This window comes from Mesoplodon densirostris, chromosome 9, assembly GCF_025265405.1.
Source record: "Mesoplodon densirostris isolate mMesDen1 chromosome 9, mMesDen1 primary haplotype, whole genome shotgun sequence".
NCBI lineage: Eukaryota > Metazoa > Chordata > Mammalia > Artiodactyla > Ziphiidae > Mesoplodon > Mesoplodon densirostris.
The window spans coordinates 16843100-17347478 of NC_082669.1; the positions used below are offsets into that span (position 1 = coordinate 16843100).

Below are 504379 nucleotides of genomic sequence, written 5' to 3' on the forward strand. Positions count from 1 at the left end.
TTGTTAGTCTTTCAAAGACTAATTGATGTTCAATTATTTTCTTTTTTTCCCCCCCTCTAGAATAGAGTGGCTTTGTTCTTGGTCACAAATCATTACCAATTTTAGGTTTCCTAACTTTTTTTTTTTTTTTTTTGCAGTATACGGGCCTCTCACTGTTGTGGCCTCTCCCGTTGCGGAGCACAGGCTCCGGATGCGCAGGCTCAGCGGCCATGGCTCACGGGCCCAGCCGCTCCGCAGCATGTGGGATCTTCCCAGACCGGGGCACGAACCCGTGTCCCCTGCATCGGCAGGCGGACTCTCAACCACTGTGCCACCAGGGAAGCCCTAGGTTTCCTAACTTTTAACTACACAAATACATCTCTAACCCTCTTTCCTTCTCTTCACAAAGTTCAAGAGCTTTTACTATTTTGCAGACTCATACCCACCCCAAAACGAGAAGAGACCTAATTAATTAAAACATTTGAGTACTTAGTATATGTCCTGGGAATTAATGCAAGCTGTATGCATTTATCTGAGAGAGAATGCAAAATAAACACTGCCCTTCAGGGGCTCACATTCTAGCAGGGTTGAGGAGATTCTAAATCATTTGGGTTGGCCCAAAAGTTCATTCAGGTTTTTCGTAAGATGTTATGGAAAAACCCAAACAAACTTTTTGGCCAACCCAATACAACAAACTGCTATAACAGAACTGAGTAAAAGGTACATGGAATTATAAATAACAACAGACTTCTTGGAAGAGCACCAGAGAAAGCTTCAAAGAGGAAAAACATTTGAACTGAAGGATGCATTCACAAGGGGGAGAGTAGGGGGATTCCATGAAAAGGTAATAACAAAAAGAAAGGTCTGAGAGAGCAAGGTAAGTTTAGGGAACTGAAAGCAGTAATGTGGGTCGAAGCAAAAGGAGCAGCAACTGGATCTCTGATTGGAAAAAAAGGCAGGAGACAACAAATCAGAGGGCTTTCCTTTATGCCATTCTAAGGAGCATGGACTCCATTAAAATCATTTCAAGTAAGATCAGATTCACATTTTACTAAAATCACTTTGAAGGATGACAGATGGATTAGAAGGGGCAAGATTAAAGCAGAGTAAACTACATCACCACGTAGTTATATATAAAGACTCATTTATTTAGCAAATATTCAGGGTGACTGACTACTCTATGCCAGGCCTGAACTAAAGTAGTGGCAATGGTCATGAACACAAGGGGGGGTCAGACCAAGAAATAAAAACTCAGAATGGACATTACTTAGGGACATAACAAAGTATTAAAGAATTGAGGATGGTTCCTGGGTTCTGACAAGTTGTAGACCATACTGTTTGCATCCCATTTAAAAAAATAATATCCAAGCATTTTGCCTTATCATTACAAACTAGAACAACTTTGAAAAAAATGCTTTCTGGTAATATCTGTCTGTTGTAGAAAATCCATCTGTATGCCTACAACCCGGAGAGAACCAGTGAAACCATTGTACTTTACTTCCTTTACCCCCATTTCTATGAAAGCAAACACAATATACAAAAGCCCTACAAATTGTAATCTGTTTTTCATATTTTTGTTACCATTTCTTTGTAGTATGCGATGCCCTGAAATGATTCTTTAAAAATAATTTTAATGGCTGTATTCATGGACATATCCTCATTTAAACAGATTCTGTTGAAAATTTATAAGGCTTTTACACATTCGTCTAAGACTGACTTGTCACAATTAAAATGAGAGTTGAGATACATGAATGAATCACAAATAACAATCTAAAATGAATTCTGGATAATTTTTCATTATTCCACAGGAAAATGAGCATAAGAACAATGTAGCAGGTTTTTCAAAATAATTTAATTTTTTAAATTAAGAGACTATGTCCTTATTTGCTGTTAACACCCATTTTTTAAAACAAAGGATATGGTGTTGCTGTTTAGAGAACTAAAAATAGTAACTACATTGGTTTCCATATTTATCATTTGATTTATTCAAGAAATCCCAAAGTCTAGGAACCAATGTATTTGATTAGGTCTAAAATTCTGCCAACTATTTCTTTTTAGTTTGCCTCTCCTACATACTGGATTGCTACATTCTACCAAAAAAACCCTACAGAATAATTATTTAGCTTTGTTGACTCATATCTTAGATGTCTATGGACACACATTGTTCGATGTGTCCTAAATCCTTGAAGTCAAAACAATGGCTCTGTATTCCAGGGATATATAAAGTGTGAGCTTTTCCCACCTTAACCATTCTATATTATAAAGGCTCGTATGAGACACAAGACCTAGATTATGAAGCTGAAGTCCTTGATTTAGAAGGAACAAATCTAACCCGCTTGTTGGGAAGCTATCTAGTTGCTGACTGCTACTAATACATCAGGGAGTTACCCATGCACCTCGACAGACTGTTTATTATGATTAACAATTACGCGGTTCTTATAAGTACCTTTCTTCCAAGTAGCTTAAAGACTTCTGGTACACAATGCCTCTTTGATGCATAGTAACAGAATGAGCAAGCAAGGAAATAAGTTCTGCCAGTGAGAGGGAGAGGCTGCAAGGGAATGAATAGTCAACTCTAAAAAATGAAACTACTTTCAAGTTCATGCTTTAAGTCAAAACAGCCTGTGATGTCAAAACTCTTCCTACACCCTCAATCTAAACAGGACCAGTACCGTACACATTTACCTTCACCTGAACATTCTGGGGCCCCAAGTTTTAAGAACTTTGCTGGTCTGGCTGTAATTATTGAGTTCTAAAATTCCAAATTTTATGACTGCTATGAAGATATTTTTTACGATGAGAATTCCTTTCCAAAAAGATTAAAAATGTATATATGAATGCTTAACTGACCTCTTCCCATCTTCTTAAGCCTTACCTCATGACTTGATTTTGTAATCTGGTTCCTTCATTTTACTTTGCTAATTCATATTTCGGAATGATTATATTTTAATTTTCACACAAATTATAGTTATTTCACAAAAATGCATCGCAAGGAAAAACGATTTCAGGTTTATTTACAAATGGAAAATTTATTCCAAGCGGAACATATGACTTGTTTCACAGTTTTAAAAATGGAAGACATAGCCTAATATTGTTTATTACTATTATTTTTGGCATACATGATGGCAAGGGCTGGGGGAGTTTATGCATAGAAAACCAAGCCTCTGCTTCTCTTCCACAAATAAATAATTTTACTAAGCACCTGGTACAGAAAACTTAACCATGTGTTTAAAGAGTTTACCTTAAAAAAATTACACTTTGAACTAGGCCTCCGATTAAACTCCTCTCAGAATTTAGTCCTTATCCTTGAACATAATTTGATAATGACCATTTGGCTGACAGAAAAAAGGCAGGGATACACAGAAATAACTATGCCACAGCTATTGAAGTCTCATAATCATGAAATTTTGATTTTCATGACATAAACCTCTACTACTTCCAATGTTTTCTGTTTTGTTTTTAATTACAGAGACGGCTATTTGGACCTAAAGCTATGAATTAGGAAGTAATCTACTACCTAACTTCAATTTAAGGTCAGTTTACTTTGTAGCTTAATATGAGTAACGTTTAAGAAAGTCTTAATCTCCCCCTCAGTTTAACTATGCTAACCTCTGGTCATCTTTACAGAGGCTGAGGGCTTCAATAATACCAAAGTTTGATTTGTTAGTTAAACAGAACTAATTACTGCCTACAGAGGTAAGGATAACAAATTAAAAACACTTTGACACACATATATTTGAAAAGTATACAGTGTTATATATATATATATATATATATATATATATATAGAAATTGTATAGTTATCAAGAGGGAAGTCTGTAGAGTATAGGGGTGGAAAAAAGGGGGAGCCAGTAAGAATGGGAACCAAAAATCGGGTGCCTACTCTATGTTAATGATCACCTAGGAAAGCAAGACACAGGATAAAGTACTGAAAACAAACACGAATGACTTACTTAACATAAGCATTGATTAGGTGACTGAATTCATATAAGAATGAAGGAAAAAAGAAAATATCAAATTTAATCATACCTAGGAAAATGAAGTACTTAAAACCAAGTGATCCTGATGGATATTAATTTCCTCATTTGTTAAAAGCCTAAGTCAAAATAAGTCTCTTCTATCACTAAAAACTAATTTCTATAAGACACACCATAAGGCAAAGGTAACACAAGCTCAGCTGACATACATTAAGTACAACTGTCCCTCCATATCCTTGCCCCACGGATACCAAGGGATGACTGTATAAATGGTATTCATTCTTAGCGTCTTCTGACGTTTAGCTATCTGTGGACATTTACAATTATGACTTTGGTATTTAAGATGTTAGTCTCTAACAAAACAAAACAGTTTTAAGCACGAACTACAAATCAGACCCTTGATATACAAGCAGTATTAAGTCAAGCTTTGTTTTTCAAAATGTGTAACTGTTGGAGCCTTGGAGGGCTCATTCTTCAAGGTAGCAGAACAACCTTCAGAAACAGCTGTAAGACCAATACAGTACCATATTTAACAATACCTTACGTGCTGAAACAAGGGCTTAACACATCACCTAAAAAACCCCTTAAATTCTATCATTTCTTCTGACTGCCAAATGTTCACGCATGTTCTAAAAGCCATTAAAAATGCATTTTGCATGGGCATAATGAATTTAAGATGTACAAACATGAACAAAAATGCTAACCTGAAATTTGAAGCATTTTAATATAAGTTTTTGGGAGCCTAGCATTTTAATAAGGAAGTAAGGAATCAAGATATGTTTCCTGGGAATTCCCTGGCAGTCCAGTGGTTAGGAGTCTGCGCTCTCACTGCCACGGGCCCAGGTTCAATACCTGGTTGGGGAACCAAGATCCCACAAGCTGCATGGTGCGCCCAAAAAGAAAAAAAAAGACGTATTTCCTGATGTAGCAAGAAAATTATAAGTTCTGCCTTTTGCTATATAGGTATAAACACAGGTTGCCTGTGCTACATGGATTCTCAGCATAAAAGTTAAAACATCAAGACCTGAGTTAACGTTTTAGCAATATCTGGGTGCCAAACCTACTGTGAGACTTAGGCCAGTCATTTGCCTCTTTGAGACTACTTCCTCAAAATAAAAGAGGAAAAAAAAAAAAGAATAAATGGCTTGAGCTTCATTGGCAAAAGGACTCTAGATTTAAGAAAACTAATGAAATCATCTGGTTTTAATCCAGCTTCTTTTCCTGTCTCATCTCTCAATGTACTTCATGCAAGACTAGTCAAACGGGTTTCTTATACTCAGAACATGTTTTTTCTATTCCTGTTCTATGCCTTTGCACATAAAGCCATGCTGACGGCAAATACACTGTGTTTCACTGTCCCCACCCCATCCATTATTGAAATCCACAAACATTTTGCCTCCTAGTTCAAAAATTCGATTTCTTCTACGAAGCACATTACCTGTTAACTGGGGTTCCTGGCTGAATGCTTACAGTAAATACCTACGTGGCTTAATCCCAAACTAGGTTATAAATTAATAGAGTAGAATTAGTAACAGGTACAAATATTTAAGTGAAGAGAACCAGGTGGCAGAAACCAGATTAGAGGGCTAACACCACTGGCAAAATAGGTGTTAAATGGGGCAGGGGAAACAAACCCAAAGTTTTGTAACATGATGGTATGGAATCAACCAGAGCATTTTGCATCCATTTATATATCCAACTGAGTTGCTATTATTAACAAAAACACATGCTATCGCGAAATTTTCAGGCACTTAGCATCAAAGCATATTACGTTATGTGTACAACAAAACTGAGTGCCTATTACATGCCAGGAACTTTGCACTTTAGCTACAAAGATGAGACACTGTCTACCAATATCTCATAAACTAACAGAAAAGAGGAACATGAACGTGACAGTGTGATAGATACAGAATTAACAAAGAAAAGGGAATGTCTCATTTTCTGGAGATAAAAAGAGCAGCTATGTAGACTTGGGTCATTTTAACTTTAGTGGTGGCCCATGAGGCTCATAAGCAGGAGGCAGATGAACAAGCCTGCATATCATAGGGTGTGTTCTAGCTTGATCCTCAAATGTGATGAACTAGCTGAGTGTTTTAAGCAAAAAAAATTGTTTGGAAAGATGTTTGATTATATAAGTTAACCTAGAAGGGGAGAACAAAAAAATAATAAAATAAAAAAAGGGAAACAAAAGGAGAAGTTTAAAAGAAAAAATAGCTCAGTTTTGAATTTGTTTAGTTTGAAGTACCTAAGGGACAGGTAAGATATTTAGTAGTTCCAATTGAGTTCAGAGATGATAAATTCTGGAGTCATCAATAGGTAAAGGTGTGGGAATTGATTAATTGGTGAAAAAGTGGCTGGGGTCACAACACTGGGAAATAGCAACAATTAAGAAGCAGAGGAAAGCAACTAATGAAAACAGGCAGGACAGGAGTAGCAACTAGCAAAGGGTATTAGCATATAAACCATGGTATTTTAAAAAGTTATATTCTAAGGAATCAACTGCTATAGGTTATATAAGACCACCCACACCTGGAGCATATAAGAATACAAGACTTTCACAAAATGTTATATAGATGCAAATAATTGCATATAATCTTTTCTTATTCCGTAAGATAAAACTTACTTAAAAGGCTGTTTGTGGAGAAAGGGAACTAGTTAACTTTTAGACATTTAAAGTCTATAGCTGGCCAAGTGAACCCTTGACCTCTGATGTTATGGGCAGAATATCTCCTCTCAGCCATCTAATTTTTCAAAGGATTTCTGTAAACTACTGAGTAGTTTATCTTGTCAACCTAACTGAAAAATGTTAACAGCTAAGAATTATGTTCCAGGTATCTTAAATATGGTAGGAATGCAAATTATTTGACTGAAATTAGAGCTGGAGTTCCAATCTGTCCCAGGAACAAAGAAACTGGAGAGGGAAAACCAGAATATAGTTTTAAGTCTAAGACGCAAATACTATTATACTTTGGGAGGGGTACCTTTAAATACTTATGAGAATAAAAAATATTAAAGTGACACCAAAAAAAAATATTAAAGTGATATAATCTCTAGGAATAAATCACTACATAATTTAACTTGCTTTCAGTTGTATGAAATACCATTTACCCTGGGTCCATAACCAACTTATTAGGACCAGCACCATATAAAAGATAGTTGTTTACGGAAGGTATATTCTGTACCTCAAAAAGACAATGTTGACCATGGCCTGTTCTGTTTTGTGGCGTGCATACAATAAAGGAGAAACAAAAAAAAACCCAAATCCACTTTTCTTTTGTAAGAAATACAAGTGCAAGATAAGCATTGAAGTATGCAGAGTTTATGGCAATCATAAGCACTGAAGGACAAAATGGCATAAAATACTTTTCTTGGACCACTCCAGAGAATGGTGAAATCTGTAAGTTTTTGCTACCTCCTATCTGCTTCATCTAGGCAGAAGCAGAATAGTATTAGTTTTTCTAGTTTGCAGGTGAAATCCCGTACTTACAGATGTTTCAAACTTTAAGTAAACGTAAACAGTCAACAGGGAAGAGACTATGGACCTGATCTTTTTGGATAGAAGAGGGCAGGTAATTTTCAAAATGGTTTTTAGATACTTAGGAACAAACTTATTACCTCTCCTCAAGAAAAATAATCAAATTGACTCAAGGTATCCACACCCTGGAAAGTTCTTTTGACCACCATTTGCAAATATGCATTTTAGGTTTAGTGTTAACACCTTGCCCAGGAAGAACGAGCGATGGCATTTTATTTTTTTCAGGAAGTTAAACTAAGCAGGCTGTAATGCTGTTTAACCATAACATTTTAAGGTATATTTAATGGTTTCGACTCAAACCGTTCTCAGATATAAACCTTTTCATTCTACATTTAAAGGCCATTAAAGTCAGGGGTGGGGTGAGGCAGAGGCAAGTTTTATATAAAAACAAAATCCAGTGAAAGTCCCATGTAATTCTGAATATTTTTTTTTACTTTGAATTGTTTCAGCAAGTATGTCAAAAGATAAATAGACAATGACTATTCAAAAATCCCCCCCAAAACTTTAAGAGCAGACAAAAGGGTTATCAGTGTTTATGCCAAAAGCCCAAATTTGACTTACTGCAGAGCTTCAGTTTACATACAATTTTAATAAGCCCTATTACTGGAATGCCAACCTTATAATACATAAAACACATGTAGCTACTAGTGGCTGGCACGGTGACACATAAATGACAAGAGGAAAAGTAACAAAAATACAGGGGCACAACTTATTGGATCCTCTAGTATCACAGCAAGCAGTACTACATAACTTGATAAACCCCCAATACATCAAGGAACTGTAAACCCAAATAACAACCGGTGTTTGTACGCTGTTGAAGTTTGCAGGTTAAAATGTCTGGTAGATGTGAGAAATACGGATGTGGAACACTACGGAGGCCAGTGGTCTTCCCACCCTTTCGCGGGGCAGCACTATGGCTGTGTCCCATCAGCTGCCTCCCCCCATCTCACATGTGAAAGGGGAGGAAACCCTGCCGCGGAGTCTCATCAATCCTCTTCTACCTCTTTTCAAAACTCTGGTGATCAAAAGACGGGTTTTTGTTGTTGTTGTTGTTGTTGATTTTACAGTTTGGAATAAAGTACCAAGCATAAATATTTTTATGAGTTCAGGAAGCCTGTGGCCCCTGGTAAACCTAAACACTGCATCTGCGGCTCTGAGATGAAAATTTGGGTGATTCATTAGAGAACAGGCACAAAGGAAGTTGTCTAGGGAGAACATATTAATACAATGCAAGAAGACAGACAAAGACAAGAAGTAACTGCAAGTAGTATTTTAAATGCCACAGGGAAGTAAAGAAAAATTAGAGCTCAAGAGGTTCGTGGGTTTGGCAATTACGAACAATGAGGACCCAAGCTACTTAAAAGTACAAAACAAAACAAGGATTTGTTTCCATTAGCTTGCAGTGCGGCCTCTTTTCCTTATTAAGGCACAGTGAACTTAGAATCTTCTGAAAATTGCCTTTAAATCTACTGACTTCATATTTAGTTCCTCTTTTCTAAGCCGTAAGAAAATTGCTGTAAGGGTAAGGGAGTCGTTACTTACATGTAATAGACCCCTGAAATTATTCAAGAATTCTTATATAGGTAAAATGCCCAATTTGTATTCATAGAACACACAAAAAAGTTTTGAACTTTAAAATCTTTGTAGTACTTAAAATAAATACTAAAAATTCAATGTTGTTTTCAAACTACCAAGTCTACAGCTAAGACTAAAGGAAACAGCGCAACCTTGACTCCAGGTTAACTCATCTTTTCAGGTCCAACAAGCATTTCCTCCAAGCATCAAATACAGGTGTTCAGTCAAAAAGCAAGTCAGGTGTTAGGTGGAAAAGTCTTTGTTGAATAACTCGCAGCTCTCACTCAACACCACCCAAGGAGAGAAGCCCTTTTAAATCTTCTCTGGTTCAGTTAATGGCTACTAGTTTGGCCAAGTGGGAAAAGACAAAAACAAAATTAATCTTTCTTACTGAATCTGCCAATATTGACCATAAGAACTTCTGAGCTGCTGGAGATCTTTATCTACCAAGGTTCCAAATACTAAAATTAAAATTCATACTTATACAAAAGTGATTTATAGAGGTACGCTTTAATATTTCATACTGGTGCAGGAATCTTAATAGTATTTACCGAAAGTGATTATAATTTCATCTTTTATTTTTAAAAACCACAGTAAGAGGGCGACAGAAAAACAGAAGACTAAGAGTATTGAAAACAGCCTCACAACTTCATGTACAACACTGGCAACTTTTATTCTGTATTCCTAATCACGTCTAAATTAAAAAAAATCCACTGATAAGATTTCACATTCTTGTAGAACATACAGATACGGAGGAAACGGGAAGAAAGTAAATACAGACGGAAAAAAACAAGTTTAAAGAGGGCCCCTCAAACTTCAGATGATACACTCCTTGGTTTCTTCCTTTAGGTAACTATAAGTGTTCCTGGGTACTATCGCGCCTTTCACACTCGTTTCCAAACTTACGGAATATTTTGCCATTCGGATCTGAGAAACTTTACGTTTTCTCAGAAAATAATCGATACTCCTCGGCGCTGTGGCCCAGGAACTAGACTCTCCTGTTTACTCAGTCCAGTGGCCCTTCGGGACTCACGGTTGATTCCGACTCCCCCGTTAGGGACCAGCCACCTTAAGTAAATACACCTCGCAAGGAGAAAGGCAGGTAAGAAAAGAGGACGCCAAACCTTCCCCTCCACCAACAGCCGTCACACCCCCTAAGGAATGTCCCTCCGGGGGCTTTTCCCAGAGAGCCGCCGCTGTTATAAGCAGTCTGGGGGAGGAGAAGCGCCCTCAACAGTCAACTCTTCCTCTTCAGGCGGCCGACGCCGACCGCACCACAGTCTCCTCCGCCCCAGCCCTTTCCCCTCCCCCGCCCCAACCTGGGTCTGAGCCAAGCCCCACAGGAATGCAGCCCGGTCACATGCGCTGCGGCGGCGGTGGACGTGCCTCTCCCCCCGCGCCCCAAGGAGACCCAGCGCCATCTTGCCCTGACGCAGTTACTAAAATTATGGGAAAATTTGTGTCTCCTCGTCCACGCCAGCACCCCGAAGTTTCGCAGAGGCCGAGCCGGGGCCCTCACCTCGCGCAGGGACAGGAGAAAATAGTCAAGGAAAAGCCTTGAGATTCCCTTCGCCACCGCTTGGGTTCCATACCGGCCGCGGCAGCAATGATCACCATCGTCACTGCTCTCTCTCTGCAACAGCCTCCCCCGACGGCTCTGGCCCCACCCGCTGCTGCAGCATGAGGTCACCGCTAGCCAATCACGACACGCCCGACGGAACACCTCGGGCACTGATTGGCTGCACGGACCGCCTCTGCCTCTCCCGACTCTGCTTACCAAGCGCTCCGGGAGGCTGTGGAGCTAGAAGACGGAAACCGCCATTACGGGGAAAGACCCCGAAAACAGGAGCCGCAATCACCGTGTCATTTTACTGGGGAAACCCTTTATTCTTTGGCTTGCCCCTTTGTTCTTCGAGATAACCGTCTCTCTGACCCTCCCTCGTTTAATCACCGCCGCATAAAGGAATTCCCGCTCCCCTCCCCGCACATTGTCCCACCGGCGGGGAAATCCTTCCCCGGGGCCAAAGTAGGAGGCACAGACGGCAACTGCACCGACGGCAACGGCAGCTTTTTACCCCGATACACGGTGGCAGGGAGGCGGCGCTGACGGTGGCTGTATTTTTCCTGCTGCTTCTCCCCCCGACCTCTTCCGTTTCTCGCTCCTCCATCGAGACGACGCTGGACTCGCCAGCTCCGCTTTTATCCGGTGCTCGGAGCCTGCGCACTGGAACCGCCTCAGCCCCTAGTGGGCGTCGAGTGACACCCCAACCGAGTTCATCCCGCGCTGGAGGCTAGACTGAGGAGGGGGAGGGAGAAGGGCAGACCAGGGCTGAGGTGGTTTGGGGAGTGGGAGAAAGTGCATAGGGGGGGTCTTTCCAGGGCCTCCAGTCATTATCCTTCCACCCAGCATTGGCGCGCCCAAGCTCACCGATATCCAGACTTGAGGGCTACTCAGGGAAAGGGGGTAAAGAACCAATCCCATCAAATTCCGAAACTTTCCCAAACCTTCGGTGAATTGTTGAATGCATCTGTTGTGAAATAGACGGAGATTCTGTCCACCGCTCTGCCTCCAGTTGGCTGTCTTCTAGCCGCGATGGAGAGGGAACGGCGGGCGGCAGCCCACAAGCAAAATGGCGGCGGACAGCTTCGTCCCCTCCCCCTCTGCCCCTGCGGAGCGGGGCGGGCGGGCCCCGTGCACTTGCCGCCGCCGCCGCCGCCGCCGCCGCCGCCGCCGCGGCCGCCGCCGCCGTCAGCCGCCATTTTCCCAGAGCGAGAGGCAGTGACACTGAGCGGGCGCAGGGGGCCGAGTCCGAGACGTTACCTGAGTTCGGGAGCGGCAACAGAGGGGGTATAGACACTGTTGAGCAGCCTCGCCGTCGCCTCTGCGTTCCTGTTGACTTTCTCGGTGCCCCCTCCCCTACTCTTTGGTTGCTGGTGGAGAGGCTGCGCGCTGCTGTTTGGGGAGGGGGTGTGTGGAGCCGGGTCCTGAGTCCGCAGTGGCTGCTGTCGGGGGGTCGTCCGACCGCGGAGGTGTGGACAGACTCCTTGGGGGTCGAGCAAATAACGGGGTTCGGGTGTCTGGTGTGTGAACATCACAGGTCAGTGCTTGTCGTCTCCTTGGGAGTTCATGGGGTTTGCGGGGTGGAGGGACGTGTGTTTCCAGGGGTAGGGGGCTTTCGCTTCTTTATCCTTCCGGCGGGGGGGGTGTCGACGTTGGCTCTCAGGTGTCTTGGCGGGGGCAAGACGTTGGTTGTTTGAATCGAATTTATCCTTTCTCTTCTCTGTCCCTAGAAAGGGAGCATTATGGCGGGTTTTAGGGTTGGGGAAGGGGAAACTGGCAGTTAAACCCCCTTGAGAGTGGGAGTTAGGGAGGGGGCGCGCTCCTCGCTGGCAGCGGGTTAGGGCCGCTCGGGGGAGGAGGGAGGCTTGTGACTGGGTTTGTGTCGAAGTGGTCCCAGGAGCTGCCAGCTCTCCCTGTCCTCTACCGCATCTCGTTCAGGTGCTGGGAACCCGTCTAGGCCCCATTTTCTGCTGCTGCTTCCATTTCTCGCCTGGCAGCCTGTGGTTTAATTTTCTCGTAAATACGAAGGGGGTGGAAAGAACGCCCTGGGTATCTCCCTTTGTGGGAGAACGAGACAGCTCTTCATTCTCCCCAGGAGAGGGTAAAACCGCCCCTGAGGTGGTCACCCCAGTACCCAGCCTTCTCAGTCTCCTCCCCCCCTCCTCTCGCATTATCGCCGTCCTTTACTGTAGCGGAGGCTTAGAAGCCACAATATGGCACATTTCAGGGAAGCTGATTTTGACCAAGGGATTGGCACAAACACTGTGGCAGCCGACACAGAAGAGAAACAAACGGTTCACTGTGCTAAACGGGGGAGGGGGAGAGAGAAAACAATCCGGAGGGCTCTCTTCCACCGGCCTTAGCTCCGTAGAGATCCGTTCTTGCTAGACTCTATGTCTTAAGAACGATGCAGTTTCAAGGCAAAGGAAAATCGCTAGAGTTAGCTATAGAGTAAACCCCGTTTTGCCTGTTTCCCCCCTTTTTAGAGATGTGAATAACGTAAGGTGTTTGGAGTTCTGGAGACCTTGGAGAGAATTAAGTGAGGTGCATTCAACTCTGGGGTGGAGCCATCAATACCTAATTGGAAAACAGTCCATTTTTTCCTTTAATCTCCGAGATGGGCAGTAAAAAGTGAAATTTCCCTCTTTTGTCCTTTACAGATTCTAAAAATGGCGGCCCCAGGCTGATGTTGTGGTAATCTAATCAGCTCGGGTCCTCCACACCCCTTGCAGTGCGTTTGTCTGCAGCATATTACAGGCTTATTATGTTTACATGAAAAGGCTGGGCTTTTTTTCTTCCCCAAACCGTTTACAGAGATGTGTTGATTTTACTGCAAATTACAGTGCTGTGTCTTAGTTGATTAATTTTATGGGTTTTTCCTGAGAGGCAAATAAAATGACACCACTTTTGAAAAAATAAACACACTCAGGTGTTTTTAATAGAAATTTCAGTAGTGAGGCCAGGTGCTCTTACATATTAAAAAATTATTTAGGGGCAAATAATAGTTTTTGGTTGGTTTAATCCAAAGCGTCTTTTATTCAATAAGCCAAAGTAAATTAAAATGTTTAGTAAGTGTGTAAGTACAACCTATTTTGTGTGATTAGGCATTTAAGTCTAGAGTGGAACGTTTCCCATCCAACTTTTGACCAATTTTGTGAATTTTGGTTTTTGTAATCTTTCAAATTTTTAGGGAGCTGTACAAACAAGCCTAAACCTGTTACTCCACTGGGTGTGGAGATGCTTGTTCTTCTCACTATTATATTTGGCATCCATTTTTCCCATATATTTAAGCATTCCTTAGGAATTTTGTAAGTTGAGTGTGTATTTGATAAAGTGGAGCTCCATGCTTTGCTGCCTTACAATTGTCTTACAGCATTCTGTTATAATTATGTAAGTAAAAAAGTAAGGCTCTAGCTCTTGATATTTTTCCTTCCCAAGCATGCCCATTTATTTACCCATTATGGGATGTGGAATTTAGTCTGTTTTAATAGACTTTAAATAAAAGCCATATCATAACAGGGTTTTGAATCCATTTTATGCTATTTTCAAAATCTTACAGATTGGGGCAGAAAATTAAATGACGTCATTTAACTTTATTTTTTAAAGTGTGAATAATTAGAATTCATCTCTATAGTGGGAAGTTGATCTTTTTTGGCCTGAAGTAAGCAGTGAGGTAAGAGTGGGCTATTAATGGCGTTTAATGACCATTCTGATTGTGGAGCAACTGGAAGATGAGTGCCTTTCAATCCAGTAGTACTTAAGGTTGGAGAGGATACACCCTTTCAGGATTCTCTCATTTCATTGTAAATTCTGCTCTAAAATACTTACAGTGGAATAAGAGGTTTATGAAGTTCATATATGAATTAGACTGATGAAAAATTTCTAATTTACAAAATAATAGTAGAAGTTACCTGCTTAGCGAGTTTTATCATGGAAGACTGAGCATACAACTTTACTTAGAATCTTTGACATATTTTATAAGATGAAGTGTTGGTGGGTGGTGGAAGAGTTTGTGTAGGGATTTGGGGTCAGTACTCATTTGTAATATGCTCTGACTGATCATATAATTCAGATCCTTAACTGCTGTGTAAAGATTGTACATTTATTTTATAGACTAAGTGGTTAAGATCTGTGGTTCAGAAGGTTGGTACTTTAAACTTACTATCTAATGTAGGTAATTAGTATACTCTTGGGAAAACTTGGTTTATATAGCCAGAGGAGGGAACACTGTTTTTACGCATGTTTTTGTTGATCTTGACCTTGATCACATCTAGACTTATAAGGCATTTGGATTTATTTGGCTTCAAACAAACAATATCAAGTTAGAAATGATAAGAAAAGCTGCCTTCACTGGTACGAGCTTTCTTCATACTGGCCTGTTTCATTGCTTTGTGGTTTCTTTTTGTTTGTATTGATATGTTTTTGGTTCCTATAAAGTGAGTCTGGCTTTTTATTTATTTTTTTGTATATTGCACTTTATAAATAACATGGTTGTAAATGTTTGCTTTTATTCATGTATACCCCAATTGACTATCTGTGTTTTGGATTGTCAAGGCAAATTTATTAAAAGGTGAGGCATAATTTTTGTTCCCAGAGAGTTTTGAAACATTTGGTGCCTTGGGGCAAAACTAGTCAAATGGTCTTTGTTCTTAGAATAGCTGAATTTAAGGGATTAGTTGTTTATCTGTTTAAGTGGATTTGTAGAAAATCATAATGTAATTGGAGAGCAAATTTTAGAGACCACATTTTGATCATGCTTCCCTTTTGTTGTCAGTATAAGTTACAGGATCCCTTCAATCTCAATTTAAGTTCAGAACCTTTACAGGACTTCTCATTTCTCTTCAACTCTTTAGGTCTCTGATAACTCTTCTACGATTTTCCCTCGTCTGTTTTCCTCACTGCTTCCAGCTGGAGAATTTTTACCATATATACCGCAGTAAGCTCTAGGATTTCTTGAATCTAAAAATGAGGAAGTGAGGCAAAAAGCCAATTAATAAGTTAGGAGAAACTCTTCCTCTCAATATATACTGTAGTGGTCTTAGTGAAATTAGAACTTATTAAATTGGTTTCTTATTTCTAAGAATAATATTGCCCATTTTTATGCATCAAACTCTTAAAGAAGGTTATGGTTTTATTTTTTAAAGTGTATTTTATAAATCTTAACAGCTCTTCTTTTCTGGAAGTTACTACTGGGACTTAAAATGTATACTACCATTGTGTGTTTAAAGTATTGTATAAAATCAACAGGACTTGGAAGAGCTATCAAAAAAACTGCTTAAGGAATATTAGTATGGAATCTTCTTAAGAGACATTATGTTTACTTTTTAAAAAATATTTTAATAATATATAATAGCTTCTATCTCCAAAGGATTCATTCTTAGCAGATAGTAGGTGCCCAATTTTTTGTTCAATTTAAAGCTTTTGTTAAGTGAACACATTTATACATCTCAGGTATTCAGGGTGATCAGGGACTGTTCCTTGTCATGTGTGAGAATAAATGTTAAATACATGTATTCTGTGAGATTTACTTTTTAATGTTGAATATAGAATTATTTTTATTTTGTGATAAAATTATTTTTTGTGTTGACTGGCAAAATAACAGGACAGGTACTATTTGAGATATTGCTGTGTAAATGTTATTCAGTTTGTAGGCTGGGTTTAAAATTGGAGTGGCTTACTATCTCTTTTTTACCGCCTCTTTTGTAATAGTGTTGGGAGTAGCCTCATTTTTTTCCTTAATATTGAACGAAAAAAATATTTTTGTATTACCTAAAAATTTATTTAATATGGAAGAGCAATATTTGTGGTTGAAAATTGTTTTTAGTGCAGTAAAATTTTGAAGTAGACAGTATTTAATGGTAACAGTCTTGCCATTGCAATTTAAGGATGAGTATTTTGTAAAGAGGTAGGAGTTGACCAAAAGAAATTGTTTTCTGTTATTGTGAGCACTTATGATGAGTGCCACAGTAAAAATCAAATGGTAGTGACTCAGGCTAGGTTAATTAGATCTTACTTGTACCTTTAAGAATATGAGAGGTTTTTATTAACCATTGGTAACCAGGATGCTTTTTACTTAAATCAGAATCAAGAAGATAGTTTTATATTTCACTTGATATGTATTTTTGCTTGATATCACTTCAGTTCTTGTGGATAGCTCATAAATCAAATTTTATTTTAAATTCCGTAGGAAAGCCATGTTTGTATTGTTAGGTAAATTTCACACCTTTGTTGAAAATCTCATTTGGTTATTTACCAAATCTATTTAAGCTTTTAGGGACGTTGGACATTTTCCATGCAACAGGTCAGTCACAGATTTCTTCTTTGGTGTGTTGCATTAAGATGCCATCAAAACAGACATTATGCTTTTTAATGAGTAAATAATTTATAATTTAATGAGTAAATAATTACTTGTCCATCATTTTAAATTAAAATACCTATTTTTGCATCTTAAAACTATCTCAAATGTGAAATTTGGGTTTAAGGAAGGACCTATATACAGGTCAACATGAGATACAGAATGATAAGTACAGCTTTCTTTATACAAGTGGAGGAGAGATAATTTTCTACTAACTCTTAGAAGATTGTGCAGTTTAGAGTTAATCCAAACGTATAAACATTCTTGGTCCTGAGGTTTATTATTGAGAAAGATAATATTGAGTAATCACACCTGTGTTATAACCGACACGGGTGCACCATTTAAGGTCTGAGCCTGTGGCAGAAGCTAAATAATATAACAGTGGGATTGAGTTAGTTTTGGTTTGTGGTATTTATAAGATAATTTCAAGTTCACATAATTATGTTATCTAACATTTTATCTGAGACCAGAAAATTAAAATTTTTTTTTAATCTTTGTTGAGTTTTATTTTCAAAAAGTACTTAAAACAATTTTTATTTAAAGACTTCAACAAAATTTACCATGATAAATTAATTTAAACTAAATAAGTTTAAACTTTAGAGCTATATGTTTTCCATTTTTCTCACTGTTTGGTGTAAGAATTAGGTAAAGCCTAGTGTCAATGGTTTTTGGCAAAAAGTGAGGAATGTGGTGGAAATTAACCATTATCACTTAAGATATTGTCCGGAAAGCACAGGTTTGTTTTTTCAAAAGTTTACATATCAGGAGACTATCTGTGAGAAAGATATGCCCTTCTAATACTTTTTCTTATATCACAGACTAATAATGAGATCATAGTTTCTATTTTTGATTTTACAGAGAGACCTCTTGCATTTCTCTTATCTTATTTTGTATGTCATTTAAAGAAAGACAAGTTTCAGGAATTTGAAAACCCATTTCATCTTTATAATCATGTGGCAAAAGATGATTAAACATTTTTAACATTAATTCATTTATTTGTTTTTGGTGCATTGGGTCGTCTTTGTTATGTGCGGGCTTTCTCTACTCTCCATTGCTGTGTGTGCACTTCTTATTGTGGTGGCTTCTCTTGTTGCGGAGCATGGGCTCTAGGCATATGTGGGCTCAGTAGTTGTGGCTTTTGGGTTCTAGAGCACAGGCTCAGTAGTTGGGGCGAATGGGCTTAGTTGCTACACAGCATGTGGGATCTTCCTGGACCAGGGATGGAAACTGTGTCCCCTGCATTGGCAGGCGGATTCTTAACCCTTGCCCCACCAGGGGAGTCCCAAGATGGGAAGATACTTTAATAGCCATAAATTGATGGCCCGGCAGTAGGGTCTGCGGTTGGTCTGATACATAGTAATTCTTCTTGAGAAAGTAAGATTGTTCCTTTTGGAATTATTTGCTTTTCTCTTTAAATGAAGCTGCATAATTGGTTGAATTTGACACAGCCTTATTACATGTTAGCATTAAACCCCTACCTATACACTGTTTTTGAGGCACAGACGAAAGATTAATTTGAGTAGCTGTTTCCCTTGCGCCATTTGTTTCTATTTCTCAAAAGCCTACTGTTTTAGGATTTGTTTGGGTGCAAGGAACAGAAATCAGCTCCAACTAGCTAAAGTAAAAGATTTGTTATAAGGCTGTAGGAAAATCTCACAGAACTTATTTGAAAAAGTACAGTTGGGCCTCACAGGAATTGGCAAGGTGTCAGAGAGCCATGGCTATTCTCCATCTTGATCCCTCTAATTAGCTGTGACTGGTTAAGGAGATGGTAGTGGGGTGAGTATTTAAGGTATGAGTGTGTGTGTGTGTTGGGGGGGGGTAGTTTCCTTGTATGGAGAGCAAAAGAAAAACACCTCTAATTCATCTGAAAATAATTGCCTTTTTTCCGCAGATACTCAGATATACCTTGGAGGGCCTCTAAAACTAAATAATATCAAATGATGATTCTATTTTTTAACTTAAAAATGCAAATATGGTATATATATATATATATATATATATAAATAGATATGAATGTTGACCAATGTTCCCCAAAAAAACAGGTTTCTTTGGGGGGTGTTAATTTTTTTATTTTGTAATAATTTCAAACTTCCAGACAAGTTACATGAGTGGTATAAACTTGCCTTGTATCCTTCATCCAGATCCCCTGATTTTTAACATTTTGTCACTATGTGCTGTTCTCTGTACGTATAAAAAAAAAATTCTGAACCGTTTGAGAGTATATTGCATACATCATGCCCTCTTAGAGCCCTTAATACTTAAGTATGCATTTCTTAAGAACAAGCATCTTTTCTTAGGTAACCGGAGTGGTTAAATTCAGGAAATTTAGCATGCGTGTAATACTTTTATCTAGACTATTGTCCATATTCCATTTTCATCAGTTGTCCCAATTATGCCCTTTATTAGTATTGTTTTCTGGTACAGTAGTTAATCCAGGATGGTAGATTGCATTTAGTTCTTAGGTCTCTTTAGTTTCCTGTAGTCTGAAAGAGAGTTCCTCAGTCTTTTGTGATAACATTGGTAGGCTAGATATTTATTCAGTTCCTCTCAATTTGGGTTTGTCTAAGTTTTCTTCATAATTAAATTCAGATTTTACATTTGGGGCTGGAACACTAGATAAGTAATATGTGTTTTTCTCTCATCTGGAGGCACTTGATGTTTGTTTGCCCACTACCAGTATGTTCGTTTTGATTGCTTGGTTAAGGTGTTGAGGAGTTTCTCTATTGTAGAGTTACTGTTTCTCATTGTGCCATTATTAAGTAATTTGTGGGGAGATATTTTGAAATTGTGTAAATATCCTGTTCCTCATGAGACTTTCCTCTCTTAGATTTAGTGTCTATTGATGATTCTTACCTGAATAAGTTTTCACTATGGTGACTGCACATTTACCAAGGTTTTTAGCAGTGGTTTGTTTCTGGGTAATTGGTATTGTGGGAGTTTCTTTTTCCATTTTGGTTTTTCTGTAATGCATATAGGTTGCTTTTGTAATCACAACAAATAAATGAATTTTAAGGAAGAAAAGTGTAGATAATTTAGATAGTATCGATAGTATTCCTGCACGGCTTTCCACACAAATGGGGATTTAAAATAGTTTCTTGAATCTAGCCTAATTTGAAATTCAGAACACAGAAATTAAGTACTTAGATTGTTAAAAAACATTTTTAAATGATGTAGTTCCAATTCCTCATTCAGTTTTTAGAATTATTGCTAAATGAGCCTTTAACAGTTGTTTAGGTTTATCATTTGTTACTAATGCTAGCAGTTTGATTTCTAACACAAGGCTAAAAATACATATTTTAATTATGGTGCTATTTCCCTTCTTCCATTAAAAAAATTCTTCCTTTAAGTAATTTTTTTAAAGTTAAAGTATTTTTTTCTGAAATCATTGAGACAGGTTCTTTTCTTCCATATACACAAGTCAATGCTACTTAAAAAGGGGTTGGTAAGATGGTAATACAGCAGAGCATCAAACATCTATAACCCTTAGGTCAAAGCAGTGTATGATTTTTGGAACCTTGTAATGAAAGAAATACTCATTGTAAAGAAGTTCAGAAGAACAAGAAAGGGACAAGAAACAAAACACATTTTTAGACTTTAGTTACATTGTGATGACACTTTTATCAATTTGGCATATTTCCTTTCATTGATAGCAAAATATTGGTAGTGAATTTGGATGATAATTTGAATGTTATACTGATTCAGGTCCTGGGTAACATATTGAATGAAAATTATTAATTTAATTTCTTGGGAAATTTTCAGAGGGACTGGTAGAAGAAAAGTGTTGTGAATGCTTATAGAGTGGAGATTTTATTCTATAAAACTTAAATTCCCTTCTGAGAAAATTAAGATGATCATATTTCAGAATAGTGAGGATTAACAAGATGATACAGTGGATTTGTAGCATTCTGTAGCTGCTTTGTTGACTTAAAACTCATTTGAATCAACTGTATCCAACTGTATCTTAAGAGAAGGAAAGTTCAATTTGTAGGATTACCAAATCTTAGCCCGTTGTTTTAAAAAAGTATAAAGGGAAAGGTGCAAAAACAAGTCCCATGTTGAATTAGAGGATTTTCTTTTAGGCCCAAAACCCCCAATCTGGACATGTAAAGTAGCACCCTATCGACTAAAGTTAAGAAACTAGAGTTATAATTGACTTGGGAGATCTTTTGTTTAAATATTCTTACTGTGGCCCAGGGACCACATGTATCATTTACATGGAGTGCTTATTAAAATGAACATTCTTGGGCCCCATTCCAGACCTACATAATCACATCTAGAGGGGCCTTGAATTTGCATTTGAGTACTAGTCTCAGCTGATTTTTACACTATTTTAGCTCCTGTCTTTTATATTACAGGTAGCCTCAGCCCCAGGGAGGTTAAATAATTTTCCCAAGATCATATTAGATTATGGTTGATCAAGAATTAAAATTTAGATCCTGATGCTTGGTGCTTTATACTTCTCCAAGAAACCATGCTGACTCTTCTCTTGAGAAGCCAGGCTTCTGGATTCTCTAAATGAGGAAATACTGGTCTTTGTGCAATGTCATGTGACAGACTCTAGTGCTTTTCTATATCCCAATTCAAGGTGATCTGTTGGTTTCTAGAAGAGTCTTGGATTGGAATTACAGCAGTACCAATTGGGATCAAGTTGTGGTGAGTCTTGAATGCCAGGATAAAAGAGTGGCTTTTATGGAAGAGCCACTGAAAAATTACCCTTGGGGAGTGATATATTAGGACATGCTTATTTACTCCTTAAAACTGTTAAGATTATGAAGGTAATATATACTTATTAAAAGAACTCAGTACTTCTTTAGAGGCCGTATTGCAGAGGGGTGAAGAGTAGAAACTCTAGAACCACGCTGCTTTAACTTGACTGCATTCAAACTAGGTTGTACTCCTGTGTGACCTTGGGCAAGTTACTTACCTTTTTGTGCCTTAGGTTCTTGATCTGCAAAATGGACATAATAATAGAGCCTGTCTTATAGAGTCTTTTTTATTAATTGGAATATAGTTGATATAGAGTTGTTTTGAAATTCTATGAGTTAATACGTATAAAATCTTGGTAAGCTCTATAAGTTGTTGCTGCTATAGTTGTTTCAGGAAAAAAGTGAGTCTCTGACTCCCATCCTTAGCTTCTCTCTTATGCTGAGGTGATGACTGTTTCTAATTTCTGTATTTTTCTTTTGGTGTTTTATGTAGATGCTGTAGAAGTTTCTTTAACCTTCGTTTAACCAACCTTCAGGATTAATATTCCTTCTGTAGGGCTTCCCTGGTGGCGCAGTGGTTGAGAGTCCGCCTGCTGATTCAGGGGACATGGGTTCGTGCCCCGGTCTGGGGGGATCCCACATGCCGCGGAGTGGCTGGGCCTGTGAGCCATGGCCACTGGGCCTGCGCGTCCGGGGCCTGTGCTCTGCAACGGGGCAGGCCGCAGCAGTGAGAGGCCCGCGTACCGCAAAAAAAAAAAAAAAAAAAAAAATTCCTTCTGTAAAAACGACAGATGCCCATGACATGTTGAATGATGTAAATAAACTACTCTCTGCCGCTGCCACTAGTTGAGTTGAATGTTGACAGTAGTCTTGTTTGTTCCCAAATTGGTGAATCCCATTGTACTTTTACTGTGTTTATACTAGGTATTACATAAAACAGAGATAAGTGAACGTGAAGAGAGAATTGTTTAAATGAAAACTAAGTTAAGTGCGTTGGAAAACTTGATAAAGGCAAACTAATTGCTGAAGAAAATTGTCAAGTTAGGTATTGGTAAGACAACTAAAAGATTATGGGGAAGAATAATAAAAATCTAGAAGGAAGTCTACATTCACACCGCTGCACAAGTGTCTAGGTGATTTCTTACCTTGGAATAATCTAAAACCAAAAACCATAGGTAATACATTATAGATATGGTTTCTACAAGAACGAGAACCCAGAATACAAATTAGGGGAGCCATATTCAAAAAATATTTTGACTTGACACCAAAATATTGATGAATGATATTATAAATTAAAAATACAGTCTTTATAATAATATATATTTATATATATATTTTTCATGATTCTCCATGTTAAATGACTGACTTTGATGAACTCAAACTTCTAGTCCCTATTTTTTGTATATAAATCCAGATTTCAATGTTTAATCCAAAACAGGATGGATGTTAACTGTATTCTGTAACTTTCTTTTTTCATTTAGTATCTTGTAGATCTAAAAATGTTCTTTCAGAATTAGACTCAGGTTTGTCCAATGGGGTTTATATGACCCTACCCAGATGAAATGACAGATTTCATTTGTCTCTAGAATTTAGCAGATACATTGACATGTTAAGATCCAATAGCCTTTGTTATCTTGTGAGATTTAAATTGTACTCTTCTTTAGGAGAGTGAAGTATTATAAATTATATTTATAACTCTGATAGTATTATAAATTAGATTCATATAGTGGCATATAGTTGAATGCCCTCTATGTGGAAGTATCATGGTAGCTACTAATTTTGGCTTGCTGATCTTGCACATATTTCCTAAGGGAAGTAGCTGATGATTGTGTTGGCTAATAAACCTGGGATCAGTTTGTTTCATTTCAAATTTCAGCCTGTAATTGTTTGGTGTGTTGTAACCTAGTTGTTCTATGTTAGCAGTAACTTTTTAGTTTTACATTAATGTAGTAACTGCTTGATTTTTAAATTCCGTGTTAAAACTGGCAGATTTTATGGATGTGGTGTGGTTGTGCCAAAACACGAAAGTTCTTTTGTTGTGTATTTACTTTGAGAGTATCTGAGAAGCTGTGGTATTTATCATTTAAATTTAATCTAGAGTCATGGTGGAGATTTCAGAAGACATTCTGCTGGTATAGCCTAAACTATCACTTAGAAGAAGTTTCAGGTTTATGCTTCTTATAGACTGAAGTAAGTGGTTCATTATGGATTTGGGCAAAAGTGTTTCTAGTTCGGTCCCTGATTTCACACAGCAACTTCTTTCTTCATGTTCAAATGACTTTTATAAGAGTGGCTGCTCAGCTCAGTACATGTGGATTATTTTTCATTTAATCTCTTCACATAAAGGTCTTTACAATGAAGTTTGAAAATGAAAGTGGGTGCAGCCTGTCTTATAGCAAATATACTGGTCACTATAGAGCTCGTTGTATCTACCAACTTCATTCTTTTTTTTTTTTTTTTTTTTTTTTTTTTTTTTTTTTTTTTTTTGCGGTATGCGGGCCTCTCACTGTTGTGGCCTCCCCCGTTGCGGAGCACAGGCTCCGGACGCGCAGGCTCAGCGGCCATGGCTCACGGGCCCAGCCGCTCCGCGGCATATGGGATCCTCCCAGACCGGGGCACGAACCCGTATCCCCTGCATCGGCAGGCGGACTCTCAACCACTTGCGCCACCAGGGAGGCCCTACCAACTTCATTCTTGACATTTTATTTCTTTCCTTATTGTAAAATTTCTCAGTGATTATATGCCTCTAAAAGCTTTTCTAATAGAGACTTAGATCTGTTAATGCCATAGTTCATTTTTGAGTAAGATACATAGACTTTTTCTCTAAGTTTCAACTCTCTAGTAGTAATACACCAGTCCTCCATTTTTAGGTTTTGGTTTTTGTTTTTATATTAACATATGAAGAGGGGGAAGCTGATCTTTGAACACTGTAAGCCCTGGGATCAAAGGACTGGGAAAAATTACATAAAAGTAAACGGTTTAAACATGGAAAGTATTTTTCCTTTTTTTATTCATTTTGGTCTCTTGCTGACTTTGTAGGTTGTTAGATACTTAGAAATTAAAGTACTCTTATTTTAGACTTAAGATTTGATAGTAAATTTTTAAATGTATTTATTTATTATTTATTTATTTTTTGGCCTGTGTTGGGTCTTTGTTGCTGCGCATGGACTTTCTCCAGTTGTGCTGAGTGGGGGCTACTCTTTGTTGCGGTGCTCAGGCTTCTCATTGCAGTGGCTTCTCTTGTTGTGGAGCACGGGCTCTAGGCCTACGGGCTTCAGTAGTTGTGGCTCACGGGCTCTTGAACGCAGGCTCAGTAGTTGTGGCGCACGGGCTTAGTTGCTCCGCGGCACGTGGGATCTTCCCGGACCAGAGCTTGAACCCGTGTCCCCTGCATTGGCAGGTGGATTCTTAACCACTGCGCCACCAGGGATGCCCCAAAATAAATATTTTAAACACATGTATTCTTTAACCATTTGTTCTTTCACGTGTTCTTTCACCATTTGTATGTCCTTGGTCGCCAACAATATTTGGACTGGAATTGATTAAATTATCTTTGGATTGGAAAATATAAACTTCATAGCTTTAATTCTAAGAGGCACAACACTAACATCCATAAATGAGTATCTACAGTGTATTTACATATCTTATTTTCCCTGCACAGCAACTCTGCCGGTAGATCTTTTACCCATTTTTCATGAGAGGCCTAGACAGTCTGAGGGTCACATAGCTAAAGAGGGACTGATCAAGAATTTTAATTCAAGTCATTTGAAAATCATCATAGCTTTCCACTGATCCTTAAAAAGGACTAGTTCTTGGCATGGTAATGAGAATACACAAATTATTAATCCAAGGCAGTTATTGAAGAAAACTATTCTAAGATACCCTTGATTATATTAGATTGTCATAGCTCATTTGAGGTGTCTTAAGAGCAACTTAATTTTCTCCCATCCTGAGGGTTGTCTTTTTGCCTTGTTTATGGTTTCCTTTGCTGTGCAAAAGCTTTGAAGTTTCATTAGGTCCCGTTTGTTTAGTTTTGTTTTTGTTTTCATTACTCTAGAAGGAAGGGCAGCTTAATGTTGTTCACTGCTCCTTCCCCAGCACTTAGAACAGTATCCAGGGAATAGTATGTGCTCAGTAAGTATGTTAAATGAATGAATTTGAATTTATTGTATTTTGAAAGAATAGTTGCCATAATCTGGCTGGAGTAATGCTTAACACTCAAGATTTCTTACATTGTTTGGAGACAAAGTACTCAGAACTTGATGGTGATAAGCTGGAAGAGTTGTTGGTCGTTGGAAGTTATTCAGATGATGAAGATCATGGTGGGGGCCACAGAAATTGAGGAAGAGTGAATCTGAAGCACTGGGGAGGCACAGAAGACGGGGTGACCAAATGTAATAGACTAGAGAAAGAACGATTAAAAAGAGAACTGGGGGCTTCCCTGGTGGTGCAGTGGTTGAGAGTCCGTCTGCTGATGCAGGGGACACGGGTTCGTGCCCCGGTCTGGGAGGATCCTGCATGCCGCGGAGCGGCTGGGCCCGTGAGCCATGGCCGCTGGGCCTGCGCGTCCGGAGCCTGTGCTCCACAACGGGAGAGGCCACAGCAGTGAGAGGCCCGCGTACCGCAAAAAAAAGAAAAAAAAAAAAAAGAGAGAACTGGGAGAAAAGCATACTAATAAAAACTGGAATGGAAGAGGTGTGTGAAAAAGATTCAGTTTGAAAGTTTGATTTGTGTAGTGATGGCAGGTATTTGAATAGATATATATCTTGTAGATGGCTAGGAATAGGAAATCAGGAATTAATGGTTATGTCCAAGTTTGGTGGAGACTAATAATGGGGAGGATTGAGCCTTAAAGGACAACCAGATTTTAGAGTAATAAGGGAGAAAGACGCAATTAAAAAAAAGGTTCCTAGGGCTTCCCTGGTGGCGCAGTGGTTGGGAGTCCGCCTGCCAATGCAGGGGACGTGGGTTCGTGCCCCGGTCCGGGAAGATCCCACATGCCGCGGGGCGGCTGGGCCCATGAGCCATGGCCGCTGAGCCTGCGCGTCCGGAGCCTGTGCTCCGCAACGGGAGAGGTCACAGCAGTGAGAGGCCCGCCTAATGCAAAAAAAAAAAAAAGGTTCCTAAAGGAAATCAGTCACTAACATTCTTTAATGGCAGATTTTTTGTTTTGTTTTTAAGGTATGTTCACGTTCATCTAAAAGGAGAGGAGAGGATTAAATGTGTTAAAGAAAGTGTGGTTTAAGCAAGAATAACTTAGGTGGTATCTTAGCCACTGTGTTCCAAGCCTTGAGAGCTAATATATAAATATTTCAGTTCTTGCTATAGAGTGAAGTAGGTGATCTATTTGGGGAAGCTGTATATCTCACATTTGTTTCCAAAAAGTGTGTCAAAATATAAACCAGTGGTTAAAAAAATGTAAGTAATATATTCTTCGGGAAGTTAAGAAGGGAAGAGATTAGTGTATAAGAGACCTTGTAGCTGTAACAGTTTTTTGAGTTAACGTAGTCAAATTTTTGTTTGCAGATAAGGAAACAGTGCTCAGGAGGTTGATCTGCTGGAGATCTCAAAGCTAGTTTTGTGGCAGAGATGTCAAAATTGGGAAGTTGAGGCTTCAAGGAAGTGCTGGTACTTGAACAATCCTCGAAGGTTTAATAAGATTTTTATTTATAGAGTGGGATGGATATAAATAGAGGAAAATGACTTTTGAAAACTTGAAGGAGAATGAACAAGGATATGCCAACAATCACAAAAAGACTGACATAATCAGTGGATTTATATATTGGGATATTAGTATGGAACAGGGTAACCTGATAATGCCAAGATTAGGAATCTGTTATTACTGTGAGCTATTATGCTTTTTTTTTTTTTTTTTTTTTTTTGCGCAGTACGCTGGCCTCTCACTGTTGTGGCCTCTCCCATTGAGGAGCACAGGCTCCAGACGCGCAGGCTCAGCGGCCATGGCTCACGGGCCCAGTCGCTCCGCGGCATGTGGGATCCTCCCAGACCGGGGCACGAACCCGTGTCCCCTGCATCGGCAGGCGGACTCTCAACCACTGCGCCACCAGGGAAGCCCGCTATTATGCTTTTTTGAAGAGGGCAAAATTAGGAAACTAGTGGGCTTTGAAGTATATTCAATGTTTCAGCAAGTGTTCTAAAATAGAGCGCTGGAGCAAATGTCTTTCTTCTTTCTTTTTTTTTTAAGACATCCAGGCCACATCCCAGACCTACTTAATCAGAATCTCTAGGGTGAGGCCTATGAATCTGTTATTTTCAACCCCTAACCCCAGGTATATGAAAAGCGGCATTTTGTGGATCTATGTTTGAGAACCACTGGTTTAAAGGTCAAGTCAGAATAGGACGAGAGACTACTTAGAAACTTATTCTGGTAACCTAGGTCTGAGATAAGAAAATGTAGACAGTAGGATCAGAAAGGTTTGCTTAAATCCTATTAATTAATTAGATTTGATGCACATTGTTTTTCTGTAGGGAAATGAGAGGATTCAAGGTTCAGACTAAAACAAATGATTGAAATAGTGATAGAAGGAATACTTAGTTCATCCTGAAGAGTGAGGACCTTGTTTTGCTTGAGATTAGAATCAAGAATGAGAGAATAAAATTATTGCCGAGTTTGTTTCAGTCAAAAAGTATGCCTTTTCCTGGTGACATACTTATTTGAAAGCTAAAAAGGCAAGAATGAACCAGCTTGATTGTATAGGTTGAGTGACTAAAAGATAAATGCAGGATTTTTATTGTTGATTTTGTTTGATTTTTAATTACAATGTTTTAACACTACTTTTTGGAAGACTGTTTTTTTGTTTGTTTTTGTTTTTTGCCTTTGGACAAGAGAATTCACCAGTGCGATAAGGTTTTTATGTCACATGTTGAGTCAATAAGTATTTTCTTTTAGCCAATGATTTTCAAACTATTCTTCAGGAATTCTTAGGTTTTTAATGGAAGTTAACTGGTAGGTGGGAGGATGTTCAGGCAGGGACATTCCCTTGCCACCTTCTTTAACTGCAGACATAGCAAATAATGAAGTAAAAAAGCAAATAATGGGCCTACTGTGCCCATTAACAAATATCATTAATCACTGGGGCCACCTCCCATTTGTATCTGGCTGTAGCCTCCTTAACACAACATTTAAAGTTGACACTAGCAATCACTGGGAAAAGCATAGGAGATTAAAATGTTTTTTTAATCCTAGAATAAAAATAGATGATTAGATTTCTGTGTAAGATTTTATTTGTAGGAAAGTTTCTATCAATAGTCAAAGTTTGAAGGCCACAATTTTAATGTCACTTTTAAAAGTTTTAATTTTGAGGCAATTGTAAGAAATAATAGAAATTCTGTATCCTTTCCCTGGTTTCCCTCAGTGGTAACATCTTGCAAAACTGTAGCACAATATGACCACAATATTGACATTGATTCAGTTCACCCATTATGTTCAGATTTCCCTAGTTGTACTTGTACTTGTGTGTGTGTGTATATAGTTCTTTTCATTTTTATCATATGTAGGTTCGTATCTCCACCACCACAGTTAAGATGCAGAACAGTTCTATCACCACAAGGATCCCTGGTGATGTGCTCTTACTACCACACTATTTATTCTTTGTTTCTATAATTTGTCATTCAAGAATGTTAGATAAATGAAATTATACAGTATGTGTGACATTTTTGAGATTGGCTTTGTTTCACTCAGTACAGTTTCCTTGAGATTCATCCAAGGTATTGCATGTATCTGTAGTTCATTCCTTTATAATGCTAAGTAGTGTTCCACTTAATGTTATTTTCTCACTTCGTAGCTACCCCATAGAACATGCAGCTTCAGACTTTACCTTTTAAACCTGCAGAACATATTGTCTCTCATTTTCTTTTGTTAAGTTCCCTGACTCTGTTTTCTTTTATTATCTCAATCCCCAGCTCTGTTAGGACTATTGGGAGCACAGTTTAAAAATTGCTCATGTAGACAACAATTTCTTTTTTTTTTTTTTTTTTAACTAAAGGAAGGTTTAGAACCCACTGAAGGTATGTGGTGTTATGCTTTACAGTACTCATTACTTTTGTACATAAAAGTAAGATTTTAAGGAATTGGGAAGATGAAGTTCTTAAATTTGAAGATTCTTTTTCTTCTGTGTTTGTTTATCAAGCAGTACATTCTACAACATATAGTCGTGGGCCACATGGCAAGTAGAAAGTGGGAATAGGTAACTGTTTAGAATGAAATCACTTTTGTTAACTTATATAGTCGGGTATGAACAAAGACTGAACTCATTCTAGAAATAGTTTGTGTGTGTAGGAAACAGAAATTGTACATTTGCACCCAGAGACTAACCAGTTACCAATCACTGAATTGCTTCAAAGGCTGCATTTTATTAGATTTTACACCAGAGGTTAGTGAAATCCAACACTTTAGGGAATGATGAATACTGTTTTAAAATAATGACGTGGTACATTAAAAAACTGGATAGTATTGAAATTAATTATTTTATGAAATTAATTATTTTAATTCAAGGTTGTTTTGGGGTGGTAATGGAGGAGTGTACCAGTACTTTGACAGAGTGAAGAATTGGTGTTCAGAATAGCTTCCCAAACCTCATTATATGATGCCAAACAGTTCACAATATCATATTCACCATCAACATTTCTCATCATTATGGTACATGTGTTACATTCTATGAACCAACATTGGCACATCATTATCAACCAAAATTTACACTAAGCCTCACTCTTTGTATTCATTTTTTTTAAAGGTTGTACTTCTAGATACTTTAATTTATTTTGATTACAATATCAAATCTCTAGTGAGCTGAAGATAAGGTAAACTGGGTTGCAAGGTAAGCCAGTGTGAAGTAATGCCAAATACTGGCTGATTTGGGAAAGTGCCTCATTCTTAGCTGTATAGGGGTGGTTTGGTGCTTGTTGGGTAATGTCATGAGGGTTGACATTGGCTTATTCTTTAAAGAATTTACTCTTACTAGAGCCAATCTTGTTTTGACAAAAATTCTGTAAAAAGGATTTCAAGGGCCTGATGCCCTAGTTATTTTAACCATTACTCTGTTTTTATTTTAAGAAAATAATCAAAACAGTATGTTTAGAGTTTATAATAAAGAGGTTTGGCTGTTGGCTTTTTTTTTTTCTTTTTTTTTCCCCTCCCTTCTCCTTTTTTTGGCCATACCACACAGCATGTGGAATCTTAGTTCCCCGACCTGGGATCAGCCGGGCCCCCTGCAGTGGAAGCGTGGAGTCTTAGCGGTTGGACCGCCAGCGAAGTCCCTGGCTGTTAACTTTTTAAGTGAAGCTACTTCTATCACATTCTCTGATTTGCAGTCCAACACGGAAGCATCCTTTCTCCTTTACTGACAAGAATGGATTCTAGAATAGATCAGAAATTCTTAATAGTTTACTTGACTTTTACAAGTATAATAGCTGAGAACTGTTCTCCAATACTTTTTTTTTCTTTTCGTTTAACGGTTTATTACAGGATATTGACTATAGTTCCCTGTGCTATACAGTAGGATCTTGTTGTTTATCTATTTTATATATAGTAGTTGGTGTCTGCTAATCCCAAACTCCTAATTTATTCCTCCCCAACCCCCTTTCCCTTTGGTAACCATAAATTTGTTTTTTATGTCTGTGAGTCTGTTTCTGTTTTGTAAATAAGTTCATTTGTATCATGTTTTAGATTCCAGTGACGTTGTAAGTGATATCATATGGTCCAGTACTCATCTTTTTAAGGACTTTTCCTAAATATTTAATTCCCAGTAATGTTATCTGGTTATCATAGCTAATAATTAACTGAGTGGCACACAGATTCCTTGAAGCAATTCAGAAATATGTTTTATGATTATTCCTATTTACAGATGAGGAACTAAGGCTTCAAGAGAATCAGTAACCATTATTAATAGGTGGCAGAGTGTGAAAATTGAAGCATTGCTATTTTGATATTGAATTTAGAACTAGTGGTCGGAATTGTACTAAAATACGATATGGTGAAACTCTTTGAAACTCTCGTATAGAGCCAGAAACTGTGTGTTTTGAACACTGAATTTCATATATAGGTTTCCATTTTTCATGTAGGTCCATCAGCATTAATCCTGACTACCAGAAGAAAGATTTTTTAAATAGAGAGTTTATTTGCTATAAAAGATTATAGTGTAAGTTGAATTGGTGAAATTCTTTATCTCTAGGAATGAAATGGTTATCAAAGGGAGACTCAAGTTAAAATTCAACTGGTTAGATAGGTGGTCTTTGCTTAACAAATAGATGTATATAAGGAATTGAGTATACTTATGTATACATTAGTAATCTCAAATTTGGAGCCTGGTTCCCTTAACTTTTGGATTGCTTTCAGTTCACTAGCAAGGCATCTGTTTGTTCCTGAAAAATAATAGGGAATTTAAATATTTTTATCCTTTGAGTATGTGCTTTGCACTGTCCCTGAAATATTTTAAATGCAAATTTTAGACTTTGAGCCCATGCATCTTTACTTAATTTGTAGTGTTTTAATGCATTGCTGTGGAATGCATGTAGGTTTATTAAGTAGATTAGGTTTTGGGGAGGAGCAAAGTAGATTTTGTTACTGTTGTTTCATTTAGTGTGCCAGAATGAATGCAGTCCATATGTTCTGCAGTGAAACAGTTATGTAGTTATTTAATTTCTCCTCTTTTTGAGCGAGGCAGTTGTCAGTTTTTCCCCCTTAACTGTAAATTCTGGATTTTATTTTATTTATTTTACCAATCATCTGGCAAATTTTAATTTCAGGGAAACTACTGTGTAGGTTCTGGAATCAGACTGTTAGGGTTCAAAACCTGATTCTTCTATTTATTAGCTATGGAACTTTGGACAAGTTTAACTTCTCTGCCTTATCTGTAAAATGGGGTAATAAATGTACCTATGCCATAGGCTCATTGTGAGGATTAAGCGTTGTAAGCAGTATTTATCATCATTATTATTATAACCTCTATTTGGGGACGTTTGAGTATCAGGTAGGTGCTTATAGAGCACTGGCTAATACTAACATTCACCCAGTTAGAGAAATACATAGTTCATTCTATTATTCTTTTTAGAATCTGATATTTATCTGTCATTTTGATTATCAGGACTAGTCTGTTAATGTGATTGTAAAATTTAAAGTGTAAGATGATCAGCCTAACCTGCCTCCATTTATAGTTGAGGCCCAGAATAGTGAAATGAGTTGACCAGAGTTTCGTAGGTAGTAACTTGGTAATAGATTTTGATTAACTAGTATCCTTTTTTGTTATACCTTAGTCAAAGCTATAAGTAAAATTAAAATCATAAATGAATAATGAGGGCAGTTTAATTTCTGATTTATAAGAAAATCTCAGGTATGTGGTACCTCACAATTTCTTTCAAGTTTCTTTGTTTCATTTCTATTAGTAATTCAGCCCCAGATTCACCTGCTTATTCTCTTGTTACATGTCCAAAATGTAAACATGGATTTAATTTTAAATATTTATTGAGCTCTGTGTAAGGTGTTTATTAAGGACTGAAGGGTAATAATAAATGACCCTTTCCTCGAAGAGATTATGTTAAATTGGGTTGGGCCCTTTATTTGTAATTTTAGAAAAAAATTTTCCTCATATTTTCATCTTTTTTGCCTTTTGGGTATCATATTTATCTTTTCAGTGGTATTTTTTTGTTTTTTGAACTTCTTTTTTTTTTTTTTTTTTTTTTGCATTACGTGGGCTTCTCACTGCTGTGGCCTCTCCCGTTGCGGAGCACAGGCTCTGGACATGCAGGCCCAGCAGCCATGGCTCACGGGCCCAGCCGCTCCGCGGCATGTGGGATCCTCCCAGACCGGGGCACGAACCCGCGTCCCCTGCATCGGCAGGCGGACTCTCAACCACTGCGCCACCAGGGAAGCCCTGAACTTCTTAATGTGGTCTTAAAAGCAGCCTCAGTTTTCCAGTTCTTCTGATAAACTGTTTTCTAATTTAATTGCTTTTCCTTCTTGCCTTTTATCTCATTTTTGCTACTTTAGGGTTTTGTTTGGTTTGATTTTGGTATCAATGCCTCTGCTAAATCTGTGGGGTTGTTTTGTTTGTTTTTTGTTTGTTTTGTATTTTTTGTTTTTTGTGTGTGTTTTTGGCTGTGCCACGAGGCTTGTGGGATCTTAGTTCCCTGACTAGGGATTGAACCCACACCTCAGCAGTGAAAGTGCAGAGTCCTAATCACTGAACCACCAGGGAATTCCCCTAAATCTGTTTTTAATATCGGTGTTTCCCAGTTTCTTTCCAGTTTGATTTGGTATTTAGCATTGTTTCCTTTACTTGTGTTGTTTACATTCATTTGTATAAAAGAGTGAAGAATAAATTTTTTTTTTAAGAATTAGTTGCTGTCTTTGATTTTAGGTTCCATGTTAGAAGTATCAATACCTATAATTTTATGCCATTTATAAACAGCTCAATACTCCTATGTTCACTTGGTTTCTAGGTCTATTCTGGATAGCAGGTTTTGTGAAGACATTTATTCTTTCTTGGACCTCAGATTTACCAGACATCTCATGGTATTTCCTTTTATATTATTTCTTTAATGGCTGCCATTTATTCTCAATGTATTTTGTATATATTTTACTTGCCAGTTGTATAACCAGTTTTTTGTTCACATGTAAGATATGAAAGCTTTGTGGTAGTTGTTTGTATCATGTTGAATTTTTTTCTCTAGTTATGCCTATGTTATAAGCTCACATCTTTTCCGTTTACTACATTGTCTTTCCCTTTCTTTTTTTCTTATTTTTAAAGACCCTAATGAATTTATGCTTTAAGTATCAGCTGGATTTTTAAACAACGTGAGTTTTCTGGCTATGGAGTTTTTGATATTAATGAATATAGTGAAATATTTGCCACTTTATGGTCTCAATAGATATGACCTCTTGCCTTCTTAGCTCTTGTGAGAAAATTTGTGAGATCATCTTGTTTGCTGCATCAAACTCAGAGTCTGTGGTTCTGTTACAGATGTGATGATGAGTTGTTATCCTGGGGATGAGCTTCTGTGATTCTAGATGAGAGATGCATTTCTGGAAAAGGTGTCATGTGGTTGTTTTTATAGCGTGTAATTGTATAGGTTGACAACTCACTTGGTTAATGAGGCCAGAACTGCAGTTTCATCCTGGGTGCTCTAATTCATTCACCAGTTCTTTGTAGAGTGCCTTTTATGTTCTACGCACTGTGCAGGATTTGAGAGACAGGCAGTAATCACAAAAATATAAGCCATTGTCTGAAATAAGCTTATGGCAAGCTCTTCACTGCTATTTAAAAACAGCTCAAATATAGTGTTTATTGAGGACTGTATATTTATATAAAAATGGGGGACACTATTAAATACGTATTCAAATAAATTGTTTTAGGTTGGAAATATTACTCAGTTACCTAAAAGAATACATAATTATTTGACTTCTGCTTTCTAGTTTCTGCCTCTGGTTTTAAAAAACATACAACGAAATATTTAACAACATATACCTAAAATATAAGATTTCCTATGAGTCTAATGTTAAGGTAAGCTGAGCTAAAGAAAACTTCTACCAACTAGATGCTACCAACAGGAGGAGAATTTTTGTTTTTAATTTTAATTATCTGTTCTTAGGTCCAAGTTTTCAGTATTTTAAAGAAATACAGAATAATATAACATTTGATTTATATATTGCTTGCATTTTGTCATTTAGAATCTAATTTTATAATTTTATAGCTTTGTGCAGGTTAATAAATATAGCTTTTTATGAAATAATTCTAAAACAGTTGCAGGTACAGAAAAGGAGGTAGGGCAGTTTTTCCTTTTTCTCACCCTGCTTTAATTGTTTTTAGAGGATGATTTTTTTTTTTAAGAGGATGATTTTAATTTGGTGAAAACTGTAAAATCGTAGCAAATAGAGAACCATAATTACATACTTTATTTTCAAAAACTATTAGGAGATTCTCTTTAAATGAGAGCTAAAGAGTTTTTTATCCACACAGTTTTTTGGTTATGAAATAAGAGCAACTCTTCTTATGTGACTACCACTTATTGATTGCTAAATATGCATAATGCAGTGTATGAAATGCTTTACAGTCATTATTTCATTTTCTTCACAGAAATCGTAGGAGGATATATACCCATTTTATAAACAAGGAACCTGAGGCTTAGAGTGGTTAAATAACTTGCCTAGCTCACACATCTACTGTTAGAGAGTTAGAGATAGGCTCCAATGCTCATGTTTTTCACTTTTAAGTGCAATTGCCTGTTATTGTATATTTTTGTTATAACTTGAAATCTAGTAGCTCTCCCCCAGTTATACATGGTTTAAAAGTAAAGGCTCGTTTTCTTAGACAATTCAAACCACTATTACCTCGTTATTTCCATATTTTAGTATTTTTTTCCCATAAGATATGAGCTCGCAGTCTGCATCATCTGTGAAATAGGAATTAACCTGAGTAGATATTCTCAAGCTTACTTGTAAAAATTAAAGGTAAATACAAGAACTGCTATTTGAAGAAACACTTCTCTTCAGTATTTCAGGTATAACCTGAGAGGGACAATGTTGACTGTTTCTCTTGTTTATATGGTTATCTCTATCTGCTTTGTTCTGAGTTGTACCGTATCATTGCTGAAAATATTTCGAGTAGATATTTCACATATAGTACATATAGCAGGTGTTAAACAGTGAATTTAGATTCGAAAAATTGTTACGGAAGCTGAATATGTTTTTGTTACTATGGGTAAGTTTGTTTAAAATAAGTATTCAAGTATATGACAAGAATATTTAAAAATATTCAAGTATATTTCTCTTCTAATTGTCTGTACTAGGGATCACTAACTCATGGGAGAAAACTGGAGAAATAAACTCCCTCCATATACATGTATTTATGTCGTATGGAAAATCACAGCCACTATAAAACAATTGACTTTATTACAAATAAAATAGATTTTAAAAAAAATATATAAACAATAGAGTAGAATTGGTTCAAATTCTGGTTTTATCTCTTAAACTGAGCAACTTTGGTTATGTTATTTAACCTTAGTTGCTTTTGAATTCCTCGGTGCTAAAATGGAGATCCCTATCTCAGAGTTGTGAGAATTAAATAGACCATCCATGTAAAAGCTTAGTATGATGCTTAGTCCACAGTAAGTCTCAATATTTGTTAGTTTATTGTTAAATCATTCACTGAACCAAGAAGACTTATTTTTGGATAGTGCTATAAGAAATTGTTTTATCTTTCAAAATGAATAATATTTGTTGGTTCCTCACTAAGCAATATGCCTTAGTAATCCTTCTTTTGGCATCCTAAATTCATTCCCTAAGGAAGATTATGATTCAGAAACTTTTCTTTTGATCATAATCTCATAACTTAATTCCAGAAACATAAACAAAATGAGCAAATTCCAATTGGTATTGATATTTTAATAAAGAATGCTTTCTTCATGTATTTTACTTACCTTTGTTATAGGTTGACTGTTGCTGGGAATATGAAGATGATTCTTAACTTTTGGTTCCCTTTTCTTTTAAATAGGGTTTGTGGATGCACTTAGATGTTTGCAATGAGCACTGTGGCTGGCATGCCCCAGTGTTTTGGATACCAATGCATAGGACTCCATAGTAATCGAATTTACCAGAGGCGAACGTCATGAGCATAGTGATCCCATTGGGGGTTGATACAGCAGAAGCGTCATACTTGGAAATGGCTGCAGGCTCAGAGTAAGTATTTAAATTAAAGGTATTTTGGATAGGGAAGGGCAAAACATTTCATGTAATCATTTTAGCACAACCAAGCACAACCAAGCACTGCTTGATTTGCATTTATATTTTTTCTCATTTTAGACTCTTGGCTAAAATAAAATGTCAGAAGGTTAAAGGCAAAAATTCCTTTAACTAAACTTACTTTGTAAATAACTTTTGAGCCAAAATGCTCTATCTTTTTCAGATTTTTTTTGTCTTTTCCATTTGCTAATTGTTGACATCAAGAGTCAAGGTAACAGGTTATTTTTTTTTTTAAATTGTAAGATCTTTCATGTTTATATTGGAAAATTAATTTGGTTTTAAATTTGAATCTTAAAAAATTGTGATATCCATTTAAACACAGTAATTACTTCATTTTTTAAAAAGTTGAGTTGAAAAATAAAATTCAGGCCATTTTTAAATAAGAAAAAGGGAGTATTTCCTTCTAGATGTGTACTTTGCCACTTACTGCTGTTATGGGAGCCATTTCTGAGGGATTCAGTGAAAGGTTCTTCCTTGCCTCTAACTCTTTGGTCTTGGCAGTTGTGTGGATAGACTTCATTTTATTTTGATCTTGAAAGACCACTACATTATTAACACTAAGTCATTGCTGTGAAAATTGATTGTTTTTGGAAATTGCAAGGGGTTCATGTGACAGTGTTGGAATCTAAAGGATGGAAAGATGCATATGTTTGCTCTCGGATTCAATATGTAGTTGTATTGTGCTAAATGGGACGCTCATTGACCAGAAAGCTGAATTCAAGTTTAAAAAAAAAACAACAAATTTATTTATTTTTGAGCTCCTAAAACTGGTATGTAGAAAGGACAAAAACTGCAGTTAATATTCTCCTTTTGCTGGCATTTCAAATGGTCTAGAAGTGTTTTCACCACTCCTGCTTCTGCCATTGAGAAAGACTCAGGGATGCTCTCTAGTATTCCTGTAATATGCTACATAGTCCTTTTAACTATATGATTATTATAATACAGTTTTTAAAAGCCATTTTTTTACACTATGCGTTAAGTTATTTTTGTTGTAAAGTAATAGATTCCCAAACATGGCACTCTTACGACAGTTGATTGACATTCATTCCGCCCAGGTAGTGACACTGCTAAGGAAGGAAAGAACCTGGAAGCAGGGCTTGACAGGCAAGAGGTTCCCAGGCTAAAGCACTAGTTTTTCTTAATGTATAGCATCTGATAGATGCAAATCTATATCTGATGATAGTTACAGGCATTTATTGGTGATAATCAAAGATTCTTTGCTTCCTAAAAATATTCACCTTGACAGTCTTTTTTTTTTTTTTTTTTGCGGTATGCGGGCCTCTCACTGTTGTGGCCTCCCCCGTTGCGGAGCACAGGCTCCGGACGCGCAGGCTCCGGACGCGCAGGCCCAGCGGCCATGGCCCACGGGCCCAGCCGCTCCGCGGCACATGGGATCCTCCCAGACCGGGGCACGAACCCGTATCCCCTGCATCGGCAGGCGGACTCTCAACCACTTGCGCCACCAGGGAGGCCCTTGACAGTCTTTTTTTAAATTGGCCTCTTAAGCACTGAATACAAGATGTAGTTTATGAAATATTATTTATATACCAGGTAGGAATTAGTCCAGTATACAGTGTGAGATACACCTTTGCCTTGTTTGCATGTTTAGTATGTGTACTGTAAGGCAATTCACAAACAGAATGAAAGCCGCATATTAATTATACAGTTAAAAGAGAATGAATAATATATTTAAAGAGGGCAGGTAGGGGATTGCTTTCTGCCTATGTTCTTTATTAAATGCATTTATAGAGCATGTATAGAAAAAGTATGATTTATATTGTGGAGCCAAATCTTTCCTAATATAAATGTGGCTATTTTTATTATAAAAAAATGATCAATTTGTAGGTAGTTACAGAATGACATATTTTTTTTTTTTTTTTTTTTTTTTTTTTTTTGGTACGTGGGCCTCTCACTGTTGTGGCCTCTCCCGTTGTGGAGCACTGGCTCCAGGCTCAGCAGCCATGGCTCACAGGCCCAGCCGCTCTGCGGCATGTGGGATCCTCCCAGACTGGGGCACGAACCCGTGTCCCCTGCATCAGCAGGCGGACTCTCAACCACTGCGCCACCAGGGAAGCCCCAAAATGACTCTTTTTTTAAAGAACATTTCTGTTTTAGGAAATTAGTTTTTTCTATTCCACATACAAGTATATGTCCTTTGGGCATAGTATCCTCTACTCAGTGGACACAGAAAGGATAGCTGGTACCAGTTTCTATTATATGACAGCTATCAGAATTTTTGTGGTTTAATTTTCAAACTTAAAAACTTTTCTCTCTATGTATGTATAAATATATAAAACCTGGAAGCTTAAAAAGATCCTTAAATCACATCAGCCCACCACCCATTCCCACAGATACATAAAGCTTTTGGAGCTGTTTTCATAAGAAATGTTGATGGAATTAACAAGTTGCTTCCTTTATTTCAAGTACGTAATCAGAAGATACTATAGTTGTGTTGATGCAGGATCCTGTGAAGCTACATAATTATTTCAAAATGTTTTTTAAAAAGAGAGAAAATTACACTTTATTACACTCATGTGGCTATATAATGTTATTAATTATATGTTATATATTTTTAAATATAGTACTGCTAAATTATATCACTAATAAATTAAACTAATTTAAGTTTAGGAGGTACTTGATGATTGCTTATTGAGTGAATTAGTGTACTAGACCAAATTTATACTCACTTCTAAGGCTGTAAAGGGGAATTTATTTGATCTCTTAATGTTCATCTAGTCTGGGTTCATCTAGATAGAGTTCATGCTATCTGTAGCATTTTATAGATAGGAAATTGAAGGTCTGGTTCAGGATCTATGAAGAATGGGTTTACTAAGCTCTAGTCTGGTATTTTCATACTCAGTAACGTTTGCTTTTGGATTATTGTGTCTCTAAAATAAGACTCATTATTCCCATCAAGTCCAGCTTCTTTGTTACATATTTCTTTTCCTCTCATTACTAAGTTTTAAAAAATCCTGGGTTTGTTTTACCTTTCCTGCAGAGTTAGGGATCCTGTACTTTGCTTTTTTCTGTTCCCCATTACCCTGCCATGAGTTGGTTTTACACATCCAGTGCCTCTCAGTTCAAACTAGCCTCATTTCAGGTGTTCAGTAGCACATGTCTAGAGGCTGCTGTATTGGATAGAGAAGTTCTAGACCAAATAACAAAGTATAGGCTCTCAGAAGAGAGAAGAACAGTGAAGCCTAGGCTAGTTATAAAAATTCTAAGTGAGATCTTAATGATCTGTTTCTTTCTGAATAAGAAAGATAAAGATGTAAGTATGAGGTGTAGATATTATTTTCAAATTATAGGTGAGGAAACTGAAGTCACAGAGCAGTTAAGTGGCAGAGGCAGAACTTATTGATGTGTTGATTTTAGGCTTATTTCTATTATAGCTCCTTTTCTAATACTGTTACAAAAAGTGATATATGTAACAACTGATTTATTTTGATACATGGTTCATGTAAGTAGTAGCTTCAGTTTTAGGAGTAGTAAATTCAGTGTAATATATGACTGCATGTAACAGAGGTATTCTCCTCAGGTCTCTGCTCAAAGATAAGAAATATGAAAGAAAACCTAGACTCCATTACCACTAGATAGATAGGAAAGTGAGCCAGAGTTTGGCCATTTATTAGAATTGTGTGTTTTTTATCCTAATTGGTAGAAATTGACCTGTTCTGTTGCTTCTTACCTATTTTACGTCTGACATTCCATCTGAATTACTAAATTGGTTAAAGAAGCAAAGATGAGAAACCCTTCTGGAGCTGGGAAGTGGGAAGAGGTATAAATGGGGAGTGTTAAATGTATTCTCTCCTAGCCTTTTTAAAAAACAAGAGCCAAATTACTTTTTCCTCTCAGACACCGGGAACATGATTGCTAACGTTGTATTCCTTTTAACATTATTATTACTACCAAATATTCCTATAGAAGTCTTTATAATGAGCTTTTATATAATTATGTGTATTTTTGGATGAGGTAGACAAATTAGTAAATGTGACATATCTAAGTTGTAGGTGAATTATTTTGGAGGAGGGCTTTTAGTACTATGCCTGGCAATACAGTAAATGCCTCTTTGTTGACTTGAGAGTACTAAAGAGAGATATCTGGGTTTTCAGTTTTGTTTTGCCACTAACATACTTACTTATGGTAGACTTAAGCCACTTAATTATGGTAGGCTTTTGTGTCTTCATTTGAAAAACAGGGCTTGGATTGAAATATTACTGTGACTCTTTCTGACTCCAAATTTCTGAGATTCAGCACATTTTTACTATATTTTGTTTATAGTATTTGATACTAAGTTATTTCAGTGTCACTAGAGCCACCTGCTGACAGAATTGATTAATTTGTTGAAGTGTTTGGTTGCTTTTAGTCTGAATTTCTGTAGTTGAAGATACTAAAATGTTTTGTGTATAATGAAATGTTTTCAGTAGCTTTTTACTTGTTCATGTTCCACTAGTACTTAACATTTCTGCTTATGATTTCTTTACATTTAATCTGCTATCAAGAAGCTAATACTTTCTGCTGCTCTTAAAGTGTTGATTTGCTTATCCTAATTTGGAAGTGCTTTCATTTTAATGTGATTTTGTTTTAATATTCACAAGCCTGTTTTAAAGTACTGTCTTAGCATTGTTTAGGACGGTTCTTAGAATGACGTTGAATTTCTCATTTGCTTTATACTTAATAATAAAAACATTTTTTCTCTAATTTTTTTTCCCACTTGTGATACTGATTACAGAGCTCACTGCATTCATAGAGTTGTCTGTAACATACTGTGTAATACCTCTTCATAACCCCAGCAAAAAGTTGGGCAGGTATTATTCCCATTTGGCAAAAGAAATGCAGCTCAAGGAGATAACAGACTTAATTAACTAAGGCCATAGTTAATAAAAAAGACCATAGTTAATAAAAAATAAGAGAGTTAAACCCGAGGCTGCTTGGCTCCAGATCCATTTTGCCACGTAGATCCAAAGAGCTAAGTTTTCTTAACGGATGAGTTAAATGAAGTAAAATGCCACATGTGATAAACTGATGACAATTGTCACACCAAACCTCTCCATTTAAAAACATTTCTTGTATACTATTGTAGTCTGTGTAATTTTAATATATCTTTAAAAAGTAATATAACAAGAATGATAGACATGTTTTGATCACAGATCTGAAGGAGCATACTGAGAACTCATGGAGATCTTTCACATTCATTACTATAACAATTAGGGAGCCAGTCTGTCCATGTGCAGTTACTGATACCCATGTGTCTGTTATTGAATATTTTAACATTAAAAGGAAAATTAGAGGTTTCACCTAAAACAGTGGTATAAGCTTCTCATTAAAATCCAACTATAGGGCCTCCCTGGTGGCGCAGTGGTTAAGAGTCCGCCTGCCGATGCAGGGGATACGGGTTCGTGCCCCGGTCTGGGAGGATCCCACATGCCGCGGAGCGGCTGGGCCCGTGAGCCATGGCCGCTGGGCCTGCGCATCCGGAGCCTGTGCTCCGCAACGGGAGAGGCCACAACAGTGAGAGGCCCGCATACCGCAAAAAGAAAAAAAAAAAAAAATCCAACTATATTTTGTAGGTTTATACAGGGAAGAAATTAAATTTTTTTCTTTTTTTTTTTTGCGGTACACGAGCCTCTTACTGTTGTGGCATCTCCCGTTGCGGAGCACAGGCTCCGGACGTGCAGGCCCAGCGGCCATGGCTCACGGACGGGCCCAGCCACTCCACGGCACGTGGGATCTTCCTGGACCGGGGCATGAACCCACGTCCCCTGCATCGGCAGGCAGACTCTCAACCACTGCGCCACCAGGGAAGCCCTGTTTCCACATTTTGCATATCTAACTTCACACTCAAACTCAGTTTACCTGTACTTCTCAGCCTCCATAATTATGTGAGCTGATTCCTTATAATAAATTATATATATAAATAAAATAATTCTTATTTACACAGCCTTTTATTTAACACGGGCCTTCAATGGGCTGGATGAAACCCACTCACATTGGAGAGGACTGTATATATATATATAATTGGTTCTGCTTCTCTAGAGAACCCAGACTAATACAGACTAAGTGGTTCCAGAGGAAAGGAACTCCCGTTGCGGAGCACAGGCTCCGGACGCGCAGGCTCAGCGGCCATGGCTCACGGGCCTAGCTGCTCCGCGGCATGTGGGATCCTCCTGGACCAGGGCATGAACCCACGTCCCCTGCATTGGCAGGTGGACTCTCAACCACTGCGCCACCAGGGAAGCCCAGAAGTTAAATTTTTGATGAGGAAGAAGGAAGTCATAAAAGTCCAGTTTCAGGAGGAATCAGAGCTTATTTTGATCAATCATTCTATTCTTTTTCTGTAAATGCCTCTCTTAATTTAATGATTGGCTTTTCTCTCTTTTTATATCTTCAGTTCACCTGACTACTTAAACGTCTGCACTAAAATGTATAACGAATGATGATTTTTGATGGCTGTTTAAAAAATAAGGATATTTTGATATAAACAAGGTTTTAAATTTGTAAAGTGTTTCCAGGAAAATGTGGTAACGTCAGTTAGATTACTGTAAACAAAATGGTAGTCATCCTGCTTTCTGAGTTTTCAACAATAATCCAGAACTGTAACATATTTGAAAATAGCCTATTTTCGTTTTTAAGAATGGAAATATTACATAAATAATTTCAACTTTAATGACCAAAATTGTTTTCCATATTTGTAAAGTTTGTAAAGTAATGACAATTAAAGTGACATAGATTCAGAATTACCAGAAAGCAGGCTTTGTGTAACTCTAATAAAATGACACATAGTACTATTTTGTAATACAGATATGAGGTATAAAGCTGTTTACCTCATTAGATCATTAATCCATAGGCATAAATACCACTCTGGTAAATTTCACAGGAATAGTGGGGATAATGCAGTTTGGTGGGAAAAGTACTAGACCAACATAAGAGATATGGGCTTTAGTATTTTCTTTGCTATTATAATGCCATGTGACTTAGAATTAAGACTTCATTTTATAAGTGTGGAAACTGAGACCCAGAGTGATTATGTGGCATGTCCCATGGATACACAATGGCTTAATAATTAGGGCTTGGATCTAGAGTTTGTGGCACTTAGATCAGTCATCTCCTGGTCTGTAAAACTGGAGGTTGGACGATGTGATGTTTAAAATACCTTCTAGAACAGTGCCTGAACATCACTTTAGAGCAGCAGATACTCTGTTTCCCTGAATAGTAGCTGTCCTACTGCACTCTATGCCACACCAAGCAGGACTCAGCAGCTGAGTCCTCAACCCCTAGCTTCATGACAGCATTGTCTGGGGGTCCAGAAACTGCCCTCCACATTATGCTTGTCTAGACTCAGCAGGAGCAGATCTACTACCACCAATTCTAGGCCAGAACAAAACTACTTCCAATCTGAGGGAAAGAAACCATATCCTGACACTCCCTTGGGGCCATATACAGACGAGCCTTACTATATCTTTGTTCTATCTGCTCTACTAACCAAGTCTTAGCAACAGCCTTTTACCTTTTCCAAGACCCCAGTATCACCTCACGGGGTCAGAGGTAGGTTCTGAGAGTGGGTAATTCAGATTAAGTCTTGACCTTTTGTCAGTATTATCTGTGCCACTCATTCCTGTAATTCCTTGTGCACTGTCTAAATTGTAGGCCCATTCAGATGATTGAATCTTTGCATCGTTCACCCTTTTATTAATTCTTCCACTTGCTCCATACAAATCGGCTTTTACTTTGACCATGCTACTGGCACACTGAAGCTAATGCATGGTTTTCAGGCCTCGTATTGCTTGCTCTCTCAGCAGGATTTGATGCTATTGATTCTCTGTACCTTTTGGCTTTAGTGAAACTATCCTTTTGTGGTTTTCTTTCTTTCTTTTTCTTAAATTTTAGTAAAATATACTTAACATAAAACGTAGCATTTTAACCATTTTTAAATTTACAGGTTGGTGGCATAAAGTACATGAAGTACATTCACAGTGTTACCACAGTGTCCAGGCAAGAGATGACAAGGGCTTGGACTAGGAAAATGGTAGAAATGGAGAGAAGTGTACTGATTCTAAATGTATATTGGAAGGAGACACAGGATCGACCATAGAATTAGTGTGGAGGGTGAGGGCAAAGGAGCAATCAAGAATGACACGTTAGGGCTTCCCTGGTGGCGCAGTAGTTGAGAGTCCACCTGCCGATGCAGGGGACACGGGTTCGTGCCCCGGTCCGGGAAGATCCCACATGCCGCGGAGCAGCTGGGCCCATGAGCCATGGCCGCTGAGCCTGCACGTCCAGAGCCTGTGCTCTGCAACGGGAGAGGCCACAACAGTGAGAGGCCTGTGTACGGCAAAAAAAAAAAAAAAAAAAAAAAGAACACATACAAAACAATATATGAATGAATACAAATAATCACACTCTCTTTGAAAAGTGACATCACAGTTACGTAAGTGAAATCTTATTTGCAGGGTGAACACAGCACCATGGTTTATGTTTTGATGCATAATTATTTATAGAAATATTATACTAATGTAGTTTCTCGATGGTAAATGTTATACCTGTGTATTAACTCGGCATTTATGTGACAATGTAAATTGGCTAAACAGAGCCCTGAAGCAACTATTTACACAAAAACTTACTATTACATATTATCTCTTTAGCCCTGCAGTTAAAAATTTACTAAAGCTTTATGGTAACATTACAGGAGATTTTGAGGAAAACTCCTTTAACCATAATGTAGTGACTTTTGTTACCATGAGTTCTTGCTGTGCTGTTTGTTGTCCATGTGTAAATATGGTAGGTTGCTCAGATTTAGTCATTTTCTATTGATTGGACATTCAAATGATTTCTACTCTTATATCTAGTTCTATGAATAGTATTAAAAAGAATATCTCAATTCTTCAGGTTGTTATTTAGTGGGAATTACTTTCTTAGGATAAATTTCCAAAAATGGGGTTACTGGATCTAAAGGATGTTTGACTTTTGGTATTTGTCACAAAGCTGTTTTCAGGTTCACTGTGTGCTTTGAGGATGTTTAGCACCATGGGACTTCTTACGGAACATTTCTAAGGACGTCTGGTGTCCTTTTTTGTTTGTTTGTTTTTTTGTCTTTTTTTGTTTTTCTTTTTAACACTATCTTACAGTTTGGAAAAATCCTTAAAATATGCCAACCCATTTTTTTTTTAACAATTGTTACCTTCTTTTTAAAATTACTTTTATTAAGTAGCAGCATTAGAAATGAGGATCTTGATGAAGTATTTCTGCCTTCTTGCATTGCCAACTTGTTAGTATTTACAACTTCAATTTTTTATTTTTTAATATTAAAGTATAGTTGATTTACAGTGTTGTGCTAATTTCTGCTGTACAGCAAAGTGACTCAGTTATACACATATATACATTCTTTTTTATATTCTTTTCCATTATGGTTTATCCTAGGAGATTGGATATAGTCCATGTCCTATGCAGTAGGACCATGTTATTTATCCATTCTAAATGTAATAGTTTTCATCTACTAACCCCAAACTTTCGGTCCATCCCTCTCCCTCCCCCCTCCCCCTTGGCAACCACAAGTCTGTTCTCTATGTCTGTGAGTCTGTTTCTGTTTTGTAGATAGGTTCATTTTTGTCCTATTTTAAATTCCACATATAAGTGATATCATATGGTATTTGTCTTTCTCTTTCTGACTTACTTTACTTAGTATGATAATATCTAGTTGCATACAAGTTGCTGCAAATGGCATTATTTCATTCTTTTTTATGGCTGAGTAGTATTCCATTGTATATATGTACCACATCTTATTTATCTGTTGATCTGTTGATGGACATTTAGGTTGTTTCCATGTCTTGGCTATTGTGAATAGTGCTGTATAGCTTTAATTTGAATCATGAGGTTATGCAAAGGATTTGTGGCTTGTTTACATGCTTGAATTTATCTGTATTCACTGAAAGTCTTATTTTTTTAATTCCCAACCATTAACTACTCCAAAATACAAATTTCTTGCCACACTGTAAATCCCTAAGAGTGAATCTTTCTATAATGGCCACAATTCCTACATCTTGCTTTAATAGGTCAGGAATTGCTAAAACCCCATTTCTTCCCTCTATGTATTTTTAAAAGAATTCTAAAGGAATCAATATTGTAATCAAAGGTAGTTTGGCAGTATGTATTGATTTTATGTGCATTTACCCTCTTCAGCATTTCTGCCTCCAGGAATCCATGTTGTAGAAATACTGCCATGTAAGCAGAAAACAGTGTATGGAAGGGTGTACAATTTCACTGATACCTTTAACACTGAAAAATAGAAACAATTTAAACATCTACCAAAAGGGAATTTGTTAAATAAACTATGGTACATTCATATAATGAAATAATCAGTTATTACCAAAAATAAGGTAGATATGTGTTGACAGTGAAAGATTGAAAAAGCAAATTATAAATACATATTGTACATTCTCATTTTTTTTAAAAAAAACAACTGTTAGATGTATTTATGGATAGACAAATTTCGAGGGGGATAAATGGCATCTTAACATGGTTGTGTCACGTTTGGATGAAGACATGATCTTTCACTTTCGTATGTACCTCTGTTTTAAAGTTTGTACAATGAGCATGTATTAAGTGTGGAATTAAGAAACACATTTTTAAAAAAGATTAAGCAAGTAAAATTTTAACATAACAGCATAGATAATAGGTGAGTACTGGTTTTCTAAATATTCAGAACATTTTGGAGACTCTTCTTTTGTAATCTCCTTCAGAACCACTTGACCTCAGTTTGTGCCTCCTCTCTCTACTGATTTTAGCACACTGGATCCCAAGCAGCAGTCACTTAGAGCAAAATTGAGACTTTCTGCAGGGGATGAGTGGAGGGGGGCAGTATATCAAGAAGTAATTGACAATAGTAATTTGACCAATTAGATTGTAACTGCATTAAGAAGACTTAAACCATGAAGAGTGCAAGTAGTACTAAATTCTAAGGGAAGGTTTTGAATAAGAGGTAGCATAAGGGTTATGAACAAATCATCTCAAAGGGTGGCGTTGGTAAGAATAAAGGCACAGAAATGAGTCATGTTGTGTGTGTGCAAGGGAGAAATTAATTTCAGTGTGAATTGCCCTCAGAAGTAGGTTCACTACCACATTGATCAATAGGAATTATCAGGCTAGGGCTCAGGAGGATTGATATAAGTGAAGAATTTGGGAAAGTGATGAATGTAAAATGCTAGGCCAGGGAATTTATAAGTCAACCACAGCGGGTGAGTTGTTACTCTCAGTTGTATCAGTGGTTGGTCAGGTCATCATCATTTGGCCATTATCAGGCCAGAGCTGCTGATCTTACACTACCATAGGCTGCTAGTTACATTTTTTTCATAAGCAAACCTTGGTTCATTGTGAGGTTTCCTGTTCCTTAGGTTTTCTGATATTTCCAAGGCTTTGTTATTATCATGACACACTAACACATACATGAAGCTTTGACATTGAAATGTATGCTTCACATTCAAATTGGGGTCCATGTGGATTCAGTATGTCCTTAGTCTTGTTTAAATTATTTCTACCACTTTTCTCCATCCTGTGCATAGTGTCCCCAGTGCCACTGGGTATATTAAGTAATGTTTAATCTCTACTAATTTTTTTTAATGATAGGGAAACTATATCTGAACTTGAAGGGGGGACATTTATTGTACTTAATTAAAAGTGTTTTAATGATGCAGATTCTAGATAGGATATATCATATCCACAGGGTGTCTTTGTTCTAGACATTTTAAAGACATTTTATTTGATAGCCAATAAAATAAGTGCTTATAATTTTAAATAGATTGAAAGGAAAAAAATCAATGCAATTCTCTTTGATGCAACTTTTTTCCCTCCAGACCAGAATCTGTAGAAGCTAGCCCTGTGGTAGTTGAGAAATCCAACAGTTATCCCCACCAGTTATATACCAGCAGCTCGCATCATTCACACAGTTACATTGGTCTGCCCTATGCGGTAAGTGTCAAACATTTCTCTGGAAGGGTATGTTTTATATCTGTATATAAATCTATATATATTTTTTATATCTAGAGGTTGAAAGTTGATGTATGTGGTATTGTGCCTAAAACTGAATATTTAAAAAGCAGACTTGTTTTATACTATCTAAACAATTAGGTATGTAATTCGTAGTTTAGTTTTTTCATTGATCTAATTATATTTATTCAAGAGATTAAAATTCTATAAGAGGAATTCCCTAGAAGTTTTTATATTATTTGCTTTTTTATGCTATTGATAATTTAGTATTATAATTCTTTACCTTCTCTATAAAAAGACTGTAGATAGAATTGTACTATCTACTGTTGATTCTAAATTATATAGTAATTATATAGTTACCATTTATTTAGCAGTTATATGTCAGGCTCTGTGCTAAGCATTTTTGCATATATTATCTAATTTAATCTTCAAAAACAACCTCATAAGATAGGTATAATTTTCATACCCGTTTCATAGCTGAGAAAATGAAAGCTTGTCTAAGCTAACTTATTCAGTGTTGCCAAAACTTTAAAAATCCCTATTGTATACTTTACAGTGATAATATGTCTTTTGTAATTGTTTTTGTTATTCTTTAGCCTCCAGTTTCCTGAGTTGTTTTTTTTTAACTACTATTCTCACGTCTTGCATTGTGAAGGTGACCAAGGTTCTCTATCTAATTTCACCAAGTCATTATTTTAAAGGTATTAAGGAAGCAGTGGGCCAATTTCATCTGTCTCACATATTCAAATTAAGGATTGAATTTTATTTAAGTTGTTTCTATTTTTATTGAACTTACATTGTGATGTATTTGTGATTAATTATCCAGGACCATAATTACGGTGCTCGTCCTCCACCAACACCTCCGGCTTCCCCTCCTCCATCAGTTCTTATTAGCAAAAATGAAGTAGGCATATTGACCACTCCGAATTTTGATGAAACTTCCAGTGCTACTACAATCAGCACATCTGAGGATGGAAGTTATGGTACTGATGTAACCAGGTGCATATGTGGTTTTACACATGATGATGGATACATGATCTGTTGTGACAAATGCAGGTAAAATGTTTCATGCCATTTGCTCATTTTTCTTGAATGCTGCTAACCTTTGTGATTGTTAATGTTGGAAAAAAAAAACTGACTTTTGAAGAAATTGATAAATGCGTTTTTTAAGTGATACTTTTGCTACTGTCAGTGCACTCTGGTTTGCTCCTAGGAAATGCCCCTATGGGAAAAAAGCTATCCTAGAGTTTTTCTTAGAAATCCTCGTTGTTAATTGAGTAATAGGCAGTCAGTTCTGAACTTTATTCATACAGAATCGCATCTCTTTTTTTACTCATTCGGTAGTAATACAACTACATAAAGTAGACAAGACAGAAATGAGAGGAGAATTGAGTCCTGTGTATTTCCTTTGGAATTATTTGTGCTGTATAGTCAACTGTGATTTTCCAGTTTGGGGGAATTATACATTTTGATTGATGTTTGTTTGACCTGACTCTCTCACCTCCTTTTGACTTGAACCTTGCAGCACTCTGGAGTCTCCTTGAACCAGAACCACAGTCTCCCCTCCCCCAACCCTGGTTCAACCACCAAGAAAGGCCTCTTCCCCTAGAGAAGGTGTGATTGGGAGAGAAAGTGGGGTTTTGTTTTGTTTTGTTTTCTTTTCTTTTTTTTTTTTTTTTTTTTCCCTGGTGGGAGGGAGTTGGGGAGGATGGAGAGGGAACAGTAGGATTTCAACCTGAAAGTTACTGAGTCCATCCCCCGCAATAGGCTGGGAAACAGAGAGTATTTAAGCAATGTACTGTAGAGGATAAGAAAGTTTGATAGTTTACAGAATGTCCTGGATCTGGTCTTAAGGCATAGCTTCATCATTTTATTTGAAATAGTACCCATATTTGAATGTGAGTGTAAAAATGCATTGTTGAGCCACATAGAAATTACTTTGCGTTATTTGTAATCTTGTTCCCATCGATTAAGTTAGGTGATTAGGAGTGGGATGTTATTGATATAAACAGGCAGTTAGGTTTATATGAAAAAGTTGATTTACCTTTGCCAAAAAGGGGGAAAATTAGTCTTAAGTGGAATGTGAAATTTGATGTTATTTTTATGGGAAGTTGTAATATTAATGCTTTGAGTTAATTTTCATAATAAAAATATATTGTGATGCTTTTTAAAATTTAAAAATAAACTTATGGTACATACTCTTACCATAAGCAATCACCTCAGTGAACTTATTCAGGAGGTGAGTTTAAAAACTCAGAAAATAACTTCGCTGATAACTTGTTTTCCTCATTATTTTTTAATTAGCTACTTATTAGCAAATCTGAATTCATATTTTAACCAATCATATAAAATAGCTTTCTCATTGCTGATTTTGTCTTATGTGATAAATTACATACCATTGGACAATATTTTATTTTAGTGCATAATCTAAAGTGTTTTTGTTTTGATTAATTACAATGATCTATATATAATATAGAATTATATCTATTAGAAAAGAGTGAAATAGTCCTTAGGACTTATACCCATCTACAAATTCTTGAAGGACCAGTTCACGTATTTTGGATTATTCAAGGTATTTGCTTTTTAGCAACTGCTCTATTTGTTATGAACTTATTTTTTGTTATTCTACTTTTCTACTGCTTAACCTGTAGTATACTACAAGGCTTAATCTTTTTTCCTCTATTCTTGTTTTACATTGCCTCTATATATTTTCATGTACCTACTGCCCATACTCATCTCTTTCAAGTTTGACATCTAGAGCTCTGATTATTTATTCATTTTCTAGTTTTATTTCTTCTGTGGTCTGCATGACATTATTAGTTAGCCCCCAAATTTAACCTAATTTGTTATTCTGACTCTCCATGTCAGGTGTTCTGCTTTTCTTTTAAACTTTTTCCCCTACATCTTTGATACATAGTCCATTACCTTTCACATTCTACCAGTTCTCGTCCCAACATCCTCAGTTAAGAAGTAAAGAGCAAGATCATAGCAGTTAACTCAGTAGCTGTATATTAAAAGTAGCTCATTATTATATAAGGAATAATTAAGACTATTTTTAGAAACAGGCATATATATCAACTTTAGACCAATTAAAGTCTTGGCAATAGAATACAAAATAATAGTGTTGAGAAATTTGCCTCAAGTTGGTCCATGTATCACAATTAAAAATAGAGTTCATAATAGGTTTAGTCTCTGTCTTCATGAAATGACTCTTGGATTCTTTAACTTCATCTTCTCTGCCATCATTCTAGTTCTTTCTGTTGTTCTTTAACTTAGATCTGGAATGTTGGAAAAGTCTCTTAGTTGATTTTTATGCCTCCAGTTTCTTAACTTCTTTGAATTAACACTGTATACCATCAGAGCAACCTATAGTTGTTACCTGTTGCCAATTAGAGGAATGCTCCGCAAATCCTGACATTCCAGGTTGTATATAATCTGACTGCATTTTACTAATTCAGTTTTATCCCCCTCTGTTTCTCAAAATGAACATTCTTCTTCAGATATATTAACTGCCTTCTGGCTGTTGCTCCCGGTGTCTGTCTACTTGAGAAAATGTTGCTATAATGAGGTCTTTTCTTCCTAATGTCCCAAATGAGGTTCTCTTCAAGTCTCCATTATTCTCCAGGATTCTTTTCCCATTAATTCCACGCATTGTGGACATCTCCAGTTTGTGATTTCTAATAATATTTGTAATGTATACCTTTTACATTTTAAAATTATATTTGCTTTAGAAATTTATATCATATATATAATATCCTATTTTTGTCCTCTTATTTTTGCATCTCAAAATTTTATCTTCCCGAGGACATATTTCTATAAATTCTTCACATTACCTTTTACACTGCTAAACTCAAAGTAGACACTTATTAACGGATAGTTAAATGGAATATCAAATCTTAATTTAAGGATGATTTTAATAATATTTTATATGTTCTGCTTTTCTTTTCTTTTCCTTTTTAAAGTGTTTGGCAACATATTGACTGCATGGGGATTGACAGGCAGCATATTCCTGATACATATCTTTGTGAACGTTGTCAGCCTAGGTAAGTTGTACATACAATAAAATTGCCAGTCATTTTACTGAGGTAATCTTTAGTTATTAGAAAGTTATGTATGAATTCTAGATTAAACAATTAATGGATGCTGTATTTCATCAAATCTAAGATGGAAGAAGTTTCCTTTTTATGGTTTGGTTTGTTTTTTGGGTTTTTTTCTTTTTCCATTCTGACATCTCTAAAATCAAGAAGAATCTTTCCATTGATAACGTGCCATGGTTTATTTTCTAGGGTTTTTAATGATGCATAAAATAATAGTGCATTTTTTAAGTGATGACATCTTTTTTTCAGTGGACTGCAAATTACGTTAAAAAGTTACTAGAAGGGCATTTCGTTAGTTACAGAATTTTGCAGGGCTTATACTATCATTCTGCCTGTTGGCAGTATTGTGTTTTCTTCCCATTTCTTCTTTGTGCTTTTTTAAAAACATCTTTTTTAATGGACATTTCAAACCTATATAAAAGTAATAGTGTAATGAACCTGCATGTTTCCACCACCCAGCTTCAACAATTGTCAATAATCTTTTTTCATTTACATTGCTGTGTATTTTTCTCCTTCACATATTGTTTTAATGCAAATCCCAAATATATTATTTCATTCATGTGTATCCTTATGTATTTCAGTATGTATGTATTTGTGTATGTGTATTTTAGTATGTATCTATAAAAGAATTTTTTAACAAAAATCTATAACCACAAAACGATTATTATATTGATACATGCAGCAAAATCTATTACATCCAGCCATTCTTAAAGTATTGATTGGTTGCTATACATCTCTTTTAAGTCTCTAGTAATCTAAAGCTACACCCCTTACCCCACCAACCCCAGTCTCCTTTGCAGTGTGTTTCTTTAAGGGACTGAATTGTTTATTTATCCTGGTGAGTTTGCCAATTGCATTATCATGATTTAACAGATTTCTCTCTATAGATATTTCTGTAAATAGGTGTGTGATTAGATTTAGGTCCTTTTTTTTGGGGGGTTAGACTTTCATACACTGTGTTCTATCAGGTGACACATCTTATAATATCTGAATGGGACCCATTGATGGTTATTTTTAAAATCCATTAATTTATTAGGGGTTGCAAATTAGTGACATGTTAATTCTGTTGCTTATCACTTATTAGCTGGACTATTTCTGTAGAAAACTTCCCCATATTAACTGTTCAGTTCTCTTAAGGTATATTTCACTGAGGAAAGGCAGCATAAATGCTTGTTGATTTGTAGGCTTTATCAGTTTTTAGAATAGTGAAAAGAATTTTAAGTGTCATTATGAAATCAGGGATTTAAACATATTGGATATCAGTCTGTTGCAGTTATTCCTTTCTTTTTAAATATTTATTTATTTGGTTGCATAGGGTCTTAGTTACGGCAGGCGGGCTCCTTAGTTGCGGCACGTGGGCTCCTTAGTTGTGGCATGCGGGCTGCTTAGTTGTGGCTCACGGGCTTCTTAGTTGCAGCTCACCAGCTCCTTAGTTGTGGCTTGTCAGCTCCTTAGTTGTGGCACGCAGGCTCCTTAGTTGTGGCATGCAAACTCTTAGTTGCAGCATGCATGTGGGACCTAGTTCCCTGACCAGGGATCGAACCTGGGCCCCCTGCATTGGGAGCGTGGAGTCTTATCCACTGTACCACCAGGGAAGTCCTTATTATCTTTTTTTTTTTGGCTGTGTTGGGTCTTCGTTGCTGTGTGCGGGCTTTTTCTAGTTGCGGCGAGCAGGGCCTACTCTTCGTTGTAGTGCGTGGGCTTCTCATTGCAGTGGCTTCTCGTTGCAGTGCACGGGCTCTAGGAACACAAGCTTCGGTAGTTGCAGCACACGGGCTCAGTAGTTGCAGCATGCGGGCCCTAGAGCACATGGGCTTCAGTAGTTGCTGTGCGTGGGCTCAGTAGTTGCAGCACGCGGGCTCAGTAGTTGTGGCGTGCAGGCTCAATAGTTGTGGCTCGTGGCCTCTAGAGTGCAGGCTCAGTAGTTGTGGCGCATGGGCTTAGTTGCTGTATGGCATGTGGGTTCTTCCCAGACCAGGGATCAAACCCATGTCCCCTGCATTGGCAGGCAGATTCTTAATCACTGCGCCACCAGGGAAGTCCCCCTATTATCCTTACTTATGTTCAAATTTTGTCCCATTTTTGGTCAGTGGGAACCACTTCAAGTTGGCTTTGCGGTCCTTTTGAAAATACCCTAGTAGTACTTGCTAGCTTTGTGCAATCTAATACGACAAGATGTCTCGGGCTTATCTTATACTTCTGTGCCCCACACTCAGAATTGGTTTTCAAGACCAGAATCTGAGAGCTAGTATTGCTCCTTCCTCCGGAACTACTCAACGTTGCTAGGTCTTTTTAGTAGATGAACCTAGTCTACTATAAGTTTTGTCTGTTTGTTTATTTTTAAGATAAAATGCATGAGTTTATACAGATAATTGCAATTTAAATTTAGGAATACAGTTGACCTTTGAACAACATAGGTTTGAACTGTGCATGTCCACTTATGCATGGAATTTTTTCAATAGTAAATACTACAGAACTACACACTCTGCATTTTGGCACCCCAGCCCTCACATTGTTCAGAGGTCAACTGTGCAAGGTTTTCATTTAACTGTTTCTGTATTTCATCTGTGTCTCTTTTTATCCTAGTTCTCAACAAAACATACAGTAGTGTAATTAGAGTACCATGTAATTTGCTCAACTGCTTAATCCCATAGAAGAATGTAACAGTCTCAGAGTAACAGTACCAACAATAGCACCTGTAACAATATGATTATGTAAAACAGTTTAGAACTTTTTTTTCCTGTAAGATATTTTCTACAGGGATGTATAGTTAATTTTTTGTGTTTAAAGTCTCTTGAAAGAATTTTATTGTGTGGTTATAACACCAACTGGGTACACACTTCTGGGTTAGGTTATTAGTTTTATTTTTTTATTTTATTTTTTATTTTTAAAATAAATTTATTTATTTTATTTACTTATTTTTGGCTGCGTTGGGTCTTTGTTGCTGCGTGCAGGCTTTCTCAAGTTGTGGCGAGCAGGGGCTACTCTTTGTTGCGGTGCGTGGCCTTCTCATTGCGGTGGCTTCTCTTGTTGAGGAGCACAGGCTCTAGGGTGCACGGGCTTCAGTAGTTGCAGCATCAGGGCTCAGTAGTTGTGGCTCAGAGACTCTAGAATGCAGGCTCAGTAGTTGTGGCATACAAGCTTAGTTGCTCCACGGCATGTAGGATCTTCCGGGAGCAGGGCTCGAACCCATGTCCCCCTGCATTGGCAGGCGGATTCTTAACCCCTGCACCACCAGGGAAGCCCTAGTTTTATTTTTGATTTTTTAAAAATTAAACTTTTGAAGTAATGTGGGTTTGCATGCATTTGTGAAATAATACAGAGATCCTGCGTATCCTTTATTCAGTTTCTCCCAGTGGTAACATCTTGCAAAACTGTTAATACAATATCACAGCTAGAATATTGACATTGGTATAGTCAAGCTACAAAACATTTCAATCACAAAGATCCCTCATGTTGCCTTTCCTAGCCATACCTACCTCCCACCTCTTACCCCTCCCATCCCTGACCTTTGGCAACCACTAAATCTGTACTCCATTTCAGTAATTCTGTCATTTCAAGAATGTTACATAAATGGAATCACACAGTATGTGACCTTTTGGGATTGGCTTTTTTTTTTTTTTTTTTTTGCGGTATGCGGGCCTCTTACTGCTGTGGCCTCTCCCGTTGCGGAGCACAGGCTCCAGTTGCGCAGGCTCAGCGGCCACGGCTCGTGGGCCCAGCTGCTCCGTGGCATGTGGGATCTTCCCGGACTGGGGCACGAACCCATTCCTCTGCATCGGCAGGCAGACTCTCAACCACTGCGCCACCAGGGAAGCCCTTGGGATTGGCTTTTTTTTACTGAGAATAATTCCCTGGAAAGCCAGCTATTTTGTGGCATATAGCAGTATTTCACTTTTTTCTATTTTTAAGTAGTGTTATGTGGTATATATGTACCAGAGTTTGTTTAACTGCTCACCTACTGAAGGACACTTGGGTCATTTCCAGTTTTTGGCTATTACAAATAAAGTTGCTCTGAACACTTGTATACAGGTTTTGGTGTAAACCTAAGTTTTGTTTTCTCTGGGATAAATGCCCAAGAGTGCAATTGCTTGGTCATACGGTAGTTAGTTGCATGTTCAGTTTTATAAGAAATTGTCAAATTATTTTGCAGAGTAGTTGTATCATTTTTCATTCCTACCAGAAATGGATGAGTAATACAGCAATTTTATTTTTAAGGATTGCTTTTTATACTTTATTTTTATAATTATATGCTCGTTTAATTACGTAAGAAGTAGTCACATCATTCTAAAGTCAGATATTTAAGACAAGATACATTCAAATAAGTCTAACATACACGACCCCTGTCCCTTCCACTTTGGAAGTAACAATTTTTTTAAAATTGATTATTCCTTCCATTGTTTGTTATATTAGAAACAGATATGCACATATATATATATATATATTTGTATTCCCCTCCTTACTTAGATAAGCAGTAGTATATTATGTAGAGTTGTTGCCACATTAGTTTTTTGTCTTAAAAATATATCCTGGGGCTTCCCTGGTGGCGCAGTGGTTGAGAGTCCACCTGCCAATGCAGGGGACGCGGGTTCGTGCCCCAGTCCGGGAGGATCCTACATTGCTGTGGAGCGGCTAGGCCCGTGAGCCATGGCCGCTGAGCCTGTGCATCCGGAGCCTGTGCTCCGCAATGGGAGAGGCCACAACAGTGAGAGGCCCGTGTACCGCAAAAAAAAAAAAAAAAAAAATCCTGAAGATCACTTCATAGTAGTAACATACAGATTGACTCATTTCTTTCTGTAGCTTCAAGGTGCTCCATCTTCATGTACTATAGTTTAGTCAGCCCTTTGAGTGGACATTTGAGTTGTTTCCAGTCTTGTGTAATTGCAAGTGAAGTGGGATTATTCAGTAAAAGGGTAAATGTATATATCAAATTTTGTCAGATATTGCCAAATTCCCCTCCAGTAGCAACTGTCCAGTTTTGAATTCCCACCAGTTATGGATAAGCATGCCTATTTTCCCCAGCCTCACAGTAGAGTTTTTGATGGACTTGGATTTTTGCTGGTTTAACTAGGTGAGAAATGGTAATCTCAGTGTTTTATTGATACTTTTCATTGATACTTTTCATTTGTTTATTATGAGTGAGGTTTTTCCTTTTTTTCTTTTTTATTGGAGTATAATTGCCTTACAATGTGTTAGTTTCTGCTGTACAGTAAACTGAATCACCTGTATGTATACATATATTCCCTCCCTCTTGGACCTACCTCCCACCGCACCCCCCCATCCCACCCATCTAGGTCATCACAGAGCACCAAGCCGAGCTTCCTGTGCTTTATAGCAGGTTCCCACTGGCTATCTGTTTTACGCTTGGTAATGTATATATGTCAATCCTTATCTCCCAGTTCATCCCACCCTCCCCTTCCCCCCCCTGCCCAGCCATGTCCACATGTCCATTCTCTACGTTTGCGTCTCTATTCCTGCCCTGGAAGTAGGTTCATCTCTACCATTCTTCTAGATTCCACGTATATGCATTAATGTACGATATTTGTTTTTCTGACTTACTTTTCTCTGACAGACTCTAGGTCCATCCACATCTCTACAAATGACCCAATTTCATTCCTTTTTATGGCTAAGTAATATTCCATTGTATATATGTACCACATCTTCTTTATCCATTCATCTGTTGTTAGACATTTAGGTTGTTTCCATATCCTAGCTATTGTAAATAGTGCTGCAGTGAACACTGGGATACATGTGTTCTTTTGAATTACGGTTTTCTCAGGGTATGTGACCAATAGTGGGATTGCTGGGTCATATGATAGTTGTATTTTTAGTTTTTTAAGGAACCTCCATACTGTTCTCCATAGTGGCTGTATCAGTTTACATTCCCACCAACAGTGCAAGAGGGTTCCTTTTTCTCCACACCCTCTCCAGCATTTATTGTTTGTAGATTTTTTTTTTTTCATGGTACGCGGGCCTCTCACTGTTGTGGCCTCTCCCGTTGCAGAGCACAGGCTCCAGACGCGCAGGCTCAGTGGCTATGGCTCACGGGCCTAGCCGCTCCGCGGCATGTGGGATCTTCCCGGACCGGGGCACGAACCTGTGTCCCCTGCACTCTCAACCACTGCACCACCAGGGAAGTCCTGTTTGTGGATTTTTTTTTTTTTTTTTGAGGTAGGCGGGCCTCTCACTGTTGTGGCCTCTCCTTTTGCGGAGCACAGGCTCCAGACGCGCAGGCTCAGCGGCCATGGCTCACGGGCCTAGCTGCTCTGCGGCATGTGGGATCTTCCCAGACCGGGGCACGAACCCGTGTCCCCTGCATTGGCAGGCGGACTCTCAACCACTGCGCCACCAGGGAAGCCCTGTAGATTTTTTGATGATGGCCATTCTGACTGGTGAGAGGTGATACCTCATTGTAGTTTTGATTTGCATTTCTCTAATAATTAGTGCTGTTGAGCATCTTTTCATGTGTCTCTTAGCCATCTGTATGTCTTCTTTGGAGAGATGTCTCTTTAGGTCATCCGCCCATTTTTTGATTGGGTTGTTAGGTTTTTTTTTTATATTAAGCTCCATGAGCTGTTTGTATATTTTGGAGATTAATCCCCTGTTGGTTGCTTTGTTTGCAAATATTTTCTCCCATTCTGAGGATTGTCTTTTCGGTTTGTTTATGGTTTCCTTTGCTGTGCAAAAGCTTTTAAGTTTCATTAGGTCCCATATGTTTACTTCTGTTTTTATCTTCATTACTGTAGGAGGTGGGTCAAAAAAGATCTTGCTGTGGTTTATGTCAAAGAGTGTTTTTCCTATGTTTTCCTCTGAAAGTTTTATAGTGTCAGGTCTTTAATCCATTTTGAGTTTATTTTTGTGTATGGTGTTAGGGAGTGTTCTAATTTCATTCTTTTACATGGAGCTGTCCAGTTTTCCCAGCACTACTTATTGAAGAGGCTGTCTTGTCTCCATTGTATATTCTTGCTTCCTTTGTCATAGATTAGGTGACCATAGGTGCATGGGTTTATCTCTGGGCTTTCTCTCCTGTTCCGTTGATCTATATGTCTGTTTTTGTGCTAGTCCCATGCTGTCTTGATTACTGTAGCTTTGTAGTATAGTTTGAAGTCAGGGAGTCTGATTCCTCCAGCTCCGTTTTTCTTTCTCAAGATTGCTTTGGCTATTCGGGGTCTTCTGTGTTTCCATACAAATTGTAAAATTTTTTGTTCTAATTCTGTGAAGAATGCCATTGGTAATTTGATAGGGCTTGTATTGAATCTGTAGGTTGCTTTGGGTGGTATAGTCATTTTCACAATATTGATCCAATCCAAGAACATGGTGTATTTCTCCCATCTGTTTGTGTCATCTTTGATTTCCTTCATGAGTTTTTTATAGTTTTCTGAGTACAGGTCTTTTGCCTCCTTAGGTAGGTTTATTCCTAGGTATTTTATTCTTTTTGTTGCAGTAAATGGGATTGTTTCCTTAATTTCTCTTTCTGATCTTGCATTGTTAGTGTATAGGAATGCAAGAGATTTCTGTGCATTAATTTTGTATCCTGCAACTTTACCAAATTCATTGATGAGCTCTAGTAGTTTTCTGATGGCATCTTTAGGATTTTCTATGTATAGTATCTTGTCATCTGCAAACAATGACAGTTTTACTTCTTCTTTACCAATTTGGATTTCTTTTCTTTTTCTTCTCTGATTGCCGTGGCTAGGACTTCCAAAACTATGTTGAATAAGAGTGGTGAGAGTGGACATCCTTGTATGAGTGAGGTTTTTCTTTGATTTTGTTTCACTTTATAATAGTTACTCGCCTTTTTCCAGATAGTTGGGTTTTTTTTTAACATATTAAAATCTTTTCTTTTTAATCATGGGGTAAATATCTGCTGATTTTCAGTAAAGGTTGCTTAAAAACTGACCATTAGGGAGGACAGTCACTTGTTATCTGCTTATTCTTCTGTGATAACTAGAACTATCAGTGATGCTCGGATAGTTTTATGTCCTACTAGATATTAAGGCGAGTCTTATTACTGAGTAGTAGGTATTTCAGTCTAAAGCTCGTATTCCCCCATCTCAGCTCCCATCTAAGAACTATATCTAGTTATTTGCCATTTAGACTAATAAGTTTAGACAGTGAAAATGCTTTGGGGGTGGAGAGGGGGGCAAGTAAACAGTTACTATGGATGATGTAGTTCATGAGCGGAGGCTGGGGGAGGTTAATGAAATATTTTGCCTAATTGTTAAATGTTTAGTGTTTATTATTTCAAAATTGGAAATAATTTAGGCAAATAGTAATAATGCAATAATTACACTAACATTTCCCCCCAGACGTTTTGCTTTTTTTTTCAGTTTGGAAAAAAAAAGTACTAGTTTCCAAAGTAAAAAATGATTTTCTTAACACAACAGTCACTTAACTGGCATCTACTGCTAATTCTGCTAGATCAAATCTAAACTGTAAGGCAAGTGATAGTACATATATTTTATACTGTACATTTTCAATAAGAACATTAGAGAAATTATAAAGTTTATCACATTTAAAACAAATCTGCTTTATATCTAAATTTATGAAAGTTTATAAATAATCATGTTAATATTTTAATATAGGAGTTTGGATAAAGAGAGGGCGGTGCTACTACAACGCCGGAAAAGGGAAAATATGTCAGGTGGGTGAAAAGGATCTATACTAAATTAACTTCAGTATGATTGAGAGAATAAGTGGCCTGCATATTTTTTAGTCAGACATAAACTCCTTGCTAATGAACGTTGATTGTATATATAATTTACAATCTCAAGTGTAGATTTTAAATACTCTATTTTACATATTTTATAGAACAATAATGTATTTATTTTAGGAAATATGGAAAATAAATAAAAATCTAAAATCATCCATATTTTCTTGCACATAGGTAACCGATTGGTTTAAAGAAGTAAAATATGTTTGCTCTTTTGAAAGATGGTGATCCGTTTGTTGATCATGTGCAATAGTGTTTATTTCATTTTTAGGAACAGGATTTGAAGTTGTAACATATGCTAAAACTTCCACTTTGGCTTATAAACCACGTTGCCACCAATACAACTGGTTTTGAATAACCATAGTTTATTGAACTGTTTGATGGACATTTGGGGTGTTTCCAGTGTTTTTGTTACTACAAATAGTAACGTCATGAAACCCTCTTGGATAAGGGTTTTTTTGTACTTTTCCCAGTTTATCTGTGGATAGATCCCTAGAAATGGGGTTGCTGGGTGAAGAGGGTAAGTGTATATAGAATTCTGCTAGATATAGCTAAATTCCCCTTCATAGAGAATTTTGAATTTCCACTGGCTATGTTTGTAAGTGTCTGTTTCCCACAGTCACACCACCTGAGTGTGTTGTCAGATTTTGTATCCTTTCTAGTTTAACATTTGAGAAATATATTTGCAGTTTGCATGTAAACGTGTCTTACTGAGTGAGGAAGTGAAAAAGTTTATTCTTCAGAAAGATGGGGGAATAATAGTTTGTCATGTGGAATGCTGTTTTATTGTTTGAAGTAGAAGTATTACTTGTGCAATAATTTTTATTTTGCCTTTGAAGATGGTGATACCAGTGCAACTGAGAGTGGTGATGAGGTTCCTGTGGAATTATATACTGCATTTCAGCATACCCCGACATCGATTACTTTAACTGCTTCAAGAGTTTCCAAGGTTAATGATAAAAGAAGGAAAAAAAGTGGGGAGAAAGAACAAAACATTTCAAAATGTAAAAAAGTAAGTTTTTCCTGTTTTGAAGATGAGTAGATAGGAAGTCGTAGGAGTAATGGATAGTAGCTAGAGAAGGTAGCAGGATCTAAGCTTCATCACACTCATTTAAAATTTTTAATGTGTTTTAAAGATTGAAATGGAGTAGAGAAAATGTTTGCAAACTGCTTTAAATCATCACTCTGATGAGACTAGTCAGAGAAATGCAAAAGCTAAAATAATATTTAGTGAAGGTTGTTGTTTTAGAAAACAGAAATCACAGTTCTAACTTTTTACTAGTTTATAAAGAGGAGGAGGAGCATGTAATGATTGTGAATGGTGGTTTATAGCTGTTTGTCTCTGAGTCACATTTAATCATTTTAATAAGGCTCTACATTTGTTGAATTTCTTACTACCTAGATCTTTCTCACTTAAATTTTTGTATTAAAATATCACCAGGATATGATGGCAGAAAACTATTTATAAGCCACTTTTTAATAAATTTGTTATAATTGCTAATGAAGTTTTTTGTCATGTAAGGTAAAAGATGCTTTCCATAATGACTATATATTTATTAAAGAGTGAAATTATACGTAGGTATAAAATCATTTTTTTGAGTAATTCTTCATGATGTTATTTAATAGGCAGCATGTACTTTTTTGTTTTTTACATTTAATTAATTTTGGGGGCTGCGTTGGGTCTTGGTTGCTGCACACAGGCTTTCTCTAGTTGAGGTGAGCGGGGGCTACTCTTCATTGCGGTGCACAGGCTTCTCACTGTGGTTGCTTCTCTTGTTGTGGAGCATGGGCTCTAGGTGCATGGGCTCAGTAGTTGTGGCACATGGGCTTAGTTGCTCTGCAGCGGGTGGGATCTTCCCAGACCAGGGCTCAAACTGGTGTCCCCTGCATTGGCAGTCGGACTCTTAACCCTGCGCCACCAGGGAAGTCCGGCAGCATGTACTTTTAAATACCTTTTTCATTTTCTAATTTCACCTCCCTGTTTAAAATAAGTCTTGATTCTAGCAGTCTTCACATATGTCTCTCTCTCTAATTTTGCTATTCTTCTCCCTGTATTTTATTCAGTCTGGACAACTATTACCAAATTCTACCTCTGATTTCTGATATGTTATCTTTACTTAAGCTGTTCCCTTCATTGTTTAGAATATTCTCTTTTCCATCTTTATCTTTTAAACTCCTACTCTACTTCGAGGCCCATCTAAAGCACTACTTTTTTTTATGAAATTTGCTATGATGATCTTTCTTTGCATTTCATCATGGCACTTGAACCTATTATTACAGCACTTAAGCACATTTTGCTTTATTTCATTGTTATTTTCCTCATCTCAGATTGTAACTTATGCAGAGAAATGATTGTCTCTTAAGTGCTTTTTACAATTTAGGAACTCATGTTTAGGTATTGACCTAATTTTTTCATTTACTGCTTTTAAATTATGCCTTCTTTGTTTACTGTATAAAAGTTACTTGGAAACGTTATCCTTGTGTAGTTCTATTTTTAGGTCATCTAGATTAACAAATCTACTTTTTAAATAAAACATAGATTTTGCATTTTCTCTGGCTGGAATGACTTTTGGCTATTTAAAATGAATCAGTTCTGTCTTAGAGCACATCTTATTTGTTTCAGAATATTGTTGTACATTTAAAAAGAGAATTTTTTCTCTCATGTTAAGTTAGTAATACTTGATAAGGATTAGAAAAAAAAAATCCAGGAACTGGGCATAAAAGATTTAGTTTGCTTTACTGTTAAGTTTTTACTATTATTTGGGGGCAATATGTAGTTAAAAATATATAGCAAAAGGATATATCTAATTTTGCTTTTTATTCAGCCTGTTGTTATGGCTAACTGTTAAAAATGTGAATGGAGTTAACAATAGACATTCTGGACAGATGACATTTAAAAAATACTCATAAAACCCTATTAAGGTATTGTTGGTTGGTGTTTTAGCAATTTAGGCCTTTGGCACGAAGCGTTAACACTGTTAAAGACATGGATTGTGTATTGTGACCCATATATTAGGATTTTAATTTTTTTTAATTTTTAAAATTTTCTAATTTTACTTGAATGTTTCAAACTTGATATTAATTTTTTCATAAAACTATGGTCAGCACATGTTACTTACTTATGAATGTTCTATTTTTCTTTCAATGTTTCCTCTGTAAACCAAACTTGCATCTTCTTTCATCATACTTCAAATTCTTCTTTTGTTTCAGCAGCACAGCCATTATCCAGGCTTAAAAATCTTTAAGTCATGTTTAGTCTTTGACATTCAGAGTTATTGTCAAAAGCACTATTGATTTTTCCTTGGGAATGTCTCTTCAGTATACTGTTATTTTTTCTTCCTTTTTGCTTCTATAAACCCAGTCTACGCCCTTATTACCTCTTGGCAGTACAGTAATATCTTCTTCAATTTCTCCAAGTTTATCCTCTTTCTACTTTAGTCCATTCTGCATTTGGTTCTGACATTTTCTGTGAATATCGTCTTTATATCCCTTCTCTGCTCAGAGGTATTTCATGGATCCCTCCATCATAGTGAAGAACATACGGTATTTAAGTCAGAATCTTAAAATGCGACTTTTTAAATAAGGCTTTCATGACCTACTTTTACATTTTTTTTTTAGCCAGTCTTACATCATAACTATTTTCAGTAGGTAACAAGTGCGGTATATTAGTTTTTCTTTGAATGCAACGTATTTCTTCCTATTGCGTGCCTTCTTTCATATGTCTTTAGTACCAGAATTGTATCTCTTTCAGTTGTCCACCTGTCTGAACATATCTATTCTTCACAGTCCTAGCTCTTTTTCTGTGTTTTACGTGAAGGTTCTTTGCTGCTGCTGCTTCTCCTTCTCATCCTCCTCCTCCTCTTTTTAATAAAACTTGCTGTCTTCCAACATATAGTCTGCACACAAATTTGGAACTTAAATAAATTAGGAACTATATTGCTTACTCTAGGTTTAGTGTTCGTAAGTCTCTCGAAATAGAGTTTACACTTTGGGGAGTGGCGTGGTGAAGTAAGTCTTAGATAACACTTTAGGACTTGGCAGATTAGAGAGCTCCCATTCAATATTTACTGAGTAAGTACAGTTCTTTTCACCACAGTGCTTATAATTTGAGTCCCTACTAGTAAATGCTCAAGTATTACTTGCTAGTTGACTTAGAAATTAAAGTAATAACAAAATTATTTTAACCCACCCCAAAACTTGGCTCATGACTTAAAACTACTGCAATATTTTTAATACCTTCCAACTTTTATCACATATTTTTCCATGATTGTAATATTGAGCACACAGAAAATTTAGAAATTTTCTTAGCATTGTATCTTATACATATTTTCATGTTATTACGTAGTCTGTATTTATTTTTAATAGTAGTACAGTGTTCTAGTAGATGACTTTACTTCAACATTCACCTAGTTCTGGCTATATTGGTTATTACCATATTTTGTGTTATTTATATGACTTCAATAAAAAGCTTGAGTGAACTCATTTTTAAATATTAATTATATCCAGTTTTTAAAAAACTAACTCAGAATTCCATGTTATTTCAGGCCTTTCGTGAAGGATCTAGGAAATCATCAAGAGTTAAGGTAAACACATTAAATTTAAGCCCTTATTACCAGTTGTCCAATATCTAGGAACTTAACTAAGTGGTTCCTTGTTCATAATAAAGTAAATTGTGCTGTCTTAATTCTGTGTCATTTTATTGCTTATTATCTTTACCAGAAGTGGGACCATAGAGAATTATAATACGGTTAATATACCACTCTTGGAGTTTATTAACACTGTTAAAACATTAAAACAAAAGGAGATATACAAGTAATTTCTAATAGTAAAATTTCTAATACTAAAATTAAAAATTTTCATTTTTCATTGTATTCCGTGTCTCCAGTACCACTAGTATTCTAGACATAGAAATGCAAAATAATATTTGGAATTTGAAATTTTGCTCTTTTGCAAAGTTGGAATTCTAGTGATTTAGTTGTCAGTAGTTATAAACTATTATGAAATCACCATGGATTCACCGTGTAAGTACAGACTAGTCACTTGTACCTTGAATTAATGAGAATACATCCTCAGTGTTGTAGATGCCAAGATGGCTGAGAGAACCAAGCCCCCCAGCTCTGCCTCCCCGTAAAAGATAGGTTTCTGTTGGATCACGGAGGTCAGCTGTACAGTGTTACTCTAACGCTCTAGGTTAGGTAGCAAAGGAGCATGAGTATCTCAAGTTGCCAGATATTAAAATAGGATGTGGGAAGCATGTTAGAATACATCTGTTGTCCCCATAGTATAAAGTGTAATAATTATTAGTTATTTCACATTCCTGGAAAACAGATCGTTAAGCAGCTGTCCAATGATTATTCTTGCATAGTTTTGGAACTCTTTCTTAAGAATGTTAATACATGGTGTCACTCAGCATACTGCAAGTCCAAAGTCCTGTAAAATGTGCTGTATATGTTAAAGTTGGGGGTTTTATATTTACTATATTAAACTTGTATTTATGGGACTTTCTCTGACACCAGAATGAAGAGGTCTGAAAAAGGGTTTTTTGTTAAGCTGTTAGAACTACTGATACTCCAGTGGTTTTCCTTTTTTCCCATTTTATCTAATCTGAATAGCAGGCTTAATGAGGAAGGAGCATCTTTTACTTAACTGAAATATTTTCATTTATTATGTAAAGAAGTGACTAAGGAATTAAAATTTGAAAAATGCTTTGTTCATCTTTGAAAATTTTTTCGTTAACTTGAATATGTCTTTAAGATCATTACATTTCTAATAAGTAATTCTGTCATATTAAAAAGGCTCAAGAGATACAGAAGAACTGTATTGAAGAGAAACCAAGTTAGTAGAGGATTTATTTTGGGGGGTGGGGGAAGGAGGGCAAAAAAGAAAACAAAAACTGAGTAGATTTCTTTAATAAAGGTGATGAAAACCTTATTATGTAGTGTCGTATAGGAGAAAGACAAATATACCGTATATTATCACTTATATGCGGAATCTAAACAATAAAACAAATGAATAAATAGAATAGAAACAGACTCACAGATACAGAGAACAAACTAGTAGTTACCAGTGGGGGAAGAGGGGACAAGGGCAAGATGGAGTTAGGGGATTAAGAGGTACAAACTACTATGTATAGAATAAATAAGCTACAAGGATAATAATAATAAGCAAAGGGAATATAGCCAATATTTTATAATCACTTTAAATGAAGTATGATCAATAAAAAATTTTGAATCACTACGTTGTACACCTGAAACTAATATAATATTGTAAATCAGTTATACCTCAATATATAAATAAACATAAATAATAGGGGTAGTAAAAAAAAAGTGATTGTAAACTTTTGTGTCTGTATATAGTATCTGAAAAATATTTTTGTATTATATAAGCCATATTCACTATAGAAAATTCTGAAAAATAAAAAAAGAATAAAAATAAAGGCCCCAAAATATGTGATATTTCATATTTGTATAAAAATCTGTTCTTTATCAAGTGGTCATTATAATGTAGAATATATAATTCCATAAAAGATCAATTAGTAAAAGAAACCTACCCCTATCAAATAGTTGAGCAACTTACTATCGTTTGTTTCATTATAGAAAAGAATACTTTTTGTAAGATTAGTTACTTATATGGAAGTTGGACTGATGGTAAATTTTAGTAAGTGTTACCATACACATGTACATGTCTAACAGCATATATAAGAACTTTCATGAAATCTATATGTGATTTTAAAATTTCACAGTTATGGTAGGTTGTACACATTATAGAAATAATCTATCTTCTCATAAAGGTGTTCCATTCTGTAGAAAAATTGATGAACAGCATTTGCAAACAACTAAATTGAAACTTCTTGTGTTAATAAATCCATTATAAATTTGAATTATGCTATCGATAAGGTATATGTTTTTGTTATCTGCATTAATTGATTTTTGTCTTAAGACTGCAAATAATTAATTGAGGGAGTCCAGGCTTTAATAAACTTTTTAAATGTGTGGTAATTATGCCTTTCTATAAGTTGCATTCCAATGAGAAAAGGATTCCCTTTTTGTTTCCTAAAACCTATTGAGAGGTTGTAACTTTTCACTGCTTGGCATTTAGCATTCTTTTTCTTTTTTTTTTTTAATTTTTATTAGAGTATTGTTGATTTACAATGTTTTGTTAGTTTTTGCTGTACAGCAAAGTGAATCAGTTATACATATACATATATCCACTTTTTTAGATTCTTTTCCCATATAAGCCATTACAGAGTACTGAGTAGAGTTCCCTGTGCTATACAGTATGTCCTTATTAGTTATCTATTTTATATATAGCAGTGTGTATATGTCAGTCCCAATGTCCCAATTTATCCCTCCCCCCTTTCCCCCTTGGTAACCAAACCATAAGTTTGTTTTCTGCATCTGTGACTCTATTTCTGTTTTGTAAATTAGTTCATTTGTACCATTGTTTTAGATTCCACATACAAGCGATATTGTATGACATTTGTCTTTCTCTCTTTGACTTACTTCACTCAGTCTGACAATCTCTAGATCCATCCATGTTGCTGCAAATGGCATTATTTCGTTCTTTCTATGGCTGAGTAATATTCCATTGTATGTACGTACCACCTCTTCTTTATCCATTCATCCATCGATGGACATTTAGGTTGTCCATGTCCTGGCTATTGTATATAGTGCTGCAGTGAACAATGGGGTGCATGTATCTTTTCGAATTAAGGTTTTCTGCAGACGTATGCCCAGAAGTAGGATTGCTGGATCATGTGGTAGCTCTATTTTCAGTTTTTTAAGGAACCTCCATACTGTTCTCCATAGTGGCTGTACCAATTTACATTCCCACCAACAGTGCAAGAGGGTTCCCTTTTCTCCACACCCTCTCCAGCATTTATTGTTTGTAGATTTTTTGATGATGGCCATTCTGACGGGTGAGAGGTGATACCTCATTGTAGTTTTGATTTGCATTTCTCTGATGATTAGTGATGTTGAGTATCTTTTCATATGCCTCTTGGCCATCTGTATGTCTTCTTTGGAGAGATGTCTATTTAGGTAGTCCGCCCATTTTTTGATTGAGTTGTTAGTTTTTTTGATATTGAGCCGCCTGAGCTGTTTGTATACTTTGGAGGTTAATCCCTTGTTGGTCACTTTGTTTGCAAATATTTTCTCCCATTCTGTAGGTTGTCTCTTCGTTGTGTTCATGGTTTCCTTTGGTGTGCAAAAGTTTTTAAGTTTAATTAGGTCCCATTTGTTTATTTTTGTTTTTATTTTCATTACTCTAAGAGATAGATCAAAAAACATCTTGCTGCATTTTGGCATTTAGCAGTCTTATCTTAACAGATTTTAATGGGGGGTATGAGGAGGAGCAAGCACTTAAGCTTAAAGGTCTTTATTTTGTGAGACATTTTATTCTCATGTTGAATTTATCATGTGGACAGTTGATTGTAGATCTTGGAATTATACAAAATTAAGATATCAAAGTATATTTTTATTATAAAACATGTTAAAAGTTGAAGTATTATATCAGAAAATAAGTTTATACTTAATATGCAGTATGTATAGTTTACATAATAATTGTAAATTTATTCTGGTTAAATAGAACTGTGAGTACAGAGTAGATATTGGCAGTCTCAAAAAAACTATTATACACTATCTTTTTTTAACCGTTAGCTGACAGTGACTCCAAAGTTTTGGGTATTTTCAATTTTATTGAAAGCCCCCATTTGGCTACAGTAGTGAAACTTAAATTTCTGCTATTCAACTTAACTCTGCTTCCTTCAGTTTTCCAACTCGTGTGTCTGGCATCAGTATAAAGTATTAAGCTGCTCACTTATGGTCTTTTTTTTTTTTTCTTTTTCCTACTAGGACCAACTTAGAAAGCCTGCCATTATTTCTGGTTTATATTATATTCTTTTATATAGATTGTCATATTTTGTGTGTGTGTGTGTGTGTAAATACTTAAAATCCAGATATTAATGCTTAGCTTGCTGTGATTTTAGGGCTCAGCTCCAGAGATTGATCCTTCATCTGATGGTTCAAATTTTGGATGGGAGACAAAAATCAAAGCATGGATGGATCGATATGAAGAGGCAAATAATAACCAATATAGTGAGGGTGTTCAGAGGGAGGCACAAAGAATAGCTCTGAGACTGGGCAACGGAAATGACAAAAAAGAGATAAATAAATCAGATTTGAATACAAATAATTTGATCTTCAAACCTCCTGTAGAGGTAAATATATCATTTGCCAAGAGATGATAAAGCAAAAACCTTTTTCTACTGTATATCTTAAGTACTTAGACTGAAAGCAGTCTGGTTTTAGTTAATCTCAACTTTTCTCTGATTGTAGAGCCATATACAAAAAAATAAGAAAATTCTGAGATCTGCAAAGGACTTGCCTCCTGATGCACTTATCATTGAATACAGAGGGAAGTTTATGTTAAGAGAACAGTTTGAAGCAAATGGATATTTCTTTAAGAGGTATATTCATTTATTTCTCCATATTATTTTTCTGTAGTTAAGTATTGAATTTTTGGCTGTTTTAAGCACAAAGCTATTGTTTATGTGTATTTTGTTTTCTAAGGGATTATTTTAATATTTAAAACTGTAGATGCAGATATATTCCTTAGTCTCTTTTTTAAATTAATTTATTTATTTTTGCTTGTGTTGGGTCTTCATTGCTATGTGTGGGTTTTCTCTAGTTGTGGCAAGCGGGGGCTACTCTTTGTTGCTGTGTGCGGGCGTCTCATTGTGGTGGCTTCTCTTGTTGTGGAGCACGGGCTCTAGGCACGCGGGCTTCAGGAGTTGTGGCTCGTGGGCTCAGTAGTTGTGGCTCATGGGCTCTAGAGCACAGGCTCAGTTGTTGCACATGGACTTAGTTGTTCCGCGGCATGTGGGATCTTCCCGGACCAGGGATCAAACCCGTGTCCCCTGCATTGGCAGATGGCTTCTTAACCACTGTGCCACCAGGGAAGTCCCTATTCCTTAGTCTCTTCCCCATCCCTATCTTGCTGACACTTCTAAAACAATCTACTTAAAAGATAAACTGTAGCAATATAGGTGGACATTAATGAAAAAGTCTGATTACCTGAGATTATAAGGAACCCTTTCCATCTAGGACCCTTCCTAATTCCTTATAATTGCTAGAACCTGCAAAGACCACTGGTGACCACGTCCTTCTTTTATCAGAGGATGTTAGATTTGGTCTTACATTATTGTCACCACTTTCAACTGCCACTTTCTTGGTACTGGAAGGACTTTGGAGCCCTCTTCTATCGTTTGTGATTTTGGGGGTGGGAATTGATGTGATCTTGTGATAGCCATCGCTTCCCTGAGGTCTAGAAATATGTTTGTATCTCTAGGGAAATAACATTCTCAGCCTATATACTATAATTATTTAAAATATTTCATATTGTTTATAACTGAGTTACTTAAGTTATGAAAGATATACAAGAATCTTTCCCTTTCGTATAGCAGATTTGATCTGAAACAGTGCTGTAAATCAAACACGTAAGTGCACTGATAGGAACTTTAATGGCATCTCATTATGAATCCTCATGTAAAGGCAGTGGTCACTCCCTTTTTATCATTCTTTGTAAATTTGAATTCCCACCTGAATTAGTTACCTTTGGTTTAGGTAAAGTTATAGGAGCAGGTAAAAATCTTATTAGCATGAATTAGCCTAGTGGTTAAGAATGGGTTCTGGGGGCTTCCCTGGTGGCACAGTGGTTGAGAGTCCGCCTGCCGATGCAGGGGACACGGGTTCGTGCCCCGGTCCGGGAAGATCCCACGTGCCGCGGAGCGGCTGGGCCCGTGAGCCACGGCCGCTGAGCCTGCACGTCCGGAGCCTGTGCCCCACAACGGGAGAGGCCACAGCAGTGAGAGGCCCGCGTACCGCAAAAAAAAAAAAAAAAAAAAAAAGAATGGGTTCTGGGGCCTCCCTGGTGGCTCAGTGGTTAAGAGTCCGCCTGCCGATGCAGGGGATACGGGTTCGTGCCCCGGTCTGGGAGGATCCCATATGCCGCGGAGCGGCTGGGCCCGTGAGCCATGGCCGCTGGGCCTGCGCATCCGGAGCCTGTGCTCCGCAACGGGAGAGGCCACAACAGTGAGAGGCCCGCATACCGCAAAAAGAAAAAAAAAAAAAAAAAAAAAAAAGAGTGGGTTCTGGTATCAGACTGCGTATATTCAAATCTTGGCCTCCCTACTTAGTCTGAGTCTTTTAGAAATTTCTTAAATTCAAAATGTTAATAGTTTCTAATGCATTTCTTTTTTTGTAGACCATACCCTTTTGTTTTATTCTATTCTAAATTTCATGGTCTAGAAATGTGTGTTGATGCAAGGACTTTTGGGAATGAAGCTCGGTTCATTAGGCGTTCTTGTACACCGAATGCAGAGGTAAGCTTATAGAAATCTTTTGGGGAGGCAGGGGTAGGGAGTGTGTGGAATCTGAGTATTAAGCACAAAAAAGTCTGGTGGCCTAAAACAGACCACCGGTTTTTAGTTGTTGATGCATTTTATACTGCCCAACATCTTTCCATTACGAAAATTTAGGTGGTAACTGGCTGTGAGGTCTCAAGTTACTTTGAGCATTGAAGAAATTGTGATGTTACTTGTAAGAGAAAATACTGGACTTCTCTGTTTATTCTGGAAGCTCTATTTATGAGTCAAATATATGCTCTGATTTGATCAAGGTAGATGACGAAGCTGAAAACTAAAGTAGATTTTATATGTGCTAGTATAAAATTTTTTATAAAATTATGTTTTAGAAGTGGTGTGTAAAATAATATTTCTGGTTTTGTTTTTCACGTACCAAAATAAATGTTTTCTAGTTATATAATGTTACAGTTAAGAGTGTAGGTTTTGAAGCAAGACTTACAGATTCATGTCTTCTTTTTGATTTACTAGCTTTGTAACCTTGTCTGTGCTTCAGTTTTATCTGTAAAAAGATGTTATGTGGACTAAAGGAGTTAATACATGTAGAGTACCTAGAACAGTGTATATCACAGAAAAGTATAGTGTTAAACTGTACTTTAACTGTATACTTATAAACTGTACCATTAATGCATTTCATTAAATCAAAGATGCCATCACTTGTAAAACTCCCAATTTCACAGATTTTAAAAGGGGAAAAAATATGCACCATAGAATTGATAAAATAGAGTTATTTTCTTTTTAATGTTCGTAGAGCCTGCATCAAACTTGCATTGATGTGTACCTCCTTCCCAGTTGATAACCACTGATTTAGGTACAAGTCTTGTAATTAAAAGCATATTTTCCATGTTGTATTTGTGAATTACTTTGAAAAGAATAGTTTTCAAAATTGCAAGATGAGATGCTTCTAAAGGTAGAAAATAATTTATAGAGATATATAACTATTTATGGAAATACAAAATTATTCTTTTAACAGGTGAGGCATGAAATTGAGGATGGAACCATACATCTTTACATTTATTCTGTACAAAGTATTCCAAAGGGAACTGAAATTACTATTGCCTTTGATTTTGACTATGGGAATTGGTAAGTTCAAGTCTGTAAATATGATACCTGTTGTTTTGAAATAATTCCTTAATGTCCTTATAAAAATGTAGGTATTGTCATTACTGCTTTAGCTTTTTATTTTTATTTACAATTAGGCAATTAAAAATACTTGGAAACAAGCATTCTGATATCAGCTTCCATTACAGCATGGTTGCTTTGCTCTTCCAAACTTTCTTATTATTGTAATGTAATGCTCATAGTATAATAATTAGTAATCCTAATTGAGCAATACTGACCTTGTTTATGTGAGAATTTTTTCCTTCTTTTCTTTCTTGTATTTTAGGTAGAGTGTAGAGTTTTACTCATTCAATTAATTTGGTTAATCAGTAGAAATGGATAATTTCACTTACTGCCCCTCAGAAGAAAAGAAATTGTGCCAAAGTTTCTTTGCAGTATAAATTGAAAGGGTTTGTTGGAGATCGTCCGAGAAAACTCTGAGAACTGTTGTTCTGAAACACTAAAGAAGAGTTAATTAACACTAAGAAAAGTTAATCCTGAGTAGAGAAACTGCAATTTAAATTTTAAAAATTTTACTGTAGGGCTTCCCTGGTGGCGCAGTGGTTGAGAGTCCGCCTGCCGATGCAGGGGACGCAGGTTCGTGCCCCGGTCCGGGAAGATCCCACATGCCACGGAGCGGCTGGGCCCGTGAGCCATGGCTGCTGAGCCTGCACGTCCGGAGCCTGTGCTCCGCAACGGGAGAGGCCACAACAGTGAGAGGCCCGCGTACCACAAAAAAAAAAAAAAAAACTTACTGTAAAAAATAGTAATACAAAAGTCCATGTAGGGAGTTCCCTGGTGGCCTGGTGGTTAGGACTCTGTGCTTTCACTTCTGTGAAAGCCTGAGTTCAATCCGTGGTCAGGGAACTGAGATCCTACGAACCGTGCGGCCAAAAAAACAAAGTCCATGTGCCTCATTTCCAAATTAAGAAGCAAAACATTATCCATTAAAGGCCCATATGTTTAGCAGCCAGACTGCGTCTATCCTCTGTCTTTTACCAGAGATAACTGCCATCTTTAATTTGGTGAGTTTAACATTTTTACTATGTCTGTAGACGTCCCTAAATAGTATCGAGTAGTTTTGTATATTTTAAAAATTTATGGAAATTATAATCTGTATTATTTTGCATTCACCTTTTCTCATTCATTACTTTTGTGAGATTCAGTTCTTTTGTTATGTGTAGCTCTAATTCATTTATTTTCACTGCTGATGGCATTTATCCATTCCACTATTGGTGGACCTTTAGATTTACAAAAAATGCTGCATGTGTACATGTTCTCTCCATGATAGGGACGTAGAAGTGGAATTGCTGGGTTGTAGAATGTGTACAGCCTCAGTTTTTACCAGACGTGGGTGAATGACCAGTTGATACTCCCATAGCTTTACTTCCTTGCAACACTTCTTTACTGTACTTTAAAAATCGATGTTAATCTGTGTGAGATAGTATCTTTTTATATTTGTAATTACCATTTTCCATGATTATTTTAAGAGCCCAAAGATCCTTTTATATATTCATTTGTCATTTGGATTTCCTCTCCTATGACTTGTCTCATCATCTGTTCATTTTTCTGCTGGGTAGTCTTTTTTTTTAAGCCAATGTGGGTGGAGGCACTCCTTTATATATTCTATAATCTTTTGGGTTATAAGGATTTCAGTTCATATCCTCCTGTATTTTATTTTTAAAAGTTTGTGTGGTATCCATTTTACATGCAGACATTTTTAATGTCCATTATGTTTTCTGTCAATGAAATCCCTCTTCCTTCAGTATATGCATCTCTACTTGATTGTTGGAGTCAGATTTATCCTGATAACTAAAGTGTTTCCTTTTTACCTCTTTCTCCGCCCCACCCCCAAGGTGGAAAATTGAGCATAATAGCTCTTTGCTCATTGCTTTGGGGGACTGTTTCCCACAGTGGTTAAAAATATAAGCTTTTTATAATCTGACTCTCTGGTTTCAAATCCTAGCTCAGTCAGTTATATTAGTTATGTAACCTTGGACCAATTTCATCATCTCTCTCTGCCTCATTACCTCGTTATAATATGAGAAAAATAATACTCACCTAACAGGAATATTTCGAAGATTGAGTTAACACATGTAAAGGGTTTAAAACCGTTCTTGATACAAAATAAGCGCTGAATAAATATTAGCAGTTGTCATCATTATTATTTGCAGTTCTGTTGTCCTAAAATCAAAGAAAATATCTAGAAAAAGTTTCCAGCTAGTTTCTATTACTGCCTGATTTGGAGAGGTGAGGGGTAGACCATGATGTTTGAGTTCTACCCCTGATCACAGAATTAGACAGTTTGACTTGTAGCTTTCTACCAGTGTTGAAAGTGAATGAGCTGGGCGTATTAGAAACTTGGAAAAGTAAATTATTTTTTTTTTTTTTTTTTTTTGCGGTACGCGGGCCTCTCACTGTTGTGGCCTCCCCCGTTGCGGAGCACAGGCTCCGGACGCGCAGGCTCCGGACGCGCAGGCTCAGCGGCCATGGCTCACGGGCCCAGCCGCTCCGCGGCATATGGGATCCTCCCAGACCGGGGCACGAACCCGTATCCCCTGCATCGGCAGGCGGACTCTCAACCACTTGCGCCACCAGGGAGGCCCGTAAATTATTTTTATTTTTTATTTTTTTTTCTTTTTGCGGTATGCGGGCCTCTCACTGTTGTGGCCTCTCCCGTTGCGGCACAGGCTCCGGACGCGCAGGCCCAGCGGCCATGGCTCACGGGCCCAGCCGCTCCGCGGCATATGGGATCCTCCCAGACCGGGGCACGAACCCGTATCCCCTGCATCGGCAGGCGGACTCTTAACCACTGCGCCACCAGGGAGGCCCAGTAAATTATTTTTTATTATGAACAAAGTACTCAAAACATGCAAAGTGGGAGTCTTCCATTATTGTTTAACTCTGGTTTGGGCATTCAGCCTATATCCTAGAGATGAACTGACTCTTGGTGGTAGACAAGAGGGCAGAGAGTTAACAAATACTGAAGAGCTGAAAAGTGTGGGCTTTGGACTCAGACCTGTATTTGAATGTCATCCCTACCACTTAATGTGTGACTTTGGACAAGATACTGACCCTCTGAGCTCTCATCTCATCTGTAAAATGGGAGTAATAATTATCACTACTGTGAAGATGAGAGGTAGTGCAATTATTTTTCAAGCTTCCGTTTATTTGAAAGAGGGAATACCTAAGGGCAAAGGCAAACATGACATTCAGTTTTTTCAAGGTGGCTTTTTAAAGAACCCTGGTTATTGAAATCATTCCTTAAAGTATAAGACAAACTAGTTAAGGTTTGGTATTTATTGTACCTAGCATTTTTTATTTAGGTCAGATTTAGAGTATTTTATCATATTCTGCATATATACTTTATAGCACTCTGAGGTAACCTGGCGTTTTTGCCTTAATATATGCCATGGTATCATTTGACTTAAAAAGACTCAGTTTTAATTTATTGGGGTTTTTTCCTTCTGTAACCCATCACTGGTTATCCTTATGATTGAGGGCCCAACCTCTGGTCAGAAATCAACTTCTAATTATTATATTGTTTTTATGAGAAAATTTATTTTGTCATAGTTACAAGGAATGAAAATTAGCGAAAACGGTTGCTTATAATTAGTAATAGCATACAGTTTTGTGGAGGTGTAGCTTAAAATGGATTAGAAGGTATTACAGTCTGTATCTTGAACAAATATTTAACTGGTTTTCTTTCCAGTAAGTACAAGGTGGATTGCGCATGCCTCAAAGAAAATCCAGAGTGCCCTGTTCTGAAACGTAGTTCTGAATCCACGGAAAACATCAATAGTGGTTATGAGACCAGAAGGAAGAAAGGAAAAAAAGAAAAGGATATTTCAAAAGAAAAAGATACACAAAATCAGAATATTACTTTGGATTGTGAAGGAACAGCGAACAAAATGAAGAGCCCAGAAACTAAACAGAGAAAGCTTTCTCCTCTGAGGCTCTCGGTGTCAAATAATCAGGTACTGAACTGTGCTCTGCTGATCCTTGATGAAAGAAGTTAACAGAAGAAAATTAGTTTGTCATATTTTATCCTCTTTTTTACATAAAATGGCTTAAACCTTTTAAGTCCATTCTGTTATTTAATGAAGTACTTATAAATGTAAACTACAGGTTCTGCTAGAATTTGTACAATAGTTGTTAAACTTTTAAGAAACAGCTCACCCAGCAAATCCTTGTAGAACTGAATACAAGATTTTCCTTAAGACTGGGTAATTAAAAACATTCTTCCAGATGCCACTGTCCTTATGTTTATAATAAATGTTCTTATTTAAAGTCTTAAGCCATAATGATTCCTTTCCTTTAATATTTGGGACATAATGAAATCAGTTCTATAGGGGTGACATACGATTTTTGAGAGGAAGTTCTTTTAAAAACACATAAGATAAATTTGGGGAAAGAGTTTGGCCCGTACTTCTGCTTCACCAGGAAGTATTTTGTTATATGCCCTCTAAACAAATGGAAGTTAGTTAAGAGGGACCTTTTAAATGTGAAGATTAAGTAAGCTTTTATTCGTCTTCAGTGTCTTATCTTCTAAGGATAGTTTCCCTTAAGTGTTAAATTGAACAAACCTTTATTAAGCACTTGGTATTTGTAGGCACTGGGTTTTGTGAAATAATTTATATGTTTATGTGTTGGTAAGAATATAAACTTAAGGCTTTGTGGACTCTATTGATAAAGAACATTATTGACTAGAACTTTGAAAAACAAAATGATTTGACTGCATGATTTTGAAAAGTTTCCTGAATTAGGAACCAGTTTTAAGTTTCTGGGATGGATTTAAGTACTATTGTAATTTTTATGTTTAATTAGTTCTGGTTGAAAGACATTTAAAATACATGGTTCTGTGCTTCTAGTTTGTAGATGGAGTAGTAGTTTCTATAAAGCAGTCATTTCCATCTTTCAGGAGCCAGATTTTATTGATGATATAGAAGAAAAAACTCCCATTAGCAATGAAGTAGAAATGGAGTCAGAGGAACAGATTGCAGAAAGAAGAAGGAAGATGGTAAGTTGGAAGGCAAGTAGCAGCTTCATGCTGTCACATGGGTTTAGTGACACTGCTCTTCCCAAAATACTGGCTGCTGCTGCCTTTAGGAGGGCCTTTACCTTGTTCTTTGAAGTTAGCAAACATGTGTCACTGAGCATTTCTATTTGGCTTTGTCATTACCATTCAAGTAACTTCCACTAATCTTTTGTATTTTCACTGTGTGTTCATTAGACAATTTAGAATTTCTGACATTTAAGAAATAATTTTTTAACATTTTTGAAGCAGAGTACTATTAATAAATTATAATGCCAGAATTACTGTTCAAAATGTTTTACATTAACTAAATGTATCCTTTCTCTTCATAATTTAATGTAAAACAAAAATGGAATTTTAAAGCTTATAATAGCACTAAATAAATGGGTTATGCCAAAAAGAAGAAAACCCACTGTTTGGCAGCTGCTATTTTTGCATCTCATACTGCTATCATAAAATAAGGTTTTCATTAAAATAAGTTTAGTATTTATACTCCTTGTACTATTTATTTGAAATATCTTAATGTATATAAAAACTAGGACAAGATATTTTCTTAAAAACCCATGGTAATTTAGCAATTGATAGAATGTCTACTGGGCCAGTTAAGAAGATATCATGATATAGTTTGCCTTAAGATTTGAAAATGACTTTATATACCAACTGATGATCTTAGTACGGGTTTTCCCCACTCCCCTTTATATGCTCCCTTGTTTCCTGTTTTAGTGATTTTCATGTTGTATTTCATGGAATCTCAGGTGTCATATACTTAGCGGTAGGATCTTTGGATTTTGGTCATTGTAGTCCTGCTTAAATGTAACTCTCTCTTATTGCCTTGATGGTCATTCCTCCAACACTGATGTATTGTTGATGTTCAAAATTGCAAAAGCAATGCAGAACTGTTTCACAGCCTCAGGATTTCAGAAGCACTGCTCTGATGGGACCGGGTAGTGTTAGGAATAGGAGAGAAGAAAAACAAATACAGGAGAAAATATTGGAGGAGCTTGCTTACAAAGAAGAAGGAGTTCTTCCTCTCCCTAAAGGAATTATCTTGAGCCTTTTTCAAGGTTGGGTTACATCTAATAAATTACCTGTGCCTACCCAAATTACCTATGGCCCTTCCTTGACTAGATGTTCAGTACTGGCCAGTTCATTCCAGTTGCCACAGCCTTGTCTTTGCAATAATCCTGCAGAAACTTTTAGAAGATCACTTTAGGGTATGATTGGTTTCCGTATGAGGCATGCGTCTGATACAAATACGGCTTTAAGGGCTATAACAATGCTTTTGGGGGGAGAGAAATGAGAGGAAAAAAGAAAACTCAAACCTGGAGGTTTGCTATATGGTTCTGGGGCTACTTTTAAAATACTTCCTTCAGTGCTGAGAAAGTTAGTGGAACTTAGAACATCCTCAGTTTGAGATCTCAGAAGGAAAGAGAAATGCCTTTTTGTTGGACATGATGGAACTTTGGATAGGTAGACAAAAAGGCGTACTTGGGAATCTGGTTTTGTCCAGATTTTGCCTACTAGTATGCTATATTAATATAAATGAATACTTCTTTTTTTTTTTTTTTTTTTTTTTTTTTTGCGGTACGTGGGCATCTCGCTGTTGTGGCCTCTCCCGTTGCGGAGCACAGGCTCTGGACGTGCAGGCTCAGCGGCCATGGCTCACGGGCCCAGCCGCTCCACGGCATGTGGGATCTTCCCGGACCGGAGCACGAACCCGTGTCCCCTGCATCGCCAGGCGGACTCTCAACCACTGCACCACCAGGGAAGCCCCATACTTCATGTTTTTATATCTGTTTTAGCATATTCATTTTAATATATGCCACTAAGGTGGTTGTGCAGCTGAGTATTTTTCATAGGATAGGAATAAACAATCGTAAATATTTAGAATTTGGTATTTTGAAGGGATATGAAATATTTTTTATTGAAGTATTGTTGATGTACAATATTGTATAAGTTACAGGCGTACAATAGTGATTCACAGTTTTTAAAGGTTATACTCCATTTATAGTTATTATAAAACATTGGCTATGTTCCCTGTGCTGTACAATATATCCTTGTAGCTTATTTTATACCTAGTAGTTTGTACCTCTTAATCTGCTACTCCTATATTTCCCCTCCCCCCTTCCCTCTCCCCACTGGTAACCACTAGTTTATTCTATATCTGTGAGTCTGCTTTTTTCTTATATTCACTAGTTGTATTTCTTAGATTCCACATATAAGAGATACCATACAGTATTTGTCTTTCTCTGACTTATTTCATTTAGCATAATGCCTTCCACATCCATGTTGCTGCAAATGGCAAACTTTCATTCCTTTTTTATGGCTGAGTAGTAGTCCATTGGGAATGGACGACTACCATTGTGTGTGTGTGATATATATATACACACACATATATATGTGTATATTGGTCACATCTTTATCCATTCATCTGTTGATGGACACTTAGGTTGCTGCCATATCTTGGCAATTATAAATAATGCTGCTGTGAACATTGGGGTACATGTATGTTTTCAAATTAGTGGTTTTGTTTTCTTTACACACTGAGAAGTGGAATTGTTGGATCCTATTAATTTTTTGAGGAACCACCATACTGTTTTCCTTAGTGACTGCACCAATTTACATTCCCACCAACAGTGTACGAGGGTTCCCTTTTGAAGTAAGTATTTAAAAATCCTTGGCTCCTTAACCTGTAGCCTTCAAAGTCACTGTAATGTTGTTAGTTGTAATTGCTATGTTTGCCTGGATGTTTTAATTATAGAATTTTTGCTATAGTCAAATGACTAGAATGCAAAAGCATGCATCCTAGAATTCTTGAATCTTAAGCTGAAATACAGTGGGTTGAAATACAATAATACGGTAAGTTGAAATACAGCAGGCTGTTTACACTCACCTGGTTTCAAAACCGGGGTACTACTGAGTAGCCTCTCCCAGGTCCATGGTAGTTGAGTTGAAGTTAGGTGGCCATAACCTTGTCAGAGGTTAAGTGTACAGAAGGGGGTTAGATATTGGGAAGCTCACCTTGTTTTGATGAACAGGTGGTTGATTAAAGATATAAAACCTTCGAAAGATTTAAATTCAAAAGGAGGCTTGCTTCCCCTCCTTCACCCCACTTATAATGAAATGAAAAGAACCTCCTTTGTAGTATCTTTTAATATTATATTTTCAAAATACTTCTCCACAACCTTATGGAAAGACTACTTTGGGAATATAGTCTTGGTAATATTTGATGGCCTATTATAGTCAGATTGCTTAAACTGGAGTCCCTGCAAGGTGGTTCAGGTGGTCTTCACATGTAGGAGGATAGAAATTTGAGACCAACAAAAGGATATGAAGGGATAGTCACCTAGCTATGAGTTTCTTAAGTCTGTCAAGCATCTAGGACAATCTAGAATTAACTGTATATCACTAGAATATAAACTACGTAAGGGCAAGGATTTATAGGGCTCATTGCCTTAACCCTAGCTTCTAGGGGAAAAAAAAAAGGTCTGTATTTTATAAAAGTAGGTGGTCTATAATTGAGCTTATTAGATGTTCCTGGCAGCCATTTGAGGAAAGCTATAGATAGGCCCATGAGTGTGAACTAACTGAAGCTTATAGTCCAGGCAGGATGCAGGATTCCCCACAATTTTCTCAGTCTTGATCCTTCACATCAAAAAGTATTCCATGGAACTCTAATTTAAGATGTTTTGTGAAAGAGTTTTGTGGCCAGTTGACTTTAGTAAACAGTATACCTTGCCCCCAACTTCGAGATTTCCAGTATACATGGTGTGTTTGAAACCTCTTGAGAAATTCTGTTTACGTCAGCATTTCCTCAACTTGTACGTCCTTGCAACTTGTCTTTTTGTAGTGACACCTTTGACATCCTGCAGATTTTTATTCCATAGAAAAAACACTCTGAGAAAACACTACTATACGGAATCCATGCTCTTACTAATGTCTCTAGGAAGTGACTTGATTTAGAAGATCAGTTTAGAAGATGCAAAACGATTTTTAATAATAGTAAACTATAGGGAGGGTAAATTTGCCAGAAAATCATCTGACATGTATTGTCCATCTTACTTTTCTCTCCTCAGAGCATGACTAAGTTAATGTTGATTACTAGTTTTAATTTTCTAAAGTCCCATTTTCTCCATCACAGTGTTTAGGAATTGTTTTTCCAAATATGAATAATTAATGAATGGGTAATTAATCATAGTATCGACTAGCAAAAAGGAACCTGTTTATTTTTATAGGTTGTCTGTTCAAACGAAATGAGGATATTCAGCTTCAGCTGCCTTGTAGTAAATTCAAGATTTTCAAAATCTTGTTTAAAGACTTCATTACATACCTTCAAATTACAGTGATATACATGGTTTATAGAATGTATACACAATTCTTATTCACTTAAAAATTTGGGTGTTTGTTATATGCTGAGCACCATTTAAAGTACTGGGTGAACAAAAGAAGGCAAGGTCCCTGTTCTGGAGCAGCTTTCACGGAGGATAGGGTGGAAGGAAACACAAACATCCAACAGGAAAGAGTAACTGTGAAGTGAGACTAGACCAGCATGTGGTGGAAGAGACGGAGACACTTACCCTTTTGGAACAATTTTAGTGGTAAGAATAAATTCCCATTCAAAAGGTTAAGGGAAGTTAGTTGAGTAAGAAGTCTTTTAATTTCTCTATTTCAACGCTGTAAGTAATTTGGTAGGTTGGCCCTGCCATTTCCCTTTTCCTTTAAAAGGCAACTTTGTTGTTTTTGTTTTTAAGAGCCACTTCCTATTTGGTATAGTAAGGTAAAAGAAAAAAAAAGGAAATCACAAAATACCTAAATGTCTTCATTTTGTTTCCTTCTCAATTCTTATATCCTACTACTAGCAAATTTCCTTCTAAAGCCACTGTAAGGCATCTAGAGTACATACGCTTATTTTCACTCAGCTTCAAACTACCAAATATCTCTAATTGGGATGAATTCTAACAATTTAGTCAGTGTAGTTTATTTTTTCATAAAACTTTAATTCGTGTTCTTTATTATGTAGTCCTTGAACTATATGGACCTTAGGTTTTCACCATTTTTTTTTTTTTTCGGTACGCGGGCCTCTCACTGCTGTGGCCTCTCTCGTTGCGGAGCACAGGCTCCGGGCGCGCAGGCTCAACGGCCATGGCTCATGGGGCCAGCCGCTCCGCGGCATGTGGGATCCTCCCGGACTGGGGCACGAACCCGTGTCCCCTGCATAGGCAGGCGGACTCTCAACCACTGCACCACCAGGGAAGCCCATCACCATTTTTTTTTTAATGTAAAAAAATTTATTTATATTTGGCTGTGTTGGGTCTTTGTTGCTGTGTGCAGGCCTTCTCTAGTTGCTACGAGTGGGGGCTACTCTTCCTTGCGGTGCAGGGGCTTCAGTAGTTGTGGCTCGCGGGCTTAGTTCCTCCACGGCATGTGGGATCTTCCCGGACCAGGGCTCGAACCTGTGTCCCCTGCATTGGCAGGCGGATTCTTTTTTTGGGGGGATTTTTTTTTTTTAATTAGTCTCTGCTTTACAACAAAGTGAATCAGTCATACATATACATCTGTTCCCACATCCCCTCCCTCCTGCGTCTCCCTTCCTCCCACCCTCCCCATCCCACCCCTCCAGGCGGCCACAAAGCACCGAGCCGATCCCCCCGCACCACGCGGCCACCCCCCACCATCCATGCACCCCACGCCCGGCAGTGTATACACGTCCATGCCTCTCCCCCTCCCCGTAACAACCCACACCCGCCTCCCCATATCCCCAAGCCCACCCCCAGTAGGTCTGTGTCTCTATTCCTGTTTTACCCCTAAGTTCTTCATGACATTTTTTTTCTTAAATTCCATATATATGTGTTAGCATACGGTATTTGTCTTTCTCTTTCTGACTTACTTCACTCTATGACAGACTCTAGGTCTATCCACCTCATTACAAATAGGTCATGGCAGGCGGATTCTTAACAACTGTGCCACCAGGGAAGTCCCTCACCATTTGTTGAATAGGGGCTCATACAAGATCTCCATAGTCTCTTCCAAGTACAAGGTGACATGATTTCAAGTTAAATTTGTGTTCCAGTGTGTTTATACATTGAAGCACAAAATTGTAATAAAAATTCTCACTGTACCCACTCCTCAAGTGATAAAATCCTGTAAAGGGATATTAAGCAGACTTTCTGCTTACAGAAAATTACTGTACTCTTGTGTGTTACTGTAAAGCCATAAACTGAAAAACGTCATAAAAGCAATCTGTAGATCGCATCAGAGATCTCTCACAGTTTGTTAGTTCAGCACCCAACACTCCAGCGTTAACAACAGTGTTGGTGTTAACAACAAAAGTCAAAAGTCGACCCTGTCTGATTCTAATTATATATCAGGGTCTATCAGGTGCCAAGCTCATAGAGAGTAAAAATGACTTTTGAGGTCTGAACAGTCAGTGGCTTGGAATGAGTCCTAATAATGAAACATGCAGGTCCTGGTGGTAGCCTTATGTGACAAGTATCATCTAAACTACATCCAGCTCAGATGTCAGGGTCTATGGACAGTCTGCTGGGGCTAATTAAGACTCCTAATTTCTCTAGTCCCCTGCACAATCAGCTGTAATTATCTCAAGCTATATATAAAACTTATCAGTTAGATCTATAAAGTGGGTGGTAAATTTTCAGTCATTACATGCTGTATATCTGGTTGTGTGTGTCAAAGAATACACTGGTGAATATAAAAGCTGAATGACATATGAACCTTAAGGAATTTAAAATAAAAGTAGATTAGTAACTAATGTTTCTTTTTTCTTCACATAATAAAAAGCATGTTTACATTTTCTAAAGTGTGTGTTTTAAGATGAAGCTGGGTTAAAGCTATTGGGATACCTGTTTAGTGCTTTCAGTTAATAGATGTAGTAAATGTAGGAAGAGTGATGCTTTATTTTGCATTATGTAGTATGTCAGTGGTTGGTAATTGGAAAGAAGAGCAAACCAGGAGCCTGGAAACTTGGATAATTATGGCTCTGCCTTTGAGTGATTCACTTAATACACGTGGGCTCTGGTTTCTTCAGCAGTGTAGGACTAGATTATTTTTAAGATCCTGACCAGCTCAAAAAGATCGAGTCATCTCGAAATAAAGGATTTTGCTTTGACTATCCATTAGCTACATTGTTTACCAAGGGAGTTCAATTTTTAAATGAATTATTTTTGTCTTTACATCAAGTAATTCTATCTTTGACCCTTACTCTATCTAAAACAAGTGAATAATGCAACATGTCAAGGAAACTTATTTTGGCATAAATTCGTATTTATCTTAGGAAACCTTGGATAATCATGACATAGAAAATATCTCCTCTGGGTGCCTGGCCCGTGGGTAAATTTATTTTATACATAAAATGATTCTTGCTAAGACAAGTTTGTTTCTTTTGGAAAAATGTACTTTTCCCAGATTTATTTTTAAATTTATAAGCACAATAATGAACCCCTTCTTTTTTCTACCCACCCCCGTTCCACAGGTGAAGCAATTATGAAAATCGTATTTTTTAGTTACTCCAGACTTCTAAATTTAGGGTTTTAGAAAAGCCCTAATATATTGAGACAGGATTTTTATAGAGAGCCATAAATGAGAGGGAGTCGAGTAAAGTGATTTATAAGACCAGAGACATGAATTATCTAAGGAAAGAATTCAGCTTTAAAACTTCCAGTTCCAGTAAAGAGATCCTTTTGCCTATGTTCTTTATTTTAGTGTCTTATTATCCATCCCAGACCAAGACAGCTAAGATGCAGATATGTGTCCATGAACAAGTAATCTTACCTCTTTGGATCTCAGTTTCCTTACCTGTAAAATAAAGAGGGTGAGGATAACACATTTTATAAGACTGACACATTTGCAGTATGGTAGTTTGTTTTCACTAATTATAAAGTTCTCAGAAGAGTTTTGTTTACAAATTTCCCTTACCTAGTGGAACAATGAAAGAAAAAAATATAGGAAAGAGTAAGTAATAGTTTTCATACTGTCGGTGTCTTAATGCTTGAATCTCTGCTGATAATTACTTGAACTCTAAAGCTCTGATATTGAGAAGACCATGCAGCCAGACCTTGAGTTACTGATTTTTCTCTCCCACATCGATGACAATAAAGGAAGAAAGACGAATGGATCTGAGCCTCAGGACCTGGTTCTTTCCATTTGGAGAACTGGACAGTTGATGGACATGCTTCCTGTTTCTGGTTGAAACCTGAAGCATTTGCCAGGCCCCCTGGCCAAGGCTCTGGGTCTTGCTTTTAATGTTCTCTCTGCAAATAGAACTGACGCTCAAAGGAACTCTTGCTGTTTTCCAGTCTCTACCTTGAACTGTCAGTGTAGACAGGAAGAGCAGAAGATAGAGGAATGCCTTATAACAATTATAACGGAGGGCAAGAGAGCCAAAGGAGAAATAATAACACCTAAGAAATGCCTATCATTTTCCAAGTAAAGTTGGAAAACTTCACAGATATTTTATATTTGAACTCATTAACAATTCTGTGAAGTGTAAATATTGTTACCCACATTTTATAAGATGCTCAAAAAGGTTAATAACCAGGGTTGTTACATTGCCTAGGGTCACAGAGATAGTAAATGACTGGTAGCATCATGATTTAAACCCAGGACTTCACCCCACAATATCCTGCTATGACATGTCAATATATTCACTCCTTACGTTCATATGGGTTTAATCTTTTCAACATATTACCTTAGGAACTTTGATCTTATTTTTAAAAGGCTGCCTAATGTATTATTGAGGAAAAAAGATTTTTGGTTTGATAAAGCAGGGTCGTTCTTGAGTCTTTTTTTGGTTTTGCCTCACCTTTATCATTGACATACAATCATCCAAACATTCCTTTCATTGAAATATATTTGTAATGACAGGGTTTACCAAGATGTTTGGGATTCTCAAAGATCTCAAATGAATATAAATGTTTTTAATCCCATATCTACCATCAAAAGAGGTGTTTTGCTAACACCATCATAGAAAATTTTTTTTTAATTTGCCATGAACATTTGGACTTTTGAATTTTACTTCAGAGCAGTATTTATTATGTTACTGTAAATTTTGTAGACAAGAGAAGAAAGGAAAATGGAAGCAATTCTGCAAGCTTTTGCCAGACTTGAAAAAAGAGAGAAAAGAAGAGAACAAGCTTTGGAAAGGATCAGCACTGCCAAAACTGAAGTTAAAACTGAGTGTAAAGATGCACAGATCGTCACTGATGCTGAAGTTATTCAGGTATTATTATCCAGGTCTAGTTTTATTGTCACACTTAACCACTTTCCAATAAAATTTCCACAATTTAATTACATCTATAAAGGATTTTTGATGTGATGCTAGCTTTTCAATAGCATTTTTCAAATCCTATGAGAATTTAGACTTCAGCTATGAGACTCTACTTGCTTTGTTTTTGAGAGTAAGAAAATTTTTAATTATGTCAATTTGATATATATCAGAATTCATAAAGACATTTGGGGCAGTTAGCTTCTGAAGCAGATTGATGCCACTAGATTTCAACTACTAAGTTATATAAACATCGTATTAAAAGTTCCATTCTCTTTTGAATTAGGAACAAGCAAAAGAAGAAACTGCTAGCAAGCCAACTCCTGCCAAAGTAAATAGAACTAAACAGAGAAAAAGTTTTTCTCGGAGCAGGACTCACATCGGACAGCAGCGTCGGAGACACAGAACTGTCAGCATGTGCTCAGATATCCAACCGTCTTCTCCTGATGTAGAAGTTACTTCACAACAAAATGATACTGAAAATACTGTACTTGCAATAGAACCAGAAAGTGAAACTGCATTAGCAGAAATAATTACTGAAACTGAAGTTCCAGCACTTAATAAATGTCCAACAAAGTATCCCAAAACAAAAAAGGTATGATTCTTAATGAATGTAAGAACTGTTTTTTAACCGATGTCTTATGATGTTAAATATATTCATGTTTTAGGAATCCAGTCTATAACATCTCATAAGGAAGAGTGATAAAGTCATAGTTTTTATACTAGCAAAGTTTTAAACTAAGAATGAGAATTGCAAAACTGTAAAATCAGTTAATAGAAATGTTTGCATCATTAAAATATCCAGTATATCAAGGCTTCCTTGTAGTATTGCAGTTCTGATTTCTAATGATTTAATTTTGCCTACTTTATGTACTAAACTACACTTCTCAGAAACAACTAGTTTGAGATGTGTTATCCTTTCTTTATTCTTTGTAGTTTTTATAAATTTCATGGTAAAGGTAGATTACAACAACTAAATGTGAAGAAATTGTTGATTTCCATAGAATGTAGTAGGATGTGAAAATTTATAAGGGTAGTTTCATTTTAATTTTATTGGAGTGTAGTTAGTTGATTTACAATGTTGTCTTAGTTTCAGGTATACAGCAAAGTGATACAGTTACACACATGCATACATGCATTCTTTTTTAGATTCTTTTCTCATATAGCTTATCACAGAATATTGAGTTCCCCTTGCTATACAGTAGGTCCTTGTTGGTTATCTTATATATAGTGTGTATGTGTTCATCCCAAGCTTCTGATTTATCCGCCCCCCCCCCCCCCGCCATTTCCCCTTTGGTAACCTGTAAGTCTGTTTCTGTTTTGTAAATAAGTTCATTTGTTTCTTTTTTTAAAAAACTAGATTCCACGAGTGCTATCATATGATATTTGTCTTTCTCTGACTTACTTCATTTAGTATGATCATCTCTAGGTCCTGCTGCAGTGAACTCTGGGGTGCATGTATCCTTTCGGATTACGGTTTTCTCCGGATATGTGCCCAGGAGTGGGATTACCAGATCATATGGTAGCTCTATTTTTAGTTTTTTAAGGAACCTCCATACTGTTTGTACCAATTTACATTCCCACCAACAGTGTAGGAGGGTTTCAGGAAGGGTAGTTTTAGATCAATTTATTAATAAAAATCTTTCAAAAACTGTCACATTTAATAAAGCAATTGTGGTCAACAATCACTGAGATAAACCACCCTGAGTTTTACAGGAAGGCCAGAAATACAGAACACCCTTATGAAGCTTTGTTTTTCTCCCATTCTGAATACAGCAGATTGGAGCCGAGATACCAAAGTGCAACCCTTAGGCTCTCTGGGCGGTGGGGTGGATCATAAACGGATCCTTCTCACGCCCTTCTACAACAGAATGCTCCGAAACCCACTTTACCTGGTCTTCGTTCTTACCAAACTCAGTATAGTTTGTAGGTACTGTGAAACCCACGAGAAGTATACTTCGTAAGTATCTAGGAGGAACCTGGGAGTATACTTCAGTGGCGAGTCAGAGGATTAGACAGAGACGATCTAAACACAGCTCTGATTTGAAGTCTGTGCTCACCTTTGCACCGTGGATCCTGAACAAGCAAGCCAGCACTTGATGTTGACAGTGAGCAGTTACTTTTGCCCACTTTGGGAAGACAAAAAGTAGCCGCAGATTTTCTCTGTAATTCGGATTAGTGAGAAAGAAAAAAGATCCATGTTTAAAAGAAAAGCTACTTTTGGGAATTCACTGGTGGTCAGTGGCTAAAACTCTGCACTCTCACTGCTGAGGGCCTGGGTTCAATTCCTGGTCTGGAAACCAAGACCAAGCTGCACAGTGCAGGAAAACAAAAAAAAGGCTGCTTTCTTGATTTCAAATATGACATAGTCCCTGCCCTTAAATTATTAAATGACTAAAACTATTGTGGCACTATAGATTTAATTCCCTGGTCTTGAGATATAGGTTCCTGTATCCTGATTCTCTAAGAAAAAAAAAAAAAAAAAGCCTTTTTCCCACAGGTTTTGCGTATGATATATACTGTTATCTTAAACAACATTACTGTTTGACAGAGTACCAAATTATCGTGATTTCCTATAATGTAAAGGCCTTCTTCAGTTTCATACATGGCACTTATTCTGTGCCAGATACTCTATGAAGAGCTTTGGTTATCTAACTCTTGTAATCCTTACAATAACCCTATTTGTAGAGCTCGTTTCTCTCATGACCCTTCTTTTATAGATGAGGATTGAGATGTAGAAAAGTTATGTAACTTGCTTGAGGTTGCAGCAAGTGGCAAAGCCGGGATTCACACCGGGGCAGAGTCTGTTGCAGACTCCCAAGTGCTTTAGCCCCACTGTTGCTTGTCCTAGAAAGGAAGTTTACATACATTGAAAAAAGGAAGGCAAGAAAAGATGCCAAAATGCTTATAGTGATTACCTCTAGAAGACAGGGTGTGGGTAGACTTCTTTAAATGTGTGTATTTCTGTATGTGTATTGTGAGAATGTATGTGTAAATACATGTAGTTTTTTTACATATTCTACAAATTACATTTATAATAAAAATAAAAGGAGTATAATTTGATGACTAGATAGAAAAGATATAAATGCCCACACAGCAAAGAAAATGTGCTTGAGCTGAGAAATGTAATCCTTATTTCCATGCCCATTACATCTGAACTTTCCTAAATAACTAGTTTTTTAAAAAACAAAAAGTTGAGTAATCATTATACTTTAGGATCAGGTATATTCATACAGCCAGTAAAGATTGAACTATGTACATTGTAGATGCAAAAAAATAAACAGAATCAAGAAAGGGATTATGTGAATTTTCAAAGCACGGGAACTTAGAGATTTCAACCCCCTTAAATCATTAGTGATTGTCAATGCCGACAGCTTAAAAAAAAAAATATATATATATATATATATATATATATATATATATGCACTGGCCTTATCTGGAGATTCTGATGGGCAGCCAGAGTAGAAAACCACTGCCTAGGGCTTCCCTGGTGGCACAGTGGTTGAGAGTCCACCTGCTGATGCAGGGGACACGGGTTCGTGCCCCGGTCCGGGAAGATCCCACATGCCGCGGAGTGGCTGGGCCTGTGAGCCATGGCCGCTGAGCCTGCGCGTCCGGAGCCTGTGCTCCGCAACGGGAGAGGCCACAACAGTGAGAAGCCCGCGTACCGCAAACAAACAAACACTGCCTAAAGTCTGACAAACTTAACATTTTACACATAATATAGAAGCAGTTTAGTGTTTGTGTTTTTAAGATAGTACTGAGGTCTCCTAGATTTTTACTATTTTATAAAAACTATCGTGTTTTGTTCCTACAAAGTATAATTGTGTAAAAAAAGTTTAGTAATAAGTGTAGGTAACCAAGGAAATGCAGAATGACTTATATTGACTTCTTAGACATCATATATGAATGATTTAAATTAATCTCTCATTTTAGATAATGTCAGTTACAAATTTGGTATTAGAATATTCTATAGGAGAATCTGTATAATTACATATATAGTGATCCAGATCTTCCTTCTCTCTAGCACTTGGTCAATGAATGGTTAAGTGAGAAGAATGAGAAGACAGGAAAACCTTCAGACACCCTTTCCGAAAAGCCTCTGCGCATAACTACAGACCCTGAAGTGTTAGCTACGCAGCTCAACTCTTTACCGGGCCTCACGTACAGCCCGCACGTCTACTCAACTCCTAAGCACTACATTCGGTTCACCTCACCGTTCCTTTCAGAAAAAAGGAGAAGAAAGGAGCCTCCTGAAAACATTTCTGGCTCGTGCAAGAAGGTAAACTTTGCTTTGGAGATGAAAATCCAGTACGAGCCCGAGGCCATTCTCATTCCTTAGTCTACCAGGCCTGGTAGTGAAATGCTTTTGGACTTGGCTGTACAGTTATAGGATACGTAAACAGCTACAAACTGATTTCTCTTCATTTATTGTTCTATGTATTTCAGCGGTGGTTGAAACAAGCTCTGGAAGAAGAAAACTCAGCAATTTTACACAGGTTTAATTCACCCTGTCAAGAAAGATCCAGAAGTCCTACAGTCAATGGTGAAAATAGAAGTCCACTACTATTAAATGATAGCTGTTCTCTTCCAGGTAGAATTTCTTTTCAGTGTTGATCTAGTGTGGAGAATGTGGCAGGATATATATAGCATATATATATATATATTCTAATGATTATGTACTTTTCAAAAGAAGCACATTGTTACATATATTTTCTCTTTTCTGTCCTCCAAAGTTTTAGACGAAGGTAGACATGAAAACCTTAATTTGAAGTACCATGTACAATATGTTGGGGCTTATGGTTGAATTTTGGGCCTAGTTGGCCAGCTGTTTTTCAACAAGATTCAAAAGGACTCTTAGAAATCAGTTAAATTAGCAGCTGTACTTGCAAGATTTCTTAGAGCCCCCCCCCCCACCAGGCCTGTAAGCCTTCTGGCAAGATAATATGCTTGCTAACAGTGAAAATGACTAAGTTGGGGGGCGGGGGGGTGGGGGAGAGATTGCTTCCTGTTATCTTTAAAAAACGTGGAATTTAGTTTCGGGGTGAAAATCGTAATTACGATTGCTGAAGTTTTTTGATCTTTCCCAGAATATATTATAGATTATAGCAAATAGCAGCAGTATAATTTCGTATTTCACCAACAGATTTAACTACCCCACTAAAAAAACGAAGACTCTATCAGTTCCTAGATTCTGCTTACTCAGAGACCTCCACGCCTACTCCGTCACCATATGCTACCCCAACTCACACAGATGTTACTCCTACGGATCCATCGTTTGCCACTCCTCCACGGGTAAAGTCAGACGATGAAGCTTGTAGAAATGGTTATAAGCCCATTTATTCACCAGTTACCCCAGTAACTCCTGGGACACCGGGAAATACCATGCACTTTGAGGTGAGAAAAAACAGAAACAAAAACCCATGGGGATGGGGTTTCTTTAATAGCTGTTTTTTTCTCCCTTTAATAATTAGCGTACTGAGAGCAGAAAAAAAAGTTCTTAAGAATCTAAGAGCGAAAATTTGGAACATGAATTTGTGAATTTAAACTTTATCTTTTATTAAAATGCACATAACTTCCATTTCATCTGACTGATATACAAAAGTCAGACTGAATGACTATGTGTATCAAAGTGACCTTAAAGCAAAATATAAGGGCGATGGAAATAAAAAAGTTTAAGACCAAAGTCTGTGTAGGAGTGTCTCATTTTAAGTTCTCATTTCTATAAATATTAATGTATTAAAATATATTAATTAATATGTTAACATTTTAATTTTCAATTATGATTATTTCTTTTATGTAGAATATTTCTTCCCCAGAAAGTTCTCCAGAAATTAAGAGACGCACTTATAGTCAAGAGGTAAGGAGATATTTAAAAAGGTTTTTATAAATCGGTGACTTTTCCCTAGTATCATTATAAATTATTGGTAGATTGAATGTAACTAGCTTCCAAATGTGGTTATTGTGGTTATTTGTGTAATTTTTTTTTTTAATTCTGTAAACAGGGCTTTGACAGATCTTCAACCATGTTAACATTGGGTCCTTTTAGAAATTCTAATTTAACTGAACTCGGTCTGCAAGAAATAAAGACTATTGGTTATACCAGCCCTAGGAGTAGGACTGACATCGGTAGGCAGTGCCCTGGAGAAAAGGAATCTGTATCAGACCTTCAACTGGGACTCGATACGGTCGAGCAAGCTGCCTTACATAAAACCATGGAAACACCTGCACATGATAGGACTGAGTCTAACAGCCAACTGGAATCTGCTCACGCTGGACGGGGCCCAATGTATTCTTCCTGGGTAAAGAGTCCCGACAGAGCAGGAGTTAACTTCTCAGTAAACTCCAACTTGAGGGACCTGACACCCTCACATCAGTTGGAGGTTGGAGGAGGCTTCCGAATAAGTGAGTCAAAGTGCCTGATGCAGGATGATACTAGAGGCATGTTTATGGAAACACCTGTGTTTTGTACTTCAGAAGATGGGCTTGTATCTGGTTTTGGACGGACTATTAATGACAATTTGATCGACGGAAGTTGCACACCCCAGAATCCACCACAAAAGAAAAAGGTTACAAATTTAACGATTTATAGTCCTTTTAATAGTGTTTTTTTCATACTACTTCTGAGGGTAATAGTAGTTATAATATGTATTGTGTAAGGCATTCATACTTTATTCATATTGAATTATTGATATGTACATTTTTAAACCTTTTGTAAATGCTCAGTGAATTAGATAATGTTTGCAGAGAGCTAGTGATATGGAAAATTCCTATAAGGAGCATGGTTTCAGAGATCGAAACCGAAACCTCAAGGTGATTTATTTCACTGAAAGAGTAACTTTTAAAGATAACCACTTCCCAACCAAATAAACAGAACTGAATAATATTTGTGTTCTTACTACCCTTATTTTACATAGAACAGGAAGAAATGCGTCTTTCTTCATCCTTGATACCTACAGTATTTAGGCCATGGATATAAAAGTATTTATTATATAAATAATAAGTTCCCTGATTTACCACCATTATTTGGTTGGCAGACATACCGAGACAATTAGAATGCCTTATTTCAGATCAGTGGGAGAAACTACAACACGTATTTTATTTGTTAATAGGCTTATTGCTTTGCAAGTCGAAAGAATTTTAGTGATGTGTGCTTTTAATTTTTATAACAGAGTCCAGTTGGCAACTTTGTGGGAAGCAATATAGTATAGTGGAAAGAGCACGGGCTTTCAAGTAAGACCTAGGTTCGAATCCCGGCTCCAACACTCACCAGCTGTGTGACCTTGAGTGAGTGAGTTACTCAATTTCCTCATCTGTAAAATGGGGATGATAATATACCTATTTCATAGGGTTGTTGTGAGGATTAAATGAGATAATGTATGTAAATCATCTAAATACAATGCCTGGCATATAGTAGGCATTTGATAATTGTTAATTATTATTGTTTGTTCAGAATCAAATTATTTTATATAATTTTCTTAATGTAAATATAGTAATTCTCTTTAGAAAAAAAATAGATTGACACTGACATATAAAAACAAGGATAAAAGATTTGCTTTTCCCTTATCTTTCTTGCTTAAGGTTTCTCTATTAGAATACCGGAAAAGACAACGTGAAGCTAGGAAAAGTGGCTCTAAGGCGGAACACTTTCCACTGGTTAATGTATCACCTCACACAAGTGGAAACTTGAGCAGCAACAATGCTGATGGGTGTGCCAACGGGAATGAAAATGGGGAGCAGGCAGAAAGCACTGCTAGCCTACCTTTACCAACACCAGCTACAGTTTACAATGCTACTTTGGAAGAAACCAGCAATAACTGTCCTGTTAAGGAAGCTTCTGCCAGTGAAAAGAATGAACCAGAAGTCCAATGGTAAGCTGCCTGTTGAAAAAAAAAAACCTAACTAACTGGTAACTTTAGAACTACAAGTAATATACCTTATAATGACAGTAGTCTTTGTTATTTTATCATCCAGTCAGGATCTTAACTTTTTACATAGCTGATTTTGAACGGAGCTATATTGGTAAAGATTGGTAGTATGCTGTTCTGAAAAACAAAGTTTTTGTTAATCAGCTGCCTTCCTGTTTGTTGTTCTCCTAAAGCAGAGGTTTGTGATCATAGTTTTGACAGATCCTTCTTGCTGATAAGAGTTTTAAGCCAGTTAAGTATTTCCCTGCATCATTAAAGGTCCATTATATCTACTCCTTGATAATTTTCACACAAATATTCCTCTCCAAAGAACCTTTATCCTAGTCAACATCCGGCAGTTTCTTTGCCACCCTTACCAGTTGCCTTGAGAGAACAGCCATGTTTAGTGTTTCTTAGATAGGAATAGAAGAAGCTGGATACAGAAGGGTCCTGCAAAGTGCAGGAGGCCACATTCATTTTGCTCCATGGTTCCTCTTACCTCGGAGCTTCCTGCTAGCCTTATAATCCAGACCCAAGGTAATTTGTCAGGGGTACATGTGGTCCCTTTGGTAACCTGTAGTGATGTTCTGAATGTTGTTTTGCTACCCCTCCCCCTTCAACAGCCCCCTCCTTTTCACCAAGAAATTGCTTAAGACAAAGGAATGGCATCTGCCTGAGTTCTTCAAATCAATGAGGATAAAAGTCTCAGTTTTGGGAGGTGTAGGGGGCGGGGCTGGGGAGCTGTTTTCAAAGCTTTCCCCCAAAGAGCAAAAGCCTTTATCTGAGAGGCTATGTTGGCCATCAAGGGACACAAACTGATGTTATGACTTGATTTTAAAGGACCGCCTCAACTTCAGTGGAGCAAGTGCGAGAGAGGAGTTACCAGAGAGCTTTACTACTCAGCGATCACCGAAAAGATAAAGATAGTGGTAAGTGAGCTTGTTCCTTTGCCAAAAAGTGGAGTCAGCTCATCACTCTGCACCCCCGTTCTGCGCTTCTAATGTTCTCTTTGGGTCTGCTTCTGCTTCATCTCTAGGGGGAGAGTCACCCTGTGTCCCATGTTCACCGACTCATGTTCCGTCTTCACCTTCATCTCATTCAAATCACATTACCCAGTTGCAACCCAAGGGCCCAGTCCCTTCTTTCAATGAACTTATGGAAGGTCAGTAAGCAGATGACCTATCATGGTTGTTGTTTTAAATACCTTTTCAGAAAGGAAAGAGAGAGCCTTTATAAGACGTTGGTTTGAATAGTAGAATGTACGTCGAAGTGTTAGTAAAAAGCGGTATTTATCGTGCAGTTTTACATTTTCTGTGGTTCCTTATGCTTTACAGATCCTGATCCTGAAAATCCAGAACCCACGACTACAAGTGAATGTGTATCCCCAGATACTTCCCAAAATACTTGTAAAAGCCCTTCAAAAATGAGCAAGGTAATAACATTGACCTTTGAACGTGGCCCTTCAGAAAAGTGGATGGTAATGTGCACGTGGAGGTTTTTCTCATTTCTGGACGCTTTTCCTGTTAAAGTTCCAATGTGCTGAATGTACTGCAGCAGCTTACACTGGCTCCAAGAGTTCCTTCCCCCTTCCTTATCCTGGTGTCCAGGAAATTCGCAGTCTTTTTATAAAATATTTGACCGGCCAGTTAGTTCTCTAAAAACAAACGGTCAGGTGACATTCTTAATTTAAAAGAAATGCTGCCTCTATCCTGGATCATGAAGACGTGATAACCCAGTGGGCAGTATCTTTGGAAACTAACGATGAGGAAGTCTGAGATTGACTTTTTCTTTTTCCTTAAAGAACGCTGTTATATATTCAAGTAGTCTATCCTTGGATTACCTGTATTTGAACACTGGAGAAGGTATTACAAATGAAAACAGTTTGGGGGAGCAAGTTTATCTACCCAAGCAAATGTATCCTTAGGTGGAGTACAGACATTTCAATTACGGAATTGAAACTTGCCTGCAGTGTTTAAGTGTGGTTCTTTCAGAATAGGAGTCAAAGACAGATTTCACTGCTCAGGGAAAAAAAGGCAGATTAATTTCCTTAACTTGTCTTCAATAAAAATTCAGGGAATTCAGTTGAAGCTTATTATTGGAACTTGCTGAACTACTTAGAAAAACTGGCTTTTTAACATCCCAAGCCTCTGCAGTTGTCCTCCTCTTACTCCCTGCCCCCGTTAAAATGAATATTTAGCTAACATTCAATACCAGTAATAACAAACCTCAGTGTACATAAAATGTTTCTAAAGTTTATATAAATTTGTTTTCTTCTCACAGCCTGGTTCACCGGGACCTGTAATTCCTGCCCAGCCACATGGGAAAATACTCACAAAAGCAGATTCCCATTGGGAGGGAGCAGTGACTGTGTCAGAAGCTGAGAACGGTGTCCGCCTGAAGACAGAGCTCCATCAGAAACAGCTGTCGGGCAACACCCAAGCACTTGCGAAGAATCCTCCTGCACAGCCGCTGGGTCGCACTTCCTCTGAGCACCTTTCCCAGAAGCTGCCTTCTGCGCCCGGGAAGTCGCACTGTCCTCTGTCACCTCACGTAGAAAATCCTCCAAAGTCGTCGACGCCTCACACGCCTGTACAACACGGTTATCTCTCACCAAAGCCTCCTTCGCAGCAGTTAGGCTCTCCCTACAGGCCTCACCACTCGCAGTCCCCTCAAGTGGGAACACCTCAGCGAGAGCCTCAAAGAAATTTTTACCCGGCAGCACAGAACCTGCAAGCCAGCACGCAGCAGGCCCCGGCTGGAGCGCTGTTCCCGCAGACGCCCTCAGGACAGCCCCCGGCAGCACTCAGTCAGCAGTTTACGCAGCCGAGCCTGGGCGGCGCGGCCCCGCCCCCCCCTCCGCCCCCGCCGCCCCCCTCCTCCTCGTACTATCAGAACCAGCAGCCCTCCGCAAACTTCCAGAGCTATAATCAGCTGAAAGGCAGTCTTTCCCAGCAAACTGTGTTTACATCCGGACCAAATCAGGCTCTTCCCGGCACCACGGGCCAGCAAGCCGGTCCGGGACACCACGTGACTCCAGGGCACTTTCTGCCTTCGCAGACCCCTCCCGTCCACCACCAGACCTCCGCGGCCGTAGTCCCCCCGCCGCCTCCCCCGCCTCCCGCTCCAGGACCACACCTCGCCCAGCAACAGCCACACTCCGTAGCGCACGGCGTGGGGCCTGTCCACGCTGTCGCCCCTGGGTCTCACGTCCACTCTCAAACGGCTGGACACCGTCTGCCACCGCCCCCTCCCCCTCCCGCCCCGCATCACCATCCACCGCCCCACCCCTCCACGGGGCTCCCAGGTCTGCAAGCACAACACCAGCACGTGGTGAGCTCAGCCCCTCCGCCGCCCCCTCCGCCGCCGCCGTCCGGTGTTCTGGCTTCCGGGCATCATACCCCATCGGCCCCAGCCTTACACCACCCACCTCATCAAGGACCTCCACTTTTTCCTTCGAGTGCACATCCAGCTGTACCACCGTACCCCTCACAAGCTACTACACATCACACCACTCTGGGACCGGGACCCCAACACCAGCCTTCTGGAACAGGGCCACATTGTCCTTTACCAGTCGCAGGTCCTCATCTCCAGCCCCAAGGACCAAACAGTATTCCCACACCTACCGCTTCAGGGTTCTGTCCTCATCCTGGCTCTGTGGCCCTGCCACATGGGGTTCAAGGCCCTCAGCAGGCATCTCCAGTGCCTGGACAGATTCCAATTCACAGAGCACAGGTGCCACCAACATTTCAGAACAATTACCATGGTTCAGGGTGGCATTAAAATGGACTCCAAAAACATTTTTTAAAATGTTCTGTAAGATAAACTGTATATTTCATATGTACCTGTTAAGGTACTTTTTAAAGCTTGTACATGAAACTTTGTATAAAAAAAACAACAAAAAAACACCAGTGCTCTCTCATTGTATTTTTCCCATTTTTGCTTTTTAAAAAAAATTCCTTAAAAAAATGTGCTGTTAAGCCAGTGTAGGTATCTTTTATTTTGTAAGTGAACATTCCAGCTGTTTTTCTGGCAGTAGATTTGATGCCACATGATCTTTAAATTTTATTGTTGGAATTAAATTCATTTAGTGAATGTTTTCTATATTATTTTATACATATGCATTAAACACACGGCTAAGTAAGGGCAGTATGAGGATTTTCTATCAATCAGCAGTTCTGTGAGTGCATCTTATGTATAAAAAAAATGCAATACAGATTTTTAGTTTGGTGTGAAGATGGCTCATTTTGTTTTATCGGTTATTTGCAAGCAAAATGTAATTTAATGTATAGATGATTTTTAATGTCTCCTGACAAACTGTAAATACTGCATTTCTTTTGCGTATATAATCGCTTACAGCTTTTCTCCTTTGACATATAGCACTGTACATATGACATGTCTTTGCAAAACTGTGTGATCTTTGTGAAAGTAGTACAGTATATGGCCTTTAATTCCTCTATTTTAAATATACTGTCACATTGAAGCACTGGTTGGGCATTTTAATTCATGTTAATAAACCACAATTATGTCAGTTTTACCAACTTGTCCTCCACCACTTCTGAGATTGGGGTCTGTTTAGGCCAGTGTTTTTACGGACGTTACCTTTTCCAGGTAGAGTTTGTAAGGAGCCTTCCATTTTCTGTCGTAACTACTACTTCAGCTGGACGGGACTGCAGCGAGGTCAGGAGGCGGTCAAGGCTTGTTCCTGGAAGGTTCCTACATGTTATTGTTTTGCAGGAGCAGGAGCCATGAGAAACTACCGTGCTACGTAAACGCTGCACACGTTTGCTTACATCTGACATCGTACAAGATGAGTCCATGCCATTGAAGCGTCCCATGATTCAACTATAGACTAATTTACAGCTGTTAGAAAATACGGAATATTTTACCTAAAAACACAGGAATATCTAATTTGTACATGTTAGAACATGACTGAAATGTCCTACTGATGAACCAAAATTAGTTGAAAACCTTAACATTTACTGTCTAGCTATAGTATTTAAAAGAGCAGCAGGAAATTTTACAATTTGTTTTGGGTGTACAAAACTAAAGGAAAAAGGCATTCTTAGCTCTCTCAAGTGAAATGAAAATGGCCTCTCAAGGGAACATTTTATTGCTGAAATACAAAATGCTAGTAATTATTTTGGAATAATAAACTCTTATTCTTTGTCTTCTACCTCTCAGGAGGATTAAGTATAAACCAATAGTAGTGACAGTATCTGTCAACACATAGTTCACCATCCAATTACTTGACATAATTTGACACAGTATACAAATTCTGTGTATTGGAGAAAAAAGTAAACAGACTAAAATGACTAAGATTGGCAGTAGTATGTCATGTTTTACACTTTTAATTTCCATTTCCTTTTGAAAAACAGCTACATTAACACAGCTGTGTTTAGGGCTCAATCCTAATCAAGTTTTAGAAGAACTTAGGTCAACTTTGCCATCCTTGATTATTAAACAAGATTCTACTTACGGTATCTGCTAAAGAAATACCTGTCCACGAAGAAGTGGCTTTACATCATCCAGTCATCCACCCCACCCCCGCCACCAACAGTTTCAAACAGAAGACAAAGTTAACTAGCATAGTGAACTATGAATATTCACACCTCTTTAAAAGGACTGTCCTAAAGATTTTAATTCCTCATAGTTTTAGATTTGCCTACTATATAAATGTATACGGAAGCTTTTCTGTAAACTGCATTAATTTCTAAAAAAATTAATGGAAGAAAACTGGAATTTAAGAAGTAATTTCACCGGCAGATACAAACTGAAGTTCTCTACCCCAGCTTTTAACTAGCTATGGATGATCCAAGTACGGGAAGAAGCAAGTTAGTAAATCAGTTTTCACCTAGAAAGCTAATGCTTTTTTGAAGCTCCTATTATATCCACTTTTCCTCTGCCTTGGGGCAGTTCTAATTTCCAGACAGCCAGCTTCTGAATCTGCTATCATCACATATGTGATCCACTGCTTGTCATTTTCCATGATGACTTCTCATGGACTAGAGAAAGGAAAAGATAGGACATTCAACTAAAATCACGGAGCTGGCCATCGTGTTGTGCACAACCAGTGGTTCTCGTTTAGCTTATAACGCATTCATCATCATCAAGCCACCAAGAATCTGCTAAAACCCATACCATACCTAATACAAATGTATATTCCTTCTAGAACAATTGCTTTTACATTTATAAACTAGTTAGGCTATTTTATCCTAAATGAGAGATCCTTACAAAGTTCGTAATTATCTGGATTATTTTCTAACATGAGCCAAAACTGTATTAGACAAATTTCATTCAAGTGTGCCATAACCCTGATAAAAATTCTTATGGACTTAGGGAAGACATACGTGAACTCCGTGGTTCTCGTGAGAATGGTTCCTGTGCAAATTGTGGATGGCATCACTGGTCTACAGCCACTATCTTTCACAGAACCGACAAGGTCACCTACAGCCTCAGGAGAAAAACTTAGCATGCACATTTCATAAATGAATGGTATCTTCCACCTCACAGCGATATGATCTAATGCTAACTCCTAAGAGGATAACGTGTCTTGTTCCCTCACAGTGAACACTGTTAAAAAGAAAAAAAGAAAACTGACAATGTGCAAACAAAATGTAACTAGTATGTTTTTGATGAAACATGAATGAAAAAGGTTCACAGAAATTCTAGGTAATGGATCTATACTACAGCATCTTTTCTAGATCCATATCCTACCCTTACAAAACAATGAATGTTTTCCTCGTATTAAGCCTTAATGCATGTTCTACAACTACAATTCCTGCTACAGGAATGCTGATACTTCCTTTAGTTCTCGTTACACTACATTAAAAGGATAGCAAATGTTTATTGATTCTATCGCTTCAAATACAGGCCAACGACCAAGGCAATGTCTGGAAAAGAAACCCAAAACACTTTAATTTTTAAGACAGCTGCAAGCACCTCAAACAATGGATTATTGTTACAACACTTGTTATCTTTCCACAATCTAGTTATTGCAAAGGCATATGGATAAATGTTCATGGACAAAGTCAAGAAAAACGAGGCACCTTGAGGAATGTAAAACAACAAAAAAAATTCAATCCACTGATTTCTAAAAGAGGAAATGTACCTCTCTCTATATATTACATTCTAAAATTGTATTGCCTACTAGGGTTTGTGTTCTAGATTCTACAGTTTTAGGAAATGCATAAACAAAATTGTGTGCAATCTGCAAAGGGAAAAAATCATCTTCTCAACTTCAATGCATGGAAAGACAATGAAAAAGCTAGTAAAGTGTGTTGTAGCCACACACGAAACTGTCTCTGGAATGAATGCAATCCCTGTTACCTCTGAGATGTTAAGCGTTCTGCCCACTGCACTGCAAATTGTACATATCATACCTTGGTTCTAGACAAACACGAGCAAGCATTTCCAAAAAAATATATTTTTTCACTCCACACACTGAACATGTTTCTCTTGTCCAATTTAATCTACGTAGAGTTTAACTTACAGGGCTAGGAGGAGGCCACACCACATGGTACCAGGCTACCACATTTTTAAAGGGAAATTGCTTTTCCCTTAAAAGTACCTTTAATTTAAAATATGCAAAAATATGAATGGGAGTGCTAAACTATAATACGTATTTTAGAATGAGAAGCATGTCTTTTCTTTGTATAAAGTGCCATATAGGGAATGATATAACCCAGAGCCCGTTGTTTAAAATCCAATGCAAAAGGACTGTCACGGAATGAAAAGTTTGCACAACTCCTCGGAGTAGTTAAAGTCCATTACATGCAACTTAGGCTACAAAGCACTCAAGACTGGGTAGCTTTTCTGAAATTTGAGTCCCCATCCCATATTTAATGGAAATTAACATTTACAGGGTGCATTTACATACACTATAATACAGGAATGATGTCCCTTTGCCAGAAGATCAAATTGTACATTTCCTTGCTATTTCTTGGTTCCAACTTGATAATTTCTTAAGATTGTAAATTATATAGTACTCAGCTAAAATATTTCTTCATAAATAGTTACAAAACCTGCCAAAACACAAGGAGGAAAGTATTTTTCTTTCAAAAAAATTGACATTTGAATGTCACACAACACAAGAAACAATGCTTAGAGACATGTTATTGTTTCCAGAAGTAAAGTGGGTCAGTTAACTACCAAGCTGAAGACAAAAGACTGCCCTTTCCCAGGATCACAGTGCACGAAAAAGCAAAACGTCAAACGACAGTACCTCAAAGCAAAATAAAAGGTCTGAGGATGGAGCCAGCTCACTTGTAATCCTGTTAAGAACGAGAGTCCCCCTTTAGGGCCAATGCACTGGACAACATGCGCCAGCTCAGAATGCGTGTGTGCAGAATCTGCTAAGAATTCAACCAAGGATGCCGCAGGCATTCGCCAGCTGAGGCTCGTTTTTCTGGAACCATTTCTAACATTGGGATCAGGAAATCTGTAAACTGTGCAGCATCTTCATGGGGCCAACCATACTTTTCCACAAGTACGTCAAAGAGGCTCCAGGGCTTCAGCTTGGTGATGTGCCGCAGCTCTCCTACAAGGAAAAACAGGCATGTCAAGAAAGCTCCAACTGTGCATTTCCCATTGTTGGTCCAGCCGGGTTCTTTACAATGAAGCAGATACCTACCTGCTCAACAGTACATGACAACAGAGGCCAGCTTTCCCACAGACGAAAATGTCACATTTCAAGTAAGCTCGGTGAATATAAACAAGGGTTCATTTAAAAAGGAAGAATTCATTTGTATCAGTTCCAAGTTTCTTTAAATAAGCAGAGCATGCTGAGGATGCCCAGAATATTTTCATGTGCAAAGACTGACCCGAGGCACTCTCCCCAACTTGGGATTCTTTGCAATTTGCTTAGAAAACGCTTTAAGATACATGGACCATTTTTTCTGCAGGTTACCATTTTCCTCTGGAAGAGCGCTATTCAAGAGAACCTGACATAGTGAGCGTGGAGGTGGACTGCATAGGTACTGTCCACCATGGTCACTGCCAGCTCAGCGTGGCCACTGAGCACTCAGCACGGGGCGAGTGCAACGAAGGAACAGAAGTTTAATTTTAAGTTTAAATAGCCACAAATCGCTAGTGGCGACTGTCCTGGACAGCACAGCCCTAGAGCCAGCCCAAATCAGATAGCATTCATCTCCACACATTTGTTGTAAAACCTAAGCTATCAGGACATCAATTTACAAAGCCTGAAGTTATACTTTTCAAAATGTGCTAACTGCAGTAGGAAAAGTGTGGGTTGTGAGCAGCCCTGACAGAGTGACTGACAAGCTCGTAAATGGTCCACGAACTCTAACAGCCTTGTTCGCAATAGGAAAAAAAGTTATTTTTAAAGTCAAACTGCCAAAAGGACAGGAGGACTGTCAGAAAGAATGACTCGTCTCCTCTGTCTGTTCACAGGGGCCGCGCACCGAGAGGCCTCCTCCGTTTGCCCCGCGGCTCCCCTCGTCCTGGGGCCCAAGCCGCCGGCAACGGGCGCCCTCACACGGAGGCCAGTCCCTCTCTCCGCTGGCGCCTGCTGTAACCGCACCAACGGGGGGGTTTGTACACGCGGCGCACTGACAGAGGGTCAGTCCAGGGCTCACAAAGGTCTTCTCGGGGGGCCGGTCTGCTCCACCCAGCTATTCAACCCAGTGTAGATACACACCCCTCCTGCTGCTTTAGTCATAAAGAAGATAAAAGGATATCACAGACAATTACAAAAACAAAGGAAAAAACCACTGGTAATCCACCCCACGATGACTCTTCCTTTGGGCCTACACTCTTTCAACCTGAGTTCTCATGAACTGGTCTGTCTACAGAGTAGTCATCACGACGTGCACACAATTCTGAATACAGAAATCACTAGAAGATATTTCTCGTGAAAGGGACTGGGTGTTCAGTACGTTCCTGGCTCCCACGTAAAGACGGGGACAGAGTTAAGCATGGAGTCTGCAGGTCAGGTCTACTGTCCCGGGGCAGGTGGACCCGCCATCGTAGAGGAGAAAGTGTTCCCTCTGCCTGCAGGAAACACAGTGAGAACACGTGGGAGCGGCCACTGACCGTTCACCCCTTTAACCCAGAAATCCCCGCCATAGGGACCCCACCTGAGGAGAGAAACCCTGGCACCCACCCACCCGCCGTGCCCCCAAACTATGCTCACTGAAAAATTACACACACTCACAAAATTACAAGTGCTCAGTCATCGGAGAACAGGGGTCAAAAACACAGCCAGCCATGGCACACCCACGTGACGAGGAGTAGTTCGCAGCACTCAGTAACGTGTGCGAAAGTGTACGGTAACGTGCTTAGTAGTAACGTGAGTCAAAACTGTGTTCTACACACAGCCCCAGGAGTAATTTTCAAAGTGCCCATCAAGACGGAAAGCAGGTGCTCTGAGACCCCAGCTTTGTTTGAAAGTTGTTTCTTTCTCGTTCTGCATTGTCTCTACTGAAGCTCTACTGATTTTATAGTAGCTGCTCATCTCACCAGGGCGAGGTTAGAGCAAACTAAGAGAGCACAAACACAACACGGCGAAACCAGCTCCGTGGGCGGAGAATGTTATTCTGACCTGGAATAAACGCTCGCCAGGTTTGCAAATGACAGCAACCGCTGAGCTCGGTCTGCTCAGGCCCGCTCAGAACATGGGAATCTGCTCCTGAGGATGCAGTTCTCAGACAGACTAAACTCCATAAACAGGCAACAGAGTACAATCTTCCATGAAAAGAGAGACGCTTTACCATGACAGGTGCCTTAAAATCTATGTAATAACAGTGATGAAAACAATACAAAGGCTGGAAAGCTATACCGAACTAGCCGCCCCGATAAACTGATAAAAGCGATTCCAAAGGAAATCCTAAAACATCTGACACACTTCTGACCAGGTAATCCCACACAAAAAACTGTACGTGAAAAGATACTGTCTGTAATAGGAAAATATGCAGTATGCAAAACAGTCCTAAATACCAAGATACTGAATACATAATAATACTGCAATATAACAGAATAGTGCATTGCCTTTAAAAAGAACAAATATGTGGATCATGGAGATAGGTGGAAAAACTCTATAATCCCAAGAAAGACGAAATAAACTCGCCTCGGCCCTATGATCATATGCACAACTTCTTATGTTCAATTCCATGATAAGAAGAAACGCTGTCTTGTAAAAGTTGATAAAGGTTACTTAAAAACAAACCCTAAGCTCCCAAACTTGCGCGTCTATTGCAAGAAACGCCAAGAACAGGTTCCTCTGATGAGTAAGGGCTTCAAGTCCATATACCAACTCCAGACTGGCCCATAACGCACAAGAAACACGGCCACCTCCATTCCCACCACGTATAAAACAAAAATAAAATAACCAGATAATACAACATTTTAAAAACAATTTTTTACTATTTGTCCTATTGTACAAGTAGCTTTTACCTTGACAATTTTTTCCCTTAGGAAAATATACCAAGATGTGTTTTGTTGAAACAAATTATGCCAATAACGAACCACTTGATTGTGACAGTCTTTACTTTTTAAACAGTTTCCAGCCTTTCTTTCCTAAAGAATACTGAGTAATACTTAACCTTCCCTCGGCGTCAGCTCTCACCCACACACAGGCCACCCAGACACCAGCAAGGCCAGATGGGCAGCTGCCTCTCAGGCTTCCTGACCCACTCCGGGGGCAGAATCACCCTGACGGATCAGGGAAGGCTGACAGGGAGGGGCCCTGAGGGAGGGCCCCTCCCCTGGAGTAAAGGCCTGGGAAGGCCACTCTACACGCCAGCCTCAGGTCATCAGGGTGCTCTCTAAGGAAAAAAGTTAAGTACTTCCATTATACTCCTCTTGAATATTAAGTGATTTGTGAAGGAAAATGTATTATGTTGACTATGAAATTACAGCATTCCAGAATTACACACACAAGCATATGAGGTTTTACACCACACATGGGGGACGATAAAGGGAAATCCTGGTACTGTAACTCCTGGTAACTAGAAAAGAAACCGTGATATGAAATACATTAGGACAAATTTCAATAGCATACACATAGAAAGGAAACCTATCAATAAATACAGGTACAAAGCAAGACAAAAAAACACAAGAAATTTGAACAAATTCCTACAAAGTACATGTAGGGAAATATTTGAGGTGAAGATTTGTATTAAACCGTACCTCCCACACATAAAATAGATCCTAGACCTAAGAGCTAGAACCATAAATTTTTGGAAGAAAACTGAAGAATAAATTTTCATGACCTTGAAGTAGGCAATGGTTTTTTAGATGGGATATCAAAAGCACAAGTAACAAAAACAAGAAACAGAAAATTGGACTTCAACAAAATTAAAAACCTTTGTAATTCAAGTATCACAACATGTGCATTCAAGAGAAATGAAAACATTATGTCCACACAAAAACGTGTACATTGATGTTCACAGCACCGTTATTCATAATAGCTAAAAACTGGATCAACCCAAATGTCCATCAACTGATGGAGAAACCTGATGTGGTCTATCCATACATAAAAAGAATGGAGTATTGGGCTTCCCTGGTGGCGCAGTGGTTGAGAGTCTGCCTGCCGATGCAGGGGACACGGGTTCGTGCCCCGGTCCGGGAGGATCCCACATGCCGCGGAGCGGCTGGGCCCATGAGCCATGGCCGCTGAGCCTGCGCGTCCGGAGCCTGTGCTCCGCAACGGGAGAGGCCACAACAGTGAGAGGCCTGCGTACCGCAAAAAAAAAAAAAAAAATGGAGTATTGATTCATGCTACCACATGGACAAACTTGGAATGCACTAGAGTAAATGAAACAGGGCATCACAAAAATCGACATATTGCATGATTCCATTTATATGAACAATCCAGAACAGGCAAATTCATAGAGAGAGAAAGTAGATCAGGGTTGCCAGGGGCTGAGGGTAGGGGGATGGAGAGTGAGTGCTAATGGGCCCAGGGTTTCTTTGTGAGGTAACGAAAATGTTCTAAAATCAGAGACTGGTAATGGTTGCAGAGCTGTGTGAATATACTAAAAACTACGGAACAGCACACTTTGAAAGGGTAAATTGTATGCTGTGTAGATTACACCTCAGTAAAACTGTTACTGAAAAACTGGCACAAAGCATACAACAAAATAACTTTAAAAGAATTCCAATGCTGTGTTAAAGGATGCGGTAAAAACAAACATCTCACTACTGAGGAGCTCATACTAAACGACAGGAGTAAATGGGATGAACTGTAATAGAATGTACCTGAACCTGTTACAGCAATCTCATTGTTGTTTTTTTGGTACCACACGCTCAAATTTGAATGAGTAAAACAGTAATTCAAAGCTACTCTGGCTGTGGCTCGTGGTCGGTTATTCCCCACATACCTTTGCTGTGTGTTCTGTGTCTCTACAGCCAGCCTCCAGGCTGTAGCACCGTCACTATCACACACTATCTCCACCACAACCCTCGCTGGGAGGCCTCTCACGCGGCCTCCAAGCAGGGACCCAGGGCACAGTGAGCCTGCCGCCAGCGATGCCACGACGACGGGCGCTGCTAGGACCGTCCCAGCACCGAGGGTCAGCCACCGTCCCGCTTCTAGCTCACAAAGACTTCTATCTGAAACAAAGACTGGGGGCTTCCCCGGCGGCGCAGTGGTTAAGAATCCGCCTGCCAATGCAGGAGACACGGGTTCAAGCCCTGGTCCGGGAAGATCCCACATGCTGCAGAGCAACTAAGCCCATGTGCCACAACTACTGAGCCTGCACTCTAGAGCCCGAGAGCCGCAACTACTGAGCCCGCATGCCACAACTACTGAAGCCCGTGCACCTAGCGCCCGTGCTCCGCAAGGAGAAGCCACCGCAATGAGAAGCCCGCGCACCACAAAGAAGAGTAGCCCCTGCTCACCACAACTAGAGAAAGCCCGCGCACAGCAACGAAGACCCAACGCAGCCAAAAATAATAATAACAATAAATTATAAAAAAAATAAATAAAACCAAGACTGGACTCAGGTGAAGGCTTTCAAATGTACTAAGTCGGCAGGGAGCCACCTTCACCAGGCACCACCCCCCAACCTGGGCTCCGGGCAGCAGGCAGGAAAGGAAGCAGACGGAGCCCCTGCTCGCACGGAGCTCAGCTTCTGAGAGAGAGTTTGTCACAGAGAGGGAAAACCAGACCTCTTGTAACACAGAATCAGTGCTTCACATGAAATGAGAGTGAAAGCAGTTTATGATTTACAAGTTGTGAGACTCAATGGCATGAAGAACCTTTTCTAGTCTCTCCAGAACCCGGCTCCCGCGGAGATGGGCCCAGCTCACCCTCCCCCACAGGCCCGTCTCGGCGTACAGCTCCTACAGGACAGTGAGGCCTCGCCGAGGCCTGCGTCCATCCTCCCCAGCATTTCCAGGCCAGACACCCCTCAAGTCCACAAACTGCTCTAAGCCCACGGGTGCAGTCTGCCTGCCTTCCCTGCCTACGCCACGTGGAAATGCGATGACCGAGAAGGTTTTAAACATGAAGCCACGAAAATCAAGTGGGGCAGTGACCATCCTATCCTGCATGGGCCAAACGCCACAGAGGGGCTTTTCTCTTCACAGAAATAAGAGAATCGGTTGATTTTTAGGTAATTCTGGAGCTAAGTTAAAATCACTCTAACAGGGCTCCCCTGGTGGTGCAGTGGTTGAGAGTCCACCTGCCGATGCAGGGGACACGGGTTCGTGCCCCGGTCCGGGAGGACCCCACATGCCGCAGAGCGGCTGGGCCCGTGAGTCATGGCCGCTGAGCCTGCGCGTCCGGAGCCTGTGCTCCGCAACAGGAGGGGCCACAACAGTGAGAGGCCTGCGTACCACCAAAAAAAAAAAAAAAAAATCATTCTAACAAGTTTCATCTCAACATTAAAAATTAAGAATAGTGCCTCTTTTAAAACCCAGCTCCTGGGATTTCCCTGGTGGTCCAGCAGCTAGGGCTCCACGCTTTCACTGTTGAGGGCACAGGTTTGATCCCCGGTCAGGGAACTAAGATCCCACAAGCAGCACGGCGTGGCCAAAACAAAACTAAACTAAAAACCCAGCTCCTGAGTTTCGCCCTCCATTCTCACCCCCTCCTACACTTTTCCTCATCTTCTACTGGACACCACTTATCCTGATGCCATCCCCTGCAAATGTACTCCTTTGGCTACACAGAAGTTTCTTGCATGCTCTGAAATTCTCCACTGTATTCAAGAGGTCTTCGGTCTGACACATACTATCGCTCACATATATTACAATACACTCAACGCCCTCATCTAGAATCAAGTAGTTTTTCCTTTTTAAAGTTAACTGTCTCCTCTCATACTTCCATTCTCAATACAGCAACTTCTACTAAAATGATGGCTACTGATGGCTCAACAGAGTATCTGCTCGGCAGCACAGTAAGGTGTGCTCCTGGCTGTACTGTTTTTCTCGCCATCACCTGAGGGCTGGGACACTGTCCCGGGTTTGTGTCTTAGTCCATTCAGGCTGCTATCACAAAATATGACTGACTAGGGAGCTTACAAGCAACAAGTTCACTTCTCACAGTCCTGGAGGCAGGGCGCCAGCATAGGCAGGTGAGGGCCCTCTTCCAGCCCAGAGCTCTCCTGTACCCTCAGGTGGCGGAGGGGCTCGCGAGCTCTCTGTGTCTCTCTGTGAGGCACTATGCCACCCATGCCTTTACACGCCACCCATGCCTTCACGTCACCCGTGCCTTTACACGCCTTCCAACAGCCCAGCTCCTAACACTGTCACCCTTAGAGGGTCAGGAACGGGTTTGGAGGGACCCACTCAGACCACAGCAGGACAGCATGGGGACAGAATCCACAGAGGTGCTTACTTCTGTTGGGCCACACCCTGACACCCTGACCAAGATGGCTTTCCTTAAAGACCTTTGGTGGCTAATGCCCACACCCAAAGGAATGACCAGCAGATTCAACCCCAACAGGGTGAGAACAGTAATTATATTCCCAGCCACAAAAATCCAGCTCAGTTTTAATAAAACGCCTGGCCAAGAAATACGTTAAACTAGTAGCAGTCATTTTACCCTGACTTGTAAGCAAGACGACGCCACTCAGCTGCACTTGACCTTCAGCTTTAATGCACAGACCCCCCTCCCCTTCCCTGGCCTTGAGGTGGGGATGGAACCTGCTTCCCACCAGGAGAGCGCAGAGCAGGGAGGGCTGCTGCTCAGCCCTCTCGGCTCGTGGCGTAAGCAACATAAAAGCGGTTTTCAATGTCACCTTTCTCTATCAGTTCTGGCACAAAGGTGTGTTAGAAAAAATTTAAATGGATACACTTAAGAGTCCATTATTTCCAAAACGTGTATCCACCCCCCTCACTGGGGGAGGCGCCCTGGAACACATCTTTAATGCAACCATCATGCCCCTCATCCCAAGGGACATGGTGAACTCCACTTCAGGACAGGCCCTCATTCGTCATCGTCATCGTACTATTCCCGTGACTTCTGTGAAAACCCTAAATCCCTTTTGAGTTCCACAGTTACCATAAACAAACAGTCATCAGGAGAGAACTTAAGCCCCAATTCCCAGTCATTTTAGGGGATTTCTTGCCTAATCATCCCAAGGAAGGAAAAAAGGACTCTAGTCACCACAGTAACACAAGTCCACGTGTGGTCGGCCTGTCTCTACCAAGGATGCCAGATGCACTTCACTTCCACAGACCACCTTCAAACAAGCTCCTCAGAAAAGAGCCCACACACACAACCCCTACAGCACACATACGTAACAACGTGACGATGGAACAGCAAGGTCCCGTGCAAGCACTTTATACTCCCATCTGGGCGCAGGCAGTGGTCCACTTGTCCGAGGAGTAGGGAGCTTATGGAAAGGCCAGTGTGAAAGCCGCCCTCCAGCATGAGGGACCCAGGACAAGAGAGCTGTGAGCTGGAACCAAGCACCCGCCGCCGACATCAGTCCCCCAGGCATCGCTCATCAGGTCCGCTCAAGGAGCCCCCCAGGTGGGATGAGGAGAGGGCTCCAGGCGCACTGCCGGCTCTGGGCTGGGACTCAGCAGGTGTTGCCCCCGGTCCCTGCAGCTCAGACCAGGGGCAAAGCCTAACAGGAGCAAGAGTCGCAGAGCAGCCATCTCCACGAGCAAACCCGACCACAGGCTGCTGGCAGGGGTACCTTCAAATCATTCGCCTGACTTCACTTTCTCACCACTCAGGGCCCCCCCACCTTGTGTTCCTCTTCAACTTCTTCGCCACCGTGCATAGTCCCGGTTCCTCACCCACGGACGACGGACAGGGACGGCAGAGCCCAGCCGCCCTACACGGCCTCCCCGCTTCAGAGGGCAGGGCGGCGGCAGCACAACTGAAGGCACGACCCTGTGCGCCTCCGCTGGCTGCTGGTCCTCACCACGCCTGGTGCCTGAGGGGAGGAGGGAGGCTCCCACAGCCCCCTGTGCTCGAGGATCAGGGGCTGTGGTCCAGAGCCCTCCTGGGCCCTCTCCCTTCCCCGCCAGGGCACCCGCAGGCCAATACTGCGACTTGCCTGACACATCAGGCTGCCAGCTCCTGGCTGCCCTCCCCACCTGACCATGGTGAAAGCCATGGCTGGGGGCAGGTCATCTACCAGCCAAGTCCTCCTGAGGCCCAGGCCATCTCCCATAGGCTCTGAAAACATTCTGAAATGTGGAAGAAGGAGTCAGTCTGCTTTGATTAAAATAAACACGACTCCCCAAGCCACAGCATCCCAGGCCAAAATAATCCAGAGCTTTCCCTTGCTTCAACTATGTTCAAATAACATTTTCTGGAAATTTCCTAGAAACAGCCCACTCTCTCAGTCATACTGCTGTCCAGTTCACAACGCGCACAGCGTTATCCTGTTTATAACTGTGCTTTAGCAATAACGGAAACAGTTCCTAATGCACCGCGTGGTGCATCCTCTCACGCCTTCTTGTATCAAGGATGCGCTCACTGGAAGTCACCCCCGCTGACAGCCTCGGAGACGATGTGACACGCCATGCCCAGCCCCCCAGCACGCTCCAGCCCCAGCTGTGCCACTGAACACACTGCCCTGAGCACGACTTGAGACTGCGTGCGAGGCTGGGTGTGGCGGGGGACCCTGTACCTGCTTAAGTGACCCAGACTCGAAGACCAGAGTCTCAGAACGAAAATTAATACGTGTCTGAAGAACATCTTTCCTCGACAATGTTTTTTCCTCTGATGAGCTTTAAAAAGGAAATAACAAGATACTGCATCCAGTTACGTATTTCAGAGGCTACCCACTGCGTGTTCCCAAAAAACCTAAGAGTTGTGGCCAACGCTCTCAGAGTACCTGAGCAAGAAACCACTGTCTTGGCATATGGTTCACTCTCAGGCCTCATGCATTCACGGGGAGACGGAATTTAAGGGTTAAGACAGGACTGGTTAGCTGAACATACCAAAGTATATCATAAAAGGTTATTACTCTACAAGAATTCCTTATCTCACAGGAAAGTAAAAAGTCAAATTTGTTTTCCCAATTTGGCTAAAGCAGGGGAGACAGAGTATCTAGTACTTGCAGAAATTTCTAGAAACTCCATGTCCCGCTCACATCAACTTTCAACAGTTCTTTTTTAATGGGAATTGCATCACCCACCCCACCCCACCCCATCCAAATCAAAGCTGGAAAAACAGGCGTTAAGAGGACTATCTATGCTCACATCAAAGACTATGGCATTGGGGAAGGGCTCTGTAAAAATAAATTCCCCGGGGCTTTTGGGTGTTTTTTAAAAAATCGATCCCTCACTAGGGACTACACAGGGCAAGGAGAGTTGTTCTAGGTCATGCCAAGGAAGATCACGAGAAGTGCAATATTAAAATGAATCACCTGCAGGACAATGTGTGAGGCAATGCACTGGGAGAAGAACATCTGATTCATAAGACCGTGAGGCACACGGGGCTTCACAGGTCCACCCCCTACGGAACAGCTCAGACCCATGGAACAGGACGCAGACGGACAGGCACTGAGTCCAGTCTCTAGGCCACCTCCGCTCCACGGCAAAAACACTCTGGTTCCAGGAACGATGTGGGAAATGGAAAGGTAAGCCTAGCTGCTTTCTAAAAATCATTTAAACTCGTTTACAAATACTTGAATACATGAATTGGTGCTTGGCATAAAGGAGAGGTGTGGAGGAGGTCAAAGGATTTTCGGAAGATTGTTCTCTTACAAAATTCTTATTCCACAGATATCAGATGATTCTTTATTTCTTGAGAGCCTTCTTCAGCAGACTCCCCCAGCGGTAAGTCCAGATCTTTCTCCACTGCCCAACGCGAACGCACAATTTCTCCTTTGGGAGAGGATTACGCTGAAAATTAGTGTTGCATAAATACCGTTACCTTTTCTGGTGAAAAACTCCTTGGAATATTTCCCCAACATAGCGTATTTTCGAGGGACTTTCCCCAGCAGTTCAATGATCAATGCTATGTGATCTGCATTGGGAAACAATGCCAGCAAAACAGAAACACACGACAATTTAATCAGTACACTGCATGCAGACACTGCCATCGCCCGCGCAGACAGAAACAGAGCGCAGCGTCAACAACCAGAGCACAGGCTCTGCCAGAGTGGCCAGATTCAAGGCACCGCAGAGGAGCTGATGCACAGGGTGACCGCAGGACGGGGCCAGGCAGGGGCTCCTTCTCAACTCTGAAGTCAGCACAGGAATTCTGCTGGGTTGCTTTTGGAATTTAGGAGAAAGGCCTTTGTCACCATTAATGATACAACCAGCAGCTGCTATTCCATTTCTGTCTGCATCGTGGCGCTTTTCAAAAAGAAGAGGTACTACCTCTGCGATTGAAGAATTCCCGAGAATATTTTCCAGACAGAGCAAAGTGCCTTGGGATACTGCCTAGCAGCTCTATGATGTGGGCTATGTGGTCTATGGAGGAGAGAAAAAAAAGGACACGGGAATGGGAGGGGCAGAGGGAGGGATGGGATAAAAGAAGAGGGGGAAAAATTGAAATTAGTAAAAAATCAGAGATAGAATCAAATCAACAATGTGTGCAGCACATCCACACAGAGGCTTCTGGGACTGGCAGGCCTCAGGCCCCATCGGGAGCATTAACGGTGTGACGGGTGCCAGCTTACCCCAGGCTGCCCCGGCATCGCAAGCAAATAAGCATGGAGATGGTCAGGTCTGCAGATGGGAATCCAAGCCAGAGTTGCCTGGTTTTAAATTCAGCCCCCAACAGGACAGAGAAGTGGGCAGCTGATCAGTGGACAAAAGGTCCACGGAGAGGCTCCGGGTTCGTCCGGCCTGTCCTCTCCTGGCCAGCTGGGCTCAGGCCTGCGGGGGCGGGCTGAGGCCCGAGGGCTCTCCAAAGCATTGCCAGTGCCAGGAGGCTCTCTGCCCAGTCACTGCAGCTGAGGGGGCTTCAGGCTCAAAGGGAGAGCCTCTGAATTTGGTGCAAAAAGACAGTATTCTCCAGAAGTTCAGGAGCCTCAGGAGACCTGGACTGAGGTCTCAGCAGGCAGCAACACTCACCTTCGTCTCTGGAATAGTCTTCCCCAGAATGCGGTTCAAACAAGTAATCTCCCGTTGCCAGCTCAAATGCCTAGGATACAACAGATGACATGCTAAGCGCTTCACGGAGACGGGCCCCAAGCCAGCAACTTCTTCTGGTACAAGAGACCTACATTTTATGAGGATCTGAATCAAACCAAAGAGCCTCCTGAAAGGGCTCAACACCAGGCTTTCTCTTCTTCCCAAAAGTTCAAAGAAGCTTCAGAAATATTCTTGTACCTCTGCTTCACTTTGCAGGAAGCCGCTGTGCGCGGGCGTGGCCGGAGCACCGCACTCTAATCTGAGGGCTCAGTCTAAGGTCCAGGTCTGTCTGACCCCAGAGCCCAGCTGCAAGCTGCAGGCTAACCTGGCCCCGGACCACGGCTGTGGCTGCTCTCCTGAATCAAAGACCTTCATGTCTGAGCAACCGGGGGCTCCTTTCAGCTACTTGTCATCTCTTTCATTCACTTCTGACTCAACCAAAGGACATTCGAGAACCCAAGAAGCCCCTCTTGCTCCGTCCCCTGGGGCCAGGAGGAACCAGACCCCCGTGCAGCCCGCCCGGGGGCGGCCAGGAGAGCGGCTTCCTGGTTACAGGGCTGTCCCCACCTGGGTGCTGGGGTCGGGAGGGAACGGGAGGGGCACTGCTTTCCCATCGCTGCCACTGAGCCCACTTCCGTTGTTCATAAGATCGTCTCAGGACTGTGAGCTTTAACTTGCTAACAGTACATAAAAATGAAAACTGCTATCGCTCTGTTGATCAAATACCATGTTTTTTTTAAAAAACATGTTTTAAATGAGAATTTACAAGAAGTTTTAAAAAGAACAAGCTAAATCCCGTGTTTGTTTTTTCCCATACTTACTTCTCCTGTGCGTTAGATCTCGCTCTTCTGGAGGCCCTCAGGGGCCCTTCCCGCTTCACAGATGCCTGTAAGTCAGCGGCCGGGGCACCGCCCGCTCCTCTCAAGGTACCGCCCTCCCCATGGGCGCCTCGATGAGCCCGCCTAGCACCAGCCCGCCCTCTCCGCTTCTGTCGAGGATCACAGGGCGTGGGCAGGCACCCGCAGGGGAAGTCTCGTCTGCCTGGGGCGGGGCCCCTCTCACAAACCCAGGTGGGCGCGCTTAGCCCAGGACCACATCTCTTCACCTTGTGTTTTTCTTTTTTATGAAAGGAGGGAGGTGGGATGCCAAGCCTGTTGCCAGCTACCCTGTGATGAGCACTAGTTCACAACTCGGGATCCCTGCCCTGAACCAGACCTGGGTCTGACGTGCCCAGTCTCAGCACAGAGTACGTCAGGCGGTCCTCTGGGCGCTGCAGGGCCTCCCCGCTCCACCCAACAAACAATAAAGATACTAGGGTCAATCCCAGATCAGGGTAAAACACGTCACATTTGGCCACAGGTCTATGGGGAACAAGTGGATGACACACTGAATGGCCAGAAACGTCTTTCTCATCTGGGACACAAGCCAAGAGAAAAGGGTGAAACCCTAATGGAGAAAGAAGACCCCAGAAGCCGCATGATCTAGCAAAGGAGAGCGCCAGCTGCTCTTCACCGTCCTCGGGGCCTCCCTCACTCTTCTAATGAACGTTCAAAAACATTTCAATCTGGTTGTACGTATTTCTGACAGCCTAGCGCTAAGATATGTCCACTGAGTGTTCTTTGAAAGATGACCATTTTGATTAGCACCCATGTATTTCCAAGGAAACACAAGTTGAAGAAGCCTATCAATGAAATGGTTTAAAAGAAAAAAGGAAAGATGAAGGCTCCCCCATCATGTTTTCATGTTTTCGGGTCCTGATTCTCTGAAGCATGAGGAGATTTTTCTTAACAACTAGGACACAGACAGCAGGCAGGGTAAACACACATCACAATGAAAACATCAGTCTCTGTACTTTACAGCTTGCTTTTATGCTGGCAACTATGAAACCATGAAAAATTATTGCCTTCAACTCAATAAGTTACTCTCGATATAACCTCTATTGTTATTGTTTATTTTCAATACTTGGGAACTCTGTACTCGGCCCAATCCCCTCAGAGGGCTTTCCCTTGGACCAGCCTCTGTCCTCAGGCTCTGGGGAGACCAGATACCCCCCTTCCTGAAATGCCATCACCCCACATCAAGTATCCCATTCTGAATAAATAAGGTCACGGATGCCTTCTGTGATGTGACCACTGCCGAGAAGTTTGGTGAAATGGGTCAGACTGGCTTTTCTTGTCTCTACAGCGCTGACTGAGGCTCACCATGGAGCCCATGGGAAGACGCCTATTCAGGGACTCTGAAACACAAGTGCAGAGCGACCAATGCCAGGGTGCACACGTCATTTTTAGATCATGCACACTTACATCTGGAGGGCTCCAGAGCTCAAGGAAAAAGAGATTCAACACCTGACAAAGCCCAGCTGCCCTGCCCAGTGGTGAAAGCTCTCCTCCCCGCCAGCAGCACAGGCACTTACCAGTGAACACGGCTACCAGCCACCACTCTCAGCTCCACTAGCGTCTCTGTAAGATTTGATGCCCTTTATAACAAAGAACCCTGGGCTTTACCAGCAAGAACAATCTGGAGCTTTACTACAGCTTGCTGTTATGGATTCCATGTACTGTCACACACTTAAACTTCCACGGCAGCGTGGGCTGGGCAAAGACGCCTCACCTGCACCAGGTTCTCTACGAAGAACAAGAGGGGACCCCTCAGCCACGGCCTCCGGGGGGGGGGAGGGGGGATGCAGGCTTGCCCCCGCTCCCAGAAAATCACCCTTAAACTGATTAAAAAGAGCTTCCTAAGCAGCCCAAGAAGTACTGAGGGGCCTTACGCTTCACTTCCTGGGAAGCGGGGAGGCAAAGGAGATGGAGTGAGTGCTTTTCCTCAGGCGTCTGCTCTTGACGTTGGCGCCCCCTTGGCGCCCCGGTTCACAGCAGCTGCAGGGCTCAGCAGGACAGGAGACTGTGTGGAGGGGCAGACCCTCACCTCACAGAAGGCCAGACAGGGAGCCCGGTATAAAACTGCACTGACAGCTCCACCATTATCCTACTACATCTGTGATCTTGTCCCGTTTTTCTGATTATATCACCAAAATTCAACACCCCGACTTAGAAGCACAGGATTTCAGAGCTGAAAGCGTCTGCAGAGTGTAAATGAGGGCAGCCCCGACAGGGCCCCTTCTGTGCTGCTGGGGGGGAGGAGAGCCTGACCTCACCACACCCTGAGGTCCAACAGCCCCGCAGCTCCCACCGCTGAAGGCGCCCCCTTCTGCTGACCTGGCCGCTGCCTCCCACTGCTTCCAGCCCCCAGGCCCCCTCCCCGCTGCCCCCCCACTCGCCCACAGGGAGCCTCACCCCTGTCCGCACAGCAGGCCCTGCGTTCTAAGGAACCATGACACGTCCACCAATTCTCTCTCTCTCTTTTTTTAATTTAAAAAGAGTTATTAAAAAGAAAAAAGACTAGAGCGACCACCCCCCCCCACCCCCTGGCCTCTGGCCCATGATCTCCGACCCCTGCCCTCCTCCCACTCTAATAACCTCCCTCATTCAGAAGTCAGCCCCGCCCGCCCGGGCTGGCCCGGCCATCTGGTCCACCAATTCTTTTAACCCTCCTTGTCCATACCTAGCAAGGCAAGGGCTCAGTTTTTGATACTTACTGAGAAGCTTAATTTTAAACTTATTCTCTGGCATTACCCGTCAGAGCAACATGGGAACAGAAGGGCACACTGTTCTAGATTTGTTGGGCCATACTGGCTGCAAACTTGAAAAACACAGAACATCCACTTTTTTCATGTTGTTTTAGCAAGACCTGCTAACAGTGCTATACTTTAGCATCAGAGGACACACCCAAAAGAAGTGCTACATTAATCCTTGAATAACAGACAATTACACTTATTCTGCATTGTTTTTTTAGTGAGAAGACAAGTACCAAGCTTTGCACACATGCCACGCCCTTTCATTTAAATATCAGAGGAGAATTTGGAGGAAAAATGAGGAAAGCATGAAACACCTCCTGAAGCAAGAGACACATGCATCCCCTTCTCCAACAAAGGACTGCAAAGCTCGGCCCACTAAGAGGAAGGTGACAAACTGACCAGGAAACAGGACCAAGAGAGAAACTGAAACTGGCTTATGGACGAGGGACCATTCATGCTTATTCATGCTTATTCATGCTTGTCGGTTCACAGGTAAGGAGCAGGTGAGAAGAGGCATGGTGGGGCTGAGGCGAGTGTAGACACAACCAGACTTCTGATGCACACAAGCGGCGGAGACCATGGCTACATCACGCTGGAGACACAAGAGGCAGCCTGAGGCCCTGAGGGGAACCGTCGCTGAGCTGCCTGAGGGAACCGACGCGATCAAACGGGGGACAGGCGGCTGCCGGTGCCTCGGACGTGGCCGGACACAGCCTAGAGCCGTAAGGCAGAAGAGTCCCTGGACTCTGCTGAACAGAAGGAGAGAGACTGAACACCGCTGCGTGGGGAAGTCCTCTCTCCAGCAAGGAGACAAGGTCTGTCACAGCCCCTCAGGCCACCTGCCCCTAAATCGCACCTGTCTCATCGTCCTCCACGGCCCGGGTGAGGGGACTGCGCGCAGCCTGCAAGCTTCCAGGAGCCACAGGGGCTCCCTGAAGTCACTGTCACCACAGCGGGGCTCCGATTCTCGGGGCCGTGGGCCACAGAGGGCCTCGCGAGGTCGTCTCTCACAAGACCAAACCAAAACACACACCAGGACACGCCAGAGAAGGTCTCTTAAGATACCCCAGGCAGCCACCTTCCCCTCACCCACCCCTCAGTGGACAACCTTCACGGCCAGAAAGCTTCGACCGCAGGCCCTGGCGAGGCTGCCCCACCACGGGAACTAAAAGGATGAGCCTTGACACAGAGGAAAATGGCGAAGGCCGTTCTTACCATACACGCCGTACTCCAAATGTCAGCAGGGGTACTGTAACCTGCTCCTATTAAAACCTCTATGGATCTATACTGACGCGTCTGGATGTCTTCTGTGAAGTGTTTATGCTGGAAGGGAACAGACTGCATTACCGTGGAGGACCACAGACATTAAACGAGAGAAAAAGCATCTTCTAATACATGATCACAACCGACATGCTTTAGAAAGAAAACTCTACTTACCACCCAACAAGCGTTTCCCAGGTCGGCAATTTTAACTCTAATTTTATCTGCATTCCGTGGGTCCAGGGGATTCACCAACAGGTCGGCTGCCCGGGTTTTTGCTGGCATGAGCAAACAACAGGACAGTTAGTGCCTGGGATAAGTGGTTTGCGTGTGCGCACACAGTGCTTGCTGGGCACAGTCTCCTTTTCTAGAAAAGCGGTGGGTGATCATTTAGGCCTGGAATCCTGTAAGTTGAACTCAACAGAATTTAAATTCGTGGTCTCCACCTCTGGAAAATACTTCGCAAGAGAGCAAACTGCCCAGAGACCCCATGGACACTGCCTTGCCCTTTCTCCTTTCTCCCCATCCTTCACCGAGCAGGTCAGCCCTGCTTGGTTCCTGTGTCTTTTAGCTGCTCCTCATTAGGCCATGCCAGTTCCCTAATGGACCCTGGCTAACTCAGAAGTGCGTTACCACTTAACATGAGGGTAGAGAGAATGCTCCCCAGGGGGCGCCCAGCCCTTCCTAAGTGGCCCACAGCCCTCACCTCTCCCTCTGCCTGGGCCGAGCACAGACACCTCAAGAGTTAGATGATGGCCGATTAACAAATACAGATGGGCAGGGACTAATCAATTCTGGTTTAGCCGTGGACAAGGGACACTCCAGAACAGAGGTCTCTTGAGACGGCCCGGGCCCTCTGAGGTCCCTCACGGACTTGTCAAAGACTCAAGCCACTCTCAACCCCCGGGAACCCTGAGGAATTCTCAACAGTAGGCACGGGGCCGGGATTCTCAGGGCTGAGGGGCCAGAGAAGCTTTTCAGACAAACACAGACCAGGCCTGCAGAAAGCACAGTTAACCAAGGGGCAGTGACAAAGAAGAAGAATGTGGTGAGGCCCAGACAGAAAAGGCTGAAGTGACTCAGCATCTCCATCAAACCTCAAACTGACCGGCAAGCTGGGATTTCTGGTAAAGATGAGATGTAACCATGGCTTTTCATTCATTTCAGAAGTAATTCTGAAACGGTACTCACAGACAAAACACAAAAGCCCGCTCAATGCAGAATATTAAACACCCTTTAGCTCACTCGAAGGTGGGGACTGCTGGAATGACTGTCCCTCCTCTGGGTAGACGCGTGCTGTGGAGCTTGGCACCCCAGGTGGGCGGCAAGGCCAGGCTGCGTGCACCGTGAGCAGGGCAGGAAGTAGGCGACGCACCCAGGACCTGGGGCGCCCACAGAGCTCCCCAGGAGGGGCCAGAAAATGCAAGAGAGCTCTGGCAACGTTTTAACCCTCAAGACCTGTTCCTCAGACTTACGGATCAACCCAAGCCTGCCAGGCCCACACACTCCCTTCTTGCTATCTGCCCTACACCACGTCCCTCTTTATGTGAGGACACTGATCCACAGTGAGGCCTCACCAAAGGCCAGGTATGAGCCGAGGAGAAGAAACACAGGAAATCAGAAATGAGAAGGACAGCACCACAAAGGCACACACAGAGAGGCAAGGTGTTCACACCGAACAGGGAGTGGGCTGAGAAACCGAGTTCTAGAAGAAACCTAAAATGCCCACCCAACAGACAGATGGCCAGCACTGGAAATGGCTTAGATGGATCCCTCATGTCATTTAATAAAGGAGACTCGGCAGGCAAGAAAATGGAACGTGAGGTTTGCAGAACTGGATTCAAATCTGTTTCTACGTCTATACGTGACAAGACTCTGGCAAATGACTTAAACTCCGAGGCTCAGTCCTCCGTAAAGGAGGAAGAGGAAGGGACCACCCCTCCTCCACCAAAAAATAAAAATGAAAAAAGGACCAAACACAGGAGAGCTACGACAGCGCCTGGCTGCCGGATCCAGGGGCTCCCGCCTGCCTGCCACCAGCCAGACCACCCTCTTGAGGCCAGGGCTTCTGAACGGCCAGTGAGGGACCAGACAAAGCCCCCGCGGCACAGAGAGGATGGGAGGCCAAGCCGTGGCTTCCGGCACCGCACACCACTGAGATCAAAGGCCTGGCAGGGGAAGAGGATGAGGGGGCAGGTTCTGGCTGAGCTGCCGGCAAGGGTGCTCGAGTGGAGAGAGGGGATACGAAACTGCCCCCTCCTCCAGGCGTCGTTCTAAAGACATCACGCACTAGCCACTTCAGCTAGAGGACAAGCACCTTAAAAACACATCACACACCTTCGGTACAGATCCCCCTCGACTTACGACGGGGTGACGTCCCAAAAAACCCATCAAAAGTTGAAAATATCGTTAAGTTCAAACTGCATTTAATTACACATCACCTACCACACGTCACAGCTGAGCCCAGTACCTTCAACATCACTCAGGACACTTACGTTAGCCCACAGTTGGGCAAAAGCAACGAACACGAAGCCTACTTCATAATAAACTGTGCTGAATATCTCATGTAATTTACTGCATCCTGTACTGAAAGTGAAAGGCAGACGGGCCGTCTGGGCACAGAGTGGTGGTACCTGTGCCAGCTGTCCGCTCGCGTGACCGCGTGGCTGCCTGGGGGCTGCCCAGCATCACAAGGTGGAGTCCTGCAGTGTATCGCTCTCCCGGGAAAAGATCACAGTTGAAAACGAGAAGCACAGCTTGTACAGAACGCGCTTCGCTTTCGCACCATCATAAAGTCGACCCTTCGTTAACTCAGGGGCCACCTGTACAGTCTCTTTGTATTTAATGTCCCTCGTTTATGAGCACTAGACGACGTCTCTTTGGTGACATGCTGTTATTCTCCTAGTTCGTGTCTATGCGTGGTTACCAGGCGCACAATGCATTCCAAATGATACTAGGGAATCCACCTCAACATTTTAACTGTATTAAGAACGCAAAGGACGTAAAAGAGAACCAGCTTGCACTTCTTTTCCCAGTGTGCTGGTTTCCTGCTCTGGGTAATCTGTAAAAGGTTACCTGAGTACAACACTCAAAAAGGCCCGTTTAAACACAGGGACAGTCACACCTGCTGTGCAGTCGTACGAGCTTTGCTTTGCCCAGAAATCAGATCACCTCCCGTGATTCAGGCGCTATTATGCAACTACCACAGCTCTTCCCTGCTCTCTGCTTCTACCAAGGAGGGAATGAAAAGTGGGAAGAGAGGCAGGAAGACTTCACTTCAGGAAGGGCTGGCGCCCTTAAGTCATTCTGATAACCTGGCCTCTGGGTGACACTGTACTCACTCCATCTGAGGTGATCCTAGGGACCAGCAACATGGCAGCCAGTGGGGCCTCAGTGATGAAACAGCCAGGCCAGCATCACTCATCTGCAAGGCACTGTGCTAGGCCCACACTGGCACTTTTATGCTTAAAACATCCTTACAAGGAAGGCATGAATACCCTCTTTATATGCAGGAGATTTAGTACCAGCCTAAAGAAAGAGCACAACTAGGAGATTTAATGCCCAAGCCTGACCTGTGTGTTCACAAATAGGTGCTGTGAGTATCTACTGAGTCCGCTCTACGTGCCAGACGTTACCCTGGCACCAGGAAGAGAATCAACAGGACATACAAGGTTCCGTCACCACACCCCAAATTAGGAAACTCACACACTTGCTGGGAATATGGGTGATAAATAAAATGAATGATTCACACACCATGTCAGTAGCTCTATATGCTAAGAAGAAAAACACAGTGGAGAAAGGAGATGGCTACTGATGAGGGTGTTTGCCCATGGGCGGGGGTGGAGAGGGCGTGTTTCCTGAGAAAGTGGCCTTTGAGGAGAGGCCTGAACAAAGGGAGGCACAGAGGAGAGAAGCCCTGGGCAGAGAGGACAGCAAGAGCAAAGCGCCAAGAGGCAGAGACAAGCCTGCACCCTTGAGGAAGCTCAGGAAGAAGGCAGTGTGGGAGGGGCGGAAAGAGCAGGGGAAATAGAGGCGGGTGGAGCGTGGGCGGGACGGACTGCACAGGGCTGTGAGCTTTGGAGGACGACGCCTCTGCGGGTTATGCTACACGGTCGGGGGGCGGGGGGGGGGGCGGCGGGGAACGTGCTTTAAAAAGCTCTCTCGGGACTGTTCCTCGGGGAACAGACTAGGGGTGAGAAGACTGTGGAGTCGTGTTCCAGCAGCCTAGCCAAGGACTGCCACTGACATGGGTCACTACTAGGCGAGGGGGAAGGGATTCAACACACACCTTGCAGGTACCACCCTGCTCCCAGGCCTCTGTGCTTCAGATGTGCTGAGCCCAGATACGTGCTATGGCTCCAGCAGTAATAACCCAAGAGGAAACCTCCTCTTTTCAACCTTCAGTGGCTACAAAACTACTCCAGGGAGAAGCTCACATCCTTAGCCTGGCATGTAAGTTCTTTCTCAATCTTCTCATCGTGGCCCCAGCTTTTCTTCTACTGTTGCCTAACGTATCCGTTCTGCTATAAAGACAAGGATCTACACAAACTCAGGAAAGGATGTTTCTCTCGCCTCATGTTCTTGTAGTACCTGGTGGCCAACTTCCAGTCTCTAGACCATACCCCTTCCATGTAGGAAACAAAACACCTCCCCTGCGGGAGGCTGTCCATGGTTATCCAAAGACCAGGCTGCAAACCCAAGCCGAGTGCCTCCAGATAAATGATGGGATCAATGAAAAGGTCAGCTTGGTAAGAGACTAGGATCAATGAAAAAAACAGACCTCCTATTTCTCCCTGATGCAATATTCACGCAACAGCCAGGGTGCTGGGGACAGAATGTGTTTTGGACGAAGTAAAATTCTAACTGTGAAAGGACAAAGGTGGGAGAATGGAAGAATATAGCCAGGTATCACTCATTTGTTGGTTCATTATTCAATAAATGCTTATCTTAGCACTGACTTAGACGCTGAGGATACACAGATAGAAATACACAGCACTCTCCAAGCGTTCACATCCTAGGGAAGAGGAAGACAGTGGAAACGAACAATGAACACACAGTGAAGAAAAGTATGGCCAGCAGGAAAAGAGGGGAACGAGAACTGGGACCTGCCAGGGAACACAGTGAGGACCCAACAGAAGAAAAGAAAAAAGAAAAAAGAAAAAGAAAAAAGAAAAAACAAACAGGAGGAAGCATTCCAAGCAGGAGGGAAAGCATCAGCAAAGGCACAGAAGCGTGAGCAAGCATGCCATGTTCACACAGACACTTGTTATTATGTCTTAAAAATAAATGGGGAAGAGACTATGCTACACCTGAGATTACTAAACCTTTCCACTGTTTACTCCATCAGTAAAAGATGTTTGAGCACTCATTTCAATATATGCATGTTTATAAACTTTACATATGACTGTTCCTATATATTATGTACATTATAAAAAACATTTTAAAAATATCAATAGCAAAAACTACTTGGAGACATGGCCGACTCCAGCCTGGGGCAGGGAGAGTACGAACCTGGGCACATGGCTCTAGAAGAGCAAGGGGGCACCTGAGGAATCACGGGGTTCTGTCAAAAGGACTTAAGAGCCAACCTGAGGAGGCTCACACAGACCAAATGTGGGATGATCCTGGCACTCAAAAAAAAGCTGTAAACGATAACACACAATTCAATGTGTTAATTAAAGAGAAAAAAAAAATCCATGAGTCCACGATATGAAGGAACGCGTGAGAGACTGCAGGGAGGGTGGTATCTCCAGAAAGGGCATGGAAGCCTCCCTCCTGTCCCATACACCACGCCCTACACATCCCTTCCATCTGGAGGTTCCTGACTTACATCCTTTTTTGATAAACTGATTATCTAGCAAGTAAACTGTTTTCCTGAGTTCCGTGAGCTGCTCTAACAAATTAATCCAACCCCAGGGCAGCGTCATGGAAACCTCTGATTTACAGCTGATTGTTCAGAAGCACAGGTGACAACATGGACTTGTGATGGATGTGGGGGGAGTGCAGGGGGAGACCGACACCGTCTTGTGAGACGGAGCCCTTAACCCTGGGACCTGACACTACCTCCAAGTAGTGTCAGACTTTACTTCAATTGCAAGACACCGAGCTGGTGCCGGATAATTGTTTAGGTGGGGAGACACCCCTACACACACGCTTGGTAACCAAAAGCGTCAGCAGTAATATGGGAGCAGAATGAGAGTACAGGAGACACAGAGGTGGGTTTTTCCTCAGGTGAGGCTACACTCCTCGTGAAGGCGTTTCATTAAGCACCTTCGAACCCTCTGGTCAGGGTAAAGGTAAACAGGAGCAGAATGTGTCTGTCCAATCACAAATTGTATATATATACGTCCTTAGGATGCCTAGTTGTGGCCAAGGAGTAACAGAGAAGGCTTTGCGGGTCTCTCAGCTACTGGAATCAAAGGGGCTGCAGAACATCCTGAGCTGCTTGCAGGGCCGGCTCATCACCTGACTCGCCGTGTGTTAACATTCTCGCCAGCAGAGGGAGCAGAGGCGGTTTTTGAGCTCTTCCACTGCGGGGCCAGAATGGAGACCAACTGTGCGCGACACCCAGGGTTTGCCTACTGAAGTCCCCTAGCATACCCCAGGCAGAGATCTGTCGTGTGGCATTCACCCTCAAAATCAGGGTTTGATATATACATCATCACCACATTTAAACCCACACCGCTTCCTTTAAAATGTCCAAAGAAGAGTCTTATAACCAAGAACGGCTATCAAAATAAAGTAAGACACTTCCTCCTCACTACAAATAAAGAGCAGGCACACTTTTCCTTGAATAGAAACGAAACAAAACAAAAAACCAAAAACTAAATATAACACTGTCAGGTGGAAGTACAAATTGTGAATTAAACTACCCATGCTAAAAAGCTACAGGGGTAAGACGCTAGGCTTGGAAGGTTTCTGCAAATGTATGATCACTAGCTAAAGACAGGAAGAAGGAACAAAACTCAGAAACGGGGTCTGATATGCAAAGAGAAAGAGAAAGCCTAGTGGCACAGAATATATTCAAAATTACACTAACTTATTCATGAGTACAAAAGTAATAAAATGGAAATGGTTAACGCATACATACACGGCTCTACCATCGCCAGCCAATTCCCTTCACAGCGTGTGTCAAGGGTATGACACCGGGCCACTGAAAGCAGACACCGGATGGGAAGGGACACTTACTTTTTGGCAAATCCCCGGTGCTGGAGGCTGAGACTGTCCTGCTTCTGTCATGGGATGGACTGCTTTCCTCATGCTCAGTAAGCGGGGATCCCTCAGAAAGTGCAGAACCACAAGCCACAGGTTCTAAGGGCCCAGAGAACAACGAGGTGGAAAACTCCGGAAACTGGGACTCGGGCATTTTATGTCGTCCATTTGGCAATTCACCATTGAATTGTTCGTAGGAGCTGCTATATGTGTAATCGCTTTCTGCATGTGGCTCATCGAGGTTATATTCCTCGGGATTTGGGCAATCTTCCTCATCATCGTCTTCATCGTCCAGCTGTTGTTCCAGTAAGAATGGGCCATTCTCAATATGGCCATTGGTTTTGGGTGATTCCATCCAAGTGGGGTCTACGTTCGCGAATTCCTGTTCGACATCATCTTCATCTTTCTCGGTGTTTTCTTTTTCAGTGTCTTCTTTCTCCTCCTGGTCCTCAGCTTCGCCTTAAAAAGTTGAAGGGTAAGAATGAGAACATGTCTCTCTCCTTAACAGAGTGCAGTAGGCACTTATCTCCTCCAACAAGAGACAAATTCGAACGTGCTAACTTCATGTGCTACAGAGCAGACACCTCTTGGCCCTCAGGGTAAAATCTTTAGGTACTCTAAATCTTATCTTTCATTTATTAAATAACTGGCCTACTCTTCTTAGAACAAGTTAGCTCTTAGGGAAAATGGGCATAAATGGAGCTGTACTTCCATTTCTACCCTCTCCTCTATAATTTTCAGAAAAGGTCTGAGGGTACATTACTGTTAAGTAACAGCTTAATTACAAAATGAAGGACAATCATTAGCAAGATAAAGACATGGTGTTTCTCAGACGTTTGACATTAAAAAAAAAAACTATTTTGAAATATTAACGTATTTCTGGCACACGTTTTACAAAGCAAATACCAGACAACTCCCCACGCTCTCCAACAAGGCCTTGGAGAGAACCACCCTCCTGTCTGAAGCATCAGCGCAGCACCAAGTCACCCTGCATGGTGACCTGGCGGGTCCTACTGTGGGAGCTCCTGGGCTCCTATGCAGCCCTGTCTCCAGAGTCCACTGACCATTGTTATTCGCAGTCTCACCCTCGGCTGCCTCCTCTAATCCTGCTGTTTTTAGTTTCACCTCTGGGTGGTATTCATCATCTTGCTCATTGGAAGGTACAGCTGATGTGATGTTTTCTTCTATGATTTTCCTTTCAGCTTCTCGCTCCAATTCTTCTATTTCCTGCAGGCGCTTTTCCAATAACTCAGCCTGCCTTTTCTGCTTCTTTTTCAGTTTTTTCTTTTTGTTTTTAGATATTTTTCCTATCTACAACATGTTAAGAAAATACCACAGGTCAGTTTGCTTCTTTTTAAAGCACTACGCAACAGCGTAAGTGCTGGCAGCATGGCAAATACCAACACAGGCTGTTTTTCTCAGGTCGCATTCAATTAAAATCACATGCCCAGACATGAGATCCACATCACGGTTAGGGTTACAGCAAAACCAGAAAAAAAGAAACCAGTGCTAATATCACGTAACGGGACTACCACCAGGTCTTGCCCTCAGAGGGATATAGCTTAAATCCAGCAAGTCTTTCCCCTTTAAACTCTAAGAAGAACTAAATATGCTGAGATACTCTTGACTTTAAACAAGAAGCACCTCTTGCAAGTTTTATTTGCTGCTGCCTGTCTATAAAGTAACAATGTCCCCTCTCCTTAACTGTCTTACTCAACTGCTGCCAAATCAGGTGTTTCTTGGTCAACAGCAACTGTCTGCGTTTGGGTCTCACACACTGAGCTGTTATCAACAGCCAAGACTGCAGGAACTGTAAAAAATGAGCACGTGAAGTAAAGGGAAAAAAGAAAAAGCCATGGTTTCATTCTGCCTCCAATCATGGTGAGCTGACTTGGAAAGTACTGACAACGAGAGCCTCCAGTCTTCCACAGAATCAGTAATCAAAACAAGCTGCTCAAGCCACAGCAGAACCCAGCAGGCCAGGTGGAATAATTCTTACAGCTCCCTCTCCTACTAGGACTTCCATTCCAAACTGAGGGCTGCTGGCAGCACTCTGAAGTTCTGCACATTTCCTTCCAAAACCTTTTGGTTCATAAACATCTTTTAAAACTTGTAGATGACCCATCAACTCAAGACATATATATATATATATTTATTTTCTATGCTTGACTGGAACCAAGCCAGGTTTAGCTCTGCTGCGGTAGGATTTAATTCCAAACAGCTTGTTTCATTTGCTCACACTCAGCATTTTGACAGGACCACAAAGATAATACTCTTCCATATTTAAGTACTACCTGGAAGTAAAAAAATCAGAACAGCAGCTTCAGAAAAACAGGTAACTTAGAGGCAGATCAGAAATAATATAAAGTGTTTTTGGAACAATCACTCTTAAAACCCTATCTCTATAACCTCACATTTTACCAGACTCAGCCAAGAGCACTCCAGAAAGTGCACGAGGAAAACAAAGATAAAATCTGGGACCACACTAACTATCCCCCAACTCTAAAAATCACTTCACCTTATCCAAATATTGTCTTACATAATCAAGGATACCCAGCATTTATAAACATGACTGTCTTTTATATTAAAATACATTACAACATCTGTGATTGAGAACGGAACAAAAAAATGCACAACCAATTCCCCCAAACAATCCATAATGAAAAATTGTTGCAGAAAGAAACAAAAACTAATGTTACAATTCGAAAAGTTCAATAATGAATAGTCACTTTTGACATGGAGGTGAATATAAGTATATGTGTAAGTACTTACAGGTTTTTGCTGTGGAGCAGTACTCACTAGAACAAAACAAAATAAAATGAACATTTAGAACGAAATAGATACTTATCTCTATGTAGGTAATCTGAACTGTAAAATGAAATAACTACTCTCTTTTAATGGCTATGCAACTTCAACAACCGTTAAATATTAAAACTTCTGAATCAGAGAGACCTAAAGTTTATCCAACTCAAACAAATGATTGGCTCTTAAAAGGCAAAGCCATAGTGGTTCATATGGAGTCATTTCTCTTACTTATCTAAAATTAAATACGCATTCATTTCAAAAACAGACAATCCCAAAGCACTGACTGATAAGAAAATGGAGAAGAGTCATCCAACCAAATTTGTTTAAAGACAATGAAATGAACAATTCACTTACACAACTATGTTCGAAAACTATTTCACAAGTTTATACAACTAAAGTTAAGTTCAATACTGCGGCAAATATTCTAGAAATCACATGAACAGACTTGGCCAGTGTCAGAAGCTTGATAGACTATGGTTCCGTGATCTAAAAAACACCCTGATGTTAGAAAACGAGATTCAGAAGTGGTGCATGTCCCAAGAGCCCCAGGCAGACAGAGGGCTTTTGCCCTGCAGTCCTCGTGCCTGCCTGGCAACACACAAGGGCAGACAGCACGTGAAGAGAGGGTGAAAGCAACGTCCACACTTCACTGTCACCACGACACTGCGAAAACCAGAAATAAAACTACATACACCAATACTCAAGTCCGTTGGTCTTCTCCCACCCTGAAGTCTTTTGAAACTAATTCTAAATCCACCAGCTAGACTCAGATTGATGTAGCTGTGCTCACTGGAGTCAAGGAAGCACTCTGAACGTCGGCTACGTGAGACCTCCTGCCATAACAGACACTCCTCTGCAGAGAAGTGGGCAACACAGGACAGTGTTCCAAGGAGATGCAGCAGCAGGTTAAGAATTCAATAACCTTTTAAGGGAGGACAAAGTAGTTCAAACATTAAAGTACAACTTAACTGGGGCATTTTCCTGCTCAAGAAAAAGGTCTAGCTGCTTCTAGTCATCAGATGCTTACAAAAGCCCCTAATGCATACACATCTGACTCAACTGCCCCCAGTGTACAACTTGGCAGGCTCTCAAAGCTGGCTCAGCCCCTCACCTGCAGACCCCGAAGGAGGAGGGGCGCCCGCTTTCTGCCACTCAGTGGCCTCGGCTGCCATCCGTCTCACGTATGCATCGTCCACGCACATCAAGATGTTTTCCGGCTTTATGTCCGTATGAATGATCTTGCACTTACTGTGTAGATAATCTAACCCCTGAAGGACCTGATCACGTGAAATCAAGAGGAGAGATGACTTATTAATACCTTTATTATTTAACATCTGTTTGTAAAATAGTTAAAATCATTACAAGGCACAAAATACAATGGATACAAAGGGTTTTGTAAAAATCTTCCTCCCACCCCGGCCCCCATAGGAACCCAGCTCTTTTCCAGAAGCAAGCAATGTGTATCATCCTGGAGATAATTTATGCTCATGGAAGCAAATGCATCTACACATATACTCTTTTAAATAACAACTTCAGTGAGATATAATTTACGTGTCACACAATTCACCCTTTTAAGAGTACCATTCAATGGTTTCTAGATGTACAGCCCTCACCACTATCTAATTTAGAACATTTTCATCACACAAAGAAGAAACACTGCACACCCATTAGCTGTCACTCCCCCTCTCCTCCCAACTCCTCCAGCCCTAGGCAACCGCTAGTCTACTTTGCTGGGTCTGGATATTTTATATAAGTGGAATGATACAGAGTGTGGTCTTTTGTAACTGGCACGGTATTTTCAAGGTTCATCCAAGGGTAGCAGGTATCAATACCTCATTTCTTTAAATGCCAAATAATATTCCATTGAAAATACCACATTTCATTCACTTGATGAATATTTGACTTGTTTCCATTTTATGGCTATTATAAATAATATTGCTATGAACATTCATGTACAAGTTTTTGTGTGGACATATGTTTTTTATTTTCCTTGGGTATATGCCTAGGAGTGCAGTCGTTGGGTCATATGGTAGCTCTATATTTAGCCTTTCAATGAGCTGCCAAACTGTTTTATACTATGGCTGCACCATTTTACACTCCAATCATCAACGTGCGAGGATTCCAATTTTTTCATCATGGCCAATACTTGTCTTTTTATTTTAGTCACCCTACTGGGTGTGAAGTGTGTATCTCATTGATCTGCATTCTCATAATGGCTAAAGATGTGTGTACATTTTTAATATTGCAAGAAAGGAGGATTAAATAGCCCTGGTATCCAGGCAACACTATAGCACTGAACTAAAAGAAAATGCTAAGCCAAGATACTCATGTACTTATTATATATATCATATACATATCATATATATCACAAAAATTACAGAGTATGGTGACCTAAATGCAAGGCCAAAGTTTTTCTGGAATTATTTCCATTAGAGGGAAATTGTTTCAATTCTTTCCATAAGGAAAAAAATATTTTAAAAATATAGTTCATGTTCCCATACATCAGAAACTCTACAAGCTCAATAAACATTAACATTTGATAAACATTCTCATTCAAACATTTTAAGTCATTTAGGGGCCTTGACGACACTAGACAAGGAAGTGAGAAGACAAGCAGAAGATATATAATATCAATCAGCTCTGACAAGTTCTCAGCAAAAAACCCAATGCTCCTGTCTACCTTGAGTTCCTGGCTAAACAATCTTAACAGACGGCAAAACATTAGTAAGTCAAGGGAAAGAGGTTTCGGAAGAAAATGAAAGGGAGACCTGTCTCTTAAACAAGATGAAAATCCTCACACATATCTAAAAAAACTTTTCCTAGGAAAACTTTTACATGACTTCACTGACTGAACAACAGTCGAGCTCCTGTAACAGACCATACACCCTTCTAGATGTTTGACACATAGCAATAGAAGTCCCCTGTCTCCATTGGGCCTTGACTTTTTACCTTAGAATTAATATTGAGTGTTTTAGATAATACTTCGATTAGAATATGTTTAAATTATGTTTAAAATGTCAAAGAACCAATAGGAAGAAAGAGATCATTATATATTTCCATAGAGAATAGGTTATAATCCTGAAGGGAACACAATCCAATGAGCCTGTATGTTATTCACTGGCATTCACGTATCTTCTTTGAACAAACTGAAATATCATGTGGAGTTTTTATATCGGAATAACAAGAGAAATTATGAGAAGTACAAGAAATTAATGGGCAGGTACACTGATGACTTCCAGCCTGCGGAAGTAAAAGGAATTAAGAGCTTTTAGAAATTTAAACTGTTTTAAATTATTCCAACTGAAACTTCATTTCAATCATCAAATATTAACTCAAAGTTAAAATGTCAGCATCTTTCCAAAAATATCTTTTCACCACCACCCATGCACAAGTTGCTCCTAACTTTTCACCTTAGTTCTTCCATAGTTCTTAGGTTGTTTTCCTGTGTGAGAAGCTACTCAGGTAAGAGTTAATGTGATCCAGTATCCAAAGGTGTTAAATGAATTCCAATGACAATGAGGTACTTGAGAGGAGCAAAGTGTTCTCAGTAAGAATTTAAGGTTCCAGATTTTTAATACTGGCTGTTGCAGTCAACTGGGTTAACCTTCCTCAAGAAGCACAGCTTGTGTCTGACAGTGAACATAAGGAACAGACTATCAACCAGGATCAATTAAGTTAATTAAGATAACACAAATCTTAAAGGAAACAGTTAAGAGACAGCATGGAGCATTGTTAAATCATGACCTTGGGACTCAGAGCACTCCTGTATTACTGCTCACTCACTCATTCACTAGGCAAGGTACTTAAGCTGCCTGAGCTTCCATTTTCATATCTATAAAAGGGGGAACATATCCATTAGACAGAAATATGGTAAGAATTAGAAATAATGTATGGAAAACTCACAGATACAAGGTCTAGCTCACAGGAAATTCAAACTAAATGGTAGTAATGAACTAAGTCAGAAGACTTGCATTGATACTGACTTAATAACCATAACTTATTAAATTTCTAAGTCACTTATTAAATTTCTCTGGGTCTCATTTCTCCCATCTATAATATGAATGGGCTCTACCTGATAAAACTCTGATCCTTTTAATTCTAGACTAATATATTTTTTAAAAAATCTTTAGCTATAAGAAGAATGGTTTTATTTTCAAAAACAGTATTTCTGTTCTCAGCCAGTGAAGTTGAAGCAATTCAGCACCCCAGCATCCAGAATCAAACAATAATGATGGGCAATCTTACAACCATTTACATTGAATAATTATGATAATGAAAAACAATAATCAATGACTCAAGCAAGCTTCACGCCCCAGGATAGACCTCAGTTGCCTCACCTGTCTTACCACAGCATGTGTCTCTCTTGCCTACAAACCATACTTAGCCTCACCAGCAGGAGGCCGCACAGGCTGCAGAGATCCTCGGCTGCCATCCGCTTGACCAGGAGTCGGGCGATCAGCGTAGCCACAGAGGGGCCAGGGACGCGGCTGCATCCCACTTAGGGGACGGAGATCACGCCCCGGGGCGGGGCCCGTTTTCTGCAGGCGAGTCAGCAGCAGTGTAGACCTGCAGGCAGGGTCCGGGCTGGGAGCCAGGAGACCCGGCTCTGGTTCAGGAACTGACCAGCTATGGCTCCCCTCCCCTGACCTCAAATTCAGCCAGAAAACAAGGGCTTGGTCAGCACAGTCTCCAACGTTCCTTTCTAGGCACCTATGAACCGTGTCAGAGACTGTGTGTTACGGTGCTGACAACATCGGCTGGCTCTTCACCTCGGCGCGCTAGAAACGGGTCCTGTCGCAGACATAAAAGGAGGGAGGGAGCTGGGAGCGCTGTGGAGGGCTCGCGTGAAGGGGTCTCCCTGGCCTGCCGGCCACCCAGAGTGAGCTTCCTCCCGAAGTCCAAAATGCACAGAGGAACACAAGGACAGCAACTGTCCACACTGTCTCCTGACTCTGGTCACAACGTGGGCACCTTAACAAAGGACACAGGGCGAGCAGACATGTGGGGCGAGGCCTTGTGATGCCGCGCGGGGTGGGGGTGGGAACCAGACCGGCAGCACTGCTCCGAGCCGCTGATGCTCACAGGGGTGGAGCAAGACAGCAGAGGGCTCTCCTCAAGCCAGAAGCTTTGCGACTGGACAGCGAAGGCACCACCGGATCTCTGTCCTCACTAGGACGGACAGGAGGTAACTGCTACACGCTGCTCAGACGAGCACATGCCAGACTGAATGGAGAAGCGTGGCGAACACCTGCCTCGATCACAGGGGACCAGCGCCAGGGGACACCGTCCTCACCGGCTCTGTCCCGAAATCGCCCCCTGCTCCTCCTTCTCTCTAACTCTGACTAGTGAGAACTAATGAGAAAATTCAGCAGCTGTACTTCACTCGTGAACATCGTCAGGATGAAAGATAAGACACTGCGCCCAGCACTGAGGAAGCACAGAGGAACGAGCTGGGAAAGGGGTCAACTCCCTTGAAGGAAGCGACTTTCTGAGCTGCATACCCAACATTTTGAGGAGGAGAATTCCAAGTTAGTACAGAATCATATATACTACCACACTGATCAAATCCAAGAACATAAAAATGTTTACCAACTTAAAATTAATTTTCTATTCTAAAATTGAACAATACTGGCTTGATCATAATGCATTCATTGACAAAAGGACCAGTGAGATCATTTAAACGGTAAATAAATACTAAGTGTAGACAAACGTAGAAGTAAACCATTTCCACAAACAGAGACATGAATGCATCCTCTTCACAAGACATGCTATCATTTAAAATGCTCCCCAGTCTTCCTATGCAGACATTTCACACTACTCAGCAGTCAAGAGCATGGATTCTGGATTGTACCACCTGTGTTCCAGTCTTGATTCCCCACAGTAACTGTGGGCCTGGGGAAAACTTTTTTTTTTTTTTTTTTGAGGTACGCGAGCCTCTCCCTGTTGTGGCCTCTCCCGTTGCGGAGTACAGGCTCCGGACGTGCAGGCTCAGCAGCCATGGCTCACGGGCCCAGCCGCTCCACGGCATGTGGGATCTTCCCAGACCGGGGCACGAACCCGCGTCCCCTGCATCGGCAGGCGGACTCTCAACCACTGCGCCACCAGGGAAGCCCCTGGGGAAAACTTTTAACACCTTCCTCAGAGTGAAGGTAAGAACACCTCTGGCCTCACAAAGCTGTGGTGAGGAATAGACAGCATAATACAAAGAAAGCACTTAAAACTGTGAATGCCTGAAAGAGCATAATAAATGTTAGTGACAAGCATGATAACAGAAAGAGTAACGATAATTAAAAAATCCAGGGCTACACGCTGTACCTACGTATCACAGCAAAGTCACCAAAATCAGAGCCTTGCCCTTACCAAGCTTCATTTAACGGCAAGCAGCCACTTCTTCACAAGGTTTCTGGAAAGGGCAATGAATTAAACCATAAGGTTTTAAAAAGTAAAATTTTGGCTACCCTTTCGAGTACAGAAGAAAATAAAAGCCACGTTTGAAGAAGAGCAACATGGACTTCCCTGGTGGCGCAGTGGATAAGAATCTGCCTGCCAATGCAGGGGACACGGGTTTGAGCCCTGGTCCGGGAAGATCCCACATGCCATGGAGCAACTAAGCCTGTGCGCCACAACTACTGAGCCTGCGCTCTAGAGCCCACGAGCCACAACTACTGAGCCCACTGCCACAACTACTGAGCCCACTGCCACAACTACTGAAGTCTGCATGCCTAGAGCCCGTGCTCCACAACAAGAGAAGCCACCGCAACGAGAAGCCCGTGCACCGCAACGAAGAGTAGCCCCCGCTCGCCACAACTAGAAAAAGCCCGCGCGCAGCAACGAAGACCCAATGCAGCCAAAATAAATAAGTTAATTAATTTCAAAAAATAATAAAGAACAGCAACAGCATTTTAAAACCCCATCACCTGTGGTACACCTTGAATGCACCACAAATAACAAACACTGACAACACAGCACCCTTTTTCTTCTTTCGGCTTTAGAAATAAAAGCTAAACATAAAATAGACTTCAATAAAGCTGATTTTTAAAGAAAAAGAAATGAAAGCTGGGGGGCAAATACACCCCACGCCTGAGGCCAGAGAAGCAGCCTGGGGGAGGCAACGGGGCGTCCTCACCACGATCACCAGAAACCGAAGGATGGCCCTTCCTGACCCTGCACAAGGTCACCAGGGCGAAACAAGGACAGTTAAGAACTGATGAAAAGATTGGTAATAGTGTATAGGAAACCCTGGAAAAGCAAGTGATTCAACTGTGCTGCGACTTTTCAAAAATAAGTGGGAACCTTTATCTACAAACCCTTCAGATCACAGAAGGGTCAGCCACTTTGTAAGAATAAGAGGAACATACATTTCTTCTTTCATTTAGGGAAAGCTAACCTCTCAAAAACATTTCTTGACTTCCCACGATGTGAAGGAAGCTACAAAGAGATGTGAAACCTACAACACGTGATCTGGGGCTCCCAGTGCCCAGAATATACAGCTGGGGAGACAGAACGGCTACTCTGTGCTGGTCACCAGCTGGAAGCTTTATCAGCAGTCCCTCCAAACTCACCTGCACAATAAAGCCACAAATTATGCATTATCATCCTGATGTGACAAATGCGGACACAGGCTTACAGAAGTTAAGTGATTTGATCAGGGTCACAAAGTAGTAAGTGCCAAGTGAGAATGTGAAATTAAGTCTACTGACAAGACTTAAGTGTACTCATTACACTTTCCTCTATTCCAGTGGTTCTCAGCAAAAGGAAATTTTGCCTCCTCGAAGACATTTCACAAAGTTCAGAAATATTTCTTTAAGTGTCACTGCTGAGGTGGTCCTGGCTGAGATGGACATCTAGAGGGCAGAGGCCAGGGATGCATCTAAACAACCTACAACGCACAGGGCAGGTCCCTACAAGAAAGGATTATCCAGTCCAAAATGTCAGCAGTGCTAGGGTTGAGAAACTTTGGCCTACACTTTAAGACCCTGCAATCATTAAGAAAGAACCAAGTGTAGGCTGCAGCCATCCTTCCCCAAGGAGGGAAGAAATATTGCTCTTAACTAGGGTAGAATGGGAAGCCTTTATCACAGAAGTGGAATTTTGGTTGAGTCTTTATAAACATGGGTAGAATAGAAAGAATGCTATTTTCTACAGCCTAGGACAAAAGAAATAAACCAAAGATGTGGAGCTTACAAAACGGCAAAGTGAGTACTTTTCTCTAAATACCCTACAGAAAACTAGTAAAAATTTATGCATAAAAATTCTGGTAAAACAGCATGTGTTTATAAATGCTTGGGACATCTCTGAATATTCATAAGAAAACCATAACTTGGTTGATTCCAGAAGGGAAACTGTGTACCTGAAGGACACTTAACAAGTCATACCTACTTAAACGATTAATTAATTAATGGGGAAAAATCTACCTGCCAGGAGGTAAGAGCTGAATCGGGGTTTCTAAGGGGAAATACGGGCTTCCACTAGATGGTAGAAGACCTTAGGTTCACAAGAAGAGCAATGAGTTAACTCTTATTGGACATAAACTGAGTACAAGTCCAAAGATATTATTTGCTGCTTGGGAAAATGGTAAATGCATGTGCTCCGAAGCCAGACTACCTGGGCTTGAATTCCTGCTCCACCACATACACTTGTTATTTCTTGACTAGGGCCAAGTTACCTAACCTCAGTTCCACTTCCATAAAATAAAGACAGTAAAAATACCTATTTCATAGACTTATGAGGATTCAATGCATCAAAATTTGCAAAATACTTAGCACTATGCTTGGCACATAGTAAGCACTGAATAAACATTTATAATTATTAATAGCAGTATCCCTTTACATCTTAACAATAATCTAATAATGAAGGTACCATTATTATTCTCAATTTATTCATGATGAAATTATGGCTTAAAGAGATTAAGTAACTTGGCCAAAGTCCTTTTGCTAGAGTAGGGTATACAGTTGTCCCTCAGAACCTGCAGGGGTTTGGTTCCAGGACACCTACCCACCCTTCGTGGATACCAAAATCCACAGATGCTCAAGTCCCTTATAATAAAAGGGCAGCAGTATTTGTATGTTATCTACACAATCCTCCCACATACTTCAAATCATCTCTAGATTACTTACAATATTTTATACAATGTAAATACTATGTAAATAATTGTAAATAAAATGTAAATGCTACGTAATAGCTGCCTGCACAGCGAATTCAAATTTTGCTTTTTGGAACATTCTGGAATTTTTTTCCCTGAAGATTTTCGATCCATGGTCAGCTGAACCCATGGACACAAAGAACTGTATTTGACACCAACACCCAAGCTCTTTATCACTCTATACATTGCTTCATGAAAGCCAACAATATTAGTCTTCAACAACAGGCAATGGAAAGCCACTAAAGGCTTCTAGATGGGGATACGAACTATTAAAACAAAGTTGTACTTAGGAAAAGTAACTGCCAACAGAAAAGAGAATAAACTGACGTGTGGAAGTAGAATAAGATGGGCTGGACTCTGGGAGAGTAGACAGAGAGAAGCTTGTGAAAGGGTACTGGCCGGAGGTGATGAGGACCTGAACCTTAGTTCAGGAACAACAGGAGAAACATACATGGCCAGGAGGGATGGACGGCGAGGTGACCAGGGGGCGTGGTGGGAGACAGCAACAGGGGTGAGTGAAACACAGCCAGCTACAGCGGACTTCAAAGGGCAAGGAGGCCACACAGTGAGAGAACATTAGAAAGCTGGCCTACCGTGTCGTGTTATGGGGAGTAACAGAGCCAAGTAGGTCTATTCATAAAGGATCTTCCCAGTACTACCCAGAAGTCAAAAGTACTGAACCCATAGGATGGATCAAAGGGAATGAAGGGAAATTCAGATATAGAGATTATTACCTGGGGTATATAACAATTGACTACTTTGAAAGTTACAAGTTTAGGGGGAAAAAATCCAGATTTCATGATATTTTTCTTAAAATTAAAGATGAGTTGACACCAGAGCAAAACAAAGCTTCTATTAACACTACCTACAAGAACTAAGTGCAGACCACATAAAATCAAAATTCCATCTTGAAACCAATAAAACACTACAAGACTTCTTACTCTCTAAGGCACAGTGTACATCAATTAAAGTGAAGATAACACATTTATTAAATCATTTGTTCATTCACTAAGTATGCATTAAAGTTCCATTAAACTCCAAGAATTTCATCTTTAGAGTTAAAGCCTCTTTTACTTGCTAAGTAAGGCAAGAGTTTGTTTTTCCATTCTGGAATACAAAATAAATATCGACGGTTCATCTGCTAATTCGCCTTCTCCCAACACTGCCAAGCCTGAGTTATGGTGACACCTAGAGCAACAGCAGACATCTTTGAAAGTATAGGGTTCAAAGGAATGAGAGAACCTGTGTGATATACATTCGAACTGTTATTTCTGAAATTATTTGCTTTTTGTTAAAATATGTAAATCTTTTAATATTTCCAGGATTTATCAGAGATAAATCAGAAATTTTAAATTGGATAATTAAATTTTTTCAGGGGACTTCCCTGGTGGCACAATGGATGAGACTCCAGGCTCCCAATGCAGGGGGACAGGGTTCGATACCTGGGCAGGGAACTAGATCCCACATGCATGCCACAACTAAGAGTTCGCATGCCACAACTAGAGAAGCCTACGTGCCGCATCAAAAGATCCTGTGTGCCGCAGATAAGACCCAATGCAGCCAAATAAGTACACAAATATTAAAAAAAAAAAAAAAAAAAGAATTATGGATCAAGGTTTGTATTTCAGGTCTAGAACCCCCAGGCAGGTCTAGCTCAAGCTCTGGGCCTGGGGACAAGGAAGGGCCTCAAACCAACTAGTCCTCTTCTCAAGCAAACCAAGCAACCTCCGATTATTACTTACTCTGCAGAAATATGCGTGGTACTTATCCATTGTATCAGAATAGGTAATCCAGAATAAAGCGTATCTGCAACTTTCCTAATTTAGGCTCTAAGGGCAATGAGTCAAAGACTGATATGTTCCATGCAGAAAACTGAATCTGGTAAACATTTCTAATTAGAAGGAAATCTTCCATATGTGTATACTTCCATTCTATAAATATCTGCTGCAGCATCCACACCGAACCACACACTAACGGAAGGTTTTCTATTGTAAAGGCAATTGAACGAAGTACAAATACAATACTCCATATATAACTTAAACATTCCTTAAATTACCTTCCATTTATCCTTCATCCAAATACTTAGAAATAGCAAATAAACACAATACATTGTATGTTTATTTTCTGTATTATTTTCTAAGGAACTAAGTGGGACATTTTGTAGTAATGATAACGGATAAAACAACTTCTCATTTTACTGTATCACTTACCTGAAAAAAGATCCATATGCCAAAAGATATATACGCTTGACGTTTACATATTACTCCCTTTACAAGACAGAATGGCTTATCATTAACTAAATACAAAATTGATTTAATAAGTTCAAAATGTTATACACTGTGATGTATGTATTTATTTCTAAAACTGGAGAGAGATATATGTGTTTGTGCATGTTTTTTGTTTTTTGTTTTTTTAAAACAGGAATTCGTGTTGAAAGGCTAGCCAGTTAGGTACTGGGAGCTGGGGGCTGCCGTCATAAGCCTCACCTGTCGAATAATGCTCTTCACACAACGTACTGGGAGGCCTTGGTAGTTGGATTTTATGATCCACTTGAGGAGATGGTGGCCAAGCACTTCAAAGACCATGCAGACATCTGGGACAGGGTTAAGGATCATTTCTGGATACATTTCCTGCAGTGACGGAATTACTAAAAGCAGCATCATTGTGGCACTTGGCAAAACAATTATTTCTTTATAAAATGCAACTTCAATACTATCAATAATACCAAAAGTGGTCATTTGCTGTTCCTCACCTAAACAGAAAGATCTAACACATACTAAGTACCTACCATGTGCCATATACGATTTAATGTGTACTCATAACAACATAAGGAATGAGGAGAGTAAACCTCGGGGAGTTTAAAGAACCCTCCTGCCTGACACCACCCAAAGGTGGCAGAGTCATGACGCAACCCCACTTACCCGCGCTCTCAAGCACACTTCTCCTGACAATCAGCCTTAACGAAAATGAGCAGGACGGAAACCTCACAGAAACTGATGAGGAAAAGAATAGAGAACTCTCCCGCCTTAAGTGTCCTGCCTGCCTACCTAAATTTCTATCCTATACATCACATAAAACACTTTATAAAACAGAAATTTACCAAACACAGGGAAGACATGTGATCTTTTCCTTCACTAATATCTTTCACTGGGTCACTGGATCAATTTTAAGTTTTTAAGTTTTTAAGAATGTATGATCACAATTTAAGACATGGCATGGCCATTAAGACCAACCTATAAGAATGAAATCTCAGGAATCTGGGTTTCGTTTTTTTTTTTTTTTAATAGAAATTCTAGTCAATCACTGACCCTCCAGAACTGTGAGCCACCAAAGTCCCTCATATAAATATATTCATGTCATTCATACAGAAAGATTTTGAGTGGCTCTGAAACCCTTTGAGAATATTTTGTTCAGCCCTGGAGACCTATATACAGGCCTATAAGAAGGTCAGATGAGTTAATATTTTTTTAAAATATCTGGATCTACCACATCATCATAGTAACTATTGCTTTAAATATCTTTAATAAAAATAAGAAAAATATTTCTATGACACTGGACAGCATATGTGCGACAGACTTACGCATAGATGATCTAAAGCTAGAAGTTCCTTACTATTTCCCAAGCTCAGTAAAAAAATGGCAACTAAGGTCTAAAGTTAGTAGCAGGCATAGAGATGAAGCCCAAGGCTTCTAAATTATGACCTGAGTGTTCTCAAAGCATTGACAAATCTGGACTACTTAACAGTAGAAATAGCCACTGGAATGTATTCAATATATATCAAAAAAAACCCTCCATTTACCTACAAATCAGGTGTTTTCTCCAAAGAAACCCTCTCTCTATCAGCTGTCTTAAGGACTGCCTCCCAGATCTGATGCAAGAGGAAGGGCTGCCCTGCCTGCACATAAACAAACAGGCTCACTTGGAGACCAGGGGCAGAGAAGGACCAGCTCTATCTTTCTATCTATCAAGAGGGGAAAATGCACTTTGCAGCTAGCAGAAAGGATCTTGAGGCAAAGGGTGAGGTCACATCAGCAGTCACCGGAACTTGCTAGTATCCTCAAATCTGATCTCTAGAAGAAATATAAAAACCTCCTCAAATACACAGGGTGTGAAGAAAGTGCTTCCCTATGGGATTAAGACTTAGCAGATGCAGAAACAGGCTATCATTCTGGGGTGTAAGCTGGGAGAAGGCTTTGTCCTCAGGTTCTGGAGCTTGAACAGGTCAAATATCAAAATGTTGCATCTGTTCCAAACATGATAAAGGAAAGAATAAAAGATCAGGAAGGAGGAGAAGGGCCTGGCTCTTGACACACACCCAGCACTCACCAGTCACAAGATAATGAATACACGGTTCGGTCCTCCTGAACCTTGGGGAATGAAGGTATTGCTTAGATCAGGCCCATACAGGGCTATCTCAGAGGATCCAATATTAAAATATGGAAACAGCATTCTGGAAACTAAAGGCATTATCTCTTCTCTCCACTTGCGCCAAAAGCTCTGAGCTACAGGTTATTCTGCTGTCACTGCGACCCCTGGGGCTGCCCTTTACCAATGCCCTGGGCAGAAGGAGGGTAAAGATAAGACAAGAGCTCCTTCCGCACAACCCCCATTCACTTCCTCCTGGGCCCTCCCTCCCCCAAAACTACTAAGCATGCAAACAATACAACAGCAGCCCAATTAAAACTGACAGCCTCAAAAGAGAAAGGGAGGTCATGAGATGCCCTTGCTCCACTTGTAAGACACACTTCTTTTCCAGAATCAGAACTAAGGCCTCCCTATTCAAAAAGCAAAAGGAACAATTCACCTTATAACTAAGAAACTTTCATCTTTCAAGAATCATATAACATGAAGACGCTGGAGGCTGCATGTGGAGAGTGAAACAGCAAACAGAAGTGTATAGGGATTAAAATATTTCCATTTTTTAAAAGTAAAAAGAAAAACTAGAGTATAACTCAGCCATTAGGAAGCAACAGAACCGTCAGAAAGGATACGTATTCCATTCATGCCTGAAATTTTGAAGTCATCGATTAGCTGTACCACCATGTCTTTATTTGGGTCAGTGGGATCACTTTCTCGAACCTATAGAGAGAAAAATGAATTCAAGAACAGAAGTGTTTAAGACTGAAAGTCATTTCCATTGTACCAACCAAAACTGTTTAATAAATGTTGTAAAAAAATAAAAGATTCAGTATTTGAACTTACAAATAATAAATTCAACTAATTTAGTAAAACCCAGAAAAATCCCTCTGTGAAATTTCATCATTAACCTTTCTGATATCATTCGTATTTTTGTAGTACTTACACATTTGAGCAATTTTATTTCATCCAAGGCTGTCTCTGTATAATGCTGGGCACTTTTTACAACTTTCATTGCAACAAATCTTTTTCCCCTTAAAAAAAACGCATTAAAAAAATTTTAACAGAAGTGATCATTTATAATAACTCTAATAAACTAGACTAATAAACTAGACATCATAATGAACTGTAATAAACTCCAATAAATAGCAACTTTCAATAAGCTTTCCTTTAAAATAGTACTTTTCAAATTGTGGGGTTACAGTACAGCAGTGGGTTCATGTGTCAATCTCTTCTTTGCTTTGTGTTTCTGTTTTGTCCTCATAAAAATCAAGTAGACTAGAGAGATGTCAGAGTTCATCACATATGGTTAAGATCAAGTATTATAACACTTTTGTTTCAATTCACACACACACTACACATGTGTACGTGTACTCTAAGGATGCAGGTTCATATTAGGGGTCATGGCTTTCAAAAAAAATTGAAAACCACGGACTGGAAAGGCCTAAACATTATTATTTTATATTTGCATTTTTTCTGGTATGGATGAATTACTAGAAAAACAATATGACCCGAGTTTGTGCAATTACAATGAATAAGCCTCAGATATAAAGGCAGAAGAAAATTAATATTTAAAGATGACAGGCAAATGAACTTCAAAGTGAGAGGGGAAAGTCTGGGGTGGGGCAGTCCTGTGCCGTGCGCTTTACATGCCACAACAAAAGCAGGTGTGCTCCTCAGCCTTAGCTTGTTGTAAAATAACGATGTTGAACCAGACCAGGAATCAAAAGCACGAATGACAAGGAACACTTACTGCATATCCCAGCACAGCCAGACAGTAGAGAAGTGTCCCCATCCTAGCTTCCTAATAACATGATACCGGCCATTGAAGAGGTCTCCAATTTTCACTGGATGATAGCCACCTTTTATTATTTAAAAGAAAGAAAGAAAGAAAATTAAATTTCAGAAAACTAGTCATGGAAACTCGTTCTTCCTTGTCAGTTCCTGATACCATTAAATAAAACTCTAAATAATAAAATCAGATTTAAAAACATGTTTAATAATACAACATTTTTTCAAGACTACCTTTCATCAAGAGAAAAATGCCCCCTATGTCTTTCTTTTAGGCTTTTTTTTTTTTTAATTTAACTTAGAAAAGCAATGAACCACCCAGCACGCTGTAACAATAACTGGAGGTTTTATCTGTAAGTCTAGCTGTACATAATATGTATATTCTAGCTCTTGACATTTCTAAACAATCTTTTTTCTTCTAAGCAACAAGTTAAACGCAAATCTTTCGGGGTCAGCATAACACATCTCACCGAAACCAAGGATGCGGACTCGGCATAGTTCTGCATACACCAGAGTTTATGCACAGCCAACAAGGAATTACATAATATACGACACTCTACCCACCAAAAGAACTTGCTGCTCTCACCACTCTTCCACAGCCTAAAGCTCCTGCCAGGAAACAGGATGGAGAGCAAGAGAGAGCACCCAGTGTTAAGGGTGACTCTTGGGGAGGTAAGGACGCTTCACAGGCATCTAAAAGACCTTCACTTGACATCGTAAATAAAATAAGCAGCGCACAAAGTAGCATGCGTAATATGATACCATTTTTTGTGAAACACACAAGAAAAAGTCTGGGAAGATAAGATGTTAGCAGCAAACATCTCTGGATATTAAATTACTCTTTTATTCTTTTTATCTCTATTTTACTTTATTCGTTTTCTCTATCTCTTCCAATTATTTCCTTAAAAAAATAAAAATACTTTTCTACATTTCATTCTTTAACATCTACTGCTCTATCTATTGCAAAAATGTTCTCACTTTTTACCTCTGCAGAATTCTTACAAATCACTCAAGAAAGACATGGATGTTTCATGCCTAGTGTTGAGAGGCTCAAAGCAGGAAGCATCTAAATCACATCCTCCACTATATCTAACAGAGGGCCAGGAGTAGCAGTTCAAGAAGTGTTATGAATGCTGACGAATATTTAAACTGTGCTGAATTAGTAAAGCAGGAATTTGAGCAGATACTAACTTTCTACAATTCTTACTCTCATACCACACTTGCTTTTCCTGGATTTTAATATCAAAGTCTATAACAACAATTTGGGCAAAAGACATGAACTGAAAAAAAAAAAAGACATGAACTGAAATAGTAAATTAGGAACAAAATATAGCAAATTATTAAATGAATGAATGGGTGTTAACTAAACTTATTGTGGTAATCATTTCTCAATATACAGATGTCAAGTCGTTTAGGCTGTACTGCTTAAACTCACACAGTGCTTAAGTCAATTCCATCTCAATAAAACTGGAAGAGAAAATGGCTTATTACTTACATACAAGGCTAAACCAAAATTAAAGTGGGCTCTGAGTTCACAACACAGTGTTTAAGTCATTCAAATTAACAATGAAAAGGACGAAAAGAAATCGACCATTATTCAAGTAAAATTCAGGATACTGTGCTAGGCAGTTTATTTTCAAAACCAGGATCCATGAAACAAAAGTAAACTGAAACATGTTGCAGACTCCCCACAAGGGGAGGGAGCAGGGGCGGGGAAGGAAGAAGGGAGAAGTTCTGCCTGGGAAATGCTTAGCTGAACAAAGCAATCAGATTTCTTGACCAAAGTGGTTCTCAGAGCCCAGTGTCTTAACACACAGTGGGAACATCCAAGAGAACAAGACGCTACAAATTCCAGACAGGTCTGCTCACAAAACCATTTCTTCAAGGAACTAGCCACATTTCACAGCACAAAGTATTTAGGAAACACTCACGTCTACTGTTTCTTACAACATGTGTTATTATTTCTACACTGCTGAAGTGGGCAAAAGTCTCAGAGATAGTAAGCAGTCAGTTCAGGGCTGGAAACTGGGTCTGACTCCAAAGCCCACCACACTCTGTTCACCAGTAAGAAATGCACTCCATTTTTAATACCCAGAAGACCATTTCCTGGTCTTACTAAACAGGAACACTTGATAGTTTAATTGAAAGCTACTTACCACTTAATTGCATATTATTGCTAACATGAAGGTTTCTAAATTTACAACTAATTTAATTATGCAAAAAGAGAAAAACCCTGTACCGCTATTATAGGTTTCAGATTTGAATTCTTGAACAGCCAGAGTGTGTACATGTGAGCTAAGATAGACAAGCACTAGTTCCAGTGTAATCACCGCATAAGAACAGCCGTTCCTTTTCTCAACGGGACTGAAAGTTGAACAAAAGAAATTACTTAGTCCAGTTATTTCAAGAGCCCTCACACTGAGAATATTGTGCCAGAAAATAGGCCAACTAACAAGAGGTGCATAAAAGTAAAACTTAAACACAAATATAAAAACAACTGAAAGCACTAAACATATCCTAAGATGGTTTTGTTTTGTTTTGTTTTGTTTTAGCCTTGCCACGCAGCATGTGGGATCTTATTTCCCAGACCAGGGATTGAACCCACACCCCCTGCATTGGACGTGTGGAGTCTTAACCACTGGACTGCCAGGGAAGTCCCAAACATATCCTAATTTTTATTTTGAAAATCTGACGTACACAATTTCAAATCTGCAGTCCATATTACTGTCACATCCTAACTCCCAGATTTCTACAGGAAATGACAGTCTTTCCGAACATTTTTCAATCTCTTCTCAAAGAACGGTAACTAACACTCAGGCTGCCAGCGGGCGGAGCACATCTCCCCACAGAAGACCACACCAACCGCTTCAACATCCGGGGAATTAAGAGAAAACGGATAGTCTTCTCCAATTCCCTCAAATTAGCAAACAACACATGCCACGATGGCTATTAGTAGAGGATACCCACAACACTGGCCCACAACACTGTCCACACAAAAGGAATCCTAAGACCAGCCAAAGACTAGACAAGGCCCCCTCCTCCTGCTTCTTCACCATCAGTCAGTACAGAAGCACAGGACAACAGCAGTGCCACAGAAGGACCCTGCTGATGGCATCAAGCAGAGAAGCAGGAAGGGTCCAGCAGCTGAGGACTACCTTGACCTAGGGGTTTGGTTGATACAACTGTACCTCACTACTTATACTATTTAATATAAAAAGCATGCATTTATCACTTAAAAGTTTTCTTCTTTTCCTTTTTTTAATTTGGCTGTGCCACAACTCTTACAAGATCTTAGCTCCCCGACCAGGGATTGAACCCACACCCTCAGCAGTGAAAGTGCAGAGTCCTAACCACTGGACTGCTAGGGAAGTCCCCAAAGTTTTTCTTTTATTCTTAAAAAGTAAATGTTAGATTGGATTACAAATACATGAGAGCAAGCATGGATTGTTAAGCAATTTTTAAGTTCACTCTGACTCCTATCTCCCAAGCACACCCAAAAAAAGCTCTACCTATACCATTTATAAGGCTTCAAAGAAGACAATTCTGAAACTATCCTTCTTAGCTGTTATGGGGGAATTGTTGGCCAAGATAAAGATGACTCCCTTTTGCTTGCTGAGCAAAAAACAGGTTCAATTTGAACAGTAAATCGAAAGTTCAGAACTCTCTCACAGACAACAGTCTGGAAGAATTTTCAGCAAAGTCTCTATTTTCTAGCAAAAAATATTAAGTAACATTTTCTTTCACTGACCCAAGTTTCTTAGCCCTCTGATGGTGATGTTTCAAATTAAACAACATATAAAAAGGATAATACATCATGACCAAGTGGGGTCTATTCCAAGAATGAAAACCTGTTTAATATTTAAAAATCAACAGATGTAATTCACCATAATTAACACTCAAAAAAAGCAAAACTATACAGCAGATCAACAAACATACAAAAAACATTTCACGATATCCAACATGCATTCCCAATGAAAATTCTCAACAAAGCAGGACTAGAAGAACATCTATAAAAAATCTACAGGTAACATCAGTCTTAATGGTGAAAGACTGAATGCTTTCCCCACCTAAAATCAGGAACAAGGTAAGTATGCCTGCTCTCCCTACTTCTATTCAACACTGGCCTGGAAGCTCTAGTCAGCACAATCAGACAAAATAAATAAATAAAAAGGTATCCAGACTGGAAAGTAAGAAGAACTATCCATAGCCGAGCAGAAGCCTATGGGGCCTTCCCAGGACCGGCCCCTCCCCCATAGCCTCTGCAGCAGCTCCTCTCTGAAGTACCAGATAATAGTAGCTCATGTATATTTCCTGAGTTTTTCAGATGCTAAAACCACCAACAAATGTTAGAAATTAACCACCTGATGATCATGAGCACGTAGCCCCCAGACTTTCTGCTGCCTAAGGAGTGATCATCATCAACCCATCAGAGAACTGGGCACGAGCTGATCACATACCCTGGGACACCCCTTCCTTACCTTTCCTTTAAAAATGCATTGCTGAAATTTCTCAGAGAGTTTGGGGGTTTTTTGAGCTTGAGCCACCCGTTCTCCTTGCTCAGCCCTGCAATAAGCCTTTCTCTACTTGAAAGGTTTCTCAAACTCGACGTTTCTTCTTGACTGGCCTCATTGTGTGTCGGGGACATGAACTTGCATGCAGTAACATACCTCTATTCATAGACAACCTGATCGTCTACATGAAAAAGCTTAAGGAAGCTGCAAAAAAGCTACTGAAACTAATGAGTGAAGAAGAGTAGCAGGATATAAACTCAAGATATAATAATCATTTGTATTTCTACATACCAGCAATAAACAATGTGAAACTGAAATCTTAAAAACAGGCTTAGGGATTTCCCTGGTGGCGCAGTGGTTAAGAATCTGCCTGCCAATGCAGGGGACACGGTTCGAGCCCTGGTCCGGAAAGATCCCACATGCCGTGGAGCAACTAAGCCCGTGGGCCACAACTACTGAGCCCGCGAGCCACAACTACTGAGCCCGCGTGCCACAATTACTGAAGCCTGCGCACCTAGAGCCCGTGCTCCACAACAGAAACCACGGCAATGAGAAGCCCATGCACCGCAACAAAGAGTAGCCCCTGCTCGCCGCAACTAGAGAAAGCCTGCACACAGCAACGAAGACCCAGCACAGCCAAAAAAAAAAAAACACACATATATATATAATGTATATAAAACATACATATATAATATATATAAAATGTCTGTGTACACACACACACACTTAGGGGACTTCCCTGGTGGTCCAGTGGCTAAGACTCCACCTGCTCCCAATGCAGGAGGCCTGGGTTCGATCCTTGGTCAGGGAACTAGATCCCACATGCTGCAACTAAGAAATTGAATGCCACAACTAAAGATCCTGTGTGCCACAATTAAGACTTGGTGCAGCCAAAATAATCAATTAATTGATTGATTATATTAAGTTAAAAAAAATGAAATATGTGTGTGCGCGCGCACACACACACACACACACACACACACAGGAATAAATCTAACCAAAGATGGGAATGGGACTTCCCCAGTGGTCCAATGGTTAGGACTTGGCGTTTTTCCCAGCTGTGGTCTGGGTTCAACCCCTGGTCGGGGAACTAAGATCCTGCAAGCCATGTAGTGAGGCCCCCCCATAAAAATAAATTAAAAAAAAAAAAGTAAAAGGATTAATGAAGCATAATAAGCAACGTAATGGGTAAATGCTAACTGTTCTAAATTTAAAAAGGAAAAAAACGTGTTAAAGTCATTTCTTAAGACAATTAGGTAAATTTAAATAAGAAAGGAATTTTAGATGACGTTACAGAATAATGCATTTTCTTCAGTGTAACACAGTGATATCATGGTTACACAATAGGAGAATGCACTTTTTCTTAGATGTTTGCTGAGAATTTGGGAAGTAAAATGTCATGATGTTTTAACTTCTTTTTAGGTAATGCAGCAAAAGAAAAATGCATATACATCACACATGTATATAATAAAGCAAGAGAGAAAATGTAAGTCATTCCTCAACAATGCTAAAATAGATGAAATGCAGGAATTCCCTATATTATCCCTTCAAAACTACTTTACGTTTGAGAATTTCCACAATAAAGAAGAACGTTATTTTTAACCTGCCTCTTTCTTACTCCTTCCAAAGGTGTGGTGGTGAGAGCAGCTGTCTGGACGACCAGGCAATCACAGAGCAGGCGGAGACCAGCTCCAACCGCTAGGGGGCAGGAGAGAGAGGCCCTGCAGCCCGACTGGAAAACGCATGTGGGCGGGACCCCAAGCGCTCCGAAACAAACTCTGAAAAGGAGGTTGAAGGGGAAGCTGAAATGAGAAGCCTGCTCAGGGCCCGCTCTAGGCTCGTGGCATTCAGGGTGTCAGTTAAGGCAGCAACACGGGGACGCTGTGCTATGGCTTCTATCGAACGCGGGTCGGAGGCGGGGTGAGGCTGCTCACCGGGCGGCCAGCGTCCCCCAGGACGGAAGCCTTAGCGCCGGGATTAGAACCGGGCTCTGCTGGATTCTCAGCACCGCGCTCTTCCTACTCTACCACGACTAAGTATTCACCCCGCCGCTAAAACGTGTGCGCCTTTTCTTTATGACTAGGATTAAAGTATGGATTAACTGTATGGCATTGTGAATGAATAGAGAAAAACTCTGAAATAAAATTAAAACCGCCATTAAGTAGTATCTATTTTCCCAGTACAAGATAAGCAGTTGGAAATGGTTTGTCTGTCAGCGATACCTAAAAATCTATTGTAACTGACCTTCATGAACAAAATTTTACAACCTTTCTTTAGTAACCATAATTTAGGTTACAAAACATATGAAAATAAATCACTGCTTTAAAATTTTATCACGCATAAACTTGCTAATGTTTGACAGCCACATCACACTTAACAGTTGTGAAAAATATGTTGGTAGAGGACATCAACTAAAACAGTTGACATTAAGAAAACACTATTCTCCTGATTAGTAATTTAAAGTAAAATTTAGATCATGGGCACCTCATTAGAAACATTAATAATAATGCTAAATATAAAAAGCCAGGGGCGCTTCCCTGGCGGGCCAGTGGTTAAGACTCCGGGCTTCCACTGTAGGGGACGTGGGTTCGATCCCTGGTCGGGGAGCTAAGACCACGCGGCCCTGCATGACATGTGGTGGTACAGCACACACACACACACACACACCCCACAAAAGCAGCAGGAATAAGGTATAAAAAACAGCCCTAGTATCTACCAAAAAACTAAGCAATAATGAAGCCTATAACACAACTGTTAAACTCCCTTCAAACTGGGGGAGAGTCAATCAGAAAAACTTAATTTAAAAACTCTTGAATGTAAATTAATCTCGGTTATTACATCAAGTATTTCCTATAACACTAATGAATGGGAGAGAGCTGTGGAGGCAAAATCAGAGCAAAAGACAGATGCTCCAAAGACAGAGGATCCCTATTTATCTATGACCTTAAAGAGGTAACAACAAAAATTACTTGAATGTAAGATAAATACGATGGATGGAGAAACAAGTTTTGCAGTTGGGCTACAGAGACTGGAGTAAATAGACTGAGACACCTTGAACATTTGAAATGTTAATACAAAGGCCAACTAATAATTTCAAGCCCTTGCTTCCTGCCAATTGCTTGTACAGATTTGTGCTTAAATTCAGGGATGCTGACTTGAACCACAGCAGTGGCACTTACTACTTATGTTACTAGTGACACTGAGCAAACTACTTTACTTCTCTGGGTACCTGCCCCTACATCTCACTCCCTCAGAATATCTGGGCACATATTAAGTGCCACGTAAGTGTTTACTCTGTTCGGCCACTACCCAAATCCACTGTGACTAATGACACATAGTGGGTCAGCAGGCCAGGGTTATGGGTATTACCTACAGCTATTTAAGATGGTACAACTAAGTGGCCCAACGTGTAATCTAAATCATTATCACAGCCCAATCAGCAAAAGGTGTTTGATACTCCAGATATGATGATAATCTATAGCTGTCAAACGTCAAAAAAAGAAAGGAAGTAAAAGAAACAAATTAATTAACTCATCTTTTTTCTTTTCTTTTTTTATTGACATATAACTAACCTACAACACTATGTTATGTTAGTTCCAGGTACACAACATAATGATTCGATATTTCCATTTACTACAAAATGACCACCACAATTAATTCATCTTTTTATGATCTATTCAAACATTGAAATATTCTTATAAGAGAATTAAGACTTTCAGCATGCAAGTATAAGGTCACCTCACAAGACATAAGGCTGTGGCTTACCACAATCTTACACAGACTGTGGCTTATCTGCTGGGTGCTCTCTCTACCCCTCCTTCTGCCAAGCTGGCTACTTTGCTCTGAGAAGCCCTGTGAAGAGGCCCATGTGGCAAGGAACTGGGGCCTCCCAACAACCTCCTGAGTGAGCAAAAGCAGGGAAATGAAGCAGATCCTTCAGGCTGGTCAAACCTTCAGCTGACAGCAGCCCCAGCTCACAGCTTGAGAGAACCAGATCCAGATCAACCATATTTCTGCACATGTTTTGAACACAGACGTCGATGGCCTTTGTGAAGAGCCTTAAGAGTTGTGCAAGATGTACAAGTTTAGACTTTCATCCTTACTTGTGAAAAGAAATTTAACAAGACAGTATATCCTTAGTAGATTTCCCTTTCTCTTATGACCAGATGGGGAAAAGGGAACTAATAATCTAAACATAATATCATATCACATAAAGACACTGCCAAGAGAATTATACAGTTGAAAAATTATATTTTTATTACACTGCAAAATGTGTAGTACTTAAGGCAAACTGGTAAGAAGGATATCGAGCTGTGAAAATATCTGTAAGATGCTGAACTCAGCAATCATGGGGTCCACAAACACTTAAGAGGTTAAAGTACACTAACAGCTCCATACGTTTACAAAGTTGGAATCTGATTCTAGACAGTATCAAATAAAATTAAAGATTTCGGGCCTCCCTGGTGGCGCAGTGGTTGAGAGTCCGCCTGCCGATGCAGGGGATACGGGTTCGTGCCCCGATCTGGGAGGATCCCATATGCCGCGGAGCGGCTGGGCCCGTGAACCATGGCCGCTGGGCCTGCGCATCCGGAGCCTGTGCTCCGCAACGGGAGAGGCCACGACAGTGAGAGGCCCGCATACCGCAAAAAGAAAAAAAAAAAAAAAAAAAGATTTCTTCTGCCTTTATGATCAGTAATCTAGATTTCCTCTCATTTCAGTACTGCAATTTTAGAGCTATAAGCAAAATTTTTCTAAAATACATTGATACTGGGCTTCCCTGGTGGCGCAGTGGTTGAGAGTCCGCCTGCTGATGCAGGGGACACGGGTTCGTGCCCCGGTCTGGGAGGATCCCATATGCCACGGAGCGGCTGGGCCCGTGAGCCATGGCCGCTGAGCCTGGGCGTCCGGAGCCTGTGCTCCGCAACGGGAGAGGCCACAACAGTGAGAGGCCCGCGTATCGCAAAAAAACCAAAAAACAAAAACAAAAAAAAACATTGATACTGACAGAAAAGACCTTCAAGGATGACAGAGCCCACAGTGGAAATGCAACTCGCATTCTGGAGGGCAAGCCAGAATCTAAAAGCCTAATCTCTACATTCTACAGTCTAGAAGATTCCTGAATCGTTCCTTAATCCAGTGAAAAAGGCTTTAGAGCACAGTGTTAAATGAACTTTGGGGGTTGGCAGGAGTCCTTAAAATACACAAGGAGTTACCATCAAATCATAAATGGCTAGTGGCTGTTTTCAAGAGGCCAAATCTACAGATGTAGTTGACGCTGTACTTTGGGTCACAAACTTTCTTCATCAAACATACACATATAACTAAGTGTTCAGTTTCACTGAAAGTATTTTGAGCATATAAATATTCTACAAATGAAAGATAGTTAACGGACACACTTTGTATCCACTGACAACACTTTCTATCGTCTTAAGTACACAGTGCCAGTCACTGCCATTTGTCTCTTCAGTATGTCCTTGAGAGAAAACTCTTAACCACTGCTCCATTAAAGGTATTATAAAATTTACCTTTAAATTAAAAAATACAGTCTATGGAAACTAAATACAGATAATTTAAAGTCCAACTGGGTGTCTGGTTAATGCACTTCTTTAACAGCAGGCTGTAAGGTAAGTATTCCAGAGGACTGATACAGGCTTAATTTTTCAAGGGTAATCTTGTCTTTTTATGAACTCTGTCTTTATGTCTATACCTCTCCACTGATTTTGGCTGTTTAAAGACTTTTTTTTTTTTTTTTTAAATAGATTCCTCAGAGGGCTCGTGAGAAAAATATTCTCCCAGGGCTAACATATATACTGTGTGTAACATTTTATATGGGACCTTTATAAATGAAGGTCAGTTTGACAGGTACAAAATCTTTGGCTCTTTCTTTCCTTGAGTATATCAAATGTATTGCTCTATTGTCTTCTTGCCCAAAGTACTGCTGTACAAAAGCTTGCTAACAATCTGATTTTTCCCCGATAAGACATGTGGTCTGTTTGCCTAAAAAAGTTTACCACTGCATCAAGCAGGATAAGGCTGCTGGGATGTTTACTGGGATTTTACAATGATTTTCATAGCTTTAATGTCTTCTTTCTTGCTCTTAGCCTTCTCCTTACTTGCTTTGTAGGCAGAGGAAGAGTAAACAAATATTATTTGAGATCTTAAAAGGGGGCTAGTACATGAACTTGGATACTCGAAGATTTGGGGCTTGTTTCTTAGTTCTTAATTATGTTCTGGATAAGCAAAAATACAATATATTGAATTATGAACTGGGGAAACAACCGATCTTGGAATGAGAAAGTCTTGTTAGGTGCAAGTAGAGTTCAGAAATCAGAAGATACCTGAGAAATACTGAATTTCTTTCACAGCTAAAAAAAAAAAAAAAAAAATTCTTTTAGTAACCAAAAAAACTTTTAAAATAAAAGAACTCTGACAACAATTCCCTGGCCATTTAAAACCAAAGGCCATAATTATACACACTCAGACATCAAAATATAACTGAAAGACTAAGTTCCTTCAGTAAGTCAAGACCTACTGTTATTTCACACTTCCATTGCTCATGAATGTGCAAGGGTGCATCACAGCACATAGCAACATCTGACTCAACCACACAGCTACAGGCATGTTCCCAGGTGTACATTACACCTCTTGTAAAAAATAATTCATTGTGAATAACCCAAATTCTCATTATTTCTAAAGGAATGCAAAAAATGGGAAAAGGACATAGGTTTTGGAGATGAATGACTACAAATGCAGTAAGTAAAAAGCTCTTTGACACATATATGGAAAACAGAACTGACTTTTGAGCCTCATTCTAAAGCCCCACCTAGTTTTACAATCCAAGAGTAATTAACGTTTTCTAGTTCAGTCATCATCAGAAAGCCTAACTCATGTACCAACTTGAGCATACCCCTATGGTACGCACCCAACATAGCAAGTTAGATAACAGTCAGTGGACTCCAGGCTTAGGTCTTATAGTCTGTGCCAGACAAAAAGAAGATTAGATAAATTTATGTCTTAGGAAAAATGGTTAAATGATTATACCACAATATAACTATACATACTTCAAAGTTCACAACATCCTTTTATTAACTTCTCGCGGCATTCTTCTGGCAGACTATATTCTCCAAAGGCCACAACAGCATCTCCCAAACCACCTGCTCTTCTAGAACCCTGAAGTTCTACTACAAGAAATGGACTCTAATTCTCCTCCTTGTAGATCTGGATGAGCTTCTGATGTGCATCTAACCAACGTAAGGTAGTGGAAGTGGCTGTGTGATTTTTTCGAGGCTAAGTCGTAAAGCAACACAGCTTCCGCTCTGTAAGGTGCACGCTCGCTTTTGGAACTCCGGGTTCCAGGTAACGACTGGCCACGCCCGCCACCGCCCCGGAAGTCGCAGTGCTGTAAGGAAGCCAAGCCACACAGAAAGCATGCAGACAGGCACACCTGTCTGCAGTCCCAGTCTTCCAATACTTGTAGCCTGGGGGGCCAGACATGTGAATAATGCGCTTTCAGATGATTCCTGTGTCTCCACCCTTTGAGATGTCTCAACAGACACCCTCAACAGACACCCCAGATATCATAAAGCAGAGGCGAACCCCCTCAGCTTTGCCCTTTTTAAATTCCTGATCCATAAAACCATAAGCAACATTAAAAGTTGGCTCAATGTGCTAAGTTTTGGAGTAATTCATCACACAACAATAACCAGAGCAGTCTTTATTCTACTCACCGTAACAGTTATACAAAACCTCCTCCCCACTGTTCTACAAGAAACATGTGCCCTCAATCTTTCCAAGATTAACCCACTACCTCCAAAAATTACTCATCTAATTCCTTCCTTGTTGGCTCTCCAACCTTTCCTCAGATTTCTTCTCTTCTGCCTAGAAAGAGGCTCAGGTGTCCTGTCTTAAAATCAACTTTCTCCTGTGCATATCTGACCTCACCCCCTACAAGCTACAGTCTTCTCTTCACTTCATTGCTAAATTTCACCAAAGTATCTGTTATGCTCTCTCCAGTGCATCCTCACCTTGACATCTGCATGATCCATCACTGGCCCCAACCAATGGGGACCGTCCCCACAAGTAGCTCACTGACCTTTTCTCAGCCTTCATCTTCAAACTATGACTTAACTGAATATTGCTATTATTAAATCCTTCCTTCTTGAAAACACTCTTCCTTTTGTGCCTCAGACTTAACAGTCTTGGAAAGACCACCACCATCTTATTAGTGTGTTACGAAAAAAGGAAAAATTACCATTGTCCTAGGGAAGAATTTTGGTAGCCTGATGAGAGATATTCAGTTTAAAGGTCACAGTGAATTTGGGTGGTATAGTAAATAAAGCCTAGTAGGCTGCTCACAGGATCAATAAAAGGAAAATAGGTAAAATTATTTTAATTAGCATAAAAGTACAAAGAAGAGTAAAGTACAATCAAGACATGAAGAAATTATAATCAAAGAACTAAAACCTCTTTTAAAAAGCCAAATACAAGATCACATAACCCCAAAAGAATAAAAGCAAGTTTTAAAAACCCAATGATCAAAAATAATATGGACACAATTTTTCAAAAATACTAAATACAAATGGCCAGTCTTACTAATAATCAAATGAGTAAAATAAAAACAAGAGATTATTGGTAATATCGTGTAAAGACTGTGGTGCTGCGTGGAGCCACACTGATGTACTTCTGGTAAGTGTGTAAATCAGTATAGTCTTTTTGGAGGGCAACTGGTGACATGTTTTAAAATGAAAATGCACTATGCTTCAAACTAGCTAATCTCACCTACAAATTTATGCTTAGGACAAAACCATAACTGAATATATAAGGAGTTCCCAGTGGCATTATTTACAATAATGAAAGGTGAGAACACATAAATGTCTAATCACTACAAAGCTACTTAATCAAAGTAAACACAAAGAACAGAGTACTAAGCAGAAAACAATGATGCAGAACTATATGTAGGTTCATGAAAATACATCCACAAATATTACTGAAAGGAAATAGCATAGCATAGTATGGGAAAGCACAGGCAGATCAATCTCTTTTATGGAAGTTATACATATATGGATATGCATATACACACATTAATTTCTGGGAGGATACCTCTGAAACTTGAAACCCCTTTAATTCACCTTGGAGAAGCTGACTGTGGAACAGAGTGTCAAATACAAAAACTGAGAATTTTAATTTTTTGCTTCCTATTTTGTTTGAATTTTTTTAACACTACCATGTACCGCTTTCATAATAATTTTTTGAACTAGCAAATAAGAGTTTAAATAAATAGCTATAGTAGTATATACTTAAGATCACTCAGAACTGCAGGTATGAACCTCAATTCACACAGTACTTCCTAACACTGAAAGCCAACAAGGAAACAGGGACAGCACAACAGTCATGGTATTAAAAACATCAACAACATATTGTGACACGGTAATGGTACAGCTTTTCCAGGTACTGAGAGTGAAGGAAAACTCTCACGCATCCTCATCATTTGAACATGTGTACTCATGGGCCACAACCTTAGCAATAACATGTCTGTGTGCACGTTTGCACATGTGCATGCACACACACACATACTTAACGCAGCAACTCCAAAGAAGATATATAAATGGCCAATAGGCACATGAAAAGATACTCAACATCAACAGTCATTCGGTAAATCAACATCAAAATCACAGCGAGGGCTTCCCTGGTGGCGCAGTGGTTGAGAGTCCGCCTGCCGATGCAGGGGATGCGGGTTCGTGCCCTGGTCCGGGAGGATCCCACATGCCGTGGAGCGGCTAGGCCCGTGAGCCATGGCCGCTGAGCCTGCGCGTCCGGAGCCTGTGCTCCGCAATGGGAGAGGCCACAACAGTGAGAGGCCCGCGTACCGCAAAAAAAAAAAAAAAAAAACCACAGTGAGAGACCACTTAAAACCCACTAGGATGGACAAAATAAAAAAGAGTAACAAACGCTGGTGAGGATGTGGGGAAACTGTAACCCTCGTATAACATGCTGGCAGGAATACACAGTGATGTAGCTGCTTTGGAAAAACAATCTGGCAGTTCCTCAAGAAGTTATACATGGAGTTATAATATTACCGAACCATTCTACTCCTAGGTATACATCTGAGAGAAATGGAAAACATATGTCCACTCAAAAACTCATATACAGGGCTTCCCTGGTGGCGCAGCGGTTGAGAGTCCGCCTGCCGATGCAGGGGACACGGGTCTGTGCCCCGGTCCGGGAAGATCCCACATGCCGTGGAGCGGCTGGGCCCATGAGCCATGGCCGCTGAACCTCCGCGTCCGGAGCCTGTGCTCCACAATGGGAGGGGCCCACGTAACGCAAAAAAAAAAAAAAAAATTAATACACAAATGTTCAAAGTAGCATATTCAAAATAGCTCCCAAGTGAAGCAACCCAAATGCACATCAACTGATGAATGGATAAACAAAATGTGATATAACCAGACTACAGAACATATTATTCAGAATAAAAAGGAATAAAGTACTAATATATGCTACGACATGAATAAAACTTGAAAACATGCTTTAAAAAAAAAAAAAAAAAAAGGCCGGTCACAAAAAGGCCACAGGCTATATGATTCTGTTTATATGAAATGTCCAGAATAAGAAAATCCACAGAGACAGGAAGTGAATGAGTAGCTGCCATGGACTGGGACGAGGGAAGAATGGGGACGGACTGACTGCTCCTGAACCGCGTCTCTTCTGGGCGCGATAAAAATGCTCTGGAACCCATGGCAGTAGCTGCACAATTCTGTGAATATACTGCAAACCACCGAAGTGTACCCTTTAGAGGGGTGTGTACCTGATGTAATCAATACAAAAATCGTATGTGGGAAAACATGGCAAATTTTCAATTACTCCTTCCTAGTCAATATAAAATAGACCAAAAAACTCCAACAACATCTGAAACTTCTTTATTTCATTATAATCTTTTAAATTCCATGTTGAGACAGGATCCAATACAGAGAGAGAGAAAAATCATCATGAAACACCTGGATAAGGTACCTAAGAATACACTCCTTTTTTATACTAGCCTCAGATGGGAAACTAAGGAGAAAATATAGACAACAATGATGTATTATAAACTTCAATGCTGCTAAGAAACAAGATCTTAACTGTTCCCACCACAAAAAAGAAATAATAATTATGTGATATGACAGAGGTGTATGGTGGCAGTCATCTTGCAATATGTAATGTATCAAATAAACACCTTGACCTACACAACGTTCACCTTAAAACTTAAATACATCAATTATATCTCAGTAAAAATAAATTTTAAGAAAGAGACCAAATAAATTACTCCAAAACTTGCCCCATTACCAGGCTCTGTTTGTAATATTTAGAATCGTACCTTACATGTCAAATAAGAATCAAACATGCCTGGGCCTGCCCAGGGAATTAGTGTAAGCCCCAAGGAGGCAAAGTGCAAGAATGTTTCTGTTTGGAGCTAGGAAAAGGAAGGGATTTTATGCTCCAGTGAGCCCACAAGAGGGTGAGGGACGATGGGACAGAGAAAGACGAGAAGCGAAGCCGTCGCGCTGACTGTGCACTCTTTCTGAAACCAGACTCCAGGGACCGGCGGTGCAGGCCAGCGGAGAGAAGGGCTGTGGGCCAGCTGGAGGGCCCACAAAGGGCAGGGTGCAGGGGCACAGGCATGGGGGCATCTGGGCTGGGCCCTCTCACTACCTATGCCACCCAATCCTGCTCTCGTTCTGAGTACAGCGGGGAGAGCCCCGGTGGCATGGACGAGAGCACCTCACAGCGGGTGCCGGCAGCACCACAGGAACAAGGCGCAGGAAAGATCACGACAAACGTCACATGGTGACCCTGGCCCAGATCCTGCGGCGCCTCTTCTGGGGATGTCCAGATCCAAAGGGGCATAGACTATGCAGGGGGCTGACAGGCGGGGACAAGAACCACTGACGTTTAGAATGAGTGCGAGCAAGACTCCATCTACACTCAAAAAATGAAAATCAGTTTACACAAGGGAACGTGTCGAGGAATTTTTCATTGAGCGTAACAGAGCTGTACCTTCACAGCTCCGCCACCTGCGCCGTCACGGTGAACACACCCCTTTGGTTGCTCTCCTGCCTGCCTGACTGCTCTGTCTGTTCTTCCACTTGTTCTTTCTCCTCTCGTGCCCCTCGCAATTTCTCAAAGGCTTCTCACTGAACCGTCTCCCTGCCTCCTTTTTATTCACTTAACACTCCTTATACAATTTGTGTCCCTATCGAATTTATATACTTGTATAAGGTCTGGAACAGTCCACAAGACCACGCTCATTTCTGACAGAACTGTAGGGTCTAGGGGTCCCAAAGGCCACCCTCACGACTGACACCAGCTGCAGGTTTGGAGCACCCAAACACCGTGCTCAGTTCCAGGAATTAATACGTGACAAGAACTCACGGAAGACACTGAAGGCAGTTGAATTCATGGTTGCAGTTTATTACAGCATAAGGGCTGTCACTTAATGTCAGTCAAAGGAAGAGACGCCTGGGGCAGAATCAAGGAGGGCCCCCAATTCAGAGCTTCCAAGTGTCCTCTCCCAAAGGACACTGTCGATTCCTCCCGTTAATGACACATGACAATGCACACACAGTTACTGCCAACCAGAGCAGTCCACCCAAGCCTTGGGGCCCGGAGTTTTTGTTAGGGCTCCGTTATGTAGACATGGCGGGCTGGCAACATGGCAAACCTCAGGGTTCACAAGGGCCAAAAGCCCCCACCCAGCACCAAGCACTGTTAGATTACTTTGTGTGGCCCAAGGCCCAGGTAAAGAAGACACAAACCAGGCAGACATTCCAAGGGCTCAGAGACTAGCACCTAGGAGTTTAGGGCAAAAGCCAGACTTCTCTTTCAGCAATGTTAAATTCTTTACTACACCGTCCGCTTGCCCTCTCTTCTGAGCCCCAGGTTCGTATCTGCAGCTGCCTTCTTGATTTCTCCACCAGTTTTGTTAAATTCAAATGAATAAAGTCAAACTCATCCATATTTCCCCAGACCAACTGTGATTTCACTGTTCCTGTTCATAGTACCAAATCCCCTTCTTTTCAATAAAGAATTGAGGCAGTTTATAAAACCACAATACAAGATATACAATTAGAAGGAAACTGGGGTGAAGAAAGAATAGCCCAGAAAAAATAAAACAGAATAATGCTGCAGTGAAGTTAGGACACAGAATGCATGCTGTAAATCCCTGTTCAGTTCTTAAGAGATGGACTGCACATTTGGCTCTGGGCTTTTGAACAGCCAAATGATATCTGAAACTAAGAAGAAAAGACAAGCAGTTTCAAAATTCAGAGACCTTTTTTTTTTTCCCCCATGATGCCCAGGAAGTACTATTCTTCTTCCACTCACCCCAGAATTGAAGACTCAGAATTTTTCTCATTGTTGTCCTCTATATGCCATAGTTTATCAAACGATAAAGATGCTATCTCTGTGACGTTGTTTGCTTTTGTCTTCTCCTTATATACATATTCTCTCTCTCCAACTCCAGTCATTTAAGATTTCAAATTATTCTTCCTTAAGAAGAGCACTTCCCTGTTCAAAGCCTCAAATGGTTCCTCACTGCTAAGTTCTTCTTTAAACATTTTTTTCTATCTACAAAGAAATATATGCTCAATGCAGAAAACAAATAAAAGACAAAGTTTAAAAAAAGAGAGATAGAGAAATCCAATCCTGCAGTCTAGATATATAAATCCCTAATATTTGAAAAATGTATATGCCCTAATTAATACAAAGAACATTTCTCCAAAATCTTAGTTTCCTGATGTAGTCTCTGATTCATGGTCTTTGTCAACTATATATATTGCAATTATTTTCTCCTACTCTGAAGCTGGTCATTTCATTTTTCAAAATGTCTCTTAATCAGCAAAGGACTTTTTATTTGGATGAAATCCAATTTTTAATTTTTTTAACCTTAATACCTCTTGTATTCTCTCTACAAAATCTTCCCCTACACCAAGGCTGTGAAGCCTTCTACTTTTTTTCTTTTTGTAAGCCTTATGCTTTTCATTTTATTTTTAAGTCTATGGGATCCATCACAACCTAAGAAACAGATCTTTTTGAAAATCTACACATTTGCTGTAAGATCAGAAACAAGACACGGATGTCCTCTCCTACCACTTTTATTCAATCTTGTGCATGGATGAAGCAATGAAGCAAGAAAGAAACATAAAGAATGGCTAAGGAAAAGAAAACTATTTGCAGTGAAATGATAAATGCTTGTGCAGAAAATCCAAAAACTACACAGAACACACACACACACAAATAGAATTAGCAAACAAATTTAGCATAGTTACAGGACACATGGTCAATGAATTAATTATATTTCTACATATCATCAAAAAACAAAAACAAAAGTGAGGAAAAAATTTAAATATGCACAAGACCTCCACACTAAAAAAACATAAAACATTGCTGAGAGAAATTAAAGACCTAAATAAATGTGTTACCAAGGCTGTGGCCCCAGAATCATATGCCAGCCCCTCCCTCAAATAGAAACCAATTACTCTTTTTTAAAAAAATCTTTTTCTAGAAACCAATTACTCTAAGTTTCAGGGGGACGCTGCAAACAGAAAAAAAAAAAAAAAAAAAACGGTTAGAACCAACAAGGCCCAAGATGGCGGAAGATCTGACTTCCAGCAGACCATAAGCCTCATTATACACTCACTGTAATACATTAGCATGCTAAATGACACACCCCTCAGTGCCTTGACAGTTACGACTGCCACGACAACAAGCAGAAAAGCCCAAACAAGGACTAAAGAGGAGAGCTGCATCAGTTCAGGTCCAAACCACACTCCTGTTCTCTGATAAGGCATGAATATTCCTCTCACTCTATCCAAATCCCTCCATTTTACCTCTACCCGCCTATAGATTTGGTGTCTCCACCCGGATTGGCTTGAGAAGGTAATTTGTGAACTAAGTTCCTGCTTCTCCTTTCTTTGGCCATTGAATAAAGTGTGTGCTGTTCCAGTCTCAGCAAGGGTTTCATTACGGCTGCATGAATCTGATGGAAAAAGAACCTCTCTGGGCGAGACCAGCGGTCTCGGCCTGGGCTGGAACCCTGGCGTGAATCCAGTTGACCAATTTGGTAATAAATGGACACAGAGATGTTAGTGGTGTCTGGGAGGAAGAAATTTCTTCTACCTTTCTAGGTTGTTCTAGCTGGTCTAAGAATTAAATTGACAGGTTAAAAGGAGAAAATCAAACAACAGTTTAATGACCTGTATACACGGGAGAGGCCCAGGAAAACTGAGTAACTCTCCAAAACGACCAAAGCCCTCATCTTAAATACCATCTTCAGGATGTTGGGGGTAGTGATTTGGGACTTCAAAGGGAAGGAAGGCCATTCACATGGAGATGGAAAAGCAAATACCTGGTAAATGGCTGCGACACAGACACAGAGTGGACTCTGATTTCTAGGCTCTGCTGACTCCCCCATCACACCTGGCCCACATTCTCTGCAGACACCTCTGATGACAGCTCTATTCCTGTCAGGGAACATACCCTCTATCTAAGTTCTTTTAGGCATTTGGGGGAAAGTCCAAGTTTCTTCCTGAGTCTTCTGGGCCTTTTCAGCTGGAAATAATCCACATGCCAAAGAGACTTCAGGGATGGCAAATTTGGCTCCTCTACAATGGATTAGAAGATCAATACTACTAAAGACACGTCTAAAATATTTGTATTTATAAGCTGAGGCTGACATTATACATAAATACAAAGGAACTAGACAAGTCAAAACCCATTCTGGAAGAGAAGCACAAAGTTGGAGGGCATCCACTACCCAGTTCAAGACTTACTATATAAAGCTACACAAATCAAGGCAGTGTGGAATAAGAGCACAAACAGACCCAAAGTGGAATGGAACAGAAAAGAGTCCATAAATAGACCCTAATACATACGGTGAATTTATTTACAAAGGCACCAGGCAATTCCATAGGGAAAGAAGTGTCTTTTCAACAAATGGTGCTACAACAACTGGACATAAAAGTACATAGAAAAGAAGAAACCTCCACACCAACTTCACACCTTACTGCTGACATATTGGTATAGCTAGCTCTTTCACCCTAAATACATTTTTTTAAAAGAGAGCTGATCATACCAGAAAGGTTCTTTTGCCCTTTTCTTGGCCACACGGCTTGTGGGATCTCAGTTCCCTGACCAGGGATTGAACCTGCACCGTCGGCAGTGAAAGCGCCAAATCGTACCCACTAGCCAGGGGACTCCCAAGGGTTCTTTTTCCATTCTTCCTTCCTTCAGGTTTTTAAAAAATGTATTTCTAGATGACGTTTTAATTTACTTCATGTATAGATTTCTCATCCTCATATCTATCCTCTACGTCGTGCTCCCAAATTACTCTTCAACCTAATCTATATGTTGCCCATTTGGTAGGAAAACAAAAGCTTCTCAGAGACACCTCTCCCAGGCTCCAGGATTTGGCCAGAGAAATGCCCACCCCCATCAACAAAGTCCAATTCTTCTTAACTGGCAAGGCCCCCTTTACATTTTCTATAAAGTCTTTTCTTTTACCTCTAACCAAATACAACTTCATTCCTTTCATATCCTCACAAATTTTGCTTTTTCTCCTCTTAGTTAACCACACGAAAAAGGTGAAGAAAGGCACTTAAGTACCTTCTTAGTCTAGTCCATTCATTCATTCATCCCATAGTCAACAGGCCACAGATTGTTCTATCTTGGATCTAGTGAGAAGCAGGAAGCAACAAGATAGGCAAGGCTCTGCTGTGAAGGAGCTTATATTCTACTGGCAGAGTCTATGAGGCCATGAACTCCTAGAAAATACAGACCGTTTCTCATTTATCTTTACAACCTCTGTAGTAAAATACAACACTTTACATATAGGAAAGCCTCAAAGAATTCAATTGTTAGGCTAACTAAAGCTTAGTGATCAATAAATACCCATGTCAGTAGTGATTCACAGCAAGGGGCCTGACAGGTGTTGGAATAGCCTCAGTCTCCAAGAAAGGAATGCAATGAAGCCTCATGTAATAAATTCAAGGGCATATTACCTTCTTCATATAGATAAGCAGAGTCTCTTCTCAAGGCTTCAAGTAAGCCAAATTAAGCCTACTAATTTTTGAAAACGCATACAACCATGGTGAATTAAGTATTCATGCAGCATTAGTGGTTTTAAGGAAAAGAACTGTGAATGAATAAAGGTTATCTTTTACTTATCTCAAAAAGAACAGAAACTAAAGACTACATTTTTGGATGGACCTAGAGATTATCATACTAAGTGATGTAAGTCAGACAGAGAAAGACAAATAAATGATGTCGCTTTTATGTGGAATCTAAAAAAAAAGAGATGCAAATGAACTTATTTTCAAAACAGAAACAGACTCACAGACTTAGAAAATGAATTTATGGTTACCAGGGGAGAAGGGGGGTGGTGGGGTTAGATTGGGAGTTTGGGCTTGTCACGTACACACTGCTATATTTAAAATAGACAACCAGGGACTTCCTGGGCGGTAAAGTGGTTAACACTTCGCTTTCCAATGCAGGGGATGCAGGTTCAATCGCTGGTCAGGGAGCTAAGATCCCACATGCCTCGGAGCCAAAAAACCAAAACATAAAGCAGAAGCAATATTGTAACAAATTCAATAAAGACTTTAAAAATGGTCCACATCAAAAAAAAACACACAAAAACCCTTAAATAAATAAATAAATAAAACAGACAACCAACAAGAACCTACTGTAAAAAAAAAAAAAAAAAAAATTAAAAAGGCTACATTGTCATAAAATACTTGAGCTACATGACACTATTTCTAAGGCAACTTCGTGTAATGTATATTGCTTTCTTTTCCTTAAAATAACAAAAAACAGGGGTTTCCCTGGTGGCGCAGTGGTTGGGAGTCCGTCTGCCGATGCAGGGGACACAGGTTCGTGCCCCGGTCCGGGAGGATCCCACATGCCGTGGAGGGGCTGGGCCCGTGAGCCATGGCCGCTGAGCCTGCGCGTCCGGAGCCTGTGCTCTGCAACGGGAGAGGCCACAACAGTGAGAGGCCCGCGTACCGCAAAAAAAAAAACAAAAAAAAAAAACATGAAGCTATAAAATAGTCATAAGTCATAGATTCTGGGGAGAGAAACAAGACCAATAAGAAATTATAACCACCAACATTAAATTTTGAGACGTAGTAAAATTCAACCTGTGTAAACTTTTCACAAATGGAAAGTGAACACACATGGGTAAAGGCAATTTGTGTAGAAGGAAGCCATTTGACATTTTTCTAGTGTGCAAGTATTCATATTGTTTACCCTATGTTTTGAAGGAGATATTCCCAAATTCCCACAGAAGAGCTCGGGGACACTGTGGATGATTTTAAGAAAATTTAAAGCAGAAATGAAGCGTCTGTACTCTGATTTGTGTGTCCTTCATGGCATGTCAACCTCCTCACCCTGACACGCCTTTTCAGATACGCAGGTAACACCAGTGCTGTTCTGCCCTTAGTTGACGCTTAACACCAGAGACAATTTCTTCACCCAACCAGAAATACTTACTGCACAGTAGATGGTTCAAATGCAGTGGGATTAACAAAACATACAGCCCTTGACCACAAGAAATCTTTCAGACTGAGGAGAAGGAGCTCAGAAACAAACACAAAAATAAATGTATAATCACACATCATGATGAGTGCTACAGGGGTGGGGAGTGGAGACTACTGTGGGTGATAAAGGAAGAGGCCTAAATAAGATGTGATAGGGATTCAAAGAAGGCATAAGGAAATGACACGCTTCAGTAACAAGTCAGACCACAACTATGTTGAAATCGATGTCTCCAGAAACGATGCACGCGATAAACTGTACACAAGGTGCCAACTTATCTAAAAATGATGTAGGAGAGCCACAAAACAGGATCTCTGAGGAGTCAGTCAGGGCAGGCAAGCATGATACACCAAAGCGATGTTCCTACTTCCACCATTTACACATCCTTGGAGTAAATACATGCTGAGCGTGCTGGGGAGATTTTAGAACACAGGTAGTTCAAAGCAGTAATTCCCCTTACACAGCAAATCAGTCACACAGTGTGAAGTGAAGGGAAGGGTCACTTCTCTTAGCCACAAATTTGGAGCTTTAGAGGAATGGTACATGCCTCAGGTGAGCCATCCTTACTTTCAATGTGCAGAAAAAAATCACTGGATGAACCTGTTAAATACTTGGAGTCCGGGTCCTACTCCCAAGGATTCAAATTCAAGACTTAGAGTCCAGCCTAGAAACGTTCTGATGCAGGTGGTACAGGTCACACTCTGAAAACCCACACTGGACTAAAATCTCCCCCAGAGGAGGAGGTTTTGCCCTGATGAAGAGGCTTTCAGCTTAAAAAAGCAAGCAAGTACAATATTTCACAAGGGCCTCCTAGAACTGTTTGCTTACAGGCTGACCCTGTACCTGACCCTTGTTATACTCTGGGCTTGGAAGAAAAAGTCGGAATAAACCACACAGCCTGCTGCTACAGTTCCTGCCCCGGACAACCGACCAGAGGTAACAGAGAAAACAAGGAGAGAGAGAAGCAGTGCTGACCACTCTGTCTGCAGAGGCCAGAGAAACAAGCGTACCACAAAGCAAGGTGGCTAAGACCGCTAAGGGGGTCGGCACAAAAGCACAGACGGGGACACGCCCGAGAAGAGGATGATGGAACAAAAACAGAACTAAGGAAAATAAAATCCGTACTTCTTAAGAATCTTCTACGTATCAGGTAGTATGCCCTACTTCACATATTTATCTCATTTTATTCCTCAAAAAATCTTCAGTGATAGGTGCTGTTATATATTCTACTGTATGGAGAGATGATATTATACATGAAGAAACTAATAAAAAGTCTACAGCAAAGGTAACTTGTCCAAGGATACAGAAATGGAAAGCAACAGGGCCAGATTTTGAACCCAGCTCCTTCAGACTCCAAAGTCTATACTCCCCCCCCCCGGACTCGTGGGCAGGAACATGCTAGCTGTGAAGAAAGGAAAAGAAGACTCCCAGGCCGCAGAGACTGCCAAGTACAACAGGAAGGAGCGAATAATAATGCATTAGCAATATCAGAACTTTAAATAGTGGCCTTTTTGTTAAAAAGGTGTTAAGTTTCACAAGCTTTGAATAAGGAAAGACTTGAAAAGGTAAAGAGGTAAAAAGAAGGTAAAAAGTTAAGATACAATTTGGTTCGTCATGAATGATTCAGAATGGCAGGAACCCAAATGCTTATTGCAGCTAAAGGGAGGTGATGGGATTCCAGGTGACCTTCCACACTCCGACCCCCAAAATACCTATAACTCCTATGATGAACAAAAATGTCTTTTGTAAAGAGAGAGAAAAGATGTGGTATATTTTGTTTCTGTTGATGCTTTATTTTATTTCAGGACTATTAAGAACTGGCTGGTGGGGCGGAGGTTCTCCTAGAATGAAGTCAAAGGAAACAAGCAGAGACGTGAAGTGACAGGAGAGAGACAAGCCACCTCCACAGACTAAGCAAGACATTCCCTTAGACTGTGAAAGGCATCCCTCCTCTTCCCTCTTCCTGAACTCTCACTCCACAGCCCTTAGGTAGTGCCAAGCGACAAAGGACGTCTAAGGACAGGCTAGGTGTTGAGGAGAGGGGAGACGTGTCCAAAATGGCAGTGACATACAAGGAAATTAACCTAGTCAGTAAACAAAATGAGGATAATGACAGCCTAGTCTCTTACTGCCAAAGAAAGAAACTATAGATATGCTAAGGATAAAACTGAGCTGGATCCTCCGGCATTACAGTGGAAATGAAATATTAAATATTAAATATTAAATATTAAATAAAAATATTAAATGAAATATTAAACTCATGGATTGTAATATATGCATAAATAAAAACAGAAATAAATATTTAGAAATATATACATAAAGGAAGTGTGTCCTTAGCTCTGTGCTAAGAGACCTAGAAGCAGTGACATCCCAATACTAATGATCTCATCTAATACCCAGATTTGTTTTCTAAATACTGTTCTTCATTAAAAGAAACCAGGGGGCTTCCCTGGTGGCGCAGTGGTTGACAGTCTGCCTGCCGATGCAGGGGACACGGGTTCATGCTCCGGTCCGGGAAGATCCCACATGCCGCGGAGCGGCTAGGCCCGTGAGCCATGGCTGCTGGGCCTGCACGTCCAGAGCCTGTGCTCCGCAACGGGAGAGGCCACAGCAGTGAGAAGCCCATGTAATGCAAAAAATAAATAAAATAAAAAAAATAAAAATAAAAGAAACCAGGGCTCCTTGTGGAGAGAGCTGATTCCAGGGCTGGCGTACAGATAATACAAGATGAACTGGGAACATCTTTCTTTCTTTCTTTCTTTTTTTTAATTAATTTTTATTGGAGTATAGTTGCTATGCAATGTTGTGTTAGTTTCTACTATACAGCAAAATGAATCAGCTATACATATATCCCCTCTTTTTTGGATTTCCTTCCCATTTAGGTCACCACAGTGCATTACGTAGAGTTCCCTGTGCTATACAGCAGGGATCCCCAACCCCTAAGCCTCTGACTGGTACCGGTCCACAGCCTGTTAGGAACCGGGCCGCACAGCAGGAGGTGAGTGGCAGGCGGGCGAGCTAAGCTTCACCTGTCGCTGCCCATAGCTCGCATTACCGCCGAACCATCCCCCCACCCCACCCCCGGTCCACGGAAAAATTATCTTCAATGAAACTGGTCCCTGGTACCAAAAGGTTGGGGACCGCTGCTATACAGTATGTTCTCGTTAGTAACCTATTTTATACATAGTATCAATAGTGTATATGAGGAACATCTTATTTGAAAGTAAGAAAGGATTTAAGGAATGATAGGGACTTTTCCCATCAACAGAAGAATGGATAAAGACAAGGTACACACACACACACACACACACACACACACACACACACACAGTGGAATACTACTCAGCCATGAAAAAGAATGCAATTTTGCCATTTGCAGCAACATGGATGGACTTGTAGGGCACTGTGCTCACTGTGCTAAGTGAAATAAGTCAGAGAAAGAGAAATACTGTACGATATCACTTATATGAGGAATCCAAAAAATACAACAAACTAAACAAACTAGTGAATAAAACAAAAAAGGAGACTCACAGATACAGAGAACAAACTAATGGTTACCACCAGTGGGGAGGGGGTTAAGGGCAATACAGGGGTGGAGGAGTGGGAGGTATAAACTACTGGGTGTAAGACAGGCTCGAGGATGTACTGTACACAACATGGGGAATAGAGCCAATGTTGTGTAATAACTGTAAATGGAAAGTAACCTTTAAAATTGTAAAAAAAAAATCTTTTAATGAAGTTAAAACATAAAGGTTTACATTTATGCTAAACTAAAAAAATAAATAAATAAAACAAATGACACAGCTTTATACGTACTGATACAGAGTGACTTCTAATATACACTAAGTGAAAAAATAACGTGTAGAACGAAAAAGAATGATATGAACTTTTCAGAAGGACAGAGAATCAACCTGAAGGGGCTCCTCATGGCCAGTTTGGGAAAATCTAAGCATCAAAACAAATAAGGAGAGTAAATGATTATAACCCACTGACTAAAAAGGAAATCTATGAATGAGTACATCTGAGATACACAGACAGATGGATGGGAGGGAGGGATAGGTAGAATACAGGGAGAGAAAGAAAGAAGAGAAAGAAGGAAGTAAATTCTTGAAAAAAGAATATTTACAAAGGTTCAAAGTAACTCTCAACAAAATGTTTACTAATTACCAGGGGGTAAAGAGTAACTTTACAGTAGAGCTGTGTGGCAGACACCAACCTGAACAAGTGACTGACATCAACTGTAGTGGTATAAATCAAAACCACGTACTATCTGATAGGCTTCAATGAGAAGAACACTTCACACAGAACAGCACTACTTTGGTATTCCAAATTGAGAAAACACTACACAAAATAATTGGCCTACATCTTCAAAAATGTCAAAGCCATAGAAGCCCAGAAAAGACTAAGGAACTGTTCCAGACTAAGGGAAAAAGAAAACAAAATGCAATGTGATTCTTCAATGGATCGGTTTCACACAAGAAACAATACTGGGCAACTGGCAAAAACTGAATGGAGTCTGAGGACTGAATGGTGGAAGTATAACAACATTAACTTCCTGATCTTGATGGCTGTATTGTGGTTAACATAGGAGAATGTACTTGATTGTAGGCAAAACATACTAAAGTACTCAGGGGTGATAAAGCATCTGTTGGTAACTTAAATTCAACCGTTTCCAGTGGGAAAGTTATCTATTCTACTGGGGGGTGGGGGGCAGTTCTTTTCCCGGACATTCCCAATCAACTCCATGGGCCCCTTGAAAGCATTTGTCAGTTATCTTAAACACCTGTTATGGTCTATACCACAAAAGAGCTAGGTGTGAGGCAAATATTCTCATTCCAGCAGTGGGGAACCTATGACCTGAAGAGAACAGTTCCTTCACACCAGCCTAATGTTTTGGCCTAAGCAGCAAAATCAAGACAGTTATCCGCATTTCCTCTTCAAATAACTTCATTTTCAAACAAAGAAATGCAGGTTAAGAGGGAGGATGGAAAACATCTTCTTTTCCATATTAAAAGGCATCGATCTTTACCTCTGGGGTCATGATCACTACTCATACAAATGCTAAAGAGTTAGCATCTGTAATGGTGGAAAATGGAAAACATTCCATTTTCTAAGGAAAACATGATTCTATGTGTAGACATCGACACCTATGGAAGATTCCTTCCATAGAGCAGAAGATTCCTTCTTCAACTTTTCAGAGCAGAATGTTAACTTTTGCTTTCTCCTATCTAACATTAACCAACACACAAAGGGCCTGCAATCACTAGATAAATTGATACTAAGATACAATAGAGCCAGAGTCATTAATGCTTTATGGCCTGAACATGTGTGCATCTCCTGCCATCTCTTCTTAAGCCGTATAGAATCTGATTTACATTTTCCTTAATTTGTAGCAGATAAATGTCTCATCAACTGTTCAGAAGCTAAGAATTCAGATTGTGATAATTTTCTATTAGAGGGAATTAAAGTCCAAGTGAGTACGAACAGGCAGCAAATGGACTGCCTTTCCTTTCTCCTAGATTCTTGGGATCCAGTCTACACAGAGTATGGGGTCTGGATCAAACTGTTTTCAATACTCATCACACAACGTGCTTGCCTTTTAGCAGTTTAGCTATATGCTCTTGGTCTTCACGAAACGTCAATACAAGAATACTCCACTTGAATAATTTCTATGTATTCCGTGAAATCACAGCTGAAAACATAATCCACTACGTCACAACAGCAGAACCCACAAACTGTCTTTTTCGTTGAGTACAACACCAGGAAACAAATGGACAGACTTTCATTCCACACACAATGAATACTATGTAACTCAATGCTGCGCAGAGAAAGGAACAGTTCCTTAGTAGTCTTAGCAGCCAAGAAGCTCAAATCCAATGCAGAGAACAGCAGTTTAATTGGCTCCTCCCGTAGGGGCTTCGTACCCTCTACTTTCTGTGCTCTTCTCTTCGCAGATGGTTTACTATGTTTTTATCTTTAATAGTCCTGCTTTATACCATCTTTTTAATCCTACCAGCGGATATAAATCCTCTTGAAAGTACCCAGCATATGTATGCACACATGTATTTATTTTCTTTCCCTTACAAATTTTCCTTCTGATATCTCTTATATTTTCAGGTAGCATTCTACACTTAATGATCTAAAAGTTTTTAACGATATGGACACCAAGAGGCTAATTTAATAAAGACCAGGGAGCTGGCGTCATCAACACCCCCCCACCCCCGTCCTCCCCCGGCAGGCACGCGGGCACTTCACCTTTGCAGTAGTCTGCGGGATCCTCCTGCTCCTCATCGTCTGACCCCAGGATCTCCTCCTCTGGCTCCGGGGGCGCAGGGTCTGCCAGAGGCGGCGGTGGTGGAGGGGGCGGGGGTGGAGGAACCAAGGGAGCTTTCTGTTGAGGCTCCGGCCTGAAACAGAGGAAGGACAATTCCTGTTTACTCAAAAGTAAATCCTGCATTATGAATACACCTCAGAGTTTCTTAATATGGGAAAAAATAAAACTTGTCACACACTAAGAAGAGATGCTGATTAATGTTACTTCAGCCACTTTAGCTGAATTCAAGTAATGTTTCAAAACACAAGTGGGGGGCGGGGGAGTGACTACCCTTATTAACCAAGGAATACTTCTGCAGGCCCGTTTTCACTCCAAGCGTCATTATTTCTTAAGTCTTGATAATATTATGAATTGTAAGTGAAAAAGAGTTATCCCCCCACAATACACAGCCTTAGTAGTTAGAACACATCCCCCAGAGATTAGAAAAAGACAGAGGAAAGCCACCCTGGACTTTAAAAAAAAGGGCTGGGGCTTCCCTGGTGGTGCAGTGGTTGTGAGTCCGCCTGCCGATGCAGGGGACACGGGTTCATGCCCCGGTCCGAGAAGATCCCACATCCCACATGCCGCAGAGCGGCTGGGCCCGTGAGCCATGGCCGATGAGCCTGCACGTCCGGAGCCTGTGCTCCGCAACGGGAGAGGCCACAACAGTGAGAGGCCCGCGTACAGCAAAAAAAAAAAATTAAAAAATAAAAAATAAAAAAGGGCTTATTTTCCATCATTTTAAAATCAGAATTCCTTTCCCCATAGAAACAGTAGGAATGTGGTTAGATTTCCAGGATAACTCATTAAAGCCAACTAATGTATACTGTAATGTACACCTTTAGCAAGACAAGAACACTGTCCCAAACTGGAAATTAAACAAAGAAAACATCCACTGCAGTCAAATACAAATACAATCCCTACATCAATGCAAGACTTCCAATGGTTATTTCTAATTGTTACAAAAAGGCTAAATGTTTAGTATACTCTTTTACAAAAGATAGGAAAACCTATAATACTAAAAACAAACAAACAACCTAAGAGGTTACAGATGTAAACCTTTCAGATATCTAGAATAACTCAGGATATATTAAATACATTTGTTTAGAAGTAAAGCATTCATAATGCAATTCTATAAAATCAAGCTTTCACTTATAAAATTTAACTGCTCCTTCTAGCCATATCCCAATGGGGAATCTTGAACCAATAGTCTCAACTGGATGCAGAACCTCTCTTGAGCTGCAAGCTGCCCTAACAACAGGACCATCACTGCTCTCCCTGAGCTGGCCACAGCTCTACAGATAAAAAGTAAAGAGGGAAAAGATACCGAGTGGTAGGGGCAAGGGGGTTCGGCTGATGGACTGCTCCCCAGAGGCAGTTTCAGTGGGATGAACAGAGGGCCTCTAGTCTGGGGAGCAAGGGGAAACTCACAGACACTGATGTGGTAGATAATGGCCATTTTTTTTGGCCTGCCCAGTACTGATGCTCCCTTTCTAAAAGCATGTTTTGGAACACTGCTACTCCCTGCACAATGAAAGGCTGGCTCCAGTCCTCTCTCCTCACTGTGGTACAGCCTAGGGCACAGAGCCGTGGAACCTTGCTTGAGAAGGTCAGCCATCACAGGGTGCAAACTCATCCTAGCTACTAGTAAGAGGCAGGGTCAGAGGACCTGCCCCTTTCTAAGCTGAACGTCTAAATTCTTGCCAAATCTAGGAGCCCCCAAATAGCCTTTAGCACACTGCCTTCAGCCTAAAGTAGTTACAGCTCATTTACGTGGGTTGCCACCAAAAACTCAAAGTGCCACAGCAAACGAAGGAAGGCAGTAGAAACACCAGCAGTCATGAGGATGGGGTGGGGGCTCACAGCCCACAGGTAACCTTCAAGGTCAGCACTGGCAAGTACGATGACCTCTGGCAGGACAACTAAACAACGTTTATCATCTGAAAATGACTTGCAGTGATTTCTACTTGCTAGAATGTACGGAGACTCACAGTTACAGCTCCCTAGGTAACAGACATTAGGACAATGGTGGTGATAGCATTCTGAATTAACCATGCCTCATGATGGAGTACTGAAAGGGAGTCATCACAACCAAACACCAACATCACTGCCCGGACCTCCAAAAAAATCCCAAGAGACCTTACGGAAGTGCAGTCATCTTTCTGGCAGTCTTGCAAATGCTCATTTTCTTTTTAACAGACATGCCTTTACTGAAAATAAAACGGTCCCAGGGAAAAGAGGCCTGAGGAAGGGGAGGTAGGAGAGGAACTGCACCAGTTTCAATGCTTCCCCAAAGGGAAGAGGCCAGAGAAAAGATTTACATGACCCATTCCTGGGGGTGGAATCTATCTATCTGACAAATTTGCTCAACCAAAAGCACTTTCAAAGTTGACTATTTCTTCCTAAGAAATTTTATATGCAAAAATGAAGAGATTCTCTAAATTAAAAAAAACAAAACAAAAAACAACACATATTCCCTGTGGAGACTATGTAACAACTAATGAAAAGGGAAGAACTAGAAGATCTTGTTCCACTGCTGCAGGGCACTGCTACGATCACCACTGATACTTGGGCCAGGAAACTCACGGCTGTGAGTGCTGTTTCGTACACTGTAGAATGGTGTCAGCCTGGTCTCCAGCCACTACATGTCAGTTGTGATCATCATAGACATGTCCAGAGACCAAGCAACCTAAATGTCCACCAACAGAGGAATGGATAAAGAAGATGTGGTACATATATACAATGGAATATTACTCAGCCATAAAGAAGAATGAAGTAATGCCATTTGCAGCAACATGGGTGGACCTAGAGATTATCATACTAAGTGAAGTAAGTCAGACAGAGAAAGACAAATATATGATATCGTTTATATGTGGAATTTTAAAAAAAGGGGTACAAATGAACTTATTTACAAAATAGAAGTAGACTCACAAATGTAGAAAACAAACTCGCGGTTACCAGGGGATGAGTGGGGCGGGGGATAACTCGGGAGATTGGGATTGACAATATACATACTACTATATATAAAATAGATAACTAATCAGAACCTGCTGTATAGCACAGGGAACTCTACTCAATACTCTGCAATGGCCTACATGGGACAAGAATCTTTAAAAAAACCAACACTGGATGTATGTATATGTATAACTGATTCACTTTGCTGTACACCTGAAACTAACACAACATTGTAAATCAACTATACTCAAATAAAAAATTTTTTAATCGTCACCAAAAGAAACCTATGTCCAGACACTGACAAGTGTGGGGGGGGGAGGGAGGGGAGAGGGAGGGTGGCAAAATCATGCCCATGTGAGCCCCACTTCATCGGTGGCATTTGCTACATATACCTTTACGTCAATGGAACAGACTGTATTTTTGATAAGGGAGAAGAGACTCTAATTTTTACATGCCCATTTTCTCTAGTTTGAGAGGCTCAGGTATCTTTATCATAATGTGTGTCTCTTGGTGAGCTGCCACGTCACTTGCTTAACAAAATTCTCAGACCCTCTGGTGTCAGGGAGGGCCATGCTGAACAGGCAGGCAGATGGTTCCCCCAAAGCCAGTTCTATCAAGTTAAAGGGATGAGTCAGGGTACCTTGAAATACAGAGGAAGTTGAGTAATGTTGATGTAATATCTTGACTGGCTATCATATCAAAACATCTGGAACTCTGCTGTCCTCTGGCCCCATGTGGGTGCTGACCACTGAAAATGTGCCTAGTCCTTATTGAGATGTGTTCTAAGTGTAAAATATGGACTGAATTGCCAAGACTTAGTACAAAAAAATGTAAAATATTTTATTAATAATTTTATATTTATTACATGTTAAAATAATAATGCTTTGGATATAATAAATTATTAAAATGAAATTCCTCTGCTTTTTTTTTAATGTGGCTACTAGAACACTTTAAATTACAAATGAGGCTCACATTACATTTCTATTAGATGGCACCACTCTAGACCCTCAGGTTCAACAACAGCAGAGGAGTGTCTTGGCAGAGATTCCTGGTCACATCAGTGAATATTTTTTTTCTGAGGCTTCTCCCAGCAATCTGCTTCACACCAATTATCACCAACTCTCAAATTACCCAGTTCATCATAGTAAGATAAGTACACTGTAACTACCAAATGTTACAGTCCAATCACTGACTCCTTTTCATCCCATCCAGCCTTGTTACTGCCTACCGCACAGGAAAAACACAGTAAATTTGTCTTAGGGCAGATGTACGTAAGAGAGAATGATGCCACACTGTCTTTAAGGCTGGCTTCTTCAAAGTGGTCTCTGGTGGCTTCTACAGCACCTCAAAGCCTGGTTAAATCTCAACTGTTTAAAAGATCAAGAGGTGATCTCACCAAGTGTATACTCATGAAGTACATCAAGCGATTAAAAAAAAAAAAAAAGACAACTTTCACTAATCCTACTGAAAACCATCAAGAAGTTATTTCAAAAAACAAACCAAAAAAGTTATTACATATAAGAATTAATATGGAGTTCCCTGGTGGTCCAGTGGTTAGGACTCGGTGCTGTCACTGCTGTGGCCTGGGTTCAATCCCTGGTCAGGGAACTAAGATCCTGCAAGCCATGCGGTGTGGTCAGGAAAAAAAAAAAAAAAGAATTACTAGAAGCACATAAGCCGGTGGGGGGAAAACCTCATAAATATTTTCAATAACAGTGCCAACACTACTAAATGATGAAAGAATAGTCTTTCAACAAATGGTACTGGGACAAATGGCTATCTGCATACAAAATAATGTTGTAACCCTACCTCACATAAATACATAAATATTAACTCAAAATTAATAACTTGGGACTTCCCTTGGTGGTCCAGTGGTTAAGACTTCACACTCCCAAGGCAGGGGCCCAGGTTCGATCCCTGGCCAGGGAACTAGATCCCACATGCGTGTCGCAACTAAAAGATCCCGCATGCTCCAACTAAAAGATCCCGTGTGACGCAACTAAGACCCAGTGCAGCCAAATAAATAAATAAAAATATTTTTAAAAAAATTAATAACTTGCAGGAAAAAAATATGAGTAAATGTCGATTACCTTAGGTTTGGCAATGTTTCTTAGATATGATACTAAAAGCATAAGCAATAGAAAAAAAAAAGATAAAACTGGACTTGAACAAAATTAACAACGTTTGTGTTTCAAAGGGCACCATCAAGAAAGTAAAGACAGGGCTTCCCTGGTGGCGAAGTGGTTGAGAGTCTGCCTGCCAATGCAGGGGAGATGGGTTCGTGCCCCGGTCTGGGAAGATCCCACATGCCGCAGAGCGGCTGGGCCTGTGAGCCACGGCCGCTGAGTCTGCGCATCCGGAGCCTGTGCTCTGCAACGGGAGAGGCCACAACAAGTGAGAGGCCCGCGTACCGCAAAAAAAAAAAAAAAAAAAAAGAAGAAGTAAAGGCAACCCAGAGAATGGAAGAATATATTTATAAATCATACAGCTTTAAAGAAACTTGTATCTAGAATATAAAAAGAAATTTGTAACACGACGATAAAGAGACAAATTTTAAAAATTAAAGAAGCAGAACAGACATTTCTCCAAAGAAGATATACAAATGACCAATAAGCACATACATGAAAAGATGTTCAACATCATTAGTCATTTGGAAAAGGGAAGTCAAAACCACAATGAGATACTACTTCACGTCCAATAGGATGGTTATATTAAAAAAACACCAGACAACAACAAGTATTGTCAAGAAAGAAGAAATTGGAACCATCATACATTGTAGCAGGAGTATAATATAGCGCAGCTGTTCTGGAATATCTGGTAGTTCCGAAAAAGGCTGAATTTAGAGTTACCATAAAACCCAGCAATTCCACTCCGAGGTATATACCCAAGAGAAATGATAACATTTGACCCCACAAAATCTTGTGTAAAAATGTTCATAGCAGGGCTATTCAGAATAGATAAAATGCAGCAACAACCCAAATGTGCATCAACTGATAGATGGATAAGTAAAACGTGGTATATCCTTACAATGTAATATTATTCAGCAATAAAAACAAATGAAGTACTGATGATACATGTTACAGCAAGGATGACCCTTGAAAACATTACGCTAAATGAAAAACACGAGTCAGAAAAGAACACATGTTGAATGATGCCATTTTATATCAAAACGTCCAGAATAGGGAAATTTGTAGAGTGTATTAATGGTTGCTTGGAGTTGGGAGCAGGGGAAGAGAGAAGAGAAATGGAGACTGACTGTTAATAGATACGGGGGATTCTTCAGGAGTCATGAAAATGTTCTCATGTGGTGATGGTTATACAACCATGTGAATATACTTAAAAAATACTGAACTGCATACTTTAAATGTCTAAGTTGTATGGTATTTGAATTATACCTCAAAAAGCTATTTTTTAAAAAGCAAAAGCCTATACGACTATATAATACCTTTTAATATCCACCTTATACCTTAATAAAGTATATGCTTCCAAGAAAAATCATAAATATCTACATTTAGATTTAAGCAATCTATATGCATGGTCTCTTTTACAAATGCCTAGTACATTCACAGTGAAAAATAACATGTAGTTCTGTAAAAAGTAGAGAGAGTCTATCTAATCATCTGAAGTTTCTATAAGGCACTAGTAATTTAAGAACGTGTATGTATACATAAGAAAATGTACCAACTCAGTGACTGGAATAAAAAATTTAGAAAGCAAAATGCCAACTAGTCATTCATATTTTTCACAAAGAACTATATTTATTTTGCCCTACATAAAACATAACTAAATATTCTAATCATTACTCCAAATAGGGCTATCATAAAAATGCAGGTAAAAAATATATTTTTTTCTTTAAATATTACATTAGAATACTAATATTATTTTATCATGCTCATCGACTTCATATTATATTTTTCATGTACATTTGCTCTATTAGTAAAGTGAGGAAAAACTAAACAACCCTAGCAAAATGCGTACATCATCTGCTCTAAATTGCCATGGCAACCAGATGGGAGTTCTCTGATTTCCTTCCAGCTGCTTTTTCTTTTCCATTCCAGCAGAGAAAAAGAAGTAAACTTCACATTTGGCAGAAAAAGAAGTACTTTCCTTTGTTATCAGCTTAAATGGCAACTGAGACCATTTAAGAAATTGATTGTTAATCTTTAACCAAAACATAAAGAAAAGAAATCCCGAGACTTCCGGGGAAGATGGCCGAAGAGTAAGACGCGGAGATCACCTTCCTCCCCACAGATACACCAGAAATACAGCTACACGTGGAACAACTCCTACAGAACACCTACTGAACGCTGGCAGAAGACCCCAGACCTCCCAAAAGGCAAGAAACTCCCCACGTACCTGGGTAGGGCAAAGCGGAGAGATTCCCACACAGAGGATCAGTGCCAACCGGCACTCACCAGCCCGAGAGGCTTGTCTGCTCGGCTGCCGGGGCGGGCGGCGCTGGGAGCTGAGGCTCGGGCTCCAGTCGGGAGTGCAGCGAGAGGACTGGGGCTGGCGGCGTGAACACAGCCTGAAGGGGCTAATGCGCCACAGCTAGCCAGGAGGGAGTCCAGGAAAAAGTCTGGAGCTGCCGAAGAGGCAAGAGACTTTTTCTTCCCTCTTTGTTTCCTGGTGCGCGAGGAGAGGGGATTAAGAGCGCTGCTTAAAGGAACTCCAGAGACGGGCGCAAGCCGCGGCTGAAAGCGCGGACCCCAGAGACGGGCTTGGGCTGCTGACGCCGCCACGAGGCCTGTGTGCGAGCGCAGGTCACTGTCCACACCGCCCTTCCGGGAGTCTGTGCAGCCCGCCACTGCCGGGGTCCCGGGATCCAGGGACGGCTTCCCTGGGAGAACGCACGGCGCGCCTCGGGCTGCTGCAACGTCACGCCGACCTCTGCCGCTGCAGGCTCACCCCGCACTCCGTGCCCCTCCCTCCCCCCCGGCCTGAGTGAGCCAGAGTCCCCGAAGCGGCTGCTCCTTTAACCCTGTCCTGTCTGAGAGAAGAACAGACGCCCTGCGGCGACCTACACGGAGAGGCGGGGCCAAATCCAAAGCTGAGACCCGGGAGCTGTGAGAACAAAGAAGAGAAAGGGGAATCTCTCCCAGCAGCCTCAGAAGCAGCGGATTAAAGCTCCACAATCAACTTGATGTACCCTGCATCTGTGGAATACATGAATAGACAAAAAATCATCCCAAATTGAGGAGCCAGGAGTCAGTGCTGTGCCTCTGAGGTGGGAGAGCCAACTTCAGGACACTGGTCCACAAGAGACCTCCCAGCTCCACATAATATCAAACGGCGAAAATCTTCCAGAGATCTCCATCTCAACACCAGCACCCAGCTTCACTCAACGACCAGCAAGCTACAGTGCTGGACACCCTATGCCAAACAACTAGCAAGACAGGAACACAACGCCACCCATCAGCAGAGAGGCTGCCTAAAATCATAAAAAGTCCACAGACATCCCAAAACACACCACCAGACGTGGACCTGCCCACCAGAAAGACAAGATCCAGCCTCATCCACCAGAACACAGGCACCAGTCCCCTCCACCAGGAAGCCTACACAACCCACTGAACCAACCTTAGCCACTGGGGACAGACACCAAAAACAAGGGGAACTATGAACCTGCAGCCTGCAAAAAGGAGACCCCAAACACAGTAAGATAAGCAAAATGAGAAGACAGAAAAACACACAGCAGGAGAAGGAGCAAGATAAAAACCCACCAGACCTAACAAATGAAGAGGAAATAGGCAGTCTACCTGAAAAAGAATTCAGAATAATGATAGTAAAGATGATCCAAAATCTTGGAAATAGAATAGACAAAATGCAACAAACAGTTAACAAGGACCTAGAAGAACTAAAGATGAATCAAGCAATGATTAAAAACACAGTAAGTGAAATGAAAAATACTCTAGATGGGATCAATAGCAGAATAACTGAGGCAGAAGAACGGATAAGTGACGTGGAGGATAAAATAGTGGAAATAACTGCTGCAGAGCAAAATAAAGAAAAAAGAATGAAAAGAACAGAGGACAGTCTCAGAGACCTCTGGGACAACATTAAACACACCAACATTCGAATTATAGGGGTTCCAGAAGAAGACGAGAAAAAGAAAGGGACTGAGAAAATATTTGAAGAGATTATAGTTGAAAACTTCCCTAATATGGGAAAGGAAATAGTCAGTCAAGTCCAGGAGGCACAGAGAGTCCCATACAGGATAAATCCAAGGAGAAATACGCCAAGACACATATTAATCAAACTGTCAAAAATTAAATACAAAGAAAACATATTAAAAGCAGCAAGGGAAAAACAACAAATAACACACAAGGGAATCCCCATAAGGTTAACAGCTGACCTTTCAGCAGAAACTCTGCAAGCCAGAAGGGACTGGCAGGACATATTTTAAGTGATGAAGGAGAAAAACCTGCAACCAAGATTACTCTACCCAGCAAGGATCTCATTCAGATTTGATGGAGAAGAAAAGAAATCCCAAACCAATTTCTACAGGTAGTATTCTAGGGACATTCACATAAAGTCAAATTTCTTTTTCTTTCCTCGTATGTCGACAGCCTAAATCTAAAACTCACTCTCTTCCTCCCACCCTCCTTCTCACTCTTCCTCTCTTGGTGGTAATTGTCAGCCTGAGAAACATGCAATCTGGCATTTCTACTTAAGGACAGAATCAATCAGTATACACTTTCTCTCAAAATAGCTTATCTAAAAAGGCTAGCTGCTGTAGCACTGGGTAAAGTCACACAGCTAGGGAGGAAAAAGCCACAATGATTTCATGTATTCCTCTCCAATGAAAAGAGAATTTCTAAACTTTGTATAAATCAAACCTAAATGTGAAGTGTCTGCTATGGTAGGCAGAATTCTAAAATAAGCCTCAATGACCCTTGCCCTGTGTAATTCCCTGTTCCTCTGAGTGTGGGTAGCCCTGTGAATACGGTATCACTCTTGTAATTATGTTATGTTATATGGCAAAAGGGCAGATACACTGGGTGGGCCTAACCTAACCACATGAGCCTTTTTACAGGTGAGGGTTTTCTCTGGCTGGTCACAGAAAAAGTCAGGGGCGTGCTTGAGCTAGCCTGGAAAAAAGCAAACATTCATGTCAGGAACTGCCCATTAGGGCCACAGAGCAAGGAATTACGGGTGGCCTCTAGCAGTGAGAGTGGTCCCCAGCCAACAGCTAGAAGGATAACAACAACTTCAGTGCAAGGAAGAGTTCTGCCAACAACTAGTCATCTTAAAAGAGGAGTCCAATCCCCAAATGAGAACCGCAGCCTTGGCCAGCAGCTTGGTTTCAGTCCAGTGAGAAATCAGCCACCTGTGCAGCCCTAACTTCTGACCTACAGAACTGTGAGCTAATAAACAGGTATTGTTTTTACCTGCTAAGTGTGTGGTAATTTGTGCAGCAATAGAAAATGAATAGAGCTGCCAAGTTCTCAATAAGTAATAGAGTAGTTCACTTTAAATTATCAGATTTTGGCCTCAACCAAATCTGGGTTTTTTTTAATACTTGAAATGATCAGAGGAATTAAGAAGCTGGGTAATAAGAATGTGACAGCCAATTCTCTTTGGGGCACAGGCAAGTTAAAAAGAAAGGAAAACAAAACCTTATTCCCCAAATTCTAACAGAAACCATCATAATTCCAAGCCAGACACTACACGGTCCTACTAAGACTGTGTTGTCTTCTAGAACACTGAACATAGTTAGTGAAGATGTAAGTAAATCACACCTGCTTCCCAACTAAACTACACCTTAGACAACAAACCAGTTGACTACTTGACCACCTGACAACATATATATGACAGAGCTATAGACTTCTCATCCACCTGTATTATTAATATTTCATAAAACAGTGTGAGGCCTGGCAGTACATGTTATTACTACTGAAGAAGAGAAAGGCAGACAGAAAAGTTTAATCCAGAGCCCAAAAGCGTGTAAAAATGGCATCCACGGATTCCACAGATACTCAGCATAGCACGTAACAGCAGTCCCTAGCCTTTTTGACACCAGGGACCAGTTTCGTGGAAGACAGTTTTTCCATGGGATGGGGTGGGGGGATGGTTTCGGGATGATTCAAGCGCGTTACGTTTATTGTGCACTTCATTTCTGCTATTGTTACATTGTACTATATAATGACATGATTATACAACTCACCATAATGCAGAATCCGTGGGAGCCCTGAGCTTGTTTTCCTGCAACTAGACGGTCCCACCTGGGAGTGACAGGAGACAGTGACACCTGAAGTGTGTGGCTTATGTCCAGTCTACTCTGTAAGGTGCAGCTTGTCACTTGCCACTCCCTGATAGGGCTTTGATATGAGTCTGCAGGCAGTTGATTTATTACGGTCTCTGTGCAGTCAAACCTCTCTGCTAATGATGATCTGTATTTGCAGCCGCTCCCCAGCGCTAGCATCACTGCGTCAGCTCCACCTCAGGTCATCAGGCATCAGATTCTCATAAGGAGCGCGCAGCCTAGATCCCTCGCATGCGCAGTTCACAGCAGGGTTCGTGTTCCTGTGAGAATCTAATGCCACCACTGAATTGACAGGAGGTGGAGCTCAGGCGGTAATGCGAGCAATGGGGAGCGGCTGTAAATGCAGATGAAGCTTCGCTTCCTTCCCGCCGCTCACCTCCTGCTGTGCGGCCCGGTTCCTAACAGGTCACCAACCGGTATCGGTCCGTGGCCCAGGGGTTGGGGATCCCTGGCGAAGACCATGCAACCATGACGTGTGCCGGGGTGCAAAGGAGCCCAGCACTGAGGGATGGACGGTCTAGCAAGAGGGCTCTAGAGAAGTGCCTGTCAACACGTGAATATGGGAACATAACTGCTCCAAGCGTTGTTACAGAGGCGGTGGTGGCCAGAGGGCTGAGCCAGAAACATCCACAGGCTGGGAGTGATCTTAGAGAAAGAACAGAACGAGGCACAGGGGGTGGAGGAGGGTGGCCAAGGCCCAGGAACAGGGTGATGAGAGGCACAGAGGCCTAAGCTAGCCCAGTGTGGCTGGAGACAGGGAAGAGGCCCAGCAGCAGCCAGCTGACAGAGGAACGAGCTACAGTTCTAAGGGATTCGCGCTCTATCCTTAAGGCGTGTAGGAGCCACTGAAATACAATTTTAGGACCAGAGAGTTGCTCTCTGCAAAAAAACATATGAAATCGGTATACAGAATGGGTAGAAAGGATAAAAGACAGAAGCAGGGAAACTAGTGAGGTGTCGCAGGAGGACATGATGAAAACCTGAACTCAGAACTCAGTAATTCATTTGCTGGAGGTGGGTGTCTGTCTCCTAGGTTTCTGATAGTAAGACAGTGTTACCATTAATTTGGAGAGAGAACACAGCAGGAGGAGGAGGAATGGCTTGCAGTGAAAGCTTACTTCTGTTTCAGCTCATCAGAGTTTGAGGGGCATGTGGGATGTCCAGCATTGTAGAAATACAGTGGACTGCTTGGTATATAGAATGTATAGGTAAAAAATAAAGGTTTAGGCTGCAAACAGAAACAGAGGTCATGAGTAAACAGCTGGTAAACAATGCCTCTCCAAGCATGTGAGAGTGCCAAAGAGAACTGAGGAGTTTAAGAGACAAGAGCAAGGCCTAGTTAAGCGCTAACATACAACGTTAGTCAAACCACCAACAGGTTCTAGCCTGCCTGGTTGACGATCTGCAAGCAGTGACCCATAGCATAATCACCAAGATAAATTCATAAATTTCAAGGACAGATTTTGGAGAATATATAAGTTTTACCTCACATAAGCCTACCTTTTTACATTAGGACAAGATATACATATAAAAACTAGCAAACTAAGGACCCGTGTGTTTCTATCTAAAAGGCTCTGTTGTAGGCAATCTGAAGCCAGCTGGGTACAGGGTAAACTGCTACTACAAAAAAAAAGGGCGGGGTTTCCCTGGTGGTGCAGTGGTTGAGAGCCCACCTGCCAATGCAGGGGACACAGGTTCGTGCCCCGGTCCGGGAAGATCCCACATGCCGCAGAGCAGCTGGGCTCGTGAGCCATGGCCACTGGGCCTGCGCATCCGGAGCCCGTGCTCCGCAATGGGAGAGGCCACAACAGTGAGAGGCCGGCTTACCGCAAAAAAAAAAAAAAAAAGGGCGGGGGGTGGGGGGAGAATTGTTTACTAAGACCTGTATGTTGATGAAACTTAACTAGAACAACTGCCTCCTGCTACTCAGGAAATAATGCAAGATGTACCACTTTGAACGTGGCTTCTGCACACCTCCGCAAGATTTAAGTCAAACAGCAACTATAATTATATGACACAATAGCCACTGGCCAAATTAAACAGAATAAAATTTAAGATTCAGTCCTTCCGTCACCCTAGCCTCATTTTAAGGGCTCAAACAGCCGTAACCACATACAGCTGGTGACTATGGTACTGAACAGTGCAGATAATAGAACATTTCCATCATCACAGGAAGTTCTACTGGACAGTGCTGCTCTAGGCAACATTTTAGCAACATGAACCTCCTCTAGCATATCATTACTTTTAATAAGTAAACAAAATTAACTGAAAAAGAGTTTGGAACATTTTTTTATACAGCCCACCACTGGAAATTTTAGCTGTAAAATTATAAACAGGAAAAGTATACTCATTTTTAATTTGACAGATGATCCCAATATTTGAATATCTTTTAGCTCAGCACACCTCCTTACTGGAATTCACCTGATACTCACAGTGACAATGTCTGCAAATAGCAATATATTGGGGTCTAAATGTCCATCAATGGGAGACTTGTTAATAACATGATGATAGATTATGGCACATGCATACAACGTAACTCTTCTATAAAAAACGAGGCAAATGAAATTAAGAAAATCCCATCCACAATAGCATCAAAAAGAATAAAACACAGAGCTCCGGTGGCAAGCATGGCCTACACCGGCCTCACGGTGTCTCTCATCGTGATGAGCGTGTTCTGTGGTTTCATCAGCTTCCTGGGGCCCCGGTTCATCTCGAAGGGTCCCAACCGGGAAGTTAGCATCACCACACCGGTGACCTGTTCCGTTTGCTGTTATTTCTTTTGGCCGATTGCAATTCTGGCCCAACTCAACCCTCTCTTTGGAACACAGTTGAAAAATGAAACCATTTGGTACCTCAAGCATCATTGGCCTTGAGGAAGAAGACCTGCTCGCCAGTGCTCAGTCACTGAGGCCACAAAGAGAACCCCTCTAGATGCAAAATCACCTCCATACCCAGACCACCTTCCTTAACTCACCCGTTTTAGCCATCTACTGCCTTAAATGTTCCCACCGCATTTGAATGCCTTATTCTACAATGCAGTATTTTTTCTGGTCACCTTTTTTACACTTTGATGAATGATGTACCTATTTAACCTGAAGTATGCCGCCTCCATAAAATGTTTATGTACTCTTCTGAGATAGAAAGTGCTGTTCTTCTGAGAAATAATGTTACTCTCTCCTTGGAACCTGAAGATTTGAAGATGGCTCCTGCCTGCTCATAACATGGGAATCAGCGAAATGTTTAAAAACTGTTACAAGGCAGTAAGACTCCAGTTGGGGCAGTCAGTAGGAGAACATATTCAGAGGGAAAAATCTGTCTCACCAGAATTATACCAAAGTATATTTTCAGGATGAATTTCTTATTTCTGCCATCTTTTAGAATAAATTATTCTTCTGCTTTCCATGGAAAAAGAAAGAATAAAATACAGTTGAACACTGAACAATTAGAGGGCTGGGGCACAGCTGAAAATCGAAGTACAACTTAATAGTTGGCCTTCTGTGTATGTGGTTCCTCCATATACACAGAGTCAACTATCTGTGGACTGTATAGTACTGTAGTACATACTATTAAAAAAAATCCACATATAAGTGGACCCAAGTAGTTCAAACCCGTGTTAAGGGTCAACTGTACATAGGAATAAATTTAACAAAAGAAGTTCAAAATATATACTATCAAAGCTAAAAAAGATTACTGAAAGAAATGAAAGAAGATCTAAATAAACAGAAACACATCCCATGTTAATGGACTGAAGACTTAATTCTGTTAAGATGACAATATGCCCCAAACTGATCTACAGATTCAATTCAACGCCTATCAAAATACCAGTTGGCTTCTTTGCAGAAATTGATAAGCCATTCCTAAAATTCATATGGAAGTGCAATGACCCAGAATAGCCAAACCAATATTGAGAAAGAACAATACTGGAAGACTCATGCTTCTTGATTTCAAAACTTACTACAAAGGTACAGTAATCAACAGAGTGTGGCACCCAGAGTCCAGAAATAAACCCTCACATTACCATCAAATGATTTTTCAACAAAGGTGCCAAGACCATTCAATAAGGAAAGAGCAGTGTTTTTAAACAAAAGGTGATGAGATAAATGAATACCCACATGCAAAAGAATAAAGTAGGACTCCTAACTCACACTACACGCAAAAATTAACCACAGCAGATCAAAGACCCAGATGTTAAGAGCTAAAACTATTTAAAAAACTCCTAGAAAAGATGTTCATCATTAGCCATCCGAAAAACAAAAATCAAAACCACAATGAGGGCTTCCCTGGTGGCGCAGTGGTTGAGAGTCCGCCTGCCGATGCAGGGGACACGGGTTCGTGCCCCAGTCCGGGAAGATCCCACATGCCGCGGAGCATCTGGGCCCGTGAGCCATGGCCGCTGAGCCTGCGCGTCCGGAGCCTGTGCTCCGCAACGGGAGAGGCCACAACAGTGAGAGGCCCGCGTACCACCAAAAAAAAAAAAAAAAAAAAAAACCCCACAATGAACCACAAATTCACACGTACTAGGATGGCAATAATCAAAAAGACAGATACTGGGCTTCCCTGGTGGCACAGTGGTTGACAGTCCGCCTGCCAATGCAGGGGACACGGGTTCGTGCCCCGGTCCGGGAGGATCCCACATGCCGCGGAGCGGCTGGGCCCGTGAGCCATGGCCGCTGAGCCTGCGCGTCCGGAGCCCGTGCTCCACAACGGGAGAGGCCACAATGGTGAGAGGCCCGCGTACCGCCTAAAAAAAAAAAAAAAAAAAAAAAAAAAAGACAGATACTAACAAGTGACGGCAAAAATATGCAAATATTAGAACCCTCACAGACTGTTTATAAGAAAGGAAAACGATGTACTCATTTTGAAAAACTAGAAGCAGTTTCTCAAAAGATTAAACACTTACCATATGACCCAGCAGTTCCACTCCTAGGTATATACACAAGAGAAGCTAAAACATACATCAAAAATAAAAACTTGCACATAAATGTTCTTAGCCTCATTCGTACTACCCCAAAGCAGAAACAACCTAATGTCCATTAATTGATGAATGGATAAATAAAACAAAATAGTAATAGAATAGAATATTACTCAACAATAAAAAGTAATGGAAGTACTGATAGATGCTACAACATGGATGATCCTTGAAATCATTATGGTAAATCAAAGAAGCTAGTCACTAAAGATCATATTATATGATTCCATTTATACGTAATTCCCAGAACAGAGAGAAAGTAGGTTAGTGGCCACTTATGGCTGAGGAGGTGGGAAGAAATGGAGGCAACTACTCAAGTGTACAGAATTTATTTTGGGGGTGATGAAAATGTTCTAAAATTAGGTGGCTGGTGATGGTTGCGAAATTCTGTGAGTAGACTGAAACATCTTGGAATTGCACATTTAAAATTTTATGGTACATGAATTATCTTTCAATCAAGTTGTTACACGGAAATAAAGAGGCTGTCCTCTATGTACTAATATGGAAGATATGTCAATGATAAATACAAAGGTGCAGTGCATCTGTGTATGGCAGGTACCGCTTGTTTTACAGATACAATATAATGCGTGCACCTCATGTTAACAGACTGCTTCTGGTGGGAGCACCAAGACACTTGACAATAATGACTGTCCTCCAGGAAAAGGCGCTCAACGACTGAGGCTCAGGGAGAGGATTAACTTTTCAGAGATCCCTTCTACTCCTCTCATACTTTTCCAGTTGGGCACCACGCGCACGGCAACTGAAATTAAGTATTAATTTGTAAAGACAAGAAAGAAAACTAAGACAAAGTGGATGCTGGGAAAGTGGCTCCTATCTCTGGCCCCCCCACCCCTCCCCCACCCTTGGCGTTTACTAAAGAACAACAAAATGAACTGTCTAGGGCTGGAAAGCTAGGATAAAAGTCCAGCTCCAAACAACATGCAGTTTTCTGGTAGAAAGCCTGTGGGTTAGGTGTGAATGCCGGTTCCATCACTTAAAAATCCACGAGAATTCAAGTCAGTGACAACTTCCCTGAGCCTCTCAAGAAGGTCAGAGGTTTATGGTAATTTAAAAGGGATGATACATAAATTCCTTGGTATGGTAACTGTGCACGTGGTAGGCAGTCAATAAAGGTTAATCCTCACGTCCTATTCTCACCTTTCTGGTGTGTGGTTACCATGAACTTGTTTCCTCAGGGCTCCAGCTGTGAGTAATAAGGAGGTACACTCTGATATATTATGCATGATAGCGCTATCAGACCTCTGGCCCTTTCTGCTCATCTGTAGCTGTGCTAATGCAAAGGTCAGCATCAATCTACCTCTTAACCTCTCTGCTTCTAAACTCATGTATTTTATAATCATGATTGGTTATGAGATTTAAGAAAGTTTCAGAAGGATCTCTATTGTTAATTATCACATATTTCTACAAGGCAATATGACAAAATGGGTTGTACTGCTGCTATAACCATCTTTGGGGAAAAAAAAAGATGTCTAACATAGATTTAAAAAATTTAACACGTAAGCAAACTGCTTAATAAACATTGCCCAGTAACACATGACTTGTTCTAACTAGGTCTTTTTGGACAAGTACAAAGTTAAGCCCAATCCTCAAAGTCTTTCTTGTGAACTAGAGTTTCAATGGACTTTACACAACAGAAGTGTTCCCATCTTAAAAACTGTTTCCCCTAGATGGAAAACAAAAGTTACAATTGCTGGCAGAGAATTTTGGTCATCTGAAGAGTTCTTAGTCCACTGCAATACACTCTGCCTCTTTCAAACTTTATAATTTCAGCCATACACATTCTTCAATATTAGATAAATGGCTTTATTTTTTAAGACTGTTGTTTCAATTAGCACTAATGCCAACCTTACTATAGGAATTGTGTCTATCGTTCTTCAAAAATGCTGAAGCACGTTAACATTGTTCTTGTAGGAATGGCCGTTTTCAGAGACTGGTGGATACCTAAAGAAGCTATCAGAAAAACATTTTCCAGAGAAACGAGAGATTCTGCAAGCACCAAATCCAATCCCAATGGGAGAGGCTCAAGAATAAGGTTAGGATTCCAGCTACAATTGCCATCCAAAGACAGGTTCTAGGAAGAGACAGGACTAGAGAAAGAAGAGCTAGGATCAACCAGTGAGTCCAATTTCGGATACCCACACTTCTCTAGACTAAAGAGGTAGGGGAAATCTCTCCTATTCATCTGCAATCTCAAGCTTCTCCTTGGGCAGAGTTAGCATTTGAATTTATTATTATACCTTGCTAGCTCTGAAACCCCCAAGCCAAGAATTAATTTAGAGTGCTTCCGGGTCACTGCCATCCCTGGGTGCCTGGAAGAAGTAAAAACAAATCCTCTTGGGAGAAATGCATCCTCAATCAGGGCTAACTGGGATTCCAAGCAGTCAAGATTGGGTGGGGCAGATGTGATTTAATAATTTTTTTCAAATCACCAAATAAATAAGGAAACAATACCCAATGAGCAAGCCAAAAGAAATAATAAACAGCAGAAGTAACTTCAGATGCTAGTACTATGAAATACAGAATATAAAATAAATACAATACTGATAGAAATAAAGGAAGGAAACGAAAGCACAAGCAGGAAATTAAAGCATGAGACAAAATCATTGATCGATTAGACAACAAACAAGAGACTGGAAGATGGATCTGAAGAAATCATCTAGGATGTATTGGGTTGGCCAGAAAGTTTGCTTGGGTTCTTCTGTAAAACAGGAAAAACCGGAGTGAACTTTCTGGCGAACCCAGTATCACAGAAAGACAAAGAGACTGAAAATATGACGAAAGGTTGAGAAGTGGAGTAGAGAATGAGAAGATCTAACCAATCTACTCTTTGGGCTTCTTGGCGAAGGGAGAAGAAGGAAGAGCTAAGAATTGTCCAGAATTGATAAGGAACATACATCTCAAATTCAGAAAGCACAAAGTGTTCCAGACAAGGAGAAATCTCCAGAACAATAAAACTGAAGAACTCCAAAGCAAAGAGAAAAAAACAGGGGGGAAAAACAGCCAGACTTTCTACATAGAAATGACAATTACACTGTCACTAGAGTTCACAAAAGAAAGAAGTCAAACAACAGTGGTGTAAGATCATCAAAGTGCTAAGAGCCAATGACTGTCATTTTCAGTTATATAACTGGCTAAAGAAAACACGTAGGGACTTCCCTGGTGGCGCAGCAGTTAATAATCTGTCTACCAATGCAGGGGACACGGGTTCGATCCCTGGTCTGGGAAGATCTCACATGCCTCAGAGCAACTAAGCCCCTGCGCCACAACTACTGAAGCCCGTGCACCTAGAGCCCGTGGTCCGCAACAAAGAGAAGCCACCGCAACGAGAAGCCCACCCACTGCAACTAGAGAAAGCCCCCGCGCAGCAACAAAGACCCAACACAGCCAAGGGAGGAAGGGAGGGAGGAAGGAAAACATGTATACATAAAACAAATAAAGGTATTTTCAAATCAACAAAAACTTAGTTTATCATTTACAGACTTCTTCTAAAGAAACTTCTAAAGAATAGATTTCAGGAAGACATGAAACAATGAGGAAGGTCTAAATTACAAGAAAAAATGGTGACTGATAAACTGGTAAACATGAGTTAAAACAAATAATGAATGTATATTTCCAGGGTGGCAATAAAAATACTACTCAAAATAACAATATTTTAAAAATCAAACTCTTAAATAATAGTACTATTCTGAGTACTTTACTCGTATAATTAACTCAATGCTCAAACAACTCTGAAGTACTATTATTCACCCCATTTTCACAGATGAGGATAATGAGGCACAGGGGGTAAGTTCAAGGTCATACAACTAGTGACTGGAGAGCCAGGAAGGAACCTTGCCCTCCTAGGCAGCAGCTGGAAGCAGTGAAATATTTCCAGACCCAACTTTCTAGTAGAACTAGATCTGCTGCTGTGCCAGTGGACTCGGTAGAAGGAAGCGTACGTGGTAAATAACTGACACGGGTGAGAGGCTTGAACAGGAAACACTGAAGGACACTCACTGGGATGAGATGAATCCTCTGTAGTACTGATATCCACTTACAGCATTCAGACTCCTCCACTCACAGACTGACTCACTAAGACTGAGAGAAGGCCCAGGAACCTGCATGTTTGGTAAGCACCCCAGGAAACTGATGCAGGTGGTTTAAGGGCCACACTTGAAGAAACATTACCAGATTCATATGTAACCACTACATTCAAGTCCTTTAGTCTAAGGTTCTATTTGACTTTAATGAGCTTCTAAACAAGAAAAATCATACTCATGTGTAGTTTGGATACCAGATGTCAACTAAACCCTTAAACAAATAATGTGTAGTTTCAAGCTCACCAAAAGATGACACTAGAAAGGATAAACTGTGGTTAAACAATGGAATAACTACTCAGCAATACAAGACAATGAACAAATACGAGAACATGAATGAACTCAAAAGAACTGTGCTAAGTGAAAGAAGTCAAACTACAGAGTATATGATTCCATTTTAAAAAGGCGAAACTTCAGTGATGGAAAGCTGATCAATGGTTGCCAGACACTAAGGAGTCGGGGAAGGGTGCTAACTGCAAAAGGGCTCAAGGGAACTTTTGGTGCTGATGAAATGTTACCTCACGATTGCGGTTGTGGTTATACCATGTATATGTACAACAGTCACAACTCCATGAACTGTACACTTAAAACTGGTGAATCTTTATTGAATGTAAATCATACCTTAATAAAAGCTGACTCAAAAAAAAAAAAAAAAAAAACGATCACCATAGCCACCAGTGAGTTCTCCCCTGTACACTGCTCTTAACACATGCTCTCATCCCACTCCAGTTGGTTCAGATCAAATACTCTTCACGACCAAATATGAAATTCTGCAAACCCCCCAGTCATGTGTATTAACACATGGGAAACTCACTGCCTAGTTTTAAACCACTCACTAACCTGCAAGGGCAGCACTGAACAGGTAAGAAAATAAAAGCTTTAGTGTTCAACATCAGAGCCTTACCTAAGGTGGAACAGAAATTCAAAACATAAGGTGCTGCTGAGACTAGCACCCATGAAACCAAATGCTACAAATTACTCCCCCTTGTATTCACACACGACACAGTACCATCTCAGTTCAAATTTATCTCACAACTGAGGACTGTCTTGAAAAACATCAAACTGGTATCTCCGATGGGGCGGGAGCTATGAAGTACTCCACCAGTCTGATCATCCCATCGACTCAGATCAAAGAGAACTCAGGGCCTGTGATATTCTCTCCTACCCTTGTGCTCATAAATTCTGTGATTCTACCCTATAGTTCCAAATTCTGCTTGACTACCCACGTACAGAGAAGATACCTCACATTTGTTCAAGAAATATTTATCAAACTATTTTATTGTTAAAAAATGAGTAAAAGCTGTTTTCATGCGTGGAACCGGGTGTCTAACAGATTAGAGCAGAAAAGTATACAAATAACAATATAAAACAAGGCAGACCATGGTTCAGAAAGACTATTACCTTAATCACCTCAACATAGTCAAGGTTCCAAGGTCTGGGGAATACAATGAGAACAAAACAAAATACACAGAAAGGCAGAAATGTTCTCTCTGGCTCGTTTAGTCCCCACGAAATCCATAGAGAAAGGAGTGACAACTGAGGCTAACCTGTGAGGAAGGGCTTTTGAGGCAAAAGGGGAACCTCGGGAATAAGCACAGGCATGGCAACAGGAAAGTCCAGTTTTGCTGATATACAAGGTACCCACAGGAGAATATTGGCAGAAACGCTAGAAAGAAAGACCGGAACCAGATTCTGACACCCCTGAATGAAGAATATGGAGTTTATTTCTGGTAAGATATAAAACGTCATGCAAAATTTAATCTATATTTATTTTAGGATCTGTAACACAATAGTTCTTAAGACTATACACCATGATCATGTAGAAGCTTTTTCAACAGACAAAAGCCTACAGGCAGGAGATTCTGACTCAGTAGGTCTGGAATGTGGCCTGGGCACATGTCACTAGGAGTCTGACACACACCCACAGTTAAGAATCTCTGCTGTAAGAAGCCATTACCGTATCTCACAGATGTCTACCGGTGGTAATACACTCAAGTGTGCTTATGACTGAAACATAAGCAAGGGAAGCAAATACGAATAGGCACAGGCAAAGAAAGGCAGATTACAAATAAGAACTTCTGATGCTCCAAAAGATTTCAGGAATAGGACATTCCACTCTAATAAATGTATGTCTCTTAAAAAGTTATTACACTAATCAGTCTGTTTTAATCACCTACTTCATTCAAGTGAAACCAAATTTTAGTTAATTCCATCAAAATATAAATAATTATACCATTAAGTATTCAGAGTTCAAACTCAGAAAACCATAGCTAAAGGACTTCTAATTTAAACATGACTGATTGACACCATACATTTTTCTTCTCTCCTTCCCATAGTAAAAAACAAACAAAAAAACAAGAAAATCCAAAAGAACAAAGACAATGGAATAGTAAAAATCAAGGAACAAGAAATTCAACAACGTTTTTAGAACACAAAGTCAATGCAGGAGGTAACAAATAGGAAGAACGTAAGCACTACAACCGACAGTGACAGACACCGACCAGAAACTAGTCCACCCCAGAGCCTCGGCATGAAAACCAAGGACTGGGGAGAGGTCAGGCTATTGGGGGGATGCTCCCGAACACACAGAGCTCGGCTGGACAAGGCCATGCCTCCTTCCTTCCCCGCTCACCCCAACCCCCAGTGGAGGCAGATTACAATCTTTCCTGAAGCAAAGACTGCATATTTTGGAGAAAGTCTGCTTCAGGAAAGACTGTGATCCGGCTACAATCTTTTGGAGAAGGTATGGTAAGGTACTGTGATGAGAAACCATTTGGATAATTAATAGAATCTCAGAGTCCTTACTCCACTCTGCCCCCCTGAACAGGAGTAAAGAGAATTCCTTATTGGAGAAACGGAAGAGCCACACCCAGGCCAGGCCCATATACAGTTACAACAGAATTCATTTTTTAAAAATCCTTCTCCTAAAAACTAATGAGTGGGCTTCCCTGGTGGCGCAGTGGTTGAGAGTCCGCCTGCCGATGCAGGGGAGACGGGTTCGCGCCCCAGTCCTGGAAGATCCCACATGCCACGGAGCGGCTGGGCCCGTGAGCCATGGCCGCTGAGCCTCCGGAGCCTGTGCTCCGCAACAGGAGAGGCCGCAACAGTGAGAGGCCCGCGTACCGCAAAACAACAACAACAACAACAAAAAGCTAATGAGCATTTAACATATCACACACTGGGTTCTCTCTACACCTTGATAAGGGTCAACCAGCTCCTATAACCCAGGTTCGTGTCAGGCTTTCCAGTGCTGGAGGTTGATGACTCTTTACCAGGTATGACGCTGAGTAGCTGACTGAGGACAAGAGCTAAGCTTTAGTGCCTATGTGCTTATTAGCACGGGTGCTTACTCAGGCAGACATCAAATGATATAAGCTGAATAAAAAATCGAAATTGAAAAGGCGTATGCCTGTTTTCTAAATCATTAAGCCTATAATCTAAAACTTTGATTTCACTATCTTACATTGATTCTGAACTTCAATGAAGTCACAAAAATTTTCTGTATTAAAGAATACATTTCCGGGCTTCCCTGGTGGCGCAGTGGTTGAGAGTCTGCCTGCCGATGCGGGGGACGTGGGTTCGGGCCCCCGTCTGGGAAGATCCCATATGCCGCGGAGCAGCTGGGCCTGTGAGCCATGGCCGCTGAGCCTGCGCGTCCGGAGCTCGTGCTCCGCAGCGGGAGAGGCCACAGCGGTGAGAGGCCCGCGTACTGCAAAAAAAAAAAAAAAAAAAAAGGAAGAAAAAAGAATACATTTCCTAGTCCTTTCTTCCTCCCAGATATGCAGTAAATAATAAGGTGCCATTTGAAAGTATAAGAAATTCTGTTGACTAGAGATGCTACTTCTACATGTTAGGAATTCAGGAATAAAGAATCTTACTAAGGACTTGGTTACAAACTGGTGGCAAGAACAGGCAAAAATTCCCAACTGGTGTACACCTGACCTAGAGGCATCCAAGTTAGACAGTCTATTCATCACTACTTATTCGGGAGAATTTTAGGAACTCAAATAATATATGACTTAGATCCTGAAAAAGTGAAATAAGGTTTCATTTAAATGGTTGTTTTAAAATCAGCAGACAGGGACTTCCCTGGTGGCACAGTGGTTAAGAATCTGCCTGCCAATGCAGGGGCCACGGGTTCAAGCCCTGGTCCGGGAAGATCCCACATGCCACGGAGCAACTAAGCCCGTGCACCACAACTACTGAGCCTGTGCTCTACAGCCTGCGAGCCACAGCTACTGAGCCTGAGTGCCACAACTACTGAAGCCCGTGCGCCTAGAGCCCGTGCTCCGCAACAAGAGAAGCCACCGCAATGAGAAGTCTGTGCACCGCAACAAAGAATAGTCCCCGCTCACCGCAACTAGAGGAAACCCGCGCGCACCAACGAGGACCCAACACAACCAAAAACAAATAATAAAAATAAATTAATTAAAAGATTTTTTTAAAAAAACAGCAGACAAAAACTACATACAGCCCCCCCCAAAAAAGGTGGAGCTTAGATGTGGCAATAAAATTAATGTTTTATATAATGAATGTTTTAAAGTCAATTTGTTTCTCCTCATTCTTGAATCCATTATAGTACAGTCTGACTTGTGATACCAAGCTAAAATAAAAACTCTTTCAATAGTTCGCTATTTTCTTGGAACACAGTCTCAGGAGTAACTTACCAGGTCAAAGATTTTCCACATTTAAAAATCAAACATACTGAGAAACTGCTATACAAAAATCTGTACAAGTGACACCCTCATCATCAGAGAACATCTTTATTGGTAGTTTAACTGCTTAAGATGAGCTCCTGCACATATTCCACTACAGACATCCTAACAAAGAAAAAACTGTTTCCTTACAATGGCTCATTAACTTTTCTAATAAGTAATAATCCATGCTATAAAAACAAAAAATGCACTATAATCAATAAAGTTTGAAACTTAAAATCTGAAGTAAAATTTGATCAAACAGTAACTGAAAACAATATTCCTAACAATTCAATAAGCATTTTAAGCAGCAAATAGTTTTTAACAGCAAAATTACTGTTAAGTCTTTTTTTTTTTTTTTTTGCTGTATGTGGACCTCTCACTGTTGTGGCCTCTCCCGTTGCGGAGCACAGGCTCCGGACGCGCAGGCTCAGCGGCCATGGCTCACGGGCCCAGCCGCTCTGCGGCATATGGGATCCTCCCAGACCGGGGCACGAACCCGTATCCCCTGCATCGGCAGGCGGACTCTCAACCACTTGCGCCACCAGGGAGGCCCACTGTTAAGTTTTAAAACTTCTATTTTCTTACCTACTTCAGTATCTATTCTGAGTACTGCTAACTCTTAAACACTATTATTCCACAGCATTGTTTATGCGTTTTCCATCATAAATTACATTTTTGAGAAAGAGCATTCTGGTGCAAATACAGCAACTGAGTGGATAATAACAGGAATTTTAAAACACACTTCCAACAGACTTGCACTTACATGCAACTGTAACCTTACTGACCACTTACTACATCATTCTCTGTTTGCTTCATCATGAACAAGAGTGATATGGCCGCTGACCTCACAGAGTACTTTGTTGGAACTACACTGGAATCAGAAAAGGGAAGTTTATAATTTTTTTGATAGAAAAAGCCATCTAAACTCTAGTTCCTGCTATGAGCCAGGCATTATCCAAATGCTTTCGCATTTATTCAAACAATCTTTAAAAAGACACTAAGGGCACAGAATAAAATTTCACTACTGATGCAATTACTCTTTGTGCAAAATGACCCAGGTGTAAGAGGGGCCAGACCCACCTCGACCCAGGGCCTCTCAGTCCAGAAAAAAACATGTTGAGACCACATGATTTCACAACCTTAACTCTATCTGCCCAGAATGGGCCCAATGGCAATAATTCCACAAATGATCTCTTCAGCTTAAAAAAAAAAAAAAATCAACTGTAACAACTATTCTTTGCCTGATGTCAGCAAAAATGAAAAAGCCTCTTCTGAAGAGATTCCTGAAGTGCTGACCAGCCACAGGCTTTCTTTCCACATTTTAATAATCAGGGCAGAATGCAGAATTGAAGGCCACTCCTTCCCCATCTGTCTCTGCCATCCTGCCATACCTCCCTACCCGAACTGATCTCCTATCCGGATCCAACCCTGTCTCTTCTGCCTTATAAAAGCCATGTTTCCCTACTCCATCTCAGCAGTTACACTCTGCCTTCAACACTCAGGTCTGTGGACCATCGGTCCTCCACAGAGCTCGGCCCTCTTGTAGTTCGGTGACCTGCACACGCGTTTTCCTCTCTCAAGCCCAGGTTTCACCACCTTCTCCAAACCACCCAATTTCTGGTTTGGTGGTTTGGCACATCACAAAATTTCAAAACTCTGTATTTTTTCTCTCACCTGTGTTTTAGACAGTTGCGATGAAGAAGAAAAGAACCCTGGAAAACTGAGTTCTTGCTATACAGGTATTTAATCTGTTAGGTCACAGCTAATTTTCAAACATTTAACTTCTTTCTTTAATTTAAAAATATGAAACTACTTCCAAATCCTAAAATTATCTACCTAATCCTTTTCTAAAATAAATTCAATGTGCAAACACAATAAAATTATTTACTTTCTAATTCTCAATAATATATGTGTGAATTTAAACAAACAAAAAAGCCTTATCTGGAATTCCCACAGGTACTTTATAAAACAGCCTGACCAGGGAAGGGATCAGCACAAACAAGGCTCGTGCTACCATGAATTACATTACAGGAACACCCCAAACCAATAATTTAATCCTGCTCACTGTGAACCACTGTCTGTGTTCTTATTCTAAGCAAAAATATGCTTCCAGAAGTGATGTTTTATCTTCACAAAGTAGTAACTGAACTTCAAAGGCACACTGTAAAAGACTCAAATATTCAATATGTTCGTCATGTACTTTCATTCAACAAGCATTTATTAAAGACCAACTACGTGCCATGCACTGTGCTAGTCAATACACTGATTTACAAACAAAGGGACACAATCTTTGATGATGAAAGACACAATAGGCTATCATCTCTGAAGATTTTTAATAACAACTCCAACATACAAAGATGGATGTAGAGAAGCAAAGTAAGTTTCCATTCCACCAGCACGTGCATTCCAGCATGCTCCCAACAGAATAACGGTTTCTATTTATGGGGTCAGTTGGAATTGCCAACTCTGGGTTTTATCAAATTTCTTTCACGTGAAAAGGAAGACAATAAAGTAATAAAAGAATAAACACAAAGCTGGCTTCCTGAACCAGCTGCAACTGAAACAGAAGTTAAAATTATAGACCTAGGAAACAGTGGTATTACTTTAAAAATTCTTCTAATGTTTAAGAATGCTAAAGCATGAAGAAGAAAAAAAAACAGATTAACCCAGTACACACTGGTACCTGCGAAAGTTCTATAAACATATATAAATTGTATCATGATACAAACCCAATTCTCTGTTATCATTTCAAGTATCTCCATTAGTATTCAAACAGGTACTTTGTCAAACAATCTTAGCACCTTTTTCTTCCAACTTTTTTTTGGCCTCTCTGCATGGCTTGCGGGATCTTAGTTCCCCAACCAGGGATTGAACCCGGGCCACTGGACCGCCAGGAAATTCCCCTCTTCCATCTTTAAAGAGAAAATTACCTGCATGGGCTTCCTTGCTGGTGCAGTGGTTAAGAATCCACCTGCCAACACAGGGGACACAGGTTCGAGCCATGGTCCAGGAAGATCCCACATGTCGCAGAGCAACTAAGCCCGTGCGCCACAACTACTGGACCTGTGCTCTACAGCTCACGTGCCACAACTACTGAGCCTGCGTGCCACAACTACTGAAGCCCGCACGTCTAGAGCCCATGCTCTGCAACAAAAGAAGCCACCGCAATGAGAAGCCCCATACCACAACGAAGAGTAGCCCCCGCTCGCCGCAACTCGAGAAAGCCCGTGCACAGCAATGAAGACCCAATGCAGCCAAAAATAAATAAATTAAATAAATAAATCTATTTTAAAAAAGAAAATTACCTTCTTAATCAAAAAAAAAACCTCAAAAAACTCCTAAGTAAACATAAAAACAGTAATTATAAAATTTAAGTTCTATTTCTTTCAAAAATCAAGCTGAAAATGATTAGCATAATCATCTTCCTATGGATAACGTTGACTTACCATTTAGTTCTCTCTGTATGTGCACCTATAACCTAATCCAGCTCTTCTGATTCCCCTTCCAGGGACCACCACCACCATTTATACACCTCAGCAGTGAACAGAGAGCCTGGGGGTTATCCTCAACTTCAGCCCCTGCCCCTAAATATGATCAGCCACCAATGAATTGGCCTCCTTGATGCCTACAGACCCTCCCCCCTTCCCACCACCCTGTTGTACTCAGACCACAAATGCCCCTCAACTGAACTATTACCACGTTACCCTTAGCCTCCACCCACCCAATTTATGTCCCACACTGTAGTGAAAGTAACCCTTCAAAAACACAAATCTGATCTCATTTCTTTCTTAAATCCTTTTGCCCTTGAGATAAAGCAAAATATCCTTAACATGATAAATACAACTCTGATGATCTGGGCCCGGCTTAAGGGTCCAGCCTCAGCTAACCCCTTTGCTCTTTTTTTCTCTCTCTCTTGTTTATTATATTATATGCCATTATTTCAAACACAAAAAACCGGTATACCCACTTGCAATATTAACAGACCTTGATATTTCATCATAACTGCTTCGGATCTTTTAAATGAAGGACTCAGTTATTACAGGCAGAGTTGAAGCCCCCGAATTCATTCCCCTCCTTCAACAGTTAAAAAGCTATCCTGAAATTAAGACTCACCATTCCTGTGCATGAGTCTATGCATGCATGTTTATACATGGTTTATACTTTAACCATACAGCTTGTACCAATAAACAATATGTTGTATCATATTGTATGTCACTTTACCATTTTTTTTCCCACTCAGTTTGTTTTCTGAGATTTACCCATGTTGACAGAGGTAACTCCAGTTCTCACTGTAACTGTCATATAGTATTACATCACCTGAATATTCACCAGTATATTGAGCCCTTTTCTCAATGAACGTCCGGGATGTATCACCTTATATTATCACAAATACGCTGACATTTTCACACACATCTCCTTGTACAGGCATACAAGGGTTTCTCAAAGGCAGACTCTGTCAAGCTACACTCAGCAACTCATGAAACCAATATACTTGGTTACAGACCATGTTTTATTAAAAATGAAAGTAGAAATGTGTGTTTCATGTATAAGAGTACTGCTTCTTTAAACATATTCCAGTTATACACAGACAGGTCAATGTACGCACTGGGTCACAAAAGAATAAAAGATGGAACCCCCTTGCTTGAAAGTGTGTATCTAGAAGTAAAACTCTAATGAGCAGGTTATGCACACCTTCAACTCTGATGCAGTGATGATTCACAGAATTACCCACCCGGAGTTTTTCTTTTATGTGTGAGGTAGGGCTCTAGTACTGGCTTATTCCATATGGATAACCAACTGTCCCAGCAATTATTTATTTGAGATCAGATTATCAAGTTACACATGCTCAGGGAATTTACAGACTATTTCAGGAGAAATGGCTTCTGCACAATATTAAATCATTCCAGCCTATGTTCACCTTATGTTCAAGAGGGCTTTTACGTCCTCAGTAATATTTTGTCATTTTCTCCATAAGGGCCACGCATAGCTTTGTAAAGAGTTACTTCTAGGAATTCAGAATCTCTGTCCTTTGTTCAAAAAAGATCTTAACACATTGTGACTACCCAGTAAATATTGGGCTGGCCAAAAAGTTCGTTCGGGTTTTTCTGAACAAACTTATCACTTGGTTAATGTCACCTCAAGTTTCAGTTTGCCACCATCTTACATTTTTGGAACATTTAGAATTCCAAATCAAACTTCAAACTGTCTGAAAATTTACCTTGCCATTATACCTGATTTTATTTCATGAATTTTGTATGTTGACCTACTATTTAAAAGTGAACTTAAACATCCCCCGTGGCCAAAAAAGTTTCAAATGTTTACTTGCTATATCAAAGTTAATTTTTTTCATGAGCAAAAGCCCTGATCTCAAGACACACATGAGCTTAAATAGAAAAAGGGTGTTAAAATATCAAATCAACAGATCCCCTTTCCTAGAATGTTGCCACCATCCAAAAACTGTCAGTAAAATTTGGCTTGCTTTTTTGCCTATAAAGGCCGCGGACAATGGATTTTATTTAAGACTAGCGACTGGCCTCTCCACATGTGCACTGGAGAATCACTGCTGCTACTTACCCCTGGAGCAGGCTACAGACAGCTGCCAACCAGCACTTAAGCTCATCTGCCCTGGTAACTTTCTATTTAAGACTCACACTTGAAGCCGTGAGTTGCTGCAATCTGTGTTACGTCCTGGATGAAGTGCGGCAGGGCTTCCAAATCATCCACCAGCCCCTCTCACAGATGATGGCCACCTTACTCCCAAAGCCACTCAAAGTATGACCCCAAAGCCTATATTTTCACTCAGAACATCTCAAGTCTTCTAAAGTTGGTGAAAAACTACCCAGCCATTTTTTACACTGTTAATTAGACACACAAAAAGAAATTTAATTTTATGTATAAAGTTTAATAGGCTGCATCTAGAAAACAAGCACTCTTAAGACTATGGAGGGGACTTCCCTGATGGTCCAGTGGCTAAGACTCCAAGCTCCCAATGCAGTAGGCCTGGGTTCGATCCCTGGTCAGGGAACTAGATCCCACATGCCGCAACTAAGAGTTTGAATGCTACAACTAAAGATCCCGCATGTGGCAACAAAGATCCTGCATGCCGCAACTAAGACCCAGCACAGCCAAATAAATACATAAATAAATATTTAAAGAAAGAGAGAGAGAGAGAGAGAGAGAGAGAGAGAGAGAGAGAGAGAGAAAGAGGGAGGGAGGGAGAGGGAGAGATGTACAGTCCTTTTTTCTTGTTTTTCCTCCTCTGGGTTCCAAGTCCATACTGTGGCTTCAGAGATTAAAAAGTTTTTCAGAAACACCTGTTTATGAATTTGGAAGAATGCAGAATCACTCTCAGATACCTCAATACCCCCACCAAAAATCCTATGGCTCCCTCCCAGTGTTTAAAAATGCTCATCTCTTTCAACGATGCAACTATTCCTATTCTTGCAACTTCAAAAGCCAAATTAACTGTGCCTCAAAATCCAGATTTCTTTTCACAACTCAGTACCCATCACATCACACATCACAGATGTTCTTCATCTTCCATTCAGACTCACTTTACTGCATCCTCAGGGGTCCTCAAGAAATTTACCTATTTGCCTATCACTAAATTCATAGACATCAACAAGAAAAAAACCAGGCTCACCTATTTCTCCACTTGCTATTCCAGGCAGGTAAGAGAAAGAATATGAACCTCTGTGGCCAAACTACCAGTATAAAGAAATAGCAAAAGCTATTTTGTTATAGGATAAAGTACAGTCTTCTTAAAGGATAGTCTCTTCAACAAATGGTCTTGAGAAAACTGGATATCCACATGCAAAAGAATGAAATTGAACCCTTATATTACACCATACACAAATATCAACTCAAAATGGTTTAAAGATTTCAATGTAAGGCATAAAACCATAAAACTCCTAGAAGAAAACATAGGGGGAAAGTTTCGTAACACTGGTCCTGGCAATGACACTAGAAGCTCAGGCAATGAAAGCAAAAATAGGCAAGTGGGATTATATCAAACTAAAAACTTCCAGATAGGAAAGGAAACCATCAATTTAAAAAAGTATTAAATGTAATAATAACAAGGGAGATTAAAATGAGTGCTAGGCACTGTCCTAAGCACTTTACCTATGTTCACTTATTCAATTCTCCTTACAACTCTATGATGGATATTATTACTATCCTCCATTTTACAGAATAGAAAACTGAGGCCTATTTGATTTATCCCTGGTAACTCGGGAAGTCAGAATTATATCAAGGAAAAGAATGAAAAAAGAAAAAAAAAGTCTAACAAGACCATTTAACAAGCCTTAAGTTATAGCTAATTCTCCCTACCCCACCCTCCTACTTTTGAATTCATTTTTATACCCTTACCTCATTTGCTGCCAAACAAACTAACACCATATGTCACAGACCACAGGAAATCCATTTACCAGTTAAAGGAAAATCTGTATCTAGAACAAATGCCATTTATTGAACCAGTAACTCTAAACAGAACTTTTTAAGGTACAGAATGTATTAAGGAAGAACATTTTAGATTTTAATGTATTTATTTTGTCATATTTCTTCTGTCAATGAGGTAGATGTATTAAAGGCACTAAAAATATAGTAATTCAATTCCCTCTACCATGTTTTGTATTCAGTGAGAGAGATGGTGTAAAAACTGAGTTGCGGGCTTCGCTGGTGGCGCAGTGGTTAGGAATCCGCCCACCAATGCTGGGGACATGGGTTCAAGCCCTGGTCCGGGAAGATCCCACATGCCGCAGAGCAACTAAGCCCGTGCACCACAACTGCTGAGTCTGTGCTCTAGAGCTTCCGAGCCACAACTACTGAGCCCGTGCGCCACAACTACCAAAGCCTGCACACCTAGAGCCCGTGCTCTGCAACAGGAGAAGCCACCGCAGTAAGAAGCCCGCGCACCGCAGCAAAGTGTAGCCCTGGGTCGCTGCAACTAGAGAAAGCCCGCACACAGCAACAAAGACCCAACACAGCCAAAAATAAATAAATTAAATAAATAAATTTAAAAAAAAACTGAGTTACTATACTGTACTCAATTATACAAAAAATGTAATGTTCTATTAATACAAAGCAGTTCTGAGAGGCCAAAGAAATATTTTTTCCTTTCTCTTTCATTTAAAAACTATTATTAACAAAAAAGGAGAAAAAAGCACAGCAAACATGTCACAACCTACCTTGACCCTCAGAGAAATGAGGGAGGGGGAAATAAGTGACAAGGGCAAACATCCATATCCACAAGCTATTTTTAATCTACTATTCTTAAAATAGGAAGATTTTAATAACAAAAATATGAATGGTTGCCAAAACCAATATCCTAAGTTGATATAGGAGAAAGAATAAAAAGAAATGGATGAAGTTCACTATAAGTGTAAAACTGACTAGATGTTACTAGAAAAGTACAGTGTCTGGATTTAGATCTTTTGAATAACATTTTAAAATTTTCCATCTGAAGCTGCAAAAGCACATCAACTTTCTGAAAATATCTCTCTTCTAAAACGTTTCAAACAAAAATTTTTGACAATCCAATATCTGGATACTAAAGGGAATTATGAAAGATGCAATAAAAGTTCTTTAGATGTATAATGGGCACAAAGTAAAAATGTAGAAATAATAACATCATTTTTATTCTTTTACTTTGGAGTGAAACTAATACATGCTGTCATACAGCACTTTCTTATATATAACATTGTAGTTTACAAAGAAACACTTTAGTTTCTGCTATATTAACTTTAACTACTGCTCACAGAAATAACAGTCTCTTTGCTGCCATATCACTGTGGAAATGAAGCTGGAATGACGCTAGCCCACCAACAGTTGTTTAAAAAGCAGATACCCAAGAGAGCAAGAAAGCTGCCCCAAGTTCAGCTCAACAAAGCAAGCATATATAAACACCTCAACATTTTAAGAGACACTGTTGCTTTAAAGAGCCATTCTTTTTGTGCTAACATACAAAAATCCAGACATCTAAATATCTCATCATTATTATATCAAACATATAGCCTTAATCTCTGTGACAGAGATATTTCTCTCCCTCCCTCTCATTCAGGGATAAAATTCTAGAGTCAGGTTCCATGATCACAGAATAGGAATACGTCCTGGTAAGATTACTGAGGTTATGTACCAAGGCCAAGAGCTGAGAAATATCAGGCAAGCACATACAGGGCAAAAACACTGAATATACTATCAAGTAAGAGTGGTAACAAAAAAGAAAAATCAAAGCAGAGTCAGTGTCCCAGGGATCTAGCCCAGGAGTGAAGATAAAAATTGCATAATAGCTTTTAATTTAAGGACAAAGTGGTTCCGATGAAAACGATGAGGACTTAGTGATCCAGGAAGGTTTCAAGGGGATGTAGGATTGAACTAGTCCTGACCTGAAGGTAGAATACAGGCACGCTTGGGGAGGACATTTTGCAACAAGAGACTCAGTCCCTCTACCAGCCTTAATAAATTAGAGCAGGAATGAACACAGCCGACAGGCTGCATGCTGTGGGGCTCAGTCTCAGCAAGAGCATCTGAGGATGAGAGTGACCAAAACCACAAAATCCTTTAATAAAAGAGAAAGGTACTCCTTTAATAAGTGAAAAAGATACTTAAGACGGCCCCTTAAGGATGTGTTAAGACTCCGGCAGAAATGGAGCTGAAGCACATCAGGCAGAGGAAAAGCAGTAAGGAGAACACAGGCAAACACGGGGCTTTAGGCTTGCCAGCAGCGTGGCATCCGTGGAACAGAACAAACTCAGCTGCAAAGATGGTGCAGAGAGAGGCTGGAGACCACTGCTGGGTTCTGAAATTGGTAGAAAAGCAAGTAAGCAGTAAACGGGGAGTAAGGAAGTGACAAAACCACGTGTGCCTCAGAAGGTTTAATCTGGCACACTTAAGTAAGATGAATGGAAGAACACAGGACGCCAAAAAATTTACCTAGAGTGCATTTACTTTCCTATAAAAGGCATATATATATATATATATATATATACCAATGGGATGCCCTTGATTTACTTTTCAAATTTGTTCTACTTTTATTAAAAAACAACCATATACATAGATAAAAGTGTACTGAGGCTTCCCTGGTGGCGCAGTGGTTGAGAGTCCGCCTGCCGATGCAGGGGACACGGGTTCGTGCCCCGGTCTGGGAGGATCCCATATGCCGCGGAGCGGCTGGGCCCGTGAGCCATGGCCGCTGAGCCTGCGCGTCCGGAGCCTGTGCTCCGCAACGGGAGAGGCCACAATAGTGAGAGGCCTGCATACCGCAAAAAAAAAAAAAAAAAAAAAAAAATCCTATCCTGTGACCCTGCCTTAGGAATTTATTCATAGAAAACAATCCAAACATTTTTCAGTTAAAAAGAGTACATAACAATTATAAAGAATCACTGTTTATAGTAGCAAACGATATTATAGGACCTTATGAATCCAATATTCCTGAATTCATTAAAAAATAAGATTTATTTTTAAAATGAAGTTTACAGAGTCAGTAGTACATTAAAGCAAAAATGGCCATATTAAAAACTGTATTTAGTAAATTGTCATTAATCACAAACTTGCAATGAGTTTGCAAAAGAAAGTAAATAACACAAAAGTATTCACAAATGAAGTGACCAGTCATAAAATTAAAGTATCTCTCCCTACTTAAAAAAAAAAAGACACAGATCTATTTAATGGAGGCATAGATTAGTCAGTTTTTCTCTGAAACTAAGCATTTGATAACAGAATGCAGATATCAATACAATTCAATGAAACTAAAAATCTTGAAAATATACAAGACTTCAAGGGGACAATAAAATAGATATAAATAGTAGCAAAGTTCCTGACAAATGAGAACCTAGCCAACCAACTAACAACTGCAGATGACAAGATCAACAAAAATAATGCATTAAGAGGCTCTTCAAATGAGGACAACATATACATATAAGAATTAGGGGAGGTCACTGCTAAAAGAGATGAAGCTCTCAACTATTTGACAAAATAAGACCCTCAGTAATTCCTGTAAAATTCAAACAGGAAGTGAAATATATTGGAGGGAGGGGAATGGGGATATTACAACAGAAGTAATATTTGAGTCATTCTTTGTTCATTCTATGAACTGGCCTACAGATGCAACAATGATATTATATTTTGTTAAGTATAAGGTAAAATTAATTTAATTTTAATAGTTTATAGTTATTCTTATACCAAGATAAGGCCCAGATAAACCTTTTTCACCATTTATGTGAAATTTATGTCCTTAATTAAAATAGATTCATATTAAGAAGACTTTTCCTATTCCAGTTATAATCAGGTAAATGAGACTTTATTTTAGTAAATTCATTTATGTAAAAATAAAAAATAGACAAGAAAAGGACTGCAAACATATATACCAGTAGTTGCCACTGGAAGGTGAGGCTGTGGGTGATTTTTTTTCTAGGGGATAGAATTAAACAAATATTGTCTGAAACGATGCAGATAATATTAGTTAATAAAATTTTGAAACATATGCTAATATTACATCTATGGATTACTATTGCTTTTTGATCCGTCCGTAGAGAGTGAGGTCTAAATTAGAAAAAAAATCCCTCTTTCTCATTTAAGAAATATATCCTGGGCCATGGGCATATTCCCATTTGCCACTTCATTCAATCCTTACTATAATTCAACAAACTAATTATTATCATCAATATCTGGAGACTAAAATTAAATAAATTTCTCCAGGTTATAAAACTAAACAGCGGATAAGCCATCCTTCAAACCAAGACTGTCTACAAAGCCCATGCTCATTACACTTAGTTATGCATTACTCTATGGAGACAGCCTTAAAATAACTTACACATTAATAGAAGAAATAAAGAAGCTACAGAAAGCACCAAGCAATGAAGCTAGGTGCACTGATGCTACAGTATGTGCCAGATGCTACAGGAAGCAGGAGAAGGGTACTCTTAACCTTGGGGTGGGAAAGAAAAAAGGCACAGCAGATATGGGCAGAGAAGGGTATGAGAGCTTCAAAGAACACAAGAACCCCAAAATGAGGAGAAAGATGTGATAGACCATTCCAGGCAGAGAGAACGATGTAGTTTTTGGAAACTACGATTACTATTATTTGGCAACTGCTCCCCGAAATTTTTAAGTGACTTTTAGCTAGAGAGATGGAACAGTCAAATATTCACTTACAATACCTAATATTTAATATAAATATACTTAATTTAACTATTTAATAGTTTTAAATTCACATGAATATTACTCAGAAAGATTGTTTTTCTCACTCTCATGAAGCAAGTTTATTCAAATGTTTCACATGCATCTTTGTCACGACTGTATTCCATTAATAAAGCCACTTCATAAAGTCGGTTTTCCAAAAGATAGCATCTCCATTTTTAAGATTCTTGAGATAAATTGTTGTGTTTTTTTTTTTTTACTTAAGTATATAAGATATGGCCACTGAACTGTTATCCCCAGTCGATATAACTATTTCATTCAGGTCAGTTAATTTTCCCATTTTATACACATACCATCTCCACATTACAGTCGATTATTGTTTTACGTTTTTATGTGATCTTTAAAAGGCCTTAGAAAGACAGTCAATATTGGCAACTGTGAGAAATAATTGTAAAATTGGTGTTAAATGCCTTTGTCTTTTTTTTTTTTACTACTTCCACTACTGAATTCTAAAAATATCTGAAACGAAGCACTGATTAAAATAATTTTGATTCATAATGTCATTACAAAGAATTCTATTCAACATAGTCGTTGAGATAGTTCCCCCTCATATAAGAGACGCTATGCAGAGCTCTTTTCTGGGAGATAACTTCGTGAGCAGAGTACTCACCTGATACTCTAGCAGTCACGGTACTTCTATATTAACTTCTACATGCACATTAGAGGAAGGGGAAAAGTGAAATTTAAAATGTTTGACCTAGATCAGGGGTTCTCAAAGTGTGGCACATACTAGAAGCTCCTGAAGAGCTTGTTAAAGCACAGATTTCTGGAGTCTGTCTTGGAGTTTCTGATTCCGCAGGAATGGAGTACAGTCTAAGAGGCTGCATTTCTTAAAAGTCCCCGGGTGGTGCCAATGCTGCTGTTCTGGACACCACGCTTTGATCCAGATTTTGCCAGACCTTGTTCATCATGTTAAGGGTCTGGATTTTATCCTTAGGCTATGGTTGTCACTGAGGAATTTCAAGCAGGGAAATGACAGCATAAGATTTGTGGTTTTAAAAATATCACTCTTACAGCAATATGGACAATGGAGCTTTCACATATAACATATTTCATTGATTCTAATGCACATTACTTTTTACATTTATAATTTCCACAAGCAGGATGCATTTTTGCAATCAATGGTGTATCATAGTTTAATAGGCAGTGAATTTTCTTTCTTAGTAGCACGTAAAATAATGGTGTATTATAATTTGTATAAGTTCCTGATTCTCTGAAAAACAATGTCATTTCTTCTCATACGGTGGTGCTATAAAAGAGAAAGCAGGTTTTATACCCATTTTACAGATGAGGAAACAGATTTTAGGACAGTGTAAGAGACCCATTCCAGAACACACAGCTAGTAAACAACAGGTGCAAGATTAGAAAATCCAATCATTTATTTATTTATTTATTTATTTATTTATTTATTTATTTATTTATTTATTTATTTATTTATTTATTGCGGTATGCAGGCCTCTCACTGTTGTGGCCTCCCCCCTTGCGGAGCATGTGGGATCCTCCCGGGTCGGGGCACGAACCCACTTCCCCCGCATCGGCAGGCGGACTCCCAACCACTGCGCCACCAGGGAAGCCCCAGAAAATCCAAAAATTTTGACATATTAAACCAAGCATCTTTCCCCTAATATGATACTGCTTATAATAATGGCCTGTAGTTTGCCTGCCAGAGAGAGGGAAAGGAGGTGAGGGCAAACCAGTGCACCATACATATCACCAGGAGCCAAGTAAGATTTTATGGGCACCAGGTGTGAAATACCAAATTAAAGCAACCAAGATAAACTGCTTCAAGACTTCTATTAAGAAACTATAAATAAATGAAAACAGCCAAATGAACCATCTCCAAAAATATACAGATAGAATCAAACAACAGTTTGGGAACACAGTTTCTTTCACACAGTGGTGCAAGATGCAGAATATGACATAACATCTCTGAAGAGACAGACACTGGTTTGAGGATTCACTTTAAATTATAGTAGGTGATACCATCAAGTCAGGTTTCTGACAAAACGGGTCCTGCACCTGAAGAGCTGCCAGAACACTGCATTATCGGCTTCCTAAGAGATGCCAGAAAGCTATTTCAGCAGCAAATAAAAATGACTTCTCAAAAAACCACAGACTGTATGCTTTTGATCAAATTTGGTTTGAGGGACTTCCCTGGTGGTGCAGTGGTTGGGACTCCTTGCTCCCAATGCAGGGAGCCTGGATTCAGGCCCTGATCAGGGAACTAGATCCCACATGCATGCCACAACTAAGAGTTTACATGCCACAAATGAGGAGCCCGCATGCCACAAATAAGACCCAGTGCAACCGAATAAATATTAAAAAAAAAAAATTTGGTTTGAAAAGGTGTGACTTTCTGAAATACTGTTCTGGAGGCTGCCAAATGATTTTTCAATTCTAAGACTTAAATGAGAAAATTAGAATAGAAAATCTAACAAATACTATTTGTCATAACATCCTATGTATTCCCACTCCCTACTGCAGGTCTACTAGTAAAAAGATTCACTAAATTCTGCAATCTCAGCACACTTGAATACCATGACTCTGATAAGTGATGAACTGTCACACAGATGGTGCCTACCACTTTGGTGCTCTATTAAAACTGTAAGCCAGACTTTAAGAACCCAAAGAAAGGACGTCCCTGGTGGTGCAGTGGTTAAGAATCTGCCTGCCAATGTAGGGGACACGGGTTCGAGCCCTGGTCTGGGAAGATCCCACATGCCACAGAGCAACTAAGCCCGTGTGCCACAACTACTAAGCCTGCGAGCCACAACTACTGAAGCCCGTGCACCTAGAGCCCGTGCTCCGCAACGAGAGAAGCCACCTCAATGAGAAGCCTGTGCACCGCAACGAAGAGTAGCCCCTGCTCACCGCAACTAGAGAGAGCCCGTGCTCAGCAACGGAGACCCAATGCAGCCAAAAATAAAAGTAAATAAATAAATTTATTACCACCAAAAAAAAAAAAAAGAACCCAAGGAAACAGGTCCAGAGCAATTAACAGAAGATATTTCTATTTTTCGTGCTTGGTTTTAGGTTCATTATAAACATTTAAGCCTTGGACTGATTTACAGAAAATCATTTAAATGTTTATAAACAGCCAATAACAGGGGTGGTACATTCTGAAAATTAAAGCTCTAAAAAAGCTACAGTATTATTAGGCTTCACACAACTCACGAGCAAAATAACCAAGAGTTAAAGGCAAGGCATATATCTAAGTCAACCCCTGTCAAAATAACTAGTATTCCATACTCTGCCAACCAGACAAAGAAATGACAAGAGGTTCTAAGTAAGGGCTGAATCATGCAGGGTCAACAACAGCAAAGCAACGTTACTTGAGACTCCAACTAGTGGCAATTAACAATCATTTTCAAGTCAAAGTAGATTCCCTTTAAAGGCACTGCGTGCCTCATTCAAATTCCTAATAAATGAATATCAAGATAACTAGATCATCATTATTATTTTTATCATCATCATCATCCCTTGGGTGTAAACTGATGGTAAAAAAAAAAAGCTCAAATGGAAGTCACCAAAAAGCATTGCCTCCCCCTCCTGGAGTGGGAGATGTGGTCTGTTCCTGCTCTCTGGAGGCCCAGGCTCAGCTTGGAACACTCTCTCACTCTCTCAAAGAGTCACTCAAGGGCACAGGCAGCAAAATCAAAGCCGGACGGGTCCAGCTACAGTGGTGGTGTGTCCAGTAGCCATGAGATCCCAAGACTGAGCCAGTGGCATGAGGGTATTTGCTGCCTCTCTTAGCTGTCCCTTAGCTTTTCTGTTGTTCCATCACCTTCTTCAATCATTCCAATATCTTCTATTCGTATTGAAAATAGCCAGTCAGTTTGTACTGCTTGGCATGCAGAAGCTTGATTGATAGGCTTTACCATTACACAGTCTCCCTTTTATTGTTGTTAAAATTAAACGATTTTTGAAAACATGTTTAGTTGTTTTGCTTTGGTTTTAATAACAGAATCATTTCGTTTTAGTAGAAAGTTAGAAATGAGAAATCAAGACAGTGAAGAAAGTAACATTATTTATAATTCCACCTAGACAGAAACAACCACAACCATTCTGGAGCACACCTTTCCAAGCTTTCAGTGGAAGCGGACATCTCGACCCCAGAGAAGAAAGCGTAGACACTGTGACCACACTGGAGATCTATGAAGTCATTAAGCCAGGGCACGACGACCACATGTTCATCACCCAATACACTGTGAGAGTGAAAGGGCTTCTTTCCCTCCTTCCCCTATTAATAAGTCAGCCAAGAAAACATACATAAATTGGGGTAATCCCTGGCAAATCCAATTGTACAATTCCCCTACATATCAGAATAGCTGAGCCTACTATTTAGGAACCCCTACTTAAGAAATAGTCCCATTTGTCCAAAGAGGATATGAATTACAAATTCTTCTTACTTTTTTAGCACAACTTATTTTTATCACTTGGCAAAAAGAGAAACCTTTTAAAAAGGAGGAGGGGGAAGGGGGAGGAGAAGAAGAAACACTTAAGTCCTAGCAAATTGAAAAAAAAAATTTTTCATATGCACTGGGGAATCAAAATATTCAAGTAACTCCGTTTATTTTGATATTTGCTTTACCACAATGGTCTGGAACCAAACCCACAACATCTCCAAAGTACGCCTGTATGGGTAAAATTATTCCATGGTGTTTGAAGTCAGAATAAGGGTTTTGTTTGGTGCCTAGGGGCCAGGATTGGCTAGGAAAAGGCACTAAGGAACTTTCCTGGGTAAATCTGTACCCATATGTACATATTTAAACGTGCATAAGTAAATATTCATTGAGCTGTATACTGAAATTAATACATTTTACTCAGTTAATTGCATGCTTGTTATATTTCACAGAATGTTTTAAAAAGAAAACACCACCACAAGAACATCATGTTCATTACATTACATTGTATGTATAAAAAAAAGAGAAAAATTTAACAAAAAACTTCTTAAACAAAAACCTATAATATAATTAGCATCAGAAGGTACAAAATATAAATAATGCACCTTCCTTAAGTTAGAAAAAAAGTTGATACAATTTATCTTTGCACAGGAAGTCACTCAATAAAAAATACATACAGAACAAAAGACTTTTTCCCTGAATCATCAGGGCACCACTGAAGCAGTACATCCAGTTTTTCACACCCAAAATAAAATAACGGCATCTTTTTTGGTTTTCCCCCCTGTAAGTGGGTCAGAGCCCTTAAGAAGGCTAGAGGGGGAAAATAGCCTGATCATCAAAATACACTGTTTCAAACATACTCCTAGAAGCTGATAAGATGTAATGGGATGAGAGCAGAAAATAAAACATAATTAACAAAATCTAGTTAGACAGAACCAGATATAGGAATAGTACTACTCTATAATATAAAGCAAGAGAAAAATATGGAAGTATGAAAACTTTGAATACAGATTTAAATACAGTGATAAATGGTTGATAAGAATAAGAAAGCCAGAGCCCCTGAGCTTTTAATCCCTCCCACCCACCCCTTTTAAGCCAGGATCTTGCTTTGTAGCAGCTTCACTTTTCTTCACTTTTGGCTTCCTGCCCTAGTCAGCAATTGCTCCTTACCTACAGGCTACCTACTTCCTTACCTCTTTTCTCAAAGTATTCTCTTTTGAAAATGAACCCTGCTCACATTCCCTATCACCACTGATCATATTTTACCTACAGTAAATTCAACCTCTAGATCAAATACACTGGGCACAAACTAAAAGGTCAAAAGTAAATTTTCTATAAACTTATTTTTATCCTTTTATGGAGCAACAGTGAAATAATCATTTTATCTGGAAGCAGTATGGAATGAACTACTTTAAAACATTTCTTCAAAACTGAGTCCCAAGAATATAGAAGAGGTACAAAAAACACGCAAGGCAGCATACATTATGCCTGGTTTATAGAGTCCCCTCCATATAAATCCTGGCCAGAAATTACAGTCGGGGACAAATGGAGGGAGAAGAAACAAAAAATTTTAACTTTAAAAGCCTAAACATAGATTGTAGTTTCAGAAAGTACAGGGTGAGCTAACAGCTGACCTTTGAACCTCACTAGTCTCCAAAAATGGAAAGATTTCTGGGCGATGAGAAAGAATATTGCTTTGAAACGGCAATGTCTAAAATACATTTTCTCCATATGTTTTATATTAAATATGCTCTTGATTTATTGTAGGACTTTACCTACTACAAATGAAAATATTTATTTGATATTTACCAAAATGTTTATTTATCAAATATTTCTATCTGATATATTTATTTACTGAATATTTACCTAAGTGTTTAAGGTACTTAAATAAAAGTAACCTTTGGCAGCACTACTCCAGTTCACAGTCTGTAATCTTTATTTTTATTATCATTTTGTTTCAGTTTTTAAAAATGTTCAATAATCATTTTGTCAAATTGGAGGGAAGAGTTGAAAGGCAAGAAGATGCAAGAACTCTAAGTGAAAACAGAGAAATGATGTCAGAATACAAAATAAATTAACTTTTAAAAAAAAGATTGTGTGGTAAGAATGGGATGTATATTTCTTTTGGTAATTTTGCTTCTAAAGAATTCTAATCCTGGGCTTCCCTGGTGGCGCGGTGGTTGAGAGTCCGCCTGCCGATGCAGGGGACATGGGTTCGTGCCCCGGTCCGGGAGGATTCCACACGCCGCGGAGCGGCTGGGCCCGTTGGGCCATGGCTGCTGAGCCTGCGCGTCTGGAGCCTGTGCTCCGCAGTGGGAGAGGCCGCAGCAGTGAGAGGCCCACGTACCGCAAAAAAAAAAAAAAAAAAAAAAAAGAATTCTAATCCTGATACCAAAATTAGATGGTGGCAAATTGTGGTATATAACAGGGCTGATGGGCTAAATTTAGACGTTCCTTCTCTGCAGCATCTACCAGCTCCTAGACCATCTACTGAATTGTCATCTTGTCCTAAACACTTCATATACATTATCTTCATGTACATTATCTCAGTTAAATTTCATGAGTACCCAACTGCTATGCATTCTTATATTTGTTTTATACAGAAACAGAAACTGGGGCCCAAAGAAGGTTAACTACTTGCCCAAGGTAAACAGTCAGTCAGTGATCCGAGCTCAATCAAAAATCTGGCCTAATTCCAAAACATCGCTATTTTTCTATGCCATATTCTCTCTCCTAAAACAGTACCATCCACTGCCTCTTAAGCCTCTATTTTATATATGTTATCTCCTTAAATCCTTACAATTCCATGTGAGGTGGGCACTATCATCTTTATTTTAAAAATTAGGAAAACTAAGACAAAGAAGTTAGGTAGCTAGCTAGGATTTAGTTTCTGGTTCATAGCTCCAAAGGCCATATACTCTTTCCAATATATCATGCTGCTTTCAGTTCTAAAATTCTATAACCGCATCATCACAAGATGATCCCTTCCTTTACAGGAAAGAGTGATTCTGCGCAGGATGAAGATCAAGTCAGACAGGATCTTTTGTTACCACGGCAACTCTCCTCTTCCTCCCTTCACAGGCCCCGCTCAACGCTCTCAGCAAAATGACCAAACAACTTCTTTAAGTTTATCATCATTTACTCCCCTACCACCCCTGTCAAAGATACTTGGAGATCCTTAAAGATAGCAGAAGGAAATCTGCCCTTAGAAAAAGTCCTCAGGGCCACTGTCAACTCTGCAGGATAATCTTACTCCAAGCCCAAGGACCAAATTAAGTTTGGTATATATATATATATATTTTTTTTCTTTGCGGTATGCGGGCCTCTCACTGTTGTGGCCTCCCCCGTTGCGGAGCACAGGCTCCGGACGCGCAGGCTCCGGACGCGCAGGCTCAGCGGCCATGGCTCACGGGCCCAGCCGCTCCGCGGCACATGGGATCCTCCCAGACCGGGGCACGAACCCGTATCCCCTGCATCGGCAGGCGGACTCTCAACCACTTGCGCCACCAGGGAGGCCCAGTTTGGTATATTTTTAAAACAAAACAATTAAATATTTCACACTGTCACTTCCATCTTGTGCCATTATCAACCTGGTTCATGACAGACGTTTCTAAGTATGCTACTTCATCTGTAAAATGAACAACATGATCTCAAGTGACCCTTCCATTTTAGGGCTCTAAGTTATCTGATACACATCCCCTCTTCCTTTGCCTGCTTGTGAAGAACAGACTGGAAATCTGGGGAGGGAGAGGATGTAGATAAAACCCCACAGCAGTCAGTAAAGCAAAGTAACCATTATTAGGTTCTAATATATACACAAAGATCTACTCCTAGGCGCACAAAGTCCAATCTGAAACGAGCAACAAAAAACAAGCCAGAGCTTGTGCTTTGCCAACCCAAAATGAATCACCTATTTTTAGCTTAAATCCACTCAAGAGATGGCCTAGGCTGGTCTGCAGCAGCCAACTGAACAGTTGAACAGTCAACTGGGCTCACCAATGAATCTTTAAGGCAAGTCGGTTCTCCAATCCTTAAGAGTAACCTTTGGCTTGACTGCAGCTATAAAGCAAATATAAGAACAGAAAGCTAGAAAGATTTTCAGTTTGCCAAGAGAGTAGCATTTCAAATATACAAATCGATTTCATTACGTTATTTACTCTGCTAGAAGGTGTGGCAAAGATTCAAAGAGCCTGGACATTTTTACATTCCAATCAATCCTCCAAGTCTAGATGAGTCACTTTACAGTTGGGGGATGTGAGAAGGAGCAAAGGTGGCAAGATTAAAATTAAAACCCTTAAAATCACTTGCAAAACACCTTTAAATAATAAATGGTGAATTTAGGGCCGTGAACAAAGGTGAGAATTTTAATAAACTCTGAATTTGAGAAAACGTATAAAACTTTATATTTCAGTTATACAGATTATTTTATCTATAAATTAGAGCATATTAATAAATATATGCAGTTCCGCAGATCACCTAAATTTAAATGTGAGAACTGGCATAAATAAAATTTTCTCAATCCAATCTAGGGAGCTTTGCCTAGTATTCTGGATGCTGCCTTCAGTCAGAGGCAAAGGAAAGAACAGTAGACAAACAGGTGACATAAGCTCAAGTCCCAACTCTGACATTAATTGAGTACACGGCCAAGGCTCATGGCTCACAGGCAATTCAACAACAGGTAGGTGTTTCCAGGAGTAAAGGGTATACCCGAGAGAAGGCGCTGGAGACCCCACGGACAGCACGGCAGTCCTTTAAGGTCTCTGAGCCCAGGGAGGTGGGGTAAAACAGCTACAGAAACATTTAGCAAGGCTTTTCAGAAGAGAGTAAAACAAGAAGATACTGCCCAGCATTTTCTAATAAAAAAGACAAAAATAACTTTTTCTTAGTGAAAACTTTCTTACTAATTGGGAAAGAAATTTTAAAACCTTTATTCATTTATGTTGACTATATGGGCCAAAAGATGCTCTCGGTAACAGGAACATAAAGATAGGTTAAAACTCCTTGCCTCTCGCATCTAGTACAGAAGTGTAAATGGCAAACTAGGAGACAGAAATGGGAAGAAGCGCCCTCAGGGTGTGACAGGAGCAAGCTCAAAGCAGTGGCACCTGAGCAGTCGTGAGGTCAAGACAGAGGGAAGAGTCTGCTAGGAAGATAAAAGGGTGAAAGCACCAACGATGGCAGATCAGTAAGAGCTCCAGACGAGGAGGACCAGACTGTGAAAGACCTACTTAAGCTACACCGAAGAGTCCCTTAAGGAACGTGATCCTGGAGGTGGGGCAAAGGGCAAAAGGGAGAGGCCAGCAGCAGTCAGAAAGAGACAGGGCAGCACCTGAGGCCCGAGCCGAGGAGTGGCTGGGGAAAAGCAGTCTGACAAAGTCACAGGGGAGCAGACGAATGCGGCAAGGACTTCTGCAAAGGAATCGACAGGACCTAGTGACCAACTAGATGTAAGACTGTCAGGAAAATGAGATACGTTAATGCTGAGGCTGTTGAGTCTAAAATATTCACTTTTTTAATTAAAATGAGCAGAGGGACAAAATTTTAGAGCCAGAAGGGCCATTCCCAGTCACAGTGGGCCCCGAAGTTGTAGAGCCTGGCAGTTAAGAAGTAACGTGAGCGAGAAGTCTGGCAGAGAGGTGACAGTGGCTCATACCTCTCGGCAAAAATGCTCACTATCCGCTGGGATAAGATTGGGGGACTTCCTTTTATCCTTGTATAGACCTCACAAAGTTCCCTGTTGCCTTCTGCTCTCTTTCAAAAATATTTATGATGTACTTTTAAACCCACAGAGGCAGGTTATGCACAGGGTAATTTTTGTCATTGACCCAAGAGCACATAAGGGCAGCCATAAGCCAAAAGGATTATTTATTCTCTTTCCCTCCCCCTACAAATACATTTTACAAGACAAAAAGTGAAGCACAGACTGGCCATATAACCTATCTACCAGCACAGTGAGGAAGGATTAACAAGATAATGAGTTTGGTTTAGGGCGTGTTAAATTTTGATGTTTCAGCAGACATTTAGGTAATGGTGTAAAGTAGGCAGCTGGATATGTATGCCTGTAGCTCAGAATGGAGAGCTGGAGGTATAAATTCGGCAGTCAGCTCACAGATGGTACTCAACACCATGGCAACGTGAGAAATGAAACATGAAAGGTGAGACCATCTTCGGAGAGAATGCATGAGAAGAGAAACAGACCTCGAGACTGAGACCCTGCGGAAGGGCCAACGTATGCAATAAAGAAGAAATCAAAAGAGAAACTGAGAAGGATCACTTTTACTTCATCTTCTATTCCAATTTCTATGCTAACAAAGAAACCTTCTGTATTTAGCATATCTATCTATTTTAGTGCCAGATATTTTGAATACTGAAGACAATCAACTATAAATTTTACCAATTTTGAAAGGTGGCCAGTTAGTGACAACAATCTTTCATTTGCCTAGAACTGTCAGGAGAAAAGGGATTGCCTAAGAGTGAAATCTGCTGATGAGTGGCATTTCCAAAAAAGGGAAGCTTTCCCTTTATGTGAATGGTTCCCAGAATCAGGTAGCTGAGCGTGAAGCACTGAGATACACAACGGTTAACCAGGATGTGCAATAGGGTAGAAGACAGCAAAAGTGTGAATTCTGTCCATGTGTGCTAGTTACACCTGCTCTGTTTCATGGCAAAGGTTGGCACTCCTAATCTCTTTCCTTTTTGGTACTTACATGTTGAAGTTACTGGAGAAAGAAATGGAGAGTATGAACTCTTATTAAATGCATGCAGCCTGACTCAGGACACCAACTACATCTCTGTTTTCAGACAATGTGCCCTGAGCACAGGGGTTGGAGCTGGAAAACATGGCTCTGAGGGTACTTTTACCACTAACTGAGGAGTGACATTGTTAAATCGTAAACATACTGGTTTTCTTACCTACAAAGTGGGAATAGAACCATCTACAGTACGCTTCTACAAGCATTTCTTAAAGAATTAATAGTGAATAGGAAAATGTGCTGTAAAATGAAGGGCATTTAACATTATTTCTTCCATGCTCTGGCTAGAGCAGATATAAAAACACAGTATTAGTATAATTTAAAATAATCATTCTTGGTTTTCTTAAAGAAGAGAAAGGGAACTGGGCAAACCAATTGCATTATGCAATGTTCCAAGACTCCAAATTTAAATATTGAAAGTTACTGGTTTACAAGAATCCTATCTGCAATCTTAGATGCATCACTTCACTATTTCAGGCATCACTTTTTCTTATGCAGAAAACAAGGGTGGAGGATACAATGGATCTCCAATTTCCCTTCTTGCTATGATAATTTTCATCATTACATTCATCTTTATATGCCTGGTCAAAAGAACGAGTTAAATGCTTTTGATTAGTTAATGAAAATGAATCATTATAACTGAGCCGCATCATTCATAAATGCACTTTTACCTTCACCATCTCAACTATATTAAAGTTAGAGGGAAAATAATAATGTTGATAATGTGGCGATTGCTCCAAACATTCCTTTCAATAAGCCTATGACTTGTAACGACATGAGACGTGACGATAAGTCTTCGATTCCTTCACATGAGCTCTTGATGCCCATGTGCTTCTCAAAGCATGATTCTGTCACTGAGCTGAATGTTATTCTAGTGTTTAAATTTAAATACATTATTTTGCACCACATGCCCTCAAATGCAAACAGTGCAAGAAAAGAAAAACTTATGTGTTGTATCACTGGAGAAAAGGCTGCTGTTGGCTGTGTTGGGCTTGCTGGGGAACATGATGTCAGTCATTATATAATTTCACATTTGCAGACATACAGCTAGCTTTTAACTTACATACATGCAAGGAGTGATGCCACTGAACCCTTAATGGGAATTTAAAAGTTCAGAGTTACATAAAGTACCAAGTCACATCAGATAACTAGAGAGCACCTCAACTTTAGAAAAAGTTAACGTCTGTGGATCCACTTTTAAAATATTAAATTTGAAGAAATTTCTTGGAAAATGCTTGATTTGCGTTTATCTAAAAGTATTTCTACAAACAGATACTTGATGACATCTAGTCCTAAGAAACAGAAGGCCTTTAATGTTCTCCATAAAAATCTGTGATTCCATTAAACAATCAGATGGGTGATTAGCAGTAAGTTTTACTACTATGAAAATCAGTTCCATCTTTGTCATCAGCCATTAAATATTTTATAGTAACACGGAGAGAAGCAGGGGATAATAACTATTTTTCCTCAGGGAACCACAAAATAGGGCCTAAGCTGCTGCTGGGAACATGGCTGACTTCAGGGCAGCAACAGCAGCAGAAACTTCTAAGGGGGATGTGAATGGAGGAACAAAGCGAGGGTGAACTGGACACTGCACAGCTCATTACACACAAGTTCTTGATTTGTTCACTGTGAAATAGATATTTGCATCTACAGTGAAAGAGAAGTATACAAAGATACCACAACAGCAATAAATCCATCAATACACTCGCCCTTCATCTACAAAAGCTCAGGAGAAAATGACAGTCCTAAACTGAAAAGAAAATCAAATGTAACAAACCAAGGTGTTTATGTATTGTATCACAGGCAGCCAAGCATTCCTCTAGAGAAGTCTTTCATTTATTCAAACAGACTGTCAAATTAAAACTAATAAAATATGCAAAAAGCAAGCAAGCATTGAATCTCTTTTTCTTAAAAAGATTGAGCTGAGCAACAAAATAAAAATCTTTCTTCCACAATTGTATGTTTAATCCCATCAGACTTCCTTTTCCATAAATGAATATAACTTTGTAGTCAACGTAACTGTAAACCTTCTTCAGCCCAGCATTAAACAGAGGCTCCTCCTGCAAGCTAAGGGTTATCCTGACCCCCAAAACAGGATGTCCCTTTTCATCTGGAGTCCAAAGAATACTATCATAAATCACTACTAAACTGTTAAGGGGGGATGTGGAGAGCCTAGTGAGGGGAAAAGGCTAGTGAGGGGGACAAGAACTGATTTTCAAATCAAATTTTGTTTTTTGTTTTTGGCCGTGCCGTGGGTCATGCAGGACCACCAGGGAAGTCCTTGGGTTTTTTTTTGTTGTTGTTGTTTTGTTTTGTTTTTTGTTTTTTTGCGGTACGCGGGCTCTCACTGCTGTGGCCTCTCCCATTGCGGAGCACAGGCTCCGGACACGCAGGCTCAGCGGTCATGGCTCACGGGCCCAGCCGCTCCGCGGTATGTGGGATCTTCCCAGACCGGGGCACGAACCCGTGTCCCCTGCATCGGCAGGCGGACTCTCAACCACTGCGCCACCAGGGAAGCCCTTGGGTTTTTTTTTTTTTAAGCTCTGGCTAAAACAATATCAAGAAGAACAAACTGAGAATAATCTGTGTATGTGTATACGTGCTGAATACCTTAAACCACGAATTCATCAGATAACAGAGACTTGGAAATTTGTCTATCTCATTTTTTTTTTTTTTTTTTTTTTTTTTTTTTGCGGTATGCGGGCCTCTCACTGTTGCGGCCTCCCCCGTTGCGGAGCACAGGCTCCGGACGCGCAGGCTCCGGACGCGCAGGCTCAGCGGCCATGGCTCACGGGCCCAGCCGCTCCGCGGCACATGGGATCCTCCCAGACCGGGGCACGAACCCGTATCCCCTGCATCGGCAGGCGGACTCTCAACCACTTGCGCCACCAGGGAGGCCCTCTATCTCATTTTATCTTTCTCTTTAAAACCGAACATTTAGGAAACTAAGTTATTGCTTTTCCTATTAATAGACACTGTTAAGTTAGTAGAACATTAAAAAGAAGACTTAAAATTTAGTTAAATGGTGTGATGGCAAATAATTAAGTGATATTTTTCTCCCTTAAAAGAGGAAGGGGGACTAAGCAAAAACTAAAAATACGTTTATCAAAGGACAAATAGTGAATGCAATTTCCTTTATATGACCAATCTGAGTTAAAATAAAGGAAATAAACTCTTTTACCCATACACTATAATACTGTCAGCATAAAAAGAGCAAAATAATAAGAAAACGGAATAGGATAGGGTGAAGATCAGGAAAGAAAAACAATAAGGAGGGCTTCCCTGGTGGCGCAGTGGTTGAGAGTCCGCCTGTCGATGCAGGGGACACGGGTTCGTGCCCGGTCCGGGAAGATCCCACATGCTGCAGAGCGGCGGGGGGCCCGTGAGCCATGGCCGCTGAGCCTGCACGTCCGGAGCCTGTGCTCCGCAACGGGAGAGGCCACAGCAGTGAGAGGCCCGCGTACCGCAAAAAAAAAAAAAAAAAAAAAAAAAATCCGCCTACTAATTCAGGAGACACAGGTTCAATCCCTGGTCCCGGAATGTCCCACATGCCGTGAAACAACTAAGCCCATGTGCCACAACTACGGAGCCTGTGCTCTAGAGCCCGCAAGCCACAACTACTGAGCCCACATGCCACAACTACTGAAGCCCATGTGCCTAGAGCCCGTGCTCTGTAACTAGAGAAGCCACCGCAGTGAGAAGACCGCGCACCGCAACCAAGAGTCACCCACGCTCCCCACAACTAGAGAAAGCCCATGTGCAGCAATGAAGACCCAACGCAGCCAAAACTTAAATAAATTTATTTTAAAATATATATATATTATTTTCTAAATGAAAAAAGAAAGGTTTATAACAACAGAGGTCGCGGGCATTCTCATCTGAAAATATTATTCAGTGCTTTAAATTTTAAATTAAAGTCAAATAAAATTTAAAATTTATTCTTTGGTCATGAGAGCCACTTATCTGATGCTCTGTAAGGCATGCCTATATTATAGAACCCTCCATCACTACAGAAAGTCTATCGTACAGCACTGGCCTAGAATGTTTTAAATAATTTACAGAAGTGATGCTTTATATATCCACCGGGAAAAGACTTGTGTCACAAATTGTTGACAGAACATTTTGAGACGAACATTTCATATTTTTAATATTTCATATTCGTGATTATCAGGAATCTTGTGATCATGATTAACCATATATAACATAGAAAAAACACTTAAGGTTCAGCCCGCCAACTATCTGTCTTTAGAGTATCTCTACCCATCCAAACAAATAAGGAACCACCCTCTTTTTAAAGCCTTGAAGAAAAACATATTTCATAGCCTCTCTTGGTAATCCTCCCAGAATCAAGGAATTCATCTGCCCTCTCTCACTCGAATGGTAAATACTGCTATAATTTTTCTACCCATTTCCAGAACGGAAGAACAACATTTGGCCACCAACTCTACAGGATATACTGCAACCTTCAATCCTAGAAGAAAAAAAAAATGCATTTCTTTGAACTTCCTTAAAAGACCTTACTTTATGCCCTAAGGAGCATGTACCTGTTCTCAACATAGGCAGAACACCTCCCTTACTGAAACCTTTCAATGATCCTTGTAAACAACAGCACAGAATTCAAAAACCTTACCACAGCATAAAAGAGTCCTTGCCACCAGAGTACATCATCTCTCTCTCACCTATCTTCCAATCTTTTCCTCTACCTCCTTCCCAGCCTTATGGAATTATTTAGAGCTCCCAGATGGTACCACGACATTTCATTTCACTCTGACTTCTGCCATGCTGCTTCCTCAGCCTGCAAGGCTAACCTGAGGATTTGGACTTTAGATTCCAGTCCTCCTGCTCTACAGAACATACTCCCTAGCCCTACTCCCCACAAAAGATTCAAACTCCAGCAAGAAAAATGCATTTTGTCAAAAGGAAGATCTTGACTAAAAAGGTGATTAAATTGGCAATAGTCAGTGAATACTTACTGAACATCCACAAGGCTCTGGTTTAACATGGAAGGTTTGAGAATCTTAATTCCTGTATCTTAAAAAAATAAAATAAAACAAAAAGGGAAAACCAACCATCTGTGTTGAATGTTATGTCACCTGTCTGGAGTGAGAAGCTTAGATCATTTAACTTCTTGAAATCTCTTACAAAATTAAGATTCATCAGCATGAACACTAACTACACCTAAGGCATTTATCAATAATAAATGCCTAAGTGAATACAACAGTTGAATGTGTCTTATATCTTGTTAAAGTGGATCGTACTGACCTCACTTTCACTTATGAACACCCGATGAAACACCAAAGGTACCACAACAACATTTGGCTTTACTAGAGGGAAGAGGCAAAGAGCAGAGGGACTGATAAGTCGCCGCCGCCTGGCATATTGCTCAGAGTCATCTATACAACACTCAAAGAGAGACTAATGAAAGAATCCCAAATCAGCGTGTAAACAAAAAGGTTCATTATACACTGCCAGTGAGAGTGTAAAGCTGTACTTTCCGGAGGCAATTTAACACTCTCTATCGAGAGCCTTACAAGTTGGCTTTGTAAGCGATTCCATTTCTAAGATCAAGACTCAATAAATAAAATTATGGTACATCCATCCATATCATGGAATCAGTCCTGTGCAGCCTTTTAAAATTAATAACATTTAAAAAAATGATGCTATTGAAGATTACTTAATAACATCAGGAAAATTGCATAAGTTAAGTGTAAAAAGCTAATTCCAAAATAATTTGTCAGTATGATACTGGGTTTTCTTGTTGGTGATGGTGTTATTAATGTTAAAGTAAATCTGCTTCAATTTTATAGGTATATGTTAAACTAAGACAAAAAATTAATAACCGTGACTTACCTTTAGTGATAAAAGCACGGTGCTTTTTGTTTTCTTTTTAATCTGAATTTTCTAAAATGAATAAATGTTATCATCTGAGATATGTGGGAAAGATTATGTTAAATAATAATAATAATCGTAATTACGGAAAGTTTGGTTCTCCTGAATGAACTAGTATATTTGCTCCTTACAGATAATAAGAGCAATGTTACGTTTTTTTCTTTAGTTTGGCTGTCGGAAAACATAAAGTCAGATTTGTCAGTCACCTTCCAGAGCTGCACAGCAAACACCACCTATCGGGGGGTGCGTCTGACTGTCCTCCCTCGTAACCTTCTACCCTGACCTGAATTTCCTCTGACCCTTCTTCTAGCGCATTGTAGATAGTATTCTAGCTAGCCTCAAAATCTTTTTTGTGGAGAGGGATGGAGGCAAAGAGGGAAAAGAAGGAAAGGGGGAAAGGAGAAAAAGGAGGCAGCGGCAGTTGTACAAGCAGAACACTGTTCTACCTCTGTGGTTTTCAGATTATTTACTAAAGTTTAAGTTCCACCATACTGGGTACTTAATAGATATTTGTAGAATAAATAAATGAAGATAACAACTCCCCAGTTTGAGAAATGCATCTCTTTTGGGGGTTCTTCCTACTCTAAACAGTTGATATCTTACTGAATTTTTGGTATCTTAGTATGTGGTTATTAGAGTAGTCACCAGTGCTTGTGCACATTTGAAATGTCATAGAAACCCATAAACACATCCCTTAACAAGACAATTGTTTGACTTGTATTCTACAGATAATGCTTAGTACTCACAGGATTTGAAACTCAGCAAATCTGCGCAGGTCTGTGGTTCACAAATTGTAAATCAATGTGCTACAGTAGAGTAGAAGAATGTTTATCAACTTTTCCTAAAACTCACAAGAACTGGCACAACTTGGTCTGTATTTCAACATGGCAGTTATCAGCAGAAGCCGTCACCTCTTTAGATGGGGTTGTGGTCTCCAGGTTGCCAGAGTACCCAAGAGGCCCTCATCGCTCATTTATAGTGGCCGTCGGGAGACAACTGTGTTTGTAACTCTTCACACCACAGCACTAGTCTTAATGTAAGTTCCCCCAAAATGCAATTACTGGTTATGTGTGATTCTTTCAAAGAGTGCCAATGGCCTCCCACCCTAGAGTCATCCATGATACAGTAACTCAGCACTGCACACCCAAGAAAACGACCAAGGTATGTCAGGGGTAAGCCACCCACCAAAGCCTCTTCTGCTTTTGTGCTGCCGTTGCTACTCCCTGATTTCCCAATAACTGAGTGGCTAGTACACAGCAGCTGCTGATAAGTGTTGGATGGATGAATGGAGGATGGCTAGATGACAAATGTAATCTATACTAAAATCAGTCTTAATTTCTTCCAACTACTGGCACATAAAGAATTCTGCCTCAAAGGGAATCTGCAATATGATTATTTAGAGCTGTTTTTTATTGTTGCCATTGTTATTCTTATAATAGCTGCTCACATTTGTTCAAAACTTCCCTGAACCACCATTTTGGGGGAAGGGGGTTCCCAAAGTGAAAAAGTGCCACTGCTGGTATATAAAATAATCTTAGGTGATACTTTGGACTAGGTATTGGATCACATACTGAGAAAACTACTCCTTTCCCAAGTTTCTTTAAATCTATCTAAGTATATCAAAGAACAAGTCTCACTTTGGTGCTAACACATACTTAAGTGCTTTTATGACACTGGCCAATTTAATTTCCCTTGTAAACAGAGGGAGCATATGGCTCAGGCCTGAAGCCTTTATCAGACAACAGAATCTAGACAGGATTGAACCGTAATTGTTTTTAAAGGCAAATGATACTGTTTCTCCCGATCCGGTAGTGATAGAAAGATTCCCTTTTAAAGAAAATTAACATTTAAAGAGCATTATAAAATTTTATGTCGTATGTATTTTATCACAGTAAAAAATAAACAAAAAAAGATATTAAGTAAATAACAGTAGAGGGTGGAGTGCAACCATGACAAAGTACCAAGATGATATTCAAAATACTGACATTTGGGAAATAAAAGGCTATGTGGTTTGATGTTACCAGTATGGCGTCAAGATGGAAAGTGTTCAGATTTATTTTAATTTCTATTTTACATTAAAACAAATGTAAAATATATATATATATATATATATATAATAATAATAAACTGTGCATTTTTATGGTGATAGAAAAACCTAAGATTTGTAACCCTGACAGTTCGTAAGAGTTAAATTAGCTTATGACTATACTTGACCATATGATTACATATATATATAATTGACTATCTATAACAATATATGGCTATAATTTGTTAACCTATGACAATACCACAGAAATAGATATCTCCCTATAACGTAAAAAGTCTTCCCACAAAGTTCATAATTTATAAGCTGCAAATGATGACATAAAATAAAAATATTTTGTGATGAGAGCACTTCTATATTTAAGATCATAAGTTGGGGCTAACAGTAAGTAAACCAGTAAGAAGACCAAATGTCACCGATACTCCCCACTGTCAAACAGCAGCTGTGACAAATGCTGCAGAGGAGAGATGCATGATTCTGTTACGGCTTGTAACAGGCGTAATTTGACCTAGGCAGGGCTTCCTTGAGAGGGCTGGGAGCAGCAAAACAGCAAGGCAGGAGGAACATGACCAAAGTCAAGGAGTCTGAGTCTAGGCTGGAGAGTATAGGTGCTCAACGGCCCTGGTATGGAGTTTACCTTTATGCCAAGGACAATGGGAAGACAGCAGAAGAGTTTGTAAAGTGGAGTTACCTACCTGAGCAGATCTGCGTTCTGAAAGGTTTGCTCTGGCTGTAATGTGGCAACCCTCCCAAGAGGCATCAGGAAACAGAATCAAAGTTTAAATAGCTTACAAACTAACAAAATAATTTAGGAACTGCATCTAGACCAAAACATACCAAAATGTCATAATTTCTTCATTAGATCTGGTGGCCTACCTGCATCAAGAGCTTTAAAGGAGAGAGGACTGGAGCTCCAGGGAGGGGTTCTCAGGGTGGGGTGGCTGAGTACCAACAACTGCTGGGTTCTGGTCACTTCCCCGCTTCCCAGTCCAAGCTTGTCTTTTGTATGTTTTACCTGAGAGGTTTCTAATAAGGGTCAGCTGAAGAAATGGTTTTGTGACGGAAACCAAATCTGAAAACAGATGTTAACACCCGTGGCCTCTAAGACCCAGGTAAAAGACTAGACTAGAAGCAGTCTGTGGGAGAGCAGTACCTCAGATGACTACACCCTGTCGTTCCTGTTTGGTCTAAACTTCTCATTGTGATCTTCTTCATAAGAGATGGTACTCAGAAATGGTCCCCTATTTGCTTCTAATCCGCCTCAAAAAGGTTCAAACTCTGGGTCACCCCGGCACACCAACCAGAATGCTACAAGAGAAAGGAAGAAAGGCGGGAAGGGAAAAGCAAAGGGGAGGGAAGAGAGAAAGAATACACAGTACCAGGTGGCAAGGCCCTGGAGCACAGCTGGTGAGGGCGCAGACTGGCACGTTCACTTTGTAAAGCTGGCAATACCCACTGAAGCTCAGCAATGGTGCTCCCAGGAACGACATGCAACAGAAATGGTATGCAAAGGCTCGTTCGCCAAAAGACATGTATACAAAGGCTCGCAGAAGCACTATTCCTAAAAGCCACCACCTGCAAACATCCCACATGCTCATCAAGAGAATGGATTGCCTACTGTGAGGTATATTCCTATGGTGAATACTGTACAGCAATGAGACTGAGTCAATTACAGCTACACATGAAACCACGGATGAATCTCACATAGGTAACATCAGGAGAAGATGGACCAAAAGACTACACAGAGGGTTTCTGTTTATATATACTACTCAAAAGCAGATAAAACAACTGACTAGTCATGTGCAGAAATAATCTCAATTTCTACCTTAATACTAAAGCCCAAAATTGATTACAGACTTAAATATGAAGAGCTGAAAACTTCTAGAAGTAAGCATAGCAAAAACCTTAGTGACCCTGGGCTTGGCAAAGATTTCTTAGATACAACACATAAATCATAAACTACACAAGAAAAAAATCAATAAATTCAATTTTATAATGATCTGTGATCTGTGCACTTTCCCATATACATCTACAATTAAAATATTACAAAATATTAAATAAAAGCAGAAGAAAGCATAAAGACTGAATAGATGGAAGACAACCCAGTCAGCCACCGTCAACTCATCTCACCACTCAAGAAAAACTACATCTCAAATACTTCTATCCTGCAAATACAGAAACAAAGCCAAGAGTGGCAGAGTGAGGGGTGCAAAAGGAAAAAATAGTTCTCATTAGCTGCCCGTCCTACCCTTTGAGCTGGAATGGGAAGGCGACAGGTCCAATGAAGAGAGAATCTGTTATAAAATTTGGCTCTCCTCCCACGACTACTCTTAATTCACCACAGAGACATGGAGGAAAACATACTCAACATCAGAGCAAATAAAAGACACCTTGATTCTGGATCATTTTCCACTGAACATCCTTTACTTTCTTCTCTCTTCATCTGGTCCCATCCTTATTTATTTATTCTCTCCCTTCCGTTCTCCTGATCCTTCCAGACTTCTCTTTTTGCTTTCTGCAACCATGCATTACTATCATATGTCCTTTTCACTGAAGAGGCTCCAAATTAAGAAAAGGAATTAAAATATATACACAAAAATAGCACAGGTTCTTTATGTTATTTCAAATGCCCTTATACTGGGGGAGGGGCAACATACCAATCTCCATCACTTCTCACCAATTCTGTTTATATAGCATTGGTAGAATACAAGCCACAGCATAATTATTTTTTCTGATCCTTTCTCTCTCTCCCTTTTTCTCTTCTTTAAAAGGTAGCTAGCAACTTGTCAAGTCAACTATGTGCTAGCTATGTGGGATGCTAAAGATATAGGATACTACTTCATATCTATTCCAGTATAAGGACCCCTTTTAACAGGAAAAATGTCAAAAACACATACACAACAAGAGATGATCCCTTTAGTATCCGTTCCCTGAGAAAATGCAATCCTACAAAGGCACCGATATTTCATTAACTTCTGACTAATTGTGAACCTTATTAATCACAACATCCATTCACATTTTACAACAGCAGATGTGGGCAATGCTTAGTGTGAATGCAGATTCTCAGCTTCTCAAGCCCCTTATCTCAGGACCTCCTCAACCCTCCTCCCTGTACTCAGCCTAGATGGACTGGGAAGCATAGCTCTCAGCACTCTGGGCTCAACTCTTCTGTATTAAGTATTGTCCGATTTTGTTCATGAGTTCACTGAAGAAGTAGTAATAGAGTTTGAACAAATCTGAGGCAGAGTGAAGTGTTTCCTGTTCACTGAGGACCTTTCTGGGAATGATTTAATCAGAGTCTCCCTACAGCACACCCCGCATTCTCCTCTCTTAGAACTAGTATCTGAAAACGTTTAATAAATGATTACTACCTTTTCCCCAGCTATTACCATTATTACTATACGCCTCTTCCCCACCTACTCTAACCCCATAAATTTCCACATCCCTGGAGTGTTCTAGCTAGGAAAAGGCAAGAAGAAACGAAAACTTGAAAAACCTAATTTTTGCGTCAAATAAATTTTTACGGCTTTTTTTTTTTTTTACATTAAGTGGCGGCAGATGAAGAACTAAAATTATGCTCGACCCTTGTCTCTACCATGGTTAAGCTGAATATAATCCATCTATCCAACAGCAGCTTAATTAAAAGGAAAATATTCACTGTAGGGTTTATTCCTAAAATCTGCAGAAGGGCACTCTCTTGCAACAGATATGTCTGCCTCTTAACTGGCAATAACATACAAATCAGGCTCATTTGTTTTTTTATTCATTCAATAATGTTCTCTGTCCTTAATTTTAAAAATGGGTAAGTTGACATTTTGCTCTCTCTCCAAAATATAAAACCAAAAAATAAATGACAACTTTTGCTACCCCACTGTTTTTTGTCCTATGAGTCAGCCATTCTGAAAAGAGGTGCTCCACACGTCCCCTGCTAAATGATATTCAATGGACACCCCTCCATTCTGTTAAAGGTAAAAAAAAAAATTAAAATTAAAATTAAAAAAAATTAAATTTCAAGGTGGTATTGTGATCTGTTAAGATAACATATTTTCTAATTCAGGTCACAAAAAACTTCAAAACTCCATTATAATATAACTTAAATCATATTTGTATGTATTCTCAATGAATGATCCTTAAGAGTCTACAAAAATAAAGTTTATTTTTTGTTTTGCTTTTCCCATTTTACAATATTGTCTGGAAAAAAAAAAATTCAACCACTACCAGCTGTCATAGGACTAGCAATTCTCATTAAGCGGGTGAAAAATATGAGATGGAAAGATTATTATGAACATCACATCACTGTTTATATGTCTATCACATTTTGTACTTAAAAACATCGTTCCTCCACTCAGTTCTCTGAGATATCATATCAAACGATCACGCTAGGGGACTTCCCTGGTGGCGCAGTGGTTAAGCATTCGCCTGCCAATGCAGGGGACACAGGTTCGAGCCCTGGTACGGGAAGATCCCACATGCCGCGGAGTAGCTGAGCCCGTGCGCCACAACTACTGAGCCTGTGTGCCACAACTACTGAAGCCGGCGCGCCTGGAGCCCGTGCTCTGCAACAAGAGAAGCCACCACAGTGAGAAGCCCGCGCACTGCAATGAAGAGTAGACCCCGCTCAAAGCAACTAGAGAAAGCCCGCGCACAGCAATGAAGACCCGACACAGCCATACATACATACATACATAAGATCATGCTGTACTGTGGACAGTGAACAAAAATCAATCGTGACAAATGATAACTTGGCTTCCCACAAGTAGCTTCTCCCCTCTTTAAAGAAAAACAGGGTCTCTTCATCCTTTTTTACCAATAAATACACGGGAATACTGACTATAGGTAAAGGCCAAATATCTTTAAGACTCATGCCATGCTTCAGATAACTATTTAAAATAAAACAGTCAAAGACTTAAAAAATTTAGGTGATCAGAGAACAAGGAATTGCAGAATGTGGTGGTAATGCTACATGATACTATAAACTATTAAATTGCTGGGGCAAGTATAGTCTTCCTAAGCCATGAATTTTTTTTTAAACTTCAGATGCTTGTTTTTCAAGTTCTTCCAAATAAACTAAAAAGACAAATGATGACCATGATTGTATAATTTATTTAAAGGAGGGGGGAAAAAAGAGTAATTTCTATTTTTAATATTTCTACATTAATAAAACAACTTCTATGTTGGCAAAGTGTTGGCTTAGCCATAAACTACATTTATACCCATTAAGTCAGCATATCACAATTACCAAATATATGTGTAAGCACCCCCCCAAAAGAGTAACAAACAAAGCAAGCAAGCTCTGGTAAAATGTGTATAGAGTTGTCATAAGCACAGTGGCAGATTTCTAAACTTTAAAATCATGTCTGCATTCATCCTCCCTTTCCATCAAATTTAACCACAGGAGCTTAGGTGAAACAATAATAATAATTTTTAAATAAATATATGTGATCACCAATTATTTTAGAATCTTTCCTTATAAGAGTGTATTTTAACTATAAAAACCTCACCCATTCCTAACTTGTTTCTCAGTAATATTCACCCATTCTGTTTAACCTTCAATTTCTCAATAGAGAACACATGCTACTCAAAAAGCCAACGTAATTATTGTTGTCATGCCATTAAGAATGCTCTTCCTAGTAACAAAACTCTAATATTACAGTTGGTACCCGGTACATTCACTATTTACACCACCATCCTCTCCCCTTCCCATCACCACCATTTTACTGGCAGAATATTCACAAGGCTGAAGGTTGTTTTTCATCTCAGCAAAGAGAATGCTTAAAATGGGATGGCTAGCCACAAACCAGAAGTTAGAAGCTACATAAAAATAAACACAAATGTGTCTAAATTTTTCTATGTTCAACCTCTAAAGAAAGCAGTAACATCTTCCTTATTCATAATTCCCTAAATTAAAGCCAGGAGCCTTTCACCCAATTATACTAATAAATTGATTTAATGTCATCATTTTGCCATCACATCATGTTCTCCATACACTAGTGTACTATAATTAAATTCATTTTACCATGCTGGGTTCTTCACCTCCTATTTTCTTTCCAGGGTTTTTCCTATATCATTCTTTAACTACCAAAGTATCTCTCCATAATATTTTCCTAAATATTAAATCTATGAACAAAAAGACAACCCTGAAGACTAACCAGGGAAAAGATAAATCAACACACCTTAATACAAAATACCAGCATTACGTATAAACTATTAGGTAACCAACAGAAAGGTAAGCATCAACTGTATGCCCAAGAACCTCAATTTAAAATATTATGTAGTAGAAACAATTTTGGTAAACAGAAGTGAACATACATTTACATATCAAAATAGGCAACTATAGACCCATTTCTGACTTGAGAGAAACATATCTTAATTCTATTTATTAAGTAAAATAGGCATATTATGAAAATATCTCCTTACAGGTATAATCCTTCGATTGACAGATAAAAATAATTGCTTTAAAAATACTTCTGAGTCATTTTGTCCTTACCTGCAGGCATGAACCATTACTGCATGCAGTGACTGTTCCATTTCCTAGCACAGACTTGAAGAAGCATCATATCTCTCTTTCAGAATGTGACTAATATGTGGGTTTGCAATTCCTAAGCTATTTACAAATGGCACTCCCTTTCCACATAAGAAAATATTTAATACAACCAAAAGCTAAGTATTTTAACCTAGATCTTACAAACAATATTGGTAATTTTGTGTAGCAACAACCTCAAAATACAGGAAGCAAACCTAGTACTAGTATTTCCTTAAAGAATGCAAGATTTCTGTTTATTTTTTAGCTAAGTATATTATTTTTTAAAGCCTTCAACAGCTGTCACACACGAACCACCAGTCTGCTGTGTTATGGTGTGCATGCTGCAGCTGATTAGGCTTCACTATTTTTTTTTTAAATCAATTACCCTTTGTAAAAGCAGAACAGCTTACCGAAATACACGTCTTCAAAACAGCACAATGACCAGCATGCAATACGATACGTTATATAGCAAACTTGACAAGAAAAAAATACACCCTGATTTGTTTCTTAGCAATGCTACACCATTAATTGTTCATGCAAGAGATGTAGCTGTACCTTTCTGAAGAGGACGACTTCTCAGAGTTAACTGACATCAGCAGCTCAATCTTCTGCTTGATTTCTGGAAAAATCAGAAAATATTCACAACCAAGATTGCCTGCCCTTGCTTTCAAGCCTTATATCAAGAGATTTTTCTTCTCTAATCCCTTTTGTTCAAAATGAGGCCACAAGATTCGCAGTACTTCTGTTAGGACTGGGATTCAATGGTGCTCTAAAGGGAAAAAGCTCCAGAGGCATCAGGCCTTGCTAAACTATGCACATGACTGTTTATGAAAGCAGGAAGTACCATTTCTTTCAAGCAGAGGGGTGTTTTCTTTTTTTAAGGTAGAACTAGCATGGCTCTACAGGAAGATTTTTAAATGCAGCAAATTAAAATACAAACCAAAAATGCTAACAACTGGATTGAACATACCAGATAATTTGAGAAGTCTGGGTAATAAAGTTACAGACTGTAATAAACAGATAGACAACCCTTGGCTACTTCTATTTCACCAGCCCTGAAAAATATGGCTCAGTGAATCATTTTTATCACTTAAGAATGAAATATTAAACCAGAATCCCAATTTTCAGACTAAAAATAGTTTAATCTGCCACAATTTATTGATTGTCTTTAAAGATACATTTATATCTACTCCCGAACTCCTTTAGAAAAACACTTCTGTTTTACACCTTAATTTTCCCCTCCTCCTTCGCAGTACACCGCAAGTGAACAGCAACACCCAGTTACCAAGCAGATAATATACTTGTCCTTTTAGGAGAGGACTGACAACGCTATCTACAACAGAAATGTAAGCGCCAATTCAATTTAATTAAAAGATCATTGCTGATACTGATTCGGAAAAAAAAGATTATAGACAAAAAGGGAAGGTGAGGTAAAAATAAAAGAGGAAAAAGAGAAGGAAAAATAACCTAACACATTTCCTTTAAAATATTAACCATTAATATAAAGCACATAATTTTACATGAATAAAACTGATATGGTCCTATTATCTAGACTATTTCACATATAAAGCTGTTTTCCTATTTGTAAATGTGTTCTCCTATTCAAAATCTTAAAAATTCACATACCAAAAATAAAACACAATCCCACTAAATCTACAGGCAGTCTCAGGATTTCAAAGTAGACCTCAATAGTTTGGGGTTTTTTTTTTTAAAGGGTAAAACAAATTTTAATTTTTAAGAATCTTGATTCTAGAAATCCAAGGAATATGAAATGTAAAGGAAAAAGGAAAATAATGAGTTGCATAAAATACAATGGGCCTGTACAGAAATATCCTCTCAGTGTTGTTAAGATAAGAGTTTTTCCAAATTTTTTAAGCTAACAACTTCATCCAGTGGGCATTCTAAAGCTGGCATGAATATCTAATGAGAGCACAGACTCTACCACAGGCTACAGCCCAACTACCACTGGGGAGAGTACACTGCCCAGTGGTGATGATAATGAAACTTACCTTGAGGAGTCTCACGTGGCTTACAGAGCCCGGCACCTGGTGCCTTAGTGAATGCTCAGCAACGCCCCGTTTAAAAAGAGCATGGCATTTAAGAACTCAGGCTCCAGGATCCGCCGCCAAGCAGCCTAGGATTTGAAAGCAGGCTTCTCCATCATTTTTAACAGCCATATGACCTTGAGGAAATAAACTCTCTAAGCCTCTATCTCCTCTCCTATAAAATGGGGATAATAATTCTACATGAAGGGCTGTTGTAAGGATTTAATAACATAACCCATGAAAGGCACGTAGTGTTGTGCTTGGCACGTAGTAATAAGCCCTCACTGCCTAGCAAAGGATGGGATCCTAAGTAAAGATTTGTTGAATGACCTAATGAGGTATACTAGGTCTGTCCCATTTTAAAGAGCTTTTCTATAGTTTTACTCCACCTTCTCCTTCTTACTACCAACCTTAACATTCACCTGTTTATCACCGTAGTACTGGTATTATTATATGTGGAAATTAAACTTTAACCTGTGTCTCAGCCTTCCTTTCTAGAGGAATTATTCTCGGTTTATCAACTAGCCACTTCAGGAATGAGGTGACACTTGAATTCTTCACTGTGGCAATTTTTCATTCCAAAAAGACAGGAAGTTCCCACTTCAGGGTATCTCTATAATATCTGTGCACTTAAGCTGAAAGTCCCCAAGATTAAACTGCATAGCTCTAATGAAGTATATGCCCATCTTACATATATTAGAAAGAAAAGTTAAAGCTCTAAACCACTTTCTGGCTGGTGACTTTGGAAGCTACAAACCAAAAAGGTTCCAAATAATTCATGGAAAGATTTCCAACATGATTTTCACATCTTCTTCAAACCTTCAGATCTGTTTATAGCTCCAGAAGGACTGAAAGGTTCAGGAATGTTCACAAATACCACGTTAACATTGTATCCACTGAGAGCCATGCATTCCCTCTACACTCCTACCTAATCCTTATCAATACCAGCCATGGGTCTGATTACTCCCCATGTTCATTCTACCACGATAAATGCCACAGTCCTGGGGGGGGTGGGCTTTGAGGTTCATGTCAGTATGATTCCAAACACCCTTGGTTAAGGGCCTTGGGCTCCCTGATAGTGTCCTGAACCTCTGATCATCTGAGTCAGCTACTACCATGACCACACGTAGGATGTTCTCTTACACACACTGCAAATACGTCCCCCAAATTAGTTGTTTTTCTATATCTATACTGGATATTTCACAGTATCCAGGACCCTATACTTTGTTTTTCTGCAATTAATCCCACCAGTCTTTTCCTTTATGAATTACGGTTTTCCAGTTAAACTCACATTTCCTTATTTCACAAATAAATAAGCAAGTAGTACCTATATCTCTAATACTTCATTTTCTACTCAATAACGTGAGTTTGAAGACTCCTGGAACACTTAGGGTCCACAGTTGAACCAATCCCTAAGAACCCAACAAGGAATAGAGGTGAACAATAACTACTACCAAAACATAGTCCAGTAAAGCAGGTGCTTCAAAGATTCAGACCCTAGAAGAGAAACCGGGCAGCCCTGAATCCACCTAGAACCCTAAGAGCAATAGCAGCATAAGCGTAACACAGGGCTCCCATGGAGAGGATCCTCCTTAAAGAGGATCCTTTAAGATCACTAAACACTGAGCATGAGCTCACAAAGGACACTCATTTTTATGACATGGAAATTAAATAAGACATCATAATTGGGCAAACAGTTCTACCTAAACTTGTAGACCTACATCCTTTAAACATCGGTGTTATTCTAACAGATTTACTAAATTTCCCCTCACTTGGCAAATTTGGAGCCATTTCAGGCTACAAGAAACAGGTATGTGCTCAGGTTACTTCAGGTGACAGGATAATACAGCAAGAATACATCTAGAAGTTAAGAGGAGGGAAAAAAGTGCCTAAGAACCAGAATCCTGTTCAGAAGACGGGGCAGCTCTTGAAACCCAGTTACAATACCAAGTGCTCCGAGGGACTGTTCTCCACCTTAACCTTTCCCCATCCTGGCGGTCAAAACCTCTGACCCTAATTCCATTTCTCCCTTTGCTACCAACTAGTAACTACTTCTCTTTCCTTCACACGTTCACAGATTCTACTGCCTTGTAATGCATACTTATGGCCTTCTCTCACCTTAAGCGAGTATCTTTAAGGGGCTCCTGTTTAAGCTCGCAAGACGGCCTGCAGACACTTTTCCTGCTCAGGTGTCCATCCATGATATTACCATCTGGGACCAAGTATTGAGGTCCTGACTCAAAATTCAAGTGACTGACACAAAAGAGACTCTTCATAAAGGGACAGGAGTAAAGCAAGCTCTCTGAGACATCTAGGAAGATCAATGATTAACTGCTCCCAACATCCTGAAGATCAGTCTAGCCTAAAAAGGAGTCCCTGTTATCCCAGCATTCGTTATTCAAGTTTTCTTTGTGATGAAAATGCACAGAAAAGCAAAAATTGGGCAAAAAAATGACCATTGATAAACTGACCATTCAAACAACTGTCCCTGATTTTCATCAGCCTCTACCCCCACCCATCAAATGCCTTCTCTGCTCAGTCTCTCACTGATGGTCATACAGCCCAACAATTCAAACAAAATGCAAGTCCAGAGCAAAGTGAACACTGAAAATCTGCAACAAAGGATCGAACTTTAGACAAAGCTGACGGACAGTACTAAAGAAATGTTAGAATCCCAGGCAAACCCACTGACAAATGACAATATAGAAAGGAGTTAAGAGGGTTAGTAATTGTTAAGAGTAATCAACAAGGACAATAATATGCTAAGTGTCTCGGGAATGATAATTATTTGATTATGAGAGACTAATGGGAGAAAATAATAATACTCTTAAGTAGGCTGCAAAAATATCCAACATTACCATTGCATTACTACTTAAAAGATATCCAGTCATATTATTACAGTCACCCCCTGGTATTCATGGGGTTGGGGGGGCTGATTGGTTCCAGGACTCCCACCCCACCCCCTACACCCTGCTGATAACAAAATCCACAAATGCTCAAGTCCCTTATATAAATGAGGTAGCACAGGCAGCCCTCAGTATCCACGGATTCAGAGCCCACAGGGATCAACTGTATATAAAACTTAATACGAATATGTATGTCAGAAACAATCAGCACTTGATACATTCTTCCTTCTAAAACTCAGTAAACTCAGTACCTATTTTTCAACTACAGCTTGAACTTTTGTTAAATAAAATAAGCTTACTTCTAAAATCTGATTTTATTTATCAAAATAAAGTCTCAATTTCACCCGCCTTCCTTAAAAGCAGTCTTTTTCTGGTATCAAATTTCCTCCTGCTGTAATTCTAAAACAGTATTACTTTATGTTCCTGAATATAGCACAATGCCAACCAACAACAATATGTACGCTCCAAACTCTACAATGGGGCGGGCTGGGGTGGGGGTGGGGGATTGGTGGGGGATTGGAGGAGGAGGAGAAGAAGGTGGTCTCAGGCTCGTTAGGTTTCGGGCTTAAAACTTTCAAGGTAGCTAATAATGCTGCCACTTACAAGAAACTTCACTTCCTAAAGAAAATGTTTTCCTCTGTCAGGTGTTTTTTTTTTTTTTTAATTTTTATTTATTTTTGGCTGCATTGGGTCTTATTGCTGCACACAGGCTTTCTCTAGTTGCGGCGAGTGGGCACCACTCTTTGTTGTGGTGCATGGGCTTCTCATTGCAGTGGCTTCTCCTGCTGTGGAGCACAGGCTCCAGGAGAGTGGGCTTCAGTTGTTGTGCCTTGCGGGCTCTAGAGCACAGGCTCAGTAGTTGTGGCACACGGGCTTAGTTGCTCTGCAGCATGTGGGATCTTCCCTGACCAGGGCTCGAACCCGTGTCCTCTGCATTGGCAGGCGGATTCTTTACCACTGCACCACCAGGGAAGTCCCCCTCTGTCAGTTTTAAAATTATTATTCTGAGCGCAATTTATAACCCAAAAGAAATGCTAGTTTAAAAGGAAAGACTTGTTACTGATTTCCAAATCCTAGCAAGGAAACTGGGTCAATACCCTAAAATTGGGATTCCCCTTCTCACCCCCACCCCCACCCCGGAAGCCACCAAGCAAGAAGGCAGAGAAAAGAGACCAATGCTAGGGTTGTGTCTGCACCAGGCCAAGACCCCAGATCATCCATCCTAACACTGTATGCAACGCCATAAAACTTTAAGTTCATCACACAGTACTTGTTACCATTGCTTGGTTATTTTTACGTTGAGGAATTTCAGAAACAAATACAAAACTGCATGAAAGTGTGAAAATATGAATGTTTAAATAAATTCCTACTTCTATTAGCCTCACCATCAATGCCTCCTATTAGCAATGAAATGTAACGAAATTAATCCCTGAAAACTGTCTACAGGTTTCTCACCACAGCAGAGTATCATTAATAGTTAATCTAGCCACTAAACAGAACAAAGGCACTCTTAACCCTCGCTCTGTTGGGGAGACAAGTAGTAACACAAGTTCTTAGATAACTGAGCTGTTACACTCAGGGTGAGATCCAATGCTCTATTCACCATGAAGTCAAGTTTTAAAACGTTCTCTATTTTATACTTACAAAATAATTATCACTTGTATATTTTACTGGTATAATATATGAATTTTAGAAATTATATCAGAGAATAGTAATCAGAAAAAGGAAGTATTTTTATAATGCTAACCTAAAGATAGTTTTTTGTACTAGATATTAATATACAACTGAAACTACTCGGTTCTCTAAAATTATGGCTTACAATGTCCTAAATTAAGACCGTTTAATTTTATTTACAATTTTGGCACATAAAGAACTCTGGGTTCATCAAAGAAGTCAAGGCCCACTCAACCATCGTAAAAAGAAAATTCACTATCTTAAGAGGTGAGAAAATTATCGTGCAAGGTTTATTTATATGTGTAAGAAAACAAGCCAATATGTGCGTATAAGGAGGAATTAGTGTCCCCAACTCCTAACCAACATTAACGTTCAAACTTAGGAACTGAAATTTATGTGACATAGTCCAATTTTTCCACCTTTCTATATTCCTTCAGTAAGAACAGGTACTGAGCTAGGTGTTACCTGAGCAGGGGGAAGAAAAAATATGTCACAAAAATATGTTAGGCAAAATTCCTTCCCTTAGAGAGTTCACAGTCTAATACTTAACATTTAGCTTGAACCATCTAGCTTATTTAAGCCCCTTATATGAATTAACTCATTTAATCCTCACAACTGGAGAAGGTAGGTACTCAATATTTCCATTTTACATGCATAGAAACTGAAGCTTTTAAAGTTTAAGAAATTTTCTCAAGATTCCAGGGCTAAACAACTCCACTTAGAATAGCATCAAAAACAATAAAATATTTAGGAATAAATTCAACCAAGGTGAGAGACTTGCACACTGAAAACTACAAAACACTGTTGAAAAAAGTTAAAGACCCAAATAATTGGAAAGACATCCTGCGTTCATGGATTGGAAGATTTACTATTGTTAAGATGGCAATATTCCTCAAATTGATGTACAGAGTCATACAATCCCTATCAAAATTCCAACTGCCTTTTTTTGCAGAAATCGACAAGCTGACCCTAAAATTCATATGGAAATGTCAAGGGACCCTGAATAGGCAAAACAATCTTTAAAAAAGTAGAACAAATTTGCAAGGCTCACACATAAATTTCAAAACTTACTACAAAGTGGGGAGCTGGCAGAAAGACAGACATATAGATCAATGCAATAGAATTAGAGTGCAGAAACAAACCCTCACATTACAGTCAACTGATTTTTGACAAGAGTGACAAGGCCATTCAATGGGGAAAGACAGTCTCTTCAAAAGATGGTGCTCAAGGGCCTCCCTGGTGGCGCGGTGGTTGAGAGTCCGCCTGCCGATGCAGGGGATACGGGTTCGTGCCCCGGTCTGGGAGGATCCCATGTGCCGCGGAGCGGCTGGGCCCGTGAGCCATGGCTGCTGGGCCTGCGCATCCGGAGCCTGTGCTCCGCAACGGGAGAGGCCACAGCAGTGAGAGGCCCGCATACCGCAAAAAGAAAAAAAAAAAAAAAAAAGATGGTGCTCAAAACTGGATGTCCACATGCGAAAGAATAAAGCTGGACTCCTGTCTCACACCATATACAAAATACTAATTCAAACTGGATCAAAGACCTAAATATAAAGGCTGAAAGTATAAAACTTTTAAAAGGAAATATAGGTGTAAACCTTGATATTGGATTAGGTTAGAGTTTCTTAAATATGACACCAAAAGCACAAAAAACAGAAGAATAAATAGATGCATTGAACGTAAGAATTAAAAACTTTTGTGCTCACTTCAGCAGCACATATACTAAAATTGGAATGATACAGAGATGATTAGCATGGCCCCTGCGCAAGGATGACAGGCAAATTCGTGAAGCATTCCATATTTTTTCACGGCAAAGGAAACCATAAACAAGACGAAAAGACAACCCTCAGAATGGGAGAAAAGATTTGCAAACGGAGCAACTGACAAAGGATTAATCTCCAAAATATACAAACAGCTCATGCAGCTCAATATCAAAAAAACAAACAACCCAATCCGAAAATGGGCAGAAGACCTAAACAGACATTTCTCCAAAGAAGATATACAGATTGCCAACAAACACATGAAAGGATACTCAACATCACTAATCATTAGAGAAATGCAAATCAAAATCACAATGAGGAGCTTCCCTGCTGGCGCAGTGGTTGAGAGTCTGCCTGCTGATGCAGGGGACACGGGTTCGTGCCCCGATCCGGGAAGATCCCACATGCCGCGGAGCGGCTGGGCCCATGAGCCATGGCTGCTGAGCCTGCGCATCCGGAGGCTGTGCTCCGCAATAGGAGAGGCCACAACAGTGAGAGGCCCGCGTACCGCAAAAAAAAAAAAAAAAAAAAAAAAAAACAAACAAACCTACAATGAGGTATCACCTCATGCCGGTCAGAATGGCCATCATCAAAAATCTACGAACAACAAATGCTGGAGAGGGTGTGGAGAAAAGGGAACCCTCCTGCACTGTTGGTGGGAATGTAAATTGATACAGTCACTATAGAGAACAGTATGGAGGTTCCTTAAAAAATTAAAAATAGAATTACCATATGATCCAGCAATCCCACTGCTGGGCATATACCCAGAGAAAACCATAATTCAAAAAGACACATGCACCCCCAAGGTTCACTGCAGCACTATTTACAATAGCCAGGTCATGGAAGCACCCTAAATGCCCATTGACAGATGAATGGATAAAGATGTGGTACATATATACAATGGAATTATTACTCAGCCATAAAAAGGAACGAAATTGGGTCATTTGTTGAGACATGGATGAATCTAGAGACTGTCATATAGAGTGAAGTAAATCAGAAAGAGAAAAACAAATATAGTATACTAACGCATATATGTGGAAGCTAGAAAAATGGTACAGATGAACCAGTTTGCAGGGCAGAAATTGAGACACAGATGTAGAGAACAAACATATGGACAGCAAGGGAGGAAAGCGGCTGGCGGGGGGGATGAATTGGGCAATTGGGATTGACATGTATACACTAATATGTATAAAATGGATAACTAATAAGAACCTGCTGTATAAAAAAAATAAAATTCAAGAAAAAAATTTTAAAACAAATTAAAAAAAATGCTGGAGAGGGTGTAGAAAAAAGGGAACCCTCTTGCACTGTTGGTGGGAATGTAAATTGATACAGCCACTGTGGAGAACAGTATGGAGTTTCCTTAAAAAAATAAAAATAGACTTACCATATGATCCAGCAATCCCACTGCTGGGCATATACCCTGAGAAAACCATAATTCAAAAAGAGTCATGTACCACAATGTTCACTGCAGCTCTACTTACAATAGCCAGGACGTGGAAGCAACCTAAGTGTCCATCGATGGATGAATGGATAAAGAAGATGTGGCACATATATACAATGGAATATTACTCAGCCATAAAAAGAAACGCAATTGGGTTATTTGCAGTGAGGTGGATAGACCTAGAGTCTGTCATACAGAGTGAACTAAGTCAGAAAGAGAAAAACTAGTACCATATGCTAACACATATATATGGAATCTAAAAAAAAAAGGTTCTGATGAACCTAGGGGCAGGACAGGAATAAAGACGCAGACATAGAGAATGGACTAGAGGACACAGGGAGGGGGAAGGGTAAGCTGGGACGAAGTGAGAGAGTGGCATGGACATATATACACTACCAAATGTCAAATAGATAGCTAGTGGGAAGTAGCTGCATAGCACAGGGAGATCAGCTTGGTGCTTTGTGACCACCTAGAGGGGTGGGATAGGGTGGGTGGGAGGGAGACACAAGAGGGAGGGGATAGGAGGATATATGTATGCATACAGCTGATTCACTTTGTTATACAGCAGAAACTAACACAACATTGTAAAGCAATTATTCTCCAATAAAGATGTTTTAAAAAAAGAAAAACATTTCATAAGCCTATAGCTGCCATAGATAGTGACTCCTTCAATGGATCTCGACAAAGTAAATTGTAAACCTCTGGAAAGGACTCACCATTCTAAATGCCATTAAGAACACTCATGGGGCTTCCCTTCGGGTGGCGCAGTGGTTGAGAATCTGCCTGCCAATGCAGGGGACACGGGTTCGAGCCCTGGTCTGGGAAGACCCCACATGCCGCGGAGCAAGTAGGCCCGTGAGCCACAATTACTGAGCCTGCGTGTCTGGAGCCTGTGCTCCGCAACAAGAGAGGCCGCTATAGTGAGAGGCCCCGCGCACCGCGATGAAGAGTGGCCCTCACTTGCCGCAACTGGAGAAAGCCCTCTCACAGAAACGAAGACCCAACACAGCTATAAATAAATAAATAAATAAATATTTTTTTTAAAAAAAAAAAGAACATTCATGATTTTCCAGGGAAGAGGTCAAAATATCAACATTAACAGGAGTTTCGAAGAAATGGACTCCAACCGTTATGAATGACTTTGAGGGGTTCAAGATTTCAATGGAAGAAGCAACTGCAGGTGTGGTAGAAACAGCAGGAGAACGAGAGTTAGAAGTGGAGCCTGAAGATGTGACTGAATGGCTGCCATCTCATGAGAAGACTTTCATGGATGAGGAGGTGCTTCTTATGAATGAGGAAAGAAAGTGGTTCCTTGAGATGGAATCTACTCCTGGTGAAGATGCTGCGTAAGACTGTTGAAATGACAACAAACGATTTAGAATATGGCATAAACTTAGTTGATAAAGCAGCAGCAGGATTTGAAAGGACCGACTCCAATTCTGAAAAAAGTTCCACTATGGGTAAAATGCATGCTACAGAGAAATCATTTGTGAAAGGAAGAGTCAATCGTTGTGGCAAACTTCATTGTTGTCTTATTTTAAGAAATTGCCGTGGGCTTCCTTGGTGGCACAGTGGTTGAGAATCTGCCTGCTAATGCAGGGGACACGGGTTTGAGCCCTGGTCTGGGAAGATCCCACGTGCCGCGGAGCAACTAGGCGCGTGAGCCACAACTACTGAGCCTGCGCGTCTGGAGCCTGTGCTCCACAACAAGAGGGGCAGCGATAGTGAGAGGCCTGCGCTCCGCGATGATGAGGGGCCCCCGCTTGCCACAACTAGAGAAAGCCCTCGCACAGAAACGAATACCCAACACAGCAAAAATAAATTAATTAATTAATAAACTCCTACCCCCAACATCTAAAAAAAAAAAAAGAAATTGCCGTAGCCTTCCCAACCTTCAGCAGCCACCACCCTGAACAGTCAGCAGCCATCAACACTGATGCAGAATCTTCTACTAGAAAAAAGACTGAGGCTTCCCTGGTGGCGCAGTGGTTAAGAATCCGCCTGCCAATGCAGGGGACACTGGTTCGAGCCCTAGTCTGGGAAGATCCCACATGTTGCAGAGCAACTAAGCCCATGCGCCACAACTACTGAGCCTGCACTGTAGAGCCCGTGTGCCACAACTACTGAGCCCACGTGCCACAACTACTGAAGTCTGCACGCCTAGAGCCCATGCTCCGCAACAAGAGAAGCCACTGCAATGAGAAGCCCGTGCACCACAGCAAAGAGTAGCGCCCGTTAGAGGCAACTAATGAAAGCCCACGTGCAGCAACAAAGACCTAATGCAGCTAAAAATAAATAAATAAATTTATTAAAAAGAAAAAAGATTATGACTTGCTGAAGGTTCAGATGATGGTTGGCAATTTTAGCAATAAAGCTTTTTTTTTTTTGCGGTACGCGGGCCTCTCACTGTTGTGGCCTCTCCCGTTGCAGAGCACAGGCTCCGGACGCGCAGGCTCAGCGGCCATGGCTCATGGGACCAGCCACTCCGCGGCATGTGGGATCTTCCTGGACCGGGGCACGAACCCGTGTCCCCTGCATCGGCAGGCAGACCCCCAACCACTGCGCCACCAGGGAAGCCCAATCAAGTTTTTAATTAAGGTATACACATTTGTTTAGACATAATGCTGTTGCATACTTAATAGACTACAGTATAGTATAAATATAACTTTTATATGCACTGGGAACCCAAAAAAAAAAGAATTAAAAACTTTTGTGCATCAAAGAATACTATCAAGAAAACAAAAGGACAATCTACAGAATGGGAGTAAATATTTGCAAATCATGTAGCTGGTAAGGGACTAGCATCCAGAATATATAAACAACTCTTACAACTTGGCAATTTAAAAAAAAACAACAACCCAATTTAAAATTGGGCCAAGGATTTAAATAGACATTTTTTGAAAGAAGAAATATAAATGGCCAATAAGCACATGAAAAGATGCTCACCATTATTTGTCATTAGGGAAATGCAAATAGAAACAACAATGAAATACTACTTTATAGCCACCGGGATGGCTATAATCATAAAAACAAGTGTTAGCGAGGATACGGAGAATTTGGAACCTTCGTGCATGGCTGGTGAGAATGTAAAATGGTACCTTTGCTTTGGAAACCAATCTGGCAGTCCTTCAGAAAGTTAAACCAAGAGTTACCATATGACCCAACAATTCCACTCCTCGTTATAAACCCAGGAGAAAACATGTTTATACTGTTCACATAAAACCTGTACACAAATGTTCATAATGGCGTTATTCATAATATCCAAGAAGTGGAAACAACCCATATGTCCATTAATTAATGAATGGATAAACAAAATGTGGTCTATCCATACATAAAGAAAATGAAGTACTGATACGTGCTACCTCATGGATGAATCTTTAAAACATTACAGAGGGGCTTCCCCAGTGGCGCAGTGCTTAAGAATCCGCCTGCCAATGCAGGGGACACGCGTTCGAGCCCCGGTCCAGGAAGATCCCACATGCCGCGGAGCAACTAAGCCCATGTGCCACAACTACTGAGCCCTGCGCTCTAGAGCCCGCGAGCCACAACTACTGAAGCCTGTGCGCCTAGAGCCCGTGCTCCTGAACAAGTGAAGCCAACGCAAGGAGAAGCCCGCGCACCTCAACAAAGAGTAGCCCCCGCTCGCCACAACTAGAGAAAGCCTGCGCGCAGCAATGAAGACCCAATGCAGCCAAAAAAAAAAAAAAAAAAAAGATCTTCCTCACTTCTGGAGATGGGACGTGGAATGAGGAATGGCAGTCGGGGGGATTTTACCATTACCTGCACTTGGATTTTTTTATAGGTATTACCTAAGTAATTAAAAATAATTTTCTTATGGGCTTCCCTGGTGGCGCAGTGGTTGAGAGTCCGCCTGCCGATGCAGGGAACACGAGTTCGTGCCCCGGTCCGGGAAGATCCCACGTGCCGCGGAGCCGCTGGGCCCGTGAGCCATGGCCGCTGAGCCTGTGCGTCCGGAGCCTGTGCTCCGCAACGGGAGAGACCACAGCAGTGAGAGGCCCGCGTACCGCAAAAAAAAAAAAAAAAAAAAAATTCTTAAATAATGTTAACTGTTACCAAAGGATACCCATTTAACATAAATCCCTTTCGGTACTTCCCTGGTGGTCCACTGGGTAAGACTCCACGCCCCCAATGCAGGGAGCCGGGTTCAATCCCTGGTTGGGGAAACATCTCGCATGCATGCCACAACTAAGAGTCTGCATGCTGCAACGAAGACCCAGCGCAGCCAATAATTAATTAATTAATTAATATTCTAAAAATAATTTCAGGTGGATTTCCGATCTTAATTTAAAGGCAAAACAGTAAAACTTTAAAATAATACAAAGGAGAACATTTTAAAAAATAAATAAAATAAAATAGATCCCTTTTGTAGTTACATGGCTTTCAAACAGAGAGTCTACAAAAAGACTGCCATCACACCATTATAAATAGCCTCCAAAATGCCAATTTTCACTTTCAAATAAAATTCACAGTTTAACCAAGGTCAAAGCAATGTTCTGTTGGAATTGTGAGAGTGTTATACTGAAGGGGAAAAAACAGAACAGCTGATTTATTCTGACACTGTTCTATCATAAGAAAGGGAATCTCATGGAGGTTGTACAAAATTGGTCATTTAAAACTAGCTTTAAAAACTAAATTCGGTCTGCTCCTTCTAATTTTATCATGAACAGGCTCTTAAAACAAAATAAAAGTGCTGAAATAAACTGGTGAACTAAAAAAACAACCTATCTAAAAATATAGGTAATTAATTTAGCAAGCCCCAAATGAACAAGTCTCAACTAACGGAGAAGGCGTGCTTATGAGATACACTACTGCTGTGGAAAAACGGAATCCCATACATGACAGTTTAACATAAAAATAAAAAATTTTAAATAGAGCCATCTGAATTATTAGGTGCTTTTGTTAGACCATGCAAAGGAGGAAGGCATGTGCTCAAGAAGCTAGCGTCAAGTGCCAGTGCAATTACAAAGCAAGAAGCACTTTCCACAAAAGAACCACAGCAATAGAGGTCAGTGTAAAATGGCTCAAGAACAGAGTTAAGAAATTCTACTCCTGCTTTTTTCTTTGAAAAATAACTTCCTTCCAGTCACGTAATTATCCATTTTAATAACAAAATAGTTGCTCAGTTTCCAGTGAAATATACCTACCAAAGTTTTTTTTTTTTTTCCCTACCGAAGTATTTTAACTTGTCTGTTTACCCACCTTTTTCTAAAGTCTAACTCGGTCTGAAATTTGGACTGAGACTACACGATGTGGCGGCGGGGGTATAATTTGGACTGACGGCATTCGATTTCTTGGGTTAGGGTGTGGGTATACAGGTGCCTATTTTACTGTTCCCTAAACTTACATTCATAATTCATGTAATTCATGCATGAAAGATATCACAACTTTAAAAAGTGTTTTTAACCAGAATAATTAATGAAAGATGTGCCAGGGCAAAAGTGGAACACTGTGCATCTTAGAATTACTGCCTAGTCACCTCTTAGTTTTTTCCATTGCTCTCATCACATATTCTCTTCTTTACTCCCCTGAAATAGAGGTAAACCTCAACTACCAGGTCTTTGAGGAATAACTGATTTTTTTTTTTAAAGATTTATTATTTATTTATTTTTGGCTGTGCTGGGTCTTAGATGCGGCATGAGGGCTCTTCATTGTGGTGCGTGGGCTTCTCTCCAGTTGTGGCATGCGGGTTTTCTCTTCTCCAGTTGTGGCGCACAGGCTCCAGGACACATGGGCTCTGTAGTTGTGGTGCAGGGGTTCCAGAGCGCATGGGCTCTGTAGTTTGTGGTACGCCGGCTCTACTTGAGGCACACAAGCTCAGTAGTTGTGGCACTCGGGCTTAGTCGCCCCCCGGCATGTGGGACCTTAGTTCCCTGACCAGGGATCGAACCCACGTCCCCTGCATTGCAACGTGGATTCTTTACCACTGAGCCACCAGGGAAGTCCCGGAATGAGTGATTCTTGACAGCCATGTGTTCACAGTTGAAAGATTCCTTACCTCATTTAAACCATTCTGGACTGAAACATTCACACTGAGGATAATACAAAGTTTCCTGGCTACCTCAAAGCCTTTCATTTTAGGCACTGCACCCATATTCTCAGGGCCTCTGAAAGGTAGCTGAAGGTCTGCTTCTGCACTGAGGGCTCCAGATTAAGACAGTGCTTTTTACTTATTGCTTTTCTGTGTTGTCCCATACAGTCTGCCATATGTCACTATATATGCACCCTTCTAATTGGCTCATTCTAAACTGCTGAGAAAACTATCGGCAGGTAGTTTCTCACAATGTACATAAAGTTTTCCTTAAACTATCTATAACAATTCAATGTCTGAATCCTACATCAATGCTCATAAAGAGTTCCAGTCCTGCTCTCTTTCAAGGGTCCCACTGCCACAGTACATCTGCTTCTCTTTGAACATATGCTTTGTAATTTTCCAAGTGGTAAGCTCTATAACTGTGGCTTGCACATGGAATATAAAAGTATGCCAGGCTCCTCTGTATTACAATGGCAACATTAACCCTTGCTTTGTATTATGATGGCAATTTGACAGGGATTACATATGTATCTTCATAAAAACACTATGAGGTAGACACAAACATCAGCTCTATTTTATAGATGAGTAAAGGAGGGGAAAAGCCTGAAATATAAGGTAACATGTTTAAAGTCACCCAGCTATTAAGTGGCTGACACAGAACTTGGCCCTAGGTCTATAAAACTCTGAAGTCAATGCTATTATTATCTACAGTAATATACTGCCACTCCCAAACTGACCTAACCTCTCAGTTTCAGAAATCCAAATTCCTGAGGTACGGATTACACTAATCCAATTCATCTTTTTCTAGCCAGGCTACCCCATCCACAAGATGCCGGACCACCTGCACTGGGGTCACGATGCACACCTAATCCAATCCCTTCAGGGGACGTAGCACACAACAGAGCCACATCCAAAAGGGCTGCCGGGGGCACCTCCAGTCTTCATGCGTGCTCCTACTTCCTGACAGCACAAGAAGTTAGAAGAGTGCATGACTGACATACATCAGGCCCAAACCCCAGAGTTCAAAAAATGGGAATGCAAAGGAAAAATTCCAGTTTGGGTAAGTTTTCATCAAGCCCTATAGCACCCACGGCAAATTTCTGTTCCAGTTCAACTCATTATTCAAATTTTTCTACTCAAAATGTTAATTACCTAATGTTTACCAGCACTGTATTTAGGACGGTGCGAATCAAATAAAAAATCCTGTCAAGAGTTCGTTAGGTTTTCTCACCAGAGGTTCTGGTGAAAAAAAAATTCACAGTGAAATATTTCTTCCTCTAAAGGTTCCTATGTTATGTGAGATCTGAAACAAAGGAAGAGCTATGCCCGGATCTCCATCATTTTTGTAAAACCCTTTTTTTCTACAGCTGATGACTAAAATCTCTAATATTGTGTTTCAGCGAATCTTCTTTAAAAAAAAGTTTGTGCTGCTTAACAATCTTAAGTAATCCTTCCCTTATCTAGACCTACGCTGCCCAGTGCAGCAGTCACTAGCAACCGTTAGCTACCAAGCACTTGAAATGTGGCAAATCTGAACAGATGCTTAGCACAAAACAGAATGAAAAATATTTCATTAATACTTTTATGCAGATTACATGTTGATATGATACTATTTGGATATGCTGGGTTAAACACATTATTAAATTATATTATTGTATCCATGGAATATTATTCAGCTGTAAAAAAGAATGAAATCTGGACACATGCTACAACATGCATGAACCTTCAAAACATACTAAATGAAGCAAGCTAGACACATTAGGACAAATACTGTATAATTCCACTTACATGAAATACCTAGAATAAGCAAATTAAGAGACACAGAAAATAGAGCAGAGATCACCAGGCGCTGGGAAGGGGAAACGGAGAGTTATGAGTTATGGTTCAGGGTCCACGGGGAAAGCACCTCACTCAAGGTAGTAAGAGGGACTGCAAGAGTTACCTCAAATTCTCAGTACAGAGGACATAAACGCTGCTAGTAAATCAGTTCAGGGTTTTTTAAAGTGCCTCTAATGAACCCTACTCAATTTAACCCCACAAATAGAAAAGCCTAGTAAACTGGTTTGCTACCATCAAGCTTAAAAGACAAATCTTATTTTTTCCTACTGAAGAATGAATTTGAAGAGCATGAGAACACTCTGAAACCTCATAGCCATTTCCACAAACCATTCCACAAGTGCTTCCTAACAAATGTCTTCAAAATACTCTGACAAACAGAGCTTTGTGCTGAGAGCGCTTCTCTATATAAAAGACACAATTTTACAAAGGTGACACAGTACACAAAGAAGCAAACAAGTTGATGTTTTTCTGATTTACAGTATTCAGTCCTCTAAACTTAACAAGGTTTCCAAATCTCAATTTAAAACCACATTCCCTGGCTTCTAACTTAAGAGATACTAACTTAAAAGATACATTTACTGGCTTCTAACTTAAGAGATACTAACTTAGGGCCTCCCTGGTGGCGCAAGTGGTTGAGAGTCCACCTGCCGATGCAGGGGATACGGGTTCGTGCCCCGGTCTGGGAGGATCCCATATGCCGCGGAGCGGCTGGGCCCGTGAGCCATGGCCGCTGAGCCTGCGCGTCCGGAGCCTGTGCTCCGCAACGGGGGAGGCCACAACAGTGAGAGGCCCGCATACCGCAAAAAAAAAAAAAAAAGAGATACATTGACTTTTGTCTCATACTTCTTAAGACAATGAACTAGCGTTGTACCTCTAAACACAGAAGAGGGTATGTTGTAAGAAATTATTTCCAATTAGTTTATATAAGAGTACTTAGAAGACAGATCCCAAATGTATAAAGCATGTTTACTAAAAATCCAATATGCAATGAAATATAAGACAGAGGAATTTCAGGGAAATAAGAACAAAAGGTAGGATTTAAGTCAGCTGACTTTACCAGAACTAAATCTACTCTCAGGAAGCCAAAAGAGAAACAGCATCATAGTCACTCTCGTATTTCAACATTTAAGGAATGCTTATGCGGCTACTCACTGACACAGAATAAAAATAATAACAACTACAACAATAACAACAGCAGCTAACACTGATTATCAAGCTCCCTGCCTGCTACCTGTTGTGAGGACTTTCCCTTTATTAGCTCATTTCACCCACACAAACCTTTCATGGAGTCAGTATTGTAATTATCATCCTTGTTTACTGATGAGGAAACAGAGGCGTAGAGAAGGTAAATAACTTTGCCCGAGGTCACACAGCTAGTAAACAAATGGTAGAGACAACCCCAGGCAACCTGGCTCCAGAAGCCACTACTACATACTGCTTCTCATAATAGTTACAGGGGGGTCACAATAACATTTATGGTGGGGCTCAAGTGTCACAAACTAACTTTAAAAATGTACAGACGAAGAATACTTATTAAGACCCCCCCTCATCCACGGGGCAAACTCTAGGGAAAGTTCAGGAACAATAACTCACTAGTGTGACAAAACTATCAAAATGAAATAAACCAATCTTATTTTAGAAATAAAAAATAAAAAACAAATGGACTGTTAGAAATAGCAAACCAACTGCCAGTCACAGATCCTTAGTTTTACAGAGTTCAGCAACATACTGGCAGAAACCACACACCGTGGTAACAACGGCTGGAAACACAAGGTAGGGAGCACAGCACACATTTATGTCTTGCTGCACTTTCCTCAATAAACTGCACTAAATGTCATCCTATTCAACGTTTGTGGATTTTTCAAAAGACCCTGGCTTTCCCTGACAGAGGGACCATCTCATTCCACAAGCTGTGCCAACACCCTCTGGTCTGCCGCCCCAGCTGTAAAAGATTCGGTACACAGAGGACCTCGCCCGCAGTCACCTGAAGGGCCTTCAGAGAGTATCACGTTCTGGCAAACTGTTGTGACCTCCAAGCCTGCAAAGTTTTATCAAGCTTCAATAGAGTCAACAAAACCTTTACTAAATCATCTGTACAATTCCTTTTCGTTTTTAATTAAGGTAAAATTTACATACAGTAAAATCCACCCTTTAGTGTTCAGTGCTGCAGGCGTTCTGTGAGAAACAGACAGTTGTGGAGCCAGCCCCACAACAAGATACAGAAGAGTCCCATGGCCCAGAGCAATTCCCCCAGGCCGCTCTATGTCCAGCCTCCCCTCCCCCAGCTCCCAGCATCTTGCCCTCTCCAATACACACACACAGACTGTACAGTCTGGGTGCTTCTGTATCTGGCTTCTTTCACTAAGCAGAATACATGTTAGATCCATCCATTTGTTGCAACAGTTTTATTTATTTTTAGTAGCTCATTTATTCTTATTGCTCAGCAATATTCCATTGCATGGAATGTGTCACAGTTGGTTTATCCATTTACCAGTTGAGAGAAATCTGAACAGTCCCCGTTTTTGGCACTTGTAAACAAAACCAAAAACAAACAAACAAAAAAGCTGCTATAAAACTCACGCACATGTTTCTGTATGAACATATAAGTTTTTACTTCATTTGGGTAAAACGCAGGAGTGGGTCACACGGTCTGGCACGTGAGGGATCGAGTGTCTCCTCGTCCTCTGCAGCACTTGGCACAGTTTCTCTTTATGTTAAGAACCATTACGAACCTGGGGAGAAGCATCTCCTGGTAATTTACATTTCCCTAATGACTGATAAAATGGACCATCTTTTATGTGCTTGTCTAAATACCTTCTTTAGTAAAATGTCAGATCTTTCATCCACCTTTTCATTGGGGTCTTTTTCTTTTGCCCATTCTTTAACTGAGTTTGCAAAGTTCTTTATATATTCTGGATAAAAGCCCTTTATCAGATATGTGATTTGCAAGTATTTTCTGTCAGTCTGTGACTTCTCTTTTTGTTATCTTAAGAGCATCTTTTAAAAAACAGAAGACTTTGATGGAAGTCCAATTTTTTTAAATGAATCTTGCTTTTTGTATCTTATATAAGAAACTTTTGCCTAATTCAAGTCACAAAGATTTTTTTCCTGTTTTCTTCTAGTAGTCTGTAGTTTTACATTTAAGCCTATAATCCATTTTGAGTTAACTTTTGTGTATTGTGCACCAAAGTATCAACTACTTTTTTATTTTTATAGATTGATCCAAAGTTCTGGCCCTTATCACAGTATTTATTTGACAAATGTTTTCTAAGCACCTATATTTGGCCTAGGGATGTAAGAGTAAATAAGAGAGCACAACATAATCAACTCACTAAAATACACAGTTAGCAGTATGAAAACAGAGTAAGTCCACACACAATGGCAAGAGAAGGGACTCAGCAGCTAACAGCTAGGAGGGGTGGTATTTATACTGAGCAGCAGTTCACCAGGCAGAGAATAACATTCTAGGAAGAAGAAATAACACAAGCAATATACAAAGATGTGAAAGAATAAGGCCTGTTCAGGAAATAGCTATTCAGGGGGAGGGAATTCTTCTTGACCATTTTGTATTCATAGCAGACACTACCGCATGCTAGCATTTTCGGCAGGATGTTTTAAGGGACTAAAAAGCTAAAAACCCCACTAAACAAGAAAGCAACAAAACTCAACCCAATCACTACTACAGTATAATAATCTTTCTGCACCTATAAAAGCAAACAAACTTACCAAATAAACAGGCCTTCAGAATAAGCTGACAACCCCCAGCCTAGAAGTCGCCCTTGCCCCTCCCCCAGCTGACTCTCCACCAGCCCAGCTGAAGAGAGAGGAGACAAAGGCACCCAACACAGCCTGCCTCCCTCAGGGGGCCTTCACTTGGCCCTCCATCACCACCAAGGAACCAGCAACAGCACCCGTTCAGCTTAGAACTGCCACCTTCGCAGACCCTGTTCAGCCCACTGAGATCGGGTTATTCACGTCACCAGCACCACTAATCTGCCCTATTTTCCCAGCCCCTGGCCCAACCCTCGGGGACCCCTCCTCAACGTGAGCTCGAACTTAAGAATCCTCAGCAATTCCCTACATCCTCTGCCAACTCTCTAAAAGGACTGTTTCTTTTTTTTTTTTCTTTTTGCGGTATGCGGGCCTCTCACTGTTGTGGCCTCCCCCGTTGCGGAGCACAGGCTCCGGATGCGCAGGCCCAGCGGCCATGGCTCACGGGCCCAGCCGCTCCGCGGCATATGGGATCCTCCCAGACCGGGGCACGAACCCGTATCCCCTGCATCGGCAGGCGGACTCTCAACCACTGCGCCACCAGGGAGGCCCAAAGGACTGTTTCTTGCCCTAACAGGACTGGCTGCCCCTGAGGACTCTTCCTGCAGGCCCTGGGAATGGAAGCCCTTGTTCCTCCAATGTCCCTCTTCTGCAGGGACAGGTGGAGGTGGGGCTACTATTCTCACTGTCCCCAGAGGTTGACTTTCCCATTCTTAAGAGTGACTACTGGGTTCAGATGGGAGAGCACGATACTACCAAGTAAAGTGCAGATTTTGTATAAGCCCCTTCAACTAAAGGCTTCGTCCCATGTCAACATTTTGAACAGCATTACATAATTTTTTTTCCACATCTTTATTGGAGTATAATTGCTTTACAATGGTGTGTTAGTTTCTGCTTTATAACAAAGTGAATCAGCTACACCTATACATATATCCCCATATCCCCTCCCTCTTGCGTCTCCCTCCCACCCTCCCCGTCCCACCCCTCTAGGTGGTCACAAAGCACCGAGCTGATCTCCCTGTGCTATGCAGCTGCTTCCCACTATCTACCTACCTTACGTTTGGTAGTGTATATATGTCCATGCCACTCTCTCACACATAATTTTTTTTATTATTAGTTTCTGCTTTATAACAATGTGAATCAGTCATACATATACATCTGTTCCCACATCCCTTCCCTCTTGCATCTCCCTCCCTCCCACCCTCCCCATCCCACCCCTCCAGGGGGTCACAAAGCACCGAGCTGATCTCCCTGTGCTATGCGGCTGCTTCCCACTATCTACCTACCTTACGTTTGGTAGTGTATATATGTCCATGCCTCTCTCTCGCTTTGTCACAGCTTACCCTTCCCCCTCCGCATATCATCAAGTCCATTCTCAAGTAGGTCTGTGTCTTTATTCCTGTTTTACCCCTAGGTTCTTCATGACATTTTTTTTTCTTAAAGTCCATATATATGTGTTAGCATACGGTATTTGTCTTTCTCTTTCTGACTTACTTCACTCTGTATGACAGACGCTAGGTCTATCCACCTCATTACAAATAGCTCAGTTTCGTTTCTTTTTATGGCTGAGTAATATTCCATTGTATATATGTGCCACATCTTCTTTATCCATCCATCCGATGATGGACACTTAGGTTGTTTCCATCTCCGGGCTATTGTGAATAGAGCTGCAATGAACATTTTGGTACATGTCTCTTTTTGAATTATCATACATAAATTTTTTACAAAAGGAAAAGAAATATATGTGTGTGATAAAAATACACTTAAAGGGGCTTCCCTGGTGGCGCAGTGGTTGAGAGTCTGCCTGCTTATGCAGGGGACACGGGTTCGTGCCCCGGTCCGGGAAGATCCCACATGCCGTGGAGCAACTAGGCCCGTGAGCCATGGCTGCTGAGCCTGCGCGTCCGGAGCCTGTGCTCCGCAACCGGAGAGGCCACAACAGTGAGAGGCCCGCATACCGCAAAAAAAAAAAAAAAAAAAAAAACACTTAAAAATCAAGCAAACGGGCCTCCCTGGTGGCGCAGTGGTTAAGAGTCCGCCTGCCGATGCAGGGGATACGGGTTCGTGCCCCGGTCTGGGAGGATCCCATATGCCGCGGAGCGGCTGGGCCCGTGAGCCATGGCCTCTGGGCCTGCGCATCCGGAGCCTGTGCTCCGCAACGGGGGAGGCCACAACAGTGAGAGGCCCGCGTACCGCAAAAAAAAAAAAAAAAAAAAAAATCAAGCAAACGTTAAACAAATTAAAGACACGTTTCCACTTCACCTACATAATTTTTTGAATGAAATCTTTTCCATATACCCCGTAAGTAGGATGATGGATAAAACTCCTGTTTTAAGAATTTCACATTTTATTAACCATTTTGAAAAAGATATTGGGGGATTTCCCTGATGGCACACTGGTTAAGAATCTGCCTGCCAATGCAGGAGACACGGGTTCGAGCCCTGATCCAGGAAGATCCCACATGCCGCGAAGCAACTAAGCCCGTGTGCCACAACTACTGAAGCCCGTGCTCTGCAACAAGAGAAGCCACCGCAATGAGAAGCCCGCGCACCGCAATGACGTGCAGGCTCCACTCGCCACAGCTAGAGAAAGCCCGCGCGCAGCAACGAAGACCCAACGCAGCCCCCAAAAAACAAAAAAAAGATTTTGGTAAAATAACTTTTCAGAAATTAAGAATAAAGAAAAGTAATAAACCTTGTAAAGATAAAGTCAACTGCTGACTGGATAAAACTGCATCTATATTCATTACTGTGAAGCTTTACATTTATTATTTGCAGAACAAATAAAACTTTCTTTAACTGAAACCCTAGCACTTTCTTCTATCATATCTCACACTTTGAAGAAAACCTCACCTATCCCACATGCCAACACTCCCACAGTTTCTACCCTGAGAAAGTAGTCCAGAGACAGGCATCTTGCAAAACAATCACAGATTCTTAGGGAATTCCCTGGTGGTCCAGTGGTTATGACTCCACGTTTTCACTGCCAGGGCCCGGGTTCAATCCCTGGTTGGGGAACTAAGATCTCGCAAACTGCGTAGTGAGGCCAAAATAAGAAAAGAAAAAAATAATAATAATCACAGATTCTTAGAGGTGAAGGAGACCTGAGAGGTCATCTGATCATGCCTATCACTTCTAATTTTTGCAAAGGTTCATCCTCCCTTCTCTCTCCCGTTGGCCACAAGCCCTTGATGGCAAGGTCTTCCTCTCTCTACTCCTAAGAACTGAAACACAAGGCCCCTGACACAGCAGGCATGCAATAAAAGCTGCTGATAACAACACCAGATTGAGAGGTAACTCTCAATCGTCATTCTTCCCAACTCTTGTACCATCCGACAAAGGGTACACCCTTCTCTCCTAGCTTACTCCTCCTTCCACAACCTAAGTATCAAGCATCTTCTCTCCATAATTTCAGTAATAATCTCAGGACTGAACCTGGAGTCATAAAACCTGGGCTGAATCCCAAGCCCTTGTTAGTTTGGGGGAAAGATGCTGAAACTGGTTAGGCCTCAGTTTTCTGATCTTTAAAATATGAGATTTGGTGCTCTGATGTTCTATAATTTTCTATTTAACTAAATCTTAATGATTTCTTTGTGATATTATCCTTTACCCTGTCATTTCTTAAGGCCTACCAAAAAAATCAGAACCTAAAAGAACACTACAGCTAACCTATTTCTAGTGAAGGAAAATCAGTACACTACGATTACCTTAAAGAGGAACTTTTAGAAATATTAACCTTTTCTTACGTTGTACCATGGACCAGGAGAGATGTAATGGCCCCTTCATCCCACAAGAAGCATAACCCATTTTGATTCAATGCCTTTCAGGAGTGCAAGTCACCAAAATGGCTTAGTTTAATACCATCATAAAATTTAGAATATGACAGGATGGATGGGCATCCAACACACAACCCTTCATATAAATATTCCTACTGAGCTTTTGAGCATTTGTGTGTGGCAGAGAGTTTAATGTGACACTTGCTTACAAGAACTTGGAGCACAGCTGTTAAACTTTCTTATCAGCAGGCGGTGACAGGTCACAGGAAACGCCTGGTAAAAACCAGCCCCCTTTCCCACAAGTATTCTAATTTTTATATGGGGACCCACTGCTCTCCAACACTCACTCTTTCCAATGAAACTGCCACCAACAGAGGCATCGAAGTGACTGTCCATATCACATTCCCTGGGAACGAATTCAGTGGCAGGTGACCTAAGCACCTCCAATCCAAACTTAGAATACAACACAAACATTTATACAGGTCTAAAACATTTCCAAAATAAAAATGATCACTTCTTCAACTCACAAGTACATGACGATACCATCACACATGAAATATTTAACAAACTCTTTATGCTTCAACCTAATTTTAATGTACAAATTAATTTAAAAGACAAACTATTAGAACACTAATAGTTTGTGTTACGTAGTAAACTTTTTTCCTTCATTTATTTATTTAATTTATTTATTTTTGGCTGCATTGGGTCTTGGTTGCTGAGCGCAGGCTTTCTCTAGTTGCAGTGAGCAGGGGCTACTCTTCGTTGCGGTGCATGGACTTCTCACTGCGGTGGCTTCTCTTGTTGTGGAGCACAGGCTATAGGCACGCAGGCTGCAGTAGTTGGGACTCGGCGGCTCTAGAGCGCAGGCTCAGTAGTGTGTGGCGCATGGGCTTAGTTGCTCCGCGGCGCGTGGGATCTTCCCAGACCAGGGCTCGAACCCGTGTTCCCTGCACTGGCAGGCAGATTCTTAACCACTGCGCCACCAGGAAAGCCCCTTACATAGTAAACTTTTTTTTTTTTTTTTTTTTTTTTGTGGTACGCGGGCCTCTCACTGCTGTGGCCTCTCCCGTTGCGGAGCACAGGCTCTGGATGCGCAGGCTCAGCGGCCATGGCTCACGGGCCCAGCCGCTCCGCGGCATGTGGGATCTTCCCCAACCGGGGCACGAACCCGTGTCCTCTGCATCGGCAGGCGGACTCTCAACCACTGAGCCACCAGGGAAGCCCTACATAGTAAACTTTTAAGTGTGACTTTTACAGCTACATTATGATCATCATGACTAACACTGTTAACAAACTAATGTTACAATATAAACACAAAATATGACTATAAAATATAATTAATTTTCTGGCAAACAACAAAGGCACAGGCACAGGAGGAATGTATTGTTACTTTTTCATATGCAACAATTATTTTCAAGGCCAAAACACAATCAGTTGAGATGAATATATGTATAAGCTCCACATCAATATAAAATTTAAAACTACCTCATTGAGAAAAAAATTAACATTTAATTTTGTGTGGCATTAAATCCACAAGTAAAATATATGGAAATAAAGGGGGGAAACTCATAATTTTTGCATTACTATAAGAAAATTAAAGAAAGTATAACCGATTTCTTCATGACAGTGTTATGTACTGAAGAAATCCTCAGTCAGAAAATTCAGATTTGAATTTTGACTCCGTAGTATCTGCAATTCCTCAAATTTAAGTAAGTCTCATCTTTCATTAAGTCTGTTTCCTCATCTATAAAATGCTGTCAAAGTAATAATCTGATTCATCCAATTGAATGATTACACAGGAAAATCAGAAGACAGGAAAAGTTGGCATCGGGGGGAGGGGTGGTGGTGGTGAGCAGGCAGTGGCAAATAAATAAATATAAAGTTGGTGAAGACTGTTCCAAACATTTTCACTAAGTGACAAAGCTACAAGCTGTTCTCTACTTTGGATCTTTAACGAATAGCTTTTAAAAATGACATTTTAAGAAAATTACTAGAGCTAACAATAAAAGTTTTCATTATAACCTGAAAACGTGAAATTTGCAATTGAAAACTTTGTTACAGTCCAAACCCAAGAAAACATTCATATCAAAATCACCAGTGAGGACAATGTTAACTTGTTTATTTGATCTCAATAGCACTGCTAACGTAGGAGCTTCCCACAAAGACCAAGAGTCAATTGGACCCATTGTTCAAGGCTGCTGGATATAACCAGGAGTTAACTGTGGCTCAGAAACCGTTCTGGCTCACAGTTCATGAGTCAAAAACAATAAACCAAAAGCTCTAACAACCCAGACTGCCTATCCAGGTTATTGACCAGGCTTGGCACTGATGTTAGAAATTGATTCTAACATCAAAGGATAAAGATTTATGACCAGTGAGCATATTCAAACCCTAAAGGTGTAACAAGACCTTGTGGTATAGTGGCAGGATTGCTGGAGTAAGTACACACCATTTGGAAGCCAGATTCATTTCAACTTGAGACTGCTAAGTGTATGTTTAAGTAAGTCTTACTCAGACCATAAAAACTACAGAAAATTAAATTCTTTTTGGAACAAGGCAGCATATGCATGTATGCATACTAAGGTAAATAGAAATGTGTTACTCAAAGACTTGAAGCTGACTTTTGTCTTTACCCTTCACTTCCCATTAGGTAATATCTTAATATGACTAATGGTAAGAAAAACTGATAAACCGAAGAACCAAAATGTTTGGTCTGCCTTTTCTTTTTACTATTGTGACTCCAGGAATCTAGGGAAGAGTGATACATAGAGCAATCATTCTGGGCACCTCAGGACTGCCCTAGCCTCAACTTGCTATTAGCAATTGCTATGTGAGGCCTACAGATGTCCGCAGACTAGGAACACACACCTCCTTGCTAAAAGAAAAACTAAAAGCCTTCTTAGAATGATTTTAAAACCAAACTACCACACAGCTAAAAAAAGATCCCTGACCTAAATGAAAAATATAAACTATCACTCCAGTCTATATTCTAGAAGCATCTACACTGTGGCAATAAATAAATATTGTTCAAAATGCTTTAGCTCAAGTACCTATTTTAATAAATTTCTATGTTCTCTGGGATTTTAAAGCCTTGGAGGGGATATGGACATTTACTTAACAAAAATCCTGTTGCCTGTTACTTTATCACAGAAGTATATAAAAGACCATGAAAAGGAATTAATATTTAGTTCATTTTAGAGAAGTAACATTTAAAAACAAAAAGCTTCTTCCAGATAAAATATGCTCTCTTGCTCATTCTTGTGTTATTCTAGTTGTCTTCTGTACAATTTATGGGAGAGTGAGTGCTGAATTACCCAAAAGAAGAAGATGAAGCACATGTTAAGGAGAAAAAAAAATCTTTTGCTACCCTCTTAGATTCAGTGAATGGGATCTGCAACTCAAACTGATAAAAGACAGATTAATAGGAGAAAAAAGTTTATTTACCCACAGAATGAGAATACATGCTGAAAAACTCACTGATGAGTAACTCAAAAAGATGGATAGAATTTGGGGCTTATATATCATCTTAACAAAAGGTGATAAAGTATGAAAAGGCTAAACAAAGGGAAGGGGGTTTGGGGCTTCTGGGTGGGGAGGAAGGAGTTGTGAGAGGGTGACTAGGAGATATAGTAAATAAGGATTGTTCAGTAAGGTTTGTTATGCAAGTAAGTCATTCTCCTCTTCCAGGTAGGGGAAAAGGAAATGCTTTGACAAATGGAAATTTATGTACTGCTTTTAGACAGAAAGTAGGAACGCAGAGAGCTGACCGCCTTTAGCTCAAAACAATCTTTCTGCCAAAGTGGCATATTTTGGGGTGACTTATACTCTCCCCTATGATCTCCTTCAACAATAAAAGAGGGGTACCAAAAAATAAGAATGCTTCTCTCTTTAAGATTGATACTTTATTTATTTTTAAAGCCACGGGTAACAATGAGAATCGTGCTGCACTTCTTTTCTTTAGTTCGCATTTCAGTATTGTCATATTTCACTTTGCAGGGAGAGAACAGACAGCACTTTTGGCTTTTAAAGGACTTAATCAGGCCCTGGAGGGTCATCTATCTCTATACTCTCACTCTGTGTCTTTAAATATATTTACCAAAAATACCACATACAGTTTCAAAATATTAATGAAAGTCATAACAACTATGAATTATTATTGCAAAGGACATATAGCTAGAACCAAACTGTTTAAGTAGAAATTTTTAAGCTCAAAGTACCACACCACAGTCATCTTCTGGTCAACTCTTTAAAACCAAGCAAACAACATTCTTTTAAAAACTCATCTACCCTTAAAGTAGAAGGATATTACTCTGCCTAAACAAAGGAAAAAAGTCATGTAGAAAGACATGCTGGCTAACTGCCGCCCTCTGGCTGGCAAGATGCCACCTTCAGTTGGAAAAGCATTTAACCAAAACACTCATTTACAAATGTCTCTATCTGCAATCCATTTTAATGCTATATACATCTATAACTTAAGTAGAAAATAACTTTTAGGAAGAAAATGAGGAACAAAGTGATAAATTTCTCAGAATTAGAACTAAAAAACTATCACAGGAACATTTATGTAAAAGAAAATAATACCAAGAACGGGAAGATGTAGTTACAATACTGAAAAAAGAAATGTTTGGACACAAACGCCGTGATTCTGGAAATGCAGATGTACATTTATGGTCAGGTATCAAATCCTCACACCACCCTAGTTCTGAAAAAGGAATACAATCCTTTCTCTCTCTGCTTACCAGAGAGAGAGATCTGAATATCAGGCAGGTGCAACTGAACAAGGCCTGGAAACACAAAGGCCTCAGCTCAAAAGGAGGTTTTAGTGTAAGGGTTGGAATGTATAATGTAAAAGGGATCACTGAACTATTTTGGAGGAAGACTTAACCGCGACTTCCCCAGTAGGGAAAAGGGGGGATCAACTAAAGCAATTAATTTTAGTGCTCCTTTAGTAGTCTTACTACTGAAAAATTTAGAAGTAGAAATGCCATTCCATCTGCCATGGTGGATACAAAGAGGCTTTTCTTCATGCAAGAAAGCCTTATTGTTATATATTAAAAAAAAATTCCATGATCTTTTAAAAAGGATAAACAAATGATAAACCAAAACCAAGCATATAGAATCAAACAATTTCCAATGTGTAATAAGTAAATGGTTTACTTTATTTATTTTTTGGCTGTGTTGGGTTTTCGTTGCTGCACACGGGCTTTCTCTAGTTGCAGCGAGCGAAGGCTACTCTTCGTTGTGGTTTGCAGGCTTCTCATTGTGGTGGCTTCTCTTGTTGCAGAGCATGGGCTCTAGAGGCGTGGGCTCAGTGGTTGTGGCTTGCAGGCTTTGGAGCGCAGGCTCAGTAGTTGTGGCGCACGGGCTTAGTTGCTCCGCGGCATGTGGGATCTTTCTGGACCAGGGATCGAACCTGTGTCCACTGCACTGGGAGGCGGATTCTTACCACCATGCCACTAGGGAAGTCCCAGTAAATGGTTTACTTTAGAACTTAGTCTGTTAAGTTGGTGACCTAGGACTCCTACAAATACGAACAAGGATAGGCAGGTGAGAAAAGCCTCCTACCCCCTTGCAGCACTCACAGGCAGTGCCATCCACTTGGCAATAGACTCTGATTTTTTATTCTCTCCTGTTGTTTCAAAGTATTATTTAAATCTTACTTTTTACTTTTACACTTAAAAAAGACTCCTTGAGAAAAAGTATCAAAGATATACCTGTATGATGCCACAACACAGTGTCTTGCAGAAGTCTTTAATATCGGTAAACATGAGGCAATACAGAATCCAGATGAATTTATATTCAAAGTCATTGTATAAGTGGTAAGACTATGAGACTTTTCCTTTTTTCTACATTTCTAAATTTCCTACATTTAACTATAAATATATATTAAGTATAAATTTATTTAAGTATAAATAGATACTTCATTTTTTATAATCATGATAATAATTTAACAATGAAGTGGTATATACCATGGTGATTAGGAGTATGAGCCAATTGCCTGGACTTAAATGACCGCTCCTAAAATTTAAATTACTTACTATCCCTAACCATCATCTGCAAAAACAGAATACAGTAAGAATATGCACCTCAGGACTTCCTGGTGGTCCAGTGGTTAAGACTCCGTGCTCCCAATGCAGGGGTCCAGGGGGTTCAATCCCTGGTCAGGGAATTACATCCCACATGCTGCAACTAAGAGCCCACATGCCGCAACTAAAAGAGCCCGCATGCTGCAACTAAAGATCCTATGTGCCACAACTAAAGATCCCGAGTGCTGCAACTGTAAGATCCCGCATGCTGCAACTAAGACCTGGTGCTGCCAAATTAATAAATATTAAAAAAAAAAAAAAGAAAGAATACCCACCTCAAAATTGTTGTGAGGATGACACAAGATAATACAAGCAAAAGTGCTTGGCAAAGTAGAAGGCCTTAATACCTATTAGCCAACAACCTCACTATTAAAGTCGTGGGCTTATCACCTGAATACGTCCCAATGTTACAAGTTTGGGGTTAGAGTTTTTGTTGCGCAACCTGGAGGTCATAACACTTTATATACTGTTTTCATAAAAAATTAATTCTGCATCAAGGGGAATTAAAAAATACACAGGAAACAAGCCCTGTCCTTTCACCATCAACCAGCCGTGAAACAGACTGTGACGGCACCTCAACACTCCTTCTGCTCCCCTCCTGAGCACGCACAGGGCTATGTTCTCGCATGGCTCTGGAAAACCCATTCTGGGGCATGCTGGCTGCTTCCACATGTAAAACGTTCATACAGTTTGTATGGAAAGTACTGTATTACTAGAACTTCTGTTCAAGAGCAATCAACAGGGGTGGTTACCTTAAGGGATGGTGGACATGTACAGACTTCTAATTGTATGGACTTTAATCTTCATTCTGCTGGCCAACTAAAAGGCTACAATGCAAGCCAAAGAGTATTCTTCTATTTTTGAACAGCATTTCTATGACAATATTTCTACTTACAATAACTATGCCTAATGTAATAGAAATTTCACTCCAAAGAACTCTTTTTTTTTTTTTTTTGCAGTACGCAGGCCCCTCCCTGTTGTGGCCTCTCCCGTTGCGGAGCACAGGCTCCGGACGCGCAGGCTCGGCGGCCATGGCTCACGGGCCCAGCCAATCCGCGGCATGTGGGATCTTCCCAGACCGGGGCACGAACCCGTGTCCCCTGCATCGGCAGGCGGACTCTCAACCACTGCGCCACCAGGGAAGCCCCAAAGAACTCTTATTTGGGGATCTCTCCATTAATAAAAACAGTAAGAGCAGTAGTAGAAGCAACATATACTAAGTACTTACTGAATACCAGACACTGTTGTAAACATTTTACATGCAGTACTTTATTTAGTCTTTGCGACAACGCTGTGAGGTAGATACTTTTAGGGTTCCCAGGTACAACTGAGGGAACAGAAGCACAGAGAGGGAAAGTGGTGAATCTCATGACTGAAACCCAGACAGTATCTCTTCTCTTAAACTGTCAGACTAGCCTCAGTTTGGTGGCTGGTACCACTGACTACTGCCTACTGGCAGGACCACATCTGTGGTGCCTAAAGCACCTGACACCTACACCTTGAATGCATCAGAGGGCAGAAAGGTGTAATCATGAGGGTCTGCTTATTCCAACTAATAAGATTCTTTTCCTACAGAGAGCTATGAGATGATCTTAGCCCTTCCTTTATTCAATCTGCATAGGAGCTTATTAAGAGGATACTGTCAGGCACAGTACTCCCAATATGCACTCATCTTTATCTGAAAAGGAGTTTCAAAATTAACCTAAGTACTTATAACTTCATCAAAAATAAACAGGTGGAATTTCTCCCTCCCTAACCATTCATCCTAGTTGAAGCCCTCACCATTTCTTCCCCCGCCAGAATCCCTGCCCCTGATGTCTCACACTTCTCTAACCCTCAACCCACACTGCTGCAGTCAAGTTTCAAAAACAGCAAACTGATCCCACTACTGCCCTGCTTAAATTAAAGCCCTTCAGCACTGCCCCATTTCCTACGGCCACAGTACTTTGCTTTGGGGCTTGTGACCAGTCTCCTATAAAAATATAATGGGAATTATGGGCCACATGTCTCCCCAAAAGGTGCACACAAATTTTGCATACAGTCACACCAAGAAAACAATTTATTTAATGCCTTAAAATTCCAAACATAAGTAACAAAATTCCAACTCTAATTTCATAGAGAAGTTAAAGGTTTTTCCAGGCAGGTCCACAACTATTTCCTGAAGGTAAGCAAAGTTTATTTTAACCAAAAAGCCATACATCAACATACAGATTATATATCCAAAAAAATTTTAAGGAATTTAGGAACTTCAGAATGATAAATTTTCCCAGTAACTAAACATTTCATCTTATTTAAGCTTGTGCCATTAGCACAGTCATTCTGCTAATGTTCTTGGAAATTCAATTCATCAGCACTTTGTACATGTTTTAGTTGTATATGTATGTATCAAAGTTTTAGGCTGTATCCTTAACGAGTGTCATAGAAATATAAAATTGCAGAAACATGCCAGAAACCAAAACCTCAAACTGTCTGCTGTCCACCTTCTACCAAAAGGCCAACCAGAGACAGATGTAGAGAGAACGGGGCGGGGCAGCAAGCAGTCCATCCTTCCACTAAATCGGGGCTCTAATCCCAGGTGTCTCAAGCAGATAGCAGGCCTCCTGTAAGATGAGTGGGGTGGGAACAGCCATCACGAAAGAATGCTGACACACGGTGGCCACAGAGTCTCATTTTTTCAGAATATAGAAGTAAGGAATTTTATGTGAAATGTTCCACGTTTCCAAGCATCATGAGGCACACAAACACATCCACAGGTGTGATCCGACCCACATGCACCATTGTGCACCTCATGATAGTGTAGGTCTTATTTATTCATTAGCAGACAGGTATGGCACCATGGTGCCAACCCTGCACCACACTCTGCTAGGCATGGGGACAAACAATGAAGAAGTCTCAGTCTACGTCCTCATCTAGTGGAGGAGAAAAGCACACAGACATACATAATGCCATAAACACTGTGGTCAGCGTAATTACAGAACAGGTGAGAAAAGAATCCTGAATCTGCAGAGAAACAGTGAAAGAGGTCAGGGCAGTCTTCTCCGGAGGGGACATTTGGCTAGTAGGACTGAGCCAAACAGCAAAAAAGTAGAGAGGCCAGGCTGCAGCTTTACATTTCTGATATAAAGAAATGTAAAGTGTGAGGCTAGGGAGGTGAGGCTGGAAGGTGCCCTGCTGGGTCCATGACCCGGACAGGACTGGCGGGGGGGGGGGGGGGGGGGGGGGTGCGGGATGCCAGCTGAATCACCTGAAGTTCAGGGCAGAGGGATGGACTGAACACAAACACAGAAAGCAGATCAAACCATGAGGACGGATCATGTATCCATGTAGAGAAAGTGTCTCAGCGAGTCTGAAAAATGCACTCAGAATTTTAATAATGTAGTAAAATTTTCTCCCTACTAAAGTAATGCAGGTTAAATGGAAAAAATAGAAACCATCACATAAAAGAAGAAAATTTTACGTCACCCATAATCCTTCACCAACTGCTATGCATTTTCTTGCCATCTAGAAACATCCAGTGACACTCTTCTGCCCAATCTTTAATCTACTTATTTTTCCCTTGATTCTCATTTTTCTCTGCTTAGACTTCCATTTTGTCACATCCATTATAAGCTTCCTCAAACCTTTTGAGGAATGAAATGGAATATAAAAAACTAAGTTATGTCTCAGTTTAGAAAGCCAAACCCACCTTGCCACAAATAAACAATATTTATGTCAACTGCTTCAGCCTTTTCACATAGCACAGGCCAGAAAGAGAGACATCTTGTATTCTTTTCCATCAGAGAACCCAGGCACTAGGAGAGGCTTGCCTCTGCACATAGTATGACCCTGCTTAACTGCCTTAGTTGACAAAAAAAACTTCAACAGAAGTGAAGAGCTTTTTTGTGCACCAAAGAACATTACCAAGAGAGTGAAAAGACAATCTATAGAATGGGAAAAAATATTTGCAAATCATGTATCTGATAAGGGTCTACTACCCAGAATATATAAAGAACTCCTACAACTCAACAAAAAGACAACCCAATTAAAAGATGAGCAACAGACATTTCTGAAAAAAAGATAGAAATATGGCCAATGAGCATATGAAAAGAAGTTTAACATCATCAGTCATTAGGATAATGCAAATAAAAACTACAAGTACTCCTTCACACCTATTAAGCTATCATCAAAAATATGGAAAATAGGTGTTATAAAACAGCGGTCCCCAACCTTTTTGGCACCAGGGACCGGTTTCGTGAAAGACAGTTTTTCCACGTCCGGGGCGTGGGGAGGAGGGGTGGTTCCAGTGGTAATGCCACCAATGGGGGAGCAGCAGATGCAGCTTCGCTCGCTCACCTGCCGATCAGCTCCTGCTGTGCGGTCCGGTTCCTCACCCACGGCCCAGTACCGGTCCACAGCCGGCGGGTTGGGGACCCCTGTTATAAAAGATGTGGAGACACTGGAACTCTTGTATATGGCTGGTGGGAATGTAAAATGGTTTAGTCACTGTGAAAAGCGGTGTGGCCATTCCTCAAAAAGTTAAACACAGAATTCTCCCAAGACCCAGAAATTCCATTCCATTCCTATATTCCATTCCATATACCCTCAAAGACCTGAAAACAGCTACTCAAACAAATCTTTGTACATACATGAATGTTCACAGTAGCACTATTCTCAACAGCCAACAAGTGGAAACAACCCAAGTGTGTATCAATAGATGAATAAACAAATTGTGGTGTGTATATACGCAGTGGAATATTATTCAGCCGTAAAAAGGAATGAAGTCTGACACATGGTACAAATGGAACCTTGAGGACATTTTACTAAGTGAAATAAGCCAGTCACAAAAAGTCAAATACTGTATGATCCTACCTACACCAGGTAATTTGATTTGTTTCAAATTCATAGAAACAAAAAGTAGAATGGTGGCTGCCAGAGTCTGTGGGAAGAGGGGAATGAGGAATTGTTGTTTAATGGGTACAGAATTTCAGTTCTGCAACACGAAAAGAGTTCTGGAGACTGGTTACACAAGAAAGTGAACATATTTAACTACACACTTAAAAATGGTTAAGATGACAGATCTGTGTATTTTGCCAATTTTTTTTTTAATTTTAAAGGAACGAAGTACTGATACGTGCTACAAAGTGGGTAAACCTTAAAAACATGATCCTAAGTCCAAGAAGCCAGACACAAAGGTCACATATTGTATGCAATGTCCAAAACAGGCAAATCCACAGAGACAGACCGCAGACTGGTAGCTGCCAGAAGCTGAGGGGAGCAACCGCTAATGGGTGTGGGTTTCTTTACAGGGTGATGAAAATGTGCTGGGATTAGATCACAGTGATGCTGGCACAACTGTGTGAGATCCTAAAAGCCACTAAATTATGCACTTTTAATGGATGAATTTTACCGTATGTGAATTATACCTAAATAAAAAAGTGGGTTGGTTTGTTTTTTTAATGTAAGGAGCTGTTCTTTTGAACCGCGATCCCATATAAGACAATGAAATCAAAACTCTACTGGTCAAATGATATTACCCCACATTTCCACCTTTGTGAGTAACTGGCAGGTATCAGTTTTCTTAACACAGTCTTTACCTTTTACTAGAGGAAACAGCAAAATGAGGTGGTGTGGAAGCAGCTCTGCCGCATGTGCACCCTGGTGCTCCCTGGCACTCCCAGGGACCACGTGTGTGTGTGTCCAACACACCTGGGATCCACCCTCACTGCCCACACAGCTGCTCTATTTTTTCTTGTCCAACGCCACAGGCCTACCTCACTGATGCTCCTCATCTCTATGTTCTTCCGCCCTGTTGTCAATTTTCCTTGTATATCTCTGCAGCCAGGGCCCTAGATAGCAGGGCCCAGATACAATCTCTGCCTTTTTATTTCCAATGGTGTTTGTTCTCAGGAGTTGCTCTGGTTACTGACAAGTTTTATGACCTGTGATACTAGAAAAAGGGGTTAAAAAAGAAAGAAAAAACAAAGGAGGCAGTGAAAGAAAGACAAGGATGGGACAGGGAGAAGAAACTGTTCCAAGTTACCACAAAAATAGAACCAAAGTCCAAAGGTCAGGAGACACTCTGCTCAGCCAGCCAAGACAAAGCAAGAGTACTCTAAGTGACTAAGGAATATAAAAGGCCAGCTACTGGGTGTCAGAGTCAGGCAGCTCAAAGAGAAGCAACAAGAAACAGAAAAAAGGGGGAAGCGAAAGAAGGCCTGGGGAAAGGCAACCCTCAAGGAAGTAAGTTCTCACGGTCAGAACAAATTCTACCCTGTACCTACACCAGGGGACTTAGTCACAGTGACAACTCAGCAGAGGCAGAGTATCACCCAAGACAAGCGGGAGCCAGGAAGAAAGATCTCAAGTGCTAGAGGAGCACACAGGGTAGTTCAGAGAGCTTGGAATCACTGGAAATGTAACATCCTGATGTTCCAAGGAGGACTACTTGTGTTCCTCTAGACAAGCCAAAGCCTTGCTGCAGCTATGCCACTGGGATTATCAAAGCACCTGACATTTGTATGGTCCTTTACAGTTCGCAAAGTATGTCTGATGTGCTCCTCACAATTACTCCAAGCAAAAGAGAGAATATCACCAACTTCAACTTCCAGATGGAAGGTCTTCTGACTGTACTAACCTCTCCATTACATAATACTGTGTGACTCATCCTCTGACTGATGTCAGAGGAAGTATGCAGAGTAGGTCCACAAACTATGAATAAATAGAAAAAAAAACTGGAGTGGAAGGCAGGAGAAACAAATGAGGAATGAACGTGGAGAGTATAAACAAAGAGCTTACGCTCTAAAAAATATGTAATATCTGCTATATACAAAATATGTGTGTGTATATATACACACACACACACACACCACACACATACATATGCAAGTTAAACAGCACAATCGTAAAGCAAAAAATACTAGACCGGGCTTCCCTGGTGGCGCAGTGGTTGAGAGTCCGCCTGCCGATGCAGGGGACACGGGTTTGTGCCCCGGTCAGGGAAGATCCCACATGCCACAGAGCGGCTGGGCCCGTGAGCCATGGCCGCTGAGCCTGCGCATCCAGAGCCTGTGCTCCGCAATGGGAGAGGCCACAACAGTGAGAGGTCCGCGTATCACACACACACAAAAAAATACTGGACCCCCAATATAAGAACTAAAACATTACTAATACTGTAAAAGGTATCCATCGGATTATCCTTGCCAAGACAATGAAGGGAGGGAGAGTAACAACTGTGGGACCAGACAGGAAGGAAAGAAGGTCTTGAGTTTTGTTTTTCTTTTAAATGGGGAAAGTATGAACAGAAAAAAAAAGACAGTGAAAAGGGAAAGACTAAAGGTATGAACTTCATCATCTACTGCAGCATGGTTAAAGTAATTTCCTTAAAATATTTATTGAGCTCTTGTCCACTCATTCAGGTACATCCATGATACGGATGATGATCTTACTATGTCTATCTTGGAGAGTGAAATCCTCGTTAGAAGTAGCTTGGACCCAGGTTCCGTACCGTGAATTATGGTATGGATTTTTAAAAGCTCAACGAGCAATGCTTCCACCAAAATGATAACATGTCCAAATTTGTAATAGAGGTATTTTTCTTTCCCAAAAGAAGGTAGTACCTTGCCCCTCTCCTTGCTCCCAGTAAAATTGTAACAACCATCACCTCAGGGAAGAAAGCCAGAGAAGTTGCTTCTTCAAAGACCACAAAGCTTAGATTGAAAATTTGTAGCCCTTTACTTCAGAGCCAAGAGATTTCTTTCCTGCAGGTTTCACTGTAGGATAGGTTGAGATTTCAACCACGGAATTCTTTTTTCTTTTTTTTTTTTTTTTGCGGTACACGGGCCTCTCACTGTTGTGGCCTCTCCCGTTGTGGAGCACAGGCTCCGGACGCGCAGGCTCAGCGGCCATGGCTCACGGGCCCAGCCGCTCCGCGGCATGTGGGATCTTCCCGGACCGGGGCACGAACCCGTGTCCCCTGCATCGGCAGGTGGACTCTCAACCACTGCACCACCAGGGAAGCCCCATGGAATTACTTTTATCATATGTAATTAGAGGAATTAGAAGTACACAGTCTCCCAAATCTTAATAAATTTAATTCCACCTTAAAGCTTTAAACACACAATCCTGAGCTCCATTTTCAACTGCTCTTTTAGGAGATGGTTCCTTCTCTACCCACAAAGTCATGTAACACAGCCCTACTCAATGACTCCATGCTTTGTTTTGGGGCCATAAAAGGCAAGATTTTTATCTTACAGACTCCAGGTACACAACAGCTAAAAACTATTCTGTTCACTGATGTCTAAACTAGTACATTCACTCACTATCATATCACCCTGATTCATATTCTCAGAGCATTTACCTGAAATTAATTATTCATGGTCACTACTATATCCCTGGCATGTATTTGTTGTGCTGATCAATAACAAGTTAACGCTACTCCCCAGGAGTCTTCAGTGAGCCTCCCCTCTCTTCTAGGCATCTCAGAATACGTGGCTCAATTCTACAGAGTGCATGTGGTCTCTGAAAGCAAGAGCTGCAGTCAGAACAGGTGAAAGCCCTGTCACTTAAGAGCTGTGCTGAAGGAGCTCCTGCTGGCCATAGATGGAACAATTTATGCATCAATAAATATAATAATACACAAACATGTTTAAATCTGTAATTAATTCTTTTAGTCCTTTTGGAAGAAGCTAGTAAAATCAACTATTTCAAAAATGCTAAATAAAATTAGAGAATCAAGCATGTATACTGACTTGCCTATATGAACTGCACCTGATGTATCCAAACAGTTGAAATGGGGACCCTTTTCTATAAAATATTCCAGGAAAATGAATAAAAGAAAGAACGACAAAATTACAACATCAGCATTTTGGAACACCTAATGAATTAATGGATGTGGCAATGGTCATCAGTGGCTGATAACATCACAAAAGAAGAGATAATCAGACATTACACGCTTTGAAAATTTTTAAAGTTAAAACTTCTTTTTGCCAAAAATTAATAATTTTTTCTAAACCTGAGTAAAAAATGGCAACAGACATGACAGGGGTTGTGGGCATGGGGAGGCGCGGAGTAGTGAATCATAAGAATATTTGTTTCTTGAACTCTTATTTTTTTAAATAAATTTATTTATTTGTTTATTTTTGGCTGTGTTGGGTCTTCGTTGCTGTGCCCGGGCCTTCTCTAGTTGCGGCGAGCGGGGGCTACTCTTTGTTGTGGTGCGTGGGCTTCTCATTGCGGCGGATTCTCTTGTTGCAGAGCACGGGCTCTAGGCGAACAGGCTCAGCAGTTGTGGCATGCGGGCTCAGTAGTTGCAGCACGTGGGCTCAGTAGTTGTGGCTTGTGGGCTCTAGAGCGCAGGCTCAGTAGTTGTGGCCCACCGGCGTAGTTGCACTGTGGCATGTGGGATCTTCCTGGACCAGGGCTTGAACACGTGTCTCCTGCACTGGCAGGTGGATTCTTAACCACTGTGCCACCAGGGAAGTCTGAACTCTTTTTTTTTTTTTTTGCAGTGCGCGGGCCTCTCACTGCTGTGGCCTCTCCCGTTGTGGAGCACAGGCTCCCTCCGGACGCACAGGCTCAGCGGCCACGGCTCACAGGCCCAGCTGCTCCGCGGTATGTGGGATCTTTCCGGACCGGGGCACGAACCCGTGTCCCCTGCATTGGCAGGCGGACTCTCAACCACCGCGCCACCAGGGAAGCCCGAACTCTTATTTTTTAAAAGAGAAAAAACATCCAAATAGAAAGACAAAGTAAAAATACAGGGATTTACAAATGAAAAAAAGAGAAACCGCTAATAAATATAAAGAAGGAAAGTTTGACCTCATTTATAATCAAACAAATGCAGATTTAAATAATGGCTATTTGTTTTAATGGCATTGTCCAGAACTCAAGAAATTAACTGTATGACTTGTGAAAGTATAAGCTAGCAACACGTTTCAAAGATCAATATGGAAATATGTTTCAAGATATATTTTTTAAATGATCCACTAATTCGAAATCTAGAAGTTTATGTTCCAGAAATGTTATGCTCATTACAGCATTAAATATAATAGCAGACGGGGGTGGGGGGGGAACATCATAAATGTCCAACAATAGGAACAATTAATAAACTGTTCAACTTTAGTAAAATTTCATTAAACAATCATTCTCACAAAGAATATTTAGAAAAAAGGGAATACACTTTAGAATATATTGTAAGACTCATAACAAAATGGTGTGACGGGTACATTAATTTTCTAATAAAGAAACAATTTATAAAGGAGACTAGAAAGATCAATACCAAAATATGATTAATCTCTAAATACTGAAGTTAAGTATTTTTTTCCCTTTTATACTCATTTGCAAGTCCATTTTTTTTTTTTTTTTGCAATGAACACGTATTATTTTCACATCTGGGAAAATAACACACCACACACACATACCATTAGCTAAAATGACTAAAAGGATTTTAATAACACTAACTCTACTATAAACTAGTTTCAGACCCTGGGCAATTCATTTAAGCTCTGTGGGCCTGCTTCTTCAGAGATAAAATTCAGAAGCTTAGCTAGGTGAATGGTTTTTCAACTGTGAAATCATGCATGTAAAGTGTTTCAGTACTTGGCCCAGAATGAACACTCAGTACATGTAATGCTGTTTATTACTATTAACCAAGGGCTCTCAGCAGTGGCAAACAGAACCTGCCAAGCAAGTCTGAGAATTCCAGACCCACGACTCTCATTTCAATCATTTGCCTTTTATACTTTAAAAATTAGACTCCTGTATACGATTTCAATTCAAGAAAAGGTTTTACTGTTCTAAAACCTGACCAGATGATCCTTACAGTTTCTTGCAGTATTGTCATTCTAAATATTAGACAACTGTATACTCATCCCTACAGCAAGCCTAGAAATATTCTTGATGAACACACAAATTAAAATCCAGTTTAACTGTATTTGGCATGATTTTAATATACTGTACTGTACTGTAATTCTGAGATTCTTTGATCATTTTCCTCCAACCTGTGTTCAAATTACAGACATTAGTTACTAAAACGTTTCTGAAATTACTTCCTAGTTGATATCCTGTGACTCCCAACCTTTTTACACAGAGCAAACTGGTGTAGTTAAATAAAAAGGTATCTTTTAGGTAATCTTTACAAGTGCGTCTCTTAACTTGACAGGAAAGCGTTCTTTAAGCAGTGGAAACTACCTCTCAAATAACTACTCAGAAAGGACTGGAAAGCAGCGTTAACTTGCGTGGTCTATCTGCTACTCAATCGAGACACTCTCAAGGACTAGGTAAAGCACAATTATTTATTCACTTGTAAGTCAGTCCTTCAGTACAAACTAGTACAAATAACTCTAAACACCAGACAGCCCACCAGATAAACTATGTTTCTGACTTCTAGTTTTGGCAGTATTTTATTCCTTGACCTTATTCCAATTTTACAAATGAGATCAAAGATCAAGTGAAATATCAGTGGTTCCCATGGGCATCTTTCTAATTAAGATCCCTGTTATTCTTAATAGCAAAATGTTAATGACAAGATAAGAAACTGATACAAGAATAGGGCAACAGTTAACCTGACCTTTGGATTAGACTTCCTCATTCCAGGATCCATTACATCCATTTGGAGACATGCTTGGCTTAGGGAAGAGCATATGGACTTTGATTTCACCCAGAGTTTAGTTCCAGCCCATTGGCCACTATTTACTAGTTCTATGACATTAGGCAAGCTATTTAACCTCTCAGGATCTGGTTACCCAATACACAAATAAGGGAAAACAATATCTAGAATTACAGGGCAGTCAAGAGTCTTAAATGAGAATAAATAATAGTAAAGTCAGAAGTATTTGTTCCCTCCCCTTCTCCATTATACCTGAAAATTCGACTCGGATTTGATTCTCTCTTTTTTCTGGGGGGAGGAAGAGCTGCCACAGCAATTCAATAGTGGGGGTGTCCATCCCTCCCAGCAATTCTCAAAGTACGGTTCACAAATCCCAAGAAATCCACGAGATCAAACCACTTTCATAATGATACCAAGATACTGCCTTTTTCACTGCTGACATGTGCACTGACAATGTAAAAGCAACAGCAGGTAAAAGCGGTGATACCGTAGTACCAATCAAGGCAGTGGCCCCAAACTGCACTAGTAGTCACTGTATTCTTCACTGACAAGGACTTGAAGTTAAGGCAATGGCAGTTTCACTTAGGAGTGTTCTTAATGAAGGAGTAAAACATATTAATTTTTATTAAATCTCAACCCTGAGTACATATTCTGTCTTATAAAATAGGAAGCACTTGTACTGCATCAATGGATGTTTTAAGGAAAAACACTTGGCAGTTGTTTTTAGATTTGAGTAGAACTAGTCCCTTTTTCCAGGGAACACCTTTCTTACTTGACTGACAGACAAGCAATGGTTATTCCAACTTGGGTACCTGGCAGACACATCCTCAAAAATGAATGAAATGAAGCTGTCGCTTTAAAGAACACAACTGACACAAGGACACAGCATGGGTTTAAGAATTTTTGCATATATTTTAGCCAAAGTAATATATTCCAACAGACTAAAGGCAGAAGTGTAAGAATCTAGCTTTTAGTAAGCCAGACATTAAAGAAATTTTTAAAATGTAAAACAATGTCATTCTAATTTTTGTTTTGAAAAACTTCTATTTCTTCATTTAAAAGTATGCTATTTGGGGCTTCCCTGGTGGCACAGTGGTTAAGAATCCGCCTGCCATTGCAGGAGACACGGGTTCGAGCCCTTGTCTGTGAAGATCCCACATGCCATGGAGCAACTAAGCCCGTGTGCCACAACTACTGAGCCTGCGCTCTAGAACCCCCGAGCCACAACTAATGAAGCCCGCGTGCCTAGAGCTCGTGCTCCGCTACAAGAGAAGCCACCTCAGTGAGAAGCCCGCGCACCGCAATGAAGAGTAGCCCCCGCTCGCTGCAACTAGAGAAAGCCCGTGCACAGCAACAAAGATCCAATGCAGCCAAAAATAAATTTAAATAAATAAATCAATTTATTTTTTTTAAAGTATGCTATTTATGTCAACAAGGAAGGGGTTTACTATTTATTCTTTTAAATGAATTAATTTTTCTCAATTTTAATTTCTAATACAGTAACTATAATAGATATAAACCAAATCAAAAGCTCTCTGATCTCAATAATCTTTTAAGAGTCTAGGGCTTCCCTGGTGGCGCAGTGGTTGAGAGTCCGCCTGCCGATGCAGGGGGACGCGGATTCGTGCCCCGGTCCGGGAAGATCCCACATGCCGCGGAGCGGCTGGGCCCCTGAGCCATGGCCTCTGAGCCTGCGTGTCCGGGGCCTGTGCTCCGTAACGGGAGAGGCCACAACAGTGAGAGGCCCGCGTACCGCACAAAAAAAAAAAAAAAAAAAAAGAATAACTGATAATGTCCTTCAGGCTCTGCCACTAGACCCTGGTATAAAATCCTGGCACTGAAGAGCAGTGAGGTATCAGTATTTCATATGTCCAGTTTTTAACTACTGTACTCCAAAGAGAATCACAAATCAAACGATTGCATGCCAATTTATAGAACATTAATTTACATGCATGAGTCAAATTCATGTTTTAAAACAAAACCCAAGCAATATTTTCAAGTAGACCGGGAGTCAAATCTCAACTAAAATAAAACACAAATCCAAAAGAGTGAAAATGAAATGTGTCATATATAAAAAACTAATTCACAGTATTTCAAAACTGACAATGTCACAGTCAAGAAAAATGTTCACAGTATCACCTTTACAAATCTCTAATTTCTGTGAAAACGCAACTAATATATTATTTAAAAGTTCTACACATGTGAATCTAAGACAAAATTTTTCATCACTGCAAATGTCCTTTTCAAAATAGCAAAGAGTTACAATCAAAATAGAATTACCTACTATTAAACACTAGGCACTCAGAATATAGGGGTTTAAGTACAACAGCCTCCAGGTATTTGTGGCTTTATGAAAAAATTTTTTCATTAGCAATATTATTAAAGTTTAAAATTACCTTCTCTGTCTTTTCTACATTCTTGAAAACTTTTTAAGAAACATATTAATGATTAACTTTAACAAGCTTTAGTTTTGACTTTCAACATGCACTCCCCCCCCACCCCCCGCCAACCCACCCCCGTCCACGCCATGCGGCATGTAGGATTTTAGTCCCCCGACCAGGGATGGAACCCGTGCGCTCTGGAGTGGAAGCATGGAGTCTTAACCACTGGACCACCAGGAAAGTCCCTCAATATGCACTCAAATTTAATCCAAGAAGGGGAGAAACATAAGCTGCTTTTTACACTTTTTCCAATTTTTTCCCCCAAATAATCAACGTCTTTTTCTAGTAATCCAGTTCATCAAATCTTTAGTTATATATTTTTTTATTTGCAATGTTGTCTGCTACTTGGTTTTGCTGTTTAAGACAAATTATTTTTCAAAAGAGTAAAGCAACATCTATGCTTTAAAACACACACACACACACACACACACACACATTCACTCTCTCTCACAATCACACAAACACCCACACACGTCCCTAACAAGGTACAAGAACAAACCTTTTAAGCCAATATTCGTATTTTGCTCAGCACCTTTCTCCTTAATTCCTTAAATTCCGCCAACACAAAAATTTTGCGAACTTAATTATTTGGAAGACAAAAAGGGAGAAGCTACATATGCAAAATGTTTGTTAAACAAAACATAAAGCAAATGTATCAGTATAATTTCTTTACTGTTTCTCACTTTTAAAAGCACATTAATTACCCTGAGAATAAATTACAGAATAAACTATAAGTTTTCAGAAAAGGGAGCCAGTAAGCTCACTTCCACATTACTCATCTACAAAAGGTATACTAAATAGATCTTATAAGAGGACTCAATGGCCAAAATAAAGTCAGTACTAATTTAACTACCTAATTTAAAATAGTTATATTTATAGTTAAAGCTAATTTTTTAATTTATTTATTTATGGCTGCGTTGGGTCTTCGTTGCTGCGCATGGGCTTTCTCTAGCTGTGGAGAGCGGGGGCTACTCTTCGTTGTGGTGTGCGGGCTTCTCATTGCGGTGGCTTCTCTTGTTGTGGAGCACGGGCTCTAGAGCGCAGGCTCAGTAGTTGTGGCGCACGGGCTTAGTTGCTCCGCGTCACGTGGGACCTTCCCAGACCAGGGATCAAACACGTGTCCCCTGCATTGGCAGGCGGATTCTTAACCACTGTGCCACCAGGGAAGTAGGGAAGTCCCTAAAGCTCATTTTACTTTCAAGTGACGAATCCCCATTTATCACCTAAAACGAGACTGTGCCCCTCCCCCAAACCTTCTCATATACAGCTCCTAGTTAGAAGTAAATTCTAGATAAGCCTATACACATACACACAGAAGTAAGTTTGCACCCAAGCCCATTCAATGGAGAAAGAAGTCTCTTCAACAAATGGTACCTGGGCAACTGGATATACACATTCCAAAAAACTTAAGCTGGACTCCAATCTTACACCATAAACATAAATTAACGCAAAATGGATCAACAACCTAAATATAAGAATTAAACCCATAAAACTCATAGAAGAAAACGTGGGGGGCGGGGGGGCAGGGTAGAGACTCAGGACCTTGATTCTGGCAACAGATTCTGAGATTATAAAAACAAAAGCATGTTCCAGAAAGGAAAAATAACAACTGGACTTTATCAAAATTTAAAACTTTTCTGCAACAAAGGAAATTATCAAAAAAGTGGAAGACAACATACAGAAGAGAAAATATTAACAAACCTCATATGTGATAAGGGTCTGATACCTAGAATATATAACAAACACAACCACCAAAAGACAATCCAGTTAAAAACTGGGTAAAGGGGGCTTCCCTGGTGGCGGAGTGGTTGAGAATCCGCCTGCCGATGCAGGGAAAACCAGTTCGTGCCCCGGTCTGGGAAGATCCCAAATGCCGCGGAGTGGCTGGGCCCGTGAGCCATGGCCACTGAACCTGTGCGTCCGGAGCCTGTGCTCTGCAACGGGAGAGGCCACAACAGTGAGAAGCCCGCGTACCGCAAAAAAAAAAAAAAAAAAAAAAAAAGAAACTGGGTAAAGGACTTGAAGAGACATTTCTCCCAAGAGGTACAAGTGATCAACACGCACATGACAAGATGCTCAACATCATTAATCATTAAGAGACTGCAAACAAAAACCACAATGAGGTATCACTTCACACCCACAAAGATGTCTATAAGTTAAAAAAAAAAAAAAAAAGAAAAGAAAAAGGAAACCAACAAGTGCTGGTAAATGTGTAGAGAAAACCCTCACACATTGCTGGAAGGAATACCAAATGGCACAGCCTCTGGGGAAAAGTTTATGGTTCCTCAAAAAAGTAAACACAGAATCACAACATGACTCCAGCAGTTCCACTCTTAGGTATATAACCCAAAGAAGCGAAAACTGGTACTCAAATACATATACACATGTTCATAGCAGCACTATTCGTAACAGCCAAAAGGTGGAAACAACCCAAATATTCATCAATGGATGAACGGATAAACTGTGGCATATACAAATAATGGAATATTATTCAGTAATAAAAAGGAATAAAGTACTGATTCATGCCACAATGGGATGACTCTTGGAAACATTCAGCAACCTGAAAGCAGCCAGACACAAATGGTCGCATATTTTATGATTCTACTATATAAAGCATCCAGGATAGGTAGATCCAGAGAGACAAAATGCAGACGGGCAGCAGCCGTGGGTTGGGCGGCGTCGGGGGAGGGGTGGGAGCACCTGCTTAATGCATACAGGATTTCTCTTGAGGATGATGAGACGTTTTGGAACTAGAAAGAACTGGTGGCTGCACAACACTCTGAATGTACCAACTGCCACCGTTCACCTTAAAATGGTTACTTTAATGTCTTGTGATGTTCACCTCAATTTTTTTAAAGTTTGCACAGATATCTCATTTGTTAGTCACATATCTCCACCTCAGCCAGGAATGCTTTCCCCAGCTCAGTGGTCTCCTCTCAACACCTTCGGAGACCCTGGCGCATAGCGTGGATGCAGCTGGAGAAAAAAACTCAGTCAAAAAGACCTATGAAAAGAAATAGTAAGAATGTACATTTACACAAGATTGAAATTTTATGCCAGGGAAAAAAGAACACTAGAGAAAAGTATACACTAAAACTTCCTTAATAAAATTCAAAAACAAACGAAGAAGCCTCTGTGAGCGCAGGCAGTGACAACCGTTCAAGCCTGCATTACCAGCAAAACATTAGAAACTGCAGGCAGCAAAGGACTTCCTCCTAAGGTTTCAACTTCAAACCACAAGGCAGAACTGCACAGAAATTTCTCTGAAACACCTACCCATATCTCATATTTGAGACATTGCAGGCAGTCTATTACTTTTTGTAAGGGCTGATCTTTGAGGCAAACAAAACATTACTGGCACTGTTCAGAATGTTAAGAACAATGAAGTCTTTCTTCTCATTTACTTACTATGTAACTTACTGAGCACCAAAGTGTACAAGATGCTACATACTAATACAACGGAGGGGAACAGTGTTTCTTGCCTTTAGAGTGAATATTTTAAGAAGAACAAAATAGAATAATAGTACATTAGTTTCCAAGAGGTGAAAATACCTCTATATTATGCATAGTATTATATAAATATATCTATATCTTTATACTACAGTAGTGATTTGAGGACACATCACTTCATTCACACCTTTCCATAGTGGAGCCAAGCTAACTGGCTGAAAATTTCACCTAAGAAAACTTTTTTTCAAGAAAGCCAACTCAAGTATGCACAATAGAAACAAATTTTTGAAAGGATTCAAACTGTCTTTCCTTAAAAGCACTCTGACTAAATGATTCATAACCGAAAAACTAACGAATGTACAGTATGAAAAGCAAGGCTGTTACACCCCCTTTGACTGGAGAGGAATGTTACTGACATTTAGCAGGTGTGTGGATCAGGCATCATGCCTTGAGTTTTCCCATCTATTACCATTTAATATCCTGTAATCCTATTATGCCTATTGTAAAGTCTACCATGTACACTGAAGTAGGTACATCAGGAAGTTAACTGAAGGTATTCATCAGTAATAATTACTTAGTGGTGGTTTCATTCAAGCAAGACTTTCATGAATCCCAACTGTATCCTCTCCAAAAGGGCAGCTCTCAAGATCCCTAGTATACTGATTTAATAATCAGGTAGTCTAGGTCTTCATCCAAGTCAATGATAAAAATATTTAACAAAATAGTTTCAAAGTATTTCACCTCACCACTAACAAGCTCTTTGGAAGTTAGTACTTAATTCATTAATTACTAATTTTGGAGAACAGGTGTTCTATTATATAAACCACATCTAGCTCTTCAGCAAAGTGTCATGAGAGAAGATCATATGCCTTGTTGAAATCAAGACCTCCTACGGCTAAAGTAGCCTACTGGTCCCACTGTAAACATTCTATATCATGCTACCCACATGAAGCAACCAAGAACCAGAAATGTCAATGCAGAAGTTAAGTTCACACACCATCTCAATGGCTGAGCTAAGACAAGAATCCAGTTCTTCTCACAAACCCTATTTTTTTTAAATGAATTCATGCATTATTTAATGGCATCATCTTTCCCTACTTCCTCAAGCCTTAAAAAAACTACGAAACTATCTTGACTCTTATCTCATACCTCATCAGCAAATCCAGTCAGTGCCACCTTCAGAATAAACCTGCAGTCTGACAATTCTCACCTCCTCCACCAAGACCACCTGCCCACTCCACCATCACAACCCGCCCAGACCAGACTGCAGCAGCCTCCTCCCTGGTCTCCAGACTTTCACTCCTGCCACTCTACCGTCCATGCCCCATGAAGTGGCCAGAGGGACATTGTTGGGTTTTCTTTTTTTCAGTTTTGAAACAACAAAATTACACTAAAGTGCAGTACAAAGGAATGTTTGTTTTCCCCAAACCACCTGAGAGTTAGCTGCCAACACGATGTTCCATCATCTTCAAATGCTAAAAACAAGGATGGTCTAGATAACTACAAGAAAATGATCGAGATCAGAAAATTGAGACTGATAGGTCACCACGGCTTAATCCTCACACTCCACCCGGGCCACCCCCTACACAGGGTGGAGACAACGGGCCGGCTCCCCAAGCGGTCTGCTCCCCCCTTAGCACACTCGCCTAACTAACTGAGCTGCAGCATCCCACACCAGGCCACCAGGTCAGAGATCCTCTCTTCGCCCTGCTTGGGCTCTGACTCTTCCAGGCCCTCACAACATGGACACTCTGTCCCAGGCCACCCTTCTTGTCCCACCTGGGCCCAAATAAGCTGCTCGGGGCCAACAGCTCCCCACACCCCCTCCTCACACTGTGAGTACCCACCTTGTTATGCATCACCTAATGGCTTTAGGACAAAATTGTCGAGGAGGAAGGGGAAAAGATCTGTCACTTTTAAATGGACTTAGGTTATTTCAATCCTTTGCTCAAAATCTTCCAAGAGCCTTTTAATCTTTCTCAGAATAAAATCCAAACTCAACTCCGTGGTCTACTAGGTCCTATAAATCTGTCCCCTACCTCCCTACATCACTTGGTCTCATATATGCATGCTGGCCTTTATTCTGTTTTCAAGTACACTAAACCTTTTCTTACCTCAGGATCTCTGCACTGTATGTTCTCCTTGAGAGCGCCTCCACTCCCCAAATCTTCAAGGTCTTGGTTCACACCTCATTTCTAGAGGCTTTCTCCCAGTTCCCTCCTCATCTACCATCCCCACGCTCCCTACCTATCTATCCCCTTGCCTTTATTTTCTCTACAGCACTTATGACTGGTATGATCTATCTATTTATTTATAACCCACAAGGACAGAACAATTTCTGTTTATTGTGTATCCCCATACCTAGAACAATACCTGAACATCTGCATTATGCCTGAATTCTTCAAGAACACGTCTTGGTGACACAACGTAATCAATCATAATGCCATCTTACATCTACACGTTATATGGGAAGATGCCAGAAATGGCTGTGTAATTTTAAGATATTTATGTTGACACTGCATGGTGCTTTGAAGTATACTAATTATTTGCAGTAATAATGAGCAGTATCTATGTTGTTTATTTTCTCTTTTTCACAAACGAGGCACAGAAAAGTGCAATGATCTGCCCAACACTGAAGAGTCAATAACTGACAAGATCACGACTAGACTCTGGGCCCTCTGAGTTTACTATTACTTGCACCAGGCAAGCCCCTCTATGTGCACACCCTCAGAATCCCCAACATCCTTTACTTTCACCTTCCAGAATTACTGGAATATTTCAAAAGAACAGCTAGAGGTGCAGAAATACTATAATTTTCAACCCTACCTACAAATGTGTGTCTTACTAAAAGCATAATACATGCACTGACTACAGGTCTATTGCACAACAGCTTCATTTTAATGAAGAGTTGATAATGGGATTTTTTAGCACCATATCCTAGGACTCAGGAAACTACAGCCCACCGCCTGCTTTTCTTACATGTAAGCTAAAAATCGTTTTTATATTTTTAAATGGTTGCGGGAGGGAAAAAAATCAAAAGAATAATATTTCATGACACCTGAAAATTATACGTAATTCAAAGTTCAGTGTCCATAAATAAAGTCTGATTTAAACACCACCACACTCATTCATTTATTTACTGTCCATGGCTGCTTTTGCACTACAATCACAGGGTTACTAAGTAGTTGCAACAGAGATGTGGCCAGAAAAGCCAAAAGTACTATCTGGTACTTCACAGAAAAAGTTTGTCAACCACTGCCACACTCTCCTGATTTTTCATCTCTCCCCAGCATCCTGACCTTCAAGAAATGTTCCTTTTCCCTGCCAAATCCAGGTGAAGTTTTTCCCATAGCACCTGATTCTTCTCCCATCTCTCTGCATTCATTCTGATATGTATAATTGTCTGTTATACATCTGACTCCCCAACTAGATTTCAAAATGCTAGGGGAAGAGGCCCACATCTGCTTGTCCATTATTGTATCCCCGGTGTCTAGCAATGCCCATTTATACTAGGTGCCCAATACTTGCTGAATGAATGGAAGACAGAGGCACTAAATTTGAATGAGCGAATTTAAGGAACTCTCAAACATACAAGTTTCTTCTAGAAGGTATCAGAAATACAGACGGTCAGACTTTCCAAAGGAGCCACACAAATGACTCTATCTACCCCTGGCTCATTCCAGTCATAAACCACAACATCATACAAAATGGATTGGGATCATATAGGGGATTGGGTGTGAGGAGTGGGGAGCTTTAAATTAACCTGCAGTCCAGCAGTAAAAGGTATTAAGAGCAACAACAACAAAGGATGACACAGGGCCCCAGGCTCAGATAGGAGCCGACATGATACTGATCACAGAACGGGCTGCTTCGCAGTTTCAACCACCCCCTCCAAAATTTTCTTTACTCCCACACTGCCTGAATCTTTACATATTTCACCATGACATACTGCCTATTAGTCATCTAATTTATTCACTCACCTTACAAGAAATTTCTTCATAAAATACAAATAGATTTGAAAAGCTAAAAAAATAGCAAAACTTCATGCATTAACAAAAAAACCCCAAAACTAGATTTTTCTAGTTTGAACAGAAAAGACGTTAATCAATGGACGAAAACAGTATCTCTACAGATTTACATTTTAAATTCTTAGTAACCACAAATAACAATAAGAAATGCACAATAAATGTAGTTTAAGGCAAATGGATATTACACAATTCCTTTGGATTATACTTCACATGATATTACACAATAAATTTCAGATGTGTCAAAAAGTTAAATATAAAGAATAATCCATAAAAACAAAACCTTTTTTTAAAATACATCTTTATTGGAGTATAATTGCTTCACAATACTTTGTTAGTTTCCGTTGCACAACAAAGAGAATCAGCCATATGCATACACAGGTTCCCATATCCCCTCCCTCTTGAGCCTCCCTCCCATCCTCCCTATCCCACCTCTCTAGGTCATCACAAAGCACTGAGTTGATTTCCCTGTGCTATGGTGCTGCTTCCCACCAGCCAACTATTTTACATTCGGTAGTATATATATATATATATGTCAATGCTACTCTCACTTCACCCCAGCTTCGCCCTCCAACCCATGTCAAGTCCATTCTCTATGTCTGAGTCTTTATTCCTGTCCTGTCCCTAGGTTCTTCAGAACCTTTTTTTTTTTTTTTTTTTTTTAGATTCCATATATATGCATTAGCATACAGTATTTGTTTTTCTCTTTCTGACTTCACTCTGTATGTCAGACTCTAGGTCCATCCACCTCACTACAAGTAACTCAATTTCATTTCTTTTTATGGCTGAGTAATATTCCATCGTATATATGTGCCACATCTTCTTTATCCATTTATCTGTCGATGGACACTTAGGTTGCTTCTATGTCCTGGCTATTGTAAACAGTGCTGCAGTGAACACTGTGCTACATGTCTCTTTCTGAATTATGGTTTTCTCAGGGTATATGCCCAGTAGTGGGATTGCTGAGTCTTATGGTAGTTCTATTTTTAGTTTTTTAAGGAACCTCCATACTGTTTCTCCATAGTTGTATCAATTTACATTCCCACCAACAGTGCAGGAGGGTTCCCTTTCACCACACCCTTGCCTATTTATTGTTTACTTGCACCAGGCAAGTTCACCACACCTATTTATTGTTTCTAGATTTTTTGATGATGGCCATTCTGAACAGCATGAGGTGATACCTCACTGTAGTTTTGATTTGCATTTCTCTAATAATTAGTGATGTTGAGCATCTTTTCATGTGCCTCTTGGCCATCTGTATGTCTTGGTGAAATGTCTATTTAGGTCTTCTGCCCATTTTTTAACTGGATTGTTTGTTTTGATATTGAGCTCCATATATTTTTGTATATTTTGGAGATGAATCCTTTGTCTGTTGTTTCATTTGCAAATATTTTCTCCCATTCTGAGGGTTGTCTTTTTGTCTTGTTTACAGTTGCCTTTGCTGTGTAAAAGATTTTAAGTTTAATTAAGTCCCATTTGTTTATTTTTGTTTTTATTTCCATTACTCTAGGAGGTGGGTCACAAAAGATCTTGCTGTGGTTTATGTCAAAGAATGTTTTTCCTATGGTTTTCCTCTAAGAGTTTTATAGTATCTGGTCTTACATTTAAGTCTTTAATCCATTTGGAGTTTATTTTTGTGTATGGTATTGGGTAGTGTTCTAATTTCATTCTCTTACATGTAGCTGTCCAGTTTTCCCAGCACCATTTATTAAAGAGGCTGTCTTTTCTCCATTGTATGTTCTTGCCTCCTTTGTTGTAAATTAGGTGCCCATATGTGTGTGGGTTTATCTCTGGGCATTCTATCCTGTACCATTGATCTATCTTTCTGTTTCGGTGCCAGTACCATACTGTCTTGATTACTGTAGCTTTATGGTATAGTTTGAAGTCGGGGAGCTTGATTCCTCCAACTCCGTTTTTCTTTCTCAAGATTGCTTTGGCTATTCGGGGTCTTTTGTGTTTCCATACGAATTGTAAAATTTTTTGTTCTAATTCTGTGAAGAATGCCATTGGTAGTTTGATAAGGATTGCACTGAATCTATAGATTGCTTTGGGTAGTATAGTCATTTTCACAATATTGATTCTTCCAATCCAAGAAAACAAAAACTCGATCCAGAAAGCATACTCTAGCTTTGCAGAGAAAAATTCATTACTACAGAACGAACAGAAGAAAGTTAAATAAGTTCTGACATGTAAAACTGAAGTCTTTAAATTTAGAGTTCATTCATTCAACAACTATTTATTAAAATGCACACAATATTCTAAGCACTGAGGAAGGCCCTGAATTTTCAGAATGTTTGAATAGAGCACACAAGGCCCCTGATCTCACAGGGCTTATGTAGAGCTTAAGTCTAGTAGGGAGATGGGCAAAAAGTACACAAGGCAATGGAATCTTCCTGTAAGCACTAAAGAGGAAAAGACACACTGCTCCAAGAGAACAAAACCGAGAAGGCACTGTAGATTGGATGGTCATGAAAAAATTCTCTGAGGCACAACATCAAAGCCGATGGCTTAAGGAAGAACAAGAAACCAGCCAAATGAAGAGTAGGGAAAACACCAGCACAAGGCCACAGGCAGCCAAGAGCCCAGAGCCACCATGAATGAGAAAATGAAACAAAGGCAAGTGATGAAAGATGGTATTTTAAAGTACTAAGAAGCACACGTATTCCTACACAATACACCATTACATGGGAAAAGTACATTCTTCACAGCCACCTACGTTTATTCACCTAACAAAACTAAATCAAACATGAAGCCAAAAGTTGCCAGGGAGGAGGAAGGGCAAGTACATACATACAATCAACAGAACTGTACATTAGTTTGCTCTTTTTAAAGACAATCTAAATGTAAGCTTTTATGTACAGAATGGATAAACAAGGACCTACTTATAACACAAGAGAATTACATTCAACATCCTATGATAAACCGTAAAGGAAAAGAATATTTTAAAAAGGATGTATAGGGCTTCCCTGGTGGTGCAGTGGTTAAGAATCCGCCTGCCAATGCAGGGGACACGGGTTTGAGCCCTGGTCTGGGAAGATCCCACATGCCGCGGAGCAACTAAGCCCATGTGCCACAACTACTGAGCCTGTGTTCCAGAGCCCGTGAGCCACAACTACTGCGCCTTCGAGCCCCGACTCCTGAAGCCTGGGCGCCTAGAGCCCATGCTCTGCAACAAGAGATGCTACCGCAATGAGAAGCCCACACACAGCAACAAAGACCCAACACAGCCAAAAATAAATAAATAAATAAAAATAAATTTTAAATAAACAAATAAAAAGGATGTATACATATATAACTGAATCACTTTGCTGGACAGAAGAAATTAACACAACATTGTACATCAACTAAACTGCAATTTTATTTTTGTAAAGATTAAAAAAAAAGTCTATTGAATTTTTAAAGACTTCTTAAAGTCTTTTATTGAATTTTTGTTACAATATTGCTGTTTCTTTTTTTTTTTTTAATGTTTTTTGGGGTTTTTTTTTTTCGCCATGACGCAGGTAGGATCCCAGCTCCCGGACCAGGGATTGAACTCACAACCCCCTGCCCTGCCCCCCCTCCCCCACATTGGAAGGCGAAGTCTTAACCACTGGACCGCCAGGGAAGTCCCAAACTTCAATTTAAAAAGAAAAACCTGATAAAAATAAAGACAATCTAAAATTAAATAATAGAAACTATAGCATTGCTCTTACCTTTAGACTCAATAGACTCCTATTTACCAAAAATTAACTTTTCCTCCTCTCAGAACTAACTGCACAAAAGTTATCTGCCGAAGGGACGTTTATAAAATAAAAAATAAGAAACCACCAAAAAGCCTACAAATATGTAACTATATAAATTGTGATGCATTAAGTTTACATCAGAAAGATGAGTATAGATTAAATAATACTCAAAATGTTTACTTTATCAAGTATTAAATAATGACATTTAGTTTGTATATATGGACAAAATGCAAAATGTATATATTGTTAAATTTTTTAACTTGAACTCACAAATAATTAACATTTGGTCATCACTAGCTGCTCTGCTCAGGATTATTTATGTTCAGTTGTGTCTATTTTAATTCAAAAGATACAGAAAGGAACAAAAAGTATTGTTAACAAAGATTCATTCCAGCTTTTCAGAATTAACAACTGCTAATATTACATAAAATAGCTAAATTAACCCTTTAAAACAAACTCAAGTCCCAATCTCCCCCCCTACTTCCAAACAGCAGTAACTTTCTGGTGTAACCCTGCTAGTCCATTTTCATAAAGTTTTATAAGAGACAGAGAAACAGAGAGAGAAGAGAATATACACATATCCATCAACAATATACAGTACTGAGTTGTTGGAAAACTTCACAAAGGTGCTACACTTTTGTGTCAGGTATCAAACTTTCTTATGCAATGTTGTGTGTATAGTTGATAAAAATACCAATAGATCTACAGCATTTACACAGCATTACAATAATCATGGAAATATAACCCGTATCGATAAACACAGATTTTTCCCAATTTTTTCTATCACACAGTTCTACAGTTTGTTTTCTTAAAAAGTATAAACTTATTTTTATTAAGTTAAATAACATTACTTACTAACTAGATGATTATTAAACTTCTAATAAAGCAAGGCAAATAAAAATAATTCCCGCTCTTTCGCCTCCTCGCTTTCAAGATGACCAAGAAAAGAAGGAACAATGGTCGTGCCAAAAAGGGCCGCGGCCACGTGCAGCCTATTCACTGTACCAACTGTACCCGTTGCGTGCCCAAGGATAAGGCCATTAAGAAGTTCGTCATTCGGAACATCGTAGAGGCCGCAGCCGTCCGGGACATTTCCGAAGCGAGTGTTTTCGACGCCTGTGTGCTTCCCAAGCTGTATGTCAAACTACATTACTGTGTGAGTTGTGCCGTTCACAGCAAGGTAGTCAGGAATCGTTCTCGGGAAGCCCAGAAGGACCAAACACCTCCACCCCGATTTAGACCTGCTGGTCCTGCCCCACAACCTCCACCAAAGCCCATGTAAGGAGCTGAGTCCTTAAAGACTAAAGGAATACTGCCCCCTGGAAAGACAATAAAGTGGAAATTATACTTTAAATAAATAAATAAATAAATCCCCAAATCACCACTGATTACTAGCTTCTACCAACTAATAAACCAAATAACTGCAGTAATCCTCAGTTTTTAAATACAACTATAAACTAATCATCCAACTATCAAAAATCAATCACGGGGCTTCCCTGGTGGTGCAGTGGTTGAGAGTCCGCCTGCTGATGCAGGGGACGCGGGTTCGTGCCCCGGTCCAGGAAGATCCCACGTGCCGCGAAGTGGCTGGGCCCGTGAGCCATGGCCGCTGAGCCTGCGCATCCGGAGCCTGTGCTCCGCAACGGGAGAGGCCACAACAGTGAGAGGCCCGCGTACCAAAAAAAAAAAAAAAAAAAAATCAATCACGGCTTTAAAATGAACAATGCATATTACATAAAAGTAAAATCTATATTCATTTTTCAAATTAAAAAGCAAATATTGGACTTCCCTGGTGATGCAGTGGTTAAAAATCCACCTGTTAATGCAGGGGACACGGTTCAATCCCTGGTCCGGGAAGATCCCACATGCCACGGAGCAACTAACCCATGTGCCACAACTACTGAGCCTACGCTCTAGAGACCATGAGCCACAACTACTGAGCCCATGTGCCACAACTACTGAAGCCTGCGCACCTAGAGCCTGTGCTTCGCAACAAGAGAAGTCACCACAATGAGAAGCCTGCTCACTGCAACGAAGAGTAGCCTCCGCTCACCACAGCTAGAGAAAGCCGGCACACAGCAACTAAGACCCAATGCAGCAATAAATAAATAAATAAATAAGCAAGCAAGCAAGCATATATTAAAGACATAAGCATAAAATGTTTATTTGTGGAAAAAAATTTAATGTACCTTGTTGATGATTTATACTATTCCTCCTGCAATTTTCTTAAAACTACATTCAGATATTGATTTGTTGCCATCTACTGGTTAAAATCATATTTCAATAATGTTATTTCACCTCAAATATTCACTACAGTCAAAAATATCTTAGCAGGGACTTCCCTGGTGGTCCAGTGGTTAAGAATCCGCCTTCCAATGCAGGGGACGTAGGTTTGATCCCTGGTAGGGGAACTAAGATACCACATGCTGCGGGGCAACTAAGCCCATGCATCGCAACTAGTGAGCCCGTGTGCCACAACTAGAGCCTGCACACCACAACTAGAGAAGCCCGCGTGCCACAACAAAAGATCCTGCATGCCTCAACGAAAGATCCCACGTGCTGCAACTAAGACGCGACGCAGCCAAATAAATTAAAAAATTTTTTTTAAATCTTAGCAGTGTTCTTTGCAAAATTTTATAAAACTACTGTGATGAATTCAGCTTTCGAGGAGTCTTTAAAGCTGTATCATGAGTTAATTGTATCTTGACTTCTAACAATATCCTCACATAAAATTTTCATTCATGTGTTAAGACTTTTAAAACTAAAATACAATGGTAATTTGTGATAACTATAAAAATCTTTAATTAAAATACTTTCGGAATTTTTTTTTCTTTACAATTCAAATGTTTATACGCCCTTATTTTCTAGAATGTTGGAGCTAGAGAATTCAGGATATTTCCACCTTTTTACAGCTGAGTGTTAGAATAAGGATCCAAAAAAAAAAAATCCATATACTATATTTGTTTATTTTGCACTTTAAGTTACTTTTACTCTACAGCAGTCCCTCCCCCTCTCCTTCTTCCCTTTTTGTCTTTTTTATTATTTTTTTCTTCTTCACTTTTTTTTTACACAATTATTGTTAGAAGAAAAAGCCAGTTGTCCCACTGCACTGCTTTTTAAAACCATCCTTTTAGCTACCCAGATTTAAAAAGCATAACAAACAAATGTAACACATGGACTTATTTTTGGATCCCAATTCTAACAAATCAACTGTAAAATGACTAAGTAACTGTGGAAATGTGTATATAGATTGGGTTTTAGATGACAACAAAGAATTTTATTAATTCTGTTGGATATAATATGGCACTGTGATTATGCACAAGGAAATGTACAAATCTTGTAGACACTGCTATGAACTGAATTGTATCCCCTCTCCCCAGCCCAAAATTCATACACTGAAGTCTTTTTTTTTTTTTTTTTTGCTGTATGCGGGCCTCTCACTGTTGTGGCCTCTCCTGTGCTCCGCACACGCAGGCTCAGCGGCCATGGCTCACGGGCCCAGCCGCTCCGCGGCATGTGGGATCCTCCCGGACCAGGGCACGAACCCGTGTCCCCTGCATCGGCAGGCGGACTCTCAACCACTGCGCCACCAGGGAAGCCCCATACACTGAAGTCTTAAACCAACAATGTGATAGTATTTGGAGATGGGGCCTTTGTAAGTAATTAGGTTTAGATGTCATCATGAGGGTAGGGCCCTTATGATGGGATTAGTGCCCTTATAAAGATATATCAGAGAATTTACTCTCTCTCTCCAAGTGAGAACTCTGCCAGAAAGCTGTCTGCAAACCAGGAGGATGGCCCTCACAAGAACCCAACCTTGCTGGCACCGTGATCTCAGACTTCTAGCCTCTGGAACTGTGAGAAAATAAATTTCTGTTGTTCATGCCACCCAGTCTATGGTATTTTCTTATGGAAGCCCATGCTGAAACAGTCATGCATATGGAAGTATGTAGGAGTGAAATAATGTATCCGATATATGCTTTAAAACATATTCACAAAAAGGGAAAAAAACAGAAGAAACGGAGCAAAACGAATATTTTTTTAATTTAGGTGACAGGTGCTTGGGATTTAATATGTTATTGGCTCAACTTCTACGTTTCAAATTTCTCATAACTAAAAAAAAACTTTAAAAAAGAAAGAAGAAAATGCTTTTTCAATGTAATTCCTATAACTGAAACCTGAAAATGCTTTAAGATAAACACAGTACTAATCTGAAATTATTATGAGGCAAAAATAAAAGTTGACTTGAAACTTTATCTTTGAATAAATTTGGGGGAAACTGTTACAGGATTTTTAAAATAATCTGTCTCACCTAAGAGTCTCAAGTTAAAAGCACTGACCTTAACTGTTCATGTTCTAATTATGTAACTTGTCCAAATTATTTACCTGCTTAAATGTTAATTACAAAAGAGAAATCATCATTTTGGTACTCTTTTGTAAACAGAGGTTTTCATTATTGTTGAAATACTTTTAGATTACTGATTTTTTTGTTTAGAAGTTAACTTTCTTTAACTCTTCTTGATTATTATAATTTTCAAAATACATATTATTCTCAGATTTCAAGTAGACAATATAGTATATCTGACTGCACCAACATTTACAGAATTAACACCAAGCAACAATGAGGGAGAACTGTCAACCAATCTAGTTCCTGATTTTAATGGGAATGGTAATATACATAACATTTACCATGATCAAGACTATCATTAAGACTGATTTTTTTTTTAATGATTTTAAGGAAAGGTCTTTCTAGTCCTATTTTACAAAGGGTTTTCAACAAAGACACATTCAAACTTGCTCCTTTGATCCATTTTTGCATTAATTAGTCATGGAAATCCTGTTCTCACACAAAGACCAGTAAGTATAATTTTATCTTTTATGTATAACTCTAAGTCATCGTTATAAATAATACTTAATGTTCTGTGCCCAAAAAACATTCCCTCAGGAATTTTAAATACAGGTACACAGGGCCATTTTTTCTTTTAGTAAAGATCCGAGGCTAGGTTTGGCGTTGTTAAAGGTCTGTTTCAATCACCTCCTTCATTCCACAAGCATTTACTGGTCATGTACTGTGATCTAGGTACTATGCACCAAGTATAGGAGAATATGAGATTAATAGACAGTTCTCATCTTCAAGAAGCTCACACCATCACATTGTGCTAAATACTGTTAACAAAATGCTGAAGGAAGAAATAACATCAAACTGAGATTTCCAGAAAAATTCAGTAATAACTGAGTCTTGAATGCTGAGTGAGACTGTTCATTCAAAGCAGGACCCAAATAAAACATACACAAATTAGAAAGAAGCAAAGCTAATTATGTTCAGATGGTATATTTTCAAGGACTTCTGTGGCCCCTGAGAATACTACTAAAATACTGTTTGCTTTCTTCCACTGATGGTGCAATAATAATGGTGGGTAAAAGCACTGGTGCCTTAGCAGGAATCAAAGCAATGATCCCTACCTGTACCAGTCAGTGTATGTATACTTCACCACTATCTTAAAAAAAGGGGGGAGGGGCTTTTCACTTAAGAAGGTCTTTAATGAGGAAGTAAAATTTATTTTTACTAATCTCCACGCTATTACTTTTAAAATTCTGTGTAATAAAATGGACATAAAGACTACTGCTGCCCACCAAAATATGATACCTCTCTCAAGAAAGAGCACTCGGACAACTGTCTGAGTTGTGAGCTGAACGAGCCACTTTTTTCATGAAACATCATTTTTACTTGAAAGAACATATATACAAATTATGCTTACTCAGACTTGGGTATATAGCAGACATTTTCTTAAAAATGGGTGAAGAGAACCTATCACTTACAGAAAAACAGATGAAAGTATTTGTTGCTGATGATAAAATTTAAGGTTTCAAGAGAATATTAGAAATCTATAAAACTTATACCTGCCACCCTAAGTGTGACAAGTCTCAATAATTAAACACTTTCTGATAAGATGTTAACAAGTGTTAATTTTGGATACTGTATGTGTCAACATTTGGAAGATCTGCATAACTCGGTAAGCTAATATTTTCCAAATGATATTACATAATCATGTATGGAGGGAAAAATCATTTAAATTGCAACAAAATCAATAGATTTTAAAGCAACAGTTATGTTAAAGTCCATCAATATGGGTTCAGATTCCACAATACAACCTTTCTTCTACCAACCTTTCTTCTAACATTTACCAAGTTTTAGTGTAGTAATAAAAAATATCCACAATTATGTGAAAAGGCTATAAAAACACCGTTCTCCTAACAGTAAACTTATCCAAGGCCAGATTTCCTTCATATATACTTCAATGCAGCGGTCCCCAACCTTTTTGGCACCAGACACGGTGTCTTCATGGAAGACAATTTTTCCACGGACGGGGTGGGGGGAGGGGCATGGTTCAGACGGTAATTGTGCGCGATGGTTCAGGAGGTAATACAAGCAATGGGGAGCGCGATGGGGAACAGCAGATGCAGCTTTGTTCACTCCCCCGCCGCTCACCTCCTGCTGTGCCGCCAGGTTCCTAAAAGGACAGGTAGTAGTCCTCGGCCCAGGGGTTGGGGACCCCTGCTTCAGTGCAAACAGTACATCACAATAGACAGAACAAAGAAGTAAATATGTGAATCCAACTGTCTTCTGTTAAGTCAGACATTTAAAGAGTCTTACAAAAAATGTAAAGCAATGCCATTTTCTCAGTAAATGTTTTGGAAAAGTTATTTTTCATTTAAAAAATATGTTATTTATGTGACCATGATGTGATCATTTTAAATAACAATAAATGTACTTACAAATAATTTTTAACTTCTTAAATTAAATTTCTAATAGAGTAAATATTGATAAATCTAATATAGTAAATATTGATAAGATATAACCCACATAAACAAAAGCTATTTGGGAGTCCTCCATGATTTTTAAGTGCATAAAGTGGTCCTGAGACAAAAATGCTTGAGAACTGCTGATACATAAGTTGAAGAAAAGAGTAATAAGAACATTTCAAATACAAGCTACAACATATAGAGAGCAGTTTTATTATCTTTCACTATAAATGGCATATGTATCCCCAGCCATCCCAGCCTACTCTACATTTCTCCACAATCTAATGTATAGCTACTAATCTATTATAAACTATGAAGAAAACAACCATGACAGTGTTTTTCCAGTGGCTTTCCTGTGATTAAAGGATATGAATTTTTATCAACAATTTTTAACAGCGCAGGGGGTTTCTACTGAGATACCCGTTGATCTTCTTTGAAATTCCAGATACTGTGATCCGCAAACAAACAAAGCACAACCACTGCCCTCCTTTAAAAGGGCATAACAGATATTTTCAGAACTCATGTTATATTTTCAATACTAATTTCCCAACCATAAAACAAATCAAACAAACAAAACACCTTGATGTTAGTTAAAACTTTCTGGGAGGTGTTATAAAATATTGAATAAACATTCACACTGTGAACAGTACAAAGACAGTTATGTCTAAAAGAACAAAGTTAAAACTGTACTATATAATCTTAATAGACTAAATACTAACACTTTACATACCAGTTTCCCACCAATGATGGAACTCCTTAAAACGGAAGCTTCAAGTCTATCTTTTAAAACAAGCTCCTTTAAGCACAGTAATTTACTTCTAATCTAAGTAAAGTTAAATAGTAAACGAAGCCTAACAAATGCCTTCTGCTTTAATTTCCCAAGAAATGTTAAACTGCCATTGAAAGGGATGCCCTGGAAGCTGGCACTGGCCATCTTTCTATTTTAATTAACAAGCTTACCAACTTCTACCTAACCTCATCCACTTTCCAAGACTGCAATTCCTCAAACTATCTCTTGGCCTAAAACTCATCAGGCAATCACAAGATTAGCCAGGTCCTAATCAATCTCCTTCTAAATATCCAGAAAGGCTATCTGCATCCAAGACAAGAGACAGGAAAAACTACCCAGTCACCTTGACAACAAATGTCAGTTTTCATCATTCTCTCCATAGGATGAACCATGGACTTCTACAACCTCTGCCTGGTATTCAGTCTGAGACAGAGATGCTCATCCCTGCAATTAAACATACTAAAACTATTCCAACCTACGAAGGAATAACAGTCTTTTAAAAATGGGAAATGAGAGGCTTTGTTGAATGTAAAACATTTCCTACTCTCTGGCTTACTAGTGTTAAAATTACTTCACTGTGTCAGTCATAGAAGTCTATAGCACCAAACACAGACCTAAGAAAATTTACTCAAAAAGGTTGGACATTCTCAGATGACATTTTTTTGTAGATCAGATTTATTCTCACAAAACAGCCCTCCACTGGTAGGAAAATCAAAGAAATGAAAAAAAAGAAATATGTTAAAATCAGATAAGATAATATGTATTATAAGTACATACTTATATATCAGTTTTCAAAGCAATTCTGGGCCCTTTGCAGATTTTATCTATGCTATTTGAGAGAAGGGGTAAACATCAATTTGTTAGAGCCAACTCCATGCAGAAAAAAGGGGAAGGAGAGTTGTTAGAAAGTTACAGGGGACCTCACAGGGTCTCCAGTCACTGGGTGCAGGATGCAAATTCCAGGGAGGAAACTCCAGGTTTAGATTACACCCAGTGCCTATCTCTTGGCTAAGGCAAGATCCTCCCAGCTGCACTTCCACTAACACTCTCAATACTATACGATTTTTGCAAAATGAAATTAGGGTGCTCTTTTCAAAAGATGATGAAATGAATGATGAACAGCAAAGAAACAACACACGCCCATCAGGAAAGGTGAAGCTAACGGCATTTTGAAACACACTTGATTTTTATAACTGATATTCTGGAGATGCACAACCTTTGACATAATATAATAAAACCACACCAGGAAGATGTGACACAACAGAAAGCAGACAACAGTTTAATTTCTTAATGATCCTCCATTTCTTCATTTCTTTCTGACTGCCATGCAGACATGTAATTAGATATACCTTCTCAAACTAGTATAAAACACCCACACCAAATTATTTCTTTATCAAATGTTCCCTGGGGACTTCTCTGGTAGTCCAGTGGTTAAGAATCCATCTTGCAATGCAGAGGATGCCAGTTGGATCCCTGTTTGGGGAACTAAGATCGCATACACGGGGCAAACGAGCCCGCGCGGCACAGCCAGAGAGCCCATGCACCACAACTACTGAGCCCGCCCACTCTGGAGCCCACACACCCACTACAACTAATGAGCCCGCACGCTCTGGAGCCCGTGCACCACAACTAGAGAGAAGCCTCATTCCACAACAGGAGACGAGAGAGAGAGAGAGAGAGAGAGAGAGAGAGAGAGAGAGAGAGAAATATTTTTCTTAAAAATGTTCCCTAGGACTTCCCTGGTGATGCAGTGGATAAGACTCTATGCTCCCAATGCAGGGGGCCCGGGTTCAATCCCTGGTCAGGGAACTAGATCCCACATGCATGCCGCAACTAAGACCCAGTGAAACCAAATAAATAAAATCAGTAAATAAATTTTGGGGCTTCCCTGGTGGCACAGTGGTTGAGAGTCCGTCTGCCGACACGGGTTCGTGCCCCGGTCCGGGAAGATCCCACATGCCGTGGAGCGGCTGAGCCCGTGAGCCATGGCTGCTGAGCCTGCGCGTCCGGAGCTCCGCAACAGGAGAGGCCACAGCAATGAGAGGTCTGCATAATGCAAAAAAAAAAAAAAAAAAGTTCCCTGGTCTCTAAGACATAATTAAATGATTTCTTTCCAGAGGCTGTCTATTCTGAGCTTATTTAGAGTAAACAAAATACCTTAAGTTGCCAAAACAACTTGAAGAATGTGTGATATGGTATCACTCAATCACCGCCTGCCATGGATAAGTACTCTAAACTCTTTCCATACATATCAAGTTAACCCTCACAGTAATCTCATGAAATTAAAACAACCAATGGTTCTCAATCGGGTGATTTTTATATCCTGTCCGCCTCACCCCTACCCAGGGACATCTGGCAATGTCTGAAGACATTTTTCATTTGTCAGTCTGAGCAGCTGTGACTGGAATCTACACTGTCAAGGTTAAGAAACCCTGTCTATAAGCATTCTCCATTTTACTGATGGAAACAAGTTCAGAGAGACTGAATGACTTTTGGTTAATTCATGTCACACAAGAAGTGGCAGGGGGGCCTCCCTGGTGGCGCAGTGGTTAAGAGTCCGCCTGCCGATGCAGGGGATATGGGTACGTGCCCCGGTCTGGGAGGATCCCATATGCCGCGGAGCAGCTGGGCCCGTGAGCCATGGCCGCTGGGCCTGCGCATCCGCAACGGGAGAGGCCACAGCAGTGAGGGGCCCGCATACCGCAAAAAGAAAAAAAAAAAAAAAAAAAAAAGAAGTGGCAGGGACTTCCCTGGTGGTCCAACAGTTAAGACTTCACGCTCCCAATGCAGGGGACCCTGGTTCGATCCCTGATCAGGGAACTAAGATCCCACATACTGCAACTAAACCCGCACGCCTCAGCTACTGAGCCCACACGCTGTAAAGCCCAAGCACCGCAACTAGAGAGCCCGCATGCCGCAACAATGACCCAGCACAGCTAAAATAAATAAATAAATAAAATAAATAAGTAAAATGAAATAAATTTAAAAAAATAAAGTTAGTTAAAAAAAAAAGTAGCAGGGACTTCCCTGGTAGTCCAGTGGTAAAGAATCTGCCTAACGATGCAGGGAACGCAGATTCGATCCCTGGTCAGGGAACTAAGATCCAACATGCTGCAGGGCAACTAAGCCCGCGTGCCACAACTAGTGAGCTCACGCACCTCAACTAGAGATCCTGGGTGCCGCAAACTACAGAGCCCACGGGCCTTGGAGCCTGTGCGCCATAACTAGAGAAGAGAAAACTCACACGCCACAACTAGAGAGAAGCCTGTGCACCACAACAAAGAGCCCTCATGCCTCAACGAAGATTTCACGTGCCTCAACTAAGACCCAATGCAGCCAAAAATAATAAAATAAATAATAAATAAATCTTAAAAAAAAAGTGGCAAAGCTGCATTTTAAATCCACGTCCAATTCCAGAATCCATAAACATGATTTATGTAAGTGCTAACTATAATAAAGTAAAATTTTGAAATTTAAAAATATATACCACTAGTAATAGCATCAAAAATATTAAATTCTTGGATAAATCTGACAAAAGATGTGTAAGACCTACACACTGAAAACTATAAAATGTTGCTGAAAGAAATTAAAGACAACCTAAATGAACACAGAATTATCAGGCTCATGGAGCAAACACTCAATATTGTTAAGATGTCATTTATCACAAATTTATTTATAGATTCAATGCAATCCCAATCAAAATAGGCATTTTTTGGTAGAAACTGACAAGCTGATCCTACAATTCATATAAAAATACAAAGGACTCAGAATAAACAAAAGAACTTAGAAAAACAACAGATTTTGAGGACTTATACCACCTGACTTCAAGTCATTATTAAATCTACAGTAATCAAGACAGTGTGACAACAAGACAAACAAATCAGTAGAGTCCAAAAACAGAAATAGAAACAGTCCACATATATGGTCAACTAATTTTCGACAAAGGTGCAAAAGCAATTCAGTGGAGAAAGCATAATCTTTTCTACAAAAAGTGCTGGAAAAACTGGACAGTCATTTGTTTAAAAAAAAAAAAAAAGAACTTTGATCCACAAAGTTAATTTATGTATTTGATGCACAAAAATTAGCTCAAAATGGAAAAAGTAAAAACTATAAAACATCTAGAAAAAAATGTAAGAAGGCTATCTTTGTAAAATAGCATGTATATAAAGAGGAAATTTGGGGGCTTCCCTGGTGGCGCAGTGGTTGAGAGTCCACCTGTCAATGCAGGGGACACGGGTTCGTGCCCCGGTCCGGGAAGATCCCACATGCCGCGGAGCGGCTGGGCCCGTGAGCCATGGCCGCTGAGCCTGCGCGTCCAGAGCCTGTGCTCCGCGACGGGAGAGGCCACAACAGTGAGAGGCCCGCGTACCGCAAAAAAAAAAAAGAATCCGCCTACTAATTCAGGAGACACAGGTTCGATCCCTGGTCCCGGAATATCCCACATGCCGTGAAGCAACTAAGCCCATGCGCCACAACTACTGAGCCTGCGCTCTAGAGGCCACAAGCCACAACTGAAGCCCGTGCACCTAGAGCCCGTGCTCCGCAACAAGAGAAGCCACCGCAAGGAGAAGCCTGCACACTGCAATGAAAAGTAGCCCCCACTCGCCGCAACTAGAGAAAGCCTGTGCGCAGCAACGAAGACCCAACGCAGCCAAAAATAAATTTCAAAAAAAAATTTCATAAAAAAAAGTCAGGGAGGGGCTTCCCTGGTGGTGCAGTGGTTGGGAGTCCGCCTGCCGATGCAGGGGACACGGGTTCGTGCCCCGGTCTGGGAGGATCCCACATGCCGCGGAGCGACTGGGCCCGCGAGCCATGGCCGCTGGGCCTGCGCGTCCGGAGCCTGTGCTCTGCAACGGGAGAGGCCACAGCAGTGAGAGGCCCGCGTACCACACACACAAAAAAAAGTCAGGGCTTCCCTGGTGGTGCAGTGGTTGAGAGTCCGCCTGCCGATGCAGGGGATACGGGTTCGTGCCCCAGTCCAGGAGGATCCCGTGTGCCGCAGAGCGGCTGGGCCCGTGAGCCATGGCTGCTGGGCCTGCGGGTCCGGAGCCTGTGTTCCGTGGTGGGGGAGGCCGCAACAGTGAGAGGCCCGCTTACAGCAAAAAAAAAAAAAAAGTCAGAAAATGAAAAGACAAGCCACAGAATGGGAGAAAATATTTGTAAATCACATAACTGATTAAGGACTTGTACCCAGAATATAAAAGAAGCCTCAAAGCTCAATAATAAGCAAACAAACCAATATATTTTTTAAATTGTTAAAAGATTTAAACAGACACTTCACCAAACAGGGAATTCCCTGGCGGTCCAGTGATTAGGACTCTGTGCTTTCACTGATGAAGGTCCAGGTTCAATCCCTGGTGGGGGAACTAAGATCCTGCAAGCTGTACATCGCGCCCCCCACTCCCAAAAGACAGACACTTCACCAAAGACAATCTAGGGATGACAAATAAGAACATGAAAAGATGCTCAACAGCATCAGTCAACAGAAAATGAAAATTAACACCATGAGATATCACCACATACCTATTAGAATGCCAAAATATTAAAAGAGACTGGCCATGCCAAGTATTGACAGGGATATGGAGGAACTGGATGTCTTAAATAAGCTGGTGGGAAAAAATGATAGAGGCTCTTGGGGAAATACTTGGCACTTTCTTAAAAACCTAAAGATACACCTATTATATGATCCAGTCATCACACATTTACCCAAGAGAAATGAAAGCATATGCCCACAGAAAGACCTATACACAAATGTTCACCACAGGTTCTTTATAAAAGCAAAAACTGAAAATAAATGTCCATCAACAAATAACAAATATAAACAAACTGTGGTATATCTATACAATGGGATCCTACTCAGCAATAAAAAGGAATGAAATACGGATACACTCAACAAGATGGACAAATCTCAAAATAGGTATGCTGACTGAAAGAAACCAGACACAGCAAGATACATGCTATATGGCTCCATTTATATAAATATAGAAAATGCAAACTAATCTACATGATAGAAGATCAACAGGAACAGAAGGGAAGGATTACAACTTGGCAGAAAGAAACTTCTGCGGGTTATGGATATGTTTATAATTAAGACTGTAATGATGGTTTCACACATGTATACATACATCAAAAAACCTATCAAATGGGGACTTCCCTAGTGGTCCAGCAGGTAAGGCTGTGCACTCCCAAAGCAGGAGACCCGGGTTCAATCCCTGGTCGGGGAAGCAGATCCCACATGCATGCCACAACTCAGAGTCGGCATGCCGCGACTAGGAAGCCCCACACTGCAACTAAAAAGATCCTGCATGCCACAATGAAGATCCCATGTGCTGCAACTAAGACCTGGCACAGTCAAAATAAAACAAACAAACAAATACATAAATAAATAATTTTAAAAACCTATCAAATGTGTGCAGTTTACTGTATGTCCATTATACCTCAATAAAGTTGGCAGAAATCCTAAACAAAAAAAGAATGCAAATGGAAATATATACAGAAATAAAAATAGTACTAGGAGTAAGGGTTCATTTTCAATATCTTTATTTTTGAAATATGCCAACTAAAGAAAACGTGTATCATTTTTTATCTCATGTCATTCCAAGAGTCTGCAGTAGTATATAATAAAAGTAGAATAATAAAACCATTAAGCAAGACAGTAACACTGTAAGCAATAAGATTTTAAGAGGTAACTGCAAAAGGAAAGCGAAGTCTTCTGTGAAGCTCACTCCTTTCCTGAAGTAAAGCTAATCTTAATTTCATTCATCAAAACATCAGGTAATATCACTCTGTATTCTCCAAAATTTAGGGCAACTTATTTTATATTCCCTCATTTTTCATCCTCTTTATCCCATGTATCAGATTTGTTTCCAATTTCAAATTCTCTTTCAAATTCTTTCTTTTTCTGCTGCTCTTGCCTTAAGTCTGAAGTCTCACCAATTCAAATCATTTCTGGAATGAGAATGAATGCATATTAATTGCTATAACAGCCCCCTAGCTTACCTCACTGCCTCGAATTCCTCCTCATTCCAATGCATTCTGAATAATTCTTTTGGAAACTGCTTTCCCAGGGTCACTTTCCTGATGAAGAATCTCAAAATATTAGCTACATTACTAACAAAAGTCGAAGCTCAAACAAGACCTCAAGACCTTCCACAACCTGCTCTCACCCCAGCCATGCTTGTATCCCACCTGTCAACACCTACCCTGGATTCCATGCAATTGAGCCTCAGGATCTCTGGAGGTGGGGTCAGGGAAGTGGTAACCTGGATGAATCTCACACTAAGATTTGAAAACCTACTGGTGTAAGAGAGGGTCGTTCCATAATAAATTCTCCCTCCCTCCCCGGCTGCACCTCCCAACACTTTGCCAGAAAGACGTTAAATCCTAGACATACCATTATCTGTGGCACCCATCTTGTTCCCTCCCGCCTCCCTGCCTCCTCTCTCAGGGGAATATCATTCTCCTCCCACACAGTTCCCACAAACCCTAACTGTGGATCTGACCCGGATGGGGAAAAGCAGGTAAGCTTCAGGTAAACAAAGGGGAAAGGAGGGATAATGAAATGAAATACAGAAAAGTAGAGCATGGGGAAAGTGCAGACAGAGCCAAAAAGCAGCAAGGGAACAAACTGCCGGGCTGGGGCCCAAATACAAATGACATTAAAAAAAAAAAGTGTAACCAGTCGGCCTTTGCTAAGGAGCTGAAAAATAATTTCTCTAAGCTCAAACTTACTCTCAGGGAGTCTCGAGGGCAGGATGTGTTCACAAGTTCATAAACAAAAGACTGTAGGAAAAAGTAAAAGTGACGCTTACAATAGGTGGGTAGAAGCCTGTGAGGAGGCCTTGGACGCCAGATATGCCTCCAAGGAGCTACTGCAAAATAGCAAACATGCATACAATTTGTTATTATTAGGATGAACACAATATTTTAGCAGTACCAGAGTCCAGAAAATCTGCAGAAATTTGCCTTCGGCTGTCAAGTTCACTACCAGAACTTAGGCTCTCTGAAGGAAAAAGCCCGTATTTATCTCTCATTTCATACACATTTCTTGACTCACCATAATGAGTGTATTTCCATTTTAGCCCTTAAGCACTGGTTACGAGTTTCCTACTTTTCAAAAAACTATACTTCTTAGCTTACAATGTCATATCCCTCCATCTTTCAGTAACATTCTCACCAGAGGTTGGTTAACTTTTTCTGCCAAAAGCCAAATAAATATTTCAGACTTTGTAAGCAAATGGTCTCTGTTGTAGCACAAAAGCACATAGATAATATGTAAACAAATGAATGTGACTGCTTCAATAAAACTTTACTTGTGGACACTGAAATGTGAATTTCATATAATTTCCATATGTCACAAAATTTTCTTTTGAATTTTTTTCAGTCATTTAAAAATATAAAAACCATCTTACATGACAGGCCATGCAGACACAGGTGGCAGGGCTGTATTTGGCCAGCCTGCTACAGTTGGCAGACTCCTGCTTACACCCTCTTAAAGGCTCAACAGTACAACCATTCCATTATGCCTTATTTCTACAGCACTACAATTAACTTTATTTGCAAGTCTTTTTTGCTAAGCCCCAACTGTGTGATGGCCTCTAGGTAATGAACAATTAAGCATTCTTCTGACCTAAACACATTCCGTTTCACCCAAATTCGCACTTTGGAAGAAATAAAAACAACGTGCTTATATAGTTTCTGACTTAAAACACTGGAGGAAGGAAAAGGGGATTTTAAGTAATTGTGTAACGGAACAAAGAACCATGACAACACTTATACTGATGTCAAATGTTAAGAAGAGAGTCCATCATGATGAATCTCAATTGTCAGTCCTAACTTCTCTCCCACAGTTTCAAAGCTAAAAACTAAAATGTAGCTTTTGAGTTTGCTAATGAGATATTCTAAACTCATGCTCACATTTTAAAGAAATGCACAAGACCAGACTAAAGAAATGAATAATATAACCAAGTATACTGCAACAAATGAGAAAATACTATATATAAGGAAAAGTCATTCTATTGTTTAACAATTAGAAGTTATAATGGAAATAAGGTAGAAAATATCTGAAACAACATATCTTTTGAAGGATGAAAACTTTTCTCACATTCATTCATACATATTTATTTTATGCATGAAGAAACTAATGTGTTTGGAACACAAAGTCGGGTAAGAAACAGGTGTCCGAAACAGAAATGGCCTGTGACCACATGGGCCTAAGTTCTCTATCTGCTCTGGCCAATAACACAGCCACTAGCTGCATGTGACTATTAACATTTTAATTAACTAATATTAAACAAAATTAAAACTTCAGTTCCTCAAATTGAACTAGCCACACTTCAAGTGCTCAAGAGATTGCTTGTGGCTACCATATTGGACAAAACAGATAAAGAACATCTCCACCATCACCCACCACACAAAGTTTTGCTAGACAGAGTTGGTTTACAATATGTTACATACTTCCCTTTCTCCGCTGACTGAAACATAAAAATGAAACTTAACTTCTCCCTTTCATCAAAAGGAAACTGTAAAATGTTTACCACCTGCCACCTACCACATGGGAAGTACCATGTAAGTCTTTCTGTACAAGTATTTATTATATTAAAAGCTGAAAAAACCTTCTTTCTAGGATAACTCATACAGCAAAATCATCACCATGAATGCTTCTACCAGGGTTCTAAAAATTTTACAACATTCTGGAAATGAGCATTTCATCAATAACTATTTCAACCTCCTTATTAGCTTTAAACCACCCTCAACTGTAACTTTAATATCCTCAACTACAGTATTCTCATTGTCCTGTAAAGTGAAGAATTCTCAATATCACTCTGATTATCAAACGATTCTCTTTCAAGTGTAAGACAGCTCCTCCTTGTCACCTCTGCCCTATGCCTAGAATATAGAAATCACTCAAATAATTGTTGCATGAGAGGTCAATGAACTCTAAGTCTTTCTGGTATTGACAAAAACAACACAAAAGCCAGATTCCATTTCATAACTACTGGTATTCAAGAAGCTTTAAGTCTTTTAAAAAAATTTTTATTGGAGTATGGTTTATTTACAATGTTGTATTAGTTTCTGTTGTACAGCAAAGTGAATCATTCATACGTGTGTGTGTGTGTGTGTGTATCCACTTTTTTAGATTCTTTTCCAATAAAGGTCATTACAGAGTACTGAGTAGCATTCCCTGTGCTATACAGTAGGTCCTTATTAGCTATCTATTTTATATATAGTAGTGTGTATATGTCAATCCCAATCTCCCAATTTATCCCTCCCTCCTCTTTCCCCCCTGGTAACTTTAAGTTTGTTTTCTACATCTGTGAGTCTATTTCTGTTTGTAAATAAGTTCCTTTGTACCATTTTCTTAGATTCCACATATAAGCAATTTCATATGCTATCTGTCTTTCTCTGACTTTCTTCACTCAGTATGATAATCTCTAGGTCCATCCATGTTGCTCCAAATGGCATTATTTCATTCTTTTGTATGGCTGAGTAATACTCCATTGTATATATGTACCACATCTTTTTTTTTTTTTTTTGCGGTACGCGGGCCTCTCACTGTTGTGGCCTCTCCCGTTGCGGAGCACAGGCTCCGGACGCACAGGCTCAGCGGCCATGGCTCATGGGCCCAGCCGCTCCGTGGAATGTGGGATCTTCCCGGACCGGAGAACGAACCCGTGTTCCCTGCATCGGCAGGCAGACTCTCAACCACTGCACCACCAGGGAAGCCCTACCACATCTTCTTTATCCATTCCTTTGTCGATGGACATTTAGGTTGCTTCCACGTCTTGGCTGTTGTAAACAGTGCTGCATTGAACATCAGGGTGCATGTATCCTTTCAGATTATGGTTTTCTCTGGATATATTCCCTGGAGTGGGACTGCTGGATCATACGGCAGTTCTATTTTTAGTTCTTTAAGGAACCTCCATACTGTTCTCCATAGTGATTATACCAATCAAGCAGCTTTAAGTCTTTGCTGCTCCTTATTTTTTATGGCACTTAGTTGACTGTAGGATTTAAATGGCACCACACATTGGTGGACACAAATTTTCTGGTTCCTAAAAATCAAAGGCTTAGGGGCTTCCCTGGTGGCGCAGTGGTTAAGAATCTGCCTGCCAATGCAGGGGACACGGGTTCAGGCCCTGGTCCCGGAAGATCCCACATGCCGTGGAGCAACTAAGTCCACGCGCCACAACTACTGAAGCCCGTGCACCTAGAGCCCATGCTCCACAACAAGAGAAGCCACTGCAATGAGAAGCCCCCACACCGCAACAAATAGTAGCCCCTGCTCGCTGCAACTAGAGAAAGCCCGCGCACAGCAACAAATACCCAACACAGCCAAAAATAAATAAATAAAATTAATTAATTTTTTAAAAAAATCAAGGACTTAATAAAAAGTGAAGTCTACAAGGGGAAAGAAAGTATTACACACCACCCCAGAACTATAAAATTAATCTAAAATTTTCAGTTACTTAGCTATGAAATAGAGTAGATTTAAAATAAATATATGTAAATACAATGGAATATTATTCAAACTTAATAAAGAAGGAAATCTTGTCACATGCTACAACATGGATGAACCTTGAGGACATTATGCTAAGTGAAATAAGCCAGTCACAAAAAGACAAATATTGCATGATCCCATTTATATAAAGTAGCTAAAGTTGTCAAACTCTTAGAAACAGGAAGTCAATGGTAATTGGTAAGGGTAGGGTGAGGAGGAGCTGCTGTTTAATGAGTGGAGAATTTCAGTTTTCTAAGATGAAAAAAAAATTCTAGAGTTGTATTACACGTGCTATAGCTATTAACACTACTGGACTGTACACATAAAAAGGTTAAGATAATAAACTTTTTATGCTGTGTTTTTTTACCACAATAAAAAAGTGAACATGTATGAACCACAGTTAACCCTTGAACAACGCAGGGGTTAGGGGCGCAGAGCCCTCCAAGTCTCGGCTACTGTAAATATGTAGTGCTGCTATAAACACTAGAGCGCATGTATCTTTTTGAATTAATAGTTTTCATCTTTTCCAGATATGTACCCAGGAGAGGGACTGCTGGATCATGTGGTAGCTCTGTTTTTAGTTTCTTAAGGAATCTCCATACCGTTTTCCTTAGCGGCTACACCAATTTACATTCCCACCAACAGCACAGGAGGGTTCTCTTTCCTCCACACCCTCTCCAGCATTTATTATTTGTAGACTTTTTGATGATAGCCACTCTGACTAGTGTGAGGTGATAACTCATTGTGGTTTTGAGTTTCATTTCTCTAATAATTAGCGATGTTGAGCATCCTTTCATGTGCCTACTGGCCATCTTTATGTCTTCTTGGGAGAAATGTCTATTTAAGTCTTTTGCCTATTTATTTATTTTTTTATTTATTTGGAAATTGAATTGTATGAGCTGTCTGTATATTTTGGTCACACCAGTTGCAAATATTTTCCCCCTTTCTGTAGGTTATCTTTTTGTTTTGTTGATGGTTTCCTTTGTTGTTTTTAAGTTTGATAAGGTCCCATTTATTATTGCTTTTATTTCTTTTGCTTGGGAGATTGACCTAAGAAAACATTGCTATGATTTATGTCAGAGAATGCTTTGCCTATATGCTCTTCTAAGAGTTTTATGGTGTCATGTCCTATACTTAGGCCTTTAAACCATTTTGAGTTTATTTTTGTGTACGGAGTGAGGGAGTGTTCTAATTTCACTGATTTACATGTAGCTGTCCAGCTTTCCCAACACCACTGGTCCAAGAGACTGTCTTTTCTCTGTTGTATATTCTTGCCTCCTCTGTCCAAGATTAACTGACCACAGCAGTGAGGGTGGGTTTATTTCTGGGCTCTCTATTCTGTTCCATTGATCTATATTGTCTGTTTTTGTGCCAATACCACATTGTTTTGATTACTGTAGCTTTGGAGTGTAGTCTAAAGTCTGGAAGGATTATGCCTCCAGCTTTGATCTTTTCCCTCAGAATTCCTTCGGCAATTCTGGGTCTTTTGTGGTTCCATATAAATTTTAGAATTTTTCTCATTCTGTAAAAAATGTTATGGGTAATCTGATAGGGATTGCGTTAAATCTGTAGATTGCTTTGGGTGATATGGCCATTTTTAACAATATTAATTCCTCCAATCCAAGAACATGGGATATCTTTCCATTTCTTTGAATCATCTTCAATTTCCTTTATCAATGATTTATAGCTTTCAACATATAGGTCTTTCACCTCCTTGGTTAAGTTTATTCCTAGGTTTTGGGTTTTTTTTTTTTTCTTTCTGGCATGATTTTAAGCAAGTTTTTTGTTGTTGTTGTCATTTTTTAACTTTCTCTTTCTGATATTTCATTGTTAGTGTACAGAAACACAACAGATTTCTGTACATTAATCTCATATCCTGCTATCTTGCTGAATTCACTTATTAGGTCTGATTTTTGTGTGGAGACTTTAGGGTTCTCTATATAGAGTAACTGTCACTTGCAAATAGTCACAGTTTGACCCCTTCCCTTCCAATTTGAATACCTTTTGTATCTTTTTCTTGTCTGGCTGCTGATGCTAGGACTTCCAATACGACATTAAATAGAAGTAGTGAGAGGGACTTCCTTGGTGGCACAGTGGTTAAGAATCCACCTGCCAAGGCAGGAGACATGGGTTCGAGCCCTGGTCCAGAAAGATCCCACATGCCACGGAGCAACTAAGCCCGTGTGCCACATCTACTGAGCCTGTGCTCTAGAGCCCGTGAGCCACAACTACTGAAGCCCACGGCACCCTAGAGCCTGCGCTCCGCAACAAGAGAAGCCACCGTAATGAGAAGCCAGCCACACCACAACGAAGAGTAGCCCCCACTCACCACAACTAGAGAAAGCCCGTGCACAGCAACGAAGACCCAACCCAGCCAATAAATAAATAAATATTAAAAAAAAAAAAGAAGTGGTGAGAGTGGGGATCCTTGTCTTGTTCCTGAATTTGGCAGAAAGGCTTTCAGCTTTTCATCTCAACCATATTTCTTACACATGACAGAAAACTGGCTCTAGAGCAAACATGATATAAATTTTTCTAAAGAGAACATAAAACAAAACTGTTATGTATTAAACTATTTACAATCATCTCCAAAGAGATAACATAATATTTTGCTGCTACTGAAACTTTCTTTTAATTCTTATATAAAATAAGCTATCTAAGACCTTCACAAAGACATTTTACTACAAATATACTTTAACAATACTGTATATAGGTAGTGTCCATTTGTATTTTTCTACTATAGCAAACAGCAGTGCAATAAATCTTGTCTCAGTCATTTTATCTTATTTATTTTTTAAAGTCAGTTTTGGGTTCTTTTTTTTTTACATTAACTTATTTTTGGCTGTGTTGCGCGCTCAGGGCATGTGGGATCTTCCTTGCAGCGCGGGCTTAGTTGCTCTGCAGGATGTGGGATCCTAGTTCCTCGACCAGGGATTGAACCCGCGTCCCCTGAAGTGGAAGGTGGATTCTTAACCACTGGACCACCAGGTAAGCCCCTCAGTCATTTTAAAAATTAAAAAATCAAATGGTTTTCATAATAGCACCTAGTAAAAAAAAAAACAAAAATCCTAGTTTCTAATGAGTACAATGTTTCAATTTGGGATAATGAAAAAGTTCTGGAGATGGATGGTGGTGATGATTGCACAACAATGCGAATGTACTTAATGCCACTGAACTGTATGTGCAATTAAAAATGGCTACAATGGGGCCTCCCTGGTGGCGCAAGTGGTTGAGAGTCCGCCTGCCGATGCAGGGGATACGGGTTCGTGCCCCGGTCTGGGAGGATCCCATATGCCGCGGAGCGGCTGGGCCCGTGGGCCATGGCCGCTGAGCCTGCGCGTCCGGAGCCTGCGCGTCCGGAGCCTGTGCTCCGCAACGGGGGAGGCCACAACAGTGAGAGGCCCGCATACCGCAAAAAAAAAAAAAAAAAAAAAAAAAAAAAAAAAAAAATGGCTACAATGGTTTATGATATATATATCTTACCATAAAAAAAATCTCAGGTTTCAATAAGAAGAGGTTATATGTATGCCATCTGTAATAGTTTATAAACCACTATTAAGAAAAGTCATATGTGATGATTTGCACAATTAATCCTAACCCACCACTAACAAAGATATCTCAAAGGTCTCAATTATTCACTAAAGATAGAATTACATCACAAATGGAAATTTCCCTTGAAAAAGAAAGTTTAGAAAACCAAAACAGTTTCAAATTGGTCCAAACAAATGACATATATTAATGAGACTATAATCATTTGGCAAACTTACTTATTAGTAAGTCACACTACGTGGTACAGAATAGTTTGAAATATTTTCTAACCAAACTAGTTCCTTACAATCAGGTGATCTATCTTTCAAGGGTTTTATTTAAAGAAATATACTTGAGCTTGCCAAAAACACATGATGTAACATGTGAAACAGGGAGTAATAATAGTAGCATTAAACTATAATCACACTTTAATACCCTATATAATCGGGGATTCTTCATAAATATCCATGTGAAAGTCTTAGGGCCAAGTACTGGGTAAAGGCCAAGAAAGATAACAGAATGGACACAAGCAGAAAGAGAAGAGTCTTAAAGTCACTATTTATTAAGTTAACACCTGGCTTAATATGTGCAGGCATCACGCTAAATATGTCACATGAATTCTCAATTAATGCTCACAGTAACCCTGTGGGATACTTTCATTAATCCTGTTTCACAAATGAGGAAACTGAGGCACCAATGGGTTAAACCAGGGGTCCCCAACCCCCGGGCCACAGACTGGTACTGGTCGGTGGCCTGCTAGGAACCGGGCTGCACAGCTGGAAGTGAGCGGCGGGAAGGGAGCGAAGCTTCATCTGCATTTACAGCCGCTCCCCATTGCTCGCATTACCGCCTGAGCTCCACCTCCTGTCAATTCAGTGGTGGCATTAGATTCTCACAGGAGCACGAACCCTGCTGTGAACTGCGCATGCGAGGGATCTAGGCTGCGCGCTCCTTATGAGAATCTGATGCCTGATGACCTGAGGTGGAGCTGACGCAGTGATGCTAGCGCTGGGGAGCGGCTGCAAATACAGATCATCATTAGCAGAGAGGTTTGACTGCACAGAGACCATGATAAATCAACTGCCTGCAGACTCATATCAAAGCCCTATCAGGGAGTAGCAAGTGAAAACAAGCTCAGGGCTCCCACTGATTCTTCATTATGGTGAGTTGTATAATTATTTCATTATATATTACAATGCAATAATAACAGAAATAAAGTGCACAATAAATGTAATGCACTTGAATCATCACAAAACCACCACCCCCCTCGCCCCCACACTGTTCCACGGAAAAACTGTCTTCCATGAAACCAGTCTCTGGTGCCAAAAAGGTGGGGGACCACTGGGTTAAACAACATGCTCAAGATCACACAGTCACTAAGCAGCAGGACTGGGACACGAAGCCCACACCACTCTGAAGTGCACAGAGCCCATCTCAGGTGCTGTCTACTTGCTATCACCTTTAAGACACACTGTGCAGTAGACCGCAGTGTTATGACCCTGGTTCCCTAGAGAGGACAAACGTTCAGGAAAGATGAACCACGTTCTCAGCAGACAGGGCAGCAAGCTGGCTGGAACCCAAGTCTTCTGACCCCTCAGCCAGGGCCTCTCCTCTTCAGTGTACCTGACACATGTCATGGTAGTTATAAAAATATGTTCATCACAAACTATTTAATACAACTCTCTTCAACGGGCAGAACCTAACACTCCCCTCAGTAACTCACCTTTTCTGCTGATAGATTTTATTTATTTTTAACTGTGTTCCAGTTTCAAGTACCTCACTTCTAACAAATACAATGTGGCAGAAGTGACAGGTGTGAGACTTGCCAGAGTAGGTCATAAAAAGCACTGCAGTGTCCTCCTTGTTCTCTCGGCTCCTCACCCTGGATGAAGCCAGCTGACATGTTGTGAGGACACTCAAGGAGAGGTGCACACGGCGAGGAAGCAAGGCCTCCTGCCGCCAGCCACGTAAGCAAGCCCGCGTGGAAGCGGCTCCCGCAGCCCCAGCCCAGCCTTCGAGTGACTGAAACCTGAGCCAGAGCCGCCCAGCTACGCTGCTTCTGAATGCCCAACCCTCAGCAACTACGTGGCAATAAATGTTCGTTTTATTAAGGCACCATGGTTTGTGGGGGTTTCTTTTTCAGCTTGAAGTATAACTGACAAAACTGTAAGATATTTAATGTGTACATCCCGGTAATTAAGCCACTAGGTTTTAAGGCAATTTGTTACACAGTAATAACACAACCAGGAAGGAAAACAAGTATCTCACACATGACCCACACCCTGCCTTAATAACGGTGAAAACTCAACTATACTTCAATTTAAAAAAAACCTAACAGAAAAAAGTGTAGGTTCGGCAGGTCACCGGTCAAAAGAAGCTGTGGACGAAGGGGCAATTTCTCAGACTCAGTTTTGCCCTGTGTAATAGGATAGATGATAATTTTTTTATTATTTTAAAAATCCTCCCCATTTTACAATAATCTTTCCATTCCCTTACCTCCTATAGTCACTGTGAGGATTACATGGAAGAATGTGTCCAGCACTTGGCATGATGCCCAATATGCAGGGACAGTTCAGTAAATACTCACTGTAACTGATCTTATTTCTTTAATCCGCCCTTCACTAGCCAGCGTCCCTTAGGCTTTGTAAAAATTCCCAATTCTCAATAGGGAGCACCTCCATGCATTACAAACCTAAGTTGCCCAACCGCCTTTTTTACTGGTCTTCATTAACTTCACTTACGCCCCTGCTTTACCTAACACTCATCTAAAACTGTCCCCTCCTTTGGCCCCCAGAGAATGAACGAATGATAACAGGGGTCTCTTCTGGCCTCGACGGCTGCTGCTGCTCCCTCCCTGACCCTTTGAAATGTAGGTTATCCTCAGAGGTCTCTCCTTGGTCCTCTCCTCTTCGTTCTCATACCCTCAGTGATGACTTCTGCAGGTGCTCTCTGACTCCGAAACATATCACAGCCTCTACTTCTCATCTGAGTCACATATCCCGATTTCCCCAGCTCAAGAGCCCCACATGAACGTCTCACAGAAACCTCAAACGCAACAGAATCTGAATTGTTTGCATCTCCCCTTACTCCTCACTTTTCCCCCCTCCTTCCCATGCCCAGCCCTGCTTCTCCTCCTGTGTTAACAGACCAGCATCTGTGAAGTCAGAGGATGAGACGTCCAAAGTGTTAGTAAAATCTTCCCCCTTCTGCTTTCAATAAATGTATGAGGCACTGTGTTAGATGCCAGGGATACACGGCAAGCTGGACACACCGCCCGCCAGGAGCTCGCTGGCTAGCATGCTTCCAGTCAGCTGCTGAGCCCTAACGATTCCTCTGTGCAGACTTCCGTGTCCATCCCCGCCTTTCTATTCCTACCGCAGCCACCCCTCCTCTGGCACCTGGACCACCGTGATAATGTGCCCGTGTTTCTCCCTTCAGTCTCTGCCCCACCTCAACCCATCCTTCACAGAGCTGCCCATTCTCTTTCTCAAGCATGTGATCCGGCTATTCAGCCCCTCAAAAGTCTGCAGTGGTTCCCACTGCTTACAGCGAAAGTCAGAATTCCCTCACATTACCTCGATGGCACTCCATGATTTTTCCACTCAAATCACCTTCTGCACCCTGCTATACACTCCACGGGTACACTGACATTTAGGACATCTCATTCTCTCCCCAACACTCGCGCCTGTTTACTAGCTATTCCCTCAGAATGTCATGGCCTCTATGAAAATTCCCTTGTGTAGCCATCCGAATTAACTGATCCTTCCCTTATTTTACACAGCACAATGCCTGTTCCTCTATTTGCTATCAACCTCTTCCACTTTCTATCAATGTTAGTTGTTTACCTGCCTGTCTCTTTGAGTAGGTCATAAACCCCTGGCTGCCACTAATTAACTTGGCAATCCTGATAAATCTAAGGTTTAACTTTCTCATCAGTAAAATGAAGGGTTAGATTAACTAACTGCTAAGTAACTCCCAACTCCAAAGTTCCACAAGGATGAGTCTTATTTATCTTTGAAAAAGGCAGAATAGCACAGCTTTAAGCTTGGTCTTGGTAGTCAGACAGGTGGTTCTGAATCCCAGCTCTACAACCTACTAGCTCTCAACAATGGGCCTGCTACTTAACATTTCTGGGCCTCAGTTTCTCATCTGTAAAATAGAGAATAATTAGAATTCTTACAGCTTAAAATTTTTTTTAAATATCCGCTTTAGTCAGATATAATTCACAGATCACACAATTCACCCGTTTAAAATATACGACACAACGACTTGGTACATTCACGTAGTTGTACAACCATCACCACAATCAATTTTAGAATATTTTCACTACCCCAAAAAGAAACTCATATCCATCAACAATCACTCCCCATTCCCCCCAGCCCTAGGCAATCACTATTTTACTTTCCATCTCTATGGATTTGCCTCTTCTAGGTATTTCATATCAATGGAATAATATAATATGTGGTCGTTTATGACTGGCTTCTTTCATTTAGCAAAATGTTTTCAAGGTAAACGTATGTTGTAGTAAGAGGACTTCATTTTATTGATAAATAATATTCCATTGTGTGGATATACTACATTTTCTTTTCAATTTATTTATGTATCTATTTATTTATGTATCTATTTATGGCTGTGTTGGGTCTTCCTTTCTGTTCGAGGGCTTTCTCCAGCTGTGGCAAGCAAGGGCCACTCTTCATCACGGTGCGCGGGCCTCTCACTATCGCAGCCTCTCATTGCGGAGCACAGGCTCCAGACGCGCAGGCTCAGTAGTTGTGGCTCACGGGCCTAGTCGCTCCGTGGCATGTGGGATCTTCCCGGACCAGGGCTCGAACCCATGTCCCCTGCATTGGCAGGCAGACTCTCAACCACTGCGCCACCAGGGAAGCCCAGGATATACTACATTTTGTTTATCCCTTCAGATGGACATTCAGTTGTTTCCACCTGGCCATTAAGAATAATGCTGCTCTTTCAGTTTTAAGTAATAAGAAAATGCAACTCAACCTGGCTGAAGCAAAAAACTAGAAGTCCAGCAGGCAGCCCTTGCTTCAGCACAGGTTTAAACATCATCATCAAGACTGACTTTTTCTCCATTTCTCGGCTAGGCTCTGTTCTCTGCTCATTTTTGGTGACAAAATGGCTTCAATAACTCCATTTCACATCCTCTCACAGTCATGCCAATAGGAAAAAGCAAAAGCCCTGGGGTTAGCTCTGTGTGGGCTGTCTCGCTGTGGCCCGAGAGTATAAAACACTAACTGAAGTAGGCTGTGATCTATCCTTGGGAAATGGGGAAGGGACACAAAGGATGTGAACCAAAAACAGATAAGAGATAAACCCCACACAAAACTGAGGCCTCTTTCTGGGAGGATAAATGGATTCTGAACAGCTGAAAAATTTTAAAGCCCAATTTTAAAAACAAAAAAATAAGTAAATTTTAAATAAAAACCCAATTTAAGGTTGTGGTGAAAATTAAAAATAAATGCACATTAAGCATTTAGGAGAATGCTTAACACACAGTAAGTACTTAATAAATGTTAGCTGTTATATTAGCTATTATCTGTATTAGATGAACCACATGAAATTTGATGGAATTTGACATTTAAGAGAAAAACCAATTTCATATAGCCCCATGTCATATATACTCAGCTTAAAATTAAGTCATGTTCAGCCTGCTCTTCCATAACAAAATGTAAAACTGCATCTCAACAGAAGGAATGAGGCTTATTTTCAAAATTTTTTTAAACTTCAGATTACAGAGTCAGAGGCATTTCTCTGCTCTTGAGGAAAATCTGAGAGGCAAGGTATGGGAAAGGGAAGTCTCTGAGACCAGTCGTCTGCAAAGCATTTCCTACACTAACAACAATACGTACTGTGGTTCAGGCCTGATAGCCACCTTAATCCTTTATTAGCCAAAGTTCTCAACTCAGTCTATTAAGAATTCTTTTCATGGGAAAACACCACTTTGATTTCTTAATATAAGCTAACAGGAAACTAGCACTCCTTTAACAAAACGTAATTTTTCAATCTTGCCCAAAATACATTTATCTCATAAAACAAGGGTTACCAAATGCTTATTTCCCTCTTGGACACAGTCTAAACATGATTAAAAAGTAATTTTTAAAACTACTACCAGGATCACCTATTCCTTTTATCACATGTCTTAGGCTCCTCCCTGTCCCCTTGGTCTAGTTTCAAATTATAGACCTAGATAGAGATCACCTGTTATGAACAATGAACACTTTCTTCATGATTTCTTGATCTGATGGTAACTTTGTTGCTCTAATTCACTGTGAGGGCCTACGCTTACACAACATTATCTCCTAACAGTATTAGAGCACGAGCCCTTCCTTCCTTACTCCTGGTCAACAGTAAAGTCTCTGCTCCGCTTTGCCCCCCAAAATAAATAAATAAATAACTTACAGCAGTTATTCCTGAGAAAAATAAAGATTTAAGCTGGCTAAAATAACTGAAAACATATTCATGTTTAGATGCTTAAGAAAATTTTATAATAATTCCCGTTTTCCTTTTTGCCTAGTATAAAAATTCCTAAAATACAACTGAAACACCATAAAATAACTAATAGCTGCCACTTACCACTTACTATGTACCACACACATATTACTTTATTTAATCCTTACATGTATTCTCTGAGAGGTATTACTAGGTCTATTTTAAGAAAAAAAATTGAGACTTAGAAAAATTAAATAATTTATCCAATCCCACTGAGAAAAGTGATGCCTTCAAAACTTGAACCCTGGTCAGCTGCCTCTGACAACAATATCAGCCTCAGCAAAGAATATTCAAAGACTGATCAAACTTCAGGAAAAGGGGAAACTATTACTTCTTCTCAGCTAAGTTGGGGAAGTGAGATAGCCTTTGCTCACACCAAGTAAGAGGATTCAAACGTTAAGAGTAAAATTATACAGCTTAGGATCCTCTGAAAGGTAAATGTATCCTCGAGTGTCCCTCACCTTGATCGCAATGACACTGCAGGTAGTGAGCATCAGTGGAGCCAAGGGGAAGAGAAGAACAGTTCTACTGTTACGGTTATACCTACAGGGTGCTGATTACTACAGAAAGGATATGGAAAGCCTCAGCCCTGTAGCTACTGAGAAACAAAAACAAGTTTTTAAAGCTAAGATAGAAAACACAGTTAAACCTTTTTTTAAAAAACTGTCTTACTGTATACTAAAATTGCCTACATAAAGCAACTTCTAACTCACTCCTACCATACGTGCACATGATAAAACAGTCCAGGCCCCTGTGACATATTAAAAGTAGTCTCGGGCTTCCCTGGTGGTGCAGTGGTTAAGAAGCCGCCTGCCAATGCAGGGGACATGGGTTCGAGCCCTGGTCCGTGAAGATCCCACATGCTGCGGAGCAACTAAGCCCGTGCGCCGCAACTACTGAGCCCACAAGCCACAACTAGTGAAGCCCACATGCCTGGAGCCCGTGCTCCGCAACAAGAGAAGTCACTGCAATGAGAAGTCCATGCACCAGAACGAAGAGTAGCCCCTGCTCGCAACGACTAGAGAAGGCTCATGTACAGCAACAAAGACCCAACGCAGCCAAAAATAAAATAAATGAAATAAATAAAATTATTTTAAAAAATAAATAAATAAAATAAAAATAAGGTTCTTGGGAATTCCCTGGCGGTCCAGTGATTAGGATTCCGTGCTTCCACTGCAGGAGGCCGAGTGGCACAGCCAAAAAATTCAAATTAAAAACAAACAAACAAAAAAAACCCACCATTCCAGAATGACCTTTGGCTCCCACTGAACTGCCTTCTTCCCACTTTCTGGACAAATCCTGAGTTTCCCTACTGACTTCTCTCAGCCAATCCCAGTCAGGCAGTCCCCCAACCTAAGAGATGGCTGATACAACAAAAAGTGCCTCAAGTGCTTTGAAACCCCATGCATTCATGCATAATCTGCTTTAACAGATCTTTAAAGTCATGTAGTTTCTGCCTCTAGGAAGGTATGAAACAAAGGAACTTTGGATAACAAAATGTTCATCACCTTCTGTGGTGATAAAACTTCCAGATGACCCCACAACTGAAACACTGTCATAGCATTTAACAAACTAATAAACAAAAACAAAACAAAGAAAGGTTCTTGCAATAATCTCTCTTTAGGGGCTGAAAACTTTACCTTCTGTTTAGTCCCAGAATGGCTTGCTTTCTGCAGACTAAATGGTAGTTTCAAAAGCCAGTGAATCAGAATCCAGGACTCTAAACCAGCACTCTAAACTGGCTCAGGAACTAAAAGATAATTGACTATAATCAAGTAACTGCTTCTTCAGTCACCCTCACTGCTCCTTCACTGAAACTGCTCCACTGAGAGAGAAAAAGAGAAATAAAGGCCTGATGAATTTTAAGCTCTGTTCCAAGAAGCTGCCTTGGGAAGCACTACAGTAGATGAGGGAAAGACCAGGTGGTTAGGACCAAGCCCTCACCTGCCAATTCTCCCAGAATAGAGCCACTTTTTCCTCTTTACATAGAGTTCTATGTAAAATTTTATTTAAAAAGCATTCTGCAGGAATTCCCTGGTGGTCCAGTGATTAGGACTCCGTGCTTTCACTGCCAAGGGCCCAGGTTCAATTCCTGGTCAGAGGCGGGAAAAAAGCATTTTGCTGCTACAAAGCAAGAGTGAAAAACACTTGTTCAGGTGCTCTCTGAAGTCCTGGCTACTTCACTGCGTTCTCAGATTCACAGCCTTATGCAATAAATTTCAGGTGTGAAAGACACAGTCAATTTTACATCAGTGCTGCAGTTAGTATTCAGTTACATCCTATTTTAGGATAAAACACATCACGCACGCACCCCCCACCAAAAAAAACTTTCAATGGGATATTCTAAAAATACAAATAATCAACAGGATAAGATTCCCTGTGTGAGTGATGGCAACAGCTGACTGACAGCAGAAACAACAGCAGCAAGCTGTGTTCCTTGGATGCCAGAAGCAATAACAGCACCTGTTGACCAAAGAAAGCAGCCAGGTTCAGGAGTCCCAAGAGCCAGGCATTGCTTTTTAGTGGATTGTCTGTCTTATCTCTTCCACATCTGAAACTTCTGTTTCCTGCGCTTACAGAGGTATCCCTGTGTTGCAGTCTGTCTTTACTCCTTCTCCCACCCTGCCTAGTTCACACAGTCGTCTAGGGGCACATCTACTACACTGAGGTACTACAGGGGACATGACACCCACACGCCACGCTCAGCTAAGGTGAGTAACAGTCTTGTGTGTCACAACCAAATTTAAAGCCATCAACAATCTCATCCAGATGTTCCCTTTTGTCCCTATCCTTTTAGGCTCCACATTCGAAGACCCTAACTAGAGAATTCTAATGCCTAAAAATATTTACATTAAGAATATGTCCAAGAATTAGCTGAAATAAATGCACTCTGGAATTGATAGGCTAATTATTCATTTTAAACTTATCAGCAAAGCAGTTTGACTATCAAGATATTCAATGTGGAAGTGAGAATTCAAACATCAGGGACAAAACATTACATTTTGTAGGATTTATCCAGTAAGGCTAAGAACTCAGCATAAAGTATCACGTGTGCCCAAGTATAAACCATGGTCTTTTCCCAAACATTATCCCTCAAAAAAGAAGTAGTTCCCTTAGATTCTAGTCCTTATAAAGCCTTTATAATGATAGATTGCTCTCTCAAGTACCTTATTTTTAACATAATAAGGCAAAAAAAAAAATCTTCAAAAGGAAACGAACAATCAGGAGTACAGTAATGCTAGGCTTGACGGCAGAGGGTAATAGAATGACCATTCCTGGAGGACCCTGACTCGGAGGAGTCTTGGTGAGCCCTAGAAGAGAGGGGAGGAGGGATGAACCACTCCTCACTGACTGACGATTGATCAGGGAACTGTCCAAAATCACTTTAATCAATACTAATTTGGGAGACGTCAACCCAATAAAATCAATGTAAAAAGAGGCAAACAATTTCAACACATTTTTGGAATTATTCCTCCTCATTAATGCTGTACACAAGCCTTTTTAAAAAGCAAGTCAAGGGCTTCCCTGGTGGCGCAGTGGTTGAGAAGCCGCCTGCCACTGCAGGGGACATGGATTCGAGCCCTGGTCCCGGAAGATCCCACAGGCCGCGGACCAACCAAGCCCTTGCGCCACAACTACTGAAGCCTGCGCTCTAGAGCCCGTGAGCCACAACTACTGAAGCCGGCATGCCTGGAGCCCGTGCTCCACAAGAGAAGCCACCGCGATGAGAAGCCCGCGCACCGCAACAAAGAGTAGCCCCCGCTCGCCGCAACTAGAGAAAGCCTGTGTGAAGCAACGAAGACCCAACACAGCCAAAAATAAATAAATAAATTTATAAAAAAAGAAACTAAATATCATAACTAAACATTTGACTACTCCATCTATATCTCTAAAATGTATACTTTCAAGTTGTATAGAATTTTAAACTTTTCATTGGGGAGTTAGGGGACTTACAACCAAGGCTATCTTATATTCGGGTAAAGTATCTGATAATACAAACTCAATGTGAAATGTTCCCCTGGAGACATACACAACGGAATAGACCACCCCCGCCAAAAGAAAGGAAAGAAAGAAAAAAGACCGGTTAATAGCCAGCCACACAAATCACTCTAATGCCACCAGCCTAGATTAGACCGTGCTACCTTTAACCTTGGCTGACAGCGCTCCTGGAATCAAGGCAGGGTACAAGCTTAAAAACCTGGCAACTGCAGGTAATAACTTTTTTTTCTTTTTTTGAAAACAGAACACAAGATTTGGTGGTAAAAATCTGGGGACCTGTTAGACCTTTGATACAAACACAGAGCAAGACAAAAATCTCTTTAATTCTTAGTCATCAACACAAAAAATACTTTATCTACCTGGACCAGATGATGAGACAAAGATAGGTAAATTCTTTACAAATTGTCAAGTTTAAAAAAAGAAAGAAGAAAGAGGGAGGGAGGGAAGAAATACTCACCCCTGAAATATAAAGGGTATCAATGATGAACTAAATTAAAAAAGCTAATCAACTCTTCTCAAATCTTATTCTCCTTAAACTTCCCTATCCCATATATTGCTATTTATCCTCTTTAAACTGATATTTAGCTTCCCTTCTCATATTTTGTACAATGGCATTCTCCAAGTTTCAGGCTCCAGCCCTCTCCTCCCCCCCCACCCCCCCCACCCCCGCCGCTTCTCTTCAGTAAACTGATCTTGCCGTCCTAATTGTCCTCAAAGGTGTATTCTAATCCCAGCCTCCCACCTGCATACCAACTCTCCTTATCCTCCTTTAGGACATCTGTCACTTCAAATACAGTGTGCCTAAAACAAAATCTCTATCCCATCTCCAACCAACTTCTCCCAACTTTCTTAGTCTTCATTAAGTGTAACATTTTCAGTAAAACTGTCACTGTTTTTATTGCTTTCCTCTTCATGTCCCATAATTAGTTCTAGCCCTGCTGACTCTTCTTTAAAAGAACTTTTCAAAATTGGAAGTCTTAAACAGGTTCACTGTCTTTGACTCAATATTTCCATTTCTAAGATTCCACATAATCTGAGAAAATCTGAAATGCAGACAAAGATATTTGCTGAAGTATTATAATGCCTGAAACAGTAAACATGTTTCCAGCAATAAAGAAATATTTAAACAAATTAAGCAGTTAAGTAAATTAGAATATTACTCAGTCACTAATAATTGGTTATGAGAAAAAAAAATTTTAACTTCTTTTTAAAAAATATTTATTTATTCATTTATTTGCCATACCACACGGCATGTGGGATCTTAGTTCCCGGACCAGGGATCGAACCCAAGACCCCTGCATTGGAAGCCCAAAATCTTAACCACTGGAAGTCCCGGTTATGAGAAAATTTTAAGGACATTAAAAATGTTAATGACAAAATGTTAAATAAGGAAAGCAGCGTACAAAATCATACACGAGATGATTAAGTAAGTAACAAAAAACACAGGGATGAAAAAAAGACTAGAAGGAAAAATACCAAAATATTAACAATGTCCCATTTGTGAGTATCCTGCTGGATGGTGACAATGTGAGTCATTTTTGTTTTCTTCTTTTTTTTTTTTTTGGCCTGGCCACAGGGGATCTTAGTTCCCCAACCAGGGACTGAACCCAGGGCCCAGGCACTGAAAACGCCAAGTCATAACCACTGGACCACCAGGAAATCCCTTTGTTTTCTTCTTTATATATTTCTATAGTTTCCAGATATGGTACATAATATTTTAAAAATAAGGAAAAAAGGGGACTTCCCTGGTGGCGCAGTGGTTGAGGCTCTGCGCTCCCAATGCAGGGGGCCTGGGTTTGACCCCTAGTCAGGGAACTAGATCCCACATGCATGCTGCAACTAAGAGTTCACATGCCACAAGTGAGGAGCACGCTGGCTGCAACTAAGGAGCTGGCGACCCACAAGGAGCCTGCCTGCTGCAACTAAGACCCAGCGCAAATAAATAAATAAATCTACATTAAAAAAATAAATAAAATCAGAAAAATGTGTTTCCAATTCAAGACTTGTCAGGTCTCCCTAAATTAATCCTCAAAGTCAATATTATTTTAAACTAAATAGCAAAAATAAACTGGAGGAGGAGCTCAGAAATATTATCTTAATAATATGTAAGAACTGCCCAAAAAATTCTGAAAACAAGAGTGACAAGGTGGGGCAAAAAAAAAAAAAAAAAGAGTGACAAGGTGTATATAGGAGATGTGGGAGAGCCCTTGCCCTACCAAAACCTAAGATGTACTCAGAACTACAGTAAATAAAAAAATACGGAACTAAAGCAGAAACAGAGTAATCAATACCTCAATACTCATACATGGAGAGATGCAATAGAGTTGGGGTGACCAGCCAAATCATTTAGAAAAAAATAAGACAGGGCTTCCCTGGTGGCGCAGTGGTTGAGAGTCCACCTGCCGATGCTGGGGACACAGGTTCGTGCCCCGGTCTGGGAAGATCCCACATGCCTCAGAGCGGCTGTGCCCATGAGCCATGGCCGCTGAGCCTGCACGTCCAGAGCCTGTGCTCCGCAACAGGAGAGGCCACAACAGTGAGAGGCCCGCGTACCGCAAAAAAAAAAAAAATAAGACAGCAATAACCAAAGCCTAATAACCACAGCCAACCTTTACTGCACACTTACCACGGGTCCACAACCTTGGGGCCAGATGTCACTGCATTTCAATTTTTTGGGTTTTCCAAAGACAATATGGTATTGGTGCCTATTTCATGTACTATTAAGACTGCAGCAAGGTCTAGGAGCATGTTTTTAAAACATGCAGCCACAGCCTTCCTGTTCTCAGAGGAAGAGATCCTCCTTCCGTACAAAACAAACCTGTGCTCTGATCACATCCCCTCCTGTCAACTCAGGGCTTTTGCTCCAAATTCCCCTTCTTGTCAGTATTTTCAACCTCTCCCTTTCTACTAGCTCCTTGCCATTGGCTTACATTTGAGAGGGAAAAAAACACTTCTCAGGAACCACTCCCTTGCTACCTTTTCTCCTTTACACAAAGAAAGCTTATTCAATTAGTAACCTTTTAAAAAGAAAAAAAAGAAAAAAAAGACTATGCTGTCATCCCATTCACTCATAGGGCTGCAGGCTCCCTGTGGCCAAAAGCACTGTGCCGAGACTACTCCAGGTGTGGGCTCTAATGATTTCCTAACTGCCAAAGTCAAAGGCCACCATCAGGGTTCATCTCACTTGAATTATTTTGCAGACTGTGCTCTTCCCTTCTCGAAATACCCTTGGTTTCTGTGAATCAACTTTCTCCTGATTCTCCTGTCCCCCTGGCTCCTCCTTTACCCTACCTATGGCTTTCTTCTCTTCACATTCAACACCTTCAGCCAGCTGCCACCAACACTATACCCAACAACTCCCATTTGCATTCCTAACCAGAGCTCTTCCCAGCGCTCTAGCGGTAAACACTCACCAATGTCTCTAACTGGAAGTGAACCACACACCTGTAACTGCCTAACAAAAGCCATCATTAGCTTTTCCCAAAGCTGCTATGCATTCTCTACCTTGAGGAATGGCAACACCATCCACAAATTTAGCTAATTCAGAAACCTGGGATTCATCCTAGACCCCTCCCACTCTCCTCCCACATTAAATTGGACACTAAATCCAATTCTACCCCCTTGATACCCATCAGTCTCCTGAAGCTGGATCTCTTTCCTCTAAGCCATTCTCTACACAGCAGATAGAGTAACCTTTCTAAACATCTCAATCTGTACCCACAGCAATGAGCCCCACTCAGTGCTCACCACACCCTGCACCCCAGCCACACTTCCCTGCTTGACATGCCAAGAACACAATCATGCCACTTACACCTCCACATGTTTATGCCAACTGCAGCACTGCTTTCGCTTGGAAGGCCCTCACCCTACCCCCTCCTATTTACTTGGGAAATTATTACTGGCTCTTCAAGATCCAGTTTAACACAACTCTGTGAATCTACTAAAACCTATTGAACTGTACACTTCAAGTAGATGAACTGTATGGTATGTAAATTATATCTCAACAAAACTCATAATTTTCTGTAAGAAAAGACTTACCATCCGTTTTTTTTTAAATGGGCAAAAGACAAAACAGGCACTTCACAAACAGAAATTTCAAGTGACCAATAAACATACGAAAAGATCTTCAAAACCATCACTCAGGCAAATGCAAATTAAAACCACAATGAGGTATCAGTACATACCCAGAAGAGCTAAAATTAAAAAGAATGACATGATCGAGTATAACAAAGACGCGGAACAACCGAAACTTCATACACTGCAGGTGGGAGTGTAAAGCAGTTCAATCAAAACTATTTCATAATAAAACTGGGAAAAAAATCTCTGCAATTACTACTTAGACTAAGCATACACCTCTTCTATAACTCAGCAATCCCACTGCTAGAGTATATCCCCAAGAGAAATAAGTGCTAATGTCCACAAAAGGACATGTACAAGAATGCTAACAGGGACTTCCCTGGTGGCACAGTGGTTAAGAATCCGCCTGCCAAGGCAGAGGACACGGGTTCAAGCCCTGGTCCCGGAAGATCCCACACACCGCGAAGCAACTAAGCCCGTGCGTGACAACTACTGAAGCCCACGTGCCTAGAGCCCGCGAGCTGCAACCACTGAAGCCCGTGCACCTAGAGCTCGTGCTCCGCAACAACAGAAGCCACTGCAATGGGAGGCCAGCGCACCACAACAAAGTGTAGCCTCCGCTAGCTGCAACTAGAAAAAGCCTGTGCACAGCAACGAAGACCCAATGCAGCCAAAAATAAAGTAAAATAAATTTTTTAAAAGTTTTTTTTTTTAAAAAAGGGTGTTAGGGCTCCCCTGGTGGCGCAGTGGTTGAGAGTCCGCCTGCCGATGCAGGAGACGCGGGTTCGTGCCCCGGTCCGGGAAGATCCCACATGCCGCGGAGCGGCTGGGCCCGTGAGCCATGGCCGCTGAGCCTGCGCGTCCGGAGCCTGTGCTCCACAAGGGGTGAGACCACAACAGTGAGAGGCCCACGTACCGAAAAAAAAAAGGGTGTTAAAAAAATAATTTATAACAAAAAGTGTAAAGAACCCAAATGTCCATCAATGAATGGATAACTACAAACAGTAATATCAACACAATGAAATGTTACCTGACAATAGAAAGGAGTGAAGTACCAATACACACTACCACATGGATGAACCTTGAAAGCATTACGCTGAGAGAAAGAAACCAGACAGAAGATCATATGCTGTATGACTCCATTTATATGAAACATCCAGAACAGATAAGTTTATAGAAAGAGAAAATAAATTAATGAATGCTGGGGTCAAGGGAGAATGGGGAATGACAAACAAGTATGGGGTTTTTTTTGGGGGGGGTAATGAAAATATTCTGGAATTAGATAATAGTTGCACAACTTTGTGAATATACTAAAAAACAGCGAGTTACACACTTTAAAAACTAAATTCTTAAAAAACAAATTTTATGGTATGTGAATTATGTTTCAAGAAAAAAGTTACATGTGAGGAAAAGAATCAATAAATACCAAAAAAATTCTTTAAAACATCTTATACATATGCACAGGCCCCATAGCAAAAATCTATCCCAAGCCGTGTGATTTAGCTAATTCTTAAGAATTAGGTCTTCCCTGCTAGTTCTTCCCTGCTGCCTGTTACAAAGCAGCACAATTAATAATTAGCAAACTAAACTCACTGGAACAATCTGACAAGCCAACAATCTCAGTTGAGAAATCTTAATCTTATTTCTGACAACTACATATTCTAGTGTTCTAAAAAAGCTGCCTATAGGAACTGGTGCAATTCACAAAAGCTCATAGAATTGAACTGAATTAAAATGAATGAAGTGCCACTTGCATATACAAGCATATAATGACAAAAGTAGATCATATTACATCAAGCCAGGCCTATGTAGTCACATAATTCAAGTTTGCCAGTCATTATATTAATATAGTTTAAAATTAGATCTATTACTCTCTTTCCTCCTCTGGAGAATTAACCAAAAAGCAAAAACACTGGGCATCAGGGGACCTGAATTCTGGTCCAAACTAAGCTAGTTGTGTGACCTTACCCTCTATCAGAGCTGTCTGTAAAATGAGGAATACCTCCGAGGCGACGAGTCTCCTGAAGTCCCTCTACCATCACCTCTCCCCCGTGCCACTCTGTGCACCCTGAGTCAAGTCATCATGCTTTCCCCACGTACTATGGAAGGCCAGCTCTCGGTTTCTACTTCTCCCCGCCCCCTATAATCCATTCTCTACATTGACAGCCAGTACTCTTTTCAAAACAGGAATCAGATCCTGCCACTCCCATCCATATGCCTCCCAGCGGCCTACAAGGCCAGGCCTTACCCGTTCTGACTCCTCCCCCCTCACCATCCTCTTGGGCAGCACTCTAGCCACTCTGACCTTTGGGTTCCTCCAACATTCCTAGCCCATTCCTCCCCAGAGCCTTTGCCACACTCCCATCTCCTCCGCCTTATTCTTACTTGTTCAAATGTCACCTCCTCAGAGAACTGAGTGTGGATTCTGGTCCCAGCCTGCTTAGATTCAACTTAATAGCTGGACATGTTACTTACTCATGCTGTGCCCCCGTTTCATCTGTAAACTGCTAACAACAGTGCCTACCGCACAGAATTATCACAAGGGATAAACGCATGTAAAGCAAGCAGCAAATAGACGGGCACGGTTTTCAAATGTCATCTATCACTATACTTAAGGCACGCCATCTTCATTTTCTCGCTCTCCCTGAGCACTGCCTGGAACTGCCTTCCTTTGTCACTCGCTTTAGGGTTCCAAAACCCCCACAGAATGTAAGCTTCGTGAGGAGCTTGCCTTGTCTTGTTCAAAGCTCTACCACCATTTCCTAGGAAAGGCATGCACATACTTGTTGAATGTATGAATAAATCAATCACATCAAGGATTCCTTTAAAATAATACTGCCTTGATTCAAAGAATTAAGTGAAAAACTGCCTCAATCGAACAGTTATGTAATGGGGCTGGTCTCCTCCTGGTCCTTGCAGACTGACCAGTTCATTTAGTCACTGGCTGAGGGGTTTCTGTCAAATCTAGTCACATAACTACAACAGACAACGAAAAACGCTAACAGATTAACCTGTGAGAGTAGAAGTTGAATACTGTGAATATACGCTAATTTTCTGTAAACATACCACGTAAATCCAAATTGCAGCACACCAAAAAAGGCTCTGGCCATTAGGAAAGTCATACCCTGAAATATGAAAATATGAAACATACAGTGACTTTAACTAAAGCTGTTTTTCTACATGTACGTATATATGTAAAACATACGCAGATATACATATTCGCCTGTACACACAAACACACACACACACACACACAGAGCCATCCCCAAAACTAGGGGGATGCTTTTTTCAACTCTTTTTTTTTTTTTTTTTTTTTTGCGGTATGCGGGCCTCTCACTGCTGTGGCCTCCCCCGTTGCGGAGCACAGGCTCCGGACGCGCAGGCTCAGCGGCCATGGCTCACGGGCCCAGCCGCTCCGCGGCACATGGGATCCTCCCAGACCGGGGCACGAACCCGTATCCCCTGCATCGGCAGGCGGACTCCCAACCACTTGCGCCACCAGGGAGGCCCTTCAACTCTTTTTAACTTTTCTTAACAAAATGGGCTACGTGGGAATAAATGTTTTGAACTGAAAGTTGTGACCCAACTCAGGAGCCTAAACATTACAGTTCCCCTTACTTATGGACTAAATTTCCGTCGTTCACCAAAGGAAATCCCAAATATAAGGTTCTGATTACTAGTATTAATTTTTAAAGCATCTAAAACTAACAAATATCCATTGAGATTTAACATCTTAAGACTCCAACATCTAATTTTTACCCACCAGGTCAAGCCCTTAATAAATATTCTTCCCTCACTCTAGTAGTAGTTTCTTTTAATTTTTTTAATTGTTTTTTTAAATTGCTTTAATTGTATCTACATTGTGTGAAATCCTTAACATAGTTGCAAGTTATATTCCGGTTTGAATGAACACAAATCCTGTCATGATACATCACATTAGTAATGACTTAGGCAGTTTTCATAGACGCCACCAATGGGTATGAAATTCGCCAGGCTGAGACCAAAGCGAAGAAGGGAAAAAGCCTAGGAATGCTGCAGGCTAGTCCCGCAAAGAAAACAAACCAACCAAAAATGCTTCGTGATTTTATTTAAAGATGATCACGGACGATCCCCAGAGTACCAAATATATACCACAGAGTTATTTCTTTCTCAAATGGAAGAGTGAAGCCACAAATCTAAGAGGAGGAGTAATCTACGCTGGTAAATTCTTCAAAATTAGGAAAGAAAGGGAAAGGAGACGCGGCGGCGCTCTGCGGTCTCGGAGCCGCTCTCCAGGAAAGGCTTCCCGGGCGCCGGCCGCTCCCACTCCGGTCCGCGGCCAGGCTGGAGATGGCTGGCGGCTGGCATGTTTGAAATATCACCACCCTATTCATCGCCTCCCGGCACAATGAGGCGCTGGGCAGCCGCGCCGAGGACCGCCCGCGCACACGCCCACCCGCCCCGCGCAGCCCGAGACCCGGGCGCAGCCGCGTCGCAGCGAAGTCACGCTCGGCCCGGGCAGAAAGTTTCGGAAAAAAACCCAAGCGCCGAAACGCACAGGTCTCAGAGCTGAACTCGTGCCAGGAACACGCCCGAGGCAAACCACTTGACAACCAGCTCCGGTTTTCAGCAGAAAGGCCGAGAGGCGGGGGCCGGAGAGGAAGAGGAGGCAACACACACACACACACACACACACACACACACACACACACACACACTCACACACACTCTCTCTCTCACTCTCTCTCTCTCTTTCTCTCTCTCTCTCTCTCACTCTCTCTCACTCTCTCTCGCACACTCGGCTCCTCTTCCTCTAGGGCCTCGGCGCCCAGGTGGGAGCGATGCCGCAGGCTCACGCCCGCACGCAGCGCCGGGGCCCGGGCGGCGGGCGCCAGCTCCCCTCCCAGGAAGGCCCGGGACCCCCGGGCCAGCTCGGCGCGCACGAGAGGGTGCGCACGCCCTGCGCTTCCTTCCCCGTCCACCCCCAACGGCCGCGGAAACTGGGGGCCCCAGGGGCCCGGGGTCAGGGGATGCTCGGCGGGCCGGCCGCGAGCTCGCGCGCGCCCCTCCCCCCGGGCCGCCCGCGGGGCGCGCAGGAGGCGAGAGCCGGCGTCTCGGGGGATCAGCTCGCCCGCCCGCCGGCCCCGGGAATCCGGGCAACTTTCCCCTGCGCGGTCGCGGGCTAACCCCGACCGGGCGGAGGCGGGGGTCCGGGGGCTCGCGCGGCGTGGACTCACTTTTTCGGATGTTTCTCTCTTTTCGGCCTCCGCTTTCGGGCCTGAATGGCCAGCACTGAGGAAAGAAGACACACATTAACGGTCGGGCAGGCCAGCGCGGGGCCGCGTGGCGGGGAGAAGGGGACGCCGCGGGCCACTCACCTTTCCGGGAGCTCATCCCGACGCGGGGGAAGTGGGGCGGGGGGCTTCGCGGCGGCGGCGGCGGCGGCGGCGGCAGCGGCAGCGGCAGCAGCTGCACCGGCAGCAGCGTCGCGGGAACCGAGCCGAGCCGAGCTGCAGCCTCCACTCACTCCGCCGGCCGGGAGGAGGCGGGAACCGCGCCTGCGCCGCCGCCGCAGCCGCCGCTCGCGCGGGGGGCCCGGCAAAACCCGCCCCCGGCCGGCCCCGCCCCCACCCCGCCCGCAACCCGCCCCCCCGCCCGGCGGGGTCGAGACCCCCGTGCCGGCCCCGCCCGTGCGTCCTGCACCCACCCGCCTAGCCCACCTGTGCGGAAGTGACCCCCTCCACGACCACCGCCACTCCCTCCCATGCCTCCCCCACCCCAGCCCGCGGCCTGGGCCTCCGCCTCCTGCGCCCCCGCGGCTGGCCCAGGCCTCCCGTCCCTCCCAGGCACGCGGCCTGCGCGACCCTCCCTCTCCAACCACAGCCTCTCTCCTACCCACCCAGGCGGGTCGCGCTGCCCGCTTCTCCATGCGCCCTTCCTTGGCCGGCGCCTCCGCGGGTCTCACACCACCTCTCCTCACGCGGCCTCTTCTCCCCCTTAGCTCCTCTACATCCTTGCATCCCCATGAGCGCCGCTTCCTCCTCTCTGGCGGGTGTGGAAAGGGCACAGGACCAAGAGCTGGGAAACCTGGGTCTTTCACTAGCTGTGTGACCTTGGAAAAGTCATCTTATCTCTCACTTTTATCTACCCCACAGGATTTCCTAATGAAGGAAAAGATGCAGATAGCACAGATAGTAGGATTAAGCTTTTGCACATGAATTAAGGTCCAGTTCAATAAATTCCATGTGTCTAACAATTCGGCACAACAACCCACCACGGAGTTATTTCTTCCAAAGAGGAAACTGAGTCCTGAAGAGGTGAAACAGTTTACCCACCAATGATTCAAACTTAGGCCTACCTGACTCTAATCAAGTTGATTGGGGGATAAAGTAACTGCAGTGATCCGTTTATTTAAATAATTATATTTTTGAAAAATATCCATCCTGACCACTTACCCTCTCAACTATATATATATATATATATATATATATATATATATATTTTTTTTTTTTTTTTTTTTTTGCGGTACGCAGGCCTCTCACCGCTGTGGCCCCTCCCGTTGCGGAGCACAAGCTCCGGACACGCAGGCTCAGCGGCCATGGCCCACGGGCCCAGCCGCTCCGCGGCATGTGGGATCCTCCCGCACCGGGGCACGAACCCGCGTCCCCTGCATCAGCAGGCGGACTCTCAACCACTGCACCACCAGGAAAGCCCTCAACTATACTCTTAACTGATCGGAGTAGCTAACCTTACTATAAAGATCCTAAACCCACCAGAACAGTGCTGCTTGAACTTGAAGAGCTTTTTACTTTCTCGATTTTTTTATTTTCAAAAATATCAAACGTACAGAAAAATTATGAGAAAAATATAGTGGACACCCATATTACCCCATATTCACCAATTTTGAATATTTCACCACATTTGCCTTCCCCGTGTGTATGGGTTTTTGGTTTTGTTTTGTTTATGATGAATCATTTGAGTTTTTTGCAGGCTTTTACCCTTTACCCCTAAGTACTTCCATAAGTATCTACTAAGAACAAAGATACTCTGCTATATAATCAGAATTCCATTATCCAAGAAAATTTCATATCATTATACTATTATCTGTAACATACAGCGGCCATATTCAAATTTTCAAAATGTCCTTTCTAGCTGACTTTTTTCTCAATCCGGAATACAATCAAGGATCATGCATTGCATTTATTTATTTATTTTGTGGTACGTGGGCCTCTCACTGTTGTGGCCTCTCCCATTGCGGAGCACAGGCTCCGGACGCGCAGGCTCCGGACGCGCAGGCTCAGCAGCCATGGCTCACGGGCCCAGCCGCTCCGCGGCATGTGGGATCCTCCCAGACCGGGGCGTGAACCCGAGTCCCCTGCATCGGCAGGCGGACTCTCAACCACTGCGCCACCAGGGAAGCCCCATGCATTGCATTTGATTGTCAGGTCTTTTTAAGCTCCTTTACTCTAGAATAACCACTGGTTTGTTTTTTATTTTCTTTTATAACATTCATTTTTTTGAAGAATTCAATTCTGTTTGCAGAATGTTCCTCAGTTTGTATTCATCTGTTCCCTATTAGATTCAAGTTAAATAATTTTGTCATGTACACTGTATAGATGAGGTTGTGTTCATCTTAGTATGCTGCATCAAGAGGGATACGACGTCAGTTTGTACTATTATTGGTGATGATATATGTAATCATTTCTCCATGGTAAAGGTACCTTTTTTTCCTTTGTATTTAAAAAGTAGTCTGTGTAAAAAATGGGCAAAAGACTTGAACAGACATTTCTCCAAAGAAGATATACAAATGGCCAACAGGTACATGAAAAGATGCCCAGCATCATTAGAGAAATGCAAAGCAAAACCAAAATGAGATATCACTTCACACCTACTAGGATGGCTATAATTTTTTTTTAATGAAAAATAAGAGTTAGTGAGGATTTAGAGACATTGGAATACTCATACATTACTGCTGGGAATGTAAAATGGTGCAACCACTGTGGAAAACAGTTCCACAATTCCTCCAAAACCTAAACATGGAATTATCAGCAGTTCCACTCCTAGGTGTATATCCAAAAGAATTGAAAACAGGTATTCAAATCCTTGTACCCAAATGTTCATAGCATCACTAATCATACTAGCCAAAAGGTTAGAAACAAATATCCACCAATGTATAAACAAATTGTGGTACAGACACACAAAGAAATATTTTTCAGCCATAAAAAGGAATGAAGTACTGGTAGGTGCTACAACATGGATGAACCTCAAAAACCTTATGCGAAGTGAAAGAAGCCAGACACAAAAGGTCATCTATTGTTCTATTCCATTTATATGAACATCCAGAATAAGCCAATCCATAGAAAGCAGATTAGTGGTGGCCCATGGCTGGGGGGAGGGGAGATAATGAGCAACTGCTTAATGGATAAGGGGTTCTATTTTGTACTGATCAAAATGTTTTGGAGCTTGGTAGAGCTGGTGGTGGCACAACACTGGAAATGTACTAAATGCCACTGAATTCTTCTCTCTAAAATGATTAACATGTTTGACGAATTTCACCTCAATTTTTAAAAAAAGTAACCTGTGAGATTATGTGAGTATCCTCCCCCAAGAATGCTTCACTCCATGGGCTAGCATCCATCCATGATGTTTGCTTGAATCAAGTATTACTATAGTGGTTGGAGAATACTGACATGATAATCCTGTCCTTCCATCTCTTCCAACTATGTTAATTAGGTGAGCTTTCATTTCTCTGCCACCCCTGTGTTTTCTGTTTATTTGGGGCTTGATTTTTGTGTGTTTTTTGTCGTCTTAGGTATCAATATTGACAGTAAATACTGTCACTTTGATTTTTGATTATTGAATTGTCCCATATTTGACCAGGGAAGATGCTTTCAACTTGCCGTGTCTTTGGACATGTCCCAATCCATTTTTGAGCACCTCTTTACTTCCTGGCACAAGATATTCCAGGAAACCTTGTGCTTTCCCTAACTGAGTCTTAGAACAAGCCATTTCTCCAGTTTTTGCTCCTTCTAAAAGTTGATCAGAAGCTTTGAAGCCAAAGAAATCTGAGTTTGAAACCACTTTCCTTTACTGTTTTTAACAGCTTTATTAAGATATAACTCACACACCACACAATTCACCCATTTGAAATACAAAATTCAATGGTTTTTAATATATTCATATGGCTATGCAACCACCACCAAAATCTAATTTCAAAACATTTTTGTCACCCCTAAAAGAATCTCCACACCCATTAGCAGTCACTCCCCATTTCCCCCAACCTCCCTTTGCCTAAGCCCTGGCCAACCATCTCCCTTCTGTCTCTATAAACTTGCCTATTCTGGACAGGTCATAAAAATGCAATCCTACCACTATGGCCTTGTGACTGGCTTCTTTCTCAGCTTAATATTGAAACCAATTTCTGCTGCTTAGTGGGGTTTTTTTTTTTTTTTTTTTTTGGTCACACTTGGTCTTACTTGCAGCAGGCAGGCTCCTTAGTTGCGGCTTGCCAGCTCCCTAGCTGTGGCATGCAAACTCTTAGTTGCGGCATGCATGTGGGACCTAGTTCCCTGACCAGGGATCGAACCCAGGCCCCCTGCATTGAGAGCATGGAGTCTTAACCACTGTGGCACTGGGGAAGTCCCTCTGCTGCTTAATTTTTGCATAATCTTGAGTATGTTACTTAATTACAACATCTGGAAAAGAGTAATAATATCAATACCAATCATCCCAGATCAATATGATAATCTATTAATATTCAATAAATAGTAATTATCATGAACATTAGTTGGGAGACACATAGCCAATCTGCTGGATCTTTTGCAATCATTTATTCAACAAATACTTATCAAACACCTGTTATATAGCAGGCATTAGTCTAGATATTGAGTCTACAGCATGGAAAACACACAAAACTCCTGCCCTCATGAAGCTTACATTCTACTGCCAGAAGACAGAAAATAAACAAAATAAATATGCAAATATATATACTCTGTTTACTAGATGGTGATAGCGTCTAGGAAAAGAAAAGAAAAACAAAACAAAACAAAACAAAACAAAACAGCAGTCTATTGGGAAGGTGTTTAGGAAAGGCCTCACTGAGGAGGTAACACTTATTTAAAGACCTTAAGGGCTTCCCCGGTGGCGCAGTGGTTGAGAGTCCGCCTGCCGATGCAGGGGACACGGGTTCTTGCCCCGGTATGGGAAGATCCCACATGCCGTGGAGCGGCTCGGCCCGTGAGCCATGGCCACTGAGCCTGTGCGTGCTCCGCAACGGGAGAGGCCACAACAGTGAGAGGCCCGCGTACCAAAAACACACACACACACACACACACAAAACAAACAAAAAATAAAGACCTTAAGGTGATCTTTTTTTTTTTTTTTTTTTTTGGCCACGCTGTGTGGCATGAGGGATCTTAGTTCCCTGACCAGGGATCTGACCCGGGCCCAAGGCAGTGAGAGCAAGGAGTCCTGACCACTGGACCACCAGCGAATTCCTGACCTTAAAGTGATCTTGCCAGGCTTTTTACTTCTATAAATTAGGAGAGAACTATATTTGCCACCTAGAATATTTGTGAATTTATTGAACTAAAATACACCAACCTAATTATTAATGAACAATTTACACATACTATATCAGATGCTTAAAGAATGATAAATTATAAACCCACTCTCTGCTGATTTGGAAATTAAAAATTTGAGATGCATCAAAACGTAAAATGACATTTTGAAGGAAATACAAAAAAGAAGCAATACAATAACAGGAGTTTAATTTTTTCTCCCATCATTTCTTTCTTTTTTTTTTTTTTTTTTGTGCGGTACGTGGGCCTCTCACTGTTGTGGCCTCTCCCGTTGCGGAGCACAGGCTCCGGACGCGCAGGCTCAGCAGCCATGGCTCACGGGCCCAGCCGCTCCGCGGCATGTGGGATCTTCCCGGACCGGAGCACGAACCCGTGTCCCCTGCATCGGCAGGCGGACTCTCAACCACTGCGCCACCAGGAAAGCCCTTTGTATTTTTTTCCTACATATATTAATTATGTGAATATTATAATTAAGAAGGGAAAGTATTAAAACTAGATGTAGATTTCTGTAGCAGTCCAAAATAAATGAAAAGGGCAGTACGTATGAATTTTTCCCCGACCTCGCACAATGGAATTCAAGATGAACACATCATATTAATTTTTATCAAATATAAAATAAAATTAAAGAACGCTATAAATCCAACTGCACTCCAATATTTCCAAGTGGAGTTACTAAATCATGTTGTATCTTAGAAGGTATATTTATTATGTCATAGAATTGGAATCAGACTTGAGAGGTCATATAATGCATGTTGGGGTCTTTAGCCCCTTCTAATGGTCCCCCAACACTTTTAAATTTTTAGAAAAGTTTCTTTATATCTTATGTACACCTTCTATTATGAAAATTAAGCCTGTCGCTTGTTAGTTCATTATAGCGTGTTTCCCAGTGGCACTAGCACCATTATAACAGTGTAATACAGAAGTCAGTACAGAGACTAGTAGAGCCAAACTGTCAGAGTTCAAATCCTAGTTCTGTCATTAGCTGGGTAACCTTGGACAAGTTTCTCAGTTTCTTTGTGCCTCGGTTTCCTGATCTGCAAGATGCAGAGAGTAATATTACCTACCTTATATGTTTGTTGTGAGGATTAAATGAGTTATTTCACATAAAATGCTTGGAGAAGGATCTAAGTGTTCCCCCCCAAATTAGGTATTCATATTTATATGCATATTGACAGGTATTACTTATCTATTGCTGCATACCCAACCTCTCCCAAATTTAACAACTTAAAACAACAAGAATTTATTATCTCACCATTTCTTTGGTCCAGGAACTTGGGAGCAGTCTAGCTGGAAAATGATACTATCTGGGGCTGCAGTCATCTGAAGGCTTGCAGAAGGCTGAGAGATCTGTCACCAAGATGGTTCACTCACATGGCTGTCAGCAGGGGTCCTCAGGTCCTTGCTGGCTGTTTCAGAGAGGCCTTACCCCCCGCTCCTGGATCTTTCCATAGGACTACTGGAGTGTCTGGCTCCCCCAGAGTGAGTGGCCCCAGAGAGAGCAAGGAAGAAACTGAAATGCCTTCCATGACCTACCCTCAGAACTCACAATCCACCATTTCCACCACATTCTATCCATTAGAAACAAGTAGAGCACACGCTCAAAGGAGGGGAATGAAGCCACTTCTTATAGGGAGAATTATCAGCGAGTGTGTGGACACATTTTTAAAGCACCACAAGGGCTCATTCCTTCTTTCCTTTGGTGCCTCTGATTTGCAAGTGAGAAAACTTCGAGACCTCTCATTCATACTGTCTAAATACTAGACATGAAAGGGAATTTTTTTTTTTTTTTTTTTTTTGCGGTACCAGGGAAGCCCCATGAAAGGGAATTTTCAGTCCAACATTCATTCTAAAGAAAAAGGAATGTAGATTAGAAAGATTATCTAGAGAAAATCATCAATAGTAATAAATTTATTATAAATAAAATGCCTTCTGTATGTGACTCTTACATAAACCAGCTAAAAAATGACTCCTGGGACTTCCCTGGGGGCGCAGTGGTTAAGAATCCGCCTGCCAATGCAGGGGACATGGGTTCGAGACCTGGTCTGGGAAGATCCCACATGCCGCGGAGCAACTAGGTCCGTGAGCCACAACTACTGAGCCTGCGCGTCTGGAGCCTGTGCTCCGCAACGAGAGGCCGCGATAGTGAGAGGCCAGCGCACCGCGATGAAGAGTGGCCCCCGCGGGGCTTCCCTGGTGGCGCAGTGGTTGAGAGTCCGCCTGCCGATACAGGAGACACGGGTTCGTGCCCCGGTCCGGGAAGATTCCACATCCCGCGGAGCGGCTGGGCCCGTGAGCCATGGCTGCTGAGCCTGCGCGTCCAGAGCCTGTGCTCCGCAAAGGGAGAGGCCACGACAGTGAGAGGCCTGCGTACCACACACACAAAAAAAGAGTGGCCCCCGCTCGCCACAACTAGAGAAAGCCCTTGCACAGAAACGAAGACCCAACACAGCCAAAAATAAATAAATAAATAAATAAATAAATAAATAAATAAATCATCGATAGTAATAAATTTATTATAAATAAAATGCCTTCTGTATGTGACTCTTACATAAACCAGCTAAAAAATGACTCCTGGGACTTCCCTGGTGGCGCAGTGGTTAAGAATCCGCCTGCCAATGCAGGGGACATGGGTTCGAGCCCTGGTCTGGGAATATCCCACATGCCGTGAAAAATCTAAGCCCATGCGCCACAACTACTGAGCCTGCTATCTAGAGCCCACGAGCTACAACTACTGAAGCCCGCGCGCCTAGAGCCTGTGCTCCGCAACGAGAAGCCACCGCAATGAGAAGCCCGTGAACCACAACAAAGAGTAGCCCCCACTCGCCGCAACTAGAGAAAGCGCGCCGCCCACAGCAACGAAGAACCAACGCAGCCAAAAATAAATAAATAAATAAAAATTAAAAAAAAAAGACTCCTGAAGATGTGCCCAGGGCTGGATTAGGATGGATTTAGAATACTGACTAATATGTCCACACATATCTAAATAGATGAAATGGTCTGGCCATAATGACTATGTTGAACTTCCCCACCCTGGGCTCCATTTCTTTCAAGCTTTTAGACATGGATAAAGCCATGATAGAATACTCATTTCTCAAATATTTGAACTCTCTAAGAATTTGGTTTTCCATTTTACTGTAACTGGTTTAAAAATCCAATATAAAATCTAATATAGGGGGGCTTCCCTGGTGGCGCAGTGGTAGAGAGTCCGCCTGCCGATGCAGGGGACATGGGCTCGTGCCCCGGTCCGGGAAGATCCCACATGCCGCGGAGCGGCTGGGCCCGTGAGCCATGGCCGCTGAGCCTGCGCGTCCGGAGCCTGTGCTCCGCAACGGGAGACGCCATGACAGTGAGAGGCCCGCGTACCGCAAAAAAAAAAAAAAAAAAAAAAAAAAAATCTAATATAAACTGAAGATGATCTTGCTCACAGTTAAACACATATTCTGTTCAAGCATAACTCATAATCACTTTTTCAACATGTATATTTGTCACCTTCAGGTAGGTTCAGGCATTGTATCTGGAAATAAGATATACTTTTACCATTAAAAAGCAGCTTTAAAAAAAAAGCAGCTTGGGCTTCCCTGGTGGCGCAGTGGTTGGGAGTCCGCCTGCCTATTCAGGGGACGCAGGTTCGTGCCCCGGTCCGGGAGGATCCCACATGCCACGGAGCGGCTGGGCCCGTGAGCCATGGCCGCTGAGCCTGCGCGTCCGGAGCCTGTGCTCCACAACGGGAGAGGCCACAACAGTGAGAGGCCTGCGTACCGCAAAAAAAAAAAAAAAAAAAAAAAAAAGCAGCTTTATAATCCTATTATAGTGTTTAATTGAACTTGCTTTTTAAACTTTTTTATTGTTACATAATATACATACAGAAACATGCGTAAACCACAAGGGTACAATAGAGCAAAGACACCTATGTTTAAAAATATTGAAGGTTACCAGTACCTTGAAAGCTCCCTTTGTCCCTCCTTAGTAACTGCTCCCACCAAGGTTACCTCTATTCTAATGTCTAACACTGCTGATTAACGCTAACTGGTTTTTAGTTTTATGGGAAATGGAATCATACACTAGGTGCTCTTTTGCTCAATATTATATGGTGAGACCGAGCCATGTGTTGTGTTTAATAATCTTTTCACTGTTGTATAGTATTCCATTTTATACACTTTTTTAATTCACTGGTGCTATTTATTAAACAACTGTCTCAACCCCAAACTCACCCTTCTACTCTCAGCTTTGTAATGAGGGAGCTGTGACTCGGCTAACATTTCTCCCTTGCCCGCGGATGCCCATTAATTCTGCCAGATGGGGGAGCTAGAGGGAAACTGGAAGGCTGGAAAAGAGAGGAGGGACTTGCTCCCTCCTGTTTGCTGGCGGTTCCTGTCACTATCATCTTGGCACAGGCCCTTTACAGAAGCAGTTGGCTCCAGTCTCAAGTTTCGTGGTGCTCCTCAAACCGGCTTCATTGTCTCTCCTTAGAAGGACAATCAAGGCCAGGCCATACCCCCTCCTGACATCTGGGTCCCAGCTCCCTCCTCTAAGCTTCTGAGGTCTACTAACCCACCTCTGCACTTTGTTCCCCAGCCCTAGGAGTGGACGCTGATTCCTGCATTATTACTGTATTACTTGTGTCCCCTTTACTCTTTTTCAGTTCTCCAATACCTCTTCAACCAATCAATACCTTATATTAATTTTTTTGTGGTTATTAAACCAATCTAACTGCCATACAAAAGTAAATAGTTCCTGCTCTCTAATGGGTACAATAGATGATTGGGTTGTCTCCAGTTTGGACTACTATGAACAGTGCTGCTACGCATATTCTCCTACCTGTCTTTTGGTGAAATGTGTATATACCTGGAATGGAATTGCTAGGTCATAGGGGAGGTGTGTGTTCACTTTCAGCAGGCACTGCCAGAAAGTTTTCCAAAGTGGTTGTACCAATAATTGCATTGATTCTAAGACACTCCCAGGATCTCATACCTGATCCTCAGAACTTTTAAAAGTTAGAGAGCCAATAAACTCCACACTATTGTAATTTAATCTCAGCTTCAGAATTTTTATGTTGCAGGGCTAAAGAAAATGAGGCTCTGCTGCTTGAGGACAGACTTTGTGTCCTTAATTCCTCGGTCAGTGCCTGGCACATAGTAGGTGACGCTGAATAGATAATAAGGGGAAGTTTAAATCTGTTCTTCTGTACAGTTGAACTAATGTGAAACAGCAATGTAAATGGAGGTCAGTCCCATCTAGGGGATACTCAGTCACCCCAGCACATATCCCACTGGGCAGCTGTGTCCCATCTAGGGGATACTCAGTCACCCCAGCACATATTCCTCTGGGCAGCTGTAGATAAACAGGCCTCTGTTTCCCCAGGTTGCTTCTATTGCCCTGCAAGACCCCTTTCTCTCCTCACCATAGGCTTAAATGACTTGATTCAGGAACAGACGCAGCACAACACTGGCTACTTATGGACTAAGGCAGCCTCCTATCTGGCACATCAACCTCATCGTTCCAACCCTCTCTCAAGAATCTTTGGTGGAGATCCCAAACTGAATTAAATCCCTTTGAGATCTATTCTGAAAGTGACTCAAACTTCAGGGCGCTCCCCTCCAACCTCTGGGATGTCTCAAGAATCACCTACACAAAACCCAAGACAAACAACCCTCTTCTCCACACCCTACCTGAAACCTTCACAAGCCGAACTCTCAAGAACGGATGGGTGGGCTTCCCTGGTGGCGCAGTGGTTGAGAGTCCGCCTGCCGATACAGGGGACACGGGTTCGTGCCCCGGTCCGGGAGGATCCCACATGCTGCGGAGCGGCTGGGCCCGTGAGCCATGGCCGCTGGGCCTGCGCGTCCGGAGCCTGTGCTCCGCAACGGGAGGGGCCACAACAGTGAGAGGCCCGCGTACCGCGAAAAAAAAAAAAAAAAAAAAGAACGAATGGGTTACTAGCACCTGCTGGGAACTCAGGGTTCCTGACGTGAGCAGACCATGGAGAAAAAGTAGCAGCTTACTAGAAGATGTTAATATAGGAAGCTGATTGCCATCGAGTGCTCTGAAATCCACTCAACAAAAGTTCGGGTGGGGGAAGGAGAAGGAGTGAAGGTAACACATACACTTGTTAATAAAATATATTCACGCTTTTCAACAACAACAGTTTCCAATGGCACAAGTCTGCTTTTACACGATACAGGATTGTTAACGTGACATCATTCTGAGTTTACAAGCAATATAACCTGACTGACAAAATGGTGAGGAAGCAGATATACCTAACTATGAATTATAGACAATTATATTTTTTAATCTCTGGGTATGTAAGGCATGTTTTTCTGACTCATCACAGTGACTTATAGCAAATTGATGTCTCTTCTCATGCGGTTTGTCACCAAAGAGGAAGCCAGCATGTTCTGATGTCATCACACAAGGTGATGTAAGTACCTCCTGTCTCTGACTCCTCAGACATTTCTTTAGTTTTCCCCCTTTCCCTCTCCAATCCCCCTCCTGTCTAACGCTACATTCATCATCACCTAACATCTAAAGAATCTGATCATCACAAGCTGGATGTTGCCTCAGTTGTCTATGCTGTGAAACAACCCAAAATTAGTAGCTTAAGACAACGGTTTATTATTTCTCACACTTCTGTGGGTTCTTCTTCTGATCTCACCTGGGTCATTCATGCTGCTGCATTTATCCAGTGGGTCAGCTAAGCTAGAGCTGGAGGCCCAAGGTGACCACATCTGTATATCTGGGGCCTTGAAGGGACTAGAGGGCTAGGACCTCTCTCTCCCCATGTTATCTTTCATCATTAACTAATTTATCCAAGCTTCTTTACATGGCAAGTCCCAGGAGAGTGAAGGCACAAGCTGTGTAGACTCCAGAACTCATACAATTTCATTTCAACAATATTCTATTGGTTTAGGCAAATCCTAAGGCCAGATTCATTGTGAAAGGCAACCACACAAGGGCATGAATTCAGGGAGACAGTATTCATCACGGTCATTTTACAACAATCTACCATAGGTGTATAGCTATATAATCCCATCAGACTTTATTTTAGGCATGCTTCCCAATGCACCTAAGCCTCTGCAAGGTCAGTCAACAATTTTTTTTTTGAGCAACCACAAGGAACAAAGTAATAGGCTAGGAATATATATTTATCATACAGTTTCTGGCTAAAAGAGTGCTTTCAAGACCATTAAAAATTTTTTTCTCAATCCCACCCTGTGAAATAGGTAAGGGTATACATGCTGGTGATATAATAAATATATCTGGTCTTTGATCCCCATCCCTGGCACAGAACTTATAAAACCTTTGGGATTTCCTGAATAATAGGAACGTCTTTTGTTGTTCATAATAAGCCCCCCTTTTAAAATTTTATTTATTTATTTATTTATTTATGTGTGCACTGAGTCTTCATTGTTGCACGCAGGCTTTCTCTAGTTGCGGCGAGCGGGGGCTACTCTTCTTTGCGGTGCACGGGCTTCTCATTGCAGTGGCTTCTCTTGTTGCGGAGCACGGGCTCTAGGTGGGTGGGCTTCAGTAGTTGTGGCACACAGGCTTCAGTAGTTGTGGCACGCGGGCTTCAGTAGTTGTGGCTCGCGGGCTCTAGAGCGCAGGCTCAGTAGTTGTAGCACGCACGGGCTTAGCTGCTCCGCGGCATGTGGGATCTTCCCGGACCGGGGCTCCAACCCACGTCCCCTGCATTGGCAGGCGGATTCTTAACCACTGCGCCACAAGGGAAGTCCCAATAAGCCCCTTTAGATGACACCTGGCTAACTTAGGTAGGGGCCCTAGATAGTCTCAAGATGAGGCTGGTCACCAGAACGACCAAATGATGAGAAAGTTGCAACTTTCAACCCCACGCCTGACCTTCCGGGAGGGGAGGAGAGCTGGAAACGGAACTGTTCTATAAAAACTCTCAAAGGAGATTTGAGCTCCCAGGCAATGAAGCCTCAAGGTGCTGGGAGGTGGGGAGCCCAGAGAGGGCATGGAAACTGCACCCCACCACCCCACCACCCAACACCATGTCCTACACATGTCTTCTATTTGGCTGTTCTTGAGTTGTATCCTTTATAATAAATCAGTAAAATGCGTTCCTGAGTTCTGTGAGCTGTTCTGAGGAGGGGTTGTGGGAAGGCCTCGTTTAGAGCCAATCAGTCAGAAGCATGGGTGGCCTCTCCAGGACATGCAACTGGTGTCTGAAGCTGGGAGAGGGGAAGTCTTGTGGGACTGAGCCCTAAACTTTGGGGCGTGCACTAACTCTGGATAACTGGTATCAAAATTGAATTGAACTGTTGAATATTCAGTTGGTGTCCTGAGAATCAGAGAATTGGGTTTTGGCTTTGGAAAACACTCCAGTAGATAGGAGAGCTAGGACACACACTCTTTTGTACCAATATTTACTTCTTTCTCCACATTGGTTGCTCCTCTCAAAAAAAAAAATTGTTTTTCATGAATCATAAGACATTGTGCCTGCCCTCTTTGTATGTGTGGAAGAGCTAGAGAACATTAAACCTAAAGCCAAAGAGAGAAATTGGAGAGTAAGAGTTCTTGTGATAGCTACATCAGTAGGCAGACTCTCCAGCTGTAGCAAAACTTTCTGGAGGGAATCAAAGCTCTTATAACCCAATCCAAAGTTCCAAGGAGAAAATTGAGTTGACAGTCACATATTTATGTATATGCACATACAGCACCACTAGAAATGAGGCATCTAAGCTGTCTGAAAAAAAATAAACTGAATATCACAACAGCAAACTTATCTGCTAATAGTTCCTGGCAAGCATTAAAATCAATTTAGAGGAGATAGTGGTGCTGGAAGTGTCCAGGAAATGAGTTAAGCTGAGATATTTAAAACAAACAAAAAAATGCTTCCTATGAATATTATCAGCAGGACAAGCTCTGCAAATAGACCAACATCTTCTAAAAGTACAAAAAAAAGTCTATAATGGCAAGCTGCAACTACAGAGTATCGTCCTGCACGTTAACGTCTAAGGCAGTTTGGGAGCCCCTCTTCCCTGTCACTTGCAGCACCTTGGACAGAGGATAAGGTGGTTTTCATTAGCCTCAGCAGCTTTCCGGGGCTCTTGTTTAGGATTCCATCTTAGAGCCTCCAAGGTCTACGAACACACTCCTCCACTTCTTCTTCTTGGAGTGCAAATGTCTTCTGAACAGTTTTCCCCATGGATTGTTCTGTTTGACTACATAGAACTGTGGTTTTAAAAAAAATGTAAATGTGGGACTTCCCTGGTGGTGCAGTGGTTAAGAATCCGCCTGCCAATGCAGGCGACACGGGTTTGAGCCCTGGTCCTGAAAGATCCCACATGCCGCGGAGCAACTAAGCCCGTGCGCCACAACTACCGAGCCTGCAATCTAGAGCCCGTGAGCCACAGCTACTGAAGCCCACGTGCCTAAAGCCCGCGCTCCGCAACAAGAGAAGCCACCACAATGAGAAGCCCGTGCACCGCAACAAAGAGTAGCCCCTGTTCGCCTCAACTAGAGAAAGCCCGCGTGCAGCAATGAAGACCCAACACAGCCAAAAATAAAAATAAATAAAATAAATTTATAAAATAAATAAATAAAAATAAACTTTATAAAGACTTTAGCACATATTTAGTGCTCAACAAATATTTACTAAGTGATTTAAATATCAATAATGTTTTGATACCTTGCAAATTTAGTGATTTATTTAAAATAGGTCTAGTTAAACTACACTTAGAACTTTACTGGAATTGAATTATTGTGGAAGAGTAGCTCCCGCTCTCCACAAATAGAGAAAGCCCACGCACAGCAACAAAGACCCAATGCAGCCAAAAATATATAAATAAAATAAATAAATTAGAAAAAAAATGTTCTCTTTCATGCTGGAGAGGATGTGGAGAAAAGGAAACCCTCCTACACTGTTGGTGGGAATGTAAATTGGTACAGCCGCTATGGAGAACAGTATGGAGGTTCCTCAAAAAATTAAAAATAGAACTAACATATGAGCCAGCAATCCTACTCCTGGGTATATATCTGGAAAAAACAAAAACAAATTTAAGAAGATACACGCACCCCAATGTTCACAGTAGCACTATTTCCAATACCTAAGACATGGAAACAAACTAAATGTCCATCAACAGATGAATGAATAAAGAAAATGTTGTATATACATACAATGGAATATTACTCAGGCATAAAAAAAGAATGAAATATTGTTATTTGCAGCAACATGCATGGGCCTAGAAAATGTTATACTTAATGAAGTAAATCAGACAGAGAAAGACAAACACAATATGGTATCACTTATATGCAGAATCTAAAAAATAATACAAATGAATGTATATACAAAACAGAAACAGACTCACGAGCACAGAAAACAAACTTACAGTAACCAAAGGGGAGAGGGAGGGAGGAGGGGACAAATTAGGAGTATGGGATTTAACAGATACAAACTACTATATATAAAATAGATAAGGAACAAGGATTTACTATATGGCACAGGGAATCATATTCAATACCTTATAAAAACCTATAATGTAATATAATCTAAAAAAGAAACTGAATCACTTTGCTTTATACCTGAAACTAATACAATATTACAAATCAATTATACTTCAATTAAAAAGTTCTCTTTTATGCTGAATATGTGTTAATATTTCTCATCAATAAATTTGAGTAGAAGCACTTTGCAACTGATAAGAATCTTTACCTATTATTTTTTTTGCTTAGGGTATTTCAAAATGGCTTAAATGGTATAAATGACTTCATTGTTTATATCATATCTGGCATTTTCTGAATGAAATAAAGCGTTTAAACAAGTTTCATTACTATTATAGCCCAAAACACAAAGACTTGTTCTTTTCTTCTATTTTTATATGTGGAAACTGAAGACATTAAATTAATTGTTCAAAAGAGGTTTTTAAGAACAAAGTGCCAAATCTCTGATGATTTTTGCGTGTGTGTGAGTTAAGCCTAAACTTTTTATCAAAAAGGGCAAATAGGGCTTCCCTGGTGGCGCAGTGGTTGACAGTCCGCCTGCCGATGCAGGGGACACGGGTTCGTGCCCCGGTCTGGGAGGATACCACATGCCGCGGAGCAGCTGGGCCCGTGAGCCATGGCCGCTGAGCCTGCGCGTCCGGAGCCTGTGCTCCGCAACGGGAGAGACCACAACAGTGAGAGTCCCGTGTACCGCAAAAAAAAAAAAAAAAAAAAAGGCAAATAAATTCAGACAAGTGCCTGTAAATAGTTGTGGCTATGTTCATTTTTAAGTCTGTGCTACATTAAATATTTATTTAATAAGTTCATAGCATAAGTATATTTATAATAAAATGGTAATGGGAATTAAAACTAGGAAGAAAGTGTCATTTAAACAATCATATTGAACTCAGCACTGTGTCCGAATCCTGGCCAGCAGAAGGCAACCTGATTTCCCATCCCAGCTCTGCCACTCCCTAGCAGTGACTGAACAAGTAATTCAATCTTTCTAGGTCTTATTGTCTCCTCTGTAACATGAGATTGACAATACTTGCCTCATGGGGTTTTTGTGGTTTTGTAAAGAATGGAGTCAACGAGCGACAGGCACCTAGCGCAGTGCCTAACACATAGCAAGTGTCCATGATAGGACGTTACTAGTAACAATATTAATTTGACTAGAAGTAACATTCCAAGACAAGGTGTGAAATTCTTAAAGTGCCACACGACTTAAGAACAATGACTGAATTGGCTGGTGACGATATTTCTCCTAACACTGCAACAAGGACATTACATACAACACTTGCCAGGCCTTTCCTTCAAAAGGTTAATCACATTTACAGTTTTGGGATCTCTTATAATTAACTTTCTTGAGTTTTTCATCCATTTATATGGACTCCTGATCATAATACTATCCCTAGTAGTAATATGCTCCATAAATGTACCTGCTTTGTAAAGTAGCACTGTTTTTTTTTTGGGGGGGGGTGGTTTTTAAAATTAATTAATTAATTAATTTTATTTATGGCTGTGTTGGTCTTCATTTCTGTGCGAGGGCTTTCTCTGGTTGTGGCAAGAAGCGGGGGGCCACTCTTCATCGTGGTGCGCGGTCCTCTCACTATCGCGGCCTCTCTTGTTGCGGAGCACAGGTTCCAGACGCGCAGGCTCAGTAGTTGTGGCTCACGGGCCTAGCTGCTCCACGGCATGTGGGATCTTCCTGGACCAGGGCTCAAACCCGTGTCTCCTGCAACGCAGGCGGACTCTCAACCACTGCACCACCAGGGAAGCCCAGCACTGTTTTTTTATCCCTAAACAAATCCTTTCAAGTTATGAAATTTTTCTCATTCTTATTCTGCCACTGAAATAATTATAAAATGATGTACTGAAGCAAAAAGAAAAGCAAGCTCAAAGGAAGAAATAAAGTAAGCTCAGATTAATAACATATTAACTGTCTTCCATTAAAATTATTATTACATATAAGAATAACAAAATGACCTCTTGAATTTTTACTTGAATAGTGGTCTTTGGTTTGAAATAGAAGTGTTTGTAATTCTTAGAGGCATATACATTCTATAGTATACAATGCATATATATACATAGGTACATGTAGGCATATATGATAATATACATATAATACGTAATTCTTAGAGGCAGAAAACATTTTAACCAGAATGAGGTGGTAGTCTTTATTAAACTTACAAAAAATACAACCTGTAAATGGAGAATATTTGAATGAATGATGTTAAAAGATAAACTGTGGTATATTAACACTTGGAAGAGTTCATCTGAGCAAACATGAGTTTGACTTAGTGCCAAAACAAGAATGGTTAGGAGCTCTCTGTTGACAGTAGCTAGAGGAAAGACTTTGACAGAGCAGGCCTGGAAGCAAAGCAAGGAACTTACCTGAATGGCTAAGCAGTTGCCTTATTTAGGAAAGCCTAGTTGGCTTTGTAATTGGTTGTTCTTAGGTTTTGATTTCCTATGCTTGAGACATTTACAGGAATTTACTCTGCCTTAGGTTTGCTTAAGAAGGCCATCAAGACATTAGAGCCACCTCAGACTAATGGCAGACTTGTTTGATTACATAAAATATCTAAAAATCAGCTGTTTTTCTTTAACCAAAGGAACATTTATAATGAGAAGTACTTTGGATGGAACAAAATTACATTTTCTTCTGACACCTGAAATTGAAGTTCCTCATAATCCTTGAGAATGAATAAAACAGTGAAAATGGATTTAGTAGGCCTTTATTAACTGGTAGCTTGGGATAAAGTTTTTGAACATTTTAAAAGTATAATGGGGCTTCCCTGGTGACGCAGTGGTTGAGAGTCCGCCTGCAGATGCAGGGGACACGGGTTCGTGCCCCAGTCGGGGAAGATCCCACATGCCGCGGAGCGGCTAGGCCCGTGAGCCATGGCCGCTGAGCCTGCGCGTTCGGAGCCTGTTGCTCCGCAACGGGAGAGGCCACAACAGTGAGAGGCCCGCTTACAGAGAAAAAAAAAAAGTATAATGACTATAAAAAATGGCAGCTTCAAAAGTATTATATCATGAAAGGTGGGTTACCCCTTAATTTTGGGCAAGCTATGATAGGACCATGTTCTACACTGAGTTCTGAATTGAGAAGCTGCTTAAAGACCAATATTATTCAGATGAGGACTTAACTTAAACAAAATAGCATGAGAGTTTTTTGAAAATATGGTGGTTAAGGCAGAAGGAATGTAAATTAGTTCATTATAGCTTTAGTTCTAATTCTTAAAAAATATTGTCCAAAACACAGAAATAAGGCAAAGAGAGAGCAGCATGTCTTTTCAATGTCACATCCAAGCATTGTTTAACAGGCTCATCAAAGCATTATTTAATTATCTACAATCTAAGGGTCAGCAAACTTTTTCTGTAAAGATCCAGATAGTAAGTTTTCAGGTTTTGTTTTTTTCCGTTTTTTTTTTTTTTAAATCAAAGACTGGTTTTATTTCAGTAATGGAGAGAACTTTAGAGTTTCTCTAGAGATGGAGAGAACTTTTTTTAAATTTTTATTTATTTATTTATTTTTGGCTGTGTTGGTCTTCGTTACTGCACACAGGCTTTCTCTAGTTGCGGCGAGCGGGGGCTACTCTTCTTTGTGGTGCGAGGGCTTCTCATTGCGGTGGCTTCTCTTGTCGCGGAGCACCACGGGCTCTAGGTGTGTGGGCTGAGTAGTTGTGGCTCACAGGCTCTAGAGCGCAGGCTCAGTAGTTGTGGCGCACGGGCTTAGTTGCTCCACGTCATGTGGGATCTTCCTGGACCAGGGCTTGAACCCGTGTCCCCTGCATTGGCAGGTGGATTCTTAACCACTGTGCCACCAGGGAAGTCCTTCTGTTTCTGTTTTTTTACAATCCTTTCAAAATGTAAGAGCCATTCTTAATTCATGGATTACACCAAAACAGACCAGCAGCTAAATTTGGCCTGCTGACCCTATTCTAGAAGAAGTCCCTTTGTCTGTCTCACTACTCACTATTGATTAAAGGTCTAGATTCTATGAATTCACATGTTAACTTGCAGATTTTTGTCCAGTAAAGGCAAAATTAATTTGGTAAAAACACCAAAGTTGGGCTTCCCTGGTGGTGCAGTGGTTGAGAGTCCGCCTGCCGATGCAGGGGACACGGGTTCGTGTCCCGGCCCGGGAAGATCCCACATGCCATGGAGCGGCTAGGCCCGTGAGCCATGGCCACTGAGCCTGTGCGTCCAGAGCCTGTGCTCCGCAACGGGAGAGGCCACAACAGTGAGAGGCCCGCGTACCACAAAAAAAAAAAAAAAAAAAAAAAACCAAAGTTATTGTTTCATTGTCATATGATATTAACTAGTTTTGTATCTAACAGAACAATCTTTTTTTCATTAAACTTTTAATTTTGAGATTATTTTAGATTAACATTCAGTTGAAAGAATACAGAGAGATGCTTTGTACCCTTTACCCAATCTCCCCAGTGGTTACATCTTGCAAAACTATTAATCTCCCCAGTGGTTACATCTTGCAAAACTATTAATACAATACCACAGCCAGGATATTGACACGGATGGAGTCAAGATGCAGAGCATTTCCATCATTACCAGTTTCCTCATGTAGCCATTTTATAACAGTCACACCACTTTTCTCAAGCCCCCGCCACACCTCCTTCTTAACCCCTGGCAACTGTTAATCTATTCTCCATTTCTGTAAATTTGTCATCTCAAGAATATTGTATAAAGGCATCATATAGTATGTAACCTTTTGGGATTGGCTTTTTTCACACAGTACAATTCTCTGGAGATTCATCCAGGTGAAAGATGAACAATCTTACTTAAAATTTCCTTTCTGAAAGGCCTATCAATACCCCGCTCCTCAAACACTCTTTGAATCAGCCTTATCGTTCTGTTTGTTCCTTCACTGAGTTGAAAAAAATATTTTCCAAGTGTTCATTCTGTTTGTATGAGTCATACTTCAAACTTTTTGAAAATGATACTTTGATATAATTGTTTAGCTTGTTTGTCCCCAAGAGATAGTTTCCAGTTGGCTCAGTTTATTTAGAAAAGTTGTATGTAGTCTGAAAAGATCAGACCACGTGTACTCTCCTCCAGTCACAATAAAAATGTAATTTGCTTTGTTTGAGTTTCAAAGTAATGGTAAGAATGATAAGATGGGGCTTCCCTGGTGGCGCAGTGGTTGAGAGTCCGCCTGCCGATGCAGGGGACACAGGTTCGTGCCCCGGTCTGGGAAGATCCCACATGCCGCTGGGCGGCTGGGCCCGTGAGCCATGGCCGCTGAGCCTGCACGTCCGGAGCCTGTGCTCCGCAACGGGAAAGGTCACAACAGTGAGAGTAGGCCCGCATACCGCAAAAAAAAAAAAAAAATAAGGTAAGATGTTCTCTCTCCAGTGATAGGTTATTTCTGTGAGATTTTTGGGTGAGTTAAGAAGCAATAAGTTTTAAAATAGCATTTTTATCCTATGCCATTGGCTCTTTTTTTCATCTCTTAAGCAATGCTTCCAACAGTAGATCAGCATAGAGATTTATGAATAATTGGTCAAAAAACCCCATGGGCCCTTCAGACTTCAATTTTCTGCTTCTAGTGAGAAGTATATAGCTTTATGATAGAGATTATCACTTAATAGAAAAGGTATGTTTTCTCAGATGGGAAGATCAGATGCCACTTAGACCACTCCACTGTTTTGGAGCATGACTAAAATAAAGTTTTCTTTTAAAAAAACAAACAACAAGGGAGGGTGGGAGGGAGGGAGATGCAAGAGGGAAGAGATATGGGAACATATGTATATGTATAACTGATTCACTTTGTTATAAAGCAGAAACTAACACACCATTGTAAAGCAATTATACTCCAATAAAGATGTAAAAAAACAAAAAACAGAAAACAATTTAACAGGGCAAATCTCAAACATACACATATGTAGGAAGAATAGTATAACAAACCCCCACATAACCATCATTTAAATTCAGTATTAGTAATATTTGGATAATCTTGCTTCATACGTACCCATCATTTCCTCCAATTCAGCAAATCGCAGACATCATATAATTTCATCCATAAATACTTCAATATATAGCTGTAAGAGAGAAGGCAGTTTTTAATATAACAACTCCATTATCACACCAAAAAATATTAATAATTCCTTAACATAATCTAATACCCAGTCAGTATTCAAATGTTCCCCATTGTCTCAAGCATCTTTTTACAAATGATTTGAAACAGGATCTAAACAAGACCTGTGTATATATTTGGTTGATTCTTTTTCTAAAACTTTATTTATTTATTTATTTATTTATTTATTTATTTATTTATTTATTACAGCTTTACTATGGTAAAATTGACTTACAATAAACTGTACATGTTAAAGTGTACAATTTGATAACTTTTGACATATTATCCACCTGAAAAACTATTACCACAACCCAGGTGATGAACATATCCATCACCCCTAAAAGTTTTCTCATGCCCCTTGGTAATCCCTCCCTCCCAATCTCACCACACACTCCCCTTCCTAAGGAATCGCTGATCTTTCTACAGATTAGTTTGCATTTTCTAAAACTTCTTAAAAATGGAATCATACAGTATGCATACTTTTTGGGTCTGGCTTCTTTCCCTCAGTATAACTATTTTGAGATACATAATATTGTTGCATGTACCAACAGTTTATTCCTGAGTACAACTGCCCGTTGTATGGATGTATCACAATTTGTATATCTGTTCACTTGCAGATGGATATTTGGGTTGTTTCTAGTTTTTGGCTATTACAAATAAAGCTGTTATGAACATTCGTGTAAAAGATTTTGTATATACTGTGCTTTCAATTCTTTTTGGTGAATACATAGGAATAGGATCACTGGGTCATATGGTAGGTATACGTTTACCTTTTAAGAAACCACCAATTTGTTTTCCAAACCAGTTGTACCAATTTACAATCTCTCCAGTAAACTATGAAACTCCACATTGTCACCAACATTTGGTCAGTCTTTTACATTTTAAATATTCAAATTTTAAGCATTCTACAGATGAACTCCCACTTTTCCAACTACACTTCTGTTTAAGGCCAGAAACTCTTCAACCAAAACAACATAATGCAACAGATTGAATGTAAAAGCAGATATGAAATCCAACTATTTTCTATTAGACCAGACATCAAAGAGACTTGCCAAAATGTAAAACAATGCCCTTCTCACTTTTATCTTGGAAAATATAGTTGTTTCCATTAAAATATAACATGTAATGGGTTTGTTATTATTATTAAAAAATTTTAAAGATAAAATCCACATAAAATAAAATTTACCATTTTAACCCTTTGAAGTGCACAATTGTTTTTTATTATACTCATATTGTGTAACTATCAAACACCAGAACATTTCTATCAACCCAAAAAAACCTCCCATAACTTCCAACTCTCCCTTCTCCCATCTCCTGGAAACCACTACTATACTTTCTGTCTCTACGGATTTGCCTAGACTGGACATTTCATATAAATGAAATCATATAATATGTGGCATTTTATATCCCAAATCTTTCACTCAGCATTGTTTTCGAGGTTTATCCATATGGTAACATGTATCAGTACTTCATCCCCTTTTCATTTATCCATTCATCAGCTTATGGAAACTTAGGTTGTTTCCACTTTTTTACTGTTATAAAAAGTAATGCTTCTACTAAATTCATGTACAAGTTTTTGTGTGAAATGCTTTCATTTCTCGTGGGTATATAGCTAGAAATAGAATTTCTGGGTCATGTGGTAACTCTTGTGTTTAAGTTTGAGAAATGTCAAATTATTTATGAAAGCAGCTGTGCCATTTTACCTTCCCCCCAGCAATATATGACGGTTCAAATTTCTTCACAACTATGCCAGCACTTGTTGTTGTTGTTGTTATAACTATAGCCATCCTAGGGAGCGTAAAGTGTTATCACACTGTGGATTTGCTTTGCATTTTCCGGATGGCTAATGATGTTGCGCATCTTTTCATGTGCGTTTTGGTAATTTTTATTTCTTTGGGAAAATGTCTATTCGAATCCTTTGCCCATTTTTCAATTGAGTTGTCTTCGTTGTTCAGTTGTGAGAGTTCTTTATATGTTCTGGATACCAGACCCTTATCAGATATATGATTTACAAGTATTTTCTCCCATTCTGTGGGTTTTCTTTTGACTATCTTGATAGTGCCCTATAACACACCAAAGTTTGATAAATTGGACAAAGTCCAATTTATCTCTTTTATTCTTGTGTTTTTGGTGTCCTATCTAGGAAACTGTTGCCTAATGCAAGTTAATAGAAATCTACACCTATGCTTTCTTCTAAGAGTTTTTACTCTTACATTTATATCTTTAATCCATTTTGAGTAAATTTTTGTATATGGTGTGAGGTAGGGGTCCAAATACATGCTTTTGCATGTCGATATTGTCAAAGAAAAAATTATTAAAGATGCTAAGACTTTAGTCAAGAGACTACTGGAGGGCTTCCTTGGTGGCGCAGTGGTTGAGAGTCCGCCTGCCGATGCAGGGGACACAGGTTCGTGCCCCGGTCCGGGAAGATCCCACATGCCGCGGAGCGGCTGGGCCCGTGAGCCATGGCCGCTGAGCCTGCGCGTCCGGAGCCTGTGCTCCGCAACGGCAGAGGCCACAACAGTGAGAGGCCCGCATACCGAAAAAAAAAAATTACGAAAAGAAAACATCAGGGTTAAGGGGGGGATTCTGCCTAAGCTGACTTGACAGGATTCTTGCTGAAGCCAGGCGAGCGTAATCATATATATCACCTGTGGGATCAATGGGGAGTGAGGAATTTAATTCGACAAGGAGTGTCGGGGTTCCTTCTAAACTGAATTAAAAGATTCTTGCTGACAGTGGGTGATGCAGGCCCAACAAGGATAGACACTGAAAGTGAGGCCTAGAGGACTTAGAAGAGACTGCCTAGAATTAGGTCAAGGAGAGAGTCTTGTCAATATCCAGTTGTCTCAGTGTTATTTGTTGAAAAGATGCTTCTTTTTCCATTATATAAGCTTTGAACCTTGCCAAAACAGTAACTGATCATAGATGTATAGATTTATTTCTGGACTCTTGATTCTATGCCATTGATCTATATGTCTGACATGATGCCAACACCACACGGGTTACTGTAGCTTTGTAGTAGGTTTTGATATCAGTAAGTATGAGTCCTCCAACTTTTTCTTTTGCAAGATCGTTTTGGCCATTTGGAGTCACTTGCATGTCTATCTGAATTTTAAGAAGAGCTTGTCCCTTCTACAAAAAAAGGCAATTGGAGTTTTGTTAGGGATTGCACTGAACCTGTAGATCAACTTGGGGATTACTGGCAAAAGTTACTATTATGAGTATTTTGTAATGCCCTTTTAATTACTCTATCCATAAGTGAAATTCACTGATCATATACTATCTCCTCAAATACAATTCCATAAAGGATCAATATAATGAATGCTCCAACTATATTATAAAGGAATAGGCATTTCCATTTCAGACACTATCCCACAAGAAGGCTTAATGAAATAATCAGACAATTGCATTTCAATGCAGAATCAAAGTAAATGCCACCAGTTACAAGGGCAGAGTAATACAAGTGTGTTGCACGGTGAACTGAATGTCCTTCATGGTGCTGACATAGGTGACATGGTGTTCTGAAATGGCGAACAACTTGCTAAGGAACAGGACATAACACAGTCACGTCGCCCTTTCACATTCATGATACCTGTTTTCTTGGAAAATTCAGGGTATATGATAAAACGTGTAAAAAAATACTTGCGTTTATTTGTAAAATGAAGCTTTTTTCTAGGGTCAGATAATTATAAACAGGTTTTCAACTTACACCTGATAGGACATTTGAAAAACAGGGGTGGATGACAAGACTTCATTAGGTATGAATAGCCCTGTACGGCAGACATCTTGTATCTTTGGTCTCCATGTGTGAAAATGCCAGTAAAGCCACCCAATTACTGTGACAATCAACAATACCTTCACACGTTTTCAATATGTTGAGAGGGCACTACTGCCCCCTTTGAAAACACCGGGTAAAGGAAACAGCACTGAACCACCAGGTGTTGGAGATGAGAGGGGTGCTCACCATGACCCAAGTCAATACGTTGCTCTGGGTCTCGTTTTCCTCATCTGGAAAATGGTCTCCAAGATCTTTCTGATGATTGCTCGTAGACTGATATCACCTTTCTTATTGCTAGCTGGAAAGTATAATGTAAGGGCTTCCCTGGTGGCGCAGTGGTTGGGAGTCCGCCTGCCGATGCAGGGGACACGGGTTTGCGCCCCGGTCCGGGAAGACTCCACATGCCACGGAGTGGCTGGGCCCGTGAGCCATGGCCGCTGAGCCTGCGCGTCCGGAGCCTGTGCACCGCAACGGGAGAGGCCACAACAGTGAGAGACCCACGTACCGCAAAAAAAAAAAACAAACAAAAAAAAGTATAATGTAAAAGAATGAAATTAGAACATTTCTCTAACACCATGCACAAAAATAAACTCAAAATGGATTAAAGATCTAAATGTAAGGCCGGATACTATAAAACTCCTAGAGGAAAACATAGGCAGACACTTTGTGTTGTTTTTTTTTTCGGTACGTGGGCCTCTCACTGTTGTGGCCTCTCCCGTTGCGGAGCACAGGCTCCGGACGCGCAGGCTCAGCAGCCATGGCTCACGGGCTCAGCCGCTCCGCGGAATGCGGGATCTTCTCGGACTGGGGCACGAACCTGTGTCCCCTGCATCGGCAGGCGGACTCTAAACCACTGCGCCACCAGGGGAGCCCCAGGCAGACACTTTTTGACATAAATTGCAGCATTATCTTTTTGGATCCATTTCCTAGAATTATAGAAATAAGAACAAAAATAAACAACTGGGATCTAATTAAACTTAAAAGCTTCTGCACAGCAAAGGAAACCATAAATAAAATGAAAAGACCTACAGAATGGGAGAAAATATTTGCAAAAGATACAACAAACAAGGGATTAATCTCCAAAATATACAAACAGCTCATACAGCTCAATAAAAAACAAACCCAATAAAAAAATGGGCAGAAGATCTAAATAGACACTTCTCCAAAGAAGACATACAGATGGCCAAAAGGCACATGAAAAGATGCTCAACATCACTAATTACTAGAGAAATGTAAATCAAAACTACAATGAGGTATCACCTCACACCAGTCAGAATGGCCATCATCCAAAAGTCTACAAACAATAAATGCTGGAAAGGGTGTGAAGGAATGGGAACCCTCCTACACTGTTGGTGGGAATGTAATTGGGTACAGCCACTATGGAGAACAGTATGGAGGTTCCTTAAATAACTAAAAATAGAGCTACCATATGACCCAGCAATCCCACTCCTGGGCATACATCCGGAGGAAAGCCAAAATTTGAAAAGATACATGCACCCCTATGTTCACAGCAGCACTACTTATAATAGCCAAGACATGGAAGCAACCTAAATGTCCAGTGACAGATGAATGGATAAAGAAGATGTGGTATATATATACAATAGAATATTACTCAGCCATAAAAAAGAATGAAATAATGCTATGTGCAGCAACATGGATGGACCTAGAGATTACCATACTAAGTGAAGTAAGCCAGACAAAGACAAATATCATATATTATTTATATGTGGAATCTAAAAAAAATGATACAAATGAACTTACTTACAAAACAGAAAGAGACTCACAAACAGAAAACAAACTTACAGGTACCAAAGGGGAAATGGGGGTGGAGGGAGGGATAAATTAGGAGGTTGGGACTGACATATACACAGTACTATATATAAAATAGATAACCAACAAGGACCTACTGTATAGCACAGGGAACTATACTCAATATTTTGTAATAACTTATAAGGGAAAAGAATATGAAAAGGAATATATATGTGTGTATGTGTTGTGTGTCTATACACACACACACATATAATCACTGTGCTGTACACCTGAAACTAACATGATATTGTAAATCAACTATACTTCAATTAAAAAAAAAAAAAGGAAAGAAGGAAAAAGAAGTGTAGCTGCTAAAAGCTGTATAGCCTTGTCTCCCTCTGCTGGCTGAGTAACATGTCATAAATGTCAAAAAAACATTTTTGTTCTTTTCAGTGCTGAAGTTATCATCTTTCAGAATTTATAAACCACACACAAAATGCTGACCAACTAAAAAAGACAGACTGCGTTCAAATCTTGGTTATCATCTTCAGTTTTCTAGGTCCTTTATAAATATATGTATCACAACAAAGTCTCTATCTTCTCATCAGGTAATTAAATTTAGAAAAGCAGGTCTGATTTCAAATAAAACTGACATATTGTGTTGGTCAAGGACTTCTGGCTGGAATAATTTGGCTTATTCCCTCAGATGCCTCCAGTGGATCATTATCTACAAAGAGGGGATTTTCTGTTGGAGTTAACAGAACTCTGAGAAATATTCAGCAGAGCATTAATCTTTTAATGGCTAAGCCATGAGAAATCTGTCACATATATTTTTATTTTTTTAAAGGTTTATTTATTTTTGGCTGGCTTGGGTCTTCGTCGCTGTGCGCAGGCTTTCTCTAGTGGCGGCAAGTGGGGGCTACTCTTTGTTGCGGTGCGCGGGCTTCTCGTTACGGTGGCTTCTCTTGTTGCAGAGCAGAGGTATCTAGGCACACGGGCTTCAGTAGTTGTGGTACATGGGCTCTAGAGCGCAGGCTGAGTAGTTGTGGTGCACGGGTTTTGTTGCTCCATGGCATGTTGGACCTTCCCTGACCAGGGCTCAAAGCCATGCCCCCTGCATTGGCAGGCAGATTTCTTAACCACTGTGCCACCAGGGAAGCTCTACCTTTTGTCTTTATTATATGAAGTCATCTATTTCTTCTTCATTTTTTAATATTTATTTATTTATTTGTCTGTGCTGGGCCTCAGTTGTGGCATGCGGGATCATCGTTGAGGAGTGCAGGATCTTTTAGCTGTGGCATGTGTGCTCTTAGTTGAGGCATACGGGATCTAATTCCCTGCCCAGGGATCAAACCCACGCCCCCTGCACTGGAAGTATGGAGTCTTAACCACTGGACCACCAGGGAAGTCCCGAAGTCATCTATTTCTTAAATAAGCAATGTCGTATTTATTGATCTCTCTCTGAAAAGCAGTAACTTAATGCTTTTGTTTTTAATTTCCTCTTTTCGTTATAATATTATCTTTGCTGACATCATTTTATAGTTTATCTACTTAAACCTAAAGCTAGGGACTTCCCTGGAATTTCTGGATTTCTGAAATGTCATCAGAATGTGTGGACCTTTCTAATTAGTCCTGCTTGATACTTGGTGAGTCATACTTTTCTTCAGTTAGGGGATATGTTCTATTATTTCTCCACTCTCCTGTCTTCGTTCTCTCCTGCTTTACATTGACATATCCTCCATCTGCTTTTTTATTTCTATTCGGAGAGGCTTCCTCTACTTTGTCCTCCCAATTACTTGGCCTTCAGCTTTCCACTTTATCATTTTTCTAATCCAGTACGTCATCTTGGCAATCACTCTTTCAGTTGTCTGATTAATTAATTCCCTTTCATTGCAGACTTTTGGTTTGATAGATGCACTATCCTCTGAGTATGCTAATTAGGACAATTTGAAAGCCTCTTCTGTTTTTAGAGTTATCTATGTCTCCGATGGGGCTTGTTACTCAGTTTGTTCATCTGGGTCCTTCTCTCCCATGTTACTGCTGCCTTTCCTCTTGTCTGGTAAGCCCTGACATCCACTCAGATGTAGGAACAAAGGCTTCCATTGGTTAGTCTAGGCAGTGGTGGGTGTGGGTTTCTTTAGTAGTGAAGTTCTCTGCTCCCCAGCTGGCCGCCCCAAGGGGAGAGCTGGTTGCTTGTAAGTGGCAGAGCTTGCCTTCCAGCATGCCTCACCAGATGTGTGGGTACAGAGCCAGCAGACAGGCTGGGGAACCCCACAATCGCCTAATTAAGGAGGGCTATACTTTGCATGGAATAGGCTTAGCGAGCTTCTCTCCTAGGCAGAGCTGCCTTTCCCTCCTCCCCACCCACGGCCGCTGTGGACTTCTGAAGTAGGCTCAGGCTCTGCTCTCCTTCGCCCAGGCTTGAAGGACTTCGCTGGGTGCTCTCCTGAGGCCACCTGCCCACTTTCTTTAGGAAAAAGCACTTGGAACAGGGCCTAGTGCTTTGCAATGCACTCAACAAATATTTGTTGAATAAATGATGGAAGAGGAGTGGGGAGGGACCCAAATGTCCTTGCAATTCCAAACATGCTTCGGTAATGAATTATCCTAAAGAGGGCTTCCTGGTCCAGCCCTGCTCTTTGTATTGAGCTCAAACTAGCCGACTGCCAGTGCCAGGATTTCCTTCATTACATACGGTATGTTGGACTAAGTGCAATTCCCTCCTCTTTTTCTCTATCAATGTGACCTCATCTGCTCACTCTCTTCTCTAATTCCATAATTCAGTGAGACCTTGGGAGAGAAAGAAGATAGATGTGTGTGTTCTGTCTGCCATATTAAACCAGAAATATATGTCAAAGTAAAGCTACAGAAAAAAAATTTATTTTCAAACTTTTGTTGAACCCTCACAAGATGGAAAATACAAAAAGCTATTTCAGCTTTTTCTATTTATTATATGTTGATATTTTATGTGGAAATTAAAAACATAATTATACAACTGAATACTTGCATAAAAAGTAGTGGGAAATGAATTAAAATTTTCTGGCCTGTTTTTAATAGAATCACAACATTTTAATATAGTATAATATATATATATATATATATATATATATAGTATGAATACAGTGTATATGCTATATATAATATAAACCATATTAATAGTATAAATGAAATTTCAGGACTCCTGAGGAAAAGTACAGTTTTATCAGTTGAATACAAATCTCATCTGAAATAAATTTAGCTTTTAAAGAAAACGAAGTACAGAGAATATTAAGTGGAAAAAGAAGTTACAGGATAGTATGATACACACATTACAGCCACATTAAAAATGTGTGTATATATGTGTGTATATATATATAAATATATATATGTGAGTATATAGAGGTGTATAGATATCCACACACAGAGAGACACAGATATATACACACATATAAACAGAGAAACAATTAGAAATCACAGCAAAGTGTTAAGTTATTTTAGGAGATTTGGGGTTAATACAATGGTGATTGAGAAGCACTAGTGTCATGTAATTGATTCCAAGGAAGAGGGATTAATTACATATACATTAATTAATTAAAAAATACACACTGGGGGACTTCCAGAGTCAGTTCTGATACATAAAGAATTTGGAAGTTGTTTCTCATGTCCTTAGAAGAAAAAGGCTAAACAAACTGAAAAATCAATGACTTTAATGGCTCTTCTTGGAGCAGTAAGAGAAGTGAGTTTGCAGGACACACTGTCACGTCAGAATCTAGAGACAGGAGAACACAGAGTCACAGGTGAGATCAGCTTACCTGACACAGAAGCTGCTGGAGCCATAAACCAGTTACATGGTGACTTCGATGAATTGCTAAGGACTGGGTGTGGACTAGCATTAGAGAGAGAAACTCTGAGGGGCTGTAGTCTAATTGAGGTCTCCATACTTCAGTGGGTTTTACTTCCAGGAACTCCACTAGGTTCTCATTATGAAGAGCCAAGACAGAACACTTGTGTTTCTGGCAGGGGGAGGGGAAAAGTAACCATTTTGAAATATGCCCAGTGTTCTCCTTAACAAAGACCTATTCAGTAGAGAGAAAAGGCTTCCCCAGAGCCTTAGTTCATTTGGGGGAAGGGAAATTACCCAAACCAGCCCTCTCTAGCTTTATTCTCTCACCTAAGGGGGAAAAATACTGAGAAACACTTGTGAAAGTTCAGGGACACAGGCCTATTAAAAGACTGAGATTTACACATAGGATTATAGAACATTTCCTCTCTCCCCAATACATTACCACATCAACAGGGCCACCGTATAACAGTGGATTACAGCTGAAGGAGCTGCAAGGTGCAGATTCTGTTCAACCACAAAGCCAACAAGGAAGACAGAAACAAGGACACTAGAGAAAATGAAAGTCTCTGACACCTACAGCTACAGCAAATATGAAACACGGTCCAACTCCTAGCCAGATTAACATAAGACCACACACGGAACACCTACTGATCTCAGTCCCTATTACCTAATATACCTTAGTACAGCTAAAACAAAACATACTAAGTTTTAAGGCAAGAGAAAAAGCAAGCATCAGAATCAGATTCAGACATGGCATAGACATTGGAATTTAAAATAACTATGATTACTGTTAAAGGTTCTAATGAAAAAAGTAGGTAACATGCAAGAACAGATGGGTAATGTAAACACAGAGATGGAAACAATAAGAAAGAATTAAAAAATACAAGAAATTAAAAACCCAGTGTAACAGAAATGAAGAATGCCTTTGATGGGCTCATCAACAGACTGGACATAATCAAGGGAAGAATCAGTGAGCTTGAAAATATTACTATATAGTAAATATGGCTATATCCCAGGAGCTCCTGGGATATAGTAAATATCTTCTCAACCTCACAAGGAACATCCACCAAGACAAACCACATTCTGGGCCATAAAACACACTTGAAGGAATTGAAGAAAAAAAGAAATCAAAGTATATTCTCAGACCACAATGAATTAAACTAGAAATTAAGAACAGAAAGATAGCTGGAAAACCCCAGTATACTTTTATTTATTTATTTATTTACTTACTTACTTACTTACTTATTTATTTTTGCAGTACGCAGGCCTCTCACTATTGTGGCCTCTCCCGTCGTGGAGCACAGGCTCCGGACGCGCAGGCTCAGCGGCCATGGCTCACGGGCCCAACCGCTCCGCAGCATGTGGGATCTTCCTGGACCAGGGCACAAACTTGTGTCCCCTGCATTGGCAGGCGGACCCCCGACCACTGCGCCACCAGGGAAGCCCCATTTTTTTTTTATTTTAAGATGTTGGGGATAGGAGTTTATTAATTAATTAATTATTATTAGTATTTTTTTTTGCTGTGTTGGGTCTTAGTTTCTGTGCGAGGGCTTTCTCTAGTTGTGGCAAGTGGGGGCCACTCTTCATCGCAGTGCGCGGGCCTCTCACTATTGCGGCCTCTTTTGTTGCGCAGCACAGGCTCCAGACGCGCAGGCTCAGTAGTTGTGGCTCACGGGCCTAGTTGCTCCGCGGCATGTGGGATCTTCCCGGACCGGGGCACGAACCCATTTCCCCTGCATCGGCAGGTGGACTCTCAACCACTGTGCCACCAGGGAAGCCCCCTCTGCTTATTTTTTATTGGGTTGTTTGCTTGTCATTGAGTTATATGAGCTGTTTGTATACTTTGGATATTAAGCCCTTGTCAGTTGCATCATTTGCAAATATTTTCTCCCAGTCCATAGGCTGTCTTTTCATTTTGTTTATGAAAAACTCCAAATATCTGGAGACTAAACAAGGTTCTCTAAATAAAATATCAGTCAAAAGAGAAGTCACAAGGGCGCAGTGGTTGACAGCGGCACAGTGGTTGAGAGTCTGCCTGCTGATGCGGGGGACATGGGTTCGTGCCCTGGTCTGGGAGGATCCCACATGCCGCGGAACAGTTGGGCCCGTGAGCCATGGCTGCTGAGCCTGCGCGTCCGGAGCCTGTGCTCCGCAACGGGAGAGGCCACAGCAGTGAGAGGCCCGCATACCGCAAAAAAAAAAAAGAAAAAAAAAAAGAAGTCACAAGAAAAAAAACTTCAATATTTTGAACTTAAATGAAAGTGAAAATACAACTTATCAAAATCTGTAGGATGCAACACAATCAGTGCTTTAGCAGAAAATTTATAACATTAAATGTGCATTTCAGAAAAGATCTGAAGTAAATAATGTAAGCTTCCATCAAAAACTAGAGAAAGAAGAGCAATTTATGCCTAGAGCAAGCAGAGAAAAACAGTTTAAAAATTAGAGCAGAAATCAGTGAAATCAAAAACAGAAAAACAATAGAGAAAAGCTATGAAATCAGGCCTTCCCTGATGGCGCAGTGGTTAAGAATCGGCCTGCCAATGTAGGGGACACAGGTTCGAGCCCCGGTCCGGGAGGATCCCACATGCCGCGGAGTAGCTAAGCCCGTGCACCGCAACTACTGAGCCTGCGAGCCTAGAGCCCGTGCTCTGCAACAAGAGAAGCCACCGCAATGAGAAGCCCACGCACTACAACAAAGAGTAGCCCCTGCTCGCTGCAACTAGAGAAAGCCCACGAGCAGCAATGAAGACCCAGGACAGCCAAAAATAAATAAATAAAATAAATAAATGGAAAAAAAAAGTTGCCATGAAAAGCAATGAATCAAAAACTCGTTCTTTGAAAAGAAATAAAATACATTGTGAAGGGGTGTGATAGGGAGGGTGGGGTATGGGGATATAGGTATACATATAGCTGATTCACTTTGTTGTACAGCAGAAACTAACACAACATTGTAAAGCAATTACACTCCAATAAAGATATAAAAAATAAAATAAAATAAAATACATTGTGAATTTTTAAAGGTTTGGTGATTTTTGTTAGAAACATGTATCAGAAAATCCCTTAGAAGATAAGATGTGAGAAAAAATCATTTGCAGTTTTTCACATTAACATTAATTTTGCCATTAATATTTTATTGGACCATAAATTCTCTGGTTTTGTTAGTATAGCTGATCAGTGTAATTATGTCTTTATAATCATCTCTTTGTTGAGCATAAAATTAGGAAATTGTACATCTAAAGAGAAATATATTCTTTTACTCATTAATTTTTTAATTCTTTAAAAATTGAAGTATAGTTGATTTACAATATTGTGTTAGTTTCAGGTGTACAGCATAGTGATTCCGTATCATTACAGATTATATTTCATTACGTTATTTCAAAATAATTGATATGATTCCTTGTGCTATGCAGTATATCCTTGTTTCTTACCTATTTTATATACAGTATTTTGTAGAAGAAATATATTCTTAATCTGTCTAGTGCTAAAAACTTTACATTCAAAATTTTCTGAAAAGTAACTATCTCCAGTTTCATGACTATCCATTATAAAGAATTTTCCATTTTCTGATTTATTTTCCAGCTTTATTAGGCAGCCAGGCTTCCCTTTCTAGCGTGCTTTTGGACTGTTTTTCTCCTGCTATCAGCTGGTATATGTACAGGAAGGAAGTACTGGACAAACTATTTTCAAGAGCTCCCTGAGGGCAAGGTCTACTTAAAGATGTATCAACACAGTGCTTTCTGTATACAGGCATACCTCACAGATATTGTGGGTTCGAGTCAGACCACCACAATTAAGTGAGTATTGCAATAAAGTGAGTCACATGAATTTTTTGAGTCCCCAGTGCATATAAGTGTTTTACGATATATTATCTGTGAAGTGTGCAATAGCATTATATATATAAGAAAACAATGGAAATACCTTAATTAGAAAAATGGTTTATTGCTAAAAACTGCTAACCATCCTCTGAGCCTTCAGCAAGTCGTAATTTTTTTTGCTGGTGGAGGGTCTTGCCTCGATGTTGATGGCTGCTGACTGTTCAGGGTGGTGGCTGCTGAAGGTTGGGAAGGCTATGGCAATTTCTTAAAATAAGACAACGATGAAGTTTGCCACGTCGACTGACTCTTCCTTTAATGAACAATTTCTCATTGGTGTTTGACGGTATTTTACCCACAGAACTTCATTCAAAATTGAAGTCATTCCTCTCAAACCCTGCCACTGCTTCATCATCTATTTATTATTTAGAATATTTATGTAATATTCTAAATCCATTGTTGTCATTTCAACAGTCTTCTCAGTATCCTTGCCAGGAGCAGATTCCATCTCAAGAAACCACTTTCTTTGCTCATCCGTAAGAAGCAACTCCTCAACTGTTAAGTTTTATGAGATTGCAGGAGTGCAGTCACATCTTCCAGCTCCACTTCTAATTCTAGCTCTCTTGCTACTTCCACCACATCTGCAGTTACTTCCTCCACTGAAGTCCTGAATCCTCTCAAAAGTCACCCATGAGGGTTGGAATCAATTTCTTCCAAACTCCTGTGAATGTTGATATTTTGACCTCTCCCCATGAATCATGAATGTTCTCAATGGCATCTAGAATGGTGAATCCAGGTGTTCAATTCATTTTGCCCAGATGCATCAGAGGAATCACAACCCGTATTAGTTATAGCCTTACAATATGTATTTCTTAAATAAGACTTTAAAGTTGAAGTTACTCCTTAAACCATGGGCTACAGAATGGATGTTCTGTTAGCAGGCACAAAAACATTTAATTTTGCTGTACATCTCCAACAGGGCTCTTGGAGGACCAAGTGTATTGTAAATGAGCAGTAATATTTCGAAAGGAATCTTTTTTCTCTGAGCAGTAGGACTCCACAGTGAGCTTAAAATATTCAGTAAACCAGGCTGTAAACAGAAGTGCTGCTATCCAGGCTTTGTTGTTCCATTTATAGAGCACAGGCAAAGTAGACTGAGCATAATTCTTAAGGGCCCTAGGATTTCTGGAATGGTAAATGAGCACTGGCTTCAAATTAAAGACACCAGCTGCATTAGCCCCTAACAAGAGTCTTCAGCCTGTCCTTTGAAGCCAGGCAATGACTTCTCCTCTTTAGCTATGACAGTTCTAGATGGCATCTTTTTTCAATAAAAGGCTGTTTTTGTCTACATTGAATATCTGTTGTTTAGTGTAGCCATCTTCATTAATTACCTCAGCTAGATCTTCGGGAAAACTTGCTGGAGCTTCTACATTAGCACTTGCTGCTTCACCTTGAACTTCTATGCTATGGAGATGGGTTTTTTCCTTAAACCTCATGAACCAACCTCTGCTAGCTTCAAGTTTTTCTTCTGAAGCTTCCTCACCTCTCAGCCTTCAAAGAATTGGAGAGAGTTGGGACCTTGCCCTGGATTAGACTTGGCTTAAGGGAATGCTGGGGCTGGCCTGATCTATCTGCACCTCTAGAACTTTCTCCGTATCAGCAATAAGGCTGTTTCGCTTTCTTATCATTCATGTGTTCACTGGAGGAGCACTTTTTTTTTTCTTTTCTTTTTTTTTTTTTTTTCTGTATGCGGGCCTCTCACTGCTGTGGCCTCTCCCGCTGCGGAGCACAGGCTCCGGACGCACAGGCTCAGCGGCCATGGCTCACGGGCCCAGCCGCTCCATGGCATGTGGGATCTTCCTGGACCGGGGCACGAACCCGTGTCCCCTGCATCGGCAGGCGGACTCTCAACCACTGTGCCACCAGGGAAGCCCTGGAGGAGCACTTTTAATTTCCTTCGAGAACGTTTCCTTTGCGTTCACAACTTGGCTAACTCGCCTCTCGGCACAAGAGGCGTAGCTTTCAGCCCACCTTGGCTTTCAACATACTTTCCTCACTAGGTGCAACATTTCTAGCTTTTGATTTAAAGTGAGACATATGACTCTTCCTTTCACTTGAACACTTAGAAGCCAATGCAGGGTTATTAATTGGCCAATTTTCAATTTTGTTGTGTCTCAGGGAATAGGGAGGCTGAGGAGAAGGAGAGAGACTGGGGAACAGCTGGTCAGTGGAGCAGTCAGAATACATATAGCATTTATTATGTTCACCGTCTTACATGGTTGCAGTTGGTGGTGCCCCAAAACAATTACAAGAGTAACATCAGAGGTTACAGATCACCATAACAAATAATGAAAAAATTTGAAATACTGTAAGAATTACCAAAATGTGACAGAGGCTTGAAATGAGCAGATTCTGTAAGAAAAATGATGCCAATAGACTTGTTGCCACACACCTTTAATTTGTAAAAATCACAGTATCTGTGAAGTGCAGGAAAATGAGGTATGCCTGCACGAGGAACGCAATAAACATCTGTGGAATGAATGATGCATATTTTTTTCTTTGTAGAATTACAGATATCAATAAGCTGTGCTGTATTTAAAGTACACTATATCTAGGGCTTCCCTGGTGGCGCAGTGGTTAACAATCTGCCTGCCAATGCAGGGGACACCGGTTCGAGCCCTGGTCCGGGAAGATCCCACATGCCGCGGAGCAACTAAGCCCATGCGCCACAACTACTGAGCCTGTGCGCCACAACTACTGAGCCCGTGAGCCACCATTACTGACGCCCGCACACCTAGAGCCCGTGCTCCACAACAAGAGAAGCCACCCAATGAGAGTTCCGCGCACTGCAACCAAGAGCAGCCCCCTCTCGCTGCAATTAGAGAAAGCCCGTGCCGAAAATAAATAAATAAATAAATAAATAAATGAATATATTTTTAAAAAGTAAACTGTATCTAATTTTGGATTTTCACTTTTTGGAGTTATCTACATCATGACTTCCTCCTAATTAAAGCACAAGGGCCCAGCCCTAAGTAGCCAGGATGGCTCAGGAAAGAAACAGACTTTAACTCCACATTATTAGACAGAGAGTGGTATTAGGATCAACTAAGACAATATCATCTTTCCAAAGGGTCAAGTCAACGGAAGGTGGCTTCCTTGTCAAATGAAGCGACTGAGTCCTCTAGACCAGGGTTTTTAAGAGTGAAACCTTTTATCTTGGTAAAAACAGGCATCAGATCTTCCACAGTGAAAACTATTTTTGTAAATAGTAAGAAAAAAAATGTAGAAACAAGATGAATGTGGCCAATAAAGAGCAGCCGTGGGTTGGGGGCATCTAAAGAGAGTAGCAGGGGTGCTTTTACCCACATGCTATTTGTGCGAACACAGATCTCAGAGGCTGCAAGTGGAGTTGATCAGAGTTGAAAGAGAAGGGCTCCCAGGTGTGCCTAAGTGCCTTTCATTCCAGAGTTAAGGTTGAGGAATTCTTGCACTTAACCTCGAGCCCTCCCTGTCATGAAAATCCATTTTGGGGTTACTGTGGACTGGTTTACAAACAAAATCTCAACAAAGAATATCTCCTGCAACCTTTAAAACTCAAGTCCCCAAGAAAGTGATAAAACACAGGGACCGGGAGAAAATATATGCCAATTGTATATCTGATAATGTATCTAGAAAATATGAAAGAGGTCTTAAAACTCAACCACAAAAAGACGAATAACTCAATTTTAAAATGGACCAAGCATCTGAATAGACATTTCTCCAAAAAACATAGAAAAAAGACCAATAAGCACACAAAAAGATGTTCAACATAATTAGTCATTAGGGAAATGCAAAGTCAAAACCACAATGAGATACAACTTCACAACCACTAGGGTGGCTATAATCAGACAGATAACAAGTGTTGGTGAGGATGTGGAGAAACTGGAACCTTCACACACTCCTGGTAAGAATGTAAAATGGTGCAGATGCTTTGAAAAACATTCTGGCAGTTCCTCAAAAGATTAAACGCAGAGTTCCTATATGACCCGGCAATTCCACTCCTAGTTATATGCCCCAAAGAAATAACACATATCCACATGGCAACTTGAACAAAACTGTTTCTAGGCGCATTATTCGTGACAGCCAAAAGGTGGAAACAGCCCAGACATCCGGCAAATGGATGAATGGATAAACAAAATGTGGTAGATTCATACATGGAATATTATGTGGCAATAAAAACGAAGCACTGACACCGACTACACCATGGATGAAACTTGAAAACGTTACGCTAAGTGAAAGAAGTCACAAAAGACCACATATTGTATAGCTGCATTTATACGAATGATCAGAATAGACGAATCTAGAGAGACTGAAAGTAGTTCTTGCCAGGGGCTGGGCATGGAAAGTGACTGCTGATGGGTACGGGGTTTCTTTTTTGGGGTGAAAAAGGTGGTGTAAAATTGATTGTGGTGACTGATGGTTGCACAGCTCTGAATACACGAAAAAACCTCTGAATTACATATTTTAAATAAGTGATTTGTACAACATATGAAGTATATCTCAACAAAGCTATTAATAAAAAAAACAAGGCAGAAACTTCAGCCCTGCTTCAGTCGCCTTACCCCGCCTGCACAAACAACTTGGGTTCCCAGCTTTGGGTGCTAACCAGTCACAAAATCCTCACTCTCATCCCTGAAACCTCAATTTATATTCCATGAATTTGGAATCTAAAATCTAAACAGAAGCTGCACTAAGGATTAGCTCTGCATTATTTAGAGGAGAGAAAATTGCAGAGCGTCATCGGAACAGCTTAAGGAAAATTTCAGCATCCTGAAATATTTCCCATCTATTAACAGTCATGTTTGCTGTGTGCTCCCATAGTAAAAACATTTACTCCCAATCACCACAAAATGTAATAATCAATTAAGCATTTCAAAATCACATTGAACTAGCCTTACTCCCAACTTACATATTCCCAGTATGACAAATTAAACCTTAATACTGAAGGCATATTTACCATTATACCAACGACATGCAATAAAGAAGTGCTCTTTCAAAACCTTACTGCCCAACACAGTAGCCACTGGCCACATATGGCTACTGAACACTGGAAATGTGACTAGTCCAAACTGAGATGTGTTGTAAGTGTAAAATACACACTGTATTTTAAAGACTTACTACAAAAAGGAGACTGAAAAATATTTAGCTTTGCGTATTAATTACACGTTGAAATGATCTTTTAGATATATTGGTTTAAATAAAATACATACTATTAATCCCACCTCTTTTTAAACAGACTCAATGTGGCTACTAGAACATTTCAAATTGCATACGCAGCTCATATGATATTTCTATTGGAAAGAGTTGCTCTAGAAAAACATTTAGAGCTTTTGAGGGGGAGGTAAGTATGCGTCAGAAGACAGGGCTCTGAATAACTTCTGTTATAGTTCCCTGTTGCCATCTCTTTTATATACTGGTCACTTTGCAGGAGTCTTTAGTACGGGTGGAAAAGCTGTAACACAAAGTCATCACCGTACTCCTGAGAGATAACACAATCGTACGGACCCTCCAACCATGCTTGCTTTCTGCAGCTGCTGCTTTCATAAGAAGCTACAGCATGTGCCAGCCAAGAAGCAAAGTTTTAAATGACAGCAGTTAAGGATAATTTTAATTATCCAGCAGTTCTGGATGATTTCCCCCTGTGGAGCAAAAAGGCCTCAGAGCTTTAAGTATGGTTTCACTGAACCTTTGGACAAGGTATCTAGATGAAAGCAAGGGCAGAAAAAAGGATCACAGGTGATCCAGGGATTGAACTGAGTTTAAGGAAGACCCCTAGGGTGATCTGCTTCAAGTGGGAACCCTTAAGCCATCAGTGTGAGCCCTGGATCTAATCGCAACGTAACCCCACCTGCACCTGTGGAATGTGTATTACCTGAGCATTTGCTTTTAATCATTAGCATCGCTGGGTGTCGCACCTTCTGTGTATTGGAATATTTCTGGTGACGGATTTGTTATCCAGAGCAGTGCTGTCCAATACAGCAGCCACTAACCCCACAGATGGCTATGGGGCTGTTGAACTGTGGCTAGTGTGACTGGGAAGCTCAACTTCATTTTAGTTAACTGAAATTTAAATTCACACACGTGGCTAGGGCTGCTGTACTGGCCGGGAAAGGTCTACAGCCTTGCTTCCCCAAGTGTGGTGTGCAGACCAGCAGCACAAGTACCTCTGGGAGTTTATTAGAAACACAAGGTATTTCTGACTCCTGAGTTTGTGTCCCAGTGATTGAAGCAACTGGAGAAACTCATTTAGCCACTTTCCAATCCTGATTTAAATTTCTAGGGGAGAAAATTTGATGGGCTCAGCCTAGTCAGCAAAGGTGGGCGACAGGGTAGCCGGCTCACGTAACACCAGAATGGCTGCAGCTCCCACCCTTGAACTGTAGGTGATGGGGGCAGAGAAGAGAGCATAGGCAGATACTTCCAAAAAATTGAAAATTCCCACTTAAAGTTACCCAAATTCCTAAAAAGTTATGTGCCATTTGTTGCATAAATGTTTTGAAATTTCCTCGTGGCATAATGAGGCATTAGATCTATTCAGCCCATTTTATCAACATCATCATATAAAAATAATTCAGAACCCCAGCTTTTCCTTGCAGCTGGTGTTTTGCTGCTCACCTCTATTACTTTCCAAACCCTGTTTGGAAAATGAGCTTTTTGGGGGTAACACAGGGAGTGAGAAGTTAAAGGTCTGCAATGCTTTAGTATATATACATATGTACGTGTATATACACACACGTATATACATCCTGCAGTAACAGCATCTCCAGGTGATTCCTATGTACCTTAACGTCTGGAAAGCACTGACCCAGAGTAGGGGGTCTTAGCTGAATACTACACTGTATAAAAAGTTAGCACATATGTGTGTGTACAGGTGTACGTGTGTGTATATACATGCTTTACCCCTTTCCTTCCCCTGGAGACAATGCCCACACTTTTTCCTTAGATCTTCCAAGGAGTTTGTGATCCAAAACAGAGAAGTTTTATCCTATAGAAATGCAGCCCCATAAAGTAGGAAAGCAGATTTCATTGAACAAAGAAAAACTTTTAAATTACCCTTTGTTATGCAGGCACACTCTTCAATTCATGATGGGGAGAACCTGGCCATCCACGGCTTTGAGGTTCTTCTGCTGGGTTCTCAGTTCTTCACCCAGGCTAACCACACAGTACCTTCTTCTAGACTGTTTTTGTTTCAAAATACCACATGTACACGCATTAGCACAGATAAGAAGTTAGTATAACATTTAGATATATTCTATTTTGTGTTATACACCCATACCCACACCCTGATTTTTTAGTGCAAAAGTGGCCACAAAATGCACTTGAGTGCAAATACATACCGGTTTGTGCTAATTTGTACAGCCTGGAACAACTGGTGGAGCTTTAAGTACTGAAGTGCTGTTGCAGCTGCTACCAATTTTTCGGTTGATTCAGGAATCAACCAAGAAAAAAAAATTTTTTATTAGTATCATAGATGTCTAGTTGTTATCTACAACATGTAACCATGAAGATTCGGGAATCAACCAGGTATCTTTTTAATTAGTATAATGGCAGTCTAGTTACAATCTCCTACGTGAAACCATGAACAAAAACAGTTGATGGCCAGACGGTGGTTATTTAGCTTACTTTTCCATCAGTAAATAGCGCTGGTTTTATATTATAATAAAAAAACACTCCTCCTTTATTATTTGTCTGGCAAACATTTAGGAAACAAAGATTTCTTTTTTCAAAGATACTTTTATGTTGAGGATGCGGCTGCCGTCAGGCTTCGTAAACCTGCCTCACGGGAATCCTGCCCCCCGGCCCCCGCCTCACACCCCAACTTGGTTAACAACAAGATGCTATGGCAATGATTTATTCCCAGTTGACTAAGTCCCTAGCATTAGATATGTCCCCAAGTCTCAAAATGGCTCTAAGAATCTGCCTTGAATCATTATCCTCCACTGTGGTTTAAGAGGAGACATGCACAAACTGGTAGTCAGCTAATGCAGTCAGGAAAATTAACTCGTCACAAACAGCCACAAATATCAATACTTCGAAAATGAAAGTTTAGCCTCACTTTTTTTTTTGTAATGTAAATTTATAAATGCAGAAGTACAGAACGCACTTGCACCATGCAGAGTTAGGTTCCCTCAATAAATACTTTCTCACTCATCAGTCTGGTGAAGAATAACTTCCTAGCACTGGAAGGTACAAATAGACAAATGATACATTTAATACATTTGGCCCTGGTGGCAAAAGATTCTTCAGAAATCAGCCAGCTGAAAGGGTAATTCACCAGGAGGGTTCTCATCTTTTTTTAACCTCTGCAACGTGACAGACATCATTAAAACACCAGGGCTAAGATACAATTTTCCATCTTGTTTCCACTGCCAGACACAGGATGAATGTCATCCACATTCCCATGGTGGAGTAGGGTGGCTTTTCTCTATCCCTTTCTTTTCCATCCAGAAGGCACGCTGGAAGGCAAGTGAGTGGTGCTACTGTAAGAATAACCTTGATGCCAGTCTAACATGGTCAATCAGTCATACAATTGGACACGCCATCATATTATCTCACGCCCGGTCACGACACACCTTTTCTGAGGATCTCTCATTCACTTAGTTTCTCGCCTTCAGTAGGGCCAACATTCTCATTTGCGTTCAGTTTAAGTATTTATTTCATTTATTAACATAACCGGTAGAACTGAGTTTTTAAAAATATTTATTATATTTTGTTCTAGAAATGATGGTACAATTACGTCACACACCTTTGGGAAGGCATATTTATGCTTTCACACCAGAGCAAAGTTTTATGCATGGCCAGAACTGGAAATACCTAAGCTGTGAATAACAAAGGATAATGCTGTTGAGAGGAGGAGCCCTTGTAAGTTTTCAAAAGCTTTCTTGTCTATCATTTATTTTCGGGCAGATATCAATCAGTCTAGTGGAAGGAGTTCTGAACATAAAAGGCACCTAGAGTAAAAGTTAGACCTTAACTAACAAAAAGAGGTGCACATGTTTACATCAAGAAACAAAAAGCCCTATTGTTGAAACTCTCCTGCAGGCCAATGATAATAATAAATGCAAAAGCTATTGCAACTGAAAAGTCTATAAACACTTACCTGAACCTGGTTCATGAGCTGGATAATGACAATCACTTTGTGTTTTTAAACTTGTGGATGTTTTATCACCATTTAAACAAGCATGAGTACTGTTATTTATATTCACAGGTTTTAGGGGGAAGGGTCACTCTAATTATTTATCCATAGCCAAGATTTGTTTTGTTTTCTCTTAAAATGCATTGCTATGTACTCCATTCATGGATGTGTTAAAAATTACTGTTGTCCTTCGAAGAATGTAGCAAAACCTAAAACTGCTGCTTTAAACCAAATTCCTTTAAATGACTATAGAGCCAGTAAAGCTGACGTTTTACTATGATTTAAGCACCTGAAATATATTCTAACCAACTGATGTTCTCTGAGCTAGAATTAGGATCCTCAAAATTTGTATGCATGTACAAATATTGCAAATTAAGCTAATAAAAACTTGAAAAATACAAATAGTTTTTTAGTACAAAGATCCAAAATCCACATAGGGGTCTGTACTAAGAGGAAAATGAACAGGAAGCCAGCCAACATGTGTCTGCATTTTCTAATCTGGAGACAAAGGCCTCAGCGGAGCCAGGTGGTATTCAGCTGGGTCTGGTTCTTGATGCTGGTATCCATTTTTAGCACTTCGCGAATAGCCATGGTCGCGTAGGTAGAAGGAGGGAGAGAAAAATCCATCTTCAGAGCTCTGTATTTGCCTTCTGCCCGGCAAGAAAGAACAGTCAGAAAGTAAGGCAGCTGCAGACAGACTGGGGCGAGTCACATAATCTCTATACAGATAAAAGAACTGTGCTCCTTTCTTCAGCCTACTTCCCATGGGGCCTCAGAAAATGAGGCATGGAAGTAAGAGATCTGTGAGTGAAGGATCCAGCTGAATCCCTAAAGTAATTCTACCTGGAACCTTCATAGAAAGGGCAAATGACAGAAGAGCATAGGAGAGAAACACACGTAAAATGAAAAAAAAAAAAAGTTTACAGCACAGGGTAAAAACAGACAAAGGAATGGCAAGAAGAATTTGACAATGAAAAGGCATTTTAGACTCTCTTGCTGGGTTTTCACTTAACTTTGTTAACTCTCTATGGGAGTGGGGAGGATATTCAATCACCTAATATCACAACCTTCTATAATGTTCATTCATTTTCAGTGGGAAATACTCTTTTAATCACTGACCTCCAACTGTAATCATAAAACAAAGATGACAAAACACAAAACAGAAATCATAGAGTGGGTTGGGAGATGGTGGTGATTATAAGATTTTTTTTTTTTAAGTATGTTTTTGTATGAGAAAACATTTCAAAGTTGACCCAGGACTGATGGCTGAGTAAACTTACCAGAAGCAAACACTGGTGGTGGTTTCCCTTCTAGGTTGTCCACATCTGTGTTGAAGAGTGGAATTTTAGGATCATCATATGCAACGACTTCCCTTTGAAACACATAAAGAAAAGTGTGAGTGTGAATTTCCATAACAGGCACTAAGTTACTCATCACCATTTGTTTAGCAAGGAAAACACACAGGCCTAGTGTAAATAATTCTAGGTGGGAGTATTCAATAACAGAATACAGCCATATTTTATATATAAATACTATATAGCAAGGTGACAGATGATGCCAGCCTATGGTAAAAATAAAAAATGTTTCCCTAGGATGGAAATTCCTTTTGTATGTAGTTGGTAAGTAGTAAACTTCACTTGGCAGAGATGCAATTGAATTAATCACAGCATCTGTACTTTCTCCAGAGCGGTTATCACCACTAACAACACCATGTTGCTGTGAGAAACTGCTCTCTGGCAAGACGGAGGCCAAGTCTGTCAGCCTCTCCCCACAATCCAGAGAAGAGGAGGGAAAAGGAAAAGGGAGAAGAGATGGAGAGAAGGAAGAGAGAATTTCCTGACAGGGGGCAACTAGTCCAGGCTTTAATTTTTTTAGTTATCAAATAAAGCTTTACATAATACTAGGTATTAAAGTATTTTGAAATGGGTAATACAAGTATCGTTTTCTCTTTAGAAACATGATAATGAAACAACCATATCAGTGTGGGACTCATAGCTAATTCTGAGTAAGATAACTTGAAAATCTCAGTTTTTTAGGAATAGGGAAAAAGTTCATTCTCTGCACATCGCTTTAATAATTTAGCAATGTCAGTAAGATGTAAACTTAGCCACTTTCACTATATATTTGAATTCCTTTATCTCTTGATAATTTGAAAAATACCAGGTAGTAGCAGTAATGAGAACAGTATTTAATAACAACAATAACACTTTTATGCCAGGCTGTAAGCAATGAAAAATATTTATATAATGAAAAAGGTTAAAATCTAGTAGTTCAGTTCTATTTCATTCCAGACTATTACTCACCAGCTGACATTCTGAGGACGAATAATGATCTTTCGGTAGGCCCCTGATAAGGAATAATCTCTAATTTTGTGTCTCATGTTGTCAATATCAAGATTGTCCGCTGTGAGCATTTCCCTGTAGGCTTCACTAACTAATATAAAACAAAATCAGTTGGAATGCAGCACGTCAGCAAGCTACCTTGAACTACAGAGAGTAACGTAAATTCTGTCACCTTAACAAAATTAATCATCTCAATTTACAATCCAATCTGTTCTCTGGAATTAAAACGTACTGACTTGCTAACTAGTACTAGGTGTCTCCAGTTTAGGTTTGGCCGACTTGTAGGTTATTTTTGCAACCAGGCACAGTACCCGGGGTTAAGGGTCCCAAGGTGGCTACAAAAGGCCATTTCATCAGAAGTTACTCAACTACAATGTATATGTACTCAGAGTTGGAAGAGACCATATACAGTACAGAGCCTCAGACTCCTTCCGGAAGAAGATAGTTATAAATAAATGTATAAAAATAAGAGACCTGGGAACACCATCTGGCTCACCCTCGCACCTGATGTAGAAACTTTTTTACAACACCAGAGAGAGACAGTCATCCAGCCTTTGCTTGCATGTTGCCATTTACGGGGAGCTACTACTTTGTGAGGCACGCAATTATTGGAAAATGTTTTCTGTGCCATGCTGAAATATGTTTTCGTGTGACTTCTGTCGACTGCTTTGGAACACAGATTAATTGCCTTCTTCCACATGTGCTCGTAAGTACTGGGCCTTTAAGCCATGATCTCCTCTAGACCAACAAGTGCCTCCAACTGTCCCTCCTTTGATATTTCTGTACTCCCCACCGACCCCTCATCTGCCTTGGGTAACAGGCTTACGTTAATAGCAACACCGGATACTTTTCATGTAGACTACCACCAAACTGGTCTTTTCCACCTGTACACTTCATCTTTGAACGTAAACATGAGAATTTACATTTAACCCTATTAAATGCCCTCTGCGGTTCTTTTTAAATACTTATTTTCCATATAATTAATATTAACTGTTAGGGGTTATACTACTTGCAAATATGATAAGCAGATTTCTTTACTCATGTCATTCGTAAAAAACATTGGTTAGACCAGGGTCAAGGAAAGACTCCCTCACGACCCACTTGTGAGGACAGCAGGGATCCCTATCTGAGCACTGCTGACACCAAGTGTGCCTACGTCATGAATCCACATGCCTGAACCACCACCCAGCCAGTCTGTGAGCCCCCGTCTTGGCCACGGGGTCTCCACAATCGGCTCTGTCAAAGGCTAAGCTGAATGTGTGTTTTAACTGATACTAACTAGCCCAAAGTTTCTGAGCTTGAGAGGTACCAGAAAGAAGAAAAGAATGCTTTCTTTTTCTCTCTTGGAAAGAGGGCAAGTGTGGCTCCAAGCATCTCAGTGCCTTCCTTCTCTACCTCCTGGTACTGGTCTCCGGTTCCTCACTGCACCTTCTGTGCCATCCACGCAGCACAGGCAGGCCACCCTCCCTTGTCTACCGCCCTTATTCAATCTCCCTCCTCTTGTCTAGTCCTTTTCCAGGAGGCCAACCTCACACAGCGGTTTGATTAGTCAACAGGTAAATGGCAGACTACCACTCAACTCTTTTATAAGTATTTGTCTTATCAAAGAAGGGTGTTAATCCTAATCATTCTGTAATTTCAAAGAATATAATGTTGATAAGTAAACTAATTCTGGGCTCTTGAGAAAAGATGTTTTAACAGGAAAACACCTCCGACAGACCAGCCCTGGTGAGGAGTAAACTTCCAGGGTCAGTTCTAACCAGGGTAGGCCCATGCTCAGGGCTGCTTCCTTTTTTTCAATTTCTGAATCCTTCAACAGTAAAAGTTCCAATTCCCCTGTCAAAATGGCATCCATGCAGGTACAGAAGTAATTCTTATCAGCCTCTGGGGAATGGGAAATAAGGGTAGGGAATGCTAAGTTTCCAGTTTATAAACTTCTGAGCCCACTGACTCTTAAAACACAATGAACAGATATTACTTAATGCGGTTTTTTAAAAAAAAAAGGTTGAAAATGCAATGTTATAGTAGAATTATCCATTCTCTTTCTCAATGACTCTTTCCAAACCCTTCCATCCTTAGTAAGAATTAGTGAATTTCAGAAAGTTAAAATACAGTGCCAATAATAAGAGTCACGGCAATAATGATACCAACGCTATCACCACCACGACCACCTTCACCACCTGGTTTCTTAATGTAAATCATCCATCTGAATGCATCTATTTCAGGGAGACTTTTATAAGCAAACACGGCTTATGTATGTTTGAAATCTGAACATTTTTTCAAGTCGGATGGAAATTAAGGTTCTAAAATCGTATTTAAAATACTGATTTTTTTTTTCCCCTCTCTCGACTCTTGGCTGCCAGTGGCTTAATTATGTCCGACTTTAACTACCTTCCCCAGAGGAAACTTACTTTTATGCTGGGGGTAGATAACATCAAAACCAGGCAAGGGCATTACCACATCATGGATGGAGTAATTATTAACATCGTCTTCCTCAATACAGGCGGCTGCGGCTGAAAAGATACCAATGGATAAATTAAGAAGAATTAAGAAAACAGGCAGTATTTCCACAAGCCCAACCTTCTAAAATTACACATCTAAGTAATCAGAAATGCAAGCGCGCCCAGGTTCAGTGCCCCATGAAGCTCAGAGCAATTAATTTGGAATATATGCCTTTCTGTCTTTTCTATTCTACCCGAAAAATAAATATCGTGGATTCAGAAAAAGTAGAAAACTAAAAATAATCTATTTCTCAGCTGCACCCTCACATTTTAGGACTCCTGACTTTTAGCTTCTTTTTCCTCATCAGACAACACTACAAAATACTATTTAGAAAGTTATCACAGATGAATGCATTTTGCTAAAAGCATAAACAATGGGGAAAAAAAAAAAAACCCGTCTGTATTTAGTGGATGTGGTGGCACAGGGGACACGAAAATACACCAGATGTGAACAATATTGGGTGAGGAAAAATTAAATCAGGAAAAGATTAATTAAAGTTTCCATACAAATGAAAAGCTATAGTGCATTTACTGGGCACACCTGCAGATGAGCAGACTGTCTCCAGGAAGTAGACAGGAAGAACATGGACTTTGGAAACAGACTTGATTTGATTCCCAGACTTCTATTTTTTTAAAAAATTAATATTTATTTATTTATTTATGGCCACACTGAGTGGCACGTGGAATCTTAGTTCCCCGACCAGGGATCGAATCCATGTCCCCAGCAGTGGACGCACGGAGTCTTAACCACTGGCCCGCTAGGGAAGTCCTAGCCTTCTCTCTTCTTTTATCCAGCTGTGGAACCTTGGGGCAAGTGACTGAACCTCGTGTGAGGAACAGAGAGAATGCTTCACAGTAATACTGAGCTTTAAACTAGAAGATGCAGGTAAAGGGCTTACTCAGCACAAGGCCCGGCACACAGTAAGGGCTCAACAGCAGATGGGACTGTTTGCATGTCTTATGAACATTTCAGGCACGGAGTGTGCACTAAATGCCTATGATATCACAGCCCCATGTAAAGTGCGCTCCAATCTTGTGTTGACTTAAAGAAACTCTTTAAGACTGGCCAACAACAGCAGGGAGGCTGAAGTACACCCAGAAGTGTAGAGAAGTATTAGCTAGACCCAGATTAGGGTTTGCAAAGAGATCTTAGGCAACACTTAGTCCAAATCTTATCCTAGTTGAGAAAATGGAAGCCCGGAGAGAGTCAGGGGCATATTTTCAAATCAGATGCCTATTTTTCATTACATATGACAGATCCATACCTGTCAGTCTGAGCTTACAATGTCTTTCCATTTCAAGCTTACCAGGCAGCTATCTTAAGCAGCAGCCAGGCTGGATTTTAAGCACTAGTGTCAAATAACTGAACCCAACTTTGGGTGAGCAAGGATGCTGTCTGCCCTTTTACCTCCTTTGAGAACAAGGTCCCCCGGGACAGGGTTCAGTCCGTACTCTTCAATCCTCTTGCTCACCATGTTGTTCCACACATAGCTCTGATAGCTATGAATATACATTAAGCGATTGTTTCTTGGTATCTGACGGGAGGAAAAATAAAACAGGCAAGAGAAAAAATATATACATTCCAAATATTAACAGTACTGTACCTTCCAAGACATCCCACTTGTTTAGTGGTGCCCCTAGTTCCAGAAACTCGTAACTTCAATCTCCCATTTTTCTAACAGCCTGTAGAAACAGTAACTGACACACGGCCACCAATTTTAGAGGCGGAACCCCTCAGACTAGGGGGTGTTCATGACCAGGAGCAGCTGCAGCGGCTCCCGTTTTGCACCCCCAGTTCAGACGTTCACGTGAAGAAAGCAAGTGCTTTGGAATTTATACCCTAAATCAAAGATACAGACTTCAAACTCAAGGAATTGACACCTCAGTCATAGAGCTAACAGTGCTTTCTAATTCTATGGAAGGAGAAAGCCTGTATGACTGAACTGACGACTAATTTCCTGCAGCAGGAATCCTGAGTTTTCTATACATCTGGGGGAGAGTAATCAAGACTTACAGTTAGGAGTTAAACTTTAGTCTATCTGTACTATACAACGCAAACACCAGTACAGGCTACACTTACCATGATGCTACCCAGTCTTGAACCACCACAGAGAAACCACACTAAAATGTAGTCATTTAGACCACTTACCGTGCAACCCTCTCACGGAAGCAGGTTACAGCTCTGATGCCAGACAGACTAAGAGAAATGAACTAACTCTATGATGGGTTCTGAATTTCTCAAATACCAAGACACTTAATTTAAACTTCCTTGTAGGTATTTTCCACACACACGCTTTCCTCGTGCCTTGCATGTTAACCACCACTGCCCCACTGCCTGCACCCACCCCCCTCCCCTATCACCACCCAGGGTCTGAGCAAGGATCCCGCAGGCAACACCCCTCTCAGAGATCGCCAAAGGATCCTTATTTACCTTCTGTTCTTCCAAATTTTAGTAAAATATTTAAAGATAAAAAGTTCAAAGCATTGAGCCACCTCGAGTCAGCGCCTGACTTCACAAATTGCACTCACTATGCCAAACGCAGAGACTATATTCTTCAGTCCGTACTTTGAAAGTCCTCGGAGAAGCTGCCCCTCCACACACCTTTTGACAGGTAGTTTTCGGAGGGCAGCGGCTGGGTCTTTGGTCTTCGCCCATTCCTCCCTGCATTTAACCAAGTACCCCTTTTCAGCTGGTGGGGGGAAGAAAAGCTGTGATTAAACAATGTATCCAAAAGACAGTTCTGTAACTTAAAACACTTCACAGAGAACACAAAATTAGAAAGTGCTATTTGTAAGAGAGATACTCTGAAGAGCTTCTGGGCACCTGAGAATAACCATCAGAAAGTGAAAAGATGGGAAGGCCAGAAAGTTTACGGAACCAGATGGCTTTCAACATGCTACCACCCCAGGACTTAAAGCCAATGACTGTTCATTATCAAGCTGACTCAACATCAGACAAAACCTTGGCAGTCCTTTCTTCCTTCCCTCTCTTTTTCTATTGTATTGTCAAATTTAATGGGTTACTTTCCGTAAAATTAGACAACCTTATCTCTTTTAACTTGCAAATGAATAATTATCCAAAGTGGGCATAATTATTTTGCTGATTTGTAAAGTGGTACTTAAATCCTTTTCCATACAGTATGACATTAGAGTTTTTAATGAACTCTTCAAACTTGAAAATCCTCAGTGTGTTTTTGCCAAGTTTTTATATTGTATTACATTTTGCTTTAACAAATTAACCACCAGTGAAATCTGTTTGGATTCCTGTATGTTCAGATATTTAATACTGCATGGAGAAAAGGAAATGAATGGATTCATTTATGAATTAATAAATTAGATGAGCTAAAGACCTGAAAATAAGATATAAATGATAAATCTCAAATATATACATAAAACTTGTGTAAAAAAAGACATAAACTATACTTTTTACTTTAAAAAGTTTTAAAAATTCTAAAATAATGACCCCAATTTGTACCTACACTTCAATTCAAAGCAATTCCATGAATACCTAGTCATATATTCTTTTTTTTTCTTAAGATTATTTTTATTCTCACCTCCAGAACGGGGTTTCAATATTAAGTCCATGACTTCAGCCCAGGAATTTTGTAGTATAGCTCTAAAATTAAACAGCATTTATTTTACTTAATTTTGCATTAAGATGAATTTTATTTGCCCAAGCCTGTGGAGTAACAAACCGTATTAACTTTATATATTTTATTAAACTTAAAATAAGCAGAAAAACTAATACAATAACATAGATTTCAAATGTAAATGTCAAAAGAAGAGAAGAAAATTAAAAATATAATGTTTACTCATAACATTTAATATCATTTCACAGTTTTAGAAAGCTGTTATAGTATAAATACTACCTAGTCATGCTTTAAGCTGTTATACATGGTATGATCTATATAAATCAAAGTTGTCTTTATATACTAAAACTTATTTGAAACTTCTCAAAAAACGTCTCCCGTGTTAAATACTTTCTTGCCTAGATAAACAGAATAAATACAACTTATCCTCCTCTATTATTGTTGCCAAAATGGAAGTATCTTTACATTTGCTGATTATAAGTTATACAGGCTTCTTTAAACAGTACATAAGAAAGGTTACCTGATATCTAACCTTTAAAAAATAAACACTGTTAACAATTCAGAGTGTAGTTTTCAAGACTTACTTGATCTTTAAGTGTATGCAGTTTTTTCTTTAACTTTTGTTATACTATCTTTTATCACACAGAGGTTGTATTTCATGTATCATATCTGAACATTTTTTCTAGTTAAGATTTCTGCTCTTGGAGTCATACTTAGAGAGGCCTTCCCTACCATAAGAAAATAAAAATCTCTTCTATTAATTTTTCTGTTTTTCTACTTAACTAGCGTTTTTATGTTTCACGTTTAAGTTAATCTATATGTTTCTGTGTATTAAATTATATAAAATGCTATTTTATCTACTGATGAGATCATATGGATATTTAAGCTACTAATGCAATGAATTAGATTAATAGATATCCCACTGCTGGCCATCCTTGAAGTCCTGGAACAAGCCATGCTCCATCAGTCTTTAAATATACTCCTGAGTGACACATTATTCAGCTGGCTAGGCCTTCAGTAACATTTCCAAAAAAGAGGACAGTATTAATTCAAGACGAGAAACTAGTGTGCCGTATTTCATGGAAAAAGACTTCTGTGCTCAAAAACCTTTGTTATCTGGCTGGCCTCTTGAGTTTGTAAATAGTTTTATTGGAAAACATCCGTGACCCTTAATTTATGTACTATTTCTGGCTACTTTCACACCGTAACAGCAGTGCTGAGTAGCTACTACACACACTCCATGGCCCACAAAGCCTAAATATTTACCTTTACACAGAAAGTCTGCCAACATCTGGTGTAATATATTAAAATTTCTTAACTACGGGACTTTTTAACACTTTTAAGATACTACCACACACGTGAAGGTTCAGTATATATCACCATATTAAAGATGGATATATTTGGTTTATAACAAGCCATCCTATCTGGCTCACCACACATTAAAATGTTTTCTACTTTTCTGACATTATCTGTCCTTCTTCCACCTTCTTTTTTTATTTTTTTAATTTTTAAAAAAAGAAATTTATTTTATTTATTATTTTTGGCTACATTGGGTCTTCATTGCTACGTGTGGGCTTTCTCTAGTTGCAGTGAGCGGGGGCTACTCTTCGTTGTGGTGCGTGGGCTCCTCATTGAGGTGGCCTCTCTTGCTGCGGAGCACGGGCTCTAGGCAGGCCGGTTTCAGTAGTTGTGGCACGTGGGCTCAGTAGTTGTGGCTCACGAGCTCTAGAGCGCAGACTCAGTAGTTGTGGCGCACGGGCTTCGATGCTCCGCGGTGTGTGGGATCCTCCCAGGCCACGGCTCGAACCCGTGTCCCCTGCATTGGCAGGCGGATTCTTAACCATTGTGCCACCAGGGAAGCACTAAGTTTTTTAATATGGTGTAAAAGTAAAGTTCCAACTTCATTTTCTTTTTCTTGCAGGTGGATAGCCAGTATCCCCAAACACTTACTTGTTGAAAAGTTGTCCTTTCGCCAATTGAATGATCTTGTCACCCTTGTCAAAAATCATCTGACCATATATATTAGGATTTGTTCCACTTTTTTTAAAAAAAAGTTTTACTGAGGTATAACTCACATACCACGTAATTTATCCTTTAAGTGCACAACTCAATGACATTTAGTATACTACAGAATTGTGCGACATTACACCATCAATCTTAGAACGTTTTCATCACCCTGAAAAGAAATCCTGACCCGAACCCACCAGCAGCCACTTATTCTCCATGACCTCTGCCCCACCAACTTTCTGATTCTATGGATTTGCCTAGTCTGGACATCTCATACATAATGAATCATACACTATGTTGCCGCTTGTGACTAGCTTCTTTCACTGAGCATGTTTTCAAGATTCATTCAAGTCATAGCATGTATCAGTCCTTCATTCCCTTTTACTGCTGAATAATGTTCCATTGTATTAATATGCCACATTTTGTTTATCCACCTATCAGCTGATAGACATCTGGGTTGTTTCCATAATTTTGGCTGCTATAAATATCAGTGTAAATTTTCATGTTGGACGTATGTATTCAATTCTCTTGAGCATATTCCTAGGAACGCAATAGCTAGGTCATATGGTAACCCTATTATTTAACCGTGTAGGGAAAAGCCAGACTATTTCCCAAAATGGCTGTACCATTTTAGATTTCCACCAGCAGGTCATGAGAGTTCCAAGTTCCCCACGTCCTCATCAATACTTTTCTTTTTCTTCTTTGGCTGCATTGGGTCTTCGTTGCTACACGTGGGCTTTCTCTAGTTGTGGCGAGCCAGGTCTACTCTTCATTGCAGTGGCTTCTCTTGTCGCAGAGCATGGGCTCTAGGTGCACAGGCTTCAGTAGTTGCGGTGCATGGGCTCAGTAGTCGAGGCATGTGGGCTCTAGGGGGCACGGGCTTCAGTAGTTGTGGCTCATGGGCTCTAGAGCACAGGCTCAGTAGTCCTGCCGCACGGGCTTAGTTGCTCCACAGCATGTGGGTTCTTCCCGGACCAGGGATTGAACCCATGTCCCCCGTTTTGGCAGGTGGGTTATTTATTTATTTGTTTGTTTATTTATTTATTTATTTATTATTTTTATTTTTGGCTGCGTTGGATGTTGGTTGCTGTGCGTGGGCTCTCTCTAGTTGTGGCGAGCGTAGGCCACTCCTTGCTGCGGTGTGCGGGCGTCTCATTGCAGTGGCCTCTCGTGTTGCAGAGCACAGGCTCTAGGCATGTGGGCTTCAGCAGCTGCAGCATGCCGGCTCAGCAGTTGTGGCACAGGGGCTGAGTTGCTCCGTGGCACGTGGGATCCTCCCGGACCACAGCTCGAACCCGAGTCCCCTGCATTGGCAGGTAGACTCCTAACCACTGCACCACCAAGGAAGCCTGGCAGGTGGATTCTTAACCACTACACCACCAAGGAAGTCCCCCACCCATACTTATTTATTGTCTGTCTTTCTGATTTTAGCCATTGTACTGGGTGTGAAGTAGTATCTCATTGTGGTTTTGAACTGCTTTTTCCCAGTGATTAGTGATTCCTTAGTGATGTCAAGCATCTTTTTATGTGCTTATTGGCCATTAGTCTATGTTCTATGGACAAATGTCTACTCAGATTCTTTGACCATTTTTAGGTTATCTGTCTTTTTGTTTTTGAGTCGTAACAGTTCTTTAAATATTTTGGATTCAAGTCATTCTTCCACCTTTAAACTATAAACGGAGGGTTTTTTCCTTTAGGTGGTCCTGTGGTGGTAACAGTGGGCTACTCTGAAGCTAGGAAACATTCTTGTGTTATACAAATTGTTGGTTAGGAATTCTGAATGGATTATATACTGACTTTATACTTGGGCATGTTAATGCAATTTTGGTCCTGAATAAATCTGATGTCATTTTCATTAGCTATTTTACATTATCTTTGGAGTGCAAAATTTACAGGGTCCCATGGCCGCTGTTCTGCCGAATTAGCTACAAATTCAACAGGTGATAAGCCTTCCCTTAAATATTCTGTCTCCCAGTACAATTAGCATCTTCATTATCAATGTCCTCTGAACATAAGCAAGATTGAAAATATTATCTTTTATTATCTAATAATAGTGATTATTATTTATTACAGTTTTCTTCCTGGCAACAATTTTTTTCTCTGGTTAGTATATTCTAATTTTAATATATTACTTTCCATTTATTGAGCACTTCCTATCTGCTAGGCATAGAAACAGGTATTGCATAGACTTCATCTTACTTCAGTTTCACCACCCCTGTGAGGCTGGTGTTATCCTTTCCATTTCACAGATGACTAATGTGAGGCTTAGAACTGAAATCTGACTTCAATGCCTGAGGGGCTTTGTTTTGTTTTGCCTTTTTTTTTTTTTTGGCTGAACCGAAAGGCTTGCAGGATCTTAGTTCCCAGGATCTTAGTTCCCCCGACCAGGGACTGAACCCAGGCCCTAGGCAGTGAAAGAGCACAGTCCTAACCACTGGAGCGCCAGGGAATTACCCGCTTCTGCCTGAGCTTTTAACCCTCACAACACTGCCTCAAAGAGGTAGAGGAAATACTACATGATATTTTTCATTTTGTGCTCTTAAAGATGCATGAACAAATGCAACTTCATGGAGTCAGCTGCTGAACCATGGACTGATTCAAGAAGAGCCCCTCTATTCTCAGGGCTGCACCTGACCAACTAGTGAGCTTGGGCAGGCTCCCTAAGCCGAGATTCCATCTTTGCTAAAATAAAGGGTTTGAAGCACCAGGAAGAACAGGAACTAAATAACCTCTCAGGTCACTTCCAACTCAGACTTCCACAGTTCTAACTGCCACGTGAATCATTATTTAGGTAACACAGTCTCTGCTGGACAGCAGGAGAGCATAAGTAAGTTTATAAACCCAAGTATTTACTGATGGGATTCCCACCCTAGCTCGCCCTAGAGGGATTTCCTGTTATCTCAAAGCTAATCAGAGAGTTCTTAAAATAAATTTTACTTGCTAATTGCGTCTTATACCACTTTCTTTAAAGGATGGGGGAAGGGCAGGTACAAGTTTAAGGAACTAGGAAGCACTGTTAACAGAGATCATAAACTACACCGTCTCCTTCAGGCTGCTTTGGGTCTGAGTTACCCAACTGCTACTGTTGGGTCACTTACTGAGCCAAGATTTACCTGTAAAAAAGAAAATAAAATAGAATCCCTGGAGGGGCTATCAGGGGAGAGAGAAAAACTTTACTTTTCAAGTTACATATTTTTTCACCTTGTGCATGTATTACCATAAAACAGAACAAAACTTAGGAGGAGTCTGTGGATCAGTTGGTCATCCAAAAGGAGGAGACACACTGCTTCGTTTGGCCCAGATTTCCATTTTTTCTAGGAAATCTAGAAATAATTAAAAACACCACCAATAAAAAACATCCTGCTTCTTTTTTTTAAGAAGAGAGCTCTTTTAGACGAAAGGTAAGAAATTAAATACAAACCTTCCAACTTGGTATGTGGGGACAGCTGTAGTTCCAAACCTTTGCATTCCATAGTAGTTAATGAATCCAATCTCCCTGAGAGAGCTCATGGCTTGTTCCACTTGCTCGTCAGTGCCAGTAATATTTCTGTAGGGGCCCAAATTACCCAGAGAAAAACATGTACAGGCAAACACATTCAGGGATGCATATCACAAACGACATAGCTTGGCTTCTGTGCCTTTCCCTTGCCCCCTGCAGCTTTCTCTCTACCTCCTGAGGACACAAAAAATTGTGACATATACACAACACTAAATCTACCTTTTTAGCCATTTCTAAGTATGCAACACAGTAGCATTAAGTATATTCACAATGTTGTGCAACCTTTACTACCATCTACTTCCTAAACTTCTTCATCTTCTCAAATCGAAACTCCGCACCTATTAGACAGTAGCTCTCCATCTCCCGGCCCGCACCTTATACCCCGGGCAACTTTTATTCTATGTCCTACGTCTATGAATTTGCCTATTCTAGGTACTGAATATGAGTGGAATCATAGGCCGTCTTTTGTATTTCAAGGAGACGGCTTCTTTCCAAAGGTGGTGCTGAGTTTTGAGAGGGGTGGGCGTGTTGGTACAAACACTGCAGCTGTGTGTGCTCTCCCAGCCTCATCAGGCCCCACCCCGCCTTCCTGGCTGCCACGGGCATCTGCACCAGCTCACTGGGATTAACAACTGTTCTGAACAGACTCAAGGTTGACACAGCAAGACCCTCTCTGGTCTGCATTCATACCCGCAGCTCTTTACCTGAGGACAACAGTGAAGTGATTCCCTTGAAGCTCTCCCAATTTCAGAGGGTTTTTCTGATAGCTGAAATTCCCTAGCTTAAAGTTCATCAAGCACTTATTCAAGTGGGCAAGTCTTTGCGCAGTTATTCTAAAAAATACGAAATAAAAAAGGGGGCAGAAAGAGGGTCATGAGCTATCGCCTGGCTGAAATGGTCTAGGACACTTCACTACAGAAAACGGCAGCTTGAGATGAGACTACACACTAAGACGATGGAAGAGAAAGGCTCCGCAGCTGGTGGGGTGAGCCTACCTTTCATGTGCCTCTGGAATGTTCCTCCAGCATGAGGACACCTGTTCCTATTGGAATGATGCAACCTGGGCCATGTTTATATTCTTAGAGCTTCATGTTACTTACATACTGGTAATGGAACAGTATCATCTGTGAAATTTTCTAGTTTTTTGTGAGGGGAGAGGGGTGAGAAAGGGAGCAGAGAGCAATCCCTACAGGTAAAAAGATAGTTATTAAACATTAAAAAAGTCATATTTTCATTTTTGTCCCTCAGAAAAATATTGTAAACTCACTACAGAAAACTTGGAAAAATACAGAAAAGTATAGAGCAAGAAAAAAAAATTCAGTTTCATCACCTGAAAAAAGAATCTGTTAATATCTAACTTTGAATTTCCTCCCATTCTTTCTTTCTTAAACTCATGTCAGATATATTTATATAATATTTATCTTTATCTGACTATATATATGTAGTCAGAATCGTACCATAATCTGTACCCTCCTGCTATCATTTAAATGGCATTATAAAATTTTCATGAAAAACTTAACTTCTTTAATAGTAATACACACAGAAAAAGAAATACAATACTAAAAGGCCTCTGTTCTATCTCTATCCCTCAACACCCCTCCCCACTGGCAGCCAACATTAAAAGTTTCTTGTCTATTCTTTTAGTAACACTTTCTGTACACATACGTATACCTATTGTCTTCTCTCTTTTTGGAATTTCTTTGTAAACTTTTAATACATATATTATATATACAGGAAAGTACACAGATCGTAAGCGTTCTGCTTGACGGATTTTCACAAAGTGAACACGACCATGTAACTAGCATCCAGATCTTCCCTTTCAAAAAACAATTTTTGTTACATTATAAATTGTTCACCATCTTGCTTATATTCACTGAAAAAATGCGTATTACAGACTAGGCTTATCCATACAGTCCTTCTAGAGCTGCCTTGCTCTGTGTACAGCTTCAAAGAATGGCTGCTGCACTGCCTGGATCCTTTCTCTGACCTTTATCTGACCAGTCCCCTGTAATGGGCATTTAAATTGCTACCCATCTTTTGCTATTACAATCCACTCTATAACACATACCCTCGTATAGACTTCTTGGTGCATCTACATAGGTGAATGATTCGGATAAGCCCCTAGAATTAGAAGGCAGGGATTTTAAATTTTAACCCCTATTGCCCTCCAAAAAAGTGACACCAATTCACACTCACACCATTAATATGTAAGTGCCTACTTCTTCAGGCCTGTGTCTTCTCACACAGCATGTTATAAACCTTTTTGAGCTCTGTCAGGATGATAAGTTAAAAATGCTATCTTGGGGCTTCCCTAGTGGCGCAGTCGTTAAGAATCCTCCTGTCAATGCAGGGGACACAGGTTCGAGCCCTGGTCTGGGAAGATCCCACATGCCGCGGAGCAACTAAGCCTGTGAGCCACAACTACTGAGCCTGTGCTCTAGAGCCCGAGAGCCACAACTATTGAGCCCACGTGCCACAACTACTGAAGCCCGTGCACCACGACGAAGAGTAGCCCCCCTCTCACGACAACCAGAGAAAGCCCGCACAGCAACGAAGACCCAACACAGCCAAAAATAAACAAATAAATTTATTTTTTAAAAATGCTATTTTGATTTTTATCTGAATGCTTCTTACTATGAGAGAAACTAAACATTTCTTCATTATCTTGACTGTGAAGTACCTGTTCGTCCTACTACTTATTTTTCTATTGGATTGTTAATATTCTTCTGTTTTCATATATTAAGGAAATCTACCAAATAGCCTGCAAATATTATCTCCCATTTTGTGAGTTTATTCATAATATTTTACACTTCAGAGAATTTCCCAACTTCATGTTAAAAAAAATCAAACCGGAGAAAATTGGCAACACTATAACAAACGGTCCTATACCTCACCTGTAGATTTACCAATTGCTAACCATTTCCCAGATTTACTTTACATATATTTCTAGATATATGAACACCCACACATTACACATATGTGCATACATACACACACGCAGGTAAAACCTATGTATTTTTCTGAACCACGTGAGTGAGCTGCAGACCTAGGGACACCTCACCCCTAAAGTGACTGCACTGTGTATCTCCTAAGAACAGCAGAGCCTCCCACGTTTCTAACCACCGGTCACCCTCACGAAGCCTATGTGAATTCAAGGCCACTGATGAGCAGTCCACATACAAATTCCCCCAATTCCCCCAATAACATCACTCAGATTTTTTTTTTTTTACACCTCCTTAAATTCAGGATCTAATCAAGAACCAGGACAATCACTGTTTCCTCACAGTGAGAGGCCCACATTTTGGTGGGCATATCACGTAGGTGATGCTGTGGCTTTTTCGGTGTATCGCAGTGAAACGGTACCTCCCTCTCCTTTCCCTTTTTTAGTTGGTAATCTGTGGGGTGACATTTTAAAACTTCTGTGACTATCCTCTTCCCCCATAGTCTTTCATCCAACTGTTTAGGTACCCGAGGATAATTTTTTATTATTATTATTTTTTCGCTGTGCGGCATGTGGGATCCCAGCTCCAGGAGCAGGGATGGAACCTGCACTGCCTGCATTGGAAGCACGGAGTCTTAACCACTGGACCACCAGGGAAGTCCCCCAAGGGCAATTGTTGGCTGAGGCAAATATTACTGTGCTGACTGCGAAAGACTGTTTTTCTATACCCACCACTCCTCCTATATTAGTTTAGCATTCTTCTACAAATAGGACTGTACAGTAAAAAATTTTTTTTTCATTTTCCCATTTAGGTTGTTAGATAATATAGAGCAGAGTTTTCTGTGCTATACAGTAGGTCCTAGTTGGTTATCTTTCCTTTTTAATTTTTATTTTATTTTGATTTTTTAAATTATTTATTTTTGGCTGTGTTGGGTCTTCATTGTTGTGCGTGGGCTTTCTCTAGTTGCAGAGAGTGGGGACTACCCTTTGCTGCGGTGCACAGGCTTCTCGCTGTGGTGGCTTCTCTTGTGGCGGAGCACGGGCTCTAGGCACGCGGGCTTCAGGAGTTGTGGCTCGCAGGCTCTAGAGCACAGGCTCAGTAGTAGTGGTGCCCGGCCTTAGTTGCTCTGCAGCATGTGGGATCTCCCTGGACCAGGGCTTGAACGAACCCGTGTCCCCTGCACTGGCAGGCAGATTCTTAACCACTGCGCCACCAGGGAAGCCCTGGTTATCCATTTTAAATACAGCAGTGTGTACATGTCAATCCCAAACCCCCTAACTATCCCTCCCCCCCACCTCCACCCCGGTAACCGTAAGTTTGTTCTCTAAGTCTGTGAGTCTGTTGAATTTCAGTTAGTTGAAATTTAGTTAGTTGCATTTTAGTCAGTTGAATTTTTTTTTAATAGCTCTGGGATTTAAGTCTATTTAGGAAGGGTGTCCCTAGTCAGAGATTACTTTTTTAAAATAGTATCCCCAGGTATAAGTAGAGTACTTTTGCAGTCATTGTTGTTTTTATGAATTGATTTATTTATTATTATTATTTTTGGCTGCATTTGGGTCCTTGTTGCTGCGCGCAGGCCTTCTCCAATTGTGGCGAGTGGGGCTACTCTTGGTTGTAGTGGCCTCTACCGTCACGTAGCATGGGCTCTAGGCACGCGGGCTCAGTAGTTGTGGCTCGCAGGCTCTAGAGCACAGGCTCAGTAGTCGTGGCACACGGGCCTAGCTGCTCCGTGGCATGTGGGATCCTCCCGGACCAAGGCTCGAACCCATGTCCCCTGCATTGGCAGGTGCACTCCTAACCACTGCGCCACCAGGGAAGCCCCAGTTGTTGTTGTTGTTTTAGAGTAAAAAGGGTACTTTTCCTTTTGTTTCCTTCTGGCCAACAGTAGTGACGTACTTTTCGTCATGTCTCATTTACAGCAGTGCTGGCCTCCATGAGGTCCCTAACACACTAATCTTGACTACTGTTTTTTTTAAAGTCTACAATGGTTGTGGCAAAGAAGAAAAGAACTCTGGCACTGGAGTCCCAGGGGGCTTTGACTGGCAGTTTCTGTTTACTCTCCCCAGTCAACTACTGATGCCCAAAGTGGCTCATTTAGGGAGGAGGTCAAGTTCTCCTGCTCTGCTTTAAATTATGGACTCCCTTCGTCCTAGGCAACAAGGGGGTTAAGGAAAGAAGAGGGGAGAGCTGTTCACACAGTCAGCAACAGCATCAGCTGCTGCTCAGTGGCTTTGGTTCTGCATTTTAAATAATCAGCATACACGTTTTTTGGCTTTTTGGCTTTTTTTAAAAGATAGATTTAGGAGTATAAATACTACACCAAGGACCTGGTTACAAAAGATAAATATTCATATTACATCTATCTGTAATATCATATGTTTCTCTCTATCCATCTATCCTCGCAGTGACACTGTGGCTGATACCGCCTTTCAAATGGCTTTGTTAACATTTGGCAAAGCCTTGCCTCTTCCAGTGAAGACATATAAAAACTCAGGTAAGGAGTCAATTTTTTTTTTCCAGGTGGCTACTCAGTTATTTTAACAAATTCACTGACTCAAAACTTTTCTTTGGGACTTCCCTGGTGGTGCAGTGGTTAAGACTCCACGCTCCCAATGCAGGGGGTCAGGGTTCGATCCCTGGTCGGGGAACTATATCCCACATGCATGACGCAACTAAGAGTTCGCATGCCACAACTAAGGAGCCAACCTGGTGCAACTAAGAACCGGCACAACCAAATAAATTAAAAGACAAACAAACAAAAAAACCAACACTCTTCTTTGCTGATTTTAAATGCTACTTGCTTACACACTAACTCTGTGGATATATCTGGGTCTGTAATTATTCTAATGCTACCCGTTTATATGCCAGTATCATATTGCTTTAACTGCTATACATTTTTGGCCATGCCACACAGCATGTGGGATCTTTGTTCCCCGACCAGGGATCGAACCCGTGCCCCCTGCCTTGGGAGCGTGGAGTCTTAATCAACGGACTGCCAGGGAAGTCCCTACTATACTTCTATAATATGCTTTAAAATATACTGAGGCTGGACAGCTACACGTAAAAGAATGAAATTAGAACATTCTCTAACAACATAAACAAAAATAAACTCAAAATGGATTAAAGACCTAAATTTAAGACCAGATACTATAAAACCCCTAGAAGAAAATATAGGCAGAACATGCTTTGGGCTTCCCTGGTGGTGCACTGGTTAAGAATCCACCTGCCAATGCAGGGGACACGGGTTTGAGCCCTGGTCCAGGAAGATCCCACATGTTGCAGAGCAACTAAGCCCGTGTGCCCCAACTACTGAGCCTGTGTTCTAGAGCCCGCGAGCCACAGCTACTGAAGCCCGATGCCTAGAGCCCATGCTCTGCAACAAGAGAAGCCACCGCAACAAGAAGGCCGTGCAACAGAACAAAGACTAGGCCCCGCTCGCCACAACTAGAGAAAGCCTATGCACAGCAACGAAGACACAACACAGCCATAAATTAACTAATTAATTTTTTAAAAAGAACATGCTTTGACATAAATCATAGCACTGTTTTCTTGTGTCCATCTCCTAGAGCAATGGAAACAAAAGCAAAAACAAACAAATGGGATCTAATTAAACATAAAAGCTTTTGCACAGCAAAGGAAATCATAAACAAAACACAAAGACAACAGACTGGAAGAAAATATTTGCAAATGATGCAACCAACAAGGGCTTAATTTGCAAAATATACAAACAGTTTATACAGCTCATTATCCAAAAAAAAAAAAAACAATCAAAAGATGGGCAGAAGACCTAAATAGACATTTCTCCAAAAAAGACATACAGATGGCCAACAGGTACATGAAAAGATGCTCAATATTGCTAATTATTAAGAGACATGCAAATCAAAACTACAGTGAGGTACCACCTCGCACCAGTCAGAATGACCATTAAAAAACCTACAAATAACAAATGCTGGAGAGGGTGTAGAGAAAAGGGAACCCTCCTACACTGTTGGTGGGAATGTAAATTGGTAACAGCCACTATGGAGAACAGTATGGAGGTTCCTTAAAAAACTAAAAATAGAGTTGCCATATGATCTAGCAATCCCACTCCTGGGCATATACCCAGAAAAGATGAAAACTCTAATTTAAAAAGATGCATGCAGGCTTCCCTGGTGGCGCAGTGGTTAAGAATCCACCTGCCAATGCAGTGGACACGGGTTCGAGCCCTGGTCCGGGAAGATCCCACATGCCGTGCGCCACAACTACTGAGCCTGCGCTCTAGAGCCCACGAGCCACAACTACTGAGCCCGCATGCCTAGAGCCCGTGCTCCGCAACAAGAGAAGCCACCGCAGTGAGAAGCCCGCACACCGGAACGAAGACTAGGCCCCGCTTGCTGCAACTAGAGAAAGCTCGCGCACAGCAACGGAGACCCAAGGCAGCCAAAAATAAATAAATAAATTTATTAAAAAAAAAAAAAAAAGATACACGCACCCCAGTGTTCATAGCAGCACTATTTACAAGAGTCAAGACATGGAAACAACCTAAATGTCTACTGAAGGATGAATGGCTACAGAAGATGTGGTATATATATATAATAGAATATTACTCAGCCATAACAAAGAATGAAATAATGCCATTTGCAGCAACAGGATGGACCTGGACATTATCATACCAAGTGAAGTAAGTCAGACAAAGACAAATATTATATGCTTTTACTTATATGTGGTAAAAAAAATATATACAAATGAACTTATTTACAAAACAGAAACAGACTCACAGACATAGAAAACAAACTTATGGTTACCACAGGGGAAAGGGGGAAGGGAGGAATAAACTGGGAATGTGAGATTAACAGACACACACTACTATACATAAAATAAACAAAGACGTACTGTATAGTACAGGGAACTATATTCAGTATCTTGTAAAAACCAATAATGGGAAAGAATCTGAAAAAGAATATATGTGTGTGTGTGTCTCTGTGTGTGTATATACATATATATATGAGTATAAAACTGACTGTGTTGTACACCTGAAACAATGTAAATCAACTATACTTCAATAAAAATAAATTAAAAAAATAAAAACAGGTGGTAAGTTAGAGAAATTGATTACTATAAATCCAGAAATATCTTAGGGTGGAAAGTATAGTTAAAATGTTTTACTAGTCTAAGTATACAATTTACCCCACAGCGGAAATCATCATGAGAATGTTTCAATAAAAACATTTTAAAAATGAAAATATATATGTATTTATACATATATTTTTTATTTTTATAGATATTTCATATATATATATATATATATATATACTGAGGCTAATACCCCTTTATTAGTCACTTTTTTCAGAATTTTTATGGCTAGTTCTGTGTCTTTCCCACATTATGATCAGCTTGATTACACTGAAACATTCTATTGGTATTTTCATTAGTATCAGCACAAATTTATACATTTATTCATTAAAGAACATTTATATGTATCCAAGAACAGGTTATGGCATTCATTCAAGTCCTTTTACATCGATCAATAGCATTTCAAAGTTTCTTCATAGAGAGAGAGATCTTATACTTTACAAAAATCTTTGTTTCTAGGTATGTTCTTTTCTTTTAAACTTTTTCTGTGTAAAAGAGTTTTTTCCATTATAATTTCTAACTGGCTATCATCTGAATATTGATTTTTGTACATAATCTTTCCTATCTTGTATAACTTTCAGTCAACTCCTTGCGTAGAAACAATAATATATCAGTAACAAAAACTGCAATTTGGCCTCCTCCCTTCTAATATTTACACCACTTATTTCTTAATTTTGTTTTTTGTATTACAGTATGCCTAGAACAATGATAAATAGTGGTAACAGTGTGGTCATCTTTATTTACTTTGTTCCCAGCTCTAATAAAATGCTCTAGTATTTCACCATTAAACAGGACATTGGCTTTTCATTTGAGACTTTCACACTTCGCCCTTTCCTTTAATAAAGAGCCTTTCTGAAAATTACAACTAATCTACTATGGTCAAAAATAATTCATCAATTGGAATTTACTTATTTAGCCATTCATTTAAGATTTTCCAGTTTGGGTCACCTGGGCTGTTTACAATTTTTCAAAATTACAAATAATGCTGCACAGTGTATCACTGTGCCTAAGAAAGTCGTTTTAAGTTTTTCTGAATTCAGACTTCCTCTGAAAAGACATCTATGCTGAGAACCACCAGAACAAAGAGCGTTTGTGCTTCACTTTGTTGAATACACTTCTCTCTTTACTACTCTGGACTGTGCAGTGTTTTTCAGCCTTGGTTCTTAAGCACATTCCTGCTGGCTCTTGTTATGAGGAGCCATGTTCCAGCTTTGCCTGGAAATACAGGGGTCGGGAGGATCTGGATGTGGCTCCTGGGCCCGGGGCCTGCACGAGAGGCTGTTCTGCCCCAAAGTGCCTGGTCTATCAACCCAGAGCAGCTAATCATGGAAGCAGCCCCACAGCGGTGTGTGCCCCTGCTCTACAGCCTCTGAATTTCCAACATGACATGAAAGATTAGTGGGGAAATTTTATCTTACTACCTTGTTAAAAATATGCTGTTACTGAGTTAAACTGTTTAAAATCCACCAATAGAATACCAGTTTGCCATTTCATCTCAGAGAATTCTTGTTTCCTTGCTGAAAATTTCCCCATGCTCCCTGAAGACAATCAATTCCTTGATGCGTTATCAATCAGTCTTATTTGTTTCCTGGGTCAATATGAGCAGAAACAGCCTGACCAAATTTCTTGAGGAAAAAACATTTGTCATTATCCCATTAATTATTATAAAATGTAGGAAGGGCTTCCCTGGTGGCGCATTGGTTGAGAGTCCGCCTGCCGATGCAGGGGACGCAGGTTCGTGCCCCGGTCCGGGAAGATCCCACATGCCGCGGAGCGCCTGGGCCCGTGAGCCATGGCCGCTGAGTCTGCGCGTCCGGAGCCTGTGCTCCGCGACGGGAGAGGCCACAACAGTGAGAGGCCCGCGTACCGCAAAAAAAAAAAAAAAAAAAGGGTAGGAAGCTAGCCTGAGAAGTGGGCAAAGCTCGTACTCCTTTACCCTCTCTCCTGGCTCCAAATGCCCTGTCCAACCCAAGTACCAAAAAGGTGTGAAGTGGGTCTACACCAGCCTGGGCCAGCTGCTCAGAGGCGGCAGATGCAGGAGAAAAAGGGCACCACATCCTTGACTTCAGATATACAGGGACAATGGTAGAGCCACAGGGCCTAAGTTAATCCAGAAACAGTATCCTGGAGTCCAGGCAGGAGAGGATGGAGATGAACAGAGGGAGGAACAGGAGGTCAGAACCCCTCTTTGGTCAGTAACTACTGTGGTAGAAACGAGTGGCATATTTAAGAGTCAGGAGGAAAGAAGGAATCAGATAAGCAACTTGGCAGCTCTGGAGAGAGCTTATGGAGACTGATGCCCAACAGACATGAAAGACAGCTCTGTTCTTTTTTTTTAAGTTGAGCTAAAATTAACATAACAAAAAGGTTATCGTTTTAACCATGATAAAGTGTACAATTCAGTGGTCTTTAGTATATTCACAATGTTATGCAATTGTCACTACTATCTAATTCCAGAACATTTCTCTCACCTCCAAAAGAAACCCTACACCTACTGACCCCATTCCCTAGATCCGCGGCTCCTAGCAACCACTAATCTACTTTGTCTCTATAGATCTCCCTATTTGGGACGTTGCATGCAAACATAATCATATAGTATGTGGCCTTCTGTGTATGACTTCTTTTATTTAGCATGATGTTTTAACCCACGTCGTAGTATGTATCAGTCCTTCATTCCTTTTCATGGCTGAATCATATTCTACTGTCTATTCTTAAATACACAACATGTATTTCTGAAACCCATTAGCACAGCAGAAAGCAAGAGCTACGCTCCGTTCTCATCGGTGTGGGTGCTCCCTGAGAAATGATGGAATGAAGCTGACAATACTTTTCACGATACTGTTCATAGTTTTAACTTTGATGATCCTGGATCAAGCTCTTTGGCTGTCAATTCACAGCAATTCTGTGAGTAACTTGGGAGTACCAAAATCTTGCATTTAAACATCAGGAGCCAACCTAAGCAGCATGTTGCACAAAAAAGCCTTTATTAACAAAGCCAGGGAAATACTGGCCCAGGCTCAGAAAGGAGACTGGCAGGAAGAGGCAGGAAAAGAAACAAATCATGCTGAATGAGGCTGTTCCTGCTTGAGATCCTGTTAAAACTACTAGGTGACTTTGGAGAGTTACATGAAGCTGAAAAGCTGCTTATCCGGAGGATTGATCAATTCAGCAATAATTAAAATCCTTGTGTGCTGGAGTGGGTTTATCCTGTCCACCAGTTCTCACGGGAAAGGCCAATCTGCCCAGCCCCACGTATCCATTAAGCAAATGAAGGGTGTAGCCTGCATCCGCAAGATAAGTGCTATGTGCTTTCCAAAGGCCAACATTTAGGTGTCTAATATGGTTTCTTACTAAGTCAACAGGAAGATGATAAAGGCAGCAAAGGTCTATGAATAGAGCCGCACTGTGATCAAGTATGACACCTGGTGGCTGACGAAGAAGAGAAATAAATACCTTCACTCTTCAAAGATGTCACATCATAAAATGCAATAGAAAATAATGAGATGCCATGTTTTGACCCTCAAATTAGTAAATTATTTTTTTCTTAGATCGTGATATGTGTCAGGGAGGATTCTGGAGAAGACTAAAGGTGATAAACTGGTACCACCTTTCTACAGGGCAAGTAAACTCTGCTAACAAAAACCTAAAACCTAGAATTTCACATTCCCTTTAAGTCAGTAATTCCGCTGCTAAGTTTATCTTAATGAAGTTATCACAGATGTGTACCAAGATTTAACTCCCAATATGTTCATCATGGAACTGCTTATAATAGCAAGAAATGGGAAACTATGTAAACATTCAGAAATAGAACAGGAGTTCATAAATTAGGATGCATCCATATATTTAAATATCTTTTGCTACATATTAACAGGGAAAGAGGTACATCATTTATTGCTTGCAAGAAAAGAACACATTTTAAATAAATATTTCGGTTTATAAGGAAAAAAGAGTCCCCTACAAAAATATACCAAGCCATAAGCACAGCAATCTCTGAGGGAGTACAATTATGGTGGAACTTTCATTTTCTACCTAGTTCCTTCCGTGTTGAAAACAAATTGAACCAATCTTTTTTTTTTTTTTTTTTTGGCGGTTCGCAGGCCTCTCACTGTTGTGGCCCCTCCCGTTGCGGAGCACAGGCTCCGGACGCGCAGGCTCAGCGGCCATGGCTCACGGGCCCAGCCGCTCCGCGGCACGTGGGATCTTCCCGGACCGGGGCACGAACCCGTGTGCCCTGCCTCGGCAGGCGGACTCTCAACCACTGCGCCACCAAGGAAGCCCCTGAACCAATCCATGTTTTAATTTAGGTGGAAACATTCCCAGAGCTGGCGGGCCGGAAAGCACAGGAGTTGACTACAGTGGTATTTCAGGACACCAAAGAGAAGGCAAGAGCCTTCTGTGCCCGCCGTCCAGAGCACGGAAAGCCCGAGCCCTCGAGTCACTGCCGGTGCTCTACTGTCAGGAGCTGCTGACGAGCCCATCACCCACAGAGGCTGTCTCAAATCCTCACACTCTTTTAAAGTTCCCTTCCCCACTCCTGCCCCCTTCACTCTCAGCAGAGGACCCCACGTTCCATGTATCTCAGGGAGACAGAGACCAGGCCACCAGGTGAGAGCACCGGCGTCTTCAGGTGTCTCCTCCCGCTCTCCCTCAAACACAGCGACGCCTCACCGCCACTAGTGAAGTCGCGGAGAGATGTTCTCACCCTGCCTTTACTACGACATCACGCCACTGTCCCAGGGTCAGTGAAGGAAAGGACCGGAAAATCCATTAAGGATGCAACCGGGAGCTCAATCCCGACATTATCTCAAATGAATCAGAGGAGGGGTGGGAAAGGAGCCAGATGGCAGGTGACTGTGGAGCGAAGAGGAGGCGCCACCTCAACTTCTTTATGAAAAGATGGGAAAAGTACAAATACATGCATTTGTTTTCAGTGGGGACAGCAAGCACAGATGACTTTGTTTTTCATGACAAAATTAACATAGGGTAAACCGTACATATTCAAAATGTACAAGTTTTAACAGGTGACTGTTAAAACCCGTGAAACCATCACCACGTTCAAGATAATGAACATCTGCATCACCCCCCGAGTTTCCTCCTGCCCCTTTATTTCTCTCTCCCACCACTCCTCACCTCAGGTGGTGCATGAGGACAGAAGCCTGAGTTTGTCCGACTTCCTCCTTTCCCTCTGACCTTCACTGAACTGACTGGGTTCAGACCCCCGTCCTCCGCCCCAGAACATGGCAGTAGCCCCGATCTCCGTTCCATCCTTCTTGCTCACCGACAACCCCTAAGCCTGTCCCTACACACAACTCCCCCTGTTTAGATTCAGGTCAAGTCCAAGATCCTAACGTGACCCCCAGGGCCCTTCCGGATCTGGATCGTGCCTACCCTTCAAGCCTTATTTCCTGTTAAGCTCCCACCAAACTCAAACACCTGCCAGGTACCAAATATGCTATGCTCCCCAAATCCTTTCCAGTGTCTTTTCACAAGCTGTTTTCTTGGTGTGGAACCAACAAGCCTAGACCCTCCCAGCCCTAGGAAACTCCTACCCATCCTTCTGGAATCTAGACCAGTGATTCTCAACCAGGGGCTATTCTGCCCTTCAAGGGACATTTAGAAATGTCTGGTGACATTTTTGTTTGTCACAATGCTGACATCAGTAGAGGGAATGCTACTGACATCTACTGGGTGGAGACCAGGGCTGCTGCTAAACGTCCTACAATGCACGGGACGGCCCCTACAACAAAGAAGTACCCAGTCCGAAATGCCAGCAGTGAAGAGGCAGAGAAGCCCTCATCCAGATGCCATTTTCTGTGGAAACCTCCCCGGCCTGCCCCCCACAGTGAGCGCCAAGCTCTGTCGTCAGGTCTACCCTAATACCCCCAATATACCTCTATTTTAGCATTTATCTCACTGTGCGATAAGTTCTGATTTATTTTTCTCTCTGCCATCTTTTTCATCTGTGTATCTCCAGTGTGTAACAAAAGACCTCATTCACTGTTCTGTAATTTTAAATAACTTGTATTTAATAATGAATGAAAAAGAGAGAGAAAGGAGAGAAAGAGGAACTTATTCTCTCGACTCTACCACAAAAATCCTTTAAAAATTACTGCAAAACATTTTTGCTGTAAAAACATTAGAAAATACAGATAAGGAAGAAGAAAAAAACAAATAGAAAAGCAACCTTTTGAACAGGCAGAGGCACCATCTAAAGACGGAAGAGATAAACTCCACAAAGCACATCCAAGAACTCTGAAAGGTGGTGCTATGAGTTTTGCAGTATGAATCCTGACATGTACTCACTACTTACTTGAGAACAGCAATCTCTTGAACGGTTATGGCCCTTTTATCTTTGGTTCCCATGTAGGAGAATATGTTTGGCTTGACTCTGATAAGACAAAAACAAAATCATCTGAAGTCGCATACCATTAGGAAATCATGCTTCTCATAATTTAAGATTTAAAATAAATACACTTAAAACCGTAACGGAATAAGAGAAGAGTAAGGACAAACTTTATTTTAAAATATACCCAGGAAAACATAAATTAGTGTGCAAGCTAAGAAAGTAAATGATCCCTGAACAATTGTAAAGCAATTATACTTAAAGGTGTTTAAAAAAAAATGATGCCTGAACAACCCCCTCCTTAGCTATGTGTGACTTAAAAATTTGTCTTTAATTTAATTGTTGGCCACATTGGGTCTTCATTGCTGCACGTGGGCTTTCTCTAGTTGCAGTGAGCAGGGGCTACTCTTTGTTGCGGTGCATGGGCTTCTCACTGTGATGGCTTCTCTTGTTGCGGAGCATGGGCTCTAGGCACGCAGGCTCAGTAGTTGTGGCGCGCGGGCTTAGTTGCTCCGCGGCATGTGGGATCTTCCCGGACCAGGGCTCGAACCCACATCCCCTGCACTGGCAGGCGGATTCTTAACCACCAGCGCCACCAGGGAAGTCCAGCTGTGTGTGACTCAGAACATTTGTACTAGCCAGCAACAGAGAAGGAAGTAATGCACTTCCTGTTGATTACATGCAATTCATTAATTACATAACTGTGAAGGTAAAGAAAAATCCATTCTAGATGTATCATGTACCACTTCAAACATTTGATACCTTCAATTTCAAAAAAGTTAATAGTACTGTGGATTTTCCATAAATTCATGCTATTTCTTTGTATAAAAGCCAAATGCTAAAACAAGGATCAGAATAGTTTTAATATGAAGATATAAGTAAGCCAGTTAACCAAGAAGAATTTTATAAAAGCTGCTCCACACGAACAGGAAAGAAACGGGAAGAATTTCTTGAACTCTGAGCAATCCCAACTCCAGATCTCAGAGGAGCTCCCTCCCCAGCTGCCTACTCTCCCGGGTTCAGGTACAGACAAGGAATCAGAGAGAGCTGGCAACTAGAGTAAAGTAAAATGCCACTTCCAATGGTCCTGTGTCCTATGGACTAAACTGTGCTCCCTTAAAATTCCTAGGTTGAGGCTTTGACAGCTAGTACCTCGGAACGCAAGGGTATTTGGAGATAGAGCCTTTAAAGAGGTGATTAAGTTAAAATGAGGCCCTAATCCAATTAGACTCATGTCCTAATATAAGGAGAGGAAACGTGGACACACAGAGTGACTCCGGGACAGACACACTCAGAGGGAAGACCATGAGAGAACACAGAGGAGGTGGCCATCTGCAAGCCAAGGGGAGGCCTCAGAAAAAAACAAACCCGCCAACACCCTGAGCTTGGGGCTTCCAGCCTTCGGACTGTGGGAAAATGAATGTGTCTTATTTAAGCCACCCAGCCCGTGGTATCCGGTCAAGGCAGCCACAGCAAACTAACACACTGTGTGCTGTGTTTAAACTGGGTTAAATATGTATCAGAAAGCAAATTTCCATGCATACAGATTTGCTATGGTACCTGTACCCATTTCCAAAAATAAAATGGCACCTGGCTCATCCTCAGAGACCCGAACTCTACTATATTTGCATTCCTGTGAGAAAATCTGACTGGTGTCAGGTTTCCAATCTAGTCTATCTCCTGGAGTTCAGAGTTTATGGTTTAGTAGCAGACCTCTGCAACCATATCAAAGTGTAGGCTTTCAGGGAAGAAAGTTAATTTTTATTTTCATCTAGGTGAACAAGTAACTCTCAACTATATGTAAACCACTTACTTAAAGAATTTTCATTTTGACTCACTGGCAATATGCAAGGAGGTTAAAAAAATTAATTCAACTATTGTCTAAGAAAACTATAATTGGGAATTCCCTGGCAGTCCAGTGGTTAGGACTCGGCGCTTTCACTGCTGTGGCCCAGGTTCAATCCCTGGTCAGGGAACTAGGATCCTGCAAGCCACGCAGTGCAGCCAAAAAAAAACCTCCCAAAACAAACAAACAAAAAACCCACTATAATTAGGAGGCACATTTGCTACCTATTTGCCTATTTTCCCACTCCTTTTTCATCAGCATGGAAAGAGGAAAATACACTTCTGTGTTTTGATTTTGTATGGAAAAAAGAACAAAATACTAACCTTAAATATTTAGACAGTAGATTAATAGCATCCATGGTGTCTTTGTTTTCCTTGTACAGTACGAAGTGGCAGTAACTTCCCCTAGATTTTGGCCAAGAATGTTTTCTTGGATCTTAAAAAAAAAAAAATTAACTATTATATACACCATAATAAAAGTTAGCTGAGTTCTTATGAAACCCCACAAGATCATTTTTGCTAGAGAACCTTTGAGAGAGAAATCAGATCTAGTCTGACAAGAAATATGGGTTAAGTGGTTATACCTTGTGGTCTACAGTTATTAAACTTTCTGAGATTGGATACTTATATGTCTGTATTTAAAATCAAAATCGAGAAATGCAGGTGGTGTGACAAATGACTAAACCTAACCAGCAATCTTCACACAGAGAAACACAGAGGGGTCCACCATTCCCCAGTGGCTTACTTTACAAGCATGTGTCTGAAAGGGAGCCGCCTGGCCCTCCAGAACGTATGCAGGCCAGAGGGAAACAGCAGTCATGGCAGAGCCTACAAGCTTTGCCTCATCTCCCCAGTCAGGTGTTCGCACAACAGGCTGGATGCCTTAGCAGGGTTGGGGATAAAGCCTGTGAGGAGCTGCCTCAGTGACAAGTTTAGATTTTCCAAAGGCCACTTCCATCACAGAAGTTTAGCTAATACTAGATGGTTTGCAAAGGTCTACTGGACAGAGAGAGCGGCTGGCATTCAATACCTAATTGTCATTCTTGGGGCAAGAGGAGACTTTAAAAATTAAGTCAGGTTAAATATTAACTTCTGAGCCACTGTTACGTCGATTGCTCAACTTTTTAGAAATTGGCCAACATTTCGAGACTTTGGAAAATCTGACTTTTAAAACTGTTCTTCCAAACGAACATTAAAATTACACTACAATCAAGAAACATATATTTAAACAATATTAAGATTTTGACTTCAGTTGCCCAAAGAGTGTTCTGAAAAATTAACACTTTGGGAAAAATGTGTAAGCCACAACTGCACGTCCCAAATGTTGTACAATAATGTTTGTGAGTCTTGTGTGACACACAGCTGCAGCTGTTATTTGAACGCATCTAATTCAGTTGATTTCTGTAACTCTATGAAAGAAAGACTGAGAAAAAATATTTCATATAATCCCCAGAAGTCTTCTTTTAAAAATGTTCCTTTGTCTTTGTCCCTTTAGCATGAACTCATGAATCCTTCATCTTCAAAGACATAAGAAACTTCTGATACTAAAGTTACTTGTACACCTGCCTTTGTCAAGGCAAAAAGCACTGCTTCCTAGGTTAGGGATATAACCTACAATGTAAAGAACAAATTGACCAATAAGCTGTCTTGGAAAACTGCCATAGCATGTATGCTTAAAGTATTACAGAAAAAGCACTGCGAGTATTTCTTGGGCTCTTGGTGTGAATTCCTCACAACTCATCCTCAGAAAATTGTGAACAGGGATATTATTTTTGGTTTTCCTTCCAGCTCCCTACATTTAAGCAAAATTGTCTATACTTAGCACTTGTGACAAAAATCATTGGCATTTCATTTTATCTACATGAAACGCCAACCGCTCTTACCTGCTGCAGCTCTGACCTCTGTCCAAATGCACAGCATAAAGAGCACAAGAGAGCAGTATTTAATTTATAATAATAGTAAAGTGCCTTAGAAGTGAACATGCAAATGATCGCATGGAAAGTTTCTACTGAGGACTCCTACAGCGCCTGGTGGTTATGTGGTGGGTTAACAGCCATTTAGACATTAACAATGGAATGTCGCAGAGGCAAACAGTGAACAAGCAGAAAACTCACCGACAGGTCCAGGCCTCCCTGTCTCAATCCCCTCACAGTGGCCTGTCCACTCACACTCAAAAGCTGCACTGTCTGTGCCCACAGGATGTAGCAAAAGGTGTAAGACTGGATGCAAAATGCCTCCCCATCCAGAGATTTGTTTTCTTAAATATGGGAGGATGTGTACCAAAACGCTATTTGTGATTATCTTTCGGTTGTGAGACTGCAAGTAATGACTGTTTTGCATTGTGCTTTTCTGTGTTTTAGGAGTTTCCTGCACTGATTTTTTATTTGAAAGTAATGCAAAAAATTATTATGGAAAACAGTTCTCAAACTGGTAGATTAAAACAGATTTAAGAGACTTACCCACCAAATGCAATGTTCTGACCTTGTTTGTATCATGATTTAAACAAGTCATCTGTATGCAAAAGGCATTTCTGAGACAATCAGAGAAAAACTGAACATGCACAGGGTATGAGCTATTAAGAAATTATTGTTGATTTTGTGGGGATGTGATAATGATTAAGGGTTTTAGTTCTTATCTGTCAGATACATACTGAAGTATTTATGAGTGAAATGAAGTACTACATAGAATTTTCTTTAAAAACACTCCAACAAAGGAAAAAAAAGTGGGAGGAAGAGGTCAAACAAAACAACAGAACATTAATAATACTGAAGATGGTTGATGGGTACACAGGGGTTCAGCATACTACTTCCTTTATTTGTCTGCATGTCTGAAAATGTCCATAATAAAAAGCTTTAAAAATTTTGTGATAAAAATTGATGAAGTGTAGCTACATTTTCTTCTAACTACCCTTTCAGTACGTTCAAAATTAACTATAGTGGCAAGAAATAAATGAAACAACAAGACTGAAAAACTAAATGCTATTACACCTTAAGAGAAACCATGACAACTGATATGAGTTTGGCTCACAAGCATGCATCTTTTATTAGCAAATCCAAGCAGTGAGCATGCATTCAATTATCTCCTCTGCAAGTAACAGACATAAGGATTCTTTTTCCAAGGGCACTCAGTACACAGACTAGTAATAAGCATATGCATTGATTAACTGGGAATGTTTTGAATAATGGACAATCGGTGAGTCTCAACTTATTTTGGGGAATTTGTTTGACTTCATAAAACTTCAAATCCTTGGAATGCTAGGTAGCATAGATGGTAGCTTTACAATTTAAGTGAATTTAAAATAACTTTCAAATATTTTGGAGACACTCTGATTTAAAATACAAATGCAAAGAATTCTCAGGCTAGGAAGCAACCTTCTGATGGTCTAATATGGCAGCCCCAGGAGAGGAGAAACAGAAACCAGATAAAAAAAGAAAACCACGTTCAGGAAGATTCATGTATTGAGCACAGAGATCCTCATGAATAAAGAAGGAAACATGTTTGTAGCTCGAGAAAGATGACAGGATGGGTAGCATGCAGAACGTTCTTTCCTTCTTATTCAGGTCCATGTCCCCTGCTGGACCTGCACACCCAGCCTGCAGCTTCCCCAGGGGTTCTGCTCCAGCCATCATCAGCCCCCTCCCTCTCCACTGGCTCTTTCCCGTCAGCATATCAATAGGTTCAGGGCTCCTGCATTTTCAAAGTCGAGCCTACGTCTCCCTCTCCTTAACCATGTTCCTTTCCTTTCTCCTTCTCTTTACCATGTATTTATCGTCTTCCATCTCAACCTACTGTGTAAACTCCTTCATCCAGGTATGCCTCCTGGAAACCATTCATTTCGCACAGTATGGAGAATCTCTACATACTACATGGCACAAAAAATTTTTTTAACTTAAATCTTGAAAAAGGTTTTTTTGGGGGCTTCCCTGGTGGCACAGTGGTTGGGGGTCCACCTGCCGATGCAGGGGACGCGGGTTCGCGCCCCGGTCCGGGAGGATCCCACATGCCGTGGAGCGGCTGGGCCCGTGAGCCATGGCCGCTGAGCCTGCGCATCCGGAGCCTGTGCTCCGCAACGGGAGAGGCCACAACAGGGAGAGGCCCGCGTACCGCACAAAAACAAACAAACAAACAAAAAGTTTTGGGGGATGTATACTATCTATCTCAAAATATAAGTTTATTTACCTGAGTATATGGTTTATGATAATTATGATATTTTCAGAAGAATACCATATGTATGCTTTAGTAGGTAAATCAGTATGCCCTGTCTATCAGACTGGATTAACACACAAAATAACATCTGAGTTAAAACAGTTGATAATTTGTGTTTGGCCACCATGATTTCAAATCTACCACACCCGTGTTTTAGGGTGCATGGCCCTATCTGAGGTAAAGAATGTTGCAAATCTGCTAGGACTTCCCTGATGGCGCAGTGGTTAAGAATCAGCCTGCCAATGAAAGGGACATGGATTCAAGTCCTGCTCCAGGAAGATCCCACATGCTGCGGAGCACCTAAGCCTGTGCGCCACAACTACTGATCCTGCGCGCTAGAGCAGGCAAGCCATGACTAATGAGCCCGCATGCCACAACTACTGAAGCCCACAGGCCTAGAGCCCGTGCTCTGCAACAAGAGAAGCCACCACAGTGAAAAGCCCGCGAACCGCAATGTAGAGTAGCCCCCCACTTGCTGCAACTAGAGAAAGCCCGCGCACAGCAACTAAGACCCAATGCAGGGACTTCCCTAGTGGCGCAGTGATTAAGAATCTGCCTGCCAATGCAGGGGACATGGATTCAAGCCCTGCTCCGGGAAGATCCCACATGCCATGGAGCAACTAAGCCCGTGCACTACAGCTACTAAGCCTGTGCTCTAGACCCCATGAGCCACAACTACTGAGCCCGCATGCCACAACTACTGAAGCCCACGTGCCTAGAGCCCGTGCTCTGCAACAGAGAAGCCACCGCAATGAGAAGCTCACGCACCGCAACAAAGAGTAGCCCCTGCTCGCCTCAACTAGAGAAAGCCCACGCACAGCAACAAAGACCCAACACAGCCAAAAATAAAATTAATTAATTAATTAAAAAAAAAAAGACTCGGGCTTCCCTTGTGGCGCAGTGGTTGAGAGTCCGCCTGCCGATGCAGGGGACACGGGTTCGTGCCCCGGTCCGGGAAGATCCCACATGCCGCAGAGCGGCTGGGCACGTGAGCCATGGCCACTAAGCCTGCACGTCCGGAGCCTGTGCTCCGCAACGAGAGAGGCCACAACAGTGAGAGGCCCGCGTACCGCAAAAAAAGAAAAGAAAAGAAAAAAAAAGATCCAAATGCAGCCAAAAATAAATAAAATTAAAAACTTTTAAAAAAAAGATTAAAAAAAAAATGTTGGAAATCTGGTAGATAATGCATGACCCCCCAGTAACAATTTATGTCAGGGTCTGGTAGTGAGGGAGCTCTAAAAACATTCTATCTTAGCTTTGCAATGAAGCTTTAAAAGTTAATCCATTCAAATGCTTAGCGAGGTGGCCCAGGAGGATGAGCTGTCACTGGTATTGTATTCTGTTTGCAGAGGCACAAACAGCCGTCTTCAGGCACCAGCTCTCCCTACTTTCTGAATGCTGTTTACTTTAGGCCACTCCCAGTTTGCAGGGGGGGAGGGGGGGCCAGATCTGTAGAAGATACTCATAGGCTCTCAGGTGCCCATCTGGGTCCATGAGGAGGTGGGCAGGAACACACAGATGGCAGACCTCTAGTCCATCTCTGACTAAACGCCACAGCCCCTCGAGCCCAAGAGGTCGAGATCTCCGTCCCAGCACTGATTCAAGTGGACCTGCCTTCATGCTTTTTACAGTGAGAAATTCATACTTTACTGAAGATGTGAGAAGGGAAATGGGTGGGGGGGCGGTGTTCATGTCACACAGAGCTCAGCACCTCCCCTGGAAAACACGGAAATTTTTTATTTGGAATAAAAAGAAAGGTGGGTGTGGAATAAGCACAGAAAATACAGATAAAGACAGAACACGAGAGATATGGAACCACTCACTTGAGTGGGCAACTGTACTGTACTGGCCCCCTTGGCCTGCAAATGCCATCACAAAAATGCTTAGGTCATCCTCTAAGATAGAACAATCATTGCCAAGAAGTAACCAGTCAAAAAACTAGAAAAAAAATTGCCTTTTCCAATCTGCTTCCTCGTGACCAGTCGTCAGAATGAGACCCTGCCTCTTCCTCTTGCCTTTGCAAGAGGGTAGCTGACCAACGAGGACTACATCTCTATAAAGAACACCTCCCTAGCAGCCCTTCTCAACCTGGGCTCCTCAAGAGAATGAAGACTGAATGCACCAAGGCATCTGCTTTATGTAGGAAGTCACCTTCTCTCCTCCACAGCTAGATGAGTTACCAGCTACATGCCAATTGTGGGAGAATAGAAAAAAACAGCCATTCACATCATTTCCCACTGGGCTTAATTCGCCTGGACAACCCTGGCTGCAGAAAAGCTATCAAGGTTATATTTTATTCTGTGACTCAGACATCAAAGAAACATCTAGTACCCAAGCCGTTAAGACTGTGGATTGAGAAATGATTAACCATTTGTGCCCTCCATCATTATAGGTCACGATAAAAATAAAAATAATTAGCAAAATTTCTATCTTACCAAATAAGGTACAACAAAATAAGTATTGAATTCCAACTCAGACCTATGCTAGGGGCCTAGGACCGTGCTGTCTAATACAGCAGGTACAACCCACATGTGGGTACTAATCCCTTGAAATGTGATTGGTCCAAATTGACACTGTCATAAATATACACTGAATTTGAAAGGTTTAACGTCAATAACACAGAATATTTAATATACAATTTTTCATGAATTATATGCTGGAATTATAATTTTGTGTGTATATTTGTTTAAATAAATTAACAAAGTTAATTAAAAAACAAAAACAACCACCAAAGAAAAACTCGTGCCCTCAAGCAGTCCCAGACATATTCCCTCACTGCCCTTTCTGGAATCCACTGAGAAGTGACGTCCGGCCTCCATCCTCTCCTCCCCACGGCTCAAGGTTTCTCACTTCTATGTCACTAAGCAGACTTACTGATTTGATGACATGAGTTTCTCAGGCACAGCTAAACCTTATTTCTGCTCCCATTTTTCTCACACCCTCTCCTTTCACTAGAACCAACTATGGTTGACAATTAAGGCTTCATCCACTCACAGCATTAACCGAAGAGAATACTGACAAAGCACTGATGGCTTGAACGCTCTTTTGTTATATACAATCATCGAGTTTTACTCCAACAAATATACCTAGAAATAACTCCTCACTAACAGGTGTCATTGATGGTAGGGGAGAAGGTGAGGAAACCATTTTGCCTTCTGTAATTCTCATTACCATTTTATCTGCTGATTTGACAGGTAAAAGAAGAAAAATTACCCAATTTTTCTTAAGGTTATGTGCAAACAGAAATCTTCATGGCTGGAGAAAACAGAACATAAATATCAACAGGATGCACTGACAACCACACCCATTTCAAATGAATGCTACTCAGTGAAAGACGGCCTTGGGCTAAGGGGTGGTTTTCTATATATCCCACGTTTTTATGTGCAGTGAAGAAGGTACTCACGGTTGGAAAGCAGCAGCACTTTGAACAGAGGGACTTTGCAGAATATGCCGCTGGGATAGGTGACAGCGGTTTCTGTTCATCTGACAGCTTCCTTACCTCCATTAAGAGCACAGAATGAGCAACATCCTTCCGTTTTCTTCTTGAACTGCCACTCAGCCTGTTCTGCTCTTCAGGGAACGTGTCCAATTCCTAAGACTCTCTCTCAGGCACCACTATCATCTCAGCAAACCCGTACTCACATATAAGACCTACTGTCCCCTTACCAGACACAGTCTGCAGGATTGCTCTGGCATCTGAAATGATATTATTCACCTTCTTTGAAGGAATGACATGATCAATATCCTTCTCTGAACAACCGCAAAAGGACCCTTGAACATGAACAGTCAGAGAGGAGGAGGAGACGGAAGAAATGCCGAGTCATTAGTATACTTACTTGCCAGAGCCTTTTTTCCAGCTGCATGATAGGCTACAATATATTTCTTCCCCTCTCTATCCTCTGTTTTTGTTTCTAATCCTGGAAACAGAGATTTAATCGCTTGATGGATGACGGTTCTTTTCTCTTTGGTGTCCTCAATAACCTATTAAAAACACAGATAATGAAACTACTAATTTGACAAACATTAAATAAGGAAATAATACTAAGGAATTAGTAAAAACACTACTCATCTTAATAATGATGTGAAGTAACCAAAGTACAGGGGTATGATTTCAAAAGTCTTTTTTTCAATTAATTTTTTTAAATTGAATATAGTTGATTTACAATGTTTCAGGTGTACAGCAAAGTGATTCAGTTATACATATATATATATATTCTTTTTCAGATTCTTTTCCATTATGGTTTGTTACAAGATACTGAACATAATTCCCTGTGCTATACAGTAGGTCCTTGTTGTTTATCTATTTTATATACAGTGGTGTGTATCTTTTAATCCCAAATTCCTAATTTATCCTCCCTCCCCCCTTTCCCCTTTGGTAACCATAAGTTTGCTCTCTATGTCTGTGAGTCTGCTTCTATTTTGTAAATAAGTTCATTTGTATCATATTTTAGACTCCACATATAAATGATATCACATTTATGTCTTTCACTGTCTTATTTCATTTAGTATAATCATCTCTAGGTCCATCCATGTTGCTGCAAATGGCATTATTTCATTCTTTTTTATGCTGAGTAATATTCCACCGTACATATGTACCACATCTTCTTTACCCATTCATCTTTCAATGGACATTTAGGTTGCTTTCCTATCAGAAATCTTTTAGAGCTTCAAAATATTGCAAATCCTAAGGGCCCATTTGGGACTTCCCTGGTGGCGCGGTGGTTAAGAATCCATGTGCCAATGCAGGGGACACGGATTCGATCCCTGGTCCAGGAAGATCCCACATGCCGTGGAGCAACTAAGCCCGTGCGCCACAACTACTGAGGCTTCACCCTAGAGCCAGCGAGCCACAACTACTGAAGCCCGCGTTACCTAGATCCCGTGCTCCAAGATGAGAAGCCACCGCAACGAGAAGCCCATGAACCACAACATAGAGTAGCCCCTGCTCGCCACAAGGAGAGAAAGCCTGCGCGCAGCAGCGAAGACCCAACGCAGCCAAAAACAAACAAACAAAACAGCCCATTTATTGACCTTGTACAGCCGCCAGGCGCTGTACCAATCACTTCACCATCACTGTCTTAACTTAATCCCAATCAGCTCCCTATCATGCCACCAGTGTATCTACTTAAGAGATGAGGAAAGTGAGGCTGAGAGAAGTGAAGGAATGTGTCTAAGATTATAGAGCTGCAGGGTGGCAGAACCAGATTTGAAATTCAGGCTGTCTGACTCCAGAGCCACCCATCACAGATGCTCCTGCCCAGGGACTCGGCTGAACAATGAATACCTCAGGGCTCACAGATGGAAAAGCGGGTAAGCTGGGTCTTTGGGGATGTCAGAAACTCAATTCCCCGGTTAGTCAAGTCTACCACTGCCTCCAATGAATCCTGTTCTAGACTGAGTAACTGTATGATGACATTCTAGTACATCTGTTCACAAGAAAAATCTACACCCAGAAAATGTAACTTATTAGTTACACAACTGTTTTTCAATTTCTGAGCATGTCTTACGCTGAGAAATACATTTCATACTTGGAATCAATAGCCAGCAATATGTATGTGTTTGCTCCTTATTAAAAATCTAACAACAACAAAAAAAAATTTACAGAACAGTATTTATCCTTACGATGTGCAATACACTGTTACTTTCTATTTTATTTTATTACATTTAAAAAATGTTGGTGAACAAGAACTGGTTCTTTAAAAGGGTAAACAAAAATCGACAAACCTCTGGCCACACTCACCAAATAAACAAAATAAGAAACGAATGAGGAGAAATAACAACCGAAACCACAGAAATATAGAAAACCTTAAGAAAATACTATGAACAATTATATACCAAGAAATTCACCAACCTAGAAGAAATGGACAAGTCTCTAGAAACATACAGCCCACCAAAACTGAATCAAGAAGAAATAGGTAATTTGAACAGACCAATCACTAGAAGTGAAATAGAATCTGTAATAAAAAAAACTCCCTGCACACAAAGGTCCAGGACCAGATGGCTTCACTGGGGAACTCTACCAAACATACAAAGAACAACTTATACGAATCCTTCTCAAACTCTTCCAAAAGACTGAGGAGGAGGGAACACTCCCAAAGTCATTCTATGAAGCCACCATCACCCCATACCAAAACCAGACACAGTCACTATCAAAAAAAAATAATATCTTTGATGCAAAAATTCTTAACAAAATATTAGCAAACTGAATCCAACAAGAAATAAAAAAGATTATATATTATGATCAAGTTGGATTCATCCCAGGGTCACAAGGATGGTTCAACCTATGCAAATAAATCAATATGAGAGACTTTCCATTGCAGGGGACAAAGGTCGATCCCTAATTGGGGAACTAAGATTCCACATGCCACATGGCGCAACCAAAAAAAAAAAATTCAATGTGACATCAACAAAAGAAAAGACAAAAACCACATGATCATCTCAATAGATGCAGAAAAAGCATTTGATAAAATTCAACAACCATTCATGATGAAAACTCTTATCAAAGTGGGTATAGAGGGAACAAAGCTCAACATAATAAAAGCTATTTATGACAAACCCAGAGCCAACCTAATACTCAAAAGTGAAAAGCTGAAAGCCTACCCACTAAAATCTGGAACAAGGATGCCCGCTCCCACCACTTCTATCCAACATAGTATTGGAAATCCTAGCCACAGCAATCAGACAAGAAAAAGAAATAAAAGGTATCCAAATTGGAAGGGAAGGGGTAAAACTGTCATTATATGGAGATTACATGATTTTATATACAGACAACCCTAAAGACTCCACACAAAAACTACTAGAACTGATAAATGCATTCAGCAAGGTAGCAGGATACAAGATTAACATACAGAAATCAGTTGCATTTCTTTACACTAACAATGAAATATGAGAAAGGGAAAGCAAAAAGACAATCCTCTTAAAAAGCGCATCAAAAAAAAAAAAAACCAAAAAAACCAAAAACTGGGAATTCCCTGGCGGTCCAGTAGTTAGGACTCAGTGCTTTCACTGTTATGGTCCCAGGTTCAATTCCCAGTCAGGGAACTTAGATCCTACAAGCTGCACAGTGCAGTGAAAAAAAAAAACAAACCTGAGGAATAAACCTGACCAACAAGGTAAAAGCCTCACATGCTGAGAATTATAAAACATTGATAAAGGAAACTGAAGATGATGCAAAGAAATGGAAAGATACCCCATGTTCTTGGATTGGAAGAATTAATACTGTTAAAAATGGCCATACTACCCAAAGCAATCTATAGATTTAATGTGACCCCTATCAAATTACCCATGACATTTTTCACAGCACTAGAACAAATAATCCTAAAATTTATAAGACGCAAAATTTCCAAAGGAATTCCGAGGAGAAAGAACAAAGCTGGAGGCATAACCCCCCCAGACTTCAAACAATATTACAAAGCTACAGTAAAACAGTGTGGTATTGGCACAAAAACAGACGCATGGATAAATGGAACAGAATAGAGAGCCCAGAAATAAACCCACACACCTATGGCTGATTAATCTTTGACAAAAGAGGCAAGAATATACAATGGGAAAAAGTCTTTTCAGCAAGTGGTGCTGGTAAAGTTGGAGAGCCGCATGTAAATCAACAAAGTTAGAACACTCTCTCATACCATACACAAAAATAAACTCAAAATGGCTTAAAGACTTAAATATAAGACGTGACACCATAAAGCTAGAAGAGAACATAGGCAAAACATTCTCTGACATAAATTGTAGCAATGTTTTCTTAGGTCAGTCTCCCAAGCCAATACATATAAAAGCAAAAATAAGCAAATAGGATCTGATCAAACTTGTAAGCTTTTGCACAGCAAAGAAAACTAAAATGAAAAAACAACCTACCAACTGGGAGAAAATATATGCAAATGATGTGACTAACAACGGATTAATTTCCAAAATATACAAACAGCTCATATAGATCAACATCAAAAAAAAAAAAAAAACCCAAACAACCTAGTCAAAAAATGGGCAGAAGACCTAAACAGACATTTCTCCAAAGAAGGTAATACAGATGGCAAATAGGCACATGAAAAGATGTTCAACAATGTTAATTTCTAGAGAAGTGCAAATCAAAACCACAATGAGGTACCACCTCACACTGGTCAGAATGGCCATCATTAAAAAGTCTACAAATAACAAATGATGGAGAGGGTGTGGAGGAAAGGGAACACTTCGACACTGTTGGTGGGAATGTAAATTGGTGAAGCCACTATGGAAAACAGTCTGAAGGTTCCTCAAAAAACTAAAAATAGGGGCTTCCCTGGTGGCGCAGTGGTTGAGAGTCCGCCTGCCGATGCAGGGGACACGGGTTCGTGCCCCGATCCCGGAGGATCCCACATGCCGCGGAGCGGCTGGGCCCGCGAGCCATGGCCGCGGAGCCTGTGTGTCCGGAGCCTGTGCTCCGCAACGGGAGAGGCCACAGCAGTGAGAGGCCCGCGTACAACAACAACAACAACAAAAAAAAAAAAAAAAAAAAAAACTAAAAATAGAATTGCCATATGATCTAGCAATCTCACTCCTGGGCATATATTCAGACAAAACTATAATTTGAAAAGATACATGCGCCCTAATGTTCGCAACAGCACTATTCGCAATAGCAAAGACATGGAAACAACCATAATGTCCATCGACAGATGAATGGATAAAGACAATGTGGTACATATAATATATACAAGGTAATATTACTGAACCATAAAAAAGAAGGAAATAATGCCATTTGCAGTAACATGGATGGACCTAGGGATTATCATACTAAGTGAATTAAGTCAGACAGAGAAGGACAAATACCATATAATATCACTTATATGTGCAGTCTAAAATATGATACAAATGAAGAACTTATTTACAAAATAGAAACAGACTCACACACAAAGAGAACAAACTTACGGTGACCAAAGGAGAAAGGGGATGGGGGAGGAATAAATTAGGAGTCTGGGATTAACAGATACAAACTACCATATATAAAGTACATAAACAACAAGGTCCTACTATATAGCACAGGGAACTATCAATATATTCAGTATCTTGTAATAAACCTTAATGGAAAAGACTATGGAAAAAGAAAAAAAATATATATATATATAAACTGCATCACTTTGCTGTACACCAGAAACTAACACAACACTGTAAATCAACTATACTTCAATTAAAAAAGAAATGTTGGTTAAGATACACTAAATTGGGGCTTCCCTGGTGGCACAGTGGTTGAGAGTCCGCCTGCCGATGCAGGGGACGTGGGTTTGTGCCCCGGTCCGGGAGGATCCCACATGCCGCGGAGCGGCTGGGCCCGTGAGCCATGGCCGCTGAGCCTGCGCGTCCAGAGCCTGTGCTCCGCAATGGGAGAGGCCACAGCGGTGAGAGGCCCGCGTACCACCAAAAAAAAAAAAAAAAAAAAAAAAGATACACTAAATTGATTTCATGACCCACTGATGGACTGCAACCTGCAAGCTAAGATGTAATGTAACTACTACTAGCTAAACCTAACAATATTCTAGCAAAATAAAAGTACACTATAATTATAGATAAGTGACATTTTCATATCAAAAAGTGAGCCAGGGAATTCCCTGGAGATCCAGTGGTTAGGATACTGTGCTCCCACTGCTGGGGGCCTGGGTTCAATCCCTGGTGGGGGAACTAAGATCCCGCAAGCGGCACAGTGCAGCACGCCCCACCCCCCACCAAAAAAGTGAGTCTAGATCTAGAATTCACTGAAAGCAATGAGCTGGAATCATAGTTAGTGTGTATGAATGAATACATATTCAGACCTCAAAAATTCACAAAGTCCATCCTCCTGTTTTTTAGATGAGGACACTTGTCCATGGTTAATACTCTTTAAGGTAAAAGCTTTCAGTAGATGGCGTAACTATAATTCTTAAGGTGACAGTAAATCTTGCCATCTCTGTAGGAAAAGTGTATTTTGGGGCTGAGATATGTAACTGCATCGCACAAGCAAGGGAAGCCTGGATCATCCTCCTAGACTGCTCTCAAAACCAATTCTTAGGAATTTTCTCCTTGGCATTGCTGGACATTTTGTCTACGAGTAAATTCAGTACTTAAAGATCCCTAAGATTTTAACAGTACATATTTTTGAGAAATTTTGGTGGGGAGAAGAGGCGATGAGGGTTGGAGGCAAATACTAAATTCTGAAAAGTTACAGTAAACTTTTTTTACCTGGGAGCAATGGAAGGAGAAATTTCAAACAACCCCAAATCCAGCAAGTCACCAAAATATAGTACAAAAGGAATTTAATAAACTTTAAATTCTATTAATCTTGTGCTTCAAGATTCTTAAAATCTTGTAACATATTTGCTTTGCTATAGAGATCACCTAGAGCTGATCTGTTCCATATGGTAATCACTAGCCACACGTAGCAACTGAGCACTTGAAGTGTGGCTAGTCTGAACAGAGATGTGCTACCAGTATAAAATAACACTGGATTCTGAAGACTTAGTAGGAAAAAAGAAAGTAAAACATGTCATTAGTAATTTTTTAAATATTGATTACTTATTGAAATATTTTGGGTAAATAAAATATACTGTCAAAATTATTTGCCTGTTTGTTTTTACTTTTACATTTTTTTTTTTGAAGATTTAAAATTAAAAACATGGCTCGCATCACAGTTCCACTGGACAGGGCACTCCCCTGGCCGTCCAGTGGTTAAGACTGCACTTCCAGTGCAGGGGGAGCAGCTTCGATCCCTGGTCAGGGAACTAAGATCCCACATGCCATGCGGCACAGACAAAAAAATGAAACAAAACAAACAAAAACAAACAACCAAACAAAAACAAAAAAAATCCACCACAATTCCACTGGATAGCACTAATCGAGAATAAAATTTTCATAACGAAAAGCTTTCTAAAAGGCATTTACTGTTCTATTTAGTAGCTGAGCTCTCTTTTTCTTGAATAGCAGAAGTAGACTCAAGATGAGCAAAGCAATGCTCCCTTACCTCCTTCCCCCAACTACTCCCCCTCCCAGAGTCCAATTTGAGACCAGGAGGCCTTTTGAGCCAGGGCTTCCCTACCAGGACCACTGTCAGGCTGCAATAGTCCTTTGCAGCAGACACTGTGTGATATAACGGTCACTTTGCAGTTCTAAACAACAGATTTCTTTGTTGATTTGTGGTCACATAAAAATTTTTTTAAGCAGAAACATAACCTTTTTTGGGGGGGGCGGGGGGCCATAGCTTATCTGGATCCTCGTTATCTGCCACTGATAAAAACATTTTTAGTGCCCTGCACTTTTAGATCAAAAAGGGCAAAGCCAACCTTTTGTTAACTACTGTAATTTTTCCAAAAGACATTTATTAACATCCACCCAACAAGAAGCAATTAAAACCCTGGGGACTTCCCTGGTGGCCCAGTGGGTAAGATTCCGCGCTCCCAACGTAGGGGGTCAGAGTTTGACCCCCGGCCGGGGAAGTAGACCCTACATGCGTGCCGCAACTAAAAGTCCACATGCCACAACTAAGAAGTCCACACGCGGCAACTACAGATCCCGCATGCCACAACTAAGAACCGGTGCAGCCAAAATAAATAAAAAAATAAAATTTAAAAAAATAATAATAAAACCCTAAAAAACCTTTTCATATGTTTTTGTGCTACTTACCTCGATGGCAACACTGGTTTCCTTATTTTTAAAAAGCTGGAGCTCTTCTAAACGCTGCTTTTCTTCAGCTGTTAAAACCGTAAATATATCTTCTGAAGGATCCTTTAAAATAACCAAGAGAACTCCCAGTGAGTCACACACAGAATTCGAGGCTGTCAAAGCTCTATATTTCTATGATCTCCAGGAAAGGCTATTTTTATTCAGAAGGTGACTTCCGCTAGAGAGCTGCTCTTACCTCTTCATCTACTGGGACAGACAAGTCACTCAAATGGCTGATCCGTCCATTTTTTCCTATTTCGTGAACAATGAAGTCAGAATATCTGAGGAAAAGAAAACGCAGACTCTCAGAGCATTAACATTTTGCTGCCTATTAATTTTAGGAGAAAGTTTCTCAACCGTAAGCCTTATCATTGTGCAACAGGGATTAAAAATAAAAACCTTCAGTGCAAAGTCACGGAGTTATTTTTTTCTGGTTTCACAATGAATTCTAAGCCACACCTTGGCTTGGTACCAGAATGTACAGAAAAGACCCTCTGAACTTCTAGAATATTCTTCCAGAAACATGCCTAAATCAAAGCTTATTAATGTTGCCCTATGAGTATACAGTCCATTCTAAAGTAAATCACAAAACACAGTAAATTTAATCAAATCAGAAGCCTGTATATCTACCGTGAACCACCCGGAAGCTTACCTTTATGCTAAATACTTTACAGACATTATTTAAAATACTCTCAACAACCTTCAGGTAGAATTATGATCCAATTTTGGACAAGGATACTGAAGCTCAGAGGAGTTAAGTAACTATGAAGTGGCTGAACTGGATTCACACCCAGATCCACCTGGCTCCAAAGACCACCTTCTTTCTCCTGCCGATGTGGCCCATTCAGGTGAAAGAGTTTAAGATTTTAAGATCAATTCCAGGGAAAACTTGAAACCATTTAAAGTAATATATTCTAAGGAAATAAACAGCACCCGTTCACATATTAACAAGGGATGCCACAGGGAAACGGTTATTTAGTCATTTTATCTTCAAATAGTCTCGTTTACGCATCCAGGCAGCTTTCCTTCATCCTAATTCCTTATTGACCATCAGTGTGAACGATCCTTGGGGACAGAAAGCTAAATGGCAAAAAGGACTGCTGATTTCTTTCTGAGGAAAAGAACGAATATACCTAAAAATAGCTTGACATAAACGGAACGTACCTTTCTTTTAAGATCCCTGAGAATCCTCGGTGAGAACTTACGAACTTGGTGATGCCTACGTCCAGCTCGGTGAGCCCGTGCTTCATCATGTTCGCGAAGCTCTCTGTCTCTTCCTCCTCCTCCCCCTCCTCCGAAAGGCCATCGTCCTCCCCCTCCTCCTCCGACTGAGGGTCAGAATTCTTCTGACCCTCTCCGGCCGTCTCGGGTGGCCCAGGCACCTTTTCACTGCTGGGCAGAGAGTTGTTCTCTCGCCCGTCTTGACCTCTGGTCGGACAGCATTCTGAGATCTTCTGTCTCTTTGCCTCGCCTGGGGCCACACTGCCATTGTCTTCGACGGCAACGGACCCCCGTTTCAATGACACACCTGTCATGTCTGTCATCTCCATTTTCAAGGATGCAGGAAAACATTTAAGAGAACCTTTTAGAAGCAAGAAAGAGCAGGCAGTAATGATCACTTCAATAAAGAACTGGGTTTCCGCACATAGAGGCACGTTTAACTTTGTCCCTAGGGTCCTAAATATCGTTTATGAAAATAATTCTCCCAGATATACTTTTAGTGGCATGGAAAAATGGCACAGTATTTCTGCAGGGAATTTGACAGCAAAAGCCTTAAAAATATGGATGCCTCTTGACCCAGAAATACTACGTTCAGGGATGATCATCCTAAGAAAATAATTAAGAAAGTGCTTAAAGTTTTAACTGTAAGGATGCTCCTTACAGTGCTTTTACATTAACAAAAAGTTAAGAACAATGACATCGAGTTACATAAACTGAACAACATGTAGAAACAATGTGAAAAGAAACTGGGAAAGGTAGTTACTTCTAGGAGAGTGTGTAGGTGGCTGCGGAGAGCAGGGAGACTTGTTTTTACTGAATACCACAGTTGTAGCATCTGAGTTTTGTTTCACGTATATTGTTATCTTTTAGAAAAGCTGATGAAAAGTATATAAGTAAATTTACTAACATGAGTCATTTACTAATATGACTCATACCATGTCATATTTTTTTAAAAAGCAAGGAGAATGGGGAGTTCTTTAATGAGTATAGAGTTTCAGTATTGCAAGATGAAAAAGAGCTCTACATATTGGTTGCACAATGTGTATGTACTTAACACTAATGAACTGCACACTTAAAAATGGTTAGGATGATGTTATGTGTATTTTGCCACAATTAAAAAAATACAGATTATCATTTAACTGGCCCATACACAATGTACCAAGCAAAAGTCTAGGAAGCCATACGCACTTCCCAGTATGGAGCACACATTTATCTAAGACCACAAGTGCCTGTCTAATTTGATCTTATTTGATGCTCTTGGTGAAATAAGGATAAAGCTTCTTTCTATATTACCTATATAGGGAAATGCTAAAATGAACATACGAACTTGGTAAACATATTATAAAGAACATAAATGAGCAGAATATTCTAGTTCTCCAAGGCTTGGTTAATAAGAAGCCCACCTACAGAAGCATCTACAGTAGAATAATAATGATGAACTAAAATTTAAGAATCCGTATTTGATCTTGCCTCATTGTCAAAAGTCAAGAATGGAAAGAAAAGTGAAAAGTGAAAGGCTACAAAAACAAAAGAAGGGGGGAGTAGAGAAAAATGTCAGTAAAAACAACTTCCTTTGAAAGACAAAAAAAAAAAAAGAAAGAAAATGGAAGAAACCAAGAAATGGGAACTGAAGTAGACTATAACTAGTTATACAAAATTATCTCTAATCCAAGTAAGAAAGCACTTATTCTTTATGTGTTCTAAGCAAGGTACAGTAAAAGAGAATGCTACTTTATGAGATGCTGATGGTGTTTCATTCTCATTTTGTATCAACAAAACTGCCCTCAGAGCCTGCACACCAGTGACGGAGGCAGGCAGGGCCCAGGGCTTCCTTGAGACATGGGAACACACAGAAGACCTCAGGGGGCACTGGCGTGAGGGGGTCTTAGAAGGCCGCTTCCTAATGGAAGACTAGATGCGAACACCCGAGTGAAGCTTTGGGGAACGAGTGAGAGAGAGGCTGTGCAAAAAGCGGGAGGACGGTGGTACAGCACGTGCAGAGGCACGGGAGAGCACGGAGCGCTGGAGGAAGCCCCCGAGCTCACCACGCGCCACGAGGGTAAAACTCACACGCAGAGAACCTGCACTTAAAGCTGGGGAGCTGGCGGAAGCCACACCAAGCTGAACTGAGGGAATTACATCCGAAAAAACAAGTCGTCACCTGATTCATAAGTCAGAGAGATGTCGTGGTATCCCTTCGAAGAGAAAAACCGGGGTTAGGCTGGGAGATGAGGTAAGATGGCAACTGAGGTAAGAAATTGGTACAACCTGATCTAAGGCTGAGGCAAAGGTGACAGAAAGGAGGGGTGGATTCAGGGACATTTAAGAGGTGGTGCGGACGGGACTGGCTGACAAATGTGAGAGGAAAGAGGAAATACTACAGGATGACTGAGGTTTTCTGTCTTGGGGAATTGAGAGGATAGGGGGAGCTCTTCCTGACACGGGGACCCTAGGAAGAGGCACGGTGGGTAGGAGGGATATAAGCACACGTACAGTCCTGCGGTGTTGCTGGCACCTGGGGGACATCCCATGGCCACTTATTACACTGTGTCACAAATATTCTTACCCCCAAACCCACAATGGCTCCCCGATGCCCCAAGGGCGGTGTGGACCTCAACCAGGGGCTGGACACGTCCTGTGAGCAGCTGATGTGGAACCGCGGGCTCCAGAGGGAGCAGCATCACTGCGGAAGTGCCTGCACGAGGCCAAGAAGGCACGGCACCCCCAGAGAGGCCCCAGGTGGTGAAGAAGCACCCGCGCCACGTGACCACCCTGCCCGAGATGGTGGGCAGCGTGGTGGGCATCTACGACGGCAAGACCTTCAACCAGGCAGGAATCAGCCTGGGATGATGGGCCACTACCTAGGCGAGTTCTCAACCACCTACAACCCAGCACTGGGGCCACCCGCGCCTCCTGGTTCATCCCCCTCAAGCAGCCTGCTGGCCACTAAAGACACAGACATCTCTAGAAAAAAACAAAAACAAAAAACCCTCACAACGTTCCCGGCTGGCACGACAGGATCTACCGGCAGGTCCCGATACCCTTCTTGAGGTGAGAACAGGAGAGCACGGCCAGTGACAGCCACATCCGCAGCTGGGCTCACACTCCATGGTCTGCAGGACGTCCACCTCCTTCCCAGGACGCAGAGAACTCCCCAGCCTCCCTCTCAACAACGTGATGGCCATAAGCCTGGATGGAAACACCAGTGACCTCCTCCGCTCCATCCTTCTGCTCCGGCACCATCCACCATCCAGCACCACGTGCCACTATCCTCCACACAGGCCTCCGACGACTGAGGCCCAGCCCGCACAGGTGCCCACTCCCAGCCTGACCATTCACGAGCTCTCTCTTGTGGGAGGTCCTCCACACCTGTCTCAGCCCTGGGCTCCCTTGTCCTCTGAGACTCATCTGAAGACCGCGAGCCCTGACTCCCATGCCTTCCTCTCTGTTAAGTCCATGTCTTCCCATTTCACCTCCCTTCATCTGCACCACCCATGTGGGCACCCACATACCATGCTTTCCCTCACCACCTTCTAGCTGTGTAACTGGTCTGAGTAAATTACTTAATCTCTCCAAGCCTCTGTTCTTCAGCTGTAAAACGGGAATGATATGTGCTTCACATGACTGTCGTGAAGATCAAATGAGATGACAAACACAGAGTGGCTGGTCACAGTAGGAACTAAATAAATGCCAGTCCCCTGCTCTCCCTCAAGAGGTCCGCAGATTCTTTGAGGACAGTAATTCTTTTGTATCTGCCAGAGAATCCAGAGAGGTATAACAAGCATCAATAGATATTTGGAAGAATTCTTGAAACAGGTGCTGAAACTGTTCCCCATCTACAGATATCAAAGACCTACTAAGTAGCAATTCCCTAATGAAATACTGGACCTGGGCAATGACATCCATGGCCACTAACATCACAAAAAATAGACAACCAGACACTGCAGGCCCCTGAAAGGACATGCTGTTATCTATGAAGTTCTTACCGATTGAAACTCTATGTCTAACTACTAGTTAAGATGGCATACACAGACAGAAGATGTTAAACACCACCATGCAGAAGCAATCAGCAGAAGTGTGAATGTGGGAAACTCAACAAGGACCAAGACAGTCCTTCAACTAATAAACAGCAAGACAAAAAAGAGGAAAGGGTAACGTACAGATAAACCTACAAAGAAATGCAATGGGTGGATCCTTTTTTGAATCCAGGTTTAAACAAATCAACTGTTAAAAAAAGTATTTAGGGGCCTCCCTGGTGGCGCAAGTGGTTGAGAGTCCGCCTGCCGATGCAGGGGATGCGGGTTCGTGCCCCGGTCTGGGAGGATCCCATATGCCGCGGAGCGGCTGGGCCCGTGAGCCATGGCCGCTGAGCCTGCGCGTCCGGAGCCTGCGCGTCCGGAGCCTGTGCTCCGCGACGGGGGAGGCCACAACAGTGAGAGGCCCGCATACCGCAAAAAAAAAAAAAAAAAAAAAAAAAAAGTATTTAGGAGACAATCAGGTATACTGAAACAGTAAGGATATTTGATGACATTAAGATAGCATGGGGCTTCCCTGGTGGCACTGTGGTTAAGAATCCGCCTGCCAATGCAGGGGACACGGGTTCGAGCCCTGGTCCGGGAAGATCCCACATGCCGCAGAGCAACTAAGCCCGTGAGCCACAACTACTGAGCCTGCGCTCCGCAACAAGAGAAGCCACCAGAATGAGAAGCCCACGCACCGCAACGAAGAGTAGCCCCCGCTCTCCACAACTAGAGAAAGCCCGCGCACAGCAATGGAGACCCAACGCAGCCAAAAATTTTAAAAATAATAAATAAATTAAAAAACAAACAAACCAAAAAAAGTATCTTCATTAAAAGATAGCATGGTCAACTTTTTAAGGTACAATAATATCACTGTGGTTACACTTAAAGGTAGAATCTTTGTTTTAGAGATACAGCATGAAATCTTTATGGTTGAAAAGATACGAAGTCTGGACTTGGTTTCAGAATAATTTACCAGTGATGAATGAAAGTGCAGTGGGGTACAGATTTAAAACAAGACTGGCCGTGAGTTGATATTTGTTGAAACAACAATGGGTGATGAGAATATGGGGATGTCATCACATCATTCTCTGTACTTTGCACGTTTAAAATTTTTTATAATAAAAATAGAAGTTCGGGCTTTCCTGGTGGCACAGTGGTTGAGAGTCCGCCTGCTGATGCAGGGGACACGGGTTCGTGCCCCGGTCCGGGAAGATCCCACATGCCACGGAGTGGCTGGGCCCGTGAGCCATGGCCGCTGAGCCTGCGTGTCTGAAGCCTGTGCTCCGCAATGGGAGAGGCCACAGCAGTGAGAGGCCCGCGTACCGCAAAAAAAAAAAAAAAAAGAAGTTCAAGGTATTAAAAAAGGTGCACTAATTATTCTAGTCTCACCAAACCACCACTCTGTACAGCTCTACTGCTCCCTCTCTCCCATCACCTGTTCTTCAAACCCAGAGACCTGCAGTCCCAAGATACCACCTCTTCCATCTTCATTTCTTCAAGCGCCCCAAACCTCAATAGCTCTTAACTCCTAAGCCACACTCGACACTCCTGCTCACTAGCCCAGCGGCACGATCCTTGCTAAGCCTCAACCAAGTACCAATCCTACCGTCTCCGTCTGTGCTCCTGGCTGCTGCTGGAGAAAACATCGCCAGGTGAGGGGACTTCCTCTTGTGACAGCCCTCCATGCTGCCTGGCCATCCCTGGTCAGCAGGGTCTTCTCCAAGTCCTGTGTGCCACTCACAAAGAAAACAGGGATCCCGGGACAGACACACGTCCTTCCGGCACATTCTCAAGACCCCTTATTATAACCATTCCCCTGCAACTGCACCCGTCTGAAGGGAATTCCAGACTCATGTTAACAGTCACTCACTCCTCGTCCCTGCACTCCATCCCCTCCGCAAATACTCACCCGTGCGCCCCTGTACCAGGCGTTATTCCAGGGACTGCATGCACACCCTAGCGAATCAAATAAACGCCCCGCCAGCGTGGAGCTTACATTCTGGTGGAAGATCTGGCTTCTACTCTGTGCTTTTGTCCTGCTTCTCGGGTGCTCTTTTCCCCTCCTGCTCAGCATGCTGCTTAAATTGGGGCTTCCCCAGTCCTGTTCCCTTCTCATTCCCAAGTTTTCCAGCCAAGACGCATCTCCAACTACCTGATTTACTCAGGGGAGGGGTCCAAGGCAATCATAATGACCGCTCAACAACGATAGTGTACAGGGAGCTCAATCAAGCCTCGCTTCAACCCTGTGACTTAGGCGTCATTATTATTCCCATGTCAGCCACTAAAAAAGAGAGTATCTTGCTCTAGGTCACACAGTCTAGTAAGAGGTAGAATCAAACATCAAATTCAACGTGCCCCAAAGTGATCTCATCATTTCCCACCACAAATGCACGTCTCTCATTTATTTATTTTTTAAATTAATTAATTAATTATTTTTGGCTGCGTTGGGTCTCTGTTGCTGCACGCGGGCTTTCTTTAGTTGCATGGGGCAGGGGCTACTCTTCGTTGCGGTGTGCGGGCTTCTCACTGAAGTGGCTTCTCTTGTTTCAGAGCATGGGATCTAGGTGCGTGGGCTTCGGTAGTTGAGGCTCATGGGCTCTAGAGCGCAGGCTCAGTAGTTGTGGTGCACGGGCTTCAGTAGTTGTGGCACACAGGCTCAGTAGTTGTGGCTCATGGGCTCTAGAACACGGGCTCAGTAGTTGTGGCGCAGGGGCTTAGTTGCTCTGCGGCATGTGGGATCTTCCCAGACCAGGGATCGAACCTGTGTCCCCTGAATTGGCAGGCAGATTCTTAACCACTGCGCCACCAGGGAAGCCCTGCACTTCTTTTAAATTGCACCTCTTACTCAAGGAATGTAAGCAACAAACTACCAGTCACTAAGCCAAAATATGGGCATCACCCCATCTCCTCACTCTCCCCTATGTGAATGAAATTCTAGAAGGTTTAGGACAGCATTGTTACACCTAACATCCCTGGAATGAGAATACTAGCAGATCGTGGATCTGAAGTATCAACCACTGGTTTCAACTCTTGCTTGGCAGTTTGGGCATATGACTTGGAGCCTGATCTAGGTTTTCCCATTTACCACGTGGGTCACCTCTCTTAAGACTCAGTTCCTTTCTCTTTAAAGCTGAAAATGATGACTTGGTCAAAGGTCTGTACTAGCTGTCGCTATTCAACTCTTGGGTCATTAATATTTATTATGGATGGTTTCCACTGCAGAACTGTATTGCTGAGTCTGGGGAAAAACAAAGCTTCTTATGCTTCTTTTGTTCTCTGGGCTAATGATTAAACATGGCTTTCTCCTTCAGATACCATTTAATTTTAAGAGACCCTCAAACTACTGCCAAGAGCACCAAATAAACAGACCTTTAGTATCTTTTGGCAGTCCTTTTCTCGATACTTGTGGACACTTGCCTGATCTCTTTTTCTTGTTACATTTAATTGTAAAGACAAGCTCATTAAACAAAAGTATACTTTCCATTTGTTTTAGCCAATGGCCCTAACACAGAGATTATTAAAGTATATATAGCACAAGCGATTATAAATCACTCAATATAAATTTTGCTAAGTTCTGTCTGTGGGCCTAGAAGCTGAGAACATATTTGCTAGAACAGGTATGCAAACGTCTGTGCTAAGGGAGGCAGAACTCAAATCAGTGTTGTTTTCTTAAGCAGAAACTACACAAAAGAGAAGACTGAAATGAAATATAGTTTTTAAATGAGAGAGAATGAATCACGTGAACATCGAAGAGGCCAAGAAGAATTCAACCAGAAAAATAAAACAACCCTGACCACCCCCATTTGACTTCCCTAAGGAAATGAGCTTTGCATTCAGTATAATCAAAATATACACATTCAAGCCTTCTACCTCAAAGCTGTAAAACGTGACTGGCTTTAAAAAAAAAAGGTGGGGGGGTGATGGGGAGTAAAGGGACCAGCTTTATGAGTTTTCTAAATGGTACTAAAATTTAAAAAAAAAATTTAAGAAACATAATGCTGTACAAAAACACTATCCATGATACTAACGAGAGCGTCTCAAATGTCAGCTAAAATCTTTATAGACCAGAAGCTTGATGCTACGACTGGGAAGAGAATGAAATTTAATGATACTTACCCATGAACTCAAAGTCCTACACAATTCTCTAGAGGGAATACTAAAGTAATAGGTTTTGTTTCTTTTACACTCTGAACGAGCCAAATGGGATTAGAAATATTACAATTTTAACAGTATTTAAAAGTCTTTTTCATTAAGACATTAGATTCACCAATAAGCTTCCTCTACAATCCACAACAAAAATAAAGTTTAGCATTTTCAGAATTTTAATACAAGACAGTCCCTTAACATTACTTCCTGCAAAATGAACATCTTAAAAAGCCGTAATAATCTTATCTGTACTTCAAAACCCTCCACAGCTTCCACTTTTTAAATGCATCTATCCTCCATCCTCTGAAAACCATCAAGAAACCCTCCAGCTTTCACAATAAAGAGAGCACTTTCTTCAGGGCAGCGCACATACTACACTCTAATATGCGAAGTCATTAAGTCCCTTAGATTCATTCATGTCACAAATATTTATTAAGCACCTCTTATGTGTCTGGCACTGTTCCAGGCACTGGGGAAAAGAGGAAAATTTCCTACTCCCATTAAGCTTACATATCAGAGAATAAAATAAAACAATCTCAGAACATGCACGCCTAAGAGCTACAAGTCAAGCAGAGTAAGGACAGTGAGAGTACGAGGGGTGCTGTTTAATGAAGTCTCTCTAAGGAGTGCCTTGTGAGCAAAGACTTAAAGGAAGAACGAGACATGAAAAGATGTGTGTGTTCGGGCAGCAGGTACAGTGCCTGTGAAGAACCTGAGGCAGGAGCAAACTTAGTCAACAGACCAGCTGGACTGTTATTTCTCTCTCCTACTTGGGGCCAAAAGCCAAGTTTCATTAACAGCTCTGCTGCACCAGCTTCTATCAATCAAAAGATACGTTCAAAAGGAGTTGTAAATTAATACATACGAACTGTTGCCTACTTTGCCTAATGATTGAACAACATCACTGCCTATCCAGTATGAGTGTAGTCTGATTTTGGGCAGGTGCCTCGATTGCCAAGGCAAGGAGATGCAAAGCAAGGACTGCCAAGGTGATGGGGCATGACGGCTTCACAGATGATTAGAGACTTGAAACAAAAGCCCTCAGTAACCCTATATTTTCGGAATGAAAAAAAAAAAAGTGGTCGCACAATGGAACCACATATTTGAAAGACTAAACTCTCCAAACCCTATTTCTTGGCAGGCGCTAATACCCAGGCAATGAGGGTGTACTGTTAAACCTCTCGGTGCAGGGCTGGCGGTAACGACTCCGTGCGGATGGGTCAACACGCCCAGCAGCACCTCCTCCATCCACTCATTAAACACTGACCGAGAAAAACTCCGGTTTGCTCCTACACTGGGAAACGTATACAAAACAAGCAGTCACCTGAGTGCCTGCTTGGCACGTAGTAGGTTCGCTGTTAGTAATGACAGATAAATAAGAGAACGAAAGCACGTGGGCTGGACCCGGTAGAAGCCTGGCTCAGCGGCGTACGGAAGCTATAAAGGGCTTCGGGATAAAGGCGGGTTTTCTCTTCCGGGAGGAAGAAGAGTTTAGGGAGCCTCAGGGGCAAAGAAAAGGAGTGGGACTGAGATCTTCTGGCTAACAGCGCCGCGGGGAGGAGGGAGGGCGCGGCGCCTGCGAGGATCCGCCGGGAGAGCTGGGGGCGGGGCTGGCACCGCCGAACCGCAGAACCCGCCGGGCTCCAGCCACGCTCCCGCAAGCACGATCCGTAATGGAGGCGCCACGGGCGCGCCGCGGGCTCAGACCACGGCCGGGACGCCTTCCCAGTCCACGCTGCCCCTCCGGGCGGGGCTTTGGGCCGCGTGGCAGGGCCGAGGGCTGGCCGCAGAGCCCGGGCGGCTGTGGGGAGGTCGCACACTTACCCGGGGCCTGAGAGCGCGCGCGCGGCGCGGACCGGGCGACAAGGAGGCGGGCGCGCTGCTCCGGGCGCAGGAGGGCGGCGGCGGCAAGGGCCACTCGTGAGAACCAGCCGCAAGGGCAGCCAAGCATAAGCAGCGAGCTCGGTGGACGCCTGGGCCCCACCGCGCTCAGGCGGACTCACAGCGGCCGGCCTCGCACACGTGCGGCGCAACGACGCGCAGCTGCCGGCTGGCCCCACCCCGGGGCGGAGCACACCCTCCGCCGCCGGCCACGCCTCCTCCGCTCCCGCCCACCAACCTGTGGAGGAGGTCCCGCCCACTCCCTCCAACCCCTGCACAGTGGCTCCCGGGAAGGTTCGTGCTTGCACCCTTTGGCCTTGCAACCTGCGAGGCTGGAGCTCACCGTGGTCCTTTCACTCCATGAGCTCTCAGGCGGTCGCACCTGGGCTTTGGCGGGGGGTATATACCCAGAGGGGAACTGCTGTGTCATATGGTAATTACATTTTTAAATTTTTGACCAACCCCCATATAGTTTTCTATAGCAGCAGTAGACTTGTTTTTTAAATCTGGGTTTACATGTGGGAATCTGGTTAGCTGATCATAGGTAATTCGCCAAGACTGGTTGCGTTCTATGCTGCCTTCCGCTGATATTATTCACCTCAGTTAAGTACTTTGAGTAGTTTTCTGTCCCTAATGCATGTACAATCACATTTTCTTGAACTGTGGTTAATTCATAGGTTAATGTCCCAATGACAGCAACTGCAAGTATTTTTACCACAGCCACACAGTAGAAATTAAATCTAAACGTTTAATTTTCGTATACAGTTGGCCCTTGAACAATGCAGGGGTTAGGGGCACCAATTGTGTCCACTTGAAAATCCAAGTATAACTTTATAGTCAGCCCTTTGTATCTGCAGTTCCACATCCATGGATTCAACTAACTGCGGATGGTATAGTACTGTAGTAAGTATTTATTGAAAAAAATCTGTATAGATGGACCTGGGAAGTTCAAACTTGTATTGTTCAATGGTCAACTGTACTTTAAAAAGTATCTTCTCTGAGATTGTGGCCCAAATCCTCACAAGCACATATGGAGGAAAGAATGTTCACATTTCTTTGGACATTAACTGGGTCCATGGTCAAAACCTACCCTTTTTGCATTTCAGCCTAAACTTCCTTAGACAAGATCCAAGTAAAACATGCATTTTTCGTTTTCCAAAAAGCCAGCTCTTTATTGGCCTTTATAGTTAAAATAACACAGGAGTGTTCAAAACTTCTTCCCCATTCCAACTTCCTCTAATAAACATTTGACAGTTTAATGTTCTCCTTGACTCTAAAATTACATCCTAACATGTGTATTAAGTATAATATTCAGGATCCTGCTTTAACTCCACACCAGTACTATGGATTGCTAAGTGCCTAGCACACACAGTTTATCTCGTTTCATCCTTATTATTGTCTAGTATTCTGTCCATCTTAGATGCCTCTTTCCATTCCCCAGATAGTAGTTAATTGTTTTCTGTGCTCCCTCAGTCATTGCAAACATTTCCCTTGTTGAACTTACTGCACTCAATCTTAAACTTCATCTGTTTCCTTCACTGGAATATGAATTGTTCAGAGGCAAAAATTGGGGTTTAGAGCAATCTTTTTTCTCCTTTAATTTTATTTTTAATTTTTATCAGTTATACGTATCTGTGATTTACAGTCAAATAATTCTATAGAAACCTTGTAAGTTTTGCAATGAAACAGAAGAGACTGTATCCCCACCCTGCCCCTTCCCTGTTTCCCTTTCCTCAAAGTCACTTCATCTTTCAACTGGTTATTTTGATTTTTTACCTTCATTTCTCTATATAAAATGTTTGCATTGCTATTTCTTGATGTGTCACTTTTAGGCACTATCTATTGATTTCACTTAATGGAAAATGAGGGTTTAGCTCTTCTTCCTTCCCCCAGCCCCACCACACTTCCCTGCCCTTTATCTGCCTAATATAGTTACATTGTACCTTTTTAAAAATACTTATTTGTTTGTTTGCACCAGGTCTTAGTTGTGGCAGGCAGGCTTCTTAGTTGCAGCATGTGGGCTCCTTAGTTGCAGCTCCAGGGCTCCTTAGTTGTGGCATGCAAAGTCTTAGTTGCAACATGCATGTGGGATCTAATTCCCTGACCAGGGACTGAACCCGGGCCCCCTGCACTGGAAGCGCAGACTATTATCCACTGTGCTACCAGGGAAGTTCCCAGTTATACAGTACTTTTAAAAACAGACTTGTGTTTACTTCATTATAATTAGGTAAACATTACTCACATCTTGAGCAAAGTAATATACTATGATTACTTCTCCTCCTCAATTTTTTGTTTTTCTTGCAGTTAATAATGATCTTATTTTTACTATTCATCACTAAGCCTTCTTAATGATTGTTTAAACCTCTCCCTCCAGAGCTTCAGATAGATGAGAAGTTCTATCAGTCTCATCTTTCCGAAGGAGCCTCTTCTGGAGCCTTCTGACCTGCGCCATCTACGTCTAGTGCACAGCTGTTGTCAGGGCTTCCCACTATTTTTCTCCTGTGTTGTGTCTTCTGTTTCCTATATCCCATGCATTCTTTTTCTTTGTTTAGCCCACATTTTAGTGGAGTACATCTCCACTAGCTTCCTGAGGAAGGAGAAATAAATGAAAGGGAAATTTTCTGAGCTCTTGAATGTCTGAACACACCTTTATTCTTTTTTTTTTTTTCCCTTTGGCTGTGTTGGGTCTTCATTGCTGTGCGTGGGCTTTCTCTAGTTCTGGCGAGCGGCGGCTACTCTTCGTTATGGTATGAGGGCTTCTCATTGTGGTGGCTTCTCTTGTTGCGGAGCACGGGCTCTAGGCCTGCAGGCTTCAGTAGTTGTGGCACACGGGCTTAGTTGCTCCGCGGCATGTGGGATCTTCCCGGACCAGGGCTCGAACCCATGTCCCCTGGATTGGCAGGCGGATTCTTAACCACTGCACCACCAGGGAAGTCCCCACACCTTTATTCTTTATCCACACTTGATTGGTAGTTTACTAGTCACGTACAGAATTTCAGTTTGAGATAAATTTTCTTTGGAATTTAATAGACCTGCTCCCATGTCTTCTAGCTTTCTTTGTGACCATTGAGAAATTGAAAGATATGCCAATTCTTGATCCTTTCTAAATGATCTCTTTTTCTCTCTGGAAGGCTAGGCTTGTCTTTTTGCCCCGAGTGTGCTGCAATCTAACAATGATGAGCCTTGGGATGAGTCAAGTTGTACCCATTGTGCTTGGCACTCAGTGGGACCTCTTCAAGCTGGAAATTCATGACCTTTAGTTTGGGGAAATTTTCTTGAATTGTTTTGTTGGTGATAACTCCTTCCCTAATCCCGGTTGTTGTTGTTTTACAATTCTTATTTTTTGTATTTTGAACCCCCCTGTAGTGGTCCTCTAATTTATTTTTTCTTTCATATGTTTCATTTCTTTGTCCTTTTGCTTTTTTTCCCCCTAGGATACTTCCCAACATTTATCTTCCAACTTTTTATTGAATTCTCATTTCTACTATCATATTTTTTTGTCTCTGAATGCTCCTTTCAAAATAGTAGCCTGGGGCCTCCCTGGTGGCGCAAGTGGTTGAGAGTCCGCCTGCCGATGCAGGGGATACGGGTTCGTGCCCCGGTCTGGGAGGATCCCATATGCCGCGGAGCGGCTGGGCCCGTGGGCCATGGCCGCTGAGCCTGCGCGTCCGGAGCCTGCGCGTCCGGAGCCTGTGCTCCGCAGCGGGGGAGGCCACAACAGTGAGAGGCCCGCATACCGCAAAAAAAAAAAAAAAAAAATAGTAGCCTGTTACTGTTTTATGGTTGCAGCGGTGTCACACATCTCAGGATATAAATAAATAAAGTTTTCTCCTCATTGAATGGTTTCTGTTTTCTCTAAGGGCTGCTTTTTTTCCCTTCCCCTGTTTGTTTCCGTCTCCGTGATACCACCTTCCATGCTTGTTTTTGAAATTGTCAAATCCCTAGGTCCTCTACTTAACTCTTGCTGGCACTCCTAGTTCTCCTCCCTGGCAAAGGACAGGCTTTTTTGGTCTCTGCACTGGTTGAAGTGTATGTTAGCCGCAGAGTCCTTTTCCTCCTTTCAGGTCCCAGAGTGTTTACAACCAGATCTGCACCCTCCAGGTAGGAAGCTGGAGGGTCACCTCTAGTTGAATTTGATCTGCCTTAAAAGAAAGAGCCAGGGCTTCCCTGGTGGCGCAGTGGTTGAGAGCCCGCCTGCCGATGCAGGGGACACGGGTTTGTGCCCCGGTGCGGGAAGATCCCACATGCCGCGGAGCGGCTGGGCCCGTGAGCCATGGCCATTGAGCCTGCGCGTCCAGAGCCTGTGCTCCGCAACGGGAGAGGCCACAACAGCGTGAGGCCCACATACCGCAAAAAAAAAAAAAAAAAAAAAAAGAAAGAGCCAAAGACACTGGAAATTCCGCAACTAAACTGTCCAACCAAATTACATTAAAGCTAATCAACACGCCTCCTCACACTCAGAACATCTGGGATATCATCTAAAATATAAGTTGAAATGATTCATATTGAATTTACACTGTAGAGAGAGAGGGATACCTGCAAGCTCCATCCTTAACGACCCCAATGCTGTAGAGGAGGTTTACCGAGGTTGAGAAGGACCTCCTCCCCCCGCCCCCGCCCGCCGCCCCCGCCCCCTTCTCCTTCCAGAGCAGCCTATCCGGCCCCCCGCCGGCAGAGGGAGCCACCGCGCACGGCCGGCGGCTGCGCGGGCAGGGCCTCTCTGGGAGGAGAGGAAGAAACCAGAGAGACGGCAGAGGAAGTTGCTGTGGCTTTGGGAGCTACGGTGTCCAAGCCCTGCTGGTGTCTGATCGCTGGCCGGAGCCGGAGTCCATTGGCCACGCTGGCTGCGCAAGGAGCCGAGGACTCGCGCGGAGGCAGGATGCTCCTGGCCGGCGATTTCGGCAAGGCGCCGGCAACCCGGGTGAGGCGGCCCTTTTGGCCCGGGGCAGGGACACTGGTGGCCCAGTGAGGTGGCACAGACCTCCCAGGGGAGGGTGCCTCGGTGAAGTGGCCTTGGCGGCCTGGGGACGCGGTTGCGGTGGCCCGGGGGAGACGGCTCTTGCAACTCTGGTGAGGTGGCAAAGACTTCCCGGGGGAGGTGGTCCCAGTGCGGTGGCTCTGGTGATCCCGGTGAGATGACACAGGTCATTCTGGTGACGTGGCCCTGGAGGCCGGGCCTGGGGAGGTGGCCGTGGTGGCCCCAGGGAGGTGGCCCGTTTTAGAACCTCCAGATCCTGGCGTCTCAGGAAGGCCCCAGCGGGAGGGGGCTGGGACCTCGTTGTCTTCCAGTGGATGCCCTCTGGGACCCTGTGCGAGTTCCACCTATCACTTCAGTCTTCATGTGTTTGTCGCACCTGTTCTCCTTCTAGTGCTGCTCTGAAAATGGTGACCCAAGGAAGAACATCCAGGAGAAAAGTAAGCGGACTCCAGACACCTTAGCACTTTCTACCCAGCCATCTCTCCAAAACTCTGCCCTCAAGGGTCTGCATCGAGAAGGGTCTTAGCCTGTTATCTTTTAGATGAAGCATCTCTTTTTCTCTTTCTGTATTAAATACTGATCATCATCATACACATATTTTTGCCTTTCAAGATGGTAAACTATGGGGTGATTTGGAGAAGAGCGCTTCCTGCCCCCTGCCTAGTGCAGGGACTTGTGTGGTTTCACTCCAGTGCTGCCCTCATACTGGATTCCAAGTAACTGGGGGCTGTGATTTTAGTGAAGCATCAACTTATTAAGCATCAGGCAATGCGAGGGGCTAATGATGTAGGAGAGATGACCACCACCTTAGTTGCGTTCCAAGGAGTCAAATGATTCTTGTTGAGTTGTATTTACCTTCAGTGAATTTGCAGGTAATCGTTGATCTGGGAAGAGCACAACAGATAACTTGGTTCCTGGATCTTGAACTGGATAGGGAAAAGGTCAATATCTCCACTTCCTTCCTAGGACAGGAGCATACACCAGGGGGTGGACAGTTGGTATTTTACTTTTATAAACTAAACGTGGCAAGATTTTGGAAATCAAGGAATCTTCAGGGCCTTTTGAAGTGAAATGTACTGGGAGAGGAAGGGGGAAGCATGGCACAGCTGTTCCATCAGAGGGTTTTTGGTTCTTCTCACCACGGCAAATAGTCTGGGAATGAGTAGTAGTAACAGAAAGGGTGTTTGTGTTACCGCATTGGCTTTAGGAGTTAGACTTGCCCTTAACATTGCCTGTTGCTGCAATGTGCCTCAGAAAGAAAGCTCTGAGTGCTTCATAGCACTTGACAGTCACAGCTGCTACAAGTTAAAGGATGTGCGAGGACCTCGTATCGTTCAGTTTAACCCTTCCCATTTCCACCTTTGCCCCATTCAGATGCCTGGGAAGTTGAGGCCACTGAGCCGTAGACCCTCCTTTGTTGGCTTGGTCAATTTCTTTGCAATTAGAAGTGCTGTTTACAAAAAAACAGAGGAAAGGAGAGACATTAACCGCCCCCCCCAAATCACCACTGTGTCATTTTGAAGAATGTCATTTGACTAAGAATGTACTATGCTGCATTTAAATGGTTAAATCAAAAGAGTATAATTTTTTGTAAAAAGTGAAGATAGAATTTACTCCCTAAGCTACAGCGAGCTTATCTTCACGAAACATTCCCTCTGCACGTAGCCCTGCCTCTGTGTCTGCAGATACACCACACAACTCACATGTTTTATATAAGATAAATAAAAGAAGTCGACATTGTGGGCTTCCCTGGTGGCACAGTGGTTGAGAGTCCGCCTGCCGATGCAGGGGACACGGGTTCGTGCCCCGGTCCCGGAAGATCCCACATGCCGCGGAGCGGCTGGGCCCGTGAGCCATGGCCGCTGAGCCTGCGCATCCGGAGCCTGTGCTCCACAACGGGAGAGGCCACAGCAATGAGAGGCCCGTGTACCAAAAAAAAAAAAAAAAAAAAGTCGACACTGTGATTCCTGTACTTAATAGTAGATGGAGTCCTGTAGTAATAAAGTTTGATGCAGACCAGCCAATTCTGATCGTTTCTGAAGGAGAAAATAAGAATATTGTTTTGAAATTCAGGAAACATGGATTTTAGTCCCATTTACAACCTTTGAGTGTGGGCTGGGCAAATGTTAGAATTTATAGTAGGGAAGTTGAGGCATAGACTCTTACTAGTTTCACTTCTACCTACCAGTGGGCTACTCGTTCTCATTGCATGTGAAGAAGCTTTTAATTCTTATAAATTGAAGAGAACAAAGGAAAATTTGGTTTTTTTAAGGCCTGGGGGAGGGGAACATACACAGTACTAAATACTGGTATATATTATGTTAGTCTCTTGTAGTTACATTTTGCATTTAGGCATATCTTTATCTAGATATTCTTATCTTCATTTTGTCAGAAGTGACTGTTGTTTTTTAATGAGACTGATTATAACCTCTTGCCTTTCATTGCTGTTTCCTTAAAACTTTATTTTTGAGAAGCAGACTCACAGATATAGAGAACAAACTAGTGGTTAACAGTGGGGAGAGGGAAGCGGGGAGGGGCAATATAGGGGTAGGGGATTTAGAATTACAAACTATTATGTATAACATAGCACTGAGTGAAGTAAGTCAGAGAAAGACAAATATATGATATTGCTTATGTGTGGAATATAAAGAAATGGGACAAACGAACTTATTTACAAAACAGAAATAGAGGGCCTCCCTGGTGGCGCAGTGGTTAAGAGTCCGCCTGCCGATGCAGGGGATGCGGGTTTGTGCCCCGGTCTGGGAGGATCCCATGTGCCGCGGAGCGGCTGGGCCCGTGAGCCATGGCCGCTGGGCCTGCGCATCCGGAGCCTGTGCTCCGCAACGGGAGAGGCCACAACAGTGAGAGGCCCGCATACAGCAAAAAGAAAAAAAAAAAAAAAAAAAAAAACAGAAATAGAGTCACAGATGTAGAGGGGGAGGGGGAGGGAGGGATACATTGGGAGATTGGGATTGACATATACACCATACTATATATAAAATAGATGACTAATAAGGACGTACTGTATAGCACAGGGAACTCTCTCAGTACTCTGTAATGGCCTATATGGGAAAGAATCTAAAAAAGAATGGATATATGTTTATGTATAACTGATTCACTTTGCTGTACACCTGAAACTAACACAACATTGTAAAGCAACTATGCTCCAATAAAAATTAAAAAAAAAAAGCTATGAGGATATATTGTACAACGTGGGGAATATAGCCAATGTTTTATAATTACAAATGGAGCTCTACATGCTCTACGGCATGTGGGATCTTCCTGGACCAGGGCTCAAACCCGTGTCCCCTGCATTGTCAGGTGTATTCTTAACCACTGTGCCACCAGGGAAATCCCTGAAATGGACATCTTTGTACAATCGCATCTGAAGCTTTTAAAACTCTTTTATATCAGGAGTTTTTACTCATTGGTCTCCCTTTCAGATTTTTTTCATATACTTGAGATCTTTCAATACCTTTTTTTTTTCTTTTTTTTTAAAACATTTTAAAACCAGAGTCCTCCTTTGGTGTTATTCTAGACTATACCATCTGGTTCCTCACTAATTTTGAAAATATATTACTAATTTAATAAAAGCTGCATCAGCAGAATCAGATTTGACCTTTTTCCCCCCAGTAATAAAAGATTCTTAAGATACACAGTTGTCTAGAAAAGTTTAGTATCTGTTTGTAACTGCATTGTCATGCCAACATCTATTGCAACCTGTGGGTACTAGGACAGAGTTTAGTAATTTTTCTTTCACTCAGAATTTCCTGAGTTCTTAAGCATTCTGTAGTAGTACTTGATCGATAGATTGCTTTATAGCTATTCATTTGGGTATTTGTGTGTGTGTGTGTGTGTGTATGTGTATTTATATGCATATATATATATACCCATATATATATATATATATATATATATATACAGTCATCCATTGGTATCCATGGGGCATTGGTTCCAGGACCTCTGCGAATATCAAGATCCCTAGATGCTCAAGTTCTTTATATAAAATGGCACAGTATTTGCCCGTAACCCACACATATCCTTTGTATGCTTTAAATCATCTCTAGGTTACTTAATGCCTAATGCTAATAATAATAATAGTTTTGCATACAATGTAAATGCTATGTAAATAGTTACTAAAGCATGGCAAATTCATTTTGCTTTTTGGAACTTTTTGGATTAAAAAAAATTTTTTATCTGCAGTCGGTTGAATTCATGGATGTGGAGGGCTGACTGCTTTATATAAATATATAAAATATAGTGTGTATGTATATATACACATATTCATTTACACACACTATATTCATTTGGGTATTTTTGTGTATGTGTGTATACATATACATATACACACAAGTACTATAAATACAAAAAGGCCATATATAGGTAGTGTTTTCTTTAAATTAACTTTTGAAAGTAGATATGTTGCCTTAGATATGTTGCCTTGTATACCTTTTGCATTTCCTTTAACTCCATAGTACTTAGTGGTGTTGAGTAATTGTTATTCTTTCATTTTAGGTGACATAAATATTGCAGCTGTCGTTGGAAATGAACCAGTCTGTGAACGTACAGATAACGGTGATCTCCCTTCCTATGTGGCGGTATTTATAGAAAAGGAAGTCGGAAATGACCTTAAATCTTTAAAGAAACTTGATAAACTCATAGAACAGATGACAGAAAGTAAAATGCAGTTAGAAGAACAGGCAAGTATTAAAACTCACTGAAACAATATCAGTAGTATACTCATTATAATGTAAATATAACCATTATTATATAGGCATTTTTGAAAATATAGATTGTGACAAACAGTCTAATCATTTAAAACTGCTTAATAGGTTTTAAGGACCTACAATGTGCTCGGTGTTTTACAAATTATGTAAAAGAGAAAGTTCCTACTGATAATGATTTACGTCTGACATTTATGTCTGACATTTTCATACAATGACTTTTAATGTGCTTTTAAAAGTAAATTCATGGGATACCAAAATGTTACACCACCATCATTCCAATTTTTTAATATATGCACACATAGGAAGAAAACATTAAAATAAGTATAACATTATAATAATGGTTAATGTTGGTTGGGTGGTTGGTTAATAAGTGATTTATTTTCTTTTTTTCTTCTTTTATAAATTATTTTGGCTGCGTTGGGTCTTCGTTGCTGCATGCGGGCTTTCTCTAGTTGCGGCGAGTGGGGGCTACTCTTCGTTGCGGTGCTCAGGCTTCTTATCGCGGTGGCTTGTCTTGTTGCGGAGCATGGGCTCTAGGCGCATGGGTTTCAGTAGTTGTGGCACACGGGCTCAGTAGTTGTGGCTCGCGGGCTCTAGAGCTCAGGCTCAATAGTTGTGGCACACGGGCTTAGTTGCTCCACGGCATGTGGGATCTTCCACCCGTGTCCCCTGCATTGGCAGGCGGATTCTTAACCGCTGTGCCCCCAGGGAAGTCCCATAAGTGATTTCTTTATATCTTCAAGTTTTTTCTTTTTATAATAAACATATTACCTGAAATAATGTTTTAAAAAATCCAGTGGGGGACTTCCCTGCTGGTGCAATGGTTGAGAATCCGCCTTCCAATGCAGGGGACACGGGTTCGAGCCCTGGTCCGGGAAGGTCCCACATGCCGTGGAGCACCTAAGCCCGTGCGTCACAACTACTGAGCCTGCACTCTACAGTCAGTGAGCCACAGCTACTGAGCCCATGTGCCTAGAGCCTGTGCTCCGCAACAGGAGGAGCCACTGCGGTGAGAAGCCCGCGCACCGCAACAAAGAGTAGCCCCCGCTCTCCGCAGCTAGAGAAAGCCCGCGCGCAGCAGTGAAGACCCAACGCAGCCAAAAATAAATAAATGAATTAAAAAAAAATCCAGTGAATGTAATCTTAAACTGAAAAACGAGTGAGTTCCTGTACTTGCAACACTGTGTTTGTCAAACATAAAAGATTTATATTGTGTAACTACTTAATTACGTTAAGTAAACTCTGCAGGGACACGCTGGTGTTTATCCCCAGGTTATCAGTCCTCTTATGTTTTCCCATCCCGAGCACCTCAGTTCTCTCCTAGTTGACTATTTGCTCTTGGACTTAATATAATCAGGCTCGTTCCCCTGATGACCATGGAAGCCTCCGCTGAAGTCCCTAATTGAACCTCAGATTCAGCATGTCCAAAGCTGTACTGATCCATCTCTTAAGATGCTTCCCTGTCTTGGAAAATGGCACCAGCATCTGCCTGTCAGTCATTCCTGAGACCTGGATGGCGCCTCCTTATCCTTACTCCACCCTCAGCACCAAGACACCTGAGTCCTGCCTCCTTGATGTCTCTGGTGTCCATCCCCTGCCACCACCTCAGTTTAGAGCTGCATTCTCTCTTGCGTTTGATGGTAGTTTGCCCATCTTCTGTTTTTTCCTACTGCTACAGTAACTATCTTTCTTTTTTATTCCTTACAGAAACTTTACTATATGTAAATAAGCAAATACATGAAATATATACAGTTAAAATGTGTATGCAAGCATATATGTATTTAAAATATGCATAGCTTAACTTTTTACAATTAAGGTAATATACTACTTGTTTTCCTATTATATCTATATGTATAGATCTCTTTTTTAATGGTTTTATGGTATTCAAATACAGCTGTACATAATTTATTTTATCAGGACCTTATTGGTGGACCTTTTTGCTATTCCCAGTTTTTATTATTATAAATAATATGAGAATAAACATGATTATTTATCATTAAATCATAAATCTAACTTTCTAAATCATAAATCCCACTGAATTATTCCCTTATTAAAAACTCTTAAAGGCTTCCCATTGCCTGTCGGGAAAAGCCCACATTCTTCTAATGCTCAAGATGCTGCCTGTGATTTGGTCTCTCCCTACCTTTCTAGGCTCATCTCTTCTCTCTGCATTTCTTTGAACTGGATTCTGTGCCCTACTCCCCTCTTTGCTGTTCTCTCATCATGACTGAGCTGTTTCTTTACTTGAAATGCCTTTTCCTTCCAAACTTCCCTAAAAATTTCCACCCAACCTGCAAAGGTCGGTGCATGAGCCATGCAAGCACAACTGCCTTGCACCCCAAAACCTTCTACTCAAAGTGTGGGAGCTTGTAAGAAATGCAGAATCTCAGTCCCTACTTCAGGCCTATTAAGTCTGAATCTGCACTATAACCAGATCTCTAGGTGATTCCTAGGCACGTTCAAGTCTGGCAAGCACTGCCTTAGTACACCATTACACCTGCCATCTCTTTTATTGCAGTAATCCCACTGTTGAAGGTTTGCCTACATCTCTCTTCCATACCAGCTGAGCTTAAGGGCAGATGCTGTGTCTAATTTATCTGTCAGACCCTAGCACAGTACCTGGTATAGAGTGTCTAATCAGTGTTGATTAAATTGAAATTCCTCTATAATATTCTTATCATATTGTACTGATGCCTGATATTTGTATATGTTTTTCCATCTGCTGTAAGAAAAATTCATTTAATAAATATCATATCTAAAGGCATTACCTGGGTATCATCTTACCAAGTCAGTAGTTCCTTCTCAATCTGGGCTTAAATCAGAATCACCTGGGGAACTTTTGCAAATAGTTACCCAGGCTTTTAGAATCAGAGCCTCATTTGTTTTTGAAAGAAAATTATTAGTAGATAAAGCAGGTAAATGTTCTTTGGCTGGACCCTCTGAAAGTGCTGAGCTTCATGATGGTAGATCCAAAGATGTTTACTGGGGGCCCTTCCTACACACCTCCACATAGAGCATTTCATGTTGAGGTTTGGTTAGTACAGGATGCAGAAATCCAACGTTTCTTTTGAAGCTTTTAAATGACAATTTTCATTTCTATTAGAACAAACATGCATTTTGAAGGTAACTAATAAAAAAGGTTATGAGAATCTTATCTGATTGCTGCTGTTTTTTATTTTTTGTTTTTGGTATGGGCAGGTACTTACAGTTTCATCAGAAATCCCTAAAAGAATTCAGAGTGCCTTAAAAAATGCAGAAGAATCAAAGCAATTCCTTAATCACTTTCTGGAGCAAGAAAGCCATCTCTTCAGTTCCATTAACAGCCATCTGCTGACCGCACAGCCATGGATAGAAGATCTTGGAGCCATGATTAACCAAATTGAAGAGATTGAACGGCATCTTGCTTATCTTAAATGGATTTCACAAATTGAAGAACTCAGGTAAAATAGGCCTCTTTGTTCTCATAATTATTATTTTCCTTTGAGGCTATGTCTTAGAGAGTACGTGCATGCCATTTGAGTTAATTAAAGATTATAATAATGTGATTTTACCAGTTATGAAAATAGCATTATGATAATGATTCTTTTCCTTTATTATGAATGAACATAAACTTTTAAGGGAGCTTAATTTGCGTTTGAAAGAAAGTAATCCAAGTAAAAAATTTTAAGTCCTATAGTTATATTGTGAACACATGATAAAAATGATTATAATGCCAAATTAATAAAACAGCTCATCAGCGTGGTAATATTCCTCTTTTACCTTTTAGAGACGGTCACTTAATGAAATGGATTGCTTTCTCTATAATTTGAATTTTTTTCAATGGGTATCACCTAAGAAGAGCTACACAGTATTATTAGATGAAAAACAGAGTCCTGCTGCTTTTGAATAGGGAAAAATAAAGAAATATAGTGGACCCCTGAACAACGCAGGGGTTAGGAGCATCAACTCTCCTCAGATGTCAAATCTGCATACAACTCATAGTCAGCCCTCTGTATCCACGATTCCTCCCTATCCATAGCTCCACATTCACGGATTCAACCAACCAGGGATCGTGTACTACTGTAGTATTTACTACTGAAAAATATCTGTGTATAAGGGGACTCATGCACTTCAAACCCATGTTGCTCAAGGGTCTACTGTACCTCTTTTTGAATTGAATACATATCACTGGTAGTTGATTGTGAGTGTCTGGTATTGCCTTTCAAACAAGCTATATTAACATTTTTTGCCTACATTGGTCGATTTTTTGGTTTCATGATTTAAATTCTGAAAATAGCTATAAAAGACAAAATCTGGGGACTTCCCTGGTGGCGCAGTGGTTAAGAAGCCACCTGCCAATGCAGGGGACACGGGTTCGTGCCCTAGTCTGGGAAGATCCCACATGCCGCAGAGCAACTAAGTCCCTGCGCCACAACTACTGAGCCTGCCCTCTAGAGCCCACGAGCCACAACTCCTGAGGCCGCATGCCACAACTACTGAAGCCCGTGCACCTACAGCCCATGCTCCGCAACAAGAGAAGCCACCACAATGAGAAGCCCTCGCACTGCCACGAAGAGTAGCCCCCGCTCGCCGCAACTGGGGAGAAGCCTGCGTGCAGCAATGAAGACCCAACACGGCCAATAAGTAAATAAATAAATGAAAAATTTAAAAAACAAGACAAAATCTGTTAAAAAACTTAGTAAGAATGACTAGGAAAGGAGAAGAACGAAAAATGAGAGAACGAGTGTAGGGGAAGGCCAAAAGGGCTGTCAGAAATAGAATAATACATGAGATCAGTGTGATTGTTGAGGCCTGAAGCAGTGATGGTGGAGAACAAAGGCCGCTCGTGGTGGAGGGAGAAGGGAAAGTACTAGTGCATAGTGGAGATGGGCAGGGTGGCGGGACACATTCCTGTGCTTAAGGAGGGTGCTGTGCCCACCCAGGAGCGTAACCGAAGCGTGGCACTCGGCGGGGGATGAGAGTCCCAGCTTACTGTCACCTAGCGCAGTGGCCAAGCCTGGGTGGGATGTATACAGGCTGCCTAGAGGGAGAGCACTTCCGACCCCTGAACTGAGATCAATTAGGGAAAAGGTTAAATTTTGTTCCTATTCTGGCTTAAGATATGGAATGTTGTTTTCATCAAAAGAAACATTTCAGTTTTAAATGTTTCATTTTATTTAGCCAATATGCAAACTGGTAGTCATGGGCTGAATGAATCCTGAAGATAGGTTGTATTTGGCTTGTTTTAGAGAATTTGATTAATTGGTTTGATTTTACATGGAAATCTTGATTTCTGGATTCTCTTGAAAAATGTTACGATTTGGCTACATTGGACCTACACTCCAGTGTGGCAGCGCTTGGCCGGAGCCTTAGGATGGGGTGTGTGCTTTTTAGCTTGTCCTAGTCCCCGCCCACCTTGCTTGTTTCATTTACTTTGCCCATCAGGCCTTTCCAGGCATTTGAGTTTGCTACCCTCGCTGTAGAGCTTACCTTAAATTTTGTCTGCAACTTGGCCAACAGTAACTTGAAAGGACTAGACTCTGAGGTGCCACCTCCCTAAGTTTCCTGTAATCCAGTTTAGCTGGGCAAAGTAGGTACAAAGTGAAGTCTGCCATATTTGACCTTACCAGATGCCACCCACATTCTCCCCTTTGGATTAAGATATGACAGACTTCTGTCAAAGCCAGATTTGTTAGAAATGAGTGGTGCCTGAGGGAATGTGACAAAGGAAAATTCTGTTACCTTGGGAGGGGTGGGAAGGGAAAGGTGGAGGGAGGTATCCTGAACACAGGCCACTGTTCTTAGAAGGATGCTGAATTTGAGGACTCCAGGCTCCCAGAGACTTGGGTATCAGGTAAAAAAGCCACTACAAGGTGGCGCTTCCTTCTTTCTTGGATGTAGCTTTATATAAAGCAGGAGGAAGCAGCAGTTTTTCCACATTTGGAATTATTGTGAACAAACTGTCTTTACAGCTTGCTTTGCCTTGTTTTGCAGTGATAACATTCAGCAATATCTGATGACCAATAATGTCCCAGAGGCAGCTTCTACTCTGGTCTCTATGGCAGAACTTGACATCAAGCTTCAGGAATCATCCTGTACTCATCTTCTTGGTTTCATGAGAGCCACTGTTAAATTCTGGCATAAAATTCTCAAGGACAAGCTTACAAGGTAAGAAATTTATCCATATTTCATGGTAATTGCTTTCAGATGGATATTTGGTGCTCACTGTATTTTACTGTAATACTTGTGTCACTTTTCTGTTACAGTGACTTTGAGGAAATTTTAGCACAGCTTCATTGGCCATTCATCGCACCCCCTCAGTCTCAAACTGTGGGCATAAGTCGACCAGCCAGTGCCCCTGAGATACACAGTAACTTGGAGACACTGTTTTGTCAGCTCCTGAAACTACAAACCTCGTATCTTTGTTGGAGTTAAAACTCACTAAAATTTCTTTTTTCTAGAGTGGATTTGTGGCCAGAGAGTAAAGCTTTCTGAAAGCGGCCAGGGAGTAGTGGGTTTGGACTTGATCTATGTAAGCCCATGGACTGTCCTCCTTCCACATAAATTGCATGTGGGTGGGAGGGCTGCGAGGAGTGCTGAAATGCATGACCGCGCAAGTTTGCATCACATACAAGTCTCATGGGACAATCAAAAAAATGGGCAATTGGGAAGAAACCTTAGTAACTTAGTACTAATTTAATAGCACGATTACTTGAATATGTTTCCTTACTACTTATTATTCTTTATTTTAGGAAAGACAGATTAATTCTAATAACATTTTTCATGTACTTTTTACCGAAGTCATATGTCATGTAAAGTTAGACTACATATTATCTGTATTATAATTAATGTTACTTAGTATCATATGTCTCTTGGAAAAATGTGTGTATACATACATATACGTGTGTGTGTGTGTATATACACACATATACACATGCTTTTCTTTTTCCTTGACTTGACTATGTCAGAGATGAATTACTTACTGAGCCAAAACACCTTCCAGAAAAATACTCTCTCCCTGCATCCGCTTCTGTCATCCTGCCCGTCCAGGTTATGCTGACTCCCCTTCAGAAGAGGTTCAGGTATCACTTCAGAGGGAACCGACAAACTAACGTTATAAGCAAGGTGGGCTTTGCCAATTCTTGCCCTTGGTTTTTATTAATAGCAAATGTTAAGGCTTTCTGTACTTTTGCTGGTTTGAGTTAAAATCTGATTCTATTCACATTTCTGTTTTTCTCTGAAGAGCTAAATTCCTGTTTTGTCACTGCCCTTTACAGATATATTTTGGGGGACTTGTGTCGATTTGTTGTTAGGAATCAGCTCACTCACTAGCACATCATCTGACCCGTTTCTGAAGTTTCCCCTGGGGTGTGCTGTAGCATTTGCAGTGGCACTTTTTACAACTGGATCCACATGTGTTCCACTGTGCAGATTGCTCCTTCAGGTTTATAAATATATCAGAAAGAAAAGTGAGAATCAAAAGATAGTAGAGCATTAGTTTTTGAGTAGAAGTGCTGATGCTAAAGTGATTTGTAGCTGTGCAAGACAGAGTATGTGGATAAGTGACAGGAATGGCTTTGAGGAAATTATCACCAACATTTTAGTTGAGGGGCTATACCCATGTGTATTGGGCATACTGTTGAGATTTTTTTCTTAATTTTATCAGAAAAACAACCACTGACAACTGTTTTCAAAGAAATTTGATTGAATTTGTTGAGAATTATAACCTTGGGAGTTGCTAGGGGGTGGATACTGTTTATCCTTGAGTCTTGCTACATCTAACGCAGTGCAAGTAGCAGAGGGATTCGGTAAGTGTTTTTTTTTTTTTGTAACAGGGACATGTTTTATTTTTAAAATATATATTCTTAATTTCTCGGTGTTTTGAAGTAAATGTTATTAAATGCCAGATTACACCAGGCACTGTACGTGTCATCTATAAATGAGTTTATAGGCTTTATAGAATATTAAAGGAATCAAGGGATAGGCAGTTACACCTGTATAGGAAGGGAGCCGAGAGACAATGGATTTCTGGTTTTTAAATTCAGCTTGTTCTTTTGTACTTCATGGGTCTCCTCCTTTTTTGGATGGGGTGTTGGTGGAAAGAAGAGTAGAACCTATTAGTAAGTGTAAGTGAGACAAAACAATAAACCTGAACTGTAGAGAGGCAGTGATCATATGAAGTAAGAAAATTGTGAGTTATATTGTTGCTTCCTGAAGTGTGGTTCCAGTGGTCCTAGTACTCTGACATCAAGCCTGAACTATGCAGCCCCCGAGAGTAGCTACTCCCCCTTTTTCATTTCTGTATTCCCAGCATCTAGCACACAGCAGGGTTTTACCTTTCAGTAAAGGTTTTAGAATTCCTGTCCAACAAAACTTGGAAGGTTTATAGAATCATCTCTAGGGACAGTTTAGAAAGCTGCATACTTATATTACTCTTCTGTAATTATACCTGTTTTAAAGCATTTGTATTTCTTGTAATGCAGACCAGCCAAATTTTTTTCTTAATTTAGCTTTTGAAAAAAAGAACAAAACAGAAGACGGTCATGTTTAAAAATTATTCTGGAATGTTATTTCAAAAAATATATATAATATTTATACTTTATGTATTTCTAAAGTACTAGGTTTTAAATATTTATGGCATTGTAAATTTATGAGTTTACTGACGTAAGCCACATTATTGAAATTTATTGGGAGTATATTGGGAAACATTTGATTATTAAGCCTTGCATGAATTTAAAGTTCAGAGTAGAAATTGTGCTCTTACATATAGGAATTTTCAACTAATTTTTGTAAGTACTGTGTGTCTACAATTAAATAGAGACATTTAACTGTAACTTTCTAGTTGGAATGACTTAAGAATTCAAATTGTTTACCTCCTTCCTTAGCCTGAATGGTACTTGGCTCAGGTACTTATGTGGATTGGGAACCACACTCAGTTTCTGGATGAGAAGATTCAGCCAATATTAGACAAAGTAGGCTCTTCGGTAAATGCAAGGGTAAGAGACTTTGTCAAAAGCATTTCAGTTTTAGAGTTGTAGGTGTCCATGAATAACTTGTCATTTTCATTACCTTATGCTTATGTATATTTTTTTAGCTTGAATTCTCTCGGGGCCTTATGATGCTGGTTCTTGAAAAGTTAGCTGCTGATATTCCTTGTCTGCTCTATGATGACAGTCTCTTCTGTCATTTGGTGGATGAGGTGCTTTTGTTTGAAAGAGAACTACACAGCGTTCATGGCTATCCCGGCACTTTTGCTAATTGTATGCATATTCTGTCAGAAGAGACCTGTTTTCAGAGATGGTTGACTGTGGAGAGAAAATGTAAGTGCTCACGTGGCCGTGGGGTGGGGAGAGATGCCTCTTTTTGCGTATGTAAATTTTCTCCAGTTCTGGGTAGAAACTAGAGCCATCTATATTTTTCTTGGTTAGGGTTTACCAAGTTGCCTTCAGAGAACATCTTATTTTCTTTTCTTCCCATCAAGCTTCAGTTTTTCCTAGAATTGCACTCTACAGGTTTCTAGGGTAGAATATTCAAGCCAGTACAGTATATAGTTAACTGTTTTATAGATTTTACATATAGTATTTCTGTTCTTGCTGGAATCATTTTGGATGTGGCTTGTTTAGTGAGTGTAACTATTTTGAAGATTTTGGGTAGGTATGGCAGGGAGAAGTAAAATATCTTATTTAACTCTAGAATAGAGCATGTTAAATATAGTACAACTAGTAGGAGGTTATAGATTTATTTTTTCATAGAAAAGTTACCATTCCTAAGAGGTTATGAGTTGAAAGATTAGGAATTTGTAATCTAACAATCTGTAACTAGTTGTTTGTCATAATCCTTTTTCCTGCTTATTAGTTGCTGTTCAAAAAATGGACTCAATGCTCTCGTCAGAAGCTGCCTGGATATCCCAATATAAGGATATCACTGATGTGGATGAGATGAAAGTTCCAGACTGTGCAGAAACGTTCATGACACTACTGTTGGTTATAACTGGTAAGTACAGTCTTTTAAGATATAACTTTGTTTTTATTTTTTTAAGTACTGACTCTTAACAGACTTGTGGTTGCCAAGGGGTGGGGGGGGTGGAGGGATGGATTCCATTATGTGATAAACCATAATGGGAAAGAATATGAAAAAGAATGTATATATGTATAACTGAGTCACTTTGCTGTATAACAGAAATTAAATACAACATTGTAAATCAACTATACTTCAATACATAAAACTTTAAAAAGTAAATGAAAGTACTGAATCTTCACATGGTACTTTTCAAGTAGTTCGACAAAATATATAGTGGTTATTATAATATCTTCAAATTCAGTTTCTATTTTGGCAGAACTCTAGCACAGCATTCCAGCTTTTAGATTTTTAGTAATCTAAATAAGATCTTAAACATTAGTTTCCATGAGGGGAAAATTCCTGAATTGTTACATAAAAACAAATAAGAATTTAATTTTATTACCTGAAATCTCTTGCCTTTCAACTTTTTGAGTGTCTTCAGTAAATGGTGATTGACCTAAATTTTATATATTATTTTCTTCACCTCGATATATCAAAGATTGTAGAACAGTAAAATAATAAAGTAACTTTAGGGATTGGAATAGTAATAGGACCTCTTCTATGGTGCAAGAATGTTCTGGCTGGAGGGTGGCCCAGCCGCCTCTAGCCCTGGTTGGTCTGCAGCCATCCATGTTGCCCCAGGGCACTGCAGGCCTGCTGGTTCTCCAGGTGCCACTGAGCCCTCACTGCCACTATCCTGTGTCTTGTCCATTGCTTGGGCCTGTCTAGTAAACTGAAGAGGTGTCATTCCAGGCCAGTCAGTAAATTCTATATTCTAACTGTAAGAAAAATATGAAAAACACTAAAATACAAAAAAAATTAGCAAAACTGATTAAAAAAATTTTTTTTATTATGGAAATTTTCTACTATATATAAAAGTAGCATAACGAACCTTCAGGTATCTGTTACTAAGGTTTAAAACTGTCACTTTTCTATTATGTGTTTTTCTCCCCCCAAAATCCAGACTTTTTTCCCCTGAAGTATTTTAAAGAATATTTCAGACATCTTAGCGTTTCTCCTATAAATCCTTAACTATGTGTCTCTTTTAACCTATCCTAGTTCCTCCTTCCTTTCTTAAAAAATGTCATTTATTTGTTGAAGAAATAGAATAGTTTTGGTATATAACTTTCTCATATGCCTTTTTAAAATACTGAGGCATAACTTTTGAAATTGCAGTATAGTTAATTTACAATGTGTTAGAAGCATAACTTACATACAGTGAAATGCATAAATCATTAGTATACAGATCAATGAGTTTTGACAAATACCAATACTTGAGAAACCCACGTCCTTAGAGAGTTTAGAAATAGATCCATACTTGAATGGTTGATCGATTTTTGACAAAGGCACCAAAGCCAGTCAGTAGGAAAAACCTATAACTATGTCATGGATGGTACCATAAACCTTCGTATGTCTTGTTAACTTTCTCCACAGACAGATATAAAAATCTTCCCACAGCTTCCAGAAAGCTGCAGTTCCTGGAGTTACAGAAGGACTTAGTAGATGATTTTAGGATACGATTAACACAGGTGATGAAAGAAGAGACTAGAGCTTCCCTTGGCTTCCGATATTGTGCAATTCTTAATGCCGTGAACTATATCTCAACAGTACTAGCAGATTGGGCTGACAATGTTGTAAGTTAATCTTTTATATTAAGTAATATATTAGTAACTTGAACAGTTTTACCATTTGAAATGTTGAATCTGTAGCAAGCAAAAATACACATTAGGCAGAATCACAGTTGGGCCAAACTTAGGAGGTGTGATTAAAGTACATATTTTTCTCATTCAAGTCTCAAATGGTTAAATAATCCTGATATTTTAATCATTGGAAAAGCCATCTTTTTGTGAAATTGTTGTTTATAAAGTGAACTATTTTCCTTTTTTAGACTTTGAACTTGGTAAATGTCATGAATGGTAATTGCCATCTCGCGAAAAGCTAAGATTGTATAATGGTGTAAAAATCAATAAAGTTCAAGACTTTAAGGAAAATAAAAGAATAACATTTGATACCTTTTTAATGCCTTCGAAACATGACAAATTATGAAGAGTCATAAAAATAGAAACATTTTTTAATCTAAGTATTTCATACATTAAAAAATTATTTAATATTTTATTATCAAACATATTCAAGAGTGAATAGAATGGTAAAATGAACTCCCATGTGCCTATCACCCAGCTTTTTTTTTTTTTTTTTTTTAATTTGTCTGTGCCACATGGCATATGGGATCTTAGTTCCCCAACCAGGGATTGAACCTGCACCCACCCTGCATTGGAAGTGTGGAGTCTTAACCACTGGACTACCAGGGAAGTCCGCACCCAGTTTCTTATACCAATTGTGTTTCATTTAAACCTTTGCTCTACCCCCATGTGTGATTATTCTGAAGTAGATCTCAGATACATTTCATGGTAAATATTTTCGTATGTATCTCTAAAAGATAAGAACACCTTTTTTAAAAACACAACACCAGGGGACTTCCCTGGTTGTCCAGCGGTAAAGAATCCGCCTTCCAGTGCAGGGGAAGCGGGTTCAATCCCTGGTCGGGGAACTAAGATCCCGCATGCCGCAGGGCAACTAAGCCCGTGTGCCACAACTACTGAGCTTGTGTGCCTCAATGAGAGAGCCCGCATGCTGCAACTACAGAGCCCACATGCCCTGGAGCCCACATGCCACAACTAGAGAGAGAAAACCCGCATGCCACAACTAGAGAGGAGCCTGCATGCTCCAACGAAAGATCCCGCATGCCGCAACTAAGACCTGATATAGCCCAAAAAAAAAACCCACCAAACAAACCAATACCATTATCACATCCAAAAAAATTAACTAATTTCTTACCCTGGAAGGTATATTTTAAATAAATCTAAAAATCAAAACCCTGGATTTAGCAACAAGCACTGTGAAAGGCCTTTTACCTCCAAGGATTTTACTTATCCTTCCTTTCTCCATGCAGAGTCCATGTGTTGGCAGATTTGACCTGCCTAAATATAATTATTAACTAGTACTTTATTTTTACTCTTTTTATTAATCCAAGGAATATACTGGTGATCAGGGCTTTCGGTAACCAGATTTTCTTATATGTACTTCCAACTAAAAGTGAAGAAACTTAATTAGTCTTTATAGCCTTAACATAAATAGATTAATTCCTTTAGCTGTTTTAGATATTAAAATGATTGCAGAAGGCCTCCAAGACCTCTTTCTTTTTTTTTTTTTTGCGGTACGCGGGCCTCTCACTGTTGTGGCCTCTCCCGTTGCGGAGCACAGGCTCCGGATGCGCAGGCTCAGCGGCCATGGCTCACGGGCCCAGCCGCTCCACGGCATGTGGGATCTTCCTGGACAGGGGCATGAACCCGTGTCCCCTGCATCGGCAGACGGACTCCCAACCACTGCGCCACCAGGGAAGCCCCAAGACCTCCTTCTTGGACAGGGTATCCTCAGGTTAGGAATCACTGTTCTAAGATCATATGTGTGGATACAAAAATCCAGCAAGGCCCATGAAGTACATTTCACGGCAGAAAGCGTTAACACAGGATTAAGATGACCATAAAACAGTAAAATATACATTTAATGGTGAAAAAACTATACTGAGGATAATGAATATGAAGACACATTATAAATATAAGTATTATGCATATAATTGTGTCATTAAATGAAAATAGGAAAATAAAACAACTATAATTTTAACTAAAGACTTAAAAACATCCCTTTTAAAATGTGATAAAGTGGGAACTGAATAATTACAGAGTTAAATAATTAGAAAGATTGATTAACTGGAGATTGGTGGTAAGTCCACAGTATACTAAGGGAAACACAATTTTTGAGTGTGTCCAGCTGAGTCACAAATATGAACAAAGGTAAATTAAAATTTCTATACATTGTCAAGTCTTAATGTAATAAAACAAAAATTAAAAGCAGAAATGAAATATAGCCACACACAGGCATTTAAAATATTCAATGCCTGAGTTAGAAAGTCTAGAAAACATGACAAGAATATATTTTAAATTATGAATTTATGACAAAAATTGTATACTGCTAGCACATTATATGGAAGATATTTTCCTTTACTGTGAAAGAAAAAACAAAATGAAAAAGTCTTTATCAGGGTAATAAGCCAAAAAATAGGAAACAAAAATAAATATAGGGCTTCCCTGGTGGCGCAGTGGTTGAGAGTCCGCCTGCCGATGCAGGGGACACGGGTTCGTGCCCCGATCCCGGAGGATCCCACGTGCCGCGGAGCGGCTGGGCCCGCGAGCCATGGCCGCGGAGCCTGTGTGTCCGGAGCCTGTGCTCCGCAACGGGAGAGGCCACAGCAGTGAGAGGCCCGCGTAGAGCAAAAAAAAAAATAAATAAAAAATAAATAAATAAATAAATAAATAAATAAATATACTAATAACAGATATAAACAAGATAAATACCTAACAAACACAATCATAGTTTATTCTAATCTAGACTCTTTGGCTGGGACTTTGTAATTATTTAAAGCCTTTTCTACAGAAATGTTAACTGAAATACATGTGCATATCATTCTGCTGAGCAAGGAAAATAATTATGTCATAAAATGAATATAAGTGGAGTGTAATGATGAATGCATTTATCTTTATAAAGTCACCTAATCAGAATACATTCATTCATTATGTACTTTTACGTGTCATGTTCCAAATTTTAGTAAGTGCTTTTATTCACTCACCCCACCACAGCGCTCCATTTTCTGCTAAGCTTTTTTGTGAAACAAATTGTCATTCTTGATTCTTATGCCAGTGATTTTAATAAGAGACTCATTCAGGGCCACATTTTTAGCTTCAATGAAATATTTGTGGAACATCATTAACTACTTTATTCAGTGCCATAGTCTGTTAACAAAGATGAACTGGTCATCATCCCTAGCCTTAGAAAATTTATAATCTGATACTAAATTAAATGAGTCCTTCTGTCAACAGAGAAATAACCAAATTTTAGAGTTGACTCTTCAAGTCATGAATGAATTTTGTGTTTGGTATGTTACTATGGTACAAATTCTGTTTAACATCAAAAATCATTTATGGCTTCCCTGGTGGAGCAGTGGTTAAAAATCCACCTGCCAATGCAGGGGACACGGGTTCAATCCCTGGTCCGGGAAGATCCCACGTGCCGCGGAGCAACTAAGCCTGTGTGCCACAACTACTGAGCCCATGTGCCACAACTACTGAGCCCACGTGCCACAACTACTGAGCCCACGTGCCACAACTACTGAAGCCTGTGCGCCTAGAGCCCATGCTCTGCAACAAGAGAAGCCACGACTATGAGAAGCCCGCGCACGCAACGAAGAGTAGCCCCCGCTCACCGCAACTAGAGAAAGCCCGCGCACAGCAACGAAGACCCAACACAGACAAAAATAATTAATAAAAAAATCATTTAATCACATTCACAGTCCTTCAGCCTGTGAATGCTCTAAATAAAAATCATGTAAGCTCTTGTATTACACAGAAAAAAGTAGAGCTCACCTTCCATTCATTTAGATTCTCCACTAACAGCTGTCTGTCCCTTGCCAGACTGTGCTAAGCCTGACATAACCCAGCCATTCAGAATTAGGAAGTTTTCAGTCATAGGTGACAGAAACCCAGATTCACGCTGGCCTAAGGAGGGGAGTGGGGTGGCCTGAGGAGGTGAGGAATTTGTGTAACTGAAAGGATTAGGCATGGCTGCTCTAAAGTTGTTCATTTCTGGCTTCCCTCGTAGGCCGGCTCTGGTAAGTATGACCATGGGTGGCTCCAGGCTTCCGCGGTCCATGAGCAGCCTCAAAAGGACACTGCCGCTTCCCTGACAGCTCCAGCAGAAGTGCCAAGATGGCCTCTCACATGTCATCCCCGAACAATCCCTAGTAGCCGTGCCCAGTCCCCTATTAATAGACATTTAGGTTGTTTTTAACGTTTTGCTAATTATCCACAGCGTTGTTTTCCTGTAGGGCAGAAAGAATAATACTAATTCTACCTAAAATAATATTGTAAAAAAATGACATTTTAATTCTCTTAACTCATATATCTTCTAGGTTTACTACAACTCTCAGTCTGTGTCTAGAAAAACATGAGCACGTAAAGAAGGTAGCCATTAGGGGAATGCAAATCAAAACCACAATGGGATGCCACTTCATACAAACTAGGATGGCAATAATAAAAAAGACATAGTAACATTTATTAGCATGACGTGGAGAAATTTGAACCCTCACTCACCGCTGATGGGAATGTAAAATGGTACAGTTGCTGTGGAAATAGTCTGGCAGTTCCTCAAAAGGTTAAACATAGATTTAGTATGATTCTGCAATTCTACTCCTAGGTATATATCCAAGAGAAATGAAAACATATGTTTGTGCAGAAACTGTACACAAATGTTCATAGCAGTATTATTCATAAAAGTGGAAACAACCCAAATGTCTGTCAACTAATGAATGGGTAAATATAATGGAATATCATTTGGCAATAAAAAGAAATGAAATACTGATACATATTACAACATCGTTGAACCTTGAAAACATTATACTAAGTGAAAGAAGCTAGTCACAAAGAACCATAGGTTGTATGAATCCATTTATATGAAGTGTCCAGGACAGGCAGGTCTAGAGACAGAAAGGAGATTCGTGGTTGCCCAGGAACAAGGAGGGGGTGGGGTGGGGAACCACTAGGAGGGGTTTGGGGGATGATGGCAGAGAGTGTGGGATTTCTTTGTGGGGTAATGAAAACGTCCTAAAATTGACTGTGGTGACAGATGCACAACTCTGAATGTACTAAAAGCCACTGAGCTGTATACTTTATTTTTTTTATTTTTTATTTTTTTTGCGGTATGCGGGCCTCTCACTGTTGTGGCCTCCCCCGCCGCGGAGCACAGGCTCCGGACGCGCAGGCTCAGCGGCCATGGCTCACGGGCCCAGCCGCTCCGCGGCATATGGGATCCCCCCAGACCGGGGCACGAACCCGTATCCCCTGCATCGGCAGGCGGACTCCCAACCACTTGTGCCACCAGGGAGGCCCTGTATACTTTATTTTTACATTTTATTTATTTATGGTTGTGTTGGGTCTTCACTGCTGTGCACGGGCTCTCTCTAGTTGTGGCGAGCGGGGGCTTCTCATTGCGGTTGCTTCTGTTGTTGCAGAGCATGAGCTCTAGGCACGCCAGCTTCAGTAGTTGTGGCACGTGGGCTCAGTAGTTGTGGCCCATGGGCTCTAGAGCTCAGGCTCAGTAGTTGTGGCGCACAGGCTTAGTTGCTCCGCAGTAATGTGGGATCTTCCTAGACCAGGGCTCGAACCTGTGTCCCCTGCGTTGGCAGGTGGATTGTCAGCCACTGCTCCAGCAGGGATGTCCCCAAACTGTATACTTTAAATGGGTGAATTGTATGGTACATGAGTTACATCTCAAGCTGTTAAAAAAGTATCTTAAACATGTTAACATATTTTTGCTTTCAGTTCTTTCTACAACTTCAACAGGCAGCACTGGAAGTCTTTGCAGAGAATAACACTCTCAGTAAACTGCAGCTGGGACAACTGGCCTCTATGGAGAGCTCTGTCTTTGATGACATGATTAACCTGTTAGAGCGTTTAAAGCATGACATGCTGACCCGGCAAGTAGACCATGTTTTTAGAGAAGTTAAAGATGCTGCAAAATTGTATAAAAAAGAAAGGTAAGTTCTCTGTACTTTCTTATAAGTCAACTCTCAACTCCAGTTTGATAGAAGTTAAAAGGTGACATGCAGTCAGATTTCCAAAGTGTCTAGATAGCACAGAGCTTGGCCTTTTGCACTCCAGACTTTTAACTGTTTCTAAAATATATTCAGACATTCTTAATCAGAATAAACTGATCATAACTTAACCTTCAGATGTGTCTGTAAGTCCAGCGAGCTGGTGTCTGGTATGGGGTTAAATGCCTAGCCTGTCACCCATTGACAAAGCAAGGTGCTGCTGTAGTACCTGTGCATGCCTGTGCTATAGTTTAGTCCACTCTCATGATTCCTGTGACATCTGTTACCTCCCAGACGGTGAGCTCCTTGAGCGCAGGCAATGTCTGTCCTAGCAGTCCTGTCACACAGAGGACTTGTTATCGGTTTGGAAGTGTTATTAGTCCCTGTTGTTTTGCTGAAAATTAGAGTGTAAAATTAGCTGATGTCTTAAATGTAAATGCATTTTACATTTTAACTCTTATATCAGTAAGTCATATTAAAATTGGGGATTTAAAAAATTTATCATCCTCATTGAGTAAAGAGTATTTCATTGAGAACTAAAATATAAACATAGGTACAGGGAATTCCCTGACGGTCCAGTGGTTAGGACTAAGCACTTTCACTGCCAGGGCGTGGGTTCAGTCCCTGGTCAGGGAACTAAGATCCCACAAGCTGTGTGGCGTGGCCAAAAAATAAAATTAAATAAACAAACAAACATAAGTACATTTATTTTCTGAGAGAGCTTTTAATGTTGGGCTGCACATTTTTCCTTATCCAAAATGCCCCAGGACAGTGCACTTCCCCACATTTAAAATGATTTGTTAAATCTTGAAAAATACAGAGAGATGAAAAATTTCATGATAAAAATTAACGTGCTTCAGGCAGTGTTGTTTCTCTTTTTTCCAGGTGGCTGTCCTTGCCATCGCAGTCAGAGCAGGCAGTGATGTCCCTGTCCAGTTCGGCTTGCCCCTTACTGCTTACTTTACGAGACCGTTTACTTCAACTGGAGCAGCAGCTCTGCTTCTCCTTATTTAAAATCTTCTGGCAAATGCTTGTGGAGAAGCTGGACATATACATCTACCAAGAAGTAAGTAAGAGTATGTTGGGCTGTGATGGTAGAGGCAACTGCTATATGAATTGTCCTTTTTTGCAGATAATTCTTGCCAATCACTTCAATGAAGGAGGAGCAGCTCAGCTGCACTTCGATATGACTCGGAATCTTTTCCCTTTGTTTTCCCACTATTGCAAGAGGCCAGAAAATTATTTTAAACAGTAAGTGCAATATTTAACAATTAATTTTGATGTATCATGTTGTTAGAGGAAGTTGATTCATTTTTTAACAGCTTTAGGGTTCCAGTGATGTTAAATATATATTGCATCAGTTAACAGTTTAAAGTATTCATTATGTACCAATAATACAAGATGTGACCCATGACCCCAAAAACTTGACCAGAACTGGATATAAATGATATGTTGGGCTTTGTTTTCTAATACTTGGTGTAATGCTCCTATGTGCTTATTACTGGGAAATAAATAGAAAATGAAAGCAAATGCAGTTCTGCCATATTCAATAAATAGAAGAAATCTGAAATATATTTAGTACTGAATAACAGGCCAGGCCTGAAGAAAATTTGTTTTCTTAAACATTTGATATTAATTTTGGTTCTAAGTATAATTATAAATGGATGTAAGAGAATTCTTACAAGTATTTTTAGAAATTGTTGATGTAAAATTTAAACTATTTAGGTTTTTGAGATTATAAAGTATTCCTTTTAAACATAAAATGAAAGTTTTTTTGCTCATTTCAGTAAGGTATCTATTTCTGCTTTTTTTTTTTTTTTTTTTTTGCGGTACGCGGGCCTCTCACCGCTGCGGCCCCTCCCGTCGCGGAGCACAGGCTCCGGATGCACAGGCTCAGCGGCCACGGCTCACGGGCCCAGCCGCTCCGCGGCACATGGGATCCTCCCAGACCGGGGCACGAACCCGTATCCCCTGCATCGGCAGGCGGACTCTCAACCACTGCGCCACCAGGGAGGCCCTCTGCTTTTTTTTAGTATTCTACTTTTCTGCTTTTATTTTGTCCCTTAATTTTCTCTTTTCCTGTATCCTAATGTACCTGAAGTCTTAGCTACATTTAATAGACTGTTACTATCAAGTATCGCATTTTGGGAAATAATGGATACGTACTGAAAACAATGATCCTAGTACCTTATAGTAATCTAATGAAATATAAACTCTGTACATATACAGTCAAAACACGTTAGAAGAGCCAAATAGCTAATCCATAAATAGTTTTTATAAACTATAAATGATATGATCTAGCAGTGCAGGGTAGTTGTTTAGTTTTTCAAAATGAAATTGTTACAGGGTAGGGCTTCCCTGGTGGCGCAGTGGTTGAGAGTCCACCTGCCGATGCAGGGGACACGGGTTCGCGCCCCAGTCTGGGAAGATACCACATGCCGCAGAGCGGCTGGGCCCGTGAGCCATGGCTGCTGAGCCTGCGCGTTCGGAGCCTGTGCTCCGCAACGGGAGAGGCCACAACAGTGAGAGACCCGCGTACCTCAAAAAAAAAAAAAAAAAAATTGTTACAGGGTAATATGGGATGATATAGATAATGGAGATCTCATTTACCTCCAGCTTTTTTTTTTTTTTTTTTTTAAACAGTGTAAAAGAAGCCTGTATTGTTTTGAATTTGAACACTGGTTCTGCCCTACTTCTGAGAGATGTGCTGCAGTCAACTTCAGGGCAACCTCCTGCCACAGCGGCATTAAATGAAGTCGGAATTTATAAACTGGCTCAACAAGATGTTGAGATTCTACTTAATTTGAGGACAAACTGGCCTAACACTGGAAAATAAAGTGTCTTTTTTCCTTTTGGGGTTTTTTGTTTGTTTGTTTTTTAATAAAGAAGCCAGAGCCAGTTGGATTTCAAGTTATATGATGAAGTTCTGAATTAATGAAACCGAACAACTGAAAACTGTATAGAATCATTTATTATCTTGGACTTACAGTGTTATTAAAATGCTGACCATATTTCCTGGGTCCTCTTGTTCCTAAGAAAACAAAAACAAAAAGCTCAGGAGCCATGAAAACTCATAGTAATTCCATTTACAAATATAAATGATGAATATGTCTGTTGAATAAAATACAAGAGCAGAGATAATAAATTATAATCAATCTTTAATTTTCTTTGCCAATTCAGGGAAACTGTTGTAGATAATCTAACATAACAAATAAACTTATAAAAATCACTCTAAAATGTATGTTTAACTCTATGACATAAATCACAGCAAGATCTTTTTTGACCCACCTCCTAGAGAAAGGGAAATAAAAACAAAAATAACCAAACCGGACCTAATGACACTTAAAAGCTTTTGCACAGCAAAGGAAACCATAAACAAGGCAAAAAGACAACCCTCAGAATGGGAGAAGATATTTGCAAATGAAGCAACTGACAAAGGATTAATCTTCAAAGTATACAAGCAGCTCATGCAGCTCAATATCAAAAAAAACAACCCAATCCAAAAATGGGCAGAAGACCTAAATAGACACTTCTCCAAAGAAGATATACAGATTGCCAACAAACACATGAAAGGATGCTCAGCATCACTAATCATTAGAGAAATGCAAATCAAAACTACAATGAGGGGCTTCCCTGGTGGCGCAGTGGTTGAGAGTCCGCCTGCCAATGCAGGGGACACGGGTTCGTGCCCCGGTCCAGGAAGATCCCACATGCTGCGGAGCGGCTGGGCCTGTTAGCCATGGCCGCTGAGCCTGCGCGTCCAGAGCCTGTGCTCCGCAACAGGAGAGCCACAACAGTGAGAGGCCCACGTACTGCAGGAAAAAAAAAGAAAACTACAACGAGGTATCACCTCACACCGGTCAGAATGGCCATCATCAAAAAATCTACAAACAGGGCCTCCCTGGTGGCGCAAGTGGTTGGGAGTCCGCCTGCCGATGCGGGGGATGCGGGTTCGTGCCCCGGTCTGGGAGGATCCCATGTGCCGCGGAGCGGCTGGGCCCGTGAGCCATGGCCGCTGAGCCTGCGCGTCCGGAGCCTGCGCGTCCGGAGCCTGTGCTCCGCAACGGGGGAGGCCACAGCAGTGAGAGGCCCGCATACCGCAAAAAAAAAAAAAAAAAAAAAAAAAAAAATCTACAAACAATAAATGCTGGAGAGGGTGTGCAGAAAAGGGAACCCTCTTGCACTGTTGGTGGGAATGTAAATTGGTACAGTCACTATGGAGAACAGTATGGAGGTTCCTTAAAAAACTAAAAACAGAACTACCATACAACCCAGCAATCCCACTACTGGGTATATACCCTGAGAAAACCATAATTCAAAATGAGTCATGTACCACAATGTTCATTGCAGCACTATTTACAATAGCCAGGAAGTGGAAGCAACCTAAGTGTCCATCGATAGATGAATGGATAAAGAAGATGTGGCACATATATACAATGGAATGTTACTCAGCCATAAAAAGGAATGAAATTGAGTTATTTGTAGTGAGGTGGATGGACCTAGAGTCTGTCACACAGAGTGAAGTAAGTCAGAAAGAGAAAAACAAATGCCGTATGCTAACACACATATATGGAATCTAAAAAAAAAAAAAAAAGTTCTGAAGAACCTAGGGACAGGACAGGAATAAAGACTCAGACATAGAGAATGGACTTGAGGATACGGGGAGGGGGAAGGGTAAGCTGGGACAAAGTGAGAGAGTGGTATGGACATACATACACGACCAAATGTAAAATAGCTAGTGGGAAGCAGCTGCATAGCACAGGGAGATCAGCTCTGTGCTTTGTGACCACCTAGAGGGGTGGGATAGGGAGGGTGGGAGGGAGACGCAAGAGGGAGGAGATATGGGGATATATGTATATGTATAGCTGATTCACTTTGTATAAAGCAGAAACTAACACACCACTGTAAACCAATTATACTCCAGTAAAGATGTTAAAAAATAAAATAAAATAAAATATGTTTGTAATTGAAGTTCCTGTATCTAGTTTGGAAATTCACTATATTTCCCGTAAGAAAACATACTATGAGACAGTGACTGAAATAGGATTGCTCTCATTTTCTACAAATGTCTTTCCATTCAGAATACTTCCTAGTTCCATCCCATGTGACAGTGGGCAATCCTTGCTTTGTGGATGAAACATTTCAGCTAGAGCACTGTGCTACCATCATTCTCTGGGGTAGGTGATGTAATTAAACAGTTTTTGTTGAATATTTATGTAACTAATGATGAGATGAGAATCTTACTTTCTTTTTTCTTCTAACTTCTCCTTGGCCTTGGATTATGTTAAATAAAACTTTTAAACAAACTGAGCTAGATTAGCTAGAGGCTTCCAGAACTATCAAGTTTTATTCCCTCGGGTTTTTTTTTTTTTTTTTTTTTTTCTGACTTAGCATTTAGTTAGTACTTTTCATGCTGTAATACCTCAAATCCGAAATTGTCAGGCTGGCATGCAGCCTGTACTATTGATAAACATTTACGAAATCATTTTTAGGAAGTATTTTGAGAGAAATTTTATTACTCTATATACAGAGATTTCCCAACTAGTATATTGAGCTTAAAGCTTTTCTGTTAGTTTTTCTAGCAGATCGGGGCTTCTCTACCTCATTCTTTGAGAATTGCTGGGGTTTCCCAGTGAGAAAAGAAGGAAGCTGCCTCTGGATCCTCCTAACCCAGCATCCTCTCCCTCCCCTCCCCCCAGGCTTAGAGAGTACTGTCAGCCCTGCCTGTCTTCACTTTCTAGTCAGCTGAAAGTTTCAGGGGAATGAAATGTTTCTATCAGAAGGTAGGAACCTTTGTTTTAAAATGTATTAGTTGTACTTCAAAATCATTCCATGTTATTTAAATATTAGTCATTTAAAAATAAACTTACACTTCACGCATGAATTTTTCACAAGTTATTCCATGTCCATCATCTTTTAAAACTTCATCTGCAGTACACAGACCCAGGGTTTTTAGGGCTATGAGCATAAGAAGAAAGGAAAATTTACAAAGTGAGAATTAGTTTCAGCTAGGGAAATTTACGGAATGACTACAAATTATTACTTCAATTTGTAGAAGATACTGACCTTCTTTATACTGTATAAATGATATTGATCCTTTATTCGAGGAGTCCAGCATCTGAAACATGGCCGCAACGTTAGAGTTATCCATAAAGAAAGGGAAAGCCACGCCTGATACTTTGGCAATTCTCAGCCGTTCCAATAAAGATATTAAAAACTCTCTTGGTTTTTCTGTAAAAGAATAGTTCCAATTCCTTCTGATATGAAATTAAAATATGTCACAAATGGAAATAGTCATGTAACAATTATTAAATACCTATATTTGAAGAACCGTACAAGGCACTGGGAATATAGGCCTTGCTTGCAGGAAAGGCAAGACAATAAACAGTTAAATAATTACATACAAAAGTGCCCTACTCCGGATGACTGAATAAAAATGTCCAGAGACGGGATCTACGCATTTTTCAAAAAAGCTCCTCAGGTGACTCTTAATTTATAGACAGAGTTGAAAACCCTCAAAATGGAACAGCGTGATGCAAGAAAAAAGGCCAGCTAAAAGAAGGAAAAAATAGGTTTTAAAAAACAAACACTTAGATTAATATAGTCCTCCAATTAGGAAGCATAAATGTTCATTCCTAACATAAGGGCAGTATTTTGGATAAACAGGCTATCTTTCATCAAACAATGTGAGAAATGAAAAATCAAGATCAATCCACTTTTCAGAAATAATGCAGGTTAGTTATGATAATAAAAGAAGCCAAAAGAAGTAAAAATGGTATGGCTTAGATGAGGAATATTCCATCTGCTCCATCACGGTACTTCAATCCTAGGATTTAGTAGGACAGAGAGAGAGAGAGAGAGAGAGAGAGAGAGAGAGAGAGTGTGTGTGTGTGTGTGTGTGTGTGTGTATTTTAAAAGTCTTTTAAAAACTCTGTCACTGAGAATTTCATACATATAATAAAAGTAGACAGAAAAGTATAATGAACTCATCACCAACTTCAACTGTTCAATTTTGTGGCTCGTCTTATTTCACCATGATCCCACCTAGGTCCCCTCTTCCTGTATTATTCTGAAGTAAATCACAGCAATCACATTTCATTACTGAATGTTTCAGTGTGCATCTCTAAAAGATAAGGACCCCCTTTTCTCTTTTTTGTTGAGCTATAACTGACATAAAATTGTGTAAGTTTAAGGTGTGCAATATGTTGGTTTGGTACCTTTATACTGCAGTATGATTGCCACTATGATTGCCACTATGATTGCTAGCTAATAGTTCCATCACATCACGTAATGATCATGGCTTTTTTGCAGTGGTAACAATTAAGATCTAGTCTCTTAGCAAGTTTGATGTTTACAATACAGCATTGCTCTCTGTAATCACTATGCTGTGCATTAGATCTCCAGGACTTAGTTATCTACTAGTTGCAAGTTTGTACCCTTAAACAACATCTCTCCTATTCCGCATCCCCCAGCCTCTGGTAACCAGCATTCTACTCTGTTTTTAGGAGTTTGGCTTTTTTAGATTCCACATGTAAGTGATATCACACAGTATCTGTCTTTCTCTCTTTGACTTATTTCACTTATCACAATGTCCTCAAGGTCCACCCATGACAGCTGTTCTAACAGGTGTAACTTGATATCTCATTGTGGTTTTAATTTGCATTCCCAATGATTTGTGATATAGAGCATCTTTTCATGTACGTGTTGCCATTTGGATGTCTTCTTAGGAAAAATATCTATTTAGTTCCTCTGCTCATTTTTAATCAAATTGTTTTTTTGTCATTGAGTTATATGGGTTCTTCATTTATTTTGGATACTAGCCCCTTATCATATATATGATTTGCAAATATTTTTTTCCCATTCCACAGACGGCCTTTTCATTTTGTTGACTGTTTCTTTTGCTGTGCAGAAGTTTTAAAGTTTAATTTGGTCTCACTTGTTGATATTTGCTTTTGTTGTTTGTGCTTTTGGGGTCATATCCAAAAATCATTGACAAGACCAATGCCAAGGAGCTTCTTCCCTGTGTTTTCTTCTAGGAATTTCACAGTATCAGGTCTTATGTTTAAGTCTTTAATCCATTTCGAGTTAATTTTTGTGAATGGTGTTAGACAGGGGTCCAGTTTTCTTTTTCTGCATGAGGTTATTCAGTCTCCCCAACAACATTTGTTGAAGAGGGGACTCCTTTTTCTTTTTTATGTTACCACAATACTGTTATTGTGATACAATTTACACATCTAACAAAATTCTTAATGTTCTCAAATAGCCAGGCCTTATTCAAATTTCCAGTTGTCTGACAAATGTCATAAATTGTAAACACTCTTTAAAAATCAGTAATCAAACGGAGTCCACACATTGTGATAGGTTATGTTTTTAAGTCTCTCTTAATCATATAGGTTTCTCCTCCGTGTATTTCACTCCTTGGAATTTATGTGTTGAAACTAGAAGTAGGCAGACTTTTAATCTAATATAGTGCCTTTTTTGGGCAACTTTTAATACATTATAGCAGCAAATAGGTTACTAAGGCAATCACATCATGTATGTAGTTTTCTGTCATTTCTTTCTGAACTATATAACAAACGTAGAAGGAGAAAAATGTCCAAATTTGATTTCAACTCACTACATTTCTTTTTAAGGCTAGAATATGTAAATAATGCTAATGGAACTTGGTATGTTACTCTGATGAAGATTTGTTGCTGTATATCCTTCAGACTACATGAGGTGCTATAATGTCTATATTTGGAATTGATCATTTATACTCCACCCGCTTCTAAAAATGTTTTGAAAATGCTTACAACGTAAGTATATATAATAAAGATATAAATTTTTTAAAACATGAAGGGAAGAGCCAAATGGCACTAACCACTTAAGTTACACAAATGTCAGCGGACAATGACCATCAGTTCTTCAAGGGAGACATACTTCAGGTTCAAAGTTGTAATACTAATAGCTAGTATTTATTGAGCCCTTACTATGTGCCTGGTACTATGATAAACATTTTCTTTGGCTTACTTGATTTTCTCCTCACGACAGTCACTTGCTCAAGGCCACACAGCCAGTATGAACCCAGTCAGTGTGCTTGCACAGCTCCGAGATTCTACCACACTCAGCTAACTCAGACATGGGAAGCACCTGCAACACCCAAACCTAGTCAGTCATGACAATCTCCCCGGAGTCTTCCTCCTCAGTAGCTCTCAAAGTCATCTGATCCCCACCACTGCCACACAACTGCCTCCTTAAAAAAACTTCTGACTTCTTTAAAGTCATCCCCTAAAAATATATACTCCCTCCTTCCACAGCATAGAATTGCCACTGGGAAGGGCTGCCCGGCCAGGGGCTATATTTCCCAATATACCCGAGAAAAGCCCAGATTTTCCTACCAAATGACTTCAGATTATGTCAAATTTGGCTGTTAAATGAGTTATGAAAATCTGTTGGGTTTCAGAGCTTCTAGAATTTAGGGATCAAGGATGTGGGACTGTGGACGTGTTCTTACAACAGTAATAGCCCAACCACACTGTGAAGTCTTATTTTCCATTACTTCCTTACAATTCCAAGGTTTTCAGACTGAGATACATATCATAATGCCAGAAGCTTTGCAAAGACCCAAGATAAACATAGTGTTTCTTCCTGAGCATCAATCATACAGTAGTGAGTAATATGGAACATATTAGAAGTGGATATACAGGGACTTCCCTGGCGGTGCAGTGGTTAAGAATCCACCTGCCAATGCAGGGGACATGGGTTCAAGCCCTGGTCCAGGAAGATCCCACATGCCATGAGCAACTAAGCCTGTGAGCCACAACTACTGAGCCTGCGCTCTAGAGCCCATGCTCTAGAGCCCACGAGCCACAACTACTGAGCTCGCGCGCCACAGCTACTGAAACCCACATGCCTAGAGCCTGTGCTCCGCAACAAGAGAAGCCACTGCAATGAGAAGCCCGTGCACCGCAACCAACAGTAGCCCCTGCTCACCGCAACTAGAGAAAGCCAGCGTGCAGCAACGAAGACCCAACACAGCCAAACAAAAACAAAAACACCTTTTTTTTTTTTTTTTTTGCGGTACGCGGGCCTCTCACTGCTGCAGCCTCTCCCGTTGCGGAGCACAGGCTCCGCACGCGCAGGCTCAGCGGCCATGGCTCACGGGCCCAGCCACTCCGCAGCATGTGGGATCTTCCCGGACCGGGGCACGAACCCGTGTCCCCTGCATCGGCAAGCGGACTCTCAACCACTACGCCACCAGGGAAGCCCCAAAAAAACCTTTTAAAAAATAAGTAGATAAATAAAAGAAAAGCTACTTTAAAAAAAAATGGATATATGGTAGTTCCCCCTTATCCATGGAGAATACATTCCAATACCCTCTGTAATGCCTGAAACCACATGATAAAATTTAATTTATAAATTAGGCATAGTAAGAAATTAACAACTAATAATAAAATCAATTATAATGATCTACCATAATAAAAGTTATATGAATGTGGTCTCTCTCAAAATACCTTACTGTACAAATTTAATGCCTTTTCCATCTTAACTAAGCACTTACGCACTGTGGCTGTAACCTTTTCAGTCTGAACCACAACAGCAAAACTCAAATGAGTTTCTTTTCCTTCTTCACAATTTCACAATTTCACAGGCTCTGGAGCCTGCGTGCCACAACTAGAGAGAAAAAACCCACATGCCACAACTAGAGAGAAGCCCATGTGCCACAATGAAGATCCCACGTGCCACAACTAAGACCCGTCGCAGCCAAAAATAAATAAATAAATAATAAATAAAATCTTAAAAAAAAAGAAATGGTGAACAAAGGTTTTTCTTTACCTTTGATGTAATCTGCCTAGGAAACAAAAATGTACGTCTTGGGCTTTCCTGGTGGCGCAGTTTTAAATAATCTGCCTGGCAATGCAGGGGACATGGGTTGGAGCCCTGGTCTGTGAAGATCCCATGTGCCTCGGAGCAACTAAGCCCGTGCACCACAACTGCTGAGCCTGGCTCTAGAGCACACGAGCCACAACTACTGAGCCCGTGTGCCACAACTACTGAAGCCCGCAGGCCTAGAGCCTGTGCTCCACAACAAGAGAAGCCACTGCAATGAGAAGCACATGCAAGACAATGAAGAGTAGCCTCCGCTCGCCGCAACTAGAGAAAGCCTGTAAGCAGCAATGAAGACCCAACACAGCCAAAAATTTTAAAAAAGATGTACGTCTTATGAAAATAATTTACTGTGCTTCACGTTGTCATTATCAGGTCTTTGACTATGTAGAAAAAAAAATCCGACTCTTATAGAATTAAAAGAGCTAATTTTTGTTTGGTTGGTTTATTATAACTATATAACTTTCTGTATTTGCCTTTAAAATCTTTTGTCACTTTGGTTGAATGGATAACTAAGTATTGTTTCACAGTGACCTATGTGATTCTATTTGATCACATATTTTCAATGTTTTGACATTTTAAAAAAACTTCCCAAATCAAATTCTGAATGAAGCTAAAAGAGAAATATTACTTAGGCTTATTTGATATATTAGACTGCATGGGAAACATCGTCAAATAAAAAGCAATATTTAACCTTCTTAGGTCATATTTATAAGGGATATATATCATTAAAATAAGTAATTCAGAAATTATATGAAATTCTTAAAAATCTATATCCTGGCATAATGTTATCAGTCATAATTCCAGCTATTATCTTAAAACATTATATATCATAAAAGTAACCAAATTTCCTTGTCAATTGCATCATTTTTGGTGTGTGTATGTGAACACTTACCAGGTCTTTAACCATGACTATTTTTAGGTCTTTTGCCACTCACAGTTATTGTTTTACTGTGATGCTTTTGCAAAAATGTTCCTAAAAAGTGCTTCATCTTCAAGAAGATTCATGGAAAAGACTCTGAAAAGTAAAGGTTTCTAATAATTATAAAATCATATTATTGAACTGGGTAAGAATTTCTAGAACTCTAGTGGAAAACTGATTCATAAAGCTGCCTACCAAGATCAAGCAAAATAAGAATTAATTATGTAAGACTGAATGAACTGATTTTAATTTTTATGATTTAATTTAAAACATTGCTGGTTCTTTAATGTTTTGTTTTCCAGATTTAAAGAGGCCTCTTTTCTCCTCTCTTTTAAGCTGTCTATAACTTATTGCAATTTGGTGAAGTATGTATTTGCAACAAAGGTTGAAACATTTATCTTTTTCTCCCTACCTGATTCCTCCAGAATTTTGAAACTCTTACTAAATATTCTTATTTTTCATGACAATATATATATTTGCACAATGGAAACAATGGACAAGTCCTTGGCTTGGCTTCTTAGCCTAAAGAGACTTTAAAGGTCTAATCTGAGATTCCTTATGAAAAGCTCCAGCAAAGCAGATTTAAAAGAGTCCATACAAGCCTCTTAGATAACCTCATCTACCAGAGGGCAGACAGCAGAAGTAAGAAGAACGACAATCCTGCAGCCTGTGGAACAAAAACCACATTCACAGAAAGACAGACAAGATGAAAAGGCAGAGGGCTATGTACCAGATGAAGGAACAAGATAAAACCCCAGAAAAACAACTAAATGAAGTGGAGATAGGCAACCTTCCAGAGAAAGAATTCAGAATAATGATAGTGAAGATGATCCAGGACCTCGGGGGAAAAAAATGGAGGCAAAGATCGAGAAGATGCAAGAAATGTTTAACAAAGACCTAGAAGAATTAAAGAACAAACAAACAGAGATGAACAATACAACTGAAATGAAAACTACAGTAGAAAGAATCAATAGCAGAATAACTGAGGCAGAAGAACGGATAAGTGACCTGGAAGACAGAATGGTGGAATTCACTGCTGCGGAAGAGAATAAAGAAAAAAGAATGGGGCTTCCCTGGTGGCGCAGTGGTTGAGAGTCCGCCTGCCGATGCAGGGGACACGGGTTCGTGCCCCGGTCTGGGAAGATCCCACATGCCGCGGAGCAGCTGGGCCCGTGAGCCATGGCCGCTGAGCCTGTGTGTCCGGAGCCTGTGCTCCGCAACGGGAGAGGCCACAACAGTGAGAGGCCCGCGTACCGCAAAAAAAAAAAAAAAAAAAGAAAAAAGAATGAAAAGAAATGAAGACAGCCTAAGAGAGCTCTGGGACAACATTAAACACAACAACAATCACATTATAGGGGTCCCAGAAGGAGAAGAGAGAGAGAAAGGACCTGAGAAAATATCTGAAGAGATTAGAGTCAAAAACTTCCCTAACATTGGAAAGGAAATAGCCACCCAAGTCCAGGAAGCACAGAGAGTCCCACATAGGATAAACCCAAGGAGAAACACACCAAGACACACAGTAATCAAACTGGCAAAAATTAAAGACAAAGAAAAATTATTGAAAGCAGCAAGGGAAAAATGACAAATAACATACAAGGGAACTCCCATACAGTTAACAGCTGATTTCTCAGCAGAAACTCTACAAGCCAGAAGGGAGTGGCATGACATACTTACAGTGATGAAAGGGAAGAACCTACAACCAAGATTACTCTACTTGGCAAGGATCTCATTCAGATTCGATGGAGAAGTCAAAAAACTTTACAGACAAGCAAAAGCTAAGAGAATTCAGCACCACCAAACCAGCTCTACAACAAATGCTAAAGGAACTTCTCTAAGTGGGAAACACAAGAGAAGAAAAGGACCTACAAAAACAAACTCAAAACAATTAAGAAAATGGCCATAGGAACATACATATCGATAATTACCTTAAATGTGAATGGATTAAGTGCTCTGACCAAAAGACACAGGCTCGCTGAATGGATACAAAAACAAGACCCATATATACGCTGTCTACAAGAGACCCCCTTCAGACCTAGGTACACATACAGACTGAAAGTGAGGGGATGGAAAATGATATTCTGTGCAAATGGAAATCAAGAGAAATCTGGAGTAGCAATACTCATATCAGATTAAATAGACTTTAAAATAAAGAATGTTAAGACTTTAAAATAAAGAATGTTACAAGAGACAAGGAAGGACACAGCATAATGATCAAGGGATCAGTCCAAGAAGAAGAGATAACAATTATAAATCTATATGCACCCAACATAGGAGCACCTCAATACATAAGGCAACTGCTAACAGCTCTAAAAGAGGAAATCAACAGTAACACAGTAATAGTGGGGGACTTTAACACCTCACTTACACCAATGGACACATCATCCAAAATGAAAATAAATAAGGAAACAGAAGCTTTATATGACACAGTAGACCAGATAGATTTAATTGATATTTATAGGACATTCCATCCCAAAACAGCAGATTACACTTTCTTCTCAAGTGCACATGGAACGTTCTCCAGGATAGATCACATCTTGGGTCACAAATCAAGCCTCAGGAAGTTTAAGAAAATTGAAATCATATCAAGCATCTCTTCTGACCACAACGCTATGAGATTAGAAATGAATAACAGGGAAAAAAATGTAAAAACCACAAACACATGGAGGCTAAACAATACGTTACTAAATAACCAAGAGACCACTGAAGAAATCAAAGAGGAAACCAAAAAATACCTGAGAAAAATGACAATGAAAACACAATGATCCAAAACGTATGGGATGCAGCAAAAGCAGTTCTAAGAGGGAAGTTTATAGCTATACAAGCCTACCTCAAGAAACAAGAAAAATCTCAAGTAAACAATCTAACTCAAATCAATAAAATTAGAAATGAAAAAGGAGAAGTTACAACAGACACCGCAGAAATACAAAGCATCCTAAGAGAATACTACAAGCAACTCGATGCCAATAAAATGGACAACTTGGAGGAAATGGACAAATTCTTAGAAAGGTATAACCTTCCAAGACTGAACCAGGAAGAAATAGAAAATATGAACAGACCAATCACAAGTAATGAAATTGAAACTGTGATTAAAAATCTTCCAACAAACAACAGTCCAGGACCAGATGGCTTCACAGGGGAATTCTATCAAACATTTAGAGAAGAGCTAACACCCATCCTTCTCAAACTCTTCCAAAAAATTGCAGAGGAAGGAACACTCCCAAACTCATTCTATGAGGCCACCATCACCCTGATACCAAAACCAGACAAAGATACTAGAAAAAAAGAAAATTACAGACCAATATCACTGATGAATATAGATGCAAAAATCCTCAACAAAATACTAGCAAACAGAATCCAACAACACATTAAAAGGATCATACACCATGATCAAGTGGGATTTATCCCAGGAATGCAAGGATTCTTCAATATATGCAAATCAATCAATGTGATATACCATATTAACAAATTGAAGAATAAAAACCATATGATCATCTCAATAGATGCAGAAAAAGCTTTTGACAAAATTCAACACCCATTTATGATGAAAACTCTCCAGAAAGTGGGCATAGAGGGAACCTACCTCAACATAAAAAAGACCATATACGACAAACCCGCAGCAAACATTATTCTCAATGGTGAAAAACTGAAAGCATTTCCTCCAAGATCAGGAACACAACAAGAATGTCCACTCTCACCACTATTATTCAACATAGTTTTGGAAGTCCTAGCCACGGCAATCAGAGAAGAAAAAGATATAAAAGGAATACAAATTGGAAAAGAAGAAGTAAAACTGTCACTGTTTGCAGATGACATGATACTATACATAGAGAATCCTAAAGATGCCACCAGGAAACAACTAGAGCTAATCAATGAATATGGTAATGTTGCAGGATACAAAATTAATGCACAGAATTCTCTTGCATTCCTATACACTAATGATGAAAAATCTGAAAGAGAAATTAAGGAAACACTCCCATTTACCACTGCAACAAAAAGAATAAAATACCTAGGAATAAACCTACCTAGGGAGACAAAAGACCTGTACTCAGAAAACTATGAGACACGTATGAAAGAAATTAAAGATGATACCAACAGATGGAGAAATACACCATGTTCTTGGATTGGAAGAATCATCATTGTGAAAATGACTCTAGTACTCAAAGCAATCTACAGATTCAATGAAATCCCTATCAAATTACCAATGGCATTTTTTTACAGAACTAGAGCAAAAAATCTTAAAATTTGTATGGAGACACAAAAGACCCCGAATAGCCAAAGCAGTCTTGAGGGAAAAAAATGGAGCTGGAGGAATCAGACTCCTTGACTTCAGACTATACTACAAAGCTACAGTAATCAAGACAATATGGTACTGGCACAAAAACAGAAATGTAGATCAGTGGAACAAGATAGAAAGCCCAGAGATAAACCCACGCACCTATGGTCAACTAACCTTTGACAAAGGAGGCAAGGATATACAATGGAGAAACGACAGTCTCTTCAATAAGTGGTGCTGGGAAAACTGGACAGCTACATGTAAAAGAATGAAATTAGAACATTCTCTAACACCATACACAAAAATAAACTCAAAATGGATTCAAGACCTAAACGTAAGACCGGACACTATAAAACTCTTAGAGGAAAACATAGGAAGAACACTCTTTGACATAAATCACAGCAAAATCCTTTTTTTTTTTTTTTGGTGGTGGTATGCAGGCCTTTCACTGTTCTGGCCTCTCCCGTTGAGGAGCACAGGCTCCGGACGCGCAGGCTCAGCGGCCTTGGCTCAAGGGCCCAGCCGCTCCGTGGCACGTGGGATCCTCCCGGACCGGGGCACGAACCTGTGCCCCTGCATCGGCAGGCGGACTCTCAACCACTGCGCCACCAGGGAAGCCCGCAAAATCTTTTTTGATCCACCTCCTAGCGTAATGGAAATAAAAACAAAAATAAACAAATGGGACCTAATGAACCTTAAAAGCTTTTGCACAGCAAAGGAAACTATAAACAGGACAAAAAGACAACCCTAAGAATGGGAGAAAATATTTGCAAATGACTCAATGTACAAAGGATTAATCTCCAAAATATATAAATAGCTCATGCAGCTCAATATTAAAAAAACAAACAACCCAATCCAAAAATGGGCAGAAGACCTAAACAGACATTTCTCCAAAGAAGATATACAAATGGCCAAGAAGCACACGAAAAGCTGCTCAACATCACTAATTATTAGAGAAATGTAAATCAAAAGTACAAGGAGGTATCACCTCACACCAATTAAAATGGGCATCATCAGAAAATCTACAAACAACAAATGCTGGAGAGAGTGTGGAGAAAAGGGAACCCTCTTGCACTGTTGGTGGGAATGTTAATTGATACAGCCACTATGGAGAACAGTATGGAGGTTCCTTAAAAAAATAAAAATAGAATTACCATATGATCCAGCAATCCCACTACTGGGCATATACCCAGAGAAAACCATAATTCAAAAAGACACATGCACCCCAATGTTCATTGCAGCACTATTTACAATAGCCAGGTCATGGAAGCAACCTAAATGCCCACTGACAGACGAATGGGTAAAGAAGATGTGGTACGTATATACAATGGAATATTCCTCAGCCATAAAAAGGAACGAAATTGGGTCATTTGTTGAGACGTGGATGGACCTAGAGACTGTCATACAGAGTGAAGTAAGTCAGAAAGAGAAAAAAAAATCGTATATTAACGCATATATGTGGAACCTAGAAAAATGGTACAGATGAACCAGTTTGCAGGGCAGAAATTGAGACACAGAGGTAGAGAACAAACGTATGGACACCAAGCGGGGAAAGCAGCGGGGTGGTGGTGGTGGTGTGATGAATTGGGTGATTGGGATTGACATGTATACACTGATGTGTATAAAATTGATGACTAATAAGAACCTGTTGTATAAAAAAATAAAATTCAAAAATTCAAAAACAAACTAAACTCATGTATTTCCTGGTTCAATCTGAAATAAAGATGTGTTGTTCAAGCATTTGAAATAGAAAAAAAAAGAGTCGATACAATCACTGTTCTTAATGCAGTTACGCAAATAATCAGATCAAGTTTATTGAAACTAGACTTAATTTGCAAACAAATTTCTCTTACTGGTTATCGTTTATAACACTCGGGATGATTATAGAAAGAAAAATTATGTTTTAGTAATACACATTTGTAGATATCAGATTTTAGTATTGTTAACCCTCTTTGAGGTTTTGTTTTCTATCTGTAAACTGGACTGGATCCTGAATTCTTCTAGTTTCTTCCAGTATTTGACTAGAACTCTCCAAACTAATATTTCCAATTTTCTCCCACTCTTTTGACTCCAAATCACAATGAAACTCAAGTGCCCTTTTCCCAAAGCCATACAAGTTAAAGCTGGACAACTTGACATAAACCTCAGAGAAATCACAACAGCTCATGAGCGGGCAATCTGCATGCTTGTTTTTACATGGCCACTCAGAAGCTCGCCAGGCACATTCAAACTGCAAGGAAAATCCATTAGACTGTCACTGCCATCCTCATTCCACCATCTGGAGATGCTTCAAACTCAAATCTACAAATTTTCTCAAATGGCTGCTCTCCAAAGTCAGAAACTGAATTTATAATTTGCTCAAACTATTAGCCTTTGTTTTTCTTTTGTTTCCCTAGAAATGCCTCTTGTTAAATTACCTGATTGCTCACAGCACACAGACACCTCATTTAGGTGGAAGCTCACCTAAATGGAAGCAGCACGGTCTCCTAAAATACAACATCCTCCCTTCCTTCTGTCTTGAGGAATCATGAGGATACACGATTGCTAACACACCAGGTTGTGCCTATGAAAATAACCTTTAAAAACTGAAACCTAATGGCACATTAATCCAAAAAAATTGTCGGTTCACATTAATCCAAAAAAATTGTCGGTTCACTTAGAAAGGTAAAACTTAAAAACTGCTGGTTATAACCCATTTGAGTTATTTAACTGGTTAAATCTTGGGTCCTGGGAATCTCTGCTCTGGACAATTTTTCAATCCTTGGTTATTATTTTCCTTATAGTTATCATATTAACCTTCCTAGTGTGTTGTATACTCTCGAGGGTTTTAAATGCCTATCTCCAGCCACTCGCATGCCAAATGGCATCCGTCAGGATCACACAACTGGACAAAATCAACAATAACCATATAAAGAATTAAGATAGTGACTACACGGCTCTCCTGCCTAAGGACTCAACCAATGCAAACAGTGTATATGCGATTCTTCAGCCTGACTACATCAACAGTGGTAGCCGGGAATAATGCTATACTGGGTTGCTCATACTCTCCGCCCACGGAGAGAAAGACCAAAAGCAGGAGGGGGGCAGGGGGGATTGTTAAAATCAAGACCAAATGGAAACCAGCCTTGAAAAATTCCCTGGGCAGACAAAACCAGTTAAGTTACACAAGCAAAGCTTAGTTTAGCTTATTTTGCAAGACTTACTTGACCTGGGTCATTTCTTGCTTCTGCCTCTGTAAATAAGCAAAATTTAAACCGTTTCCCAAGGTTGATATGAAGTAACCAATTCCCTATCGTTTAAGATGATGATAATATTATAACCAACTACTGTGAAGAATAAACAGTCACTATCTTCTCGCCATATAAGCTGCTTCATAACAATATACCCCTGAGCCTCATTCCTTGTTTTGGTTTGAGTGCTCCTGGTTTTCAAACTATCTTTTTGGTGTGTGCAAAATAAACTTTACTGATTACTACTTTGGTGATTCACTGGTTTTACCTCTGCTATTTCTGAAGTTTTGACACACACACATATACATATATGTCTGCATCTAACAGCAAAAGACTATTTTCACCACCACAGTACCAGAGACCAGCAAGAGATGGTAATTAGTCACTTTTTCAAAAAGTAGTTTTTTTTTTTTTTTCGGTACGTGGGCCTCTCACTGTTGTGGCCTCTCCCGTTGTGGAGCACAGGCTCCGGACGCGCAGGCTCAGCGGCAATGGCTCACGGGCCCAGCAGCTCCGCGGCATGTGGGATCTTCCCGGACCGGGGCACGAACCCATGTCCCCTGCATCGGCAGGCGGACTCTCAACCACTGCACCACCAGGGAAGCCCTCAAAAAGTAGGTTTTTAAAAATTAGTTTGACAGCAACTTTTTCCCAGTGCAGTAAAAAAGTGCATTCCTTTGTACTTTGTTTTTTTGATTTTCTATTTATTTTTAATTGTTGCAGAGTTTTGCTGGTTTATCATTTTAAAACAACTAGAGAGAACTTGATCGCCTTATACAGGATCATATTAGTTGGGTGGCTTTTGGCAAAACTGGAATATTTGGTTTTTATATTTCCTTACCCAGAGGCAAATGGACAATTTGGGCATTTTGGACACTCCATATGAGACTAGTAAATTACAATTCTGCACCCTGGGGAGAAGCACATCGAGTCACTTTCACCTTAACATAACTTTTACATTTACAGACCACACAAAAATTATGAAACGATCCAAACTTTGTAAGGGAATCAGACATAGAAAACATGTCAGGAAAATCTATCTCCTCAAGAATATCCTTCCTTTTACCCTATCAGTTGTTTTTACCAGCTTACAAACTCTTTGAGAGCAGGGATAACACTGGAAACATCTGTTGCTTACCAGGCATAAGGATGATTTATACATTATTTATTTTATCTTCCCCACGTTGCCATGAGATCGGTATTATTATAATCCCCATTTTCCAGAAGAGGAGACCGAAGTTCAGACTCTTGCCCACTATCACAAAGTAGTAAGGGGTGGAGCCCGGAGCCAGGTTGCCGGACCCCGGAGCCTCTCTCCCACCGGCGAGAGCCCTCCACCGGCGAGAGTCCCGCCACACTCAGCTAGTGGCAGGCACAAAGAGGCCGTTCACTAAGTCTTGCTTAATTTGAAGGCCACAGCGTTAACTAGCAGCAGAAGGGCTCGAGTAGCCGAGAGGCAGGAGAGTGTACGCGGAGGGGCTGGGAGTGGTAGCCGGGAAGGAAGCTGGCCCCCCGGGACGCGGGCGGGGAGGGATGGCTACACCGGGAATTTCTGGGGACCGCTCGGTGTGGGACAGAAAGCCGAGTGGTAGGCAAGACACTTACCTGGCCGAGAAAAGAGGAGGGCGCTGGTGAGATAGGTCAGCAACTCCATAATCCGATGTTTTTCCAAATAATTCCTGGCTTCGAGCTCCCTGCTGCTGTTGGCCTCCATCGCTCCGAATTGGGACGTTGCTAGGTGACCAGGCACCGTCACGGCCGTTCGGCTCCGCCCCTTCCGCCCGACGCGGTTACGTGATGCGCGCCCCACAGGCTGAGACCTGGGCGCCAAATCCTGCACCTCCTCGCGAAGGAGGCAGTCTGGGAGATGTGGGGTGGGGCCTACGCGGAGGCAGGAGGGAAACCCGTGCAGAGCTTCTTGCGAGCGGAGGGCGCCGTCCGCTGTCCGGGCTGAGTTTCGGGCCTGATGGTCTTTTCCTGTTTCTGTCTCTAGCACCTAGCTCAGTACTTGCTGACCCAAGGTCTCATGTGGTAATAACACATGAGGATAGACTAATAACAGAAGGAACTTGTGTAATAACGGGGGTGTCCAGTGGAGAGTCCTAAGCAGCATCTTTGGTGTGAGCAGCCTGAAGCACGGCGCTGGCGGCGGGGCAGGAAGGGAGACCGTTTTCTCTACCAGACTGGGGGGTCGTGAAGTGCGTGGATCCTGAGCTCCTACATGTGTTTGCTGCTTAACTAGACCGTGTGGAGCTGGTCTTAATGAGACAAAGACCACCTGACTAGTTTTGAGGGAGAGCCACTGAATAAGGTGGGACGCAGGTGGCCAGGAGGGCCTCTACTCAGCCATCGAAGTACCTGAGAAACTAAACTCTAGGCTGGGACTTCTGTCCTTGAGGGCCAGGCTCTGAGGTCTGTGCCCTTACTCCCCACCAGAGAGTTATCCCAGAACAGCCACTTCAAGAAGAGGAAAGACAAATAGCCAATAAACATATGAAAATATTCTCAGTCTCTCCGGCAATCCTGTAAACAAAACTACAAGAAAATGTCATTTTACATCTACCAGACTGGTAAAAATTAGGAAGTTGAACAAATTAAACTGCTGGCAAGGATATAGGGCATCAAAGCAGCCAATGATGATGGGAGCTTTCCAAAGGAGAACATCCACCTTGGAAAACAATTTGGAGTTATCTTGGTAGCATAAACATGTTTCTACACCATGACTCAGAAATTCCACGCCTAGAGTAACTCTTGTACACCTGTACCAGGAGATACGCACAAGAATGTTCAGAGCAGCAGTGTGCATGACAGAAAACACAGCAGCCCAAAGGTCATCAAAACTAGAATGGAGGGCTTCCCTGGTGGCGCAGTGGTTGAGAGTCCGCCTGCCGATGCAGGGGACACAGGTTCGTTCCCCGATCCAGGAAGATCCCACATGCCGCGGAGCGGCTGGGCCCGTGAGCCATGGCCGCTGAGCCTGTGCATCCGGAGCCTGTGCTCTGCACCGGGAGAGGCCACAACAGTGAGAGGCCCGTGTACCACAAAAAAACAAAACAAAACAAAACAAAAACGAGAATGGATTTTTAAAAAAACTGTGATATATTCATAATGCAATATAAATATATAAATATAAAGCTTTGCAACCATGGATTGTAGCTACTTGCAACAATATGGGTGACTCTTAAAAACATAATATTGTCTCAAGAATATATACCGTATAAATCAATTTATATAAAGTTAAAAAACATACAGAATGAAGCAATGTACTGTTTACAGATTCAAGCCTGTGTAGGAGATCTACTAAGAAATGCAAGGGAATGATACAAAATTCAGCACAGTATTTGCCTTGGAGGTGAGAGGAAAGGGAATGGATTTGTGGAAGAATATCCTGGGGACACCAGGGGTAAAGGTAATAAGATTTTCTTTACCTGAGTCGTGGGTACACAGGTGCTCATTGGATTATGATTTCTTTTTAATTGATTTATTTATTTTCGGCTGTGTTGGGTCTTTGTTGCTGCTCGTGGGCTTTCTCTAGTTGCGGCGAGCCGGGGCTTCTCTTCGCTGTGGCGCGCGGGCTTATTGCAGTGGCTTCTCTTGTTGCGGAGCACAGGCTCTAGGCATGCAGGCTTCAGTAGTTGTGGCATGCGGGCTCAGTAGTTGTGGCCCACGAGCTTAGTTGCTCCGCGCCATGTGGGATCTTCCCGGACCAGGGCTCAAACCCATGTCCCCTGCATTAGCAGGCAATTCTTAACCACTGTGCCACCAGGGAAGCCCTGGATTATGATTCTTTATACCTTATGTGTACTTAATACATTAAAAAAATCTACTCAGGACTGCATGTTGGTGCCCTGGACACAGAGTTTCTTCTCTGTGCATGAAGCTCAAGACATTTGATCTCCTTGAGAACTTCATTTACTTACTCTCCAGGAGTTACTCAGTCCCTGAATAAAAGAGCTCTGCTCTTTGAACCTCAAATGACACTAGAACTTCAAGTGACACCTGGCCTGCTGACATCTTCCCAAGTTGCTGATTGTTTTCTGTTTCAACAGGCATTTGTTGCATTTGTCTGCTCAGAGCTCCCTCAACATACCTCAGGCAGCTCTGGCCCGGAATCTCCAGTTCCCCTGGACTCGTGCTGAAGAGAAGTGTCCAGATGCCCCCTAGTGGAGTCAGCTATTCTCTGTCAATGCCACCTCTTAATAAGCCAACTTGGCCTTCATTCCTCATCATCACTGACGTCATCATCCTCACTGCTTCGACTCTGTCCTCCATCTCCTTATTACTACTAATCCTTTCAGTGGTTTGGGGCAGTAACTGCAGGTGGCAGGCATCACTGCGGGGGTTTTCAATCAGGATTGCACGTTTGAACCACCTTTGAAAGTTCTGACGGTACCTTAAAACGTACTGAGGCCTGGGCTCCAGTCCAGGTCCAGGAGACTGAATCTTTTGGGGTGGGGCCTTGAATATGGGTAGCTTTGTTGTGTGGATTTGAACAGCTTTATTGAGGTATAATTAACATAATAAACTGCACATATTTAAGGCATACTCTTGGACAAGTTTTGTTTGTTTGTTTTTTTGTTTTTTGGCTGTGTTGGGTCTTCGTTGCTGAGGGCGGTCTTTCTCTAGTTGCGGTGAGCTGGGGCTACTCTTCATTGCAGTGGGCGGGCTTCTCACTGCAGTGGCCTCTCGTTGTGGAGTACGGGCTCTAGGCGCGTGGGCTTCAGTGGTTGTGGCTCGTGGGCTCTAGGGTGCAGGCTCAGTAGTTGTGGCCCACGGGCTTAGTTGCTCCGCGGCATGTGGGATCTTCCCGGACCAGGGCTCGAACCCCTGTCCCCTGCATTGGCAGACAGATTCTTAACCACTGCACCACCAGGGAAGCCCTTGGATAAGCTTTGAAGTATGTACATATACGTGAAATCATTGTCATCAAGATAAAGAATGTATCTATCATCCCCCAAGTTTTCCTTGTGTCCCTTTCTAGTTCCTTCCTCTCACCCCTTCTTAACACTGCCCCACCCCCATTGCCAGGCATCACAGACCTGCAATCTGTAACTGTAGATTACATTTTCTAGAATTTTATAAAAATAGAACCATACAGTATATATATATATATATATATATATATATATATATATATGTATATATATATATATATATATATATAATTATTTTTTGGTCTGGTGTTTTTCACTCAGCATAATTATTTTGGGGGATTCGCCTATGTTGTTGCATGTATCAATATTTCATTCCTTTTTATTGCTGAGTAAGATTCCACAGTATGCATATATCACAATTTGTTTATCTGTTCACCCATGGATGGACATTTGGGTTGCTTTCAGTTTAGAGCTATTACAAATAAAGCTGTTATGACTATCCATGTACAGATCTTTGTGTGCACAGAGGATTTCATTTCTCTTAGGTTAAATGTCTCAAGGAGTGGGATGACTGGTTCACAGGGGAGGTGTATGTTTAACTTTTTAAGAAACTGCCAAACTGTTTTCCCAAAGCAGCTGTACCATTTTATATTCTCAAATTACTAGTAATTAAAGGCTCCCCAGGAGATCCTAGTGGACAGCTGGGACTGAGACCCTGTGTTACAGCAGCCCATGAGGGCTGAGCTAAAAGATCTGGGAAATGTTGATCAGGAATCCCAGGAGCCTCGGAGCTCCCAGCTCGTGCTTAGTATAATCCCACAGTTCATATCGACCCAGGACACACACTGGAAACTCCCAGGGAACCATTAAAAACTACAGTGTCTGGCCCTTCACCCCCCAGAGAGTCTGATATAATTGCCTTGGGGGCCAGGGCGCAAGGGTCGGGGGCTGCCTCAGGCATCACAGCTTTTTACCAGCTTCCTGAGTGGTTCTCGAGCACAGAGTGACCAACTGTCCTGGTTTGCCCAGGACTATGAGGGGTCCATTACCATGAAGCTTCAACCATAAAACTGGGAACGTCCCAGGTCATCTTAATACATGGTCACTCCACTTGTGGACCACTAGCATAAAGGGCTCAGGCTTTGGTGTTGGATAGACTTGTCAATCTGCCTGTCAACTTGGGAGTTATAGCTCAGGGTTAGTGTGTGTGTTTGGGGGAGGGCATGGATAAAAGGGAAAGTGGGGGGACATGAGTAGCCAGAATGTGGGCTAACTCCCTCTCTCCATTTTCTCTGTCAACCAGGGACAAGTTAGAGATGCCTCAACTAGGAGTTTTGGTTGCTGTTAAAGGGGAGAAATATATGAAGCCCACTTTTTCTGAGCAGTTGTATGGTGAGGTAGTGTCCTGTAGAGGCCTCTGGAGCCAGACTGCCTCGTTGTAACACTGTTTTACCACTGACTATTAATAACTATCTGATATTGGGCCAAACACCTAAATTCTCTGCCTCAGTATCCTCAAGGACAGGATGGGGACAGGGTATCTACCTCATAGAGGACGTCTTCAGGACTGAGTTAATGTATGTAAAGCTCTTTTAAAAAAATGGTGCCAGGCATGTACTAAGAACTATGTAAGTGTTCACTGTTATTATCTTAATAGCCTTGTTAAAATGAGAAGGGGGAAATCGTGACTAAATATATCCTACAGCCTACGTCCATAGGCTGTCCTATACGGTTTCCTATTGAAAGGTTTTTTGGTTAATCTTTCAGATTTTGTGTTGCAGCTTTAAAGAACTATAGGTTCTTGGTTCTGCATGTCAATACGGGAGGAGCTAAAGGTATATATATTATGTGCTTAACGTTCTTATGCAAATCATAAGGGAGACATAGTTTGGAACCTGATCATTTCATTTTCACCAAGTCACTTTATTGGTGAGCTGCATTTTTGGAGTTAAAATAAAAAAAACAAGGGCTTCCCTGGTGGCGCAGTGGTTGGGAGTCCGCCTGCCGATGCAGGGGACACGGGTTCATGCCCCGGTCCGGGAAGATCCCACGTGCCGCGGAGCGGCTGGGCCCGTGAGCCATGGCTGCTAAGCCTGCGCGTCCGGAGCCTGTGCTCCGCAATGGGAGAGGCCACAACAGTGAGAGGCCCGCGTACCGCAAAAAAAAAAAAAAAAAAAAAAAAAAAAAAACCACCAGAACACAGTCTAGTAATGACATCGTATTAGTCTTTGTGTCAAGTGGAACTAACACGGACTCCTGTTTTAGCTTTGCAACTGTGATTTAACAGGTACACAGGGCTCTGTGGAACTCAAGTCTCAAAGTTAGTCTTTGTGAAATGGTAGCACTCAATTATCTGTGATAGTGCCTCATCTACTCAGAAGCTTTCCTCATTCTTCAATAACCTAAAAAGAGCAAAAATGCTAAAAACATCTCGAAACATTCATTTAAATGCATTTTACAAAACATGAAAATGTAGAAAATATCAACAGCATGGCCACAGTACAAAGGATCACAGGAGGAGATTGGGATAATAGCTCTGGTGCTTTGGTACCCCCTCTACAGTACTTCATTAAAAAAAATTTTTTTTAATCCTCTCAAATAGTTCAAGACTCACAAGAAGTTGCAAAATGGTACAAAGAGTTCCAGTGTATCCTCCTTGGTTTCCTCCCAGTGATACTGTCTTACATAACTGTGGAACACTGTCTTTGTTAAACTAGGACATCAGCATCCGTACAATACTATTAACTCAAGTATAGACCTCATTTGGATTTCACCGGTTTTTCCATGAACTCTTCTTTTTTCTGTTCCGTTTCATTTTGGAGGCTACTTCTGCATTTCCGAACATCATAAGCCTACATTTAGCTCCCATCACACTGACTATGTCTGTTTAAGCTTTCATTAGATCCACCAACTTGAGGTCCAGAACAAAACGTATGAACAACATTCTTTGAGCTTCTAAATTATTTGTAGGAAGGATGACCTCAGATGATCTCCTATTTATTGATACACAGTTTACATGGGGAGTTAAGGACCCTTTCTCAAGAGGCTTCGCCATTCACCAGCTGTGTGATCTTGACCAAATTACTTGACCTCTCTAAACTTTAGTTTTCTCATCGCTAAAACGGGGGTACTAATCTTACCGACCTCATAGAGTTATTGTAAGGATTAAATTAGAAGAGATGTAAAACGCGTAATCAGTAATGTAATCAGTAACTCACTCCCCCAACCACCATCACCGCCGGTACCACCGGTACCACCGGTACCGCCAGTACCACCGCCAGGGGAATCCCTGTCCTTCTAGCTGTTTTCTTGATGTCACAGTAGTGCAGCTATGGCTTAGAGCTGGGAGTCTGCTCAGGGTGCAGGCCAGAAGTCTTTACTCTCCTGGCAGATGGCAGGGTGGCAGGGAGTGGTCTCTCATAGCCGGGACAGCAGCCAGGTGGCATGCAATCCTGTCTTCTCTGGCTGAAACTGAGGACGCATTTCCCAAAATAATACCACTGCACTGATATCAGACTTCAGGTACCTTGTGGGATCTATAGGCTTTTGTGGGTTGTCCTGCAACCTAATCACCCTTGATATTACATTTAAGTGGAAGAATATATTAGGTTCCAAATGAAACATTTGGAGCACAGCCCACAGAGTGGGGATTGCTTATCCAAGAAAGATAATTGCTTGGATATAATTTTGGAAACTAAGACATCCGCTTTGCCCCAGTGCCCTTTTCAAGCAGGAGTAAGTTTAAAAAAAAAGTAAAAAGTGGTAAGAGATTGTTGATTTGAATGTTGGTTATTTCCAACTGATAGCAAAATTCTCCTTGTTGGCCTGACTAATGGATTAGATTATTTCTTGTAGTTTATTATTTCTCGTAGATAGTATCAGTGGTCATAAGCATGTCTTTTGCATTGGCCAAAATCTCTGTATGCTGGGGCTGGCTTGCCCAGGCTCACAGGAGTTAATGTGCACTTCTCTTCCCCCTCTGGATTCAGAGAGGTCATGCTGATAGCTTGAAATCAGTCACGGTGGATGTATTAACATTACAGAAATCAGCAAGTGCTTCCCCTGCCACCCCTAAAGCTGGATGTTTGACATTTACCACCAACACACCACTCCATTTTTTAACTCAGCAAACATGTATTGTATGCCAACTGTATGCCTGCTACTGTTTTAGGATCCAAACAACCTTGGATAACACAGTCCTTTAAGAAGATCCTACAGATAAATTTGAAGTCCAAGGAAACATGAAATATACATGTTTTTTGAATGAAAAAGCCCTAGCATGTCAATGTAACCCACATAGTAATCCACACCAAACTTCACCAGCATGAGATCTCCGTCGGGAAAGTCCCCCTATGAAGGAGGATTGTTTTTAAGGCCATCGCAGGCATTCCATTTTTAGCCATCTCCAGGACAGTGTATTCCACAACTATTCACTGTAATCAACTATATTTGATCACTTTCACCACTTTTCTCTGGCCCTGTATCCAGTGTTTTTAAGCTGCTAAGCCCAAAGCCAAACATTGTACTCTGGAAACACAAAAGTGAGATCATCTAACGGCTCCCATGTATTTCATCATTGTGTAGATGTCCTGATAATATACTTATCTGAATTTTTTAAATATCAAAGCAACACACACATTAAAATTCTACAGTTTATGATGAAAAGAGACAATCTTGTGCCTCATCCCACCCCCCTATCCCACCCCAAGGTGACTTTCTCTGCTGGACCTGGTTTCCTTGGATCCTGAATCTCAGCTTCCCATTCAATTTTTCCAGAAAATAACTTTTTAGTCCCCTGCTGGGGCAGGGGTGGGGGGGAGAGAGTAGCCACTTGGCTGCATGTGGGAGGTGAAGGGGGCTCTGAGGGGCCTGACAACCTCATGTGAGACTTCAAGCCCCTCTTCCCCATTTTCAACCCGCTGTGCACCCCTCCTCTGTGGTACCCACTGCCTCTGGGGGATCTGGGGAAAAAACGGGCTTATTAGTATTCTCCTCAAACCACTTCTAATTTTCTTCTTTCTGCAAAGACAATTATGGCTCCAAGTTTGCCCTTTACCTTTTGTGTCTGTGTGTAAACTTTTAAATTTAAAAGTGCACAGTAAAATTAATGAATCTTAAGTACACAATCAGATAAATATTTCATCCGTGATTCTATTCACTTAACAAGCCCCCAGGTCAAGATACAGAACACTGCTAGCACCAGAAACCTCCCTTGTGCCCCTGAAAGGTGACATCTATTCTATAAATCTGTCTGTTTGTATTCATGGCTTTAATTCACCAAGGTTACTTTGAATGCCAATTCATTAATTAAAATGTTGAACAGTACTGGGCTCAGCAAGGACCCGGAGGGAACATCCTCCAAATGCTGGACAGTGAGCACTGCAGGAGATACCCTCTCTGGTGTGTCCAGCAGCCAGTCAGGCCTAGTACTGAGCATCTAGTACGGATCCAAACCTTCTCAGCTTATTGAGCTGGACAGGACCAAGAGACTTGTAAAAACTGCAAACAGAAACAAAAACATGCACCTGATTCTTTCCAAAGGAAAAGCCCCGGAATCATGTTTTTCCTTGTCCTTCTCTTCACTTCCATGGGGCTCTCTGCCTTTGCCCTCTTTCAATAATGTGCCAGAATTGCTACCCTCTACCTGCCAGCCCTCCAACACTGCATCTGGATTACTCAGGAACATGGGGGAGATTTGGGGGTGGGTAGTGGAGGGGGTTAGTGATAAGGCCAGCTAGGAAATCCAATAGAGAAGTGAAGTGGGTGGAGAGAAAATGAAAGCCCTAATACAGACCATGCAAGTTCCTACTTTCACAGCCCCCCACCCCGGCAGCTAGCTCAGGTGCCTGATGACGCGAGTGCTTTCGTGATGCTGCTGCTGCTTTGATTAAAAATTTACTGAAGGGGGTTCCCTGGTGGCGCAGTGGTTGAGAGTCCGCCTGCCGATGCAGGGGACATGGGTTCGTGCCCCGGTCCGGGAAGATCCCACGTGCCGCGGAGCGGCTGGGCCCGTGAGCCATGGCCGCTGAGCCTGCATGTCCGGAGCCTGTGCTCCGCAACGGGAGAAGCCACAACAGTGAGAGGCCCGCGTACCGCAAAAAAAAAAAAAAAAAAAATTTACTGAAATACTTAAAGGCGAAAGGAGGAATCCAGAAAAGCTCCAGACTCTTCTAAAATTAAGAAAACCCTTCCAATGTTAATGACCTTAGATCAGATTTGTGATTTCGATTGTCACAATAAATGCAGCGCCTCTGAGCTGTTGGTTCCCATTGTGATTTTGCAATGATTCAGACTTGCGTGGGACTGATTGTTTGAGGCGTTCAGTTTTTTTACACCTTCCTCATAGACTTTTCTAGTGGAATGGCTTATGAAGATGTAATGAATAGAAAATAAACTTATTGAAATACATTCCTGGGAACTTTGCTCAGGGACATGGATACCTTAAACCTGATATTCCGGAATAGCTCCAACCAGATCAGAAAGCAAGAAGTTATTGCCTAGTGGAAAAATCAAAAGGAGAAAAATACTGAAGTATTGTAAAATAAGTTCTAGAGACCTGAGTAAACCAACTAGGAGGCACATAGAATTATAAAATACCCTTATGGAAATATCCACAGGGGCTTAGGAAGAAAAGTCGGTAGGTGGAGTTTATTTCTACAGGAGGCAGGGAACTATAATGGAAAGGGCACCAGGTTGAAGGGGGGACCGGCTTGCCTGTCGGCCCGCTGTGTGCTCTTGGTACCTCACTTGACCTGTCTGTGTCTCAGTTTCCTCACCTGCAGAAGACGGTCTTCAATATTACTTCCAGTTTTCACACTGATGCTCCAAGCCTAGGACTAATTTTGAGGCTTCTCAGAGTTCCAGGTTGGGAAAATATAGGATGTCTAGGCTCCCTTCAAAATGGAGTTAGAAGTCACCAGGCCAGAGCAGTGATGGACGGCCAGTCACAGACAAAGCTCAGAACCAAGGGATAAATGATGTCCTTGCTGCTAGAAGCGCCACACTGACATTTTGTGGCTATGGATAATCCAATTATACAAACGTTTATGTGCAATGTGCTTCCTCTGTGAAGCTTTGAAGCTTCCTCAAGCTTCAAAGCTGCTTCCTCTGTTTTTGTTTTGTTTTTTTTTCTGTACAATAGTGAAAATATTTACACTTAGGCCTGAGGCAAAACGCTAAGAAATATGCCCAAGTTTGCCCAAGAGTGTTGGCTCAAGGTGGACTTGCCCTACCCTTGGTGCGCTCAAACCACTCCCCGAGACCGTCATCACCATGCCAGGACTGTGCTTTGATCACACATCTCAAATGCGCTCTCAATGCTGTGTGGCAATCGAGTTTCATTAGTAACTACTTAATTCTTTCTTTACTCTTCTCAAACTTCTTCTGAGCTCTCAGGCTCACCCAGCTTGCCCCATGGTCTCTGAGCAAATGGAAGCCATCAGATGGGGATTCCCTCATCTTCTCAGCAGTGAACCTACAAGCTGACTTCTTGCCCATTTCCCTGGAGGAAGTGTCCTTCTGACTACTGTTAAGTTAGTCAAACAAAGAGGCCATTAGACTGAGATGCTCTAATGCCCTAGAGGCCTATGTAAGCAAACCAGAATCTAAGTCTGCAAATGTCTCAAGGTTACAAAATCCAAAATGCTGGGGACAATCAATCACAAACAGCCAACTAGGCTTGAAGCTATAGCCGATCAATACCTACCTTACTTTGCTTCCGCCTTTTCTCTATAAAAGTCTCACCCCAGCTCCTGTTGGTGGAGCTCCTAACCACTTCTGGTTTGGGGCTGCCTGATTTGAATCCCATTTTTGTGCAGAGAAACTCTTAAAATTTTTAATAGGCCTCGGTTGATTGTTGCACAGTACAAAGGCCAATACGTCCACATGTGTTCAAGTTCACCTCCCTCCTGCCTTCTCAAAAACTTCCCTTTAAAAATCACCCCTTTCTCCTGTTTCATCAACCTCTCCCTCCCCTATTGTCCCAGCCTCACCAGCGTATGAATCATGATTTGGACCCTTCTCCCTTGAAAAACAAAAGAAACAAAAGGGAACAAAATCCAAACGCTCCGTTGTGCCTTCTAATCTTCTTAAGACTTGTCTACACAACTGAGTTTCCTTCACTCTCCTGCCACTTCAACACACCTGCTTCGCTAAGGTCACTCTATGTCCAAGTCGTAACCCTTCGAACCTGCGAGTATGAATTATTTGCAAAAAGACGTAACTACCTTAAGTATCTTGAGAGGATATAATCCAGGATTTAGGGTGAGCCTTAAGTCCTTATAAGCGAAAGGCCGTGGGAGGCTTGAAACCCAGGAGAAACAGGGGAGAAGGCCACGTGAAGGAGGTGGCAGAGATGGGAGTGATGAGTCTACAAGCCAAGGAATGCGAGCCATCACCAGAAACCGGAAGAGGCAGGGAAGGATTCTCCTCCACAGCCTTTGAGCAAGTGCAGCCCTGCTTGATTTTGAACTTCTGGGCACCAGAACCCTGAGAGAATGAATTTACATTGTTTTAAGCCACCAAGTTGTGGCAATTTGTTATGACAGTCCTAGGAGACTGTTAACAGTCACCAAAGACCTCCATGCTGCAGAACCCCAGACTAAATACCATCTCTCTCCCATACTGCAACAGTACGTAACTCAGCTGACTTCTCCTTGCTTGAAGCATCTTACAGTCCTCGCTTCCAGGGAACCACTGTCTATCGGGTTCTCTCTTCTTTTTTTTTTTTTTTTTTTTGTGGTACGCGGGCCTCTCACTGTTGTGGCCTCTCCCATTGCGGAGCACAGGCTCCGGACGCGCAGGCTCAGCGGCCATGGCTCACGGGCCCAGCCGCCCCACGGCATGTGGGATCTTCCCAGACCGGGGCACGAACCCGCGTCCCCTGCATTGGCAGGTGGACTCTCAACCACTGCGCCACCAGGGAAGCCCCTCTCTTCTCTTCGTGAGTGCTTCCTCTTGGAGTTCTTTGCAAGCTTTTCTGCTTCTACCTAACCTCCAAAAGTCTGCTTGTCTTCTCCATCTTCTCTAGTAATCACATCTATACCTGTGGCTCTAAACATCATCCATATAACAAAGATTCCCAAGTTGATGCCTCCAACTTAGACCTGCTGAGAGCTCCAGTCATGTGTGTCCCATGCCTTCTTGACACAGCAGCTTAGAGGCTTCACAGTAATCTCACACGTGAGCAAACATACATGTGCAAAACAGAACTTCTGATCCTCATGAAACATTCCTTTTGCCACCCACCCCTTCCCCAAACCCTGTTCTTCCTCTGGTTTTCCACATCTGAAGAAATGGCATCTTCACCTAATACAATTGCTCTAGCAGAAACCTGGGAGTCATTCTTCCTCCTACTCTCACATCCAATTCCTAAACCAGTCTTGGCAATTTAATATGTAAAATGCATCTTGACTGCACTCACTTCTTTTTAGATCTACTATCACCATCCTGCGACCACACGAACACTACGTCTCACTGGGTCTCTTGCAACAACTTCCGATGGATTCTCCACACAGCAGCTAGAGATCTTTCAACGGATCAGATCACGCCATGCCCTCATGTAAAGCCCTTTGAAGGACTTCCACTGAATTGAGCACAAAAATCCAAACTCTAGGAGGCCTTCTGTGACCTTGCCATGCCCTTTGTCCATCCCTTTCCCTGCTCTGTCCACAGTGCATATTCCTTAGGTTCCAAGAACTTAGCAGGCTTTTCCCACCGCGGACCACCTCTGCCTGGGATTATCTCCCCAACACTTTCTGCCTTCAGCTTACTTCCTCAGAGGGAACTCCCCGATCACAACCCCCAACCCATTTTACATCAGTTTCTCCTGTTATTTTCTCTCACAGAACTCAATTCTTTCTACCATTGACTTTGTCACAATCTGTAATCACACATTGGATCGTGTGTTTATTTATGTTCTGTCTCCCCAACCAGGGTGCCTTCGGCAAGCAGCTGGGACTATGTCTGTTTCTCATCACTGAGCAGAGTGCCTAGCTCAGGGGCAGCCACGGATGGGATGCTCCATAAATATCTGTTGAATGAATTCGCTCTCTTCTACACCTTAAATGTGGGTCCTAGGAGGAACGCTCGTCTGGTGAGGACACATACACCCAGAAGAATAAAAAACAATACCCCAAATCTAAATTTTATGAAAACCCGAAGACTGTTTTACAAACATATAAATTATTTTATTTACAAAGCCATGTTACCAAAAAAAAAAAAAAAAAAAAATACAATCGCTCACTGGAGAATGTCTCCAGACCTGGTGCTGAACCACGGCAGTATCAATAGATACGTGTTTGTTCTTTCCTTTTTAAAACTGTAAGCCATAGGATTTACTATTTACATCTACTTTAGACATTTATTCTGCTTACAATATCACAGGCATGGAATGAATTCTATCTGATAGTGCTAATACATAAAGGTGCAGGACAAAGAAGGAAAATACTTAGTGTTACAAAATATGGATTGTAGAAAAGAAACCCACTCCACAAGTGTGGCATTTGTTTAGAATGTTTGGACATGCTTTCTTCAAAATTCTTCTGGAAAAGGTTCTAAAATCGGTAGTAGGAAAGGACAAATGAGCAGGTGCAAATTCTCGTCTGTGCAACAACAGTTATTGAATATACCCCATGACTGACCAGCTACGTAAAACCCACAGAGTTTTGTTAAAGTGCCATGGGCCGACAGCATAACAAAATAGAAGGTGTAAATAGAAAATTTCTTTTTTTTCCTTTTTTAAAACAAGAGTTCACTGAGAATCAGCAATAATAGAATATGCTGTATAAACTATTCTCTACAAAGGTTGATCAGCATTATTTACAATTGGTACATTGATACAAAAGAAGGCATACAAGTTATCCAGGTCGCTTTTTTTTCTTTCTTTTTTTTTTTTTATGGCTGACAGGTCTATGCATTGCGTTACGCTTTAACAACCAGAGCTTTCGAGCCTCTATGGCTGGCGACAAGTCACGAGATCTTCAGGCAGATGGGGGTGTGTGCAGTCAAGGGGCTGGGAGAGAGGGCTAGGTGGGGTGTGCAGAACAGAAGTACCCAAACGATATCCCCCTAATAATGCTTTATAGGCTGGTCCAGTTGAACTCCATTCAAACAAACCGAAAGAAAACCTTTTATTTGCATTCCATTTTTCAAGCTGTGAGTTTTGAATACATCATTATAAAGTAAACCTGCAGCTGACTGTGAAGGAAGAAACACCGTGGGTTTTCCCTTTTTGCTCAGTTTTCCAGAAATGTCCTCACCTTGGTCAGAGCCAGTCTTTCACCAAGTAAGCAGCATTCGGTGGGGAGTCTCTTTATTCCAGCTTGCAATTCAAGATGTAGAGAGCTAAAACGTTTAAAATCCATTGAATTGCTCCTTTAGTCCCTGTTGAGGCATTATTTCTCAGAAGCAGCCACTTAATCTCTCAACTTTTGTTTTCCTTCTTTGAGTGTAAGAGTTTATAAATCAGAGGGTTATTTTGTTGCTGAGATTTTTTTTGTTTGTTTTTACTCCTGCAAGTATTACAACTCAAAATAAATTATAAAAAAAACCAGACTTCTAAAACCGAACGAGACAAAAATTGTGCAAAAATAACAAAGATATGTACATACTTTTCAGTCTGAAGAAATGTACAATAAAAACATAATTCAAAGAACATTTTAAAAATATAAACGTTGCTTCAACTTTCCTAAGTTTCATATTGTTTCTGAAACTATTCTGGTCAGTTAGCTCTGTAATATAGTAAAACATAAATTATTACAAAATTAACACTATAAAAATTTACTTTAAGAATATCTTCTAAACTTTTTTTTCAAAGGGTCTAACCTTGTTTATAATTTCTTAAACATTTATAAGTCTTAAAATCTGCCTTAACCTTTTTTTTTTTTTAAAAAAAAGTAACAATCTTCCCTTCAATTTGCAGTCTCTTTTTCCCCAGATGGAAATAAACCAGCATATAAGTGCACTTTTAACACTGTAGAAATAAAAATGCAATCATCCCAACTAATGGCCTAGTACCTAATATCAACTCCTGATTTTTTAAAAAATCTTCATTTTATATTAAAAATTTTAGTAATCCTATTAAGAAACACTGTCAGTGCAATTCCATTGATGCAAATCACTCCGTTTGCCTCCCGTCTTTGCAAAATCCAATCATACGGTGAAATTTAACAGTAGTCTGATCCTTGGGTTTGGGGGGAATGGGAAAGAAAAGGAAAACTTCAGGGTGGGGATGAGGGTTTATGTCCAGCTGTAAAACTGGCATTCATTTCTGACTTAGGGATGAAGCAAAACCTCCTGGTATCTCTGCCATTATACTGTATACAAAGTTACATGATTCATAGCACAGAACACTTATTTTATAT

General features: G+C 40.8%; 6 protein-coding genes and 2 non-coding genes across 21 annotated transcripts; 5 read left to right on the forward strand and 3 right to left on the reverse strand.

Moving 5' to 3' along the window:
• Positions 1–9657: 9657 nt before the first annotated feature.
• On the reverse strand, positions 9658–11722 carry LOC132495915 (uncharacterized). 2 transcript variants are annotated; one of them, XM_060107953.1, is made up of 3 exons: positions 11572–11722; positions 11142–11362; positions 9658–10867 (listed from the first exon to the last, which is right to left on the reverse strand). In XM_060107953.1, the coding sequence occupies exons 2-3, from the start codon at positions 11232–11234 to the stop codon at positions 10304–10306; spliced, it is 657 nt and encodes a 218-aa protein (XP_059963936.1). In that variant the 5' UTR covers positions 11235–11362; positions 11572–11722; the 3' UTR covers positions 9658–10303. The 2 variants fall into 2 exon arrangements, with proteins under 2 accessions (XP_059963936.1, XP_059963937.1); XM_060107954.1 differs by having other exon boundaries at positions 11495–11722.
• An 84-nt stretch (positions 11723–11806) lies between these two features.
• On the forward strand, positions 11807–100847 carry KMT2E (lysine methyltransferase 2E (inactive)). 4 transcript variants are annotated; one of them, XM_060107942.1, is made up of 27 exons: positions 11807–12164; positions 34148–34220; positions 37198–37382; positions 49292–49406; positions 50251–50480; positions 53387–53467; positions 62107–62165; positions 63074–63246; positions 66779–66817; positions 71221–71451; positions 71570–71700; positions 73497–73614; positions 74627–74736; positions 78467–78731; positions 79676–79774; positions 88860–89024; positions 89356–89664; positions 93097–93351; positions 93519–93663; positions 94216–94466; positions 94873–94929; positions 95075–95638; positions 96651–96940; positions 97817–97905; positions 98013–98138; positions 98311–98408; positions 99257–100847. In XM_060107942.1, exons 3-27 carry the CDS (start codon positions 37312–37314, stop codon positions 100754–100756), a joined length of 5571 nt encoding a protein of 1856 aa, XP_059963925.1. In that variant the 5' UTR covers positions 11807–12164; positions 34148–34220; positions 37198–37311; the 3' UTR covers positions 100757–100847. The 4 variants fall into 4 exon arrangements, with proteins under 4 accessions (XP_059963925.1, XP_059963927.1, XP_059963926.1 ...); XM_060107944.1 differs by lacking the exon at positions 98013–98138; XM_060107943.1 differs by lacking the exon at positions 34148–34220.
• A 1447-nt stretch (positions 100848–102294) lies between these two features.
• SRPK2 (SRSF protein kinase 2) lies at positions 102295–339653 on the reverse strand. 6 transcript variants are annotated; one of them, XM_060107952.1, is made up of 17 exons: positions 339523–339653; positions 338861–338915; positions 177021–177172; positions 147650–147758; positions 146843–146930; positions 146532–146619; positions 144027–144133; positions 133510–133675; positions 132366–132391; positions 130658–130904; positions 129570–130052; positions 122559–122659; positions 122337–122444; positions 117428–117497; positions 116729–116821; positions 116280–116372; positions 102295–105512 (listed from the first exon to the last, which is right to left on the reverse strand). In XM_060107952.1, exons 1-17 carry the CDS (start codon positions 339647–339649, stop codon positions 105328–105330), a joined length of 2298 nt encoding a protein of 765 aa, XP_059963935.1. In that variant the 5' UTR covers positions 339650–339653; the 3' UTR covers positions 102295–105327. The 6 variants fall into 6 exon arrangements, with proteins under 6 accessions (XP_059963935.1, XP_059963933.1, XP_059963932.1 ...); XM_060107950.1 differs by lacking the exon at positions 116280–116372 and adding an exon at positions 240424–240487 and having other exon boundaries at positions 339523–339643; XM_060107949.1 differs by lacking the exon at positions 116280–116372 and having other exon boundaries at positions 130679–130904.
• On the forward strand, positions 181570–181641 carry TRNAD-GUC (transfer RNA aspartic acid (anticodon GUC)). Its single transcript has one exon. It is a non-coding gene; the product is annotated as a tRNA-Asp (tRNA).
• On the forward strand, positions 190924–191169 carry LOC132496292 (V-type proton ATPase subunit e 1-like). The gene has a single exon (XM_060108594.1). It carries the CDS (start codon positions 190924–190926, stop codon positions 191167–191169), a length of 246 nt encoding a protein of 81 aa, XP_059964577.1.
• Positions 248189–248295, forward strand: LOC132496524 (U6 spliceosomal RNA). Its single transcript, XR_009533425.1, has one exon. It is a non-coding gene; the product is annotated as a U6 spliceosomal RNA (small nuclear RNA).
• LOC132496135 (small ribosomal subunit protein eS26-like) lies at positions 297356–297740 on the forward strand. Its single transcript, XM_060108340.1, has one exon. It carries the CDS (start codon positions 297374–297376, stop codon positions 297719–297721), a length of 348 nt encoding a protein of 115 aa, XP_059964323.1. The 5' UTR covers positions 297356–297373; the 3' UTR covers positions 297722–297740.
• A 42983-nt stretch (positions 339654–382636) lies between the features above and the next one.
• Positions 382637–488881, reverse strand: PUS7 (pseudouridine synthase 7). 5 transcript variants are annotated; one of them, XM_060107515.1, is made up of 16 exons: positions 488749–488881; positions 430302–430719; positions 429334–429418; positions 429099–429200; positions 421313–421457; positions 413595–413706; positions 411393–411470; positions 397733–397861; positions 396951–397076; positions 391487–391548; positions 390462–390622; positions 389341–389467; positions 387843–387944; positions 385393–385522; positions 384370–384461; positions 382637–383739 (listed from the first exon to the last, which is right to left on the reverse strand). In XM_060107515.1, the coding sequence occupies exons 1-16, from the start codon at positions 488855–488857 to the stop codon at positions 383603–383605; spliced, it is 2115 nt and encodes a 704-aa protein (XP_059963498.1). In that variant the 5' UTR covers positions 488858–488881; the 3' UTR covers positions 382637–383602. The 5 variants fall into 5 exon arrangements, with proteins under 5 accessions (XP_059963498.1, XP_059963497.1, XP_059963500.1 ...); XM_060107514.1 differs by lacking the exon at positions 488749–488881 and adding an exon at positions 440351–440574; XM_060107517.1 differs by lacking the exon at positions 488749–488881 and adding an exon at positions 439851–439950.
• Between the last annotated feature and the right edge of the window lie 15498 nt (positions 488882–504379).

What these genes read in the sequence shown, in the direction of transcription:
- LOC132495915 (XM_060107953.1), bottom strand. Translation starts at nt 11,234, where the DNA reads ATGGAGGAGCGAGAAACGGAAGAGGTCGGGGGGAGAAGCAGCAGGAAA. An exon ending in CCCTGCCACCGTGTATCGGG is followed by an intron (nt 10,868 to 11,141) that starts GTAAAAAGCTGC and finishes TCCGTCTTCTAG; the next exon opens with CTCCACAGCCTCCCGGAGCG.
- KMT2E (XM_060107942.1), top strand. Translation starts at nt 37,312, where the DNA reads ATGAGCATAGTGATCCCATTGGGGGTTGATACAGCAGAAGCGTCATAC. An exon ending in TTTCTGGCTCGTGCAAGAAG is followed by an intron (nt 93,352 to 93,518) that starts GTAAACTTTGCT and finishes TATGTATTTCAG; the next exon opens with CGGTGGTTGAAACAAGCTCT. An exon ending in AATGAACCAGAAGTCCAATG is followed by an intron (nt 96,941 to 97,816) that starts GTAAGCTGCCTG and finishes TTGATTTTAAAG; the next exon opens with GACCGCCTCAACTTCAGTGG.
- LOC132496292 (XM_060108594.1), top strand. Translation starts at nt 190,924, where the DNA reads ATGGCCTACACCGGCCTCACGGTGTCTCTCATCGTGATGAGCGTGTTC.
- LOC132496135 (XM_060108340.1), top strand. Translation starts at nt 297,374, where the DNA reads ATGACCAAGAAAAGAAGGAACAATGGTCGTGCCAAAAAGGGCCGCGGC.
- SRPK2 (XM_060107952.1), bottom strand. Translation starts at nt 339,649, where the DNA reads ATGGGGATGCAAGGATGTAGAGGAGCTAAGGGGGAGAAGAGGCCGCGT. An exon ending in AAATAAAATTGCTCAAATGT is followed by an intron (nt 146,620 to 146,842) that starts GTAAGTACTACA and finishes TTCTCTCTATAG; the next exon opens with GTTCGAGAAAGTGATCCCAC. An exon ending in AGACTATTCCAGAGACGAAG is followed by an intron (nt 116,822 to 117,427) that starts GTGAGTGTTGCT and finishes TCTCCTCCATAG; the next exon opens with ACCACATAGCCCACATCATA.
- PUS7 (XM_060107514.1), bottom strand. Translation starts at nt 440,477, where the DNA reads ATGCTTGGCTGCCCTTGCGGCTGGTTCTCACGAGTGGCCCTTGCCGCC. An exon ending in TCAGGGATCTTAAAAGAAAG is followed by an intron (nt 429,419 to 430,301) that starts GTACGTTCCGTT and finishes TCTTTTCCTCAG; the next exon opens with ATATTCTGACTTCATTGTTC. An exon ending in TAGTCTCTGCGTTTGGCATA is followed by an intron (nt 389,468 to 390,461) that starts GTGAGTGCAATT and finishes TCCTCCCGTCAG; the next exon opens with ATACCAAGAAACAATCGCTT.